This window comes from Antedon mediterranea, chromosome 11, assembly GCF_964355755.1.
Source record: "Antedon mediterranea chromosome 11, ecAntMedi1.1, whole genome shotgun sequence".
NCBI classification, from domain to species: domain Eukaryota; kingdom Metazoa; phylum Echinodermata; class Crinoidea; order Comatulida; family Antedonidae; genus Antedon; species Antedon mediterranea.
Genome location: NC_092680.1, coordinates 7,258,875 through 7,712,419, shown reverse-complemented (window position 1 = coordinate 7,712,419; position 453,545 = coordinate 7,258,875). Strand labels below are relative to the sequence as shown.

The following is a 453,545-nucleotide window of genomic DNA, read 5'->3' as shown; positions in this document are numbered from 1 at the left end:
ACATTCATGATTCTATTTTGGGATCAACAACATGTTTTGAAAGTGTATAAATGAGATATAAATTACAATTTATATAGGAAAATTGTTCTAACACAGATTTATATTACAACATTCAACAGCAATGGTGTTACATTGCCTGAAGGTTTGATTTAATATAGCAAGCAAAAAAGCATGTATTAATTATAACATGCAATAGTCAGTATTCAGCTACAATACAAATATCATTCTCAATTCATTTTTTTCTACTTCCATCCATCAAGGAACATCAAGAGACCACTTTTTGTCTAAAAAAGAAAACAGATAGAGTATTTATTTACACACGGGAAAAACAAGAGAAATTAATTTACTACAGTAAAGATGAGGAAATCTCTGAGAATGATAAAACTCCACCACAACCAAGATTTGAACCAGGAATCTTCTGCTTGATATGCAGACATCCTACCATTAGACCACTACTTTGGTAAGATTCAAATGCAGATCATAAAATTGCTGATTTTATGGTATGGCTAAAATTTATGTATAAATAACAATTTATTAGCCAATTTCTTAAAAGAAAAATTATAAATTTCCATCTAAAACCTTTAAAAAATGTTGACTAGTCAGAAATATGGTGAAAAAAGTACTAGACAACTAGCCTGATGTATACATTCATGCATTTACTTCAGTATGTACTGTACAGTACAAAACACATTGAAGACTAAACATCCATTTAGCACGACATTCGATTTCAATGTATATAAAATATATTAAGATGCTCCAATGATAAATCTGCATGGTAAGAGTAAGTCTTGTAGATTTATAATACTTTCAAAATTCATAAATGGATTTTGTTTGCTACTCAAGTAACTGGACTTAATGAGTAGACTAAGTACTTGTTTTTAGCAATAATCTGCAAGACCCTGGATAAGATTCAATTGAAGTCATACAAGTTAATGATGTATCCTTTAGTTCACAAACACTAAGTAAACTCAACCATGTGTAATGTACAGGTAGGTTGTAGTTAGAAAATCCTGCAGGAAATATCTCCCGAATCCCAACCAACCCCAATATCTGTGTAAAATTTGGTGATAAAATTATTTAAATTTTCTTGAGTAGTGGAAACAGAACAGATTACAAATAACTGGTTAAAATGTCAAATGTAATTTTTTATTTTTATTCACAAGTTAGGGTAAAAATTAATTCAATGTAATTTTACTTCCTATGGACCAGAGACTCCGAAATAAAAGATTGACTGAATGAATAATAACTTTTATTTTTTGTGAACATGAACACTAAATTAATTTTTTAGTTATTTGTGGAGAAAAACTGCTAAAATAACCCTAACCTTTCATGATACAGGCACCACACGTGCCACGACACACATGCGATAAATACAGAATTTTACTATGATACTGGATAAATACATCTGAGAATAGGGAGAGAAACTCAATCTGCTGTTTACTATAATTCAACCATGGACTAAACTTAGCTTTACAGGACCAAAGACACCGCGTAATTTAGAAATTATTTTATTAATTAACCAGAAGTTGGTTCCTGGCTGGATGGGTCAAGGTTTCTTATCAATAGACTGAATACAATTAAAAATAATTACCACTTACAGATGACCCTACATATAGTAAAGAATATTACTAATGACTATCTAATTCAATCACGGAAACTACTGCATGAAACACTAATGGAGGGAAAAATAATTATAATAACTAATTATATTTCATCTTTAAGAGAAGCTAGTTCACTGCAATGTTTCATTGTTAATGGAGTTAACATCACAGTTGCTGTTAAGGTTATTTTGAACATGAATCAATAAGCGCATAATTTCATTTTTATTTATTTCATCTTGACCCTACAGTAACCACAAATAACAGGGTTGAAATATATATATATATAACAAGCATAAAATCTACGAATCAGTATTATAATTCGATATAACAAATAATACAAATAGATATTGAAGATAATATGTGATTGAAACTAATTAAAATTTAACTAACAAATGTTAAATCAACTGTACATAGAGTCGCTATCAAATTGAATTTGAAAAATACCATGAAAACCCCAGTGGTCTATGGTTAGGACATTTGCATATTAAGCAGAAGGTTCCGGGTTCGAATCTCGGTTAGAGCTCAACTTTTTCTCAGATCCTGATTCCATAAATGTTGAGACAACTTGCATAGTAAACAGACCAAAAATGACAGAAATGAAACATGATATCACGGCAGATAAAACAAGTGACAAAATGCGTCATCAACAAAGCATACAGTCATTAATGATTGTACCAAAAAAATGGTTAATGATATTTTGACCAGATGGTGATTAATGTGTATGTAAAGAAAATTATATTTTGTAAAATCTTATGAAAGTGTACTACAAAACAGGCATAAATTATGTATTGTCAACATTTATTTCTGATATCCAAAATTAAAAATCTACTTTTATTTGATAATCTTGTATTAACATTTATTTGAGGGAAAAGGTGTTGGAGGAGGACAGTAAAGGCCCATTTACACTATGGCGATAACGATCGACGATAAATAGATAAACATACATCTTTCTTGGATAAAACAAAACAAAAATACAACAGTTTTCGTTCTAGAACTATAGGATAATCATGTATGCTGTATTTTTTTTTTTTTTGTCTGGTGTGAGTTCATCTCACGTTTATTTAAATTCTCATTGGTGAATATATTATATACATATAAGTACATTTGTGACAATTAAAAGTAAGTGTTTAAAGTAGTTAAAATACAGGTATATTCACATAATAAGATGCTTAAATTCAGTATCAACCATATTTATTTTCATTTAAAATTTTAGATACGATGTTAATTAAAATGTAAAAATGAAAAATGGCGGTAAAATACATAATTAAAATTTTCTTGTTAAACTATCTTATTTGTGATCTTATTTGTGATCTTATTTGTGTTCGAGTAGAGAGGCTATGTTAACTCAGGGGAGGAAAATGTAGTATCCTCCCTTTTCACCAAGATAAAAAGGATGAAATGAAAAAAGAGGAATGCAAAAGTTTGAAAGTTAGATAATTAGAATGATAGCATGCAATGATATATTAAATATATCATTGCTGTATTTTATAAAATAATATTTTTTTAAATGCAATCATATGATGTCATGATCGATAAAAACAATAAAATCGTTGTATTTTTGTAACAATATTATTGCTCTTACTAATCAAGACGTCACTTGATTGGACGTGTGAAAATTTAATTTTCATCAAAGGGAGCATATATAAAACTGATAAACTGATAAAATACTTTTATTGCAACTTTTGGGTTGAATTATACAAAAATATATACTTAGACTTAAATGAAAAAATATATCAAATCCATCAACGATATAAATCAAAAAACACAAAAACATCGAACAACAGACAAAATGAACGAAGCGACTGTGCAGGGATATATAAGTATGCTTACCACTTGTGAAAGAGACCAAAGTTTACAATAAAATTTTTTGATCGTTCCGTTTTTATTTTTGGAATGCAAAATTCTTTAATGTTATTAATCCTATAGTTCTAGGATGAAAACTTTTTAAAATTCTTTAATAATTTTAGGTATGAAAAATGCATATTTATCTTGTTATCGTCGATCGTTATCGCCTTACTGTACTGTAAATGGGCCTTTAGGCTATCGTCTGAGAAACAGGTCTCACATGATATTTGTGTGACACTGAATATGGGATTATGTGTAAATCGGTATACAAAAAGGCTTACTGTATTATTTAGAAAACTAATAAAATTACAAAAACAGATTCCGAGACACTCAGTCACAATAAAAAATCAACATTGAAATATTGTAACAATTACTGTACAACTATATTTCACCCAGGAGGTTTTAATTGCTTCTCTGCTTCACCTAATCAATTGACACTATTTTAAAAATATGTTTTTATATATTTATGAGATCATTATGTATAACCAAAGTTTAAAACAAAAATAAAAAATATGATTATTATTCTACGGCTAAATTTAGTACTAATCAATCAAATACTAACAAACTGAATGAGCCATGGCAATGCTATTTTAAAACTCTTCTGGCATTTGTATGTTTTCTCTGATAATTAATAATGTTCCTCATACAGCACAACGTTGAAAATTAGACATGATTGATGGTAGAATGGGACATTAAACATGTACAAGTGTTTGCCAGAACTGTGCTCACATTGAGGATTGGACATTTAATTAATTCGCAATGCATTGTATTTTGGGTATACCCTTAATAATACAATGGGTTAATACCATTGCTATGAGTTATCAATTATATATATATATATATATAAATATATTATTGCCTTAAAATGTCTTGAAATATTTCAAGAAACTATTCTCATCATCAGAACAGAAAACAATGCCTAGAGTACTTGTTTTCTGTTCTGATGATGAGAATAGTTTCTCAAAACATTTTAAGGCCGCAGGTTTCCTATTTATCAAATGATCACAATCGTTATTTTAACTCGAAAGTTCAGTGGAATCATATATGATTTATCTATATATTATTACTGTACTTTAATATTAGCAATTTCCAACAGTACTTTAAGCATATAAAGCAACATTGCATTGCATTTTTTTTTAGACTGTACAGAATTTCTAAACTAAACTATACTGTGATAACATTCTGTATCTTAAATTACATTCAACTCTCCCAATACCACACGATCTTCAAGAAAGTCGGGTGTGGTGCAGATCTGATAGTACAATGTAGTAAGTTTACACTAGAGCTTCCTAGCTCAATCATAGTTTTATGCTGCACAAAATATCAATAAGTCCCAATGGCAATCGTAACGAGTTTACTGTTGTAATCCAATTTTCTAAGAGAAGTATTCCCCATTCCTAAGAGCAGTATTCCCCATTCCTAAGAGCCAATTATGAATTTTAAACCTCGATTCAGCACATGTGTCTTATTGTGTAAAAACAAAATGATTGAATTTTACAATCAATGTATGCTTAATACCACCATGGATTTACTTCAATAATTTCACAATGTCTCAAGCTTAATGAAGTTTAATTGGATTTTATTTTTAACATACAGTTGATAGAAACCTGTCAGTTCCAGCTGTTAAATGATCTTGGCATGTACAACATCATTGTAACTTGTTTAGTGAGTGGCTTGGTGACAGTGGAGTTGTTAATGGTGAAAGTGGAGTTGTAATTTGTAGTGAAGCTGTATCTCGATTAGAATGAAGTTGTAGTTTGGTGAAAATGGAGTTGTAGTTTGGAGAAAGTAGGAGTTGTAACTTGGTGAAAGTCAAGTTGTAGTTTGGAGAAAGTAGGGAATTTTAACTTGGTGAAAGTCAATTTGTAGTTTGGAGAAAGTAGGGAGTTGTAACTTGGTGAAAGTCAAGTTGTAGTTTAGAGAAAGTAGGGAGTTATAGCTTGATAATAATAAAGTTGTAGTTTGATGAGAGTGAAGTTGTTGTTTGGAGAAAGTACTGTACAGAATTGTAACTTGGTGAAAGTGGAGTTGTAGCTTGATGAGAATGTTTGTAGTTTTGTGAGAGTGAAGTTGTTGTATGGAGAAAGTGGAGTTTTAGTTTGGGGCAGTAGAGTTGTAACTTGATGAGAATGAAGTTGTAATTCATGGTGGAAGTGGAAAGTTGTAACTTGGTGAAAGTGGAGTTGTAGTTTGAGAAAGTGGAGTTGTAACTTGGTGAAAGTGGATGGGGAAAGTGGATTTGCACTTTGGAAAAATAGAGAGTTGTAACTTGGTGAAAGTGGAGTTGTAGCTTGATGAAAATAAAGTTGTAGGTTGGTGAAAGTGGAGAGTTGTAACTTGGTGAGAGTGGATGGGGAAAGTGGATTTGCACTTTGGAAAAATAGAGAGTTGTAACTTGGTGAAAGTGGAGTTGTAGCTTGATGAAAATAAAGTTGTAGGTTGGTGAAAGTGGAGAGTTGTAACTTGGTGAGAGTGGATGGGGAAAGTGGATTTGCACTTTGGAAAATTAGAGAGTCGTAAGTTGGTGAAATGGAGTTGTAGCTTGATGAGAATGAAGTTTAAGCTTGGTGAAAGTAGAGTTATATCTTGGTGAAAGTAGAGTTATATCTTGGTGAAAGTGAAGTTGTAATAGTTTAGTGAGTGAATATTAACAATTGAAAAGAAAAAAAGCCCAAAAAATAAACAAAGGACATAGTTAAACATTCTATACAGTAAATCATGGAATAAATTCACTATTTGTAACCTTGGCATGCATAAATTAATTAATAATATGTTTTTATATTTTTATGCGAATATGGGTCAAAGAAAGATATCTTCTTAATACAACTTAGATTTTATAAATTATATCAAATCTAATATTTGATGATAAAAATTGAAGTATCTAGGCCACATTCATTTCTGATCCAAATAAGATGAATGGATATCGCTCTCAATAATTCAGACATATTTTTATATCTCAACCCTCAACTCTTGGGTATCAACTCTTAATAATTTTATTTCTGTATGGTAATGGTATGGTAATAATTTATATGTGCAAGTGAATACTGTATGGAGGATAGTATCATGCTAGTAATATCAGAAAAGATAAACTTGCCTAGCATGCAATAACATGTTTACCACATGGGAAAATGTAAATTTAAATATCACCAACTGAACTGAACATATAATTTAAGCCAAAATCATAAAGTAGAGTAACTAAAATTTAAAAAAAAATATACAGTTATCTCCATAAATCCTGATTATGCAGAACTTTTGACAATCCTTGTCAGAATGATAAATTAGAAAATAAAGGTCGACATATAGCTCATAAAATACTAAAACAACGGAAAAACTCACTCATAAATGTTCTATTTTTGTATTGGTCACTTTGGGTCAAGCAAAAGAAACCACAACTAGACAATGATTATAGTTTTGACATAGCAATAATGATATGAATCAATGTTTGAAATGCAACCCAGAATTAACTAATTTAAATGATTAAGAAATAAACTGTTAAAAACAATAATATAAAGTGAAATTTAATAGTCATAATAATGAAATTGTTAGTTGTGTTTAATTAATTAATGTATTAACAGCAATTACTGTTTGTCAGATAAAACACAAGACAAACAGTACTAGTACCAATAGTGCTAGTACCAATAGTGCTAGTACCAACAGTACTACCTATGTTACAATAATAAAGAAGACTATTGGAAATTCTTCTAGAGAAGATTGTCATATCTTAATATTTCTAAATGTCATTTAAACAAACTTGAAAGTTTTATCATTCAAATGTTAAATGTTACACAAATTTTTAACATTAACAGAATAAAGTTTACAGAAATAAATTAATATGAATTCAAACAAAACTTCCTAGTATATATTGTATTTACTAAAATTGATAAAATAAATTTATATCCTATTTTATTCTGTAAATACATTTTTAAATTGTTAATTTTGTATACCGATTTAATCAGTAAAAATCACAATAACAAATTTTATTTCATTTTTAATTTATTTTAATCTATTGTTTAGTTTGCTCTCAATAAATTCTATTTTATCTCTTTTATTAATATTTCGTTTTACTTTTGGATTATGTAAATAATATCCTCATTGTACTTATAATTAAAATTTAATAGTGCAGTGCAGTATTAATGGTAATTTCATAATTTGATATAATAATAATTGGCAAAATTGCAATTTTATATTACCGTAATATTTGTTTTGAATTGAGCCTCGTTTTATATCATGCTTTTGTAAAAATAGTGTAATTTTATGTTTTTAGACCTGCATCTCATTGTTCGGTTAACTCAAAGGTTTGATATGAGTATTGTGTTACTGAATCAATATTATATTATATAGTGAGTCAGATGATCACAGAGCTCTGTACAGAAAAATATCAAATGCCTGGTTCAGTAAAAATGTGCATTATTTTTTATCATTTGGGAAGTCATTATTTGTGCCGTCATCTCACTATTATCAATTAGAAAACGCTAAGAAATTACTACAGCGTAAAGTGAATGTACTAAAGTATAAACACCCATTTAATATATATATGGCAATTAATCGGTTGAATCCATAAAAGAAAACTTGAAACTTTGAAATGCATACAGATCATTCAAAAGAGGACATTTTAACTAAAGATATATTTTTATTATTGAGTGCCAGGCAACCCAATAAGGTCCAATCATGGAGGTATAAAATTAAAAAAATAAATTCTATTTATTAAAAATGTTTACCTCCATGGTCTAATGCTCAGAGATATGAACATTACAACCTGTGTTGGGTTTGTATATTAGTCTGCGACAACATCTAAGCTTGTAGTTGATACATATAATCAATAAATTTAATCAGATTTAATGACTTAGACAAGAAGGGTGCCTACTTAAGAGTCCTTACTGGATCCATGGATCATTAGTTTTGTTGCTTAGAGCAAGATAATAGTGCAACAAATTGTGTTAAGCCTCAGAATAGCATACAAATATATTCACACAATAGTACCAACAGTACTGCATGTTACAACTCACCAATATATGAATGTTTCTGATCATTTATTTGGCTGCCAGTATGGAACGCCACTATTGTTATAATTTATCCTGCTAATTTTGGCCGCAACAATTAAACCCTGTTTGATATTAAGTATGCTGTGCCTCAAATTTAAAAGGGAATTTTTTAAATGAACTGAGGCTGATATGTAACCTAACATTTAACACCTTATGTATAGTTTGTCTTTAAAATCAATACTTTGAAAATAGTGAGAAAAATGTTGTTGGCATAACCTAGTTTCTTGATAATTGCATTTTAGGTCAGTTTTATCATGACTTTTATAACGAAAGTAGATAGAAGAAGACTTTGGGTAACATATAAAATACTGTATTTATTTGAACCGAAGCACTTATTGTTTAGGAGAGTTTTTCGGGGACATTTATTCGAAGAGGAGTTTATTCAGGTGAGCCGTTTATTTTTGTATGTGTAATATGGAAACAATGGTATGGTATGAACTATAATCAAATGAATTTCTCCTATTAGTTCATTTAAAAAATAAGGTAAGATAAAAATGTAAAAATAAAAGTATTAAAGCTCAGGTACAGGCATGAATTTTAAACATAATATCTGGTTAATTGTACATAAATCAAATTTTTGTGAGCTTTGAAGGAATGGACGTATTGGAACTTTTGTCTTGACTATAATTTATAAAATTACTTATTTACAGTAATCACTTCCTTGACACCATCAGCATGACAGGACTCTCTCATGTCAGAAACTTTTAGACTGGATCAATGAAATGCAAACAAAATAGCTCAAAATATCACACATTCCCTCTCTGTCAAGTGTAGGCGGTCACATCGGAAGTCAATCGTGACATGCCACTAGCTAACTAACAAATTATTATGTTATGTAAACCACCACCGTACAAGTTATTGATTACATTAGCTGGCATGTCATCCAGAAACGGACGCTGTGTCATATAACGATGACACTTCATCCTCACACATAGCATCTTTGAGTGAGAACAACTTTAGCCATACACAAACTGTCAACAACCTGACAAAGCATGTGTGAGACGTAAAAGAAGATCCTTTGCCACATTTCAATAAATCTCTTTAATAATCCCTAATAATAATCCCTCGAATAATGTTTAATAATAATAATCCATCTAATAATCTATAAAAATAAAAAATAACAAAAACCACTCTAAAAATCGTTAATTTCTGTTAAATAATAATAATATTAGAGGGAAGGGCAATTAACAAAACTCTGACAAATCAATAGGTGATCTGGCTATTAGAACAATTCCTCTAAGAAAAAAATATTAATTTGACTTTACACTGTTCTAAACAAGCAAACACATTAACATGTGATATCTGCTATTTTTAATTTAAGTATAAACATATTGAGGTACTCGATGGCATTTATCTGCAAGCAATTTATTTATTCAGGCAAAACTGAATAACTTTCTTAAGACTGCAAAGTGCCATATTCAAAGTCTGATATTAATATTTATATTTTCGGGAGATAATACATCTTTAAAATATAGAAAAAAAAATCACATGTTTTGAATTATTTTGATTACACTTTAGATTTTTAACGATAAAGTCACTAAGCAATAAAGTGGAAATTTACAATGTACAATCATCCACAATTACTGCAGAAAATAATGTCAATGATAAATTATATAAGTTGTAGATGACTTTTCAAACTTTCCAATTAAAATTGCAAAATTTATCAAAACATAAATTTGTTTATATTGAAACTTTAAGAACTGCATTAGTAGTATACGTCAATGAGAATGCTATTGCTTTTTATAGCGTCTAATTCTACATAGCACAAACCCGAAGAGAAAGAATATTTTGAATTAATAGGCTAGAAGAAGCTTTAGGCATAGATAAACAAGGCCTCGCATAAATATTCGATATTCGGATTCATTAAAATCAGAACATTCAATAAACGAATATATCAATAGCTAATTTTAAAATAAATTAACTTTTTATACCATTTTTTTACGCTTTTGTATAATTTGATGACATTTTAAAGTATAAATTAGTTTCATTTCGAATGTGTGGATGTTAAACTGTAACAGTAAGCGGAAAAACAATTGCTTGTTCCAATAATCTGTATCTATCCTGAGCAGAAACAGCCTGCCCGCTCTGGGTTGTGTGTAAATGGTCATATTAGGAATAAAATAGATTCGTCTGTTTAAGACTCAACTGGAATTAGGTTTTTAAGTTTTCTTGGCAGTACACACTTGCCTCTTCTTTTTTGCAATCACTGTTTTTAAATTTTGTTATTTCTTTAAACAAAAATTCACCTGGTATAATAATTTTAAAATAGTAAATGCCTCGTTATAGTCATCCTAACTCGCAAGATTGGTGGTATTATTCATGATTTATCTAGTAAATACCTTATGTACAACTACTATCCGTTATTGTCATTGTATTTAACTCACATTGCAAACCCACACAAATTGACTATTTATGCAATCTAAAGCATATGAGATTTTCTGTAATGTATTCGAAAAAGATTTTAAAAATCTGCAATAATAAAAAAGCATTTTGTACTTATTCTGTAGCAATTGTACCATCATAATAGAAAAACATTCTCATAATGCAGTTCAAAATACGTTTAAATATGGATCAGAATCTGGCAAAGTACCAGGAATAATTGCCAACACAGATGTTGCTTTTATCTCATGAGTGTGCCTGACAAATACAAACTACGTTCTGGCAACTGATACTTGGAAAACAAACCATTACGTTGAAGTCTTTGGATAATGTGCAAACTAGTCTCTACTTTAGTTGAAAAAATACAGCATCATAAATAATACTAATATTCAATTGATTCTAATACTGTTGTCTTAATAATTACACATCAGTATATTATTTGTTTTCAATTTCAAAATATTTAAAATGTTAGCAGTGTTCTCTCGAAAATTTGCCAATTTAAATTTACTGCAACCAGTATTAAAATTATTATTATAATTATTATTACTAGATGGTCATGCCCACAGATGGTTCTCGAATACACAGTAATTTCAGCGTAACAAAACTGGCGATTTCAAATGTACGTACCGCAGGACTATTATATAATACATTGTCGTTTACAGAAACGAATAAATAGACACGATGATTTATGTAGTCAACTAAAATTAGCACCCTGGGAATTACTTCCGAAGGAAAAACTTATCACAAAATGAGTCCAAATTTTTGATTTGGACTCATTTAAAGAAACCCAATTTGTGTTTTGTATGTAACATTAGGGTTGAGGGATGGGAAAGCGGATAGGTACAAAGAGGAACAATTTTTAAATATATTCTTTATCCACTCAGTAACGAAATATTTTTTTCATGTTTTATAGGCCTATAAATAATATACCTCTAAATAAAGTAAAACATTTGCGATTTAATACTTTGTTAAAACTGTCACTGTCATAATCGATTGAAATATCAAAGTACACGATACACCACTACGACGTTTATATTATTGGTAATTATTAATTAATACAAACGTTGAGAAGGAACTGTCAGTATAAAGTTTATTTGTATATAATAATGTGTTTATATATCAGTAGAGCCTAACCACAATCTCAGTAATAAAGTTTATTTGTATATATTTTTATATTACATCTAAAGCCTCATTCGCACTGGACTTAATTCAGTCAAACTAACCGACATGTATGTTAGTTTGACCGGAAAAAGTCCAGTGCGTACATCCCAGGAAGTCTCACTCCGTTAAACTTACCCTTTCACGGCGGTTAGTTTTCTGGAGTGAAATGTGCCCAGGAAAACTGACCGAGGGAGATTAACCGGCCTGAATAATCCAGTGCGAACAGCGGGAATCGGTTAAACCTACCGAGGTTACTGAGATTGCTTCTAATTGGTTGACCTTTATCGCTTTGTTGAACAATGACGCATGCGTACAATTCATATGACCAAAACAGGAAAACGATCGCATGCAGCTAAAGTAAAATGACGTCACGTTCAAGCAGAGTATCCTGCATATTAAATGAAGTAAACTTGCTGAGCGTGTTTTCCACACCACGCGCGACGCGAGATTTATCGAAACTCCTGAGCCATCGACTGACGATCATGTTTTTAACAATTAAAATCACGGCATATACAACAAAATATAATTGTTTTCACTGCTGAGGATAATAAATAATATATTTAATTTTAACAGGAAAGCCTAGATACTTCCAGTGCGAATAAAGAATAATAACAATAATGTACAGTATTAGTACATTATGTATTTTCAGATGTTGGAAGACATAGATCCGAAATAGGCTAGGTAGGCCTAGTGGCAGCGCAGTGCATACTAGCTAGGGTGGGTGGGAAGCGTAGTTAGCCGTGGCCGGCATCGTGCAGATGTACACTAACCCAGCATAGTATGCTGCACGATGCGACGCCGTAACGATGAAGGAGGATGGATATGGCCTGATAGTGTGTAGTGTACTAATAATATTAATAAACTACTACTCAAATACTGTATTTTACTTTAGTTAGGCCGCTAGTGAGTAGGTAGTATCATAGAAAATCTTTCAAGGCATAGGCATCATTCTATTAAGCCAAATGAGTCAAATAAACAACTATATTTAATCTGCTTCTTTGTTATCGGGAACAATATCGGAATAATTTTATTTTCCGTACCACCGATCGCACCATCATTTATCACTGAAAACATTTTGTAAAATCAAAGATTGTATAGCTACGCGCTTATTTGGTAAAAACATGCGCAAGAGAGACGTGGTGACAAATATTTCTTTTTGCATCATATGCGCGCAGACTCAAACGTGACGTCATTTTACTTTAGCTGCATGCGAAGAAGAAGTAGTCACCGATTTTTGACAATGTGGAAGTAAAGGTCACGATGAAGGTCACAATATTGCGCCCTCAATAGTTACTTGTTTAGGCTGTTTTGTTAGTTGAGGTTAAACTAACCAAGTGGAACAATCCAAGTGCGAATGATGGTAAGATTTTACCTTCGGAAACTTTACCGGGATCTCGGTAAAATCTGCCTATAATTTAATCAAGTGCGAATGAGGCTTAACAGTATGAACATTCACAGTAAGAAATGTTCGATTCAAATGACGACCAAAAATAGTTAATAGGTATTTACAGTATTGTCAAAGTATTGCAAGTTTATTCTCAAAGGGCCCATATATTACCTACCGTATGTGTTAAACCAAGGGCTCATAAATTTACCTACTTGTGTTAAACCAAACTCTGGGATGTTCCATTCATCGCAAATCAATACATTTGTATAATCGTATATTAAATCTATCAAAATAGTATTTTTTTAAGAAAATCGGCCTGTCTTCAACATTATGATGCTGTACTCTAGCTGTTCAACCAGTTTTCAGCTATTAAAAACAATTATCGTAGGAGGAGATAGGAAAATGTGAAGCCTCCTCGCATTTTTGTGGCGGGTATTTTTCAAGATGGACATCCATTAGACAGTGTATACCACGATCGGAAACACCCCTATTTGGGGCAAATCGTTGAACCTAAATTCGTTTTAACCGTCAATAACTAATTACCTAACTCAATTTAATTAGTAAACAGGGTTATGTCAGATGGTTAAAATCAGTACCAAAAGTACGAACCAACTTTATATACAATCGAGTAAAAATTCTATAAATTAACCAAGATTTATCGAATTTTGCCCTTACGTAAATTTATATATAGATACATTACATAAACACTTATCTAGTAGTGGTAGGTTAGGCCTAGTCATTAAAAGCATAGACCAAGAGCAATGAAAGCTATATTTTGTCAATTGGATAGGGAAAGTACAAATATTATTTGACTTCTTGGTATTTAGTAGATTAGTTATATCTTATAGTGTATCAATAATTCGGTATTTCACTTAATTTGCTAGACTTAATTAATATATTGGTATATCTACAGTAGTTAGTAAATCAGGATTTAGAACAACTAATTTTATGTCATTAATATTGAGGTGGGGACAATGTTTTTAACAATGACAATAACAATTGTGTGTTGTGTGTTACTACTAAATTACAATTACTATTCAATTTTATTTATTTACTTTCTTTACAACACAAGATGAGCTGATGTTTGTTCATGATGAAAACAAGCAGTCAAACCAACCATTGATGAAGAGAACATAGCCATAACCCAATTCCCTTTCTCTCCCCTACTTTTTTTTTCTGGGGTGGCCTTTTTAAGCTGTGACTAGCATTGGATGGAAGTGATGGTAAATAAGCCAAACTAGACGTTTTTTGCCTCAGAAAAACTGTATACAATTATGGGTACAGGCTTATTTACAGACCCATCAATTTCTGTTACACAGATTTCTAAGCACATTCAATTATTTAATTGATTAAGCTACTGTAACTTTGTATCATGTATTACTCGGTGTATTGTTTATTTTAGCTATACATACACTAGAGTGGGTAGGTGTTTATTTCAGAATGCAAATTGTGAATATTTATTTTTCAATATTTGTTTTGTGTGTTGTTATCGTAAGGTATTACAACATTTATCAGGCTTTGTTTTTGTTGTACGTCATTCTTCTTAAATCTGATATTGTTTTCTTAAGGAAAATAAAGATTGATTGTTGATAGAATATTACTACTATTATAGCCATACATATGAAAGCTAGCCGGACAAGAAAGATACAAATGAACCCCTCCTATGGGACCTCTAAGGGGACAGTTTTCTGTAAAATGAACAAGGAGCCATACATATTTTAACACCGTAGGCAGCCCTAATAAAACCCTTTTTCGGTCCCGAAGATGCCCTTTTAGTAGTACTGTATCCTATAAGGAACATAAGAAAATCATAATTGGGTTTTTCTCAATAATGTTTACATCCAGTGTAGGACAGAAAATATCTATAACATCAATGTAATAATTGCATGATTTATCAGATAGACCATAAGTATTAACAATCACTTAGTTGGACAATATCCAAGTCATACAAATTATGAATGACTACACACTGAACTACTGTATAACAAAAAGCAATGTGGTATTGGAAGGGTTAATGCAACATAACAAATTGAACATGTTTAATTGAGCTGGTTGGCGATATTCATACCCACTTAACATGTGGAGTAGAACACCAATAGTAAATACTAGATTTAATTCGTCACTATGACGAATTATAGGTTATATGCATTGATTTAAATAAAGATAATTGATTTTTAAAATATATATTGATTGATTGATTTTCTCAGAATCTTTAATTATTTATAATATATGATAGGACCTTGCTAACGCGAACACCATAGCCGGTATCACAATCCGATCAAAGATCCATATGCGTATAATGTCATAAACCACATTTGTTGTTACATAATAATAAAGACATAAGTTAATTTTTATCTAGATTTCATTATAAATCATGTGTATAATCTATACACTAAGAAATAAATTTGAACAAACAATACGGATAATAAAAAAAAACTTATTTTGTTTCGTTTCCTAAGGTGAGACTCTATCTCGGTACTTGAATGCTATAGACACGAGCAAAGACCACCGAGCCATACACAACTGACTAAAAGTTATGGAAAGATTCCTCCGTGTATTTACTATGCAGTAACCACTTTGGTGCAGATAGATTATTACATACCGCAATGAATTATAATGTTTTACTATGATGACATCTTTAAAAATTAAAAAAAATGATGCACTGTCAAACTATATACTTTTAACTTTAATATATGAACTTCTTAAGGAAGAAAGTTAACGTTAAGTTTGTTATTTTGGCCTAAGAAAATGTTATAATTTGTTTGATTGTCGAAATTAATTTTGTTAAATTTAATATGCCATTAATGATGACTTAATCAACTTTTGTTCTTCTAATTTCATAATAAATCATACATATGATACATACACTTCAAGAAAATTAAATAAAAAATAGGTGTTCCCGAGCATTCTAACGATATATATTAATTTTAAAATTTAGCATATTTTCACCATTTTGTTAACTTACACGTGCGTAGCCCGTCACTTTTGACGTGCTCGTATAACGCTGTTTCGCGTTGAAAAGTGAATAAAATATGATGATATTATTAAAGAAAGGTTATACAACAGTAATCGGACACAAACAGTGCGCATTAACGTTTGACGCGCAGTGCGCGTGCAAAAATCTGCGCACTCATGGCAATTTTTTAAACGCTTAAAATTGCCTGAAACGTACTCTAATTTCATCGAAAATAAATTCTGACAATTTTCAACATTTTAAGCGCGCGTACGCATGCGTTATATGCGCTACGCACGTAATTGTATTGCCATATGATGAAATATGACCTGAAATTTATGAGTACCAAATTTTGTTTAAAAGTGATTCATGTTTGTGAAGATATGATTACAAACGTGATTTCGTTAAATCGCGCGTAGACCGCGTAATTTTTGATTGCGCATCGTGAAAACATAACCACATCGATTCCTGGCCATAAGGAATATACTCTGAAAAAATGACTTAGATAGATGAAACTGATGCCAAGATAATTCACGGACAAATAGTGCTAAGGAAAGAATAAATAAATAAATAAATAAATAAATAAATAAATAAATAAAGATTTTGACAGAATCAAGAGGTTATATGCATATCATGCATATAACCTAATAACAATACCTTACTATAACATTATTAAGATGAACTCATCGTTGAAAGTTGCAGGCGCAAAAATATGGAATAACCTACTGAAATTAAGTATTCTCCAACAATTGCTTCATTTAAAGTTAGATATTCCTCATTTTTACTATAAACTTCCCCAATTTACTTTTTATGACAATGTAAAACAGGTTTTTTACCTGATTGTGTAATCCTGGTTAATATGAAGCTAATAGAGAGGTTTTGCAACCTTACGAATACGATAACGAAAACGGATACGTCACGCATTTGTGAAACTTTTGAGCTGATCCCCATTTCATATTCGTAAAGCGTTTTCGTGTTCGTAACTTCGTAACTACAAAACGAGTATAGTTTTTGATATTTGATAATATAATTATAGATTTATCTATATATAAATTTACGTAAGGGCAAAATTCGATAAATCTCGGTTAATTTATAGAATTTTTACTCGATGGTATATAAAGTTGGTTCATACTTTCGGTACTGATTTTAACCATCTGACGTAACCCTGTTTACTAATTAAATTGAGTTAGGTAATTAGTTATTGACGATTAAAACGAATTTAGGTTCAACGATTTGCCCCAAATAGGGGTGTTTTCCGATCGTGGTATACACTGTCTAATGGATGTCCATCTTGAAAAATACCCGCCACAAAAATGCGAGGAGGCTTCGCATTTTCCTATCTCCTCCTACGATAATTGTTTTTAATAGCTGAAAACTGGTTGAACAGCTAGAGTACAGCATCATAATGTTGAAGACAGGCCGATTTTCTTTAAAAAATACTATTTTGATAGATTTAATATACGATTATACTAATGTATTGATTTGCGATGAATGGAACATCCCAGAGTTTGGTTTAACACAAGTAGGTAAATTTATGAGCCCTTGGTTTAACACATACGGTAGGTAAATATATGGGCCCTTTGAGAATAAACTTGCAATACTTTGACAATACTGTAAATACCTATTAACTATTTTTGGTCGTCATTTGAATCGAACATTTCTTACTGTGAATGTTCATACTGTTAGATGTAATATAAAAATATATACAAATAAACTTTATTACTGAGATTGTGGATAGGCTCTACTGATATATACACACATTATTATATACAAATAAACTTTATACTGACAGTTCCTTCTCAACGTTTGTATTAATTAATAATTACCAATAATATAAACGTCGTAGTGGTGTATCGTGACATGTACTTTAATATTTCAATCGATTATGACAGTGACTGTATTAACAAAGTATTAAATCGCAAATGTTTTACTTTATTTAGAGGTATATTATTTATAGGCCTATAAAACATGAAAAAAATATTTCGTTACTGAGTGGATAAAGAATATATTTAAAAATTGTTCCTCTTTGTACCTATCCGCTTTCCCATCCCTCAACCCTAATGTTACATACAAAACACAAATTGGGTTTCTTTAAATGAGTCCAAATCAAAAATTTGGACTCATTTTGTGATAAGTTTCTCCTTCGGAAGTAATTCCCAGGGTGCTAATTTTAGTTGACTACATAAATCATCGTGTCTATTTATTCGTTTCTGTAAACGACAATGTATTATAGTCCTGCGGTACGTACATTTGAAATCGCCAGTTTTGTTACGCTGAAATTACTGTGTATTCGAGAACCATCTGTGGGCACGACCTAGATGGTAAGCGAGCGAAGCGAGCGTACCATCTAGTTTAAAGTAATTTACTAAAGTAATTTACTAAAATGCCAGGTCAATTTTGATAAATAGCATTTTTTCAAGTCCTCACTTGCTTTGATGTTACGCTAGGACTAGGCAGCCAAGCACCAAGCGACACGTACCTGCGCTTCGCTCAAATTTACCGCAGTCATATTTTGGATGGCGCCCTCAATATTTCGTTGCCATGCGAAACAGATTTTTACTGACTTACGAAAACGAATACGTGTGCGTGACAAATCCGTTTTCGTTATCGTATTCGTAAGATTGCGAAACCTCTCTAATGATCAATTTAAGGATTCATAAATGTAAAATTAACCTTAATGACGTCAGGCAAATTAGTTGTATTGTCTCTACAAAGTTACAATATCATAATGATGAAGTAATGTAAAACATGTGGTACTAATTAGTATGGCAATATTATCCAGCTGAGAATTCTGTAGCATATGTCTAAACATTGTCTAAAGGACGAGTCAACTGCCATGCAAAAAATACTGTTTAAAATACTAAAAAAAAGTACACGTAAACCTAAATAATTAGAGATTAAACTGGGAATATCTTTAATTCAAAAAAATAAATAGAACAAAATATTGAACATTGATGGATTGAAGAAAAGCCACTGTACCCTAGACAACTACAGATTCCAAAGTCTCATTCATTATTATTCTATTACCATGCCTTAGGCAAGTAAAAAATATTTTACTGTACGTTTTAATTCAACCAATGTAAGTTGTAACTAAATAGATCTATAAAAAAAGGGCGTGAATTGTTTTCGCCTTTTTCCAGAAATGTACTGTATCAGCATGACCTTACACAGACACTACTGCTTACAAAGCCCACGTATACATCACAATTCAACCTTTCTATTTGCTAGGAAGACATATACTGGACAAAACACAATATCTGATAATTACACAGCTTTGGCCTTTCAAACACACCTGTACAAATAGGGTTATGCAAGCAATTGCAGATTTCAGAAGTATTATGTCGTTATACAAATTCAACGCTCAGAAATTGATGATGCCAATGACATGTGACCAGGGACATGTACAAATACATCTCCCTGATGTGACAATCTGACTTTAAAGAGTTATATGCTTAATACTTTAAGTCTATAATTCGTAGATTACAATTCAAAACTAATTATACATAGTTAAGTTCCTGATGATATAAGAAATTGGCAATACATTATTATTCAAATACTGTACATAGATATTATCAGTAAAATTGCCTTTATGCTATTTATTGGCAATACAGAAATAGTCCGGTTTTGTGTCTCTCTTTCACTAAAAAACGCAGTCGTAGATATGGACAGAATTTTACATATTTAAAATGTCCTACTGTAGGTGGTTAATTTTTATTTGATTGATTCTTTGGTAATCAAATGAAGAGCGGTTTATCTTTTAAACTTACAACATTACCATAACCCACACTTATACTACTTAAAACAAAATTGGAAATAAGTAACCACAAGATATAGTTGGTAAGATCATCGTGGGAAAAAAGAATTAGAGATTTGATTCATTAGTAAACTACGTGTTTAAACTTTTATAATTAATAGTAGGAGTTAAAATAACTATTCATTGCTTTTGCATGAATTTTAGAAAGTGGGAGGAGGGAAAGCGAGACAGAATGGATGGTGGAAGAGAGGGAGGGAAGGAAAGATGGACGGTGGAATATAGAAGAGGAAAGGATGAAATTGACCTTGCGACACAAGCAGTCAATGAGTTGCGTCAGCAAGAAAGTGCCATAACGCAATAGTGTCTGCAAGGCTGTTTTAGCAGCCAATGTTTAAAGGCAGTACTTTTTGTATTTTAAAATATGAGAATTCAATAAACTAATAATGTCTACTACACATTCAATGTTCAATTATTACTATTAATGTCATTATCTTATAAATAATTTAATTAAAATAAGATGGATTACCTTAAAGAAGACCAATTATTCTCAGCTTTTCCCTTTTCCATTATCTATCATAGAATCGATTAGAGTGTTACCGTTCATAATAGATGTAGTGGCAAACATAAACTTGTATCCTATATTTTAAAAAAGCAAACGAAACAAAACAATATCATAGTCAGGCAAGGGTTAAACAATATTTCATACTTTTACAAGGTAATTCTACACATAATAAATTCAATCATTACATTGTCGATTAAGGTTTAAGATGAAATATCAATTTAATGACAAATTCATTTTCTACAGAAATGGTCTGTTGATAAACACATAATGTGTTCCAAGATGCTTTATTGATTAAAAGATTAAATAGTTTAATAGAATTCTGACATTTGCACATACAGATATTGACTATTAAAAACTTGGATAGCACTTAAGAGACTACTTTATTAAAACTTTAACTGGTCCCTAATGTGCTATGTAAAATTTAAAATGTGTGTAATATTTAATAATACAGATATTATCTGCTTCACATACTATTTAAAATAACCTTTAACCAAAGAGTCTTTGGAATTCAGAAAAATATAAAGCAACTATATTCTATCAGACCTAACCGCAACAGAAAACATTAATACTAAAAAACAATAGTACAGTAGTTGATAGTACAACCGTGGCACCAAGCCTGGCATTAGATTGGGAATGAACCTTAGCATTACGTTGAGATTGAATACTGGCAGTAGGTCAGGATTGAATACTGGCAGTAGGTCAGGATTGAATACTGGCACTAGGTCAGGATTGAATACTGGCACTAGGTCAGGATTGAATACTGGCAGTAGGTTGCAATTGAATACTGGCACTAGGTCAGGATTGAATACTGGCAGTAGGTCGCAATTGAATACTGGCAGTAGGTCAGGATTGAATACTGGCACTAGGTCAGGATTGAATACTGGCACTAGGTCAGGATTGAATACTGGCAGTAGGTCAGAATTGAATACTGGCAGTAGGTCAGGATTGAATACTGGCAGTAGGTCAGGATTGAATACTGGCAGTAGGTTGGGATTGAATACTGGCACTAGGTCAGAATTGAATACTGGCAGTAGGTCGGGATTGAATACTGGCACTAGGTCAGGATTGAATACTGGCACTAGGTCAGGATTGAATACTGGCAGTATGTCAGGATTGAATACTGGCAGTAGGTCGCAATTGAATACTGGCAGTAGGTTGCAATTGAATACTGGCAGTAGGTCAGGATTGAATACTGGCACTAGGTCAGGATTGAATACTGGCACTAGGTCAGGATTGAATACTGGCAGTACAGTAGGTCAGGATTGAATACTGGCAGTAGGTCGCAATTGAATACTGGCAGTAGGTTGCAATTGAATACTGGCAGTAGGTCAGGATTGAATACTGGTAGTAGGTCAGGATTGAATACTGGCAGTGGGTCAGGATTGAATACTGGCACTAGGTCAGGATTGAATACTGGCAGTAGGTCAGGACTGAATACTGGCAGTAGGTTTAGGATTAAATACTGGCAGTCGGTCAGGATTAAATACTGGTAGTAGGTCAGGATTGAATACTGGCACTAGGTCAGGACTGAATACTGGCAGTAGGTTTAGGATTAAATACTGGCAGTAGGTCAGGATTAAATACTGGTAGTAGGTCAGGATTGAATACTGACAGAAGATCAGGATTGAATACTGGTAGTAGGTTTAGGATTAAATACTAGCAGTCGGTCAGAACTAAATACTAGTAGTAGGTCAGGATTGAATAATGGCAGTAGGTCAGGATTGAATACTGGAATTAGGTCAGGATTGAATACTGGCAGTACACTGTAGGTCAGGATTGAATACTGGCAGTAGGTCGAGATTGAATACTGGCACTAGGTCAGGATTGAATACTGGCAGTACAGTGTAGGTCAGGATTGAATACTGGCAGTAGGTCAAGATTGAATACTGGCACTAGGTCAGGATTGAATACTGGCAGTACAATAGGTCAGGATTGAATACTGGCAATACAGTAGGTCAGGATTGAATTCTGGCAGTACAGTAGGTCAGGATTGAACACTGGCAGTAGGCCAGGGTTGAATACTGGTTGAATACTGGTGTGGTGCTTTTACACAGGGCTTAGTATAGCGTCTAGTGCTGCAGCGTAGTGTAGTTGCTTTTGCTTCTCGCTTTCAGCTGCAGCCGCCACCTAACTCATCTGAGTGCAAAGAAGGCCGAGTGCGTAAGTCCTTCCTGATGGTATATAGCTTCTGCTAAGTCAAGACTCTCATTCCGCCTCCTCGTGGCACACCATGGTAAACTGGCGCCTTGCGGCCCCAGGCAAGGATGTGAGGGATCTCGGAGTAGGTTGGGCCCCAGAGGTGCAGTGTGCAGGCCCACCGGCGTCTGGACACGTCCTGGCACTCACTAACCAACCACCCGCTGCCTTGCAGATAAAGCTCATGAAGCAAAGGCTAAGAGAAGGAAACTCTGATTCCAAACCTGGGCAGATGAAGCTCGTTAGCCGTGATTACGGCAATTCTTCTAGGAGAAGGACACTCTGACATAACACCTACGAGCCAAGGACCTCACTGTACTCCACTTTAAAACTCCATTGCGCATGGAAATGTACTTACCTTTCATTGCACCTAGAAGACGAAGAGCAGCTATTTCAGCAAATGTACATCCACCAAGGAAATATACTAACACAACCTTAGAAGATGATTTTGCAGCTCCTGACCCTTGACCTGCAATGTGTAACCAATACAATATTATTCATATTATTTCAAACTTATTTTCATTTGCTATCATTTACCAAAAATGTTTTGAGTAGATTTAAATGTTTTTGATATTATTATTTATTATTATTATTAGTGTTATTAATAAAAAAAAATGTTTCTTAGAAAGCTTTTTTACTTTATGTTAGTTTGAATTGTACATGTTTCAATTTTTAGGAAATATAAATATATAATATAATACGATTTGTTATGGTTTCAAATACACTAGGCTCCATGTAACACTAGAAAACATAGCGATACCTAACACATTACACAAATTATGATGCATAATACATTTTTATATGCTGGTTATTTGTTTACATTAAGATTTAAATTACAAGAACAAATTATATAGTACTAAATGTCGAAAATGGTCTCTCGACAATTTACACTATTACACAAGGCAATAGCAGAAATACAACACATGCTCCATGCTACAGTATGTCATTTTAGCTTTTTAATCAGTGGATTGACATTCTACAAAACCCAAAGCAACGTGCTGTCATAAATGCACAAAAATAGATTTCATTATGAACAAATAAATTTGAAATGATGAGATTTTGAAAGTGTAATCAGGATGTGATGTTGATGATACTAACAATCAAAATGAGAAAAATGATAGTGACAATAATGAGGATGATAATAATGATGACGATATTATGATCCTGATTTTGATGTTGATTAAAATGTAATGATAAAATTTGATATAAAGTACTCTGATTGGTGGTGACAATAATGACGATGATATTATATCGATGTTAATATAAAGTACTTTAATTGGTTAATTGGTGGTGACAATAATGACAATGATAATTCCATTTTTTGTTATATTGATGATCCTGATATTGATGTTGATAAAATGTGATGATAAAGTTCAATTTAAATTACTGTAAATTGCAATTCAATGATGAAGTAAATCCCTGTCTATGGAAAAAACACTCCTTTAGTTGTGAATGGTATATTAATTATGGCTACATTACAAAAATCACTTATGTATATTTATAAAAAAACTGGTATGATGGTGGATTATAATAGCCGAATGTAATTATAATAAATAGCAAAATAAAATAATAATAATAATATGATCATAATGTATTCTTTTGGGATTAACAAATAAAACATTAAAACAATTATTTAAGCTTCTAACAAAATGCTTTTAAATTCATCCAAAATGCAATTAAATGTCAGTACTTATGGGACCATGGTTGTTTGATTATTTTCAGATATTACCTTTGGCAGACATGGTTCTTGTAAATGTGCAGTTGTCTCCTGGTAACAATTTTACCACTTCTTCTAAAGTGCTAGACGGACTTTTCATGAGAGTCTGCGAATAATAAAAATCAATGCAGCTGTTATGGTAGAGGACGTTTTATTTTTTTTTATAAATCGTAATTGTAGTTTAGAGAAATAGAGTGGAGCCATCAACATACATTTTTTTTAACAGACGCCATATAATATCTTTCTTAGTAATGTCTTCTGTTTTGTTATCGATTTATTCTTTTTTTTTTTTATTTAGATATATTTAATTAGACTTTTAAACAGTGAACATCATTCCTGATAAAGTTCTGACCCAGAAATACATTTTAAAAACAAGGGAATATAAGAAATAATGAAGCTCATTACTACAAGAACAGCTTTGAAAATATACTACCAACAGCAACACTTTACATCATCTTTTTTACATTAAACAATAAACGGATAAAGTGAAATGAAGAAATTTACAGTATGGTAAACATGGAAAAAAATTCAGACATGAGATAAAAAGAAGACGACGAGCATCTATAAGACTTCCAGATAATACGACACACAAAACTAGATCTAGTGGGCAAAATGGCAATGGGCAAAAATTACAAAGTGAAAAATGTACTGAACTACACAGGTTTATTGATACACGACACCCTGTCCACAACAGGAATGTATGGCACGAAATAGTAGAAGTATGTCTAAAAACTATAAAGCGTAAAGATAAAAGATAACAAACCGAAAATTGGCAAAAAGATGGTAACACAATGAATATGATAGAATATACAGAGTTTGTACATGCATACAAAGCTTCCATCATGAAAAACTAACCTGTTCTATCAGCTTACAGATGAGTGGCGTGTATACACCACTAAACACATACGACATATCTGATGGATTTTGAAGTTGAACATTATCTTTCGGAATCTGAAAAGTAAAAGACAGAGAAATATCGTTTTGAGATGAGAAGTATATTTATCAAAATCAACATTAACAGTTGAATCTCTCTATTAAGACACCATCAGCATATAGGTTTGTACAGTAAGATCAATCATCAAATGTACTTCATTTAAATGTTGTAACTTTAAGTAGATAAAGAGGCACTCCACTGTATTTTTGTGAACTGATGAAAGAGTGCCTGTAGTGGCATAACATGATCCTTTAGGGATACAACATAACGTCCATAAAATGCACTGATCTGTATGAAATAGTGCTATTTAAAGCTTGGTTCCCACTAGGATCCAACGCAAGGACCTAAGCGCAACGGAAGTGAAATGATTCAAACTGTTCATTTGTCAACTTGGTTGTGTTAGCGTTTACACCCTTGTGTTGGGTCCTAGTGGGAACCAAGCTTTGATGTCGCATTATCTATTTGCTATTAGAAATATACCAACATTTGTGACAGAAAATATGTCACATAAAATATTAGAAAACTAGGCTAGACCTACCAAATTCCATTTTTTACAAATTGCTCTAAACGCCGTTCTCTTGAGGGCTTTGTCTGCCAGTTTCTGCACATCAGACATGGAGAGTTTGGAGACTTCAGTTGACTGTTGCTCAGTAAACAACCCACATAGTCTCAGATTGTTGAGTGTCAATAGGTGTTCATAGCCATAGCTTTGAAGGAAATGTGACTGCAATGTTTTGAAGTCTTTACTTGGCAGTCCTGGTAGAATTTTAAAATGTTAGATTACAAAAGGAAAATGAAAAAGTTGTTCAAAATATTACATGAGGATTGTGCTTCAAAACTAAAATATTCCCAAACACAAAAGATATCTGAATTATTGAATATGTGTTCTATACCCTATGTACACAGTAAAGGCGGACTTACAGTATGTCGACATAGACGTCAACGCAATTCAACTGTCGACATAAGCGCTTTGAGCAACTGACCACAACTCAAAGTAACAGAATATGTTGACATACGTGCAGTTGAGATGATTTTAGTTTCTTGTTAAGTTTTAGTTTTTCCAGACTTTTTTAAACATTGCTATATATAATAATTTTCAAAATATTTTACAAACCATTTGAAGTTAAAGAGAGTAAACACATTAATCTCAAAGTTTTTGAAGCTGAAGCCTGAAATGAAATACAAAATTAAAAACAATGTTAACGTACACTGTTAATAATAAACCAAATAATTTTTTTTAGTATAAAAACCAAGTCATTATTTTTATAGATATTTAATATTTTAATGGTCATTTGATGTTTATTATTAATGGCATATCTATCAATAAATTTAAAATGTAGACCAATCAATCTCAAACTCAACCACTCTAAAAACCACGCAATATTAAAATGAAATCTTTGAAATATCTAGTCAACCATGATATCAACATTCATAAAGGTCAAAATATTTTTAATGTAATCTAACATGAATACCATATGGATCGGTGAAATGGTGAATAAGATTTACTAACAGTATTACACTTTCACATAAAACATCACGATCACACACATTCAAGTAATATAAATGCCATCAAGATTTGTTTCATAGTGCGATGAGTTTTTAAATTGATCAATAAACACTAGAATATAAACTAGGCATGTTCAATTACATTTATAAGCATTTAAATTAGCTAAAAGGTCACAACAATTGTTATTATGGCCTACATATAAAAACACTAGCAAATAGGACTAAGGCACAATTCACAAAAAAAGGGTTATAAAACTACATGTGCATCAAAATTATACTGTAGGTATAACATAATTAACTTTAACCCACACCCAATAAGCTTTCCCAAATTACTGATTTTACGGAAACTCAGAATTTGACATATTTTGTAATAAAGTTTACTTGTGTAACGCCTTTTTAATCTAAATTCTAAAATAATTGTTGGCGTCGTTCATCTACCACTTTTAATATTAATTATACACAAAATATCTTGGGGGCATGGGAGGTAGCGTAACCCGTCCTAGACAGGTACTTGCTTGTAAAAATAATGTACATCAACAAAATAGCATGAAGCAGGAATTCTAAATATGCAGGTCACATAATGTTGAATTGATGACCCGCATGTAAACGCAGACACGAATGGGCTAAATAAGTAGTAGTTATTTAAAAAATATTTTATTTTAAAAGATAACTCTGTATAGGTCCTCTAGTATTTAAGTAATAAGCAAACAATGTAAATTTATTCCAATACGGCATATTCACATAGTGGACAAACTTAATATCTACGATTTCAGTTGATCATAAGGACAAATAGATCGACTAAAACATAAATTTATAAATTAAAGTGTGTCAATTATTTATTATACTTGTGTGGTATTTATTCAGTACAGTTGCAGATAATTAATAGGCAATTATTATTAATCAAGTTTATAGAAGTTGATCTTTCAGTCATGTTAGTGCACACGTTTATCATCGATAACAGGGCTACCCTGGGAATACGTAGCATAGTCTGTTGTCACTTGTTTTTAGGCAAGCTAATTAGTCATATGCTACTAGCTATAGAAACACTGTAACCTACAGTATGTACAACATGATGATTAGCTTGGGTTCAATCATACTTTGTTAAATTCTGCTATTAAGAATACATTTTACTATCATCACAAATACAATGTCGTCTACAATGTTAGATAATCTTTATCGATACTTTATTTCTATATTTATGTTTTTATAAATATGGAATGTTCAATTCAATTCAATTCAACAATTCAATTCAACTTTTATTTCAGACAATTTTCCATAATAATGGTATAATACATTACAGAGAAAACAAAAAAGATGAAGGAGAGAGGACCAAAACTTGTATCTATTGGTATATAATGCCTCTCTCCATTTGTAGTACATGTTTGAATCAATCAACAAATATTTATATATACAATAACATTCTGTTTTCGCAAATGTGAACACAAATATTGTATAGCAGAATGTGGGAAGAAATGTTTTAGCTTCGGCTATATCTTGGCTACCTTTTGTATTGAAATTGTTTTTGTTTGATACAATAAAGAAGAAGAACTTACTGTTTTTTATTTAACTTTGATAAAACAAATGTAATTCAATTATTAACTTATAACATAAGGAAATACAATATAGCAGTAAACATAAAACTGTACATTTATTGTATTTTCTTTCCTTTAAAAAACCATATATCAAACTTGATTCAATAATATAAAGTGTGTTCATTCATTTGGGAGAAAGATGGACTTGATATATTTAATACCAAAAGGTATAATATGGGTATGTCAGTTGGTGGAAAGAGGGGCACAACACATTATTACCAAAAGGTAAAGGGTATAATATGGGTATGTCAGTTGGGGGAAGAGGGGCATAATACATCATTATCAAAAGGTAAAGAGTATAATATGTGTATGTCGATTGGGGGGAAGAGGGGCATAATACATCATTATCAAAAGGTAAAGAGTATAATATGTGTATGTCGGTTGGGGGGAAGAGGGGCATAATACATCATTATCAAAATGTAAAGGGTATAATATGTGTATGTCGGTTGGGGGGAAGAGGGGCAGAATACATCATTATCAAAATGTAAAGGGTATAATATGGGTATGTCGGTTGGGGGGAAGAGGGGCATAATACATCATTATCAAAATGTAAAGAGTATAATATGTGTATGTCGGTTGTGGGAAAGAAGGGCACAACACATTATTACCAAAATGTAAAGGGTATAATATGGGTATGTCAGTTGTAGGGAAACAGGGGCACAATACATCATTATCAAAAGGTTAGGGTATAATATGGGTATGTCAGTTGGGGGAAAGAGGGGCACAACACATTATAACCAAAATGTAAAGGGTATAATATGGGTATGTCAGTTGGGGGAAAGAGGGGCACAACACATTATTACCAAAATGTAAAGGGTATAATATGGGTATGTCGGTTGGGGGAAAGAGGGGCACATCATTATCAAAAGGTTAGGGTATAATATGGGTATGTCGGTAGGAAGTAAAAGACACTTGAACATGTTTTACTTCAAGTGTAGTCTCTTCTCTATTCTGAAATAATGATGTATGTCATATAAAAGGTTAAACCTCATGAAACAGACTTTTAAGTTTGTGTTTTGTTTCTAATAATATAATAATATTTATCGCATAATTAAGGAATTATTCCCTAAACATTGCATATTTGAAAACAAAATAACATATCATAATTTAAAAAATGATTCATAAATGTTAAAAAGTGGAACATGGTATCAACAAAATATTAAAGCTATTAAAATAAAATCTCATGAGATTTTGTACGAATAAATATATGTACAAATAATTTTTTTAAATAAAATATGTTATTTTTTTTTAAATTAACAATATGATTTATTTTTTATTAATTTCCAAATAAACGTCTTCATCATTATGTACCATAATGTATGAATATAGAAAAATAATATATTTATATTATAAACAAATTAAATTTAACATTTACAAGTTAACATAAACAAGATCACAGTACTTTGTGTGGTAATAATCAATTAATAGCAGTGAAAATATAGTAGATGGAGGATATTAAAGCTGCATTCACAAAGAAGATGGTATCATTCAAATATGTTTTCATACTGCCATATTCCGTAAATGGAACAAGTATGAATTATCATTTCAAAAACTGCATTTTACCCCCAGAAATAAAGAATGAAAGAATTGGATATAGCAACAATGAAACGATCATTCACAGAACCAAATTATTTTTAAAAAATGAAACAAATGGTGAAACTTTGAACAAAATGTGCCAAAAAAAATCAAGATCTCTTGCTAGATGAACCTGCTTCCACTGACAAAACATGAACTACCTGATTTTACCATTAACTATAAATTCATTTAAACATAATTATAACTCTGCTGAAACTCATAATTACCGAAATAGCTGTTAAATTACCTCTGTCAAATAAGGTATATTGGTATTTGTGTTGGAACAAAAATTTCCAAAATAATTAATTAAATAATTTTTAAATAATCTTGCCAGCCAGTCCGTATTATTAAATTATCATACACTGTACATTTATTACCAAAGTAAAGCTCTCTGTCTACACTATCAAACTTTATGTGACAAAAAAATGTGTTGTGGCCATGTATGGACATGATGATGTCATATCACTACCATATATGGGCACATCACACTATTTTGTCATAACTAATGTAGTGTAGACAGAGCTTTAGGTTTGATGTAGACCATGTGGTTCCAAGAACAAGGAAATAACTTAAGTTGAGAACGTCTTGACCTTTTGGTTGTTGCTAGTCGTTACTGGATTCACACCATGCAAACATTATTTTAATTTACCTCCGCCACGGAGGTATACAGTATGTAATCGATTGCGTGTGTTGTCTGTTTGTTTGTCTGTTTGTTTGTCTGTTTGTTTGTCTGTTTGTTTTGTTAGCAGGATTACACAAAAAATGTATTACAAGATCTTTACCAAAATGAATATACAGTGGTCAAGGACCATTCCATTAAATTCTGGGACCATTTAGGACCATGGTCCCAATTCTGGACCACTTTTTAATATACTTTTCAGACCTGCTAGTGTTAAAAGATAGGACAGAATTTTTCAAAAGCAGTAAACTGAAATTGCATTTTTTCTCGAGAACTACTTGTCTAAAAAACTTCATTATTGTACAAGAGGCAAGAGTTATTATTTGTGATTTGTAATTTTAAAACATACTTTGATTTAATGTACACCTTTTTTGATGCGAGTAGTTTAAAAAACCTATTTCTTTTCAAATTTATTTGTTTGATTTCTCGTTGCTGTTTTATTGTTAGTCAACTGAAGCTATTGTTAATATTGAAAGGCTTGTTACATAACCATTACACCAAACTCGCATACACATGCTTGTAGTGAAATTAGCCTAAATCACAAACAGCATTAAGACACAAACAAATATATTTTGTTTTTTCCCGGAGCAATCTTATGCAAGAAGAATTTTACAGTAGACGGAGGTATGCACTCTCGGAGTGACTTTCTAGTTATACATGCATTTGTAAAGGAAATAAACCACTACTACAGTACCTACAATATACATTAAAAGACAAATTCATGCGATGTGAGAGAATATAATTCATCTAAGAGAGGCAAAAAGAAAAAAACTTATAAAGTATAGTAATTTATTAGTTTGATGATTTGAATTAGAATGAGATGCTAATCATTATGGCCACCAAAATAACAATGTTCATCCTATCTTGGATTACTAGTAAATCCAAGAACCTTAATTAAAAATTTTATTTTGTAGTAAAAAGTAAGGATTTGACTCATGGCTTTAAATCCACTCAGCAAACTAGCAATTTGCCAGTAATTTTTTCATATTATAATTGCTTATTGAAAATGTCCAAATAAGCTAATATTTGCTATTTGTAAGTCTTCAACAATAGGTTTGTGAAATACTATGTGAAGCTCAGTAAATTAAAAATTTAAAAGAATGTTTGCAAAATGGTTTATAGTTGAAAAAGAAGTACCATTATGCCTGGATGGTCACAAACGATGATAAATACAGTAGATACATTTTTTTTCCCAAAAACCAAAGAAATTAGACAATTTTTCAACATATTATGATAACCATTCATACTGTCTTTGATGGAAAATAATATGTATATTCAGGGGCAGATCCTCCCTTATATTTTGCAAATTGTAATGCAGAAGATAAGTTATCAAATTAAGCTCAGTCCTTCATTTCACCAGTTTTTGGGCCCCTCTATTTCAAAGTCCTAGGTCCGCCACTATTTGTTGTTTTATCGTCATAATAAACATGCCTTAAGAGTAAATCAAAACATTACATTCATTTTGCATTCGCATACAAACCTCCAAACAATGGCAATCATGCTTTTAATTACAAAATTAACTAACCTTACCGGCCTCATCCTGGAGTGTTTGTAAAAGAATTAAAATTACAATAAGAGAGTAAATATTTCATTATCAAAGTAGAGACTGTATCCCCATGAGTACAAAAAGAAATTGGGGATCAAAATGTAATAGCTCGGTCTAATACTCAAACATAATCATTTTGAAAACAAATTGCTCAAATAATTTTAACATTACTTGAATGAAATTATTTTTTCCATTGCACATACATATACTTAAACATTCCTTATTCATTTTGTAACACACCTATTAAGTATTAGCGAAAGGGCAGGCCGAGGCCTTAACCAATTTGGAGTTCATTGGAGTATTTTATTGAATATCATATGACCAACAATCCTTCAATAAAATAATGTGTAATAGTGTGTTATAACTTTCATTATACTGTATAGTATAATAGTAAGACACAAAATTAAGTAAATCTGTGTCTACACTATCAAACATGTGACAACAAAATGTGTTGTATCCATATATGGACATGATGATGTCATATCACTACCATATTGTGGGCATATCACTACCATTTTTGGGCACATCATGCCTTTGTTGTCAAACTAGTTAGATAGTGTAGACAGAGCTTAAGATTTAGTGGCTAACCTGTCGGTCAAGTTTCTCCTCAATAAAGCTAAAACTTTCTTTATATCCAATACCTTCAAGGATTGCTATGGAATAAAAAATTAAATTCAAAATTAACCATTATTCTGAAATTATATTAGTTTATGTATAACATTCTTGCATATGAGTATTAACATTTGGAACTAGATAGTTACCCAGTTCTAAACTTAAGAAATAATCCTTTGAAAATCACATTTACCTGAAACCTCAATGCACAGTACAATTAATATATAGATTGCAATAGGAAATAGATATGCGGCAAGTGACAAATATACTATCCCTTTAGGGCCACTGAAATTAGTACAATGTTTAAATGGTGAAAAGTAAAAATTAAATGTAAAGAAGAAATCTAGGCTTTCAAAGTCTGGAGATTACCATCCTGCTAAAGCCTGTTTCCCACTAGACAAAAATAATTAGGTTATGTGCATATGCATTTTATCTTTGAATCTACTTTTTTTGCTATGCCTAACAGAGCACATTAATGTTTGATTTATGCAAATATTCGGGGTGTCTAGAAAACTCAGATCTAGAAAACTCAGATCTCAGATATATCTAAGATTTCTAGATCTAGAAAACTCAAATATCTGAGTTTTCTAGATCTAGAATCTCAGATATATCTGAGATCTGAGTTTTCTAGATCTGAGTTTTCTAGACACTCAAATATTTGCCTAGTTAAGCTCTGTCTACACTATCAAACTAGTTTGACAAAAAAAGTGTAATGTGCCAAATATGGGCATCATTTCCATATATGGGCGCTTCACATTTTATTGTCACATAAAGTTTGATAGTGTAGACAGAGCTTTAGAGATGATAAGCATATGTAAAGCAAACTTGTAGCTTGGGAAGTGGAATTGTAGCTTGGCACCCATTCCAGGGTCCTGGTTCAAATCAGATGCCATGATTTGTTTTCATAACAGAAAATAACTCCACTCTTGCAATAAGATGTTTATGTAGGGAATTTGTATGAAACAGGGTTGTCATCCTTGAGAACAGTGAATGAACTCATATTATGACCATCAATTTGTATAAAATGAGAATAGTAATAAGAAAGTGCTCGTTTAGAGAATGCTCATTACGACCTCTTTAGGTAGGCTAATAAAAAAAGTTGGTGTGCTAAGTGTGTAAAGAGGTGGCAGTAGGACACCTTATTGAAGCCTCATTTTGGTACTTTTGCCAGTTCAATTTTGAAGATATTTCACCGAATCCAAACTCCCTTTAATACCTTACCATGTTCAGTTTGCAGATGTTCCTTGGAATCTGGTTCGTTTGTTGTCTGCTGTAAAATCTTCTCACTTGCTCCAATATCTGATTTAATAATTAAATGATTTATTCAATAAATTACCTATCATATCATTTAGATACGTTCTTAAGCTCTGTCTACTATTTAATTATCAAACTAGTTTGACAAAAAAAAGTGTGATTTGCCTAAATATGGTAGTGATATTTTCAAAATAGATAGAGATATGACATCATCATGTCCATATATGGGCACATTTTTAAAGTTTGATACTGTAGACAGAGCTTTACGTTGATGTAACTAGCGTATCAAATGGTCGATTGAAGTCATCATCTTTTCTTTCCATGAAGAATCACCTTTTGAACTGCGATAAAATTGAAGTGTGCCCTCTAGCTAATCTATATAAACTCTTTGGACACAATTAGTGAGTAATCTGGTACACAGAAATGTTTAAAAAATACTTACGAATTGTTAATGATTTAGACTGTTGTTTTAGGTCTTTCAGTTCATTACTCACAAAATCCTTCATCTGACCAATCTGAGTAATATTTTTACCTTTCTATAAAAATAATAAGATACATTGACAATTCCACATATTATTATTATATTATTATTCAACATTGCTAATTTGACTTAATTGGTGTCAACATGATGATTATTATGTGAATGTTACAAACACAGTACATTATTAATACAACATTTTATTATATGAAAGGTAACAAATATTTTCAAAATCTTGTCTTAATTCTGTCATTAATTAAACAAGGATACCTCACAGTAGACTAAGTGCATTGTTTGTTGTTGACTGGTTTATTAGATGGGTTGGTTTTCACTACTATTCTTGAAGATTGATTCAGTATTGGCTTTGCAACATTTTGAATTTTAGTTTTATTGTATACATATTGTTATGGTTTTTACTACTATGTGCTTTATGATCTGTACAATTACTTCAATTCAGCTTTTGATTGCTATGTGCAAGTTTTCATTGAATTGAATAAAAATAGTAATATAAAATACAGCTTAATCGCAACATACCAGTGCTATATATATATATATTGTCATATCATTCCTCCACCCCCACCCCCCACAACATTAACAACCTCTAATGAGGTTTACTTTGCTCACCATATAACCACTTTGCACATGTTGTGCTTGGGCCTTGAGGAATGAAAACACATTTGTTATATGGCGGTTTCTTATTTCTTCAAATACCTGAAAGAAATAAAAAAAAAATTTTAAATACTCCAGCAGATCAATTTTTGAATAGGAAAAAGACAAAGATACAAAAGTAATTAAAGTAAGATCAATTGCACTAGTGACCTCATAAACATTTGTAACTTGTAAATACTTACGTCATCTTCATAATTCAATAAAAGCTTTATATTTTTATCCGTCCCTGTGACGTCTTTTCCAAACTCACAATATCCTAAAATCCGATAAAACTAACAATTAAATATATAGATATGATATAAATTTACACAATATAAATAATAATGGATAAATTCTATAGTGTAGTTGTATGAAATTTAATGTACACTTCATAAAATGCAATAAAAGGTTATGTTTTTTGTTTGTTTTATCTTTATACTGGGTGACCTCTTCAGTCAAAGACTGATCTCCCAGAGGGCCCAGTTGGTGATCAGTGGCTGTGATGTACTAATACACCGGGGTAACGCCCTACTCGTCTCGAAAGATGTACTAGGTTCTTTAAAGTGCACACGAGCAAGTTGTGTACACTGGACCTACGGTTTATAGTCCTTATCCGAGAAGACTCGTTCTACCACCAGAACCATGGAGTGAGTGAGCCTCGAACCCCTGCCGATGTTATGGCTACGTGATTACGGTTCCACTGTCTTAACCGCTCGGCCACTCACCCACCAGTGGTGAGCTCTCACACTGGTTAAACCCAGGGGCCCCAGAGCCTATAGGGCCCATGAGCAGTGCCCAGAGGAAAAAACAGGCAATAAAATATGCCGAAAAGGGGGGGGGGGGGCCACTTAAGTTTCCTAAACCAGGGGTCTCAGGTCTCTGCATTACGCCACTGGGATTATTATTGAATATGCATTCTCTACTTATCAAACAAAATCATTTTTTAAAACAGATATACACTTCTCAATGCTTACTGTATAATGATAATATTATATAAAATAGATACAATCGTTAAAATAATTGCATACCTTACTCTAAAATATTAAGTGCAGAACTATATATCATTTGATATGATTTTCAAAACACATCTGGTTGACTTTTTAGTTTTGTATTTTTCATCATGTTATTTTTTCATCATGTATTTTTTGTCCTTTTAAATTATGGTTTGACAATTGTTTTTTTTAGGTTTGGCAAACCTCATCATGGTTAATGGTTTTAAATTTGTATAGAGAAAAATACAAATAGTCTCTGTGTGATGTTAACACACGTGTAAAAACAAAGAAAGTGTTATTGTTAAATAAACCAGGAAAAAGCCTAATAAACTGAACAAATTGACCAAGACAACAGAAAAGAAGTCAGAAAACGGAGTCTCACATCACCACACTGCTTCTCTAATATCAAGACAAGCTAGCTATTTTAAATCCATTAACATACCACAATTGATTCCAAACGTTTCGTCTACGAGACCCTCATACGTTGTCTGCGTGCAGAGCGGAGTTACCATATCTACTTCTCTATCAATCAAAAACAGATGACCAATCTGGTGGTCAGGATCCCCAAGCACACCTCCTTGTAAATTCTCTATAGTTTTAGTCATTTCCAATACCATCTGAAATGGGTCAAGCCATATAGGTAATGGTCAAACATTCAAAACAAGTTTTTATATAAGTTTTTTTCAAAGGCCTGTACAAAGAAATGAAGATGGCAGCAAGTTTAAGTAACCATCCATGCTTAGGTCAATTACATTTTTTTCTAAAACGTATGGCTAAGCACCTTCACTTCTGCTGCCTCTCGCTTATGGAATGACCTACTAGATCATGTTCGTCTACTCTCGCCTTTAAATCTGCCTTGAAAATTCATCTTTTTCTTTCAGATTGAGCTCTCTCATACACCGCGCCTTTGATCACTTACTGCTGGAATAGGCGCGTTACAAATACTGTTATTATATTATTATCATTTTTTTTTTTTTCTTTTTGTTTTTTCACTTCTTTTATCGTATAATGTTACATATATTTGTATTGTAATTGTACTGTTTTTAGCAAGTTTTAACAAGTTTTTATGCATGTTTTTAACCAATTCAATTCAATTCAATTTCTCTATTGCTGCAAATGCCATCAAGGGCTAATATCCGCTTAAATATACTACATCATACAAACATAATTATACATATTTACATTAAAAATTTAAACACATAAAAATTATAGTTATTACTACTGTTGTAGTTATTATTTTTTTAATTATAGTAATTATTGTTATTATGATTTATTGTTACTAGATGGTACGCTCGCTTCGCTCGCGTACCATCTAGGTCGTGCCCACAGATGGTGTTCTCGAATACACAGTAATTTCAGCGTAACAAAACTGGCGATTTCAAATGTACGTCCCACAGGACTATAATACATTGGCGTTTACAGAAACGAATAAATAGACACGATGATTTATGTAGTCAACTAAAATTAGCACCCTGGGAATTACTTCCGAAGGAGAAACTTATCACAAAATGAGTCTAAATTTTTTATTTGGACTCATTTAAAGAAACCCAATTTGTGTTTTGTATGTAACATTAGGGTTGAGGGATGGGAAAGCGGATAGGTACAAAGAGGAACAATTTTTAAATATATTCTTTATCCACGCAGTAACGAAATATTTTTTTCATGTTTTATAGGCCTATAAATAATATACCTCTAAATACAGTAAAACGTTTGCGATTTAATACTTTGTTAATACTGTCACTGTCATAATCGATTGAAATATTTAAGTACATGTCACAATACACCACTACGACGTTTATATTTTTGGTAATTATTAATTAATACAAACGTTGAGGAGGAACTGTCAGTATAAAGTTTATTTGTATATAATGATGTGTTTATATATCTAACAGTAGAGCCTATCCACAATCTCAGTAATAAAGTTTATTTGTATATATTTTTATATTACATCTAACAGTACGAACATTCACAGTAAGAAATGTTCGATTCAAATGAGGACCAAAAATAGTTAATAGGTATTTACAGTATTGTCAAAGTATTGTAAGTTTATTCTCAAAGGGTCCATATATTTACCTACTGTATGTGTTAAACCAAGGGCTCATAAATTCACCTACTTGTGTTAAACCAAACTCTGGCAGACTGAGAGATTGGGATGTTCCATTCTTCGCAAATCAATACATTTGTATAATCGTATATTAAATCTATCAAAATAGTATTTTTTTAAGAAAATCGGCCTGTCTTCAACATTATGATGCTGTACTCTAGCTGTTCAACCGGTTTTCAGCTATTAAAAACAATTATCGTAGGAGATAGGAAATTGCGAAGCCTCCTCGCATTTTTGTGGCGGGTATATTTCAAGATGGACATCCATTAGACAGTGTATACCACGATCGGAAAACACCCCTATTTGGGGCAAATCGTTGAACCTAAATTAGTTTTAATGGTCAATAACTAATTATCTAACTTAATTTAATTAGTAAACAGGGTTACATCAGGTGGTTAAAATCAGTACCGAAAGTACGAAACAACTTTATATACCATCGAGTAAAAATTCTAGAAGTAAGGCGCGATTTAACGAATTTTGCCCTTACGTAAATTTATATATAGATTGTTCAACGATTTGCCCCAAATAGGGGTGTTTTCCGATCGTGGTATACACTGTCCAATGCATGTCTATCTTGAAAAATACCCGCATACAATAATACGAGGATGCTTCGCATTTTCCTATCTCCTCCTACGATAATTGTTTTTAATGGATGAAAACCGGTTGAACAGCTCGAGTACAGCATCATAATGTTGAAGACAGACCTATTTTCTTAAAAACATACTATTTTGATAGATTTAATATACATTTATACAAATGTATTGATTTCCGATGAATGGAACATTCCAATAATAACTCTTTGCTTTAACACAAGTACCACCAACTGTAGGTAAATTTATTGGCCCTTGGAGAATTAACCTAAAACCATATAGATAAGTATTGCAATACTTGGACATTACTGTAAATACGTATTAACATTTGTGGTCGCCATTGAATTTACTGTGAGTGTGGGTACTGTTAGATGTATAACACAATCATGTACAAATAAACGTATTACTGTGAGTGTAGGCCCTACTGTTATATAGAACGTACAATATACAAATAAACTGTAGTACTGACAGTTGCTTCTCAACGTTTGTATTAATTAATAATTACAAAGAATATAAACGTTGTAGTGGTACGTGTATCGTTACATGTACTATGCTATTTCAATCGACTATGACAGTGACAGTTTTAAAAAAGTATTAAGTCGCAAATGTGTTACTGTACTCATTTTGTGACAAGTTTCTCTTTCGGAAGTAATTTCCAGTGTGCTAATTTCAGTTTAATACATAAATCATCGTGTCTATTTATTCGTTTCTGTAAACAATAATAACTATTATCGTCCTGCAGTACGTACATTAAAAAAAGCATTTTTTACGCTGAAATTACTGTGTATTCGAGAACCATCTGTGGGCACGACCTAGATGGTATGCGAGCGAAGCGAGCGTACCATCTAGTGTTTAATAATTGATTGTATATAATATAAAATATGATAATTATCGATTAGCGATTGTTTAACTGGTTATTACTCTCTTCTCAAACAAACAGGGAATCAAATAAAATTGAATACAATACTTTATTATCCCTAGGAATTATATTGGCTCAGTCATAATCAAGACACTATAAAACAACATTATATATCAAGATTATGATTTCTGTAGACGCATGCGTTTAAAGTTTTGGTTTGTTGTACAGTGGCTATCTAGCATCAATTGATACTTTACGTTTGTCTTAGACAGTGTATTCATAATGATTAAACTTATAAAACAAACTGACACGGAGAACAAAATAAACGTATAGGCAAAGAGAAGGACATTACTGTAAATACGTATTAACATTTGTGGTCGCCATTGAATTTACTGTGAGTGTGGGTACTGTTAGATGTATAACACAATCATGTACAAATAAACGTATTACTGTGAGTGTAGGCCCTACTGTTATATAGAACGTACAATATACAAATAAACTGTAGTACTGACAGTTGCTTTTCAACGTTTGTATTAATTAATAATTACAAAGAATATAAACGTTGTAGTGGTACGTGTATCGTTACATGTACTATGCTATTTCAATCGACTATGACAGTGACAGTTTTAACAAAGTATTAAGTCGCAAATGTGTTACTGTATCAAGTGGTATATTATTTATAGGCCTGTGAGTAGGCCCTACTGTTATATAAAACGTACAATATACAAATAAACTGTACTACTGACAGTTGCTTCTCAACGTTTGTATTAATTAATAATTACAAAGAATATAAACGTTGTAGTGGTACGTGTATCGTTACATGTACATGCTATTTCAATGGACTATAACAGTGACAGTTTTAACAAAGTATTAAATCGCAAATGTGTTACTGTATCAAGTGGTATATTCTTTATAGGCCTATCAAAGTGAAAAACATATTTCGTTACTGAGTAGATAAATAATATATTAAAACATTGTTCTTCTTTGTACCCATATCCTCTTCCCCATCCCTCAAAACTAATGTTACACACAAAACACAAATTGGGTTTGTTTAAATGAGTCCAAATAACAAATTTGGACTCATTTTTTGAAAAGTTTCTCTTTCGGAAGTAATTCCCAGTGTGCTAATTTCAGTTTAATACATAAATCATCGTGTCTATTTATTCGTTTCTGTAAACAATAATAACTATTATTGTCCTGCAGTACGTACATTAAAAAAAGCATTTTTTTACGCTGAAATTACTGTGTATTCGAGAACCATCTGTGGGCACGACCTAGATGGTACGCGAGCGAAGCGAGCGTACCATCTAGTTATAATAATTAATATAAGTGTAATAACTTATAGGTTACATCTTAAGGGCAGTTTTAATGTCAAGCACAGAAGAGGAAGACACGTTAAGATGAAAAGATTGAGCGAGTGAGAGTAAGTCTATATGTATATTTCTTTTTTAAATTTGGCTTTTTTTTTTCAAATTATGTTAAATGTTTGAGTTTTTTTATCAGGTATAATTTATGTTTGTCCATCCAATTTTTGGTCAGAGTGAATAACTATTATGTAACATTATGTAATATTATGTAACATTAAAATAGCCTATTCAATAGCATTTTATTTACACTTCTTTTTCATAGATTAACAAAAATGCAACAAAATGTCATCAAACAATAAATTTGTTCTTCACCTAGGTAAATTTTACATCATTTAAACTAAAATTTTAGACAATTACAAATTGCAAGTGCAAATCAAAGCTGTTAAAGGAAGAACTATTAACACAAATTAGTTTTACTCACTTTTGCGCATCGTCCTTGGCTGGATATATTGGGAATTTTGTGGAATATAACTTGAAGGTTAATCAATGAATTAACAATTGGACTTATCCAGCTCTGATCCCCATGCTGTATTAAACACAAATTATAATATTTTTAGGTCAACTTAATTACTACCATAATGCCAACTATGGGCTTTTTATTCAAATGAAAATTAAGATAAGATTACTAAATGCCACGTTTCAACTGGGTATACATAAATTTGAGTTTACAATAACATATACAGACATAAATAAAGAGAAAAAGAACATAAAAAGTAATAGTGTTTTAATATTCAAATTATGTGGCTATTACCAGGTTTAAAATTGTATTAATTTACTCTCTGTATTTTAAATGATACCCTGTTGATGTGCTGTTATTATCTTCTTCTTTGTCTAAGTTTTTTTTTATGATGGCATGCAAATATTTCTCTTAGAAATAATAATTTTATAATAATTCCGGAAATTCAGTTCCAAATAAAAATTTAAGAGAACATACCAGATAAAAGGATTTGAAAAATTCTGGAAGTTCTAAGGATAGAATGTCATTGTCTAATGGAATAAGTCCCAGCTTGCATTCCTCAAACGTAACATCTGAAATGAAATAAATTGAATTGATGAACTTTTTTTCAGCAAAATGTGTTTATGTTTTAAACCAATGCTTTTTACACAAATAATGCTTATAGGTAACAATCTGGATAGAGACCCAGTAACTCCTGGACTTTGCAGTAGTGGTTTGTGGACTGTACCATTTATATATAGGAATGTTCAAGATGTCTCTCTCTCCCTTCAAGGAGTATAGGCAATTTTTGGTTTATCCATGTAAGTGAGGCACCAAATAGCCTAAGCCCTTTTTTTTCCCTTTCAATGGGAGTAACCCATTTTTATTGTCTCTTTTTTTTATATATATATACATTTGTTCTTCATACAATATCAATATCGGTACAACATTTTTGAACCAGTCCATATATAAATATACAGTATATGCATATGGTACTGAGTAATTTCATAGTAAATATTTTACAATCGGTATCATTTTTAAATTGTTTATAACACATTCTTAAGCTTGTTTTGCATTAATCTATGGCCTAAACAACACTATCAATATATTGATATAAAACAAAATAATGTCAGCAACTATAGACTATATAACATTTTGACCTAAAAGTGCTTATCACACTAGATATTGATGAACTATATTGATATTGTTGTTTAGGCCATAGAATAATTTTAAAACAACAATATCAATATAGTCCATCAATATCTAGTGATAGCACTTTTAGGTCAAAATTGTATATAGTATATAGTCTATAGTTGCTGTCATTATTTTGTTTTAATCAATATCTTAATTCAGAAAAATATTGTCCAATTAAAATTGAAAACTAGCATCTACAAATGGTAATAAAATCTAAAAAAATACAATATGTTTATTGATATTTTTTATTAATCAACTTATATTAACTGAATATGGATAGAACATAGAATTACAATAGAACATGGTAAGTCTTTGTATCAACATTAATAACCACTCACCTCCATAAACACCTTCTTCCTCCATAATCACCTCACATATGTACATCTACAAAACAATAAAATGATTTTTTTTCTCTACACGTTTTAGAGATCGCTCTGCACAAAAATGACAGAAAGAAAGAAGAATAATACAGAAAAAAAAAAGATGATGAAACAGGACAGTTACAAGGAGTTATCCGCTGAATGTGGATAACTAATAAATCCATTTTTTTTTTGTGAATTAGACATAATATAATATAATTTACTTCGGAACTTCACTTTTGTAATAGTGGCACACTTTACATTTTGAAGGTGCGTCCAACAAAAAATATATATAAGAAAGCACAAAATAGACAAAAAACATAGGTGTTCTTACTTAAACTACATACGGTAACATGTAATAAAACCCATTCATTCCCCTCCCTCCTCTTCTCTAAAAATAACAAGTACAACATATAATTTAAATACAGTACATGATTACTCTTAATCTACAAAACCCACCTTACTTACAACATGACGGAAATATGAATAAAACAACATTTTTTCCTCCATAATTACAATAGGAAAAATATAATAACCAGTTAACAAACAGAAAATTAGATTAGAACCAGTATAATTATTTATGCAACCACTTAGACCATAACTGTTAATATGCATACTATTGTATTTACAGTAACTGTTTATACAAATATAACTAGGCAAAAGTAAAAGAATTATTATGACGAAAACAATTAACAGACACTTTTAAATAATTAGTTATCTAAAAAACTAAACCTAATTTTACTAATATTACAAAATGACACTGCAATACAGAACCAGGCGCCTCTTAATTTATCTATTTTTTGGATTAATTAATTGAGAGCGGTTTTTCCATAATCTTTTAACATATGCTTTACAAAACCTATCAAGAATATTCATAACTTCCTTTCTGAAGAGATAATTATCACTTCCCAGAGTAAGATGTAATTTAACATCAGTGTTCCCATTAATGAATAACTCCCAAATTTCATTATAATCAAATGATTGCAGTTGTAACTTTAAAGCCCCCTTCCCTACGTTTTTTAGATCTAATTTAAGATCACAAACTATATTTAATGTAAAAATAATACTATATGGTCCTATTGCGATAACTTTTTTCGTCTTTAAACGGTTAAAAATGTGAAAAATAAATCGATTCTAATAATTATAGCGGCCCGCTATAAATCCCAAAATGCATTGCGTGCAGATTGATATTTTTGTTTTTCACCTGTAATTCGCCCACTTTTCGATCGATCGTGAGGCCAAAACAAATGGAAGACTCCTAACTTTTCAGCGAAAATACCGGGTTTTCACCAATTTGTATCAACGGAGTCTGGCAAAAATAGAAAGACAATTAATGCAGCAACTATACAACGTCAGGCTAGGTATATAGCTAGCGTACGATGTTCGTACGTTATCGATGTTTACCAGCTAGGCCTACAAAACTAAGCCTAGCTAGGCTAGGCCTAAGACCGTCCACGAGAGGTCGATCGCCGCGAGCTAGTTAGGTAGTGCATTGTTTCTCACTTTTTATCATAATTTACCATAAAACGTACATTTAAGACAAGGAATGACATGGTTTAATGTTTTTAAAGTGATATATATGTATTATTTTCCAAAAAAACGTCCAAAATTGCAGGGAAGGGGTCTTTAACTTTGTATTTTCATCGGTCCTTACAGTATCTCATTGAACGCAGGACATTCAAATAAAAAGTGTCTGATATTTTCTTTACAATTATCACTACAAAGTTTACACAAACCATTACATTCTGGTGTCCAATTACATATTCTACCTTCAAGCAGGAGAGTATTTGATCGTAATTTAAACTTAAGATTTACCCCCTCAAAGTCCGTATTATCTAACAAGTAATTCTCAAGATTAGGAATTGTTTTTAATGTAATATAATCACTAAGTAAAGACTTACTGGTTACTTCTTCACTCCAATTTTGAATTGAAGCTTCACTAAATTTTCTATACAGCTTAGAATCTTATAATTGAAGTCATTAAAATCACAATTGAAGGCAATTAAAGAATCAAGTAATAACCTCGGCCATCGACTTTTTTCCATCTTTAAAACTCGATCTATGAAATTAATTCTGAAATTATTTTGTAAGTCTGATATAGGTATCCAGCCAAGATCACCGTATAATGCTGTTCGTGGAGTATTACGAGATGCTTTCAAAATGCATCGGGCCATTTGAAGTTGCAACCGTTAAAGTTTATCGGTATCGCAACTACTACCGCACCACACAGAACATGCATATAGTTAATTGAAGGAAGAGCGATTGCTTTCCACAAGATATTACCATAATACTGTATACTAGATTTAAGTTATTACAATTGTCAATAATGGATTTTATATACGCAATAAGGCGATTCCCTTTCTTAATTACATTATCAATATGAAAGTGATCATTAAGGTTACGAGATATATATACGCCCAAATATTTATAGTGATCTACTTCTGAAATACCATGGTTACCTAATTTCAAAATTTAATTTTATCAGTATGCTTGCCAATAACCATGACATTGGACTTTTCATAATTAAATTGCAATTTCCAAACTTGTGAAAATTGGTCCGCTAGATATAAAATAAAAATTGTCTGCACGCGATAACGCTTTTTAATGTAAAGATGTGATCTTCGCATCTATGTTCTTGTCTAAAGCCACCCTGGACTTCCGATAAGACATTATTCTCAAGATAACAAGAAATGTTCTGGGCAATAATTCTATTAAAAATCTTTGAAACACATGATGTCAGGGAAATTCCTCTATAATTATTAATATCTTTCCGATTACCTTTCTTAAAAATTGGTATTATAATACTAACATTCCATTCATTTGGAATAGCTTCGAGATGAATAATTCTATTAAATAACTCTAAAATAGAATGATGCAGTATTTCACCACCATTCTTTAACAATTCGTTTGTAATATAGTCGGTTCCTGGAGCTTTATTATTTTTGGCAAGTGAGATTGCCTCGGCCACAATATCAAAATTAATTTCTATATCATATATACAGTTATCATTGTTGTTTCTTGGTTGATCAAGTCTATCATGTCGAATTTGTTCAACAAACTTATTCGTTATAAAAGAGCTACTATCATTCATATTTATATTCATTTTACCTAATGTTTCCCAATATTGTTTTATGGTTTGGTTCATCATCTTCCTGTCTGATATAACCTCATTTGACCCAGGAACCCTGATACAATCAACCTTATTTTTATTACAATTTTGCTTAGATCCTCTAAGAAATTTCCAAAAATCTTTACATGAGGGACCTCCTTTTTTTGCAATATCAACCGACTGTTTAACATTCTTTTCAAGAATTTTTTCTTTAATCAACGATTTTGCATGAATATGCTTTTGTTGATAAGAAAGCCAAAGACAATTGCTTGTACCAGCATCTTGGTCTTTTGACTTTACATAATGTCTATGAAGTCTGGCAGCCTTCTTCCTTTCTTTTATAGCTTCATTTACTTGTTTATCAAACCATGGTTTTCGTTTACCCTTTATCTCTTTAATTCCTATGGCTTCAGTTGCCGCGGATATTACAATATCTTTCCAAGAATCCCAGAGGTCATTGACGTTATCAAAAGAATTGGCATTCCAATTAATAAAACTATCTCTCAATTTTTCACGGTAATTTGTGAAATCTTGTTCATTCTTAATGTTCCATAATTTTGATTTTGGTTGATACACTATGTTAGGTTTTTGAGGTTGGATATTAAGTGATAATAATATAGTATTATGGTCGCTACCTAATCCATATTTTCTTTCTTCATCAACAAGTAATTCATTAACAGAGTTAATTATATTTTTAGAACATAACATGTAGTCTATTGTGGTTCTTTGATTTGCTCTAAAGCATGTAATTTTACCGTTACAAAAAATTGTAGAATTTAAAATTATCATGTTTGCATTATCTTTAAAATGCAGCAACCTTAAGTGTTAAGTGTTGGGTCACCGTTAATTATATATAGATACCTATTCTTGCGTTAAAATCACCCATTATTAAAATATATGGATCATCATCAACATTAGGATTTTCAATTTGAATTATTTCGGACAGTAATTGATTATATAGTTCATCTGTAATTTCCACATTTGAACCTTCCACTGGGAAATAACAAATAGCAATATACATAGATCTATTAAAATTAAATCTAACCTTAACTCATAATCTTTCAAAGTTATCTGACATACAATCAAGAGCATTATCATCGAGAATTGTAATTTTATTCGAAATATAAATACCTACACCACCCCCACCTTTACCAATTCTGTTTTTACCAATCCAACGATAATTATCAATATCAACTACCATTTCGTTCTTAAGAAACGTTTCGGCAACCCCAAACATGTGAATATTATTCTTATTTTAAAAATTGGAAATTTCATATAATTTTGTCCTAATAGTCTATTCATATTATTAAATGCGATTTTAATATCAATAACGTTATTAAAATCCGATTTACCCTTTTTACCTCCTCGACGATGTCTTTTCCGATTTACGTTTGTCTTATTAATGTTATGTTCTTCAATTTGACGAGGAGCAACTGTGTCCGACGTATCAAGTTCATCAATTAAAACTGTATATCTGTTTAGTGAATAGTTTTCTGTATTGTGAGAATGTTCTGTATTGCAGGCAAAATCCTATGTACCCCGACTAGTTGGTTCGAAATCGCGATTGTAATGTTGATTTCAGCGGCTGGTCTTCCTCGTATGCTGTTGGTTCCATTCAGAAGAAAAGGCATGCATGTTGTCGTCTAGTTGTAGCCTATTTCCATAACCGGGTTGATAATAACACTGCCATGTATTATGATTTTTCATCCCACACAGCTTACAATACATTTGATTGTAAATCAATTTTTGTCGCTGGTGTTTCTTGTTTGGTTGTTGCTTACTTGGTTTTGCCGATTGCTTGGATATGATCATGTGTGTACATCATTAATACTGTGCAACAGAGTGCGAGTTCCTTGTCTTGTGAGATGTAAACCTCCCTTGTTCAGATTACTTTGAACGATTTCTCCGCTTCTCAACAGAAGCGACTCATCATTGTCAACAACAACGCAATTTTCAGTGTTTCTAGCGATGTCTCTGATGGACACATTTAGTCTAGTCACGCGGTTTTGATAATCTGGATTATACAGCCGGGGACAGATGGTAGATAGTACGATCTTTGGTGTAAACGGTCTTTTCTGTAGATCCTTATCATTTTTTTATAGTTGGCAATACCGGATTCAAGCTTTTCGGTTGACGTACAGTTGTTAGTGCCAACATGAACCACAACAGTGCTAAACGCTTGGTCCGAGTCCAGCCTTTTGTTTAGTTTCGAATCAATATCCTGAATCCTTCCGCCACGCAAACAAATCACCTCTGTATCAATTAGCCCTCGTTCCTTAATGTCTCTAATCATTGAGTCGCCTATCAAAAGTGTGGCTGGAAGTTGCTTAGAGTTGTCGGTGTCGAGTGGAATATTTTCTTTCGGGGTAGTCTGAGTTGTAACAACGGTGGTTGTATCGACAATAATGTCTGATCTAGGCACTATTGGTTGATCATGATGATGTTGTGAAACCGAAGTATAGTTGTTCAACTTAACCTGTAGGTTCTCGATATTTACAGATTGTTCACTGATAACTTTCGACAATGACCTAATCTCCTTATTTAGATCAGTTATCACCGCTTCGTGGTCCGAATTAAGTCGGAGTAGTGTCTTAATTGTTCTGGGTATGTCCTTACACAATGGACATATCCACCCCTTCATGTTGGATGTAGACTTAACATTAAGGCATACTCTATGGAAATGTTCCTGGCATAAAGTACATATAAGTGGTTTCCCTTTGTCAATATGGCCAGCTTGACAGTTATATAAACATTGAATCCTAGACAAAGTTTGTGAGTCAGCGATAGATTTATCGTAACTAGTTGAAGGTAAATCTTCTAATTGTAAATCGACGTCAATATTACTTGAAGAGTTCGTTGTATTGTTAGTAGGCCCAGCCATTATTGACTATTCTTATTCAAGGCCGACGCTTGGCTTGTGGCGTGGGTACCCGGTGGCGTGAGTACCTTTCAAAGTTGGCAGTTAATTAAGCGAAAATTTGCTTACCTCAGTATCGATAGATTACCACAAAAAATCACTTGATGTATAACATGGTTTGAACTACTTGGTCAGCACATTGATGAATACCTATAGTACATGATTTGTCACGCTAATTTAGCAAATTACTGCGAAAAAGGGCAATTCTAATGAAAGATTTGAAGAGCCTCCGTAGACCACGTCCGCTCCGTCCGATTCATCTAATGATTTCTATTAGATTATTTTCTTGAAAATGATAAAATAGATAGAAACGCCAAATTTTCAAAATGTGTTCTGTCTCTTTAATTGGATTTATCCTTTTATTATTTTATCTGAAATTAATCAGTGGATCTTCTTGTAGAAACATCATTGCTGTAAGCCCACTCAACGTTTTATGTTTAAAAACCTGTTAATTCCTTTGATAGAAAAATGTTGTTTTTGGAGTGGCCGCTTAGTGGATTGGGTTCTCGTCTAATAATTCAAGGATTGTGTTCTATTCCTGTCTGACATTTTCTCATGGCGTGTTTAACTCCACTTTTTGTAAAGTATCGTGTGTTTTTCTCTGTGAAACTCTTAGTAGTCCTTAACAATTTAATGCTGTTGTTCACAAAACATTCTATAATTATAGTGATTTGGAATAAGAAAATACCTTTTTTGGAATAAGAGCTACGGTGTACAACGTTTTCTTGCCACCTTGTTTATCAGATTTAATGTGATCTAAGAAAAAAGTGAATAATTATTATATACGCAATATTATCGATAAGATGAAAATAACAACAAGAAGATAAGTCTGAGAGCATAACAAAAGTATTTACAGGCAATTCAAAGGCATACATTTTTAATTGTAAAATGTATTAGTCCATGGGCTGGAGGGGGTTACCGTTTTCCCGTTTTACTCCGTTTTCTTATTCAATATGTTAGTAAGCACAAGTAAAAGACAATTCAATGCACTGCAATTTTTTTCATGTTAACACACATTTTGTTATTCAATGTCATTGTCAGTAAACACAAGTAAAACACAATTAAAATGAAAAGTATTGAAAAAATTGGAGAATTGATATTGAAATGTATCTCATTATGGCAAATATTTGAAATTTTGCAAAAGGTCAGTGACCTTTTTGACCTCTACTGACCTTAAACATAGTTCAATTAATTTTATTAAAATTCTATATGGTTAAAAAACACGAATGCTACACAACGACACCAAGATCATACTAATTAGATGTTTGATTCTTGGGTTATTGCTATTAATGTTACACCCTACCCCAAAAAATGTATTTTTATTACAATTTTTAAGAATAAAAAATGATAATTTGTGTATAATGAACTGCAATTTTAATCTTGTTAACATATATTTTCTTATTCAATATGTCAGTAAGCACAAGTAAAACACAATTAAGATAAAACATATTGAAAATTATAGATACTATGTTGAAATTTATCTATATTTTGGCAAAAATATGCATTTTTGTAAAAGGTCAATGACCTTTTGACCTCTACTGACCCTACTAATAGTCCGGTTAATTTTATTTAAATTTTATAAGATTTTAAAAGATGTATGCAACACAATGGTACCAAGATAATACTAATTAGGTGTTGGATTCTTGGGTTATTGGGATAATTGTTACCCCCTACCCCAAAAATGTCTTTTTATTGTAATTTTGAAGAATAACAAAATTACATGACAATGGTATTAATGCAGTGCAATTTTTTTCATGTTAACACATATTTTGTTATTCAATATGTCAGTAAACACAAGTAAAACACAATTAAAATAAAAAATATTGAAAATTGGAGATTTGATATTGAAATGTATCTCATTATGGCAAATATTTGCAATTTTGCAAAAGGTCAGTGACCTTTTGACCTCTACTGACCTTAAAAATGGTTCGATTAATTTATTCAAATTTTATATGATTAAAAAACATGAATTCTACACAACGACACCAAGATCATACTAATTAGATGTTTGATTCTTGGGTTATTGGTATTATTGTTACCCCCTACCCCAAAAAATGTATTTTTATTGCAATTTTTAACAATAAAAAATAACAATTTGTATATAATGAACTGCATTTTTTATCTTGTTAACATATATTTTCTTATTCAATATGTCAGTAAGCACAAGTAAAACACAATTAAGATAAAAAATATTGAAAATTGTAGATACGATATTGAAATTTATCTATATTTTGGGAAAAATTTGTATTTTGCAAAAGGTCAATGACCTTTTGACCTCTACTGACCTTAATAATCTTCCGAAATTTTAAAAGATTTTAAAAGATGTATGCTACACAATGTTACTAAGATAATACTAATTATATGTTGGATTCTTGGGTTATTAGGATAAATGTTACCCCCTACCCCAAAAAATATTTGAAGATAAACCACTGATGATCATTACAAATGACGCAAGTACATACAATGCATCCCTATATTTTTCTTGTTAACATCGATTTTTTCACTCTATATGTCCGTGGGAAGAAATGATACCAAAGAAGTTTAACTGTGGGGGGGGGGGGGGGTGCACGGTAACCCCCTCCAGCCCATGGACTATATTGTTTATTTTTTTTACAACTAAAGAGCTACTGTACCTGTGATGTGAAATAATTAACTATAATGTTAATTAAATATATGTAGTATAATTATTCAATCAATACATTTTTGTTTTTGTTTTTTTAGAATTCTATATTCTATTATACTGTAAATTAACATAACTTCCATGTATTTTATGTGCATTGTTTGTTCCCTCAAGTGGTGAACCTTGACCTTACAGTTGGTTAGTGGAATAATAAATAAAGCAAAATTCAATAAGGGTTTTCATAATTTATTTATATTTTCACTTTAAAAAAAATGTTATTACCTGCAATCACTTTCATATTTTCAGCTGTCGGACGACAAATATACATCCTTCTGCAAAAACAGGATATTTTTATTGCATCAGACGACATAAAACAACATTACAAATTCTAGACAGTGGGAGGCTTAACTCAAGTAAACAGAACAAAGAATGCAGTGTATTAAAAAGTCAATACTGGGACTATACCCAGGGATATGCCTGTTAGTGAAATCAGACATAAAGGATGGATGAAAGGACGGAATATACTGTCATTAATAATAATATCCTGAATTTATATAGCGCCTAATGTATTGAAACCTCTAAACGCTGAACATTATTACCCCAGTCATTTTTTGGATCAAACATGTATGGAAACATACTTCCATAATGCAGCTAGTAATCAGCGCAAAGTTGTGTGTTGATCTAACTGGGTACCCATTTATACACCTGGGTGGAGAGAGGCAAACGTAAGTAAAGTATCTTGCCTACAGATACAAGCAATGAGGCGAGAGTTGGATTCGAACCTCGGTCTCACGATCAGTAGTCCAACACACTGCGCCACACGCCCAACAACAACAATTAATAAAACTTTCATAGGTACAAGAAAGACATTTGAAGAATAATAATAACAAAACATTTTAGTAATGTTGTCATGTTAAATTTATTTCATATTTGTTTAAATCACATTATATACAATACAAAACATTTGACTTTGTCTTTTAATTTAGATTTTACTTACTGTCCAGAGTCTGTTTTTGGTGAATTTGGTTCTAATTTGAATATTTTGCTGGCACCATGGTTCTGCAAAAATAGAAATTGTATCCATAATCTATCAATAATATAAATATTATAAACTGTCCCCTGAACTGTCCATATATTTTATATATTTATTTTTTATTTATTTTCCCAGCCAACAGTGAACTCAAGGTTCACCATCTAAAGCTCTAGTCTACACTATCAAACTAATTTGACAAAAAAAGTGTGTGCCCAAATATGGCAGTGATATGCCCAAATATGGTAGTGATATGGCACCATCATGTTCATGATATGGGCACATCACATTTTTTTGTCACATAAACTGTGTTAGTGTAGACAGAGCTTGATTGAGGAAACATAGACCAACATCAAACAATGATAAAATAAATACAAATTCGACTACAGTAAGCTACTAATAATATTATTTATAAATTATACCAATTATTAAAATTTGTTTTTTTGCCCAATAAAAACTAGTTTAGTAAAATTTGCAATACAGTGATTTATAAACACTAACAGACAGTATATTATAATACTATACAAACCTTACTATCTTTACTATAAATTTATAATGCATTTGTCAATTGTATGACCCAGTATACACCCCCATGGGTGCGTCATTTACAAATAATTACTGATGCAGGGGTGCGTCAAAAAACCTAGATGGTATGTCACATCAATGAACAAGGTGTGTCAATGTCCGTCACTTTACCATCCACCATATCATAAACAATATGGTGACAGTGCGTCAAAATGGGTGCACCATGGTCACTAAAGGTAACATTTTTTTACGCACGAGTTCATCATGGCATTCATAAGGTATGACGCACATCGGACAAATGACGCACCTCTCCCGGGGGTCGTATAGTGGGTCATACAATTGACAAGTGCATAAAATACATATAAAATAATAAAAATGTACCCGTAAAAGCTGAGCACCTGCAATCCTATCAAGTATCTTCATAAGTTTTGGTTCAATCACCAAATCCTTACTATCTGGCATCTAAGAAAACATTTAGTTGTAATATTAATAAATATCAAAATAAAGATGAAACAGGCCAGAGCTACTGTAGTCTAGTCTACAAACAAGGCCTAGTAGTAGAGTAGTGTGTATTTTAATATTATTAAATAATTATATAAACTTCCTTTAAAGCATCCATAGGCCTATCATCGCAATTGCTATTTATTATTTATGGCTAAAAGAATTAATTAAAATTAAATTTTTTAAATGTTATAAAATATGACACCCAAAGTCGGAGGTTGTGTAATACATCTAGGCCTAGACTATAAATCAGGGCGAAACGACCTGTATGTATATGTAACTGATGAGTGTCCTGGATGAATCCTCCAGCACTGCAACAAGCTATCACTCATACAGGGACGGCCTAGGCCTAGCTAGGCACGGCGTACCTGCAACAGTCACCTGGGAATTAATAATATAGTACCAAACTCATTATTTTGGTGAATTACTTACAGATTCAAGAGTGCGAATAAGTTCATCTCTGGCCAAAACTTTTAATTGATTAAAATCAAGATCTCCTTCTGACGATACCGCCGCCATGTTTTTGTTTAGCTTAAATTTAACTATGGGACGCCGTTAGTGCGGTATTAAAACATAGGCCTACTTTGCCTTATAAGATAAGATAAGATAAGATAAATCTTTATTGTCATGAACACAACAAGGCGAACATGAAATTGGTTTTCCTTGATGCTTAAAAACACATACAATATATAAAACATTAAAAATATCAATACAATACATTAAACTATATACAGTAGTAAACAAGTAAACAAACTATCTTTGGAATGTTGTGTTAGAAACATGAATAGAGTTGTGGACAAATGATTTCCTACATCGAGTGGTATTGCACATTAAAGGACGAATTCTACCTGATTTATTAACAACATATTTATCATTCAATTGTTGTGAGTTATCTTCCATTATTTTCTTAACTTGGCTAATAACATCGCGCCTGTAAACTGCGTCGATAACATTGACATTCTTTCCATTATTTTACTAGCAGTTTTCATAGTACGGTCAAGTTTCTTTTTATCATTAGCACTCAGACTATTGTACCAAACAACACAGTTGAAAGTTACAACACTAAAAATAACACTCTGGTGAAACATAAAAAGTACATCATTATTCACTCTGAAAGAGTTCAGCTTTCTGAGAAGGTACAGCCGTTCATTACATTTTTTAACAATATTTACAGTATTTGCATTCCAATTTAATTCACAACCTACCGTTGTTCCTAAATATTTATGTTCTTTTACAGTTTCTATCTTTTGGTCGTTTAATACAATATTATCAATAACACTTTTCTTCTTTCTGAAATCAAAAATTAATTCTTTGATCTTATCGTTTAATATAAGAAAATTTTTCTTACACCACGACTCAAACAACTTAAGTGTATTTCTATACTCATCTTCACAGTTATGCTGAATTATACCCGTGACAACAGAATCATCTGCATACTTAACTATACTAACATAATTATTTCAATTTTAAAGTCATTTGTGTAAAGAGAGAAAAGAACAGGAGAAAGAACACATCCCTGAGGGACACCAGTGTTAGTGAAAAGAGTACTAGAAGAAAGTCCACCTATCCTAACCACCTGTTGTCTGTTTGATAGAAAATCACCAATCCACAAGATTATGTGTGAATTAATATTCATATCACGGAGTTTCCGGAGCAGAATATGTGATTGAATAATATTAAAGGCTGAAGAGAAATCGAAGAACATAGAGCGAACATATGATCGCGGTCTCTCAAGACCAGAATAAACAGCGTCAAGAAGAGTTAAGACTGCATCATAATAATTATGAAGAAAATTTCAATTCATTTTTTCCATTTTATCCTTTGATAATCAGAGTTTGTTTACATGTACTTAATCCCTTTATATCCATTGCTCTTTAATAACACCAACTAATCATTTATTATTAGTAGGCCCTTTTCATATAGATAAAATGTTACAGATTAGAGTCACCGTTTTGCTTCTTTAATTCATTAACTTCTTGGAAATTTCCATTATCGGCCTAATAACAATAACTAAAACGACGAAATTTAATGAATTTGATGTATGATAGAAGGTCGATAATTATTTTCTAGTAGAACATTGTATTATTAGTTCAATAACCATACTTTTCAATGGATCAAGCGATAATTAATTTTTGTTGGATCCATCATATTTCAGAATACAAAAGGTTATATGGACAAAATGAAATAAAACTATACACTTGTATTATAAACATTATTCTCGAAATGGCGACGTTAAAAGGAGAGACATTGAATCGAAGCGATCCTGGCGGCCATGATACAGGCTTCATACGTGCCACATAGACACTGAATTACAGACTTGGCCTATGATACTGGGAAAAGTATAGATAAAGTACTGATAATCGGCTAAATATATAGATGAAAAATAAAACTGTAAAATCGTTTTGTGGTTCAATACTTCTTGTTACATACTAAATTATCCATTATTGGTATCTAATTAGTAGTAAAATAGCGCCATTTTTAAAATTTAAATATATACTGTATATATTTATAAAGTATTTTTTATGCCAGTTATATTATTTCATTACTGCAGTAGTAACAAAATTTGGTTTATGTTATTTTTAGGTTCTCTGTATTTTCTCACGTCTCAATTTGTCCAAGATGATGTTAATGTTATACTTCCATTATAGTCAATAGTATTTTTACTTACACATACAATGGTGCAAATTACGTAGCTTGTGTAATGTTTGTAAAATAATAATCACATATTTTATAGATTTGTTCTTTCATATAATAATCATCATCATTACCATCATCACAATCATCATCACCATCACCATTATCATCACCATCACCATTATCATCATTATAACCATCACCATCACCACTTTTATCATCATCACAATCACCATCATCATCACAATCATCGTCATCATCACCATCACCATTATCATCACCATCACCATTATCATCATTATAACCATCACCACCATCATCATCATCACCATCACCATCACCACTTTTATCATCATCACAATCACCATCATCATCCCAATCATCGTCATCATCACCATCACCATTATCATCACCATCACCATTATCATCATTATAACCATCACCACCATCATCATCATCACCATCACCATCACCACTTTTATCATCATCACAATCACCATCATCATCACAATCATCGTCATCGTCACCATCACCATTATCATCATCATCACAATCATCGTCATCATCACCATCACCATTATCATCACCATCACCATTATCATCATTATAACCATCACCACCATCTCCACCATCACCATCACCACCATCATCATCATCACCATCACCATCACCACTTTTATCATCATCATCACCATCTCCACCATCATCATCACCACCATCGTCATAACAATCACCACCATCATCACCATCACCACCATCATCACCATCACCATCACCATTATCATCGTCATTATCACCATCATCACATTCATCACTATCATCATCGCCATCACCTTGCAACATACACTGCCAACCAATCGAAAGGAAAATCAGTTCCTTATGCACTAATGCACATTGTGTTATTAGAGATGTTGGTTGTATAATTTAAGCTACAATATTGTAACAATATTATTACATAATAATATTAATATTAATATTAATATTATTATTACAATATTGTAACATTCATCTTTTTCAATGTGTATAATACAATTTTACAAAGCATAATAATTAATTTATTTAACAACAGTAAAAGAAGTATTGAAATAAACGAGTTATAATAAATTATCTACTGTACAGAATATTACACAAGCAAATCTGAGAACTTATAATTAAAATATTACTTTTTAATTATGATATTATTTGTCAAAAATCCATGTATACCTTAAAGCGTGGTACGCACTGGCGACGCAACACAAGGACGTAACGTAACGCAAGTGAATTGACCAATCATAAGCGATGGCTTATTCGCTTGTGATTGCTAACTGTCTATAACTTCGCTTGTCATTGGTTAAAAAGCTTGCGTTGCGTTTACGTCCTTGCTTTACGTTCTAGTGGGAACCAAGCTTTAGTGGTAAACCTGACAATAAAGTTTATCTTATTTTACTCTTCTTCTTTGATCGTTTCAAACATTTGATACTGTATTCAGGTATTCTGACACATAGCAGCTAAAGTATTGATGGGCCTATTATAATTATTTATATTAAAACACCTACACGTACCAATGTAAAAACTATAAACACAATGCTAAACACAATTCTTGTAGTCACTTTGGACACATAGAATGCTAAACATGTTTAGCATTCTATGTGCTTAGGCTTATTTAGTGTTTAGCACTAATGTGTTTGGTTTCGTTTTGTGTTTTTACTGTAGTGTTTAGAAGAAAAATATGCTTATCTTTCAAATGTTTAGCCTTTTCTGTGTTTAGCTCGTTCTGTGTTTAGAAAATGGTAGTGTTTTTGATGTAGTGTTTAGAAGAAAAATATACTTATCTTTCAAGTGTTTAGCCCGTTTTGCGTTTAGCACAGAAGTGCTTGGAAAAAGTATAGTGTTTGGAATATCATTTGTGCTTAAATGCAAGTGTTTAGACCGTTTTGCGTTTAGCATAGACGAGCTTAGCAATGTATTTCCTGTAGTATACAATTAAGAATACATGCTTACTTGAAATATTTAGTAGCAAACATGGGCTTACAAATGTGGTGTTTTTTGCTGTGGTGTTTATAAGAATATACTGTATTCTTTATATCTCTGGGTTTTCATCTTCTGCATTAACACATTTTTCAGCCAATAATCACTTATTTTGTTGTTACCTTAAACTCCTATTGGCCTTTATGCGTGACATCATTAATTAAGAACACAACGGACGAAAGTGATATTATAATCAAAACATTTAAATTATTTATTCATGTCTTCCAATATAAACTAAAATATTACCTTTTGATACTAACATGAAAGATACATTGTATGATAATACAACTGTATAATAATATTAACTATAAAATGTTCAATTAATAAGACAGTTGAGTTTAATATACAGCTTCCAACATTGTGTTGACATTATGGAAAGCTGTGAATTGAAATAATGTATTTTTTTATCATTTAAAATCCAGTATTGAAAAATACCTAATATTTGAGATACTGTTTCAGATAATGTAATCGAAAACATAATAAATTGCCAATCAACATGTCTTGATCAATGTCCTCCTGCAAGAGAAAAAGTAAAGAATATTAAACATAATCTGGTTTATTAATTTATTGACAACCGTATACAAAACAGCATTGTTCAAATTCTGCAATTACCCGCAATAAATAATGGGATAAAATAAAAAAAAAATGTTAGTTCTGATGTCTCCTCTAAAATTTTGTCCAGATGCTTAGAAGCATCTTCTACGGTTACCAAGCCATACACGGACTCTAGATGAATATATAGGAAGGGGACATTCAGTTTCAGTGTTAAAAGTGGACAAATTATGTTTATCTTCTCCATCTCCACTAGAGAAAGAAAAATGGTTCCTCAATATCCTTATCAGATGTCTAAGAAGAATAAAAGAAATATTACAGTATTTTGAAACAATAAAATTGCATATTGAATTGTTGATGCCATTATCAGTCACGATAGCTTAAGGACCATTGTAGTCTTATTTCCATTGAGGTAGGCCTTGTTCCAAGGTTTATTGACATGAAACAGTTACTGTATACGAATCCCTGAATTTAGACCCCTGATATAATTTTTTTTTTTACTAATTTTTATTTTAAAAAGACGTATTTATTGAAACAACTACACTCCACTAGAAGCCTGCAGTTGCCCTAAGACCTCATGAGGCTGTCTAGTTAGAACTTCATTGAGACAATAGTCTATTTATTTACAGTCAGTGTACTGTTATTATTGATGGTTTAATAATTGTATAAATTTGTTGTTTTTAAATAAACATACATTATTTATTTGTTATTTTAAAAAGACACATTGAAACAACTACACTCCACTAGAAGCCTGCAGTTGCCCTAAGACCTCATGAGGCTGTCTAGTTAGAACTTCATTGAGACAGTAGTCTATTTATTTAGAGTCAGTGTACTGTTATTATTGATGGTTTAATAATTGTATAAATTTGTTGTTTTTAAATAAACATACATTATTTATTTTTTATTTTAAAAAGACATATAGAAACAACTACACTCCACTAGAAGCCTGCAGTTGCCCTAAGACCTCATGAGGCTGTCTAGTTAGAACTTCATTGAGACAGTAGTCTATTTATTTGGAGTGTACTGTTGTTATTGATATTTTAATAATTTTTAAAATAAACATACATTATTTATTTTTTATTTTAAAAAGACATAATATTGAAACAACTACACTCCACTAAAAGCCTGCAGTTGCCCTAAGACCTCGTGAGGCTGTCTAGTTAGAACTTCATTGAGACAATAGTCTATTTAGAGTGTACTGTTATTATTGATATTTAATAATTGTATAATTTTGTTGATTTTAAATAAACATACATTATTTATTTTTAAATTTAAAGACATACTGCAACAACTACACTCCACTAGAAGCCTGCAGTTGCCCTAAGACCTCATGAGGCTGACTAGTTAGAACTTCATTGAGACAATAGTCTATTTATTTAGAGTCAGTGTACTGTTATTATTGATATTTTAATAATTGTATAAATTTGTTGTTTTTAAATAAACATACATTATTTATTTGTTATTTTAAAAAGACACATTGAAACAACTACACTCCACTAGAAGCCTGCAGTTGCCCTAAGACCTCATGAGGCTGTCTAGTTAGAACTTCATTGAGACAGTAGTCTATTTATTTAGAGTCAGTGTACTGTTATTATTGATGGTTTAATAATTTTGTTGTTTTTAAATAAACATAAATTATTTAAAAAATCGAAATTAAAAAGGCATATGACCAGTATGTCGAAGGCTTGTTCGATGAAATTGAAAATAGTGGTGGTGCACTTAAAAAACTATATACATTCGTAAAAGGTCTAAGACCGAGATAGAGTTGGAATCTCATCTCTGCAAACAGTCGGTAAATATGCAACTGAAGGAAAGGATAAAGCAGAAATGTTATCTAAACAATTTCAGAAAGTATTTACCAATGAAGATACTAGGAATATTCCAGACAAAGGCCAAAGTCCATATCCAAATATGCCTGAAATTTAAATTAATACGGATGGAATATTCAAATTATTAAGTAAACTTAATCCCAAAAAAGCAATTGGTATAGATAGGATTCCGACACAAATTATTAAAGACAATGCAGATCTTGTGGCATCCATCCTGACTGAAATATTTCAGCAGTCTTTAGAGGAAGGGGAAGTGCCACATGATTGGAAGGAAGCAAATGTAACAGCCTTATTTAAAAAAGGTGATAGATCATTACCAGTTAACTATAGGCCTGTGTCTCTTACATGTGTGACTTGTAAAGTTATGGAACATGTAATATTTAGTAATGTTATGGATCACCTAGAAAAAAGAAATATACTAAATATTAATCAACATGGATTCAGACAAGGCCATAGTTGTGAATCTCAATTAATTAATACAATAGTAATATTAACAAAAAACATGGATGTAAAGAAAATCACCGATTGTATAGTACTTGATTTTTCAAAAGCATTTGACACGGTTTCTCATCAAAGGCTTTTATACAAAGTTAATTATTATGGAATAAGAGGTTGTACACATAATTGGATAAAATCATGGTTAGTCGATAGGTCCCAATCGGTAGTTATGGATGGATACACATCCGATAAAGTAAAGGTAAAATCAGGAGTACGACAGGGTACAGTTTTAGGACCCCTCATGTTTTTACTTTACATTAACGACATTACAGAAAATATTACTTCGAAAATGAAATTATTTGCTGATGATTGTATTTTTTTTTAATCTGTCGAAAATAACAATGATGCCAAGCAACTCCAAAAAGATCTCGATAAAGTAGTGGCATGGTCTGAAAAATGGCAAATGAAATTTAATCCTAACAAATGCCAAGTAATTAAAATCAGTAATAGAAAAAATAATCAACAGTATGAATATACAATGCATAATGTTACACTTCAATCAACAAAATAACTTAGATATCTTGGAGTGGAACTTACCCATAACCTAACATGGGGAGCTCACATTGATAAGATTACAAAAACAGCAAATGATACATTAAACATGTTAAGAAGGAATTTTCACAATTGTCCTGTTGAAATTAAAAATAAATCATACACGACATTTGTTCGGCCAACACTAGAATATGCGCAGACAGTATGGGATCCATATCAACTAAAACAAATTAATAAAATACAATCAATTCAAAACAACCCCCTGGCGCATATACCCATGTGGTCCTTCGTCAGTATCCATCCAGATCCAGATCCAGATGACCACAGTGCTGTTTTTCCATTTTTCCTCTAGACTATTATCAACTGTATTCAAAGTAAAAAAGATAGGATAGCTATTTTTATTGTTATAATACCGATAGTGGAAGGGGCGATTTCTAGGTTTGCCGATTTCTTTGCTTTTCACCTACTTTCGAAGCTGCTGTTGTCGACCGTTGGCCAAAATTAGGCCGGCTTTACAAGACATCGGCAGGCAACTATTATTCCAAAAGGCAAATTTAATATAATCACTACATATTACCAATACAAACAATTTGAAATAACATATATGATTACTTTAATCAACGTAAAGCTAAGAATTAGAACGATTTTTGTTTTACCTTCCCGACACCACTCCCATCCAACTCAACGGCTTCTGCTGAAAAGGCGCGCACTAGATTCGCGGTTTTTTCTTCTCATCCATCATAATCAGTCTTTCCTTGGGGTGTTGCTATTGTATGTATATATGGATATTTCATCATTTCATAAACATTTATAGCTTTAATTATAATCCTAACGCCATAAAGTGTTTTATATTAGTTATGAAATATGTGTTTATGTAAATAATTAATATTTTTAATTTGAAATTGTTCATGCCAAGATCGTCATCTACCATGTATTTTGATGCATCATGGTCAATCAATTTTAGTGTGTGTGTGTGTAGGGGTGGGGGTGCACGGCGTGTGGTAAAAGGATTGGAAATGTGGTGTATTTTGGTCGAAAGCGATGCATAAAAAAAATATTTATAGCCTGTGGGTGCAGTACAAATTTTGCGGGAAAAAAGTATAGGAAAAAATGTTTTTTTCTGATAGAGTATACCATATAGAATGTCAGAAAAAAATCCCAATCCCAGGGTTTTGGGGAAAATTTGTTATGGCACTTTTAAATTTTATGTTTTTTTTTTAGGTTTGCATGGGTTTGCGGGGGTTTAGCAATACCCTGTTTTTCGGGCCAAATTGGACGCCATATTGGATTCTGGCATGATGATGTCATCGTATTGACTTGATTCATCAACTACTATGAGAAGTAGTTATTAAAGTAAGCTTCTACTATTAGTAATCATTAAACACAACTGCAAGTAACAAAAACCATTAATTGATTTTCCCTATTTCCTATATATAGGTATTTGTGTGTGTTAATAGGAATTTGTGTGTTATATAGGCCAACATTAAGTGCCATAAAAAAATTTCCCCAAGACCTTGGGATGGGGATTTTTTCAGACATTCTATATGGTATACTTTATCAGAAAAACAAACAAAAAATGTCCTATACTTTTTTCTCGCAAATGTGTATATTAATTGTTCTGCACCCAGGCTATTACTCTATTAATCAAATTATAATATAATAAAACGTATCTAAATGAATCTATTTACTTTTCTTTCCAAAACAACATGTTGGTACCGTAAATCGAAATCAGCAGTCATCAATCCAACAAACAATTTACCATGGATCTATTCAATCCCATACACATTTCCAAATGCATGCCAGCATAATCTATATATAAATTTACGTAAGGGCAAAATTCGCTAAATCGCGCCTTACTTTTAGAATTTGTACTCGATGGTATATAAAGTTGGTTCGTACTTTCGGTACTGATTTTAACCACCTGATGTAACCCTATTTACTAATTAAATTAAGTTAGATAATTAGTTATTGACGATTAAAACGAATTTAGGTTCAACGATTTGCCCCAAATAGGGGTGTTTTCCGATCGTGGTATACACTGTCTAATGGATGTCCATCTTGAAAAATACCCGCCACAAAAATGCGAGGAGGCTTCGCATTTTCATATCTCCTCCAATCTGTGCTGCAGAGGTTTGAATATAGACTTTTTTTTAAACAGATAATGAGCTAGCGTTTTCAGTCGCCGTATATTTATGTACAAATCTTTATTATTGCAGTTAAACCACCCACATCATCACCCTTCCCTCACTGGCATGAGTAGCGTTGTAAAGACAGTAGAGGATAGGCCTACAGTGCATCACATGCCCTAAACGCACAACAACTTTGGTGGGTAGCGTAGGAACCAGCTTAAGTATGAATTGGAAACAATTGAAAACCATTAGGCCTACTAATTTAGTTGAGTTAGATAATTTAATATTTATTGACGATTAAATCGAATTTATGATTTGCCCCGAATAGAGGTGGTTTTCACAAATTGTTTACATTATAATAATAAACATATACACACGTCGTAGTGATGTACCGTATCGTTACATGTACTGTACTTTTCAATCGACTAGGACGGTGATAGTTTCAACAAGTATTACATCGCAATGTTTTACTGTGTTTAGTGGTATATTATTTGTAAAACATGAAAACAATTAATATTTCGTTACTAAATGGATAAAGAATATATTTAAAAATTGTTCCTGTTTGCACCCATCCTCTTCCCCACCTCAACCCTAATGTTACATATAAAACACAATTAAGTTTGTCTTATTTTGTGACAAGTTTCTCTTTCGGAAGTAATTCCCAGGGTGCTAATTTTAGTTAAATGCATAAATCACAGTGTCTATTTATTCGTTCCTGTAAACAACATGTATTATTGTCCTGCGGTACGTACATTTTGAAATCGCCAATTTTTTAACACTGAAATTATTATGTATTCGAGAACCATCTGTGGGCACGACCTAGATGGTATGCGAGCGAAGCGAGCGTACCATCTAGTAAAAATATAACAATAACAATAAATGTGTTATTAAACACAGTGGTGTTTAGATTTGAAACGTAAATTCTCTAAACATAATTTTAACAAACACTTTCACTTCTAAACACCAATTTTAGTAAGCACAAACAGATATTAAACACAATAAGTGTGTTATTAAACACAGTAGTGTTTAGATTTGAAACGTAAATTCTCTAAGCATAATTTAAACAAACGCTTTTACTTCTAAACACCAATTTTAATAAGCACAAACAAAATAAACGTGTAAGTTTGTTTTATTAAACACGATCATGTTTAAGATTCAAACGTTAATTTTACTAAACATAATATATACTAAGCACGAACAAATATTAAACACAAAAGGCGTATACAACTTAAACACTGGTGTTTAGGACGTGCTTAGAAATGTGATTAGCAATAATGTTAACGTTGCAATACCCTATATTCTAAAAAACCTAAAAACATTGAAATATTGTTGTATAAACGGTTGTGTTTAGAATCTAAACATATGAAATGTTTAGAAATGTGTTTATTTGTTTTAAACACAATGCTAAACATGTTTAGGTGTGATACGTGTATTTTATGTTTAACAGCTAAACACTGTTTTTACAGTGTACAGAATATTACACAAGCAAATCTGAGAACTTATAATTATATTATTCTTAAAATATTACTTTTTATCTTAATTAATTAATTATGATATTATTTTTCAAAAATCCATGTATACCTTAAAGCGTGGTACGCACTGGCGACGCAACACAAGGACGTAACGTAACGCAAGTGAATTGACCAATCATAAGCGATGGCTTATAAAAAAAAAATCCATGTATACATTTAGTGGTAAACGTGACAATAAAGTTTATCTTATTTTACTCTTCTTCTTCGATCGTTTCAAACATTTAATATATTCAGGTATTCTGACACAAAGCAGCTAAAGTATTGATGGGCCTATTATAATCATTTATACTAGAGGGTGAGCTCGCTTCGCTCGCTCCCCCTCTAGGAAGTGTAGACGATGGTTCTCGGAATGATAATGTTCTCCTTATACATTTTCTGTCGGTTACCATTATTGAAAATGCTTGACATTCGTAAAACTAAACTACTTTGTTTCACAGTGTTTTAGATGATTAATAACATTTTAAAGTATAGTTTTTATTGTTTGGTAGGGCCCTTTGGGGAGGCGGAGGTCATTTGAGGGAGGTGCTTATTCGAGGGATATATGTTAAATTTTTTAGTTCTAATAATATGGTAACATTTATAATCAAATGAAATCCTCTCATAGATATGAAAAGTGGTAAAAAAGAATAACAAATGCTTGGTAAATTGCAGATAACAGTGTGATATAATTGTGTTATTATAAATATGTGGATGGACGTTTATTAGATAGTTGGGTTGTGGGGGGGGGGGGTGTTATTATTCAAAGTGATGTTTTATTGGAGAGGCGTTTATTCAAATGAATACCATCCTAATAATTATTAATACATTATTTAATTTAATCATCTTTTGAAACTAACTGCCGTGACAGAGTGGGCCTAAGAAAGAAGACATTACGGCTTGCAACATGGGCAGACATCTCGGTCCTAACGGGACACAGGAAGATAGCCTACAGTTATTCCTGCAAGCTTACTCAATAAAACTCAGCTATCGGGATTTCACTCGAAAAATGTCTTATCAAATCTCCCTATGTAATTTTATAATACTATTCCCCACAATATATTCTGATTCTTTATGGCGTATATTTAATTTGATCTTTATTAATTTGCAGTATAATTCCTATTATTTAACTACTGTACCTTCACACACGTGTGGTATGTTTTAAAATAAACAAAAAACTGAAATGGCTATGATTAATGGCCAATTTTTTTTTCGTCTTCCAAAGGGACACTGTATTGATTGATGGAAAGTGCCTGTTTCCAGTCACCTTTAGGGTCTAATCTATTATTTTAACTGCTCCCTGGTGTATAAAAGAGAGAAAATATTTGAAACTAAGGTGAACTTAATATCTTAAACCCGGAAATTACTTTGACCGGAAAGAATTGAAATTGAGAGGAAAATCCAATGTTGAAATCATAAATGTTGTTAAAAAACTCTTTATATTATCTTCCTAAGATATAAATATGGAACAATAGCGTCGGCGTGCACACTAATGTTATCAAATCTACGTTTCGCGGTACATCTCGGATAGATAAGGTAGGTATCCAAGGCGGAGATTTGTACCGAAGTTTTTGCCTTGTGCTCGCCTATGTCAGAATTAACCATAATTTATATATAGATTAAAACACCTACACGTACGTATCGACGACAGAGTTGATTATCAACATTACTATTGATGGTGTTACAATATTGTTTGATTATATTTTATGTATACGTTATATTAAACAAGTTTGCAATTTAACTCAGTAATGGAGATTAGCTAGTTCGTTAAGTTAGTTAGCCAATCGATTCATTATATAAACTTAAACCTAATCGATCCATTATATAAGCTTAAAGCTAATCGATTTATTAGAGTAGCTTAAATTATGGATCAATTAGAAGCTTAAATATAATCAATTCAGTTTAATTGAAGTATTCGATACGATGATAAAATATTATGAATAACTCTTGTTTGTTAAAATTTAAATTAAGATAAACAAACGCTCGTTTTAATAAGAAACAAACTCACCCACGTATTGATTCCACCCGTAATTAATTAATCGGTTCAAATTAAAAGAAATAGGGGCAGGGGACCATGATGACGTCACTAAAATTGGTGAGTTGGGTATAGACTGTACAAAACAGATTTAAAGTTTTAAAAGGTAGATAAAAAACGTGTAAAACCATACATAGCCGAATTACAATCATAATCAGACATTTTATGAACTAACAACGTAAGTAAAAAGCGTCTTTTTCTAACTAACCAGAGTGAAAGGCATACAAGTCTATTAAATTTTGAAACATATCTGGTGCTGATGGTATCAACTAATCAGCATTTTAATTACTTATAAATATTAATATAAATATTGATTTGTTATCTTTAGTTATTCGTATTGTAAACGTGACGATAAGATATTGTTTTGCCATTTTAAAGTACAGTACTTGAACTTGTATTAATAAGATTGCACCTCTGTTAAAATCTTTAGAATTTTTAAATTCGCTGCAATTTTTCAAGTATTTAATATTTGTTGTCACACGTGACAGATGTATTTTCAGGATCCAGCCACTATAATATAATCTTTTCTCTACAGTATTTACATTTGCTTGCATACATTTACATTATAGCAGAGATTATCAAAATGGTTACATGCCGACCCCTGAATCATTACTGCCATTCGATCGACCAATACTATCATTTCGATTGAGTGCATTTTCATTAATGCTGATGTCGTCAGTAACCAATTGATCATTATCTCTCAAGATCCCATCAATTGAAAATATTTCTTCCTTAATTGAAGCATGAACGTTTTCTAAAACAACGTCCTCGGGACTGAGAACGTCTTCTGCTGTATCGTCGTGTGATTTGCTCTTTGGATGTCTATGCCTACTCCCCGACATCTGACGGGACAACCGCGATGATCGTCGAAGAGAAACCGATCGAGTGAATCCTAAAGCTGATTTACGTCGCCCGTAACAATATTCTGAGACATCGTTGTCAATAGCTGAACCACCAAAATGAAGTTGTTTCACTATTTCTTTAAGTTCTTTAAAATAGTTATCATCGCCAAATTTGTTTACAACACAGACCAAATTTCCTTGTTCGTCTCGTAATATACCAGTTCTTCTATCGTAAGAGCCTCGTATGGAATGCTCTGTCAAGTCTGCGCCAAGTATTTCCTCGTGTTTCGACATGCGCAGACCAATTGTTATATCAAGAAGTTTAAGTAAAATAAAAGAACAGCTAGCGCTCCATGCGCATATTGCTACACATCCTAGAGCCTGGATACCAAGTAGTTTAAACCCTCCACCAGACAACAGTCCTACAATACAATAAATAAATAAATACAGGTTAATGGTTTTAAATTTATAACGCGCATAAACGTCTCGAAGCATTGTGACAGCATGTGAAAAAAAAGGAAAAAATAATAGTAGTTCATAAAAATTAAAAATTATTAAATAAAATTAAATACAGTATGTATTATATTAATGTAAGAGGAATTCAATGTAAGTTGGTTTCTTTTTATCTTGAATCGTCTTATTTTACAATTAATAATTTATTTAGCTTCTTAAAGTAAAAAAAAAAAAACATTTTAAGAGAAATAATATTAAATGCAACATACCATCGTGTCTTATTAGGTTGCCTTCAGTATCAATACGGCCAAACACGCCAACAGCTAACATGCTCCAAATTGCGCTCAAACCATGAACCGGAAATACACCAACAGGGTCATCTATTTTTAGTTTTTCCATTAAAACTGACCCACAACATGCAATCAGTGCTCCGACAGCTCCAATAATGATACCCTCATAAGGCCGACACAATGCACAAAACGCTAACATTTTATATAAAACATAAGTATTAAAACCTTCATACATTGTTATTAAGTATATCATAACTTTATTTGCTTTATTCAATTATATACTATTAGTAATTTATGAAATATCACCTGTATATTACAATTCAATTCAACTTTTATTTCAGACAATTGTCTATATGGTATAATACATTACACAAAAAAAAGATGAAGGAGAGAGGACCAACACTTTTATCTATTGGTATATAATGCCTCTCTCCATTTGTAGTACATGTTTGAATCCATCAACAAATATTTATATATACAAATTAACATTCTGTTTTCGCTTTTCATTATTCTTGTAAGAAATCGGTAGGTCGAAATCCTCAAATATTCATAAAATGATGGAATATTGTTTTCCACAAACAAATTCCTCGCACTAACAAATCTGGGTTGTCCCAATAACCGCCGGAAAGCATCATTATAACAAACTCGGTTGATATATTTTTTTAAATGATTAAAACCATAAAGGTGAACACATTTGATTGATTTTGAGCAGTATGAAAATTTCCTACATAAAACATTACCTCTAATACATAGAGATCTATATTGGCGTTTTATATCTGCCTCATCTCTTAGATTCGAAGTTAAAATATGGCATAAGTACGTAAAATGATCAAAATACTCCAGCGCCTTATCACCTAATACTTTTTAGGAGCCCCATAAATTCTACGAATAGTGGGACAAAACAGCATACAGATAGACAGTTAATACTTCAATTATCAATATGAGAATAACTAAAAATAACCCAAAAATCGAACAATATAACGACAGATAATATCATTTGTTATATACAATAGATCGACTGGTAATTAACGTCTCAATTTTATCAAGCGACATAGAAGATTAGCTTTGTTATTCGTACTCCTTTATTAAAACAAACACAATACAGGTTAATATTGTATTCCGATATTAATTGGATATCTTAAACCAATTGGTTGTTCGAATTCGTTATTATAATGTAGCTTTGTCGTAAAGAATGAAAAATCTAATGAATTACTATCCATAAAACACTAACAAGACAGTGGAGTGTGCGGCGGAGGATTTCGGAGCTTATAAACATTGGAAATGATAAACCTCTGAAATTAACACAATGTTCTATCTTTCGCATATTTTCCGAAAACTGTTCGGAATCCCCGGTTTCCGCTAGAATCTTGCCGAGAATCATGATTGTTGAGCCGTACCGGTATAGTTTACCATCTAAGGCTCGCCAATCAATGGTAAACTATACCGGTACGGCTCAACAATCATGATTCTCGGCAAGATTCTTGCGGAAACCGGGACACGTAATGACAATCGGGGCTAGCAATACTCTTCCTACCTGTTACAAATACCAAGTCATCTATTTAGGACAATGGGAGATATCAATACTCTCTCTATCAAGACTCCCTCTTATCTCACGGAAATTAAGGCATATAAGATATGACAATCGGGCTCTCGATAGAAACTCGTCTTACCTGTTACAAATACAAGGGCACCTAATTATGAAAATCGGAGCTATCAAGACTCCCTCTTATGTCACGGAAATTAAGGCCTAGATATGACAATCGGGCTCTCGACAGAAACTCGTCTTACCTGTTACGGCCACCAGGGCTCCCAATACACCATTGATAATGAATGACACATCAAACTTCCTCCTTTTAGATATATAGCTGAAATACAAACAACAAAAGTATAAATGAAATGAACATTTATATTAATAAGGATTTGTGTAATAATCTGATGATCTTGAGTGTGATCAGCATTCATGAGCAAGAAGATTATCGACAATAATAATATTGATAATCTAGATATGTTTTAGTAATACATACAACCCCTTCAACACAGGTACAAACACTCTTTATTTAACCTTCGTTACAAGATGTGTTGTTTCCTGTAGAGATGCAATAAACATTGTATTCGTTTAATTAACAGACATGACACCTATCTAGATGAGTGACTGCCAATAGTCGGTTAAGATCTTCTTCTTAACGTTTTCCGTCTTCAGACATTATGCTTTCCACAATTTGTTTCCATTTTTGTCTGTTTATGGCAGGATGTTTTGTTATTGTGTTGGTGTTTACATGTCCTTGTAAGACTTTCTTTATTTGATTCATCCAGTTATTTCTTGGTCTTCCTACGGGTCGTTTTACTTTCCTGTTAGTTTCCTTCATTGTTTGTTTGATTGGGGTATCATCCGGTAATCTAATTATGTGTCCATACCATTTTAGTCTCCTTTGTTTAATTATATTACTCTATTCTTCTTGTTTTGTTATCTCGTATATTTTCATGTTAAACACTCTATCATTTTCCTGTCATATATATCTATAGTCTCTTGTGATTTTCTTTAGTACCCAGAGTTCACTGCTGTATAAGAAAATACTTTCTATGTATGCGTCAAACAAACGGCATTTCACGTCTATAGACATCGATTTGTGTTTTAGCGACGACTTCAGCTTGTTATATGCCATAGCTGCTAGTGTCTTTTTCTGTGTCCAAGTTACTACCGAGGTATTTGCATTCTTCCCATTTACTATTCTTCTGTTTTACTTTCATTTATCTTTAGATTGAAATCTGCTAATTTCTCTGTTAACATTTTTCTTTATTTTATTGAATCGCTAATGAATGAAATGTTGTCTGCATACTGCATCTGGACATTAAGCTGTTGTAGGGATAGTGGTATTGTGTTTGCTGATTCGAGTGCCCTTGCTGGGTATAGTGTGAACAGTACCAGCGACATACAGTCACCTTGTGGTACTCGTAGTAGTAAACAATTTTCCTGTATGTTTTCCAATTCCAACGCTTAATTTTACATTGTTTATCAAAACTTTCTACATGTGTAGTTCATAATCTTGTAATATAATGTGTCAGTATGTCGAATAGAGTATTCCTCCGCACAGTGTCAAATGCACTGGTCATGTCAAAGTAGTAATATTATTTCATAGTTAGATGACGCAATTGCCTTTACTGCTAACATTTTGTATGTGTGTACATGTTCGGTAGTTCTTCGTCCTTTGCGATACACGGCCTTTGTTACATCTGCCGTTTATCCTATTAAGTAAGCATATTGCTAGTATTTTCCTAAGAACCGACAGAAGGATGATGGGTCGAATGTTTTTAGTGGACCTTTTTTCTTGCCTGGTTTCGGTATTGCATACAATATGCTTTCGTTCATTTGATTGATTGGTATGTTTCCTGTTTTAGCTGTTTGGTTATATATTTCTGCTATGCGGTTTAAAACTTCTATATGTGCATATTTTACCATTTCAGAGTATACTTGGTCACTTCCTGGTCTTTTATTATTTTTCGCATTTGGCTGCTTTGGCAACTTCATCACGTGTAAAGGGAGACTTCATTTCAATAGGTTTAATGTTTTATAGGGTTTTCCTTGGATTTATGATAGACGCTTTCAAAGAAATTGCTAATTATTTCTACCTGTTCTTCGTTATACCGAACTCTGTTCCTACCATAAGTCTTTTATTTTCGTTAAGTTTTAGGTTTTTACTGCTTGGTACATTCTTGTTGAGTCATCTTTGAATTTTTCAATTTCAGCTATCTTTTCTTTTAGTGTGTCTTCTTTTTTTTTTATTAAGCTCAGTATGAATATTCTTTATGATTTGATTTCTTTCTTTCCTAAGTTTTGTTTTCTTTAATTTGATGATTTATGTCGCACCTCAACTATTTCTGCTTCTTCGATAACTCTTGTATATATGTATATATATATATATATAAACAAATCAGGCATAGAACATTAATTCTAAACCGCCCGGTAATATACTGAAATTTAATTAATTAATTTATATATATATATATTGTTTGATTTAGACTTTGCTTTCCTGTAACCAACCACTTCCAATGCTGCATTCTGAAAGACTGTCGTTAATTTGGTCCATTTCTTTCTCTTGTGGTTCCAGGTCCTGGATGTTTACCGATTGTATACATCTCGATACCTCTCTTTGAAATGTTTGTCTGTTTTGCTGTTTTCTTGAAGTTTTGACACATCTATTTGTTTGGTTTTCTTAGCGTTACTATTTAATTTATACCATTGTAGTGTTAAAGTTGTCTTGACTAATCTATGATCAGTGTATGTTCTTGTACCACTGTATGTATGCTCTTGCGTTAGTGACTAGCTTAATGTGTGAATTTTTAACTAGAATGTAATCGATCTGGTTTCTGTAGGGGTTGCGTCTAATCTCCCCACTCTTCTGATCGTTATGCTGATCGCGTCTCTGCGGGCATTCCCATGTAGTCCTATGTGACATCTTATGTTTAAACATGGTATTTGTTAGTACTACATTATTTCTTAGTGCACATTGAACTAGCTGTGTTCCATTATTGTTCGTTTTTCCTTTACCATATCTTCCTGCACATTGTGGGTAATCATGATGGTAGTCCCCCGTTTTTGCATTCATATCTCCAGCTAATATTAGGATATCTCTGTTTTTTTTTTTTTTTTGCTTCATTTAATGCTTCTTGTACACAAGTCAATGGCTACCAGATGTCTCTGTGAGACGGTTATTCGAACAAGTACCAGTACTTAAACCTATCTCTATCCCAAGGTTGTTGTTCACTATGTTCTAAAGTAGGTGCATATGCGCATACGAAAAGTACATACCTGGGTTTTGGCCTACGCCTTGACCCAGGCTTACCTCCTCTACTTGTTGATACGGGCTGTAATTACTCTGTCCGATATTTCCTTAAATTCCGCTTTAAAACTCTCGCTTTCAATTCCAATGCCATGACTTGTGTTGTTTGCGGATCTACCTAGACATTTGCAGATTTGGATGGATATTGACTGAATTGGGTAAAGTATTATTACTGGCCAAATGGTTATCATCAGCAGTATTTTAACCCTAAAACTAGTTGTAGTATCTTCAATGTTATGATGGAAATAACACAAGTTGATCTATACCATAGATTGGTTCTGACATTGCGTAATGGAGTTCCCGTATCGTAAAACATTGTGCAAGTGGTTTCAAAAGGTCGAATTGTTGGAATATTATTGAAAAAGTTTGGAATCAAAGCAAGCAATCATAATTAACCATTGTTGACTACGTTACACGTAATCTGTGCATAGGCGCGCTTAAAATATTATAACTAGCGGTGCTTATAATGATTAAAATACCGCAATATTTATCAAGATTCTGCAGCCTGATAATTGTGTTTAAACATGATCGATTAACATTTAACGAAAGATTGATTTTCTAGTTTCGAATTTCACCTTTAAAAGCAGCTTTAGGCTAATGGTTGTGTAGAATGGGAAGAAGTCAGTTAGATTGATGAATCTTCCAAAGAAAGCTATTATGACTGAAGTGTTTAAATCGACTTGACTTCAACGCTATTGTGTTAGATGAATATAGGTTAAAGTAGGCTCTATTGGCAGATATTGGATATGATTAGCCTATAGCATTCACGCTATTCTTTCAATTTACTTTGTAAGACTAAGAAGGAGGTGTCTGCAGACACGATGCTGCATGGGACTGGTAGGCCTACCATAGAGTTTTATACCATATACCATCAAAGTATAAATTCGGATTGGAAAGTGAAGGTTTTTTAAAATAGAAAGATAAACAATATATTTACCTAAGCAATATACCAGTGGTACCACCAGCAACAGATGACGTAATAGTAGCAACAGCTGATCTGTAATCAGAATTAACACAATTATTGTATGTCAGCATTGAACCCAACTTATTTTTAGTGAGCGTTGAAGCAGAAAGAACCAATGGGTAACTAATTAAAAATACCGTAGTATTTTCCAATATAAAATTTGTCGTTTTATTTATTAGTCTACTTTTTCCGTAAGAGAAATGCCTAAATTAAAAATAATCACAGTCGATTGGTGTATTTTCAATTTTAAAACATTACGAAAAAGTAGCTCCACTTTTTAAAGGGGTTTATTTAACGACATTCTTCTACTGCTTCAACGCTGTCGATAAATAAGATGGGGATCAAGATTTTTATATCAAAGATTTTGTCCCCCAGACAAAAGAATTCCGTAAACATTGTTTGTTGAATATTCCATAGTAATGTCATATAATAGTTATCCACTTTGACCAAAAATTTGATTTAAAAAAAAATTTACCTGAAAAAACTGTAATTTTAAGCAAAAAAAGTCAAATTGGCTGCCAGCCAATGTGTTTTTGGTTGAATTTAAAACATTTTTTTTAATACGGAAGTGATTAACTTTACTAAAAATATGAAATGAATATGTTAAGATATGAATTTAAAAAAATAAAAACTTTACTAAAACTACAATATAACCTATTCAAAGTCTGACATAATTAATCTTCATTTTTCAGGTTAGTGGGGACAATACAATAGACAATTTAAACACTACGCTACCTTTAGCATAATCTAAATAATCGTATCAAACATAACTCATAAAAGTTATAATTTCCTTTGTATTGATTTGAATTGAGCGAACTGTGCATGGACATTACAGGTCTATGTTCTATGCTTACACACAGGGTGAGTGTCATAGCGTTAAATGCCTATTTTATCGACATTCATCGCTCGTTTTTGTTCATTATGTCACCTAATAACTGTGTAATAATGTTTTCTAATATTTTATACAATTTATTACTATTTTATGCGTTTTTAATTTCGTTTGAACTACTATTCAAGGTTACCTCATAAATTTCGATTATAAATATTCGAACGATGAATTATGAAAAAAAATTAATACAAAATGACAATTCATTACAAATACTACAAAATATTTTCTTTATGACAATTATAGATTTTTTTTTTACTTTTGAAATTCATAATACACGGTAGTACACGTTTACACCGCTAGATAGTATGAATGTTGGTCGATATGCATATGAAATAATATTTAAAACATTTATTACTGCAGGTTGTGCTGTTTATAGCATGAACCTATAGGTATGTTTTGGGGGATATGCAGTAGAAGGGTATTTTATAATTTAATAGTTTTTTTTAGTAGTAACATGATAACATAAAATAAACGCATGTCATGATTATGATCAATTGTTAGAACTAACATGAAGATGAATGCTTTCGTAGTGTGGAATAAATCGGTTTCATCATCAAAAAGTTTCGAGACGTGAGGTTGAAAACGCGTGACATGTGACTTACGTAGCGATCCTGAGATTTGGTGGGCTTTTTCAGTTGTGTCATGAAATAAACAAGTTAATATAGGCTATGTGATTCAAGTTCTTAACGTCTTAACATTGTGTTGTTCCGAAGAACGTGATCAAAAAATGATTGTGTTTTTACAACAAAATTAAAGCACGATGAAAGTTAATTTATGTTCCATAGTTGCTTCTGAGCCTTCCTTGTCCAAGTGTTCTCGGCAAAAACATTATAAGTTAATAAGACATTCACTATTTGTTATTAAAGTAATTTAAATTTGCTATGTTGCAATAAAAACACTCACCTTGCGGCAAATTCCCAACGATAGTCGGTTATACCGTACGTACTGCCACAATTAAACCCCAACCACCCCCACCTAGAAATAAATAAAATAATTATAAGCTGTTAATTATATTCATAACATAAAGAATCATAGCTGAATTGTAATTGGAAAAGCGCTATATTAAAATAATTTTATTTATTTATTATATTTTTAATTTAATTAGGCCAATGTAAATGAGGGTATACTATTTCATATTCAGTACCCTCTTTTATGACAAAAATAATATAGATCAACGTTGTAAAAACCAACATGGAAACATTGTCAAGATCAAGTAAATAAAACAATAATAATATTTAAAATCTACTAAAAACATGGAAATGGATTGGCCATGTAATGAGAATGGAACCAATCGTCATTCTATGACATGGAAACCAGAAGGCATGAGAAGAGTCGGACGGCCCAAAACAACATGGCGGAGGACAGTGGAAGAGAGAGAATACCTAAGACGAAGGACACATATAGATCAATACACCTATCAGTCGATTTTCGATAGTAGTAAAGGCCTATTTATTCTGTTTCACCGCGATCACTGGTTTGATACTTTGATTTGATTATTGTGAGAAACAATATTTATATAGGATTAATTGTGTATTTTTTAACAAAATAGCTTGTATCAAATAGATGAAAAACGAGACATGAATCAGAGATTACTTCTTTGAACTAAAAGAAGGTTAGGCCTATCAAGTAGGCCCTAATAATAATAATATATATATAACGCATGGAAGAATAACAAAAACAATCACTAATAGCGATAAAAGTTATAATAATAATGAGAACATGCATTAAAGTTTAGTTTTAGTTTAAGTTTAGTTTAAGTTGTTTTAAAATTATGTTTAAATGTGCCGTAGGGCCCCTCGGAAGAGCAGTTTTATTTTATTACTGAGAGGGCTACCCTACTGAAAGAAAACGAAATAAATATATAATAGCATATCTTAACACAGAAAAGATATATCGCTCAGTAATAACATGCCGTCATAATGTTTTTATAATAACTAAAAGGCAATAAAATCGATATTTTCTTGTCATTGTGTCATTGCGACATCATGTCAGAACATTCAAATAAGTGTTTCTTCTTCATTCCCACACCTTTTAATCTACAGAATTATAAGAATTTGTTATAAATAGTCACTATGACAACAATTAACCGTGTATCATCTGACGGGTTTAGGAGTAATTGTATTTTGTAAATGCATCCATTTAATGATTACTTATTTTCAACAGAAAAGGTCATCTAATATTGATAGCAATCAAATGTCATCAATGAAGCAAAAGGATTATTCTTAGAACAATAATGGTGATTTTTATAATTTTAAATACCGTAACTTTTATTCTTGAAGTTGGTTTTCTTGTTTTTGTTTTTAATTGTTTTTATCTGAATTTTATTTTAACTGGAACCGCTTACAATCTCAAAAATATAATGTGTGTTTGACGAAATAATGAATGAAAGAAAGAAAGAACAAATGAATGAATGAATGAATGAATACACTGAATCTTTTTATACGTCTTTCAAATTTTCTTTGAGAGGAATTGTTGGTGAATCTTTATTTTGTAATCTATAATGTGTTTTGGCAGTTTATATCCATTTAAAGCCCTGTCTACACTATCAAATTAGTTAACAAAAAAGTGTGATGTGCCCAAATATGTAGACTGATCACTCTGAATCAAAACACCAAACATTGCCGACAATCATTTGTTTATAATTCTATGTATCTAATAGCAAGTTTGTTAAATCTCTGTAATTTCTTTGTTGTATTTATATCAAATGTAAATCAACCAACCAAATTTAATTTGTACCTTGTTGTATAAATGAAAATAAATACTATCGTATCGTATCGTGATATGCCCAAATACAGTAGTGATATGACATCATCATGTCCATATATGGGCACATCACCTATTTTTGTCACATAAAGTTTGATACTGTAGACAGAGCATTACACTAGGCATACTATTCTGGACGAAACAACAAGATTAAGGAATATTGTATTTGTTTAATAAAAGCAACAAATATCCTATTCATCATGTTTATGAAACTGTATAATGTTAAAATGTGTGTGAAATTAAGAAGCATGCCTGTCAAATTAGTAAATTTTATATTTGATATAAGTATAACAATATGATAAAACATTATTATGGAAATATAGCGTTTTAAACTTAAAAGATTTACATAGAAATGAATTAAAAAGTTTGAAATATTTTATACTAAATTCATACTCTATTAGGCGTATTATACTCTATTATAAATAATAAACTCACCATAACATAAACATTCCAAGAATTGCATTGGTAGGGGACCCCATGTTTTTAACATCGCTGCAGTCTGCATCAAATCTACCGATTCTCGGTTTAAGCATCAGTGTAGAAACTAAACCTGTCACCCCTCCAACTAAATGAACTGCGCCAGCCCCAGCTATATCTACAGCTCCCATCGACTTCAGCCACCCGGTTTCGGCCCAGAACCACCGAGCAGGAAAGCAATAAACCAATGTGTTAAGAAACGAAAACACGATATATGCTTCAAGTTTCGTGCGCTCTGCAAGCGAGCCACTAACAATAGTCGTTGCCGTAGTTGCAAACGACGCTTGAAAGAAAAAGTGCGCGAATAGGTGTCCCAGTGTTTCGTCGTCCATATCTGCATCCACAAAAAAATATCCAACTCCCACGAACGAATTACTTCCTTTAGAAACACCAAAACATAATCCGTATCCGAACATCCAGTAAGAAATTCCCCCAAATAGTACATCAACTGCATTTTTTACCATAATATTAACTTCATTTTTTTGAGAAACGGATCCAGATTCTAAAAGACCAAAACCAGATTGCATTGTAAATATGATGAACGCACTTGTAAGAGTCCATGTAGCGTCATCCCACGTGCTAGTTGGGAAACCATATATTGGCGCTTCTGTCGTGGTATTTCCGTAAGTTGTACCCAGTGGGTCGTCTGATGATCCAGTAGAACTAGTATCCATTATATAGGCCTGTGATGAAATGGTAATAATATGTCACTCCCAAACACGTTGATTCCTGGTAAGAAAGAACAAGTTCATTTGAATAATCTAGTCATTAGCCCGGCAATATGTATTCACTAAATTAAGTCAGGAATTAAACTAAATTTGATAATCTTTCAAACTCAAACCTTATTCGAACATTGCTTTTGAAATAGTGGTACACGTACAAGACGTTCTAACATTAACAATAATATGATACGAATCCATATGACGTTTATTGACTGTGGTTTATTTGTTTTGCTATTTTTTTGGCGGGAAGGGGAAGGGCTGTTTTTTTTTAATCAACAGAAAGGATGAATGAATCTTCAAATCCTATGTAAGGTTTATCAAAGAGGTCACTATAAAACAGTAAACAATTTCAAATAGGCGTACACCAATGATGACGATAGTCTGCAATACATAGAAGCTGACTCAGGATGGAGTATGGCGTCAGGTTGTAGGCATATGTGTTATTATTATCATCATCATTTACATAATTATTATTGACTTGGCCTAAAATCTATACCATCTCTTTCAGTATATATTGTGCTATTTTAATTACCATTACTGAGACTAATCGAGATATTTTATCTAATTATAGACCTATCAGTACCAGTACGGCCATAGAGACGAGCGGTAAGCGAAAAAGCACGTAGCCTGTTCCACGTAGATACGTATCTTCTCGGGTTTCCGCTCAGCCACCCGTCTGCTCTGTATTTTGTGTAAAATGGTCATAAAGCTTGGTTCCCACTTGAACGCATCGCAAGGACGTAAACACAACGCAAGCATGTTGACCAATAACAAGTCACAGTTCGAATAATTCATCGCTTGTGATTGGTCAATTCACTTACTTTGAGTTACGTCCTCGTGTTGCCTCTCTAGTGGGAACCAAGAATTAGACACAACGATAGCTTTACCCAATGGAAGATTTGGATTTTCACGCAGTTCGTTTTACCATAATTTTACCAAAATTATGGTCAAATGTTTAACTTCAGTCACACGTTTGGACTGGACTTTTTAGCCGCGTGGTTAGTTTTACCGAAACCATGGTAATTTTAACTGGGCACACATGGTCGGTAAAAGTAAATATTGGACCTGATTAATTTAACCATGTGTGCCAATGTTTGAATTGGACTTTTCTTTGTCAGTTTAGCCGGTTTTACTCGGTTAATTTGACCATGGAGAAATCAGTTCTCCATGATTTGACCAAATTAAGTCCAGTGCGATCGAGGCTAATCCACTTGCGGGTTATCACTCGTCTGTGTGTAAATTGGAAAAAAGCTTCAGAAGATCTTTGTTCATTAATTAACCATGACTAATTACAATTATATACATAGGCTTGAGTACCATCATTATTTTTGCCTACTGCTTAATAATTATTAAGATAACAGTACATAGATTTAAATATGATAATGATACAATTAGCCTACAACTGCCATATCATTTCCTCAGTATAGTAGCCAATAAAACAACACAATGACTATAATATTTAAAAAATAGTAATTAAAAAAAAACGATCTGATACTGTATTAGTATTAGAAAATGACAATTTTATGCAACTAATGCAAGAAGCTGAAGCAGTCTACTATCTTTTCACTGTATCAGTATCATTTTTACTTTAATTGGTCGTTATAGGCGGGATAGTAAACTAATCGCTAAAAAATCCCAATTAATTCACTTTATGCTTAAATTTACTATTTTATGTATTCGTTGTCAATAATACAGTCTGACTGTTATACAGATTAATATTGCCGTAATTCGCGAACGTTGGCTTATGATTGTTTTGTAGTCCTTAAAAATTGTGTTAATGTATTAATTTGAGGAGAAAATTGTTCAGCTTAAATTTACACTGTTAAACTAAAAATAAATATTTGGCGAATGTTTTCGTGAAACAACAATACTATTTCCCCAAACACCTTCCTGAGGATAATTGAAATACTGCAAAACCTTTGTAGTATAATTTACAATTCGATAGCCTACATCCCCGAACCCTAGCAAAAATGCTATTCAACTGACATCACAAACCACCCCCTCCCCCTCTCCCACAAAAACCCCAGGACTCGGGGGATTTTTTAAATGTAGTTTAAAACCTTCCGGGTACAATTGCCATCATTTTGATACCCCATGTGTATGGTTACATGCAGAAACAGAAATTTGTATAACGAACAAACATCGAAAGTGGGGATTTTTACCACATTTTGGTTCCTAACTTGGATCCTAGGTGGCGGATGATGTTCAAATATAGCTTAGAACATTCCCGGTACAATTGCGGTCATTTTGATACCCCATATGTAAGATTACGTGCAGTAACAAAAATTTGTATAACGAAAAAACAGACAAACAAACGTGCAAACTCTCTCACTTATAATATAGATAGTTTTGTTAGTTAGTGTAATAGATATTATAGTTTTGGTTAACCATGGTTTGCCAAAACTGATTCTTGTTTGCTTTAGTCTATTTTGTTTCTAAAATATATATACTGATAAATAAATTCTTCAAAGTAAACTAAAACATTCTATTAAAGTATATTAAACTAAATGACCATATTTCAAGTATCAGTAAATTCATATTGAAATACACTCCACCCAAAAAGATATTAACTGAGATAACGTTAAAATATGATAATACTTACTGTACAGATGCATCAAATGAATACTCAATATTATATTGTAAATATAATCACATAATTACGTAGTGTTCGTCTAAAACCAGTGAGTATAGTCATAATGAATATGCTTAATAATAACCAACAATGGATCACGCGGAGAATACAATAGCGCCCCTTACGATTACGACAAGTTGGTGATAAATGTAATTGCATCAATAAAGATGTATTGTCCCCCTGAAAAATAATTTTCTTAAATTTTTGTTTTTGAATATGCCATGTTAATGTCACATAATAGTTATTGAATTCGACCAAAATTTGGATCGAAAAAAAACAAACTGGAATTTAAAGTAAAAAAATGGTCAAATTGGCTGCCAGCCAATGGATTTTTGGTTGAATTTAACCATTTATCATGTTATTTTATAAATGAAAACATTATTTTTTTCTGTTGTTTTTCTATGGAAGTGATTAACTTTATTACAACTACAAAATAAGATATTCAAAGTCTGATTTAATTAATCTTCATTTTTCATGTTTTTGGGGGACAATACATCTTTAAACATACGCAAGCATAACTTTTAGGAACCTTTAGGCCTAAATAACATTTGTAATATACATGTATTCAGTCTATAGGCCCAGTTCATTCATTCATTTATTGATTAGAATCAATTTCAAAAGGGCCTAGAAGTATATATTACAGCAAATTATAGTTGAAATGGTATAAAATTGATAATAAAAGGAGACAAACATAAGATAACAGATTTTAAAATATAGATATAAGGATATTAATTTGAAAATATGTGACCTAGCAGATGTGATTAGAAATATTAGGTAATTTACAAGCAGTGGGTTTTGATAGACTTGTTAGCGTATGAAGGATGATTGAGATCATATTTGGATTCACAGAAAGTCATTTTGTAAAAACATTTGTCTTTACTGTAGGCCTATCTAAATAATTAAATGAATAAATCATATAAAACTAGTTTTTTAATTATTTAGAGACGAAGCTTTTGCTTTACGAAGGCCACTGACATAATTAGTAAGTCTTACACATTGTACGCCACAATTGATTGTATTTTGATTCCGAGAGATAATTTTTTAAAACATCTACTTCAATTCCGACAATCAAATTGAAGACCTTAAGCCTACTTTGAAATAACACTTTTCAATTTCTGAAGAAGAAAATAATTTAGCCGTGTTTTGTTGTTGATAACAGAATCATAACCATTAACCATTGTTAACTACTGTGACGTAACGATCCGTTCAATCCTACATCAAACGTGTTTGATGGAAAATGCATTAGCTACCATAACAGTGTATTGTTAGATAGCTTAACTGAGAAAATCGGTTCAATTATAGCAAGTAAGTAGTCTAACATAAAATAAAAATTATGTAATAACAGAAATTATGACGAAAGAAACAGGAGTTTGTCAGAATTTGCCACCAGTCAGTTCATGGAACTATATCTTAGGCCTATATTATAGTTCCATGGTCAGTTCTACTACAAAACCAGGCATAGTTTAAGCTGTCAGATTAGAAAACAAGTTAACAGGTTATGTTGATAATTGTTTGTGGGAAAATAAAAATCTGAATAAAAACACGTAAGTTTCAAGTTATATATTGTTATTTGTGCACGCAAGAATAGTGGTTTTACTGGGTAATTTGAATTATTTCTCACTGTGCTTATTTTGACCCAAAAAAAATAATGTACCAAAAAATATTTAAAATGGAAATTATGGATAATCGATGATTATTGGAGTGTATGATCAATTATAATGTTTTGGCTGCACATGACTTTAAACACATTACTCAACGGTGTTTCAAATAAATAAAACCGGTACATTTTTATTTCAAATTATATAAATTATCTGTAAAATAATTAATATTGAAATAACTTTACGATATAGTTTGTAAACTAAACAAGAAATATTTCTTACAAAAAACGCTGCTCGCTTATTGACGTAACAGTTTTAAAGATATATTGTCCCTCTGAAAAATATTTTTTATTTCAAATTTGTTTTTGAATGTGTCATTTTATTGTCACATAATAGTTATTTTACCTGAAAAAAATGTAATTAAAAGCAAAAAATACTTCAATTGTCTGTCAGACAATGTGGTTTTTGAGTTATAATTAAACGTTTCTTTTCTCTTTCTATAATGTGAATTTTGTTACAGAAGTGAATAACTTTGATATGAAACAGACTCAATTTAGTTTATTTTATTGCTAAGGTCAAGTCTGGGGGTCACTTCATCACGCCTTAGATACTTCAAGTGTGAAGTATCATATTACAAACAAAAACTTTCATGGACTGTTTTGATAATAATTCAATGATTATCTGACAGTGAAATACAGTATTATCATTGGACTCATAAATACCAGAAATGCAGCTGCTACCTATAAATTATAGTGGAGTTTCCATTTTAACAAAAATGTCAAAGTGTAGTACTATAACTGCTGCTTGATTTCATCTAATTAATGAGTCATCTCGTGTGACGTAGCGGGCTAGAGCAGCAGCGTGAAAATAAAGTGAGTCGATCTGACATATATAGCGCCATCACGCATTCGACCATCATTCTATGGAAATTAGAGACGCAACGCAGGGACGTAGATGCAACACAAAGTAAAGCTTGGTTCCCACTAGGGACGCAACGCAGCCACCTATCGACGCAAAGTGCTGTATTGCGTAATCACAAGTGCAAGGAACCGACGACGACGCAATAGTGCTGCAAATATCGCAGGTTTGATTTCACGCAGGCGGGAGCAAACACAATTATTAGAAGGGCATTTTCTTACGTTGCGTGGATTGCGGGAACCACGCTTTAGCACGTAGACGCAACGCAACGTAAGGACGTAGACGCAGCGCATGAGAGTTGGCCAATAAAAAGCTACAGCTTAAATAATCACAATTACTCTTCCCTGGAACTGTATGGGCTTGTGAAACAAACAACCCAACGAGCAATGGTGAGAATGTTACACCTTATGCTACGGCGAGACAAATTTCAACAAAAAGACAGACAACAGATAGACGAGAGACAGTGAAAAACTGGAAGCAGAGAAGAAGAGGACAAATAAAAAAAGGGAAATGATTAAATCCAGAAATATTTGAACACTTTATATTTAATTTTTGTTAAATAAAATAATACAAGAAAAGGGAATATTTTGAGTATAATGATAGTTACACAACTTGAAACATATTTGTTTGAATTAGAAATTTTTTGGTTTAAATGGTATTCATACATGTATTTAAAAATATAAAGGAAACCACTTGACGACGTTCATCCATAAAATAGCAGTTGATTCCAACGAATCAGCAACTATTACGCATGCTCAGTTATTTAGTAAACATTATTAATGACTGCACTGATGAGTTCGTGTTAAAAGGTGGTCTACACTTTATCACCGCAAAGATTATACTATTTATATTTCATCGCGTGGGCTCTGGTCATAAAGATGGATGCTGTAAACTGTACAAATGCAACATGTGCCCCCGTGTACGATGATTATATTGTTTTAGAAACAAACATCACTGAAAAGGAGCAGGCTGAAACTAGCTGGGATGATGCTACGTGGATACTGACAAGTTCTTTTATTATCTTTACTATGCAGTCAGGTTCGTTAAAGATCGTATTCGTTTATTGTTTTTCATTTTTATTTCTTATCAAAATAGTGTAAAATACAAAAACAAAAAATGTAACTGAATCTTCTGTCAGTCTGTGGGGTGGGTGGGGAAGCGAATAGCGAAAATAAACTATGAAAACGAAATCTGGTCACATGGAATACGACAAGTTTTGAACCTAGGAACTGAGATTGGTAAGCCAGCATATTAACCACCAAGCTACAGTACTGAACTACATCCAATTGTATTAATCATCATGTTGTATTTATTAATAATGTGTGGTCTATTTAAAATCATTATTCAATTGCTATTGTTGTTACTACTGTATAAATTACGGTATAATATATTCAATCTACCATAATTTCTCATGTAACCCCATTAAGCTATAATGAATGCAATTTGTGATGTACTTAACGGCTTAAAATGATCGTATATAAAAATAAATAAAGAATCGTACCAGTGGTTCACAAAAAGATGTGGTGATGACGATATCAAAATAATTATATGCATTTTTAAGAAAACCGTTTATTTAATTGACTGCTGCAGAACAAGCAGTTATAAATTTAATCTTGTAATTTGTAAGAAAAATCTAAGTCCAAAAACTATTTCATGTAAGTTCCTGTAAATTATGAACACTTCTGGTAATTATGCTATGGTTTTTTATTTTTTTTATAAGAGAAGAATAGAAATAAATAATAATTCCATGCTACAAAATGAGACGCACATATTTCAATGTATTATTGATATATTTGAAGTTGAAGATAATTTTAATAAGATGTTAACATAACGCAATTAATACGTAATTATGATGCAATCATTGAAAATAAAAAGTGCAGGCGACGCGAAAATAAACAACCGTACATGAAGATACGAATTAATAAATATCGTTCGTCGAAATGTCTAAATCACAGGAAATTACAGAGAAAATATATCACGCAATTTTAACTAAGTAAGTTAATTGTATGTAATCGATACCACATACCAATAAATATAGTAATACGATTAGAAGCTTGCCAATGACAATTACATCATTCCAATAACTGCAACATCAAATCTGATAAAGTCTTGATTTAATCCCACTTAATAAGAAGAGTTTACCTTGTACCAATAACAACACCATATTAGGCCTACGTTTATCAACATGTGACATCATGATGACATTTTTTTTTCAAAGTAATAAATCGAATTATTCTGTAGAGTTTTTAATATGTCTTTATAAGGCATGCGGGTCTTCCATTTTTAACAAAGACATTAGAAATATAACAATATGAATTAACTATTGCATACAAATAATAACATTATTCACCCTGTTTATTGAATGTTATTTATCAAATTAGAGAAACTTTTTTTTCTTTACATGATCTTCATGTTTTAATTGAAAGAAAATTTTTTTTTTAAAGTGGACAACTTCAAGACTCAACAAAGTTTCCCTTAAAGAGACTTTACCTGCAATTTAACTTTCAAAATATTAAACTATGTTATTCCTTGTCTTATATGTACGTTCTAAGGTTTAATATGATAAAAAAAAACCAATGCACTACCTAATTAGCTCGCGTCGAATGTTCTCTCGTAGATGGTCTTCGGTCTAGCTTACTTTGTAGGCCTATAGTTGAGCCTAGCCTGGCGTTTTCTCGCTTCTTCATCACATAAGTAGTATGAAAATATCAATCCGCGCGCGATACATTTTGGTATCTATAGCGGGTCGCCCAAATTATTAAAATTACAGTATTTTTCACATTCTTCATTAGGCACCGCAATAGGTCTATATAGTATTTATTTTTACATAAAATTTAACCTTAAATTAAGTCGAAAAAACGTAGGTAAAGTGGCTTAATAAAATAGTTTCTCCCAATATACCAAAAAAAAATAGTCATAAGCGAAACAATTGTGTATCAATAATTATCTAGTTACATTATAATCAATTACAGTAATTATAGTACTTTAAAAAAATTTGTATTACAATTTTTAGTTTTTTTTGTCATCTTTTATACAGGTTTTGGACTTTTAGAATCAGGGACTGTATCACGTAAAAATGAAGTGAACATTATGGTTAAGAATGCTGTTGATGTCATATTTGGAGGTTTGTCGTATTGGTTGTTTGGCTATGGATTCATTTATGGAGATGGTCCGTGGTCTAATCCATTTTGCGGTAAGTTAAAATGAAGTTTATACAAGGGTCGATTGATTCCAGGTTTCCCAGAACACAACCAATTGGTATGAAATGAGTAGCCATCGAAAAAAAGAGTATTTAATTAAAAAGTGTAAAGCAACTTAAGGATAAGATTTTACTGATGTGTACAATAAACGCTATATTTAAAAATGTACATAGTTTTGTTTAGATCATTATTATTTACCGCACTGGATCTTCTAAATTCGGTACATAATTTGAACACTAATTTAATTATTTCCCTATTCTTACTTCATATTAAGTATTGAAGCTTGGTTCCCACAATGAAAAGCGACAGTACGGATAATCAATCGCTTGTGATTGGTCAAATTAGTTACGTTGCGCTTACGTCATGCGTTTCGATATAATGATAACCAGATTGAGAAGCCTCCAGATCACTATAGTCTGGCCCCGCGTTCATACCTCTTGACCACCGAGTTTGCGCAAAGTATACGTAACGATACATTTTTATCCGAGAGTTACATGTTTTTCAAAATTAGGCCTAGGCCTATACGTCATTAAACTAAATGTTATATAAGCAATACTATTAACCAGAGTGCTTTTTATAATAATGAAAAAAATAATTATATTATTATTAATAATAATAAATAATAGGTTATTGAAGGTTATTACCAAATTATTGTTTATTATTAAAATTCAAATACGTTACCAAGTGACATTGTTAAAAGGTTATCACATTTGTTTTCATGTCACGTATACATCACAAATATCAACAGATCTCAAAACTATTGATATTTAATGTTTTTTTATTTTATGAGTTTAAAATTATTATTGTACAGTATGCTTTTTTGGGTTAAACAAAATAAACGGTGAATAAGTGTATCAATCGTTATTATTTGCAACGTAAACTTTGAATTATTCACTTTTTTTTTTTGTAATAGGATTTGGACATTTCGCAACTGACGCATCCGGTGACGATGAGATGGGTTGGACATATGCTCGATTTGTGTTCCAAGCATCATTTGCTACCACAGCAACCACCATTGTATCTGGTAGGAATTAAAATTTATCCCAACCTACACTAGCAAACTTCAGTTTTCCAAAGTTTGCTAGAGTGTAGACTAATTGACAACTTTCGGCAAACTACCTTCTTAAAACCGGTGTCCTTGACAAACTATTTTGCTGACGGTTTTGTGAATTTAGTGAAAGTAAAAAAAAAACACTTCACCGGACCTTCTTTTGTTTATTTTTTTTCAATCTCTGAGTTTGCCACTGTTTCTTGGAGGAACAAATTACTGCAACTCACTCACAGATCTTGTCACAATTTAAAATAATGACACTCATCATTAACAGCTAAAGATGTATTGTCCCCCAAAACCTGAAAAATAAAGACTAATAAAATCAGATTTTAAAGAGGCCATTTTGCAGTTTAAATAAAGTTGTTCACTTTCAAAAAAAAAAAAATTCAGCAAAAATAATTATTTCACTTGTAAAAAGACAAAGGAAACGATTGTCTGACAGACAATTTAGGTATTTTTTGCTTTACATTTTCAGGAAAATATTTTTTTCTGATCCAGTTTTTGGTCAAAATGAATAACTATTTTGTGACAATAAAATGGCATAACATTTTTTCACAATTTTTTTTAGGGGGACAATATCTTTAATTTACATACCTAAGTTTTAAAATTTAAACTTTTTAAAGGGTGGAATTAAAATTGCTTAAGAATGTGAAAAAGTCTTTGAAATAAGTAGGAAATGTTTGCTAAAGGAATAATTGAATTGATGGTATAACAGCATAACAAAACAGTTGGTTCAATAGCAATCTAACATATTTATCTTCAGTTTGTTTTAATTTATTTTAAAGCTTAAACATTATTCAATAATATTTTGAGATATTTAAATCGATATCCAGTTTGCTGTCTTTGAATTTGTAAAATTTACAAATGTCAAACTTGGAAATTTGAAACGATAAATAAAATGTAAAATGTTGAATAAAAAGGTAATCGATAGAAGACATTCAATAATTCATTAGTTGACACTTTTGACAATACAATTTATTTATTTATTTATTTATTTATTAAGGTATAAAAAACATCAAATTCCAACCAGCAGCAAGAGCTGAAAAGGTTGGATTACAATCATAAACTGAGAAGTAAAATACATCAAAAGAGATCTAAACTAAACATTAAACTTAAACTTAAAGGATTCGTGCTAAGTGCGGAATAGTAGACCGCCTATATCTTTCTGTACGACATCTGCAAGAATCCAACTTTGAGCTAGTATTGCTCCTTAACGATCTTGAATGTCTATCAGATTTATATGCTGGTAACATATTTCTAAATTTGGTAGATTCTAAAAGACTCTTGCCAAACTTGAGAAGAATCTGTTCTCTACGGGACTTTAAAGAAGGCAAACCCACTTGCTCTAAGGCTAATTTATAGCTAACATAATGTGGGCTCAAAATTATGCGCAATGCCCGTTTTTGAATTTTTTCTATTAAATTAGATTGCTGAACAGTTAATGATGAATGCAATTAATATGGTCGGTATAATCGGAATTCTATTAGGTCACCTAAATTACTTTTTCAATCTAAAAGATAAAAATTATAGTTTTAATTAAGGGTTCGGAAATTATTTTTTCATTAACTATATTACCTTGGAAACGATGTAATAATTACAGATAGCTTTCAAGCAATATATAGCGGTATAATGTAACAGCGTAATTAAGGCAATACCGAAAAAATATTACAAATGTAAAATACATTATTCCAAAGCATTGAAATACACGCTATCTTACGTAATAAGATATACATACATTTTTTTAGCATATTGAATCAATCCTGACGCAGTCCATATCTTTGTAGAACTGTTGATATTACATAGGGAACTCTTTCAAACTAACAACCGTTAGGGCCTACAACGTACGGCATGCACCACCGCTTCTATTAAATAAACAACATAATAAGCAGAAATACGTAACCAACATAAAACATAGTCTTAACTGCCTAAAATAAATAATAAACCAAAATAAATATGCCTGAATATTATTTGTATTTTTATTTTTGTTTGCAGTTATTATAACTAAAGAAATATGATGTTTTTGTAGGCCGCATTTTTTAGAAATTTGGAATATAAATATAATTATTATTATTTATCCAAAAAAATTATCCTTCCAGGTGCGATGGCAGAAAGAGCTAAGCTGGATTCGTACTGCTTGTTTTCTTTTTTGAACACTTTTGTGTACTGTTTTCCTGCACACTGGGTCTGGGCTACAAACGGATTCCTGTATAAACTAGGTGCAGTTGATATAGCCGGCGCAGGCATGTATAGTTGATTCATTGTAACGTTATCTTTTAAGTAGGCATAGAATATATTTCATTTGAAATCTTTTACAAGATGTAATGTAATCTACACTCGATTTAACAAATAAGTTAAGCCTTAAAAACCTAAGAGTTTAGATTAGTTACTGTGTCATTTCACCCGAAATTTTCAGTTCTGTATCTCGTGCATATATGAGTATCATACTAATAATAATAATATTTTAAAATATTACATCATATGTACTCATATAAAGTTATTATTCTAATCGTTTGTGATTCAGGCATCAAATGTCCAATACAGAATATGCTGTTACTACTGAAACTAGAGTCGTCTTCTTAAAGATACAAAAAGAAAACGAGAAACATGATTGATTTTAATTGTTAACAATTCAATATTTGACAGGTGTGGTACATCTGGTTGGAGGAGTAACTGGTCTTGTAGCAACCATAATGATGAAGCCTAGAAAGAAGCGATTCACTGGTAGAGGTCCGCCTGATATGAACAACCCAACCAATGCTTTGCTGGGCATGTTCATGCTTTGGTGGGGCTGGCTTGGCTTCAACTGTGGAAGTACTTTCGGGATTAGTGATGGAAAATGGATGTTAGCCGCAAGGTACAGTATTTGTTAAATTAACAGAATATTGAAGTTGTTCTTGTTTGAATTTAAAGAAACTTAGAGGGCGTGCGCTCGTCGTTTGCCCCGTTTCTATAAAATTGTATGTATTGTGTCCGCCTCTCAAACTTAGCATTAAAATCATGCGGGTAAATTAGCATTCAGGGCCACAGAAAACATCCATATATTCGAGGCAAGTTTATAAATTAGTTTTAATTGTAACTAATTATGTAATTATCTAACCAAAACTAAGTATACTGATTTTTATTCAGGTTGTAAAAATAATAAGAACAGAACATATGTACCAACTTTAAATACCATTGAGTAAAATATCTAGAAGTTTACTGAAAGTTGCATGACTTGCGTAAATTGATATATACGTTTTAAGAAAATTACATTACCCATTCATTTCAGTCAACCTTACTATACTCTTAAATAAATCCACTATAATTGCATTTACAATGCAAAATATTTATTTACATACTTTTATTGATAATTATAATGGTTTCTTATAATACTACTGTAACCATGAAAACATTGCCAGATAGGCCTAGTAAAAAAATGTAAAACATTCATTATTGATATGAGTAATGTGAATTTGAGATGACATGAATGAGACAAAGAACAAATACAGTAGCCTGGGGGTGCGGGCGGCGTGATTTGGGGAACGCCCCCTTGTTTAGGCCAAGGATTATGAATATTATCATTAATCCATGTTTAAACCTAGACCTGACATTTCACCTACTAGCAGCTCTATTTTCAAAATTGTCTTAGCTCAGTCCCAACCATGGTAGAGTGTTGTAAAAAATGCGAGCCAGCGAGGCATGCAAACGCCGCTACATATTTTCATCTCGTAACTTTTATGTTTAGTGCCCTCAATTTTAAGAACACCCGTGTTAAAATGTCAGGAACAAATGTAGAACATTACTTGGTGTCTAGAACAACTTCGATGTTGGACTAATCCGCAACCGGGATAGGCCTTAGTTTTTTTAAGTAGAGAAAACACATGGATAGGAATGTTACCATTACCATAATTATCGTAGGTGATTATTGTAATTTGTGTATGAAATTGTACAATATGAACTACTCTTCCTAAATATGCGCTGTATTCTTTAAGTGCACACGAGCCAGGACGTCCAAGAATAGCCTTCAACCTGTGCTGATTGTATTGCTACGGTTTGCGGTGTCCCTATCATTCTTAACCGCTCAGTCACTCATTACTGCTCGACTACCCGACTAAATTCAGTCGGCCACTCGACTAAAACCGCTCGACCACCCGACAAAATTCAGTCGGCCACTCGACTAAAATCGCTCGACCACCCGACAAAATCCAGTCGGTCACTCGACTAAAACTGCTCGACCACCCGATTAAATCCAGTCGGCCACTCGACTAAAACCGCTCGACCACCCGACAAAATCCAGTCGTCCACTCGACTAAAACCGCTCGACCACCTGACTAAATCCAGTCGGCCACTCGACTAAAACCGCTCGACCACCCGACAAAATTCAGTCGGCCACTCGACTAAAGCCGCTCGACCACCCGACTAAATCCAGTCAGCCACTCGACTAAATCCGGTCGGCCAAACGACAGTATCAAGCATAATAGAAAGAGCTTTCAAAATGGTGACGATACAGTATATTCAAATTCCATTTAAATTTCGCCCCATCTAGATGGGATAACAAAAAATGTTACTTTGTTAACACGTACTTCATTATAGTACGGTTTGATGAAAGTATACTATACTGTAGGCCTACTGTATTATAATTATATGTCATTTGTTACCATTTACAGAGCTGCAGTGACAACTATTACAGCATCGGTTGGTGGAGGGCTAATCGGTATTCTTCTCAGCTATATAACCCTCAATAAAAGATTTGACATAGGTTACCTTATAAACAGTGTGTTGGGGGGACTTGTTGGCAGTACAGGTAGGATGATTACTTTACACAACCATAAAGTATACAGTCTTTCACACACGACTCCGGTCCGGCGCCTGCAAATCAAATCGAACATCAATGTTTCGTTTTGATGCTCCACGCCGAGACAGGATGGTGTGAAAGACCCTTAAAAGACCTTCATACAGGTCTCTTTCAAGACTCTCTACAATTATAAAGACCGATGAAGATCACAATCTATAGCTGCTCCCTCAAATTAAAGACTTAAATGCATGTTTAGAGTAGAACATAATTATTATAATTGAACATTTGAAGAAAATCAGACAATTAATACTTAAAATGTGTATATGATTTAAAAAAATGTATATTTGTTATATTTAAGCTCTGTGTGCAATTGCTAAGCCGTGGGAATGTTTCATCATTGGTATGGGTGGCGGATTATTAGCCGTTTACACCGGACATATATTAGAAAAAATGGAGATTGATGATCCAATCAGTGTAGTCGGTGTTCACGGGACTGCCTCAGTGTGGAGCTTGTTATCCGTTGGCTTATTCGGTAGACCGGATAATGTAGACGAATTCAACGTTAGAAGCGGTATGACGACTGTGTTAATTTATTCAGTATTTAGGAAAGTTCCGTATACAGTATCACATTTTCATCACATGTTATATCTGTATAATATTTTAAGGAAGGGTAATGTCACGAAAAGTAAGTGATATTATAATTAGGAAAAATATGTAAATATGAAATTCTCATTAAAAATGCAAAAAAAGTTTCGTTTTTTTTATGATGAAGCATTGGAATGATTATTCGGCATATAGAAAATAATTGTTAAATAATGTTATTAAATATATACATTTTAGATTCTGAAAGAATAATATAAATCAATTGTTTTTTAAAAGTATAGTTGGTGAGAACAAAATGAAAGAGAATCATTCCGCTCGTTTCTAATCGCTGGTAGGGGAGGGGTGGAAATAAACAGTATTTTTAAAATCGTTGTTACCGTGTATTGTTTAATCTTTAACATATAGGTCTCTTCTATGGTGGTGGTTTTACGTTGCTTGGCGTTCAACTGCTCATGACGGCCATAATTATTGTCTGGACCGTTGTGATTGCCTTCACATTTTTGTATATTCTTAACATCACTATTGGCCTACGGTAAGTCAGTACGAAATCATGTTTAAATCCTATTACATCAACGTGTTTTTGATCTGATATTTTAAAATAATATAAGATTAATGAATTTATGTTTATAAGACCATAGAAAAGACGATCGGGTCCATAAACAAATTTAATTAGATAGATCATGAAGCAACTTATTTTCTCCATGGATAGATAGATTCATTTACGATCGCCAATCATAATTGGCCGCACGATTTTTGTTGAGTGAAAGCAAGGATTATTTAGAAGGTTGGACCTTTCAAAATGGGACCGATCACCGTGCTCACGACACCGTCTGTTCAACCAGGGAGTTGTTATTAGACAACTCCCTTGTTCAACTTAGTTCCTACGTAAGCGTACTGCAAGCAATTTAACCAATCACGACGCGATGTAGGCCTATCGTCCAAACTTAGCCAACCAAACGATTCACAAACTCACTCGTGTTGCATCCGCTAGTTAAATAATATAAACTATTCATTTTCAATAGTTGCTCAGAAGAGAAAGAAATCCTAGGAGCTGATTTCATTGAGCACGGAATACATTCAAATTTGACTGATTTTCACGTACAAATGACGAAAGAAGAATTAGAAGAATTTAAGATAAAATATCTGTCAAAAGAGGACCCATGGGTACCACCCATCTTACAGGCAATATTTGACACTGTACCAGTTAAACGTGACAGATTGAGAAAACAGAGTGCTTCTGTGGTGGGGTTACAGAACGGTTCCCAAGACATCGCATCTGCCGTAAGTTTAAATGAGTAGGCCTACGCCCGATTCTGCATCACTGTGTAACTAGATATAATCTAAATGACTATTGAAAGTCAGTTAGATCAAGTCTCGGTGTAATGCCTTTTGATACATGTTATCGAGTGGACAATTATTTCTTAGGCCTCTAAAAATATTTTTTAATTTTGAAATTTAAGCTTACATAGTTGAGACCTTTGATTTATATTGATAGATATTAATTTTGATAATAATTATCGATATTATAAAATATAATAAATGTGTCTTTCGTTTCATAGGTTCAACCACATCAGTCTTATGCCAACGAGGGCTTTGAAAATGCTGACTTGCCTGATATCTATGTTTAACGTTCATTCTGCGAGTGAATTATCATGCCAAAGCTATCAATTCATTAATATTCGCTAGTGATAAGGATTAATAATGTAAAAAGTTGTAATGTTTAAAGTTAAATATAATATAGATGTTGTTAAGAAAACCCTGCTTTACAAGGTAATCAATATAGCAGGGAGACATTATATATTAACGCTTTTAAAATGTGTAGTGAAATTAATTCGGGAATTTAAAAAGTAAAGAAAGCTGATAATAATTATTGAAAACTAAATGCAAACTTATGTCAGGTCTTTTGTAATTTATACTTTTAAAGTGTCTTGGATGTACATTTGTTATTATTTGATTGATGAAAGTAACAGTGTGCAGACGTTGCAGATATTCTTCATTCATACTGGAACTTTTGTTTCATGCATGATACTAGATGTATTCAATCAAAAGTTAAAGTATATTAAAAGCATATCGCTATTTTTAGGTCTATTCAAAACTACGATGTTATTTACAAAAAGATATAATATATCCATTAACATAATATAATTATTACTATTTGAAGACATCATGTTTCATATATTGGTACAATGCTATTACCATGATTTGGTCTATTGAAACTAGTTATCTGTATAACTTTTAAAATTATATCGTGACCAAACAGCTGATGGCTAGATAATGAATAGAGGCAGCCTCTAAAAATAGGTCCTGATTTATCATAATTTATGACGAGTTTTACTTGTTGATGTTTTGATATTGAATGATCATAAGCTCATCCTAAAACTGTCAAATATCATGAAGATACTGGGGCATAGGCTGGGGTTGCGGGTGGTGCAGACGCACCCCCAAAAAGGTCCGCTTGTTAAGGCAGACCTGACATTTTCAAAGTATAAATGCAATTTATGAGGACCTAGCAGCTCTATTTTTTGAAAATGTTCTTAGCTCAGCCCATACCATTGTATAGTGTTGCTAAAGTTTGATCTAGCGAGGCATGCAATCCATGCGATCCTAACTGTAACGCTTAATTGAATCCTCTAAATATCTATCTTTAAAAATAAACAAAACTCAATATTTATATTCCATTTAAAAAAAGTTAAAATTAAAATCCGTGGAGATTCGAACCTAAACTAGATCAGATCATTACCCGTTACTCTACACAAGGTACATAACTGCAAAACTGAAAAACTGACAAGTGTCTATTTACACGTGTTCTGCTATGTATATATTATTATATTGTTATATTACGTCATAAATATGCATATTCATGACCTTCATCTTGAGGGAACAAAGCTAATATTAACCTATCTACAAACAAGATGACCGGTTAGCTCAGTCATCTGACGTGGGTCCGAATCCCACGTTGGTCGGAACGATCCGTGGTAGAATAGCGTTAAAGTTATGCGAGCTACTGTGTTTGAGGTTCACATAATATTACGTCCCTCTTTCCACTACATACCGTAATGAAGCAGCAACATCAATGCATCTGGTGTGGTGGAAACAAACAACCCCAAGGCTGTGTCAGTGCATCAGTGCTGAGGGAGAGAGAGCACACCATAACATTTTTTTTCTCTACCCTACGTCACCTCTTTGGATCACGTACATATTATTTTTGACGCCCTCAATTTTAAGAAATTTTAATATCAGAAATTTTGGAACAAAATAATGTAGAACATCTGTAAAGATGCTGGTCTAGACCAAATTCGAAGTCGGACTAGCCCAGCGACATATGCATCCGAGTTTTAAGTAGAGAAAAATCCACCTGAAACTTTGAAGTCGCATTTGTTCTGTTGAATTAATTAGAGCTGTTCCTGGAGACTTATATTTCTTTTCATATTTCAAAGTATAAGTGATTTTCGAGGACCTACCAACTCTATTTTTAATAAAAGTTTTTTAGCTCCTTCCTAATTATGGTGGGCTAAGTACTGCAGACTTTACAATATTTCTAAATTTCATATTTTAATGAATAAGTGCAATTTCCGGGGACCTAGAAACTCTATTTTTCAAAATGTTCATAGCTCAGTCCCAACCATGGTGGGCGTAGGTCCAACTTTCGCACCCTCTAAGACAGCAACTAGCAGTATTTTCATGTTTTTCCTGATATTTTTGGAGACCTAAAACGCTAGGCGCTCAAGTACCGTACTATAGTTACTTTTCCTAATAAGGCAAAGACGGCTTTGATTAACATCATCAGAATTAATTCCATCAACCAAGCCTAGGTCCATTCGCTTTCATATGCAAATTAACTGTTCAACAAAAGAGATAAAGTGTATTACATAATAGAACAAAAGAATATAGAACAAAAACCACTAGAAATACAATGTTCCACAGAACATATACCCAGTCAGGATGGGGCGGGGAATTGTTATAATCTTGTATCACGTGGTAAAAACTAACAATAAATAGATTATAGATTTTAATCGTATCCTATTCATTATCATTATGCACAAGTACAACCAAAATGTGTACAGTAGCGCACAGTACTAAACTTCTAGTTGTAAGCTTTACACTGATTTTAATCGTATCCTATTCATTATCACTGTGCCCAAGTACAGTACAACCAAAATAGGTATAGTAGCACAGTGCCAAACTTCTCATTGATTTTATTCATATCCTATTATCACTGTGCTCTAGTACAACCTAAAATGGATATAGCAGTGCACAGTGCTAAACTAAATACTATTTATTATCACTGTGCTCGAGTGCTACCAAAATGGGTATAGTAGCACACAGTGCTAATCTAAATCCTATTTATTATCACTGTGCGCGAGTACAACCAAAACGGGTATAGTAGCGCACAGTGCTAAAATAAATCCTATTTATTACCACTGTGCGCGAGTGCGTGCAACCAAAGTGGGTATAGTAGCGCACAGTGCTAAACTAAATCCTATTATTATCACTGTGCTCTCGAGTGCAACCAAAATGGGTATAGTAGCGCACAGTGTTAAACTAAATTCTATTTATTATCACTGTGCGCGAGTGCAACCAAAATGGGTATAGTAGCGCACAGTGTTAAACTAAATTCTATTTATTATCACTGTGCGCGAGTGCAACCAAAATGGGTATAGTAGCGCACAATGCTAAACTAAATCCTATTTATTATAACTGTGCTCGAGTGCAACCAAAATGGGTATAGTAGCGCACAGTGTTAAACTAAATTCTATTTATTATCACTGTGCGCGAGTGCAACCAAAATCGGTATGGTAGCGCACAATGCTAAACTAAATCCTATTTATTATCACTGTGCGCGACTACAACCAAAATGGGTATGGTAGCGCACAGTGCTAAACTAAATCCTATTTATTGTAACTGTGCGCGAGTACCAACAAAATAGGTATGGTAGCGCACAGTGCTAAACTAATGGCTGCTGCTTTCAAGCCGACTTTTCTAACTTAATTCAAAATTGCTAAATTTGGAGGTTAGGACGCCTGCCGTGGGTTTGCTTAATTATCAAAATGTTGTTTGTACAGTATTATAATACTAATAGTAAAATACGGTTTATTAATACATTTTACGTCATTTGTTGCATATAAAATAAAATACAGACGTAGCCAACGTTCACTATAAAAATAAAATAACTTATCTAGATCCTAATATCACTTCGTTCGATCGCAACCAAAATGTGGCGCAGTGTATTGGACGTTGGACTACCGATCGTCAGACCTAGGTTCGAATCCAACTCTCGCCGCATTGCTTGTATCCGTAGGCAAGATACTTTACTTACGTTGCCTCTCTCCACTCCACCCAGGTGTGTAAATGGGTACCCAGTTAGATCTAGACACAACTTTGCGCTGGTTACCGGCTGCATTATGGGAGTATGTTAACATACGTGTTTGATCCCAAAAAAATACTGGGGTAATAATGCTTGTAAAGCGCCTTTGAGCATGATTACTCATGAAAAGGGCGCTATATAATGTGGTATTATTATATAATGATAATTTTAAGCATATTGGCTCATATCTCAACTGTGTAAGTGAGTATGAATATCATATTAATAAATACAATGTATTTATTCGTTGAAAGTTTAGTGTGGAAAAATAATTGAGCAATATAAATGCATTGCTGACACATAATGTTCTTAAGGTTCTAAGTGCATAACCCTAAAGCTTGGTTCCCACTAGCGACGCAACGCAAGGACGTAAAGCAAGTGAATTGACCTTGTCATTAGTTAAAACGCTTACGTTGCGTTTACGTCCTTGCGTTACGTTCTAGTGGGAACCAAGCTTTAGCAAATGAAGCTATTTTAAACGATACTTTTTGGAAAGTTTAATAAACTTAAACTAATTAATTTCGCTTTTTCCACACATCTTTCAAAATAAAATGTATGTTTTTATTTATAATTTTGTTAATTATAACTATTGTTCATTAATTATATTGATTTCTCTTAGTATTATTAATTTGTTACAATAAAAAAAATGTTTTATATTCCCGTGTTTAGCGCTGTTTTGCGTGTGGTTGATTTTTCTTTTCACTTGACTTTATTCTGCCGACACTTTAAATATCTTGTATAGCGCCCTCTCCTGGTAAACTTTCGTTTTATTGAATGACCATGGTGTCACAAGATGGTTGTCAAAATGTTGCGAGAAGAAAATACCGGTACTTAAAATAGCAATTTTTGCTAGTTTAGAGCTTAAAACTGTCAACATGAATAGACACCAAGTTTTAACTGGTGCTGTCAATCCTGGTGAAAACTGTTTTGCCGTAGGATACGTTGATGGAGTGCCATTTACGGTAGGTATTGATGGTGCTTTATTTTGATTCATCCCAACTGAACTGTTTGTGGTGGTGTTTTTGGTGTGAAAGTGGGCAGCTCCCTTCGGCAGCTGATTTTGGTTTGCAATTGTTGTGTTTTTATATGCAACACACAAGAGATTTCATAAACTGTTGTTATAATGTATACACTGAATATACCACTATCGGAAAATTATAATGAAAAGTCTACATTTAGTCTAGTTATTATAATTATCTTTAATATTTATATGCAGCGCCCTCAATGTAAAAATAACGTACGTGTGTGTGTGTGTACGTACGTATACCTAGCTCTAGCATGGACACTCTAGTTTCAACAAAAACCAACATAAAATGGCAAAGTCATGGAATAGCAGACTTCACCAGCCTAGATTAGTTTTCTGCATATCCGAATAAACAGATCTAGGCATCTGTGGAACGTCCATAATTCACCACTGAAATTCCAGCCGGGATTCCAGCCCATTTACGGACATTGTTCATTTTTGTCTACATATTATGCAAAAATTAACTTGCCATTGGAGAAAAGATGTCAACTGCGTTCCTTGTTTTTATGTACATTCATATATTTACAATATATAAGATACTTTTTATTAATCATTCATAGTGTACCCACCTCCTGATTTTAGATATACTGATGTATATACTACACTCTATACTATTGTAAACATTATTTATGCATTTATTTACTATAACCTTGAGTTTTCTAAATTCAAGAAAATAATGGGAAAAAATAGAGAGTAATATGTCATTGTCAATATGTATTTGTAATAATTATGATGAACGAATAAATGTGGTAGATTACACCACAAAAGAGAAAAAAAAACTGCGTTCCTTGTGATTGGTCATGACACTAACGTTCGGGCCTCAAATTTACCGCGGCCAATTTTTTTTTTGTAGGCCAGCACGAAATAGTGCATTATTAATAATATTGGATAATGGGAGACTTCATCGGCCGTTTTCGCAACAATGTTTACAAAATAGAAATACCCTCGATTCCCGCTCGAGCTTGAACACATAGCCTATAATTACCCATATCACATGTATTTCGCTCTCATCCAGTATCGTGCGTTTCCACAGCTGCCGTATATGGAAGAAGGGGAATCACCCTAAGTTACAAGAAATCGCGTTTCAGTATAAATATCATTACTTTTCCTTAATTCTAAACTATTATAAGTAGGCTACTATTCTATACTAGAATAAATAATTAAATTTATTAATTAAATAATTGACTTGGTGCCTTCCAAGTTGGCCTTGCTGCCTCTCTAATTAACGAAAAACCAAGGCCCAACTGGCCGTGCCCCTAAAAAACCTAAATTCAAGGCCTGAAAGTTAAGGATAGCCGACCTCTTTCCTAAATATAACTAAACCTAACCCTCTGCTTTACTCGTAATAAAGAATTATAATTTGGTCTAAATTTTCTCAAATTATACAGTTGGAAGTCGACTGTATATTGTCCTTGCTGGTAATGAAAGTTGATTATCCAGACACACTTTATCTTTTAATCCTATTGTTATAGTAATCTGTAATATTTGGACCTTGGTTATTTATAATGGGAACCATTTAAGACCAATTTAATCACCATTTAATCACCATTTACAGTATACTGTATTTTGTATTTATTCAGTCATGCATCTAAATAAAGATTACACAGTAGAAAATAAAAGTTTGCTTAAAAAAGATTCAATAATGCCTGTATTGTCATTAAAAAGTATTAGAATACTTGAGTGTATCTTTACTATCTGACTGGTCTGGATAAACCAATGATATGAAAAGTCCCTTGAAAATGCCCTATATACAAATAATGGATTAATTTGCAAACTACTGTACGTCTCCACATTGGTACACCTCAACGTACCACTATTGAATTTACTAAATCTTCAACTGAATAAATGAAAAGTTTCTTGAAAATTTCCTAAAAATAATGGATTAATCCGCAAACTACGCCCCCGCATGGGTATACCCCAAAGTATCAAGTGTGCAACTGACACCATAAACCATATGATTTACTGTACATGACAATGACATGCTTTAATATTTTACAATGTGATTGTTAGCTAAATGCGTTAATGTGCTATGGTAACCAAAGCTACTATGCTTCAATCAGACCAAGCTACCTTTAATACAGTTTCTACAGAAACAATCAATAATGTTAATAAATCGTTGCACATCACTGTGTATTACAAATTGTTGCTAATTATTAATTATTATATTCAATGCATTCACAATATTTATATAACAACATTTTCTTTATTTATTTATTTATTTTATTTATTTTTTTTTTGCTGATGAATTGTACAAAAGATACTACAGAATAATAGATATTAAATTACAAAATGATTTTAAAAAAAAGAAGAAAACATTAAAATTAAATAAAAATAACAAAAATTATAATAAATCAAACATGCATGGTATTAAAAATCCCTAAAAGAAAAGTTTTCTTCAAAAGTGGTTTTCGTAGTTTTTTGATGGAATTTGTTAAACACATGTTACATTTTCTAACAATTATTAAAACACTAATTTATATGAAATAAACAATATATATCATTAGATAATGAAAACAGTAACATTACTTTAACAATTATTTACTGGCGTACAAACTTTAGTTTACAATAAATGAATATAAAGTACCAGCAACTATTTGTGGTTGATTGCATAATTTTTTTACCTTTTTCTTGACAAATACCGTATTTATAGTTCCATGATTCAAATATCAATACTATAATGAAATTTTTTTCTACTACTGCTTACAAAATTGATTTGTACACAAATAGAGATGAATACAATAAAAATTCACATAAAATATGCAAAATTATGATTTTTCTTCAAAATTATGGGAAACCCCAAACAAACACAATAATTACTATGAACTTGTCAATTACCTAAATACCACAAACACTCCCCCGACCATATGAGTGTCGAAACGCAATGTGGTGGGTTGTCTTTCGTTTTCATGATGCCAACCAACTGACACGTCGGAAAATCATTCTGCACACGCTCAGAAACATGAAAATAAATGCTGTGATGCGTAAAAAAACTATTCTTAACAATTGCATGGAAAGAACGCAATGAAATTTATAATACTTTTAAATTACATTATCGATTTTTGTACTACATATTTAAATATTTAAATATACAGTACTTTTTTACTTTAATTTGTACTTTAGTTTCAGTATTTTTTTTTTCCTTTTAAATCACTTGTACTTTCATTTATATTGTAACCAATTAAGTGTTTACTATTATCTGTGTACTACTGTATTATATTATTTTGTTGCACATCCCTTGTGGATAGTGCCTCTGTTAAAAAAGAGATACACTAAAGTTATTATTATTATTATTATTACTGAAATGTTCTATCTATTTACTATACTATTACTACTGAAAGTTTTTGTCGAAACTACTGAAAAGTTAATTAATTGTGTATTTTGGTATGTTTTTATTACAGGCCTATGCATCAGGCTGTGACATCGTGATTTTAGACAGTAACCATGCACATGTACAGGTCATTCCAGGAGCTAACCATGGAAATATCCAAGTTGGCTGTATTGATTCGTCTGCAGAGAATGGCAAGGTTAGTGTCATTAAAATATTATTATGCATTCATTCATCATACAATTATCTTGCTCAAATGTTTGTTTAGTGCGTTTGATAATAAACAAGAGGAGTTTAATGGTAAACTGCTAACAATAATAGTATTAAAGTATAAGGTGTATTGTTGATCTGCATAATAGTCTTTAACTGGACATTATAATATAAGCAAGTAATGTTAATTTTGTTGCTAAATAATAATAATTTATTGAAAGTACACAGTACATCTGCAGCACACTTATATGTAAAAACTAAACTACTAAAGGCCAATTTACACCGACGAGCGATAACGGTAAGCGGTAATTGTAAGCGAAAAACCGTGTGGCTTTTCCCATTTACACAGCGCGCGGAGTTCGCGAACGGAGTGGTGGAAAGTAGGTGCGTGTAGGCCTCGAGGCTAATGCATGTTACAGTCACTGCTGCCTGGATGTGACTTACTGTGTCAGTAGGCCTAGTACACACAGGCCTAAGTTTTAGAGGGACCTGTTGCCTAATAACGTATTAAAATGTATATTTTTTTCACTATCCTTATACGAACAATTAGTCACGTCGTAGGTTTTTGTATTTCTGAATAAAAAGAAGTTGCAAACTAGGCTAGGCCTACTACGACACTCATATTTATTGTCGTCTTTGACTCGACGGCCGGACGCAAAAAAAAGTTGTTGATAGATGACGTCATTTCAATCATGTCGTTGGTTGGCCAGAATCCAAAATTACCGTGCTGTGTTTTCACAAAATCTAATCTGTTTCGATCCTGAGTGGATTTCCGCTCAACCGCTCGTCCGCTCCGTGTTCTGTGTAAATGGTTATAAGAAATAACATAGATTCTATTTTTGCGTTTTCCACTCAAGTTTACCGCTTACCGTTAACCGCTCGTTTGTGTAAATTGGCCTTAACACAGAAAATTAAACAATTACAAAAGTTTACAATAAAATTTAATGACAACCATTTTCAATTCAATATTTAACATACTATTACTTAAAAATATAAAATAAATCTGTTAGTTTTTCATATTTTTATCTGGTAATCATATTGCAATATTACAACAACTGGTTTCTCTTTTCTTTAGAACACTATTTCAAAATAATGTTTACTTTTATCGCAGATACATAGCCAGGTATTCATTTCACATTGTAGCTGATACTGTAATGCTTCATTGATATTTAGCCAAGATCTTAGCAATTTTACTAGTGAAATATGATCTACAAAACTGGGTATCATCAAATGGAATATATACTTTTAAATTGCACACAATCCACTTTATATTCAAGTTGATTATAATATTAATATTCAGAGTATGCTTTAATGATATACAGTAGGCCTACCCATTCGTACCAGACTGAAGAGAGGCATACGTACAGTAAGTAAAGTGTCTTTAGGACACAAGCGATGCACATATGTGTTTAACTCCCGACCATGTGACCAGAAGCTTAATACTTAAATTGCATTACAATCATGGACTTGCACTACAGTACTATCTGAATACAGTACGTATTAACTGTAAACATGGAGGAAAAAACAATTTATTTTTTCCTTCATGCTGTAAATAATTAGTCTATTGAATTGAATATATCTCGCATCTCTTTTACTAGCATCTCAAATATCCTAGTCAATCATCTATTATTTGCAAACACCTTATCTACTGTAAAAACCTTCTTCAAAGATAGTTCAATGAACAAATCACATTAATATTGATCCTCATCCACTTACAAGGTGGATGCATGAAATTAGCTGCTTAAAGTTCAGCATAAAAACTAGATAGCTATTTTCTGACATGGCAACCAGCATACAGTGGAATTATTGCGTAGGTAAACTTTATGTACAGTATATACCATTACAACAACATACGATTAATTATATTGACAGGCCTCGAATTTGGGGATTTTAGGGGCAAGGCCATTTGGCCTCCGGTTTTCATTGATTTTAGGGGCACCAAGGCCAAATGGGAGGGCACCAAGGCCATTTGTTTTAAATCGAAGGGGCACCAAGGCCAAAATTAAAAAACATTGTAATAACTAGGCCAAAATTAAAAAATAGCTTGTTTCCGGTTGAGGGTGGAATTTAAAAAAAAAAAAAAATTCTACCCGCAAAATGTTTTGGGGATTTCCCCCTATTCATCAGATTGCGTAGTAGTAGTAGGACTGTCTACAATACATCTTTTTGTATTTCATATAAATATTACGTGTATTTACGATCCATATAAAAATAATAAATAGGTATACGATGTTCAGCGTTTATAGTTTACCGTCCTGTTTTGAATGCTTCGTTTAGTTTCAAATAATTCGATAAAAAGGCACGTGAAGCCAACCAAGGAACAACAGCAAGCCTCAGCCTAGCATGCAGCCGACGGAGAAAACATGATACAAAAACAATTTGTTTGTAGGCCTTACCTACAACTATTCATACACAGAGTGTTAACCACGGTAAAATCAAGCCAATGACATTATGTAGTAGAATATAAATTATAGTTATTTTCCGAGTTTCGATTTCTGAAGCTTTTTTGTTAGTATAATCCATATTTATAAGAATTCAAAACACGGACGGACACCGACCCCTTTCTCTCTCTCTCTGTTTAGCCGGCCTTCTGCACGCGTATTGTGGACTATACCATTTCCTTGAGTTCGGTAAAAACGCGTTTGGTAATTTAGTGTACGACGTTGTTAAACAAGATTTTTCGATGATCTGTCTGCTGGATTATTGAGGTGGGTGCGATAAAATATAAATATGATATACAGTACTTCCAACGATCTTCGGGTTGAGGTGCAGGTTTAACTTTGGTGCTAAAAGTAAACACCCCTAATTTTACACGTATAATGGACTACACCATGCAGGAACGCACATGGTATTTTCTTTTCAGAGGGTGCGTGTACGTCAAAAGGAATTGTTTTTCCAACGATCTCATCCTTTGCGTACGGCGTACGTACGGACGTCGTGTGTGAAATTTCTTATCAGAGGGTGCGTGTGCGTCAAATAGAATTGTTTTCCCAATGAATTGAATTGCGTGTGTTCGACCGGATCGACGGCGGGAGGATAGGCTAGGCTAGCTAGGAGTGCGTGTAATCGAAGGCGGCTAGCTCGATTATTGAGGTGGGGTGGTGCGACTTTAATACTTTCAGTAACCTCCGATCGAGGAACGTTTTTAGCTTGATTATTAAAAGTGTACACCCCTGTATTTAATGTACTATCTATATCATGATTTACCACGCACGGCGGCCGGGATGATATTGTTTTGGTTACAAAATGTTCGATGTTTTGTTTACTGTTTCAGTGTTTGTGTATTAATAAATGCGTTTAGGGAAATCCCCTTGCAACGAAGACAGGCGATAGTTTTGCGTCTCGTCCGAGTCGTGTAAACAAATCTTCTTGACATTATTTTCTATCTAATTCAGTTGTTTTTATTGTGGTAAAACTTGGGAAGGGCACTCGCGGCCAACGCAAAAAAGGGCAGGCCAGTAGTGGCCGTGGGTGCTATTCATTTTCGAGGGCATTGAGGCCAACTGGGAGGGCACCGACGGCACTGGCCGCGGTGGCCGCGGTAAAATTCGAGGCCTGTATTGATCATTTATTATGGATAGTCAATTATAAAGCAATGGTCACATGATCCTAGCATGAACTGAGCTTTTAGATAATTTTATCAATGCTAATTAGAACAAATCTTTTGACACATTATTTTCAGTACAATGTATTTTGTATTTGATTTCTAAAACCTTGTACGCACTGGACTTGAAAAATGGTAAATTTAACCAATGTAGCTTTATTCAATGTCATCGGAAGATTTGACCATAGTTTGTTGGACTTTTATTGGTCACTTTAGCCGGCGACTTGTTTAATTTGAAGAAATCAAGTTCAGTGCGATTGAGGTTTTATACTGTAAAACATCATTTCATTATGTTGAAAAATAGTGAAAAATACTGTATACAAACTAGTTATTAACCCAATTAATCTACAGTTAATAATTGACAACAATATTTTATGATATTTTATGATTACCGTACTGACGTGGGTATAAGCCCATACTTGGGTATAAGCCCATACTTGGGTATAAGCCCACCCCCGACTTTTGACTAATTTTCATGAAAAATGAGGCACTCGGGTATAAGCCCACCCATTAATTCGAAGATCTACAGTGTGTGTCTTAATACATTATTTTGTATTTGGCGACGTCCATACACCGAATACACCTACCTTTGATCATAACCAAGCTAGGCTAATATACGCTAGGCCATATGAGGCCTAGCGGTCCTGTTTTGTTTACACTCCATCGCGGTCGAAGATCGCTTCACACACGACGCTACAAGTCGCCAAAACAGAAAACCACTATTTAGTATCGGCTACCATAAACAAGCTTATTAAATTTCTTTGGTACATTTCTATTTAACGAACATTGTATACTTGCTTTTCTGCTTGATAAATTCTTGTTCAATTGATGTTTAAAATAAGATATTCTACGATAAATTACACGAACTACTGAGTATAAGCTTAATTTTCCGACACTCTACACCTCGTGTATTTAGAGGCAACGTCGTACACGTGAGGGCGCTCGCTCACATGGTGGAATACACAGTGTATTACATGTGCTGTTTTTGACGATCTGCATTTTTGGATCCTCACCCACCCCCCAAACTTTACGTGATTTCATGTTCAAGGCGGGTGGGCTTATACCCGCGTCAGTACGGTAATTCAATTACATTACATCTTAATTCTGCTTTTTTTTTCCAATACACACATCTTCAAGCACTCTATATTGTTTGTCAGCTTATTTTCATTTTTGTTAATTCAATATGTTAATAATTTGCAAAGCAATACCACAATCAAATCAATAAAGATGCAATTGTCAATAAAAAAAATGCCATTAACAGAAACTAATTTAAATGGATGCGATTTGAATAATGGCAGTGTTTGTTTGACATAAATAGTCATATGTTGATCTTCTGGTATGCAAATTGCCAATACCGTACATTCGCAAGTTTGCCAACATTTGTGGAAGCTAGAAGGAAAGGTCATAGAAAAAATAATTTTCAAAAGGTTCTAGGACAACTCCCAGAAGAATATCTATGGGGAGCTGCAAGTGGGCGCCCTCTCCCTCTTTGACAGCTACATAAATTATGAACTAACTTTATGTTTAACTATTTTTGACAGACTATTGTTAATATGTTACCACTCCCTCATTACAAACCCTCTCAGACTACATACAGTATAACTAAAAACTCCATCCCCTCCCCCAGTTTAGTAAACTTCAAACAACTTCCTAATCTACTAACTGTACAGTACCTACTACAGTAGTGCCCCAGTAACTACATTTAAGATCAGATATGATTTAACAATCATACAGTTACCGTACCCCCTTACGGTCAATTGGAAAACCGGCCAGCTTGTCCCATGTAAGAATCTGTATCTATCCATGGGAACCGCCCATCTTCTCCGTGTTCTGTGTATTAATTAATTAATTAATTAAGGAATAACATAGATTTATATATTTTTATTACCGCTTGTCTGTGTAAATAGGTCTTTGGAGTTAATAATATGAATTAGGTAATGGTAATTCGTAAGTACTGACAAAGAATCTTTTTTGTCAGTCTTTTTTTCATTACCTGCACTACTGTATGACTATTTCTTTCAGACTATTATTACCATGCAAGATAAATAATGACAATTGTCTATTTTTATGTTTGTGAAATTGATGGATCTTTGTTCATTACAGATTGCAGCATCATATGCAAATCAAGTGTATCTCTTTGAACCTGTACCAACTGAAAATAAAGGAACATCAGTAAGTATATTATCATTGCTGATTGCTGTCAGAAACATGTGCTAAGAATAATAATGATCATCTCATCAACTTCCTTTAAGCTCTCTCTACACTTACAGTATCAAACTTTATGTGACAAAAACATGTGACATGTCATATCACTACCAACCATATTTTGGCATATCACTACCACCATGGGCACATCACAGTTTTATTGTCAAACAATTTTGATAGTGTAAACAGAGCTTTGCTGTGCAAATCCTAATTCTGTAGTCGCACATGTGGACACTCCATAAAACTTAAAACATATTCAAAGTCTGATTTAATTAATCTTCATTTTTCATGTTTTTAGGGGACAATACATCTTTAAGTGGTTTGACCAATTATATTAATATTTTAAAATAATATGAACATACAAATATCTTGAAGATTTTAATAAATTGTTTTGACGTTGCCAATACATCGATTAATAATGATATGTAATATCCTGCTCACTATTGTAATACATGCTTATATCAATTTACTTTATCGTATTGTGGACGTAATTTTGTCTGTTTGCACTTTGAATGCTTATGACATACAATTAAGGTCGTCTATGGATCTTAGTGTTAGTTAATTAGATTTTTACAATTGATTGCAAGTTTGGTACTTCATTATTATGTTGAACTGATTAGCACTGCAAAGGTCAATGCAATAATTATAATTATACCAAACGCCCACTGAAATAGCATTATTATTCTGTATCATCACTAAATTAGTTTTTAAATCATTAAATTCAGTTTTAATTGTCTATTATAAAGCCTCTATTTTCAAGTGAATAACTTAAATAATAACTGGTTGGGATGTGGCCTGTGTTACAGTGAATGATTACTACATTTCCTTGGCAGCAGAAACAAGACAAATTTGAAGTAACTGATTAAAATGTTGCTCTTAAAAAGTAACACTAACAGTAACAGTTTAAAAAAAAGGGGGTAGGGCATTATTATTCTGTATCATCACTTAATTAGTTTTAAATCATTAATTCAGTTTTTAATATTGTCTATAAAGCCTCTATTTTTAACTTAACTAATAACTGATTTGCTCTGGCCTACTGTATGTTAAACAACAGTGTGATACTACATGTCCTTGGCAGCAGAAACAGGACAAATTTAAAGTAACTGATTAAAATGGTGCTCTTAAAAAATTTAAAAAAATAAATCAGTTGTTTGATTGAATGCCAAAGTCGGTTAATCACAAGAAGGATTTGTTGTTTAAATCTCGATTAACCATAAACATGCGATGATTATGAAAAACAGTAATAAACTACGGGTTTTACCAATATTCAATAATTTAAGTTAATAATGACAATATTACCATAACAGAAAACAGTAATAAACTGATAATAGTGGTTCCACTGATGTTCAATAATCTAAACTAATAATATTACATATTTTGTTTATTTACAGAAAATTCTTGCCTATGAATGGAAACAATATGGTTGTTTTAAATTGGATTCACTGGCAAGCAATCTGTCATGGAACCAAGATGGTACAGTATATTTGCACATTTTGATATGTCTATTTCACATTTTAAACAAAACGAACCTGACCATGTTCATAATTAGCAAAGTTTCGGCATGGTAGAGGATAGGCGAATTTTAAATCGACCAAATTATTGCTAGCCATTTTAAACCCATACTGCAAGGTGAAGACCTTTCCAAGTTGACTCCATAGCTGTCTATTTTGTGTTGTTTTTATACATGTTATGTACATGGCAGATATTTTCATTGTGCCATTATTTAAGACCATCACACATCATTGCTAGCCATTTTATAACCACTGTAGGACTCCAAGTTGACTCCATAACTGTCTATTTTGTGATGTTTTCACCAATACAGTATAGCAATTTCTTGGTAAATTTCATCATTCCATCTAATTTGAATCGACCAATGACAATGAACAGAACAATTTATATTATTATATTTGTGCCCACAGATTAATCTTTTGTATAAATAAATAAATGGACTACATCCATACCACCCCAAAACAATAGCAACAAACAAAAAAATGATTTTCTAATTAATTTTTTCTATTTTTTAACATGAAGATAAATAACATTATTTTTGAACTAATAAAAAAAAATGGGAATCCTATTGAATTTTTCACAATCAAATTGAAAACTGCTTTAAGGTGTAATAATCGTACAATATTTTAACTTGCAAATAGTCAATTTATGGCTAAATGTTTAAAAAGATGTGAATTTTTTTAAACATAGGTGACAACCACAAATTGAATGAAAGATAAATCCATAAAAATAATGGATAAATGTTTAGTTCATGAATACATTGATGATAAATCAATAAATAATGTTAATAAAAGAAAATTATCTTTCTGTCAAGAAACTTAAATATGATACAGTATGATGTCTAACCTGTCTTGTTAGAACAGTCCTAAATCTTTCAACTCAACATTTATTATTTGACTTTTCCTAATACAGTAGAACCTATGTTTTACTTACTGACCCTGATTTTACGTTCCCGTGATTTTACGTACGCTTCGATCTACGTATTTGGGGGTCAATTTAAGGTCAACCTGGATTTTACGAATCCCATGTTTTACGCATGCTTTTCGGTCCCGTATCGTATGTAAATGAAGGTTCTACACTGTACTATATTCTCTGAAAACCAAAAAGTTCCCAAAACTAGACTTTTCTGTGGTCCAAAAGACCATACATTTTATTGTAACATTGCCTGGTTCTCACTAGGACACAACACAATGATGTAAGCTTAATGCAAGTAATTTTACCAATTTATTTTATTTTTCCAACAAACCATAATATAAAATATAGATGAATTGATCAGGGACTGCTAAAGTAAATAAAGATTAATTAGCGGTCATGATGCAATGTGATTGGTCATCACTTGCGTTGAATGTACGCCAGTGAATTTCTGGTAAACCACGCATTACACAGTACGTCCATCTAAAGGTGTCCGGTATTTAACAGAGTTGACTGTATTACGTTTCACACTGGTACTGTAGCTTGGTGATCTGTACAAGTATGATGAGTTATTGATGACACACTATCTACCAACTAAAACGATTGGGTAATTAGCAAAAGATGACTAAGAATGAGTTGAGCTTAAAACTATTGCATATCAATTTATTTTCATCATGCATCATCCTTTTTAATACTAAAGTAGGTTATGGATTGTTTGTGATCTTCCATTATTCAATCCATTAAAATTCAAAATAATGATTACAAAATACATTTTAAATATTATAGAAAACAAAATTATTAAAAAAATATATACTTTGTGCTATATGGATACTGTATATTGCTAGGAGGAAATTCATTAAATATTAATGCATTGACATTTATCTGCAAACAAATAAACTATACACAGTGAGTCTAAGACAAATGAACAATATCATTTTTTACTGCATAGAAAATGTATCTAGTTCAGTAAAAAAAATTGATTCAAAACATTAGATTATGGTATAATATTTTTCTTTGGATTGAGAAAATATGAAATTTCAGATTTTGTCAAGTTTGAATTGTAAACAAAATTTTTGTATAAATGAATATAAATAAAGCACTGTCTACACTATCAAACTAGTTTGACAAATATGGTAGTGATATTCCCAATATAGTAGTGATATGACAACATCATGTCCATTATATATTGGCACATCAAAGTTTGATAGTGTAGACAGCGCTTTAGATTCTAGAATTGAACGAGTAAGTAAATGCTAAGCATTATCGAAAAGATCTCATCAGATTTACAGACAATAAGCTTAAATTGGTTTTGTACTGCATGCTAATATAACATCAGTTGTATTTGCATACTACTAGATGCATACTTAATGTGTCAATAGTTCGTCAACCTCTTCTGCTAGACCATAACAATCCACTTTAATATGAATTTTATGTAATATAAACAATTTTGAATCCGAGTCTCATCTGTTGATTTTAACTTTATTATAAAACTGATGGAATATACTTTGGAATATTGATTTTTGTATTATAATAATCATAATATTCAGGTTTATTGTAATAGACCTATTGTAGATGTAATAATGATTCTAATATTGACCCACTGGACATGACTGGTTCACACCTTTCCATTTAGATTTAGCAGTGGCCTCAGAGGTCAGGGTGACTGTGCAAATGTGCAGGGCAGGGTAGACATTGTACCTTTGTGACATGTACGTGACCTTTCAGAAAACATAATGACTACTTTTGCGCAAACCTTCTTCTCCAGTTTTTGTGAACTGCTTACTCTATTTGAACATTTTCAGGTTCAGCCTACATTTACACAAAGAGTTCAGTGAAAATATTTTCCCTTTACGACTAAATTTTTTTTTGCAAATCAGGATAGTCCGAGTATAATGTACTGAGATTGTCAGGTTCTCTGATGCCAGTTCAGCATGTTTCATGATTCCTAAAAATTTCGCTAACACAGCCTGCGTTTACAGAGAGTTCAGTGAAAATATTTTCACTTTACGACTTTATATTTTTCGCAAATCAGGATAATCCAAGTATAATGTACTTTATAATACGCGAACCCTATAGAATTAATAAGATGTAAAGGCTGACAGCTTTACATACAGTCATTGCTTCAAGGGCTCTGATGCTATGGTGAATTAAAAGATCAAAGATCCCAGTTATTAATGTAAAGAGTGAATTCCTCTGCTAAATAGGTATACTGCATTGAAAAATGTCTTTATAACTTTTCACTCCATCTGTAGTAGAATTCATTGATTGATCTACAATTTTATCAAGCATTTTGATACTATTTTACTGTATTTTATCACTTTCTCGATATTAATTGTGTTGTATTTTTTCATATCTAGGGGGTATTTATTTGATTATACATGTTACCATATTACACCCAAAAAAAATAAACGCCTCCTTCAGATACATCCCCCCCCCCCCCTCTAAAAACCTTTATAAACAATGACGTTTATTCAAATAAATACTGTATAGATTTTGACATGGTATGTTTTTTTTCCAATTTAGGTTCTAAATTGTTGACGGGAAGTGATTCTATTCAATTGTGGGCATGCGCCATGGTAATAGAAAAAACGCCAGATAGTGAGGCAACAGATGGTTCACCAGCAAGCGGATCTGAAAGCAACGGTGCATTGTGGGAATGTATTTGGCAATGCAAGTATGTATATTACATGATATTCAGTTGTAGTGCTTTTAAACATTTGTAGAAAAAGTTGCTATAGGATTACATTTTATAAGAGGATGTTTACACAAACTAATATTTGTAGGTTTTTTTTGGTGGGGAGGGAAAAGAGTTTCGACCCACCCTAATAATAAACATAGCTTATATAACATCAACATAACCCTTTTTTTTTATACAAAAGAGAATAATTGAAAAAAAATAATGATTTAACTTTTTTTTATTTCTTTTTTAGGAAAGTTTACAAAATGGCCCATTCAAATTTTGATTTCATTCATCCTTTGATTTTATGTTTTGGGGAACAATACATCTTTAATTGTTCTATTTTCAAAGAAAGATAATATATCTATTTTGTATATTTTTTTAGAACCTCCACTCCAGTATATCATCTCAAGTTTTCTCCAGATGGGCAATATTTTGCTTCTGCTGGAAAGGTAAATTACGTGTGAAGTATATTTTCTATGATTTAGATATGTGAAACATTGATCTATATTGTAATTTATTCACTGATAAGTACACATACTAGTATTAATACTATGCATACGGCATAATGCCTAGCAATGTGCTATACATTTTAATGGCAATTGGCCTGTATAGTTAAAACAAAGCCATCAAAATAAAATGAAATTGCTTTTAAAGTAGTACAATTATGGCCGATGATATACAATAGAGAATCTATTCAAACTTGTAACATTATATTATATTACATAGCCTATGTAAATCTTATATTTAACCTCTAAGCAGTCAATATCTGTATTATAACTCACACCTGTTTCCTAGCCATTTGATTTGCTGGTTTACATACCTTCCCCATTCACATGGTGCTACATTGCATATTCAGGATCTTTTGCGCTTTCAGCATGCGCTGATCTAACGCCTCTACTCTGCCATTTAGTAATGAGCGCCTTGTTCTGATGGAACTGTATCCTAGTATTTGACATTTCCAATGGTGTGTTATATATCTGTTATTAATAAGGTGTTTTGTATTTGTGGAATGGATAGAATATTTTTATTCATTAAATAAACCAGTCCATTTTTCAACTCAAAAATATTCCCCTATTTACATTCATTATTTGTATACTTGTCTTCTGCATTGGAAAAACGGATAGACAAAAGGTAGTTTCAGACCTAAAAGACGGACATCAAGGCGAGCGAATTTTGACCTCAGGAGTGTTAAGTGGAAAATGTACCAAAACTATGTCCCCATTAAGTTATTGTTTTTACATTTTCCAGGCCGACAGACTTGTCAAGATTTGGCACAGATCAAGAAAAGCCACATTAAATTCAACAGTAGCCAATCCAGTTATGGAATGTTCCGACGAAAAGTATTCATTTGTTTACATTGCCCATCCAAGAGCCATCACAGGATTCTCATGGAGAAAAACAAGTAAATACATGCCAAAGTAAGTTTATACAATTTTAAAAAGATTCTAACTGCAACTTTAATCTTTTTATATAATTATTTAGTAATCTTTTTGGCTAATCATCATATGCACTGTTTATTGCAATAAATCATTTTTTTGTCGTTATTGCAGTAAAAACATGTAGTTACTGCAGTAGCATAATTGTTATGTCGTACCTTTACATAGCCCACTATATTGATAAATAGTGAAGTGTCAATAGGAGTAAATTGTAAACATTACAGTCTATTTTGTGCATAGCTTACCTGGATTAACTCCCATTGGCCTTTTCTCTCTTAGAAGAGAGCTACAAATCGAATATATATACAAATTTATGAAACACCCCTGTCAGATAATGGTACATTCCATGATTTAAGTTACTATTCTATAAGACACACGAAAAGCCTGGTTTTTATTCGGGTTCCATTTAAATATTTTCTTCTTTAATTACCAATTTTGTTATGCATGCCAATTCACAAAGTGCCTGAATAAGATTCCTTTTTGTGAAACACAGTGATTGACCAGTCATGGTAATCATTTTGGTTCAATTCCTTTCAATTTCCATACCAGTGAAAGCATGAGAGCTTTGAAATTCCAACATCCTACTGTGTCGTTTCACGTATGTCAGTTTGTAATGAGAGAGCAAGCCCACAATCTGTTATGTCATTTTTTTCATAGGACTTGAAGCTGATAGTTTAAAAAGCCATTTCAAAATGTCACATGATACATGAGAAAATATCTTTCATTTTATAGTTTAATACTATTGCAATATTTATATGTTGGAACAGTTGCCAGACAAATATAAACATCCATGCTTCAAATGCTACCTACATTGTTGAAACTTGTCAAACAACAAAATTGAATCAAATGTCAATGTGAACATCTTTTGGCAGTTGATGACAACATTTTGCACTAAGGACAATTAATTTAATTTTTGCAAATTGATAACTACTAAAATAATCATAATAATATTTGTCACTATGAGTATAAAATATTAATATAGTAGTACATTTTTCTATTAATACTTAAGGTTCAATAAGTACATAGTATTTTTGATAGGTGTAGTTGATTCCGAATGAAAGCATTTAAAAATATTTAGTAATTTTTTAATTAAATATTTCCAATTTGATCAACACATATCATGCATCCTGATTGATATCACAAAATGATTACATCTCTGATTTTATTTATCAGTTTATCAATCTCCGTTTGTAAAAGTTTATTTCTTATTTAATAATATAATCATAAACAGGTATAACATTGTATGAAATCAGAAAGTTTTGTGTTTGACTGACTATCATTCCGTTTGCTGTGTGTTTTTGACTGGTCACTTAAGTCTTCCAACTGCTCACAAAAAGATCTACAGGCACTGTTATAGAAACAGCGAGAAGTCTGAGCTAAATATCCTCAAAACTCACTTTTAAAAACAATCTTAGTGGTTTTTAATTTAATTTGAATTTAAGTTTAAAATCAACTGCATACACAAACTGTTATTAATTTATTAAAGATGTATTGTCCCCCAAAAACATGACAAATGAAGAATAAATAAATCAGACTTTGAATAGATTATTTTGTAGTTTTAATAAAGTTAATCACTTTCATGTTCATGTTGCAATGTTTTCGAACAATTATAATTGGTTAAATTCAACCAAAAACCCATTGGCTGACAACATTTTTTTCTTTCAATTACAATTTTTTTTCTGATTATGTGACATTTAAAATGGCATATTCAACACAAAAAAAAAAAACATTTTAAAATTTCTTCTCAAATAAATGTTATCAACTTTAAGGATTATGCTTTAAAAATTAATATTACTAACTGTAATTATCATCAAAGCTTTTCAGGAATTGAAATTATTTGTCATTCAGCGATGTGAAGACGGCAGTATAACCTCATGAATCACACTAGCAATTGTTCCATAGTTTATTTTTTGTGTAAATTTTTCTCAAGTGACCTGATTTCTATGTATATATTGGTTTATCAGCAGTAGTCAATTGGCTAAGCTAGCCAGTGGTTATTACTTAAATAAACACGAAGCCATCATTTCCAGTTTTGCCAATAAATATTTAATACTTGCTCGTATCTGACCTTTTGTTAGACAATTTTCTTTTATTAAAAGATTAAAACGATGGTTGAAATAGAAAATAGATTTTTTTTTTGAAATCTTAATTGATATATTGACATTTTTATTTAGTTTTTTCTTTATTAATAATAAATAAATAATTTAATAAAATGGGTCATATTAAAATTATAGCATAATTAGTAATAAGCATTTGGTCACAAGTTCATCAAGGCTGAATTTAAAAAAAACTTTAATTGTTTTTAAAAGTACACTAGGAACAATGTACACATCATTTAAACATAAACTCAATTATATTTATACACTGTAAATAATATTTAAGGATTATTAAATTGTATCTGTATTTTTGTATGTGTACGGCCACAAGGTCAACCATGAGTTGATCTGAGCCTCCGTGGTTAAATAAATGTGAATAGAATTCTTGAATTTTAAGAGTTCTTGTGGCGCTTTTTCTTGGAGTGGGTATTAAAGCAAGATAGATCAAGGTTGTAATACTGTACATCCTAATGTGGTTTTCCAGAAATTCTGGTATCCCAAATGTGTTTTTAATGGGAGGAAAAAAAAATTAGGACCTTTTGAACATCATAAAAAAAGTCAGATTTTAGAGTTTCTCATCTGGTATTGGAGTTGACTGTAAAAGAAGCAAATAAAGAAATCTTATGAAATCATTTTTTTCTCATTTCAGGGGTTCTGTGGCCAATATTTTAGTGACTTCTTGTCGTGATAATATCTGTCGTATATGGTGTGAAACATTATTACCAGATCTCAACCTGTTTGAAGAAAACTCGCAGCGTCAAACCGGAAATATGTTTGAAATCGGACGTCATCATTCTAACATCAAGAAACCAACTTTTAACATTAGTTTAAAACACAGGTTTGGAAAAATTATAAATCATTGTTGTTTTTTTTTCTTTTTATACAAAATGTAATTTCCTCCAATAATGATGATTTTTAAGTTTGTTTAAGTAGTTTTGGCATTCTTTTCTTACCATACCTCACTTGTAAGTGACTGCAATATTATGTTAAACACTTTCATGAGAATTATTCTCCTACACCCCCCCCCCCTCCTCTCCATTTCCCCCCCCCCCCCCCTTCCCCATTCAAATCATAATGTACAAGTTCTTTACAACCTACTTTCTGAAGTACATTGTTACTAAAAAGTACATTATTTTTATTAACAATCATCAGTCATAAACTAGAACCTATCAATTAGTCATTAATTTTTTCTGAATTTCTCAACTTAATACATAGTGTTCAAGATTGAAGCCACTTAAGTTTGATAATAATTAACATGACTATTGTAATACAACCACCTCCATATTTGAATAGTTTTCATGCAGATATGATGCATGTATACACCAGCCCAGTGGAATATCCATTCTCCACACTATATTCATACAGTATAGATATTAATATTTACTCAGACAGTTTTTTCGATCCCATTAAATCTTGTCAATACAACATAGGTTTCAAAATAATTGGCTCAATATATAGTCTAAACCAATCTGATTATTTCGTATACATATTTTCTGTTATGTAGAATTTCTGAATTCTCTACTGCAATCGGCAATACTTACAAATTTTCAAGAGATTTAAAGTGTGGTTTTGAGTGTTGGTTGTTCCACCCAATTACCACAATTGTTTCCTTGTTAATAATAATAGTATACTGTGGTCCTCGGCTTATCATAACATACATCCCTCTTATACCAAACCTACTTTTCATGTTCAACAGTAACAGTTAAGCACTAAATGATGGTTTTAAATTACAATATATATACTATATGGAGTTGTAGCTTTGTTTTTGTATATATTCAGGTACCGATTCCAGAATCCAGCGTCCCAACACTGTCAGATCTCAAGAATTTTTCTCATGATCAAAAGCAACTCAATTCCCAAAGACTAGAACATCTTGTGTATATGTAATATTTGTGGAAACATTTTGTAATTTGTTGATACACATATTGAATAATTTATTTTCAATTTGTTCGATATAGAAAAAGAAAAAAATCAAATGAACAGTTACATACAAATAGTGGACCGTTGCCAAGTCATGATAAGGGGCATGAGATGCACCACTTTCTACAAGACAACATACAGACAAATGGTCATAGTATTCTACCTGTGCATTTTCATATAGCATCTACCATCAATCCTAATACAGGTAAATATTTCTTTTAATAATGATTTATGAAATTTATGCATTATGTATTATCTATTTTGTTGCAGCATTTAAACTTCACTCCTGAGATATTCCTCTTTTCTCGAACCTGAAATAAAGTTTTGAATAGACTACCAGTTACTGCAGTATCTATACCTGGAAATTGTTATTATCTTTCTGATCGGATTTGCTGACAACCGACATTTCTTTGTTTTTTACGAAGACAAATGAAGTCCCTTGATATACACCTCTCTCTACCAAAATAGAAAATCAATGTCTGTTAGGTTGAAAAGGTTATAATGAATGAATGATTGAATACAGTACTATTATAATATAAACACATAAAATTAGCTACTAAACAATTTTCATTTTTTCAAAATAGATATTCCATTATTACCGGCCCTGAGTTCAATGTCTGGTAGTAAAACGCCTAATTTTGTTGTCAACTGGCTAAACAACAAAGAGTTACAACTTACCCTAGTTGCTGAGACCATTTTACAAGAAAAGCAAAACACAAACCCAGGCTTACAGGAAAGAGTATTCAAAGAGCAATCCAGCGAGGAGTCATCATCGGCTGATGAGGGTAGATTAATAAATGCTATGAAATTGTGCAATTAAAGATGTATTGTCCCTCAACAACATGAAAAATGAAGATTAACTAAATCAGACTTTAAATAGGTTATTTTGTAGTTTTAATAAAGTTAATCACTTTCATATAAAAAAAATCGGAAAAAAACTATTTTCACTTATAAACAAAATAAATGGTTAAATTCAACTTTTTGATCCAATTTTTGGTCAAAGTGGACAACTATTTAAATGTGACAATAAAATGGCATATTCAACAACAAAAATGTTAGGAATTATTTTCAGAGGGACAATACATCTTTAAGTAGTAGAGTAGTTTTGTTTCTAGTATTCTATCTAGCTTTTTGTAGTGCTTTTCTGTAACCCTAGGCTTTGTGGGTGACAAGATTGTTGTTTATTCTGTAGAAATAAAAAGTTAGTGAATATCTAAAAGTTAGTCTGATTTATATTCTTTCTTTCTTTTTTTTAGAAGAGACACCAACACCACCTGTAGATGAAGATGAATTAAATTCTAAAAGTAATTAAACCAATCATATTTATTGTACATACTTCAATAATATTTTTTTTAAATAGTAGAACTCTCTTTTGGAGCATCTCTATTAATGCTTGGTTCTCACTAGAGATGCAACACAAGGACGTAACGCGACGAAAGTGATTTGACCAATCACAGGCAATGGATTATTCAAACTGTCGCTTGTCATTGGTCAACACGCTTATGTTGCGTTAACGTCGTTGCGTTCTAGTGGGAACCAAGCATAAGGGGAGACTGCTTATGGAACACTTTCCCACCAACATGAACTAGGGACAATATATTTTAAACCAACCCCTGTTCCGAAGGTGTCCCCGTAAAAGTGGTTCTATTTGTGTTTCCATATTTAATCTATATCAACCTATTACAAAGCAAGACGCTTTTTTAATTTTTGTAATGTGGACATACATCTAAAAAGGGCATACATTACTCAAGCAAATGGAACCATACTGTTAAAACAACAGCATCGCATAATTTCTTTTTAAAATTGTAGCAACCGAATACTATAAAATTGTTTAGAACTGTTTTACATTAGTACTATACATTTGAATTACTATCCCCTGAGGGTGAATGTTGTATAATGTTCACATGTAATATTCATGGTATGTAGTATTAAAAAAAATAAGTGATTAGAGAAAATATGGGCTGTGATGTAAACAGTCTACTTGAGCTGCTACTTGTATGAATCTGTGATATAAATAATGTTTAGCCAGTTCAAATATGATTTATTTTAAGATTTTTACGTCAATGGTTTCTTGAATTTAAAATTGACTTTATTCTATACATTAAAAATCTAAAATATTCTTTCAAAATAGAAATTTTAGGTAGCATATTTATAGTTATTAAATTTACCCAAAATTAGTCCAGTCGAATGCCAAGCGATTAAGGTGGGGACACTGCTACACTCTACAACCAAGTCTTCTTGAATATCAAATGGAGGTCCACATCTTACTTGTGAACCAGTGGTTTTTCCAGAAGAGTAGGGGTTCCCTGCTGTACTGGTTCATCTACGTTGACCCCTGCCTCATTCAGTCGCATTCATCCAGTCCATGTGTTTTAAAACAGTTGTAATATTGTATCCATTCATTCCAAAGAACAACATTTTGTTTTCTTTTTAATTGGGAAGAAACTGTTTAAGATTAGTACTCCATCAGCATCTGTTACGCTATTCATTTTGGATAGATGCTAATCGTTTACATGACTCTTTCAGTGGTGTCTGATGGTCTTTAACTAACTTTTGTGACGTATTTGCATTTTTGAGTTCTTTGTTTATGACTTATGTAATAATGATTCTATACGTTTATGTACTTGTATAATAATAAATATTAAATTATGATTTTTTACGTTTTGTTCTTTTAGACAATGCAGACTCATCAGGTTCTTCATTGCCACACATATCAATAGAAAGACCAAGCACACTGGTGCCAGGAGGAGGCCAAATGAAACATGTGCCATCGGTAGCAATATTCCAATCGCCAGTACCAGTATCAAATTCATTGGAAGACCTTCAAAAAAGATTAGATTGCTTAATGCGAGACTGGTACAAAGCATCGGACATGCTCTTTGCTATCCATCCTGTTGATGGATCATTTCTACTGTGGCTGGTTGACTTCCTCGATGAAACCTCTCCAGGTACACACCGGCAAGCGCAAGTCAGTTTCTCATGCAGGATACCACTCGCATTTCCAGTCGGTGATGCAACAACTTTGTGTAGCAATATTGTAATGTATAGGTCAAATCTTGTCGTTGATCCAAGAGCCAATAAAAGAACTGTTGAGACACCTGGCATGACTCCAAGTTATAGCTTTTCACAGCGACTTGGTCAACTTCCACCCGGTGTTAACATTTATGCATTTACACCTAAGGTTAGCATGCTGTCAAAGCATATAAATGGTACTTTAAATCAATGGGAAATTAGCTTTGCAGAAACTTCCAAGTTTCAGACTGTGCTTAGTGTGTCTCATAAATCGCGCTGTTGCGGACATCGTTTCCGTTTAAATGATTTACAGTGTCATCCAATACTGCCACTGTTATTAACAACGTCGCATCATAATCTGCCACAAGTTGAAGTGGACCCTGAGATTATGCAAGGTCACACAAGGCGTGGGTCAATGACCGCTCGTAGAACATCACTTATGAGAAGATCAAGCTCAATAAGCTTATTTGGAAAGAGCATACTCTCGGAGTCTGAACACACAAGGTTGTCTGCTCTTTACAACTCAACACTTGAGGGCGCAAGTCGCGATAACTTTGATAGCGACGAAGTAGTTGTACCTGATGCTCTTATGGAGAAGCTTAACAGTGAGATGAACTGGCCTGACATGAGCGCTCCGACTGGATTGTGCAGTGAGCTGATTCTTTGGAGAGTCTTCCCTGTTGGACCGCTATCAAAGTCTGGTGGTGTAATGGAGTTGGCACGCATCAACTCTCCTTTCTTGAATGCTTTCTCTCATATAGCTTGGCTTCCATGTCTTCTGCCAAGCTCCTGCCTTGGTCTTTCATCTAACTCCCCTAGCGCTTGTTTTGTTGCATCAGATGGGTACACGCTACGTGTCTTTCAGTCTGTCATAGATGCTAGAACATTATTGGCTGAAGTTTCTCCAAATAGTGATCAATTTGAGGTAATCAATTTCAGCCTAAAATAATTTTTTCATATCCTTACTGTATTTTCAGTTTGCTAAAAATAAATATATTTTCTGAACAACTCTTACTAGGCCCTTCTGGAAGACAGTATTGTTTAATTGCATTTTCATGAATAATTGTTGTTGTAATTGTTTATAGCGCTCTCTAATTTGAGTTTTTAATTTTCCCCAGTAGTGTTTATAATAGAAAATCAGTAATTTCATTCTTTGATACATTGTGTGCTAAATTATTTGTGTGTTTTCTATGCAGGGTTACTTAAGCAGCAGTTCACCACTGAGCACGGTGTTAAATCCTGACCTAATAAAGAATGCTGATGGTTTAAATGTGATTAGTCTTCAATCAACATCAAGACCTGGTTGTATCATTGAACTTAACAAGCTTAACAATGCAAAACAGGTATATTGCTAATACCTTACTTTTATGTTTACACACTCTTTTCTTATTATTTAGCTTGTTCACTCTTCAATTGTCTTCCAGTGTTATGATAATAGTCATGTCCAGCAAGTGAGTGGCCAAGCGGTTGAGACAGTGGAACCGTATTAAATACCTTGCCATATTAACATCGGCAAGGGTTTACTTGCTCCATGGTTCTGGTGATAGAACAAGTCTTCTCGGATATGGACTACAAAACATAGGTCCTGTGTACCTAGTTAATCTATCGAGACCAGTAGAGGGTTACCCCAGTGTACTAGTATACACACAGCCACTGTTACAAACAGACACTTATCATAACTCAAGAGGGCGCCTTGATTGTCAGCTGTTTGGGGTCACCTTCTGTAAAAAAGGTGAAAATATACTGGACCTTCTTCTGAAAAAGTCGACCAGAAGAAATAAATAAAAAAGACCCTCTCGCCTGTGCTTTTATAAGTTTATTATTCAACAATGAGATCTTCATTTATAGTATAGCTAATTTTATGTCAATCTGTGTAAGATGAGATCATTGATTGTCTGGCATTTGGTTTCCATAGAATTGGCAGAATGTGCAATTAATGCATGCATTCCAACATCAGTTTATATGTGGCAATCTGCATGATACATCACCCAGTTACAATCTACCACAACCAAACATGTTTGAGGAGCAGTTTTTTCTTGTGGTCGTGGAAAGGAAGATGTCAGGAATCTCTGTCATCCACATGTGGTACATTCACCTTGGCACTGAAGTCAAGAAACATACAGGTAGTAAAAATGTCAACAAGTATCAATCTGTAACTTCCAATAGTATGTCACTACTCTATTATTAACCTCCTCTCTATTAGTAACCCATCCTAATACTTTTTTCACATAATAATTTTTCGAATAATTTGTTACAACTTAATTGTAACTATGTTTGATCTGTAAACTTATTAAACGTTTTTATACATACATACGTAACCCTGTGATAGATGGGTAAATGTAGATTCACGCTATTTGATTACTATATGATTTAGGGCAATACACTTGTGTACAGTAAGAACTGGGAACAGAACAGGCCTCTCATCAGGGGACCTCTGTGAAATCGCGAGATTTTCCACAAACTTGTGAAAGAGTATAAATCTATTAATACTAGGATGTACAACAGGCCTATTTGTCTAGTTTTATATTTTTATGTTTGATATTATTATGCCTCCTGCTCTAATAGTAACCCACTATAAAAACACAATCACAGAAAATGGAATTGTAGGTTACTATTAGAAGCTTTACAGTCTTTCATTATGCAGATGCATTTTATTTTTTGTAAAATATTAAAACAGGAGTTCATCTGTATTATGATTAATTTCTAGAACAATAATTGTGAGTTTCAATTAAATTTGTAGACCATTTTATTGACCTAAAAGGTGAACATTTTCTTATCATTGCAAAGATTAAAGGACTTTAAACAGTTATTACTGTATTTAACCTTCGATGAAAGTAGGCTATGTATGCCCCATGGCTTATAAAATAATACAGCAATATACTGTTGACTTACAATATCTTAGATTTTTAGTGAAATAATAATGAATACATTTGTATCTATATAGGTAAATAATGATAACAACTTTATTTGAAAATGAAAACTTGATCACTTAATATAATTTCAAATGAAAACTTGTATAACGCTTGTATCCCCCACCCATGTGGAGCTCATGTAGTGTTAAATGCAGTTTATTAATATGTTGCTCCTATAATACATTTCATACATCATATTTTTCCAAATATAGCCTCAAGGCTATCGGTAATATCACAAGAATAATTTTAATCTAACTTTCTGTGGGAATATTATGTGATGTTGGGCCTGGCATTAAGTACATTGACTTTCTAATAATGAATGTCCCATTAAATTAAATATATTGAATGGTTCATGCTTCAGTGGGAATTTCATAAAAAATGTTAATATTCACAAATTAATTTATCATTTGGCAAATGAACCCTAGACAATGGTGCCTACAACTTGTGTCTTCAGTCCCTGTTAGTAGTGCCACCAAATAATAATAATTATAATAATAATTTGTCTTTGATAATAAAAAAAAAATCTAAAAATAATTGAAAAAAACGAAGAATCTGTAAATAAAGTAGCATTAGAACTGATTCCAAACATATATTTAAATCAGTTTAAAGCTTTAATATTGAAAAAAACACTATTTTTGATAAATCAATCAGTTTTCAATGATTCTATATTATATCTTGTAGTTAACCGAGGGAATACATTTGAAGATGATGATGACGATGACATTCCTGTTCTTGACTCCTCTTCTGACTCATCAAGAGGAAACAGTCCAACAAACTTCAAAAGCATCCCACAAAATCCACAGAGCTCCACTAGAATGAAGATCTTCTCACATAAAGTTTGTAGTCAGAGACTTGAACTACCAGCTGGTGTTGAGGTCATCAGTGCAGCACCTGCTGCTGGTCATCTTAGTTCTTCCTCAATTTACCCCTCCTGTTGTGCCCCCTACCTTTTTTCCACTGCTTGCTCTGATGGTAAAGTACGATTTTGGAAGTGTGATGTACAGGAAGAGGGAGACCCAGATCAAAGATTTTATGAAGATTCAGATTTTGGACAGAAAACAGAAGCTCACAGGGAAAGTAGTAATCCATTTGTTACTGCATATTACTCATGGATGGAATGGGTGTTGGAAACAGAGGATAAGACTGATAGCTCTGTTATTATCCAAGGCAAACCTTTAGCAGTTAGTTCTGCATACAATGGTCGCTTTGCTTGTGCTTATGAATTGCAGAATTCTGACAAGAAGCTAGCTGTTGTGATTTATGAATCTGAATCAAGTGGAGGTTCTGAGTGGTTGAAAGAGGACTCCCTCTATTTAAGTGAGGTTTCAACACCAGAGCCAAAACTTAACACTGATATTTTAACAGAGGGGAATAACAGCTACAAAACCATGAAAAGAAGTTCAAAAGTAAGCGATTTTGTTGAACTTGACAATGATTTTGGTTTGTGTGGGCCTAGTTTGAGGCCTCGTAGAGCTCAAACTAGGTCCAAACAGACAAAGGCTACCCCAATACAACTTGCCTGGGTTTCAAAAGAAGATGGTTCGCACATGCTAACAGTTGGTGTTGGTGGAAAAGTGTTGATCTATGCAAAATCATTTGGTTGTGTTCAAGAGGATGAAGATGTAAGACGTTTTAGAAGTTTTTCTGGAGATCCAAGTCATCCTGGAGTGAAGCCAAACATTAGTCCTTCTCTGTTGCACAAAGGTATTGTAAAACCTACTTGGCAATTGTTCAGAACCGTCAAGCTGTCAACAGTGGATGGATTACCACCACTTTCTAAGATGCTGGCTTGGGTCAGAGCTGGAATCTTAGTCGTTGGCTTAGAAAATGAAATGCATGTGTATTCTCAATGGAAAACTGAGGATAAACATAAGGCTATTGAGGGCAATAAAATTGGTACACTATCAAAGAATGCAACCAGTTCTTATGGAATGAATTTGTCAGTTGATATTCAAACACTTCCGATGAGTAAAACGGACAGAGAAAAATCTTATGCAGACATGACAGAGCTTGCCAATGAAGAATCAAAATTGAATATGGACTTGGACAATGATAAAGAAACTGTTGAAATGGATTGCGGTTTATTTGAGACGGCATACAATGCATCACCAGTTCTCCCTCAGTATCATCCAAAACAGTTGATGGAGTTGTTAAACTGCGGGAAAATCAGGAGAGTAAAGGCGATCCTTGCTCATCTTGTTAGGTGTATTGCTGGTGAGAATGAACTACGAAAAGCTCTCATGCAGGGTGATGATGGAGAGTCTGAGAAACAGTCGAGCAAGTTGATGCGGCAGGTTTCTCTTGCAACAAGTCCAACAGAACCAGTTACTCTAGAAGAAGAAAAAATGAAGCTGGACTACATAGAAATCAATGCTATCCCACCTTTACCGTTGTACGCTCTGATTGCAGTAGACTCGACAGATTCATCGCAAACCTCTAAAACCAAACCAGAATCTGGTAGCAAGAGAGTTTCAAAATCTGAAGAATCAACTGATTACTCCGACCTCTTTTCAACACCAAAACTTGATGAATACGATCATTCAGGTTGGGAAGAGACTCATCAGCGAGACAGAGCAAACTCTATTTCTGCTAAGTTGCGTGATCCATCACACTTTGAGATTGCACAGGCTAGACTCTTGACAAACCACCTTACACATACCCGTCTTCCACGGTTGACCAGTTTAGATCAAATGCACCTTTTAGCGCTTGCTGATACAGTAGCCTCTGTGAAGACTGAGATGACTGTTGGAAGTACTGCTAGTGCAGGTTTGTGGACTTACTTATTGTTCGGTCTTACACCACAGAGCAATCAATATCAATAGTGAAAACATTTCCTTTGGTTTTGATAGTATATTGATATGTAGTTCCTTGATTGTAAACTAGTAATATAAACTTACGTTTTAAGACAGTTTCGTCTAGCTGTCAGCTTCTTCAGTTGGTATGCGTTATGACGCCGATTGGCCTCCTTTCCAGCCACTACATATCAATATCAATCTTAAAGTATGTTCACACTGAAAAAGAAGAAAACTCTGGTCTATGTTTTTTATCACACATTTGTACGGAACCCAGAATAAGTTAGTGTGAAGCTCCCACTTCTGTGCTATGCCATTGGCCCATGGTTTCCTCTAGGGCTATATGCCAAACATTTCATAAATTAATCAATGATTAATTGCTCTGAGAATCAATTTTGTTCCTGTTTCTTCCAGAACAATAAGTGAGCTGCGAACCCAATATGACTTATATGAATTATGCTTCCATCATTTTGAGTGCTAGGTCATCCACCCACTCTTTAATTGAATGCAATGATGTTTGTACTTTAATATTGTTTCTTATTTATTACAGCAATTGGCAAGGAAGGGGCTGGCTATGCTAGCAAAGGAAATACAGATTCTACTCATGCTGGTAAACATTATTTGTTTTTGTTTTGTTTTACAAAAAGTATACAATAGTGTTGATGAAATACTAGTTTAATGAATTGAAATGTGTTTATTGTTTTTAGGTGAAACTCTTGATGAATGCGGAGTTCGTTTCCTGTTAGCCATGCGCTTTCACACCTGCCTATTGAAGTCCTTACCACTAAGACAACAGGTAAATAAACTTTTAAAATGAACTTAACGAACAATAGAAAAATTACTACTACTAATGAGGTGTCTGTCTCTCAAAAGTTCAGCTCTTGTTAATACATGGAGAAAATAATGTTCTCAATTGCTCCTTCATGGTTAACGAAACTACAGTATTGTCTTTTTTGTATGATTTGTTTTCAAATAATTTTCCTAAAGAGCACTTTAAAGAAAAGATTGAAGGTCATAAGCCTTGTATTTTATGCAAAATACTGTATTCTACTATGTTGTAGATAACAGTCCTTGTTGTGTAAGCTCTGTTCACACTTAAAGCATTTTGGTCCCACACTGCTCCACAATCAATGTTAATGCGAAGGACCAATATCAATCATAAAGTGTCCTAAAACGTGAAATACATTTTGTTTTTGTAGTTTAACCTGAAATGCCAAGGCCTAGCAACGTGCCACTATGCATGGGCTTTTCATTCAGAGGCTGAAGAAGAACTGTTAGACCTCATTCCGAGTATGCAGAAAGGCGAGCCAAGGTGGGATGAATTGAAAGCCATGGGTGTAGCATGGTGGGTCAGAAGTACTGTGACATTGCGTCGAACTATGGAAAAGGTACATTTATTCCTACACAATTAATATGTATTTGTAGTGTGATGTAAATGCCTTGTTTACAGTTCCTGTATAAAGCTCTGTGTACACTATAAAAAAATTGTGATGTGCCCATATATGGTCATCACGATGATGTCATATTACTACCATATTTGGGCTTTAGACCTACAAATGTTGCCACTGTACATAAGATCTAATTGCATAAACATCAAGGTTTTTGTAATATGTAATACTTTTATTGTCCATATGACAAAAATGAAAAGTAATAAATATAAGTTATAGCTACTACAATAACTTATTGTATCATGAAGAATACATAACAAGTTTGCTTATAATATAATGTTTCATACGAGACTGTTACATGAATTAACTGCCAAAATCGTGTAGCAATTTTTTTTTTAATAGTTTTAATTAATAGTAAAGTTTTTGAAATTAATTGCGAATAACTATAAACGTTTTATTCATTTAATTTTTTTAATTTCTTCCATAAGGTGCAATATACAGAAAAAAAAATTTCATTTGATCCTATTTTCTTCTTTTTCTCCTATGTTTTCGCAGGTTGCAAAATCCCAGTTTCAGACCAACAAGGATCCATTAGATGCTGCCTTGTTCTACTTGGCTATGAAAAAGAAAACAGTTGTTTGGGGGTTGTACAGGTAATAATGTACTGTCTATATTATTATTATGCCTCTCCGCTGAAAAGTCTGCCGACATTTCCGCTTGGGCTGCTCCGTAAATCTCTTTTACTAGTTTCTTCCAGTCTGATCTTTCATTGGCTAGTTCTTTAAGTTGTTTCAGGTCTTTCTTGGTTTTCAATTGTCCGGGATACTTAATGTCTGTATTATGCTTATAAAGGGTGAGTAGGTCGTTGCTGAGAATTATTGGTAGGTTGGTTCTCGGTCTTCCTCAAAATTTTATATTGGTAGTGTTGCTGAAATAATAGCTTATTGCTGTGTTGGCTGGTGTACATGGGTCTTGTCTAAGTATGTGACCCTATAGTCTCCATCTTGCGTCGACTATTTCTAATGAAATTGGTTTTGTTCCTGTCCTTCTGTATAAATTTATGTTCGATATCCTGTCTGGGAACCTGATACCTATGATTTTGCAAAGTTGCTGTCTGTGAAATGTGTCGAGTTTATGTGCTTCTTCTTTTGTGAGTCCCCATGTTTCAGAGTTGTAGAGTAATATACTTTTAACTAGTGAGTTGTACAGCTTGATACGTATTTTTAATTTGATTTTATCTTTTCGAAGCCACATCGAGTTTAGTTTGGTCATTGATACACGCGCTAGTTGTTTTCTTCTAATTATGTCTTGTCTGTCCCCAAGGAGCGATCCTACTTTTTTCGTGTTTCTCCATTGTTCTTGTATGTCCTCTTTTTCTCGTCTTACGATAGTGTGTTCTGTTTTTTCTTTATTTACATTTAAGTTGAAAGTTGATAAATGGCGTTCTAATTCGTTTACATTATGCTTGCTATTTAGATGTACTGTCTGATCAGATGATTGTTGACATTATATGCTCTGGATTTATACTGTATGAATATGATACTGATTGTACTTAAATGAATATATATATATATCTCTTTAGTTTTTATATTACATTTCATTATGCTCTAAGTTTATCTGAGTATTATATTTACATTATTTAGTGTAACAGTAATTTTTTCCGGTGAAATTAGACTTAAAAGTTTGTTCATCATCCACACATTTTTACCTTTACTCATTATTTTAATGAATTATAAATGTATTCAAAATTTCATTTGTGTCTCTTTTTGTAGTTTTTTAGTCATATGTACTGTAAATGATAATTTGTGTAAAAAGTAAGTAATGGCCTTGTGAAAAACACCAATTTGGTGATTCAAGCATTGCATTCGTTTTTAAATAAAGTTATTGTTATTATTATTTTGTTTATTTGTATAGAAACAATAAAACAAACTTTTTAATTTTCCACCTGTACAAAATAATGCCAATTTTCATGTTATGGTTCATATTTGATATTCATCTTGTATATAAATTCACAAGGCCTTAAACCAATTATGGAAATTAATAGTACTAACCTGTTCAATAAACAGTATTAACCTGTTTAATAAATAGTATGCTGTTTAATAAAATAGTACTCCTGTTTAAAATCTTTCAGGTCAATCAAAGATGCACGAATGACTGATTTCTTTGCTCATAATTTTAATGAAGATAGATGGCGCAAAGCTGCCTTGAAGAATGCCTACGCTCTCCTAGGAAAGCAGAGATTTAATCATGCAGCTGCATTTTTCCTTCTTGCTGGTTCTTTGAAGGACGCTATCGAAGTTTGTTGCAATAATTTAGGAGATATTCAACTGGCAATCGTCATTACGCGTTTGTATGAAGATGAAATGCAAGTTTCAGCAAGCTACAAGAAGTTGCTATTTGAAATTGTTTTTGGTTGTGACATTGAAGGAAATCGCATCGCCAATAAAACTGTTTGCCCTGATCCATTCTTGCGTAGTATTTCTTATTGGGTTAACAAAGAATATACATTAGCTCTTGAAACATTGTTAAGCGATCCAAAAACTGCAGAATCTAATGAACCAGCTATAAAAGGTGATCATTATGATTCTCCACATGGCAATCCAGATGTTTTTAACTTTTATAACTATCTGCGAACACATCCGCTTTTAATCAGGCGCCACCTTGCAGGACAAGATCGGCCAGCAGCTGGTGCTTCTGTCTTGATCACAGGATTTGGGAAAGGTGGAGGTCAAATTGCTAACCAGGGTGATCAAGTCATCGAGGATGAGATCACTCCGGAGGAACGCAGGTTGTTTTTTGCAACCGCACATGCCCATTCAGAAGCAGGTTGCCCACTGCTTGCCCTTGAAGTACTTACCAAATTACCAAAGGTCAAAACCAAACAAGAGGTCATTGCTAAGGAAACCGAATCACTTGTAGATTCAGGAAATGAATCAATCAGTAAGGATATGATCACTAGTGGTATTTTTAGTGGATTTTCAGAAAGCGAACTTAAACGTGATGGATCAAAAGATAGTGCAATTGAATTTGACTGGAGCCAACCAGTGTCAAATGCTCCTGATAAAGGAGGAGGATCCAATATGGACTTTGATTGGGGCGCACCTTCAGCTACTGACCTTGAAGAAGAGCTTGAGCTCAAATGGGATGATGATGAAGAAGATAATGAGGATGAAGAAGAGGTGTCAAAATCTACAGAACCAAATTTAAAGAATGAAACCAAAGATGATGATGCACAAAGTGATGGCAGCACTCTTAGCGGTAGTCCATCAATTGATATCTTAGCGCAGCAACTCAAGTTCAAGTCTTGTCTTAAGATCATGATGGAAGAATTACGAACACTTGCTACAGGTTTTGAAGTTGAAGGTGGCCAGCTAAGATATCAGCTCTACCAATGGCTTGAGAGAGAGGTAGAAATACTAAGATTATTATGCAATTACACTGGAGATGGACTAATGATTGTAGATGAAGACACAGTTATTTTAAGTGATACTGAAGATGAACCAATGGATCGTTCACAAGCCCTACATGAATTCATTAAAGCGGAGTTAGTTGATTTTGAAGCAAGATTATTAAGAGCTGAGAGACGTAAATCCTGGCTTAAGAAAAACCACCATTTGCTTCGGACTTTATTTAGCTATGCTACACATTATGGTTTAAATGGTGGAGGATTGACGTCTGTCTGTATGGAGCTGGTGCTTTTAATGCAAGAGGTACAACAAGAACGAAAAACACATCAACAGCTGACTTTACGTATCCCTCTCCCAACAACTCTACCCTTATTGTCTGCAAGTATTGCCAACTGCAAGACTGTAGTTGCAGATCCAATTATGTTCCTCCGTTCTCTCACCCATGATGTACTGCAGACGATTCTCGAGTTCACAGCGCCACCACGACAAAACAAGAACACGAATAAGGTTAAAACACTTCATAGACTTTGTGTGGCATTGGCTGCCTGCTTTTATGAAAGTCTTTGTGACAGTGAGACTTTCAGTCCAGCTGTCAGTCAAACTAAATCTAATGGAATGGATGTTTATGATGGTCGCAATTTAAACTTTGTCTTCCGTTCTGGACATCTTGTTTGTGTCAGTAAAAGACGACGTATAAGCGAAGAAACTGCAAAAATTGTTTCTCCACCTTCAAAATGGCCAGGTAATGATATACACAAGTTTAGTACATTAAAGGGACACGAACATCTAGTGTTAAAACATTGCTCTGTAATTGCGATTTCTGTTGAATAGGGGTACACCACAGGAGGTGATCTATTGTAACTTATTAAGAAAGAACTGCCAATATTAAGTTCCTTTTCTGGTAACATATGTATTTAGAATTACTTTTAGAATTATCTTTTAATTTTGTTTTTACAGGAGTTGCCCAATTACAGACGCTCCTTGCACAAGAGAAAGATGAAGATATTCCAAAAGCTTATATTCAACTGTGTGAGGGCCTCCTTGCCATCTATATAAGTCTTTTAGTTCATGCCCTATCAACAAATAACTGCAATGAACTGTATCGCTTGATGGCGCATAATATCGATCAAAACATGTGGGCAGCCGTTTTTGGAGGTGGAGCCAGGATACCAAAACATCAACAGTCAATGGCAAATGCACCAAACCCTAACACAGGTAGGTCCAATGGTTGCCTTCTTGTATGTGCCTTCTTTTAAGTATTAGAAAAAACCTATGTTTTTTGTTATGTATACTGTTTTGCTGTTTTATTGTAGGTAACAATGCAGATAAACGTCGCAACAGTTTATATATGCGAGTGCTTGGTAAAGCAAGTAGAGGGCGTGTACCAGTCACCAAAACAGAAGAAAAGTTATCGTATCGTGAGAAATTTGTTCCTCCGGAAAGCAGTGTCATTGACTTTCTAATGGTGAAGGTAAGTCTCATAGTCTATAATGTTCTCTCTGTCAATAAACCTGATTTCTTTATATTTATTTGCAGAAATATCTCTCTCTCCAATCTCCTTTATCTTCTCCCATCCTAACACCCTTTGCCATTTAAGCAATTTTGTTTAATTTCGTTATTTAGTGATTTCCTTTTTGGAAACTTAATTAATAGCTTTTGACCCAACCACAAAATAAGAAAGACATAATATTTACTACTATAATATATGAATAGGGTATTATACAATTAACAATAAATTTACCATCTGCATGTCTTTTTAATTTTATCAAATGAAGATGATAATTGTTGAAATGTTTTTGTTTTTTCAACTTATAAACACAATTTTAAGCCCAATCCATTCAAAATGTGTAAAAATGACCTCTCTATTTTGTAAATAATTTCAATTTTGAATTTCATACTCATCAAAACTAATTCAAAGTATATACTTATTAGATCATAACAAGTATTGTTGAGTAATGTGTGAAAGGATAAGAGTTTTAAAGTGCATTCAATTGCAGCAAAATATTTGTTTAGATGAGTGCAAACATAGCTTCTTTCCAATAACAATTGAACTCTTTTAATTAGTAATGTTGAGACAACGGACGTCATGACAATCAGGCCAAGGAGAATAAAAGAATTTAAATTATTCTGGTTGTAAATGCAATGGAGAATCACAATACCATTCAATGACATACTAATTATCTATTATAACTGAATCAATTTTTTCTTGCAACATAATTCAAACTTAAATTTATCTGTTGATTTCACAGATTTTCTGTTGATTTTTTGACAGAACATTATGAAGGAGAAATATAGAAACATGGTTCTTACAACCATTGGCAATATGACTGAGCCTTATGTTACTTTCCTCTTGAACAAATTGCATATGAATGAATTAAATTCAAGTTTAACATGTAAAACATAATAAATATTGGTTATATTTTCTTATTCTTCCTTAGCCATATGTAAAATCCATTGAGGAGGGTATAGGTTACGATTCAGCTGAGAGTGAGGCCTCTGATGATGAAGATTACTATGACGATTCAGCTACCAAAGCATCATCAACCTTTGACCTGGGTCAAAAAGAACATAGTGATTTTAATTCATATAGTTGGTGTTTGATGCGCTTTGTTATAGTTCAGCTGGCACTCGACAAAATGGAGAAGTTTCTACCCGTTGGTGGAATTGAACTTGCTGGTATGTTTACAATAATATTATTTTATTTTGGCACAGTGCCAAGGACTATCACATTTGTCGCTGGTAACAATCCTTTTATGAGATACACACACAAGATCCTCTTTTTTGAGACTGGAGTATTTTTTTTTTCGGTGGAAAAAGTCTTGCAAGAACTCTGGATCAATAGTATCTTAGTCACCAACTCCACTAAATTAGATTGTACATTCCGACCATTTGAGAAGCTATACCTAATTCACATTTTACCTAAGTCATATCAAAGACTAGTACAGTACTATTATTATTATATCAAAATTTATAAAGCGTCAATTCAAAGACAGAGGTACAAAATCAATGGCGCTATGCATGTAAGTGGTCAAAATAATAAGTTTTAAGCTATTTTTAAGGCAACAGAAGAGCAGTGTTTAATTTGTGTTAAAGAGACACCTTCAGGACCCAACAAAGTTTCACCTTAATAGAGTATTCCCTGAATAGGTGTTGGTCATAGTGATGTAGGGTTGTATCACTGAATAGAGATGTCCCAAAGCAGAGGGTCTATTGAAATTTATATTACAAGTTATTTCCTATTTTTATGCATATTTATCTTTGAAACCCAAAATATATATTATCTAAATTGTCTTTTATTATTTCAACATTCTTACATTGTATAGAGTTACTTTTAAAATATACAACTCTGGTATCACATTAAGCTCTATTTACACTATAAAACTAGTTTGACAAAAACAAAGAGAGATGTGCCCAAATACTGTATGGTAGTGATATGCCCAAATATGGTAGTGATATGACAGCATCATGTCAATATATGGGCACATTTTTTTGTCACATAAAATTTGAAATAATTTAGTGGAAATTAGTTTAAAATTGTAAAAATTGATTTGCATTGCTTTTTTAGAGTTACCAGTATCATCTCCACTACTTCACTCGATTCTAAAGCTACTTGAGCAGTGGATTCAGGCGTTGGAATACAAGCTGGACCTCTTCTCTGCTCCTCCAGATGACTACATACCAGACTGTATGGGAGTTGGCATTGGCAGTTCATCTGGACCTGCGATTCTGAAATACAAAGCTATGTTGGAACCAGACAATACACCATTTTTGTAAGCTGAATATTTGTATTAGGTGATCATTTAGAATAAAATGATCACCTATTGTTATTGTACAAAATCTTTATTATGTGATCATTTAGAATAAAAGCGTGATCACTCATCCGTGACGTCATTTATACGCCATTTTGTGAAATCACAATATCAATCATATCTCCATAATTCATTATCACATATTAATAAAATTCACTACATGTAAACTTCAGGTCAAGGGTAAAAATATTAGCAAATAAAAACGCACGCGCACATAGGGTCATGCGCGTAAAATCGCGAGTTAAAAATTTTAAAAGCTCAAAATTACGTTTTGATCAATTTAGAGCATGAATTAGGCCATCTGCGTGTTTTAAAAAATTACTGCGCAAAAACACGTTTTTGCGCGTGCGTACATAGAAAGCGTAAAAAATATCAATTTTTTGTACAAATTGCATTCTACTCATCTTCCTTAGTACATACACCAAATTTGAGTCCATTTCGACTTAAAATAGTGCTATACGAGCACGTTAAAAATGACAAAATGTGCACATTAATTGTACAAAAGTGCTAAAATTGGTAAAAAATAAGGCCTTTTTAAAATGAATGAACTCTTCAGAATCACCCCAATTTTTTTAACTTATTATGGAAGACAATGAGTTGTAGATATAAATGTATATACACATGATGTACAAAATGGTACGACGTCATCATTTGGCCATATGAATTTTTAAAATAGGGTTTTTACCTCTTTTGTCATAAACCACCATATTCAACAAAGCGCCACTCGCTTATCTGTGATCGATTTTCTTTTAATTTTTAATATGTTCTACCTCAACCAATTATGTTACTCATGAGTTGCCAATATTTTCATTTTTAAACATCATCACGTATTAAAATTAAACGGTGGTTACGTAATTTCACCTACAACGTATATATGAATACCTTACAGCTCTTCTGAATTAAAGTTTACCTTGATGTTTGTAACTTATTATGAGAGCTGGTAAAATGGAAATATGAATTTATTTAAAAATTAGGCCTATCGGATGTTATAACGTTATCATATGGCCAGTTGAAGTTAAAAAGTAGTTTTTTCATCTTTTTCGTCAAAGTTATACAAACTTTAAAGAGCGCGCACCGCGCTTCTACGTGCCAAATTTTCTTCCAATTGTTATATTTTATTGCTCAATTCATTATCTTTCGATATTGTTATCCACATGTTTATTTTGATGATGTCATCAGTGCCAAAATATTATGACATGATGTGTGTCCATAAGTTCACCAATGCTACACTGTATATAGATATACAGTATATACTGTACATTATAATAGGCACAACTCAGCACTATAAGCGTATAATAGGATGGCATACATCAACATTTTTTTGATTGTATGTTAACAAACGTGCATGTTTAAAAAATATTGATGTCAATAAAATGATAAAAATGATCACCTATAATTCGTCAAAGTGACGAATTAAATTCTAGTTTATTTTGTATTTATTTATTTTATTTTTATTTCACAAGCATCCAACAACGAGTAACGCGCCAATTACAGGATTGATAAACTATTTTAGAATTTATCGTGCTTATAAACTAAGTCTAATTTGAGGCTTAGAGAGTTAAGCACGTTTACCACGAAGCTAAATTAAATGTATTTATTTAGAGCTTCACATGGCAAACAAACAATAATAACAAAAACATCAAAGTACCAATCAACTTACTTACATACCCAAACTTAAATGACTAGGTTCGTCCGTAACTTCCTATCTGCCATTGTGACAGCTAGTTTATCTCCCTACATACCAGTATCCGTCTCTTAGTACATCAATGAGTGCTGGCCTTTCTTGTTTTGCAAGCCCATGTTTTGGCTGCCACATCAGAACATCTGCAATGATATCTTCTTTATTTATTATTTTGTACCAATGAAAAGAGTGGTTAAATATAACTTTTTTTCTGACTGCGATTCTGCTTCTTTTTTTCTCCCTTTTTTTAGAAAGCATGAGATTGATCTATTTCTGCAACAAATAAAAATGTAATATCAGTGTGTAAATTTTGTACATAAAGTTTGTATTTTCATTGACATTTAGGTGTGAAAAGAGGGAAGCATTGCCAGCCAAACGTCTTTGGAACTTCCTTGTTCGTCAAGATCAAACACAAGAGACCTTTATCAAGTATATATTTAAGAAGAAACAACCCTCAGAGCAGGTAGGTGAATCAATGCTTTTAAAGAAGCAGTTTTGTATTTGTAAATAGACTTAGAGTCAATAGTCAATTTAGGCTGCCATATTATTCATAGATAAAGAGATAAAGGCAGTGCAATGTCATTAAAGAAGAACAAGACTTCCTTTTCTGCTCTGTATATGTGTTTTTTCTGTAGTTATTTGTATATTTTGTCTGTAATAGCTGTCCATATACTGCAGAGAATATAATTTTGACTCTACTGTTCATAATGTAATGTATATGATGTGTTTATTTGACTATACCTGATTTGCTACTTAAATTGATCAAATTCTAATTGCTTCATTATGGCATTTTTCCACAAGATCATATTTTGTTGATTTATTATTCAGTAGTTAAACATATAATTTTTTTTTAAATAAAAATGTTAAAACATAACATGTGTGTTAATTTTGAGAATCTAAAGTGTGCACCTATCCAATTGTCCTCTTTCTACTTCTACTCTTTACAATACTATGAATTATTTTTTTTTTACAAAGGTTGATTCAACTCTTGGGACTTACCATCAAGAATCTGGAAATCGTGAACAACGTGTGAAAGTACGCGTCATTCACAAAGAACCAGAGAAAATATCGGCTTTCTGTTTCAACCAGGTACAGTAAACATATCTTGTTTTAACTGTGGTATTTTTTTTGTTTAGTTATTCATCAATTCATTTCCTTACATCCATATAACATAATAGTATACAAAACAAAGAAAAAAAATTCAACCAGAAAATTAACCAAACAATGTGACTACTATAGCTTTTTTCATCATAGAAAGTAGTTTAGTTTAACATAATGTCAATAACCTTAAAAGATGTATTATTTGTTTAACATGCTAAAAATAGGGTAGATAGAAGGTGCTTGGATTACGACAAGGAAAGTCCTATTTCATACTGTAATGATACAAAAATTGTAGTGTTACTTCTTTACTATAATATAATGTGTATATTGTTACATACAATGTTAGTGTATATTACAAATAATGAATGTTTATGCGTGTAATGGTACAAATAATGGCATGAGGTGAATGAAAGGTTATATCAACGAGGCAACGCCTAGTTGATATAACCTTTCATCATTCACCAAATGCCATTGTTTGTACCATTACACGAATATAAAACATTAAAGACCCCTTCCCTGCAATTTTGGACGTTTTTTGGAAAATAATACATATATATCACTTTAAAAACATTAAACCATGTCATTCCTTGTCTTAAATGTACGTTTTATGGTAAATTATGATAAAAAGTGAGAAACAATGCACTACCGGCGATCGACCTCTCGTGGCCGGTCTTAGGCCTAGCCTAGCTAGGCTTAGTTTTGTAGGCCTAGCTGGTAAACATCGATAACGTACGAACATCGTACGCTAGCTATATACCTAGCCTGACGTTGTATAGTTGCTGCATTAATTGTCTTTCTATTTTTGCCAGACTCCGTTGATACAAATTGGGGAAAACCCGGTATTTTCGCTGAAAAGTTAGGAGTCTTCCATTTGTTTTGGCTTCACGATCGATCGAAAAGTGGGCGAATTACAGGTGAAAAACCAAAAATATCAATCCGCGCGCAATGCATTTTGGGATTTATAGCGGGCCTCTATAATTATTAGAATCGATTTATTTTTCACATTTTTAACCGTTTAAAGACGAAAAAAGTTATCGCAATAGGACCATATAGTATTATTTTTACATTAAATATAGTTTGTGATCTTAAAATAGATCTAAAAAACGTAGGGAATGGGGCTTTAATTATTTTTTTTATATAACATCTAAATAGATTCCTGTCATTTGAATAAAATAAAAGGCCTACATTTGTTTCACACACACAAAAAAGTGTAATATGGTAGTGATGTGACCAAATAGCATTATGACATCATCATTTCCATATATGGTCACATCACATTTTTTTGTCACATAAAGTTTGATAGTGTAGACAGAGCTTTATGGTTATACTAAAATGAAGTGCTACTATTGTGTGCTATACCACAGTAGACAGTGCTTTAGTAGAACATAGATTGCTACTTTAATTAGTAGTTGTACATAATGTTATTAAAGATGTTACATTGCATGGATTCTTAGAATGTCATGATCAAAATAATTAAAGATTGTTTGCTGATTTCTTTTCCTTGAATTAGGCGGATTGGAAGAATATTACGCAGAATGGAATGTACAAAGTATGCTATACTGCTCTTTAGGGGTTATAGAATATTAACAAATTAGACAGAGAAACATAGTATCAATAATACTTAATGTTATAATTGATGAAAATATTGACGGCTAATATTGTACAGTATATTTATTAATGGTTTTTTTTTTATAAATTTCTTTTTAATACTGTATCAATGATATTTGGAACTTTGTACAGAATTAATTTTTTAATTGGAGTCATTACATTATTCATTAAAGTCGTACTATGCACTTCTCTGTTTAATATATTTTCTTCTGCATTTGATATTACTTACTATTGGTAAATTAATGAAGGTTTTTGGATCACTAACATTTATACCACTTTGGTATTGGTTTCGAACTTTCCTGAAAATAACAATATTATCATAAGAACTAAAACACAATGATTGTTATTCTCTGTTTATAACAATTGTTTTTAAATATGCATTAAATTTTGTGGAACAATTAATAATTTAAACTAAATGCATCTTTCCTTGATTAATGCCATCAATCCAACCTGTGCAATTACTTTATATTCTTGCAATGAATGAATTAGCTATTTTATGTTTGTTTTATTTTGCATCACAGGGTTTTGATATCACAGCAGCATGGTCTAGAGATCCATTTGAGGTAGACATAGAAATCTCTACATCTGTCATTTTATTCCATAAGTATTTGTTTTAATTTGGTTTGAAATATTTCTGCCTAAATTTATAGTAGTAAAATTTTACTAATTAAAAAAGAAAGTGTAGTTTACTATTTTAGAAGGTATAGTCACCCTTTAGATCAGCGCAAAATGCATGTCCATCTATTTGATATATGCACCAAAGTAGTGCTGCTCAATCATAAAAACGCTTAGACTATTACTGTAAATTGTTCAATTTTGTTGGCACACAAGCATGAGGTTTTGAAGACTGCACACTGCATTAGTTTTCACAACACACAGCAGCCATAATATATATAATATAAGATACTATAAGATTAAAAGAAAAATTCAGTAAATCATTGTTCGCACTTTGATAATTTCACCTAGTTAATTTTACCATGGTTTTCAAATTTAGCTGTGACAAAAAAAAAACAATTGAAGCCGATGGTGAAGTTAATGGCTTCACTATATATAACTCTTTTGGCAGCCTATATTGTGAATCAACTTTTCATAAAAATGAAACAAAAAAATAAACATTTGTAACATAATCTTCCATAATATATTTTTGTTCAAGACACTAGACCTGCAATTGTTGACGTTTTGTAAAAATAACTTTAAATCAGGACATTTCTTTTTCTTAAATGTGTGTTCTGGTTAATTAAGATAAAAAAAGAAAAACAATGCACTACCTAAGTAGCTCGATTTGAATGTTACTCATGTAGACGTCTCTAGGACTAGCTTAGTTAGGCTTAGTTTTGTAGGCCTAGCTGGTAAAGACTGGTAATGTACGAACGTTGTACACTAGCTATAGGCCTATCCTGATATTGTCTCGTTGCTGAATTAATTATCTTTCCTTTTTTGGCAGAATCGGTTAATACAAAGTGGGAAATACCTGGTATTTTCACTGAAAATGTCTTTAATTTGTTTACCCTTTCATGCGAGTGGTCAAAGTGGGTGCATCACATCACAACATGATCCGCGCGCGATGCTTGGTGGGGTTTTTATTAAGCCAAGGTTGAACACACCTCAGTATTAACTGATGAAATATATGTAAATATTTATGGAGTATTTAATGGCAGTTTTGTAGTATAAAGCTCTGTCTACATTATCAAACTAGTTTTACAAAAAAAAAACTGTGATGTGCCCAAATACTGTAAGATAGTGATATGACATCATCATGTCCATATATGGGCACATCACATTTTTTTGTCACATAAAGTTTTATAGTGTAGACAGAGCTTTAGCTTTGAATGCACTATTGGGTAAATGCTAAATGAAATGTTTGAACCAAACTTGAGAAAAAGTCAATTAATAACTAACTAATGAATAGTTCACATTATTCATCACAATTAGTAACAATGTACTACACCACTTATCATATAATTATCATTTTTATACACGTCTTGTCATAATCTTATCATCCCATTGTACCGTCAACATCTTTATGATCTTATCATTATCACTACATTTTAAATATTCAAATTTATTTATTAATCTGTCCTTTTTCACAATATATCCATCATTTTCAATTATCATCATCATCAGCTTATCATCATATATCATTATATCTACATTCAAAATAATTTTATTTATTTGTTTATTATTATTTTATTGTTGTTTTTTCACAGTACATCCACCATCATATTCAATGTCTTGTCCATCATTTATCATCATTTACTGCTCTCATAATTACATCATTATCATGTTTTTTTATTAATATTATTAACATTATCTGGGTTATTTACTCATAATCATAATCATCTCTCTTATTAGAACAGTTTTAATTATGTTGTCTTTTTTAATAATTTGGTTCAGGCATTTTAGGCTTTCTGCTTATGCCAGCATGTTGGTTTCGGTATGTTTGTTCTAAACTATATACTTCTATTCTTTTACAGATATTTTATAGAATATATCTCATGATATACAGTTCATGCCTTATTATTATTTATTTATACTAGGTACTCTCTTTAGTCAAAGAATGATCTCCCAGAGGGTCCAGTTATTATCAGTGGCTGTGCGTATACTAGTACACCGCGGTAACCCCTACTCGCCCCAAAAGATATACTAAAGTGCACATGAGCTAGATGTGTACACTGGACATTGAGGTTTATAGTGCTCATCCAAGAAGACTCCTTATACCACCAGAACCATGGAATGAGTGAGGCTTAAACCCTTGCCGATGTTAATATGGCTATGTAATTACGGTTCTAGTGTCTAACAGCTGGGCCACTCAATAGCTACCTTCTGTTTTCAGGTTTTTTTCATTCTTTTCAAATGACGGTACTAAAGAATCTACTATCATTGGGAGATGTGATCCTACTATTATTGTAACGATTTTCAATCAAGATCTCATTTATTGAGATAAAGCTTTTCACCTATCTATACATATAAATACTTTATTCATCTTTGTCCTTAATTGTATTCATTGTGGTGTGTATTACTTCCTAATAACTTGGTTAGTTGAATCTGTGTATTGGTCCTTCAATTCCCCAGTTTTATGTGGGAACAGTAAAAGATCGCCACTGAACACAACTTTTAACCAACTGTGTGTGTGTGTGTTTGTTTTTCTAGGCCAGTGCATCAGGGACAGTGGTTTCAACACATAAGGAGATTCTTGAGTTGGACATATCAATGTTGTTAAATCAGAAGTCTGGTGTATGGGCTGATGATGAAGTTGATGACATGGCTACGCCAAACTTAACCAGAAGGTTGGTTTCTTTTTTGCTATCATGTATCTCATGGTTTATTAATCACTTAATCGTAGTATTTGAGAATAGTGTTGGTTTATGTAATAGTGTTTAACCTAGTTTTATGTTCTTACATAGCTTATGTTGTTTATCAAATTTCATCTGAAATATTTTCATTACTCAAGTGACAATAAAAATATCTATTTTCATTTTTAATGTGTTTGTTTACAGTGTAATAAACAGTACTTATTTTTTGTTCCATTAATTTTGAACTTTGACGTAGTATTTTTAATATGGCTATACGGGCAATAACCAAGTAGATGGTGTTCCAACAGCCAATCAATATTATAGGGTGTTTTTAACCATTATTTAGAGAACACCATTTAAATTGTTATTTTAAATTGTTCATTTTTCATCCTACCAAGAAAATGGGAGTAATTGATTCAAACAGTTATTAATCACCGGTTACTGTAATCCAGAAATGAAATTTTCGAGAATTAGTTACATTGGCCATTTTCGCGACATAAAATTTTACTGTAACAATATTGTGTATGACAATCTTTGTGTTATAAAGATGCTAATACATAAGCTATTGTATACAGTAGTACGTTCTGAAAATTATTTGCGGCATGAAACTTTCAATCACTTGCGAAATTCGTAAAAGTTTAATGTGCGCGAAAGTTTATGGTTTTACAGTATTCATTTGCATCAGAACCGGCACATATTCTCTATCGTCATGGTCATAATTCAAATGTTTTTTTAAACACTAAAAGAAATGCCAGATGAGAATGGTTTTTAAAATAGAGCCATGACCAGTACAGAAATCGTGATGCAACAGTGTTTTTTTTTTTTACGGCATTGCTACAGAATCTGTGTATTAGTGTATCATTATATGTAATGTGTTTCCAATTATTTTTTTTGGTTCAGGAACATTTCTACCATGAACTCTTCTAGTTTGTAAGTATTCATTAAAATGCTTGCTTATCATCATGTATTTCTATATACTGTCATCAAGCAAGATTAAGATATTTTGGGCACATAATTGTTTCATGTGTAGTACTTTCTTGTAGTGTTTTTAGATGTAGCATTTAAAAGCTGCTAATTATAAACAATTCTTCTGGGTAAATTTCTGTTACAATCTATTAATAGGCATGTTGGCAGTATGTATCTTCTATTGAACTAGATAATGACTTAACAAACTCATTATCCAGCTTACTTGGTAGAACCCCTGTTAAAGGGACATTTTGTTGGGTGTCCCTTTAAATAAGGTTGTTCCAAAAAATGGATTTTAACTGTATGACTCCAAAGAAATTCCTTCAAAACAATTTAATATACTAGAACACTATTAAGGGGACACCTTTGGGACCCAACAACTGTATCCCCTTTATAGGAGTGTGTCCCCTGATTGTGAGTGTTCTACTGTGTAAAGTTAGGGCCAAAAAATTGCTTTAACATTAACAATGTTTTAACAGTATCGTACTATACACTATCATTAATAACCAAATATAGAAAAACTTAACACTATAATTAATACTAAAGGAGTTAAAGATATTTGAATTTAATCAATTAAAAAGCTTCATGTTATACTGTTGCAACTGCTAGCTTACAAATACTAATTTTAGACCAAATACAGTATATAAAGCATAAATAAAAGAAATTATTGTGAAAGAGATGAATGCTCAAACTGTTTAAAAATTGATATGTCATAGTATTTCTGACCTTGTTTTTAGATGTTGCCATGCCATGGTGGCATTCACTCATCAAAGTGAATAAGTATATTGTTATTAACAAGCAAGAACAACTGAGATATTATACTTTCAAAAGTCTACCTATCCCATCATTATAAAGAAACCTGTACAAATTGTATATATGTACATACATGCATTTTGCTGTTCTATACAAGACATAGTAAACTTTCACTGTACTATGCCTAGTCTTTATTATCTGCCATATTCATATTTACATTAATTATATTTCAATACTAATATAATTATTAAACACTCTATATGTTAATTTCTATATTTAAATTTTATGTATGACAGTTTTTAAAATTATTCCTCAGAACAATAGGTAGTTACTATGAATAAATACATTTCAAACAAACAAAACAAGAATATTTTTACGTAAACATATTAGCAACCATGTGCTTCATAACATGTGATGATAAATGTTTTTTGTGAAACGCATTGCAGTTTAATGAAGAAAATTGTACTAGAACATATCACATTGCTTGAAGTTTGCTATTGCAAACAAAAGTTTTTTGATCTTAGGATAAATGCTTAAAAAGAAAAAAAGGCTTGTTTCATTTTACAATGTTCAATGCTTGCGTGTTAATAGACCATCATTTTGTATTTGTAGTTTTTAACCATATTTCTGCACTGTTTTTTGTGTTTAATTTGTGTTGGTTGATGTTTTAAATTTATGTCAGTGGCGTAATTCAAAAGTCAAAGGCCCCTGGTTTAGCGCTCCTCCAATACTGGGTAGTTGCATTGTGTGTGCTCATGCTCTGGGGGCCTTTAAGCTCTGGGCCCCTTAAGCTCTAGGCCCCTTTAGCTTGGGAGTCCCTGGGTTTAATCAGTCAGCATTCATAGCTGTTACGCCACTGATAGATGTGTTTTTAATTGCAGAAGATTTTGTGTCTTGAATATTGTATAAATTAAGTAGTTTGTACAGATCCGTTTGCACTTTTCTTGTTTTGCTAGCACATTGTAATATTAATATTTATGACATTAGTTTAGTTCATACTTGCTAATGAGTCATTTACTTTAATTCATTAATGGATGAATAGAGTGATTATATGGAAAAACTTACCCGATTCATTTTTGATAAAGTAAAAACTCTTTTTTGTAGCAAACAAATAATTTCAATTTCCATTCAATAGTTCAGGAAACATACATATGGTCTGGGTTATCTCCTATCTCACCTGTCCAGTATCAGGGGCAAATCCTTTATACAGTGTCACATGTGGTATTACAGGTTAGATTGGCTTACATATGCTAAATGTTACATTTGCCTATGTCTATCTGTGGCATTTGTGTCAAACAATGCGTCCAAGAAGAATGGACAAAAGTTTGTTTATTTATTCTTTCTTTTGAATGGATTGCATTTTCCGTAACGCAGTACTGCTTTCCAAAATGGTCCAGTTACAAGATTAATAGTAAAGAAAAATTATGACATATAAAAATACAAAAAGATAAAAGCATATTAGGCCTAATGAAGACATACATACAAAAAACAATGTAATTACTGGTATTTATTTATTTATTTTTATTTATTCAATTTCCAGGTAAACAAACAGAAAAAAACCAACATTATACAAACAAGCGTGGATGGAGTACCGTGAGGATTGCCAACAGTGCAAGCACTATCAAAGTGGCTCTCCAATACTCCAAACCACATAGTACATAAATCACATATAAATTGAAAACACACATTAACTTTAAAATATATAATATAAAAAGATTTATAAATATGAAAACTACAGTATAACATAAATAGTAATTCAGTGTAAAAAAGGTAAAAACGAATTGAGTTATCTAAAATAATTAGAAATAATTGAAATTACACAAATACAATGAACTAATTATGTACATTACTAAACATATTAATGAGCACAACACAACAATTACTGTGCCCATACATTGCGAAATTAATGTCAAACTTAATATTATTTTTATTATCATTTAACTCTACATTTCCCTTCACCACTTCATGTTTTGTACTTATTTCTAATTAATCCTTTCAAATGGCTTGTATCCATAAATAGCAGCAATGACTTATGGGATTTAAGTACCGATTGTGTAAATCAGATTTACTACATCAGAACGTAATCAAATGAATACTATACTGCTATTTCAGATTAAATAGATTAGATTAATGATATCAATATCATGTGTTATGTTCCTGTGGACTCTATAAAAATAAATACTGCATATGAAATTATAGTGCTCGTACAAAAATTGCATGAAATTGTAATTAAACCAATTCAAAAATTTGATTAAATACAATTCATTTTTACACAATTCCTTAGGATTTACTCTTATCAGCTTCTTTTTTTTATCCCCACACACACACACTCCCTTTTTATATAAACGCTATCACATTTTTATCCATCTCATACTTTGTCCAGTATTTGTAGTTTTTATTTATTTTATTATTTAATTATCTGAATAAAGTGAATATCTTAATATATATCTCTCTAAGAATTAAAAATGTTGATTGTTTATTATAAAATATAAAATTTGCGACAATATTGCTTTTTTTTTATTCATTATATATTGGATGTTAAAATCTAAACCAACCAAATTTCATTTGAACCTTATTAAAATGACAATAAATAATATTGTATTGTAATAACCGCATTTATTTTAAGATAGAGAAGTAAATAAAGTGTCGTGAAATACAATGAGTCCCAGTGGTGCTACAAGATTTGTTGTAATGTTACAAGATAAGGGCAACATTGATTTTTATCAATTTATAAAATGTTAAAGCCGGAGCTATTTTTATACAGAGTAGGTTAATGAGAAAGTGTAGTTGGGGGTGTGACAAAAGAATTACCTACTGTTAATGGTTTATTCATTTAAAATTTAACATTTAAGTCTAGATTGACGCCTTATAAAAATAATCTGCATAATTTGGGGGATTTATTTTTAAATGTTCCAATCCTTTTAACACTTAATTCAATAAAATCGACGTAGGTCGTCAAGCCTCAATGAATAAATATTTGTATCTATTTTTCAGAGCGACTGTAGCAGAAGATGAGTTTCTAATGGTACATCACTCAACTGAACGAAGTGCATCAATACCAAATGCTAACACTATGGGACTGTCTCTCCTGCCTGGCCTACTAGATGGTCAGAATCTACAAACAGGCAGGGGTACAAATGTCGTACGTAATTCATGTACACATAAATTCTTACTTTTCACTTTATATTGCTACTACCGCTGCTACTGCTGCTGATACTATTTACTGCTGCTGCTACTAAAACTACTACCTCTACTACTATACTACTACTACTACTTCTACTATTGCTGCTGCTGCTACTAAAACTACTACTACTGCTGCTGCTACTAAAACTACTACCTCTACTACTATACTACTACTACTATTGCTGCTGCTGCTGCTACTGCTACTACTAATACTATTGCTGCTACTGCTACTACTACTGCTACTACTACTGCTGCTGCTACTACTACTACTGCTGCTGCTACTAAAACTACTACCTCTACTACTATACTACTACTCCTATTGCTGCTGCTGCTACTACTGCTGCTGCTGCTACCACTACTACGGTTGCTATTACTGCTGCTGCTACTATTTACTGCTGCTTACTACTATTTACTGCTGCTGCTGCAACTACTACTACTGTTGCTACTACTGCTGCTACTACTACTACTGCTGCTGCTGCTGCTACTACTGGTGCTTCTACTACTACTACTGCTGCTGCTACTACTACTACTACTGTTGCTTTGACTGCTGCTGCTACTACTGGTGCTACTACTAATACTAATGCTAATACTGCTATTACTGTTACTACTACTACTGTTGCTACTACTGCTGCTACTACTACTGCTGCTTCTACTACTGCTGCTGCTGCTACCACTACTACTACTGTTGCTTTGACTGCTGCTGCTACTACTGGTGCTACTACTAATACTAATGCTAATACTGCTATTACTGTTACTACTACTACTGTTGCTACTACTGCTGCTACTACTACTGTTGCTACTACTACTACTGCTGCTACTACTACTGTTGCTACTACTACTACTACCTCTACTACTACTACTACTACTACTACTGTTGCTACTACTATTCCTGCTGATGCTGCTGTTACTACTGCTGCTGCTGTTCCTGTTTCTACTACTGCTACTATCACTGCTCCTGTTTTGTTCCTGCTATTGTTACTGGTACTACTACTATTGTTGCTGCTACTATTGCTACTAGTAGTACTATTCATACTACTACTATTGCTGCTGCTAGTAATATTGATACTGCTGCTACTACTAATTCTCTCCCAAAACGACAAAACCAGTCTTTTCTTAAGCTCTGTCTACACTATCCAACTTGATGTGACAAAAGTGCCCGTATATGGACGTGATAATGTCATATCACTACCATATTTGGGCACATCACATTTTTTTTTGTCAAACTAATGTTATATTGTAGAAATAGCTTTAAGGTTCAAAACTGTCTCAGACCTATTGAAAAGCTGATATTTTGGACCAGTGGAGGTGTTTTGTATGGGAGTTACAGTAGCACTAAATGTAGTACAGTAATATATATCCTGTTTTGTCATTCTTTGTGGATCTAATTTTAAAGTAGGTTTTATAAGGCTTTAGTTTGTTTGTTATGGCTCTATTTATAGCTTTATGCTCTATTATGTCACGAACTCCTTTTACGTATGTTTCCGAGTGGTTGAAAATACTTTCGGAACTCCCTTGTGACATAAGAGTAAACACACAAAATCCACAAAGTTGTAAATTAACTAAAAAACAAAGCTTTAATTTCAATCAACTTCAACTTTCAACAATCCAGTAAGCACTTTAAACAACAGCTTCACAATAACTTTTACAATATAATATCCAACCTCTAATCCAACAACCTTACAATAGTTTTACATCCCTTTATATACAAGATGTTCCTATCCTTCTAGATCATTCTTTATACTTCTTATTCTATTGGATTACAGTTTCTATTAATAGAATACTGCAATGTTCCTGATTGTTCTTAAATCAAAACATCTTATTCTAGAATGTTCATGTAAATACTATGTTACTCTATATGTTAGGGAATGGTAATTTATTACAATTCATAAAAGAATAATTGTATTACGAAAACCCTGAGAAATTGTGTTTAATTTTAAATTGGTCTCACATTTTAAAATAGGTTATTTATTTATAGACCTACATCATTTTGAATAAATATTCCATGGCCTTTATTTCTATCTATAATAGAATTCATTTATTGACATGATCTACAATTTACCAAACAATTTTTACAGAATTTTATCACTTCTAGATATGAATTGTGTTGTATTTTTTCATATCTAGGGGGTATTTATTTGATTGTACATGTTACCATATTACACCAAAAAAAATATACACCTCCCCTAAATAAACGCCCCCCTCAAATCCTTCTTCTTAACAATAAAAACGGTAAATGTATCTTTAGAATTATGATAAAAAATGGTTAGTAGTCATAGTCAATGTGGCGGTTACAGCTTTTGGTTAACAATCCTTTTCATAACTATGCATTATAATAATATGATAGCTGTGTTGTAAATTATCTGCATGGTTTATTTTTAGATTTCAAGACGGCCAACATATCATATTAGGCGTCTTTCATCTCACCCGACACTTCCTTACTGTAAGTATCTTCATTATCCTTCACTATTAATTTCAATATACAATGTTGATTATTATGTCACAGACCTTTCAATGTGTTTATATAAAACTTGCAGCAGCAATGCCGTTCATATTTATTCTGTTATATTAGTTAAATGTAGTTACGAAATACACTTATTGACTGTGTTAGTAAATGTGTTGATTGATGAGTTGTTTGCTTAGGTCCTCAGGTTAACTCTCACTTATTTTTCTTCTACGCACGGTATATTTTTTTATAGCCAGTTTGTAATAATTAATTTCTTACTGCTTTGTTTTTTATAATTCACAATCTCAAAGTTCCATTATTAACTTAAAAACAGTTTATTTGATCATATTTCATTATGTTTTCCTTTTTCTGCCTTGTCCTATATTACATATACTCAATATATTATACAATAGAATTTTTGTGATTTAATGTATGCATGTTTGAAATGAATGAAGCTTTTATTTATGTTTGCTTGTTTTTGACTTGTAGATATTAGTGGATCCCAGGATGGTAGTGTTTCCATGTGGGAATGGGGTCATTCCCAGAGGATTTACATGCATCGGCCACCTGGACAATTCCCTAAAGTTACCCAACTCCATTTTAATGTACAAGGCAATAAGGTATGGGTTTTTTGTTTGTTATGGTATTGAATGTTAAAGTTTGGTTAGTAGGTTTTATTTAAACTCAATGACACCTAAAATAGTAATTTTATTGAAATCTTAAGACCAATATACACTAAAGTTAGGTCGACTCTGGGCCGGATGCCAACCTGGACTACCTCTTGAGATGGGCCCAGGAGTGACTTACATTTGGGCCGGCTTGTTCAGTGAACTGTGACCAATAGCTTAAGAAAATAAGGTGAATAAATTGTCAGAGCTGCCATTTGGAACGCAAGTGTAAACACGCTAGATCAGGCCCAAATAATTAAATTTGAACCATTGTACATTAACAGTATTTAAGCATAATTGGCATTTTCTATGTTTAACTTGAAACAAAAGATATAATGTGTTATATTTTACTTTCTCAGTTTGGTGTTTGTGACGATAGCGGACAACTCTGTCTTTGGCAAGTGGGAATGAACTCGCCATCTGTCACCAAACCGTTCCTTGTAAGTCCAGTCATTCAACAATTGTTTAACGATGATTATCACTAATTTATCAGGACCTAATTGATATTTAAATGATATTTTAAATACTTTTTACCATGCCTGACTATAGTCCCATGGGCCTGAGAATGACATTGAACATTTTTTAACAATGATTATCACTAATTTACCCAATTGATACTTTTAAATAACAATTAAAATGTTATTTTAAATACTTACTACCATGACTATAGTCCCATGGATTAGGAGGTAGGATTATACTCGATCATGTGTTTCTACATACTGTACTGTATATAGTAATTATAAAATTGATTGATCTTTAATATAATCAGCTTATATATATAATAATATATATTTACTCACTCATAGATATGTAACTTTAATTTTTAAAAAAAAAACAATATTTTATTTGGTTTGTTGGTTATTATGTATTTTATTAAATTTCAGCTATTATATTCACCAATGTATTAATAATAAATAGGCAAATTATTATATTGATCCTTAATGTTTTGATTTGTTTTTATTTATTTAATATTATATTTAGTATATTGGTTAGTTAAAATAGAGCCTTGATAAACCATAGCTATTAAATCGGTACAGGTTCAAGGCTATCCTCGCATATAGTTCTGGTTGTACTGTAGAACAAGCCTTTATTGCAAAAGGATTTAAAACTGTAGGTTCATTGGACACATCTGGTTTGTGAACCCAGTGTGTCTTTTGCAAGAATATGAGGTTACCTTTGTGTACTGGTCCATCTCAGCCCCTATTCCTTATTCATGGTCTGCAGACAGTCTAATCCTAATTTTCTCAATCAGAACAAAACAATTTCGTTATATAGTTTGTTTCCATAATTTTCTGATAATTCTCCATTCACAGACACTACAATGCCACAATAAAACAGTATCGGATTTTACATTCATGGGATCATGTAGCCTATTAGCAACAGCAGGGTTATCAACTGAGAATAAGAATGTCAGTCTGTGGGACACTCTGATGCCAAAGAAGAAAGCATGTATACATGGTATGTTTCAAAAGTTGAGAAAACACTAGTTTAGTAATAAATTTAAATAATTGAATGAATTTATCATGTTTGGTTGCTGTAACACTAACAACCAAGAGATGCATAACATTTTTTTATTATTCATTCATTCATTCATCAGTGGAAAATTACTTCCATTTATTGTCATTTGCATATAAAATATACATAGAAATTATGTTTGCTCTGAGACATACAAAAACAGATAAATGAAAAACTAAAAAAACAATTACAACGTGTCATATCACTCTCGTATGGTATACTGACATATTGAAATACATTTAGAATTACATTTTAAATAGAATAAATATAATAGCTATATATCTAAAAATACAATAGGGAAGTTCCCCTGTGATTTTGTTTCCCATAGAAATAGTGTATATTGTAAATATTTAAAATGTTAGAAAACAAATGTATATATCTTATGTGGTAGGAGTCAACTGTGAACAAATCGCCCACTCTAAAATGTCTTAATACACACTGCAAATACTCTTACACCCACCTATCAGGAAGTGTTGGATTTAAACTGTATTACACCTGTGTGTTTGTTTTAATCATTATACTATTGTACAACAAGGAAACAATTAGTACATTTCATAAATACAATAATCATATCGATTTATAATTTACACAAATGAAGTGAAAAAGAATGTGTAGTAGAAATAAACACATATACACAGTGAATACAGAGAAACATAATACAACTGTATGTGTGGCCTATATACACAATAATCCCACTTGGAATAAATTCAAACAAAAAACATTTTTAATGGTCCTGCCTGGACTATATTTGTGTAGTTCTAATTTTGTATTATGAATATCCCACTTAATTTGAACTTTGTGTGCTAATTCTATTATTCTCATTTGAAATTAGTTGGAATTAATTCATAATCTTATACAATGGCAGCACTTTGCAGCAGTGTCATCATTAATCATTTACTGTTAACAGCATTTATATTTTTAGTATGGTCTATGGAAGGTGATGAATGCTTATTGCAAGATTATGTTAATTTTATGTATAATGCTCTAATAAATAATAATATTAAATGATGGAAAATTATTCCTCAACTAATTAAAACCCCAAAATCTGTAATGCATTCCTTAAAACATTTTTGATAGCTGAATATTGTCTGATTTTAAAAGAATTGACTCGGTCTGTATTTTTTATTTTATTACTTATTTTTATTAAAATGTATATAGATCAATGATTTCCATTAAGACTATATTTTACAAATCCAAAGATCAAGTATGTATAGTCAACTCTCCCAATACCAGACACCCTTGGGCTATCTTAATATGTCCGACCTTTTGGTCGTCAAGAGAAGTCTGATTTTGGAAGCATTTCCAGTCTTCAAAGAGATTGATTGTATCTTCTTTGTAATTATTGTAGTCTACAAAACTGTGTACAGTTTTTCTTGTCATCTTTAGGTTTTAGCTGCCATGATGGCGGTTGTCCCTCTATCGCATACTGTCCCAACCAACAAAGTCTAATCACCGGTAACAAGAAAGGCGAGGTTGCGATCTTTGACATAAGACAACGAAAACTACGACATTCTTTCACGGCACATGATTCAGGTATCAAATGTATAGCAGTAGATCCTAATGAAGACTTCTTTCTCACAGGATCAGCAGAAGGCAATATTAAGGTATGCTTCATATAATTATACTTCTTTTTATATTGTAATGGTAGTGGAACTGTAGCTTGGTGGTTAACACCCTTTACCTTCCAATCCCAAGGTTCAGGGTTTAATCCTGACCTAGTGCCAACTCCACTCCTTAAGCCTCAAATGGGACTAGTATAAAGCATGATAAGCAGCGAGTGGCCAAGCGGTTAAGACAGTGGAACTGTAATACCTTGCCATATAAACATCGGCAAGGGTTCGAACCTCACTCGCTCCATGGTTCTGGTGGTAGTCTTCTCGGATAAGGACTATAAGCCATAGGTTTAAAGAACCTAGTACATCTTTTAAGACAAGTAGGGGGTTACCCCGGTGTACTAGTATACACACAGCCACTGTCCTCATCAAGAGGGCCCCTTGATTGTCAGCATACGCTGTTTAGGGTCACCCTCTATAAATAAGGTGTAATAAAAAAAATTCAAAAATAAATTATTAAATAGTTTATTCATCCTGTAATGGTTTCTCACTGTTGGATGCATAATAACAAATATAGTTTGTTTGTATATTTTCTACACACAAATTGTGCAAATATATAAAAGATTGAAAACTTAATTTAACATAAATCTAGTAACAACCAAGAAGTCCAGCTTGATACGAAGACAAGACTTATCATTGAACCACTTAAATTTTTGTGATTTACAAGAGCGATTGCATAGTATTTTTTTTATTCTTCAGTAAGCGTAACAAATGCAGGTATCCGCAATGAATAATAAATACGTAGGAATGATTGCTATAGCTTCTTTGTTTCTTAATCACACTCAAGCGAAATTAGACATAAGTCACATAGGTGTTTTTCTAATTTAGACGCAGGAAATTTAACATTTTGTGTCATCTGTTGGTTAAAAAATGGTGTAAATTGTGTATGATTTATCTTCAGTAAGCGTAACAAATGCAAGTATCCACAATGAATAATAAATACGTAGGAATGATTGCTATAGCATCTTTTGTTTCTTAATCACACTCAAGCAAAATCAGACATAAGTTACATAGGTGTTTTTCTAATTTAGATGCAGGAATTTTAACATTTTGTGTCGTCTTAAAAAATGGAGTAATTTGTGTATGATTTTCATTTCATGTTTTATGCTTACACTAAATTGAAAATGTTCTCATGGGTTGTTTTTAATCAAAATTGAGCATAATAATAGAACAATAGTTAATGAACAAAGGTGCAAAGTTTCATTGAAATACAACAATTAGAATACCCTTTTACTAAGATGTAAACTTAAACGCTCTGGTTTTTTTAATTGTATTTGTCATTTCATGTTAGTTAATTACGGTAGTTAAAAGCATTTTTCTCAAAACACTGATTGTACAACCAAAACTTTTGACTGTGACATCTCTGGAAGTTAACATGGTATCAAGATATATTTTTTCAGTATTTTAAGTCTTGGATCATGTATTTTCAGTATTTGTGAAAATCTCAATTTTGAAAATTCCAACTTATGCCTGTTTTTGCTTGAGTGTACCAAGTATACTATGTGTTATAAACAATACCTTCTGTTAATATCACATTATTTAGAATTATGTAGCTAAGTGTCATGAAGTTTGATTGCTTGAACATATGGTATCTAATTTACAATAAGTGATAGATGTCTTTGTTTATAAAATGTAATAAGATGAAAGATTCTTTGAAAGTCTTAGCTTCTCTATACTGCAGGCTTGAGATTCTCAAATGGTAGCTTCTCTAGGCTTGAGATTCTCATCTTAGCTTCTCTAGGCTTGAGATTCCCATCTTAGCTTTTCTCTAGGCTTGAGATTCCCTGAACTTGATATTTATGACCTGTGCCTGGAGATAAATGACAGGTCTAGTGTCCGGGAGAATGATGCGCGTTAATTTTATTTGATTAATTAGGTTATTACAAGTATAATTTACAGTACAGTAGTTCATATAGTTGAATCTTTAATATGCAGTAACATTCTTAATTAGTCAAACAAAGTGCAAGCTAGCTTTGCCAATTATAGATGTGATCTATTTCATGCATTTTTTATATGAAGTAGTTGTCCGTCAGATACACAAATACTGAGAAAAGTCAACAGCTAGTATTGTAAACAGAGTCTAGGGATTTTAAAGCAATTATGTCAATTATCAAGAACTGATAAACAATTTGGATGATAGTAAATTGTCTGAATATAATCAGATGAGAGAGCCGCTTGATTCATCCAGTGTGTATTTGAGATAGAAACACAAAATACATAAAATATAAAATATTGTCCCCCTGAAAAATATTTTGTTGTTGAATATGCCATTTTAATGTCCCATAATAGTTTTTTACATTGACCAAACATTGGATCTGAAAAAAAAGTTATTTACCTGAAAAACTGCAATTATATGCAAAATTAGACTAATTTTCTGTCAGACAATGGTTTTTAGTTAAATTTAATATTAAGTACATATATATATATATTACAGTAGCTCACTATATAAAAACAAAATAATCATGAAACATAATAAAAAAAAACACTAAACTAAGTTATGTTTACTTGTTGCATTGTTCAATTACATATTTGACAAATTGAACTGCCTTGTTGACCATGCGATCGTGTCGTCATGCTTCATCAAACAAATTAGAAAAATAAACGAAACAACAGATGCTTCCATTAATTGATTATGAATTATAGGAAATCATTAAAAAAATCTATTTTATGCTTCCGATCACGTAATGGAAATACATCACACCTTTCGTTAGAGGTGAAATTTTTTTTGCCATATTAAGTCAAGAAAATTTAAAAACTTGGTTTTTGTTTTGTTTAGGTTTGGGGATTGTCTGTTCACAACCTTCGCTACTCGTTACCAGGGCAACATGCAAGAAACACGTTCTTCCGACAAACTGGAAGCGGCGTTATCCAAATAACTGTAATGTCGAACAGTCACATTTATTCATGCGGTGTTGATGGAACGATGAAATGGATTCAAATGCCAGGTACACTGTGATTGCTTTTAAAGTAAAGAAAAAGAAAGGTTAAATCTTTTAGAAAGCTGCTTAGAGAAATGACAATATGGAAAATGAAAGTGATTAGGGAATAAAGAACAAACCAAACGTATCTGATTTGGAATGAAATAATAATTTCAAAGTTGAATGAACAAAGTCATATTGCGGGTTAAGTCTCGCTTGGACCACCAGGAATTAGAAAGAATATAACGTTTGCCTTGGGGACCAATTTAAAGAATTCTTCATTTTCTTTTCTAATAATATAATGATAATTTCATACTACACAAACTTACCTAGAATCCACAATGAGATATGCAGCAATTTGTCAGTATTGACAGAAACAATATGTTTGTATTATTCTTGAGATTTGTCTATTTCTTTAGCTAATGAGATAATTTTTTATTGTTTTCGTCTGCCAAATTCCATTTATGTTGAAAAATAACAAATTACTGTGATTACCATTATTTTTTTGTATGTATTTCAACTATTTTATGTTTTTACGTATTGCAACCAAATATTAACTGCATATCTTTTCATGGTGGCCAAATCGTATAAAAGAAGAGAAACTATTTATTGTTTCTTATGCGTGTACATACTTACATAATGCTCCTGTAATTAGTGTGTGTATATAGAGACAAAGCAAAACTATATTTGTTAGGGAAAAAAACTAATGAAACTATTTGTTAAAAACCTTGATGTAAAAATCATGTTTATAAGTTATAAGCTATTGGTCCTGGTGTTGCTAAGCTATTGGTCCTGGTGTTGCTAAGCTATTGGTCCTGGTGTTGCTAAGCTATTGGCCCAGGTGTTGCTACACTATTGGTCCAGGTGTTACTACACTATTGGTCCTGGCGTGCTTAGCTATTGGTACTGGGGTGCTTAGCTATTGGTCCAGATGTTGCTACACTATTGGTCTAGGTGTTGCTACACTATTGGTCCTGGTGTGCTTAGCTATTGGTCCTGGTGTTGCTACACTATTGGTCCTGGTGTTGCTAAGCTATTGGTCCTGGTGTTGCTAAGCTGAGTAGCCGAGGCGAGATAAAAGGTCACTAAAAAGTAAAACTGATTAAGAGTATGTCTACAGCACAGTGATTTAAATACATCATCATCATCCGTATGCTAATCGTTTCCATGACTCTTTTTCGGTGGTCTGATGGTCTGTCATTAACTTTGCGATCAATGTATTTGCTTATTTGAGTTCTTTGTTTATGTTCTGCCAACTAAACAACAGTAATAAATAGATAAATGATAGATCTGACCCTCTTGAAAAACAAGGGAGGATTCAGGGTTGCTTTTGTAAACCCCCCTCGTTGACGGGAAAGTGTCCCTTAATAGAGGTGTCTCCTGGGTGTCCCAAAGGAGAGGTTCTACTGTAAAAATAAACGCCAATGATTTGGTGATATCCTCACTACTCGGTTGTGCTTAACTTTTATTATAAAAAAGAATTTTGTAAATATAAAATTATTTATTTGAAAATTTTATGAATAAACATTAATTTTCTCAGTGGTACACTTCTATCCTTCGACTTGATGTCAGTAGATGGTACTAGCGAAAAGGCCAATTTACACAGACAAGCGGTAACGGTAATAAAAAAACATCGAATCTAAGTTATTGCTTATGACCATTTACACCATCGCGGTGAGGACGGACGGTTTCTACTTAGGATAGATACAGATTCTACGTGGGACAAGCTACGCGGTTTTCCGCTTACCGTTACTGCTCGTCTGTGTAAATTGGCCGTTATTTTATACACGCATGTTCATACTAGTATATTGATGCATGCACGCTATACTGACCTAGCAACCCAGGATTGCTAAATGTTATCCATTGTGAGGTGCCATGTAATTATCTTTTTTTTTTCATTCTTATTCATATTATCTCTTATCAGTACTTTTAATATCCTTTACATTCAACTTATTTCCATTCCACGTAATCAATTTTATTTTAATGCATAAAGGTTTATTCACCAATTAAGAAAATACAAAAATAAGCATGATAAGCCTATAATTAATAAAAAAAAATGGATTCGTTTATTGTTTATGTTATTGTAGTCTATGCAGTTTTATTCCTATAAATAATCATACATATTTTCATTTTTATATAAGCATAACATTAATTAAGATGTTGTAATGTGTGTGTAGGTCGATCTAGTACTCCCACCTACGTAACTTATGACGTCATTTCTCACCGGAAGAAATGTTTTTATTTTTTTTATGTTGAGATCAAATCAGTGTTATTGATTTACTGTGCTGTGTTAAATACCTTATAGGCTAGAAATTTACCAAAACGTGAAATTTAGTGTAAAAAAGAAGGAACTGGTGAGGAAGCATGTTGTATTTTCCATATGTTAATGTTATATGTCGTTACAAATAAATATTTAATTTTTAATAGCAATAACATACCGTCATTTAGTGTGTTTTAGAAGTTGATAGTTCAACTGAAAATAAGCAATTCAACTTTGCAGAATTATTGTACTCGGAAAATACGTATTGGTTTTAGACGCATCATGATTAGCGAATGAATAAAACTAAATCCGCCGTCCTCCCGGCCTAAATAATATCATTAAACATTATTTGTAATAATTATGATATTTGTATTTAGATAAATATAAGGTCAATCACGTTTATTGTATTTGGATGAGACCGAGGCTAATATGAATAATGTACTATTGACTTAAATTACCAGCATTAAACGTTGTACCAACGTACAGCAATTAAGAAGTAGTAACAAAAATATTTTATTTTATATTAATTAACTAATTGTTTATCGTCTATTAATGTAAATTAGATATACGTAAAGCAAGAATAAATATCATTTAATGATACGTGTATAGCGGTAATAAAATAGTAAGTGTAAATGATGGACATTTTTGGGGGGTTATTTTCTGTTTTCATTTATTTGATAATATATAAGTATAAAAACACAGTAAGGTTTGATGAAAACAATAGTTGTATATTTACGTTGATAGCTATAGTTTTAAATTATTAATACTCTTTCGAACGTCAAAGAATAAATGAAACTTAATGATATTATATAAAATTTTGTTTATAATTGTTATTATTATTAAAATGCAGTACTTTATAAAGTAGCAGATAAAGTACGGTAAGACAAGAATTTACCAATACCATAGGGAACGCTCGCTTCGCTCCCACACCCTCTAGACAGTATCGTAACGGCTATAAGCGCTCTGGCTAAACCCAGGGGCCCAGAGCTCAAAGGGCCCCAGAATGAGCAGCCCAATGCAACTACCCAGTTTCGGAGTGCCCCTTAGGAGTGCTAAACCAGGGACCTTTACTCTGTGGGTTACCACGCTACTGCCTCTGAGTGACAATCTAACGACGAATTTAGGGAGATTTCGATTTCCAACGACCGATGACCAAACTAATAATGTGACCGTACAATCCAGTGTACCGGTATATAATGATAATTAAATTATCATTTATAAAATCTGTCGGAAGAAAGACCGCGGTCGTATAGCCTCAAAACCTATAGTGATTCGTATCGCTTATTTAATTCACCAAAATGTACTTTTAATATAGTATCTATTTACATCGTATATTCGTCATTATATGTCGTTATACTTACCTCCGTATTTGGTGGGTAAAATTCAATCATCGCGGTCACTATGATCAAATCTCATTTGCAGTGATTATTATTCTATTTCTAGAAGTACACCGTATACTATTACAATATTCCGTTTCAATTATGTATTGCTAATCTGTTAGCACTGCGCATGTCTACACGGCCTATAAGATGATCAATCCGTGTTTACTTGTGTCAGTGAGTAACGCGAATGTGTTTCATCGAAGTGCTCGATCACAGCATGGAAAGATAGTATATATCTTGATTCCTTATACGCTGAGAGGTATATTGTATTTTGTAAAGTAACTTGACAAAACTGAATAATAACAACATTGGTTCAGGATGACAGCGTGTACAAACTTTAATCATCACCAAACTAATATCACTAAACAAATATCGCAAGACTGTCCTTTACAGCATACTCACAATCGAGTACCAAAGAGAGCTGAAATGAATCCACTATCTAGAATAATCATTACACCTGATACAGTACCGAAATTTGTAATACCTCGCAATCGGCCAACTCGGTTAGTAACTAGGCCTACTAGCGAGATTACATCTGACGATGCCATTTCGGATTGTGCAAGTTTTAATACCAACGACAGGCCGTCCTTACCACACCTTCGGATGAAGAGAACACCATACGGATTTTCCTTTTTAGCAGAGAGTCCAAAAACTTCAAGAAAAGAATCACTTTACCGCAAAAAGAACAAATATCAAGCAACTGAGCAAAATCTAACTGTTCAACAAATAGACTACGACACATTTATTGCAGGATCTTTGGACGGTATGTATGATTGGTCAAGTACTTCTCCGTCTTCCAGAGGTTCATTATCCCCTGCCAGTTCACCTTTGGTTCATAAAAATTGTATTTCCAAAGCGGGATTTGGCTTATCATCCAGTCAAAGTCACGGACATTTAGGCAACTCAAATCCGGTTCAAAACAGACCGATGTCTTTTCCGTCGACACCGACCTTAATCAGAGCGTCTACCATGATGCATGTCAACCCGAACGCAATGCAGACGTCGTCTTCTGTAAACAGGAGAGCGTCTATGCCTCTGCTTGGAGACATTAAATACCAAAAAAAACGTAGCCGTTCATTACGTGCGCTGCAACCAGATATGTTACACCTACATTGTATGAGGAGAAGAAGTGTTGTAAGAGATTTAGGTGAAGTTCATTTAAAACTTCAGTACATTCGCCAACGTGATTACCTTGACGTCGAAGTAATACGCGCAGAAAATTTAGGCGGAAGTGTGTATACAGGTCCGATAAATCCAATACTAAAACTAAGTCTAACTCCTGAGAAAAACCACCCGAAATACAAAACAATTAACATGAAAGGCACTCGTGATCCTCAATTTAATCAAAACTTTTCGTATACCAACATAAAACCTTTACAGCTGATGCATTTGAATCTTAGGATCAAAGTTTTGTCAAAGAAGTCGAATCTGAGACGCGCTGAACATATTGGTGATATCATCCAGCCACTAAATTTCCTTATCGATGAAAGTATTCATGAAATTAAAGCAAACGTGAAACCATGTCTCCAATATACGGTAAGTAAGTTCCAATGCTTTATTTCGCCATTCATTCGATGCTACGTACACTTTGCATGCCACATTCAGACCTATACTAACTAACCGCCATCGATTCTAATTAACTGTCTAAATAATATATCTAAAATAGTTTGCATCTCTTTTTTATTTATTGTTTATACTGAATCATAAAGTAAGTCTGAAAATTAGTTAGCTAGCGACTGGAACCATTCAGCCAGACAGCTGGCGCGCAGAAAAACGTTGACAAGAGGCATGCAATACTGTATTTGTCAGAAAGGCATAAACAGTTACCCATAAAGTAGAAAAGGTTATAGCAGACAAGAAATTGCAGGGGTACTTCATAATTAATTTTTTTTTTAAGACTGAATATGTCGATAAATTAGTAATAATTGTGGTCATTGATCTACAGTAATAAATTTGTCGTCAAATATTCGGTAATAATATTTAAGTGAAAGGGAAAAGAGACACATAAACCAATACTACGTGATAATTTTAATTAAATTGTTCATAAATTGAGTTATACGAGTTGAGTTGAACGCTCTGTCCACACGATTCAAACCAAAATAGATGCGTTGATTAATGCATTTGTACAAGAGCTAAAATTAATTTATTCAATATTTTTGTATATGTTTATTTTTATATTCTGATGATATTTTGGGACATTAGTGAACCAAGTTTCTCCTTCAATAAGAATAAAAAAATGTTGAGACATTGAATTGGCAGTGTTGGGTATTGGGTATCCATCCCAAAGAACTAATTTTCATTTTACCTTTACAATTACAAAGTATTCCGAAATATTAATAATGTGTTCTAATTCTTATTATTACACAGGAGAACAATAGCACATTGACAGCTTCACTGTGCCTTAACCGAAACAACCTGATGATTACTATTGTCAAAGCAGAAGGCTTGGCCAGGTGTCCTATTGGAGGCTCGCCAGGTAAATTTTCTCAACGTTTGTACTGTCGCACTGTAATAATCGTCGCACATTTACTCAGCCTCTTGCTCCGATATAACTAACGTTAACAAATGTCGTTATAAAAACGAAACACATTTCTTTACACAAACATTAGGCCTATTTCCATTCCATTTCACCACGCGTGGCGTGTTCGGGATTAGTTGAACTTCACGACGTTATTAGATTACTTTGGTACTTGTATGCATTCTGTTTTTGTACTATTACGTAACTTGCCAGGTTTCATGTAATTGCTTGTGATTACTGAGATTGTTACAAAATAAGTAAACAATACGTCTTCGGAGCCAACATCGTAATTATTACAATTATTCCCCGACGTCGCTGTGAATACGTCACAATGATTTAATTTTCTTAATGAGAGGTGTCGGAGCTCTGTTTTGTTAACGTCTACGTCACCCGATTGAAAAATATAAGTTACGATTGTTCGTTGCTAAGTAGTATCCATTGAAACACTGCGAAAGTACAAAAACGTAGTGTGGCTTATGATAAAACAACTAGGCCTGCTAATGACTACCCAACAACAGGATATATTTTGCTTTTCCTGTGTCTAATCTATTGCACGAAATGTTTATTCTTGAACAAAGCAGATTGATTGTCTTTAGTTAAGGACATTACTTCAGTACTTAAAATACATTCAACAGTAAAATAGATCGAAATACAATTAAATTTAATTGCAATAAGATTAGTATGTGTGCATTGACAAAAGAATAAGCGCTTAGTTACGTATCAGTGAAAGACTGAATCAGAAAAGATTCTTTTTATAACAAAATTATTATAGAAACACGTTTGACCATATAGATATTGATTGGAGGTAAAGGACGTAGTAATGTAGAAATTGATCTAAATCTGAATTTCCGACGCGAGAGGAAAAAATAAAATGTGTATTGTTAAAAGAACTATTACCGTACAGGATCTTACAATTGTGGTAGGTTTAGGCCTTTTGTTTTACCATGGACCTATAAATTAGATAGGTCCATGGTTTTTCCCAAAATAGTTCCGTTCAATTTTAACCCATTGATTATCAGCAATGCTGGGGCCATCTCTATAAATAAGTTTAAATAAAAAATACCTAAAACCAGTTGTCTAAATGCCAACTCAGACAGCGTCGTACGACAAGTCGTCTCGTCGGGAGAAAATAAAACATGTTAAAATTTTTCCCGACGACAGACTGTTTACCATTTTAATAGGTCACACATTATTACCTTAATCACCCGGACACATAATTAATATTACTATATTAAAGCCTGCTTTGATTGTTCAGGGGAAAGGTTAAACAAGCTTGTGTTTATTAGTATTCATAATAGGCCTAATGATCAACTGATCTTATGCTAACTTTCTCAATTAAAACATGAACCTAATTTATAGGCCCATGATTAATACATTATTGTGTCTCTGTCTATTAGGGCCTACTATACTTTGTCTTTCATAGTATATGAAAATGTCATATCTTGTCGATTGGCAATCAAATAATTTTCTCCATTATACTTTTGGTTTTAAATTCATCATTGTATCTCTATTATGGCCTAATACTTTTTCTCCTTTGTCATAATTGAAAATGTCATAAATGTACGATTGGCAATGAAAGAATTAAATTAAGGATAAACTACGCCATTATACTTTTGGTTTTAAATTCATTCATTCATTAAATACACTAAATACATTTTCTACTCCCGTTAAAAATCATTATATTATAGTATAACGTGTTGAGATCCAACGTAAAACTATAGTTTATCAAGCCTTATGAGGATTTCTTTTTTTTTCAGATCCGTATGTAAACATTGAAGTTACCGAGTCGAAAGGCGAAGAGCTGAATGTACACAAACACCAGACGACCGTTCGTCGAGCAAAATTAAACCCTGTATTTAAAGAAGCATTCTCAATCCCATTAGCAAGTACCACTACTGCCGAAGATGTTACTGTGTTACTGCTTGTTCGTGACAAGGATTATATTCTTCAAGATTCGAATATTGGTCATGTTCGCCTTGGTGTTGGCATGACAACGAATGAACACGTTGAAAGTTGGGAAAAAGTATTTAAAAAGCCCGGACAATCGGTTACGATCAAGTGCAAACTTTGTACAATGCCAATTGATGATTAATCATCATTTATTTATTTATTAAGTATTTAATCAAAATAGTTTGATAAAAAAGGTGTGATATGCCCAAATATGGTAGTGATATGACACATATATATGAGCACATCACATCAGAGCTTTACAGAAAATACATCTATAAGAGATTTCCAGGGGGATAGCCCAAAAAGCTACGATAAAATATTTTTTTAAACATGGTATAGAAGTGTACGAATGCCACACTTTGATGTTGAATAGTTACGTTGATGGAAGTTATTATAGTATAATGTCTTGTACTAATTGGTAGGCCTACTATCTTACCCAGTTAAAACATGAAGAAATGCTTACGTCCTCCTGAAGTGTCCTACCGACTGACTGACTGACTGACTTGGCAGATTGTATAAATTGTTTGAAAAAAGGGACTAAGATTATTTTACATTTTTATTAAAAAACTCATCTAACATACTGTTGGACTGTAATGAAAATAATGTTATATAAAATATTCCCTTATCCTATAAACGTTTGTGTATAAGGTATGGTGATATATAAGATTCATAAAATAAGATTGAAATAACGAAAGAGAAGTGCAATATTAAGTAACGTACGATACCGGTATATCGTTGTTATTTTATCGAATTCACGTATCCATTTTTTTTGGAAGAGACTCATTTGTAATTACGTATATATTACGTTACGTCATGTTGATGTCGTAAGAAATGATGCGCTGGTTGTATCACGTACGATTGCTCCTTTCATTCATTTATTTTAAACATTGCGGGTGAATGAATAATAAATAAATGTAATTATTTATTTATACTGTATAAGAATGATTTCTAGGAAGATATGATATATTAAACGCAATACAGGCCATGTTTCATTGATTGAGTCTAGGCCTACATGTAGGCCTAATATGTTTAATTAAACTGGTGTTTCAAGCTGATTTTTTAAAACATTGTTTATAATAGTAATTGGTTCATGTGTGCTCAATACAATTAAACAAATATAGAATACTAATTATGCATTTGTATAGTTGTCTTGTGTTTTGAATTTTCCAAACAATGTTCTATGCTGGGAAGGAGGAGTTTATTCGAGTGGGTTTATCGGGGGGTTTATTCAAAGCGGAGCGTTTTATTCAAATAGGAAATGGAAACGGAACCGGAACAAGTACGTGTCGTGGCAAGCTGCTCAACACCACCTGCCACCACACACCACACCAATCATAAGTATTATAATAATAATAATTTATTTGGAGATTACACTTTTACAACAGTGGCACTCGACCAAATGGAAGGTGCATCCAAAAGAAATGTACAAAAAAAAACAACATGATATAGAAAATAACAATTACAATAAAAAGTCGACGTAGGTCAAAATGTCAAAACAATTCAACTACAGTAACTACAATACCATTGAAAATTAATACTACAGCAGCAGGAAACCCACTGACACCTAAAAATACTAAATTACAAGAAATAAACAATAATAGAATAGGTAGGAACTGTACAATATAAAATGAATTGGGCAACAACAATGTAGACCTAACACTATAATGAGATAGATATCAATCATTTAGTTTGATTGATATGAACATTACTCGCCTAGAACATTACATCTGTGTGCCCATGCTCTTTTAACATAGTGCTTACAGTAACAATCAAAGACATTTGATATGGATTCGACGTCATACACATAATGATAGTAGTTATCAGTTCCACCTAATACAAGATTTAATTTGGTGTTCAGGTCACCAGAGATAACATTTTCCCGTACATCTAAATGATTGATATCGATTAACATATATTCTAATTTGGTATATTCTTCAATCCTTATGCCATTGAGTTGGTTACATGTGAAAGAAAATGTTGAATGTCTTCTAAACCATTCTTACACATTTTACAGTTACCATCATATTCAGGAAGCCACTTACAACTCCTGTGACCTAAAGGAAGGGTGTTAGAACGTAGTTTGAATTTGAGGCTAGATCCTAGAAAGTCTGTACAATCCAATAAATATTTTTCAAGGCACGGATTAGTTAATAAGAGAGTATGTCTGCAGTGACGATTTTCTTAGCATTTCACTTTTCCAAAATGCAATGTTTGTGTCATGCATCAACTCTTTAAATCTCTTAACCCAATGACTATCAGGGTCATTGCCAAGGTAGGAAGTTTCGAAAATTAGCAAAACTGGGAATCAGTTTATAGCGTGGTTCTGCATTTCGTCACTCGTCACACGAACCGGCGAATATACAATATCGCACTTTCGAGAAAAACGCGATTGAAAAAATATCAATTTTTAAACATTAGTATATCAAAAACAAAAGACTTAATATCGGATTTTTTTTGGCTCATCATTCGAAGAATAAGTGTATGTTTGCATTAAAAAGAAATGTTATTGAAAATAATTACTAATTAGCGAGTAATTGAATATTTAACCTATTCGTCAGTTCGTGTGAAGATTTTTGTCATCAACGTATGGATTCGCCAGACATTCGTCAGTTCGTGTTACGAACATAATTACGCGCGCTTTTCTCTAATTGCGCATATTCGCCGCGATAAATATAGTGCTTTATATACTGTGATTTGAAGTTTTACTATTGATATATTTGGTAGTACGATGTGTACATTCTGCAATGAATACAAAATTGTGAGGAATAAGTTATTTATTTCCTTAAGGTTCAAAAGCCATTAAAACACAGTTGCCATATATTGTAGGCCTATTACAAATTACAAACCTATAATCACATTATTAATTTTTATATGTACAGAATTGTAATCATCAATTAGGTCTACTATATAGACATTTATATAATTTGATGCTAAATTATAGGATATTAGTGAACATTTTAACTTTAAAAACGTATTAACCAAAATTGAACAATTCAACAATAACCTTGAACAATAAATAGAAAACATTTTATACTACTACTGTAGCTCTAAGGGCATACATTAAACACTTAACAATATTATTATAAACTTATAAAGAAACTATAGGCTACATTAATGTAATCTCTCTCTCGTAGTGGTCAGTAATTAATTAAACGGAAACACTTTTTTCTCTGTTTCATGAGGATTATTATTTATGCCTATGACACTTAATTATTTATAAATACAGAACAGTTATTCTAAATTTAATTAAATTAATTTTAATAAATAGGCCTACATACCATTTATTCTAAATTTAATTTCTTTTATTTTATTTATTTATTATTTTTGTTAATGCTTTACTTACTCCTTTGTTGTAGCTGTTTTATTTCTCAGGGTTATTTGTTGCTTATATTCTCTAGCGTTAATCGTGGGTTACATTACTTTTTTTTTAAATTTAAACTTTTATTATTTATAAAGGCAATGTTTTATATAACCTTTTTTAAGGGTTTTGGAACGTAAGCACGTTATGCCACAGATAGCTTAGTTAACGGTGCTTTAACATTGTTGTAAAAAAATTGATCTTCAATATTTCTAATGACGGGGGTGGTACCTGCACATAGGTTCAGCAGGTCGTTGTATTTTTCGGCTGACAGCTTTGGTTCCTCCGTTGTGTATGCTCGATGTGTAACACCTATTTGTGGGGTTCTGCTACTGACCAGTTTTAACGAATGAAAAGTGGCCTCGAGATGAGAAAATTTCACATCAATAAACTCTGGCCTCTCCATTGTAACCCGTAAGCTACATGACTTTTGTCCAGTCAACCGGATGGCCATCCTCTGTCTCTCGGACACGCAGCACTTTCATATCCTGAGACACCTGTTTCCAGTCTAAAATGTCGTCCATAGAAACATTTCTAACGTTGTATGGCCGTGGGTTTGTTCGGGCCATAACTAGAACTAAGGACAGTTGTGTCGGTATAAATAACTCCCCTACTCTTGACAGTGCACGTTCAATTGAGCTGTGCATAGCATCCCCTTCACTCCATGATTGGTTTCAAAATAGTGTGTTGTTATTGATTTAATATTTTTGGAATTTCGAACAAATGCGAGAAGCATTGCCGCCATTATCGTGTTCTTATTTTGTCCAGGACAGCCGTCACAAAAAAGAGCAACCGATTCTTTATATTGAGAATCCAACATTTCTAAATACTGACTGACATATGTCGAAATTTCATTTGATCCTCGTTTTGTTATCCCCTCATGAGATAAAAAGCAATGACCTTCTCGGTCTGACAACTGGTAAATTGTGAAGTTGTAACAAGTCAGTCGTCGTCTATAGAAGATTTCGCATCTATTTGAGCGAGAGGCAAGTATATGACCTGCTGCAAGTCAAATACGGCAGCGTCAAACTTGGGTTCTGATATCGCCTTCTTCTTTATCTCTGCCTTAAGTTGACGCACCTTTTCTTTTTCGGCATTGTGTTTATTGAAAGCTTCTTGAATTTCTTGTCGTTTTGTAGATGATCCACTGTGAAAGGTTTCACAGAGCCCACACATGTCTTTCTTCGGACGATGGAATTTCAGATTCATACGTTTTAATACCCGTGAATATGTTGATAAGGAAATATCAACATCCGGACTCTCTTTCTGAAACAGACTAAACATTTTGTTGATCGTCAGATCTGATGATAAGTACTGGCACTTGGAATTTTGTCGGCAATAGTGAGACTCTACTTTAGGGAATCGGTTAATATGCTCACGTGCACTTTCACGCACTTTTTGGTCTCTTAAAGACTGCTGACGACCTCCTCGATTTTCTTTGCCAACTACACCATGTGTCTGTCTCTTCTGGATCATCGTACGTACCTGTCTCTCTGAAATACCAATTGTATTCAAAAACATAACGCGACAAACAGGATGTTGATCCCCTGACGCGTCGGGCAAGTTGTACCTCCGGGTAACTTTCTTTCTCCCATAGTCATGCTTTGATTTAACCTTTTCCAGTGATTACATATTTGGCAAGCCATTCTCTTTGCCTTTGCAAATTCCCCATGTTATAATAACTCTCTCTTATATCGTCCATATCTTTTTCTGCAAATAAAATGCATGAAAGTTCACGCTGTCGGCAGTAAATAGAATTACATCTTGGTCGTCGTATGAACTTACGGGCTTCAATTTGTTTGTTTGATTTTTCTGAAAAATAGGCCTCTCCAGAATGTCTTTGTTCTTTAACTGATTTATTCTTGGCCAACGTTGTCTTCTGTGGTGATGGGATTGGGGCAGATGTGTTCATTTCAACTTCACCTATTTCATCATTTGTTGTGCCATCTACACGGTATTCTTCTGGAATGTGTGTTGACTGGCCCAACGATTCATAACATTCAAGTGTTACATCCATATCTGTTATTTCGTCGTCGTTTGTTTTACTAATGTGATCTGATACTGTGTTTGGATTATTGTGAAGTGTACATGTCTTATCAAAAACAAAATGTTCAAAACATAAAAGGCAGTTACATCTCACGCAAGCAGCGAATATCTCAATGTCACAAGATAGAACCTGATCACATGTCTGTTCAGTTGGCTTACTTTGTGGTGGTGGCAATTCTGTAAAATGGTATATCAAAGATTCTCTCAAGAGACTGAATATTGGAATATTTATTTTATTATCGAGGACATTTAACAATGAGTGTAGTTAGGTAATACAGGGTACGGCAAAATCATTTTAAAATCACCAAACAACAATAACTTTCGTTGCTACAAATCGTAAATTTAAAATGCCCAATATTGCACAATTGAGTTAGGGCCTGTTAGTAGTTTACATGTTTGATGGTCGTGTTTTTTTTAAGCTAAACAAACAATAATGCAAAGCTAAGATTAAAGCCCACATAAAAAAGTGTAATAACAAACAATAAACAAAACGTTATTTCACAGTCTACCTTCGGCTGTTATATCAGAATCAGTCGCATTTTTCTCTCCTGTGGGCGCAGATCGTTATGTGTCAAACTTGTATATATGGCTAGCTCTGTAGTACCACCAGCGCCATCTATATCTGGTTGCCCACAGAAACCCGATGCACACCACCACCGCTGCCAAGTCAATTCGCCCCACTGGTGTGACGTGTGTCGTGCGGTCGATGATGATGAGGAGGAGAGCCTAGCTAGTGTTGCCGCCACCTACACGATCAGTTGATTTTTTAAAAAACATGTAAAATGATGATGGACAGTAATGGAAGACCAGAAGAGGTGGGAGAAATACTAGTAAAGGTAAGTACACAGCACGAAGGCAGTTAAAAAGAAGAGCAGGCAGCTATAGCCTATATAGCCTTACTTACCCCTAGCCTACTACTAGCTAGGCCCTAGCCTCTATCTATAATAAGTACAGTTCAGTAGGCCTAGCCTAGGCCTATTGTAGTACGTGTAGCAGCGGATCAGCCAGGTCTGAGGCTGTGTGTGACGTGCGAGCCTAAGCATAGCCGGATCATAGCCTACCAGTAGTTGACGTGAATGATGAGGCTACCTACCTCTATTTTAACAAGCCCTCCCTGCATTGTAATGTAATGTATAATTTTATATATAATTTTTTTTATAGGTGCAAGAAGATTTAAAACAACTGAAGGATCATCTCCTGCAAGCAAATACGAGAGAGGGTTCAAACAACAAAGAGGTTGTTGATATCAGAGCACTTGAGAATGCTATTGCAAAAACAGAGTTTGGAATTAAGGCAAGCAATATTAGGCCAAAAAAAAAAAATAGTTTGTTTGCTGTCATCCGCCGCCCCTAATTTCGCCAAAAATTTGGGGCGGAAATAAGAAAAAGTTTTTTTTTTACGTTGAGGGCGCTTTAAAAAAACGAGTTTTTTTAATGATTTTTTTTGGCCGAAAAGGTGTAAAAATCGAGTGTGCGAGGATGAAGTGACAATAAAAATAATAACGTAGCGTATACAGTACTTCGGTGTATAATCGCACTTTTGACACGCAAATTTAACCTCTAAATTAAGGGTGCGTCTTATACACCGAACATAAATGCCTCAACACAGATATCGCCACCTCGTTGGCTAGGCCTGGGCTTTTTAAGGTAAGGCCTAGATAGGCCTATTAGTATTACTAAAGTCTAAAGAGTAGGCCTAGCCTAGCTACAGTGTACTAGCGTAACAGCAACCTGCTAGTTTTCAAGGCATTTTAGCGTGATTTTGTACTAAATATGATGAAAAAATTTGTTCATTATGGAGCTGTTTTAGGCGCTCCGATAAAATTTCATTTAAAAACGACGTTTACGATTGGAATAGTATTATAGTTATACGCACGACCGTCGTACCCCCAGCGCGAGCGAGCCCTTCTTGGCAACCACATTGTGTACACAGTATTCGACTAGTATATTCTCCAGTTGATTATAGCATAGACCTAGCGTACACACTTCTAGGATACATAGATACTAATCGAATACGATTGTCCGTGAAAACGTGCGCCTCTCGATAAAAGGATCGAGCGAGGCTAGCCCACACACACGTGCGGTCACGCACTCGATGTTGCGGGTGCGAAACTCATTCATAACAAGTTAGAAAGAACTGACGGAATGGGGGACTTCTCTTCTTGTTGAGGCTGGGCGCGGCCGTCTTATACATCGACGATATACAAAATACCGATATTTTACTCTCAGTTAGGGGTCGGGTGCGTCTTATTATACACAGGTGCTACTTATACACCGAAATATACGGTACACTAACTTCTAAAAATTAAAATATTTAATTATATATTAGGCCTGCTAACAACGACCTACTGTGTAGTAGTAGGACTAGCCTAGGCTAGTTTAGACACGGGGCCTAACGCGCCCAAAACAGAATTAAAATGTGAAACAAATTATGAATAGATGTTTGAGCTCGTTGTTTTATTCAGTGTGTTTTGTTACTCTCAAATTCGCGAGCAAATAACAGAGAAATTAACATTAGAAAAAAAAAAAAAAAAAAAAAAAAAACTTTTTTCCACCCGCCCCCCCTACCAAAAAAAAAAAACTTGACAGCAAACAAACAATTTTTTTTTTTAGGCCTTATTGTAATTGTATGGTTTACATCCCTGACAACCATCCTATTTCTCTATTCCTACCAAATATTATAATTAACTTTGCCTCGCTCGCCTAGCCTACATTACATACAATTTATAGGCCTATGAGTGACGTCATTATATTAAAAAGTAAACTGGCCTTTTATAATTATAATATTATTTAGTAGGCTGAAGCTAGTGTTATTATTTATTAATTTATACATAGGCCTATTTACCAGTGTAGTTTTGCTTTTATTTCTATACCTACAATGTTATGGGAAATTTCTAGATCCAGGTCGTGGAAGCAAATCCTTAAATTAAGTAAAGGGGCAGTTTTTTGCCTTCCTTAGAAGGAAAGATAAGAGTAGGTCATAAAATAACAGGATACTATACAATACTTTTGTATAATTTAATGTGATTTTTATTGATTTTATGTCCACCCAGAAACTGAAAATTCATTCTAAAATTAAAATGTCTTAAAATTGGCAGGCTAGATCAGAGCAGATACTGAACGTGGTCAACAACAAGGTGACAACACTGCCTTCTGTCGATGCAAAGGGGAAAGTTAGCGAGATTGGTGGCAGCCAGTAAGTAGTTGCAAAATGATTGATGGCATTTTATTTTAAACACATCCAACAGCAAGAAGAACATCATGATACCTTTTAAAATGTTTTTAAACAATTTACAATAACAGCAAAGATAGCAATAAAGTTCAATATTCAATATAAAATTATTAAATATTTACAATTATAGTTATGTTGAAATTTCCAGCAAAACATTAAAATTGAAAGCAAAACCAAACAACCATATAAATTAGACATTTACCTGGTCCACCCAACTGGCTGTCATATCACATGTTACACACCCAAGTTACTATATTGACTTAAGCTCTGTCTACACTAGTTTGACAAAAAAAAGTGTGATGTGCCCAAATATGGTAGTGATATGCCCAAATTAGGTAGTGATATGACATCATTATGTCCATATCATCACATTTTTTTGTCACATAAAGCTTTAAAAACTTTGTTTTGTACTAGGGAAACATTATGGGATCTGACGTCTTTGGACTTACGAAAGCCAGCTCCTGGAGCATTGACAAGGTTTTAAACTGTTCCTTTGTAACTACTACTAGTAATACAGTACCACTTAATTATAAATAATTTTATTAATATATTTACATATATCATTTGTTTTTTAAAACACATAAATAACTGTATAAAAAACATCTATTAGAAAATTACATAATATGATAAAGTAATTAGTAAACCCATTCTTATGCATTTGATTTCAGAAAATAATTCGTAAACCCATTCTTTTATAAATCAAAAATAAAAATTAAATTGTTTGCTTAGTTTAAATGTAGTATTTTATTGGAAAATTTCTATGAAATTATAATTTTGAGCTGATTTACATTTATTAATGAATTTTATATTTAAATGGGGTTTTTTCTTTTATAAGCATCTGCTTCAAGAATTTTCCCCTTTTCTTTGTTTAAATCAATTTTGTAATTATAAATGTTAATTTTGTCGTTTATTTATCTACTTTATTTACAAAGAAAATAAAAGAAGTTGTCATTGTCATTGTCAAGAAATTAGTAAAGCATAATTTTCTTATAGCCATATTTAAGGAGAGTGAAGGGACCCTCCTAGTATAGCTTCGTTTTGAGTTGCAAAGTGACCAATGTACCAAGTACCACATATAATTAACAATGTATTGGTGGATACTGTCTTAATGTTTTACTTTGATTAACTATGGTTTTGGTATTAGTTTCAGACATGCTGTACCCCGATACACAGCCATAGAGCCAGCAGGTGCAGGTGGGCCATATGGACCATCACCAGGTCAACAGGTGATGTATCACTTTTCCTCAAATATCTTTTGTTTTTCACTCTATGAACACATCTTAAGCTCTGTCTACACTATCAAACTCAAAAAAAAATATGTGTCATAATCACTACCATATTTGGGTATATCACTACCATATTTGGGAACATCACTAGTTTGATAATATAGACAGAGCTTAAGATTACCATGGAATTTCGAGATTCTGTGTTTTCTGTACTAATATCCAAAAAACCAACAATAATGTTTTCATTTCTCCCAAACAAAAAAAAAACATTGTAATGATCAAGATAAAACATATTTTTTCTTGCTCAAGCCATCCTTACCAATTTTGTTTATACTAAAGAATTTTGACACCAACAAATTATCATGCCACTTTTAAGGAAGAATAGGACAAAAGAAGGATACATTTTGTTTAATAGTTTGAATTGGAATTTTGTTTAATGCTTTTGTCTTTACTCGGCCTCGTGTCTTGTTTTTCATATATATATATATATTTCTATGTTTTTTTTTTTGTAATTATTATTTTATGTTTATTGCCGAAATGAATAAAATAAAAAATAACCTCATATCATATAATTTTTAGGCTAAATTTACTTACAACATAAAGGCATTGACCGATCCCACAAGTACACAAAACAGAAAGATGGTGGATGAAAACTATGGCATTTCTCTTCCTCTTATTGTTGATAGGCGTCAGACAAAGGTATGTGTTTCAATATGTTTTGCCGAACTTCTTAGATATTGAACCCTGACCTAGTGCGGTGGTTCAACTGCGACCCAGTGCCATGGTTGTAACTCACAACTCTTTCAACTCCACTCCCTAAGCCGTCAAATGAGAGTTTAAAGAACCTAGTACATCTTTCGAGACGTGTAGGGGGTTACCCCGGTGTATTAGTACAGTACATCACAGCCACTGATCATAACTGGGCCCTCTGGGAGACCAGTCTTTGACTGAAGAGGTTACCCAGTATAAATATATATTTCAATCAATCAATTTCAATCAATAAGCATCCTGTAATTGGTGAGTCACTCGCTGTTGATTCGGTAAAGTATAGAAAGTATAAATTGCAACTGTTACTCTCTAGAAATAGTTTTTCATTTTGTTTCAACTGTTTTTGCTTTCTTTCAACAAAGCTTCCACTACAGAAACCAGTTATGGGATCAAATATTGAACACCTTGCAGTTCTTCCAAAAGCTAACCGTGTCGACCCGCAGGTAATGATGCATTTGCATATTGTATAAATCTTCTAAATCGATTAGCTAACCTTTCTAAATTGATAGCTAAAGCTTTGACTGATAATTCATATTATTATTCTGTTTCAGTTGATACCACCACCGATTTCTGAAAGGGATGCAAGGAAAGGAATTTTAAGCCTCATTGAAAGAGGACTGATTCCACCCGCAGCAGATTTGACTCTTGATCCGAATCCTGTTCGACACAAAGTGGTAACATTGTACAATCCAGAAGAAAAGAAAGAACATAGGAATTTAAAAAGCGGAGGTACGTCTCTTGTGGCCAAATAATTCAATATTAAAGTTCAATTATTATATTTTCTTCTCTTAAACCATGAAATGTATTCGTACAGAAATTACCAATAAAAATAATTTTGGTAAATGTCCATTTTATAATTCATAGACTACAACAGTAGAACTAGTCTCTTTTTGGACATCTTTATTCAGAGGACAACCCTACTATTAAGGGAACACTTTCTCATGAAAAGAACAAGGCGTAGCATTAGGACTAATAAAGGGATACCACCCCTATTAAGAGGAATCTTTGTTGGGTCCCGAAGGTGTCCTCTCAACTGAGGATCTGCAGCAGTTTTAAAGCTTAGTAACTTTGAATGCCCCAGTTGAATCATTATGTAAAATATGTAGATGTTAAAATAACGAAACAAAATCCTCTTAATGTGTTAATGAGTATGTTTATTGAAATTCTAGATGACAACCATTTTCAAGTGATAAATAACTTAGAAAGAGCCAATTTAATTTATTACCGGTTTTTCAAATTCACACTTTGACTAATTCTCTGTGTAGATGGCAACCATGTTTTAGCATCTGTCAAGCTTGATCTTCATACACCTATGAAGCCTTCACCACCCCCAGAATCTCCAATGGCAATGCACTCACAGCTAAGCCAGTCTAGGCCAGAATCTGAAGGCCGTGATAGTCTATGGGTCCATTCAACACCCATATCGAGGGCAATATCTGCCAAATCTGCACGTTCACTTGTACCCATGAAAATTAAAGAACCATTTGTAAGTGTTATGTTTCCTTATTTACAATTAAAATATAAGAAGATAAATTGTGGGCTCAAAAGATAATGAAAGTGGTATGTTAAGAAATAAATCCTGTAGTGAAACCAGATCTACCCTTTAATCATTCTTCCAAAGTTAAACTTTATATCCTTTTTTAGCCACCACCGACCACTCCTGCCAGTGAGTTCAAGCACCTGCATCATAGATTTGCTATTCAGCATGGCAGAGCATGTGAGAATTCTAAAGATTATGCAGCCTTTAAGCAACACTACTGCCTATCATGGGGTAACATCAGTAGCACATTGAAACTACTTGAAAAACTGATGATGGAATATGCAGTACCATTAGCCTTTGTGAATGGTGATAGGTATAAATATTACAGTTACATTTGTATATTAATAATGTTTAAAATGATTTAATCTACTACAGTTAGGATACTAACAAGTCAAGTGGTGCTGCAAACTATAGTTATAATACTGGCTTCGGTTTAAGACTCTCCTTTACCATGGTTCTAGTCATAGAACAAGTCTTTTTGGATAACAACATAGAAACAAAGATCCAGAGGCCTGCTGTTTCTATCAGGTTCACCTGCACCCAATCCTAGTATAGCTTCATTTGAGCTGCAATAGGATTGTCACACTAAGAACCAAGAACTATGAAGAATATGATTAAATAAATAATAATTTCTTTAACAACTAATTTCTTTACTTACAGACTTGCAGACCTTGCACTTGAATATGAATTAGAAAAAGATCCATCAATTCCAGAATTACTATCAGTCATCATCAACAAAGATGACGTCGAGGCACTTATCAGACGACCTGGACGCCGTTACCTTGGCCCGAGAGGGACTCATGTAGCCGCATCAAAGATTCAATCGACATGGCGTCGGTATAAAGACAGACAAGCATACTTGGAGTATCGTCGAAAGAAGTGGGCTGCAGGCGTGATTGCGATCTCATGGATTATGAATGTGAAGATGGCAAAGATACGTAAGAATCTTAAGTTAACAAGAAAACAAGAACTTGTGAATTTCAAAGTGAAATCTGAGGTAAAAACAATTAAGCAGTAAACTTTGAATTCAAGCCTTATGATGCTGTGATCTTCCTGCTCCAGTAAGCAGTTTGCATCTCGATCTCATTTTGATATACAAAATAAATAACATGTTGCAACTTAGAAATCAGAGGTATGACCACCAGTTTAGTGACCTAGTTCAGTTTAGTTCATGGGTGTTTGATTCCCATTCAGGAATTACTTCACTATACAATTTACAGCAGAGTAGGACAAAATCTAAGAAAAATTAATTTACCACATAATACCTCACTTAGATACCTGTATAAACTCCTGTATTCTTTTTAAAGTGAATAACTTATATGGTAATTTCAAGTGTATTATTGAGTAAAGTTTTTAAACATTTCTGTATTATATAGAAATTACAAAAGACATGGAGCAGATTGAAACAGTTGCGGCGAACTATCATTCACATTCCATCTCTGGGTTATTCTCAGAAGATCCGTCAAGGCATCAACGATTTTAATATACGTCAGAATCTGCAAATGGCAAGACTCTGTGATTTGAAAGGTATTGTAAAGCTCTCTATAAAGTATGATGTGCCCAAATATGGTAGTGATATGCTTAAATATGGTAGTGATATGACATCATCAAGTCCATATATGGACACAGATGATTTTGTATGATGTGGCAATAATGTAGTAGAACTCCCATTCATTCAGGAAACATCTGTTTAGGAGATATTTTTCTAACCCCTGTTCAATGGACACCCCAATTAAAGACACTTTCCCTACGTTTTTTAGATCTAATTTAAGATCACAAACTATATTTAATGTAAAAATAATACTATATGGTCCTATTGCGATAACTTTTTTCGTTTTTAAATGGTTGAAAATGTGAAAAATAAGTTGATTCTAATAATTATAGCGGCACGCTATAAATCCCAAAATGCTTTGCGCGCGGATTGATATTTTTGTTTTTCTTCTGTAATTCACCCACTTTTTAAATGATCGTGAGGCCAAAACAAATGGAAGACTCCTAACTTTTCAGCGAAAATACCGGGTTTTCCCCAATTTGTATCAATGGAGTCTGGCAAAAATAGAAAAACAATTAATGCAGCAATTATACAACGTCAGGCTAGGTATACAGTATAGCTAGCGTACGATGTTCGTACGTTACCGATGCTTACCAGCTAGGCTACAAAACTAAGCCTAGCTAGGCTAGGCCTGAAGACCGTTCACGAGAGGTCATTCGGCGCGAGCTACTTAGGTAGTGCATTGTTTCTCCCTTTTTATCATAATTTACTATAAAACGTACATTTAAGACAAGGAATGACATGGTTTAATGTTTTTAAAGTAATATATATCTATTATTTTTTACAAAACGTCACAAATTGTAATGAAGGTGTCTTTAAGGGTCCTGAAGTTTTCCCCTTAATACAGGCAATCTGGTAAATGTAAATGGGGTGGACGACAACATACCACAACCTAAGGGTTATGTAGTATTGTGATGTGTTCAGTCATGCATGTAGTTATAGTTATTATAGAGTATCACGGTGCTGACGTCACGACAGTGGGTGGCGCTGCGTGGTTGCTAGCGCAACCAAAAATGCGTTCAACCTGCCTGAGTGACTCCAAGGTCACCAATGGTTTGGAATAGGCTTATTGAAGTAGTCATTTTAAAACTTAATAAATAAAAAAACAAACTAAAATTTCAAAAGATCACTAAATATTTGTTTTTAATAACCTATTTATTCTTCAACTACAGTTTTAATCTAAAAAAAATCAAGCTAAGATACATAATTTGATAGAAATACAGATCTTTACAGTTTATCAACATAGTAGCGTTGAACAAATTTTTTGGTTTGCTAGCAACCATGCACCGCTCTCTATCGTTGTGACTTCACACCGTGATACTCTATATGAATAATATTTTGTTTGTTCTGTCAGATGACAATGTTGATGTTATCTACGTATCTCCTGTCACCATTAATGATGAGATTCTCCAATACTATAATAAATTATTGGGCTTGAAAAATGCAGTAGATTCTGGCAATGTTGAAAACCAGAAAGATGTGTCTTCCAGGTTTAAGATAATCATTCCTGAAGCTATAAATAGCTTTCCAGTAAGTGCTATCTTTGTTTTGTACGGCCATTTTTCACTTTTTATCCCTATTTATTAACAAGGGGAAATATATGTTTTAACACTACAGTCAACCCCTATCAAGGGACTACCCATATGTTGGGACATGTCATGTGTTATTTATATTGATATTTCTTTGTAGAGCCATAGTATGTGCCTAGCTTCCTACTTGAAGTACAGTCCAAGAGCATTAAAGAGAATTGAAAACCTCATAGCTGGAACTGAGGCCTACATTGTTCCTGGAGCTATGCACAAGGATGACCTCACTATCTCGGAAATTCTAGGTCTGGGTTGGCATTTATCAATATTTGCTTATATTTTTGCTTAAGCTGAAATATTTAAGAAGTGCTTAAGCAAATAACTTAATCTTATTTATCAAACCGTCTTAGCAATGTCTTAGCAGAAAAATTGTCTTAGGTAAATTTTACTTTGCACATGCGCAAAATTAAACTCTAGAGGGCAGCAAATTATGTCTTAAGACGAAAAATTCTTGCTTACGCATGCGTATTAGCTTTTTTCTCTTAGCGATGGCGGCGCTATAACATTTTATCTCCGTATTTTCACTCCCAACAAGAGAGGGCGCATTCTGGCTACTATTGTTTTTATTACTTGAAATAGAGAAAGAGCACAACAGTCGGAAATACATACAAAATCATTCGCTCTAAACTTAAATCAAATCAACATTTATTTATTTTTATCAATGACAGCGACCCTTGGCAAGCGATACAGTTTTCTAAAAGCTAGTCAATTGGGTCGTACCTATCCCGAAAATATTTGTTTTGCTCGTCCAATTTCTAGGCCATCTTTGTGAAGATCGATATCATTATTTTAGCGTCCGTAGTACAGCGTAAAACGCACTAGCGTAGCCTTTCCGAATGTTCAATGTTCCGGCCTAGCGCGCTCGCGTTGTCAAAAAAGAATGTTTCTGTTGCAGAAATGAGATAAGACGAAATTTTTCATCTTAAGGCAGGGTGTTGTTCGTCTTAGATTTAAGACAAAATTAAGCAATTTTTTTTGCTTAGATATATTGATAAATCTGACTTAGGCAAAATCAAGGATTTAAGGCAAAGTTAAGACGATTTTTTTGCTAAGCAAGTTTGATAAATCCGGCCCCTGTAATCAAAATGGTGTTTTTTTTATGATCATTATTATTACAGCGCTTATTCTTGTTGTTATAGAATTACTCTTCATGTGAAAGCTTATGTTTATGTGTTGTTACTGGTTGGTAAAGATTAACTTTTGCATTTTTTTAATCACACTCTTCTCTATTATAACATAAGTTTATTTTGTTTATTTAAAAGTCGGAGAGAAACTTTGTAACTTTTTAAATCATTTTTTTTATCTTGTGAAATGTCTATGTTATTATAGTATATATTCTTTTTATTTGTAATTTTTGTGTTGGAGAGACACACCTTACCGGTGACAGCTTTTTGTTTAATGCTTTTGTCTCTCCTCGGCTTCGTGTCTTGTCTTCATATATATATATATATATATTTCTATATTAAAACAATGAAGTAACCAAGTTTTCTGCTGTTATTTAATTTATTTATGCTCTACCTTGGTATTGAGCACTCTATCCAAACGGTCTGAAAATTTCAACCTGAATATATATATTTCTATGTTTTGTAATTATTATTTCATGTCTATTGGCGAAATGAATAAAATAAAAAAAAGTGTATGGACAATCAATAAAAAGAAAAATTTTAAAAATAAGTATGTGTTTTAACAATATGGCACCCCTATTAAGGGAACACTTGTTCACACCTGAAGGTGTCCCCTTAATTGTGGTTCTACTGTTCTTAACAAGTGCATATCTTTCATTCATAGGTGTTCCTATTTTGGGAACAGAACCCGAGGTAGCACACCTGTATTCCACAAAGTCTGGTTCAAAGAGAGTGTTTGCTAGTGCGGAAGTAGACACACCTCCTTCAGACTATGATGTGTATCATCTTCAACAGGTCAGTATATTTAAAATAACTTACCATGCCTTCTATTATACCCCTCTCACGTTTGTATGGAGTACCCCGGTGTTTGTAAACTCCAAAGTTTTGTTAAACAACATGAAATGAGTATAATTTGAAATTATGTAATTCCTTCCTAATCATAAAGCTCTGTCTACACGATCAAACTAGTTTGACAAAAATGTGTGATGTAACTAAATATGGTAGTGATATGCCAAAATTTGGTAGTTATATGACATCATTGTATCCATATATGGGCACATCACATTTTTGTTTGATAGAAGGAGCTTAAGAGTATGTACTGTAGTTCTTTGGCATGACTTAATTTTTACCTGATTTCCATACTTACTAATACTGTGTGATTATCTGTTCTTTGCCATTATATTGTCCATCCTTATCATACTGTAATTCCTTTGTTAAATTCCTTCAGATACATGAGAGTTTAGCTCAGTTGGTAACAGAGAATCTAGATGTAAAGCGGTACCTCTTCAAACTAGATGATGAGGTAGATGGGAGGGGGATTGCATATTGTGATGTTATACCTCACCTCAAGTGTCACACATGGGCTAAGAAAGAGGCAGAAAGATATGGGGAGAAGTGGAAGAAACGATGGGCTCAGGTTTGTTGCATAATATTGGTATGAAATAAAAGTTGTCAGTGGTACACTGTTTCCAAAGGTTCGGCTTTCAGTACAAATAAATCAAATATCAATGGAGAACGTTAATAATTGTGCTGTTTTATTTCCAGAAAACACAGTTCAATATTTAAATGATGTCAATTTTACTGCTTACAAAATCTGAATTTGGTAGTGAGGTATTATTCATGCTTGCATAGGTTGTTCTTTCATACTAATTTTGTATGTAGTTCCATGTTCTGGCTGTGGTTTATGACTACAAAGTCTCCATGCACTACAGTCAGCAGTCAACCCATCTGATTATGGACTTGTTAATCACTGGCAACCCCTATTGTATTGATTGTATTTTCCTTATTGTATAGGAAGCAGCGTACATTAAAATTCACGCTGAGATACCTGGTATTCTAACAAAGCACTGCCGTCCAGTCAACACTAGTGTCTTTCCAACATGGTCAAAGTTTCTAGATGCATTTCTCAGTCAAGGTATTCATGTTAATACTATACTTTTTTACTTTTTGAAAGTGTTAAAAACACTACTAATACTGTACACACAAATGGTAAAAAAGTGGCACAATTGAATACTGTATTTGCGGTTAGTCTAATCCCATGCTTGAGTATAGTCCCAACCCCAATTTAAGCTAAATGTAGAGAACAGCTTTGGTCAATTTCATTCTTAATACAATCATTCCTAGTTTGATAGTATAGACAGAGCTTAAAACTAATTTTCATTAAATTTCTTACCTTGAACCCCTTGGACTATACTTTGTCATATATTTTATAGTATGCAATTCTTATTTTATTATTTATAAGGTGTTTTTTTTCTAAATAATGTAGATCCATGTATAAAAGTATTAATTCATCACAAAATTGCTAACAAATTATCATGTATGCTGTTATTATATACAGGAGGTGTTATAGAAGCCTGTCCCCCGTCAGACAGTGTCACTTCTCTGCGTGTCAACATGTTTATCGAGCCTACTGGTCAAATTCTACTGCTATCATCTGGTGACCAAATCCATGCTGAGACACCTTTCAATTGCTGGGGTGTTTCTGTACCGCAGTCATCAGTGGAACCAGAAGACCTTAATAACACTTGTTATAAGATTGGCCGCAGCTGCCAACAGCGAGGTGTCGTTGGCTACATGGCTATTGACTTTGTGACCTTCATTGACCCTAGTTCGGTGAGTTTCCATGATTGTTTAGTACAATAGTACAGTATCCTTTGGATACCCCTATTTAGGGGACATTCCTATTTCGGGAAAACTGTCCTAAGAATATATTTCCCTTAATGTAATACTTTATAATGTTTTTATTACAATCTTTCACCTCAGATGGAACAAAAACTATGGGCTGTAGATTTAAATCTTTGGTATGATGACAGCCTTGCCATGACAAATATGATGTTATACTTGACTGGGGGTACTATCGACTGCAAGAACTGGACTTTAGATGTTCCTCGGCAAAAAAAAGAAGTCAAGAAGAAAAGACGAATGAGACAAGATGAAGAACATGAAGATGAAGTGGGTGTGATTTATTAAAAATATATTATTATACAAAAGGTTTTAATTCTCTAGATTCCTATAATCTCTATTCATGATATTGTCATAGTAAGTCATTAGCATGACATATACTACTGTGGCTGGGTATAAGGCTGATCTGGCCTAAAAGACAACTCCATGTTTGGTCCTCTAATGTCTGTATACATTTCCATACAATTCAGGCCTTGTCTTTTAAGGCAAGCGAGTGCGATCACTCACCTAACACACTCCTAAACCGCACTTGAGGAGAGCGATTTGCAACAACCTTAAATTTGGTAAACTTCTACACACTAAAATACAAACAGCACACCTACAGCACCCCTGAATGTATTGAGGAGTGCAATTTGTAGCACACCTATAATTTTCAAAAGAAAAGGCCTGCAAGTTAAACAATTTATGAATAATAATGAAAAGCTGCTAAATCGTGTTATAATTTATTTGTAGAGTGAACCACTAACAAGTCGATACGCTGTAATGAGTACACGCTTAAGACACACCAACTTAGCCATGGTACACTATAGTGTTTTCTTCCAAATGTGCCGAGCTCATGGTATTGGCTTTGATATTAAGGTAAGAAACGATGCGATCTCTAAAGCTCTGTCTGCACTACCAAACTAGTTGACAAAAAAGTGTGACGTACCCAAATATGGTAGTGATATGACATCATCGTTTCCATATATGGGCACATCACATTTTTGATAGTGTAGACAGAGCTTTATAGGTTTATGTTAAAACTGTAGCTATTTATATGCAAAAATAGTTGAATATATATAAATGTTATATTTCGCTTCTTTATGGTATTTCAAGCTTGGACCAATCCTTAAAGATGTATTGTCCCCCTGAAAAATTAATTCTTAAAAATTTTTTTGTTAAGCATGCCATTTTAATGTCACCAAATAGTTATCCACTTTGACCAAAAATTGGATTGAAAAAAAAAGTATTTACCTAAAAAAATGTAATTTAAAGCAAACAAATTGGCTACCAGCCAATGGGTTTTTGATTGAATTTAACCATTTATTTTGTAATTTTATAAGTAAAAACATTAATTTTTTCAAATTTTTTTTCTACAGAAATGATTATCTTGATTAAAGCTACAAATTAATCTATTCAAAGTCTGATTTTATTAATCTTTATTTTTCATGTTTTTGGGCGACAATACATCTTTAACTAAAAGTATGTATTTGCTGTGTACAAAGTTAAATAAACAAAGAAAATTTGAATCCATTTTGACAGGTACGCCAAGGCAGTGTCTTTACCTTGATTGACAGTTTCAAGCGAGAAGTAATGGGAATGTTAACAGTTGGCGACCAACTTCAAAGCGCCCTCGCATCATTTGCTCGCAATTTATCTATAATTCATCAGGAAATCTCTGCTCCTAACATGCAAGGAGAAACCAATTTCAAGGTACATAAATACTCTCAGTTACGGACTAAAAATTGGAGTGCCCTTACATAAGCCAGTGCATCTGGCTTTGTTGCTGCTGTGTTTTGAACCAATTTAACCCCATTCGTTAATCGTCTGGCTAAAAACCCTGCCAGTTCAATAAATTAGCTCTATTACAAAAGAAGATTACAAATAATAAAAGTTCATTCTTATAGAGCGCATATGCTCTCATTGCGCGGTACATAAAATAAAATAGACGAGATGTGGTAATAAGAATTTAAATTACTGAAAAACTTGTTTGAAAGAGAACGACTTCAACTGGGTCTTGAAAGAGCTTAGAGTAGTACACTGTCTGATTGAAATTAATATATCCTTTTATTATGTGTGAAATTAACAAACATACATTCAATAATGAACAAGTATTAATATTACAGTATTTTAAGTTTATTGTTTTCATTCCAAGTTACAAGAAAATATCAATTTCTATTTCAGGACGTGATACAAGATATAGAAGGAATCTTAGGCACTACTGTTCAGAATGTGGATCGAGCTAATATAGAGTCGGAGAAATCATCTACGGATGTCGAGTAATATATACATTCATTTATGTTGAACTAAACAGAAAACAGCCACCAATATTTGTGCTTTCAATTTATTTTTGTTTTGCATAACATATTTGTAAATCAATTTTAAATACATTTTTGAAGTTTAATTTTAATAAAAACCAGATAGATTATTTTCCGAATGTATTTTGTATATTTCAGTATAAATTACGGATATTTTGATATCGGATAGTGTAACAGAAACTAGTAGAGTGCTTCCTAATAAATACAGTAGTTACAATTAAAAAGCAACTGTAATAGAAAATGTGTGTGTGTGTGTTAGATGTAAATGAGAACTTTTTCCATATATTTTTAATGATTTGTGTGTTTTGTAATAATTGAAAATAATATATTTGTATCTGTACAGTATTTAAAATTAATTTTTGAATTGAATTGATAAATTCGTTATTAGAATCTTTTGCATGTCACCATTTCCAAAAGTATGTGCTTATGAAAACATACACTTTGTACTAATACTACTTTGTACTAATACTACTTTGTACTAATACTACTTTGTACTAATACTACTTTGTACTAATACTACTTTGTACTAATACTACTTTGTACTAATACTACTTTGTACTAATACTACTTTGTACTAATACTACTTTGTACTAATACTACTTTGTACTAATACTACTTTGTACTAATACTACTTTGTACTAATACTACTTTGTACTAATACTACTTTGTACTAATACTACTTTGTACTAATACTACTTTGTACTAATACTACTTTGTACTAATACTACTTTGTACTAATACTACTTTGTACTAATACTACTTTGTACTAATACTACTTTGTACTAATACTACTTTGTACTAATACTACTTTGTACTAATACTACTTTGTACTAATACTACTTTGTACTAATACTACTTTGTACTAATACTACTTTGTACTAATACTACTTTGTACTAATACTACTTTGTACTAATACTACTTTGTACTAATACTACTTTGTACTAATACTACTTTGTACTAATACTACTTTGTACTAATACTACTTTGTACTAATACTACTTTGTACTAATACTACTTTGTACTAATACTACTTTGTACTAATACTACTTTGTACTAATAATACATACTGCAAGAACCCTTGCTTTGGGACACCCCTATGCAGAGGACAATTGGAACTATATATTTTAACACTACGCCTATTCAGGGGACACCTTTGTTAAAGAGACACTGTGTTGGGTCCAAAGGTGTCCCCTTAATAGGGGTTCTATTGTACGTGAAACTGACATGGGGTCAATACAGTATATGATTTACAGCCAATCCCTATTTAGGAAATACCCTTATTAAAGGGAAACTTCCAGTTCAGGTGTCCCCTTAGAGATAGTAGAAGTTCTACTCTATTTAGTTATGAAATGATTGAATAATATATAGACATAAGAACTTATATTATGCTGTGTTAAATTAAACTTTATTCAAGGACAATGTAAAGACATGGCTTTAAAAAAAACCACTACTTCCTGATCCGCAACCAGTGATTAAAATACTTGTCTTCCTATCCACTATGTTGTAACATTTAATTTCATTTGTAAGTTTAGGTATCCAATTCAACCAGGCTTGTAGAATATCCTTTAGTGGTGTGGGACCTAAGCATTGGTCTTCCTATGTATATCCATACATTTACTTCCACAACAATTACATTTTTAAATTCCTGTAATATAACCTTTGTCTTTAAATAATATTTGTTGTTTCCAAAAGTGTTTTTTGATTTATGTTTTTGCTCTGATCTATTTTTATATTAGAAATTTCGCCATACTATAAATGATTATTTTTAAATAGTAGTGCTTTATTAACAAGTTGACCGTCTTTCTATTATCAACTTTTGGTATGGTATTATTATATTACAATGTAATGAAAGCGAGACTTGGTCATTAACATCGGAATGTAGAAAGTACCTTGAAAGTTGTGAAGTGTGGTTTTTAAGGAGAATGCTAAGGATTTCGTGGACTGATAAAGTAATCAATGTAGAGGTGTTTAGGAGAGCCAAAGTGAAAAGGAAAGGTGTAAAGGAAATGAGGATAAGGCAGCTAATTAATTTCTCGGTCATGTAATCAGAAAAGATGGCTTGGAGAACCTGTCAATAACCGGAAAGGTTGAAGGAAAGAGGAGCAAGGGTAGAAAACGTGTAATGTGAATGACAAGCCTAATCGAGTGGTTGCAAGCTAATGGAATATTGAATCAAGGAGTGGACCTTTTAAAGAAAGCAAGATGCAGAAAATTGTGGCAGACCATGATCGCCTACGTCCGTAGATATGGCACCTAGAGAGAGAGTAACCAAGAAGGAATAAGCTTGGACAAAACAATAATAGTATAACATACATATAAACATATAACATTAATATTTTCACTCTACCCTATTTGCCAATTAATCAGCAAGTGTAACAATTCAAACACAATTAGTTAATCAATCAATTTACAATAATGTTGTTATAATTTTGCCATAGTTGATGGAAGTTTTAAATTTGACAAGTACTGATCAAGCAGTAACTCATATTCATCTTTGTGTCCTTGATAATGTCTACAGTGGGGCGTGTCATCCCAGCACTTGTACTGTACCTTTATATTCCTTTTCTCCCAGTACTCTATGAGCTTAATCATAGATTCATAGTCACAAAGTGGGTCAACCTTTGAAAAGAACGTTAGGAATCCCATACATGACATAGGGTTGTTATAAAAAGCATCGATCATCTTATCAAATATGTCTTTGGTTTGCTTCTTTGTTAACTTAAAATACCCTAATAAAGAAAGAATGATAGTTTTTTGTGCTATTTTGTTTGACGTTGAGAATCTTGCTACTCCATCGACCATGTTTTTTACAGATCCAATGGTCAAACTGTCAAATATCTGACCCTTAACCCGTTGCCGAAAAGACAGCCATTTGGTTGTGTCATCCAGCAAGTGACGCAGCATGACTGCATAGAAGTATGCTCCAATGGAGAAACCATGAACTATCACTGGACATGAAGTCTTCTCATCCATAAAATCCAGTAGCTGAGATGAAGGTTTCATGGCACTGTTTGGCCATAAGAAGTATTTAGGATTGGTGTAATATGTTAGCGTGTCATACCCACGGCTATGGTATAAAGATCTAAATTTATCCTCAGCCTTCTTTGTAGATCCCATCCACGGTATAAACAAAACAACTGGTTTCAGTTTCAGTTCACTACCTGTAAAGTGAAGAACCATTTCATTTCATTTATTTATTTGACCAACAAAACATATATACAATGTACAAAGATGAAATTGGTCATGGACTGCTAAAGTAATATAAGTACTGTAATATAAAAGATGACAATAATTTTTGCTCAATACATGCATGGCCTGCCTTCCACTACCTAAATGTTGTAAGTTGCAATGCAAAAGTTATGAAATTAAGTTATTTTATCATTTCTGGGCTGCCTGTCTAAAATGTTCCTGTACTATAGTTCACAATTTGTAGGTCTTCACCCCTATTTCAAAATTCTGGATCTGATCCCTGACCCGCTTGGATCAGCTGCTACTACTTACCCTCTGACCCAATTGCATGAAGATTCAAGTTGTCAAAGACAGTTGAAACCCTTGGATTTGCGTTGGTGGCCATCTTGAAGTACTGGTGTAATGTTCGGTTGACAGTTCTTAACTAAAACAATGAATAATTTGGATTGTCAAAATAAGTCCAGGTAGCTTACTAGAATTCACTCAGCATTCGCGGAATACAATTTATATAGCGCTACCCACAAAATACTGTTTTTTTTTAAATTATACTTTTATTATTTTACCATATACCTCATCAAAGAAAGAGAAAGATTTTAATCATTTTTTTAAAGAATTCTATGGAAATACTTAATTGATAGATATGGAGTAATTATAATTAATTTATGAATGTGTATGGAGCTGGAAATCTGAGACTAGTAAATGCCACATCAACCAAGATTCCAACCTGAAACCCTGCTGCTTAATAATACTAATAGTAAAAATGTATAAATTAATAAGTTTTAAGTTCCTTTTCACTTAGGGCCTACAGTAGGCCTACATATGATTTAAAGTAAGATCATTAATTATTGTTTGTACCTTTTGAGAATTTTTTTTTTATAAAATTCCATCATCTAAAAAAATGTGCTGTGATAATATTAAAATATTTAATACTACAAAATATTCAAAATGCTCTGTTTCTATGTATGCTGATGACACTGCCATACTACACTTCCAATAATATTAATAACCTTACTGAAACAATAAATTCTGACTTATTGTGTCTTAAAAGATGGCTCATATGCAACAAACTTAGCCTAAATGTTAAAAAAACTGAATTTATGTTAATTGGAACGAGACAGAGGTTAAGTAAACTATCTGACTTACAAGTCAACATTAACATAGATGGAGAACCAATCTCTTGTGTAAATAAATGTAAACACCTTGGTGTGATATTAGATAATAATCTTTCTTGGTGCTCACAAATCGATAATGTAAAATCTAAGGCTTTGCAGAGCTTGTACTACTACTACTAAGAAATTCAATGCAAACTATACAAATCACTTATGGCTCCTCATCTTGAGTATTGCCATGTTGTTTGGGGACGTTCAAATATAACTCAAAGTAAAACACTACAAGTTCTTCAAAATCGCTCAGCAAAAGTTATTACAAACAAATCTCAAACCGACTCTAGTACTCAAGCTCTTCAAAGTCTAAATTGGATGAACTTAGATGAAAGATTATATATAAATGAAGCTATTGACATGTTTAAGATTATGAACAACCTTGCACCTCCATATTTATTAAGTTCAATATCAAAAACAATTACTATAACTAGATGGTACGCTCGCTTCGCTCGCGTACCATCTAGGTCGTGCCCACAGATGGTTCTCGAATACATAGTAATTTCAGCATTTAAAAAACTGGCGACTTCAAATGCACATGCAGGACAATAATACATGTTGTTTACAGGAACGAATAAATAGACACGGTGATTTATGTACTCAACTAAAATTAGCACCCCGGGAATTACTTCCGAAAAAGAAGTTTGTCACAGAACAAGAAACAAACTGAATTTGTGTTTTGTATGTAACATTTGGGTTGAGGGATGGGGAAGAGGTTGGATGCAAAGACGAACAATTTTTAAATATATTCTTTATCGATTTAGTAACGAAATATGAATTATTTTCATGTTTTACAAATAATATACCAGTAAACACAGTAAAACATTGCGATTTAATACTTTGTTGAAACTGTCACCGTCATAGTCGATTGAAATAGTAGGCCTACAGTACATGTAACGACACATCACTAATACGACGTTTATGTTTTTTTGAAGTTACATGATTACAAACGTTCAGAAGAAACTGTCAGTATTAAACACCTCTATTCGGGGCAAATCGTAAATTCGCTTTAATCGTCAATAAATAATTATCTAACTCAACTTAATTAATAGGCCTAATGGTCAATTGTTTCATAGAGCCAATTATGCTAACCACTACCCAACTTGTATTGAAAATTAAGTTGTTTCCTAACCACCAAAGTTGTTCTGCGTTTAGGGCATGTACTGATCATTCGTACTGTAGGCCTGTCTCTACTGGCTTTACAACGCTACTCATGCCAGTGAGGGGAGGGTGGTGGTGTTGGTGGTGGTTTAGCTGCAATAATAAAGTTGATTGTACATAATAGACGGCAACTGGAAAGGCTAGCTCGTTATGCGTTAAAAAAAAGGATTCCAGATTGGAAAAAAATGTATCGAATTTCTGTTATGACTGTACAGTACTTGTCTTTACGACGCCTGAGGGAATAGACACTTGTGGAACAGAGATTGGAATGTTCCATTTATCGCAGATCAAAACATTTGTATAAACGTATATTAAATCTATCAAAATAGTATTTTTTAAAGAAAATCGGCCTGTCTTCAACATTATGATGCTGTACTCGAGCTGTTCAACCGGTTTTCAGCTATTAAAAACAATTATCGTAGGAGGAGATAGGAAAATGCGAAGCATCCTCGCATTATTGTCTGCGGGTATTTTTCAAGTTGGACATCCATTAGACAGTGTATACCACGACCACGAAACACCCCTATTTGGGGCAAATCGTTGAACCTAAATTCGTTTTAATTGCCAATAACTAATTATCTAACTCAATTTAATTAGTAAACATGGTTACATCAGATGGTTAAAATCAGTACCGAAAGTACGAACCAACTTTATATACCATCGAGTAAAAATTCTAGAAATAAACTGCGATTTATCGAATTTTGCCCTTACGTAAATTTATATATAGATATTAGAACTAAGCCAAATTTAATAGTACCAAAACCAAAAACAAACTACAAAAAACGTAGCTTATCATATAGAGGTGCCAAGGTTTGGAATGAGCTACATGAAGATATCAAAAATGTGAACTCTGTCTCTCTTTTTTAGAAACTGTTAACTGCTAATTTCATGTAGCTTTTTTTAAATGTAGTGTATTATTTAATTTTATAGTTAGTAAGTGTATCCTTGTTTCATTTTATTTCATTGTAATTGTTTTATTATCTGCTTTTGTTTTTTTGCTTCTGTAATTGTTTTATTATTTGATTTGATATCTGCTTTTTACATTTAATTATTATTTTTGGTGTTTTCCTTTGAGCACGGTCTTACTGAAAAACAACTTTTAGTTGAGTTAAGTATCCGTGATTAAATAAAGCTTATTATTATTATTATTATTATTATTCACCATAAAACTTTTTACACGCACGGTTGACCATTGTCCAAGGCCAAATTATTATTGATTGTTACTATAACTTATCAGCGGCACTATAGTAGTAGACACTAACACAATAACAAACCATCCTGCCATTAACAGAAAAAAAATGGAAACAAATTGTGGAAAGCGTAATGTCGGAAGACGGAAAACGTTAACAACACTATAACTTAAGAGAGAGTGGATAGGCCCAGGAAAATTCCCAACCAAGTCACAAGCGGTACTACTGGTACTCCATGGCTAGATATTAATAATACTAGTAATTTACTATTTGTTGACTGTAAATCATATAGTGTAGTGAGAACTATGCCTTGCTAGGGCTAGAAGTAGTGACTTTACTTACCAAATTAGTTGCCCTAGGCCGAAGCATAGTATTTGGTATCTATCATCTGCAGTGCAAACAGAAGGAAACTCTTTTTTTACAAAAAATCAAAGAACTTATAACATGTTATAAGTTATAAGTTATAAGTTCTTTAAAAAAATGCAAAGTGTAAGCAAACCAGTCATAGCGGGCGCACTCTACAACACTCTTTTCTTCCCATCATGCATTTCGAATTAAAAGCCAAGCTGCGCTTCCGCTTTCTTTCTTTTTCTCTCTCTCTCTAGCGGCAGCTAGCTAGCTATCTTTTGTTGCGTGATAGCCTAGAGTAAGGCCTAAGCTAGGTATAAATTCTTTGGAATGGCGTCAGAAACTGCTAACATAAAAATTGAATCTGGAGCAAATAATGACAATGCCACAACACCACAATCGGGTGGCAGATATCGTTCAAGATCTAGATCTCCTGTAGATCAAAATAAATCTAAGCCGAGGTGAGTTTATATTAACCAACATTTTTTGATAACTCGACTCACGAGTGTGAAAGCGTGGTGGTGCATGCCGATTTCAGAAGGTCCACCACGCCGGGATCGCGAATCAACCAGCGTACGTGTGGCCAGGCTGCGGTTAGCGATACTGGCACTGCTGCCTTTCTTTTGATGATTCTTTCTGTTCTGGCCTAGGCTAGATAAGATAAACTTTATTGAAAAAAACGCTTTTGTATCAGCGGCACACGTTCTTAATTTATCAAGGCAATTATATTATACAAACTAAAAGAAGTATAAAAATAAAATTTAAATAGGGCCTACAGCGAATTATACAAATTTCAAGGAAGTAAATTAAACAGTATTTTACTATTTAATATTATAGACAGTAAATACCATATCATAATGATGGAGTAGGCTTATAATAGTGTTGTCAATTATTATTAACATTATTTAAAGAGAATATTATTTAATATCATATTATACTGTTTATTATTAATAAAATATCTTCAGGTTTAATTTTTTTAGGTAATATAAAATTTCTATGTATTTTCCAGACGCGATAATGATCGACCAAGAAATGACAGAAACAGAGACCAGGATAGGAATCGACGTGACAGAGATCGTGATCGTCGCCCACGCATGATGGGTGATAGGCGAGGTGGAATGGGACAAGGAGGAGCAGGCAGGGGTGGACCTAGGGAGGCAGTTCTTGATAGGAGTGTGTTTGTAAGCAATATTCCATATGAACTGAAATGGCAAGATTTAAAGGATGTTATGCGAAAGAATGGTAAATTTTACTCATACCTGTACAATTATTCTGTTTAGAGACAACCTTCAAACCTGTAGCCAGCGGGATTGAACAAACCCTACTTTCCTGTATGTGTCCTTTTCAAGCTAGAGACCAACACATGGGTCCATAGTAGTAGTACAAATTTCCTTAATTTCCAGTTAAGCTTGAGGACCACAATATATACCTTTATTTAATAGCATTAACAATTTTCGTGATTTGTCTCGTTTTACCTTATTTAGTTGGCGAAGTTACATACGTTGAAATATTCACAGGAGAAGATGGGAAGTCAAAGGTAATAAACAAGTCCGTGTAGTCATTGCCCTCTCATTAGGCTTCATGATTGGTTCATACTCTTTAGCCGCATTGTCTTTTGTTAACACAGTGTGTAAAGCTTTGTCTACACTAACAAACTTTATGTGATAACAAAAAGTGATGTGCCCATATATGAACACGATGATGTCATATTACTACCTTATTTTGGCATATAACTACCATATCCGGGCACATCACACTTTTTTTTTAAAAATAAGAGTAGACAGAGGGTTAGATGATGTTGGCCTTTTTGACAACAAATTCCAACTTTAATATTCTTTTATCATAAATTGTTTGTTGGTCGTGGTAAATTAATATTAAGTGGTTTGCAGATTTGCACAGTTTAGCATTACCCATTACATTATCATTAATAATAATAATCTCTTAAAAATCTTTTATATATTGAATTATTATAAATACAACTTTCTTATTTTCCACAAAGACAAATATGTGCATGTCTTAAATTGATGGTTAAAACAAATGATAATACAAATAGGATAAAATACTGACCAGACAACCCGCAAAACCATTCCATAATGTTGTAATGTAACTTTTTTATTTTTTTTTTATGGTTTGCATTTCATCAGGGCTGTGCGTAAGTATATTTTTTCAATTTTTATATTTTCAGTTTACATAAAATGGTTGTAGAGTTTATTGTAATATCCATTTATCATTTGTTCCTGAAATAATTTATTAAAGATGTATTGTCCCCCTTAAAATAGTATTTTTTTTTAACATTTTCTGTTGAATATGCCATTTTAATGTCTTTTAATAGTTATCCACTTTGACAAAAAATTAGATTGGAAAAAAAAATGTATTTACCTAAAAAAATGTAATTTAAAGCAAAATATAGTAATATTGGCTGCCAGTCAATGGATTTTTGGTTGAATTTAACAATTTATAAGTAAAAACATTATTGTTGTCTGTTTGTTCTATGAAAGTGATTTTATTAAAACTACAAAATAACCTATTCAAAGTCTTATTTAATTAATCTTCATTTTTCATGTTTTTGCACATCTTTAAATATGTGTATATTATTTGTTTATACAGGTTGGTAGAATTTGCCAATAGGACAGATGTTGGTAAAGCTTGTGAAAAAATGCACCGACACGAAATTGAAGGCAGAAACATTGTTGTGAAGGAAGTAAGTTGACTGCCTCTCACAAGCTTTGTTTCTTTTGGTTTTGGCCCTCTTATTTTAATCACTTTATTGTAATTTATTATTGGATGTATTGTCCCTTTGACTAATTTCAAAAAAAATTTTTTTTTTTAAATTTTGAAAAAAAGGGGGTCATTTTGAAGTATCATAATAGTTATTAACTTTCACCAAAAATTAGTCGAAAAAAAAAATAATTTAACCGAAATACAGATGTTTTTTTGTTCAAAAAATAACTTTGACTTCCAGTCAAAGTTTTCAATCAAAACATATCTCATAATGCAACGCGCTTGTTTGGCTACTCTGTATGCATAATCATAAAACTTCTTCGCGATCTGTGTGAAAACACCTTCTCAAACGCGATGAGTTGTAAACAATCCTAATTAGCATCATATATAATGCATACTCATGGTTTGAAATCTTTGTTTACTTTCGCTTGCAACGATTTCCCAGACGAAATGTAATCTAATTAATTTACCTGTTAATTACGTAAACTTGTTGTTTTTGGCTCGATTTTTTCGACTTAAAGTGAATAACTTTAATATTACTTTGATATGGCTAATTTGAATTTAGAATATTTTTTTTTCATTTTTTGTGTTTCAAGGGACAATACATCTTTAACTTAATTAAAGATAAATGTTACTTTTGATTTTAAAGTACATTTTTCAAATACTGTATTTGATTATTTTAACATCCAAGAATATAATTCTTTACAGCCAGCAACTTATTTGAAGGCATCCCACCCAATTCCATTATAAAAACAAGTACTCTCTGGAAACACTAAAAGTACCTTTTTATTTTCTCTATCTACGTCCTTGCCATAAAATAAAAATATAGTCTTTGTCACAATTTTGTTGAAATCTATCACAGGATAGAGATGGTCGTATCACTCGAAAATATCGTCCGCGTGTGCAGGATGAGAAGGCCGCTCAAATGATGTTGACCCCACAAGTGCTGCAACAGTTGAACCTTGAACCTGATTGTGTCAGTGACACCGTGTTTGTCTCAAACGTGAGTGTTATTTTCATACCGATGTAAAAAAAAAGAGTTTGATAAATGTCTTACCATTAACATATACTTTTGATCTCAAAGAAGTGAACATTATAATTACAATACTGTAGTATTAAAAGAAATAATTTGAAAAATTAATATTTGAATGATTTAAAGAAAGTAATTAACATTTAAACCATTGTATACATATAAATTATTTAAACGGTCAACTCTGCCAATACTGGACACCTCTGGGCTGGTCTAATACAGTTTGTCTGTGTTAGTGTTTCTAATGGTAAAAATAAATGTTGGTCCTTTCAGACTCAATGAAGAGAGATTGAGTTTTTAGAGAGTCTGGAATTAAGAAAGTTGACTGGATAAAATTCCTCCTGGTAAATTAGATTTTAACAATTATCAAAAATCTAAAAATGTGTTGCTGTATATTTTCACTGTTGTTTGTACTTTTGTTTTCTACCAGAAACTATTTATGTGTAGATTAGTTGTACAAAAGTAATGTGGTTTTACTTATAATTTGTTTACATACATTCAACTTGCTATAACTTTCTTTTTTAGCTTCCTTATCAAGTAACGTGGAGAAAGTTAAAAGATATATTCAAAATGGCAGGAGAGGTTGCACATGCAGATATCATAGAGAATGAAAATAATGAGAGTAGAGGCTTGGCTACTGTGCAGTTTGAGTCGCCTCTTTCAGCTGTACAGGCTATTTGTATCCTTTGATAAAAGCGTGAACTGTATAATAATGATGTACACAATTAAAAAATGTAGTATTTAATGCTTTACTAGAAACAGTTTTGTTCCTTAACCGTTATTACAGCTATGTTTAATGGGCAAACCCTATATGACAGAACTATGCGTGTCAGAATGGTAAGAGCACTATTGTTATGTTTACTTGTTCCATGGTTTCACTGTACAGAATTGAATGATAATCTAACGATGTTCAATTGCTCTCTAGCTGGATACACTATACATACTCTATACATATTGCAATGGCGCTATATACACTGTACAGTCTATACACTTTTATACAATGCACACTGTACAGGATTTACTCATACTATATACACACTGTACAGGATTTACTCATACTATATACACACTGTACAGGATTTACTCGTACTATATACACACTGTACAGGATTTACTCATACTATATACACACTGTACAGGATTTACTCATACTATATACACACTGTACAGGATTTACTCATACTATATACACACTGTACAGGATTTACTCATACTATATACACACTGTACAGGATTTACTCGTACTATATACACACTGTACAGGATTTACTCGTACTATACAAGGGTGAGGGAATTTCAATTTCTTTCACTTGTCCCCGGACAAGTACCTGCACGGAATTCACTTGTCCGAGAAAAAAATTTACTTGTCCCTCTTTATTGCGCAATAGGCAAAAAATTCCACAAGTGTCGACAAATGTCACGCAAGTGTTTATTGTCTATTTAAAATTCAGCAGTTTATAGGCCTAGCCTAGACTTTTTTAGCCTGCTCAATATTTTGATAAAAATAACGGTCATTTTTAGGTTTTATTTTATTAACACAACAGTGTATAGAGTACTGTAGGCCTAATTAATAAATAGTAGTTAGTAAATAAAAAATAAAAGAATTGAATTACCAAAAAAACTGTGGTGTCTATTATATACAAAGGTATCATAGCCTAGTCATACATGTGAACTGATCTTTGCCTACTGTATGTAGCTATGCCGGCTAGCTAGATAGTAGGTATATTTAAATTATTTTTTTAAATAATTTTTATTTTGTCCAGGCATAATTAAAATTATTTTTTTAAATAATTTTTATTTTGTCCAGGCATAATTAGTTAACAAATAATACCGAATTAATGTAGGTCTGGCTAGGCCCAATACTAATTAAAGCTTGCCATCCAGACACTAGGCCTTAGACAGTCACCATGGAGAGAGAGAAAAATACCTCCAGGCCCCAGGCCATCCTTACTCTAGAAGTTAGGCCTCCTACTCTACAACGGACGGAGAGAGGATGTTTTTGTTATTATCCAAAATTCACTAAATAAAATAGCTTGTTGCATTTCACAGGTAAATTTATAAAAAACATTCTTTTCCCTATGAAACCACTTTATCAATTGTCCGTTCCATGCACGATGTACAGAGAAAAATTTAAATACTGGGCCTACCACATCCTCGCGTGTGTATACAGCTTCCATCTTGATGCATGGTATTTTTGATCAACAATACCTGGTAGAGTCCATTAATTACGGGGGTTCTTTTTAACTGGGCATTTTTTTAATTACCCAGTTAACCTATGTCTCAACCACTGCATGGTCCAAAAATGTTTTAATTACCTCCCCAAATAGAAAATCGTGTAATCTATAATGATGTGACTCAGGTCATTGACCAATCAGTGATGTATTAAATGCACTGGGTTTAATGTGCTTTGAAGAAGCCTGCTATTTTTATTAATGCACATGGCTAACTGTGTTGGCACATGGTTTTCTGTGCTCTTAGTTTAATTTCCTGAATTTCAAAAGTGCTTGTCCTCGGACAAGAGGATACGTCAAATGTGGTTGTCCGACCGTAAAAAACACTTGTCCCGGGCGTCGGGCAAGTGGGTTCGCTCAGCCCTGACTATATACACACTGTACAGGATTTACTCATACTATATACACACTGTACAGGATTTACTCGTACTATATACACACTGTACAGGATTTACTCATACTATATACACACTGTACAGGATTTACTCATACTATATACACACTGTACAGGATTTACTCATACTATACACACTGTACAGGATTTACTCATACTATATACACACTGTACAGGATTTACTCGTACTATATACACACTGTACAGGATTTACTCGTACTATATACACACTGTACAGGATTTACTCATACTATATACACACTGTACAGGATTTACTCATACTATATACACACTGTACAGGATTTACTCATACTATATACACACTGTACAGGATTTACTCATACTATATACACACTGTACAGGATTTACTCATACTATATACACACTGTACAGGATTTACTCATACTATATACACACTGTACAGGATTTACTCATACTATATACACACTGTACAGGATTTACTCGTACTATATACACACTGTACAGGATTTACTCGTACTATATACACACCGTACAGGATTTACTCGTACTAAATACACACCGTACAGGATTTACTCGTACTAAATACACACTGTACAGGATTTACTCGTACTATATACACACTGTACAGGATTTACTCATACTATATACACACTGTACAGGATTTACTCATACTATATACACACTGTACAGGATTTACTCATACTATATACACACTGTACAGGATTTACTCATACTATATACACACTGTACAGGATTTACTCGTACTATATACACACTGTACAGGATTTACTCATACTATATACACACTGTACAGGATTTACTCATACTATATACACACTGTACAGGATTTACTCATACTATATACACACTGTACAGGATTTACTCATACTATATACACACTGTACAGGATTTACTCATACTATATACACACTGTACAGGATTTACTCATACTATATACACACTGTACAGGATTTACTCATACTATATACACACTGTACAGGATTTACTCGTACTATATACACACTGTACAGGATTTACTCATACTATATACACACTGTACAGGAATTACTCATACTATATACACACTGTACAGGAATTACTCATACTATATACACACTGTACAGGATTTACTCATACTATATACACACTGTACAGGATTTACTCATACTATATACACACTGTACAGGATTTACTCATACTATATACACACTGTACAGGATTTACTCGTACTATATACACACCGTACAGGATTTACTCGTACTAAATACACACCGTACAGGATTTACTCGTACTAAATACACACTGTACAGGATTTACTCGTACTATATACACACTGTACAGGATTTACTCATACTATATACACACTGTACAGGATTTACTCATACTATATACACACTGTACAGGATTTACTCATACTATATACACACTGTACAGGATTTACTCATACTATATACACACTGTACAGGATTTACTCGTTTTATATACACACTGTACAGGATTTACTCATACTATATACACACTGTACAGGATTTACTCATACTATATACACACTGTACAGGATTTACTCATACTATATACACACTGTACAGGATTTACTCATACTATATACACACTGTACAGGATTTACTCATACTATATACACACTGTACAGGAATTACTCGTACTATATACACACTGTACAGGAATTACTCATACTATATACACACTGTACAGGATTTACTCATACTATATACACACTGTACAGGATTTACTCATACTATATACACACTGTACAGGATTTACTCATACTATATACACACTGTACCGGATTTACTCATACTATATACACACTGTACAGGAATTACTCATACTATATACACACTGTACCAGATTTACTCATGTGTAGGATTCAGTTGCATTTTATAATTGTTTTTTAAGGATAAAGTTAAAGCTCATGAAGATAATCGTGAAAGACATCGCAAAATGTTACCAAGTAAGAAAATAATTTGGTATTTGTCTAGTATCTTTTTCTTTCATGGTCTTATCAATATTTTTACCAGATGTTGAAGTTGTCATGCTATCTTGCTAATAACAATTACTAATGAAATTTGTAAACTTATGTATATGTAATACTAGCAATTATACCCGCCCCAGGGTGGGTTTTAAAATTAGTTTAAAGCCTTCTCAGTACATGACACCTGACGCCAGTACCTTCCTATTCTCACCAACCCCCACCCCTCTTCAATAACACCCCACACTCTTTTTAAAAAACAAATTCTTCCCAGGACAAATTCAATTCAACTTGAAAGGGTATACATAGCGACGATGGGCCTATTAATTAAAATTTGTATAACGAACTTCAACAAACAAACGTAAAGACAAACAAACACTCTCACTTATAATATAGGTATAGATGTACTGAATCACAAACATAATATTATGACAAGTTTCAACTACTCTTTGTTTATCGTGGGATTAGTATTTTTACTATTCTGATTTGATATTCTATTTTCATCTCATTTGCATTTATATTTTCCAGGTGGTTTAGGAGGCTTAGGTCCCACATTGGACATGCTTGGACCAAACAGTGGCGGTGGAATGATGGGACCCATTGGTGGTGGGGGTAGAGGGATGGGCGGCGGTTTTGACATGGGAATGGGAGGTGGGCAAGGGATGGGAGGTGGGCAAGGGATGGGAAGTGGTATGGGGATGGGCACTGGAGGAGGAGGTATGGGGATGGGCACTGGAGGAGGAGGTATGGGAATGGGCACTGGAGGAGGAGGTATGGGAATGGGCAGTTCAGGCATTGGTCTAAGTAGCAGTCTTGTTGGTGGAAACAGTAGCATGGGAGGAGGCCTTGGGGGAAATCTTAACTTAGGACTGGGAGGAAGTCTATCAGGTAAGGAATTCTGTATGTGTACTAATATCATGTCAATTGGTTTTAAATTTCAAGAAAGATCCCCATAGCCTACATGGGGTTATTCTGCTATACACAGCTATAAAATCATTTAAATATTATTTAATTAATTCAAAATCACTATACAGAATATAATTTATTTCTTTCTATTGTTACCATTTTAACATATAGTTCCTAGAATTAACACCAAATCTTATGGACAAAGGTCTTTTATGTTCTCTGCTGCTTCTCTATGGAATTCTCTCCCTCGTCATTTTACTAAATTAACTTCTATTGCTATTTTTAAAAAAGAACTTAAAACGCTTCTTTTTAACATCCAATATAAGCGCCTTTGATTTTTACTTCGGTTTAGTTGATTCTGGCGCTATACAAATACCTAAATTATTATTATTATAAATTAAAGTTGTTATTATAAGTAAACATTTCTATATATTTTCATACACGCTTTAACATGTATTATTTGTTATTGATACTGTAGGTGGCGGAATGGGTAGTCTTGGCAACAGTGGACGTCTTGGCAACAGTGGACTTGGAAGTATGAACAGTGGAGGTATGAGCCTAGGAGGTATGTCAATTACTGCCATTATAAAAAATGTGCCATATTTCTAGCTCAAACTATTCAACTAAGCTCTATAAAAATTTACTGAAAATGGATAAGGTGTCTTCCTTGCATTTTTTTCTGTTTTAACTAAATGTCAACAATTGCATGGATAATGCCTTTATTAAACAAGATGAAAATGTCTCCAGAATTAGTTAATCAAACATTTTGTGATCTCATAATTGTCTTGGAAATAGGAGTTATTATAAAGCAATGTTTTTCTGTTAAAGGTGGCGGAAGTGGAGGAGGAAGTTTTGGCAACGGACTCAGTAGCAGTGGAATGGGAAGCTTTGGTAGTGGGGGAGGGGGAGGGTATGTTGGCAGCTCAAGCCTTGGAAGCTCAAGTATGGGCATAAATAGTTTAGTAGGGGGTGGTGGTGGGTCAATGGGTATGAGCAACACAGGGATGGGCTATAATAATAACTCCAACATGGGCTCAGACATTGGTATGAATTTGTCTGGTGGTAGAGGTGATTTTGGAAATTTTGGTGGCAATTCATCCATCCTTGGAGAACCAAGAGGCCAAAACTTACGAGATTCAGGTAGACAGAATTTTAGAGATGGTGGTGGTTCAAGTTGCTCTATACTTGTAAAAAATGTAAGTATCGTGTTTACTTAAATGTGAAGTTTACCTCCAAACACTACTGGTAATCTTGTACCTCCCTGTCAATAGAGAATCCACATACTGTATTAGTGGAGTGGTTAGGGCAGGACGCCATCACTCTCGCTTTCAGGGCATTGCTTCATGACCAAATCCGGGATTTTAAAATTATGATATGAAGTTTTCAGCAAAAATGTCCTATGTCCACTGTTTGGGGTGTGGGGGGAACCTTGAACCCACGTATACTTGAGAATGAGAACTTTATTTATGAAAACAACACTTAAACTTAAATTCTGTTTATTATTTTCCAGTTACCTTTCTCTTATGATTGGAAAAAGTTGAAGGATAGCTTTAGGCACATTGGTAAGTTTATTTCAAATTTAATCTAGACATACTACAGTAAAACCCTTAAGGGAACACCATTTAGACCCTCAAAAGTTTCCCTGAATATGGATTAGTCGTAGTGTTAAAGAGGTATTGTCCCCTAAAAACATGAAAAATGAAGATTAATTAAATCAGACTTTGAATATGTTCTTTTGTTGTTAAGTTAATCACTTTCATAGAAAAAAACTGAAAAAAATAAAGTTTGCACTTATAAAATGACATAATAAATTGTAAAATTCTACCAAAAATCCATTGGCTGGCAGCCAATTTGACCATTTCTTGCTATAAAATCTAATTTTTGGTCAAAGTGGATAATTAATATGTGAAATTAAAATGGCCTATTCAACAAAAAAATGTTAAATAATTATTTTTTCAGGGGGACAATATATCTTTAAATTGTTCTTTATTTAAACATATATTTCCTCGCGTCTGTTTAACCAGAAAGTGTCCCGTAGTAGGTATAACATACTGGTTCTACTGTGTGACAATTTCTTTAAAATTGTGTTTATTTTAGCTCCAGTAGTGTATGCTGAAGTTCGTACCGAGAATGGACGTTCTAAAGGTTATGGTCTTGTGAAGTTTGAAGTTCCAGCTGACGCCAGAAAAGCTGTCGGTATCCTTTGTATAAAATCAGCCTCTCTATTGTTATGCATATCACTACCCTGTCCCATGGGGATTTCCCTCCAGCATTGTTAAGGAAATATATTTTTGTTTTGTTTTCTTTAACATATTTATCACAGATGAAATGAATCGTGTTCGTTTTGACGGTCGGGAAATTGTGGTTCAGATACATCAATAGTTCAGTTTCGAGGTCCTGCCTATATATGGTTATTTTTAGTCATCTGGTATGTCTCGTTCGTTGGGAATCTCTTCCGTGGAGTCATTTCCTGTGGTTTTAGAAAGTGTTCTGTACTCCTGCCTGAAGGGTCTTTGTTCTGTACTCCTGCCTGAAGGGTCTTTGTTCTGTACTCCTGCCTGAAGGGTCTTTGCTTTGGGGATGTCTACTTTTTGTCAAGCATTGTGTCTGAAGAATTTTTGTAAATAACTGTCTAAGTGTGTTTTTTTTTTTTTGTAGAATTATTGTAAAAAAGTAAGCAGATTTTTGTAAACTGTTCCTAGATTATTTTTTGTATTTTATGGACCAATTTAGAGTTTTATCACCTGAACACAAGAAGTTTCATGATATATCGTCGCCAATGGAATGTTTCATCTTGCTTGTACATTGCTTATTTTTACTGGATATTTTTCTCCGATTCTAGCATGTAGTTGGTCTCCTGTTTTCATTTTATGAAATTTACATAATACCTGAATTTTATTTATGCATTATTTTCACTCGTACTAAAGTTTTTCCATAATGGTTAAAAGAGCCTATTCTGATATTTTTTTTTTCTACTTTTCTTCTGAGTGACAGTTAGTCTTATTTTTGCAGAAATCTATATAAGATCAGAACAATATAGATATTTTAAAGTAAGTATTTTTCTGACTGTTAATAAATGGTAATGCCTGGCAACATGTAATAACACCCTGTTAAATATTCATAATTCATTTTACAAAATTGTATTTTAGGTATATTTTGTCAGTATGTGGAAAATTCTCAGCTTTTAAATGGTCATATTTACACTCTATTAGTACCTCAGACAAGTGTAATCTATTTTTGATGTGTTCTGTAGTTAAGATAAATATGTAATTATCTTCGATTTCATGTATATAAAGACAGTACTTTGAGAGTGTACCTCTGCTACATTGAGCAGAATATTAAAACACAGCAGAAATCATTTTCTTTCGGCCAGTCGTAATTTCATTTGGGGAAGGTAAAACTGATGCTTACCATGGATCTAGAAAATCTACTGGTTTCCGGTTTGTTATTTGATGAAATTTCAACTAGAAATTACTTCCCCCGTCAGTCCTTGCATTGTACTTTATTTAGAAGAATTTATATTATGTAATCATTTGAGAAATAAAATGTCAAGATTAGATTAATACCACAAAGTTTATTAGCTAATTAAAAACTGAAACTTCTTCTTGAGCCTTTATAATAACCATTTTAGCAGTTTGTTTTATGAATCTGAAATGTGTTGCTGTTTACATCAGTTTTTAAATTGGTTGGTAGCTCAAGAAATATTACAGCATTGATAACAAAATAGATTGCAGATTAGATTATACCGGATTCAACCAGTTCTAACTGGTTTTATTGTGTCTATTGTCAGTATGTTGTCTACAGCTTTTCCAACATATCTTTGCTGTACTTCATTAATAGATGTTGACAAAAACCGTAATATCTTGTGATTATGGAATAATTTGCTTTAGTATAGAAGCTAGTCTTTAGTATCTGCTTTGTATTTTAATAAATGTGCTTGATAAAGCTCAACAACATTTTTTTGGTGATATATTTTATCTTCATTCATCTAGTCTTGGGAGACTTTTTGTTGTTGAATGTTTTGAAGTTTTATTTTTCTAACTTAAAAAAAAATGAAAAATTGGGTACTATTTTAATTGTGTGTTTATTTGTAATGACACTACCACTTCAGGTAGATTGACTTTACTGTACTTGCGTTTATTGTATTTCGCGACGTGCGAATTTGTTGAATCCAACTTTACTTTATGTGGTCAATTTAATATTCTGTATATTTTTTTTCACATTCTCTAAACAATATTTGTAAGGCTTTTGGAGGAAATCTTGCATTGCAATATGGTTGGTAAATCAGAAATGAAATTATTGTATGTTTTTAGATGTTTCACTGCGGACTGGGACGTCCCATCGAAAGCGATTGAGTTTGCTTTAGGAGTCCCTTGGGTCTAGCATGTGTGATGTATATGTTATTGTATTGTGTAAAATTCGGAATAAATTGAATAGTATAAAACTTTACTCCAAATAATGCAAGGGAAGCTGGGATTCAACAGTCCAATTTTTAATGCGTGGTTTTGTCAATTCTAAATTGTGAAGCAGATGTTCCAATTACAGTAATTCAATATTTTGTTATCATTTTTGTTGTGTAGTCATCTGATTTGGGTTGGAGTTCCAACGGTTTCCAATTTAAATTATAAAAACAAAACACAAACAAAATGCTATTGTAATTGGTTTGAGATGAGTATACGTATTTCACCTACTCTTCTGCACAAATGGAGTCTGCAATTATTCAATGAAGAGAAAAGCTATGTAAAATATATTTAAAGTGTATTTGATATCTATACTTCAGCTGAATGCTTCTTTGAAAATGCCTTTTGTGACAAGTCACATCATGTTGCATTTAAATATTTGAATGATAGCCAGTAAGTTAAACATCACCTCTGCCACTTGTAAATAGTTATAAATATACCTAAGAATTCACATAATGATGTACTGAATGGCTAGGGCAGACGCCGTAACCGACCGACTTGCCTCATGGTTCTGGTGATAGAAAGTCTTCTCGGTTCAATGTGCATTTGTTTACCCTTATACATTTAAAACCTTAGTACATCCTTCAAGATGAGTAGGGGTTTTAGGCGCATGTTTTAGCTGTCGAGAATATGGTGTGACCCTTGGAATGTTATTGAAAATCTTAACGTCTATTTCGCTTTTCACTTCAAAGTGCATTGTTTGAGACTATGGTATAATTCGCTATATCAAATGTGGGTACGTTTTAGTAAAGAACACATCAACTAGAAATGTTTTTGTTGGTTTGCCATAACACAAAACTTCACAAAATAAATATAGTACAGTACTAGTATTCATGTTCTACATAAAACGAATGGATTATTCTTTAGTATATTTTGTGAATAAGCATTGACAATACTGCATCTTGAGACAAATGATACATTGGCTTGCTAGCAAGAATGTGTTAATTACTGTAAATCATACAGCTTCAGAAAACAACAATATTATCCACACTTTGTGTGTATCCCGTCTGACTGTGTTTTGTGGATATTGTTTTTTTCGTTACAAAACCTGTTCATTTTTGTTTGAGTGGATATGTATTATTACAGCGACATCATGTTGACTTGCACAGGTGTTCTTTACAGCGTTCGTGTGCGAAGTCTGTGCGTTTATTACGATTCTTGATAACTGCATATACCAATTCAATACATGGTCAATTTTCTTGGCAGAAAAATGAAATGAATTGATTACATTACCAAATACTGTACATGGATGTATCTATTTTGGTTTTTGTGTTTGTATTTGCCAAGTGATTAATGAGACAAATTTCAAAGAGGATTGGACAATATTCCTTGATAATTTAATACAAATTATTTTTGGAGATAAAATGTGATTTTTTTTATTTTGGTATGCTAAATTCATTATTTATTTCGAGTTGAAATCTGGTAATGTTATCAATGATCTTTAACATTTCTGGGTTTAATCAATCTGATAACACAAGTAATCATGACAAACAAAGGTAAGTTATTTATATTGATTTAATTGTAATCACAAATTGGAATAATGGAAGAACAGCAAAGAGCTTCAATAATTAATGCTAGTTAATGAATTACAGTAAATTTGCATATTAATAACAATATGAATCTAAAACTGAATACACTAACAAACTTTATGCGACAAAAAGATGTGATATGCCCATATATGGACACGATAACATCATATCACTACCATATTTGGGCACAGCACACTTTTTTTATAGTGCAGATGGAGCTTAATATTCATTCAATGCATGCTCCTGTTTCAGAATGCCCTTTTGACTCCACATCTGCGTAGTCGTGTGTTGCGTTAATAAAACAAAAGTTTGCTATTGTGCAAAAATGAATACTATTTAAAAAATTACAACTGTATAATCTCTGTATTTTGATTTAAATAAAGAATTGATATGATTTGATAGTTGTTTTTCATTTGTTATGAGCAAAAGAAATGTACACATAGATTTGATTGAATTGTAGCAAATTAAACTTCATTAAGTATTCAAATACAAAGTAAAATACCAATTAAATTTATATGTACAGAAAATAAAATCCAAGTCAAACTATGCAACCTTCCCAATATGTTTTTATATATTAATATTTGTCTGTATATTGTAATCCACTCAAATTGCATGTATACACAGTTGTAAATGTAACCATGGTTAATAAGATTGTGAAAACCAGGCTACTACTGACTTCACAACCATAAATTTGTTGAGCGTTGGATCTTCCCAGATCTAGGAAAGTCGCAGGCGGTTGGTACAATGATATTCTTATTTACTTTTTAGAGGGCTCCTTTCACTTGCCCTCTGATCCACCACTAACTTGTAAATTTGAATTGATAATTATTTTTATGCACAATAATAATTTTTCAAATCAAAATTTACAATTTTATATAAATAATTATGTAAATATGTCTAGAAATAAAGTATTAATATAATCTATTTGAAAGCGTCAAACTCCATACTGTTTCACTGTTCAGTTTTGGAAATTGTTACTTTAAGCAAAAGAATCGGCAAATTCATTGTCGTCTTCAACATCAGATTCACCGTCCTCTGGATTCATTTGTTTATTCATTACGTCTAACCTGTCCTTAAGAAACATAGCAGAATCGTATGTCAACGATGGCAAATTCTCTTCTCTTTCTTCGTGTTTGCGGAGTTTGAAACCACCGTTTTGAAATATCAATGCTATTTCACTTACAACATCTGTTTGAAAAAATAAGTGTGTTAAAATTTGGCCCACAATAAGGAGGTTTCACTACACTAAGAATACGAAAACGGATATGTCATACAACGTTTTCGTAAGCCAGTAAAATCTCTTTCGCATGGCAACGAAATATTGACGGCGCCGTCTAAAATATAACCGCGGTAAATTTGAACAAAGCGCAGACAAGAAAATAGTTGCATGCCTATAAATAAGAATACATTTTGGACCAGTGGCAGTATTCATTGTTTTTTGGCTAAGAGAAAATAATGAATGAGGGTACGTTTATTATTAGAAAAAGAACGACGTTTTGACTCCATCAAGGGGTCATTATCAAGTCCAATGAATACAATTTTAAAAACAACTAATTAAATAACACAAGCCAAGGGTCAAACTTTAAATAACAAGACCTATTGTCTAACATCCTGTCAAATGAAAAGCTTAGCTTTGTTAATTCAGACTAGGTTTTAATTGTCTGATATACAACATTTCATAGATAAGATAGTCAAATTTGTTTTTGCATTTCCTAAGTATACTTGGCTTGTTTTATTTAATTCGTTCTTCTATTAACATTTATTCATTGGACTTGATAATGACCCCTTGATGGAGTCGAAACGTCGTTCTTTTTTAAGCGTTATTTTTCTAATATGTAGAGAAAATAATATTTTGAGAATTTCATTGTGATTGGTGGATACAGCCACCTGTCATTTATTGGTTTGAAATTGGAAACCACATACCAGTTGGATTGCCCTTTTCTTTCAATGGCTTGTCTGAAATCTTGCGTAAATTAGCTTTTCCAAGTCGTTCCCTAGCTGCAACAATGTTCTTCGCATCAAACGGTAATCCACTGGAAGGGACATCTTCTGGCTTTTTGCTCGCGTGTTTAGCAATTGGTTTACTTTTTGGAAATGTTAGTGGTAAACCTTGGACAGGAGGGGGCGGGGGTGGTGGAGGTGCTAAACTCGGGACAGGGGGAGGAGGCGGAGGTGGTGGTAAGTTGGGAAGGGGAGGTGGTGGTGGTGCAGCAGAAGGTGCCATGCTTATTGATTGTTCATTAGACACAGGAGGTGGAGGAGGAAGGCCTGATGGAGGGCCAAACTGATTTTCTTCATTGTTAGGTTTTTTTCTACCTTTCTTACGAGTTTTTAGAATGCTTGGTGATGGGTATTTCTACAAAGATAAAACCACAAACTTGTAAGTAAATGTACTTCTGTATGTGATAAATGTAAACAATTACTAATCTAGGTTCTGGACTGAAATTAGTAGAAATATAAATATTTTAGCACATATGACGTTTCATACGTATATATTTTCAGACAAAAATCAAATTCCAACTGCCTGGTGGACGGACATAAAGAAAATAAATACAGACTAAACAATTACATAAACCAAATGTGTGTTTAAATGTTTTGGTTTGACTCAACATTTAATTTGAAACAAAAAATAGATTAAAACACAAGATATTACGTAATGCATACCATGTTGTGTTGTTTTAAGCGCTGCAATGTCTTCTGTCTTTCCGCATCAATGAATGCTTTCATTTCTTTCTCTTTGGCTTCTTTCTTTTCCTTTTGCTAGATTTTTTATAAAATAATACATAATTTAATCATCTTGAAATATAAACATACTGTATAGTAACTAGTTGATCACCCTAAGTCTAGTGTAGACCGAAGCTATAGATTCTGTAATCTGTGCACCAATATTTACAAAAATATGTAATAGTAATAATATAAATTCAAAGGCAAATTACTGAAAAAAATGACAATGCTGTGGGTAGCAGTGGCTGGATCTCAATGGAGATACAAAAAAAAAGCGAAAAGCTAAATCAAAACAATAAGTAAAACGGCCAGAAAAGTTAGCAGAGCTTTTGGGCAACACTAGCCCTTCATCAGTGCAGTAATAATATACTTATTTCACATAATCATTCTTACATTGAATTGGTTGGATTTAAACAGATATTTTAACACATACCACTATTAGTTTACGATGGTCTGCTAGCTTTTGCTCTTGAACATTCTTCTCTTTCGACTGGGTTTCGTAAGTAGCCATAAACATTTGCTGTAAAAAAAATATCAACAATGAAAACCGATTACTGCAGGCCTACTTTGTGATTGTCTCAATCTAACTAAAGTAAAAACCGAGGAAGATTAGTATGATACAGGCTTTACACTATAATTTCCCATTATTTCACAGGAAGGTGTACTTTTAACTTACTTTGTTATTTCTGATATTTGCTTTCTTTTTTCGGACTCTGCTTATTTTTGCTGCCACTTTTCTAAGTTGTGGGTTAATCATCATCGATGGCCTTTCAACTTCATCATCATCTTCCAGTCCATCAAAACTCTCATAAGCATCGTAGAATTCATTTTCTTCCTTTTCTCTCTCGTCTGATTAAAAAGAAAGAAGTTTGATTGCATGCTGATGTCATAAAAAATGATTTTAAATGTAAAAAATACAGATAAAATGTCATTACCCTCAATTTTCTTTTTTATTGTTTCTTCTTCTACTTTCAGTTCATTTTCTTGTTCTTGTAAAATCGCAATTTCTGTGTCATAAACCTTCATTTGTAGTTGTTGATGCTTTGTTTCTAATTCTTCTACTTGCTTCTTCAAGCCACTTCCTTCTTTAACCATTGCAATCTAAGATTATCAGTGGAAACTTAGTAATAACATACAAGATGGCATATAGGAGTATTTATTAGAGAAGTTTGTTAGCCAAGACTGCTAAAGGCCAACTCAGATTCGGTATCATATGACAAGCCCCGACGAAATGTCGGTGCTGTCCTAGTTGAATCCTGAAAAGACTAGTTGTCTTAACTATTGGGTTGATGGTTTCTATATTTGGACAGTAAAAAATGTATGGATTTATTGACTTTGACATCAGAAAGATCAAGATAATTTAGTAAAAGTATAACAAAGATCAAGATAATTTAGTAAAAGTATAACAAAGATCAAGATAATTTAGTAAAAGTATAACAAAGATCAAGATAATTTAGTAAAAGTATAACAAAGATCAAGATAATTTAGTAAAAGTATAACAAAGATCAAGATAATTTAGTAAAAGTATAACAAAGATCAAGATAATTTAGTAAAAGTATAACAAAGATCAAGATAATTTAGTAAAAGTATAACAAAGATCAAGATAATTTAGTAAAAGTATAACAAAGATCAAGATAATTTAGTAAAAGTATAACAAAGATCAAGATAATTTAGTAAAAGTATAACAAAGATCAAGATAATTTAGTAAAAGTATAACAAAGATCAAGATAATTTAGTAAAAGTATAACAAAGATCAAGATAATTTAGTAAAAGTATAACAAAGATCAAGATAATTTAGTAAAAGTATAACAAAGATCAACAAAACTAGTCTCTGAGAGGGTTGAAGAAAAGTCATTTAGTTTATGAGCATGATCAATTATAAAATAGTTTATTCATCCTGTTTTCCAAGATACAGTACTGTACCTCTTGCTGTATTTTCTCTTGCGAGTATTTATACTTCTGTTTCTTAGCTTCAAGCTGCTGTTTCTTTTCTTCTGCCAACACTTGCTTCAGGTTGTTGAGTCGCTCCTGGCCATACACTTCCCAAGTAGATCTGCCAAACTTTGGTTTATCTTCCATCATGTTTGCAACTCTTCCTGTAGAATAATAATTTACTTTAAATTTACAGGTATGTTTCCATGTTTGATCCCAAAAAATGACCGGGGTAGTAATATTATTATATTATTATTCCTGTAATGGTTATACAATATTTAATTTGCAAAAAGGTTGAATATATACTTGTGCACACTGTGATACAAGAAAAAGAAAAAACAGGACTTTCAGATATCCAAGGTTGCTTTTATGGGTGCATGGGGGAACGACAGGTGCAATGTAGAAATTAGGCTGGCTAGCTGGCCTTAAAAACTTTAGAATTACAGCATATTGATATTTAAAATATATAGGCCTACCTTTACTTAATTCAACACATTTTGTGAAATATTGAACTTTCAAATCCTGTATCCTTTCTATTGCCGTTTGAAATTGATCCATCCACATGTGGTAGTCCTCCGCCAGTTGCTTTCGCTTCTCCTCACTACGATATTCATCTTGCAGATTTTCTTTAATCTCAAATTGTTTACTGTATGCCAACTCCCGAAGATCTAAAAATGGTTGAATCTTCAGGTTATATAGTTCTGCTAAGCTTTGACACAAATCAGAAATGACTTGATCTTCTTTTTCATAAAATTCCTTCATTTTTTTCATGTTATCAGCATTTGTTTTTTCAATTTTTAATTGTTCATACTTGCTTTGTATTCTTGTGACATCATTTTCATATTCTCTCTCTTTAAGTTCTCCCATATTTTCTAGATATTTCTCAATGCATGTATCAACTTCAAAGAGAGTGTCAATAAGAAATTGCTGATCACAGATGTCTGCAGCGACATTCAAGTACTGTCGAACTGCAATCTCTACTTCATCTGGTATGACTTCACTCTGGAAAAAAAAGCTCCAAACACCTCTTGCTTCATAAGGTAAATATGGAGGGTAGTCTTCCATAGCAGGGCTTAAAAGACATAATTGCTCATGCGCGTATTGTACATCTTGAAAAGAAAATAGCCCCGTCCAACACTTTTCTTGAATTTCATTGTTTTCATTTGGGGGAGGGGATGTAGTTTTCTTTGATAATGTGTTGAACCGTTTCTGTACAAATCGGACTTTCTCACGACGACATGTTATTGCTAGTTTATGATGGTGTTCATTCCAAGCAACATCGAACTTGAGCTTTCCACGTGGCTTGGCGTCAAATGCATTTGTTTTCACAACCTCCCAATCTTCGTGGCTATTCATTCTCTTAAGTGACATGATTCAGAGTTAGTTTGTTCATCTATTAAATATCATATCCCACACCCTATCCTTATCCTTTTGATTTGTTGTTTCTGTGTACACACGCTATTTACTGAGTGAGCTAAACAGAAAAGAATGATTTTTTTTAATGATGAAGGATGAAGTATGGATACCATGGTACCGTAAGTATTAAAGACAACGGATATATATCTTTTTTAATATTCTAAACTTTTGGTGTCAATATCTAAATAATAAACAATGTTTTAACATGTTTTCTTATTTATCATACAAGATAATATCATTATACCGTTTACTGTACTAAGACCATGTAATAGCTACATGTAATTTTTCTGTAGTTATACTTATACTTATTATAGTAGTATTAATAGTTAGTAGTAAAAGTAGTAGAGCGTACACCATGGACTATACCATAAATAATCTACTCTAGAGAGACTAGAGAAGATGTAGGCCTAGGCTAGATAGAGGAGAGTATTATTATTAAATAATAATTAATATACTAATAGCCCTTCTCTATCTATTATACTATTGAATATTGATAGGCCTATAGAGGCCCTATCTATACTACTGTGTAGTAGTGTATGTAGGGTCTCTGTATGTAGTACTGCTACTCTAACTATCTATAGATATATGGCCAGTGTACTAAGTTATGTTACTCACCTACATTCTGTACATTATTTAGTTCAGATCAATTGTATGTAAGGCCTAATTATAAACAAATAGGGTCTAAAAGTCCACTTTAGCTCTTTAAATTTGTAGCTTTGTTTACATTTTTAATAATATCAATTACGTCATTGTATGTCAAAGGTTAACCTTATAAATATAGCAATTATATTACTAAACTAATCTATAAATTTCCAAAATATACATAATGTATAATAATTTGAATAATTTATTTTTTTAACATTGAAATTTGTGCTTTTATTTGTTAATAGACCTAAGCCTGTATTTGTTGAAAGAAATTGTCAGGTTCCGAAGTTTTTTCTCACCAAAGACGTTGAAGAAGTTAAATATGAAGTGCAAAATGTGACTTACTAATCCTATTTCATTTACATATGTTATTAGAAGTGGCAAAGGAATGTTCATAGGCAGTAACAAATCTAATGATATTAGTGTCGTGAGGGGGTAAACTTTTTATTAAAATAATAAATATTATGTGGCCATTTTAATTATATAAGCCTAGGCCTATATCGTTTTTATTTTTTTACAAAGGCGCGCCATAACCTATCTCTATTATGTATACGAAAAAGTTTATTTCATTTATTTGTGTAGGAGGCCTAGCCTAGGCTTATTTGAGGCCTGATTCACCATGGCGGCGGACCCTAGCAATAAGGTACCGTCTAAAAGGTCTTTTCAATTAAAAATGTGTAAAAAGGTTGCAGAATTAACACAAGTAGTGCACATGTTATTTACTAAAAACCATGAAAGAGAAATCGAAATTGCTACAATGGCTGAAGAATACGAGTGTGAAATAGGTAAATTGGTCAATTCGTACCAAGAGAAGATAGGAGCCCTCACTAACGATGTTGAAGTGATTAAAGTTACTGAAGAACGGGCGAGACAAACAATAATTCAAAATGAAAAAGAGTTCAAATTTAAGCTTGAGAAGCAGAAAGAAGCGTACATTAGAGAATTAGAAAGTGCAAAGAAATTAAAAGATAAACTCCAAGTAAAAAATGACAAGTTATTGAAACAAATAAAGGATTTGGAAGAAGAGCTATCATTATTATCATTACCAAGGAAAAATAGTGTGAATCATGAAGTTGAATATCATGATGATTCAAACACTTTTTTTCATAAACCAACTGCTAAAGTTAACCGAGAAGATAGGCTAATTGTTGAAAGATTGAATGATACAATTTCAACAAGAGAATCATCGCAAATTTTAAACTTAAAAAAACAACTGGAGAAGGAAAAACAGAAACATGCACAAGAACAAATGTATTTTGACCATCAATTAGAGAAACTTCGCAATGATTTGGAGCAGATGGAGATACAAATGCACAAAAAAATGAATGATGCTTGCAGAGACTTGATGGCAACAGAAGGAAGTCGTGACAAAATTGTAGAAAAAAATAAAAAGTTGGAAGTTGAACTCAGGGCCCTTAACAAAAAGATTAAAATCTCTCAGCAAAATGATATAGAGAAAAGAAAATGGGTGTTAAAAGATGCTAATTATCCTGTCGATAAGATTGTAAGTTTACACGACTGACTTTGCTCAAACCAGAAACTTTTCCTAAACAAAAAAATTCCTGGAATAAACGGATAAAAATTCGACAATTTATTTATATTTATTTGGCCAAAAGTAGAATTTATACATTTTTGTCATAGAAAGGTGACAAAAGATCAAATTGATGATGATCATATCAAGAATTACTTTAGACTAGATTCAAATGGCCTACCGGTTAAGGCAGGGGTGCCATTTACCGTACCTAAACAATATCGGCATGGGTTTGAGGCCGACTCGCTCTTAGTTCTGGTGGTGGAACAAGTCTTCTCGGATAAGGACTACTGTATAAACCTTAGGTCCAGTGTACACAGTTATAACAAGTGTGCAATTTAAAAGAACCCAGTTCATCATTCGAAACTTAGGGGGTTACCCCGGTGAACTAGTTCACAAAATAACTCCTGTATCAGGGTGATTACCACCTATCTGATAGGACATTTATTATTTACTAATTTGGTAATCCTTGGCCACATGTTCCTGAAGACATAAAATATTTAAAAAAACTTTTTTTCTACAGGAAGTGAATGAAGAAATGGAACGTTTAAGGCAAGAAATAAAGCGTTATAAACTGGAGCTTTCAAACCGAGAAGGCAACTTCAATCGAATGTTCACGAGCACAGTGCCAGTTAGACTAGACAACAAGACAACATCACTCACAAATTGTGTTACAAGGGTAATAATATTAATAAAATTTCATTTATATTTATATGAACCACACAATTATACAGCTGTCAAGTCAAAAAGTCATTCTGCATATGCTCAGCAACATATGAGCATGCGTACAATGACTAAATAGCCGATGTGTGGCGCATCATGAAACTAATATCTTCAAGTCAGTAACAAACATACTGTACTGTGTTTAAATACTTTAGAATTTAATACTTTTTTCACATGTTGTGTTCCTGCTATATTAATTTAATTAGTGGTGATTTATAATTAAGTACAGTAGTGATATTTCAACTTCTTGTTTTAAATTGATGTGGGTCTGTATATGGGTTCTTTTAAATTACTTTTTTGGATCTTGATGACGAGTTTAAAATGATATTACCTATTCAATTCAACAACATTTATTTCAACCCAAAGAAACATATGATGTATACAAACAAGAAACATCAAAGTATCATTTGGTCGAGGGACGTAGAGACTCAAATAAGTCTGATGACACATAATAATTACACAACGTATATAAACATAAAAACAATGTACAGAATAGATTATTATTATTACTATTCGTTTTTAATTCATTCAATTTTTAATTTATAGTTGCCCTCATCTGCTGATAAAACCCGTATCTCATTTGAACGTCTTCCAACATTAACATCTGAGCATGTTCGCCGAAAAACAGCACGATATCAACGTCCACCGACTGGTATAAAAGACCAATGGAACACACTAAGCACTCTACATAGCTGATTTCAGTGAAGCAGAAAATTGTTGTCAATTTTAATTTAACAAAACTGAATATCACACACTAATCTAACATATAAACAAAAATGTGTAAACTTCAAATAATCAATGTACACGACAGTTTAAATTCAGTAGCAGAAAACTTAGCATATTCTGGCCTAAAAATGTATTCAAATACAGGCATACTGTAACAACATGGTTTTAAATCTAATAAATAATAAGCGAGTCAAATGGTCGAACGGTTAAGGCAGGGGCGCCGATACCGTACCTAAAGAGCCAACAATATCGGCATTGTGGGTTGGAGGCCGACTCACTCCTAGTTCTAATGGAGGAACAAGTCTTGTCGAATAAGGTCTATATATTAAACCATATACACAGAAAACATGTGTCCACTTTAAAGAACCCAGTTCATATTTTTACAGAAATTTGTACCATATTTTTATAAAAATATTATTACATCATGTGTGTATACAGTACAGTACTCAGTTTCACATTCCATTTAAAGATTCTTTTAGAAATAATAAATACTTATAACTGTATTAAAAATAACATCTTTTCACTCCCACCAATTTTTTTGTCTTTAACGTTTGTTGTTTTTTTTTCCGGCATCGTTACTCTTTTCTTTCTCATACAATATTAGAAAAATAATAGAAAAGTGGATAGGATGAGGTTATCTTACTGTTTAATATCTTTAATAAACAAATGAATGAATGCTTACATACGATCTCAATAACTTACACAAAATATAGAATTGTTGTCATTTGTAAAAAGGTACACAAGATTATATGTAGCCTATTGAACCTATGTGACAAGGTTTGTATTACTACAGTACTATTCTGTATACAAATGACCTTCACTACTCATTTTATTAACAATGCCTTTTGCAACATCATTGATTTTAATACATAATTGTAACCTTCTGGTCATTGTTGTTTTCATGTCTTCAACCCACTAAGCTATTACATCATTCAAATGCTAAATTGAATCTTTTTAACAAATATAAACTGCAGCAGTTTAGTTTATCATTTACTTTTTTTATATACTTTTTATCATTTTAAATAAAAAATTATAGCTATATCACATTTTTGTGTATATCTTGTTATTAATATTGTTTAATTCTGAAAGTGTTCCACGCAAACAGCAATTACTCGCAGGTTGTTATAATTCTTGCTTTCACAACTATTGGTTGATCGACACATCTTAGCTAATAATACAGTCAGCAATATTGCACATAACTTTACCAGTAGTTTTACCAAGACTTTTGTAACATCTTCCACGTTCCCACTAAGGTGTGGTTCCCACTAGCGACGTAACGCAAGGACGCAACGCAAGTGAATTGACCAATCACAAGCGATGGCTTATTCGCTTGTGATTGCTAACTGTCTATAACTTCGCTTGTTATTGGTTAAAACGCTTGCGTTGCGTTACGTTCTAGTGGGAACCAAGCTTACAACAAAATGCAGCAATGCAAGTGGGAACTGAGAACGCAACAGTGCTACAAACATTGCTACGGGAAATTAAATCAGTTTGATTTCACGCAAAAACGAAAGGCAAAAGAACACTGGAAAACATAGTACAGTGCGTATTCAAAAGTATGAGGGGTGAACCAGGTCAAAGTCTACGGCAACTCTAACGTTGAAGCGCAACAAGCAGGTTTGATTTCACACAGACAGGGGCAAACACAATTATTGGAAGGGCATTTTCTAGTGGGAACTGGCAAAGACAATATTTTAAGTATATATATAAAACATATCCTAGATATTCTGAAAAGCTGTTAATGTTCAGTTTATAGATGGTACAGAGTGTAACACACTGGATGGATTCATATCGTCCTCATCATTTGGTTCATTGCTGTCTAGAATCATTCGTGGAGAATCCTGACGTGGTGATGTTGACATTTGTTGTATCCTCTTAGCCTCTGGCTCAGTGTTTTCTAGTGCAACTGAAATTAAAATACACAATATACTAAGCTATAAAGTACTGTTTTTATTAGATACAGTTTTGCAGTGTAGAATAGTTGAACACAACGCTCTCTCTACACAATTAAACTATTTTGGCAAAAAAATTGATATGCCTAAATATGGTAGTGATATAATGCTGCCACCATCATGCACATATATGGGCACATCCAATTTTTTTGGCCCATAAAGTTTGATAGTGTAGACAGAGCTTTATAAAAACAAAGAAATGTATTACAAACCATTGAAAGCATCTGGATATTCTGTAGAGAGTTTTGTTTTAAGGATCCTAGAAAAGAATAAATAATATGTGAATATTTTAAGTAAGTTCTGATTGCATATAATATACTAAATATTTTTCTCATAATCAGTGGACCTGCCTACTCAGGGGACACTTTCCCATAAAACAAGTACAGTATATATTTTAACACTGTGGTCAATCCATATTAAGGGGACACTTTGCTGGGTACCCATGAATAGGGGTTCCACTTTATTCTGTTATACTTGTTTTTGCAATAATCCCCTTCCCACATTTACAACAATTCTCTCTTCTAAAACTTTGTCTACACTATCAAACGTTAAGTGACAAAAAAATGTGATGTTCCCATATATAGACATGATGATGTCGTATCACTACCATATTTGGGCACATCACACTTTCTCAAACTAATTTGATAGTGTAGACAGAGATTAATGTCATGTCCTTTATAAAAGTTGACTTATTATATTCTCTAGTTCTCCAGATCCATTTGATTCTTATTCCGTCAATTTTTCCAGTTAAAAATAAATGTTACAACATTATCTTCTAAATTCATACCTAATTCGTCTAAAAATCCCATCAATATCTTTACGCATATCCAGTAGAAGTGCAGTGTGACCTTTGAACTGTGTTGCCAATGTTTCATATTGGTTTACTGAGAGTTGATTGAATTTTGAAAGCATTTCATTGGTTTTCTCAAATCGTTCCAACCTGAAACATTAATTAATATGTAATCTAATTAAGTACCTATATTAATATACTCTATAAATATCATTTAATAATAGAGTATAATAAATACAGTTACCTAATCAGTATACAGTAGAACTTAAATTTTAGGTTTATTTTGCTTTAAAAAAAAATAATAATAAGGCATGCATATTTGTTATGCTATTTAAATCTATAACTTTAAACTTTAAACAGTTAAAATTCTGAAATACAACAAATACAAAAAATATTTAACTTGAACACCAGTAAAATAAGTAAATACTGCAGTAAATTAATTGCTGCATTGAAACCTCTTAATTATGTTAAGATAAAAAATTGATTTGATATTGCAATGTTATGTTGTAAACCCTTCATAATTGTATAAAAACAGAAAATGAACATACATCTGTTTCTGAGCAAGTAAGACTGCGTTCATGTCATCCTCGTTGACCAGTGCGTTCAGGCTCTCAATGAACACATCTGAACCACCACTCTTCGACATCTTTTAGCTTATCATATACATTCTATCTACTGTATTAATAGACCTAGATAAATGAAACTTTTAAAGACATATAGATTAGAACATATACCTTAAAAAAGATGTATTGTTTATATTTTTGATGTTGAATATGCAATTTTATTGTCACATTGTCTGCCAGCCAATAGGTTTCTGGTTGAAATTTTTATGAGAAAACATTAGTTTTTCATTTTTTTTTTTACAGAAGTGATTAATTAACTTTATTAAAACTACAAAATAACCTATTCCAAGTCTAATTTAATTAATGTTCATTTTTTTGGGGGGAGGGGGGTGACAATAGTAGGCTTAGGCCCCCTTCATCTTTAATTAAATTAATAAATAATAATAATATGCCCAAAAAAATAATAAAAACACTTTCGTTCATAGTCGTCAAAATATAAAATTATTTTAAATATAATATAGGCCTAGGCCTAGTACTAGTAGAGACGGATTATGATTCAGTAGTAGTAGGAAAATCTGCTCACTCTTAGGTAAGGCAGCACCCATCAATCTATAAGCCTATGGTGGGAATTACAGAGCTAGGCCTAGCTAGGGTCTAGTACTGTCTGTAGTAGGCCGGGCAGAGAGAGAGAGCTAGCCTAGTAGCCTTGTATTGTAGTACTAGGCCTAGTAGTAATGACATTATTAAGAAGACACAGTACTAAAGTAGGCCTAGCCTATGGCTAGTAGCGTGCCTTTAATTATATTACAAGGAACACACAGGGGAAACATTGCTGTATTATTCCATCCTAGTCTAGTATCATTCAAATAACATAAGAAATATCAAAACAATTTAACTAGAAGAAACATACTTTTAGATATAATCAGAAACTAGCCTATCTAGCCTAGTTAGGCTAGTACACAGTATTATATAGACTTTTTACAAGGCTAAAAATATACAACTAATCTGTATAGCGCCACCACTCTCCGTGAATGGATGGTGAAAATTATTTTGTATGTTGTTACGTATTAATGGTTAGTAAACATTAAACTTTTTAAAGATATACATATTTTTGATGTAAATCATTTTAGCTAAATTCGGTATTGTAGTATTTTTATTACAACGTTATTCCATATAGAATACCGGAAACATTAACTGTTAGGCTGAGGCATATTAACTCTGAACTGTACTTTTATTATAATGAATTAAGTACAGAGGTTTTTTTTAAAAATGGCCAAATACAGTATTATGAATGTTTAGTATGGTGTAACGTTTAAAGTCAACGTACTATTATTATATAATATTAAAACTTGATTTGAACATAATACAACATTATTATAACTGTTTAATGTTAACTTTTATTTTTACGATGGATTTAATTTAAAGTGCGTGCGTAGCCTTGCGCCGCGGCCATAAGAATGCGCTTGAGATCATTCCATTTTATCATAGGGGATTTCATTTGTAACTTACATTTCATACTCATAATAATTTGAAAAGATTTGAACAATTTCAATTTGCACAAAGATATTCTTGCTTAATTTAAAATTGCGCTGCGAAATTAAAAAATTAACACAAAACGTAGTAGGTATAAAAGGTTAGATCCTCGTATTCAGTGGTAAATTGTTTTATTTATTATATTTATAACATTGATTCTATAATAAATAATATTGTTATTACAGTACTTGCATTATTTATCAATGAATGTAGAATATTTAAGTACAATTATTTATGAGGACCTATCAGCTTTAGTTAGTTAAAATTTCCGTATTTACAATTTTCGAACCCCTCTCCATAATTTATCATAGCTGATTATTGTAATTGTTTCATGAATTGTACAAATATTAAAATTAGTAATTAGGCTTTGTGTGTGGCTCGCGCTGTGTGTATTTTATAATTTTGTTCTGTTGAATTCGTCATTGCCGCATAAATTGCAAGGCATTGCATGGCTTGCTGGCTCGCAAACGCAACAAGGAAGATATCATCAAGACGAGACTTCGATGATTGAGAAGCGAGCGCCATCTAGAATTTACAATTTTGATGTTTATTTTATTCATCGGTTGAAACAGCGCGCCACGAAACTGCAAAATTAGCTGCGATAGTGAGTTACTAAACAGTTTCACTTTGGAATAAGTAGTAGTACAGAATTGACTTACTGCAGCTAAATTGCACGAAATCTGAGTAAAGTAACAAGTAAGTATATAAATGCTTTGTTTAATTGAGATTTACGTATGGTGTTTTAGTTTAAATGCATAGTGAATATAAACCTCTAGCTGCTGGTGATGGTGTGGTAATTGATGTGAGTGTGCATGGTGTGGGTGGACGCCCTTGATTTTACTGAGTGAGTGGCGAGTTAGAACGTCATACCCGATTAATTTACTCTAAAGTTAGACGAGCAACAAGTTGCCATCGTGCGTATATGGACGTGTGTGTTGTGTTAATTATAATATATAGAGCAACTGTGGCCTAGGAATTAATTGTATACAATAAACGAGCTTGTGTTATTTTGTCTTGCATTTCAGTTGCTGAAATGGCCACAACAAACGGTGATACCGATTTGGCAGATGGACATAACCCACAAAATGGGGCAGTGTATGATCGTAAGTAAAGTGCCAGCATTTTTATTTGAATAATAAATCAAAATAAACTGTTTGTTTAGACTAGCCTAGTTTGTATACCTAGTAAGTCGGCTTCACTGTCATGCTAGCCTACCCTAGGTTACATTCTGTATGTCAGCCAAGGTAAAGGAATGCCAGAGATAGAAAAAGTTCAGAAATTGCATCCATAAACCAGTATGCATTCATAAATAAGTAGATGCTTAAGTTTTATATCAAACATAAAATCATCATGTCCGGTTTGAACTTATTGCGAAGATTAGATTTTTTATTTGATGATAAAAAAAATAATTCAGACTTATTTATAATGCATTTATGCCTAAATTTGAACAATAAATGTTAACTTAAGTCTTATTGTGATTAAATAACAGCTACTGCTGATCCGTACGTACCAGAGCGACAGTCTGCGGATGATATGGATGAACAGAGAAATAAAAACATTGCTTACCAGTATCTTTGCCATTTAGAAGAAGCTAAAAAGTAAGTTTTTATTTTTTAAATTAAACCCCCACAGTATCGGAAGGTTAGCCTATTTCATGCCTCTATTACCTGGATAAACCGATATAGGTCTTTTTCCCTCTGAGGGAATAAAAAAAAACTCTGAAAACCCCTTCAAGACAGTGCTATTGTCTCTTGATCATCTTCTTCACTATCATTTCCATCACCATAGCTTGTGACCATCAGTGTACAATTATTCAGTCATAAACTTCTTTTAAAATTTTTAAAATATTTTTTATAATATACTGTAGTGTTTCGTTTATGATTATATTTTTATTCTGTACAGTACAGTATATGATTATATTTTTATTCTGTATATGATTATATTTTTATTCTGTATATGATTATATTTTTATTCCGTATATGATTATATTTTTATTCTGTATTGATGTAATAAATCATTATATCTGAAGAAAGAACAAGGTTTAAAAATGTTAGTCTAATACTTATAGTCGTTTTGTGTAAGAAATATTTCTTGTTGGGTTTATTTTTTTTATACTGTCTGTACAGTACTGTATATCTAACTTTATAAAGTAGAATAATAAGGAGAACGTATATAATCTGATGAAGGACTTAGTGCAAGAAGAATATATGCCAGTTATGAACGTATAAGCAATATAAGAACAATAATAATAACATCCATTTATGATTGTTGTTGTTGTTGATTTTACAATTTGTATGTGTTTATGACTCATCTCTCAATTAAGAAAAATATTTATGTGGTATTTATTTCACTATCGGAAGTCAATTTATAGTCTGCCAGGATATCTCTGTAGTCTAGGAAATTGGATTGTTGCCAAATCTTGATTCCAAATTAGTTTAAACCTGGTCAGTCATCTATTGTAAGAAATTTGCTATAAAAGTATATAGTATTGCTATCGGACTGAGCCTGTTTGAAAGGTTGGTGAGGGGAGGGAAATATTCTCGTGTCAATGTTTGTAAAAATGGTATTTTCTGTAGACTCTCGTCATTGTACAATTCTTGTCTTTTAAAAAATAATTCTTAAGATATTTTTAACTTTAATTTTTCTCAATTTACATGTATTATTAATGAAATTATTTAAATAATCTTTTTTTCATTTTGTATATATTATATTGGCTCATATTTTATTGTTTAGTTATTTATTTTCAACCTGTTATTGGTGTTTTACACTGTTGGCTTGAAATAAAGAATAAAGAAAAATCGTGAGAAACCAAAAAAAAAAGGGGGCGGCATTTAAACAACTATGTATCCTCACATGCCGACACTAATGTTTCTAAAATCACAGTACACTGTAGCATGGCTTGTCAGTCACTAATCACCAAAATGTGAGAGGACTACCCTGATCCTACAGTATTCCTAGCTAGAGTTCAAATTCAAGCTTTTTTCTTCTATGTCTCTTGGTTTTACTGTGCTGTCTTCACCTTTTACATGACCTCATGGTTCATTTCATGACAGGGTTATAATTATTGAACAAATTACAAATGATTCCTAGTATTACAGTAGGCTTACATTTTCTGCAGACTTAATTTAATGTATACAGTACAACTGTACTAATGTCGTGATTACAAATCAGATATCGTTTGTTTGACTACAGTAAATCCTGTTATTAGGCTTACTGACACTTCCTGTTTTAAATTATTCTCATTTATTTGATTTAGCGTAGCTATACTTTACATGTCCTGCATTTATGATTGCAAATGATAGGCAAATTGTTAACAAGTAGAAATAGTGAGGCTAAAAAGTAAATAAAAAATCACTGTATTTTATAGTGCAGTATTTACATTAATATGTATAGCATTTGACATCAATTGATTTTCCATGGTCCGGAGTAAAACATATTTTCCTCATATAATTGACCATATTTCTTGCGGTGGGCAGTGTCACCTACTACTTAACTATACTGTATACACAATTATAAAACTATATGGTTAAAAGAGGTACTTGTTCACTTTGCTGACTATTATACAGGGAAAATTTTCATTTAAAAATTTTGTTTAGCAATATTGCTAATCAAACTGATTTTTAAGTCGAGAAACATAGTTTTGTATTGTATTTTTTGCTACACAATTTTCAAAATGTGTAGCAATAAGGTTATTTTGTATAGCTTTTTGCTACGCTACACTGGCGAAAATGTTCCCTGCTATAACACACAGGTCATCCATGATTTAATTTTAAAAATTGTTTTTGAAAGATCTCATTTCATTTTGTAATCAAGTTTTCTTCATTCCTTTTTGAATAATAAGTATACAGTTTTTTCATATGAATTGTATTTGTATTTTATTGTTAAAAAATGATTATATTCTTCTATTTCAAACAAATTATTTTGATTTGTGAAGATACTCATATTTGAATGTGTAGTTTATGGACTATACCATTTGTGGAGAGGGGCATTCAATAAATGTTCTTATATTTTGACATTAAGAATAGGCTATTTGGTTTATCCAGGTAAGCAGCACTCATAGACATTCAACAATAATTTAATACTTTTATTCAGACAATACTTCTTATACTGTATGATATTTTTCTAATTTTTTGTTTGTATTACACAGATGGATTGAGGCTTGCATAGATGAAGAGATGCCACCTACGACAGAACTGGAAGAGGGTCTTCGAAACGGTGTCTACCTTGCTAAATTGGGGCATTATTATGCACCATCGAAAGTTCCTCTTAAGAGAATATATGACAGAGAGCAAACCAAGTACACTGTAAGTTTAATATTGATATTTTATTTTAGAAAGTTTTAGGATCATGAAGGAAAGTACTGTACTGTACTGTTGACACCCTATTGGCATATTTAATATAAATACAGGTCAGGTCACGTTTTCCAGTTTTCACCACTTCAGAAGTTTGCCTAAACTGATTAACAGTCAATTTTAATATTTTACCTTTATTTTGACATATATCATATTCTTTCTATCATATTTTAATCATTAGAAATATCTTGTGACATATTTATCATAATCTGTTATTGGTTCATAAAAATATGTGTGTAATAAGGTTTCTATTGAAAATATGTATTTTATATTAAAAGATAAAGATTGTAATCTTTAATGGCAAAAGCCTGAGAGCAAATCATTGAGAGAAATCTGTTGATGCAAGTAGAATAATGGATATAGGGCCTACAGTTAGTTTTATTCTGTCATACAGTGTAAGCATGCATTCATACTTTATTAATGTCTTTATTTAAAGCTTTACACTATCAAACTTTATGTGATGTGGTATATGGGTTGTAATGATTGTTTTAAAGTCATTCAATCAGTGTCTGAGCCACCTTTTTATTTTTTTCATTGGTTTTATTGAGAAATTACAGGCTACTGAAATATTCTGTTGAAAATGCTATTCAATGCTGAAGACATATAGAAAATCTACTGGTGGTATTATATTAATAATTATTGAAATAGTTTGTGATTTTTGTCATGGTTGATTGATTTGAAATGTACACAATTTATGTCAAGGTCAGATTTCAACTACCCAAGCTAATCAAAACATTGCTATTAATAGGAAGGGTGTTGTGATACCATTTGGACTCCTCCATTTAAAAAAAGTGATGAACCAGTAAATAGAATGCAACAGTATTGAAGTTATTATGTTGAAGAATCCTTGAAGGAAGTTGGTCATTTATGAAATAATTAGAAATTTTCCTACTGTAGATTAAATCATAGAGATAATATAATATCTCTATCTATAAATTCTATATTGTATTTTGTTTTATTGTAATGTACAGTACAGTAATCAATTATAGTAATTATTTGCTTTTATTTTTACTGTACATAAGTGTACATACAGTATTAACTTACTGTATTATTGAAACATTTTATGTTCACCCCCCCCCCCCCCTCCAAAAAAAAATATATAAATGATATAACCTCAGGAAAAATTTTCTGACTTAAAAAAAATGTGTAGGTTTTAATAAAGTGTGGGATTTGATTACTTTGAAAACAACTGAAGGACAGAAAGAGATGAGTGACTCACCACAATAATTCACCTCAACAGATCTTTTCTGTTGTAGTATTCTTCACACTAACTAACAAAACATTGAATAGAATATATTTTTTTGTTTACCTGCTGTATTTACTCTGTACAGTGCGCTATCTTATAAATATATCTTATTACAGGTAAAAGTACTAGAAATTTTACCCAATAGCAAAGCTTTGCTGAGATGTAATAATTATAAACTAGCAAAGCAAAATTTGTCAAACGAATTGATTGTAACAAATAAATTAAAATCAAGGTATTTTTTGAAATTATGCCATTAGTGAATTGTTTAACGAAAAAATTTGTTAAAAAACTACTACAGTAGATTTTTGGCTAGTTAGGATACATTTTCCAGCTTCATTTTGTTATGAATGAACACAAATTTATTTTTATTTAATTAACATTCAAATTATCCACAAAGTCAGTGCTGTCAATTTTCATTATTTGATTATAGTATTTTAATACTGTTTCATTACCACCAGCAACATTATATTGTTTTCATAAATTTTTAAGAGGGAAGTTCTATAGTAAATTATGCATGTGTAGGAACTAATGTGATTTTATCACCATTAATGCTACAAAATAGATAGTTTATCAGAAATACAACATTTACATTTAATACAATATTGAGAAAACTGTAAAAGTGTACAGTACTGTATCTCATTCTCAAACATCCTTATTGGTTTATTTGGCCATTTGTTAAAAACTTCTTGTTCTTCTTCGGCTCTGTTAATTTTTTCTTTTTCCCCTTTCCCCTCTTGCCAAGCGGTTAAGACAATGGAACCATAATACCTTGTCATACATCGGCAAGGGTTCGAGCCTCACTCACTCCATGGTTCTGATGGTAGAACGAGTCTTCTCAAATAAGGACTATAAACCGTAGGTCCAGTGTACACATCTGACTCGTGTGCATTTTAAAGAACCTTAACAGATGAGTAGGGGGTTACCCCAGTGTACTAGTATACACACAGCCACTGTCTCACACAGAAACTTTTCATAACTCAAGGGCTCCTTGATTGTCAGCATACTGTATGCTGTTAAGGGCTACCCTCTATAATATAGGTGAAATAAAACATACAGTGAAATAGATTTTAAATATATAATTTTATTTGTACTGGAAGTTATTAAAAACTGTATTACCAGACTTATCATAGTTTTTAAGGTTTAAGCTTTACTGTACAATACATATTTTAATATATGATGTTTTGTTGTTCCTTAATTTATTTATTTTATAGTGATGTCCAACCCACTTTAATATGTTGAAAAACGTTGATTACTTCCTCTTGTTTATAGTACTAGCGGGTGAGCTCGCTTCGCTCGCTGCCCCTCTAGGAAGTGTAGACGATGGTTCTCGGAATGATAATGACTCGGGACGCAAAAAGTTAGGACATTCTGGCCTGGACAATTTCGGTCGGTTACCATTATTTAAATGCTTTTGATATTTGTAAAACTAAACGTACTGACTAACCTAAGTGTCTTGGATGATTAATAGTGTTTTAGGCGTATAGTGTTTATTGTAGATATGAAAAGTGGTAAAAAAGAATATCAAATGCTTGGTAAATTGTAAAACAGTCCGAAGAAATCTACTAAATAGTGTATAATTGTGTTATAAATATAATGCAATATTGTGAGTATAAATGTGGATGGGCGTTTATTAGATGTATTTGGGGTGGGAGGGGTGGTGGGGTCGAGTAGCGAGATAATTATTTTAATTGATGTTTTATTGGGGAGGTGTTCCGGGCGTTTTTTCATATAAGTACTATCCTAATTGGTATTATTAATACATTATTCCGCGACACAGTGGCCTAAGAAGGAAGACATTTAATAGACGGCTTGCAACATGGGCAGAAGTATCCCAGGGTCCTGACGGGATATAGATAGCGCACAGTGTACATACAAAGTCCTGGCAGCTTACTCAACAACTCGGCTATCAGGATTTCATTCGATTTCAAAACAAAAGCTCTTATCATCAATTCTCTCGATGTAATGTAATTTTATATAACTATTTCCCACAATTTACTCCTATGTTTCATGAATGTATTTAATTTGATCTTTATGTACTACTACTATACCTTCAAACGCGTGGTCCGAAAATAAACAAAAAAAACAAAATGGCTATCGCCACCAAGCACCAACGGCCAACTTACTGTAGTTGAAACAGGTAGTTGTTTTACAACTCCCTGGTTGAAACCAACACCTTCCGTGAACATGGAAATTACTTCTACCGCGCGATTGAAATCAGAAAATTTCTTATAAAACCTTTTATAATATCTTCCTACGATAGAAATATGGAACAATAGCGTCGATGTGAAACTAATGTTATCAAATCTACGTTTCGCGGTACATCCGAGATAGATCAGGTAGGTATCCAAGGCGGAGATTTGTACCGAAGTTTTTGCATTGTGCTCGCCTATGTCAGAATTAACCATAATTTATATATAGATTACCAAAAAATGATAATATATAGTAATTTTAGTATAATGTACTGTAACACTTGTTGTGATAAACTGCAGCCAATACTGTACCTGATAGCCAGGGCACAATTGGTCTGTTTCATGGTGCAAGAGAAGTAATACATGAAATGTGTGGTGCACTTTTTTCAAATCAAAAATCCTACAACCACATTTGAACTTCTCACCATATAACAAGTTACTGGTGATCAGCGTCTGGTATCCTAACCTGACTGTTCATGTTCATGAGTACAGTGCTATCAATTTCTATTAAAACAACATTAGCATTATATATAGCGCCCATTTCTATGAAAAGCTCATAATCAGCGGCGCTTCACATACAGTACTCTCAGTTTCATAACATTAAAATAAATTTTAAAAATGTTTTTTTTTTTTAAATGATCATATCATCAAAATAACCAAACTTATTTTTCACATTTTTAACCGTTTAAAAACGAAAAAATGTAGTAGTAATATAAATTTTTTTGTAGTGTGTGACCTTAAATTAGATCTAAAAAACATAGGAAACTTTACTTTACAGTATTTCGCCAATACTGTAACTAAACAACCGTAATATGTTTGATAAGTACACGCCCATAATTCTTAACTACTAGATAAAAACTACAATATTTCGTATTGATATGTACTTGTAGTTTTTGTGTTAAATAGTCTTTGTTCTACAGTATTTTCTACAGTATCCTTATTTGGTTTCTCATGGGTTAAGATGTTTGCTAGGGATAGGGTTTCATACAGTAGTGATACCCATGTAAGGTTTCTATCAAAACATAATTAAAAGATTTATGTAAACTTAATTAAACTTCAAAGGTGTTAAAGAAAACACCAATTTATTTCTGCTTAAACTATTTTGTAGTTTGTTTTCTTATAAAGTAAAAGGTATGTTATCTTAGTTTGCTATTAAAAAAATGTGATGGGCATTCTATAATTTGCACAGATTCTGTAAAATCTTTACGGTCAATGTATTTTGATCTTGTGATATCTGCAAACCTGTTTAACCAAAATTCTTTCCCCACCATTCAGAGACAATTAGTATTAGCAAAATGAAGAAAATTTAGAGTCAGATTTATCAAGTATGTTGAGCAAATAAATTATCTTAACTCTGTTTTACAGTTGTTTTGCTTAAGTCAGTTTTCATATCCTGACTAAGCAAATTTGTTTACATATTTTTCAAGTCCATTCCATAAGATAATAAGAACTTGTTTGGTAAATAAAGTCTCTGCTTATGTGATTCATTATCTTATATGAATAAAATAAGATATGTTATGTTAGCCCTGTTGCTAAACTTGGTAATGAAAAGCCTTTTACAGTAAATTACTGTCGGTGTCAAGTATTTACTAGTACAGTACAGTTGTAGAATTTGCAGGAAATTGGATGAAGTTGTAGTTTGTATCCATGGTTACAAAATCAATGGTATCATTTCCGCATCAATGAAGCAAAATTCAATTGGAATTTGCTATGACAATTGTTCCTAGTCACTTCCTCTGCCATTGATCAATATTGAACTAATTAATAATTTCTGCAGAATAAATAGTAGAGTTTGTTATTACTGATAGAACATTACTGTGATTGATATAGTATTTGTCTAGCAGTCAGGTGCTATCCAACTTATCATAATATTAATCAAATAAAAAATCAAGTATGAAGTTGATTTCACAATGTTTGCTTGTTTTAGTAATTGACTAAATGGAACAGTATACTAAATGTCTATTGTAGTATAATAAATGATTTAGTGTGCTACTTTTCCTTAATAAATAATATGGTAAAAACTGTAAGTACATATGAGAATATTTGCAAGTAATTATCAGGTGGGGCTCCAATCCACAACCTTCAGATCACAAGATCATACCTCTAGACCACCAAGCTGACCCTCTAACCCTAGGGTTATATTCAAGGAAGCAGTAGCCAACAAGATGATAATAATTCCGGAATAGCTTTGCATCACAACTTGATTGTTTAAATTTTAAATTTATGATAGCAAGATGTAATGCATAGATTCTAATGCAACTTGTTCCTGTAGGATGCATGTTGCAGACGTTTGATTTATTACTACATAAAATAGATATTGATTTTTATATCTTCAGGGATTCAGATTACTAATATTACAAGTCATGGCATTAGACACGCCAAAGTATTTGAAATGCATCAAATTTACATCATCGTCTTTTTATGTGAATAAAGTCTTTGAAGTTTACCAGTTTATTGCAACACATTAATGTCAGCCAGCTCTTTAAAATGAATCAGTCTAAAATATAGAGTAGACTGCCGCATGTTCTTAGAAAATGATAAAATCAGTTCCTAAACATTATTCAATATAATTATAAGTTAAAGGAAAGGAACACCCTGGGCTAAATGTGCCACTGTGCTTATAGATAAATGTAATAAAAACATGATTACAATGGTTCAAGGTACAATAGTAAGCAATTGAGTTAAAAAATAGACTTTTAAACGACAACATATCGGAAATTGAACAGCGCCATTTTGACAGGTTATGAGCAAATATGTGACGTCAGATTAGGTGGACGCATTCAAGCAAATCCAAGCGTCCATCGTCTTAGTACAGTATTTCAATATGGAAGTGCGGGATATAACCATAAATAAAATCAATTAAATAGCCTAACATACCTAATAATTCGGAATATGGCTTGGAGTTTTTATAATTCAGAAAATTTGGAACCAGAATATACAGAAAGAGAGTTAGTTTTGCGTTGTGCAGATGAGGAAAAACGAAGAGAAGAAGAACATTCTCGAGCATAACAAGCCGTCGAAGAATGGTGTACTTGCGGCCAGTGTATCTGTACTCTATGCCTTACTAGGCCTAGAACTCGTGTTGAACGAAAATAAAGTAGACACTGCATCGTCAACCAACAGCCTTCGTTTGGAAGGTTTACCAGTTAATTCCCCTACCAAATCCCGTTTGAAACAGCTAGGCAATAAAAGTAACAATAGATTAATAATAGCTGAAAGATTTACGAATTGGCTTGCAGAAGAAAAGATCGAGCGAAGGTTTGTTTACCAAGCCAGCGCATGCTCATACCGCGTCATCGCCGTCCTGCATGACCGCATGTCGCGTTATTAGCCAATCATATTAGCGGATTCGCTTATCCAATAGAAGCGCCGAATGCAACCGCGAATCTTACAATTTTCGTCGGCCGTATCTGACGTCACAAACAGGCTGCCATGAGCACAAGATGGCGATTTTCAAATGTCTTGAAAACAGCTTTAAAATCCTGTTTACTAGAAAACTACAAATCCGATTTAAACATAAATTGTTCTGAATATTAAGTTGGTAGGGTTACTTTTATAATAGTTAGGTAAAATATTAGGTTGTTCCTTTCCTTTAAAGGATGGTCCCCCCTCTCCTCCCAATATGAGGGGTTTTTTTGCTGATTTTATTTAATGACATAATTATGGAGTCGTGCGCTACTACTATTGGGCTAAAATCTTAAATTAAAAAAACAGATGACACTACAGAATATTTGACTTTGGAAACATAATTCATTAAACCATTAACAGTTTCGTTAGTACTGTACATTGAAACCATGGAATTGTTTTCACTTTTGGGAAACAAATATAGTTACTTTTAGGCCTTTTATTAAACTCCTATCATTCCCTATAAAAAAGTCTTGTCTAGTTTATAAAATATAGTTGATATGGTACAGTATTTGTCTAGAATATTCTAGATTATATTACAAACACTACAAATACCAATTTATTGGTCTATAAAACTATTAAAATCTACATTTATATTTCAGTATTGAAAATATTCTTAATTTCAAAACCAAAAAAAGCAATTATGTTAATAGCAGTTGTCTTATTATACAACCATTTGTACGACTTTGATTGAACTAAATGGATTGTATGTTACAAAATTAGAGAAGTTAAGATTTCATTAGTCAATTCTGTTTCCAGATGCGTGACCTCATCAACAACTTAGGAATATTTCATTCACATGAATTATGAAGATTCATTGAGTCAATTTATACTGAGAACTCATCTGGTTATAAGTTTGTCTTGTTTTTATTCCTGTTGGTTAATTCCAAAGATTACATGAGGCAACTTTAAATTTATTTCTTACAATACAAAACGGTTCTTTCAGAGCAGGAAATTTCCCCTCTCCAGCACACAAGGATGATTCCTTACTCTTTTCGTATAGTACCAAGTTTGTATTGTTTGTAGACGTATAATGTTCATAAATGGGACCAATGGCTTTACTATAACTTCCATCTGAAGGACGAGATTTTGAGAGTAAAGAATTTTTCTTAAGAAAGAAATGCAAGAACAGCAATTGAGGATGTATTATTTCCCAAAAACATAAAAAAATGAAGATTAATTTAGAAGTTTTAAAAAAAATTGCTGTATTTCACTTATAAAAAGACAAAAGAAGCCTATAAGATAACCAAAAACCATTGTCTGTCAGTAGGTATCCCAATGTAAAAATTCAAATTAATGATGGTACTTTTTCTTTCAGTTAATCAGAAGGAACTTACTGAACATAAACTTTTGCAATTTAAATGATTGAAATCGGATTATCCATTCAAAAGTTATGGTCCGTTAAAGTGCCCAAAAAACAGTGATTTTTGCTTGAAAAATGGCACTTTTTCTAATTATATTTGAACCCATTTTTGAAGGGTTATAACTTTTATACTAATAATTTTAAAGTTCTTATTTTTTCCAAACCCATAGATACAACAGAGTTGTACAAGAAAAAATTTTTTTTGGGTGTCCTCGACATTTTTTTTTTTAGATATCGCCCTACAAAATTCGTCCGAGGGCTTTTTACGCGTGATTTTCCCAAATGTCTCAAAAATGCCCAAAAAGTTCCTGTCTTTAAATGATTCATAACTTTTGAACCAATGTGTGAATTAACTTCTTTTTTTTTGCATTGCATAAAATGTAATATGTATTTTAGTAAGGTTATTTATATTGACAGGTAGGTAATTCTGAAATACAACATAAAATATTGTTAAAAAATGTTAAAATGTGAAAAAAAAAAATATTGCGTTAAAAAACTGTGTGGGTATTGTTTCTTGTTATTTTTCGTAAGTATACATTTTTTTAATAATTCTAGTATTTAAAGTTATATTTATAATCATATATTATTTAAATTGATTTTCGAACCGCCAAAAATAAGAATTAAGCCCGTGCTTATTATGTGTTCGATTCCATTTGGAGCGCCGGGCCGAACGTAGACTCGGCCGCGCCTACTACAAGAATACGATAGGCCCCTAGCTAGCAAGGTCTAAATAAAAGCCTGACGCTAAATTCTGCCTAAGAAATATCGGGAAGAAATTTTTTATTTAGCAAAGTAATTACCTCAATGGTATAATTGTAGCATGTTTAATTTTATTTCCCTTTCGATTATTCTAACCGAAAGTTGCACTTTGAATTGAAATATACGGAATACAATTTAGGCCTAGAAACAGCGTAGACATACAACGGCAACACAGGCCAAAGCGCGTTTCGGCCGCCTACATAGAATGGCTTACGGCCGCTGCATAGCAAAATCAAAGCTTCTTAAATTTCTTCGGTACATTTCTTCCTAACGTACTTGCTTTATATAGTAGATTTATAAATATTCCACTTATTAAATAATTTAATAAATCGGTAAAATTGACGTTTCGAAGCAAATATTCCATGAGAGGCGACATTTTTCGACATGCCTCGTGTGCGGCGAAGACTAGTTCAGAAAATGGAACAGTCCACTGCAGGGGTTATCCAATCATTAATTAACGCGCTAATACATGCATACCATGCACATTGTGTGGGCGACGATAATTTAGTAATAAGCGGAGAACTGAATCCCCCCCGTAAGGAAAATGGTAAACACTGATATTTATGGTAGGGATTATTTTTTTCAGTGGTTGGTCTTGTTGGCCTCTTCGCACGAGTTCCACGCAAAGTCAAATAAAACGATGTGGTTTATCAAACAGAAATATAAATTAGCTTCAATTCAATACTAAATTAGCCAGATTTTGATAATGAGAAAGACTAAAAAATTCAATTTTTATCGTTAAAATTGACATTTGAGGCGGATGTACATAATAATAATAACCGATTTACATATCAAAATAAAGAGTATTTAAAGCCTGATAACATGCAACAAAAATTACTCCACCACCTATTATGGACCTCGTGCGATCGTGTTTTGAAAATGTGTAGGTGTTTTCCAAAGTTATTTTTAGCGCGCGGATTTCGGCTCGCCGGCTTTTGTACCTCATTTTTAACTCGCGTTTTCTATTAAAATATTTAATAAACATATATTAAAAATATATGAAAATAATCCCTTAAACAAGATCTTTCCAGACATATAATTTTTATTCACATGTGTATATCAGAAATAGTATATTTTTAACTTCAAAGACACGTCACTTTTTGAAATTTCACGAACGTGTTAAAATCGCGGTAACGAAAATCCGCTTCATTGGGATACCTACTGTCAGTCAAGCAATCTAAGTATTTTTTGCTTTAAATTACCTTTTTTTTAGGTAAATATTTTTTTTCAATCCAGTTTTTGGTCAAAGTGAATTACTATTATGTGACATTAAACAATTTATTTAGGGGAACAATATATCTTTAATTTAAGAATGCAAGCAGTATGATAGCCACATTAATTTTAGTAATTTTTCATAAATTAATAGATTTGAGCTGCATCGACTTACTCATCGATGTTTGACCTCTAAAAATACTTAATGACCTCTTCTGTCAAAGGAAGGGTTTCCTGTGGTTTGACGCTCTTGTGTATAGTAACTACAGCACTTGAGCAGATTTAAGTAATAGCTTCAGTAGGTTATAAGTTTTTGCCAAGGTCACACACATGTTTAATTCGCAAAACAAAATGAATATTCATTTAACTGAAAGAATTGTGAAACATTTTATGTTTATTTCCATCTATTAATTACTAGGTTTATAATTATTACTGCAATAGAACCCCTCGCATGGTACAATAACACCCCTCACATGGTACAATAACACCCCTCAGATGGTATAGTAACACCCCTCGCATGGTACAATAACACCCCTCAGATGGTACAATAACACCCCTCACATGGTACAGTAACACCCCTCGCATGGTACAGTAACACCCCTCGCATGGTACAATAACACCCCTCAGATGGTACAATAACACCCCTCACATGGTACAGTAACACCCCTCACATGGTACAGTAACACCCCTCGCATGGCACAGTAACACCCCTCGCATGGCACAGTAACACCTCTCGCATGGTACAGTAACACCCCTCACATGGTACAGTAACACCCCTCGCATGGCACAGTAACACCCCTCGCATGGCACAGTAACATCCCTCACATGGTACAGTAACACCCCTCACATGGTACAGTAACACCCCTCACATGGTACAGTAACACCCCTCACATGGTACAGTAACATCCCTCGCATGGTACAGTAACACCCCTCACATGGTACAGTAACACCCCTCACATGGTACAGTAACACCCCTCACATGGTACAGTAACACCCCTCACATGGCACAGTAACATCCCTCACATGGTACAGTAACACCCCTCGCATGGTACAGTAACACCCCTTGCATGGCACAGTAACACCTCTCGCATGGTACAGTAACATCCCTCACATGGTACAGTAACACCTCTCGCATGGTACAGTAACATCCCTCACATGGCACAGTAACATCCCTCACATGGTACAGTAACACCCCTCACATGGTACAGTAACACCCCCTACATGGTACAGTAACACCCCTCACATGGTACAGTAACATCCCTCGCATGGTACAGTAACACCCCTCACATGGTACAGTAACACCCCTCACATGGTACAGTAACACCCCTCACATGGTACAGTAACACCCCTCACATGGCACAGTAACATCCCTCACATGGTACAGTAACACCCCTCGCATGGTACAGTAACACCCCTTGCATGGCACAGTAACACCTCTCGCATGGTACAGTAACATCCCTCACATGGTACAGTAACACCCCTTGCATGGCACAGTAACACCTCTCGCATGGTACAGTAACATCCCTCACATGGCACAGTAACACCTCTCGCATGGTACAGTAACATCCCTCACATGGCACAGTAACATCCCTCACATGGTACAGTAACACCCCTCACATGGTACAGTAACACCCCCTACATGGTACAGTAACACCCCTCACATGGTACAGTAACACCCCTCGCATGGCACAGTAACACCCCTCGCATGGCACAGTAACACCTCTCGCATGGTACAGTAACATCCCTCGCATGGCACAGTAACATCCCTCACATGGCACAGTAACACCTCTCGCATGGCACAGTAACACCCCTCGCATGGCACAGTAACACCCCTCACATGGTACAGTAACACCCCTCGCATGGCACAGTAACATCCCTCACATGGCACAGTAACACCCCTCACATGGTACAATAACACCCCTCACATGGTACAGTAACACCCCTCGCATGGCACAGTAACATCCCTCACATGGCACAGTAACACCTCTCGCATGGTACAGTAACACCCCTCACATGGCACAGTAACACCCCTCACATGGTACAGTAACATCCCTCACATGGCACAGTAACACCTCTCGCATGGCACAGTAACATCCCTCACATGGTACAGTAACACCCCTTGCATGGCACAGTAACACCTCTCGCATGGTACAGTAACATCCCTCACATGGTACAGTAACACCCCTCGCATGGTACAGTAACACCCCTCACATGGTACAGTAACACCCCTCGCATGGTACAGTAACACCCCTTTATTTTATTAGGAGACACACTCCCTGATTATTCAAACAAAGGGAAATATACATTTTACCACTAGTCTACGAGTACGACCATCCCTATTTAGGGTACTGCATCAAAAACTTAAAAAGAGAAGGGGGAAGTAAAGTAGAGTAAATGTAACATTTTAGTTTCAATAGCTTGATAAAGGAATTTGAAGGTGGGTGTCCGCGCCCACCTCTGCCTGGCACAATTACATCCTGGATGTGCTGTTAAATTGTTACAATACAATTTAGATATTTTGCCAACAAAAACACACAGGGCTGGCGTAGCATGGTCTTAAATTTTTACCATTTGTTCATGATATTTTGCTGTAGTTCACTTACCCTAACCCACTTTCCCTGCAAAATTAAAGCTTACCTACTGTAGTGTAGGATTGTTTGTATATTATGATGATTTATACTATACTTGCCCATGAATACAAAATCATTGAACTACCATACTGTAGTAGTATACCATTAACTTGATAGAATTATTATTTGTAGCCTTGGGCATGTGTTGTCTAATATAACAATGAATTGAAAGGACGGCATTGGTACTTGTAGGTCTATTAAACATTAATTAATAATTCAACGACTTTAAAGACCTTGTGTGTTGACACTTGTATTAACAAGAGAATCTGACATTCAAATTCTCACTATTCATTTATCTTATTCTAAAAACAAAAATCATAGTAAATTTAAAGGGTCTGTTTCTGCTGCATAACGCAATTTAACCGGTTATTTTTAAATAGATTAAAAATAGATAACAATAACAAGACCGCGTTTCTGCTCAATTTGTGCTCCGAAATAACCGGTTAAATCTATGGGTGGTCGTCGAGCAAAACATCATCATTACCCAAAATGCAATACACTCAGACGGAAGTAGTAAGTTGGCTGTTTGTTTACATCGACGTCGTGAGTACACACGTGTGTATATATCGCCGAACATCTTACTCAAACATGTTAAAAAAATAAAATGTTGTCTCCAGGTCTACAAGTTTTGTTTTTTGTAAAGCCTACTTACATCGCTAATAAAATTAATTCTCATGGCGCCTTCAATAACATGATGGGGAGGGTCGTGCAGCGCCCGATCGCCTAGGATAATTTTTATCCTCAACAAAGGCGATGAAATACGGCCCTTCCCACGTGAACGACTGTTGTCTTTCGCGAGCGCGGTCCTACAAAACACCAAACGGAAACAAAGACGAGACTCAGATTGTTGCAATACTTACCAAACGAGAGTAGATAATTGTTAATTAATTATGAAAACCCAACTTTTATAGCAAAAATCGTCCGAATTTATGTTAAAAACGATGAGTTTAGCCACAAAAACTTAAATAAAACGAGAGTATCCAAGTCATAGAATATCGCACGCACATAGTGCCTTTAATAAAGTAATGAGTATTGAACATTATTTCGTATATTTATGTACTAACATAAATAATAACACATTTCTATGCTTAATAAAATCATATTTAATATATTATCAAAGGCTCTGATTACCTTTGTTTTCGGTCGATGTGATGTTTTTCTAAAAAATTATGTTATGTAAAACGATCAAAGTAAGAATGTTCAGTGTTCTCCTATTAAAGGCACTAAGGGCGTGCCATAAATACGCTCGTTTGAATTAAGTTTTTGTTGCTAAATTCATCGTTTATAACATAAATTCGGATGATTTTTGCTATAAAATTTGGGTTTTCATAATTAATTAACCATTATCTACTATCGTTTGGTAGGTATTTGCAACATTCTGAGTTCCTTTTGTTTCCGTTTTGGTGTTTATATAGGACCATCCATACCCTTCGCGAGCATGTATTAACGCCTCAAATTGCTTAGCTTGGGTAGTCCCTGGAACTCCACCCCAAACTCCTCTTTTACTTTCGCAAAAATGCCCTTATTTATTATCTGTGATTCTTTTCTATTGCCTGCCATCCTTCCCCGTACTTTCTCTCCCCCCACAACTGAATAACATATCTTGTGATTTCATTCATCCACATACATGTTCACTTCTTCGTTCGACTGTCAAAACCACGAGGAAAACACACATCGTATGCGACGGTATCTGACCCGGGGTCACAACTGTCAATCAAATAACCGTTATTTCGTGTTGCAGCTAAGAATTGCTCAGCGATAACCGGTTAAACGGCGTTCTAACACCGATTTAAATTGGTGTTTTTAACCGGTTATTTTGCGCTGCCTTTTAACCGGTTACCACAAATTTGTCCTGTTTCTGCTGCCAAGAAAATGGAGTTAATTTATTCACACCGATTTTAATTTATTCACACCGATTTTAACCGGTTATTTTTGATGCAGCAGAAACAGGCCCAAAGACACTAGACCTGCGGCTTTTTCACATAATTTAAGGTCACACACTGCATTTTATGTAAAAATACTACTATATACTGCGATATTTTTTTGTCTTTAAACGGTTAAAAGTGTAAATAAATAAATAATTTTAGTGGCCGCCCTAACTACTGTAAGTTAGGCCTAAAAAACATCTACGAGAGAAATTTCTACATGAGCTACTTAGAATTAGATAGTGCATTGTTTTTCTCGTTTATCATAACTGACCTTAGAACGCACATTTTTAAGGCAAGAATTTACCTGGTTTTAATATTTTTACAGTTATACAGAGTCATTACTTTTACAAACGTCAAAAATTGCAGGTTTGAAGTATGTTCAATTTGAGATCAAATTTAGTGTTGAGATTGTTCATAGTATATTTTGATTACCCATAGGCCTGGGTATAAAAGTTGTAAGCATTTTAGGCCGTCGGATTATAATCAGATTGCAACAATGGTTACCAAAGTCATGTGACGAATTCAGCCTCCTACAGTAAATTCAGGGTGGTACACTTTATTCAAGCATAGGATTAAACTGATTGACTGACTGATGAAATTGTTTTCACATTTTTTTAAGCAGTTCAGCTGCTATTATTATTAAACTTACAAAAAAGAAAACATTTAACTACAGACAGAGATTTCAAGAAGCTTCATGCAGGCACCTGTTGCAAAAGACATAACTCACAGACAAAACAACATAAAACGTACATGACCCATTTCAACTTTAACCAGGTTAAATAGGCATGCGAGTTATTAATATATAGTTATTAACAAAATGGATTGAAAATCTTGTTAATAATTAATCTAAATGATAGTAAAATGATTACACATGTTATGAAACCGTACTCTACATTTTTATATTTTAACTTGTGCTGTACATACCACAGGTAGTGAAGAGTAAAGTAAACCAGTAATACAGTTGAACACTCCTTTGGGACATCCCTATTATAGGGACACTTCCTGGTTAAAATGAATGAGAGCAAATATATATTTTAACACTATGAAAACCTTCTAATGAGTACCCGTATTCAGAGACACCTCTATTGAAGGGACAATTCTTGGTTAAACAACTGAGAGGAAATTATGTTTTACCACTATGAAAACCTCCTAATGGGTTCGGTACCCCTATTCAGGGAAACTCCTATTAAAGGGACACTTTCTTATTAATGTATTTCTATTCTTTCTTAAAAGTAAAGCAAAATTATGTAAAGAACACAGTTGGCATATGTTTAATTCATTCATACATTTTGCTTTCTGTTGATTTATTGTTCATTGCTACAGTATAGTTAACTGCACACACTTAATATTCATTCAAATCTTATTTGCATAATGCCCAGGGTTGCATTAAAATACTTGCGGCTTTTAATTATTCGTTCTTGATAGAATGGAAGGAGTTTTACCTGATGAATATTACGTTTGATTGGATCATTTATCAACCAGTATACTGTAGTAACAAATGTGATATCTAAATTAATTATTCAACATGTTTGCTCTGCCTACAATGTTAATCAAACTTCAAAATGTGATGTCCCCATATATGGACATGATGATGTCATATCAACTACCATATTTTGGCACATAAAACAACTAGTTTGATAGTGTAGACAAAGCTTTACAGCATTGGTTTCAATAGTAGACTATCTGTAGCAGAAGGTTTTTCATTTACCGTAGTCTCTCTGGTGACAAAGTATGATGAAAAACATGGCTTCAGATCTCAATTTATGATTAGTGATCAGAGATTATGTTTCTTATTTTTTTAACATAAATTGCAGCCGATAAATTCTAAATATCTTAAGTTTGTCATAATAATTTGTAGGAAATTTGTCATTTCTCAAAGTGCAAGTAAAGGAAATGATTAATTTAATATTTGCTAGTTTTCTACTGGAATATGGAAGTTTCCAATTAAATGAAATTGTGTATGATCTAAGGGTATCTCATCCAAGAACATTGAACATTAAACATAACAATTGTTAACGTTCTTTATCTTTGAAATTTGGAGAACCAATGTTACAATGAGTTTCCATTATCCAAAATAATTACAACCGACTGTTTGTTTGTTTGTTTGTTTGTTTGTTTCATTTATTTTCCAATCATTCAACAAAATAGAATAGATTATACTTCAGAAAAAAAGATAAAAAGACAATTTGTGAAATGAGATCAAAATGAGTAAGAATTACTTTAAGCATTGACCACCTAGTTGTCGACATGACAAGTAAAACTAAAAACTATATTATTTATACCGACTACAAAATATAAAAAAGAAAAAACAACATTGTGAATCATGAAGAATGGGATCGTTCTGTAATAGTTAAAACTTACTAAAATAAAAGATTGAAGGACAATACTGTACTTCCAATACATTAGAAACTTAAAGCGACACCTTCGAGACCCAAACAAATGTCCCCTGAATAGAGGTTGGTAAAATATATAATTCCCCATATTTGTTTCATGGGAAATTGTCCTGAAAATTGTCATGGTGTGTCCAATTGTGGATATATTATTTTAAAACAACAATTTAAATACTACAAATAAGCATAATAAAAAGATTTATACAAAGTAGCAAATCACTGTGAAGTTGTAAGGAGAAGAATTACCTTAATTGAAGATATTGTAATGTAACTCTATTCTCTTGTGTGTATTAATGCCATGTTTTATTGAGATTCATTACTTTGCGTCGCGACTATTGTTTTATACACTTAAATGTATTTTATATTGTAATAGTGAATAATGAACTTACTGTAATGAATCATTTGTAGTACCTTTTCCTTTTATTATGGATAACAACAAATTAGACTTTAATTTTGACTGCAAATTGCTTTTATATTTGTGTGTGGTTCTATAGTGATTTAAACTCAACAAAAGTGTTTCAAATTGGCTGATACTAGCTTGAAGGTGTTATTGACCCAAAATCAAAAACCTTTCTTGAGATTCAAAAATAGTCCTTCTTAATTTATGAGATTTTGGGAGATTTTTCTTTGCAGTATACTATATATTTTGGAAACAATTTCATAGAAGCTATCAAGGTTATGTTCAAAAACATTTAATCAATAATATCATTATCAGCAAGTAAAAAATTAAACAATTGAAAAATAGAACAATTAAAAAGTATATAAAACAAAGCATTATTAGAATTAGTAGATGGTTTATTTCAATAAACTATACCTGTATATAAACATTCAAAACATGTGTTTTGTTTTATTCACATTCTCAACATTTCGAAAAACAAAGATAAACGACACAATCACGTTTATATAAATTCCAAGTATGGTACTAATATTTTATTTTTAGCTAAACGTCACAAAAGCGGTAGATGATGACGTATTAACAGATTGGTGTGATATTTCGGTTTGTGTAGACAGAAAACAGCAGGCCCTCCGTGTGCAAATGAGTTCAATTTCTTTGAGAAGTCAACAAAAGGAGAAACAATGCTGTTGAGCTCGGTCTACACTATCAAACTTTGTGACAAAAAAATGTGATGTGCCCATATATGGACATGATGACATCATATCACTACCATATTTTGGGATATCGCTACCATATTTGGGCATATCACACTTTTTTTGTCAAACTAGTTTGATAGTGTAGACAGAACTTTATTTTAATACAGTAATGTTCGTTGTAACCTCATTTAGCTGTAAAATATACTGTATTCTATTATATTATTATTTCTTCATAAATAAGGTCAAGTTAGAATTGTAACACTAACAGTAATTGAAAACATTTTTTTTTAATACTGTATGTTTTCATCTATAGTTGTTTTTATGTTTTACGTGTACGTTTATGTAATTATTTGACTGTATGTGCCATGAGGAGCAACAGTGACGGACTTTATAGTTGACTCTCTCTATGCTGTCCCTCGATCAAATAATAAATACTTTGTTGTTTATTGTTTTTATACATATATTATTGATGTTTGCTGATTTTTTTATGTTGAATTGAATAGATTTTTCTGTAGGTTTCTATGTACTACTACTAAATACATACTCAATACTTATAATGTAGGCCAGTATATAAAAATGAGATTGGCCCGTAAAATCATCAATAATACGTGTACGACTTTGTAACCTTTTTGATATCCTGATTCATATTTATATTTTCTCACTCTCTGTATGCTCAACACTTTAAACGTGACCTCATTGTTATTCGTCACTAGTAACATGAGCGGGCATACTGTAGAGCACTGTTAGAAGAGCCTTCGGACAGCGCAAACCACATGACAAGTGCCCTCAAGCATCGTAATCCGCATGATATTTTCAACATTCCAATAGGAGACATTGCTGTAATTAATGACAAATAGAACAAAGTGTGCGATTTTGTGATCTGTGGTTAGATTAAAATTAATTAAATTGTCCTCAACCTGATACAGTAAATATTGTATGTTTTTAAAAATCAAATATTCATAGTCATTACTGTACTGTAGTACCATAATCTTTATCATAAAAATAACAGAGATACTGTATGTTTGAAAAACTGGCATACAAAAAACAAAGAATTGCACATTTCAATTCCATTATATATTATTAATTATTAATAATTCCACTAGTATACATACAGGTACATTATAAATTCATATTTATGTTGCTATTCAGGGAAAATAGAACATTAAAAATGAATTACTTTAAAGAAGTATGTAAGTGAAAAACAAAACAAAAACCTATTCAGCTAGTAGTAGTACTTTTTTAAGCTGTTGTAAACAACAGAGAATTCATTAATTTTCCATTTGTTCAGACAAACTTGTTTAGTTGCTTATTTTCTATTATTAATACAACCTGTGAAACAACCTGTACAGTAGGTTTCCCAGGAGTGAAACCACTATTGTTCACTAAATTGAAAAATTCCATAACATGAGTAATATGACAATTATATAGTTAGTGGTTACTTAATGTAATTAGCGCACCTAAAAGAAACAACTTGTTTCCACCAACCACCTCACGACGAATATCCAATGTAGTTTATGGCTGAAAGGGAAAAATAGTAGGTTGTACAAGATGTGAAAGTAATTGTTAATTTAAGTATTTAAACACATGTTTATGAAGAAATGTTTTCGAACAATAATTTTCATACAGTATAGATATAGTAGATTTTGATATGTTTATGGGTTTTTTTATATTTAGATAATGTAAAATACAGTATCTGTAAAGGTACAATACAGTTAATGCTAGTTTAAAGTAAATGTACTAATAAGCAGACACAGACCCTTTTAATATAAAGCTTACTATTTATTTAGGATTATTGTTTAGATAAGATTCAAATTTCTATGATTGTTGTTTAGATTAGCAATAGAAAGCTGAACAAATTATATCTTAATTTACTTTCAAGTTCATATGCTATTTTCTTATTTCTTGTCTCTGAAATGTTTCTTACTCATAGATAGATTAATCGTTTGATTGTTTTCTTTTATTGTGACATGACAAGTAAGATAGCACCTTATTTGATATAGGAAAGCAATTGAATACACTCAATCTCCTAGTTTGCAAAGATTAAACATTAATTTTACTAAAAATGTTAAAATACAGATGATATAATAATATACTGTACCAGTCTTAAGCTCTGTTTTGACAAAAGTGTGACGTGCCCAAATATGGTAGTGATATGCCCCAGTATGGTAGATATACTGTATGACATCACCATGTCCATATATGGGCACATCACACTATCAAACTACAGTATACTGTAGTTTGACAAAAGTGTGATGTATCCAAATATGGTAGTGATATGCCCAAGTATGGTAGATATACTGTATGACATCATCGTGTCCATATGGGCACATAACATTTGTTGCCACATAAATTTTAGACATTATGTCAACCAAAACAACCAAATGTTTTTCTGTATACAGTAGTAGTATTTATATTTATCTTTTGTGGGTGTTGTATTTTTATTGTAGTCAAATTTTGTGCAAGGAAATACTTTAGCCTCCTGTTCCCCAATTGGGCACCTTTCATGGGAAATCTATTGACTATACTAGATTGTTTTCATGTCCAATGTATTTTTTTGTTTGGACAATTTAAGCAAAATTATGTTGCTGTATTTGAATGAACGTACATTGCTGTTAAGCTCTGCCTACACTATCAAACTAGTTTGACAAAAACAAAATGTGATGTGCCCAAATATGGTAGTGATATGCCCAAATATGATAGTAATATGACATCATTTTTTGTCATATAAAGCAAGATTTTCCTTTGTTGGAAAGCTACAAAAGTATTCATTCTCTCATTCTGTAGGATTAAGACAATAATTGGAATGTTTATTGCAAATTATTTTAAGCTTTTATTTCAGGAACAAATTGATATCATCGATACCTTCTTTGCTTGAGTAGGCTCTTAAGTATACACTAGGGATTTCAGATCAGTCTGGATATATCCTGGTAGGATAACGCCCGTTAAGTATTGCATGGATGCAGGAAGGGCTTTGGTGCTCAGTCAATGAATGATTTTACAGTGTGATAAGGAAGGAAAAAGAAGATTGCTTTTAGTTTCAAGTGGAGAAAAACAAAACTTACAAAGTCGCTAATGAAGCTTGGGAATTCCAAGACTAATATTGTTTCATAATGTATTGTCGTTGTCTATATTTAGTCGTCGTTTATTTTTAGTTTTAATACGTTGAGCACAATTGAAACAATATCATTTAATTTCCATATTAAGAAAATAAAAATAACATCTCTCAGAAGTGAAATTTATAAATACTTTGTTTTTTGAATCCATGACATATGAATCGCTACTTGCCAATGATAACACAGTCCATAGAAAGGTGTCCACTGTCCCATTGTGGACTCACAAACTCACTTATAGGTACAATTTCTGAAAGCTTTTTAAAGGCTTATTAGCCAGCCCCTCATTCCACTCTTAAGAGTTCATTGACCCTGAAAGATATTTTCACTGTGTATTACTTTAAAAAAAGAATAATTTTTGAAGAAGCTTTGCAATTAAAACTTTATTAAGTTTTCAAAAACTTCCCAATACAACTGTTGCCATTTTGATACTCCATGTGTAATAACCATAAAATCTTTATTTCAAAAGACTAAATATGTTTTTCCACGAGGTCGTATGGATACATGCAATTTAGAAAAATGTGTTTCTCTTTATATATTAATATAGAAAAAACAAACTCCAAAAAATGTGTTTTACCTATTTAAAGTGAAAATTTTACATGATTGTTTATGTTAAAAATTATATTTTAATTTATACAAGGTTTTAAAGTATAAATATCCTAAAAGCTCTCTAGATAATTGAAAGAGTGTATCATGTTTAAAGCAGTTGATTTTTAGCCGAATTAATATAGATAAAACAAACTCCAAAAAAATGTGTTTTATCTTTTAAAGAGAAAATTTTACATGATTGTTTATGTTAAAAATTATATTTTATACAATGTTTTAATGTAAATATCCTAAAGCTCTCTAGATAATTGAAAGAGTGTATCAAGTTTAAAGCAGTTGATTTTTAGCCGATTTAGTCAAACTAGCTCTCAATATGGTTAAATTTACAGTTTCCTCTCTGGCTTCCGTTGTTAATTAACAGGCTTAGAAATTTTTTTAAACAATCTTATTTTGTGTACGTGTATTGTAATACTAATACAGATGTGTTATTAAATTTGTTTGATATCCTTTGCAATTCATATACAAACCATAGCATTAAACATAACAGTTGTGAAATCCCATACTGCTGTTAAATTGTATGTACAAAAAACCCTTAATTTCTGGATTTTTTTAAAACCATTTTTAAAAACTGAATGGGAAAGAGGAAGGTAGTATTAAATGCTATTTTATAATTTTAGATAGCCCAAATTCAATTTGTTTGGAAATCAATAATTTTATAAAAAATGAAAACACAAATGTCTTTAACAGTATCTTATCTATATTATTAATTCACCTTTTTTTTTACAAGACAGATATCTTGTAAAACTAAAGATTGTAAACAAGAAATATTTCTTACAAAAAACGCTGCTCGCTTATTGAAAAATATTTTTTATTTCAAATGTTTTTGAATGTGTCATTTTATTGTCACATAAGAGATACAATAGTTATTTTACCTGAAAAAATGTAATTTAAAGCAACAAATACTTAAATTGTCTGTCAGACAATGGTTTTTGGGTTTCTTTTCATTTTTTATATGTAAATAAATATTACTTTTTTGTTACAGAAGTGAATACTCAATTTCTGTCACTTTAGTTAATTTTATTGCTAAGGTCAAATCTGGGGGTCACTTCATCACCCTAGATATTTCAATTGTGAAGTATCCTATTACAAACACAAACTTTAATGGACTGTTTCGATAATAATTCAATGAATATCTGACACTGACAGTGAATATAGGGATTTGTAATTTTAGCATGACATGTCCTAATAGACTCTTTCCCAGCCGTTTTTTGGGTCTACTGGAATCAATAAATCATAGTGGAGTTTCCATTTTCACAAAACTGTCTGTCCTTAGAACTATAACTGCTGCTTGCTTTAGCTTCTGATTGAGTAGTCCTAATGGGACGTAGCGGGCTAGAGCAGCAGCGTGAAAAAAAAGAGTAAAAATAAATATTATATTATATACAGTATTATTATATATCAAGGATTTATTGGCCATCAGACCTGTACTACTAAATGAAACACTTCATACATTCTCCGACAAAATATGTTATTGCTTTCTTTATGATACACTGTGCATTATAATGGTATTTGTAAATTATTTGTTTAATATTACTTTTATTATTTTTGTCTTTACAGTCAAAAGGCCTTCATTTTAGACACACAGATAATATCAACTATTGGTTGAGGTCAATGGAAGACGTTGGATTACCACAGGTAAAGCCAAGCATTGCTATAGCAATAAAAATAACACTTGAACAGACCTTTATGAACCTTCCTTTACCACATGCAAGTTTGTAGTTATCATAGCATGCCAACTAGTGTTTTTGTACATTAAAGTACAGGAAGTTATGTACAATGTTCTGTATGTTATCATCTAGATAATGTTTTGGTTCATCCAATCTAGATAGTTTGAAACATTTGAAGAGTTTGTTTTTAAAATTTATGAAATCATGGAGCTAGAAATACTGAACATGACATAATAGTCGAGTAGGGTACGAAATTTGAATAAAGAAACAAATAATTCTATTAACAATTTATTTATTTAGTCATTATTAAATAGGTGGGATTATTGAGCATGGGATTATATTCCAACTTGGGATTATATTCCAACATGGGATTATATTCCAACATGGGATTATATTCTAACATGGGATTATATTCCAACATGGGATTATATTCCAACATGGGATTATATTCCAACATGGGATTATATTCCAACATGGGGTTATATTCCAACATGGGATTATATTCCAACTTGGGATTATATTCCAACATGGGATTATATTCCAACATGAGATTATATTCCAACATGGGATTATATTCCAACATGGGATTATATTCCAACATGGGATTATATTCCAACATGGGATTACATTCCAACATGGGATAACATTCCAACATGAGACTATATTCCAACATGAGATTATATTCGGTCATATGGTATATTCAAAAAGGATTACAGAACTTTTTAAAATCTGTGGCTTATCGTGTGGTTCATTTATTACCAATATTAACCATCTGCTATCATTACCGTATGTTAATAATGAGTTTAGCACATTATTACCGTATTTATATTAATCTGAATATTTGTGTTTGCGTACAATATTATAAATATTTTTATATATGAATATTTTACTGTTAATATTTGAATGAGGAAGTGTACATGAAATAATGTCATTTTTGTTTTGCTTTTTTTTTGTGTGTGTGTAATAGATATTTTATCCAGAGACAACAGATGTTTATGACAGAAAGAATATGCCTCGAGTAGTGTACTGTGTTCATGCTCTCAGGTAGACTATTCACCAACTATTGGTTTTCAATCTTAAAAAAATATAGTTGTGCACGTGTATAAGAAGAAAAGTCATGAACTGTTGCAAAGATGTATGGCTTTTCTTTTGAGGTGTAGGAGTGCGATCACTCACCTAACACCTAAAATGAGTTGTACAATGTATAAGCGCACTTACATTTGGTAAACTTGGTACACACTAAGATACAAACAGCACACCTACAACACACCTGAATGTGGTGTTGAGTGAAATTTGTAATACACTTGAATTTGATGAACTTGTACACACTAAGATACAAACAGCACACCTATAACACACCTGGATGTGTTGAGTGCAATTTGTAGCACACCTGCAATTTCCAAAAGACAAGGCCTGATGATGATGCAAACAAAAAACCATTTCACTTTTTCTGATATTTTAGTGACCCTCAATTTCAGAATTGAAGTTAAATTCTTAGAAATGTGATAATAGTCTGTTAATTTGCTAAAAAAAAACAACTCTATAGTTACACCCTAAAACACATACACAATGTGGGTGAGTGAACACAAAATTATTATCATGTATGTTTTTAATGGCGTTATCATTTTTCTATAATTAATTTTTATCGTCAATATACATACATTTATATTTAAAATATGTTCAATGTTACTTATATGTTTTTCAGTTTATACCTATTTAAACTCGGAAAAGCTCCACAAATTCAGAATCTTTATGGAAAAGTGGATTTCACAGGTTAGTGGTTTATTTAATATTTAGAAATATGATTTATTTATTTATTGAATTTAATTGAAGAAATTAGAAAATAAAATGTTGATTTTGAAAATACATTAGAACCCCTATTAAGGAGGCACCTTTGGGCGGAAGTTCTTCTTTGATAGGGTGTCCCCAAAATAGAGGTTTGCCATAGAGAAAACATATATTGCCTGTCATTAATTTATAGGAACGTGTCCCCAAAATAGAGGTTTGCCATAGAGAAAACATATATTGCCTGTCATTAATTTATAGGAAAGTGTCCCCAAAATAGAGGTTTGCCATAGAGAAAACATATATTGCCGGTCATTAATTTATAGGAAAGTGTCCCCAAAATAGAGGTTTGCCATAGAGAAAACATATACTGCCTGTCATTAATTTATATGAAAGTGTCCCCAAAATAGAGGTTTGCCATAGAGAAAACATATAATGCCTGTCATTAATTTATAGGAAAGTGTCCCCAAAATAGAGGTTTGCCATAGAGAAAACATATACTGCCTGTCATTAATTTATAGGAACGTGTCCCCAAAATAGAGGTTTGCCATAGAGAAAACATATAATGCCTGTCATTAATTTATAGGAAAGTGTCCCCAAAATAGAGGTTTGCCATAGAGAAAACATATAATGCCTGTCATTAATTTATAGGAAAGTGTCCCCAAAATAGAGGTTTGCCATAGAGAAAACATATACTGCCTGTCATTAATTTATAGGAAAGTGTCCCCAAAATAGAGGTTTGCCATAGAGAAAACATATAATGCCTGTCATTAATTTATAGGAAAGTGTCCCCAAAATAGAGGTTTGCCATAGAGAAAACATATATTGCCTGTCATTAATTTATAGGAAATCGTCCCCAAAATAGAGGTGTCCCCTGAATAGGGGTGTCTTAAAGGAGGCATTCTACTGTAGAACATCTATCTTGAACAAAGCAATACACTTGTATTTATTCATGATCTGGATACACCTTCAATTGCTACAATACATTTGATATTCTTCAAAATGCATACTACTGATAAGATGATTTATACAGCCTATGAGCTACGTGATCGTGCATCACACATGTGTAATACCCACTTATTATAATCTATGATTACAGTTATATTCTTAAGTGCATTCAACACACGCATAAAATATCAATACAAATGACTGGCAATCTGTTGATGCTATTCTTGTGGGTTGTTCTATGAACTCCTCATTAGCGAGTTTTGTTTCGGAAAAAAGACGAAGAACACAGTAATTTTAACAAACCATGACGTTCTGTTAATTTACTGTCTCCTTCGTGTACCCTCACAAAATGAATTCATGCTATTTTAAAATCAATTACTATCTGCTGTTTATTGGGTAAATAAATTTGCTAGCGTCTATCTACTGTATCTGTAGACCAGAAGACAGGATTTTGGAACAGCGAGGTCCTCAGCCTAAAAATGAAATGCTGAACTTAATCTTATGTCCTATCTTTTTGCAATAGAACTTTCTAAATTTATTGCAAGAATTTTATCTTTAAAAAATGTTTTTAAGCAAAGAGAAACTTCAATGCACACAAAAACATTCTTGAACATTCCAAGGGCCTGTTTCTATTGAAAAATAAAAAAAGAACGGTTTTTTGGAAACCGGTTTCGGCTGTTGTTTATAAATAAAGATCGCGTTGCAGCTCAATTTTTACGCCAATAAAACCGGTTCCGTACATGTGCGTTCGTTATGAATGACGTCATTATATACACCACAATGCAGTTCGTTAGGCGGAAGCGCGATTTGATCGAGGTCATGTTTACTTTTTTTCGCATAGCGCGATCCCCAAGAAATAGCATCCATTTCATCATAGAAGGGGAATTATTACCCGAAACGTTATTGTGGTCCTTGGTTAAAGTATAGGTACGTCGCACCCTTTGATATTGTCAAGTTGAACTCGTCTATTTTTCACACGCTTTACAATATTCTTAAAAACATGTAGGCCTATACGTGAGTCTTTCTTCCGACTCCCGACAAGTCCCCTCATCTTCTTTCCTTCACATATTTTTTACGAACCTCGTAATGGCATCGGTCAACATTTTTTAGTTAAATAAAATACTCACTATCTAGAGAAATAAAAATGACTTAGGCCTAGGTCCTATCGCGCGAGTTTGACTGCGAGATGACTGCAATCATCCCAGTGCAGCAGACTGCAGAGTTCAGTTTTTGGGGTCAAATTGAGACCGCGATTGTGTTGCAGCTAAAAATTGCTCCGCGGAAACCGGTTTCAGAACGGTTCTTTGCGATCGAGACCGCAATCAATTGGGGTTTTTGAAACCGTTTTTAAGATCGGTTCTTTTTTGTGGTTTTTTGTGGGGACCCATTTCTGCTGGCAAGAAAAAACGGTTCTTGAAAAGAACGGTATTCAAAACCGTATTCTCTGCTCTATAGAAACAGGCCCCAAGACTGTGGTGTTTTATCTGGTAAAATGTCTAAAAACAAAGATTTAGTTATAAGAACTTTGAATACAGTTTACATTCTATTGCTTCATATCCTGAAGCATTATATGCAATGTTTTCAACAGTTCTTATAACAGTTACCAGTTCACAAAATTTAATAACCGTATTTCAATGGACCTGTTTCTGCTGCTTAGCGTCAAATAAATCATTTATTTAAAAAAAAGTTCAATGTGAAAATGAATATTATGATGATGTTGCTAAGTGCTTTTTGAAGATGTCTCATAATGATTGTAGTTGACACTCAAAGAACTCAGCGTCAAGTTCTATCATGGAATAATCGTTTTGAGATATTATGTTACAAACATTCCAAGATCTTTAATCTTCTATTATGGTTTTGTACAACAGTAATGGCTTTTTGTGTTGTTTGAAGATGGTTTTTCAGAGAAAACCAATTACAATATTATAAACTTTAGTAAACTAGCTAAATACCATAGCATTTTTTAAACGTTGGCTTTAGATAGAATTGCTTGAATAGATTTTAAATAAAAAATTAAGGTAATATTTATAAAAAGGAGTTATTTTATTTAAACTCCTGTTTTGGGACTAATAGTTAGAGTTAGATTGTATGTATCAATTGTAGATTGTTTGTGTTGGTGTTTGAAAAAAAAAAACCCAGAATACCTAGTGTCTGTTGTACCTTGAAGTATGAAGAATGAAAGGTACAGTATTAGTCAACCTAAGCATTCCAGATTAAGGCTCTTTTCACTATTTGAGTTTTATTTGTCAAAGTATACCCTATATTAGTATTATTAACATATTATAGTATAATTTCTTTTTAGAATTATACAGTAAGGTAGGCCTGGTTACAAGTTGTTTTATACATGGGAAATTTGTAATAATGCCTCTTGTAGTAACTTAAGCCTTACACTAGGTTGTAGGAGGCTGTTCCGACCCAGGAAAAATTTGGCCACAGACGTTTTACATCACTATCCTTATCTCAAAATCAAGCGTGATTTAGGTATTTTGCGTTTTTAAATGTTTAAATTCTCATAATTTCACAGCTTTATTTTGAAGTCTGAAAAATGTATAAATGAATATAATAATGATAAGCATAATATTGTAACTGTGTATAAGATAAAGATCCATCTATTTGTTAAATAGAATTGATTTAACCGTTGTTTTGATATGTGTTCCGCTTCATGTCACAGCGTTTGACATCTGCATTGGTATGATAAAAACTAATACAATACTAGATTGCGAATGAATACAACAGATGGCTTAAGTCTATTGTGTATAATAACCAAACTAGCCACAAGTACAAACTAGAAAATTAGTAGCGATACATATTAAGGGAAATATGATTAGTTAAAGCCATTGTAGATGAATCTATACACCTTTTTATAAATATTACTAATTGAAAGTAGTATAGTCATGATATGTAGATGCAATCAAATGTATTATTTGTAATTTGTAAATGTGTTTTCTTTTATCTACAGTATTACTCATCTTTAAAATGAAAAAGTTAATATTTCTCAAAAAGCAAATACAATCTATACAAATTATACGCAAAATATTTTCCAAAGCAATCAAATAGGAAGATTATATAATTATTATATTTATATATAATTATATAATTATAACAAATATGTCTTGAGACGTTTCTTAAATAGATCAATGGATGACGACTTTTAACTTTTGTCGTAATTTTTCTTTACACACTATTCAATATTTTCTTCTAACATAATAAGATCATTGCCCTGCCCGATCTAAGATCGCTCCCTTTATAAGTATGTATTGTCCCCCTGAAAAAATAATTCTTAACAAATTTTTTCTGAATATGCCATTTTAATTAACATAATAGTTATCCACTTTGACTAAAAATTAGATCGAAAAAAAATGTATTTACCTGAAAAAACTGTAATTAAAGCAAAAAAACCAATGGTTTTTGGTGAAATTTAACCATTTATTAAATTGTCATTTTATAAGTGAAAACATTATTTTTTTTCTACGGAAGTGATTAACTTTATTAAAACTACAACATAACATATTCAAAGTCTGATTTAATTAATCTTCATTTTTCATGTTTTTGGGGGACAATACATCTTTAAATATTTATTTAAATTAACTTGTTTTGTTCACATTCTAAGGTTGGAACTTAAGAAAACATTTTTGTAGAGAGATACATTTTAACTGTTTTATTTTAATCATTTGTTCCAATTCAGAGGAAGAAATTAGTATCATGCAGATGGAATTGGAAAAGTATGGAATTCAAATGCCAGCATTTGGAAAAATTGGTGGCATTCTTGCCGAAAACGTAAGCTGTTATATTTGTTACCTTTTGATCCAATATAAAATCACATATATTTATGTCAAACATTAAATGTGAATAGGATTTCCCTAAAAAGCTCTGTCTACACTATCAAACTAGTTCAAGACTAACGTGATGTGCCTAAATAAATGTTAGTGATATGCTTAAATATGGTAGTGATATGACATCATCATGGGCACATCACATTTTTTTTTTTCAAATAAAGTTTGATAGTGTAGACAGAGCTTTAGTAATGTCTGATTTGCAGTACACGAAATAAAGTATTAAGTTGAAAATGTATCAACATTGTTATGCTGCACCGGCTTGTTAATTTTCCTTATAGAATTACATATATAGGTTGAAAGATTCAAAGTGAATATGATAATTTTCCTTCTTACAATATGCAAATTACTAGCCTATCCATAAGGAATGGCACATTGCCATTGATTTTTTCTATTAGGTCCGCAAGGAATTCCTCTTTGTTGGATATAGATTGAACCTTTGAACTTGAAACTCTTATAGATGATTGTAGAGAAAGTTATTGATTTTAAATATATTAAATGTATTTTCGGATTTATATTAGTAATTAACATTAATTTCATTATTCATATATTTATGACATTTTCTTTGTCATTATTTGTCATTGTCGGTATTAACATTATCATCATCAAAATTATTATTATCATCATGATCTTTAGTCTTGATATTTAGCATAGCCATCATCATCTATAGTATCTTTAATCATCAGCATCATGTCAACATTATCAGCATCATTATCAGCATCATATCATCATTATCATTAGCATCAGCATCATTATCATGAGGATCATGTTACCATTATCATCAGCATAATTATCATTATCATCCACATAATTATCATCAGGATCATGTCAGCATCATTATCAACATCATTATCATCAGCATCATTATCAACATCATTATCATCAGCATCATTATCATTAGCATCATTATCATTACCATCAGCATCATTATCATCAGCATCATTATTATTACCATCATTATTATCAGGATCATGTCACCATTAACATCAGCATCATTAGCATTACCATCAGCATCATTATTATCAGGATCATGTCATCAATATCATCAGCAGCATCATTATCATCATCAACATCCTTATCAACATCATGCACCATCATCATCATCCACAGTTATTATATTTTAATTCATGTTTAATTAATATTTGTCCTTGATTTGTTTGATATTATTAAGTCATTCATCTATAACACATGTTACCATTTTAAAAACAAAAATGTAAATTTGATACTGCAATATGATATTTTTATTACAAAAGGACAAAATATATTATGAATAATAAACATCTTCATTTTACTGCGTAACAAAAACACATTTTATGATGGGTTAGAACTAATAAAATTGTTTTAAATTAAAGTATTGAATGTGATGCAAACTTACCCAAATATTATTTTAATTATTTAATATTTTTCAGATGTCTGTAGATGAAGCAGCGTGTAAGTATAAATAAAATATTTAAATTAAAAATGTACATCATTTAGAAACATAAAACATATATGTCTTACAAAACAAAAACAAAAATTCATGTTGAAACAATTTCATTTAACTTCTGTGCTACAAAAAAAATTTTTATCGACTCTGTGAATGTTATTTTTACCAGGAAAGAGCAATTAATTGTACACTTTCCTGATGTTACATATAGTACTAGAGTAAAAACTAAGCCTGATTAATTGGTCTTAAGGTTAAGACTGAGTTTAAGCAATTAGGTTATTGTGCTAAACCTACTCCTACTGTACCTAGCAAACCTATGTACTCCACACATACCACCTCACAGTCTACTGAACATGCTTGCCTAAATAAACTCATCAAGTGTTACTTGTATTGAAATATTGCTAAGCGTGTTAAATCACCCGTTTTCATTATTAAATTAATTTAAGCGGAAATAGGTAAACAAGTGACAAGGTGTCATCTTGATATATGGGATAAAAGCCAAAAAAAAAAACGATTTATTTGGTAGCATTATATATTTGTTTGCCAAAATTTATTTTACTGATTGCTAAAATTAAAATTGATATTACGTACTATATACACCCCATGTTAAACTTATTTTGTGTGTGAATAGACCAGCCAACTACATTTTGTAGTTTTTTTTACTATAAAAATAGTAAATAAATAATAATAAAATTAAAAGTATATTTGTAATGTCTGTCAATATTTTGAAGTTCCTGTACATTCTAACACAAATCATGATTTTAATATTTTCCAGTACATGCTGCTGTAATTGCAATTAACGAGGCAGTTGAGCGTGAAAATGCTGATGAGACTTTGGGGGCGCTACAGAATGCAAATGCACTGTTGGTCAACGTGGATCCTGAAGATAAACAGGAATATCAAAATGAATTATTTTCAGCAAAAGAAGAAAAGAAAGAGAACGCACTTAACAAGGTTATTGTTAATTTATTTTCATTATAAATATAGTTAGTTATACAAACTATGTTGTAATGCATTGTTAAGAATGCACCATCATTACATGTATGTCATGTGGTACTGTGTAACATGCCTTTGTTGCTATGCAAAGCCATTGCCATTTGTAGTGTTTTCAGGATTTTAACTGTTTAGAACTTATGACTTGTTTTTAATTGATTTGTGCTATATATATATATCTCATCTAAATATTGATTTTTTATTTTAGGATATTTTTTGGGTCATTTTTGTGTGTATAGCACTTGGAAACATTGTATTAGGCGCTATATAAGACTACGATTATTATTATTATTAATAGTATATACATCAGACAACTAGCATATGTACATTTGTGTATTCATCATATATTAGGCAGTTAGCAAAATCAGTAGAAATCTGGGTAGGCATTGACTACAACCTGGGTTGCAATCCGATTCACATAGCAACAAAAGCAAGTCATGCGGTATCATGATGTCAGTGTATAGTACATTAAAGGGCCACACTTGTCAAAAAGAGTGTACACATTCATGTTGTATGCAGTCATATTGTAAAGAAACCACTATCAATTAGTCACCAAATTAATGTAATTAGTCAAATTAATTGATTGTAAACCTTAATTTATTATAACATAAACATTTTCAGTCCATTATATCCATCCTTATTGTTTTATTACCTAATTCAATTTTTTCATTTTCATATTTGATCATTCATAATAATTATTTTTCAAAGGATCCAAAAAAACTGGCGGAAGAACAAGTAAGTTGGTGTTGGATGGAATAAATGTATCATTATTTTCTATAATTCCTCTATGTAGTTATTTTGTATTGGGTAAAAAGTGTATTTTATACGTGAAAATATATGTGATAATATCTGTTCGCACTGTATGAAAAAATGTATCATATCAGTTTATTACTTATCCAATGCACTCATATCATATTGGTTTCACAATACAATATTCTTGTCTTGTAATAATAAATCTTGATCTTTACAAAAATACTATGCCAAAATTTAGTTCACCGACTATCCTGGAAGATGAGGAATTAACCACACTAATAACATAAAATTCTTTCCGTAATATATAAAAATTATATAAATTTACAGTCACACCATGATATCTTATCTGATAATATGCTTTTCATTATATTATAGCAGCTAAATATTTATATTCCAAATATATGTGTTTATTTTTTGTAGCCGAAAATGTTAAAGAGTCGCTATCCAAATCGAGTTTGAACAATACCATTAAAGCCCCAGTGGTCTAATGGTTTAGGATATCTGCATATCAAGCAGAAGGTTCCGGGTTCGAGTCTCGGTTGGGGCAACTTTTTCTCATTCTCACAGATTTCCTCATCTTTATCGTTTCAAATTAATTAATTAAATTTTAGTATATCACCGGGTGGTTTTGAATTTATTATGTGCCTGTGATGTATATTATAATTATATAAGTTCAACCTTAAAACATAGTGTAATGATCAAGTTTACATGCCTACTACATTAATAGATGAGGTGTGCTACTTTCACCGATGATACAATAGGCACTTGCTGTTATATATGTGTTTTAGATTTTATTCTGTGCCTGTGATGTTTATATATATATATATATATATATATATATATATAAATTTGTGTTACAGTTTAAATGTTTACATTACACTGCTACTCTCAGTATTACCACATTTAAATCTAGTATATATTAACAATAAATAAAGCACTATTGTATTTATTCAGGGCTCGCATGATCTCCTGTCCGACGGTTGAGGCCACTTAAAAATCATGTCGGGCATTTCACTACCTTTACAAAAATTACTAATTTTTTCTAGACAGTGACAATGACATTTCAGGGTTAAAGTCAAAGTGATTGAAAAGAAAATTAATTAGTTTTTCTCACAAAAAAAAAATAATGAAAGATCAGCAGCTAAAAACTATTTGGAGGCAATAATATTCTGCGAGCTCTGATACTATTCTTAATATGCCACACATTATTATATATATTATTATTATTATTATATACTGTATTTATACAACACTATACACTACACTACTTCTTTATACCAAGAAGTAACATCTGCCTTGATTATACTATGTAATGCTATGTTAATCTATATTATAATATATACTTTAATAGTTAAATCATATAATTTAATGGAATATTATTGCATCACAGGATGTTCATAAATTGGATAATTTAATTTAATTGGATATCAGGTCACACGACGTTCGTTATTTGGAACTACCTGTACTATTCTAAAAGAACTGTTGAATGGTTTGCAAGGCATTTCATTTAATCACTTCACAATCTCAATAATCGAACATTCACAAAACTAATCTTACATTGAATTATTATTATTATTATTGAATTGTATTTTTTTTTGAAAATATGCATATTTTTGTTTATTGTGATGGTTGGTATTAACCTTAACCTTAATTTTCTAATTATACATATACATAAATATATAATTATCTGTATTATTAAATATGATAATTCAATAATACATGGGGGTTTTAAACCAATTTTGTGAACCCTCCTGGCGTCATTTTCAGTATCACCATTCTGTCTTTTTTAATATAACGTTCTTTATAAATTATCTGCTCCATTGCACAGGCATAGGGTTGTGATAGTTTTTTATTTAAGAATTTGTTTTTTATTGATGTTTTTTATTGATGTTTACAACCAGTAAACTTGTTTTTTTATCTCTTTAACAGTCTTTACGTGAAGGGGAAGTTGATAGTGATGTCTACGATACCTTGCTTACTCAAGCAGAAATCCAAGGAAACATTAACAAAGTTAACAGTAAGTCAATAGTTATTTATACAAGAAAATCATCAATTGATATATTGACTTTGTATCATTACTTTTTTAATATCAAAATTAACGGTAATGCATTTACTATGATTTATCAAATAAAAGACAAAATACCATCCCATGTTTATAATTGAAAAAATGATCCCTTTTATAATCAACATTAAGGGCCTGTTCAGACTGAAATAATTATGATCAATATTAGGGATCTGTTCAGACAATACTGTAGTTCACTTCATGATTATTGTATAGTTAAGAGGACAAGAATATGAAGTGCTAGCTTATTAAAGGCTGCTAGCTTTCATTAAAGACTGCTCCCAACTTACAGCTGGGAAGAAAGCAGGAACAATAGGAGATCACCTCAACATTTTTACGCATACTTAATGCTAATATTATGCAAAACTTTTGTTAATAGTTGCGCTGGAGGTTGCTAGTCTAAACGAAGCACTTGAAAATCAGAATGCAAATGTCGTACTCAAAGCACTAAGCAACAAAATCCTAGGCCTGAAGAATGTGGATCCAGATAACATTGAATGGTATATGAAGGAATTACAAGCAGCCAGGGATGCTAAGGGACAGGTGAGAACAATGCACAGGTGTGCATCTCTTCTGTCATGTCTGCAAAATAGTTGACTTATTGAGTGAGGAGAGGCCACCTCTGTAAATGTATAAAAACTATATATCAATTGTTTATGAATAGAAAGAATTTAATGTAGTTTTAAAATCCAGTTGTAATGTGTTCCTGTTTTTGTTTTTGATATACTGGAAGTCCTATTTGCACTATTACCTTATTTGACCTACCCTAATCCTGGTTTGAATATTATTCAACGTTCTAATAATTAGGCTAGACTTTAGATACCAGATAGTTGTATTGCAATCTGATACAATTTGATCCCATAATCTTTTAGTAGATTTCATAGCCAGTTCAAACTAGGTCAAATACAATTTAACAAAACGTTATCATTTTCAGTGTGACTTAATTAATTATCTATTGCCAAGTATATGTTGTGATATTTTGCTAAAGGAAATGACCAAGTTGTGTATTGTTTCAAATGACTTTTTAATTGTCCACTAATAAGCATCACATGCTATTACTATTGCCCAATGTTTACAGCACGTATACATGTAATACACACCAGTATATAAGACATGTAACTAAAGGAAAACAAACAATTTTTTCACTCGCTCACAAATTTAAAACGCGTCTGGGCAAGATAGTACAATTGTAATTTATTTGTATTCATATAATTTTCGGACTAATTGTTGCAAAGATACTTGTGTTTCCGTATTTTCTAAACTTTGTTGTTGTCATTCTATCCTGAAACGTAACATGGGAATTATTTGTTCAATTTTTTTTCAGAGACTCGATAAAGATGAGATCCAGGCGTCAATAAATGCTGCTAATGCAAAAGCAAAGTCTCAAAAAGATTGTAAGTATTTGTTGTTTGTCTTATCTATACCGTCATCATTACCACTATCATCATTTATTATTATCATCATCATAATGTACAATACCAACCCTTTACCATTAACATCATCATCATAATCGATATGTAATTGTTTGTTATTATTTATTTCTACTGGGCGACCTCTTCAGTAAAAAAACTGGTCTCCCAGAGGGCCCAGTTATGATCAGTGGCTGTGATGTGCTAGTACACCGAGGTAACCTCCTAATCGTCTCGAAAGTTGTTCTAGGTTCTTTAAAGTGCACATGAGCTGGATGTGTACACTGAACCTACAGTTATAGTCCTTATCCCAGGAAAGTCATGAACCATAGAGCGAGTGAGCTTCGAACCCTTGCCAATGTTATGGCTACGTAATTATGGTTCCACTGTCTGTGTAATCATGTTACTCTTTGATTTTCAGTAAGCAAGGCAGTTGCAGACATAAATGCAGCAATCTGTGCTGAAAATTCAGCTGAAACTCTCAAGGCTCTGAAAAGACCAGAAGCAAATTTACCAAAAGTGCATGACAATGGAGAACAGCTTTACCAAAGTGAATTAAAAGAAATCAGAGATACAAATGAAGAGGTGAGACGATCTTGATTATTCATGTAAGCAATACTAATAGGCAAATTTAGAGAGCCACTTTACACTGCCAGCAAAAATGCAATATTGGTCAATCCCTGGATGGAGAATTGTATGTAGTGCAATTTAAGCAGCGATGTGTTTTCCTTGTACTTATTATTTAAATGTAACAATACTAATAGTATTTTCGATTTGAGTGAACGTGCACACATGGGTTGTAATCGACTGTATGAACGTTTTGATTAATTGTATATTCATTTTGACATGTCGGTGAACATATGAGGTAATGACCTTGCAATCTAGTGCGCATGTTCGTATTCCACAGGACCACGAGTACATGGGGTATACATAGGCCTGACCTAACTTGTTTTAGCATTGCAGTGTATAAGGGGTTCATGGCGGATATTTTTTTGCAGAATTAATGTTGTGAGGTTATTGTATTAGTTAGTTAGTTAATTATTGAGCCAAACTTATTACACATAAATTGTTTTTTTAGGACTTGAACCATCAGCAGTTGTCAGTTGCAGTACAAGGTTAGTATTGACATTTGATGTTCAGTAATTTTTATATTACATGTTATTGTCATGTAAACCTTTATAAGAAACAGTATTGGATAAGGACTATAAACCGTATGTCCAGTGCATTAAAGTACCTAGTACATCTTTCGAGACGAGTTGGGGTTTACCCCGGAGTAGTAGTACACACACAGCCACTGTCACACACAGACAGTTATCATAACTCATCAAGAGGGCCCCTTGATTATCATGATACACTATTTAGGGTCACCCTCTATAAATAAGGTGAAATAGAATAAAAAAATAAAATATATTCCAGAAAAACAAAGCTTATACATAATAGTATTTCCTATTTCACTGAGCAAATAATTAGCATTTTTAATATAAAATAAGTCCATACATTGACAATAATCTATGCCTGACATCTGTCATATTACCATCTTTTTCATCAATAACAATCATCTTTTGCTAACCTCAACTTTACAGTTTTATCCGCTGTTGTTTTGATTAATGATGCTCTAAATACCGGCAGCTCGGACGAGACAATAAACGCTCTTTTAAACCCTGACGCTACCCTCGACGATGTAGAATCCGACCTGAGTTATGCAGAACGATATTACAGTACATTGACAGCAGCGAGGCAAACTAAAGCTGAGGTTTGTATTTTGGAAAATATTTTATTTATAATCAATATTTTGAGTCAAAAGTTTTCAAGAAAATCATATATGTACTCAGTACTTGAAAGGAAGGAAAGGAAGAAAGTCGGGATAAATTAAATTCACTCAATATATAATTTGTTTTTATTATCGTTTTGTATTTGTTTATTAAAATAAACAAATACATATAAACCAATTTATTAAAATAATTGAAATGTATTGACTATATTTAATGGATTACAATGCCTAATGGCCAAAGATAATGTAAGGAAAATATAAGAACAGAATTGTTTTTGTTATCCTACCTTTTTATATATTTTATTTTTTTATTTTATTTGTTTTTAACTGTTCTGTATATATCTTTTAAATTAGGCCTACTGTGTATTTATGTTATAATTTTATTTACTTGTAAACTTATAACTGGACCATTTTGGAAAGCAGTACTGCGTTACTGAAAATGCAATCCAGTCAAAAGAAAGAATAAATAAATAAATTTGATTAATTCTTCATTCCTAAAACTGGCTAATTAAAAACAACCACTAAAGAGTGACATGACATATTCTTTCTTTCATTTCATATATTCATGTGTTAAAGCATGTGACTATCATATGATGTGTTGAACTATGTTGTGTGGGTGTTGTAAGAGTATCACGCTACAATCCACATGTCAACTTAAACAACAATCATCTCATTTTTTCATTTGTGTATTTTAATATATACACTAATCAACCGTTACTTTTCCATCCTGTCACAATGCCCCTTTTATTTGTATTTTTGAATGTATGTTTTGAGTTGACTTCACCTTTAATTAAATAAAACATTTTTGCTAGTGAGATACCATTTTTATAATATAAAAATCCATTGAAGTTTAAAGGGACAGTAACTTTGATTTTGATTTCCTTCTCAGGATGGTATCAATTTTTTGACCCAAGAAGAGGTTCAACAATGTATTGAAATTGTTAATCAGACAGTACATGAAGAACAAGAAAGTAAACAAACATTATTATTATTTTAAAATACTATGAATTTTAGATGAAATATGAATATTTAATTTCATTATTTGCATTAGTTGTGTAGAATCTTTACCAGAAGTCGGAATAAAACACTAATCATATTATTTTGATTAATTCAGTTTAATTTGATTGTCCTTATAGTTATTAAACAGGCTAATATAACTATGACATACTAGGTAGTTGGGTATGACATTTTTGAGTGGGAGTATACTTAAATGCTTCAACAATGGATTTACCAAAGTGTGGTTTCCACAATTTTTTTTTCACCTGGAATAACCTCCTTTAAATATGTTTGAAATATAGATAATTGGGAAAGCTATTACAGTTAATAAAGCTCTGTCTACACTATCAAACTTTATGTGACAAAATGGACATAATGACGTCATATTAGCACCATATTTGGGAACATCACAAAGCATACAAAGCTAACTAATAATAATTTGTTTACTGCAGGGATACTAGCAATCACTGCTATAGGAGAGTCAATAATGTCATTTACAAAGCTAACTATTAATATTTTTTAATGCAGGGATACTAGCCATCACTGCTATTAATGAAGCTATTGATGAAGGGGATGCTGACATGACCCTTAGTGCACTCCAGATGCAATATGCTAAACTTAATGATGTAGAACCTCATGAAGCAGTGTTGTATCAGAAACAACTACATGCTGAGAAAGAGAAGAAAGCTGCAGTGAGTAAACATCCTTTATCATTAACAAAAATTAATAATACAAAATATTGAGTGGTAGCATAAAACCAAAAAAAGGTAAAAATATATGTAGTACATAAAGGCAATACATATACCAAATGAAATCAGACAGTCTAATGTAATAAAATTTGAGTTCTTGTATTTAGCGCCGAATACCAACGTATCTTTCATTGCTCATGGCACTGTGGACTCAGATGTTACACTTTTCAACTACATGTTTTCCCCCCTAAGGGCCATGTCATGTCACATTAAGGCGGTACACCGGGGTAACCCTTTACTCGTCTCGAATGTACTAGGTTCTTTAAAGTGCACACGAGCAGTGTGTGTACACTGGACCTATGGTTTATAGTCTTTATCCGAGAAGACTTGTTCTACCACCAGAACCATGGAGCGGGTGAGCCTCCAACCCTTGCCGATGTTATGATTGGATTACGGTTCCAATGTCTAATTGCTCGGCCATTCACTCACCGTGTACTCTGCCTAATGAGGACGGTTAACAAGACAACTAACAAGTCATATTTGATTGTTTTGTTGATTTTATAGAATTCTGAAGACGAGTCAGATCCAATGTTGTGGCTAGATGAAATACAAAGTACTGTAAATAGTTGCAACAAAACAGCAGCAGACTTCAACAAATGTAAGACACTTTAATAGTCTTTGTACAGTATGTAACCATACCATAAACACCTCTTATATAGTAACACTTTAATAGTCTTTGTACAGTATGTAACCATACCATAAACACCTCTTATATAGTAACACTTTAATAGTCTTTGTACAGTATGTAACCATACCATAAACACCTCTTCTACTTTCGGTTTCAAATTTTTACCTAGTAGAAAATTTATCTTGTTAGATCAGTTAAAGTTAATGTTCATGTAATAGATCAATGATCATCCCAATATTATTTGTTGTGCCAAAAAAAAAACCCCCCATTATCATTTAGCTATTCACATTAATTTTTATATAATAATATTATACCACCTTTATATAGCGCCCTTTTCATGAAAAAAACATGCTCAAAGGCGCTTTACATATACATCAAGACAGACAAAAAGTTAATTAATTATACATAGATATATAAAAATATGGATGCAGTTTAAAATATATCATGCCAAAATGAATGGTTGGCATATTATGTGGTGTCTTAATGGTGTTCACATTGTGTAAACGGCAATTAAAATTATTTGAATATAGTAATACACAAGTTACTCAGTTCAAGACTAATTGTACACTACACTATCAAATTGTATGTGAAAAAAAAAATGTGATGTGCCCATATATGGGCATGATGATGTCATATCACTACCATATTTGGACATATTACTACCATATTTGGGCACATCACACTTTTTTTTGTCAAACTAGTTTGATAGTGTAGAGAGAGCTTAAAGAAAACATGAAACAAGTCCTGTTTGTAATGAATTATTGTATAAACATCAGATTCCCTTTTTTGTGCACAGTGGCATATGGAGTGGCATTGATTAATACTGTTTTGTCATCACCTGATGCGACTCCAGAATCTGTTATGAAAGTGATCACTGACTCTGGTGTTGGACTGCACTCCATCACGGCAGAGTGCGGAGCTGAGTACTTGAAAGAACTCACAGCAGCAAAGAAAGCCAAAGATCTTGAAGGTTGGACAAATTGTTTGTGGTCTGCCACAACAAATTGATTCAAATAATATGTCAATTATTGTTTAGTAATAGGGTTATACTTTCTGACATCACTGCTTTTGTGTAGAGCTGTAGCCTTCCAATCCCAGGGTTCAAGTGACCTAGTGCCATGTTTATACGCTTTCTAATCTACTCCCTAAGCCTCAAATGAGTCTTAGTTGTAAATGGTATACTTTATATATCTTCGAATGAAAGTTTATATGTGCTGGTAAAAATATAAAATTTATCCATCTTGTCTCTTGCCTTCCAATCCCAATGTGCAGGGTTTGGTCCTGACCTAGTGCCATAGTTGTAATATTCACAACTCATTCCTACTTCACTCCCTAAGCCTCAAATGAGTCTTAGTTGTATAAGGTATGTTTTATCCATCTTGTAATTGGCAATTTATTGGTATTGGATTTGTATGAAGTACAAAAAGGTGGGGTAATAACAGTAAATTGTACATAGTAACCCAATTTTGTTCTATAAAGTAAGACATTAATTATATGATTTAATATGAATCGAATGAACAACCTGCATTAAGATTAGAAACCCACATTAACCTCATTCCCTAGGCTAATGGGTTGATGATAAACTAGGGCAGACTTGCTATAAAAAACTTTGATCCAATCAGTCCTTGTCAGCTAAGTCTGTGACTTAAATAATGGTGATTACAAATGGATTGCGTGTATGTTGAGTATTATAGTTATTATGAATGATTTTATAATAATTGCATACAATATGTTAATTTGTCCCTTTTTTAGGCGATGAAGATGGTGACTGGGTTTGCCATACAACTAAAGATGGCCATAATTACTACTACAACATCAAAACAAATGAATCGGCCTGGGTGCTGCCAGAGGGCGCTGCACTCAACTGTCATCAGTTAACAAAAGAGGAGATACAGGTTTGGTTATGTCGTCATTTAGCATGCTTTGTTATTATTTCTACTACTAATGTCACTTTGGGGTTCTGCTACTATCAAGTGTTCAAATTTCTTTTAATATTTATGAATAAATGATAAACTATATATTATAAACTTCATTTATTTGGTTCAACAAAAGGTAATAATTGTCCAGTTTATTATATTTGGAACCAGATGAATTTATATAATAAACCATTTTTGTACTAAAAATGACTTTAAATAGAAATTATTACTTATAAGCTCTAAATTTCACTGTTTGTGATGACTAAGAATATTTTATTATCAGGCTTAGTAATAAGAAAAAAAATAGAGAAATTCATTTTCTCAAGCCAATAAACAAACATTAAAATCTCATGCACTCCATATTAAAGAACTTAATGCCACAATTACCTCCCTTAATTTGTTTTTCCAAATGTTCAATCGTGGTAGATTTTTGTTTCTTAAACTTGAACTCAATGATTTTTAAATTTATGAAGAAATTTGGACACAAAAAAAACTTGTTCCATATTGAATGATATAAACTGACTGAATATAAACTATAATATATACTAGTACTATATTAATTAAATATATATCCATAATTGAATAACGTACTTATAAACATTATTATTAAAAGGTTGTGGTAAATATAACAGAGATGATTCCATAAACCAGTATTACAATCATTATGCTTTTATTGTCGGAATACTATTGATATTTGGGTGGTAAAAGCGCTAAAACCAAAATGAAATTTATAACTTAAAATTATATTTCATATTTGTTGATTAAAAAGCATAGTATGTTCATCCTGTAGTTACTGTTGGAAGAAAACTCTATTTAAAACTGTTACTAAATGATGGAATATTGTATGTAACGTATATGACCAAGTATAGTACAAATTGTAAAATTAATGGGTAGGCATACTCGAGCATGGGCTTATACTCGAGTATCAGAAAATACTCGAGCATGGGATTATACTCGAGCATGGGCTTATACTCGAGTATCAGAAAATACTCGAGCATGGGATTATACTTGAACATGGGACTATACTCGAGCATGGGATTATACTCGAACATAGGATTATACTTGAGCATAGGATTATACTCAACCATGAGATTATACTTGAGCATGGGATTATACTCAACCATGAGATTATACTTGAGCATTGGATTATACTCAACCATGAGATTATACTTGAGCATTGGATTATACTCAACCATGAGATTATACTTGAGCATGGGATTATACTCAAGCATAGGATTATACTTGAGCATGGGATTATACTCGAGCATAGGATTATACTCAACCATGAGATTATACTTGAGCATGGTATTATACTCAAGCATAGGATTATACTCAACCATGAGATTATACTTGAGCATGGTATTATACTCAAGCATAGGATTATACTTGAGCATGGGATTATACTCAAGCATAGGATTATACTCGAGGATGGGATTATACTTGGTCATATATGTATTATAATTAATTATTTGACCTATATATAGTATATATATGTTGTGATTTAATCTATGAAGCTGTTAATGTTAACTAATTGTTTGATGTGTAGTTTGTATAACTGCATGTATGTGATCTTGGCTTCTTGTTATACAGGCTATTCTTACCAGGGTAACATCAGCACATGACAGGCAGTTACTCTTCAAGTCAAACGAGGATAAAATCATTACCTTACAAGCCCATACACGTGGAATGATTGCCCGAAAATCGTTTCACGAACGCATGGATTTTATCCGACGACAGCTTCCGGCCATCATCAAACTTCAGGTTCAAAAGCGTCTTTCTTTGTTTATTTTCTCGTTTTTTTTTTTTTTCTCTTTTATTTTCCTATTTGTTTTGTATCATTTTTACTTTCCATTTCTACATATATTATTATTGTTTTACATATATTTATTACATATTTCATATTCGTTTGTTTCCCCCCTTTTTTTGTTCATTATATTATTATTGTATTTTGTACGTTGTCTGCATGATTTGTCTTCGTTCCGATTTTACTTTTCTGTCTAAAGTGGTTGCATCGATATATATTGCTGCAATTTCTTTTAAGTGATAAAAGAAAATTAAATTCATATAACTTATTTTGATATTTTACATTTCATATATTTAAATCACCAAATAACAGAAACATATTTCTTGGGCATAATGCTTGGGTTTGTTGGATTTTAATTTTGCATATCAAGTATTATATTTTTTATATCTAACATTTTTTTTAATACTGTACATAAAATAATAAATTATATAATTTTCATTCTTTAACATGATGCAAGTTTATTTTAAAGTTTATTATTATTATTAGAAAAGTGGATTTAAAATTAGGTTTGGTTAGACATTTTTTCAGTTTATTCAAAAAGAAATTGAAATTCTAATATAGATAATATTTTATATGAATCAAATCTTGAAATAAAACTTAATAAAATACATATGACAGAGGAGTCATGTGAATGCTATAAGTGCTGGTACTATTTTACAATATTAAGATTGTAAATTAAGTAACCATATACATCTTGCTATTTTGCTTGAACCTATAGACGTTTTCATTAGGATTGTTTTCAGCTAGCTAATCTAGTGTAGGATTTTGGTTTAAAAAGCTGTGTCTTTATTTGGCAAGACAATGGATGCGTTTTTGGTAAAAATATTACATTTTCATCCGTTCTATTATTTCCTAATCTTTTTTTTTGTTTTTTTCAAAATTTTAAATGCAAATACCTTTATTTGAATCAGTTATTTTCTTTATGTATATTTGTTGTATTATTAATATTAATTTTGTTTGTTGTATGATTTTAATGGTTGCTTTTCATTGACAGAGTTGGTTGAAAGGTGTTACGCAGAGAAGGATTTACAAGGACAGATTGGAATATTTAAACACACAAGAAGAGGCTACTATCAAGGTATGTCTAGATCTCTTATAGTATACATTCACCATTATGTTAGTCCTTTATATATATTTCTAGTTAATATTAATTGGCCAGAAGTGAATATTGGTCTCATAAGAGGAAATCTAATTAGTAATACTAGATTTGAACTCGTCACTACGGACGAGTTAGGTTATCCGCAGCGCAAATGCCACGTGCACGTCATACGTTAGAATATTGCGCGCAGAAAAACGATTATGCCATTGAAAAAATGTTAGTGCGCTCTCTATTTTGTGTCACGCCAAAGTATATACGGTATACACGATATTCTGTATACGTACTACATACAGTGCAGAATAGGTGAAAATAAGGGACCCAAGTTATTGACACTTTTGGACATAATGACGTCATCACAATTTAAAAAATGGTAGATTATGCGAAAGATAATTGATTGGCCTAGACAATATAACAAAATGGGGGGAAATGGAATACGGATAAGTGGAGATGCACTCTATTAAATGTGATGAGCTATGCGAAAGTGACAAAAATCCTATATTTTATATTCGAGTGGCCATACGATGACGTCAAAATGTCCGGTTAGCCATATCGATGCATGATTTGATATCTACAACTCATTTACTTCCAGAATCTGAAATTTTAAAAATGTTCACCACGGAGTTTAGAATCTATGACTTTTTAAAGAAAGGCATAATTTTCACGAATTTTTGAATCCGCCAAGTGCAGATAACCAATTAGTTACATACTGTATTGTTTCCTACAATTCATTCATTCTTTAATTTCAGATAATTATCCATAGAAATAGAACACACTGTATATAAACAAAAATAAATCAATGTATTTTGAGAAGTATCAGACTAAAAAAATTAAATTAGCCCACACATTACTTTAATTTACATTAATTTCAATGCACCGAATTAACCTAAATTTGAATACTATAACTCGCTAATAATCCATGAATTATAAACTGCTGTCAGTGCCATGTTGGGGGAAAGTGTATATGTATTATAAAAATGTATTATTATAAAATACATTTCAACTTGTGGAAACATTTGTCATTGTTTATTCATCAACAAAAAATGATTGAAATAAATGGAATTTTAAAAAAAACCCTGTCATACCATTGAGCTATGGTCATTTATAACATATTAAGAACCACATTGATTAAATTAACAGGTACAATCACTAGCTAGGATGATGGCTGCCAGAAACAAGTACAAAAAGAGGCAGCAATATTTCAGAGATCATGTAAGTATTATTCATTTATTTTGTCTCCAAGCATTACATACAAATACATTACAAAACATGCATGGAAAAAGAACAAGAAAAAACAACACACACAACCAGATTCCTAAAAAGCAAACCTATGAACTATCTAATATTTGATTTATTTCGATACCATACATGAACAAAAACAGATAAAAAAGCAAAAAAAAAATGCATTTTTGTATGGTGCCAGGGATAGCCCTCTAAATCCCCAAATGGAATTTACATCCTGAGGGGTCCCCAGTAGGTCTCCTATTGCACTGATTGGATTGGAGATCATTTATAATATAATTCACTTAGAATTTGCTCTCACGTTTTAAAATGCCTGCATATTCTGCTTTTTATTTTAATAAATAGGGGACAAAGTTGTTTCTATGTATAGTTGTTCCCTTTTTCATTAAGCTTTTTCTGTTTACTTTGTTCTAATATTTTATGGATTATGAATCTTTATTATAAAAGTTCAAAGTTACCGTTAATCCAAGTACAACATTGCATATGATGTTGACTGGATTGCTTTTTCTGAATCATAACATTTTATTATGAGCAATTAAATTTAAAGTATTTTAGTAATAACTGCAGATACTGTTAAAAAGTAAGAAGAAAGGGTAGTAGTGAATAGAGTGGCTGAGCCTTAAACAAACCTAAACAATTATTATATTACTTTATGTTTGATTTTAGGTGAAAGAAGTTGTACAAATACAAGCATTCTTCCGCTCAAATCAAGCAAGAAATGATTATCACATTCTAAGTATGTTTTATTTTTATGAGAGCTACTGATTGTGAGATCGTGGGTTCAAATCCACCACTTGTGGCATTGCCTGTATCCTTAGTCCTGTATGCTTACTCTCTCCACCCAGGTGTACAAATGGGTACCTGGTTAGGTCAAGACACATCTTTGCGCTGATTACTAGCTGCATTATGGGAGTATGTTTCCATACGTGTTTGATCAAAAAATGGCCGGATTAATGATATGTATTCTAGAGGACCCCAGCGGAAAGCAGTAATATCACTGATCTGGGCTTCACTATCAAAAAGAAGACTAATAAAAAATATAATATGTAAGGAATGTCCTAAATAACCTTATACCATGATACCTACTGTAGCACTATAGATAAAATTATATATTATAAAGAATATAAAGAATATGATACTTGCTGTATATCCTTATATAGTTTTATTATGCTTTTGAAAACCTCTGCATGTTAACTTTAAATAGTCTATTTCGTGAGATCCCTGTATAGACTCTACATATGCCATTATTCCCAATATGGACACAACTCGAAAGAAAAATGGAATAGTTCTTCTGTAGTGCTACACACGTTCCCTCTCTATTTATCAATTTCATCCCTTCATCTGTTATGTACTTTGTCTTCCCCTGTTCCTTTTGCCATCAATTGGTACATTACTCTTTTTCTCCATCTGTTTTCCGCTGATGAGTTCTCGATATGAATGTCATTTATTACTGGATTTATTTTATTTTTTTTTAGTCTCTTCAAATAATCCACCATTAAAAGTGGTTCGCAAATATATGCACCTACTTGACCGAAATGAAATGGATCTGTCAGAGGAACTGGGTAAGTCATTAAATTTAGTTAGTTGTTTGATATTTGTTTTTATATATTACTAATTAACATCAAGTTAATTAACACTGCTTAATTGTCTTGGACCATCTCAATAAATGGATGGACATTATCTTAATTTGATATTAGCAACAGTACAGCAGCCACTGCAGTACTAGTAATCTCAAATTGTTATTGTAATTGTAACCTAGGATCTTAATGCTAACCTACTCTAATAGTCACACTGTATTTGAGAGTAAATTTTTTTCTTTTATTTCACAGAATTACATGGTTTGAAGGCTAAGGTTGTGAAACAAATCAGATCAAATGTACAGTTGGAAAATGATCTTAGTGCTATGGACATCAAAATTGGACTGTTGGTTAAAAACCGAATCACGTTACAGGTATCAGTCCATGTCTGTGTCCCTCTTCAGATATTAAAAAGAAAACGCATTTCTGACAGTCAGACTACAAATATTTTATGATGTACAGTCTTATAAATTTGTAGCTCATACTTTAGTATATGTTTGTCTTGTGAACAGAATTGCCACCTTTGAGAAGAATTCACTATTGGTTATCCTTGGCAATTGGCCTAAATATACAAACAAAACAAAACTTTCAGACTAAAAATGACATGTTTCCTTGCTGATGCAATAATAAAGACACTGTACTACAAATAACATTATCTTTTAGGATGTTGTAACACATAGTAAGAAATTAAAGACGGCAGACATGGGCAGACCAGCCAGCGGGATCAAATCGCTAAGCAAAGAGAAAAGACACATGTTAGAATCGTACCAACACTTGTTTTACCAACTACAAACCAACCCAAACTACTTGGCTAAACTCATCTTCGCTATGCCGCAAGTAAAAACAACCAAATTCCTTGAGTCTGTCATTTTGTCTTTGTACAACTACGCAGCCAATCAGAGGGAAGAGTACTTGCTGCTGAAACTGTTTAAAACAGCCCTTGAAGAAGAAATCAAGTGAGTTTAAAAAGAGAAAAATTAAAACATTTTGTAAGGCTTATTACAGAAGATACTTTCATTGCAAGCAAATTTAGAAATATGTAAGAATTGATTTGTATAGTAAACTATTTTAATATGCATATAAAATATTAGTTGCAAAATAAAAGTGTTAGTCTGCATTTTCTATTCATCGTTTGTATACAAATATTGCAAAATTGTCATAAAATGTTTATTTTGAAAGATCATAATTACAATTTGCTACGTGATTAATATGGGATATTTTCATAAATTTTTATCTATCATTTCATAATTATGCTGTAATTTTTTTATCAAATAACATATTACTTAACGGGAAAATATCATTTTTTAAACATTAAATCATTTGTTTTGTTTAATTCAAGTGGTTCAAATGGCAAAGTTTGGACCACAATGAATTTTAATTCAAATAATTTTCTTGATCTATCTTCTTAATGAAAAATTTTTTTATTAATAATACAGTATGTTTTCACATTATTTTGAATTTATTAATTTTTATTTGTTTTACTATTTTAACTGTTAACCCTTTTTTCTTCCTTATAACCAGCTTAAACTTTCCATTTCTCTTATTTTCCCTCTTTTTAATTTATAAATTCACTCGTTTCTCATTGGCTGTTTTCGTCGTTTGTTTCCACGTGAAGCCATCTGCTGTAAGTATTTACTGTTCTCCCGTTTCCGTCCTGTTGTAAACATGTTTGTTGTAGTATTTGTCTTCCTAATCAACAATCTGTGAACATAACATGTATTTTCCAAAAGCTATTCATCCGTGTGATGTGAAATATTTTTTTCTATTAGACTTCAATTCACCCATTCCTATCAACCATAAAACATAGTACATATTAAAATGACAATTTTAAGACTATTCCATTCTCTTAAAGGGGAAGGCCTAAAGGCCTAAAATATTACTGCTTTACTCACTGCAAAAGCTTTACGAAACTATATTATATAAAAAATGTTGCACTGCTAATACAAGTTATTCACAAATTAGTGAATACTCACTTTTTAAATTTACTCTTATACATAAAGATATTGTTTGTAGTTAAAAACAAAGCTCAATATTAGGATAAATTATTAAAAATGCAAAAAGTTAAAAATCGTCTCAAATGTTGACTGTATTGCTACAGGATCTCATTTTTTGACTATTTCTGCAAATGCAATAACTTGTCATTGTTGAAAATGTAAATAAGTGGTCTGAAATTCACCATTTTGACAGTTAGCTCTACAGTAACATCACAAAATATAGTAGATAAGTCTCAATTACTAACTATTTATGGCATTTGTGTTTTTAATTGGCCAACTAGACAATTTGAAAGATTCTTAAATCAGTACAGATCTAAAGCTCTGTCTACACTATCAAACTAGTTTGACCAAAAAAGTGTGATGTGCCTAAATATGGTAGTGATATGCTTAAATATGGTGGTGATATGACATCATCATGTCCATATATGGGCACATCACATTTTTTTGTCGCATAAAGTTCGATAGTGTAGACAAGGCTTTACTCTAATGTACACATGCCCATGTCAAACCTTAGTGTTTTGTGTAAACCAACTCTCTTTTTGATGTATACCTTGTCATGGTCAATTGTGAAATCCCACGATCTTATTCCTTTGTGTAAACCTATTGTTTTGTGTCAATGTCAATAGAATACTATTAACATTTTATGTTCTTCTCTTTCAAATCTATTTACTATAAAATCAGAATTGGAGCCGAAAAGGGGTATGTCTAAATGTCGGTGTGTGTCACTTAGGGTTGTAGCTGTGTGCAATTTATTCAATAATTTCAATACAATTATTTAATACTGAAACAGTTGCTTGTGTTTCTCATTCACACAATTTAAGGAATGCAACATTTCAGAATTTATTATTAGTCTAGAATTAAATTTTTATCCCAAGATGATTTAACTAGAGAAAGAGATTTTGCATGATTTTTATCTAGTTTATCAATTAAATTTGTTTGTAAATGTTTTCTACATGTATTGTTACTGAAGTAGTGTTCTGACATTTGCTTTCAGTGAAATATTAATATATATAAATATAAAAATATATAAATCAATCCATATCAATAAATTAACATAAATCAATCCGTATCAATAAATTAACATAAATCAATCCATATCAATAAATTAACATAAATCAATCCGTATCAATAAATTAACATAAATCAACCTATATCAATAATTTAACATAAATCTATCCATATCAATAAATTAACACAAATCAATGCATATCAATAACTTAACATAAGTCAATCTATATCAGTAAATTAAAATAAATCAATTCATGTCAATAAATTAACATAAATCAATCCATATCAATATCAACCTATATCAATAAATTAACATCCCTCCAATCCATATTAATATAAATTGTCATTTCATTTTTCTGAATCAGTATTACAAATTGTATATATGTACATGATATTTAACCAAATTATCAATGAATTTGCAGGGAAAATTTTTCTCTTTTTGAGTTTTTCCTAGAAAGGTATGTTTTTAATGAAACATGTGTTTTTGTGGTTCGTTCTGGAATGAAATTGTTTAAGCAAATATGTATGACTCTGTTTCGATCCTTTTTAATTTTGCCCTAAATTATTTGAATAAGTGGACTTGAAACAAGATGTGTATGTTTGTTGATTATCTCACACTTTGACCCTTGACCTGGAGAATATACTAGAGTGTAATACAAATCTATTTGAGTGTGAACTCAACATTTTGGTATGCACTATTCTGTACTTTTTCTTTCTTTTTGCATTATACAATTTATTGGAATATATTATCTATATTTTTAAACGTAAAAATACATACCAATTATAGATTTAGTGAATGAAACTGACAAATAGTACATAAACTACATTTAAAAGTTCATCAGCTTTATTTATTATTTTATGTTGTGAAGTAGAAATTGTTCTAGTGAAAGTTAAAAACCTGTTTTAAATATACTGTACAATACTGTACAATAATATTATAAATTAAACATAAGTTTAAATTGTGAGGTGGTGATTCTACTAAACTCTACTAGGTTGAGGGTTAAGTGATAGCATGATCAGTGGAAACTCTAAATTGTACCACCTCTTTTGAGGAACCATTATTTTTATTAAAGTACTACATTTTTTCTACGGCCCTACCACATTGAAACACCGGTTCTCGTAAGATCACTGAAGTTAAGCACCATCTGGGAATAATGGGTGCTGTATATGGAGCTGGGGACACATAAGGCATTTGAAATCAGCACTGCTGACTCTTATGGCAGCCCCTGCATCTAGTATCTGCCTCAGACGTATTGGGTTTTGCCTCTCCTCTGGTTAAGGTGGGCACTGGACGAGATAAGACCTTGGTCAATGTTGGGATCAGCCAAAGGTGCTTTAAACAGTCCTGGCTTAGTCATCATTCAGATGAATGTAAGACTAATCGACATTGTCGTTTACTACAGAAGATCGGCCATGTATACAACATTTTTTTGAGGTACAACTTATTAAAGGACCACAGTACCTACACTGTCAGAAACTCCTTTACTTGGTGGTTCATCTTTAGAGTTCCCACTCTGTTTCTATGTCTTTTCTGTAAATTATAACTTGATATACTTTCATTTTATTTGATTAAGGATTGTGGGTAATTCATAACATTTGACCACTATATAAAGTGTTTCACCATTGTTAATATTTATCCATTTTGATTTATTTCATTTGCTTTGTTATATATAGCAATCATGTCAAAATTATTCTACTGCACTTTCTGCAGTAATACATTTTTACTGCAGTAACATACATGATTAGTAGAGGTTGATGAGGTATCATTGCAATAACATTGTGTATGATTACCCAAAAAAAGTAAATAAAATATATAAGCCACTGCAGTTAAGTAAAATAATTTTGCCTTGATTCTTTAAACGCAAATTAAATACATTTCATTTTGCTTGCACTCATTATTATAAAATAGTTGTAGTAAATCATGTTACCATAGCAATCATTAATATAGCTTGTCAATTTGTATTCAATTATGAAATTATATGCAAAAGTTTTAATATTTTCTTCTTTTTTTTAAATGCACATTTGTTATACTATTGTTGCAAATGTTAAAGTTTACTCTCGCAGCATGCAGTGTGTTGTAGCATGACATGTTTACGCAGGCCTCCCTTCTAAAACCATTAATTATAGAGTCTAAAAATAGAATTAATTATCCAATGGTTGTGTAGGTGAAGGAAAACCACCCTATTCATTTAAGCGAGCGTTCATTAAAATTCATGTTTGTTCAAATAAGACTCCCAGCATTGAGCTATTAAATGACTGTCCATCCATCCTGTTGGATAAGTGTTGGATTGTTAAATACCAAATACTGTAAGCATCCTAAAGAGTTAAACGTCTAAATATCTTTTTTATGTTATACAGTACCTCTTTTGTCAATTTGTATTCACATTGTGCTCTCTGTTTTAATTACAGTATTTCATAAACAGTAAAACTACATAACAACTTTAATTGTCATAATTTTTAAACAAATTTGTATTATATTTCAAAGTATTTCGCCTCTTTTCTTATGTAATTCATTCATCCATGTAGTTTTATTTTTTGATTTATATTATATTTATAAATAATGCATTATTCTAGACTTAATGCAGTTGTAATTGAAATACTGAAAACTGGATTGGATGGTTTGTTTCAGGTCAAAGGTTGATAAGATGATGGAGATTATTACAGGGAACCCAATGGTCATTAAAATGGTGGTTACATTCAACAGGTAAATTATATGAGTTTGTAATATAAGCTAGTACAAATATTGTACAGAACTGGTTCCACATAGCATAGCTCACAAGGGTTATAGTCACATAAATTGAAGCATGTGATAAATTACTCCCAAAAGAATTTGAACCTGCTGCATCTCCATCTGACAAAATGTTTTAATTGTTATAATCTTTATATTGGGTAATTTTTCAGAGGTGCTAAAGGTCAGAGTTCATTGAGAAGCATTCTCCAACCATTGGTTAAGGAAATAATGGATGACAAAAACATTAACATCAACACAAATCCAATTGATGTTTACAAGACGTGGATTAACCAACAAGAGACAGAGACTGGGGAAGCTACGTAAGTTAATACAGACTAATTTTTATTCCAAATATAAACGGTTAAAAGTAAACAGTAAAAGTATACAAAATATGTTGAATAATAGTCCATCATAATAATCCATTTAATATCCTGATACTACAGTACTTGTTTTGAATTAGCAAGTACTTTGACTTTATTTTGTCAAACCAACTGTTGTAAAACGGCCGAGAGTATAAACCAACTAGCAGAAAGTAGTGTAGCTTACCTGTTGTACTGGGCTGGTCTCTTTGGAGTTCATTGCGCAGCAATGGCCAATACTACTTGTACTACTATTTTTTTTTCTCTTTTAATAACAAACCACGATAAACACACAATTCCGATATTATTCCTAAAAAACCCGCCCGCTGATTTCTTCAGGACGACACACATGACCTCGGGTCACTTGGTGGACTGAACCATTTTGCAGAAGGGGTATTTCACTACACTTCCCACTTATAAGGCCAGGGCCGGTGCTCGGGTGGTCATGCTGTAAAACAAAACAATAACTTCTGGTTAACGCTAATGATAACTGAACCCAGTGCATCTTCTAGGAGTAGCACCTTACTAAAATAACATAACAACAACTTAAAACTTCTGCTCTGCGTTGAAATTCTCCACCGACCGTGTAAAGCTGAAATAGGTTAGGGGAAAAACACTCCTAAACCTATCGACCATTAACATAGTCGAGGAGAAATTATGAAGCAGAATGCATACACTTCTTGGAATTTGTTGTCTGTCTCTCAGATGCAGGCAGATCGCTAGATGGTGTCGCGGTGAGAAACCCTGTGCCAGAAGGCAACGCAACATCTCCTCCTGTCTAAACCAATCGGCGACCGGAACGAAGTGGTCCAAGCCAATTTTCCCGAGCACCCAGGTAACGCCGGAGCGCACCAAGGCCTTCAGTTGGGAGAGTTAACCTGGAGAGACATCCTTCTTGGGGTGAACCCCAACCCTCACCTCATACTCCTCTTGCCGAAGGCGATGAAACTCTGTTAAAGGGTAGGAGGGAGGGTCGCAAAAGATGGCAACACCCCCGACAGGTCTTACCGGCTTTGTCTGAGCTCCAGCTGGTTCAGCATCAAGGTCTCCATCAGCGTTGCTTGAGGAGGCAGCCTCAGGAAGGAGTGCAAGCGGTCCCAGTGGAAGTGGGCGTCGAACGCTCCTATCGTGGTGCATACGGTCTTCTTCTCCCACCTGGAGGGGGTCGGTGACCTGGGCCTCCTTTTGGTGGTCAAACTGTGTTTGGTATTCTTAGGGCGGGTGGCTGGCCAAGAGAATTCTCGTCCTCAGCTTCAGCGGCGTGAGGCTGGGCGAGGGGATTCTCGCCCTCAGCTTCAGCGGCTAGCTGGCTCATCCTGATGATATCCATCCGCTGTGCCATTGCAACCATGGAGCGCCAGTGGATTAGTGCCGCCGGGTGGTTGAGTGGCCCAAAGGTAAATCCCTCCGGCGGCTCACCTCCGATTGCCGCTTGCAGCTCAAACATCATGTCAAGGGTTCTCTGGTCAATGCCGCCTACATGCGACCGACAGCCTTTTCGTTATTCAGTTGGGTGACCAGGTTGTCCAAAGTGCACTCTGGTCTACCCAGTATCTCGATGGCGTACTTCCGCAGCAGGCAGAGTTTGGTTTGTGTCTTCTTCGGAGTGGATGGTAGCTTAAAACATGTAGTGCGAATACGCATCCTGGGAACACTCCCAGGTTTTTCCGACATGGGCGTAGATCCTAGGTCGCCGCGCTTGATGGTAGTGGTTCTGGCGTTGATTAGAGGGAAGTCTCCACACCGGTCACGTCTCCACTGACCTCTGCCGTTGATGCTGGGGTACGTACAGATTCAAGTAGTTGTCGCCGGGTTTCTTCCTGCTCCTTTACCGACAGGGGACGCCACCGGATATCGGTTGTGCCGAAATCAACCTATGGAGATACAAGAACACAAAAAAATAGTTAAACAGCGTACCATACAATCGCTTCAGGGCGTCTAAAGGCGAGACATTCATGCAGGCGCCATGGTACCAAACTGCGTTAGAAACACATCCCAGTCCTTCTGTTGCCGGCCTACAAAACATCTCACAGCATCCATCAGTGTCCGGTTGTATCGTTCCACCTGGAGCTGGTTGGTAGCTGGTGGTCCGGGTCTTGTGGATCTGTAAAACTTTACATAAAGAACTAAATAATTCACTTTCAAAATTAATCCCCTGATCAGAGTGGAGTTACAAAAGAAAAACCGAACTGGGAGAAGAAATTCCCTACCACGGCTCGGCCCGTTACCTCCGCTGTCAAGGGAGTGGGCTGGCTTCAACCCATTAAGTGAATTGGTCCACTATCATGAGAATGTATACATTGCCCATGTTGGTTTTAGGTAAGGGCCCAGGGAAATCGATATGTACCCGTTCCATGGGTGTACCTGCATGAAAGTTTGTTAAAAGGTACCGTGCTTTATGGCCGGTTTTCTTATTGCGGTTACACACTTCACAGTTGGCTACATACCTTTCGATAACCCTGGACATGCCATACCAAAAGAACTTTTCCTTAAGACGAAAACAGGTTCGGGCAATGCCTTGGTGTCCGGCCGAAGGGAGGTCGTGGTGTAGCCGCAGGGCGACTAACTGTAGTTCGCGTGGCAGTATCAAGAGGCGCTCGCCAGAAGTTTTGTGTTTCAGGAACAGAATGCCATCGACGGTCTCGATTCAACCAAAAGAACTTCGTGCTCGGGCTGAAAAGGAACAGCTCATTAGTTGAAGGGTCGTAGGATAGGCTGGAGATCAGCATTCTTGTGTTGTTGGTCCTTTTGGAGTTCACTGACAGAGTACCCCCAACATCGGGCGGTCGGTGTCTCCGGCTGAATCGATCTCCATCCTGTAAAATACAAATGTTAGTTATTCCATTGGGGGCCCGGGTTACTTCCAAGGTCGCTCGACCACCCGGGTCCCACACAACCCCCTCACTACCCACTTCTCTACTCGCCTACTCGAATTTGGGATGGGTACAATGTCATCAACATCTTCCCGGAACCGTGCCCATTTTGCGTGCGTCCTCTAGCAGTAGGTGCAACCCCCACTGGGCAGGTTGTCCGGAGTGATGGCGCCGCGCTCACATCCCCCAAGACGGGAAAGTGCGTCAGCATTGGTGTGCAACTTACCCTGCCGATGCTCAACGGGTTGTGCAATAACCTATTCGGTTATAACCTTGTTCAGCAGTGAGCCAGATGCTAGCGTAGGCGATTACTTGTTCATTACCCTCTTGCATCTGCAGCAGTTTACCACCAGTAGCGTCCACATCTAGTATGAATTCATCCCGGATGTTTGGTAACGTCAAGACAGGAGGTTGAACCAACGCGTTCTTGAGAGAGTGGGAAGCAATCTGCCGGTCCTCTCCCCGCACAAATTCCCTTCTCAGTCAGACGGTACAACTGGACAGCCAGGTTGGCGAAGGAGTTGATGAATTCTCGGTGGTAGTTAGCCAGACCAAGAAACTGTTGTACCTCTCGCAGGTTGGTTGGCGTTGGCCAGTTCTGGACGGCTTCTACATCTGTGTCGGAAACTGTTAGAGAATTGTCGCCAACGACACGTCCAAGTTATTCTACCTTTCTCTGAAAAATAAATACACTTTTTGGGTTTTAGTTTAAGGTTGGCATTCCTAAATCTTCCCAGGATAGTGGTTAAGTTATTCAGGTGGTCTTCAAAGGTTTTTCCCAGCACGACGATATCGTCCAGAAATCCACTTGATGTTCGACCGCTTCCATCCTGGTTGTGGGGTGGGGTTGGCCGTGGAGAATCCTTGCAATCGTGTTGATCCTTCTTATCCACAGTTCCAGGGACGACAGGTTTCGCGGGGCGAGTCCAACCCTTTCCAAACTTGCCAACCTGTCAGACCTCTACCTCTTCCTCAATCTCAGAAGATTATATTGTATACGAGGGTGGCGACCTGTGACATCTTTGGTCAGGTACGCCTGCGAATCTTGCGTGCGGCCTCACCTGCTCTCTAGGTCGCCCCCTTCCTTCGCCGAATACAAAAGTTCCCTCAATATACTTTTCGTAGGCTGCCAGTGCTCCCACCAAAGTAGTATGGTTCTGGTGTAGGATGTACTGACCGGCATCGAGACAGCCCATGCAGAATTTCACGACTGCCCTCCGATGAATCCAGTCTTTTGGAAGTTCGCGGAAAGCCTTCCTCGTTAGGATGAGTACTTGGTCGCTCCAGTTTTCAGTCTTGATTCACCTTCCTGTTGACTGGCTGCCTCCAACTTCACTTGCAAGACTTCAGGTAATTCCTCAGCCTCGAAAGCTCCTATAATATGCCTGAAAGATAAATCTTGGTTCATATGAGTTATGTTAATAAAGCAATCTGCAGCAATGCCTGTAACGCACCATTGAAAAGCATCGCGCATTCCCCTATCGCTGAAGCTATATTCTTTAGCATAATTTAGGAAGCGCTGTTAAAATAGAATCCAATTGTCCTTCCTGCTAAACAAACGACAGATTTTTAGGGATGTCTTTTGACCTAAAATGTTAAATGTTAAATCGTCTAGGAGCCCTGCGCTCGGTGGTTCATGAGAACTCCCTAAAGGACGCTAAGAACTCATCGTGTTCAGTGTGAAATGAAGGTTGTGTATATTCCCCGTCACTCTCGCTGCTGTCTTAATATGTACGATCATTGTTATCATAAGACCAGTCTCTGAGGTATCTCTCTAGATGTCCGCCTTGCTGGTGGGTTACCCACTCTGTTATAGTATTGAGGCCTGTGAGAGACGGGAGTGTGCGGCCGGGTATACGCTGATGTTGTGCTAGCAGTAACCATATTAGACTGTTCAGCCTGAGGAGTCCCCTGGGCCTGAACTAACAGTAGATGTTACCCGTGTACCGTGAAATGACAGGGTAGGAGGGGTGTCACGATATGCCGGTGCCCGCCAAGAATCTACATAGGAGTATTGACCGGGCGTATTGGATGACACAACCCCCCCACTGGGCTACACAAAAACGGGTTAGATGTTTAAACCATTGCCATCGTAGAGAGGGATCCTTCCCCAACCTCGGAACGTAGTTCAGGTGGTCTTAATTTCTGGGCACGTGCAGAACTAATACCAGGGTAATAATGGACTTACGTTTTTGCTCGCCAACCAACTAGCAGAAATTAGTGTAGCTTACCTGTCGTACTGGGCTGGCCTCTTTGGTATTCATTGCCCAGCAATGGCCAATACTACAATCTTTTAATAACTTGAACAAACCACGATAAACACACAGTGCCTATTCCGATAAGCGGTGTCCACTATTCGTGCGTATGTTATTCCTTCAAAAGCCCGCTGATCTCTTCAGGACGACACACATGACCTCGGGTCACTTGGTGGACTGAACCATTTTTGCGGAGGGGTATTTTACTACACAACTGATAGTAAAGCTCTGACTATCCAACTTTCCAACAAATGTGATGTGCCCATATATGGATATGGTGATGTCATATCATTACCATATTTGGGCATATCACTACCATATTTAGGCACATCACACTTTTGTTTGTATATATAAACAGAGCTTAATACGGATTTACCTTAAGCTTAAATCTGGTAAATATATCACAAACAATAGCGTATATCATTTAAACAGTATAACACTAACAGTACTGTTGTAAATTGTTGTTTCTGATTAACTCTGTAGAGATTTGCCTTATGAAGTATCAACAGCCGCAGCAGCAATGGGGCATAATGAAGTAACCAATCGGGTTCAAGAATCAATCACAAAGCTCAGCTCACTATCAGACAAGTTTTTATCCAGTATCATCGCAGCTATCGATGATATTCCGTAAGATTTTTTTGCTTGTCATGGAATTAGAATAATAAAAGTGGGTCCTCTAATACAATAAGTATTAGTATACCTTATATACAGTATTTTGTACTGTATGTTTAATGGTACAGTAGTATAGTTGGCAAACGGAAGTAATCACTCTATTGGTCTAAATTTGAGACACTAATTTTACTGTTTCATTTTTTATCATGTATATTTGGTGAAAAATCGTATAATAACAATAATTATTCTCTATTTCAAAGATATGGAATGAGGTACATTGCCAAGACTCTAAGGAATTCACTTACAGAGAAGTTTCCAGATGCTGCATCTGATGATATTCTGAAGGTATTTGTCCTCACTATATAGAATATAGTTTTACATACATATTTTATGCTACTTTAAGTGACTCAGATTTTGCTGGCTTGTGGTAAAGAAATATAAAAAATATTTAAATACTATATTAAATCTGCTTCTGTAAATAAGAACCCCATAAAATGTGCTAATGAACTAAGATAGGTCAAGTTCGGCCGCTGTCAATACTGATGATTGGCTACCATCTGTTCACATCTTCTCTTTCTTTGAAGCAGTTCTTTTTTAAGCGAGATGCTTGGCTTGCACTTTGTATTGTTTTTTGGTGTTTTATTTTTAATTGTTTTTTGTTTAATACACATTTAACAGCAAGTAACTCCTCAATTACAGAATTGATAAACTTAATCATGCTTATAAACCAATATTAATTTGAGTCTCAGGGAGTGGAGTAGACAGAGTAGGGAGCCTGGCACTAGGTCAGAATTGAACTCTGAACTTGGATTTAGAAGGCGTTAACCACTAAGCTACAGCTGCACTAACAATTTCATCATAAAAAATCTGTTATTCTCAATTTAGATTGTTGGAAACTTGATATACTATCGTTTCATGAACCCTGCTATTGTGGCACCTGATGCATTTGATATTGTAGATGTTGGCGCTCAGAAGGGTATGACGACAGAACAGAGACGTAATCTTGGTTCAATAGCAAAAGTATTACAAAGTGTTGCATCTGGAAAAACAGTAAGTATCTGAAAGTTGGTGCTGAAATATACAATCTAGTGTTACTGTAAAATCAATTATAAACAATTTCTATGAATAAGAAGTCTAAGAGTGGAGTTGTGGCTTGGTGGATATGATGCTTGGCTACCATCTCCAAGGGTCCCGTGACATGTCAGGATTTTTTCTTAGGACAAAATTTAAACTCCACTCCCAAGACTTCTAATAAGACTTTGTTTATGTAGAGCATCTTGTGTATATGTTTGTCTTGTGAACCTCTGAGGGTCCCTAATGATCAGCAATTGCTGGATGGATCACCCTCATTAAATATGGTAAAAAAGAAGAGATTTATGGCTGATAGTTGAATGTTGTTTTATCTTTTTTTCTTTTTATCTCTAGTTTGGAGGTGATAGTGATCATCTGTCAGGTCTCAACAAGTTTGTTTTAAATGCACATGAAAGGTTCAAGTAAGTTATTATTAATAATTACTTGGGGACCCCTTTGGGCTTAAAGGGTTATCCACTGCTTTCCATGTTTAATTTCATAAATTGAATATTATGCTGTTTTATAAATTTTACTGTTCTTGGAAAATAATAAATATTACTTACTTAAAATATGTGTGCAATATTTATATTATTTATAGCAAGCAAACATATTGTTAACTTGTAAACTTATGTCTTCCTATAATCACAGGAAATGTTCTATTTTACTTTCTAACGATACAATACCACTTTTTTTTTCATGCATGCTACAACATGGCTTCTTCAAATGTGTTATATTTTATGATTTCAGAGCATTTTGTATTAAAGTTTGTGATGTGCCTGAACTGGATGATAGATTCAACATTAACGAGTATTCAGATTTTGTAAATCCTACCAAACCAGTTGTGTACATGTCCGTACAGGAGATCCTAGATACGCATGCAGTAAGTGATCTTGTTGAGCAACCAGCTTTTTTTGTAAATTCAACAATGCTTACTTTGCAATAAAGAATTTGAATATGAATGAACTAGGGAAAAGATTGATAAATAAAGAGATTTGGAGTGATTGATATTCAATAGTATTTTTAAGTGATTATTACTTGTATTTTGTACAGTTATTAATGGAACATGAGGAGATTGTAGCCCCTGAGACTGATGATCGGCTTCATGAACTACTCAGTGATCTTGGTGATCCACCAAGTATTCAAGACCTGATTGGTGAGTTACTTATTTACGAATAAACAATAAAAACAGTACATAGTCTTGCCTGGTCTAAAGACCTCTTTATAATGAAAATTGTTTGTATAATTATGTTACAAACATCATCATTATTTTCACATTCTATATTTTTGTTGTCATTGCATCTCTCCAATTTACTTCCTTCTCTCATATTATGATAATAATAATAATATTCATTCATTCAATCTTTTATTTTGGAAACTCTGGTCCATAGAAAGTAAAAAATTACATATAAATGAAATAAAATAAACAAGACTAATTACTACTACTCATCTATAAATACAATTACATTTTCCAGTAATAAAGTTTATAAAATGATCAAGCATTACAAACACAGTATGGGCATTCTTAAAATCTGCTCAAATTTGTGAGAGCTCTTGTAGTTAACATCAATTTCTGATTCTGGCCTGGTAGTGGATGCTATTACAATGTGGATTGGTTTGTTTATGTTTGTTATGAACTATGACGTACTGATCCATGTACAGCAGACTATTAGTATTCAACATCTTTAGTAACCATATATCATTATTTTGAATTTCAGTTGTTCTTAGTTTATGTAAGTGGTACAATGCATTGGAATTGCATCATGCATGCATCCTCCTCAGTTTGTTGTTTTTTTTTATGTTGAGCTTTTAAGAAATTTATTTTTAATAGAATGTTGTTGTTCTTTTGGGCATGATTTAGCTATCTGATGAGAGAATTGTGTTTCTTTTATTTTAATTTTGTTTAAATAAATGGATGAGGAATGTTGTAACCTTAAAATCATTTATTTGTTATCCTTATTACTGATGGTTGTATTTGTTTTTAACATTTAGGAGTTGGCATGTTGGTTTTAATTTAATTTAATTTTTTTTTTTTTGCTTTGAATTTGTTTTGATTAATGAGTTTGAGGTTTTGTATTATTGAAATGGTATTCCTAAATGACTGGTATCCAATGTTTATTATTGTAAATGTAATTTAGATTAGTGGTCTTTGAAATATAGGAATATTCATTCAATGTGATTTCATGTATAACAAATGTTCCATGATACAAAATCTTCCTGTAAAATATATAAAGAAAACTGCAGTTTTTAATGTGTTTTATAACATTACTAATAATAATAATGGATTTGTTTATTCGGTTTAAGCTTACAATTTAAATTACAATAGTTTCTTAATTAAAAGTTTGTATATTTTAAAAGCATACCTCAAGCTAGTTTTTATTTAATTAGTTTGACTTAAAAATACCTAGGCTAGTAGATATAATGTAATTTTCAGCAGTGGTTTTTGACTTTTTGAATTTGCAACGACCAAAGCATCGGTCATCGTCTGCCCACCAATACTGTTTCAAGGAATAGGCTGACGAAGCATGTCCCAACTTCTCTGCATGTACACAATGAATTAACATGACATAACAAACTTTCTAGCTTGTTGGTTGTTGCAAATTGAAAGTGCCCTTAACCCAAGTTTAGTAGGTGATTTCAGTAGTTTGATATTCTGTATAAAGCTCTGACTACACTATCAAACTAGTGTGAAAATTGTGATGTGCCCAAGTATGGTAGTGATACGCCCAAATATGGTAGTGATATGACATCATCATGTCCATATATGGGCACATCACATTTTTTTGTCACATAAAGTTTGATAGTGTAGACACAGCTTTAAACATTATTGTGGAAAACTGTATTTGAGAAAAGCTGGCATAGTCAAGTCAAGTCAAGTCAAGTATCATTTATTATCATTTGTTTTAGGAAAAACATAGAAATTCTGTTTGCTCTGTTGGCGGAGCACAATATCCAACGTACACAACACGAACTCAAAAAACAAGAACATTACAAAAAAAAGTCTACATCATATTTAAGGCTCTAATAGATCCTGGAAAGAAACTATTTGTAAATCGTGCCTTATTGGCCTTAATAGAACGAAATCGCCGACCGCTGCGCATCAACTGGAACATACTAGAGGCCGGATGAAAATGATCATCTTTGATAGCCACTGCCTTTTTCAGAAGACGATCCGAAAATATGTTCTCCAAAGGCAGTTGTGTAGATCCAATTATACGCGATGCGGTCTTGACTATTCTATTTAGGTCACGCTTTTCATTTTCGGTAGCGCTACCGAACCATACCGTTAAAGAATACGTTATTACACTCTCTATAACTGACCTATAGAAGGACGACATTATTACAGAGTTTATACCAAATGATTTAAGTCTACGTAGGAAGTAGATTCTTCTTTGGGCCTTTCTAATAATGTTACGTGTGTTAATATGCCACTTCAGATCATTTGAAATATAAATACCCAAGAATTTAAATTCTTCTACAAACTCAACTGATATACCATTAATAAATATTGGATATTTGACATTAAGTGATTTACGGAAATCAACAACCATTTCTTTAGTCTTAGATACATTCAAGAACAGATTGTTTTCGTTACACCAGTCTACAACTCGTTTAACTTGGTTGCGATAATTAGACTCATCATTGATTAGACCTACAATGGTAGTATCATCCGCAAATTTAGCGATGTGACAGTTACTGTAGTAGGTAACACAGTCATAAGTAAATAAAGTAAAAAGAAAGGGCGACAGTACACAGCCCTGTGGTACACCTGTATTTATAATACGCTTATCTGATATAGTGGTACCCACTTTAGTACTGTATGTGATAGATTTATAATATTTGTTTGTGAATTTTTATTTTAAATATTTTGTAGTTATTTTCAATGTCATTATGTATGGGTTTAGGGCATGCACCAGTGGACACCAATGAACAGCAAGCAGAAGCTCTTCTTACCAACCTTGCCAAGTCGGAAATCTCATTAACATTAACCAACAAATTTGAAATTGCTGGCGATGACGATACAGATATGGTACAATTATTTATCAGGTAAAGTTGATAAAATTGTACTTTTAATGTTCTAGTTATTGTTCTAAATACTAAAGCTCTGTGTACACTATCAAACTAATTTGACCAAAAAAAAGTGTGATTTGCCCAAATATGTGGCGCGGACAAGCCAAACCAGTCACTTGTCGGTAATCCTTGAACTGAGATACAGCCTAGAATAGTCAAAATCATGTTGACAAAAACATTTTTTTTTTCATATTTTATCGATTAAATCTAACGTTCGAATTACAATAATTTTTTTACCATTATAAAACAGATAATTAGCTGCATAATAAGATAATATTATCTCAAAATTAAATTTTGCGACAGGCGACTGATCTGGCTTGTCCCTGCAACGTATGGTGGTGATATGCCCATCATCATGTCTATATATGGGCACATTTTAACATAAAGTTTGATAGGTAGACTGAGCTTTAGTATTATTAAATTTCTTTAAAGTGGTATACAATTCGATAGGAAAATTTGGACAACAAACATTGCTGAATGTTTGCATGAGCCTGTGACTTAGGAATACTGCCACATATAAACCATCGTGAGCATTATTTAAGGTTTTTTTTCTTTGGCAGGACCAAAAGGCTCTTAGTGGATGTTATTCGAGTTCAACCAGGAGAAACTGTTCCACAGGTGCTTAAGACACCTGCAACTGAAGAGCAGGTTAGATTTTCACATTTGGATTTAGAGTCTGGTTTAATCAACCTAAATCATTTTAAATTTGTTTATATATTTATAAACCAAGGAAAAAATTCTCAACATTCAATGAATTGTTTCACAGGAAGATGAACATATTGCACTAGTAAGCAAACGAGTAAAACAAGATGAAAAAGCAACAAAAGATGACGATAAATTACAACGTACAATGTCTGTACTCCACGATAGCAAGTGAGTTTTTTTTATATACACTTAACTTGTCTTTCCATTGGTTTGGATAGAACTTGTCTTTCCATTGGTTTGGATAGAACTTGTCTTTCCATTGGTTTGGATAGAACTTGTCTTTCCATTGGTTTGGATAGAACTTGTCTTTCCATTGGTTTGGATAGAACTTGTCTTTCCATTGGTTTGGATAGAACTTGTCTTTCCATTGGTTTGGATAGAACTTGTCTTTCAATTGGTTTGGATAGAACTTGTCTTTCCATTGCTTTGGATAGAACTTGTCTTTCCTTTGCTTTGGATAGAACTTGTCTTTCCATTGGTTTGGATAGAACTTGTCTTTCAATTGGTTTGGATAGAACTTGTCTCACCATTGCTTTGGATAGAACTTGTCTTTCCATTGGTTTGGATAGAACTTGTCTTTCCATTGGTTTGGATAGAACTTGTCTTTCCTTTGCTTTGGATAGAACTTGTCTCACCATTGGTTTGGATAGAACTTGTCTCACCATTGCTTTGGATAGAACTTGTCTTTCCATTGCTTTGGATAGAACTTGTCTTTCCATTGGTTTGGATAGAACTTGTCTTTCCATTGGTTTGGATAGAACTTGTCATTCCATTTGGTTTGGATAGAACTTGTCTTTCCATTGGTTTGGATAGAACTTGTCTTTCCTTTGCTTTGGATAGAACTTGTCTCACCATTGGTTTGGATAGAACTTGTCTCACCATTGCTTTGGATAGAACTTGTCTCACCATTGGTTTGGATAGAACTTGTCTTTCCTTTGCTTTGGATAGAACTTGTCTCACCATTGGTTTGGATAGAACTTGTCTCACCATTGCTTTGGATAGAACTTGTCTTTCCATTGCTTTGGATAGAACTTGTCTTTCCATTTGGTTTGGATAGAACTTGTCTTTCCATTGGTTTGAATAGAATTTGTCTTTCCATTGGTATGGATAGAACTTGTCATTCCATTTGGTTTGGATAGAACTTGTCTTTCCATTGGTTTGGATAGAACTTGTCTTTCCATTGCTTTGGATAGAACTTGTCTTTCCATTGGTTTGGATAGAGCTTGTCTTTCCATTGCTTTGAATAAAACTTGTCTTTCCATTGGTTTGAATAGAACTTGTCTTTCCATTGGTTTGGATAGAACTTGTCATTCCATTGGTTTGGATAGAACTTGTCATTCCATTGGTTTGGATAGAACTTGTCTTTCCATTGGTTTGGATAGAACTTGTCTTTCCATTGGTCTGGATAGAACTTGTCTTTCCATTGGTCTGGATAGAACTTGTCATTCCATTGGTTTGGATAGAACTTGTCTTTCCATTGGTTTGGATAGAACTTGTCTTTCCATTGGTTTGGATATAAAACTTGTCTTTCCATTGGTTTGGATAGAACTTGTCTTTCAATTGGTTTGGATAGAACTTGTCTTTCCTTTGCTTTGGATAGAACTTGTCTTTCCATTGGTTTGGATAGAACTCGTCTTTCCTTTGGTTAAGATAGAACTTTCTTTCAATTGGTTTGGATAGAACTTGTCTTTCCATTGGTTTGGATAGAACTTGTCTTTCCTTTGCTTTGGATAGAACTTGTCTTTCCATTAGTTTGGATAAAACTTGTCTTTCTATTGGTTTGGATAGAACTTGTCTTTCTATTGGTTTGGATAGAACTTGTCTTTTCATTGGTTTGGATAGAACTTGTCTTTTCATTGGTTTGGATAGAACTTATCTTTCCAGTGGTTTGGATAGAACTTGTCTTACCATTGGTTTGGATAGAACTTGTCTTTTCATTGGTTTGGATAGAACTTGTCTTTCCATTGGTTTGGATAGAGCTTGTCTTACCATTGGTTTTGGTAGAACTTGTCTTTCCATTGGTTTGGATAGAACTTGTCTTTCCATTGCTTTGGATAGAACTTGTCTTTCCATTTGGTTTGGATAGAACTTGTCTTTCCATTGGTTTGGATAGAGCTTGTCTTACCATTGGTTTGAATAGAACTTGTCTTTCTATTGGTTTGGATAGAACTTGTCTTACCATTGGTTTGGATAGAACTTGTCTTTCCATAGGTTTGGATAGAACTCCTGTACACAGAAACAAGACTCCCTGAATAATCAATATTCTCCCAAATACTTTCCCATACATTTGGTACAGCCCAATGGTGCCTGCCTTTGGGAGAGTTTATTCTAATGTTTTCTGAAAGAAAGACAGGATTATTTCGTTGATTTGATATCATAGCCTTAACTGAAATGCTGTGATTCTGTCTATTATATTCATATTTACTCTTTGTTATTCACAGATTACCGTTAGAATCAATTAAGAGGAAAATTGAAAAGAACCTGGCAACTCTAGAGGAGGCTAAACATGTTTCATCAAGTGATAACTACCAAGCCATGGTGACTTCAATCGCTCATGTGAGTCACTTGATATCTAGTGGTGTCTGTCAATTTCATTGTATTGTTTTATGTAAAGATGTATACATATATATATTTATATTTATATAACAAAAATGTGGCAAGTGATTATGATTCAGTTATGAACAGTGTGGAAGATGATAATATAATTTTGTTTTAATTTGGACACTGTTGGTTTGAAATGAATTAACTATCTTGTCTTGCTACCTTTTAATTCCTAATAGCTATATATTGCTTGCTAAACAGTATATAAGAATATTTTGACTGGCCAATACTGGCAGATACAGGTATCATTTCATTCATTATTCTAGCGTTTTCTTTTTCATGCTTAATTTCAGGATATCCGTAACCAAAGAAGATACCGCAATCAACGAAAACAAGAGTTGTTGAAACTGCGTGCAACTATGAATGGTCTTGAATCAAAGTCAGGATTCTATCAAGAACAGATAGACTTTTATAACAAATACATTGAAACGTGCATGCTGAATCTACAAACAAAAACAAAGTGAGTAATATTTACAGTCCCGAAAGTCTTTATGAATATTCAGTACAGTCCCGACAGTATTCATAAATATTCAGTACAGTCACGACAGTATTCATAAATATTCAGTACAGTCACGACAGTATTCATAAATATTCAGTACAGTCCCGACAGTCTTATAAATATTCAGTACAGTCCCGTCAGTCTTTATGAATATCAAGTACAGTCCTGAGTACTGCAATCCTGACAGTCTTATGAATATTCAGTACAGTCCTGATAGTCTTTATGAATATTCAGTACTGCAATCCTGACAGTCTTTATGAATATTCTGACAGTCTTTATGAATATTCAGTACAGTCCTCATGAATATTCAGTACAGTCCCTACAGTCTCTATGAATATTCAGTAAAGTACTGACAGTCTTTATGAATATTCAGTACAGTCCTGACAGTCTTTATGAATATTCAGTACAGTCCTGATTGTCTCTATGAATATTCAGTACAGTCCTGACAGTCTCTATGAATATTCAGTACAGTCCTGACAGTCTTTATGAATATTCAGTACAGTCCTAACAGTCTTTATGAATATTCAGTACAGTCCTAACAGTCTTTATGAATATTCAGTACAGTCCTAACAGTCTTTATGAATATTCAGTACAGTCCTGACAGTCTCTATGAATATTCAGTACAGTCCTGACAGTCTCTATGAATATTCAGTACAGTCCTAACAGTCTTTATGAATATTCAGTACAGTCCTAACAGTCTTTATGAATATTCAGTACAGTCCTAACAGTCTTTATGAATATTCAGTACAGTACTGACAGTCTCTATGAATATTCAGTACAGTCCTAACAGTCTTTATGAATATTCAGTACAGTCCTAACAGTCTTTATGAATATTCAGTACAGTCCTAACAGTCTTTATGAATATTCAGTACAGTCCTAACAGTCTCTATGAATATTCAGTACAGTCCTAACAGTCTTTATGAATATTCAGTACAGTCCTGACAGTCTTTATGAATATTCAGTACAGTCCTAACAGTCTCTATGAATATTCAGTACAGTCCTGACAGTCTTTATGAATATTCAGTACAGTACTAACAGTCTTTATGAATATTCAGTACAGTCCTGATAGTCTTTATGAATATTCAGTACAGTACTGACAGTCTCTATGAATATTCAGTACAGTCCCTACAGTCTCTATGAATATTCAGTACAGTCCTGACAGTCTTTATGAATATTCAGTACAGTCCTGACAGTCTCTATGAATATTCAGTACAGTCCTGACAGTCTCTATGAATATTCAGTACAGTCCTGACAGTCTCTATGAATATTCAGTACAGTCCTAACAGTCTTTATGAATATTCAGTACAGTCCTAACAGTCTTTATGAATATTCAGTACAGTCCTAACAGTCTCTATGAATATTCAGTACAGTCCTGAATGTCTCTATGAATATTCAGTACAGTCCTAACAGTCTCTATGAATATTCAGTTCAGTCCTAACAGTCTTTATGAATATTCAGTACAGTCCTAACAGTCTCTATGAATATTCAGTACAGTACTGACAGTCTTTATGAATATTCAGTACAGTCCTAACAGTCTTTATGAATATTCAGTACAGTCCTGACAGTCTTTATGAATATTCAGTACAGTCCTAACAGTCTTTATGAATATTCAGTACAGTCCTAACAGTCTTTATGAATATTCAGTACAGTCCTGACAGTCTCTATGAATATTCAGTACAGTACTGACAGTCTCTATGAATATTCAGTACAGTACTGACAGTCTTTATGAATATTCAGTACAGTCCTAACAGTCTTTATGAATATTCAGTACAGTCCTGACAGTCTTTATGAATATTCAGTACAGTCATAACAGTCTTTATGAATATTCAGTACAGTCCTAACAGTCTTTATGAATATTCAGTACAGTCCTGACAGTCTCTATGAATATTCAGTACAGTCCTGACAGTCTCTATGAATATTCAGTACAGTACTGACAGTCTTTATGAATATTCAGTACAGTCCTAACAGTCTTTATGAATATTCAGTACAGTCCTGACAGTCTTTATGAATATTCAGTACAGTCCTGACAGTCTTTATGAATATTCAGTACAGTCCTAACAGTCTTTATGAATATTCAGTACAGTCCTAACAGTCTTTATGAATATTCAGTACAGTCCTGACAGTCTTTATGAATATTCAGTACAGTCCTAACAGTCTTTATGAATATTCAGTACAGTCCTAACAGTCTTTATGAATATTCAGTACAGTCCTGACAGTCTTTATGAATATTCAGTACAGTCCTGACAGTCTTTATGAATATTCAGTACAGTCCTAACAGTCTTTATGAATATTCAGTACAGTCCTAACAGTCTTTATGAATATTCAGTTCAGTCCTGACAGTCTTTATGAATATTCAGTACAGTCCTGACAGTCTCTATGAATATTCAGTACAGTCCTAACAGTCTTTATGAATATTCAGTACAGTCCTAACAGTCTTTATGAATATTCAGTACAGTCCTAACAGTCTCTATGAATATTCAGTACAGTCCTAACAGTCTTTATGAATATTCAGTACAGTCCTAACAGTCTCTATGAATATTCAGTACAGTCCTAACAGTCTTTATGAATATTCAGTACAGTCCTAACAGTCTTTATGAATATTCAGTACAGTCCTGATAGTCTTTATGAATATTCAGTACAGTACTGACAGTCTTTATGAATATTCAGTACAGTCCTAACAGTCTCTATAAATATTCAGTACAGTCCTGACAGTCTTTATGAATATTCAGTACAGTACTGACAGTCTTTATGAATATTCAGTACAGTCCTAACAGTCTCTATGAATATTCAGTACAGTCCTGACAGTCTTTATGAATATTCAGTACAGTCCTAACAGTCTTTATGAATATTCAGTACAGTCCTAACAGTCTTTATGAATATTCAGTACAGTCCTAACAGTCTTTATGAATATTCAGTACAGTCCTAACAGTCTTTATGAATATTCAGTACAGTCCTAACAGTCTTTATGAATATTCAGTACAGTCCTAACAGTCTTTATGAATATTCAGTACAGTCCTGACAGTCTCTATGAATATTCAGTACAGTCCTGACAGTCTCTATGAATATTCAGTACAGTCCTAACAGTCTTTATGAATATTCAGTACAGTCCTAACAGTCTTTATGAATATTCAGTACAGTACTGACAGTCTTTATGAATATTCAGTACAGTCCTAACAGTCTCTATGAATATTCAGTACAGTCCTAACAGTCTTTATGAATATTCAGTACAGTCCTGACAGTCTTTATGAATATTCAGTACAGTCCTAACAGTCTCTATGAATATTCAGTACAGTCCTGACAGTCTTTATGAATATTCAGTACAGTACTAACAGTCTTTATGAATATTCAGTACAGTCCTGATAGTCTTTATGAATATTCAGTACAGTACTGACAGTCTCTATGAATATTCAGTACAGTCCCTACAGTCTCTATGAATATTCAGTACAGTCCTGACAGTCTTTATGAATATTCAGTACAGTCCTGACAGTCTTTATGAATATTCAGTACAGTCCTGACAGTCTTTATGAATATTCAGTACAGTCCTGACAGTCTTTATGAATATTCAGTACAGTCCTGACAGTCTTTATGAATATTCAGTACAGTACTGACAGTCTTTATGAATATTCAGTACAGTCCTGACAGTCTTTATGAATATTCAGTACAGTCCTGACAGTCTTTATGAATATTCAGTACAGTCCTAACAGTCTTTATGAATATTCAGTACAGTCCTGACAGTCTTTATGAATATTCAGTACAGTACTGACAGTCTTTATGAATATTCAGTACAGTCCTAACAGTCTCTATGAATATTCAGTACAGTCCTGACAGTCTTTATGAATATTCAGTACAGTCCTGACAGTCTTTATGAATATTCAGTACAGTCCTAACAGTCTTTATGAATATTCAGTACAGTCCTAACAGTCTTTATGAATATTCAGTACAGTCCTAACAGTCTCTATGAATATTCAGTACAGTCCTAACAGTCTCTATGAATATTCAGTACAGTCCTGACAGTCTTTATGAATATTCAGTACAGTCCTGACAGTCTTTATGAATATTCAGTACAGTCCTAACAGTCTCTATGAATATTCAGTACAGTCCTGACAGTCTTTATGAATATTCAGTACAGTCCTGACAGTCTTTATGAATATTCAGTACAGTCCTGACAGTCTCTATGAATATTCAGTACAGTCCTGACAGTCTTTATGAATATTCAGTACAGTCCTGACAGTCTCTATGAATATTCAGTACAGTCCTGACAGTCTTTATGAATATTCAGTACAGTCCTAACAGTCTCTATGAATATTCAGTACAGTCCTGACAGTCTTTATGAATATTCAGTACAGTCCTGACAGTCTTTATGAATATTCAGTACAGTCCTAACAGTCTCTATGAATATTCAGTACAGTCCTGACAGTCTTTATGAATATTCAGTACAGTCCTGACAGTCTCTATGAATATTCAGTACAGTCCTAACAGTCTCTATGAATATTCAGTACAGTCCTGACAGTCTTTATGAATATTCAGTACAGTCCTGACAGTCTTTATGAATATTCAGTACAGTCCTAACAGTCTCTATGAATATTCAGTACAGTCCTGACAGTCTTTATGAATATTCAGTACAGTCCTGACAGTCTCTATGAATATTCAGTACAGTCCTGACAGTCTTTATGAATATTCAGTACAGTCCTAACAGTCTTTATGAATATTCAGTACAGTCCTAACAGTCTTTATGAATATTCAGTACAGTCCTAACAGTCTTTATGAATATTCAGTACAGTCCTGACAGTCTTTATGAATATTCAGTACAGTCCTAACAGTCTTTATGAATATTCAGTACAGTCCTAACAGTCTTTATGAATATTCAGTACAGTCCTAACAGTCTTTATGAATATTCAGTACAGTCCTGACAGTCTTTATGAATATTCAGTACAGTCCTAACAGTCTCTATGAATATTCAGTACAGTCCTGACAGTCTTTATGAATATTCAGTACAGTCCTGACAGTCTCTATGAATATTCAGTACAGTCCTGACAGTCTCTATGAATATTCAGTACAGTCTTGACAGTCTCTATGAATATTCAGTACAGTCCTGACAGTCTTTATGAATATTCAGTACAGTCCTAACAGTCTTTATGAATATTCAGTACAGTCCTAACAGTCTTTATGAATATTCAGTACAGTCCTAACAGTCTTTATGAATATTCAGTACAGTCCTAACAGTCTTTATGAATATTCAGTACAGTCCTAACAGTCTTTATGAATATTCAGTACAGTCCTAACAGTCTTTATGAATATTCAGTACAGTCCTGACAGTCTTTATGAATATTCAGTACAGTCCTAACAGTCTTTATGAATATTCAGTACAGTCCTAACAGTCTTTATGAATATTCAGTACAGTCCTGACAGTCTTTATGAATATTCAGTACAGTCCTAACAGTCTTTATGAATATTCAGTACAGTCCTAACAGTCTTTATGAATATTCAGTACAGTCCTGACAGTCTTTATGAATATTCAGTACAGTCCTAACAGTCTTTATGAATATTCAGTACAGTCCTAACAGTCTTTATGAATATTCAGTACAGTCCTGATTGTCTTTATGAATATTCAGTACAGTCCTGACAGTCTTTATGAATATTCAGTACAGTCCTAACAGTCTTTATGAATATTCAGTACAGTCCTGATTGTCTTTATGAATATTCAGTACAGTCCTAACAGTCTTTATGAATATTCAGTACAGTCCTGATTGTCTCTATGAATATTCAGTACAGTCCTAACAGTCTTATAAATTAACTTGCCAACATTGCCTCACAAATGGTAACAACTTAAGGAGGAATATACTGTACCACAAAAAATAATTATCCAATATAAAACAAAATACAAAGGCCAGCCCAGGTCACATGAGAGAGGTCACATAACAGAGTTCACCTGTGTAAGCCCTACTGACAATGCTTTCTCTACTGAAAGTTGATGTACTATAGTGATTCTATGTTCAGTTGATAATTATATTATGTATTATCTAATCTAAATACATATAATTGATTAATTTCAAATTGTTTTATTTTAAAGGAAGTCTAAAGAGTCCAAAAAGAAAAATGAGGCAATTAAGTACACAGGTGCTAGACTTCATGAGAAGGGGATCATCTTAGAAATCGAAGGTTTATCAGAAAATCAGTAAGTTTGCATGAATTTTTCTTTAGTTTCCTCTTTTTATATTGATTTATTGAAACCCTACAGCATTTACTGTCATGGATCACCCTCAATACATTTGTTTAAATATGTGTTCATATCACAATCATTAGTAGTAGTTAATGTTTCTGCACATATAATTTTAAATTCTACATTTCTAAAAACAAAACTGAAATGTTGAAAGCTAAAATCTCAGCTTTTTTAAAAATTTTTTCCTTCCTTTGTATTTTTGATTTCAATCAATTCTTCCTGTCCCATGGATATTGACGGGTATTAAAAAATAAATTTGTTGTTGTTGTTGTGAGCACTAAGTTATTTTCTTATCTTTCTTTATTATTTATCTATCATTGTTGTTTATTCATCATAATACTGTTTTAATTTAAATTGATTTGTTTTTTGTTTGTATTTAGATTCAAGAATGTTCTATTTGAAATCTCACCAGTGGCATTAGCCGGTACATTTGAAGTGACCGCCCACTTTCTTGGGGTGAAGATGGACACTGTACAAATTGTATTCTCTGTAAGTATTAATCATATTTTGATTAAATTTAATTTAATAACGGATAAAATATGGTTTCTATCTTTTTATCTATTTTTTTGTTTTTTAACAGGATTTGTTACAGTTACAATATGATGGAGTTGCAGTTATGAAAATGTTCAGTAGGGCAAAGGTCAATGTTAATTTGCTCATTTTCCTCCTCAACAAGAAGTTTTATGGCAAATAGAGGGCGCTAGAGTAGACAAGTTTGTCTTTTTATATTGTCACCAGTGAACATCATTATGTAATATTTATGTATAAATTGTGATATTTGTAAGAAAGAGAACATATATTATTACATTGCTCAAAGCATATACTGTTCTCAAGCGGTGGTTTTTTAATACTTTTTAAGAGAAAAAAAGGATTGATGTTTCTGGTGAAGTAGGCTGGTTTTATTGCAGAATAATATATGGCTTTTGATATGTATTTATACATTGTGAACGTTACGTTATTTGTAATATGTAAATTAAGGAGACTCTGTCTTGTTTGAATGTCGTGAAAGAATGCAGGATTTCATCCAATGATTTACAATTATGTTTATTTGCTATAGTGTAATTTATATACATTCATTGACTAATAAAATTGTATTCGTATAATTCTTTATGATTTAGTTATTATTGTATATAGTGAGATAGTGAAATAGTTTTTGATGAGAAACTTTTGCTTTATTATAATAGCTAGTCAGATTTGACATTTTACATAGATAAATAATTTATAGTTTTCAGTTTATATACAAATGAAATTACTACTTTTATTATCATAAAATAAAGTATATTTATTTTTTTGATAGAGCAAAAAGATGGTTTATTTTACCATAGTGGTAATTATATTAAATAAGTTTTTACAGGTCAATGTTTCTGAGTAAGATCACTGTGGTAAGATGCGACTCATCTCGACTGCCCCAATTGTTATAAATTGCGACAAATGTGATATTTATCAATTTGGAAACTTTGTGCTAAACAGAAAATCTGTTGGGATACTTCTTTCATTAAAATACTGTAGTAAATGTTAATTAACTTTAACTGAACAAGCTTGTTTGTTGAGTGCTAACTAAAAGCCCAATTATTTTTATGTAACCCATCATTTGTTAATTCTTATTTTGTGGAAGATCATCATCAAAAACTTATTAGAATATGTTCTCTATTTGGCATAGATTAGTTTTTATTGTAATTAAAATTCCCAATATATCTAAAATATTTATTAATTTGATTTGATCATATTGTATTACACATTGTTCATTGTCCAAAAATCTATGCAGATATAAGGTCTTCCATCGTTAGATTTAGTTTCACTTTAAATTATGTTTACACTGTCTGTACACATTTGATCATTGATTGTTTTGGTGCCAAGTTTTATTTCTTTGACATTTCTGAACCGTAATTTAATTAACAAATTTTAGATGACATATTATTTATATAGAAAGAGGTAATTATATATTTGCATTTTCTTTTCTTTTATCTGTAGTTTCTAATTTTATTATACATATTGCATTCTTCTATTGATTTCTTAATGTACTGTGAAATGCTTCTGTTTGCCTGCCCATAATTTTTTATGGTAAAAAAAAATCATGAAACATATTGGTATCTGTACTTTATTTAAAATATGCTAACATATGATGTTGTAGGACCATGTACTATAGTACAGGGAAATTTTTAAAAAATAGCGAAATTTTGACCCCTATAATTTTTGGACATAACTAGTTACTATATCATAATTGACATGCGCAGAATCAAATAATGTGTTCTGCGTATGTCAATTATGATATGGAAACTAGTTATGTCGAAAAATAAAAAGGTTGAAATTTGGTTTTGAAAGAATCCATGTACTATAGTACAGGGAAATTTTTAAAAAATAGCGAAATTTTGACCCCTATAATTTTTGGACATAACTAGTTACTATATCATAATTGACATGCGCAGAATCAAATAATGTGTTCTGCGTATGTCAATTATGATATGGAAACTAGTTATGTCGAAAAATAAAAAGGTTGAAATTTGGTTTTGAAAGAATCCATGTACTATAGTACAGGGAAATTTTGAAAAAATAGCGAAATTTTGACCCCTATAATTTTTTGACATAACTGGTTACTATATCATAATTGACATGTGCAGAATCAAATAATGTGTTCTGCGCATGTCAATTAAGATATGGAAACTAGTTATATCAAAAAATAAAAAGGTTGAAATTTAGTTTTGAAAAAATCTATGTACTAAAGTACAGAGAAATTTTCAAAAAATAGCGAAATTTTGACCCCTATAATTTTTGGACATAACTGGTTACTATATCATAATTGACATGCGCAGAATCAAATAATGTGTTCTGCGCATGTCAATTATGATATGGAAACTAGTTATGTCGAAAAATAAAAAGGTTGAAATTTGGTTTTGAAAAAATCCATGTACTATAGTACAGGGAAATTTTTAAAAATAGCGAAATTTTAACCCCTATAATTTTTGGACATAACTGGTTACTATATAATAATTGACGAGCGCAGAATCAAATAATGTGTTCTACGCATGTCAATTATGATATGGAAACTAGTTATGTCGAACAATTAAAAGGTTGAAATTTGGTTTTGAAAAAATCCATGTAGGCCTACAGGGAAATTTTTTAAAAATAACGAAATTTTGACCCCTATAATTTTTGGACATAACTGGTTACTATATCATAATTGACATGCGCAGAATCAAATAATGTGTCTTGCGCATGTCAATTAAGATATGGAAACTAGTTATGTCGAAAAATAAAAAGGTTGAAATTTGGTTTTGAAAAAATCCATGTAGGCCTACTATAGTACAGGGAAATTTTCAAAAAATAGCGAAATTTTGACCCCTATAATTTTTGGACATAACTAGTTACTATATCATAATTGACATGCGCAGAATCAAATAATGTGTTCTGCGCATGTCAATTATGATATGGAAACTAGTTATGTCGAAAAATAAAAAGGTTGAAATTTGGTTTTGAAAGAATCCATGTACTATAGTACAGGGAAATTTTCAAAAAATAGCGAAATTTTGACCCCTATAATTTTTGGACATAACTGGTTACTATATCATAATTGACATGTGCAGAATCAAATAATGTGTTCTGGGCATGTCAATTAAGATATGGAAACTAGTTATGTCGAAAAATAAAAAGGTTGAAATTTGGTTTTGAAAAAATCTATGTACTAAAGTACAGGGAAATTTTCAAAAAATAGCGAAATTTTGACCCCTATAATTTTTGGACATAACTGGTTACTATATCATAATTGACAAGCGCAGAATCAAATAATGTGTTCTACGCATGTCAATTATGATATGGAAACTAGTTATGTCGAACAATTAAAAGGTTGAAATTTGGTTTTGAAAAAATCCATGTAGGCCTACAGGGAAATTTTTAAAAAATAACGAAATTTTGACCCCTATAATTTTTGGACATAACTGGTTACTATATCATAATTGACATGCGCAGAATCAAATAATGTGTCTTGCGCATGTCAATTAAGATATGGAAACTAGTTATGTCGAAAAATAAAAAGGTTGAAATTTGGCTTTGAAAAAATCCATGTAGGCCTACTATAGTACAGGGAAATTTTAAAAAAATAGCGAAATTTTGACCCCTATAATTTTTGGACATAATTAGTTACTATATCATAATTGACATGCGCAGAATCAAATAATGTGTTCTGCGCATGTCAATTATGATATGGAAACTAGTTATGTCGAAAAATAAAAAGGTTGAAATTTGGTTTTGAAAAAACCCATGTACTATAGTACAGGGTAAAAAGGTTGAAATTTGGTTTTGAAAAAATCCATGTACTATCAGGGAAATTTTCAAAAAATAGCGAAATTTTGTCCCCTATAATTTTTGGACATAACTGGTTACTATATCATAATTGACATGCGCAGAATCAAATAATGTGTTATGCGCATGTCAATTATGATATGGAAACTAGTTATGTCGAAAAATAAAAAGGTTGAAATTTGGTTTTGAAAAAATCCATGTACTATAGTACAAGGAAATTCTCAAAAAATAGCGAAATTTTGACCCCTATAATTTTTGGACATAACTGGTTACTATATCATAATTGACATGCGCAGAATCAAATAATGTGTTCTGCGCATGTCAATTATGATATGGAAACTAGTTATGTCGAAAAATAAAAAGGTTGAAATTTGGTTTTGAAAAAATCCATGTACTATGGTTAAGGGAAATTTTCAAAAAATAGCAAAATTTTGACCCCTATAATTTTTGGACATAACTGGTTACTATATCATAATTGACATACGCAGAAAAAAAATGTGTTCTGCGCATGTCAATTATGATATGGAAACTAGTTATGTCGAAAAATAAAAAGGTTGAAATTTGGTTTTGAAAAAATCCATGTACTATAGTACAGGGAAATTTTCAAAAAATAACGAAATTTTGACCACTATAATTTTTGGACATAACGGTTACTATATCATAATTTACATGCTCAGAATCAAATAATGTGTTCTGCGCATGTCAATTATGATATAGAAACTAGTTATGTCGAAAAATAAAAAGGTTGAAATTTGGTTTTGAAAAAATCTATGTACTAAAGTACAGGGAAATTTTCAAAAAATAGCGAAATTTTGACCCCTATAATTTTTGGACATAACTGGTTACTATATCATAATTGACATGCGCAGAATCAAATAATGTGTTCTGCGCATGTCAATTATGATATGGAAACTAGTTATGTCGAAAAATAAAAAGGTTGAAATTTGGTTTTGAAAAAATCCATGTACTATAGTACAGGGAAATTTTCAAAAATAGCGAAATTTTAACGACTATAATTTTTGGACATAACTGGTTACTATATAATAATTGACAAGCGCAGAATCAAATAATGTGTTCTACGCATGTCAATTATGATATGGAAACTAGTTATGTCGAACAATTAAAAGGTTGAAATTTGGTTTTGAAAAAATCCATGTAGGCCTACGGGGAAATTTTTAAAAAATAATGAAATTTTGACCCCTATAATTTTTGGACATAACTGGTTACTATATCATAATTGACATGCGCAGAATCAAATAATGTGTCTTGCGCATGTCAATTAAGATATGGAAACTAGTTATGTCGAAAAATAAAAAGGTTGAAATTTGGCTTTGAAAAAATCCATGTAGGCCTACTATAGTACAGGGAAATTTTCAAAAAATAGCGAAATTTTGACCCCTATAATTTTTGGACATAACTAGTTACTATATCATAATTGACATGCGCAGAATCAAATAATGTGTTCTGCGCATGTCAATTATGATATGGAAACTAGTTATGTCGAAAAATAAAAAGGTTGAAATTTGGTTTTGAAAAAACCCATGTACTATAGTACAGGGTAAAAAGGTTGAAATTTGGTTTTGAAAAAATCCATGTACTATCAGGGAAATTTTCAAAAAATAGCGAAATTTTGTCCCCTATAATTTTTGGACATAACTGGTTACTATATCATAATTGACATGCGCAGAATCAAATAATGTGTTATGCGCATGTCAATTATGATATGGAAACTAGTTATGTCGAACAATTAAAAGGTTGAAATTTGGTTTTGAAAAAATCCATGTAGGCCTACAGGGAAATTTTTTTTAAATAACGAAATTTTGACCCCTATAATTTTTGGACATAACTGGTTACTATATCATAATTGACATGCGCAGAATCAAATAATGTGTCTTGCGCATGTCAATTAAGATATGGAAACTAGTTATGTCGAAAAATAAAAAGGTTGAAATTTGGTTTTGAAAAAATCCATGTAGGCCTACTATAGTACAGGGAAATTTTCAAAAAATAGCGAAATTTTGACCCCTATAATTTTTGGACATAACTAGTTACTATATCATAATTGACATGCGCAGAATCAAATAATGTGTTCTGCGCATGTCAATTATGATATGGAAACTAGTTATGTCGAAAAATAAAAAGGTTGAAATTTGGTTTTGAAAGAATCCATGTACTATAGTACAGGGAAATTTTCAAAAAATAGCGAAATTTTGACCCCTATAATTTTTGGACATAACTGGTTACTATATCATAATTGACATGTGCAGAATCAAATAATGTGTTCTGGGCATGTCAATTAAGATATGGAAACTAGTTATGTCGAAAAATAAAAAGGTTGAAATTTGGTTTTGAAAAAATCTATGTACTAAAGTACAGGGAAATTTTCAAAAAATAGCGAAATTTTGACCCCTATAATTTTTGGACATAACTGGTTACTATATCATAATTGACAAGCGCAGAATCAAATAATGTGTTCTACGCATGTCAATTATGATATGGAAACTAGTTATGTCGAACAATTAAAAGGTTGAAATTTGGTTTTGAAAAAATCCATGTAGGCCTACAGGGAAATTTTTAAAAAATAACGAAATTTTGACCCCTATAATTTTTGGACATAACTGGTTACTATATCATAATTGACATGCGCAGAATCAAATAATGTGTCTTGCGCATGTCAATTAAGATATGGAAACTAGTTATGTCGAAAAATAAAAAGGTTGAAATTTGGCTTTGAAAAAATCCATGTAGGCCTACTATAGTACAGGGAAATTTTAAAAAAATAGCGAAATTTTGACCCCTATAATTTTTGGACATAATTAGTTACTATATCATAATTGACATGCGCAGAATCAAATAATGTGTTCTGCGCATGTCAATTATGATATGGAAACTAGTTATGTCGAAAAATAAAAAGGTTGAAATTTGGTTTTGAAAAAACCCATGTACTATAGTACAGGGTAAAAAGGTTGAAATTTGGTTTTGAAAAAATCCATGTAGGCCTACTATCAGGGAAATTTTCAAAAAATAGCGAAATTTTGTCCCCTATAATTTTTGGACATAACTAGTTACTATATCATAATTGACATGCGCAGAATCAAATAATGTGTTCTGCGTATGTCAATTATGATATGGAAACTAGTTATGTCGAAAAATAAAAAGGTTGAAATTTGGTTTTGAAAGAATCCATGTACTATAGTACAGGGAAATTTTTAAAAAATAGCGAAATTTTGACCCCTATAATTTTTGGACATAACTAGTTACTATATCATAATTGACATGCGCAGAATCAAATAATGTGTTCTGCGTATGTCAATTATGATATGGAAACTAGTTATGTCGAAAAATAAAAAGGTTGAAATTTGGTTTTGAAAGAATCCATGTACTATAGTACAGGGAAATTTTGAAAAAATAGCGAAATTTTGACCCCTATAATTTTTTGACATAACTGGTTACTATATCATAATTGACATGTGCAGAATCAAATAATGTGTTCTGCGCATGTCAATTAAGATATGGAAACTAGTTATATCAAAAAATAAAAAGGTTGAAATTTAGTTTTGAAAAAATCTATGTACTAAAGTACAGAGAAATTTTCAAAAAATAGCGAAATTTTGACCCCTATAATTTTTGGACATAACTGGTTACTATATCATAATTGACATGCGCAGAATCAAATAATGTGTTCTGCGCATGTCAATTATGATATGGAAACTAGTTATGTCGAAAAATAAAAAGGTTGAAATTTGGTTTTGAAAAAATCCATGTACTATAGTACAGGGAAATTTTTAAAAATAGCGAAATTTTAACCCCTATAATTTTTGGACATAACTGGTTACTATATAATAATTGACGAGCGCAGAATCAAATAATGTGTTCTACGCATGTCAATTATGATATGGAAACTAGTTATGTCGAACAATTAAAAGGTTGAAATTTGGTTTTGAAAAAATCCATGTAGGCCTACAGGGAAATTTTTTAAAAATAACGAAATTTTGACCCCTATAATTTTTGGACATAACTGGTTACTATATCATAATTGACATGCGCAGAATCAAATAATGTGTCTTGCGCATGTCAATTAAGATATGGAAACTAGTTATGTCGAAAAATAAAAAGGTTGAAATTTGGTTTTGAAAAAATCCATGTAGGCCTACTATAGTACAGGGAAATTTTCAAAAAATAGCGAAATTTTGACCCCTATAATTTTTGGACATAACTAGTTACTATATCATAATTGACATGCGCAGAATCAAATAATGTGTTCTGCGCATGTCAATTATGATATGGAAACTAGTTATGTCGAAAAATAAAAAGGTTGAAATTTGGTTTTGAAAGAATCCATGTACTATAGTACAGGGAAATTTTCAAAAAATAGCGAAATTTTGACCCCTATAATTTTTGGACATAACTGGTTACTATATCATAATTGACATGTGCAGAATCAAATAATGTGTTCTGGGCATGTCAATTAAGATATGGAAACTAGTTATGTCGAAAAATAAAAAGGTTGAAATTTGGTTTTGAAAAAATCTATGTACTAAAGTACAGGGAAATTTTCAAAAAATAGCGAAATTTTGACCCCTATAATTTTTGGACATAACTGGTTACTATATCATAATTGACAAGCGCAGAATCAAATAATGTGTTCTACGCATGTCAATTATGATATGGAAACTAGTTATGTCGAACAATTAAAAGGTTGAAATTTGGTTTTGAAAAAATCCATGTAGGCCTACAGGGAAATTTTTAAAAAATAACGAAATTTTGACCCCTATAATTTTTGGACATAACTGGTTACTATATCATAATTGACATGCGCAGAATCAAATAATGTGTCTTGCGCATGTCAATTAAGATATGGAAACTAGTTATGTCGAAAAATAAAAAGGTTGAAATTTGGCTTTGAAAAAATCCATGTAGGCCTACTATAGTACAGGGAAATTTTAAAAAAATAGCGAAATTTTGACCCCTATAATTTTTGGACATAATTAGTTACTATATCATAATTGACATGCGCAGAATCAAATAATGTGTTCTGCGCATGTCAATTATGATATGGAAACTAGTTATGTCGAAAAATAAAAAGGTTGAAATTTGGTTTTGAAAAAACCCATGTACTATAGTACAGGGTAAAAAGGTTGAAATTTGGTTTTGAAAAAATCCATGTACTATCAGGGAAATTTTCAAAAAATAGCGAAATTTTGTCCCCTATAATTTTTGGACATAACTGGTTACTATATCATAATTGACATGCGCAGAATCAAATAATGTGTTATGCGCATGTCAATTATGATATGGAAACTAGTTATGTCGAAAAATAAAAAGGTTGAAATTTGGTTTTGAAAAAATCCATGTACTATAGTACAAGGAAATTCTCAAAAAATAGCGAAATTTTGACCCCTATAATTTTTGGACATAACTGGTTACTATATCATAATTGACATGCGCAGAATCAAATAATGTGTTCTGCGCATGTCAATTATGATATGGAAACTAGTTATGTCGAAAAATAAAAAGGTTGAAATTTGGTTTTGAAAAAATCCATGTACTATGGTTAAGGGAAATTTTCAAAAAATAGCAAAATTTTGACCCCTATAATTTTTGGACATAACTGGTTACTATATCATAATTGACATACGCAGAAAAAAAATGTGTTCTGCGCATGTCAATTATGATATGGAAACTAGTTATGTCGAAAAATAAAAAGGTTGAAATTTGGTTTTGAAAAAATCCATGTACTATAGTACAGGGAAATTTTCAAAAAATAACGAAATTTTGACCACTATAATTTTTGGACATAACGGTTACTATATCATAATTTACATGCTCAGAATCAAATAATGTGTTCTGCGCATGTCAATTATGATATAGAAACTAGTTATGTCGAAAAATAAAAAGGTTGAAATTTGGTTTTGAAAAAATCTATGTACTAAAGTACAGGGAAATTTTCAAAAAATAGCGAAATTTTGACCCCTATAATTTTTGGACATAACTGGTTACTATATCATAATTGACATGCGCAGAATCAAATAATGTGTTCTGCGCATGTCAATTATGATATGGAAACTAGTTATGTCGAAAAATAAAAAGGTTGAAATTTGGTTTTGAAAAAATCCATGTACTATAGTACAGGGAAATTTTCAAAAATAGCGAAATTTTAACGACTATAATTTTTGGACATAACTGGTTACTATATAATAATTGACAAGCGCAGAATCAAATAATGTGTTCTACGCATGTCAATTATGATATGGAAACTAGTTATGTCGAACAATTAAAAGGTTGAAATTTGGTTTTGAAAAAATCCATGTAGGCCTACGGGGAAATTTTTAAAAAATAATGAAATTTTGACCCCTATAATTTTTGGACATAACTGGTTACTATATCATAATTGACATGCGCAGAATCAAATAATGTGTCTTGCGCATGTCAATTAAGATATGGAAACTAGTTATGTCGAAAAATAAAAAGGTTGAAATTTGGCTTTGAAAAAATCCATGTAGGCCTACTATAGTACAGGGAAATTTTCAAAAAATAGCGAAATTTTGACCCCTATAATTTTTGGACATAACTAGTTACTATATCATAATTGACATGCGCAGAATCAAATAATGTGTTCTGCGCATGTCAATTATGATATGGAAACTAGTTATGTCGAAAAATAAAAAGGTTGAAATTTGGTTTTGAAAAAACCCATGTACTATAGTACAGGGTAAAAAGGTTGAAATTTGGTTTTGAAAAAATCCATGTACTATCAGGGAAATTTTCAAAAAATAGCGAAATTTTGTCCCCTATAATTTTTGGACATAACTGGTTACTATATCATAATTGACATGCGCAGAATCAAATAATGTGTTATGCGCATGTCAATTATGATATGGAAACTAGTTATGTCGAAAAATAAAAAGGTTGAAATTTGGTTTTGAAAAAATCCATGTACTATAGTACAAGGAAATTCTCAAAAAATAGCGAAATTTTGACCCCTATAATTTTTGGACATAACTGGTTACTATATCATAATTGACATGCGCAGAATCAAATAATGTGTTCTGCGCATGTCAATTATGATATGGAAACTAGTTATGTCGAAAAATAAAAAGGTTGAAATTTGGTTTTGAAAAAATCCATGTACTATGGTTAAGGGAAATTTTCAAAAAATAGCGAAATTTTGACCCCTATAATTTTTGGACATAACTGGTTACTATATCATAATTGACATGCGCAGAAAAAAAATGTGTTCTGCGCATGTCAATTATGATATGGAAACTAGTTATGTCGAAAAATAAAAAGGTTGAAATTTGGTTTTGAACAAATCCATGTACTATAGTACAGGGAAATTTTCAAAAAATAACGAAATTTTGACCACTATAATTTTTGGACATAACGGTTACTATATCATAATTTACATGCTCAGAATCAAATAATGTGTTCTGCGCATGTGAATTATGATATAGAAACTAGTTATGTCGAAAAATAAAAAGGTTGAAATTTGATTTTGAAAAAATCCATGTACTATAGTAGGCCTAGAGGAAAATTTTCAAAAAATAGCGAAATTTTGACCCCTATAATTTTTGGACATAACTAGTTACTATATCATAATTGACATGCGCAGAATCAAATAATGTGTTCTGCGCATGTCAATTATGATATGGAAACTAGTTATGTCGAAAAATAAAAAGGTTGAAATTTGGTTTTGAAAAAATCCATGTACTATAGTACAGGGAAATTTTCAAAAAATAGCGAAATTTTGACCCCTATAATTTTTGGACATAACTAGTTACTATATCATAATTGACATGCGCAAAATCAAATAATGTTTTCTCGCATGTCAATTATGATATGGAAACTAGTTATGTCGAAAAATAAAAAGGTTGAAATTTGGTTTTGAAAAAATCCATGTACTATAGTACAGGGAAATTTTCAAAAAATAGCGAAATTTTGACCCCTTTAATTTTTGGACATAACTGGTTACTATATCATAATTGACATGCGCAGAATCAAATAATGTGTTCTGCGCATGTCAATTATGATATGGAAACTAGTTATGTCGAAAAACAAAAAGGTTGAAATTTTGTTTTGAAAAAATCCATGTACTATAGTACAGGGAAATTTTCAAAAAATAGTGAAATTTTGACCCCTATAATTTTTGGACATAACTGGTTATACTATACCATAATTGACATGCGCAGAATCAAATAATGTGTTCTGCGCATGTCAATTATGATATGGAAACTAGTTATGTCGAAAAATAAAAAGGTTGAAATTTGATTTTGAAAAAATCCATGTACTATAGTAGGCCTACAGGAAAATTTTCAAAAAAATAGCGAAATTTTGACCCCTATAATTTTTGGACATAACTGGTTACTATATCATAATTGACATGCGCAGAATCAAATAATGTGTTCTGCGCATGTCAATTATGATATGGAAACTAGTTATGTCGAAAAATAAAAAGGTTGAAAGTTGGTTTTGAAAAAATCCATGTAGGCCTACTATAGTACAGGGAAATTTTCAAAAATAGCGAAATTTTAACCACTATAATTTTTGGACATAACTGGTTACTATATAATAATTGACATGCGCAGAATCAAATAATGTGTCTTGCGCATGTCAATTAAGATATGGAAACTAGTTATGTCAAAAAATAAAAAGGTTGAAATTTGGTTTTGAAAAAATCCATGTACTATCAAGGAAATTTAAAAAAAATAGCCAAAATTTTGTCCCCAATAATTTTTGGACATAACTGGTTACTATATCATAATTGACATGCGCAGAATCAAATAATGTGTTCTGCGCATGTCAATTATGATATGGAAACTAGTTATGTCGAAAAATAAAAAGGTTGAAATTTGCTTTTGAAAAAATCCATGTACTATATATAGTACAAGGAAATTTTCAAAAAATAGCGAAATTTTGACCCCTATAATTTTTGGACATAACTGGTTACTATATCATAATTGACATGCGCAGAATCAAATAATGTGTTCTGCGCATGTCAATTATGATATGGAAACTAGTTATGTCGAAAAATAAAAAGGTTGAAATTTGGTTTTGAAAAAATCCATGTACTATAGTACAGGGAAATTTTTAAAAAATAGCGAAATCTTGACCCCTTTAATTTTTGGACATAACTGGTTACTATATCATAATTGACATGCGCAGAATCAAATAATGTGTTCTGCGCATGTCAATTATGATATGGAAACTAGTTATGTCGAAAAATAAAAAGGTTGAAATTTGATTTTGAAAAAATCCATGTACTATAGTAGGCCTACAGGAAAATTTTCAAAAAAATTGCGAAATTTTGACCCCTATAATTTTTTGACATAACTGGTTACTATATCATAATTGACATGCGCAGATCAAATAATGTGTTCTGCGCATGTCAATTATGATATGGAAACTAGTTATGTGGAAAAATAAAAAGGTTGAAATTTGGTTTTGAAAAAATCCATGTAGTCTACTATACTATTGTACAGAGAAATTTTCCAAAAATAGCGAAATTTTGACCCCTCTATAATTTTTGGACATAACTGGTTACTATATAATAATTGACATGCGCAGAATCAAATAATGTGTTCTGCGCATGTCAATTAAGATATGGAAACTAGTTATGTCCAAAAATAAAAAGGTTGAAATTTGGTTTTGAAAAAATCCATGTACTATAGTACAGGGAAATTTTCAAAAAATAACGAAATTTTGACCCCTATAATTTTTGGACATAACTGGTTACTATATCATAATTGGTTACTATATCATAATTGACATGCGCAGAATCAAATAATGTGTTCTGCGCATGTCAATTATGATATGGAAACTAGTTATGTCGAAAAATAAATAGGTTGAAATTTGGTTTTGAAAAAATCCATGTACTATAGTACAGGGAAATTTTTAAAAAATAACGACATTTTGACCCCTATAATTTTTGGACATAACTGGTTACTATATCATAATTGACATGCGCAGAATCAAATAATGTGTTCTGCGCATGTCAATTATGATATGGAAACTAGTTATGTCGAAAAATAAAAAGGTTGAAATTTGGTTTTGAAAAAATCCATGTACAAGAAAATTTTCCAAAAATAGCAAAATTTTGACCCCTTTAATTTTTGGACATAACTGGTTACTATATCATAATTGACATGCGCAGAATCAAATAATGTGTTCTGCGTATGTCAATTATGATATGGAAACTAGTTATGTCGAAAAATAGAAAGGTTGAAAATTGGCCATTGGGTGAGTGGGGAACACAGGTTTTAAGTCACAGTGATTAGGTTCGCTTTTGTGTCCCCTGCCAGCTCACTCAGTTGGTTCTATTGTTTTTTTTGTATATCGTGTTCTTCATGTATTTTATATTTGGCAATAAAAGAATAAGAATAAGAAAAAAAAGTCCTTGTACAGGGAAATTTTCGGAAAAGAGCAAAATTTTGACTCTTTTCTTGACCTAACTGGTTACTATATCATAATGTACATGCAGAGAATGAAATAATGTGTTCTGCACATGTCAATTATGATATAGTAACCAGTTATTTCGAAAAATAGGAAGGTTGAAATTTGGCCATTTTTAGTCGCGTCCAAACGCGACTCTATAGCTCACACTGTCGGTCAGTAACTCAACTCGACTTCAGCCTTCTTTGAAAAAATCTGTGTACCATAATAGTATAATTTTCCAAAAAATAGCGAAATTTTTTGATTTCTGAATGCTATGGGATCTTCATGGAACATTGTGTCAAGTTATATCAAACTCAATACATTTTCATGTAATTATAAATCTGTATTAAAACAACAATAATCTCATGTAATAATTTATTTTCTCTGGAATAATCCAAACAGAAAATAGAAGCATACAACACAAAAAATCAGACCAACTTTCTAAACAACCGACATATCATACAGAAATAAAGCAGGTTACATAAAAATGATTGCGCATACAATATGCAAAGTAGATTATACAGGTGGCCTGCTTATTAGCATATCCAATTATTAAAAAAAATATTATAATCTGTACAATACATTTATGTATTCAAATATCCTATATCATAGACACAATGTAACTCTTGCAAATAATAAAGTCACTGTACAATTGTTAAATTCATTAAAAACAGTTACAAATTAGATGAGTCGGTATAATAACCTCACACTGGGCTGGTTTTCATAACTGTCCATACAAAAAACTATCCAGTAAAAAATTAATAATTAAATATATATTGTCCCCCAAAAACAAACCTTCAATGGGGTATTTTGTAGTTTTAAAATTAATAATTCATTTACTTCTGCAAACAAAAAAAAAAGAAAACAAAAAAATAATAACAACAAACAAATTAATGAGTTAAATTTAAGCAAAACCCATTGACTTCCAGATGATGGACTTCCTGTCTATTTTTTCTTTAAATTATAGTTTTACTTTTAACTATTTTAACAATGTTTTTATTTGTTCTGGGGGACAATATTATCTTTAACCATTTTAAGTTGTTTTAGTGTTCATTTAAAGTTCTCAAATATTTTAATATAAATATTTATCATTTTTAGTTGAATATTGAAAACCACAGTTTCAAGCAATTACTTTTATTACATTAGCCAACATTACTCTGAAACTAATCTCCATAAATTACACATTTTTATCAAACACAATTTTTTATTTGTCTAAATTTTAATATGAATTTACTTAAAGCACTTTAAAAATACCTGATCTATCATATTGATATAAATAACTGAAAGAGAGGCACTATATTTCATTGGCACATTAACAAAATGGAAATAATTAAAGTTGTTAAAGACAGAAAATGATCAAAATATTCATACGGTCAATTTGTGCTCATTGTAATTCTAAAGAACAAGTGAACAAATCATAATAATAACTTAGCTAAGTAGAAAAGGTAATGCTTTGTTTTGTAAACAGATCCAACATTCTCATACATATACATATAACTATATAAATAATATTATATAAGGAACCCAGATAATAATCAATACAAACTGTCTGGAACTGCTTTGACTTTCATGATTTTTCGGAAAAAAAAAAAATTATATAGGTGTTTGTAAAACCTGCAATATTTGTTGGGAACCCCTCAGGACTTAAGCCCCTGTTTTAGTGTTTTAGAGGGCTATCCCTGGTACCATGGGAACCCCTCAGGACTTAAGCCCCTGTTTTAGTGTTTTAGAGGGCTATCCCTGGTACCATGGGAACCCCTCAGGACTTAAGCCCCATGGTCGAAATAAATCATCGTGCTTTAATCTTTACACAAAAAAAATTTTCTCATGAAACATTTCAATAAAATAAACAATAATCTTTTAAAACTGTTTACAAAATATACACACACATACACATGGCAGAACATGTCTGCTTATAATCTATTATTGAATGAGGTCTTATCACCAATAAGCTAATTTATTTCAATTCATACTCTATTATCTTACAAATTTTGTGGCAATTAAATTATTTCAAATTCTTAATCATATATATTTATAAATTTATCCCACCCTCTTTTAAAAGACACATTTAATTATTCAAATTCATGATTAGACATAAAATTTCCATACGAACAGGTGCGTTTCACCACCTGTAAAAATGAATGATTTCGTGCCTTGTAAAACACACATTAAGAAAACATTTTTTAGACAGATAGCTGTTTCGTTAAAACACAAAGTATCAAAAATAATATTCAAAGATATAAAGCAAGATCAGTAGGTGTCCTTAAAGCTAATGTTTCAGACATAGTAGTACTAACAGAGATGGCTCCCTGTTGAAACTCTTGTTTTAAATTGTTTACCTAGGCCAACCTCGTTTGCTTGCTTATACACAATCACATTATACACAGCCTAAAATACTTATTAATAAATACCAAGTTCATAAAACAATTCAAGGTTAGCCTAGTAACATTTTAGTTTCATTAAATTGAAAATATGCCACAAAAAATAGACGATAATCAAAAACTATTTTCCCACAATTCTGAATTAAAATTAAATACAAAAACACCATTTCTATATTATCCAAAATAATTTACTTACTATTTCACGGTTTGAAAAAATACAAAATAAAATGCAAGGTAGCATAAAGCTAAAATAGCAACCTTTAACTAAGGAATTCACCTCAGGGACACAAATAATATATTTTCTTTCCTACATATATGCAAGAAATGTATATACAAAACATATATATATATATATATTTATAATAATCTTTTATTTTCATGTTTAAAAAAAAACGTAAAATACAACACATCCACAAATGGATCATATTTATTGAACTGTCTATTTTAACCATAGCAGCACCATGCAATAACATTATTCCACATGGAATACCAATGAAATAAAGGATTTAAATATTTTTGAATTGTAAATATTCAGAACTGTTGCTAAACCAAAATAAGAACCAGTATCAAACATTCTGCTACAGTTACTGCAGAAGTATGTTCGTTTGCTGCAGTAATCTATTAATGCAATTACTGCATTGTCACTACATTGAATTATATAATTACTAACCCTTTGCTGAAACTGAATTAATAGACCAAACAATATAGTTACTGCTACATTGTATTACTGCAGTTACTGCAGTAGAATCAACGATACAAGAATGAACTATTTACAATCTTTGATTCATTTAAAATATTAAGTCACTTGTTATATTTTTTTTTCATATAGTACCCCTATGTCATACATTTATTACACATTTGTATACTTAGATGTTATTTAAGACTATTTGAATAAACTAATGTACTATTGTGACCACAAAATTCATGGTAATTACACAATGTTTTAATTATTAATAGTTGTTGTTAAATAAGTATTTCAGATTTTACAAGCATCATGCAAGATTGCATAGTTATATAACTAGCATTCACTGATGGTAGTCACTTTCTATTTTCAATTAAACTTTCTTGAAAAAATGTCCACATTTTAATTTCATGAAATTGTATTACATTCTTAATGATGATACAAGTTTTAAAAATCAAAATTGTGTAATGACCATAAACATAATCATGCAACAGTTATAAATGGTCACACATAATGACCATAACAAATAAGCATAGAATGACCCAATAATGACCTCACAATCACATGTAGAAACAAGCTATGAATGAAAAAGACCAAAAGTCTACTACAATTTTTTTTTTTATTTCCAGGTTTTTTTAAACAAAGTTTTTAACCAGTAAAGACCACACACACACATGCAGATTTAACCAAGACTACAGACTTGTAAGAGTTCTGATTTTTGTTCAGCTTAAGTGTAGGTATGAAACACCATAGTTTTTGGCTGTTAATCGTCACTTAGAAATTTAGTTTAAAATAGAAATCTATGATTAGAAGATGGATTTTGAAAACAAGCAGGTGATGCTGTCAGATTGGTTGGCGATGTTGTTAGATTGGTTGAGGATGTTGTTAGATTGGCTGGTGATGTTAGGTTGGCTGGTGATGTTAGATTGGTTGGTGATGATGTTAGATTGGCTGATGATGAAGTTGTTAGATTGGATGGTGATGTTGTTAGATTGGTTGACGATGTTGTTAGGTTGGCTGGTGATGTTAGGTTGGCTGGTGATGTTAGATTGGATGGTGATGTTGTTAGATTGGTTAACTGGTGATGTTAGATTGGATGGTGATGTTGTTAGATTGGTTGGTGATGTTGTTAGATTGGTTGAGGATGCTGTTAGATTGGCTGGTGATGTTGTTAGATTGGCTGGTGCTGTTAGATTGGTTTAGGATGTTGTTAGGTTGGTTGGTAATGTTAGATTGGTTGGTAATGTTAGATTGGTTAGTGTTGCTGTTAGATTGGTTGGTGTTGTTGTTAGATTGGTTGGTAGGTAATGTTGTTAGATTGGTTGATGATGTTGTTAGATTGGTTGGTAATGATGTCAGATTGGTTGGTAATGATGTCAGATTGGTTGGTAATGCTGTTAGATTGGTTGGTGATGTTGTTAGATTGGTTGGTAATGATGTCAGATTGGTTGGTAATGATGTTAGATTGGTTGGTGATGCCGTTAGATTGGCTGGTGATGTTGTCAGATTGGTTTATACTACAGTACTATTCTTCTTAACCTTATTTCCAATATAAACAGTAAATACGTCATCAAGGTTTCAAATTAAAATATTCATTTACATAAATCAAAATTGTGTTTTTTGCATTGTATTCTAGGGCACAATCATTAAATCAGTGAAAGTGAAGCCATTTTGAATGTTCGACAAATGAAATAGTAATAATAATACTGTGTTACATTAACAGGCAAATTCAAAATATGTCTATTTACAGAATGACAATATCAATGCAAATTTCAGAAGTAAATTATGTTTTTTTTTTTAATTGTAAAGTATGGCGATTAGGGTATGTTGATGAAAACAAAAGTACTGATAGAACTCTAGTGGACATGGGCACTTTTAAACAGTAGGTCTCAATAATACGTATAAAACATAGCCAATATTAAAAAACATTTAAAAAAAATCTTTGATCGAACTGGGTAAAATGTTTACACATTTTTACTTATGGAACTTCGAATTGATGATGATGAAGTTAAACATCTCCAATGTTCCTAAGCAGTGCAATCGCAAATACTTAATGTTTATCCTGTACATAGTGCTTCCCAATCTGCTGTTGTCCAGGGGCATCTTGTGAAAAAAATACGGGGTCTGTAGAAACTCATGTTGCTCCGTTGTTTTACGGTCAGTGAAAATCTCACTTGCAAAATAAACTAGTATAGTTTATATAAATGGTTGATTTAGATGTTACCTGTCACATTCCATTCTTGTCTCAAAGTATCCTTATCCTACGAACGCTCAACAATAGCTACAACTTCATTGGTACGAGATTTGATGACGACATTCGCAACAAACTTTTTGTCATGGATCACCGAATCGAAAACTGATGGAAAACACTTGTTCTACACCGCACAAAAAGTTAAAACAGTGGAAACGCTATCCACACCAACTTCTGAATTGTACTTGCATACCACCAACTTCTTACTACAATCTGGGTCCTGTCATCGCTATAAACCATACAGCGTTTGAACCCGAGGGGGGAACATGTAGTGACGCAACTCCAAGCCTGCTAAGAGCAAGCGTCGTTTCTTACAACAATCAAAGCATAATAAAAAATACAATGTGAGTTTTGAAGATGTTACTTGTATAACCCTCCCATTCTGTCAGCTCGAAAGGAGTCTTCGGTGGTTTGATCAGTAACGGGGTCATTCTCGAGTAACATCTGGAAATCTTCACATTCTAGGGGGTCTAACTTGAGACTGTCCTCTGCACTAAATAGAGACTCATGGTCATAGCCAACCATTGCAGAATGAATATCTTTTGCCATATCTTGTGAGTCTGTTACACCTGATAAATACAAACAAAATTATTACAGATATTTCGTGCCTCTGAAAAAATAATTGTTTGTTAATATGTCACATTGATGCCAAAGAAATTGGAAGAAAAATACCGATTATTTACCTGAAACAACTTGCATTTTAAAAATAATTAACTAGATGCACATTGTCCATCGGGAAACAGGTTTTTGGTTAAATTGAAAAGTTTATTGAAACTTCAAACTTATTTGTATTTTATTCATTTTAATATTCATATATTTGGGGGGAAATTTGTGATAATAAATAATAATATTTTTTTGAAATTTCATATACAACATCATTTATTTCTTTATATCTTTTATATCAGCAATTTAAGGTTTTTTTTATGTCAGCTCATTCCAAATTATAATTTCAACTGAATTCTAACAACAATGCATGTATGTGGTATAAATCAAAGATTGGTGGCAGTAGTAGTATAAATGAAATTCCAAAATAGGAAAAAAAATGTGTACATACCAGATAAAATTATAGATGGGATATTATTAACTTGAGGATATTGAGGGAACGGCTGATGGTAAGCCGGTGGCGGCACCTTGTGGTGGTACGATTGCGGATTTCCAAAATAGTTTTGTTCAAACATTCCAGGAAACTACAAAAAAAAAAGATAAGATATTTATACAGCTGTCACACAATGTTAAGCATATTCCACCAAAATAGTTACTTTCATTTAGTAATTTGCATTTGTGCAATACCTAGGTTTAAGATCATCTTCACAAATCCTTAATGCATGCAAGGCACATTTCCAGAATATATAATGAATTATGCAGATGTTACGAACAAATTGCACTTCGCAGTAAGTACATTAAACCATGTGGAAATGCATTGGTTTTTTTTTTTTTATATGGGAATTAAACCAACTTTTAATTTGTCTAAAAATACAAATTATTTAAATACTTAATCCTTTCCCTAATCCTGCTAATCCACACATCTCTAATCTTATAACAAACCTGATACTGAGATGGCTGATGAGTTGGACTGTGATCCCCAACCATTGTAAAGTCTTCAAACTGTTGTTGTAGTATTCGTTGTGAGTATGCATCTGATAATGCGGGTGAGGGACAGCCAACTGACCCAGGGGGTCCAGGGGAGGCTGCAGGTGAAAAATTAGGATTAGAAACAGGTGACGTTGGAGATGAACATGAGGTTGTAGGCCCAACAGATGAAGTCTCTCTGTACTGTTGCATACCAGACTGCAAATAAATGAAAACGTTATTAGTTTATTTATTTATATAATGAAATAGAAAATACAAAGAATAGTGGATTTTATTTACTTTTTTTTTTTACATTTTTTTGAACTCGTTTGGGACAAACAAAGTCCTCTAAATAATATAAATACTGCTCCTGGTTAATTTCACAGGAATAACATCTATAAAAATGTAAAGAGTGTTCTCTGAACAGCTATGTCTCCTGAATAGGATTTCTACTTTATTTTTATTCTTTGGTTTTAAAGATATATTGTCGCCCTTAAAAAAATATTTTTTTAAATTTCATTGTTGTTGAATATGCCATTTTTTTAATGTCACATAATAGTTATTCACTTTAAGTTGACCAAAAACTGGATAAACATTTTCCCTGAATAAAAAATGTAATTTTAAGCAAAATATACCTCAATTGTCTGTCAGACAATGGTTTTTGGTTAAAATTAATACAAGTGAAATTTGTTTTAGTACAGAACTGAATAACTTTATTATTTAACCGCAAAATGGCCTATTCAACGTCTGATTTTAATTTTTATTTTTCAGGTTTTTGGGGGAATTTAAAAAATTCAATTTTAGATGACAATGCAGCATACCTTATCAAGTGATAAAATGTTACTAGAGTGTTGAGGTGATTGTGGTGGTTGATTTTGAAAAACTTGGTACTTAGGTAAACTCTGATCCATAACCATTCCTCCTGAATCTTGCATCTGACACAACAAAAAACATTCAAAAGATTAATATATTGATATAAATAATTAATGGTACATTAGAGTATACATCAATAATCATACGGAAGGAAGAAAACACTATACAAACAGAATGATAACTTGATAACATATGATAATATTAAAACAAACATTGTGACTAATTGCAAAAGAATGAAAATTGCATTGAAAGAAAACAAGAAAAGTCGTTCATTGGTACTACTATGTGAAAAAAAGAGAAAATAGTCGACTATTGTATCCGCAATAAATAAAACACAATTATAATCATCCAAACACCACTGGAAACATTCACTATCAGCTATCTATGGGCCTGTTTCTGCTGCATAAAAGTAACCGATTAAAATGAAAATTGCATTGAAAGAAAACAAGAAAAGTCGTTCATTGGTACTACTATGTGAAAAAAAGAGAAAATAGTCGACTATTGTATCCGCAATAAATAAAACACAATTATAATCATCCAAACACCACTGGAAACATTCACTATCAGCTATCTATGGGCCTGTTTCTGCTGCATAAAAGTAACCGATTAAAATCGGTGTGACTAAATTAACTTCATTTTCTTGGGAGCAGGTAACCGGTTAAAAGGCAGCTCAAAATAACTGGTTAAAAACACCCATTCAATTCGGTGTTAGAACACCATTTAACCGGTTATCGCTGAGCAACTTTTAGCTGCAACACAAAATAACGCTTATTTGATTGACAGCTGCTGACCCCAAGTCAACTACACGGCTGTAACGTTTGAATTAACTGCCAAGAGCAATTGCATTTTGGGTAATTCTACAGATTTCTGTTTAACCGGAGCACAAATTGAGCGGTCTTGTTATTTTTAATCCATTTTAAAATAAATGGTTAACAGACCCTGATGATACTTGAAAGCAGAAACAACATTAAATAACATTATTAGTTTTATGATTTTTTTCAATATTTACAATGTAAATATAATTGTTTATCTGGAATTGTTTGACCTCAAATAGTTAGTATAAAAATCGATTACTTTTTGAACATAAACAAGTATACACACATGAAAATGTTATGATAACATTAACATTATTCTAGTGAATCATTATTCTGATGAATGATACTGTACCAAGTCAAATAGATACGTTCCTTGTAATTTATCATACATTAATGACTTCGCTTTCTATCAAATCATTTATGGAATGAAAATATTAATGAATGAAATCTAAATAATTGAAAAAGTATTGATTTTATCTATTGGTATATGCACTATCAAAATAGTTTGACAAAAAAAGTGTGATGTGCCCAAATATGGATATACCCAAATATGATAATGATATGACATCACCATGTCCATATATGGGCACATCACATTTGTTGTCACGTAAAGTTTGATAGTGTAGATAGAGGACCAAACTTAAAGCCTTGGATTAATGCATTCTCCTCAGACAATTTCAATTTATGTTCTGTATTATATTGTATATAAATAAACTTGAACTTGAAACTAGAGCTTAAAAGACATAAAAAAGAGAACTTACTTGTAAACACCCTTGGTTATGATGACCTAAAGAAATTGCGACTGGATTTGTTTTATTTCGACGTTGTATCTGTGGACTTATTGCCGGACTCAATTGAGGGCTGCGTGGTTGCGGGCTGTGTGACTGCGGTGATTGCGGACTTTGTGACATTCCTAAAATCTGTACGGTAGTTGCTTGCAAATTGTTAGTGCTACTATGATTGTACATGGTCTGTTCGTCATTGTCTAAAGGCGTCATTAATGGCGTAGGGATGTGTATATTTGTAAGATCTGGTAGTGATCCTGTGTTTTGAATGGGAATTGGTACTGTTCCTGTTTCTTGTTCAGAAGGATAAATACTGAAAATCAATCAGTAAAAAATAATTATAACTTTCACATTAATTTTATGCAAAACATTTCTAAAATCAGATCTACATTTTTCATAAATTAAAAACAGTAAATTAATATTATGAGGGAATGAATACATTATCTTGATAAATTTAAAAAACCATCTATACATATTTTATCTTTTTTCTAACATTGAAAAAACCTTAACACTACAGTAATGCACACATTTCTATGAAAATAATAATCAGTGGCCTTTTACTATCATTGTCATAACAAATTGAAATATTTTTACCTTTAGATATGTTTTAGATAGATTTAATTTTTAAGAACTTAAGAAACTATATTCATTCCCAATAGAATCATTGACTTAAGACAAAGTTGAGGAGACACACCAATTATGTGTAAAACCAACTCGAATACATTGTAGAAAAATTCATTATACAATACATTATGATTGTAGCCATAGGCATTCTAGCACTTAAACAATATTGTGAACACAATTTTGAAAATTATTAAATATAAAGGAAATAGGCCAGTTGAAAAAAATCTCAATGTCACACAAAAAAAAAACTGGGTCATGTTTGTTTATATTAGGCATTTGTACATCATGAAAACGATCAAAAATTATGTGCAAAAATGTATCGATGAAACTGTTTAAAAGCCAAGTTTGTAAAAAATAATATATAATGGTCGATATTTTGGCGATGATTGCTACACAAACTCTCACTCATTAAATCAAAAGATTGCATTTGAGACAGAAATTTCCGTCGTTATATTTAATAATGGTTACCATTTTACTATATGATGACTCTGGTAACTATAGAAACTAGGGCTGGGTATAAAATCATAATAAACTTGGAGGCTAATTTTCCTATGTTCATTCTTTCTTTAAATCTACCACATATAAAAACATAGAGAAATCCCGTTTCATTTTACAGTACACCAAACTCCACCAAAAGTGATAATGATTAGTAATTATACTTACTTTATACCAGGCACTTCACATGACTTGGGACGATTCTGCAACTGTGGAAATCAAAAAGAATGTTTAAAACAATGAGTTATATAAATGACAGAGAGCGAACTATTGCGACAGAGAATTGATGTCAACAAGGCAGGCTTACCATATATCATTTAGATTATAACTGTATAATATTTAGATTATAAAATATATTTTTCATAATGTTCAGTACAATTTTTATAAATTAACTTTTTAAATGTTAGTGGCAATAAAATAATGATAGTTTTGATAAAAAAATTTTAGCTATTTGAAAATAACTGTTTTAAATTGGTAACATTTCCTGGAACATGTAGTAATTACTAGAAGATAGTAATTCACACATGAAATGAAATCTTCTGAATGGTCTATATATTTTAATGGCCACATAACAAAAATAAATAGATAATAACAAATCATGGTAATTAGCAATTTCATAGAAATAAGGTCAACCTTTTAAGTTAAGCATCTCTCATGACAATTTATTACATAGAAAACACTCTCATACATAATTGTGCAAATGATCATAGCAATTTCCCCCGATGACTGTTATACATTATTTTTTTCAAAAACTATATCAATGCCTCGTATATTATGCAATACATTTAGTTTATTTAATTAGTAAAATATAATATTTGTGCAGACTTGTTCAAAGCAAGACGACATGTATGTAGATATAAATTGCATTTAACGTTGAATCAATGTTATCATATTTGTCAAACTTAATGAGGTGTACCCAGTGTAATGTATTATGTAAGTCAACATTTGAAAAATAACAGGTGGGATGTAATCATACAACTACTGTATACTAGACTGCAAGGTATACTTTTCCTGTAACTAATAAATCTCAATTCCATAGTTTACTCACAATCTCAAATGGTTGTGTTCCAATTGAAATTGAGAGGCTTACACTTACTCTGCTTTATGTATTACAAGAAAACATTTTCATAGATTTTCAAAGGATATGTTCATAGAAATTCAAATAACAAAACTAAAAGGACCTACCTTTTTTGCATCCCAAGGACCAGATTTACAATCTCCGTCCATCATACCCTGATCAAAATCTGGAAAAAACAAATGTAATAGAATAATTATTATTCCTATTATCAAAATTGTAGAACAAACAAAAAATACACTTTGGATAAATAAATACATATTGTACGTTTGACAATGGAAAGAAATATGGAAAAAAAAAACCACAAAAAACTACAATAAACACCTTTACAATTGAAAAGAAACCTCAGCTTATGCAAGAAAATCTAAGTGTTAACACCAGTAGTGTAAAAATATTGATTTCATACTCATGGTGACATTTAAAAGTAAACTGAAGATTAATATTGTTATTATGAATGGTAATGTTTCAGACTTTAGGTGTCGCATTAATAAACTGTGAAAGGATTGGGTCATTTAAAGCTCTGTCTACAATATCAAATGTGACCATACATATCACTACCATAATTGGGCATATCACTACCATATTGGGCACATAACAATTTTATGTCAAACTAGTTTATTTAATAGTGTAGACAGAGCTTTACATTATAAATTAGCCAGGTTTGCGTATCAACATTTTGGTTTTACTCATGAAAATCTCAACTTAATTTATTTCTTTTAAAAACACAAAGTGTAACATGGCTTTAGAAGGGTTTATTCACCATGTAAACTTTCAAACAACAAAATTAAATTTCCTATTTGAAACAAAGTAAACATTGTTGAATTTACAAAAATACAAATAATATTAAACGAATCACCAATTATTTTGGGATTCTACAGGAATATCCTTGCTGGAGTGTCCTTCTTTCTACTATTTATTTGAAATATTATATTTTCATATTTGTTTTAGTAGGTAATTACACTTTCTAAATAAAATGTTGTAAAATAAAATGTTCTAAAATAATGGAGTGATAAATACTTTAGTAAAGTGACATAACATTTGAATATATTTTTAGATTTGCTTATGGTTTCATTGTTAATGGTGTTATGGGTTTAAAATAAGAAATGGTTGAATAACCAATGAACCATGTATGTATCCGTATGTGCCTTTCATACTAATTCTTATTAGCAGTTTTTTTTGTATAATTTTACAATATTATATTTCAGTACAAAACAGTAGCATCTGTGCTTTACTTTGTGTTAGGTTGGGAAAAATTGTTAAAAAGTTGTCGTAAAAAAACTGTATTGTGTTTATTTTGGAGAAGCGGATTTGAGGGAGTGGGTCTTCCAATTGTCCTCTTGTTACTTAGTCTGACAGACCCTTGAAAGTAAACGGGACAACATGTACCTTATTCATAAATTTGGTTCATGATATCTGAAGTAATATCTTGACCTAGCTGTTTCTGAACAAGTATCAGTGATTACATAATGACAACTCCCTTCCTAAGAGGTTCAGGTTAATTTAACTGTATAATATTTTACAACACAAACGATCACAAAGTTTACAGTAAAAAAAGAAAAATAAACACAAATTCTGATACTCCACAGAGGGACGGGAATATCACATTATCTTACCAGAAAACATCGGCATACCTCTAGATCGAACCGGAGCTGTCTGGGGCGCTGGATATGATCCAGTATCTCCTCCACCCATGGCTGTTATATGCAATGAAGAATCTGAATGTGTTCTGCATGAAATATAAATTAATAAAATAAATATAAAATATAATATGCTAAATATTACACAAACCAACAGTGGTGTTGGTAGTCTATGAGTGCTAGCTTACCTGGATAAACGGACAATAGTCCTTTCTCCTCGAAGAGCGAGAAATAACTCGAAAAGTAGAAATTTTCATTTAACACACCTCTCTACAAATGGTATAGTCCATGAACTGGTTCTGGAGCCTCTCCACAAACCACCATCATCATTTCTTTTCAAGACATTAGAGAGTCAGTTTATCCAGGTAAGCTAGGCACGACTATTTTGTATATATATTTGAAAACTTATCAAGCAGGACAGTTACTAGGTTTCACCGACCTTACTATACTGTGACTGTGGTAAAACTCATTAAGCCATGATAGCGGCTTTACTAAGTCTAAAACATATACATATTATATTTGTTAATAGATTTTTGATATCTTACCTCCTCCATCCAGTTTCTGATGGTGGTGTTAGGTAGTGCTGTGTATATGGTGTGTTATCCATGTGCTAAGCGCTAAGGAAAATAAGCTGTAAATTATAATACATAACACATTGATTGATTCATACAGTACATACTGTATTCAAAATTTCTATATCAGAAAAGAAAATATTAATATTTGTTTCTTGGATGGTATAATATCATTTGTTCCAATTGATAATTAAATATTTAGTACAAGTTAGTTTAAATGAGCAAGCATCACTAACGTAATGTCTTAAAATTATATAGTTTAGCAACAAAAAGTGATGTCCTTCAATAAAGGTACAGTGTTATAATGAAACTTCTCTCTGTTTATTTTATTCCCAACCACCAGTCAAAGACAGGTACAATGTACTACTAGTATAAAGTATATTTATAATGAAAATTAAATTGAAATCAGTATGTTAGTGTATTAAATTAAGTAAAGGATATGTGCTTTTTATGGTACACTCGCCGGCATACAAGACCTGCGTTACGACCAATTGATTGCGTATGCATCTCGTCATGACGAGGCATTACCTGAAAAATACAAAATGAAAAGCACTTTATCAATAAGAGTGAAGATGTATAATAACTACAAAAATAACAATAGTAAGTTGTACTCAGAGCTATAAAAACAAATTACTATTTATTGTTGTTGTTATTGTTAGAGATAATGATATCATTAGCAGGAGGGTAGGCAGAACCATTGGGGCTTCAAAATATGTTCCGTTATTGGAATAGGTAGATGTCATACATGTACAGAGAGTGCCTCTTAGTATGAGAGGTATCATTTATCAATTCCAGATTCTTTTGTAATTTTTGGGAACATAATTCTTAACACTTTGACTGCCAAACATGAAGATCTTCGTGTTTGGAAACACAACGCTTGACTGCCAAACACAAAGATCTTCGTGTTTCACGTTTTTTTACGAATTCCGGTAGATAGGTTAATTATTGATATATACTATAAATATGGACACTATATTGAAAGTAACTAATCTGGTTACGAACGACTGTCAAAATGGTACCTTTCGAAATAACATACACTGCGCATCACAGTAGCGCGTAGAGCAATGGCTTGGCACATTGTGTATAGGTCGCGCGCTAGCTATGCCGCCGAAGCATTACAAAGGTTTTTGTGGATTGGCATGTTTGTTTGTTATCTGAATCAAAAATAAAGGAGTCATTTTCAATATGAAGTTTTTAATTTTATTATTGTATGTATACCCTAATTGTTTTGGTGTTTCACTGTAAGTGACCGAGTTTCACGCAACAAACTTGTTTAGAAATGGTATGGATATTATCATCAGTTTACTAGCTAGGCTAGTAGTACTAGGCTAGCCTAGGCCTAGTCGTAAAACGGTTCCGGACCAGCTTTAGGCCTGGTTAACTAGGCCTGGTGTCTTTACTATGTGGATTTTGGCGAAACATTGATGTAAGATTTATGATTTATAAAATATAATACATTTTTCAATAGTGATAATTTGTTTTATAGGCCTATGTAAGTAACTTTTTTGTTATTTAAATGTTGATCTCACCAGGCGATATTTTCATATTGTGATGCCTTGCACAAAATTGGGAATATCTCGACTTTCTTGCGCGAAAGTACGAAAAACTCAAAAAGTGGGTTACTTTTATTTTACTATTATGATTTACATATTGCGATTTGAAAATCGTTCTTGGTACCATTGTAAAGCTAAATTCTTCATGATTATTTTTGTATAAATTACATATAAATCAGATCACATACATAGTTTCAATCAGCTTTAATAAAAACATCGAATTGGGTTAAAAACGCTGGCGGTGGCAGTTTCTAACTGGAAAAACCTCTGGCAGTCAAAGTGTTAATTGAGATAAGTTTTAAAAGTAGCATTACTGTACTTTGACTGTTTTGATGTTGAAAAAGATTCACTTCAGCTGAAATACACTACCATGATTGATTACTTAATTAATTGGCAGTGATCAGTATTGTACAGTAGGTATGGCAGACCCAAAGTGGAAAAATGTTTTTCAGATTCATATTGGAAACTAAAAACAAACACATTTACTCATACTCCCATTCTTTTTAAGGCAGCATGTAAACTGTACAGTTTTGACATGTATGATTTACTGCACAAGACGGTTGTAGGATAACAACCCAGCTCAAAATGACAATCTCAAATTTACCTTTTTAAAAACAAATCTTGTATCATTTTTATTTATTCAACCTTATTTATAGAGAGTAACCCTAAACACTGTATGCTAATCAAGGGGCCTTCATGATGTGACAGTGGCTGTATGTAACCTCCTACTCCTCTCGAAAGATGTACTACTAGGTTCTTTAAAGTGCACATGAGCCAGATGTGTACACTGGACCTACAGTTTATATTCCTTATCCAAGAAGACTTGTTCTACCATCATAACCATGGAGCGAGTGAGACTCGAACCCTTGCCGATTTTAATATGGCAAGGTATTATAGTTCCACTGTCTTAATCGCTTGGCCACACACTCACTCATTACTTTACTAAGTTTTAATTCCCTACAGTACCGTATGCAAACCTTTTTTTTTGGTTAACAATTTTTTTAATTTTATAGAAAACTTCAAACAAGGCTATAGTAAGGACCAGCAATATTTTCGTTACAATAATTCTATAGTATAAAAATTTGACTCAGTAATTCCAAATTGAATACAATTTAAATTCAAAACACATTATAATTCATATGAATTGATGAATAAATTAGTTGATACTGTACATTCTGTAAACTAAAATCAAATTCAATTCTAGCCCAAGGCTAACTATAAAAATGTAATTCTACAATATTCTCATAAATAATATATATAATGATGAATGGGTAATGTCTTATCATTCAAGCATAGCATATTAATTTTTATTTTATTAATATCAGTGGATAAAACAAGGCACTAAGCACTTGCAATTTTATTTTATTGATTTTTACTTTGAATTCAAATTGTAGTGCTATTAAAAAATGCCAGTTCTGAAAGCTAACACAGTATTTAATCGTCATTTTGATTGTACTATATTTACCAGCAAAATATAAATTAATTAAATTTAACTGTACTCATCAAAAAATCTTAAATAAAAGATTAGCTATTTAATTCTATACCAAATTTAGTCATATATATAAGCCCACCTATTTTCCACATTTTTTTGTCGTTTTTGAGTTTCTTACCTTGAGAGAGGGCTTTAATAGATTTTTTTTTTAACCATTTTTTAACACTAATGTTGCATAAAATAATTAGCAGTTTACTATTGAGTGACAGTATTACAATTGCAAAGATAGAAATTTATCACTGAAATATGAGGAAAGTAATTTTCAGGGTTTAGATTAAAGGGATTAATAGACTACGTTGTCACAGAGATGGACCTAGAAAAAAAATGCACTGTTACTGTATATATCAACAAGAATATTTATTTAAAATGAAAATATAATTATATAAACCAATAAATTATTTGAAAAAAACACATAAAATCAACATAAAGCCATATGTAAATTGGTTATCAATGAATGAGATGATACCAGTTAGCTACTGTACAAGGATGGACAATTAAAATGAATGATGAACTAGCTAAAGATGAGTACTGTATTAGTTTTAGATACATTTTTATGAATGCACACATGTGTTTTAAATATCTGTTTAAAAACACTGTTAATATCAACAAAATATCCTGTATGTATATACCAGGTAGGTACAATTGTCTAAAGTTACTAAATGTGGTGTTTTACTACATAAGAAAATAAAGAATAATAAACCAATATTTTCTTACAACTTTATTGCATACACAAATTCAATCCTTGTTAAAAGATTAAATTTCCCCTAAAACATTAATAAATGTCCCCAAAACATTAATAAATGGTTTATATCATATTCAGACTATTTTATCAACTTTTAATTATCTTGTAAAGTGTACAAAAGAAACAGAATGGTCTAGCAGAGTAACCTTTATAATGACAACCTTTGAAGAATTGTCCGGCACTGTGTGGGCGACACAAACATCAATATGATATTGTTAATCTTTGGTAATATCACCCAAAAGCATTATATACATTGGTAAAATGTCATTATGAATTTCTTATGAAATAGAAGACTCTCGTGTCTGAAGACTGGTTTGATCAAATAGCTATGCTTATGAGCAAATAACAGTGTGTAATCTACTACTACTAGGCTGCCAATTACTGTAAAAAAAGAAAAAGACAGACTACAGAGCCAGTAGCCTGGGAAGTTAAAGAACAATGTGCACCGTCCCAGGGAAGAACAATGCCCACGGCCCCAGGGAATAACAATGTGCACAACCCGAGGAAAGAACAATGTGCACAACCCGGGGAAAGAACAATGTGCACGGCCACAGGGAAGAACAATGTGCACGGCCCCAGGTAAAAACAATGTGCACGGCCCCAGGTAAGAACAATGTGCACGGCCCCAGGTAAGAACAATGTGCACGGCCCCAGGTAAGAACAATGTGCACGGCCCCAGGTAAGAACAATGTGCACGGCCCCAGGTAAGAAAAATGTGCATGGCCCCAGGTAAGAACAATGTGCACGGCCCCAGGTAAGAACAATGTGCACGGCCCCAGGGAAGAAAAATGTGCACGGCCCCAGGTAAGAACAATGTGCACGGCCCCAGGTAAGAACAATGTGCACGGCCCCAGGGAAGAAAAATGTGCACGGCCCCAGGGAAGAAAAATGTGCACGGCCCCCAGGGAAGAACAATGTGCACGGCCCCAGGTAAGAACAATGTGCACGGCCCCAGGGAAGAACAATGTGCACGGCCCCAGGGAAGAACAATGTTCACGGTCCCAGGTAAGAACAATGTGCACGGCCCCAGGTAAGAACAATGTGCACGGCCCCAGGGAAGAACAATGTGCACGGCCCCAGGGAAGAAAAATGTGCACGGCCCCAGGTAAGAACAATGTGCACGGCCCCAGGTAAGAACAATGTGCACGGCCCCAGGGAAGAACAATGTGCACGGCCCCAGGGAAGAACAATGTGCACGGCCCCAGGTAAGAACAATGTGCACGGCCCCAGGTAAGAACAATGTGCACGGCCCCAGGTAAGAATAATGTGCGCGGCCCCAGGGAAGAACAATGTGCACGGCCCCAGGTAAGAACAATGTTCACGGCCCCAGGTGAGAACAATGTGCACGGCCCCAGTGAAGAACAATGTGCACGGCCCCAGGGAAGAACAATGTTCACGGTCACAGGTAAGAACAATGTGCACGGCCCCAGGGAAGAAAAATGTGCATAGAACCACGACTTTTGCATAAACCAACTGGGCATTAAAGTACAGTATGACAAACAACGGTTTATACGCATTGTCAAAAACAACAATTTACAAAGGAAGTCAAGAATTTAGTAACGCTAAACTTTAATAATTGCCACCGATATTTAATAGTTTTTTATAGTTTGTCAACTGGGTGGGTAGCTAAAAGGAATTGTATTTACACAACCAAGCAGTAAATGAGTTGTTCGATTATTTCAATGGCATACCAACAACAACAAGCTTTCATAGTGAAACCTATTGTAGTGGAAATAAGTTTGTTTTGATTGTAGGGAGAATTTTCAGATAACTCACTAGGGAGATTCTCAAATACGGTATCTAAAACTAATTCTCTATTAGTAGTACACTGTAGAACCATCCTGTTTATCTGTACAGTACATCAAAGTAAAATGTAATACATTTAAGTATAGTTCAGTAATGTTTATTGTAGGATAGATGAAATACATCAAGAATATTTGGTAATGGGCCAATATATTTATTTGAACAAACGTTAATTTTACTGTAGGCGCTTCACACTGACGATGATTTCTTATTTTGATTTTTTTTATTGTTACTATATCTTGGATGTGGGCCAAAATACTTGACAGTAGAAGCAAATCTAGGTACAGTAGGTTCAAATTCTAATTTTTAAAAATGGAATCAAATAAAAAATTCTCATATTTCCTAGGGCTATATTTATAAAAAAAGGTGTACCGTATATTTTGGTGTATAAGTCGCACTTTTGACAACCAAATTTGACCTCTAAATTAAGGGTGCGTCTTATACACCAAACATAAATGCCTCACCACACAGATTGTACATATCGTCACCTCGTTTGCTAGGCCTGAGTAGGCTAGGCCTAGCTACAGTATACTAACGTAACGGCAACCTGCTTTAAGTTTTCAAGGCATTTTAGCATGATGTTATACTAAATATGATGAAAAGATTTGTTCATTATGGAGCTAGCGTTCCGATAAAATTTCATTTGTAAACGTTTACGATTGGAATAGCCTAGGCTAGGCTAGTATTTATTTATAGTTATACGCACGATCGCCGTACCCCCAGCGCAAGCCCTTCTTGGCGGCCACATGGTGTACGGTATTCGACTAGTATATTCTCCAGGTGATTATAGCATGGACCTAGCGTACACACTTTTCGGATACATAGATACTAATCGAATACAATTGTCCGTGAAAACGTGCGCCCTCTCGAAATGATCGAGCGAGGCTAGACCACACACGTACATGTTACACACACGGTCATGCACTCGATGTTGCGGGTGCGAAACTCATGAATAACAAGTTAGAAAGAACTTGTTGAGGCTGGGTGTGGCCGAGCCTAGGTAAGAAAAAACCTAAATAAAGGACGCAGTTGTAGATATAACAAAATATATTATTACAATAATATTGATTACAATTTAAAAAAATTGTTTTGATGAAATATAAGGTGCGTCTTATACATCGACGATATAAAAAATACCGATATTTTACTCTTCAATTTGGGCGGTGCGTCTTATACACAGGTGCGACTTATACACCGAAATATACGGTATGCATAGATTTTATCAATGATTTTTGACTGATATGAAGTATTATAGTAGTTTTCGAAGAAAATTGCTAATAATAAAAACACTACAAGTATTGCACTACACTATGACTAGTACAATAGTATACGACGACAACCAGCAACAACCTACTGTATCTCTGATATGCATCATCGATCATAATAGAAAATACCTGAATCGTTGGCATCAATGCTTTGGTCATTGAAGGGCTGACAGCCAATGAATGGGGATTTAGATGGCTACAGCAACATCATTAGCAGCTCACTGAATAGCAAGTCAGAGAAATTAGCAGACAAAATTTAATGAATACAGCCACTACTAGGCTTCAATTGACAGCATAAATTAAGCGAGTAAAGACTTAACGACTGTAGCTCTGTAACTGAAGGTTTGCCTATTACTCCTCACTATTTTGATAGGCCTATTAATGCTCCTCCTCCTAACATTTTTTTTTATGACAAATACGATTTACAAACATCAATGACAATAATTCATTCAAAAGTTAAACAGACTAAAATAACCAATATTAACATAAATTAGACAAATATTCTCATGAAGAATTATTCTGAATAAAAAGTCAGTTGCACTCTCGCAATTCATTATTTTCAGTGTTTTTCTTAAGTGGGTCAAACAGACCTGCATTGATGTGAGATGCATTCAAGTGGGAAAAGAGGGAAAAAAACACATGACAATTTTGACCATCAAATTGATGTCCCAGCACTTTTAGCTCCATTCAATCGCTTAGTTTTTTGTAAGGTTAGGTTTTTTTTTTTTCAAATTTAACTAGGACTGATATTTTATGTATCTAATAGTATAATGGCAATTCTCAACTGACTTGTCGATTAAAACAATTTGATAAACTATTAATTTCTGGCCAAAATGGCTGGTCAAAGTACCTACTGTATAACTTGAAATTGAATATAATGTAAAACCAAATTGTATACCAATTTACTATACTGAAGCTATCATGATATTAGTTATGAAGATGGGATCATATTCTAAACACCGTAACTTATACACTGTATTTGAGTTACTTGTTAATAATCTCAACAAATCAATATCTGTCAAATATATTATATTCATCAATGAATAATAATACAGTACAACAATGACACTCAACGTAAACAAAATATAAGATTACAAAGATTGATTTTGTAATATTTTAATGAATCATAGTATTATTACTGTCACAGACACGAGAGAACAGACGACTGAAAATCTGTACAAATTACTATAAATAACCATATTAGTACGAGGTTGATTTTGGTTTCTTTTCCTCTAATACAGTAAATATTTAAGGAGACATGTATTTTAGTAGCTAACCTCAACTACTTTTTCTAAAAAAGTTTGGTACAGTATTTATCTAATTAAATTAATTATAAATGTATATAATTTTGTTATCAATATGACTGTAGTATTGATCATACTGTATATATTATGCTTTGGTTTTCTGTTACTGATAATACAGTGAGTACACGCAATACTTACTGTACATTAAATAGTCATCAGAAATGCACTTGTATACATGTCAACATTTTATAAAAGCACTTGGATGGAGTGTATTTATTATACTGGGGGACCTATTCAGTCGGAAAGAAATTTAAAAAAAAAGGTCCAAATCTAATACAGTCAACTGTCCCAATACCGGACACCCTTGGGCGGGCATATATTTTCCGGTTTTTCGAAAGTCCGGTTTCCTGAAAACATATTTTTAAAGTCATCATGTTGTCACTGAAAATGCTTTGAATCACCGGTCCAAATGCTACCCGGTACGGTCTAGCGTAGGGAAGGCCTAGGCTATGATTGTGTCAAGCTAGTTTTAATTAAATAATACGGATAGGCCTACTTTATTAATATTAAGCTAATTCAATTTACCTTTTTTAAAAGTTACATTATTTACTGTACCAATAAAACATGTTACAGTAGTAAATTATTGTTTCTCAATGTGTTTTTAGCGGCAAAAAGGCCTAGAGGCTAGGCCTACGTACGTACGGTGAACATAATTTTGGTCGTTTATTGTTTATCGCGAGCTAGCAGCAGCATGGGTGATAAAAATAGCAGAGCGGGGCTTTGATTGATGCGCATGTGCAGAGGTGTCATAATCAAATAAAAACACCCACACTTAGACCACATGTTTTTTAAGCTCCTTTATTTTGACGTAATTTGATAGCAATAAACGAGCCAAGCAATAATGACACAATAATTAATTGGTAACATTTCAAAGTTTATTAACACTAGTTAAGTCAAGTTCATTCCGTTTACGTTTTGCCATAATGATTTCTAAATTTATAATGATGCACATTTTTAGTGAAACATTCCTTTTTAAAGTCCTATTGCAATTGTGAATTTAACAATAATTTAAACAAAAGAAAGACACAAAGTGGAATGTAAATTGAACTTTATTAAAAAACAATTCATATGCTAAAAAACAGGGAGTTGTTAACAACTCCCTGCTAAAAACAATAGACATTAAGACGTAGCGCTTCACCGCAGTTCGATACCCAACAAAGCAATTGCCGCTTCGTGGGTTAACAATGAACTGACCTGTCAATCACAGTGTAGCGCTCCATGGCAACATTATTTGATCGGACCGCGAAACGTCGCGCACTTCATGCATGGTCCGGTCAGGGTATGGTTAAAAGCTTTTGTACATTGTGAATGTATTGAATCCGAGTCAGCGACGACGATGTTACGTTGTTTTCGTAAATATTTGGAGTTTTTTAACTGTCAGTCCGGTTTTCAGACGCTAATTTTCGTGTTTTGTACTTCATAATTTGTCCGGATTCCGGAATTGGGTATTCCGGTTTTCATAATAAATTACAGTACATTTAGAATAGGGACAAATTGGGCCCTCCAAAAAAGTCCGGTTTTCCGTGAATTCCGGTTTTGGGAGAGTCCAGTATTGGGAGAGTTGACTGTAATGGACAAGTGTTGAGAACATTCTATTTGTGTTATTACATTACAGTTACATGGGGGGGGGGGGGGGGAGGGGATGCGATATATAAATGGCAATATTTTAATATACAGTACTGTATTGTGAATGAACATTAATGTTCATATCATTATCATTAGGGACTTTACAAAACACGACGGGAAGTCACCAGGATGGTGCTCATGAATAATGTACTGTATGCATGAGCTTTAACAAAGTGGGTGGAGCTTAGCGTGAAATTCCGTCATCTTAACTTCTAAATTTAATTGTTTAATGAAATAACATTTTTATTGGGTTAAAATGGCTGTGTTAAAAGCGGTGTTTGAATGCGGGGTCCCAAGCTAGGAAGGCCTATGCTGTATCACCAGAGCCAAGTGATTCAGAAGGGCCCCGCGCCACGAGACAGCAGGGGAGGGATCGGGAAGAGAGGGATATTTATTAATTGGAACATCACAATTAACATACAAAAAAAAAATTCTTAGCGAAAATTAATCTGCAAAAAATATGTACTTACTGTAGGCATTATAAACGGACTACCGGTATATAAGGTCAACATGATTTTCAAATTTGAGTTGTATTATCGCTATTTTCTACATTACTCAATATCGACCACAAACAAAATTGGTTTGTTCATAGATTTTGTGTCATCAGTTATTCAGATGATATTTAAATTTATCCTATGCATTTTAAATACAGAATTAGTCACAGAAAAATGAAACATGATGAATTTGAATTATCTTCCCCTTTTAAACACATTACATTTCTCCTTACGCTATCAAACTTGATTTTAATCCCAATTCTCTTCACGCGTTAAGCATTCACAATGAGAAGGCTTCTCTTGGATTAGGTTCAAATTGACATCATAAAACAGACAGTAACAATGGATTGCAGTAACTTTCTGATTTTTTTTCTAAAATGTATTGTATTCTCGCAATAAAATATACATAATTATCCAAAAATAAACAAATCAAATATATCAGTTTTCTCCCAATTTCAAAATCAATAAACATGATACAAATGGCAGTATTACATACACAAAAGGTATTGTACATTAGTTTATCATCCAAATATACTGTAGCATCTGATTGCTTCTTATACTGTAGTAATGTTTTTAATGTCTAGGCATAGCCTACTATATACCAATACTGTACTAGGAAGTGTTTATGTTTAGTGTAGTTTATAAACCATTTTTAATATCGGGTGTAAAACATTTATTCTGGTACAGATAATAAATATTTTTATATATTCATATTAAATCTATTAAATGGAAACAAATTGTGGAAAGCGTAATGTCGGAAGACGGAAAACATTCAGAGGAAATATTAAATCTATATAATAAGCTTTAAAATGAACAGTTATTTATTAAAATTGGTCTATTACAATATATGAAGAGTTATCAATGAAAAAATACTGTACGAGTCATTGAGAACATTTTCATTTTGAGAAAATCAACAATTAAGTAGCGACGCCGATTAGGTGGGCCTAGCGTAGGCCGGCTTAAATAATTGCAAAATACACATAGTTATGATATTTTTCCATAAACAGGAGTTTGAAATGTTATACAAGAATCGTTTTTATTGAAGTCTCAAAATGTGACATTAAAGGCTAAATATCTTAAAAGTTATGGTTACGACTCTGTGTCGCTTTTGTGATGCCAGGCCTCATTTAATAATATCTGAAATGGCAAATCTGATGCTATCCCAGTACAATGATTCTGAGATCAATAATCACAGTGTATTACAAGTACAGTACATCATACTCCAATTAACTTGTACCTTAAAACAATAGTACTGTAAATTATAGTGTTGGTTATAGCACACGTGACAAGCGCTGACTTAAAGCACTGAAGCGAATCTTGGAAATGACAGCAAGTTGAAAAGGACAAAGTCACAACAAAGAAATGTATTCTTGGTGCAACTTAAAATGTTTTAATCAAAATTGAATTCCTTTTTTACAGTAATTTCTGGATTTAGTGTATTGTGAAAATGTTTATATTAGGAAAAATTAGTTTATTAACAATACAGCAGTGCCACCTTTTACCAAAAAAAAAAAATGAATTGCAAAAATACACAAGCTCTGCATATCATGCAAAATTAAAATATCATGCAATTTTGAATAATGCAACAGGCTTTGTTGACTAACAATATACAGTGCTTATGTGTTCCTTATCAGCTAACTTTGTCAACATTAATGTGTTAACTAACACATACTGTATCTCTTATAATATTGATATCACCATTAAATTACATTGATGTAAGACAGAATAATGAATGGCCACAACCGGTCAGTTACTGGGAAGAAGTTTGCTTGCTATTGTTAATAAAAATAAATGTTAATATCAAATTAATATTTCGTTTTTTAATAGTCAGTATCTAATGAAAAATTAGTACAAACATATAACAAGACAATGTCAATTGAATTATACTAAAAAATATTACAATACCAAAATATTATTTCAAAATCACAATTTCAATGGATTTATGAAAAGAATTACCATGAGTAAATTAAAAGAATTATTCTATAAAAATGAAAAATATTTTCAATGTTAACAAATGCAACAAACCAAAAAAAAAGGAAGAATTTTGTAAAGAGATTTGTAAACCAATCATGATTCGAAAAAATACAATAGAATGAAATTAATAGAAAATACAATCATAATAAGCTACAGTAAAATATTTTTTAGAAATTAATAAGAAGAAGGAATGCAGTACAGTAGGTTGTTTTTTATTTTTCCGAGACATACTGTATGACTTACCTCTGAAGATTTATAATAACCATGTCGTCTGCCTACATTTTCCTAGATATGGCAAAGAGGAATAATAACAATAATATTAACCTAAAATACTATGGAAATAAACTAGAAAAGAAATCTTTTAGTATTCATTTGGTAGAAACAAAATGGTAGAATTGCTGTTGTTACCACTATGTTTAGGGCACTTTTAAATAGTATCACCAATGCTAAGTCATGCTGGTCCAATACAGTAGCACTGTAGTGGTGAAATTTGTGGACAATATACAGTACAGTACTGTACACCGAACAACAATGTGCTCAGATAGCAATGGAATATTATCAACCATTTACTGTACCACACTGTGCATACTGTAGGCCTACTACTGTACAATACACTATGTAAAAGGATCCTATTCCTTTTTTTAATACCTACAATACATAGATACAACAGAAACAAGGTTTTCTTTTAAATCTAAATGAGTTGTTTGCAGAAATATCTATACTATTAATTATACTACAGTATATGCTATTATTACAAATATAGTAAAATTAAATTATTAAGTTATTTATATAGCCGCAGCGCCCTCACAGAATATCAATACAGGTACAATACCCACCTTGTAGTACCTGCAGTATACAGTACTGTACCGTTCACTATAAAGTAGTGATTCTTCGGTGAGAGTATAGTATACTGTAGACTCAGGTAGGAAGGTGGGTAAAATGAAATTCCATATCTACCACAAACACAACAATAAAAATTGATGTTGATGATACAATAATCACTTTTTATTAAATAAAATTGGAATCAAATTAGACATCATGTACTCTAACAGCTGTACACAAGGCGTTTGTGATGCATGATCTAGTACAACTAGTTCCTTTCCACGCCGCCTCATCACCCATCCTCCCTAGTATTTTCAACCACGTACTCTATTTACAGCTGAGTAAACTGGGAGTTGTCAGGAATTGAACCCACGTCTCTCTGTATGACAGTCAATTGTCCTAGCCATTCGACTACTCAAATCACATACCCAAATACTAATACAACTACTGTACACGTACATCCAATTAATTAAGATTAAAGGCATAGTGGTTGATTTTACATACATTTGAAGATGTTGCAGATTTAGCCCAAACTGATTTGACAACCTGCTATCCCGATGACAAGTGGATTATGATTTCATGAATCCTAATCAAGCATTGTTAAAACTTAATAAATAATCAATAATCATCAGGGTTTTGAAATAATTGATTTCAACAGGTCATGGTCCTTCAAAGATGAATTTTAAAGCTCTGTCTACACTATCAAACTTAAAGTGACAAAAAAATTTGATGTGCCCATATGGACATGATGATGTCATATCACTACTATATTTGATATTTGGCCACATCACATTCTTTTTTATCAAATACTAATAGAGTGCTAAGCATTTTGGCTCCAACATTTTGTTAAGGATATCTGGATGAAACAACACACCTACTGTAGTGTAGTGTGTAGTACTGTAGGCACTAGATTGCAAAACAACTTACTGATGGTGGTTCAAAATGTAGTTACTGTAAGGAGCCCTGTTTAAAGCTCTGTCTACACTATCAAACTTTATGTGACAACAAAATGTGATGTGCCCATATAGGAATATGATGATGCCATATCACTACAATAATTATTATGCCATATCACTACCATATTTGGCCATATCACTACCATATTTGGTCATATCACTACTACTACTATGCAGTACAGTATTTGGTCATATCATTACCATATTTTTGGCACATCACATTTTGTCACATAAGGTAATGTAAAAGCTTTGTGGACTCGTTTTGAGGTTGAATATTTTTGCTTAATACAGTATTGTTACTGTACTCTTTTTCACAATATTTTACATGAAATATCTTTAAAAATTACTACAGACTTACAGTAATTATTTATTTTAATCAAATATTAAGTTCACTCATTTTAATTTCAACACACAACTTCAAGCATGACTTGTCAATTACAAGATGTGAAACTAGCCCATGTTTTCTATAGTAGTAGCTTTTTAGCCGTGGAAAAAAGTCATAAACTGTGACAGTTTGAGGATTGGAATACAAGATCCAAGGGTTATAAAGTACATATGTTAGCTTACCAAATCACCTAGCTACAGTTCCAACACTAATCGCATAAAATCTAGGTTAAATTTCCTACAGAGTACAGAATTCTATAAATAATTCAAGTCAAATTGTGAAGTAAATTAGCCAAAGGCGGGCGTACGTTGCATGCATCACAACAAAAGCACTGCTTATTCAATGGAAACAATAGAGCATATAACCAAGTTATCAAACCTTTCATCTAGGCCTTATAAACATAAATATACCTAATACAAGCATCTTTTCATTTCAAATTAAACTGCCTATAGAATAAATAACTCAATTGCAATTTAAAAAAAATATAATTAGGACCTACGTCTAGGATCAAAAGCCATACAGTAAAACACGGGATTCAGTGAAATTAAATTGAATTTCAAACACGTACTACACTGTGCAGTAGATCCTACATACTGTAGCTGCAGCATGTGTTTATCTTACTACTAAACTATAGGCCTAAATAGAAAACATTTTAATGAATGAAAAATAAATAGAAAACAACATACTGTACTAATGCAGTTTACACATTTTTTATCCAGGGAATGTACTGTACAATTAGGGTCATCATCCACACAGCCTAACCTGCTACACTATGTCCTCATTGTCTCACAATTCATATTAGTGAGCTTTTGATTTGAGATGACGTCAATGTTTCGTTTTCACGTGGGCTACTATACGTGTATATCGATTGGCGCATATTGATATAAAGTTTGCGGTACACCACGTATATTAGTTCTGAAAAGAACTGTTGAGTTTTTCTCGCTCATAGCCATGTGAAAACAAAACATTTTGATTTGATTGGCCGGCACCTAACCGGGAACCATGCCAAAAGAGGTGTAGACCCTAGTTATTGTAGGTCTGTTAATTCATTTTGTTCACTCTATTCCTTTCAACAGTTCTGATATATCTAGCAATTTATCTTTACTGAATGTACTGATGCATTATAGTACTGCAAGTGTCCAGTAGCCATGATATTGGAATGCCATGGAAGAACGTGCCTACCTACTTGTCAATACAATACAAGAAATTGACCTACTGTATGCCAGTTTAATTTACCGAATAATATCATTAATATTTTAAAATAGTCATTTAATCAAAATATTCATTTTATCCTTATGCTTATTAATTATGAACATTCAAATAACGACACCACGGTGTGTGTCGTCAAATTTGAGTGGGCGGATAATCAACATCAATACCATGTATTGTGTCAAGGTACATTAAAATACATTAATATCACCAAGTGATATTTGTTTTTGGTACTATTATTAAGCTGCAAGTCAATAAACTATAATTTAATTGCCTCTTACCGAGTGCAAATATATCCACTGTACTCATCTGTACACTTTCTGTGGTTTATATTGTATAGTAGTTAAATTATAGTTAAATAATATTAATAACTGTAATTAATTAATTTTAAAAAACTTCTACAAATAAGAATTTTAAAGAAGTTTTTTCAATACATGTACCTACCACCTAAAATACACAAACCAACAGTGGTGTTGGTAGTCTATGAGTGCCGCTTACCTGGATAAACCAACATAAGCCTCTCTCTCCGACGAGAGGTAAACATTACGAAAAGAAGAACATTAATAACATTAATTTTCCCACACCCCCATCGGATAATGGATCAGTCCGCCACCAGTACATCCAGGTAAGCTAGGCACGATATAGACTAGGTTTGTACTGCACTTTTGTATACCACTTATGGTATCAATGTGTCAAGCTGTAGATTATTTTACCAGTATCTATCTACCTCTATCCAAAATCTACAGTTGGTTATTGTTTTTTTACTAGTTCAGGCACCAGTAACCAATGTGTATTGACGGACGTGTATCCCCTTTATGTCTCGATGTGGTATCAATTACAAATATTTAATATTTTATTTTTTAATCTTAAATTATAAATAAATTTTAGATTGTTAATCCTTTGTTTACGATATCTCTACCAACATCTCTTTCTAATAATATACAGTAAATCTAATTATAATTTTACTGTCATTCCTGTTGTGTGTATGTGTACATTTTCCCAACAGATTGTAATGGCCAATAGTGGATAATTTAGGATCACTTAAGTGTAGTTTCTGACAAATTTCCTCAAATAAAAAAAAAAATGTTATACTCAAAAATAGTCTAAACAGAGAAAAAAATATATACAATGTACAAATGTATCACATTCTAAATTCTTTTCACGTTGTAACGTCTCTACGTTATGAAAGGAAATGATGACGGTGGTACGAAGGAACGTTCCAAATTGATGGTTATGGTCTTTTACTTTTTGCACTGTATCTAAGCCCTTCTTCTAGGAGCACGAGCTACTGTCGGTTTATCCAGGTAAGCTAGGCACGAAATAGATGACAATATTTTACATAGGGTGAAGGCTGGAAATAAGTACATTGGGCAAATACTACGCTGTTCAGTTAATAAACTAGTTCCCTGCCTCTATACAGTACAAAGCACTATATTACTGTAGTTCAGGTAAATACTACACTGTTCAGTTAATAAACTAGTTCCCTGCCTCTATACAGTACAAAGCACTATATTACTGTAGTTCAGGTAAATACTACACTGTTCAGTTAATAAACTAGTTCCCTGCCTCTATACAGTACAAAGCACTATATTACTGTAGTTCAGGTAAATACTACACTGTTCAGTTAATAAACTAGTTCCCTGCCTCTATACAGTACAATACAAAGCACTATATTACTGTAGTTCAGGTAAATAAAATCTACTGTACACTATGGCACTTAAACACTACAGTTAAATAAGTCTTCAATCGCCAGTTGCAAACCAGTTTTTGTTAAGGCAGACTCACAGATCTTTTTAGTCAAGTCAGACAGTAACGTAAGCTACTGTAGAGGCTTCCTTAAATGATGGGTACTGTATATCTAATGGTCTCCCTTATTTTTCTAAAATAGGTCTGCTTTGTATTAAATGTATATTAAAAATCTTGTCTTCATATCATACAAAACATATAAAATAAAAGACTGTGTTTGCATATTTATTGCGATTACGATTTTTGAATTTAAATAGTTTTTAACAACATTGACATACAGTATTAAGCAGAGAGCACATCACACATTGACTATTGTATGCTGCATTAATAAATTAAATTATCAAAATGATAATTATTTAACAAGTTAGGCCAACAAGCAAGATCATTGAAAACAACTTAGACAGAGTCATTAACCTTTCAGATGTGTTTTAAAGGCCTAAAGTATAAAGATTCTGTCTACACTATCAAACTAGTTTGACAAAAAAAGTGTGATGTACCCAAATATGGCAGGGATATGCCCAAATATGGCAGTAATATGACACCATAATGTCCATATATGGGCACATCACATTTTTTTGTCACATAAAGTTTGATAGTGTATAGAGCTTTAAACCTCATGGTTGCTACATTATAAATTATCTGAAATCGACTATTTAGACCTTTCGTTGCTACTGTACTGTACAATGAATGTACACTACAGTACAATGGTAATATAATTCAATATTATTTAATCTGTTAATTGATTTATAATTTAATATTCTACATGTTCATACATACATTTATTTCTATATTTTTAGTACAATTGAGTACTACAAGACAACATTTCAAATTATGGTTGAAGAGAGATAATTAACATCAATATGAGTAACAGGATACTTAGAAACAGCATTCATAACCATGTTTACATAATTTAATCATACAGTACTGTAGCATGTCTTCTAGAATATCATAAACATTATCAAAATCATTGATGGTTAAAAACCTGGGTAAAATTTAATTGTAATATGATAAAATGAATGAGTTTTGTGAAATAAATAATTGTCACATTTTCTTTTCCAAATATTAAAAAATTATAAGCCTGAGCAACTTCTAGTTGAACAGTACTATCGTGATAGTTTTGCCATAAATGTACAACATCTCGACTCCACAATTTAGGCTAAAAGTTGAACTTGATAAATGTAAATGCTCAGACTGCTTTGGGCAAACTCTAGAGTGGGCCAAATTTAGACCATATCACACGGTGGTTATGCATTGATTCTCGAGGGTCACACTCTGAAATGTGTAGAAAATGACAAGAAATCGTAGGCTACTGTATTGTATGTTTAAAATGGCTATTTCATAGATGGCAGCAGGGTTGATATCAAACATGCATTTAAAATGGCTATTTCATGGCAGGGTTATTAACATCATTGTTACCAGCTGTGAATACTGTATACAGGGTTACAAATTGCAAACAATGCTAAAATATTTATTTTAATGTAGATTGGAGGTTGTACATGATTTTGTCTAAAGAACCGATAATTTCTACAATTACTGTTATGGCCCTACTGCATCAGTAGTGAACATTTTCTTTCAGTTACTGTACATAAAAAATAACTTAAAATTACCAATATTGATACACAGTACAATACTGTGATGTTCATTTATATTTTTTATTTAAAAAAATTAGCTAACTTTGTACGTTCACAAATAATATGAAGGGGTTGTTTATCGAGATTATTTTTAATCCATTCTGTTATTAGGAGGTTTCCCACTATTGACTATGACTGAAAATAAATACATCATGAGGAAATAATGTGATCCAGCCACTGTATGTAGCAAACTTCAGATACATTTCTTTCTGTATTGAACAGACGTCATATTCTGTTACCCAGTTCCTACAGTACTGCACTGATTCTATAAATCTAATCTACAGTACAGGTCTTATTTCTTAATTCATTTCTTTCCATTACCTATTTATAGTATCATCTACAGAGTACAAACACTGCCATAATTATTTATAAAGTACAACAATCTACACTTTGCTGTAATTAAATATACTGTACAGCAAACACATGGGAAATAAGTAGTGGTCAATAGAATACTTTGTTATGTATTTTAGCAATAGTAGTAGTAGGTATACTGGGCCATCTATAAATACAACCATATCAACTGATCATATTATATACATAGGCAAATAAAAAAGAAGGTACATTGGTAATGTATATATACCATAACACAATAACATGTTTATGTAAGTAGTCCACCTACTGTACAGTCAAACATACATTACAATCAATAAATTAGTCAATAGTGTTGTGAATTGTAATTCCTTAATATTTGTGATAATGTTTGAATCTTATTTATATGTTAAATCTTAAAAAGTGTGGAAGAGAGGTGATGAGGTTGGGTGTCTACAAAATTAGGCCAAAACAAAACTCTCTTGACATACAAAAAAAAATACTGGAATACTATCAGTAATAGGCCTAGGCCTACGTCAATAGGTCTGTGCTGTAAGTATAATATTCAATTATGGAACATATGAAAGTAAAATGAACAAATAAAAGTTTCATTTAAAACATAAACAAACCAAAATTATTTAAATAAATATATTATTATTATAATTATTTGGCATTAAAAACACTCACCTGAAATGCACCAGCGTCCATCATTGCAACATTGGGTAGTGATCCACCAACACTTGATTGCAATTGTGGATGCATTGGGCTTCGTACACCATACATTGGGGCAGGAGGTTCCTAAAATCGACAAAAAAACATGTGTTTACTAGGCCCAGTTAAACGCACGCATACCATCTAAATCCAACATGGACGAAGCAACCCGAGCGAGCTGGGCAGACAGCCAGGCTTAAAAAAAGGTCGACCGAATTCACGGTTGTTTCACCAATTAAAGCCATCTATTTACACCTGATAATACTTACCCTGTTAATATTAGATACATCTTTCATTATTTTATCAAAGGCAGCATTTCCTTCAGCCTGCCTTTGAGCATGTAAGGCAATTTTCTCACTAAATTTACGCGGGCTGGATGTCATTTTGTCTATTCCATCGACTTGCAATGTAGCCGAGATGTTGTCATTTTCAGCTATTATGGCAGGGGGTCGCTTTACAGCCAATGAAATAGCGTAAAATAGGTCATGTGACTATAAGCTGCTTCCGTATATAATGAGAACGGGTCAATCCTTGACCCTTTGAAAATACCGCGCTCTTGTTTTTATAGAAAAAAAACAATATCAAATTATATCAAAACGTAATTTGAATTAAAAATAGGTAAAAAATGGTAACATCAAGTGTAATAAAATAAAGTATGTAAAAGCTATTATCACGTTGTAGGTAACTCAACCGCCGTTCTATGTATAGTATTAAAATGTAGTACCTATATTCCCATAATATAGGCCTATATCCAAAACATAATTAGTATAATTTTGATTTTCATTATAATAATTAATATTTGTTAATTATCGTCGTCGGCAGTAGCAGTGCAATTGGTTTAATGTCAAATAATTGTCGTAAATAGCTCCACCAATATTATTCATCCAGGTTCAAACGCAATTATTGTTCATGAAGTTCATAGGTTTGTGTTTGAATATTGAATATAATACAAAACGAATGTACCAATGTCCCAGTAAAAAAAATCATTCATTAAAGAAAATATAGAATATTAATAAAACATTAATGTAATAATAAATATACAAAATATTTTCAGACAAACGTGCACTCGCAATTTTAGTAAAAATTGTTTTTTTCTCAGAAAATAAATCTGTTTTATTTTGAGATCACGCACGTTGGAAGATAAATTAGATAAGTGTATTTATTTTTAGAGGATGTTTAAAGATGTATTGTCCCTTTGACTAATTCAAAAAAAATGTTTAAAACAAAGATTTCGAAAAAAAGTGGGTCATTTTGAAGTATCATAATAGTTATTAACTTTCACCAAAAATTAGTCAAAAAAAATTAATTTAGCTGAAATACGTTTTTTTGTTCAAAAAATAACTTTGACATTCCAGTCAAAGTTTTCGATCAAAACATATCTCATAATGCAACGCGACGAGTCGTAAACAATCCTAATTAGCATCAGGCATATTAAATGCATACCTTTGAAATCAGTGTTTACTTTCGCTCGCGACGATTTTAATCAAATTAATTTACCTGTTAATTGCGTAAACTTGTTGTTTTTGGCTCTAAATTTTGACTTAGTGAATAACTTTAATATTTTACGACTTTGATATTGCCAATTTAAATTTAGAATATTTTGATCTTCATTTTTTGTGTTTCAAGGGACAATACATCTTTAAAACAGATTGTTTATTCTCAGAAAAAAGTTTAGAAATGTAGGCAGGTATTTTAAGTTGTATTTAGTTGTTTTGGGACTTTGTTGTTTAGCGCCACCAATATTGAATTGTAAACAACATAGTAATCTTCTTAACCAATCCCGTTGCGCGTTATATATTGGTTCGGTTGATGTAGGCCCAATTGTGGTGTGATGGGTTGAATGGGTTTTTGGAGCTTATTGTGTCGTCGTCGTGCATGTGGTGAACCCCCAACTCGAAAAAGCATTGTTTTTAACTTTTTAGGCGAATAAACTCTCATTTTACTTTACAGACATTCCTTTATAAGTAAATCACAATCCGAATACCACATTTGAATCTAGATCTGACGAGCGTTTTTGCGGCAGGTATAGATAGGCTAGAATTAAATAAAGGGAATCAATTTAGAATTTTGATTTCCGCACTGACTGCTCTACGTTTTCCACTTTGAACGTGTGGCAGATACCCAGTAATTTACTATAGTAAAATACACCGGCTAGCCTAATTTAATAGTGCAACGTAAACACTATCGTTGGGGCGTGGCGTCACCCCATTTGCTGGTTATTTTAGCAGATGAATAACTTAAGTACTGTTTTTATTGAGGATAGTAGTAGGCTAAGTATCAGCTAGCTAGGCTAGACGTTTAGGATTGATGGATCATTATTGTTGTTTGTGTGACCGTGAGCAGTGAAATAAATAGGAAGGAAAAGATAATGCTAATTTTTTTTTTAGCTAAAAATTGGAAAAATTATTTTTCTCATTTTTTAGGACTGTAGGAAGATCAATCCAGTGGACATACACAATAATACATTTCATTTAAATTTGAGTATTTGTTTTGTTGGAGATGGAATGTCCCCATGTGTTGAATTATGTAAAGGGATATGAATTTGTCTGCAACAAAAAAATCAAGACTGAAAATATTCAGAATTGGACTTGTTCTGGTTAGTATAAGATATAGATATAATACTGACGGATTCAACAATCAAATTAGGAAAGGTCTTAGTTGGAAAGCCACCCACATTAACCCTACCTAAAAAAATCCTTGTATCACAAACCAGTTTTCCTGTGCAATGCACTTCATAAAGCGCTCTAGGTAGTCAAAAATCACACAATGACAATCTTGACCTGGGATCATCCCATCTTGATTTCTTCCATTATCAAGAAAATATGAGAAATATTGATTGAATTATATTTTTCAATGTATAAACAAACTTTAATATTCTTTACTGTAGGTTCACAATCCCAAATTACCAAAGAAATTATTATTTTGAACAACTATTCACAATTATTACTAAACACAGTGTTATATTTTTCAAAGTTTGCAGATCAAACAAGAGCCCATGGATGTGTGTGACCTGCTGCCAAGTAGGCTGTGGAAGGTACAATAACTAAACAAAGTAGTAGTGTAATGCAGGACCTATCCTGGTGCCACGTTCATTTGTTTGAAACAATAGATACACTGCAGCCATGTAATCTGAATTGCTCTCTGCTGTAAACCATCTACAGACAACCTCTAACAAGTTCACTTCTAGATCTTTAATGAAGGTTTTAAGATTATTGCCAATGCCCAGATGTTTTGTATATTGTTTATTATAGCTGTATATTATATTATTATTATCAATTATAATAATACATACATCATAACAAAGACAAATTTAAAGTCAGTCAGTGAATATCTAGATGTTATAAAAAAGGACAGTCAAGAGGCTCTCCACATTGAAATAATACACACAAATTATATAAAAATGAATTAACATGTGTTTACAACAGGCCTGTAGCACAAGTAATTAGTGTCTGGTCTTCTGGCACCCCTCCCCCACCCCTATTTTAACAATGTGGATCTGCCCCTGTACAAGGTTGAAACTCTGATAGCGGTTCTGGTCATTGTATATGGATAGGCCTACATGCAATATCAAACATTTGTAAAATGAGCAAGCATGTTGTAAGCAGTCTCTCTTACAATATGAATATAAAATTAAATGATTTATTTTCAGATATGTAAATGGACATTCCAAAAATCACTGTGAAGATGTAACACATCCAATCTGCATAAGCTGTGACAACTATTCTGTATTTTGGTATGTCTTTGGTTACATGTCACAAATCTTTACCGTTTGATTGGATGATTTTGTGTCACATGCTGTGCATTATACTCTTCCATTCTCACAAGTGGGGGTGCATTGGACGTTCAGCTTTTTGTAATGAATGCACAATGTAGTGTGCGTATTCTATAACTGCTCTACTCTGCCGACAAATTCTATAAAAACAAACATTTGTACGTTTTGGATTTGTTAGATGGGGACAATATTTTCAGTAAGAAGCTGGATACTAAATACCAAACTAAACCCTTTCACATCAAACTCTGCAGTGATCTCTGGAGACACTCCAGGGTTTGTGACCATTCAGAACCGCGAGACTCCCATCCAGCAACCCGGAGTTTTAAAGTAAAATCGTAAATACTGTCTCCGGAGTTTTGGGGTACTGTACATGTAAATAAATAAATCATTTTATTTTGTATATCTTGTGTTTACATAATTTCACTTCTTAAATTCTATTCAATATTTTTTAATTAATATTTTTTATATTGCAGTTATAAATGTGATGAATTTGTTGTGAATGACACTAAAACAGGAGGAATACAACAGATAAGATCATACCTTCAAGAGGTCAATAGGTAATATTTTATACATCAATTTGCGAGTTATTAGTTTGTTGATTTCAATTAAAATGGTATCTACATAAGTTGTCATAATGTGGCCACAATTTTTTATTTTCTAGTGCTTTACATGATCGGAAAGCAAAACGAGATGCCGAGTCTTGCGAAGAGAATCAGCCTCCACGTAAACGTATTACTTCTAATTCCGTAAGGCTTAGCTGTTGCATTGTCTGGGAAGCCTCTAGGTTTTAATTATGTCATAAGTCCTATTAGTTTTATATTTTATACATACCTATAACCCTTTCTCATCTCCCATGTGGGTCTGTCACTGCTATGTAATTGTATAATTACATACATGCAATTGTTGTTTAACATGCTATTTTAGCGAGTCAAATGGCCAAGTGGTTATGGCAGGAGCGCCGTTTGCCATACCTAAAGAGCCAACGATATCAGCATGGGTTCGAGGCCTACTCGCTCCTAGTTCTGGTGGTGGAACAAGTCTTCTCGGATAAGGACTATAAACTGTAGGTCCAGTGTACACAGTTGTAATCTGTGAAGGACACGGGTTATAACTGTTAAAGAACCCAGATCATCATTCGTAGGGGGTTACTCAAAATTTAAAAAATCCCAGTATCAGGGAGATTAGCACCTATCTAATAGATGAATGATTAATATTTACTATTGGTAATACTTGGCCACAATCCTTGCCTAAAGACATAAAATAAAACAAATTAATTTTATCAATAAACTGATAATCCTCATTAGGTGAAGGCTAAGTTTCCTGGACTTCGAAACCTTGGTAACACATGTTTCATGAATGCTGTATTACAGTCATTGAGGTAAGCCTAAATGTGATAACAGCTAAAATCTTAATTAGTAATTAATAATCAGATAATAATGTTATAATGGTGTCTTTCGAACCCTTGGTGGTGCTGTTCAAAGTGGGATTACACATTGCAGAAGAGATTTGAGTTAAATATTTGTCTAATAATTCCTTCTAATAGAAGCTTTCGATTTATGATGACCTTTGCATTTTGTGTCATTGGTTTTTGCCTAGAATCTCACAAAACTGGATCAAGGAAGCACTTCCTGTCACTACATGAATAAACATGATGTTTAAAACCTGCATTTTAATTATCATATTTTGCTATTGCATATTTATTTCCCAGTAACATTCAAGACTTCTGCGGCTACTTCAAACAATTACCAGCAGTGGAGTTACGCAGTGGCAAGTCTGCCGGAAAAAGAGTATATAATACACGTAATCTGAAGCAGGATGATTTGTAAGTAGTAGCAGCAACTCTGTCCTCCCAAGGTCTAGGGTTCAATTCCGACCTCTTCCTACTCCACTCCCTAAGCCTAAATAAATTATCCATCCCGTGATTGCCAAGTTGTTTGCTGTTGGACAAAAAATAAATTTTTAAAATGTCATTTATCTGACCATGTAATAATCAGTGGTTTTTCATTTATTAAGTTTAGTGTAACATTTCATTCAGATTCAATACGATCGTTGAATAGTGCGTACTATTGCACGCCATGTGACCCACATTCGTCCAATCAAATGACAGGAATTTATATAGGTGTTATATAATGTCTGTTATTTGTTCTTGTTTAATTTAGGTCATTAGCAGAAGAAATACGCAAAACACTGTGTTCTTTATGGCGAAGCGGAGAAATGGCAATCTCACCTGAAGAATTATTTACAATTATGTCAAAACTATTTCCTCGTTTTAGGTAATTTCTACTTTTTCTACCTCTGCTGGTATTTAATATCAAAATTTAATTCACGTTCTATTCATGAATGGATGTAATAACTTAACTGGCAATATATGTCTAAATTGAGATTTTTAAAATATTTTAACAAAAAATATTTATTTCAGAGGTTATCAGCAACAAGATGCCCATGAGTTCATGCGATATTTACTTGATAGACTGCACACTGAACTACAGGGGGCACCCTGCCCTAGTACGCACTGGAAACCTAGTAACGGCAAGAGCACTATAGTGACGTTGATATTTGGTGGACTTCTGCTTAGTGAAGTTGTGTGTTTAAAGTGCAGTTCTGTATTCAAAAAAATTGATCCATTTTTAGGTAAAGTACAAAAGTACAAGCAACATTGTTGTTTATTATTGTTATTACCTCCGCCAAAAAAAATGTTATCAATCGCATGTGTGTGTTTTTGTTTCTTTCTTTCTCAAAAGGTATTTCCTGATTGGAATAATATTTTAAAGGATACTGCAGCTGTATGGGAACATGTCAATAAATTTTCATATTCCTAGGTGGAGGTTTGTGCTCTCTGAGTGCTCTCAAAATAAATTTGAAAACTAGACTGGGGAAGGTATCTGCCCTTAGTATTATAGTTTGTATGTACTAATATTGTAAGCATCATTTCAAATTAATTGTTTCTATTTTGTGTAGATCTGTCCATAGACATTCCTGTCAAATTCCGAACAAGAAGCTCGAAATCTAAAGAAGGCTCTACAGTATGCCATCTGGAAGGTAATTGTATTATTACTAATTGTTCTTAAGCTCTGTCTACGCTATCAAACTTTATGTGACAAAAAAGTGACATGACCATATATTGACATGATGATGTCATATCACTACCATATTTGGACATATCACTAGCATATTTGGGTGAACACACAAACTAATTTAGACAGAGCTTTACACACCTCCCAAGTCTCCTGATTACCATATAATGTTTAAATGTATTTAATACTTGGACATAGTTTTTTAACTAGGACGAAAAATAGCTTTTCCTTATTTGCAAAACTTAAGATTTGTTTATTTAATTTGTTTTGTATATTTTCAAAAAATGTTGTAGCACCCTCTTCTTTGGTCATGCTTTCATAGATTCTCCTGATATATTTTGTTGTTGTTGAGACCTCTGCTTACACCAATCAACATAGCTTGGCCGCAGTTTTATGTATTGTTTAATGTTGGACAAAATGTTTTTTTATTTTTGCCAGATTGTATACAAAGTTTCACAGAAAAAGAAGAGTTAGCAGATTCTGAACATTACATGTGTACAGAATGTAAAAAGAGAAGGCCTTCAACTAAGAAATTCTGGTTACGGTGTCTACCTAATGTATGTACAATAATAAAGACAGAACATGTTGTTTTAACAAGTGATCCTTATATAGCAAATAGATATCCCAAAACGCCATAAATACTTTCTTACTATTAGACCAGTCCAAGGGTGTCCAGTACAGTTGTGACGTCACATAGTGCTTGTACAATATTCTCTGTGCACATTTGAAAATGTTTCTCTCATGGTGGACTTCCACACAAACACAGGGGGCTCAAGCCTCTAGACCACTGAACTGGCTAGGAAACTAAAGCTCTGTCAACATTATCAAACTTTATGTGACAAAAATGTGTGCCCATATCACTCCCATATTTGGCCATATCACAACCATTTTTGGACACTTTACTTACTTACACGCTTACTCTGTAGTAAGTAATAACAATGACTATGACATATAGTACAGCCCTCATTAAGGGGGCACCCTCAGTATGCAACAAAGTGTCCCCCTAATAGGGGTTGATTGGAAGCATTAAACCATACATTATTGCTCTGAATTCATTTTACTTAAAAGTGTCCCCGTCATAGAGGTGTCCCAAAGGAGGTGTTCAACTGTATTTGGAAGTCAGGGAATATTTCGTTCATGGTTTGAATAATAATAATTGCTTACATGTTTTTTGCAGGTTCTATGTCTACATCTAAAACGATTTCATTGGAACAGTTATCTGAGGAGTAAAATTGATACATATGTTCGTTTTCCATTGAAGAACCTTGATATAAACTCATTTGTATTGCATAATAAGGTAAGTATTAAATAGGGTTCTGGATTTGATCTTTGTGCATAATTCTAAAAACTTGATGTCTAGATAGTTATCTGAAAACATACCTAGATGGTCTTGATTATACTTTATTTAGCCCTGACTGTTTTATAAATTCACCTTATTTATAGAGGGCAGCCCTAAACAGCGTATGCTGACAATCAAGGGGCCCTCTTGATGAGTTATGATAAGTGTAACAGTGGCTGTGTGTATACTATTACACCAGGGTAACTCCCTACTAGTCTCGAAAAATGTACTAATGCACATGAGCCAGATGTGTACACTGGACCTACGGTTTATAGTGCTCATCCAAGAAGACTCCTTATACCACCAGAATCATGGAGCGAGTGAGACTTAAACCCTTGCCGATGTTAATATGGCAAGGTACTATGGTTCCGCTGTCTTAACCGCTACACTATACTGAAAATAACTTATTATTTTTTTTAAAGGAGGATGACAGTGAAAATTTTAAACCCGGATTATATGATCTGGTAGCTGTGGTTGTCCACCAAGGATCTGGGTAAATATTAACACTTTGATTGATTTCTGTTGTGTGTGAAAATGAAAACTATAAAAATACTATATTAATTATAATTGTATTTTTCATTTGTGTTCTAGTGCTGGGACAGGCCATTATATAGCCTATGCTCTTCACGAAGGTATGTGTACTTTGTATTTATTTAGGCTTTGGTTTTGTTAATGGTTTGGGTATTTACTTTTATTCTATCACCCACATCATGATTGATATTTGAAAATATACTATTTTTTAGCTGCCACTTGGCTAACTTGCATATGTTAACACCACCTAGAACCAACCTTAAATCCGTGCCTAAGGGCTTTTTTGCTCAGGCACCAGAGCTCTGGAACCAACTTCCTCATTCCATCTATCACACTCCATCCCCTTTTCAATTCAAATCTGAAAAAAATCAAAATCCAGAAAACTTGCCTATTTAAATAGCTATTCTTTTGATGTTGTGCTGTGAGACTCTGGTAATGAATGCTTTTATAAATATTTGATATTATTATTATTATTATTAATGCATATTTATATATAATACATTTGTATTGTTCAAAATCTGAATTCACCTTACGTAAGGTTTATAGTTCATTGATTTGAATTTTTTTAAATACATACAAAATGATAATAACTACTGAAATTACAAATAAATACATTTATCATCCCCCGTGCTCAAACTGAAAGATATGCCAAAAGTGCTATACCCTTTCTCGCCAAACTCCTCAATGACAAATGATTCTTGTTCTATTGGTCGTCCTGTGCAATTTCTCCTCGCGTGCTTGTGTGCCACTTTTTGTCAATTTTCAATTTTGTATATTTTTTATCGATTCTTGAATTATGTACCTTTATATTTTTATATTTGTAAATTTGTCGAATTTTTGTCCTTTTGATATGTACATTATCATGTTAATATTGTTTTAATTCAGCCTTGTGCTGCGATTACGATATATTGAATAAATAAATAAATAAATAAATTATAGAAGATTTTTCAGGATAGCTCTTATTTCTGTGTTTCCAATTTTACTACTAAAAACCAACACAACTGGTCTTAAGTGGAAATTAACCTGTTCATACACTTCTCTTTTTTGTCCTACTTTAGGCCAATGGTATTGCTTTAATGATAGTACTGTGACATGTGTAGAAGAATCAACAATTCTAAAATGCAAGGCATACCTATTATTCTATGCCAGTCACACACCTGTTGAGAAAGACTCATTCGTAATGGCAGAGAGACTTCAAACAGAATTCAGTACTTCATAGCATCTCAATCGACGAGCGAAGAAGGTTGAGGGATACTCAGGTCAGGTTAACAGACAATAAGAAAGAGGTCATTAAACCTAAATCATTATAACTCAGACAGCGCCGTACGAAGATGCCAGACGACTCATCTCGTCGGGAGAAAATTAAACGTGTTTAAAGTTATCCAGACGACCTAAAAACTACGCCAAACGGTATCTCAAGACGACTCTTGATTTAACTCGGACAGCACTGATGAGTCAAGGTGTTTCTTCGGGTCTCGTCGTACGACGCTGTCTGAGTTGGCCTTTACCAATATTATAAAAAAAAAAAAATTACTGTTAAGTAATCAGATGTAATGATATGAGACAAGATAGTTAAAGCCTGTTTCCACTAGGTAAATTAGTTTGCATGGATTCAATGTTTTCGCAGAGAAAATGTGCTAGTGTGCTATAGTAGCCTGTTCACTAAAATATTGAATAGGTGCTATTTAGTTGAAGCGAAATACTTAAATAAATTACAGAAAGGGAAATGGAATATATGAAATATAAGTGTATAAGATGATGCTTTTGATTCATGCGAACAAATTCACCTAGTGGAAGAAATCTTTAGGTTATGGTTTAGAGATATAACTAACAATAACAGTAGGCTACATACTGTTGTTATCTGTGATTGGACTTATTGTATGACAATCAAGTTGTGTCTTGTTATAGAACTTGTGTACATTTCACATCACAATTTATTTTGGCTATTCTAAAAAAAGAAGCAATTCTATATACTTCATTTCTGCTGGAAAGTTACATTTATGTGCATTGTTTGTTAGCATGGTGACCCAGGTATTAAACAATAATTCATTCTACATCCAGTTTGTATCGTAACTATTGTTCTGGTAACTAGATATGTGCAGTATGACACATCACTCGATCAGATATCAGGTAGAGTTTAACCTCAATTTGCCTACAATAAATGTTGATATGTTAAATATGACTAAAATAAACTCTATAGAGTATATATATGTGGCATGTGTACATCCAAATCAGAATGGTTGTCTTGTTATGCCAGCAAGAAAGTTTTACACAAATTGCTAAATTGCTGCTAAATATCTCTGCTTAGTATTGTGAATGGAAAAAATTATTTTTTGTATGTTAATTGTTGACTAGAATTTTAATATAAAAAGCGAATAATAGAGAGATTGTGGGTTGAAATTTTGATCTGTTTATTTAGGAGAGAAAGTTCACCACAGCAAAGTGATTGTCAACCTAAACGTATTAGTTTCCCTGAATGCTGAAATCTTGCAACTCCAAAATCTCTTGGGTCAAATTTTGACAATCTGCCACAGAAATATTGGTATGATTGAACAAAATAAAAGTCTACACTGATTTATAGTAATCTTAGTTTGTTTTGTTCGAAATCCTTTAAATATTATGGTTTTAAAGTTTGGTTTATGAAAACTATTGTTAACATTCATTATCGTATCATTCCAGCGTCCACCTTTGTTTGTGTGTTTATTTAAAAATATGAAGAATATTTAAGTTAAGTTGGCTTGTTATCCCAAATCATTGATCAAAATTGTATTGTGTTATAGAAATAATGCTATTAAATTATATACGTCAATGTTCTTGACAATAATACTATACACAAATTTTATTCATATGCCTGTTTTATATAAGTATTTATAGCCTTGCATGTATAATTCTAAATGCAAATTGCTGGCATATAACTCTTATACAATTTCATATCTTCAACCTGACAAAAATGCGAGTTAAATTTAGTGCCTAAACCTAAAATCGTTTTCCACTTCAGAATAAGCAGTAAATTGTATAATGCACACTAGAGTATTTTTAACTAATTATCGGACTTCCATAGCTATTTAAATAATATATTTCAGAATTCAGTTTTTAAATAATTGCAAAAATAATGTCCTTGTCCAATTATGAATCATACAAAAAGTGTAATTTGGTTATTAAATACAAGGAGCCTGTGCATAGTCTTGAATTTGTGTCTGAATAACTGATTATTTGGTGTAAAAAAGAACCAAAGCCGTTATTTTAAAATTATGTGGAAAAAATACTTTAGAAGTAGATAGTAGTAGTACTATAGTAAAATGTTGTTTTAATTTGTTAATTGGCATAGGTGCTATGTCTAAGAAGAAAATGGAAAAAGGGAGTCCCAAATATATACCTTAGACAACATTATCCTGGATTCGTGTTATTTCTTAAGCCTGTTTTCCACAGGTTGAAACAGATATTTCAAAATCTTTTAACTGATGTACTTCTTTTTGCATCACAAAAAGAGGGAAATTGAATATTAGTGGAAAAACAGGCTTTAGTAGGCATTTGAAATCAAATTAATACACCTGGTAGTGAAAGGAGTTTGTTTGGGAGGGTAAATGTGAAAGCAGATTTTCACTTTGATATGTATTGTGGCTACTCCATACAACATGACTGTATTCTTTAACTCGCTAGTTAAATATGACCAACATCTACGTTTTGTAAAGACTTCCATTGTAATTGTGTGTAGTATGAAGAAATAAATTCAGCAAATTGGTTTGCATCTGTGGATTTTTTTAATTGTTGTTCGTATTAGTTATTTGACTATAATGAAAATATTAGGAGCCTAATACACTTTCTTAGCCGAGCAGGGGTGCCGCAAACCATAGCTATACAATTGGAACAGGTTCAAGGCACTCCTCGATCACTGTTCTGATGGTAAAACAAGTCTTCTCGGATAAGGACTTAAAACAGAAGGTCCAGTGTACACATCTGACTCGTGTGCACCCCAGTACATCTTTCGGAAGAAATCGACCATTCAGCCCATGTCGTGGACAGACGAACAGGCGCAGTTTGGTGGCAACACTTTACACTCTTAGAGGAGTAGAAAGTTGTGTCATCCACACCTGTGTGCAATTCAGCCCAGTAGACTGTAAGTCACAGGTTATTCCCCCATTTACATTTATTTACAATGTACAGTATGGTATGTGTACACTGGAGTTTTGCTTGGCGAAAATGAAGAATTAGCATCTTTGATAAGTAAAGGTCGCATCAAAGTAATTATGGTAAATAAAAAGTAGGGGGTTTGATGTTGTCTACTGTACATACTTTAGGATGATGAATGATGGTGTTTTGTGTGACTGATCAGTAATGCAGCCCCAGCTTTGTAGGCAAATTTGATTTCCATTGTCCTCACAAAGTCTGCTATGAGAAAGCAATCATGGCATCTGACAGGATTTGAACCCTGGAATATGGTAGGTGAGTATCTAAACCACCAAGCTACAGCTCTATACTAACTTCCCTCACGAATCAATCCAATCTCTTGTTATGCGACACTCAGTAGTTTTCAGCTCAAACTTCATAAGTGCTAATAATTCAATGTATAAGTATCTGAACTGCCACTCACAAAAAAGTATATGGAATCAAAGCATTTTGTTCAAAGCTCAATTTATTCACATATTTAATTTACTCCAATTTCTAATTAAAGAAACAAACAGAGCACAGCTCATTTGTTCATGCCTTGCATCATAATTTCATAATGAAGATGTCAAAGGTCAGGTGGATAAATATCAATCAACTGCTAATTACCATACTTCTCAAACATAAAAACAATGCCCTGAGTCTATTTTTGCCTTTTATATAATATTGTAAAAAAACATTCAAATTTTCAAAATATTGGTTGCCACTACTGCATTTGCTGGTAATATTTGTTTAAAAAATGTATAAATTGAAATTAATATACTTAATGAAATATAACCACTGATTGTAACAATGTTTTACAGATAAAATAAATATCTGTAGGCCCATGTTAATGTATAGCACAACATATTTAATCATTTCGGGTCAGATTCTTTTTGATATAGTTAATGAAATATACCACTGATTTTAACAATGTTTTACAGATAAAATAAATATCTGTAGGCCCATGTTAATGTATAGCACAACATATTTAATCATTTCGGGTCTGATTCTAATTAAAATTAATATTTTATCATATATTGAGGACCACCCTCATAAATTATTGTCGAAATAAATAAATGAATGAAATAAATGCTTCATACCTCACTTGTACTTATTATTAAATAAATCATTTTGTTTGACAAATCCAAATGAAATTACTCACATTCTTTAGCTTTCGAATGTGAGTAATTTCATTTGGATTTGTCAAACAAAATGATTTATTTATTATCTACAACCCTACAAAATGCACGTATTCATGTACTTATTATTGTTTCATAAACCATGTTAATGGGCCAACTAAGTTTTCTTTTAGGTTGGTCCTATGGCATTTAATGAAATAAATGTATAAATTTAATTCCATATTTTTTAAAGTTGGTATTTTCTTACATTAAGAATCAGACTAGAAAAAAGAATCAATCTTAAATATGGTTTTGAAAAATCCAAATTGATTCCAGTCTCAACCGTCAAAACCGGTTAAAACTACGGAGCAATTTTGATTGCAATGCAATCGCTCTTAATTTGACCTCAACTCAGAAGGTCGCTGAATGGCATGGATATTTTTGACTACTCTAAATGGATAATAAAAACTTATCATTACACAACCAACCTCGATCACTAAAAGAGAAACCGTTTCATTTTTAAAATTACCTACCAACACCGTTTTCGAATAAAACAACACGTTTGAGTAAGAAACAGGCCCTTAAGTTCATTTTTTCGAATAACAATTCGAATATTTAGTTTGAATTCAAAAAATAATATATCAAAATAAATGAAAAATGATACACAGTTGTCATGTTTCCAATTTTCAAACTGCATTATTTCTCAATATCATCCTTCAAATCTTTCAATTAAAAAAACCCATTCTTTAACTTTATCTACTGCTTCACTGAAATTATTTAACAATTGGCAGAATATTAAATTATTATATTGGTTTTATTCCCTTTACACCCCTGCGCCCATCACCACAAAATCATATGTGCTTTTCTGCATAAGTCAATACAAATTTCTTCAGACAGACTTCTATTATAGCATATAAACAATTGGTTCAATGGTAAAAGAACCTATGCAATGGTCTTGGTTAAAAAGAAATGTCCAAACTTTGGTAAAAATAAGGAATGAATTTGAAAGTGCTAAAATATTGTTTTTGAATCAATTAATTTATGCAGCAACTGTCTGGCTTTAAACAAAACGAAAAATAGTTGGGAAAAAAAAATGTTTTACATAATTTACAAAGTGTATTATTTACTGAAAGCACAATGTATGTTTACTAAAAATATATATAAATAATCTATATAAGCCGTGACTACATCTATAAAAGTATTAACAAGAAGCCGTTATCCCAATGGACTGCCAAATATAATGTTTTTCCATAATAACTCCTGTGCAAACAATCCAGTATCTTTCCCTAACATAAAGACTTGCCCTAAGGTAAGTCACACTCAGTGGCGTACAGCTATGAGCACTCGCTGGCTAAACCCAGGGGCCACAGAACATGACCACCCCATTGAAACTACTCAGTGTTTGGAAGGCCTATTGCGAGTGCTAAACCAGGGGCCACAGAACATGACCACCCCATTGAAACTACTCAGTGTTGGAAGGCCTATTGCGAGTGCTAAACCAGGGCCACAGAGCATGACCACCCCATTGAAACAACTCAGTGTTGGAAGGCCTATTGCGAGTGCTAAACCAGGGCCACAGAACATGACCACCCCATTGAAACTACTCAGTGTTGGAAGGCCTATTGCGAGTGCTAAACCAGGGCCATTAATTGCCCCATGCGTTAAGCCACTAGTTTCCTTCAGTAAAACAGTTTCTCCTAGAAAAAAAAATCACACTATTTACACTATTATGCAGTGAAAATTACCGAGTCAAATACACAGGAATGTTTTTTGCTTTTCACAGTCCAAGTCTAACCATGACTGTGGTAAAACTCACTGAGCCAAGAAAAGTCCATGTGTCAACATCAGCTCTTGGCATGGTGTGCACGGTGTTGCATTTAAACTCCAGAATTTTTCTAGGCGATATGGAAGGGGTAATATACTACAGATGTCAGTGTCAAAGACAATTCACAGGAATTGTTTTGTTTTTTTAAACTACTGCTTAAAGTAAATAACATGCACATAGAAAATGAGTACTATAACAAAACTAATGAAACTGGAATGTATTATATATTGGCTATATAGTAGTGTAAAACTAAATACAAAAATGAATTAAATGAATTAATATTCAGCTAGTTTAATATTTAATTATAGGGTAGGGGTATGAATAAAATAATATTTACAAATAAAATTGCAGTTTATATGTGTGTCAGACAAAAGTTTATTTTAATTTTATTATGGTGTCGGAAGTTCGGAAACATTATTCACGACATCACCTTGAACACATCGGTGTCAATCAAGGACTTATGAAAGTTGGAAAAGCTCTTGAAAAAAATCTTCAAAAGCAGTAGCTGATATAAAACTACTTTAAAAATTGTAAAACGTTCGTTGCTTTCCCAAAATGTATAACTATAATTGTTTACATATTTGCAAGACATTCACAAGTTTATTTATTCTAAATTATTATTGTGCATGTTATATAATATAAATTAATATAAAATTGAGAATGGTATTTTACCTATTCAAAAAATGGTATGACCTGGTTGCAATCTGCATTATCAAAAACTCTAGGAAGACTTTCTATCCACGCCTACTTTTCTATAGTTTGGAGCTCTGTATGCCATGAAAATTTGATTCAATTTGAAAATCCAAATGACATAATATATATATATTAAAATTGACAAACAAAACATTACCATATAAGGGTTTGGAAGCTACAAATGGTAGACATAGGAATAGCAAAAACTCTGATGCACATTTACATTTCAAAGGCACAACGATGTTTGAGGTGTGTATCTATTCATGGAGGAAAAAATAAAGCTCCATAATCTATTTAAGGAAAATGGCATCAGTTCCTATAAACCTGTATTACTAAATTCCGGCATAAAACCTGGCTGATTGCATATCAGTCTCTGACTAGAACCACAAGAGTTGCCCGATTCAATGCTGTCTGTTTTTGATAATACTTTCACAATATTTATATACATATTTTTCTGTTGATTACTTGTTGTCTGTAGTAGTGGCAGCCGATATTGCCATTAGCAACCGTATTTTTGAGTTACTAATTCATTCCTGGTTGTCCATTACAGTTTTAGTAGTTCTGTTCCATCTATTGTCTGTTCCTTTTGATGGCTGTTCCTTCTGATGAATATTCTTCTGCTGGCTGTCCCATCTATTGGCTGTTCCTTCTGATGGTTGTTCCATCTATTGGCTGTTCCTTTTGATGACTGTTACTTCCGATGAATGTTCTTCTGTTGGCTGTTCCTTCTGATGGTTGTTCTATCTATTTGCTGTGCCTTTTGATGACCCCTTCTGATGAATTTTCTTTCTGCTGGCTGCTCTTTCTGACGACTATACTTTCAGATTGCCGTTACTTCTGACAACTTCTAATGACAACAAAATGCTTATAACTGTTATGTCTTTTGTTTTACTAAATTACAATGTATGGTAATTTCCAATAAGTGTTTCCACTGAAAATTCCAACAGTAAATTCTATAATAAAATAGATTGATTTCAAAAATGGAATTTCTGTTGCATAAAATGCAGAGGTGTGACAGTATTGTTTGGGATTGTAATGGTAGCTAAGATTTGTTAGTAAATGCTCTAGTGAAGACAGTTTGATGGCAAGTATTGGCTACAACTGTTCTCCAAGAGCTTGATGTAACGTTGATGCTTGCTTTATAACATCCGCCAACTGGTTGTGTATCGAAGATAAATCTTGAGATTTCTGTTGATTCCTTTCTCTTTCATCTTCTAATTGTTGTGTTGTCATAGCTAATTGAGTCTCTAGATCACCTACTTGACTGTCAGAATTCTGGTGAAAATAATACAGTAATAGTGTTTAATTATTTTAGTTAGTTTGGAAAGAGGTAAACAAATTTTGAAATGAGTGTTAATTAAAAATAGTACATTCTAAAAAGGTTTAAGGATTAAAAAACGGCCATGTTATGTTGAGTAAAAAATGCGAGTCCTGTATTTGATCTGAGTTTATTTGCACTAATATATATAAGCCTTTGCATCATGTGGTAGGGTGACCATCCTTTTCATGCCACCTTTTATCCTAACTAGTATTTTTTTAACCAGGGATTCATTAAAGTAGTGTGGACAGCTGGGCATCGTTCTTAACTGGAATTGAACACTGTCTTTCTGATATGATATTCAATTGTTCTACCTAACCACTCAGCTACCCCCACCCCACCATGGGGGAGGGTGCCTGTGGCTCAAATACTCAGACCCAGTGCCCTTTTCTTGTGGGACCCCAACTCGAAAATGTCTAGATGCGCCCCAGGATATTTATGAAAATAATAATAAAATGAATCAGGTGCGCACTTAGAATGCCATGTTGAGACATGTATGGTGAGCTAGGCCAACATTAAATAAATGTAGTTACTACAATAACTATAGTGTGGATAATAATAATAAACTAATTATACAATGATAAGCTTCTAAATAATGAATTGTGACTCATTGTCAATATTTAAAGCAGTGTACAATTCAGTAGCAAACAAAATAAATGCTCATGCATATTCAACACTTTATTATGATTGTGGGTGTGGCTAAAGCACTGAAGCATAAAATGATACCTGTAGCATGATTCTGAGCTGGGATTGTTCCATTTGATTGTGGGCAGCGGCCTCTAAGCGTAGGTGAAGTTCATGCGTTTCCTAATAATGGGAGAAAGATATTAAGATGAAAAGCAAGCAGAAAACATGCAAGATGAAATTACAAGGTTAGCATGCTAAATGTGAAAATAAATCAATATTTTTCGAGTACTTATAATACCACCACGTTTCACAGAAGGAATTCATATACCATGCAAACAATTACATGCAACCAATGAAAAATATGATGTATTAAATGAAAGAAAATGGCCAAAAAGGGGTCTTTAATCATCATTAAAAACACCATTATATGTTCCATTTGTGTGGTGACTTAACATAATACTGTACAGTAAAAAGTGTTTATACTTTAATTGACTGCAGAGTTTGAGTTGTGAGTATTGAATTTGAGTATTTGGCACGATTGTGAAATCGACTCGGATGTCGCGACTCCGATGTCTCGAACCAACCTACTGCTCCCTGCACTTTTACAAGGCAATATAGTAGACCTTGGGAATAGCAGGGTTAGTCAGTCGGAAGACTCTGGGGAAGACCAGCAAAGAAATAAGACTGCCAACAGACAATTGTGATCCGTAACAGAAGCTACCAACAGAGGATAGGAGAATCTGTGTTGGAATCCTGAAGTAGACTGCCACCAGATATTGAGGTCAAGGAATGGACATGATTGGTAATAATACTTATGGTATTAATTGTATGTAGTTATCAAAAGGTTTCTTTATTAATTGTGAGTACAAAAGTAGTATACTGCTAGCAGTAAATTACCGTATACATCATTGTGATAGGATTGAATGCTATCACAATGATGTGAAATTCATGGAGTGTGTAACATTCGCACTTGTATGCAATAATTACAAGCATTTACTAATTTAGTAATGTAAAAATGATGTAAAGTAAATACATACTTCTTTTTTAAATCTTATGAAATATAAATATTTATACCCATCAAAGGGAAATGGTGAAAATATGTAAAGGATATATTAAAACTGAATGATAAAACATACTTTTTTTAACCAAAAAAAATTTAATAATCCATGTTTAAAGCATTTTATTCAAACAATCTGTTTGCTTTGCACAACAGGAATATACACAGGAAGGAGTGGGTTGATAAATACATTCTGTTTCGAAAAACTTTTGTTTTGTTATGGGTTTTTTTCAATTCAAAAGGTTAAAAAAACTTCATAAAAATAGTTATTTCTTTGATTAGTATAATTAGAATAATAAAAAATACAGTAAAATCTCTTAATACTGGCCCAAAAAAACCCCAAAATCTTGTTTTATTAAAAACAAGTTTGGAATATCAAAATCTCTGGAAAACCAGACATAATTGACCAGCTCAATGTATTTGTAGAGTTGACTGTAAACAATAGTTTATCATTCATTTCAAATATCACCATTTCCCTCTAAACTCTGTCTACACAATCAAACTATATGCGACAAAAAAATGTGATGTGCCCATATATGGACATGATGATGTCATATCACTACCCTATTTGGTATATCTCTACTATATATTTGGACACATTACATTTTTTTCCACATAAAGTTTGATAGCGTAGACAGAGCTTAAAGTACTATTTTCATCTCTGTGATCTACAGTATGACAATCGTTAAAGCCTGCTCCGTTTACCTTTTCTTTGGTTTTATGTGCAAGAGATAGAGCCTGAAGCTGCTGTTGAAGATCATTCTTATCCTGAAGTAATGAACTTTCACCTTGACCTGTTTCCAGGTCAGAATTCTGTAAGAAGCACATGCATAATATAATACCACCATCTGTAGCTATATAGCTAGCTACATTATGCATGCAACATATAATACACCAGTATTCCATATAGTTTACTATCATTAATTGAATGCATGTATCACATCCCAGTATGCACTGTATATTATATAAGTATTTAGACACTACGTAAGCAGTGAAAAAAAGATTTCCGAATTAAACAGAGATTATGAACATTAAGATTTCTTTTACGTCATAAAACAATCACTAGACAATACGACACAGACAAGATTCATTTGAACAAACATCGGCATTTCACTTTCACAGTACAGAATGTCTAATTAATCCAGAAAGTTGTTTGTTAATTATCATTATTTAATGTTTTTTAAAAAAATAGGCCATATCTCTGAATAAAACTAATTATTTTCTAATAAATTTCTTCTTCAAACCCTTCCATGAAAACTGAATGAAAACACATGGGTACAATGGTCAATTTCTGATCAGGGACAGCTAACATTATTTTTGGAATCTTTTGTTCACCAATCTCCAAATTTAAACCCATTTAAATCATTTGAAATCATTTTTTTGTTTACAAAATGTGGGTTTGAATTGTTATGTTATAAAATTCTGCACATTATTTAATGTACTCAATAGTTATCAATTTGTGATGCATGACTTGGCAGTCACAGAGAGAAGCGCCTACAATGATGACAGAAAACAGAGAAATAATAACCCAACCTAATCCCTAAAACCTAACCTATTTTCAACAAGTAGTCAAGGGAAAAATCTACACAAAGTAAAGGCTTATAAAGCACTGTCTACACTATCAAACTTTATGTAACAAAAAAATGTGATGTGCCAAATATCGAAATGATGATGTCATATTTAGGTAGATCACTACCATATTTGGGCACAATTTTTTGTAAAACTAGTTTGATAGTGTAGACAGAGCTTAAGAAATTCTAAAATGTTGACTTTATAGCAATAAAATACCAACCAACACAAAATCTGCTACTGGACGAACACATTACGCAAGACACGAGAGAAAGAACGAGAACAAAGTCAAAAAGCAGAAGTCCTGCAATTATTCATGTTTAAAAAATCCTAATAATGTAAGATTGATATTTTTACCCTTTTCTTTAATCTAGCATTATCTTCTTTGTAAGCTGACAGCTGTTTCTTCCATTCCTCAACGTTTGCCGTACTTTCCTGTAGCGCGGTTGTCAACCTTGCGTTATTATTCTTTAGCGTTTGTAGTTCTAACTCCCACTTTTTGGCATTTGCAGAACTGAAGATAAACAGAAAAAAATGTTGATATGCGATCAAGATATTATCTGTTAAAAATGTAATAGTAAGCTGAAAATGCACTATAAATGTAACTTTCAATGAATATTTTTAGAGAGGCAATGTTAAGTATTTTCTAGTGGCTATATTTGACATAGAACTGCGAGTACTACATTTGATTATTGCTACAATTTCAAGTAAAGTACCATCATTTGGTTTTATTAAAGTAAAATATTGTTACAAAAATATGAATTAATTCATAATTGTAATAATAATTTCACTAATTAATCACTACAGTATTAAGAAAAGATTAAGGAAAGAATTTAAAATTGTTAAATAGACATTCTTCACTTAAATATGGATTAAACAACAATATTTTAAACTTTCCTCAAATTTTACTTGATATTTTAAACTAGTACTCTATCATGAATAACTGCTGTTAGATTAGTATAATATCTGGCTACATTTCATATCTCATTCATTCATGCATAACCATATTTGGAATGCTATATTGAGCATAAAGCCAGTTCAGTATATTTTTATTATTGTTATTTGTATTATCTGCTCAACAGTTAAACCAAACTTCATTCATAAAACTATTGTTATAAAATCCGCAAGGTTTACTTTTTAAGTGTGAAACTGCAAACAATGAAATACAGGTAAAAATAAGATGCAAGTATCTATTATTGTTATCTTTTCTATTGTTTATTATGGTAATATAATATTACTGTTATTATTATTGTTATCATTACTATAGTTGGAAACACAGTAGAACCACTATCAAAGGAATACCACCTTCAGGATCCAACAAAGTGTCTTTTAAAGATTTATTGTCCCCCTGAAAAAATCATTCTTAAACTTGTTTTGTTGAATATGCTATTTTATTGGCTGCCAGCCAATAGGTTTTTGGTTGAATTTAACCATACCTTTTGTCATGAAAACATTAATAATTTCCATTTTTTTTTCTACAGAAGTGATTAACTTTATTAAACCTACAAAATAATATTCAAAGTCTGATTTTATTTATCTTTATTTTTCATGTTTTTGGGGGGGGGCAAAACATTTTTAACAGTGGTTTCCCCTGAATTAGTAATTTAGTTAGTTTAGAATAAAACATAATTCCCCTCTGTTGAAATATTTAAGTACTCTCTCTCTCTCTTACCTTTGTGCCAACGCTATTTTTAACCGGTCATTTTCATACTTAAGCTGAGAGTCTTTTGCTGCAGACGTTACCATGACAACATTAGACGAATCATTACTACTACCACTACCAGTTCTGTCCTATAAACCAAAAACAAAACAAAAGTTAAACAGGAATATACAATAACAATAAAGGGCGCCCTCAATCATTTTGTCGGACACTATTTAATTGCTGGATATAACTTGACCCTGTATCAGTGAATGTCGGTATACTGGTTTTCTGTTAGAACGGGTCGTCTTGGCATCATGCCGGCATCGACATGACCTGCTTTAGACCTAGTAATATTCTAGGGATATTCCCCGCAATGCCGTTATATTCCGGGGTTATATTTAATTCCCCGTCGAGGCTTTGACACCTGGCCCGGTCAAGTGTATCACTTTGGCGCCGATTCAATTCAATTAACAATAATAATGTCGAACTGGAGGGATAATGAGATAAGAGAACTGCTTAAAGATGTATTGTCCCTTGAAACACAAAAAATGAAAAAAAAAATATTCTAAATTTAAATTGGTCATATCAAAGTAATATTAAAGTTATTCACTTTAAGTCGAAAATTCAAGTAAAAAACAACAAATTTACGTAATTAACAGGTAAATTAATTTGATTACATTTCTTCTGGAAAATCATCACGAACGAAAGTAAACAAAGATTTCAAACCACGCGTATGCATTATGCATGATGCTAATTAGGATTGTTTACAACTCGTCACGGTTAAGAAGGTGTTTTCACACAGATCGCGAGGAAGTTTTATGATTATGCATACAGACTAGCCAAACAAGCGCGTTGCATTATGAGTTATGTTTTGAACAAAAAAATGTCCGTATTTCGGTTAAATTATTTTTTTTCCAACTAATTTTTGGTGAAAGTTAATAATTATTATGATACTTCAAAATGACCCACCGGTATATTGCAGGCACATCTGTGAGAAAGGGGCTCGACTGAAAGATATATTTCATTAACTGTACTGTACTGTATTGTACCTTTAAGCGATTTAATACATCACCCTTTGGAATTTAAGAAAAAAACAACTAATTGGCTATTTCCTTTACATCATTATTTCTACCTTAAAATAGCCTTTGTCAAGAAATGATAGATAACAACACAAAAGCTGATTTATCTGGCAACACATTAAATGTCTGTGTTTAACTAGTAAAATAATATAAAAAGGGTATACCATAAATGTACCTCGTAATAAAATATAGTAAATTTATTTATATTTAGGGGTAGTAGGGCATGTCGTGGGTGGGGGTTTGGTGTAGATAAAGGGGGTTCACCGTAGATTTAGGGGGTTCGCTGTAAAAGGGGGGGGGGAGGGTTACCAGAACCACCGGACAATTTTATATTGATACATACAGTCTTGATGAGGCTATAGTTTACACAACCCTTTGTTTCTATCTCATTCCGTATTTTCACTACAGTTGTTAATTTACCATAATCTATATGCTTTTTCTTAATGTTCTCTGCATATTACGCACATAGGCTGCATACCCATGAAGGAATACCTACTAATACTATACAAAATAAATTACCTTTTCGCAATTTAAATTCAAGGTCAAGCTATGTAAATTCTAGAAGACGCTCATGATGCTTTAAAGAATTGAAATACAAGATTAAAGATGGTAACACGCTTTTTAAAATCTGTAATAAAAACGATTCTTTAGATTTTCTATAGTTATTTAAAAAGTACTATAGTCAGTGTATTTAATTGTGCAATGCATCAAGGAAGGCTAGGGACATATTTATCATGACAAGAAAATGAATCAATTGCATCTATTCATTTCTTTATTTCCGTATACTCTTGTAATTTATAAATTACCTCCAATGATTGATAATATAACACAAGGTTGTCCATAAGATTGTATCAAGCTCTGTCTACACTATCAAACTTTATATCACCAAAAAAATGTGATGTGCCCAAATATGGACATGATAATTGGATATCACTACCATATTTTGGAATATCACTCCTACCGTATTTAGGCACGTCACACTTTTTTTTGTCAAACTAATTTGATAGTGTAGACAGAGTTTTATACTCACTAAACAATTTTATCAACTGTTATGTAATTTTATGATTATTAAATGTTTATTTCCAAAGCTGTTCAATAAATATTTTTATTTTATTTTACTTCAATTTTATATTTTTCAGGAAATGATTATAATATTTAAACTGAAGTAAAATAAACAAAGACATTATTATAACCTTTATTATTAATTCATATAATTTTAATTTATTTATATGTATTTTTTTTATCTTCTTGGTGTAGGTTGGTTTATATAGAGGATCATAAATTATTGTAATTACAACATTGGGATAATAGAACTTGTCTTATTCTATTACTATAGATCGACTATGATGTGTCTTAGTAATTACTGGCAGCGGTATTGGTTCATAGTTAACATACTGCACTGTAAATATTACCGTAAAGCCCAAACCTTAAAGTCTTATTGTATGTATCAATGAGCATACTCTAAAGTATTATCAATATAAAATTCTTCAAAGGACAATATCATCAGGCTAAACTATTTTGAGGGGAATTTACAAAAATAAATCCCAAGAATAAGGATAGGGTAAAAAGTCTCTAATGTTGAGCTCCGTCTACACTATCAAATTAATTTAACAACAAAAATTGTGATGTGCCTAAATATGGTAGTAATATGCCCAAATATGGTAGTGATATGCCCAAATATGGTAGTGATATGCCTAAATATGGTAGTGATATGCCCAAATATGGTAGTGATATGCCCAAATATGGTAGTGATATGCCCAAATATGGTAGTGATATTACATGTCCATGTCCACATGAACTTTGATAGTGGAGACAGAGCTTTAGTTTATTAATATGTTAATTTTCCAAATAACTACATCATTCAGACAAAATCTTACTGTATTGTAGATGAATTTGTAGCCAAAACAAGATTAAACATTTAAATAACATTTTATTAATAATTTTAAATTATTGTGAATGCCACAAGGCAATCTTTTACTGGTATCTACAATATACTTTCAATGAAACTTTTAAATTTTTCAAGAATTAAATTTACAGTTTTAAGCTCAATGTAAATGTTTACTGTATATTTTTATATACGGTAGTTACACAGGCTCTCGTAAAATGTCGGTTACTCAACAGAAATTGGATAACAAAAATATATGCTATATTTATTTATGGAAATTATGTTAATTTTACAGTAGACTATAATACAGTGAAATGTACACATTAAAGTATTTCAGATTTCACCATGCTACTACTGAGTGCTAGTATTTCATTAAGTTTAAATGCAAAAGCATATTTACACAGAATGCTATCCAATTATCCAGGGGGAATTTAAGCCAGTGGTGAATTTCATGACTAGAGGGATCTCCAAGGCATAAATACAGTTTGATTATTAACTGAGATGTTTTCCCAGGTTAAACACGAAATAAATACTGTAGAAATAATACCTGTACATTTATGTTAAATCTACTACTTGTCTTAAGCTCTGTCTACACTATTAAACTAGTTTGACAAACAAATGTGATGTGCCCAAAATGTGGTAGTGATATGACATCATCATGTCCATATATGGACACATCACATTTTTTTGTCATATAAAGTTTGATTAGTGTAGACAGAGCTTAAAGGTTGACAAACTGTACAGTAGTGTAAAGCAATGTCTCCACTATCAAATTTATGTGGCCATATATGGACATGATGATACCATATCACTATTATATTTGAGCATATCACTACCATATTTGGGCACAACATAGTTTTTTTATAAAACTAGTTTGATAATGCAGACAGAGCTTAATATAAGACATATTTAATAGATAAATAAGTTTGGCAGTATAATTATAAGGTAGGTCTTCAACCAGTTGTAGAGGCATACACCGCAAACGGCTTAGGACAAGTTAGGCTCCAAACAATTTGACTCTCTAGCCAATAAACACACTTTATCAATAAAAACAACATTCTAGACAATGGTGAGAAAAGGTAATGTTTGGTAGTAAAGCTGGCCTAACCCTAACCTAAACCAATGGTAAGTAAAGTTGATCTGGCCGCATTTTTACAGTGGCTTAATTTGTTGGCAGCTCACCAGTCATATGCCCACACCATACACCAATGCGATTATAAAATAATAAATAAACCACTCTTTGGATTGACTTGGATTCACAACATTATGAAAACAGGAAGCCAGACAGTTGATATTTGAAATTAGGCCATATTCCATTATTCATTGCCTGATTCTGATTTAAATGCACGTCGTAGAAAACTCAATTGAAAAAACACATTTATATTCATTCCTTCAGTGCAATCAGTTAATTGAGTGTTCAAATCAATAGACACATAGTATACAATGCTTGACATATCATTCTTATTTCATCTCAAATGGTATATATTTGTGAATGTAGTACACTTTACAATTGACGTCAAATCTATAATCAGTTCTCAATAATAACAGACATTGAATGAATATACTATTACTAATGTACCTGGGTGGAAGGAAAGCTTTTAATAAGTAACAATCAAGTTGCGGTGTTAGGCTTAAAAATAAGACTAGATACTGTATGAAACATATAATAATGTATCAATTCCGACTTCTATATAGATTCTGTTTTTCAAACTAATAAAAAACATAATCCACTAGGAGTCTATGAGCGCTGCTTACTTGGATAAACCAACAAAGTTGTGTGCTTCCGAGGAAAAACCATGGAAAGACAAAAGTTCCTTCCCTCTACAATAATAAACTAATCCACCAACCACATACTCACATAGGCACGTACCATCGTCTCATTAACAGATATCAAATTTAAATCAAAAGTGAAAATTTGTTCTTCACAATAAACAATTCAAGTATCTTACTTTCTAATATACTGATAGTGTATACTGTAAGAAAATTAAATGAACAATTATTATAATAAACAAAAGCAAACAATACTGTAATTTAAAACTGTTGAAAAATGTATGTACTGTACTTGGTAAGTGCTTTCATTCTTCATACATACTTGTTATAGACTATATTGGAGATCAAGTTCAAGTTTAATTTCAAATTGTCAATATATAATTATAGTGTAAAGTACAAATGAGTTATTATAATACAATGAAAACATATGGTGGTTTAGACAACTCAATACACCCAGCAACGCCTTATACTTTACAGTAGGCAAGGCTAAGCCAGAATAAAAAATGTATGCAATATTAAGTACATTTTTATTTATCTTTACTAATACTACTGAAAATGTGATGTAAATATCATCTCGTACACTGTATCATGTTCTGTAATAAATGTGATGTAAATATCATCTCATGTACTGTACACTCTATCATGTTCTGTAATAAATGTGATGTACATTGAATATGATGCCAATGTTTATTGTAATAATGTGAGCTATTAATGTGATGTACATTGAATATGATGCCAATGTTTATTGTAATAATGTGAGCTATAAAGGTGATGTACATTGAATATGATGCCAATGTTTATTGTAATAATGTGAGCTATTAATGTGATGTACATTGAATATGATGCCAATGTTTATTGTAATAATGTGAGCTATTAATGTGATGTACATTGAATATGATGCCAATGTTTATTGTAATAATGTGAGCTATTAATGTGATGTACATTGAATATGATGCCAATGTTTATTGTAATAATGTGAGCTATTAATGTGATGTACATTGAATATGATGCCAATGTTTATTGTAATAATGTGAGCTATTAATGTGATGTACATTGAATATGATGCCAATGTTTATTGTAATAATGTGAGCTATTAATGTGATGTACATTGAATATGATGCCAATGTTTATTGTAATAATGTGAGCTATAAATGTGATGTACATTGAATATGATGCCAATGTTTATTGTAATAATGTGAGCTATTAATGTGATGTACATTGAATATGATGCCAATGTTTATTGTAGTAATGTGAGCTATTAATGTGATATACATTGAATATGATGCCAATGTTTATTGTAATAATGTGAGCTATTAATGTGATGTACATTGAATATGATGCCAATGTTTATTGTAATAATGTGAGCTATAAATGTGATGTACATTGAATATGATGCCAATGTTTATTGTAATAATGTGAGCTATTAATGTGATGTACATTGAATATGATGCCAATGTTTATTGTAATAATGTGAGCTATTAATGTGATTTACATTGAATATGATGCCAATGTTTATTGTAATAATGTGAGCTATTAATATGATGTACATTGAATATGATGCCAATGTTTATTGTAATAATGTGAGCTATTAATGTGATGTACACTGAATATGATGCCAATGTTTATTGTAATAATGTGAGCTATTAATGTGATATACATTGAATATGATGCCAATGTTTATTGTAATAATGTGAGCTATTAATGTGATTTACATTGAATATGATGCCAATGTTTATTGTAATAATGTGAGCTATTAATATGATGTACATTGAATATGATGCCAATGTTTATTGTAATAATGCGAGCTATTAATGTGATGTACATTGAATATGATGCCAATGTTTATTGTAATAATGTGAGCTATTAATGTGATGTACATTGAATATGATGCCAATGTTTATTGTAATAATGTGAGCTATAAATGTGATGTACATTGAATATGATGCCAATGTTTATTGTAATAATGTGAGCTATTAATGTGATATACATTGAATATGATGCCAATGTTTATTGTAATAATGTGAGCTATTAATGTGATGTACATTGAATATGATGCCAATGTTTATTGTAATAATGTGAGCTATTAATGTGATATACATTGAATATGATGCCAATGTTTATTGTAATAATGTGAGCTATAAATGTGATGTACATTGAATATGATGCCAATGTTTATTGTAATAATGTGAGCTATTAATGTGATGTACATTGAATATGATGCCAATGTTTATTGTAATAATGTGAGCTATTAATGTGATGTACATTGAATATGATGCCAATGTTTATTGTAATAATGTGAGCTATAAATGTGATGTACATTGAATATGATGCCAATGTTTATTGTAATAATGTGAGCTATTAATGTGATGTACATTGAATATGATGCCAATGTTTATTGTAATAATGTGAGCTATTAATGTGATGTACATTGAATATGATGCCAATGTTTATTGTAATAATGTGAGCTATAAATGTGATGTACATTGAATATGATGCCAATGTTTATTGTAATAATGTGAGCTATTAATGTGATGTACATTGAATATGATGCCAATGTTTATTGTAATAATGCGAGCTATTAATGTGATGTACATTGAATATGATGCCAATGTTTATTGTAATAATGTGAGCTATTAATGTGATGTACATTGAATATGATGCCAATGTTTATTGTAATAATGTGAGCTATTAATGTGATGTACATTGAATATGATGCCAATGTTTATTGTAATAATGTGAGCTATTAATGTGATGTACATTGAATATGATGCCAATGTTTATTGTAATAATGTGAGCTATTAATGTGATATACATTGAATATGATGCCAATGTTTATTGTAATAATGTGAGCTATTAATGTGATGTACATTGAATATGATGCCAATGTTTATTGTAATAATGTGAGCTATTAATGTGATATACATTGAATATGATGCCAATGTTTATTGTAGTAATGTGAGCTATTAATGTGATGTACATTGAATATGATGCCAATGTTTATTGTAATAATGTGAGCTATTAATGTGATGTACATTGAATATGATGCCAATGTTTATTGTAATAATGTGAGCTATTAATGTGATGTACATTGAATATGATGCCAATGTTTATTGTAATAATGTGAGCTATTAATGTGATATACATTGAATATGATGCCAATGTTTATTGTAATAATGTGAGCTATTAATGTGATATACATTGAATATGATGCCAATGTTTATTGTAATAATGTGAGCTATTAATGTGATGTACATTGAATATGATGCCAATGTTTATTGTAATAATGTGAGCTATTAATGTGATGTACATTGAATATGATGCCAATGTTTATTGTAATAATGTGAGCTATTAATGTGATATACATTGAATATGATGCCAATGTTTATTGTAATAATGTGAGCTATTAATGTGATGTACATTGAATATGATGCCAATGTTTATTGTAATAATGTGAGCTATTAATGTGATATACATTGAATATGATGCCAATGTTTATTGTAATAATGTGAGCTATTAATGTGATGTACATTGAATATGATGCCAATGTTTATTGTAATAATGTGAGCTATTAATATGATGTACATTGAATATGATGCCAATGTTTATTGTAATAATGTGAGCTATTAATGTGATGTACACTGAATATGATGCCAATGTTTATTGTAATAATGCGAGCTATTAATGTGATGTACATTGAATATGATGCCAATGTTTATTGTAATAATGTGAGCTATTAATGTGATTTACATTGAATATGATGCCAATGTTTATTGTAATAATGTGAGCTATTAATATGATGTACATTGAATATGATGCCAATGTTTATTGTAATAATGTGAGCTATTAATGTGATGTACACTGAATATGATGCCAATGTTTATTGTAATAATGCGAGCTATTAATGTGATGTACATTGAATATGATGCCAATGTTTATTGTAATAATGTGAGCTATTAATGTGATGTACATTGAATATGATGCCAATGTTTATTGTAATAATGTGAGCTATAAATGTGATGTACATTGAATATGATGCCAATGTTTATTGTAATAATGTGAGCTATTAATGTGATATACATTGAATATGATGCCAATGTTTATTGTAATAATGTGAGCTATTAATGTGATGTACATTGAATATGATGCCAATGTTTATTGTAATAATGTGAGCTATTAATGTGATATACATTGAATATGATGCCAATGTTTATTGTAATAATGTGAGCTATAAATGTGATGTACATTGAATATGATGCCAATGTTTATTGTAATAATGTGAGCTATTAATGTGATGTACATTGAATATGATGCCAATGTTTATTGTAATAATGTGAGCTATTAATGTGATGTACATTGAATATGATGCCAATGTTTATTGTAATAATGTGAGCTATAAATGTGATGTACATTGAATATGATGCCAATGTTTATTGTAATAATGTGAGCTATTAATGTGATGTACATTGAATATGATGCCAATGTTTATTGTAATAATGTGAGCTATTAATGTGATGTACATTGAATATGATGCCAATGTTTATTGTAATAATGTGAGCTATAAATGTGATGTACATTGAATATGATGCCAATGTTTATTGTAATAATGTGAGCTATTAATGTGATGTACATTGAATATGATGCCAATGTTTATTGTAATAATGCGAGCTATTAATGTGATGTACATTGAATATGATGCCAATGTTTATTGTAATAATGTGAGCTATTAATGTGATGTACATTGAATATGATGCCAATGTTTATTGTAATAATGTGAGCTATTAATGTGATGTACATTGAATATGATGCCAATGTTTATTGTAATAATGTGAGCTATTAATGTGATGTACATTGAATATGATGCCAATGTTTATTGTAATAATGTGAGCTATTAATGTGATATACATTGAATATGATGCCAATGTTTATTGTAATAATGTGAGCTATTAATGTGATATACATTGAATATGATGCCAATGTTTATTATAATAATGTGAGCTATTAATGTGATGTACACTGAATATGATGCCAATGTTTATTGTAATAATGTGAGCTATTAATGTGATGTACATTGAATATGATGCCAATGTTTATTGTAATAATGTGAGCTATTAATGTGATGTACACTGAATATGATGCCAATGTTTATTGTAATAATGTGAGCTATTAATGTGATGTACATTGAATATGATGCCAATGTTTATTGTAATAATGTGAGCTATAAATGTGATGTACATTGAATATGATGCCAATGTTTATTGTAATAATGTGAGCTATTAATGCGATGTACATTGAATATGATGCCAATGTTTATTGTAATAATGTGAGCTATTAATGTGATGTACATTGAATATGATGCCAATGTTTATTGTAATAATGTGAGCTATTAATATGATGTACATTGAATATGATGCCAATGTTTATTGTAATAATGTGAGCTATTAATGTGATGTACATTGAATATGATGCCAATGTTTATTGTAATAATGTGAGCTATTAATGTGATGTACATTGAATATGATGCCAATGTTTATTGTAATAATGTGAGCTATTAATGTGATGTACATTGAATATGATGCCAATGTTTATTGTAATAATGTGAGCTATTAATGTGATGTACATTGAATATGATGCCAATGTTTATTGTAATAATGTGAGCTATTAATGTGATGTACACTGAATATGATGCCAATGTTTATTGTAATAATGTGAGCTATTAATGTGATGTACATTGAATATGATGCCAATGTTTATTGTAATAATGTGAGCTATTAATGTGATGTACATTGAATATGATGCCAATGTTTATTGTAATAATGTGAGCTATTAATGTGATGTACATTGAATATGATGCCAATGTTTATTGTAATAATGTGAGCTATTAATGTGATGTACACTGAATATGATGCCAATGTTTATTGTAATAATGTGAGCTATTAATGTGATGTACATTGAATATGATGCCAATGTTTATTGTAATAATGTGAGCTATAAATGTGATGTACATTGAATATGATGCCAATGTTTATTGTAATAATGTGAGCTATTAATGTGATGTACACTGAATATGATGCCAATGTTTATTGTAATAATGTGAGCTATTAATGTGATGTACACTGAATATGATGCCAATGTTTATTGTAATAATGTGAGCTATTAATGTGATGTACACTGAATATGATGCCAATGTTTATTGTAATAATGTGAGCTATTAATGTGATGTACATTGAATATGATGCCAATGTTTATTGTAATAATGTGAGCTATTAATGTGATGTACATTGAATATGATGCCAATGTTTATTATAATAATGTGAGCTATTAATGTGATGTACATTGAATATGATGCCAATGTTTATTGTAATAATGTGAGCTATTAATGTGATGTACATTGAATATGATGCCAATGTTTATTGTAATAATGTGAGCTATTAATGTGATATACATTGAATATGATGCCAATGTTTATTGTAATAATGTGAGCTATTAATGTGATGTACATTGAATATGATGCCAATGTTTATTGTAATAATGTGAGCTATTAATGTGATGTACATTGAATATGATGCCAATGTTTATTGTAATAATGTGAGCTATTAATGTGATGTACATTGAATATGATGCCAATGTTTATTGTAATAATGTGAGCTATTAATGTGATGTACATTGAATATGATGCCAATGTTTATTGTAATAATGTGAGCTATTAATGTGATGTACATTGAATATGATGCCAATGTTTATTGTAATAATGTGAGCTATTAATGTGATGTACATTGAATATGATGCCAATGTTTATTGTAATAATGTGAGCTATTAATGTGATGTACATTGAATATGATGCCAATGTTTATTGTAATAATGTGAGCTATTAATGTGATATACATTGAATATGATGCCAATGTTTATTGTAATAATGTGAGCTATTAATGTGATGTACATTGAATATGATGCCAATGTTTATTGTAATAATGTGAGCTATTAATGTGATATACATTGAATATGATGCCAATGTTTATTGTAATAATGTGAGCTATAAATGTGATGTACATTGAATATGATGCCAATGTTTATTGTAATAATGTGAGCTATTAATGTGATGTACATTGAATATGATGCCAATGTTTATTGTAATAATGTGAGCTATTAATGTGATGTACATTGAATATGATGCCAATGTTTATTGTAATAATGTGAGCTATTAATGTGATATACATTGAATATGATGCATATGTTTATTGTAATAATGTGAGCTATTAATGTGATGTACACTGAATATGATGCCAATGTTTATTGTAATAATGCGAGCTATTAATGTGATGTACATTGAATATGATGCCAATGTTTATTGTAATAATGTGAGCTATTAATGTGATGTACATTGAATATGATGCCAATGTTTATTGTAATAATGTGAGCTATAAATGTGATGTACATTGAATATGATGCCAATGTTTATTGTAATAATGTGAGCTATTAATGTGATGTACATTGAATATGATGCCAATGTTTATTGTAATAATGTGAGCTATAAATGTGATGTACATTGAATATGATGCCAATGTTTATTGTAGTAATGTGAGCTATTAATGTGATGTACACTGAATATGATGCCAATGTTTATTGTAATAATGTGAGCTATTAATGTGATGTACATTGAATATGATGCCAATGTTTATTGTAATAATGTGAGCTATAAATGTGATGTACATTGAATATGATGCCAATGTTTATTGTAATAATGTGAGCTATTAATGTGATGTACATTGAATATGATGCCAATGTTTATTGTAATAATGTGAGCTATTAATGTGATGTACATTGAATATGATGCCAATGTTTATTGTAATAATGTGAGCTATAAATGTGATGTACATTGAATATGATGCCAATGTTTATTGTAATAATGTGAGCTATTAATGTGATGTACATTGAATATGATGCCAATGTTTATTGTAATAATGCGAGCTATTAATGTGATGTACATTGAATATGATGCCAATGTTTATTGTAATAATGTGAGCTATTAATGTGATGTACATTGAATATGATGCCAATGTTTATTGTAATAATGTGAGCTATTAATGTGATGTACATTGAATATGATGCCAATGTTTATTGTAATAATGTGAGCTATTAATGTGATGTACATTGAATATGATGCCAATGTTTATTGTAATAATGTGAGCTATTAATGTGATATACATTGAATATGATGCCAATGCTTATTATAATAATGTGAGCTATTAATGTGATGTACATTGAATATGATGCCAATGTTTATTGTAATAATGTGAGCTATTAATGTGATGTACATTGAATATGATGCCAATGTTTATTGTAATAATGTGAGCTATTAATATGATGTACATTGAATATGATGCCAATGTTTATTGTAGTAATGTGAGCTATTAATGTGATGTACACTGAATATGATGCCAATGTTTATTGTAGTAATGTGAGCTATTAATGTGATGTACACTGAATATGATGCCAATGTTTATTGTAATAATGTGAGCTATTAATGTGATGTACATTGAATATGATGCCAATGTTTATTGTAATAATGTGAGCTATTAATATGATGTACATTGAATATGATGCCAATGTTTATTGTAATAATGTGAGCTATTAATATGATGTACATTGAATATGATGCCAATGTTTATTGTAGTAATGTGAGCTATTAATGTGATGTACACTGAATATGATGCCAATGTTTATTGTAATAATGTGAGCTATTAATGTGATATACATTGAATATGATGCCAATGTTTATTGTAATAATGTGAGCTATTAATGTGATGTACATTGAATATGATGCCAATGTTTATTGTAATAATGTGAGCTATTAATGTGATATACATTGAATATGATGCCAATGTTTATTGTAATAATGTGAGCTATTAATGTGATGTACATTGAATATGATGCCAATGTTTATTGTAATAATGTGAGCTATTAATGTGATGTACATTGAATATGATGCCAATGTTTATTGTAATAATGTGAGCTATTAATGTGATGTACATTGAATATGATGCCAATGTTTATTGTAATAATGTGAGCTATTAATGTGATGTACATTGAATATGATGCCAATGTTTATTGTAATAATGTGAGCTATTAATGTGATGTACATTGAATATGATGCCAATGTTTATTGTAATAATGTGAGCTATTAATGTGATGTACATTGAATATGATGCCAATGTTTATTGTAATAATGTGAGCTATTAATGTGATGTACATTGAATATGATGCCAATGTTTATTGTAATAATGTGAGCTATTAATGTGATGTACACTGAATATGATGCCAATGTTTATTGTAATAATGTGAGCTATTAATGTGATGTACATTGAATATGATGCCAATGTTTAATGTAATAATGTGAGCTATTAATATGATGTACATTGAATATGATGCCAATGTTTATTGTAGTAATGTGAGCTATTAATGTGATGTACACTGAATATGATGCCAATGTTTATTGTAATAATGTGAGCTATTAATGTGATGTACACTGAATATGATGCCAATGTTTATTGTAGTAATGTGAGCTATTAATGTGATGTACACTGAATATGATGCCAATGTTTATTGTAATAATGTGAGCTATAAATGTGATGTACATTGAATATGATGCCAATGTTTATTGTAATAATGTGAGCTATTAATGTGATGTACATTGAATATGATGCCAATGTTTATTGTAGTAATGTGAGCTATTAATGTGATGTACACTGAATATGATGCCAATGTTTATTGTAGTAATGTGAGCTATTAATGTGATGTACACTGAATATGATGCCAATGTTTATTGTAGTAATGTGAGCTATTAATGTGATGTACACTGAATATGATGCCAATGTTTATTGTAGTAATGTGAGCTATTAATGTGATGTACACTGAATATGATGCCAATGTTTATTGTAGTAATGTGAGCTATTAATGTGATGTACACTGAATATGATGCCAATGTTTATTGTAGTAATGTGAGCTATTAATGTGATGTACACTGAATATGATGCCAATGTTTATTGTAATAATGTGAGCTATTAATGTGATGTACATTGAATATGATGCCAATGTTTATTGTAATAATGTGAGCTATTAATATGATGTACATTGAATATGATGCCAATGTTTATTGTAATAATGTGAGCTATTAATATGATGTACATTGAATATGATGCCAATGTTTATTGTAGTAATGTGAGCTATTAATGTGATGTACACTGAATATGATGCCAATGTTTATTGTAATAATGTGAGCTATTAATGTGATATACATTGAATATGATGCCAATGTTTATTGTAATAATGTGAGCTATTAATGTGATGTACATTGAATATGATGCCAATGTTTATTGTAATAATGTGAGCTATTAATGTGATGTACACTGAATATGATGCCAATGTTTATTGTAATAATGTGAGCTATTAATGTGATATACATTGAATATGATGCCAATGTTTATTGTAATAATGTGAGCTATTAATGTGATGTACATTGAATATGATGCCAATGTTTATTGTAATAATGTGAGCTATTAATGTGATATACATTGAATATGATGCCAATGTTTATTGTAATAATGTGAGCTATTAATGTGATGTACATTGAATATGATGCCAATGTTTATTGTAATAATGTGAGCTATTAATGTGATGTACATTGAATATGATGCCAATGTTTATTGTAATAATGTGAGCTATTAATGTGATGTACATTGAATATGATGCCAATGTTTATTGTAATAATGTGAGCTATTAATGTGACGTACATTGAATATGATGCCAATGTTTATTGTAATAATGTGAGCTATTAATGTGATGTACATTGAATATGATGCCAATGTTTATTGTAATAATGTGAGCTATTAATGTGATGTGCATTGAATATGATGCCAATGTTTATTGTAATAATGTGAGCTATTAATGTGATGTACATTGAATATGATGCCAATGTTTATTGTAATAATGTGAGCTATTAATGTGATGTACACTGAATATGATGCCAATGTTTATTGTAATAATATGAGCTATTAATGTGATGTACATTGAATATGATGCCAATGTTTAATGTAATAATGTGAGCTATTAATATGATGTACATTGAATATGATGCCAATGTTTATTGTAGTAATGTGAGCTATTAATGTGATGTACACTGAATATGATGCCAATGTTTATTGTAATAATGTGAGCTATTAATGTGATGTACACTGAATATGATGCCAATGTTTATTGTAGTAATGTGAGCTATTAATGTGATGTACACTGAATATGATGCCAATGTTTATTGTAGTAATGTGAGCTATTAATGTGATGTACACTGAATATGATGCCAATGTTTATTGTAGTAATGTGAGCTATTAATGTGATGTACACTGAATATGATGCCAATGTTTATTGTAGTAATGTGAGCTATTAATGTGATGTACACTGAATATGATGCCAATGTTTATTGTAGTAATGTGAGCTATTAATGTGATGTACACTGAATATGATGCCAATGTTTATTGTAGTAATGTGAGCTATTAATGTGATGTACACTGAATATGATGCCAATGTTTATTGTAGTAATGTGAGCTATTAATGTGATGTACACTGAATATGATGCCAATGTTTATTGTAATAATGTGAGCTATTAATGTGATGTACATTGAATATGATGCCAATGTTTATTGTAATAATGTGAGCTATTAATATGATGTACATTGAATATGATGCCAATGTTTATTGTAGTAATGTGAGCTATTAATATGATGTACATTGAATATGATGCCAATGTTTATTGTAGTAATGTGAGCTATTAATGTGATGTACACTGAATATGATGCCAATGTTTATTGTAATAATGTGAGCTATTAATGTGATGTACATTGAATATGATGCCAATGTTTATTGTAATAATGTGAGCTATTAATGTGATGTACATTGAATATGATGCCAATGTTTATTGTAATAATGTGAGCTATTAATGTGATATACATTGAATATGATGCCAATGTTTATTGTAATAATGTGAGCTATTAATGTGATGTACATTGAATATGATGCCAATGTTTATTGTAATAATGTGAGCTATTAATGTGATGTACATTGAATATGATGCCAATGTTTATTGTAATAATGTGAGCTATTAATGTGATGTACATTGAATATGATGCCAATGTTTATTGTAATAATGTGAGCTATTAATGTGATGTACATTGAATATGATGCCAATGTTTATTGTAATAATGTGAGCTATTAATGTGATGTACATTGAATATGATGCCAATGTTTATTGTAATAATGTGAGCTATTAATATGATGTACATTGAATATGATGCCAATGTTTATTGTAATAATGTGAGCTATTAATGTGATATACATTGAATATGATGCCAATGTTTATTGTAATAATGTGAGCTATAAATGTGATGTACATTGAATATGATGCCAATGTTTATTGTAATAATGTGAGCTATAAAGGTGATGTACATTGAATATGATGCCAATGTTTATTGTAATAATGTGAGCTATAAATGTGATGTAAATATTGTCTCATGTACAGTACACTGTATGTACATGTGCTGTAAAAGTTATGTACACTGAACGTGATGCCAATGTAATATTGATGTGAGCTGTATGTGCATATTGTAAACTATTTCAAAATGTAGACATCATCCCTATGTCACATATGGCACAGGTCAATGGATTAGATATGTTTTATTTATAGAACAATAATAGCATTGCAAAATAATCTCTAATTATCAATTAGCATGTACCCTACTGTTAATGCAACTGTTGGTACCGTTAACTAGAGAAAATGAGCTTGAAATTTACACTTATTTGTAGAGAAACACTGCAAGTGACTGATAATTGGATGGTCAATTAGATTCAGTAATTGTATGTGCAGTCATCCATGACATCAATTGGAACATACTGTATTTATTTAAGTTCGTTACAGTGAGTAACATAATCATGCAGTCATAGTTATAATCAACTACTGTATGTAACAGTATTATGGTATAGTAATAGTTTTATCCAAAACTGAGTATTGCGGCTTGGAATTCCTTACTACTGTATGTCAACCCCCAAACAAGTAAGACACTCTTGGAACATCAAATATCATAGCTAGACAAATTTTCTCTTGTAAATAATTTTGATTAGGCATTTGTCCAATATTGTAACGTAATATAAAGTGTACCCTTATAAAATTATACTTTGTGGTAAATCATTATACATTTTTTTGTTATTGAAAAAATTTGATTAGCTAAAAAGTGAATACAAATATTTTGAAGTACAGTAATAGGTACTGCACATGTTACTGAATACAGGTATTGAGTACACAGTACAATCACATCAGACTAGTGCAAAACAACTGACCAATGGAATTAGGTCCCCAACACAAAGCCACATCAAACAATTTGTTTTAATTACCGTATATCCTCGGGTAGAATCCCACTTCAGGTCATTTCCCGAGTATAGTCCCAGTATTGACTTTTGGTCTGGATGTAGATCTCTCTCTAGCCAGTTTAAATGACTTTTATAAGAAATGCTTACCAATAATTTCTTTTCTCCTGAATCAGGGTTTTCCCGGGTATAGTCCCACCCCACAAAGTCAGCCCAAATTTGTGTTATAGGGGGGGGGGGGGGGGGTAAGATTATACCAGAGGATATGATAATAATAAATTGTGTCCGCTTTCATTTGAGAACTTTTTTATCCAGTTTGGAATCTAAACATGAAGAGTCCATAAATGTTAAATCAGAAAACTACAGATAAATAATATTTATGATGGATATGTTCTTTCAAAGATGAAACATGTTTTATGTGTTGCTATTGAAAACCACTTAAGACATTATTCACAAAAGTCAAATTCCATAATCATTACATTTGCTAATGTTATTTTAAAGATGAAGAATCCCTTATGTATTTTTCAAAAGATCACATGAACTAAAATTGATCTAAAGTGATTAAGAAACAAATCACATGAACTAAAATTAATCATTAAACAGATTGCAGAAACTAAAATTAGCTTGAAAAAGATTACTTTAAAATGTTAAAATTGATCATGAAAGAGATCACATAAACTAAAATTAATCATGAAAGAGATCGCATAAACCAAAATTAATAATGAAAGAGATCGCATAAACTAAAATTACTCATGAAAGAGATCGCATAAACTCAAGTTAATCATGAAAGAGATCGCATAAACTAAAATTACTCATGAAAGAGATCGCATAAACTAAAATTAATCAGGAAAGAGATTCCATAAACTAAAATTGATCATGAAAGAGATCGCATAAACTAAAATTGATCATGAAAGAGATCCCATAAAATTGATCATGAAAGAGATCGCATAGATTAAAAAAATTGTAGGCAAAGAATTCAAAATTGTCAGATTATTATAAACTGCATTTCATGTTCTTCCTTACTGTATGATATGATGACCAGGAAATCAACAATATTCAGCTTAAAAGGTAAATTTAAGCCCTGTTACTTGTATAGTATTCTGTACTTACATGATGAACATGTGAATTCACAATATTCGGTGGTTCTCCACTCCCTTTTTCTGATGGTCCACCCTTCGTAGCTTCCTTCACTTCATTAAATTTCTCTACAAACTATAATATAACATAAATGAATACAATCAACTTACACGTACGACAGTGATCTCTACGTTTCTTGCGTTCTTTTTATTCGGCATTTAGTATACTTTTAAGCAGTCAACTTTACAAGTTGTATCAGGTAATATAACATCAAGTATGCTATAACAATACAACTTACAAGAAGGAAGTAATAGGCTTACAACAATGTTCCTGGTGCAGGGGTGGTGTTTCCTGGTGACCTATGAATTCTACTGGTACTATTCTATAGACATCTCTATGGTAACCTACTCCAAATTACTTAATAATCATACTTAATAATGCATTGCATGTAGATAACATCTTTTTTATTGTTGCAGAAATAGTACTGTGTACACATACGGTACATTACAGAAAATCTAATTATAAATATGTAAATCACCTACAATATCCGAGACTACCCTCTACCTTAACAGGTTTTTTATAATCTGTGTCTTCCAATACCATCAGACTAAGCGAGTGGTATGGAATAAATGGTAAGGGACAATGGACTTGCATTGGCAGGCATGAGTTCGAGACAAGCCTATGTGCCATTTCTTTTATCCTTAGGTAACATACTTTACATTCATTGCATAGTCTTTCAATTAAGATTTTTTATTTTCAAAGAGGAATCAGTGATAAAACTTGAATAAATAAATTGATAATTACTTTATTTAACTCTGCTTCAGTGGAAAACCCTAAACCATACACAGTGCTTGCTTTGCTATCAGACCATTGCCCAAATTTCTGAGATGTTTTAGTAAATGACATTGAAGGATTTATAGTACTGTTAATAATAGCCTAAAACAAAATTGAAATCAAATGTTATTACAATAACAAATATGAGTGACTATAGTAATGTTAATACAGTAATAGCATACAAAATAATATAAAAATCAGTGACTGAATAAATAACCAACACTGGTAGTACAGCATATGAGTGTCACTTACCACCTGGATAAACAGACAATAGCATTGCTCTCCAGAGGGAAAGTAGATACAAAAAGATAAAAGTTCCTATTGCATCCCTCTACCATAATGGACAAGTCCACAACCACACTCTGAGGTGAAAATGGCCACACATAATATACCACCGCCACCATTACTTAAGCTTACTTAACTGCGGGGATAGCTGGAGCAATGACAGACTGGTCCATTATGGTTGAGGGTGCTTTAGACATTAAGCCCTCCTCCTGGAGAATATGGGCTATTGTCGGTTTATCCAGGTAAGCTAGGCACATTTAAAATTCACCTCATTTAAAATTAAACCATAACCATTAAACCATTATCTAATAATCTTTCACAAAACAGTGAGTCCTGTGTGTATTGAATTGTTATGAACTAAAATAATTAAAGTGAAGCTGCCTACCTTACTGCCATCTACGCTAATTATGCGATATATGTTTTTTGTGTTGTCATAGAAATACGAGATGTTGACAGCCTGTTTACTGGAGGGGAGCCAATTCTTTTTTGAAACAGGATCAATTCGAAAAACATGAGCTCGTGTGGTGAAGATCGGTTGTTCCCTGTGAAGATCGAATGATGAGTTTAATAAGTAACTTATTCTCACATCTTTTAATTTTATATGAAGATTAAAAAAAAAACATTTTTATTCAACCTTCACATTGCAAATGTCTACTTTAACTCTTACTTTTCAGGGGGCGGATCCATGAGTAGAGCAGGGGCGCACGCTTCCCCTCATTCTTTTGACAGCTATAATGAAATTATGAACTATTCTTTGATATTAATATTTTATGTTAGCGCTCCCCTGTTTTAAAAATCATTAATCCGCCTTTATTTTTAATTTTATTTCTGAATAGACACAACATCAAGATACTTGTTCAATTTATCAAATACAAATTAAAGCTCTGTCTACACAATCAACATTTACTGTATCAGACAAAAAATGTCCATATACAGGGAACATTTTCGCCAGTGTAGCGTAGCAAAAAGCTATACAAAACAACCTTATTGCTACACATTTTGAAAATTGTGTAGCAAAAAATACAATACAAAACTATGTTTCTCGACTTAAAAATCAGTTTGATTAGCAATATTGCTAAACAAAATTTTTAAATGAAAATTTTCCCTGATATATGGTCAAACTAGTTTGATAGTGTAGACAGATCTTAAGATCGTGAGATGTCAGACTGTAACTTCACATTGCTAATAAGATCGATTAATCATTACGTTGATCTGATCCTAAGTGGAAACTTTACATTCTCCTTATGTACAACAATACTGTACATTAATTTCTAACAAAATCATAAATGTTTTATAAAATATGCTATACACTTTGCATATTGGAAAACAAATTTCTCAAATTAAAACATCATAAATTACAAAAAGTTAGTACAGTATTAAGAACTGGGTATAGTACTGAAAATGACATGGATTTGTCCATTTTACAGCATCATATTCCAATCATCGCCTTCTACCTCCATAGGGATTTTCAAATCAAATACATCTGTTGTAATACTAATAATCATGAAAGTGAATGTAATCTAAATACAGTACTAACATACTACAGTAGTACAAAACATCAATCAGGCTGGTGCATTAACATTCATTTTAGTCAAAAGTGGTTATGGGAAACCATTACACTTTCAATGGGAAGGGAGACCATACTGTACAGTACAACGCAGTAATGGAGCTCAGAATAAAAAATATATATAGAAAAAAGCCTTGGTATACAGTGCATACTGTACCAACATAGGGGTTTTCCCACAACAAAGAGCACTATGGTAGCCTTTTTTTATTACCGGTATATCAAAATTACTGAAATTAATTAAATACTACAGTAAGTATTTGTTCTAAACTATGGATATAATTTAGTTCTGTCTATACTATCAAAATTATATGGCAAAAAATGTAATTGGTGACATCATATCCCTACCATATTTGGGCACAACCCATTTTTTTTTGTCACATAGAGTTTATATTGTAGACAAAACTTAATGGTTTTCAAGAACCTCTTCTGAAGCTCTGTCTACACTATCAAACTTTATGTGCCAAAAAAATGTGATGTGCCCATATATGGACATGATGATGTTATTTGTATCACTACCATATTTCAGCATAAACTAGTTTGACAGTGTAGACAGAGCTCAAAATAGATACCTTGTTTGTACGCTAGTACTACACTGTACTGTATATTACATCTTAGTGGGAGGCAATAAAAAAAAAACAAGATAGCAAACCAATGTGTATATACAGTACTATTATTAGACTGTAATAAAACAGTTCACTTCATCATCATGTGCACATGATAGAAAACAAAGCAATTAAAGATATGCTATGAATAATTCACTATATAGGTGATGCTAACATTCACAAGTCTGAATGAACTCACTGGCTAGATGTTATTAATAAATAGCACCTTGTGTTGTGTTCTTTCAGTTATAAAAATACATTTTTACTACAGTTAGATAAATCATGAATGATTCCACCGAACTTTCAAGTTAAAATAACGATAGTGAGGCATTTAATGAGTAGGCAAACTGCCTTAAAATGTGACATGTTTCGAGAAACTATTCTCAGAACAGAAAACAACGCCTAGAGTACATATATAATGTACCATTAGGACAGGTTATATGTAAATAAGGAAGTAATTAGCTAATGATAAAACAACAAGGAACATAGGCAACAAACAATCATATGGCAAGTGTGACGTCTAAGTAATCGATTTGATTGTGTGATGTGAAGGGCCTCCTTGACCTTAAGTTTGAAAGCGGAATCTGCAGAATCCAGAACGGTGAAGCATTCCGCATTAGCGAGGGCCTTACACCGTTCTGAATCCTGCAGATGTTGAAAAATGTGAGAAGCCTTGTCCCTGAAATGTTCACACATCGCATTTTTAAATTTAATGTTTATTTCTGATAAAATTCTGACAAGAATAGTACTCAAATAAATTTCCTTTTATTTCGGATGTCACATCCAATCCATCCATCAAACAAAAAGCGCAATAACTGTAAAATTCAATAAAACCTCGCATCTTATACTGTTCTACAAAAGACTTGTATCATTATAATACATCTTACTTAGGCCTACAGTATATACCAAGTTTTAAATGCTATCAAAAAGAATGACTGTACTGTACAGTGTACACAGTTTCGAAAGAATAAGTTTGAGAAAATTGACTATTAACCAACTAATGTCTTGTGTACAGATTGTGTACCACTAATTTTGATTATACTACAGTACAGTATGTTGGACATACTGTAGTTCTAACTGCTTGCTGCTGTATGTGTACTAATATACACTTTAGTAACTACACAGTACAGTAGCAATGTATGACTGCACAGAACGACGTTGGTATTTACACTTTTAACAGTAATGGGGATGACTAAGGAATCTATTCTAATTATGAATGCATTTCATTAGTTTCATCTATTCTGATAAAATCACTTCATTACTGTAGAGGTTAAGCTGGGGTTGAATTCAGAATTAGAATAAATGAGGGAGAATGGAGAATGATCCATTCTAAACAGGAGGTGATAGAGGGTAGGATGGCAAGCCCATAGCCACATTTTACAGGCCAGGCAACAAAAGAGCCACCCTATTGTACAATGTACTTTTTGTTCAATAATCTGTCACTACTATCTTTTTATAAATAAATGTCTTTTGAATTAAATTGAATGTACTGTAGTAATACTGTACTGAATTATTGATCAGGTATTATTATTAAGTGCTTTTCCATTTAAAGATATCTTTTAACCAAAAATATTTTTATGTACTACTGTATACTGTACTATGAAAAACACTCTTATCTTCCTATTAAGCATGAATCAAGTGATTTGATTTGATCAATGTAATATACAGAGTGATCAGTTTTAAACAAATTTGACTTGCATACACAATTGATTTTTACTTTACTATTACTAGCTGAGCATGTTTTTGGGAATGCTAAACTATTTGTCAACGTTTATATTAGTATGTACAGTACCATAACTTTTTCTTATGAAAATGTAGAAATAAAGGATGATTGATAGTTTTATACTTTATTAAAACCTTAAATTTATAAAAGTACCTTGAAAGAAATCATTAAACTGTCAATGGAAGGTGCTTTTATTTGTTGGTGGTAATGTACAGTAGTTATATTATGCTATAAAGCCACCATCCATCTAGTAATGTTCATACATTGTTACTATACTTTTTAAATATCTACAGGTTTATAATTTCAAAATAATTATAAACTCTCTAAGTCTGATTTAAAGAAAAAAACGAATTCTTATTCTTGCTAATTTATAATTAGCTAATTAAGAATTTTATAAATAAAATAAACTAACTGAATGTTTACAATATTCATGATTTTAAGATGTTAACTATAATTTGTAATTTGTATTGCAAGCTTTGTCGGCACGGTAACAGTACTTTTCAAAGAAAAGTTAATAATCAAATAGGCAGTTACTTTGACAGTACTGTACTTCAATTAGCATAAAGGTAAAGTAAATCTTATTATTGTCCTCAAGCTTTACTGTAAACTATAAAATGAGTGATTCACTTTGTATTGAAACTGATGAAAAACAGGGGTGTGCTTATTAACTACAGTGTTCCAAGTACAGTAGGAGCCGTGTCAGTAGGCTATGGTTATTATTACCTTCGCCAAAGAGGTATAAATATTTTCATTATTATTATTATTACTGACAAACTTCAATTCAGTCTAAATCAATTAACCTTTGAACTTTAAAAACAAATTCAGCTTAAAGCAAAATTGTCACCCTGCTACTGTACCTGAGTATAGGTTGATTATCTTGAAGATGAGTGTGCTTTATTTCAACAATGGATTATGTCAGTAGGGAACAATGAAGATGCTCCTATTCTACTAAGTGCACTAACTCTCTGTTAAATGATTTTACAACCATTATTACTGGGTTTTTACAAGAAGAATTTCTCCAACAGAGTTGTTGTACTTCATCACAAATTGCGTACAGCAGGCCTTGTCTTTGAAAATCATAAGTGTGCTACAAATTGCACTCCTCAATATATTCAGGGGTGCTGTAGGTGTGCTGTTTGTATTTTCGTGTGTAGAAGTTTACTAAATTTAGGCGTGTTGTAAATCGCACTCCTGAAGGGCAATTTAGGAGTGTGTTAGGTGAGTAATCGCACTCACTCGCCTTAAAAGACAAGGCCTGGTACAGATGAAACCACTGCTTACAATAAGATTGCATACCAATACAGTATGCCAATTAAAGCATACTGAAATCAGAATTCAACAATAAAAGTAATTTTTTATTTCATTTATATGGCGCTTTTTATAAAGCGCCTGACAGTACAAAACAAGCATAAAAAATGTTAAATAAAAAAAGCAAGAAACACAAGATATACAACATCAAAAACCTTAACTAAAATATATAAGATACACAAAATATCAGTTTCATCAATGACGTGTACCGTTTCAAGTAAATTATTGCAACATGCATCATATTAATGGGTCATTTAAAGAAATGATCTTAGAAAATAGCCAAGACATGAACAATTTATGGCTGCTATTATACAGGTACGCCGTGTATAGGGTTCTCGCAGAATGCAACTGATTGGTCAATTAAAATCTTTCATGCATACAAATTTTTATAAACTCATGTTCAAAGTTTAACACCGATTTTTTCGACTGATTGGCTGGCTCAGTGGTGTGGTACTGCTGCTGGTTTTAGAGGTTTTGTAGGTTCAATTATCAATTTGTTTTAAAAATTTACTATTGTCTTTTACAAATCATCGTCTTTACCCGTCATCGTCTTTACCCGCCATCGTCTTTACCCGCCATCGTCTTTACCCGCCATCGTCTTTACCTCCCATCGTCTTTACCCGTCATCGTCTTTACCCACCATTGCCTAGAGGGATGTTTTTATTTAGGTTTAAAAGGCCGAAGACGCGATCGTCTCAGCTTTAGCGATGAGCAGTTGAGTTCTGGTGCAAGAACCCTAAACATGGCGATAAATATACTTTGTTCATAATTCACTAAATGGTTAGATCTAGTGATAGAAATAGCCAACATTAAATGAATACCCTATTTCATTTTTTTTTGTTTTTATTTATTAACGCCTAGTAATAGTATATACAATAAATAATGATTGAATTTAAAGTTGGTGTACCCTATCTCAAAAAAATATATGAGGGCTTTTTGGTAAGGGCCTACTTGTTAAACATTTTTCAACCAGCAAAGAGGGAGAGGGGGAGAGTAGTACCAATAATGCACTTGTCAATTATATTATTAACTACACAACCCTCAGGATAGATGCATCATGGGTATGTTATTTAGAAATAATTATTGATGCAGGGACATATAAAATGATGAAGAATGGTGTGTTAATTTAATCATTTTTCCACCCACCATATCAAAAACAACATAGTCAAAATTGGTCAAAATGGATGCATCACGGTCATCTGAAGGTAAGTCATATTTTGACGCAAGGGTGTGTCATGGTATTCATTATTGGTATGACGCACCTCTCCTCTGGGGGTCATACAATTCACAAGTGCATAACACAACATAATGACAACTGCTTCCTTTCCTCATGCCCTTTAACACCAGGGAGACATCTCCCTGTTCACACCAAATCAAAACATGGATGGAGGTTGCCATCAAAACATTTGAATGTTATTGTTGTTATAATATTAGTTTAATGCGACTGTTATGCGCGATTTGAACGATTTGCGCAATTTGAAATTGCGCAAAAAAATCCTTGCGCAATTTGAAATTGCGCAAAGAATTCTTGCGCAATTTAAAATTGCGCAAGGATTTTTTTGCGCAATTTCAAATTGCGCAATCAACTTGCGCAATTTCAAATTGCGCAAGAAAATCTTTGCGCAATTTTAAATTGCGCTGCACAATTTGTAAATTGCGCAAGATAGTTCTTGCGCAATATGACACCTTTGCGCAATTTGAAAACGAACTGTAAATTTTCCCATACATGGCTAGGCTAGGCCTAGGCAGAGGAGTTTAAAATTTAGAATAAGACCATTTCAATGAAGATAATGTTAATACTCACTTTTTAAGTTTTTAGTCGCGTGGAAGCGACTCTATAGTTCACTATGTCGGTCGGTCGGCCTGTCTGTCTGTCTGTCTGTCTGTCTGTCTGTCTGTCGGTCTGTCTGTCGGTCTGTCTGTCTGTCTGTCGGTCCGGTATCACTATGCGTTTTATCGCTTTATGACCTTATCTTGATATCAGTTTAATCTAGCTAAGTCAATTTTTCACAGAATATTCCTTATGGCCAGGAATCGATGTGGTTATGTTTTCACGGTGCGCAATAAAAAATTACGCGGTCTACGCACGATTTAACGAAATCACGTTTGTAATCATATCTTAACAACCATGAATCACAATTAAATAAAATTTGGTACTCATAAATTTCAGGGCATAAATCATCATATGGCAATACAATTACGTGCGTAGCGCATGTAACGCATGCGTAAGCGCGCTTAAAATTTTCAAAATTTATTTTCGATGAAATAAGAGTACGTTTCAGGCAATTTTAAGCGTTTACAAAATTGCCATGAGTGCGCAGATTTTTGCGCGCGCACTGCGCGTTAAATGATATTGCGCACTCTTCTTGCCCGATTTCTGTTTTCTTGACTTACTTTTCAACTCGAAATTACGTTATACGAGCACGTCAAAAGTGACAGGCTACGCACGTGTAAATTAAAAAAATATAAATGTTTTTAAACATTTCAACATTTTTAAACATGTTCAGTAATTTCGGTCAGTATAGTTCACTATGTCGGTCGCTCCGTCTGTCTGTCGGTCTGTCTGTATGTCGGTCTGTTTGTCTGTCGGTCCGGTATCACTATGCATTGTAGCACGCGACTTAATGGCTGTTGGCCTTGTTAATATTAGTTTAAGCTAGGCCATGTAACCTAGTCAGTATCAGTAGTCCAGACCCTAGCTAGGCTAGAGTAGTATAGCCGGCCGCCCGCGCCGCGCCCGCCTGGTGGAATACCACCGCTTCGTTTTCCTTCGTCGGTTCTTCGACGGTATGCTAACTTATAACAATATTTGCACTACTAAAATAAGGAAATGCGATATTTATCTTTAATTTTGAATCATTCTTAGAAATTACTATAAAAATATGGGTGTGCATGATTTCACAATCTGTCGAAAAACCTTGCGCAATTTGCAGATTACTTGCGCAATTTAATACGTTGCTTGCGCAATTTGAAACACATGTTCCAATTCAAATTGCGCAAGGATTTTTTTTGCGCAATTTCAAATTGCGCAAATCGTTCAAATTGCGCATAACACGACCACACACATCATATTCATAATATGATAATGAAATATTGAAAAAAAATTTAGTTTAACCAACATCAAGTAACTTTTCCGTATTTTACATTATTATTGTACTTTATTAATATATATAGTTTATTATTTAGTGTTATTGTAGACCTACAGTGACTAGCCTAGGCCCATACTGTACAGAACTGATGTACGGGAAATAATTTCTACTCTCAGAAGACCAGGTGTGGCAGTCGAGATCGCGGTGCAGAAGTTGTGAAACGCTGGCCTAACTAATTAGCTAGCCTAAAAGTTTTTATAAAATCGTAAAGAATATTTGATACCGACTTATAATACAGTCGTTATTTAACTTACCCCATGGTAAAGTGTAACGTACTACTACATATAAGTTCTACTATCATTTACAAAACACACACAGCTAGCTACTATCTAGCTGCCAGCACACACATACAGCAGGCTAGCGGAATAAACGCAAAGCCAAAGCGTGAAAAATGAAATTCCAAGCCCAGCAAAAGTGTATGATAAATGTGTTTTTTGACATAGCGCCCTCTCTCTAAATATAACTTTTTGTTGTTTTTTGCAACACTATCTTTGCTTTTTAATTTTGGTACATGGTAGTTTATCATGAGTGTTGTTAGATTGCCTTCTTCCATTCCGAGCATCGCTAGTTTGACGAAATATTTCAACCGAACTTTTGACCTAAAATATATTGATTATTTATTGCACTCATTCATTGAATTATGAAATGAAATATTAGAAGTCTCTTGCATACAATTCATGCCGGTAGCCTACTTCAACAACAGAACAAAATTATAAAATACAAACAGCGCATACTAATTTTCTGACATTATAACGCTGGTGTTCTTAAATTGAAGGTGCTAAACATAACATTTATGATATCGAATACAGGTGGTGTAAGCCGCAGACAAAAAAAAATGTTAAGGTGTGCTCTCCCGCCTCAGCACTAAGGCCCAAACACAGTATTATTCTGTGTACCTCAAATACAGTAGCTCGCATAGCTTTAACTCTATTCCACCAGGGAAACTTTCCGACCAGCATGGGATTCGAACCCTCAAAATTCGTATTATTAACTCGACGCTCAGTCGACTGAGCTAACCGGTCATCTTGATTTTAAATAGGTTAATACAGGCTTTGTTCACTCAAGATGACGCCATGAATATGCATTTTGACGTATCGATGAATTACGTAATATGAAGCAAGTACGTATAAATAGACATTATAAGGTTCAGTCAATGTTGGCCTGTTTTGTGACATAACGGGTAATGCTCTGTTTTAAGTACTCTCAGTTATAGCCTGGGTTAGAATCTCTCTACGGTTTTTATTTTTTTTAATGTATTTATTTTAATAGAAAATAAATATTGTTTTTCTTTTATTTTGAAGATAAATATTTAGCGGGTTATGTTAATTTAGGAAATAGGTCAGCTATCTTTGCGATTCCTACCGTCGTAAATGCATATTCATCTGTCATGATGCTGTCGTCATTATGCATACATAATCACTATAATTTATATAGTAATCGTCAGTATGATAGGGGATGCCTCTTGCCACACCATAGAAATTCATTCGCGGTTGCCGCCTTCTATCAAAATTGCACAAATTAGCCTCTAATCAGGATTGGGTTGGTTGTTTTTTTTAGCCTCAAGTCTGATAAGAAATAGATTAAAATGAAAGCTTCATATTCAAATCTATACGAAATTAGTATTATTAATCTAGCCATGGATGTATAAAAATAGACCTATGATCTAGCTATGAATGATGACCGGTTAGCTCAGTCTACCGATTCATTAGTGTAATTGTTTTATAGATTGTAAAATTTTTGCGTGTAAACGAGGCCACATTTTAATCATGAGCCGCATAGGAAAAAAAGCTTATTTCCGTAAATCCGGCCGGTTGCTGTTTTTCTGATTTGGGAAAATTAGTTATAGATTGTTCCAGACTTAAATGTTGTATTCAAAAGACAATCTCAAATCTCAATTGAATTTAGTGAGAAAATATTCAAAGGCGATTTTTAAATATTTATTTTAAAGTTAGAATATCCGCTATAGAACGATGAGTTTCTTTAATCTTAGTATTTTTTCACGCTGCTGCTCTAGCCCGCTACGTCCCATTAGGACTACTCAATCAGAAGCTAAAGCAAGCAGCAGTTATAGTTCTAAGGACAGACAGTTTTGTGAAAATGGAAACTCCACTATAATTTATTGATTCCAGCTGCTACAGTAGACCCAAAAAACGTCTGGGAAAGAGTCTATTAGGACATGTCATGCTAAAATTAAAAATCCCTAAGCATTTCTGGTATATTCACTGTCAGATATTCATTGAATTATTATCGAAACAGTCCATTAAAGTTTGTGTTTGTAATAGGATACTTCACAATTGAAATATCTAGGGTGATGAAGTGACCCCCAGATTTGACCTTAGCAATAAAATTAACTAAAGTGACAGAAATTGAGTATTCACTTCTGTAACAAAAAAATAATATTTATTCACATATAAAAAAAGAAAAGAAACCCCAAAACCATTGTCTGACAGACAATTTAAGTATTTGTTGCTTTAAATTACATTTTTTTCAGATAAAATAACTATTATGTGACAATAAAATGACACATTCAAAAACATTTGAAATAAAAAATATTTTTCAATAAGCGAGCAGCGTTTTTTATAAGAAATATTTCTTGTTTAAAAACTTTCTTTGCAGTTGCCAATAACATTTTTTGAAGAGCCCCCTCTAGAGTCTTTACTTATTACCCACAATGCATTCATCAATGACGGAATTTCGGGAAACGATTGTGATTACTACGGGGCTACAGTGTTGTTGTGTCAGGGCTATTTTTGTCCTACTAGAAATAGGTAACTGGGCGGGTAAGGATAGGACACATTTTGCTATAAATATTCGAATTATATTTTTGAATACATGGAGAAGCTTATTATGTTAAATATTAAGTTTATTTTCCGATGAAAGTCCGTGAGTGTAGCTGATTCTTCAAGTTCCTTTCCCAAGTGACGTATTTCTTTATCAACCAGGCCATAATAATATTGCGGCAATATTGCCTGGTATCAAGGGGTATTCACATTTTGTATTTACTTTATGTAAAATACACTAAAGGCGGATAAAACTATTCGACTGAGAGAGATAATAATTTGTAAAAGTGATAGCCTAATCAATTTTCTACTCTATAAACTGTATCAATACATATTTTAAATGGATGAAGATGAAGGATTTTTCATCGAAGACGATGAAGAAGAGCAGGATGATGACCAGGGATCGAGTGGTTATGAAGACCATTTCGAAATGGAAGGTGAAGAATCTTCTTCAAGAGATAGGGCAGAAGATGATGACTTTTACTATGAAGTTTTAAATCCAGATGCCATAGTTCAACACATGGTTGATACTATACGAGAAGTAAATAATGTTGTAGAGGTAAGTGAGAGGTCGGTCTATTACGTACGATAGATATAGGCCTAGTAGAGATCTAATAATTAATTGTTTTTAGGAAATACAATGAATTTCTTGGCGATACCTACGGATATCTTATCTTGGAGAGATGAAAATGACAAATGCGCTCATAACATAGTCATAGTGTCGTTGGCATGGCGTTTCCGGACCTAAATGTGACGGCAAATATCTTGCATAAGCCTACCTAAAATGGTCTGTGAGTAAGTACAGTAGTTTGACTAAATCTATGCGAGGATTGAAATTATTTATGTGTAGGTAAGGTTAAATCACATTTTGGTCCAAAGTGGTTTATCTTTTAAGTAAGAATACTGATTTATTTAATCAAGTCACTGATTATAATTGATAGATTTCCCACCCTTTAAACTCTAAAAAGACTATGATCGCCTAATAGGGCATGCATGTAAAATACAAATTGTTGCCAGACCATTCTTAGTTTTGCCAAAAGATTTTATTATGACTTATAGAAGCCACTGTGACTCAAGTCATGTCATCTGGCATCAGTCAGTTGTGGTTACAATGTTGGCATTACATCATTGCAGTATTTAGTATTTGACTGAAAAGCAGAATGTTCAGCACCTGGTTGGAATTACAGAATAAAAATTTGTACATTACTTCAATATTTATTGCACTTTTTTGTGCATATTCATCATCAGTTGAGGACATCGTATTATGCCCTCTATTGATCCATGATTGCCATAGTGCAATACCTTCCATGATCAGCACACCGCAAGATCCCCTACTCTTTATCATATGCATTTACATACTGTAGGACCAACAGCTTTACATCCCATTCAAAGAACAGGCTTTGCTATTTGATATGGCACAATGTCTAATGCCAGTCAGATTCTATCCTTTATGCTACATCGCCACGCTCAGCCTCACTCCGAATAATATCAGGGTCACATTTAATGTTTTGTTAAGCTCTGTCTACACTATCAAAAATGTGTTGTGCCCATATGGACATGATGATGTCATTATCACTACCATATTTGGGCATATCATTACCATATTCGGGCACATCACACTTTTTTGTCAAGCTATTTTGATAGTGTAGACAGGGCTTTACATTAGTTTCCATGTAAAGTACGTAGTAGCCTTTTTTTTTCATTTTAATTAAGCCAATGCCAAAGCTAAAGACTTCTGACATAAAGAGTGTTTGTATACTGTTAGACAGAAAATAAAAATCATTTCATTCAATATTATGAAAATAATTTTTCAAAAATATCAACAGCTCTGTGGATGTTGAAATATCTTTAGGAATGTCTTTGAGTTCTAAATTCATCTGTTGTTGTAATAATATGATAGTCTATTTCCATTTTAATGGATGGATTATGAATTGTTAAATGCCATATTAAAGCAGTTATTTTATATCTGTTGTGGGTAAGGAGAGTTCAATATTTAATGTACTACAGTATTAATACTGAGAATCATGGTTTGTTTTATATTATTATTATAAAGCCAATATCTAATTTACTGATACTGTAAACATGTCAAATATCAATACAGTGTTGTGTATAAAGCTCTGTCTAAATTATCAAACTAGTTTGACAAAAAAGTGTGATAATGATATGCCCAAATATGGTAGTGATATGCCCAAATGTGGTAGTATTACATCACATGTTGTTATCACATAAAGTTGGAAGTATAATTTCAATTATATGGTAATCCTATTGCATGGAAATTTAATATTCTGATTTAATTCATTTTTATTGAGCTCTATAGAGTACTGTATACAGTTACAACACATATATTTCATCTTTTTCCTTCACCAAAGAATTTCTCTTAAAAAGAGGTGTCTTTTCAATAGGGATGTCTGAACAAGGAGTTGTACTGTAATTTCAATGTCGCTACATTTTTTTTTACATTATAGATACCTGCAACTGTAACACGAATATTATTGAATCACTTCAAATGGGACAAAGAAAAACTTATGGAACGTTATTATGATGGTGATCAGGATAGGTTATTTTCAGAAGCTCATATAGTTAGTCCTCATCGGCAGTCGACGCCACAGTCTGCATCAAAAGTAAGTAAAAGAGGTTCTTCATAAGAGATGCTTAAATAATATTGCAGATGCTGTTTCATCACAAAGCCTTTATGGCAGCCCCTGCATTTAGTACCTGCCTGAGACGTATTGGCTCATGCCTTTCCTCTGGTCAAGGTGGACACTGGATGAGAGAAGCCCTTGATCAATGTTAGGTCCAATCAAGGTGCTTTAAACAGTCCTGGCTTGTTTGTATCAAACCTGTTAGTGGCGGTAATTATCGCTGTTGGTTTCGATGAAATAGAATAAAATAAAATAAAATAAAAAATAGGTTTTAGTTGATTTTTCATTATAAAGGAGTAAGCTCACATTGTTTCTAGGTTAGAAGCCGATAGCTGAGTGTTATTTATGAATTTTAAATGTTGTTCATGATGGGTATTACAATTTGAATGAGGTAGTGATGATTTTATCCTTAATTCTCCACTTTAATATTGGTGAAAATCAGAAATATATGCAACTGAGAGCAATATTGAAAAGTTAAGAACTGTGAATAATAAGTTTAGTGAAAACAAAATTTGTTTTTATATTGTATTTAAATGAAAGATGAAATTCTATATGAAATTCAAATCTGTGGATTGGTGATCATTTTAATGTTATTGTTAGTGATAGATACAGAAGGTGAAGAATATGCAACTGAGTAGAGTATGGAAATAATAAAATCTTTGAATGTTAAATAACATTATCCAAAAATAAGCTTTTAACCCTTGACCCTGTTCGAACTATATTCAATATTCTGAGAAATGTAGAGAAAAATTGTACTAATTAATTTATTCGATCTGGTGAATGTTTCACATCTAAGTGAAAGGTAGTTGCTTTAATAGTGTTATCCAGACTAAAAAGTTATACAATCTACTTGTTTTATGAGTTAATAGGATACTCCGGATTTGAAATTGTCTAAATGAAATACTTGATTATAAAAATAGACTACTTTATGTAGACAGTAAGTTTTTTTCTTATAATAATGATTATGTTAAAACTTTTTTGAAGTATTCACTTGAATCTCTGCTGAGAATAAGAAAAAAAAATTATGTATAACATATACTGTGAATTACCTGTAGCTTTGCGTCATGTAGCTAAGTAATTGTTCTAAAAGATACGGAGATTAAAATGTACAATCTAGTCGGAGCAGGTCAAAACATCTGACCAACAATTAAATAATACATTAAAACTAATGATAATCAAGTTGTAAAATGAAGAAAAAAAAGATGCATAAAATCCTACTAATCATTGAAGGAAGTGACAATGACATTAGTCTCATTATGTATGTATATAGAACAGGAAACCACATAAAAGTCATTAGATATTCTCGTCTGTTTGTCATATCTATCGCAAAGATTGTATATGTTTGTTACATACAAAAACTCGTCTTCCCTAATCTGTGGTTCCCACTAGAGATGCAACACAACGTAGGGGATTTTACTGATCACAAGCGATGAATTATTTGAACTGCCTCTTATCATTGGTCAACTCGCTTGTGTTGCGTGTACGTCCTTGCGTTACGTCCTAGTGGGAATCAATCTTAAGGGTTCTTTCATGATGAATGTTGCTCAAATGGCAACCATTGATTTGGCAGGGTACTCTTCTGAAAGATTCACTGGGTTCTGTGTACACACACAACCCAAATGTGTACTGTACACAACCCAAATGTGTACTGTACACAACCCAAATGTGTACTGTACACAACCCAAATGTGTACTGTACACAACCCAAATGTGTACTGTACACAACCCAAATGTGTACTGTACACAACCCAAATGTGTACTGTACACAACCCAAATGTGTACTGTACACAACCCAAATGTGTACACACACAACCCAAATGTGTACACACACAACCCAAATGTGTACTGTACACAACCCAAATGTGTACTGTACACAACCCAAATGTGTACTGTACACAACCCAAATGTGTACTGTACACAACCCAAATGTGTACTGTACACAACCCAAATGTGTACTGTACACAACCCAAATGTGTACTGTACACAACCCAAATGTGTACTGTACACAACCCAAATGTGTACACACACAACCCAAATGTGTACACACACAACCCAAATGTGTACACACACAACCCAAATGTGTACTGTACACAACCCAAATGTGTACTGTACACAACCCAAATGTGTACACACACAACCCAAATGTGTACACACACAACCCAAATGTGTACTGTACACAACCCAAATGTGTACTGTACACAACCCAAATGTGTACTGTACACAACCCAAATGTGTACTGTACACAACCCAAATGTGTACTGTACACAACCCAAATGTGTACTGTACACAACCCAAATGTGTACTGTACACAACCCAAATGTGTACTGTACACAACCCAAATGTGTACACACACAACCCAAATGTGTACACACACAACCCAAATGTGTACACACACAACCCAAATGTGTACTGTACACAACCCAAATGTGTACTGTACACAACCCAAATGTGTACACACACAACCCAAATGTGTACACACACAACCCAAATGTGTACTGTACACAACCCAAATGTGTACTGTACACAACCCAAATGTGTACTGTACACAACCCAAATGTGTACTGTACACAACCCAAATGTGTACTGTACACAACCCAAATGTGTACTGTACACTGGGCTTACAGTTGTAGGTCCTTATCCAAGAAGACAGTAACTGTTGATGAGAGCCTTGAACCTGTGCTGACTTGGTAGTAGCTTGGTAGTAAGTTTAAAAACATTAACATTAACGCTGTTCATAAAATCATACTACTTTTGTTTGTTGTTAGGTCAATACAAGGTCATCGTCCTGCCTCATGCAATCTTGTATGGTATGTTGTCGCACTATGCCAACAAACGTAAGTTTAGTGTCTTTATTCAATTATTGTACTGTACCCCTTGAAATTAAATTATTACAAAAATACAATACAAATATGTGCTTTAAAATATGTTAATATTTTCGCGCTTTCTATTAAATGTAGAGAATGGATTGAAAAGAAATTACTTTTCTAATAAAACTATAATTTAAAAGGACAAAAGTCAAAGTTTTTGGTTAAATTTTACCCTTTGAATAACTACAATTAATTTATCTTTAGGCCTATTTTCTATGTTTTTGTGTGACTATCTTTAATGTCTATGGTTCTTTTAGGATTTTTCTTCTTTGGAATGTGGACACAAGTTTTGCAATGAATGTTGGACTAGATATTTATCAATGAAGATAGTGGATGAAGGCATGGGACAGGTAGGTGTCATTTATTATGAAAAAGCCTCTCAAACAAAGCCAGTCTTTTTTTGTGCCTACAGCAGTTTACCTTAAACTCATTTAAAGCTGACCCCAAGTATAAATCAACTCTGGACCAGAATATCACTTATTTTTGTCTTAACTTGATGTAATGTAATATGTCGAAATCCAAATTCTGAGGCGATAATGTACATACCATGAATTTGTGGAATTACTGTACAGTTGGCTATGATGATATAGAAATAAAATAGGATTTATAGAGCTCTGTCTACACTATCAAACTAGTTTGACATAAAAGTGTGATGTGCCCAAATATGGTAGTGGTATGCTTAAATATGGTAGTGATATTATGCTTAAATATGGTAGTGATATGCTTAAATATGGTAGTGATATGCTTAAATATGGTAGTGATATGCTTATAGTAGTGATATGATATCAGTATTTCCATATATGGCCACATCACATTTTTTTGTCTCATAAAATTTGATAGTGTATACAGAGCTTAAGATACATTTTATTTAAATTGAGTTTTATTTTGTAATTAATTTGTTATCTAAAATTGTAATGTTAAGTTCTTTAAGTAATTACTATGTTGAATGTTAATTAAATATTAATTTAAAAGGTTAATTAATATGTAACATTCAAATGTTATTAAAGAACGTTCAAAATGTTAGGTGACGAAAATCAAAAATGTTATGTTGGGTAATTAACATTTAAAATGTTATTATAAATCAGGATATGCTCTACATGTATGTAGTCTGCCTTCAGATACAGTCTCTTGTAAATTATCCATGACATTCATTACTACCTGCATTTAAAGACACCTTCCCTACAATTTGTGACGTTTTGTAAAAATAATACATATATATTACTTTAAAAACATTAAACCAGGTCATTCCTTGTCTTAAATGTACGTTTTATGGTAAATTATGATAAAAAGTGAGAAACAATGCACTACCTAAGTAGCTCACGGCGACTGACCTCTCGTGGACGGTCTTTAGGCCTAGCCTAGCTAGGCTTAGTTTTGTAGGCCTAGCTGGTAAACATCGGTAACGTAGCCTGACGTTGTATAGTTGCTGCATTAATTGTCTTTCTATTTTTGCCAGACTCCGTTGATACAAATTGGGGAAAACCCAGTATTTTCGCTGAAAAGTTAGGAGTCTTCCATTTGTTTTGGCCTCGCGATCGATCGAAAAGTGGGTTAATTACAGAAGAAAAGCAGAAATATCAATCTGCGCGCAATGCATTTTGAGATTTATAGCGGGCCGCTATAATTATTAGAATCGACTTATTTTTCACATTTTTAACCATTTAAAGACAAAAAAAGTTATCGCAATAGGACCATATACTGTAGTATTATTTTTACATTAAATATAGTTTGTGAAAGTTACTAAACACCGATACCAATTGGTTGTTGACCAAAAGTGAACTTAAATGTGTTGTGTTTTGAGTATAATAAAACTAAAGCTCTGTCTACACTATCAAACTAGTTCTATGACAAAAAAGTGTGATGTGCCCAAATATGGTAGTGATATGCCCAAATATAGTAGTAATATAGCATCATCATGTCTATATATGGAAACATCACATTTTATTGTCACATAAAGTTTGATAGTGTAGACAGAGCTTAATTATTTGACAATGGACATAGGCTCCTGCTGAACACCCCTAAATGTAGACCATTTTTCAAATGTGAAGTTTATCTCATCCTTTTCTTTATAGAATCATCTTTAAAATATATTATTATTTATTTATTATTGTTATTTTTTTTGCTTACGATTTACAGTAGTACAGTTTATTGGCAACCATGTTTAAAAAAATGTGTTTATTTTGCTAAATGAAATTTGATTTTATTTGTTTTCTCAGACTATATCATGTGCAGCTCATGGGTGTGACATTCTTGTAGATGACCATACAGTTATGTAAGTGACAATTTATACTCGTAACTACATTCAGTTTATTGTATCATAAAAATCCATGTGTCCATCTGATTAACATTTAAAGATGCAGGCCTCGAATTTGGGGATTTTAGGGGCAAGGCCATTTGGCCTCCGGTTTTCATTGATTTTAGGGGCACCAAGGCCAAATGGGAGGGCACCAAGGCCATTTGTTTTAAATCAAAGGGGCACCAAGGCCAAAATCAAAAAATATTTTAATAACTAGGCCAAAATTTAAAAATAGCTTGTTTCCAAATGTTTTGGGGATTTCCCCCTATTCATCAGATCGCGGAGTAGTAGTAGGACTGTCTACAATACATCTTTTTGTATTTCATATAAATATTACGTGTATTTACGATCCATATAAATAATAAATAGGTACGATGTTCAGCGTTTATAGTTTACCGTCCTGTGTTGAATGTTTCGTTTAGTTTCAAATAATGCGATAAAAAGGCATGTGAAGCCAACCAAGTAAGGCCCGGAACAGGTATAAAAACCCTTACAACAGCAAGCTACTCAGCCTTTAACTTTAGCTAGCAGCCGACGGAGAAGAAAACATGATACAAAAACAATTTGTTTGTAGGCCTTACCTACAACTATTCATACACAGAGTGTTAACCACGGTAAAAATCAAGCCAATGACATTATGTAGTAGAATATAAATTATAGTTATTTTCCGAGTTTCGATTTCTGAAGCTTTTTTGTTAGTACTGTATAATCCATATTTATAAGAATTCAAAACACGGACGGACACCGACCCCTTTCTCTCTCTGTTTAGCCTTCGGCACGTGTATTCTGGACTTGATTCATTTCCTTGAATTCGGTAAAAACGCGTTTGGTAATTTAGTGTACGACGTTGTTAAACAAGATTTTTCGATGATCTGTCTGCTGGATTGAGGTGGGTGCGATAAAATATAAATATGATATACTTCCAACGATCTTCGGGTTGAGGTGCAGGTTTAACTTTGGTGCTAAAGGTAAACACCCCTAATTTTACACGTATAATGGACTACACCATGCAGGAACGCACATGGTATTTTCTTCTCAGGAGGGTGCGTGTACGTCAAAAGGAATTGTTTTTCCAACGATCCGATCCTTCGCGCGTACTCTCACACACGACGTTGTGTGTAGTGTGTGAAATTTCTTATCAGAGGGTGCGTGTGCGTCAAATAGAATTGTTTTCCCAATGCATTGAATTGCGTGTGTTCGACCGGATCGGCGGCGGGAGGATAGGCTAGGCTAGCTAGGAGTGCATGTAATTTTTTTTATCGAAGGCGGCTAGCTCGATTATTGTGCGACTTTAATACTTTCAGTAACCTCTGATCGAGGAACGTTTTTAGCTTGATTATTAAAAGTTTACACCCCTGTATTTTAATGTACTATCTATACCATGATTTACCACGCACGGCGGCCGGGATGATATTGTTTTGGTTACCCCTATTGCAATGTTCGATGTTTTGTTTACTGTTTGTGTATTAATAAATGCGTTTAGGGAAATCCCCTTGCAACGAAGACAGGCGATAGTTTTGCGTCTCGTCCGAGTCGTGTAAACAAATCTTCTTGACATTATTTTCTATCTAATTCAGTGGTTTTTATTGTGGTAAAACTCGGGAAGGGCACTCGCGGCCAACGCAAAAAAAAGGGCAGGCCAGTAGTGGCCGTGGGTGCTATTAATTTTCGAGGGCATTGAGGCCAACTGGGAGGGCACTGGCCGCGGTGGCCGCGGTAAAATTCGAGGCCTGAAGATGTATTGTCCCCCAAAAACATGAAAAATTAAAATTAATAAAATCAGACTTTGAATAGATTATTTTGTAGTTTTAATAAAGTTAATCACTTAAAAAACAGAAAAAATTAATGGTTTCACTTATAAAATGGCAAAATAAGTGGTTAAATTCAACCAAAAACCCATTGGCTGGCAGCCAATTTGACTATTTTTTGCTTTAAAGCTCAGGTACAGGCATGAATTTTAAATATAATATTTGGTTAATTGTACATAAATCAAATCTTTGTAACAGAAATCAAGACGAAAAAACATGAATTTTCCTTAATATGGTCAAATACAAAATTTGGCAAAATTCTTCCATAAAAACCAGGAAAACCTTTTTTCAGTAGTTAGGTAGTAAACCTAATGTAATAACATGTTTGGTGACTCCCTAGCAAGTCAAAAAAGATGGTGGATATACAGTGGATAATTTTTGCTATAGCATGAAAATAAAAATCTGAAGTTGAATAAAAATACCAGAAATGTAATATTCAAGTTATATTACCTATATTTAGTCATCTGATAACATTTTTTACCACACTGTTTATTTTTCATAGCTTTTTAAAATGCCTCTCTATTTACAAAATTTGTGTACAAAAGAATAGAGATTTTACTGTGTAATTTGAACTATCCCCCCACTGATAAGAAAGTGCTTATTTTCAACAAGTTCGTGTAATACAAATAAAATCCCAAAAATTATGAAACATAGGGGAAACTATAGATCGATAATTATTGGAATGTATGATCAATAGAAATGTTTTGCCCGCACCTGGCCTTTATTAAATTACAGTTTTTTAGGTAAATACATTTTCTTTTCGATCTAATTTTTGGTCAAAGTGGATAACTATAGTGGATAACTATTAGGTGACATTGAAATGGCATATTCAACAAAAAATGTTTTAATAATTATTTTTTCAGGGGGACAATACATAATACATATGAAACTCACAGTACAGCATAATGAATTGTCAATTACACTTTATAGATTTATGCATCCTTATAAATCTTGGAGCCATATTTTAGATCATATAGTATCAAACGGTTATAGTTTTATTAGAACAATTTTTAAAACCCATTTCATGACAAGTTAATTTCAAGACATAAAGGAAAAACCGACTAGTTTGAAAGAAAATGGTTAGAGTTTTTTAATATTTTGTAAAAATTTTTTATTGTATGTATCTCTGTTTTTTTCTGTATTTTTTTTTCCTGTACATGTATCTTGAAATAAAAAAATGTTTTAATGTCGTATCAAGGTAATAAAATATTTTTTCAAATTTACATATAGGCATATGGTGAATTCCATAGTTAGTTAGTAATCACTAGGTTAATGTTTGTTGATAATGTTTTCTTTCAGGAAACTAGTTAAAGAGCCTCGTGTAAAGTTAAAGTATCAACACCTTATAACATTGAGTTTTGTGGGTTGTAATCGTCTGATGCGATGGTGTCCAGCTCCTGATTGTCCGTACGCTGTCAAGGTCAACCATAATGAGGTCAAACCAGTCAAATGCCGTTGTGATCATGAGTTTTGGTATGTCTTTGTAAAGAATTTTTTCCCTCACTGAAACTAAATAAAAACCACGTCAAGTCTAGGCTTACTTTTTTTCGAAAAGGGTGTTTATAATCCTCGATAAGATTGAGAATATTTATTATTCTTAATTGTTGTTAAATTTGTAATTTTGTCAAAATAGTAATAATAATTTGGTTTTATTTACAGCTTTTCCTGTGGTGAAATGTGGCATGATCCTGTCAAATGTATAGTAAGTACAACAGCATTAAATATAATCTTATTATAGTACTATTACTTAACTCTTTTTTTAATTTTTTTATTCAATCGAAACCAACAGTGATAATTACCGCCACTAACAGGTTTGAAACAAACAAAGTCAGAACTGTTTAAAGCTACTTGATTGGCCCTAACATTGATCAAGGGTTTCTCTCGTCCAGTGCCCACCTTGACCAGAGGAAAGGCAGATACTAAATGCAGGGGCTGCCATAAGAGCCAGCAATGCTGATTTCAAAATGACCCCAGCTCCATATACAGTACCCGATATTCCCAGATGGTCTCCCATCCAAGCTCTAACCAGGCCCAACTTCGCTTAATTTCGGTGATCTGACGCAAACCGGTGTTTCAACGTGGTAAAGACGTATCCAATCTTACTGGTGATAAATAATTGTACTGTGTAAAATAATTGAATAACTGTGATTTGATTATTTACTAACAATTGCTTATTTACACTGATTTCATCTTCATTTGTGATTTGATTATTTACTAACAATTGCTTATTTACACTGATTTCATCTTCATTTGTGATTTGATTATTTATTAACAATTGCTTATTTACACTGATTTCATCTTCATTTCATTCTTTTTCAAGCCAAAGATAACAGTAAAAAAAAACAACAACAAACTTCATAAGATGGCTAGGATAATAAAACATTAAATTACAAAAAAATAGATTGTAATATTCAGTAAAAAATGTATTTTAAGTCTGAAAATGACAACCATAGGGCCATAATTGATTCTGCATTTCATCCTTAATAATTTTATCTTTTTACAATTAACTCACTATTTGCGATATTCAGTACAGTACAGTCAAAAGCTAAACATGAAGTTATAAATAACATTTGTTTTTAAACTTAACTTAGATGCTAATTTTTGCATGAATTTTTCTTTCAGTGGTTAAAAAAATGGATAAAGAAATGTGATGATGACAGCGAGACTTCTAATTGGATAGCTGCAAACACCAAAGAATGTCCCAAGTGTCATGTGACCATTGAGAAAGATGGCGGCTGCAATCACATGGTGTGTCGTAACCAGAGCTGCAAGGCAAGTAACTTGATTTCACAGTTTAGCTGTGCTTCTGAAATTCCTCTTTGTGTTTTTCCTTTATGTTATATCTACACTATGTCAAAATAAGAAGAAAGATAGACAATGAAATATTGTAGTATTTATATTATATATTGTTGTTTTTATTCCGCAGGCTGATTTTTGCTGGGTTTGCTTAGGTCCTTGGGAGCCTCATGGATCTTCTTGGTAAATTGATTTTAATTATTTAATAATCATATTGTATGATGACCTAGTATAGTCCCGGGAACTAAATTGTGTGAGTGGGATTGTTCGTGTCAGTGTTTAGCCTAAATCAGGGAGTGTGATTATACTTGAACAACAATGGAATTGATCATACAGTTGTGTCGGTATATAACGTACATCAGATAGTGGGATTATACTAGGATATACAGTAATAATATTTATTTGGCAAGTTTAAAAAAGTATCTTTAACCAGAAGCAAGTAGCAATAGGCATGAGCACAAACATCGTAACTGTTCTTACTCTAAACTAATGACATAGAATTTTGGATTGTTCATGGAGCGTCTTTACTGTATGTGAGAGGCGTGTCGTACAGTGTGTTCTGTTGGATGTTGGATTTCTGATCGTGAGATCGTGGTTCAAATCCAACTCTTGCCGCATTGCTTGTTTACTTAGGCAAAACATTTTACTTACATTTGCCTCTCTCCACCCAGGTGTATAAAATGGATACAACTTTGCACTGATTACTAGCTTGATTATGGGAGTATGTTTTCATACTGTACGTGTTTGATACAAAATGACCAGGGTTAATAATGTGCAGTGCATGACAGCTTGCTTATATGTGCTATATAAGAACTATTATTATTTTAGGATAAGGCAGAAGATGATGAATAATTAGTAAAATACTATGTATGTTTTGTTGCAGGTATAATTGCAATAGGTTTGATGAAGATGAAGCAAAGAAAGCTAGAGATAATCAAGAAGTAAGATCTCGTACTGAGTATTTGTGTTTCGTTGAACATTTGGAGGATCATGATATGAGCCTGGTAGCCTAAAAGCCTAAAGCTCTGTCTACACTATCAAACTAGTTTGACAAAAAAAGATGTGATGTGCCCAAATATAGTAGTGATATGACATCACCATGACCCTATCACATTTTTTGTTCCATAAAATTTGAGAGTGTAGACAGAACTTAAAAGTGAATTAACAATAGAAAAGGCATGGCTAATTTGTCTGTGGAATGCTTAGGTTACCTTTAACTCTTCTCCTCTTCATCAGAACCTATTTCTTCTCTTCAAAATAAGACCAAACTTATGAGACCATTATGAATGACCGGTTTCGAAATTATGAATAAATTAGTAGACGGACCCATACGACAATGATCATATAGGGCCTAGGCCTTGGAAGCCGCTGTTTGGTCAGCAAGAATGTTTAAAAAAACAACCTGAAAGCGACTTGGAATTTGCCATTCTCACGCGCACTGGCGTTTATTGGGAGCTTGGTACGCCATCTCAGATGTGTACCTTGCATAAAATTAGACGAAAATGCATCAGAAAAATTTTTTAAACCAAAACAGGTTTGGTATCAAAATGTTTGTCAAAAGCTAGGCTTAAAAAAACTGACCTTTGCGGAGAGTTTGAAAAAATATTTCATGCCCATAATGCATCTGACATGTCAGGGTTCATATTACATATCAAAGGTAAACAACATGGCATGGCCCTCGGGAGGACGCAGCTACGAGTTTTCTCCGATTACATGTAATTATTACGATTAAGACACTGTAACTGATAAATAATCTTTATTTATTATATATTTATTGTATACAAGCTTCACAATAGTGATTATTACAAATAATGATGGATTTTAGACGGTTTTACGTCCTTCGCGTTTCGAACAGCGTACTTCGAAAAACTGTTATATTCTTTTATTTATTTCATACTCACTTCAACAATTGTTTTTATATACTTGAAAGCATTTTATTTTTGAGTATTTTGTATAATTTTTTGTTCTGATTCATGCACATCAAACTTCGCATGTAAATTCGATTTACTTTTTATTTTTTGACAATTTGTTTACAATTACCTTGATTTTTAACCTTGTGAGCGTTTTAAGTGCTTACCGGGGTAAATCGGTTAAAATGGCTGAAAAGATCCTAGTGGAACTAGAAGAGTTTTAAAGTCCTCTTGTCTGTGGAATGCCTAGATGTGCCCCTACACTTTTGGCGGCTGTTTGTGACTGTTTTTCAATATAAAGTTGCTATTTTCAATGGTTTCCAGCAAATTTTTATGGAATGTTTGTGTCTTATTGCAGAAATCCAGATCAGCATTGCAGAGATACCTTTTCTATTGTAATCGCTACATGAATCACATGCAAAGTCTCAAGTTTGAAAATAAGGTATGCTTGATAATGATTAGAAACTTTAAATGGTGTACGTGTATAAAGTTATTTAAAATATAAATTGATATTTTTTTGTTTCAAATAGCTTAAGCCTGTTTTCCTGTCGACGTTATTCGATGCTATCATTAACAATAATCGGCAATCTTCTACGTAAACATTGAAATGTTAACGATTTACAGGAAAAGGTACTCGCTATGGTTATCATTTCAACTTGATCGTTTTCAAACGATTGTCGTTTGAACTGTTCAACGATCAATGACGATAGCGTTGAATAATGTCGAAAGGAAAACAGGCTTTAAGGGTTTTTCACACCTGTTCCGGCACGGTTCTGGTCCGGCGAATCGAACATCAATGTTCCGTTTTCACGACACTCCATGCGGCTATGCGCCAATGGATATGCGCGTAGCCGTGTGAAAACGAAACATTCACGTTCGATCGGATTTTCCGGAACCGTGCCGGAACAGGTCTGAAAGACCCTTTAAATGTGCCAAGCGCTTCTGTCGCCGATTAAGCATCTCACTCCATATATTATTTAGTTTTGCCAAACAACAACAAATAGCTGTATTGTTCCGATTATTTTCACTTTTCGTGTGGACGAAATTATCTTATCTTATTGGTGGCAAATTATTGGAATAATATTATTACAGTATTACCAAAATGAAATGTTTACATTTTGAATAGAACTTTTACATTGTATATTGATTTGAATGTAAATATGGACATTTTTAAAAAATGATGTACCTTATATCTGAAAGTTGTTTGTGTTTTAACTTTTAAATGAAATTTATTTTATACTTGTACAGTGTAGTTTACCTCCGCCAAGGAGGTATATGTAATCGGTAGCGTGTGTTTGTTTGTTTGTTTGTTTGTTAGCAGGATTACTCAAAAAGTAAATACAAGATCTTTACCAAAATGAATATACATATAGATATGTGGTCAAGGACCATTCCATTAAATTTTGGGACCATTTAAGACCATGGTCCCAATTCTGGACCACTTTTAAATATACTTTTCACACCTGCTAGTGTTAAAAGATAGGACAGAAATTTCAAAAGCCGGTGAGCAGTCTTAAAGTAACAAGTAAACTAAAATTGTATTTTCTCGAGAACTACTTGTCTAAAAAACTTCATTTTTGTACAAGCGGTAAGAGTTATATTTTGTGATTTGTAATTTTAAAACATAATTAGATTTAATTTACAAGTTTTTTGATACGAGTAGTTTAAAAATCCTATTTCTTTTCAAATTCACTCGTTTGATTTTCGCGTTTCTGTTCTATTGTTAGTCGGCTGAAGCTTTTGTTAGTTGAAAGGCGGGTTACATAACCTTTACACCAAACACATACACATGCTTATATAATTCACATGCAGCATTAAGACACACACTTTCCGGTGACTAAATCTGATGTAGAACAATTTTACAGTAGGCGGAGGTATGCACTCTCGGAGTGGCTTTCTAGTTTTTAATGTAAATTTGTTGTAATTCAGTTTATTCTACAATACCATTTTAGTTTGAATAAATGAGAGTTGAATTATATTATATGTTTTTACAGCTGTATACTAAGATTAAAACTAAAATGGAAGACATGCAGCAGATGAACATGTCATGGATTGAAGTACAGTTTCTAAAGAAAGCTGTTGATGTTCTCGTCTCATGCCGCTCTACGCTAATGAATACTTATGTGTTTGCTTTCTATCTTGGCAAAAACAACCAGAGTATAATATTTGAGGTTAATACATTGAATTCTATTTGCATGGAATAATGCATTGTATTTGCATGGAGTGTTATACAAATAATGTTTTTATGAGTTGAATGGAAGAATATTTTCATGAGATTAATTATTCCCTTTAACAAGGCATAGCTGGGTTAAATAGAACAGTGTGGCTTTCAATGAATGGAATTATTGTCTCTATTCAATGAATATGAAACATTCATTGTTTTATAACACACTTACTGTATTAAAGTAATATATCTGCTACTTTACATGTCAAAGGTTAGGCCTTTGATAAAAGCAGCACTTCGATTTTGGCCATAGAATAGAACAGTTTATAGACACACACTATCGGTTTAGATTTTGAACATGTGACAGTTTTGCATTGCAGATAGTAAGGATACACTCCGGAGTATTATGTTCATTATTATTACTCTATGGTATTTGTAAATAGCTGTATTCTTAAAAGAAACTCTATACTTCATTTGATGCTACTCAATTAAAACATTTCTGTTCATTTAAAAAAAAAACACTATTGTCAGATTTAATTTCGCTTTTTCAGGAGAACCAGAAAGATTTAGAAAACGCAACTGAGTTTTTATCAGAATATTTAGAACGAGATATTACATCAGATTCCATTATTGATATCAAGCAAAAGGTGCAAGATAAATCAAGGTTGGTATTTTAATTATTGATTATATTCTGATACAGTCAACTCTCCCAAAACTGGACTCCAAAAAAAACCAGATTTTCATCCAACTTCATTTTTATCATTAAAAACACATTCCGAATACCAGACTTCCTGGGAAACCAGACATATTAGGCCAGCCCAAAGGTGTCCGGTATTGGGAGAGTTGACTGTACTACCATTTCTTAGGTTTAATTGTTGTTGTGATGTAATACTACAATCTCTTCTGAAGTTTTCAAATGAGTGTAAATGGGTCAATAACAACCGAGACAATAATCACACATAACCATTGTTAAAGTGGTAAAGGACAAACTTGGGTGCCCTGGTTATTGTCCTGCGTGGTTATTGTCCTGCGTGGTTATTGTCCTGCGTGGTTATTGTCCTGCGTGGTTAATGTCCGATTTCCTTTTAAATTTTATATTTATAATTACTTTTTTTATTACTATTGCAATAGATACTGTGAAAGTCGACGGAAGGTACTATTGGAGCATGTACACGAAGGATATGAGAAGGATTCTTGGGTCTATTTTGAATGAACCTTGTATTACTGGCATTGCCAATAGCACACGATAATAATTATATATACAACAACTGTGTCATATTTTAATACAATGTAAAGTTTAGAGAGTGAGAAGGAATTTTGTTTGCACTGAATACAACAAGAAATTAGGAGACAAATACATTCTTATAAATAGTAAATAAGTATAAAGTAATGTATTGTTGTTTTTCAATTTTTAATTTACGGCTTATGACAGAAATTGTAATACTTTTCGGATTGATGTGCGTTTCCTAGAGCTAATTAAAACACTATTACTATCAACTTCTATTTACATTATTACTATAAGAATTACCACTAATCACTAGTGTATGGTATATTTTCTTTTAATGTAGTCGGGCTTTGGGGAAAAGTAGGTATGTTTTAAAGAAAGATAAAATGTAGAGTAACAAATTAATTACAAGCAAAGCAAATACCCAACAGCGATTAAATTGGGGTAAGTCACAAAAAAAAAATTATTCTAGACTTACTTTTTTAACCAAAGCTTCATGTTATCTCATAGTATCAGAATTGTTATTTATTATATGACTTTATTTATCACAAAAAATGTATTAACAGAATCATAGAAGAAATTTAGATTAAGATAAATTGTTAAAGATTTCATAGTGTAGTGCATTACAGTATTATGTGCTTCTTTTCAGGGACTGTGAAATGTAAATCAAATGAAATACAAGTACTGTACACTTAAAGTGACAAAAAGAATCGAAAACTTTTGAAACTAAAGTTTATTTATCATATTATGTGTAGCATCATTTTGACAACAATCACTTCTTAAATCTAAGATTCTGAACCAATAAATCTGATATTTGTATGCTAGAGGATACTTCTTGTTGTCACTAGGCAAATCAATAGCGCCAACTTATACGCATTCCTATTTCCATCTTCAACATTTCTTTTATGCGACAAAGTTTATTTCCTTCATCAAAACTGTAGGTTAAACAGTTCCTAGTTTTTGCGAAGAGCTTCCGAAAATGAGTTGTCATGCACTCATGAGCACTCATGCAAATCCAACAGCTCAGTAGACAATGGAAGTGACTAAGTGAAAATCAATGCTATGCGCTATTGGAAACGGTAGTGCATTTTTTTTTTTCTTCTAATTTTTTCTAGTTGAAAAACAGGCTTAATGTGAAGGTTCTGATATACTGTGTACACTTACTTTTACTACAGAACACTTGCTTTGGAAACTACTAGGCTAGAGATCTACTATACTACTAGAGTACAATAATCACTCTAATACTATATATTTTACTACTAATGTTGGCAGTGGTGTAATGGCTATGAGCACTCACTGTCCCCAGGGCTTAAGGAGCCCTATATCATGTGCTAAACCAGGGGCCTTTTCCCCCTGCGTTACGACACTCATGGTTGGCCTACTACAGTGCCTAATTGTAAACCTACAGGATTGGGTTCGTGTCTCTTATTGCAATCATCATAGAATGTGGGGTTTACACATATTTTTTTTAAAGCAACAAATCACTAGTCGCAATTAATGTTGGTTAGAAATAGCTTGTTTTGCATGTCAGTTAAACTTGCCTCCCTATAAATAAACTCTATGCCAGTCTGTACGTAGTATATAAGTTCCACTGTATTATATTATATGGTACAATTGTAACAGGCCTGTATAATAGTTAGTGTTTAGATACTACTTGCCTTCTGGGTTGTTTATCAGACTGTCTTTGTTGAAGCTATCATCTCCACCAAATTATATTGCTTTGTCTCTTTTAATGAATGTCAAACACATTTAAAATGACTAATAAATGCATATCTGAATATATTTGGTTTTAAATGGTTCAATGTTTTCTGGTAACTATTGTTCATTTTCAATATTTGCCTTTTATGTGAATGTTAGTAGCACCCTTATAACAAAGAGTGGTTCTTGAATAGAGGTTGATGGCCATAGTGTCATATATTTGCCCTTGTTCTTTTTATGGGAGATTGTCACATGAATAGGGGTTTCCCAAAGGAGAGTTCAACTGTAGTTTCGTATAGTTGTTGATTTTTATTCCGGATTACTAACTGTAGATATATTGGCCGAGCAAAGAGCTGAAAAATAACCACATTCTTTTAACTAAAAAATGTTCAAGCACTAGACCCAAGTGTCATTACAAAATATGTGCACATTTAAAATGTTGGTGCTTGTTTTTTTGGAATAATGAATTTCTTCAAAACTAATATTGTCTTCCCATGCGTTCTTCAGCAATTCCATACCCCAAATTATGTTTCTTGCTACTACAGTAATAAATAAACTTGTCAATAAAACACGTACAGTATTTGTCCCTTTTGACTCTTTGAACTTTTCGCTATATTCTCCTGTGTCTTCATATTAAAAATTAATATTTGATTTGGTCAATATATTCTATTTTGGCTATGACAAACTAGTTTCAATATGACATAGTCTTATACATAATTGAAATGGCTAACACTCTAGTAGAAAATGTAACTGTGTACAAGTGACTGAAGTGACTCCATTGAAAGAAGGTTGTGCTTTCACCTCTGTCTGCCTGTGTACAAGACACTGGTGTCATCTAACCCACTGAAAAAGTTTAATTCAGATCGTGACACTCATCTCCCATTAATTATTAATACCGAAAAATATAGAGAGAGAGAGAGTCCGCTTCTCATTAAGAAAATTAATAGGTTTCTGCTACGTAAATATATTAATATTCAGCTCAAGTTCATATTTTCTGTATATAGCTCAAAATGCATATTGCTACCTGCATGAATATATGGACATGCTGTTATAATACACTTATGCATGAACAAATTGGAAAGAGATACAATACAAGGATTTTTGAGTTAAATGTTTATTATTATCAATACAGTGTGGTACAATTATCAATGCGCCTGAACTCTGAAGGAAGGAAGTTGAATTAATGAAAATGTGCTATTAAAATACAATCCATATGAACAAAAATGAAAAGAAAGTATTACAATAACAATTTGATTATTATTATAGTACTATAGTAATGAGCCTTGGATATTTAAAAAAAAAATATTAAGATGTGATATTATCAAAATACATCCTTGCATGACAAAATTGCTATACAGTACAAGTATTGAGTTAGGATTAAATTATCATCAATACGATAGTAATAACATTAAGTACTTATCAGTCTTTTTCATGTACTTTCTGCAATATGTGATTCTGGTAACATTTTAAATTGTTGAAAATTGTGCTTTAATTATTATTGACTCTGTGACTTCATTCTCCAATCCGTGTATAATATGCAACCTCGTCTAATGCAATTGATACATCCCTCAACCATCTGTTTCCTTCCACAACGTATTTGTTTAATTCATCCATCCAGGAACCAGCTGGTAAAAAGACATCCCTTGACACCGCACCTTTGACTAATACTGGGGCAACAAGAATTTTATTGCCAACAAGAAACTCATCATCAACAGTTAATGCATCTTCACTTTCTGGATCCAACCACCATAATGGTCGAATAATTGGTGCTCCCGATTGGGTAGCCTCATCAGCTAGCTCTATTATAAGGGGAGCAATATCTGTTGTATGGAATTCAACCCATCGCTTAGAAATAGCGATTACTTCAGCATCATATTGCCATGGTGAAATAGAGAACTGCATGCTAGGGAGAAATGCAGTGACTTCTAGCCACCGGATGTACAGTTCACGTTCTGGTTTATCCTGCCCATGAAAACCACCTTCATAGGCATTACCACCTATCATATCGGGTAAAATAAATGGGTAGCCTAGTATGCTGAATGTTAATGCTGTTGGGATTATAGTTAGCAAGCCTTTGTCATCTCCCCACTTGGAATCTTTATCCATCATTCTTACAAATATTGGAAGGTCTTGATTCCCATAAGAGGCTCGCACTTCAATCTGGTTTCCAAGACTGGCAGCCATTTTTGCATGCAACATTGTATAATCAGCAGGGTTATACAATTCACCGGCTGTTTTGTAATTTTTCGGCAAGTAGTTAGTTTCACCAGCATCAAATTTGAAAGAATCTATTCCATATGAGTTGCGAATGTCCACAAGTCTTTGAGTGTACCAATCACATGCATCAGAGTTTGTAACATCCAGTAATGCACCCAAACCATTCCACCATGTCACTAATCCAGGGTCTTCTGACCCTTGCTTCTTTACCCAGTAACCTAACTTCTTCCCTTCAGCATATGCATCAGAGTTTATATTAGCAAATGGCATTACCCACATGGTTACTCTGAATCCAAGATTATGCAGCTCTGTGATCATCTCCGCCGGGTTGGGGAATTTCTCTGAATCAAAGTCAAAGTCTCCGTATTTACTCTGATAACCATCGTCTATCTCCAGTTGACTGTTATTAAAACCATTCTCAATGATCTCGTGTGCATATTCTAGAATCACACTGTTGTTGATAAAGATCTTGTATCTTGCCCAAGTTGACCAGATTGGAAGTGATATCATTCGATCATCTGGTATTCCTGAAGGTTTACCAAGGAATTGCTCTGTCATGTAAAGATGTACATCTCTGATGTTATGAGCTGTACAGATGTCATACATCATAACTGGAAGTTTTCCAGAGGGTCGTTGGTAATATGAGTCACTGTAAGTACTTTTGAAGCAAACTTTTCCCTCATTATTATAGTTAATACTCACATGAAGTGGAGTGTCTTTATCAACCCAGATAGCTACACCGTTTGAAGACAACCAGTATGGTTCCATCACAGAGCCCCAATCTTGGGAATCTGCATACATATCGCCAGATACATACATTTTCATCGATTTATTCCAGCGTTCAATTGGCCAAAACTGGTAATACATCTCTGCTGACCCATACCAATGCGAATGACCTAGCTCAAAACAATCAATAAGATCATTGGTCATGGAATTTAACACTTCCCAATAGAAACGTGTGCAAGAAATTTGACTACTTATAATTGTTGTACTTATCTTCAGCCTTGCTTTGTCTTCCCAGATGAAGCAATCTTGTTCATCGCTACACTCGGCAATATCGTACATAGACAGCTGAGATCCAAGCTTGCCAGTAAGAAGTGTTCCATTGCTGCTTTTGATAGTTAATTCTTGACTAGCCATCTGGAAATTGTAATGCTTATTGTTGCCATCTTGGTCATCACTGTTATCACCAGTAAACAACACTGTACACACTATACCTACAACCACAACTACAACTGCAGTTGTAATCAATGCCACTTTAACTCCGACTTGCATGTTTCATTAAATCAAGATACCTTATAACTTTTCAAAAATTGGATCACACACCAGCTTGTGATAATTTTGCGAAACAGATTCAATTTAAATCCGCTGTACAAGTACACCATCAGTCAGACAGCTCTGTGACTTTCTTCTGAATATAGGTTCAAATGAAAGCCGGTGCGACTTTAACAACCTTCCGATGTTTTATCTTGTATGTATATAAACTGTAGGCACATGCCAGAGAGCAAAGGTTAAACTTTTATTAACATTTAATCTTTAATTATGCAATTTATCAAGAGAACCCACCATATCTTTGATAATAGACAACATTGACAGTAATCAGGGCAAATGTAAAGTGAACCTAATTCACAGTCATTCATAAAGGAACCAACAATAGCACAAAAAAAACAAACAAACAAAAAACAGGATTCAGCACACTCATAACTGGACTGTGGTTGGCTCCAGGGGCCCTGTAAATTAGTCAGGTTGAGTTGGTTACTGATAGATTTTAAAATGTTGGCCCTTTTTCAAAATCCTGGATGTGCCACAGGGTTTGGACTTTGACAGTTTTTCTTAACTCCAACATACTTTGACTATTACTATTTTTACATTGCTGGCTTGTTTCTCCCTTTCTGTTAAAAACAATATTTTCATAGACATTCAATAACAGTTTTCTTTTGGTTGAAACAACAAATGTAAAGGTGTTCATCTCCACTAAACATTACTCTAAAGCACATTTAGAACTCGTTGTGTAGACAAAATCCATCTATTCCCTATACTGCACTAAAGCCAGGAGCTTAGCTATGCTAAACTCTTTTAATAAATAAACACAGCTATTCTAAAAGCGAATCTTAAAATATGCTTACGTCAACAATATGGATTTCTGCAGGTGATAAAACATTTGATAGTAATAAGATTACTTATTTTTTTAGATTTATATTTCACATGCAATCAATGTTATGCTATATTAGTACAATAAAGACAAGTTTTATGTGATGGATGGAAGTTATGAGGTTGCATATCCAAATATAAAAAAAAAATAACAAACAAAAATATATTTTATATATGAGTACGTGCCCTAGCCCTGGGATTCATATCTATTATTGTGTATAATGTATATATAATATTGTTTTTTTGTTATTAGTCGACTGTCATGTGTAATTTCCAGAAAATTTAGAATAAAAGAATCCATTTCTATAAAAACAAAACCCACTTTACAGAAAATAAAATGAGAAGCTTTTGACTGTTTTCATTGCAGGTTTCATAGCCGTTTCTTTATTATCGTACATAGCACACTAAAAATGTGTTGCAAACAAAAAGAAGTCAATCATCAGTTTTTTTCTAAATCAAAATATTATTTAATCTTTTCCACTGCCATCACTTCATATTGTATCATATAATTATATATATTGTATTTGTTTTTTGCAAATCTGAATACCTTTACTATTTATTTACATTTTTTTCTAAATTTATACAGAAAAATATTTGACGAAAATAATGAAGTAAATACATAAACAATACAGGCTTTTATTTTTAAGGATCACACAGAATATATATATACATTTTGTATCAAGCACTTTTGCTTTCATGATCTGCGTTAAATTTACCACGAATTATATATATATATATATATATATATATTTTTGAAATAAAAAACTCAACGCAAACTATCTCAACTTATAATAAATTTTTTTTCAACTTTTGGCTGTAAATCAATTGACAAAAATTCTGTGCTCTGATTGGTTGAATCTTTAGATAGTGTATGCCTGTTTTGTCTTTAAATATTTAAATCATAATTATGCATAAAGCCCTCTTGGTTGCCATGGTATTTATCAAATTGTATAATCCCGAGGCACCAATAGTTGACAAGAATTTAATTGCCAGATGTTAAGTGTTGACACTTTGCTGTTTTGATTGAGAATGATGCATGATGGGATAGTTTTATTATTCATTGCATCATTGGCAGATCGCCAACTCATTAACACTTAATCATTGTCATCCTAACCTTTTAGAAATACTAATAGAAAATAAATATTATTTCAGCTTACGCAAACTATGCAATTATTTCTTATTAAATTGAAAATATTGAATATATCCATATCTTAATAACTGAATTATTGGATTTAATAAATAAATTCTTATCTTTTACATTAATCAAACTTCTCTCTTCTTACTTTGTTGGTTATACCGTAATAAATTGCTATAAACATTTTTTTTTTCAAAGAAATTTTACATTTAAAAGTTGAATTTATATTTTATTTTTGTGCTATAAATTCCAATTTATAATAGTTTTTTTTTTTATTTACTTTTTTAATTCATGTATTGACAGCTTCACATTCCATAAGACTATTAATATGTAGTTTTAATTTTGTAAAAAAAAGGACTTATCAGTAGATGGTAGAAACAAATTTGGTATTTTATTAATGTTGGTCTCAAGGTACGAGACAGTATTGAGCCATCAACGGCACAATACTCTGATTACCTGCTAAACAGGCAAAGTAACTCTATGTTTTTCTACCATGTAAATGAGGAGGAAGTGTTAAAAGTGATTCAATCACTTGATGCAAACAAAACACCTGGTTTTGATGATATTTCACCAAAGGTAGTCAAGGCAGTTGGTGATGCTATTGTAAAGCCCTTGACTTATATATTTAACGTATCTCTTCACTCCGGCTCAATACCGGAACAGATAAAAATTGCAAAAGTAATTCCCATATACAAAAAAGGGGACCGTCATTTAGCCTCAAATTATCGCCCGATATCACTACTACCAATTTTCTCTAAAATCTTTGAAAAGATAGTCCATTCCAGATTGTATAATTACTTTAAAACTTACAATATACTAAATGATTGGCAATACGGCTTCCGAAACAATCATTCAACCTCCCACGCTATAATTGATCTGATCCACAAAATACTAAAGGCATTTGAAAACAAAGAGTTCGTAATTGCCACATTTATGGATTTGTCAAAGGCATTTGATATTATTGACCACAGTATATTACTGAACAAGCTATTCCACTATGGTATAAGAGGTGTTACACTAAAATGGTTCAGTAACTACTTAAAATCACGAAAGCAATATGTTTTTATAAATGGTACTTCGTCTAATATTAAGGAGACTAGTATTGGTGTTCCACAAGGGTCCGTTTTGGGACCTTTGTTGTTTCTTGTACAGTATATGTAAACGATATATGTAACTCAAGTACACAAATTGAATTAATTAGCTTTGCCGATGATACAACAGGATTCAAGTGTGGAAATAACCTGAACGCATTGGCAAACACTATGAATGTGGAACTAGATAGAATTAATATGTGGTTCAAAGCTAATAAACTTTTATTAAACACCAGCAAAACAAATTACGTAATCTTTAAAACTGCCCAAAGGCGTATTATTACAACCAACATTGAATTGAAAATGAATAACATTACTTTAGAACAACAACAAAATGTAACATTTCTTGGGGTTGTAATAAATGAGAACCTTTGCTGGAAAAATCATATAAGGCTTATTAGCAAAAAAACCGCTAGGTCTATTGGAATATTGATAAAAACTAGACATTTTTTTCCTAATTATATTTTAACAAATTTGTATAATACATTAATTCTACCGCACCTTCAGTATGGAAACATTATTTGGGGCAGTACATATGATAGTACACTAGAATCTCTTCTTAAACTCCAGAAAAAGGCTGCTAGAATAATTTTATTTAAAAAGCCATGGCAACATTCTGAGCCACTGTTTAAGCAATTAAATATACTTAACATACAAGATATCAACAGAGTTACCGTCCTAGGTTTCATGGGCCAGATTAAAAGCAATGTTTTACCCAGACGAATCCAAATGATATTCAAAAGAAACGAAAATACTACCCATAATCTTCGAAATATTTGTAGCGTAAAACAACCATACTCTAGGTTAACGTCTGGTCAACATTTTATCAGTATTCACGGACCGAAACTATGGAACGAGCTCTGTAGAAATCACTTAGATATTGTTAACAAAAATTATAAAATACTAAAAAAATATGTAAAAAGAGACATTTTATCGAATTACAGAACTTAAAATGCTTCACTCATAAAATATAGATGCATATATTATGCATTTGTGTTGGTGTGTGCGAGTATACACACATAGCCTGTTTTATATTATATGTATTCATACTTTTGTTATAATATATATAGAAAGAATCCACATGTACTGGAAGTAATAAACTGAATATCTTCTTTTTTAAGACAAAATGTATAAATAATCATGTTAGAAAAACAGTATCGCTTTTTGATGATGAACAACTCTAAAATGTATATAGGAAATGTTTTTTTTTAAATTTTGTATCTATTGTTGTGTTTATTGTTTTATGTTTTTTATGTAAAAGGGTCCTGCGAAAACAGAAGTGTAAACTTCTCTATGCAGGATCCTTGCCATCATTTATGCTATGAAACTGTATTTATAAACGATGAGTAAATAAATGTGAATTGAATTGAATTGAATTGAATTTAACATGTAAGTTGGTTGGTAGGGCACATATAGTCCTTATGCTTATAAAAATAAATAAATATTTTCTGTTTTAATAATAATATTTAGGCCTGTTATTTTATTAAAAAATGAATGCTACTAAATCTAATTCAGATTTATTTCGCAGTAAAATGGAATGTTTGATACACACCTTTTAAAATGATATCAAATCTTAAATAGCATTTTGTTTTATACAAAAATCAATGTGTCATTTTCTTCACTTGGAAATTCAATTTACATTTAACAACCAACCAAATCCTGGATTAAAGTTGATTTTTTTAATTCAACTTGATCACTTGAATTGATTTTCAATCATTTTGAACTTGTCAAACTGATCTTTTATAATCTAGAAAAGAAAGATAAATGTGAAATACTGCCAGTTAGGTAAAGTGTAGACAAGCTATCGTGCCATGTTGTCTACTGTTTAATTTTCCTATTTGTTATACTCTTATTTTGCATAAATCAAAAAGTATTGATGTGTAATCACATTAATTGTCAAACAAACAAGCACAGTGATTTATCAATGTCTTCAAATGTCATCAATAGCCATCAGTCTAATACAAATCAATGTTACAAATTCCATGTTAACAAAACTATTCAATGCCCTAGTATGTATAATGAACAATTTCAAAAATGACAATCTGCTCCAAATTACTCTTCCTAAATCAATTTTTTTAGTGTTGCTATTAAAAGTTATTTTCAACAATCCGTCTCTACAGTAGGCCTCCTACAGATTGCTATAGACTCTAATCTTTAACCATAAGCGGGCTATTTTGATTTTCTTCCAGCTCAAGTATTTAATGACACGCCATTTGCGCTAAATGTTTGTTTAATTCTGAATATTACGTTAATCTCTGTAGAACCTCCATACAGATAGCATACTAATTTTAATAAAACATAAAACAAAAGATTGGTACTGTACTGTCCATTATATTTTAAATTAATATCCTTTTTATATACAAATTTAATTCCTTTTCATTTTGTTTAAATAAAATATTGTTATAATATATTTCTTCTATTGTATTTTGAATAATGAATTTATAGAATTTATATATTATACAAGCATGTCACTTCAATATATACATTCATAAATAAAAAATATTTTAAATTTCTTATTTTGGATAAAGACATTATAAAACAGATATAAATTCTTAATGCACAAATCTATATATGCAATTTTGATACCATTTTATAAATATAAAAAAATACTGAAAATATTATATTTTCTAAAAAAAAAGAAGGTCCTATTAAGATCTACAGTGTTGTTTTATATCATACAAATATTTACTTTAAATTGTGTGTGCATATTTGTCATAATATGTATAATATAGAGACGTATTGTGTTTTTATTTGTGAAGTTCATCATCTATAAGCTCAAAATAGGCAATACTATCAGTGTTTATACCTGTGATTGTTATTGTTTGTCCACCCTGAAATAACTCGCTACTTAATGGACTAGACCATTTGCCTTCAGGCAAGTAAACTTTTCTGCTATTTTCTTTGGAATTTAAAATAGGAGCAACAACTGTTGAGTCTCCGACCATAAATGACGTTTCAATAACATTGGATTCAACATTTTTTACGTCTCCACTTAACCAAACTGGTTTTATTAACGCTTCCTCAAATGAATCCAATTGTTGAGCATTTTTATTTTTGAAATAATTTCCATGAAATTTGACCCACTTTTTAGCAATATTATCAACAGAATCACTTAATTTCCATGGGGGAACTGAGAATTTCATAACTGGAAAAAATACTTGCATTTCAACCCATCGGATATATAACTCTGGGTCGACACTGTATTCAATGTCTATATGACTACAATTCTCAGCTACATTGATTGTACCACCGATTGTACTTGGGATAAAGTAATGGTAGTTGAGAATTGATAGATTAAGAACAGTTGGAATAACACTCTTTAAACCTTTCAAAGGTAGCCATGTTGGATGTAGGGGTTCAAGCTGACTGTAGAGTCCTAAGTCTTGGTTTTGATAACCCGACGTCACTGCTAAGCATCCATCAACCTGTGTTATTGCTTCTACATATAATCTTGTGAAATCAGACGGATTCGCAAGATTAATTTTTGTTTTAAATCCAAACGGAAGATAACTGGCTTGCCCATATTTAAAAGTAAAATAATCGATATAATATTTTCTTCTGAAATTGTTTAATCTGTTGACAAACCACGTAATGGCGTTATCATACGTTACGTCAAGCAATGCTCCGATACCGTAATCCCATTGCACGAGTCCAGGTACCTCTCCTCGTGGGTCTTGTACCCAGTATCCTTGTGAAATACCTTCTATAAATGCATTAGCATCCGTATTTGCAAATATACCTGTCACTAACATAACTTTCCAACCTTTTCTATGAAGAACCTCAAACATTTCACTTGCATTCGGAAACCTTTCACGATCAAAGTTAAAATCTCCGTAATTTGAGGCAAAGCCTTCTGGGATTTCTAAAATACTTGCGTTATATCCATGTGAAAGTATATCATCAGCAAAATTTAAAATGTCTGTTTGCGTCATACAATCACCATGTATAACATCTTGTAAACTCCAAATAACATCACCGATTAAAAACTCCTGAGGTGTTGATGTTTCTGGAAAAATGTTAGATTTTGCATATTTGTAAACAGTCGACACAGATTTATCAACAGTAATACTGTACTGTAATTCTAACTGGTTGTTCATCGACTTCAGGTAGGGATTAGAGTACATAGACTTGAAACAAATTTGTGATTGATTGAAGATATTTACAAAAAGTGGGTTAGTACTGTTGATGATGATTTGCACACCGCTGGAAGACAAAAAATAACGCTCTTGAACAGAGCCATATCCCTCATGTCCGTAACCACTAATAAGACTGCTTGAAGAAGATGTTATGAAAGGTACGTATTGCGATTTATTCCAATGTTGAACTGGCCATAACTGGTCAGGTAGTATACCGCCACCATACCATGAATAATTATCACCGAATGAATAACAATCAACGAGTTGTTGATTTTTCTTCCATGCTATCCACGTCACGTGGTATATTTCTGTTGACTCAAACACACTCTGTTTTATTGTCAAAGATCCTAAATTTATCCACCTCAGGCAAATTTCGGTTTTTGAATTGTGACAATAATATGGGTTGACATCTTTTGAGATTTGTTGACCCAGAGTACCTAAAAGAACTGTCTGATCATTGTATCGAACCTCCAACATGTGACTCTCTACATCAAATTTTGTTTCGCCAAACTCAAAGTATAAACTGTCTGGTTCGAAAAATTTGTAAATACATACCACTCCCGTAACAATTGCAAAAAAGAGAAACAAAACCATAATTTTTAACTTAATCTCTCGACGAAATCTTAGTTGTTTAATCGGGAAGGCTATGTCCACCTGTTCTGGGTTGACGATGGCTTGTGTTCTTTCTTTCAGTTCTTTTTCAGTAACAGTCTCTGGTTCAATTCCATTGGCTTCATTTTTGGGTGTTGTCTCAAGCGGGATATCTTGTTCTGTAAGCAGTAAAGAGGTATTAGTATCATCATCATCCATCTCCATTGCAAATAGGTATCCAGTATGAAACAATGTTTAATAAATTAATTAATAGTTAATATAATCATGAGACATTAACAGGAAATAATATACAATATAATGCAAGTGTCAAACATAAAACGAAGTTCAAAGTGACAATTGTAATTATTATCCAATAGGTTAATCCCTGGAAGGAAGCAAAACAATGCAACCAATTCACACAATGCTTTCATTTATCAATAATTGCTCAATCAGCTTCAAAATCCTGCATGTATGTGGAAATAGTTTTTTGAGGAGACGTCATAACATAGTTGTAGCAATTATACTTATTGATTGTTGTGTGTTGGTTCTAGCTCTGAAATCATGTCAACAACATATATTAATCTCTACCTATTATTAATATTAACCTTTAGTACAAAGTCTAATAACAAAAGGACAATATACATATAGATATCTAATGTAAATATCCACTGTGTTGTTATATGAATAATATTCATGAGTGATTACCAATTCTACCTTTCACAGATAATGGTTTAACCCAGTTTAGTTTTGAGAGGAAAACAATTTTAACCAATGAAATACATTGAAACTCTTTGAAGTATTCGGAAATTGCAAAATTATAAATATCTAGAGAGAACAGATTGCACTTTACTACCTTGTGAATCATCAGAGTGTCATACTATGGCCATTAACCCTATTTTATCCATTATTATTATCACACTGAGGGTTATAGGCTGTTGGGCCTACATATATTTCCTTTATTAACAAAATACATTTATTAAAAAATAAATATTTTGCCGCCCTTAAAATAAATAAAATTAAATTTGTAAATAAAAAAGTTTGGGGTGTGGGTCTTCTAGCAGCGTGTATTTTGGATTTTTGTAGGGAGCTATGCCAAAACAAATTTAGCTTTAAGGTGCCTCTGTACAGGTTTCGCAATAAGTTTTTCTGATTTATTATCCATCCATATAATATTAAAAATAAAAATGTATTTGAATATTGTACATTATTGTATTCAGATATTGCTTAAAGAGAAAAGCAGATGAAACAGTTATTTTTATGGCAGTTTTGGATCTGCTTTGGTGACTCTCTCCCATGTTGAACATTGTGACATACAGCAATTACGTATTAATCCACAAGTAATATACAGTGCTATAAACATAAATCTAAGCTTAAATTTCTTGTTGGTTAAAATGTCACATGATGTTAAAAGTGAAACATTTTCTTATTTAAAACAATATATAAAATCGCCGCACTCAGAAATTGCAAGATTGAAAAAAAAATGCCTTTTTTATACAGTATTAAATTCATTTAGTTTAATGTCAACAACAATTGAACCAACTCTCTAAAATCTACCAACATGTTAGATGTGTCCTCTCTTTTGTAATTCATTCTGGATTACCCTTGCTTGTGGATATACCCTTATGATATTGGATAACTCCAATGCATTGTGTTCCATAAACTGACGGTGTTTATTTGTACAGTGCAGCAAAACCAAGCTAGTCATGCACCTGACAATTACAATATAAGCACACATACAAAGTGTTTGAATACTGTACTTATTCAATTTTCATTACTATATAAATAGTTAAAAACCATTGGAATTGTTATCCCGTTTTTACTGAACAAAAATTATAAAACCAATGTTCACAATCTTTTGACATAAACTTATTTTTTGGTCATCTATTGGTTCTTCACAAAACAGTGAATTTTACATTTTTAATTGTTTCAATTAAAAAAAAACATTTGAAGGACATTTTTCAGTAAAAATGAATTATTTCTGAAATAGGATTTCATGATACACTGAAATTGCTATACTAGTTCTTCCATAGCACGGCGAAACTCGACATGGAGCACAGTAGGAATTGGGCATCCTTCTCTCTGCATCGTCCTTTGGATGGGACTTAAAGCCTTTGTTCCTGTGTAATGCATGAACCTGGTATTAACTTAAAAGTAATGGCTCTGCTGTGGGCAGGGAGTTGTATTACAACTCCCTGGCTGTGTGCGCGTAGTGTCACATTTTCTCAGTTTTCACGATGACCATATAACTACGGGCATATACATTTAATTTTGTGGAGTAAATAATGCATGGTGTCACATAAATTTTAAAAATCGTTCGTTGGTAGAATTTGAATTTTACTGGTAGACAATGAGGAGTCCTGCCAACGCAATAGATAGTTCAGTATTTTTGACTGACCATGGTCCCCGGTCCTACATATCTTGAAGAATATGACAAGGAATTAATAGATTACAGCAATCTCCAGGCTTATCAACCTACCTTCAATTGGGCCTTCAATAACGATAGTAGCCATTGTAAATTTGCCTTAAATTGCTGCATATAAATATCTTGCTTCCGACATGGTTGCAGAACGAGATCAATTACAACCGCTGCATTCTTAGCAGCAGCAAAAAGCAATGTTGAAATGTTATTAAGTTGTGTTTGATCAGATTGTTAGTTCCACCATAGGACGTCCAATCAGATCACTTACATGTTTCATACTGACTGACAGCTGAGCTACTGACAGCGCAAGAAACTCTAGAGAACTAGTTTATCCTGTCTGCTGCCCTCCATCTTAAAATTGTTACCCTATACTGTACTGTAATAATACTACTCATTATTATTTGGTATAAATCGACTGCTTTTTACATTAAAAAAATCATTTTTCCAAATTTTAAATAATTTATTTTACGGTACAATTTTGTTCAATTGTGACAAGCATATTTATTGCTTATTTAAAGTTGTATTACCAATTTTTCATTCGACTTTATGGGCTATCCTTGTTCTTATTTAATTGTAATTTATTTGCTTGTATTTATTGTAAATCGTTTGTATTTTCATATTGTCTTTTAATCTTATGTTGAAAAACCGAATAAAATAAAATGTGCATAGTATTAAGCCTGCTCCTGTTTTTAAATACAGTATTCAAAATTCATTCATTTATTTATGTTTTCTTGCATAAATTAAATTAATTTTCCTTCACTTACAAAAGAGTCCAATGGTCTACACACCACCAGGTAAGAGTGAGACAAGCGCCACGTGCACACGATCGGATGCACGTACGCACGTGCCGAGTATTTACACACACGCCCTAGACACACCCCCGGCTCCTGTTATCTGATTGGTTATTAAAAGAGAGGGGTCAACACAAGAACCGCCACGCATAATTGATTCCACGTTCGTACGTACGACGTAGAGAGTGCCTGGTGAAATTCTTTTCGTGCTAAAATAAGTCAGCCTTGTATTTTTGGCCTGTATATACCTGGTAGGCTACCACAACAAAAATACAAGTTAACTTTAAAACATGGAAGGCAGTGGAATGAGAACAGATTTTATGACGTTAACTCGTTTTATGTTGGAAGAACAGCGTAGGCACGTCGGAGCAACCGGTGAATTAACCCAGGTTCTCATCGCCATCTGTACAGCTGTGAAGGCCGTATCATCGGCTGTCCGAAAGGCGGGTATTGCTAAGCTGTGAGTGTCCATGTTTGACAATATTCCAGGCAGGGATGGGACTATCAATATATTATCATTTTGCCATTTACTGTACTTGCATACTGTCGTATCCAATAAGTTTATAATATAATAAATTCGCATGACCATATTAAATTATTATGTATAATTTTGTAAGATAGAATGTATTTTAGTGTTGCATGTTGAATATAAATTAGTATTTTATGTATTGATTATAATACAGTATTTATTTTTACACTATTTCTATGTCATGAAAAATGGCAAATGCTTTTATTGGCAATGTTGCACACACAGGTGCACACATTAAACCTCACTGATGGATTGGTAATTCCTCATCAACATTGTGGAGTTTTATTTATTTATTGCATTTTTTTTCTACACTATTACATTAGTTATGGTATTGCTGGAGGGAGCAACTCAACAGGAGATGAACAAAAGAAACTTGATATCTTGGCCAATGATCTCTTCATCAACATGCTTAAGTCGACCTTTGCAACATGTGCCTTGATCTCGGAGGAAAACGAAAAATGCATTATTGTTGAGACAGAGAAGAAAGGAAAATACATTGTTAGTTTTGACCCACTTGATGGGTCATCTAACATTGATTGCCTTGTATCTATTGGTTCCATATTTGGCATCTGGAAACAAGTATGTATCATGCATAATATACAGTAAAAATCCTATTTTGGAACACTTTCTTATGGTTTTACTTCAACACTGTGTTCAACAACACAAACACCAAAATAAGGAGAAGGCATTTTAGGCAGGTCTCGCTACCTCATATTTTGTCACACACCAGAGTCTGGTTCCTATTTGTATCATATCATGACATTTTTGGATGTGTTATTTGCTCCACAGGTGGAAGAAGGCCCAGTAACTGACAAAGATATTATGCAACCAGGCAGATCCATGGTCGCTGCTGGGTATGCCCTTTATGGTAGTGCTACTATGATTGTTCTTAGCTCTGGAAATGGTGTCAATGGATTCATGCTTGATCCAGTAAGTTCTTTGTCTGCTCAGAAACTTGCTACAAATACTCCATGGTTCTTAGGCAACTCTAAACGCTCTAAATATTCAATGACTTCAAACATGATTACACATCAGGGAAATAGTGGAGTTTTGAGCTTGGCAATTTTGTCTTTCAATCTCAAGGTTAAAACTTGATATCTAGTGCTAAGGTTGTAACTCACGACTACTCCTTAAAGTAGTCTGGGCTCCAGACGGAGTTTTGTCTTAATATTAGTAAAAATATAAATATTTTTGCACATATGGCGTTTCATACGTGTATTACTTGAGTTTGGATAATCAATTTTCAGACAAAATTCAAAACGACGATGTGTGGAATGACATAAAAAAGACAATAAATACAGACTTGGAGCAAGTCTATCCTTAAAGATGTATTGTCCCCCTAATAACATAATTGTTTTATATGCCAAAAATTGAATAGAAAAAAAATGTATTTACCTGAAAAAAACTGTAATTTAAAGCAAAAATTGGCTGCCAGCCAATGGGTTTTCGGTTGAATTTCACCATGTATTTTGTCATTTTATTTGAGAAAACATTTTTTCTGTTTTTTATGAAAGAAACTGCAAAATAACCTATTAGTCAAAGTCTGATTTAATCAATCTTCATTTTTCATCTTTAAGCCTCAAATGAGAGACTTTATTTTAAAACATGATATAGAATATCCCTGTGAATTTTTCTGTTCAAGGGAAATAAATAAAATAAAGAGGTGTGAGCTGTGTATATGCAGGTCAATAACGTGTGAAGAAAGTTATCAGAAAAGCATCAACCACTGAATACTCTATTGCATTGTAGGCTATTGGTGAATTTGTTTTGACTGATGATAACATGAAGATTAAGCCAAGAGGCAAGATTTTTAGTATTAATGAAGGCTATGCTCAATACTGGGACAATGCCGTCAAAGATTATATTCATAAAAAGAAATATCCAGAGGTAATTATAAATGCTTTTTTTAGTATCATTAATACAGTATTCACTTTCAAATGGCAGCGTGGCATAGACATAAATGCTACTGTACAAAACCCTATTGTTGCACATTCACAAAATGGTAAAATGTATCAAAAATATAATACATGATTTGATATGATTTAACTTTTAATACTAATCTTGTGCTAATTTTGTCATTGTTTTATTTTGAAGGAAGGAAAATCACCATATGGGGCTCGATACATTGGTTCAATGGTAGCCGACATGCACAGGACTATCAAATATGGGGGCATTTTCCTTTATCCAGCACACTCCAAGAGTCCTAAAGGCAAAGTATGTACAAATAAAATAATATACATTATGTAAAAACATGTAGTTTTTTGCAATAGAATAATGTTATAGTAGAATAATTGTTAAAAATATTTTAAAGACTGCAATTTTTACAGTCAATTCAATGTTTCTTTGCAATGAGTAAAAATAACACAGAATATATAATATATAGTTTTATTTTTCTCAAATACAGCTTCGTTTGATGTACGAGTGCAATCCAATGGCATACTTGGTGACCCAAGCAGGTGGCCTAGCTACAACAGGTAAAGAAATGATCCTTGATGTTATACCAACAAACGTCCATGATCGATGTCCAGTTGTAATGGGCTCAACAGAAGATGTCAATGAATATCTGGAGTGCGTCAAACTACATCAAAAGTAGACGTTATGTTACTTTGCCAGTCTTTAATTTACCATATAGTTTTTCAAAAGGTGAAGGTTAAAGAATGTTGAATTTAATATCCCAATAATGTTAAATATAACATAAGGGTTTAAGTCCATCCATGTGTGTGCTTGCTCCAGTATTACGTAATGTACTCAAATGTAGTTTTACATTCTACTCTGTCATTAAAATGAAACCAATGTGGAATAGTTATTCTAAAAGGCTATTATATATTTTGATCAATGTTTAAATATTTATAATTATAAAATTAAATAAATTATGTTATTTAAAATTGCTTTAACAATTTTGTTTTTATTATTATTGTAATCCCAAACATCCAATAAATTGTCACTCTACCTGGCTTTTGTGTAAAAAACAAATATATATAGATATATATCTAATATTAATCAAGTTTCATGTGACAAAAAACAACTCTCCACACTCAAAAACTTGTAATAAGATTGTTTGTGTATATTGTATGTTTCGTCCAGTGAATAGGATAGCATAAACATTCAAATAACTAGTAAAATCTGTATTTTTTCAGATCATCAGCAATAAAACTATTTTCAATTTGACTCCATCGTTTTTCAACTTATGTCTCATTTGGTGTAGAGTATTTCCAGTTTGCTTCTCAAGTACTGATTAAGATCCTGCTCTTTACCAACTATGTGTTCCAGTTCAAAAAATGGAAGCTGAAATTTAAAAACATCTAAATTATGATAATTACTCATTTCCATATTTGTTTTTTTTAAAATAAACTTGCTAAATGCAACAACAGTTTATAATCATTAAGGTTCATTAGCATCAGCATTAGCAAATAAAGCCTCGGAACACAGACAATCCAAGAGAAAATTAAATGTTGAATGTTTCTATCATTGAATATCATTGCTTACATCTATAATTTTGTAGCCTAGCAACATCAAATGTCTCCGCTTCATTGCATGAAGTCCCAGAAGGCATCGTGATTCAACATTTTCCTTTGCTCCAAAACGATAATGATTTCTAGACCACAGCATAACAGCAATTCTAAATAATAAATAATTTTCAGTTGTAAAAGAAATTTATATTCTTTTAAGGTTCTATAAATACTAAACCACCTATTTAATTCTTTTTCCAACATCTTTTAAATCCAAAATGGTATTGCAAATTGTGCTCTTGTCAAAAACAGCCTTGTTTGTGTAATTACCTAGTTATTCCTGTTTCGTTTAATTTTAACTCATTTTCTGGTGGTATTGACGTCTGTTCTATAATTTTCTGAACCATTGCACTTGCTGGTGAAATTGTTCTTACATTTGCATTGAGATTTTCCCACTCTGTAACTGGAATAAGCTCATTTGATTGATGAGATAAACGTAGCTCTATACCTGGTTGTAAGGAAAACATAATTCATAAACCTTGTTCGCACTGTACTGAAAAATGGTAACTTTACCCAAGGCCATCGGTAAATTTGACCATTGTTCGCACTTAGACAATTTCACTCTAAAATTTAACCGTGATGTTAAAAACTACAATGGACTCGCATGGTGAAGGTCATGCGTTTACCCGAGACGCCGTTCGGATTAGACCTTTTAGACGGCATGGTTAGTTTTACAAAAACCATGGTAAGTTCTACTGGGCAGGCAATGGTCGGTAAAAGTAACTATTGGACTTGGTTAATTTAACCCTAAGGAAATTGTAGCCAGTGTTCAAATTGGACCAGAGACTCCGTTAATTTGACCAAATTAAGTCCAGTGCGATCGAAGCTAGACGAAACACGACAATGGTAATGTAACCTATTTAGCTAGATTGAGACAAATAGATTCCACATACCGATTGTTTTCATGTAAGGTAGAATGAACCTGGGGTTTATCACGTTTGAATCTTCAAGAATTTGAGAAATACTTGAAATAACGGGTTTCAGAAACTGCCTTTTATTGATTTCCTGCCCCAAATTAGCATGAACATCATCAGGTAATTTGGCTTCTTTCAAGAAATCCTTTAAAAAACAATTCAAAGCATATTTAAAATATTGTAAGGAAAGTAAATGATAATATAAAAATATTATTTCTAGTTTTTTTTTTACTCGTGGCCACCAACAGTGAAATAATTTTTTTTATATTTCTATAAATATTATAATTATATAACAAGACAAGAGTTTCTGTATTCTGTATAGAGTACTACAGTATTTAGTCTGAAAGAAATAAAATGTTTCCAACCTTTAGTAATTTATTTTCTCTAAAAAGAGGACGATCAATTGATAATGCCGAGTTCAATAGATGAAGATCTGGTCTCAGATCAATTCCACTAATTTGTTTATACTCTGCGAGAAGAAAACAAAAATATATTCAACATTTAAATAATTTTCATTTTTAAAAATTAATGTTTAATCAATCATGGTATATTAAAATATGTGTAGGATTGTTTTATTATACTTCTAAAAACTAGGTACGATAATTATAGATAGAGGGCACTTTCGTTTGCTAAAGGTACGGTAAAATTGCATTCCTAAAACTTGTACCTAAATATAAAACTCATTCCAAAATATAAAACTTGTTCCTAATATTAAAACTTTTTCCTATATTAAATACCTAACCCTCTATAATCTGGCTTGCTGAAAACCATTGGCATAACCTATAGCGCCCTTTATAATTACCGTACCTTTAGTTTTTAGAAGTATGGATACGGTTCCGTATCTTTAGCCATAACAAAAAGCTATACTTCTCTTCAGAAGCTTATTTTGTCATTGCGGAGAGACAAAATGAGCAGAGTTTGGTGATACTTAGCATTCAACATGAAGGGATGCTTAAAGGAGACAATTTCATATAGAGCACAATATAAATATGTTATAACCATTATCCAATATTTAGGATGGGGCGAGTCACCAAATTACCATGGGGAAAAGGGGTCACCAAAGAATGGGTTGGAATTAAATTGAAACTCCTTTTTTAATCAACCTGCTTAGTTTATTTTGGTTTGAATTTCTAAAAACATAAACAAGTAATAATGTACAGTATATACCAGTTATAAACTCACTTCTTATGGAATCCAAAACTTCACTGCTGAATATATAATGAATAAGATCCAATGGATAAATGTCTACATAAGCTAGAGCTAGTAAAGCTGCCGTTAGTTGATTGGGAAATCTTTTATACTCAACTAAACGTGTTCGTATCTCAGAGACAGCAACGTTGTAAAACTTGTTAGCGTTTGGAGGAACATGAGCCAAGGTGTTCATTGACCAGAGACATTTGGTTACATCTTTACAGCGACTATGTTTTATCTTCCAAACATAACATTCTGCAATGGCATTCATTAGTGGAGCATGAAACATGTGTAAAGTAGAATAGGTCAAAGCTATATGAGTTATTGCCTCTATATGCAGTGAAGGGATTCTATTGACTATTTCGCAAGCAATTTTGCTGAACAGTGACTCTGAACCAAAATAGGAATATCTATACATCTTGCAGATCCCAACAATACTGTGACTGTCAACAGCACGAAGGTCTTCAAGTTTTATGCATTTTTCAAAATTAGTTAAAAGTCTTTTCGCTGTGATACGAGTTTGTGATTTAAATAAACCATTACAAATAACGCCTATTTCACATACAGTAAAAAGATCTTTGAAATCTAGCATTCGTTTCTGTAGTTTTTTAAAAAGCAAGAATGGAACTTTGCGATTTTCACCAATGAGAAAAGTCAGTTGTATTATATTGTGTTTACTTAGCGACTGAATACGTTTCTCCATATAGTCATACATTCTCATGTTAAACAATGAAGCGTGATAGTTCACCAAATGGAATGCATCACACACAAGAAGAACAGTCTCCACAGACCACAAATCCATCTGGTCACAACATTTTTGTTCAAATGTTTTTATTACACGTTGGTCAACATTTTTCAATTTGGCAAACAATCTAAAACAATCCTTCAAAATGTCGTTATCTAATGTTCCAATACTGTTAATGCCTTTTATAAAAAAATCACAATTGCGGTTATACACATCTTGTACAAGTGAAGTATGAAGTGAAACCAATTCTGTTACGTTGAATTTTACAGAGTCAGACCAAGGAATGTGAACAGAACTGGTTGCATCCATTTTAGATTCTGAGGGCGAATGTTCAGAAATCATGAATGGTGCTTTTAGCTGAGGAACTAATTCGTGGGTCAATGTGACATACTTTGGTGACTGCATGTAGAAACTTCTTGGAGAATTAAATGTATATGATTTTTCAATTGTCACAGGAAATGAATTTTGATGGCAGAAAACAAAACCAGAAAAAAACAGTGGAGGAAGACATCTTTCAGAAAATGTCATTCTTGAAAAATTGTAAAATTTAGAACTGGATTTCATACAATGGCGGTGACACCTTGCAAAAAAACTGTTTTTTATAGTTTGTGTAAACTGCACATATTGTAATTTAAACAAATACTGTTTAACTCTGAGGTTCATCTTTGAAATTGGTTTTTAAAAATTTAGAAATAGCATCCACAATCCCGTCCACAATTTCTGGAAAAAAAAATAAGGGAGAAGTTAAGGAGGCTTTGCTACAGTTTGTCCAAATTCACTATCTATGGTGAAAAACTCGATCAGCAAAATGGGCAATTACATGGGCAAGTAAAGTTTAGTACAATGCCTGGCCCAAAAAACAATTATAATATTAATACTTCTGTAGTATGTTTCTTTAAAATATGTGATTCTCCTTATAAAATAAGTAGTTTTGAGGTGCGCTGCTATCCACAAAAATAAAGTTAGTTCAACACTTGGAATGGAAATATAAGGTGTGCGAAACAGCATGCATTAGCACTGTAGATAGGTGGCTACTAACGGGTTAACTACTAGTACTGTACTTTAGTACTCAGGCCAGGCCCTAGACTATGATGAGTAAGCCCATATAGCCCCTACAGGGCCTAAAAGCTAGTATCTCATCTGTAGTTAGCTGTGTCTAGTATTACATGGGCCTAGTTTAGTAGTATAGTAGCCTACTCCCGCCTACTAGTAGTAGTATACTACTAAGCTGGGCCTAGTAGAAGTATGTACTATATTGGCATAGCCTGGTTGGTAGTATCACTATCGTTACGTTATAAGCGGACAGCATGCTCATAGTCTTACACGTGTGTAGTAAGGTAATCTCTTCTTCCTCGGTCACATTTGCCTCATTTTAATATATGTCACGCAAGGCTGAACAACACTCTCATGAATAATAAACAGTTGATTACGTCATACTATACAACTGGAATTTTAAAAGCAAAAATATCCTCCAGGGTGGATTTAAAATGCAGTTTTGTTAAAAATTTGGGATTTTTCAGATTTCATATTGGCCCTCATTGGTTCAAAGGCGGCGAATAATTTTTAAATTACCACTTCTAGTGAAAATTTTAGTATGGTTTTGTCTATGTGTATGTATGTGTGAACCAATTATCTTAAAAGATACTGTAGATTTGTATGTATTGTATTAGTTTGACCGGTGAACTGTAGGAACATAGTAACTATTGTATAAAGTTGTGATAAAGTATCCATGTCTATGTTAAAGACACTTAATAATAATATAAATGATTAGGAATGTGACTCAAGTTTCTGTCATCTACAACAATTTTAAAGGGGCCATGATGTCATTTAAATTCCATAAACTAACTCATCCCAAATGTATGTGATGAGGTCATAATTAAGGCACCGTAAAGGGTACCATTTCTCTTTATTTAGTTATAGGCCCTGTTCAGACCCATGGCGTTAGACCGTTTTAGCGTACAACGTTACTATCAAGGTCACGTTACAAACCGCAGAGAAAAAAACGAGGTGTTCAGACCACCCATAGCGTACGATTATCGTTACAACGGAAGTACGTCATCCAGGTTGTTTCTAGTTGCATATTCATGTGCTCTTACCCACGTGTTTTCATCATTATTTCCACTGTATATAGGCCTAGATCTCAGCCCTACAATTATGACAAAATTTGCCGTAAATAAAACATACCTCAGCATTTATTTAAGAAAAATATAGTAAAGCCAAATTTCTGTTTCTATTGTTTTTATTTTGTAGTAAAAAACATTTTCCCCAGGCTCTTGTGTTACGAAAATAAAGCAGGCCTCGTAATGATGAAGAAAACAATGATTGTGATTAGTCTATCCAGTCCAGTCAAGATATATATTCTTTGGTCCAGTCGGTTGAAAATAACCCTTAACTTGCTAATAAAAGGGACACAGCTCCCCTTGTTTGTTTACTGATTTTTTTAGTAGTTAGGGGGTTTTCAGCATTAAACTTGTCCAGTCTAGTCTGCCTTGATGAATGAGTGACTTGATGTCCCACGCTAGTTTTTAGCTTGAATGAAATGCGTGAATGGCTCTAGGCCTAAAAGCGGATGGGATCGTAGTCCCTATGTTTAAATACAAGGTGCATGTATTTATGTCATTTGTTAGAAAATAATATAATGGTAATCAGTTGATAATAGTTTGTAGCCTTTGTAACAGTTGTATTTGTAGTGTAGTTAGGCCTTATTTATTCTGGCCTTTTTGTTATTGAAATCCATCTCACACATTGACGATACAAGATGTCAGCCTAGGTCAAACCTTGTTTCGCGTCATAACAGGAAACGTTCTGATTGGATACAACGTTGACTTACAGTAGCGTCGTACGCTAAAACGGTACTATCAACCGTTTTCCACTACAACGCTACAACCGTTGTACGACGCGTTGTACGCTAATCCCCAACTGTTCAGACACACATTCTTTTAGCGTCGTACGCTAAAACGGTCTAACGCCATGGGTCTGAACAGGGCCATAGTTATATAGCCTACCTAGAAAACATGACATGTGTTTGATTTCAGTAATTGTTTATTTAAAAAAATGTGTTTTTTATCGGACAAATCTTTTAGACTTGTAATAAAATTGTATTGAAGAAATACATAAGAAATACAGGTGTATTAGGTATAGGCCTAATCTGACTGAAAGTTCAATTTGATGAATAAATATCTCACACTCACACCCTATTTAATAATAGTGCTAGGTACCGTTGTCAGCAGCCCAAAATCAAATTGATGAATATGTGTTCATGTCACTTAATTTGGTAATTGTTCTCAAGAAAGCACTTAAATTGAAAAATGAAAAATCCAGTTTATTCATAATAATCATTACATAATATTTCAATTTGATACATTAAATAATATCTTGTTTTATCTTTTCCATCCAATTACAATTACGGCCCAATACTGTAGTGCAAGTGAAATTTATGAATATTCAAGAGGTAAAATCCCAGTATAGTACGACGTAATCAACGTTTATTATTCATGAGAGTGTTGTTCAGCCTAGCGTGACATTATACAGTATTAAAATGAGGCAAATGTGACCGAGGAAGAAGAGATTACTGTATAGGTAGACCATCACATCGGCGGATCACGATCCTCCTCTAATTGATTATTAAAGAGGGCGGTCTTCAGTTTTCTAAGTCGGCCTTCTTAAATTCAGAATAAATTCGACAAATT

The 453,545-nt window shown here is 32.5% G+C and overlaps 21 protein-coding genes and 1 pseudogene across 35 annotated transcripts; 12 read left to right on the top strand and 10 right to left on the bottom strand.

Moving 5' to 3' along the window:
• Positions 1–20,648: 20,648 nt before the first annotated feature.
• LOC140062564 (vacuolar protein sorting-associated protein 33B-like) lies at positions 20,649–54,536 on the bottom strand. Of its 2 annotated transcripts, XM_072108829.1 has the most exons (21): positions 54,457–54,536; positions 53,905–53,985; positions 52,966–53,027; positions 52,251–52,300; positions 50,037–50,104; positions 43,302–43,347; positions 42,268–42,362; positions 41,755–41,859; positions 36,856–37,030; positions 35,625–35,698; positions 35,398–35,484; positions 34,738–34,831; positions 34,263–34,340; positions 33,018–33,082; positions 32,409–32,423; positions 26,646–26,700; positions 26,070–26,287; positions 25,453–25,548; positions 24,610–24,703; positions 23,239–23,349; positions 20,649–20,758 (listed from the first exon to the last, which is right to left on the bottom strand). In XM_072108829.1, exons 2-21 carry the CDS (start codon positions 53,983–53,985, stop codon positions 20,670–20,672), a joined length of 1,758 nt encoding a protein of 585 aa, XP_071964930.1. In that variant the 5' UTR covers positions 54,457–54,536; the 3' UTR covers positions 20,649–20,669. The 2 variants fall into 2 exon arrangements, with proteins under 2 accessions (XP_071964930.1, XP_071964931.1); XM_072108830.1 differs by lacking the exon at positions 32,409–32,423.
• A 7,177-nt stretch (positions 54,537–61,713) lies between these two features.
• Positions 61,714–62,388, top strand: LOC140063083 (uncharacterized). The gene is made up of 3 exons (XM_072109518.1): positions 61,714–61,855; positions 61,976–62,009; positions 62,061–62,388. Exons 1-3 carry the CDS (start codon positions 61,714–61,716, stop codon positions 62,386–62,388), a joined length of 504 nt encoding a protein of 167 aa, XP_071965619.1.
• Positions 62,389–67,939: 5,551 nt separating this feature from the next.
• On the bottom strand, positions 67,940–79,931 carry LOC140062520 (putative ammonium transporter 2). The gene is made up of 6 exons (XM_072108773.1): positions 79,183–79,931; positions 76,888–76,959; positions 75,069–75,128; positions 71,082–71,158; positions 69,273–69,485; positions 67,940–68,972 (listed from the first exon to the last, which is right to left on the bottom strand). Exons 1-6 carry the CDS (start codon positions 79,896–79,898, stop codon positions 68,296–68,298), a joined length of 1,815 nt encoding a protein of 604 aa, XP_071964874.1. The 5' UTR covers positions 79,899–79,931; the 3' UTR covers positions 67,940–68,295.
• A 6,041-nt stretch (positions 79,932–85,972) lies between these two features.
• Positions 85,973–96,640, top strand: LOC140063081 (putative ammonium transporter 3). Its single transcript, XM_072109515.1, has 10 exons — positions 85,973–86,132; positions 88,132–88,287; positions 89,208–89,318; positions 91,442–91,585; positions 91,989–92,199; positions 93,992–94,128; positions 94,478–94,690; positions 95,128–95,254; positions 95,745–96,003; positions 96,282–96,640. The coding sequence occupies exons 1-10, from the start codon at positions 85,973–85,975 to the stop codon at positions 96,348–96,350; spliced, it is 1,587 nt and encodes a 528-aa protein (XP_071965616.1). The 3' UTR covers positions 96,351–96,640.
• A 4,234-nt stretch (positions 96,641–100,874) lies between these two features.
• Positions 100,875–163,125, top strand: LOC140063047 (dmX-like protein 2). 5 transcript variants are annotated; one of them, XM_072109474.1, is made up of 36 exons: positions 100,875–101,046; positions 104,507–104,632; positions 110,351–110,419; positions 111,844–111,925; positions 115,397–115,547; positions 115,936–116,002; positions 116,802–116,971; positions 119,735–119,923; positions 121,044–121,210; positions 121,590–121,790; positions 122,262–122,309; positions 123,681–124,942; positions 125,214–125,360; positions 125,933–126,140; positions 127,611–129,695; positions 130,272–130,331; positions 130,429–130,517; positions 130,921–131,109; positions 131,665–131,762; positions 133,241–135,258; positions 135,474–135,731; positions 135,830–135,987; positions 136,955–137,192; positions 138,082–138,286; positions 140,352–140,469; positions 140,982–141,095; positions 143,237–143,278; positions 145,866–146,002; positions 146,909–146,938; positions 150,722–150,869; positions 153,290–153,350; positions 153,843–153,973; positions 154,381–154,461; positions 155,335–155,479; positions 156,923–157,140; positions 159,926–163,125. In XM_072109474.1, the coding sequence occupies exons 1-36, from the start codon at positions 100,960–100,962 to the stop codon at positions 160,103–160,105; spliced, it is 9,777 nt and encodes a 3,258-aa protein (XP_071965575.1). In that variant the 5' UTR covers positions 100,875–100,959; the 3' UTR covers positions 160,106–163,125. The 5 variants fall into 5 exon arrangements, with proteins under 5 accessions (XP_071965575.1, XP_071965576.1, XP_071965578.1 ...); XM_072109475.1 differs by lacking the exon at positions 143,237–143,278 and adding an exon at positions 142,618–142,656; XM_072109477.1 differs by lacking the exon at positions 143,237–143,278.
• Positions 163,126–163,897: 772 nt separating this feature from the next.
• Positions 163,898–165,657, top strand: LOC140063080 (C2 calcium-dependent domain-containing protein 4C-like). Its single transcript, XM_072109514.1, has 2 exons — positions 163,898–165,245; positions 165,607–165,657. The coding sequence occupies exons 1-2, from the start codon at positions 164,028–164,030 to the stop codon at positions 165,655–165,657; spliced, it is 1,269 nt and encodes a 422-aa protein (XP_071965615.1). The 5' UTR covers positions 163,898–164,027.
• A 327-nt stretch (positions 165,658–165,984) lies between these two features.
• LOC140062687 (synaptotagmin-7-like) lies at positions 165,985–170,020 on the top strand. Its single transcript, XM_072108991.1, has 2 exons — positions 165,985–166,185; positions 167,985–170,020. The coding sequence occupies exons 1-2, from the start codon at positions 166,128–166,130 to the stop codon at positions 168,317–168,319; spliced, it is 393 nt and encodes a 130-aa protein (XP_071965092.1). The 5' UTR covers positions 165,985–166,127; the 3' UTR covers positions 168,320–170,020.
• Positions 170,021–171,767: 1,747 nt separating this feature from the next.
• On the bottom strand, positions 171,768–173,552 carry LOC140063078 (uncharacterized; annotated as a pseudogene).
• Positions 173,553–174,243: 691 nt separating this feature from the next.
• On the top strand, positions 174,244–189,925 carry LOC140062631 (IQ domain-containing protein H-like). Its single transcript, XM_072108930.1, has 22 exons — positions 174,244–174,417; positions 174,743–174,874; positions 176,679–176,776; positions 177,227–177,289; positions 177,957–178,038; positions 178,618–178,737; positions 179,169–179,249; positions 179,358–179,535; positions 180,072–180,292; positions 180,451–180,659; positions 181,007–181,343; positions 181,723–181,873; positions 183,253–183,428; positions 183,588–183,729; positions 185,273–185,403; positions 185,837–186,025; positions 186,403–186,523; positions 186,947–187,221; positions 187,372–187,560; positions 188,023–188,148; positions 188,812–188,982; positions 189,454–189,925. The coding sequence occupies exons 1-22, from the start codon at positions 174,364–174,366 to the stop codon at positions 189,550–189,552; spliced, it is 3,345 nt and encodes a 1,114-aa protein (XP_071965031.1). The 5' UTR covers positions 174,244–174,363; the 3' UTR covers positions 189,553–189,925.
• A 643-nt stretch (positions 189,926–190,568) lies between these two features.
• On the bottom strand, positions 190,569–196,881 carry LOC140063138 (uncharacterized). The gene is made up of 3 exons (XM_072109584.1): positions 196,631–196,881; positions 193,090–193,201; positions 190,569–192,749 (listed from the first exon to the last, which is right to left on the bottom strand). The coding sequence occupies exons 1-3, from the start codon at positions 196,655–196,657 to the stop codon at positions 192,010–192,012; spliced, it is 879 nt and encodes a 292-aa protein (XP_071965685.1). The 5' UTR covers positions 196,658–196,881; the 3' UTR covers positions 190,569–192,009.
• A 7-nt stretch (positions 196,882–196,888) lies between these two features.
• Positions 196,889–208,354, top strand: LOC140063139 (myelin expression factor 2-like). The gene is made up of 15 exons (XM_072109585.1): positions 196,889–197,097; positions 197,646–197,878; positions 198,121–198,173; positions 198,781–198,788; positions 199,244–199,337; positions 200,220–200,360; positions 200,913–201,066; positions 201,175–201,224; positions 204,912–204,966; positions 205,513–205,872; positions 206,369–206,455; positions 206,719–207,086; positions 207,401–207,452; positions 207,988–208,086; positions 208,214–208,354. Exons 1-15 carry the CDS (start codon positions 196,967–196,969, stop codon positions 208,270–208,272), a joined length of 1,944 nt encoding a protein of 647 aa, XP_071965686.1. The 5' UTR covers positions 196,889–196,966; the 3' UTR covers positions 208,273–208,354.
• Positions 208,355–212,841: 4,487 nt separating this feature from the next.
• Positions 212,842–218,666, bottom strand: LOC140063137 (junction-mediating and -regulatory protein-like). The gene is made up of 9 exons (XM_072109583.1): positions 218,567–218,666; positions 217,012–218,009; positions 216,527–216,699; positions 215,539–215,704; positions 215,280–215,452; positions 215,037–215,123; positions 214,544–214,639; positions 213,803–214,235; positions 212,842–213,067 (listed from the first exon to the last, which is right to left on the bottom strand). The coding sequence occupies exons 2-9, from the start codon at positions 217,904–217,906 to the stop codon at positions 212,859–212,861; spliced, it is 2,232 nt and encodes a 743-aa protein (XP_071965684.1). The 5' UTR covers positions 217,907–218,009; positions 218,567–218,666; the 3' UTR covers positions 212,842–212,858.
• A 516-nt stretch (positions 218,667–219,182) lies between these two features.
• LOC140062725 (uncharacterized) lies at positions 219,183–221,546 on the top strand. Its single transcript, XM_072109048.1, has 3 exons — positions 219,183–220,100; positions 220,651–220,806; positions 221,397–221,546. Exons 1-3 carry the CDS (start codon positions 219,216–219,218, stop codon positions 221,544–221,546), a joined length of 1,191 nt encoding a protein of 396 aa, XP_071965149.1. The 5' UTR covers positions 219,183–219,215.
• A 55-nt stretch (positions 221,547–221,601) lies between these two features.
• On the bottom strand, positions 221,602–225,861 carry LOC140062726 (kxDL motif-containing protein 1-like). The gene is made up of 5 exons (XM_072109049.1): positions 225,792–225,861; positions 224,867–225,021; positions 224,316–224,468; positions 223,741–223,787; positions 221,602–223,482 (listed from the first exon to the last, which is right to left on the bottom strand). Exons 2-5 carry the CDS (start codon positions 224,962–224,964, stop codon positions 223,322–223,324), a joined length of 459 nt encoding a protein of 152 aa, XP_071965150.1. The 5' UTR covers positions 224,965–225,021; positions 225,792–225,861; the 3' UTR covers positions 221,602–223,321.
• A 1,136-nt stretch (positions 225,862–226,997) lies between these two features.
• Positions 226,998–308,412, top strand: LOC140063164 (ras GTPase-activating-like protein IQGAP1). Of its 5 annotated transcripts, XM_072109631.1 has the most exons (46): positions 226,998–227,110; positions 227,440–227,517; positions 227,904–228,012; positions 230,562–230,718; positions 254,254–254,331; positions 255,331–255,407; positions 256,069–256,136; positions 260,782–260,873; positions 262,339–262,360; positions 263,131–263,309; positions 264,057–264,083; positions 266,031–266,118; positions 266,543–266,706; positions 267,488–267,557; positions 267,994–268,157; positions 268,651–268,687; positions 269,156–269,325; positions 270,233–270,314; positions 270,868–271,031; positions 271,593–271,686; positions 272,513–272,686; positions 273,469–273,611; positions 275,223–275,393; positions 276,431–276,514; positions 277,673–277,744; positions 278,441–278,510; positions 279,250–279,336; positions 279,604–279,725; positions 280,015–280,307; positions 284,983–285,057; positions 285,255–285,404; positions 291,055–291,198; positions 291,444–291,528; positions 292,069–292,233; positions 292,609–292,676; positions 293,002–293,134; positions 293,305–293,407; positions 293,970–293,984; positions 296,157–296,298; positions 296,883–296,970; positions 297,089–297,195; positions 299,469–299,583; positions 299,922–300,088; positions 306,198–306,302; positions 306,728–306,836; positions 306,928–308,412. In XM_072109631.1, exons 2-46 carry the CDS (start codon positions 227,448–227,450, stop codon positions 307,039–307,041), a joined length of 5,013 nt encoding a protein of 1,670 aa, XP_071965732.1. In that variant the 5' UTR covers positions 226,998–227,110; positions 227,440–227,447; the 3' UTR covers positions 307,042–308,412. The 5 variants fall into 5 exon arrangements, with proteins under 5 accessions (XP_071965732.1, XP_071965734.1, XP_071965735.1 ...); XM_072109633.1 differs by lacking the exon at positions 264,057–264,083; XM_072109634.1 differs by lacking the exon at positions 275,223–275,393.
• Positions 308,413–321,441: 13,029 nt separating this feature from the next.
• Positions 321,442–355,239, bottom strand: LOC140062510 (CREB-regulated transcription coactivator 1-like). Of its 2 annotated transcripts, XM_072108764.1 has the most exons (13): positions 355,125–355,239; positions 354,832–354,942; positions 347,330–347,371; positions 335,280–335,361; positions 334,807–334,873; positions 334,238–334,350; positions 332,735–332,793; positions 331,718–331,758; positions 330,407–330,743; positions 328,779–328,892; positions 327,934–328,176; positions 327,443–327,575; positions 321,442–326,957 (listed from the first exon to the last, which is right to left on the bottom strand). In XM_072108764.1, exons 1-13 carry the CDS (start codon positions 355,236–355,238, stop codon positions 326,749–326,751), a joined length of 1,665 nt encoding a protein of 554 aa, XP_071964865.1. In that variant the 5' UTR covers position 355,239; the 3' UTR covers positions 321,442–326,748. The 2 variants fall into 2 exon arrangements, with proteins under 2 accessions (XP_071964865.1, XP_071964866.1); XM_072108765.1 differs by lacking the exon at positions 347,330–347,371.
• Positions 355,240–356,619: 1,380 nt separating this feature from the next.
• LOC140062580 (ubiquitin carboxyl-terminal hydrolase 3-like) lies at positions 356,620–367,320 on the top strand. 2 transcript variants are annotated; one of them, XM_072108858.1, is made up of 16 exons: positions 356,620–356,819; positions 357,279–357,451; positions 357,829–357,889; positions 358,505–358,588; positions 359,101–359,184; positions 359,289–359,373; positions 359,932–360,005; positions 360,336–360,449; positions 360,787–360,900; positions 361,047–361,258; positions 361,586–361,666; positions 362,140–362,258; positions 362,879–362,998; positions 363,463–363,533; positions 363,632–363,672; positions 364,630–367,320. In XM_072108858.1, the coding sequence occupies exons 2-16, from the start codon at positions 357,355–357,357 to the stop codon at positions 364,788–364,790; spliced, it is 1,518 nt and encodes a 505-aa protein (XP_071964959.1). In that variant the 5' UTR covers positions 356,620–356,819; positions 357,279–357,354; the 3' UTR covers positions 364,791–367,320. The 2 variants fall into 2 exon arrangements, with proteins under 2 accessions (XP_071964959.1, XP_071964958.1); XM_072108857.1 differs by having other exon boundaries at positions 356,800–356,878.
• Positions 367,321–368,186: 866 nt separating this feature from the next.
• Positions 368,187–406,605, bottom strand: LOC140062358 (homer protein homolog 3-like). 2 transcript variants are annotated; one of them, XM_072108539.1, is made up of 9 exons: positions 406,507–406,605; positions 398,289–398,445; positions 397,589–397,720; positions 396,818–396,919; positions 377,597–377,715; positions 376,282–376,438; positions 375,061–375,168; positions 373,398–373,478; positions 368,187–372,628 (listed from the first exon to the last, which is right to left on the bottom strand). In XM_072108539.1, the coding sequence occupies exons 1-9, from the start codon at positions 406,551–406,553 to the stop codon at positions 372,449–372,451; spliced, it is 1,083 nt and encodes a 360-aa protein (XP_071964640.1). In that variant the 5' UTR covers positions 406,554–406,605; the 3' UTR covers positions 368,187–372,448. The 2 variants fall into 2 exon arrangements, with proteins under 2 accessions (XP_071964640.1, XP_071964641.1); XM_072108540.1 differs by lacking the exon at positions 373,398–373,478.
• A 2,337-nt stretch (positions 406,606–408,942) lies between these two features.
• On the top strand, positions 408,943–429,684 carry LOC140063157 (E3 ubiquitin-protein ligase arih1-like). Its single transcript, XM_072109614.1, has 14 exons — positions 408,943–409,591; positions 411,498–411,653; positions 414,439–414,507; positions 414,798–414,890; positions 416,757–416,812; positions 419,944–420,117; positions 420,304–420,346; positions 421,267–421,416; positions 421,571–421,623; positions 422,324–422,381; positions 423,709–423,792; positions 425,345–425,521; positions 426,066–426,178; positions 426,646–429,684. Exons 1-14 carry the CDS (start codon positions 409,373–409,375, stop codon positions 426,725–426,727), a joined length of 1,527 nt encoding a protein of 508 aa, XP_071965715.1. The 5' UTR covers positions 408,943–409,372; the 3' UTR covers positions 426,728–429,684.
• Positions 421,357–442,437, bottom strand: LOC140063156 (myogenesis-regulating glycosidase-like). Of its 2 annotated transcripts, none has more exons than XR_011847576.1 (2): positions 442,235–442,437; positions 421,357–421,492 (listed from the first exon to the last, which is right to left on the bottom strand). XR_011847576.1 is itself a non-coding variant. In XM_072109613.1 (2 exons), the coding sequence occupies exons 1-2, from the start codon at positions 442,266–442,268 to the stop codon at positions 437,779–437,781; spliced, it is 2,193 nt and encodes a 730-aa protein (XP_071965714.1). In that variant the 5' UTR covers positions 442,269–442,437; the 3' UTR covers positions 437,637–437,778. The 2 variants fall into 2 exon arrangements, 1 of the variants encoding a protein (XP_071965714.1); XM_072109613.1 differs by lacking the exon at positions 421,357–421,492 and adding an exon at positions 437,637–439,937.
• A 696-nt stretch (positions 442,438–443,133) lies between these two features.
• Positions 443,134–446,970, top strand: LOC140062623 (fructose-1,6-bisphosphatase 1-like). 2 transcript variants are annotated; one of them, XR_011847509.1, is made up of 7 exons: positions 443,134–443,428; positions 443,821–444,076; positions 444,287–444,427; positions 445,247–445,384; positions 445,592–445,711; positions 445,902–446,140; positions 446,635–446,970. XR_011847509.1 is itself a non-coding variant. In XM_072108916.1 (6 exons), the coding sequence occupies exons 1-6, from the start codon at positions 443,259–443,261 to the stop codon at positions 446,088–446,090; spliced, it is 1,014 nt and encodes a 337-aa protein (XP_071965017.1). In that variant the 5' UTR covers positions 443,134–443,258; the 3' UTR covers positions 446,091–446,348. The 2 variants fall into 2 exon arrangements, 1 of the variants encoding a protein (XP_071965017.1); XM_072108916.1 differs by lacking the exon at positions 446,635–446,970 and having other exon boundaries at positions 445,902–446,348.
• On the bottom strand, positions 446,459–451,078 carry LOC140062622 (FAST kinase domain-containing protein 5, mitochondrial-like). The gene is made up of 6 exons (XM_072108915.1): positions 449,103–451,078; positions 448,286–448,389; positions 447,900–448,065; positions 447,277–447,454; positions 446,984–447,116; positions 446,459–446,782 (listed from the first exon to the last, which is right to left on the bottom strand). The coding sequence occupies exons 1-6, from the start codon at positions 450,517–450,519 to the stop codon at positions 446,690–446,692; spliced, it is 2,091 nt and encodes a 696-aa protein (XP_071965016.1). The 5' UTR covers positions 450,520–451,078; the 3' UTR covers positions 446,459–446,689.
• Positions 451,079–453,545: the final 2,467 nt, after the last annotated feature.

Excerpts from the sequence above, each read along its gene's own strand:
- LOC140063139 (XM_072109585.1), top strand. The coding sequence starts at position 196,967 with ATGGCGTCAGAAACTGCTAACATAAAAATTGAATCTGGAGCAAATAAT. Across the intron at positions 205,873-206,368 it reads ACTGGGAGGAAGTCTATCAG|GTGGCGGAATGGGTAGTCTT; the intron begins GTAAGGAATTCT and ends TTGATACTGTAG. Across the intron at positions 207,087-207,400 it reads GCTCTATACTTGTAAAAAAT|TTACCTTTCTCTTATGATTG; the intron begins GTAAGTATCGTG and ends ATTATTTTCCAG.
- LOC140063156 (XM_072109613.1), bottom strand. The coding sequence starts at position 442,268 with ATGGCTACTATCGTTATTGAAGGCCCAATTGAAG. Across the intron at positions 439,938-442,234 it reads TATTGAAGGCCCAATTGAAG|AACAAGATATCCCGCTTGAG; the intron begins GTAGGTTGATAA and ends TACTGCTTACAG.
- LOC140062623 (XM_072108916.1), top strand. The coding sequence starts at position 443,259 with ATGGAAGGCAGTGGAATGAGAACAGATTTTATGACGTTAACTCGTTTT. Across the intron at positions 444,077-444,286 it reads TATTTGGCATCTGGAAACAA|GTGGAAGAAGGCCCAGTAAC; the intron begins GTATGTATCATG and ends TTTGCTCCACAG. Across the intron at positions 445,385-445,591 it reads ATAAAAAGAAATATCCAGAG|GAAGGAAAATCACCATATGG; the intron begins GTAATTATAAAT and ends TTTATTTTGAAG.
- LOC140062580 (XM_072108858.1), top strand. The coding sequence starts at position 357,355 with ATGGAATGTCCCCATGTGTTGAATTATGTAAAGGGATATGAATTTGTC. Across the intron at positions 357,452-357,828 it reads TCAGAATTGGACTTGTTCTG|TTTGCAGATCAAACAAGAGC; the intron begins GTTAGTATAAGA and ends TATTTTTCAAAG. Across the intron at positions 361,667-362,139 it reads TACAGTATGCCATCTGGAAG|ATTGTATACAAAGTTTCACA; the intron begins GTAATTGTATTA and ends TATTTTTGCCAG.
- LOC140062358 (XM_072108539.1), bottom strand. The coding sequence starts at position 406,553 with ATGATAGTAGAACTTATATGTAGTAGTACGTTACACTTTACCATGGG. Across the intron at positions 398,446-406,506 it reads ACGTTACACTTTACCATGGG|GGAACAACCGATCTTCACCA; the intron begins GTAAGTTAAATA and ends CGATCTTCACAG. Across the intron at positions 373,479-375,060 it reads CACATAAAACCAAAGAAAAG|GAAACGCATGAACTTCACCT; the intron begins GTAAACGGAGCA and ends TCCCATTATTAG.
- LOC140062510 (XM_072108764.1), bottom strand. The coding sequence starts at position 355,238 with ATGACATCCAGCCCGCGTAAATTTAGTGAGAAAATTGCCTTACATGCT. Across the intron at positions 347,372-354,831 it reads TGGACGCTGGTGCATTTCAG|GAAAATGTAGGCAGACGACA; the intron begins GTGAGTGTTTTT and ends TGCCATATCTAG. Across the intron at positions 328,893-330,406 it reads ATAACCAAGGGTGTTTACAA|ATGCAAGATTCAGGAGGAAT; the intron begins GTAAGTTCTCTT and ends TTGTTGTGTCAG.
- LOC140063047 (XM_072109474.1), top strand. The coding sequence starts at position 100,960 with ATGAATAGACACCAAGTTTTAACTGGTGCTGTCAATCCTGGTGAAAAC. Across the intron at positions 124,943-125,213 it reads CAAATAGTGATCAATTTGAG|GGTTACTTAAGCAGCAGTTC; the intron begins GTAATCAATTTC and ends TTTTCTATGCAG. Across the intron at positions 155,480-156,922 it reads GAAGAAAGCATGTATACATG|GTTTTAGCTGCCATGATGGC; the intron begins GTATGTTTCAAA and ends TGTCATCTTTAG.
- LOC140062520 (XM_072108773.1), bottom strand. The coding sequence starts at position 79,898 with ATGGATACTAGTTCTACTGGATCATCAGACGACCCACTGGGTACAACT. Across the intron at positions 76,960-79,182 it reads CTTGGAATGTTTATGTTATG|GTGGGGGTGGTTGGGGTTTA; the intron begins GTGAGTTTATTA and ends ATTTATTTCTAG. Across the intron at positions 69,486-71,081 it reads AGCCCTGGTGGCCGTAACAG|CGTTTTGTGCATTGTGTCGG; the intron begins GTAAGACGAGTT and ends ATAAAATGTTAG.
- LOC140063164 (XM_072109631.1), top strand. The coding sequence starts at position 227,448 with ATGGCCACAACAAACGGTGATACCGATTTGGCAGATGGACATAACCCA. Across the intron at positions 279,726-280,014 it reads AAAACCGAATCACGTTACAG|GATGTTGTAACACATAGTAA; the intron begins GTATCAGTCCAT and ends ATTATCTTTTAG. Across the intron at positions 306,837-306,927 it reads CTGTACAAATTGTATTCTCT|GATTTGTTACAGTTACAATA; the intron begins GTAAGTATTAAT and ends GTTTTTTAACAG.
- LOC140063157 (XM_072109614.1), top strand. The coding sequence starts at position 409,373 with ATGGATGAAGATGAAGGATTTTTCATCGAAGACGATGAAGAAGAGCAG. Across the intron at positions 420,118-420,303 it reads CGTTGTGATCATGAGTTTTG|CTTTTCCTGTGGTGAAATGT; the intron begins GTATGTCTTTGT and ends TTTTATTTACAG. Across the intron at positions 425,522-426,065 it reads ACCAGAGTATAATATTTGAG|GAGAACCAGAAAGATTTAGA; the intron begins GTTAATACATTG and ends TCGCTTTTTCAG.
- LOC140063137 (XM_072109583.1), bottom strand. The coding sequence starts at position 217,906 with ATGTCACTTAAGAGAATGAATAGCCACGAAGATTGGGAGGTTGTGAAA. Across the intron at positions 215,453-215,538 it reads AATAAAAAAGAAAATTGAGG|ACGAGAGAGAAAAGGAAGAA; the intron begins GTAATGACATTT and ends CTTTTTAATCAG. Across the intron at positions 213,068-213,802 it reads AGAAAAGGGCAATCCAACTG|ATGTTGTAAGTGAAATAGCA; the intron begins GTATGTGGTTTC and ends TTTTTCAAACAG.
- LOC140063138 (XM_072109584.1), bottom strand. The coding sequence starts at position 196,657 with ATGCTTCGGCCTAGGGCAACTAATTTG. Across the intron at positions 193,202-196,630 it reads GGCCTAGGGCAACTAATTTG|TTAAGAACTGTCAACCGAAC; the intron begins GTAAGTAAAGTC and ends TCATTGTTTTAG. Across the intron at positions 192,750-193,089 it reads TCATGCAATTGGGTCAGAGG|GTAGTGAACTGAAACTGAAA; the intron begins GTAAGTAGTAGC and ends TTCACTTTACAG.
- LOC140062725 (XM_072109048.1), top strand. The coding sequence starts at position 219,216 with ATGGCGGCGGACCCTAGCAATAAGGTACCGTCTAAAAGGTCTTTTCAA. Across the intron at positions 220,101-220,650 it reads ATTATCCTGTCGATAAGATT|GAAGTGAATGAAGAAATGGA; the intron begins GTAAGTTTACAC and ends TTTTTTCTACAG. Across the intron at positions 220,807-221,396 it reads TCACAAATTGTGTTACAAGG|TTGCCCTCATCTGCTGATAA; the intron begins GTAATAATATTA and ends TTTAATTTATAG.
- LOC140063080 (XM_072109514.1), top strand. The coding sequence starts at position 164,028 with ATGACAGCGTGTACAAACTTTAATCATCACCAAACTAATATCACTAAA. Across the intron at positions 165,246-165,606 it reads AACCATGTCTCCAATATACG|ACTGAATATGTCGATAAATT; the intron begins GTAAGTAAGTTC and ends TTTTTTTTTAAG.
- LOC140063083 (XM_072109518.1), top strand. The coding sequence starts at position 61,714 with ATGGATGGATACACATCCGATAAAGTAAAGGTAAAATCAGGAGTACGA. Across the intron at positions 61,856-61,975 it reads GAAATTATTTGCTGATGATT|TAATTAAAATCAGTAATAGA; the intron begins GTATTTTTTTTT and ends ACAAATGCCAAG. Across the intron at positions 62,010-62,060 it reads AATAGAAAAAATAATCAACA|ATATCTTGGAGTGGAACTTA; the intron begins GTATGAATATAC and ends AAAATAACTTAG.
- LOC140063081 (XM_072109515.1), top strand. The coding sequence starts at position 85,973 with ATGGATGCTGTAAACTGTACAAATGCAACATGTGCCCCCGTGTACGAT. Across the intron at positions 91,586-91,988 it reads AGTTGATATAGCCGGCGCAG|GTGTGGTACATCTGGTTGGA; the intron begins GCATGTATAGTT and ends AATATTTGACAG. Across the intron at positions 94,129-94,477 it reads GGGACTTGTTGGCAGTACAG|CTCTGTGTGCAATTGCTAAG; the intron begins GTAGGATGATTA and ends GTTATATTTAAG.
- LOC140062564 (XM_072108829.1), bottom strand. The coding sequence starts at position 53,985 with ATGCCAGATAGTAAGGATTTGGTGATTGAACCAAAACTTATGAAGATA. Across the intron at positions 52,301-52,965 it reads CCAAAAACAGACTCTGGACA|AAGGATGTATATTTGTCGTC; the intron begins GTAAGTAAAATC and ends CTGTTTTTGCAG. Across the intron at positions 25,549-26,069 it reads TTTGTAAAAAATGGAATTTG|ATTCCGAAAGATAATGTTCA; the intron begins GTAGGTCTAGCC and ends TTTACTTTTCAG.
- LOC140062726 (XM_072109049.1), bottom strand. The coding sequence starts at position 224,964 with ATGTCGAAGAGTGGTGGTTCAGATGTGTTCATTGAGAGCCTGAACGCA. Across the intron at positions 223,788-224,315 it reads GGGATTTTTAGACGAATTAG|GATCCTTAAAACAAAACTCT; the intron begins GTATGAATTTAG and ends ATTCTTTTCTAG. Across the intron at positions 223,483-223,740 it reads ATATCCAGATGCTTTCAATG|TTGCACTAGAAAACACTGAG; the intron begins GTTTGTAATACA and ends TTTTAATTTCAG.
- LOC140062687 (XM_072108991.1), top strand. The coding sequence starts at position 166,128 with ATGATTACTATTGTCAAAGCAGAAGGCTTGGCCAGGTGTCCTATTGGA. Across the intron at positions 166,186-167,984 it reads TCCTATTGGAGGCTCGCCAG|ATCCGTATGTAAACATTGAA; the intron begins GTAAATTTTCTC and ends TTTTTTTTTCAG.
- LOC140062631 (XM_072108930.1), top strand. The coding sequence starts at position 174,364 with ATGATGATGGACAGTAATGGAAGACCAGAAGAGGTGGGAGAAATACTA. Across the intron at positions 187,561-188,022 it reads ATGAAGAACATGAAGATGAA|AGTGAACCACTAACAAGTCG; the intron begins GTGGGTGTGATT and ends ATTTATTTGTAG. Across the intron at positions 188,149-188,811 it reads GTATTGGCTTTGATATTAAG|GTACGCCAAGGCAGTGTCTT; the intron begins GTAAGAAACGAT and ends CCATTTTGACAG.
- LOC140062622 (XM_072108915.1), bottom strand. The coding sequence starts at position 450,519 with ATGAACCTCAGAGTTAAACAGTATTTGTTTAAATTACAATATGTGCAG. Across the intron at positions 447,455-447,899 it reads ACCTTACATGAAAACAATCG|GTATAGAGCTACGTTTATCT; the intron begins GTATGTGGAATC and ends CCTTACAACCAG. Across the intron at positions 446,783-446,983 it reads TAGGCTACAAAATTATAGAT|CTTCCATTTTTTGAACTGGA; the intron begins GTAAGCAATGAT and ends TTTAAATTTCAG.